At 34.4% G+C, this 542,492-nt stretch overlaps 14 protein-coding genes across 21 annotated transcripts; 11 read left to right on the top strand and 3 right to left on the bottom strand.

Annotated features, from left to right (window-relative positions):
- Positions 1-6,347: 6,347 nt before the first annotated feature.
- LOC128998776 (Golgi SNAP receptor complex member 1) lies at positions 6,348-46,590 on the top strand. The gene is made up of 6 exons (XM_054425129.1): positions 6,348-6,542; positions 15,986-16,091; positions 28,534-28,609; positions 36,317-36,516; positions 42,942-43,013; positions 45,203-46,590. Exons 1-6 carry the CDS (start codon positions 6,527-6,529, stop codon positions 45,438-45,440), a joined length of 708 nt encoding a protein of 235 aa, XP_054281104.1. The 5' UTR covers positions 6,348-6,526; the 3' UTR covers positions 45,441-46,590.
- Positions 46,591-61,945: 15,355 nt separating this feature from the next.
- On the bottom strand, positions 61,946-221,514 carry LOC128998774 (uncharacterized). 2 transcript variants are annotated; one of them, XM_054425121.1, is made up of 15 exons: positions 221,296-221,514; positions 206,609-206,731; positions 179,391-179,561; positions 118,362-118,506; positions 116,620-116,747; positions 116,101-116,292; positions 113,068-113,296; positions 109,269-109,406; positions 90,091-90,296; positions 83,231-83,590; positions 76,707-76,771; positions 65,800-66,004; positions 64,140-64,285; positions 63,660-63,794; positions 61,946-62,645 (listed from the first exon to the last, which is right to left on the bottom strand). In XM_054425121.1, the coding sequence occupies exons 1-15, from the start codon at positions 221,471-221,473 to the stop codon at positions 62,418-62,420; spliced, it is 2,649 nt and encodes an 882-aa protein (XP_054281096.1). In that variant the 5' UTR covers positions 221,474-221,514; the 3' UTR covers positions 61,946-62,417. The 2 variants fall into 2 exon arrangements, with proteins under 2 accessions (XP_054281096.1, XP_054281097.1); XM_054425122.1 differs by lacking the exon at positions 116,101-116,292.
- Positions 221,515-226,600: 5,086 nt separating this feature from the next.
- On the top strand, positions 226,601-273,313 carry LOC128998775 (dual specificity protein phosphatase CDC14A-like). 6 transcript variants are annotated; one of them, XR_008491232.1, is made up of 13 exons: positions 226,601-227,009; positions 230,854-231,032; positions 234,779-234,877; positions 235,423-235,502; positions 236,991-237,120; positions 243,077-243,164; positions 245,181-245,411; positions 249,300-249,438; positions 250,407-250,650; positions 252,492-252,616; positions 254,445-254,612; positions 268,617-268,727; positions 269,220-273,313. XR_008491232.1 is itself a non-coding variant. In XM_054425126.1 (13 exons), the coding sequence occupies exons 1-13, from the start codon at positions 226,943-226,945 to the stop codon at positions 269,260-269,262; spliced, it is 1,686 nt and encodes a 561-aa protein (XP_054281101.1). In that variant the 5' UTR covers positions 226,601-226,942; the 3' UTR covers positions 269,263-273,313. The 6 variants fall into 6 exon arrangements, 5 of the variants coding, with proteins under 5 accessions (XP_054281101.1, XP_054281102.1, XP_054281103.1 ...); XM_054425126.1 differs by lacking the exon at positions 268,617-268,727 and adding an exon at positions 265,171-265,263; XM_054425127.1 differs by lacking the exon at positions 268,617-268,727 and adding an exon at positions 260,957-261,049.
- A 10,850-nt stretch (positions 273,314-284,163) lies between these two features.
- Positions 284,164-325,389, top strand: LOC128998773 (protein MCM10 homolog). The gene is made up of 12 exons (XM_054425120.1): positions 284,164-284,405; positions 289,463-289,982; positions 291,024-291,183; positions 293,064-293,218; positions 295,275-295,367; positions 297,056-297,224; positions 299,769-300,010; positions 310,499-312,155; positions 313,063-313,171; positions 315,741-315,931; positions 323,114-323,305; positions 323,630-325,389. Coding segments are annotated over exons 1-12 (3,600 nt in total). The 5' UTR covers positions 284,164-284,404; the 3' UTR covers positions 323,741-325,389.
- A 2,000-nt stretch (positions 325,390-327,389) lies between these two features.
- On the bottom strand, positions 327,390-339,817 carry LOC128998560 (protein unc-119 homolog B). 2 transcript variants are annotated; one of them, XM_054424753.1, is made up of 6 exons: positions 339,397-339,817; positions 334,981-335,061; positions 332,720-332,836; positions 331,215-331,329; positions 330,163-330,335; positions 327,390-328,547 (listed from the first exon to the last, which is right to left on the bottom strand). In XM_054424753.1, the coding sequence occupies exons 1-6, from the start codon at positions 339,497-339,499 to the stop codon at positions 328,423-328,425; spliced, it is 714 nt and encodes a 237-aa protein (XP_054280728.1). In that variant the 5' UTR covers positions 339,500-339,817; the 3' UTR covers positions 327,390-328,422. The 2 variants fall into 2 exon arrangements, with proteins under 2 accessions (XP_054280728.1, XP_054280729.1); XM_054424754.1 differs by having other exon boundaries at positions 339,234-339,471.
- A 4,800-nt stretch (positions 339,818-344,617) lies between these two features.
- LOC128997885 (dolichyl-diphosphooligosaccharide--protein glycosyltransferase subunit 1) lies at positions 344,618-373,926 on the top strand. The gene is made up of 10 exons (XM_054423665.1): positions 344,618-345,007; positions 351,685-351,804; positions 353,885-354,133; positions 355,274-355,483; positions 357,352-357,544; positions 358,250-358,488; positions 360,027-360,146; positions 365,642-365,785; positions 367,060-367,187; positions 370,618-373,926. The coding sequence occupies exons 1-10, from the start codon at positions 344,771-344,773 to the stop codon at positions 370,778-370,780; spliced, it is 1,803 nt and encodes a 600-aa protein (XP_054279640.1). The 5' UTR covers positions 344,618-344,770; the 3' UTR covers positions 370,781-373,926.
- A 5,481-nt stretch (positions 373,927-379,407) lies between these two features.
- Positions 379,408-421,933, top strand: LOC128999117 (mucin-2-like). The gene is made up of 7 exons (XM_054425478.1): positions 379,408-379,524; positions 395,722-395,867; positions 402,414-402,634; positions 404,642-404,877; positions 407,394-407,690; positions 409,161-415,464; positions 418,310-421,933. Exons 1-7 carry the CDS (start codon positions 379,429-379,431, stop codon positions 420,127-420,129), a joined length of 9,120 nt encoding a protein of 3,039 aa, XP_054281453.1. The 5' UTR covers positions 379,408-379,428; the 3' UTR covers positions 420,130-421,933.
- Positions 421,934-429,025: 7,092 nt separating this feature from the next.
- On the top strand, positions 429,026-440,526 carry LOC128998530 (uncharacterized). Its single transcript, XM_054424703.1, has 4 exons — positions 429,026-429,113; positions 432,031-432,090; positions 434,119-434,316; positions 439,390-440,526. The coding sequence occupies exons 1-4, from the start codon at positions 429,069-429,071 to the stop codon at positions 440,281-440,283; spliced, it is 1,197 nt and encodes a 398-aa protein (XP_054280678.1). The 5' UTR covers positions 429,026-429,068; the 3' UTR covers positions 440,284-440,526.
- A 14,607-nt stretch (positions 440,527-455,133) lies between these two features.
- LOC128999060 (uncharacterized) lies at positions 455,134-463,921 on the top strand. The gene is made up of 3 exons (XM_054425417.1): positions 455,134-455,188; positions 463,258-463,824; positions 463,904-463,921. The coding sequence occupies exons 1-3, from the start codon at positions 455,135-455,137 to the stop codon at positions 463,919-463,921; spliced, it is 639 nt and encodes a 212-aa protein (XP_054281392.1). The 5' UTR covers position 455,134.
- Positions 463,831-470,006, top strand: LOC128998294 (hornerin-like). The gene is made up of 2 exons (XM_054424370.1): positions 463,831-466,507; positions 468,520-470,006. The coding sequence occupies exons 1-2, from the start codon at positions 464,005-464,007 to the stop codon at positions 469,914-469,916; spliced, it is 3,900 nt and encodes a 1,299-aa protein (XP_054280345.1). The 5' UTR covers positions 463,831-464,004; the 3' UTR covers positions 469,917-470,006.
- Positions 470,007-487,031: 17,025 nt separating this feature from the next.
- Positions 487,032-488,998, top strand: LOC128997781 (uncharacterized). The gene is made up of 2 exons (XM_054423468.1): positions 487,032-487,105; positions 488,589-488,998. The coding sequence occupies exons 1-2, from the start codon at positions 487,067-487,069 to the stop codon at positions 488,982-488,984; spliced, it is 435 nt and encodes a 144-aa protein (XP_054279443.1). The 5' UTR covers positions 487,032-487,066; the 3' UTR covers positions 488,985-488,998.
- A 691-nt stretch (positions 488,999-489,689) lies between these two features.
- LOC128998438 (uncharacterized) lies at positions 489,690-495,971 on the top strand. The gene is made up of 2 exons (XM_054424564.1): positions 489,690-489,844; positions 495,510-495,971. The coding sequence occupies exons 1-2, from the start codon at positions 489,797-489,799 to the stop codon at positions 495,876-495,878; spliced, it is 417 nt and encodes a 138-aa protein (XP_054280539.1). The 5' UTR covers positions 489,690-489,796; the 3' UTR covers positions 495,879-495,971.
- A 7,627-nt stretch (positions 495,972-503,598) lies between these two features.
- Positions 503,599-508,014, bottom strand: LOC128999059 (keratin-associated protein 4-8-like). Its single transcript, XM_054425416.1, has 2 exons — positions 507,935-508,014; positions 503,599-504,195 (listed from the first exon to the last, which is right to left on the bottom strand). Exons 1-2 carry the CDS (start codon positions 507,998-508,000, stop codon positions 503,599-503,601), a joined length of 663 nt encoding a protein of 220 aa, XP_054281391.1. The 5' UTR covers positions 508,001-508,014.
- Positions 508,015-522,421: 14,407 nt separating this feature from the next.
- LOC128998781 (protein singed wings 2) lies at positions 522,422-542,192 on the top strand. Its single transcript, XM_054425133.1, has 10 exons — positions 522,422-522,456; positions 529,917-530,060; positions 531,109-531,268; positions 532,854-533,013; positions 533,749-533,903; positions 534,784-534,975; positions 537,033-537,191; positions 538,213-538,323; positions 541,072-541,161; positions 541,955-542,192. The coding sequence occupies exons 1-10, from the start codon at positions 522,437-522,439 to the stop codon at positions 542,135-542,137; spliced, it is 1,374 nt and encodes a 457-aa protein (XP_054281108.1). The 5' UTR covers positions 522,422-522,436; the 3' UTR covers positions 542,138-542,192.
- The last annotated feature ends 300 nt before the right edge of the window (positions 542,193-542,492 follow it).

The raw sequence follows: 542,492 nt of genomic DNA, 5'->3' as shown, positions 1-542,492 counted from the left end.
GAATAGTGTCAAATTCCTTACCTAGTAGATACAGTTATGAGCTAAAATTACAATTGATACAATATTACAAGAGCATTGAAGACGTATTTAACAATTTCTCCAATTGTACACGCCCATGAGAAAAGTTGACAATTGTAAATTTCCACAATGGTTTTCTTTTCAAAACATCTTAGTAGTTTGGAGGTTCGAAACAATATTCTGCATAAAAAATCCAAGTCATTCCAGTCCCAACAAGACTACATCAACTTTCAACATCTAAAAATAATCTGTATATTCAACTTACCAGCCAATGCCACTCTAAATGTGTCTGAACAAAGTTGAGGAGAACATACCCTTCAAATAAAATATAAAATCCTTCTGGTCTTATGTTAACTGCCAAACATATGTGGATCTAGGCCCCAAAATGTGGGGGGGGGCTATACCGGGTCATCGGGGGGTCTGGGGGGTATAGAATACCCCTCAGTGTGGAGGGGGCGAAATTTTTTGAAAAAATATATAAGCTCCAAAGATGTATTTTAGGCTATTTGGAAATCAAAATAAAAGGAATTATGGATTCAGTGAACACGTTGAACATACTTGAAGGACCTTGTAATCGGCTAATTTACGAATTCCATTCAAGAACTTCACCCTTACACATAATGGGAAATAGCTGACATAAGGTAAAAGACAGGAACATACTAATCCAAACCAAATCCTGAATGTGTGTGTGTACTGTGTACCTAGGATTCTAAATTAATTGCTGGTTTGTAGCATATAACTCAGGTCTTCTCAGAACAGACGGAGTCAAGAACTTGACTTTGTCTATTGAGAGCTCCAACACCTTCTTGGTTATGGTACAAGACGTTATTTTCCACTACATAAAAAGTTAAAATTTAGGGTGTCTAGTTTATTTACTACCATTTAAAAATTCAAGTCCAATTCCAAATTTTTCAAGACTGGATTTTTCAACAATTAGTGATGTATTGATATCAAAATTTAGCGATTCTCAATTCTTGATACTAACGTCAATTTTTATAATTTAACCAAATTTTTGAATTCTACACCAAACCCCGTCTTTATGTCATATAGTATTAATATGTAATGAGCTGTTGGCCCGTCCTACGTACGGGAATCGAGCAGCCCTTTAAAACTTTATAGTTATATCAATATCTATTCCTAATTCAAGCTTAGTTTAAACAGATCAACATTTTTTGTAAAGACAAAGCTGCCAAGATGAATTAAAACTTGTGACCGTTGTTACTTTCCCAATCTTTCCTTAAAAAAGTCGAGTAGTAAAATAATTTTCATACGCTTTCTTTTGAAGACTCGTGAGCTTCGAATCGTATACATCAATGGTTATAGAATCTTACTTATTTCCTATAATATAATCAATGACAAAATCACAGAGTAAATAAACTAACCTCATAATCATAAAAATACAATATTTTTATATTCAACCAGCTGTTAGTTATAACAAATTATATTGCACTAAAACAAAATAAAAATTTTAAAGACTGCTAAAAAATAGAACATCTGGTATTTTTTTATGTATATTTTGAATGATCTCTCATCCTCTTACAGAATAAAATGAACTTATCAATGAGTATAAAATGCATTATACTTAGTAAAAATAAGTCAACCCTGCGTATGTCATTTTATTTTAATCCAAATGCTGAATTTTTTGTCAAAAACGCTGAATGTTTACAGCTGTTACATGAAACAAATGGTATTATACCAAAAGCTAGGTTAGGGTTAGCGTCGGCTGCTAGACTTTTTAAAATTTATAACTTAATTTCTAAAATACTGAAACCCTAAACTGAAATTATGGCTTTGACATTCCCTAGTTCTCAAAATTATCTTTCTTTCAACACAAAAATCATGAAAATCCATCAAATGGTTGATTCAGAAACGTGAAAAAAATCCTGTCACGTTTTAAAATATAAGATGGGGTGTTTCTCAAGTAAAGAAAAAATGTAGCAATAAAAAATTCTAACTAGCTCATTTGGATTTTTTTTGGATGACGGAAATCTTCCACGGCCAAGTAGACATCATCATTGACTCCACGGTCACGGCAACGTCATTCATCCGCGTCATGACCACCACATTTGATAGTTACAAAGTTTGTTCACATTTTTTCATGTCACGAGTTGCTACATTTGATGATGGATTATTTTTGGATGGAACATATTAATATATAACATCTTTATTTGTCTTTATTTCACAAACTCTTCATTCAGTGAATTTAGGCAAATTCTTAGTTGTATTAATCAAATTTAAGACACACTGGAAGTCGGCCCAAAGAAACTTTCTTGAAACTGGGTGTTCTAAATTCTTCTCCACAAAGTTCAAGGAGCGCGAACCTATTAAAACCCCAAGTAGTTCCAGACGAGGAACAGAGATGTTTATCTTAGTTTTAGGAGTTAAATGGCTTTTGGAAAATACAGGTTGGTTTTTTAAACCGCTCCGTTTTGCACACCAATATATACTACAGTTGCATAGCAAATGTTCGAAGCATCGGTGAAACAGTGTAACTCAATTGAGGTTGGTTCTAAACCAACATATCTTAGTATTGAAACATTTAGAAATGCCGACAATATCCCGTTTTGACAGACAGCTCTGCTTGTTCACGGGTCGCTTTACATGATATAATTATAACCTAATTTAAGGTTGTACTAAGTTTAAGGGAAGTATCATCTGCATACAACATGCAATTACCTTCAAGTCTGGTATAGAGGTCATTGATTGTCACTAAGAATAACAGAGGTCCCATAATGGAACCTTGCGGAACCCCGTGTTTTACAGCTAATAGTTTGGATGTGTATTCCAACTTACAACCTGTTGGCGGTCACTCAAGGTAGGATTTGAACAATCTCAGAGCACTGCCTTCTAGGTCATATTTTCCCAATTCCATGAGCAAAATTTCGTGTGACACGCAATCAAAAGCGCGAGAGAGGTCACAATGTATTACGGAGGTAGATTTCTTAGACTCAAAAGCATCAACAATTAATTGTACAATAGAATCAACAGCCAATATACCCATGTAGCACAGATGGTTGGGCCAACGTTGGCCAACTGTGGGACAGCTTCCACAACTAACCAACCGTTGTCCAACTGTATATCTCGTAGTTGGGCCAACCAATATTTACAACTGTGGACCAACATTGGTTCATTGTTAATGAAATACATTAATATGCATTGCTGGGTATCATACATCAAGCCAACCGTTGTCCAACCGTTTTTCACTCCGTTGGACCAACAAAAGATACTTTTGTTGGACCAACAATGGTCCATAGTTGAGTTTACACGACTTTCATTCTCTGGGTCTAGCTTTCACAACATAATTATAATAAAATATCTGGTTTTACAATACCTTTATCAGTTCCAAAAGTTTCCAAAAGTTTTTGGAACTGATAAAGGTATTGTAAAACCAGATATTTTATATATTACAGTTCCGGCGCTACAACAATGAATTTTAATAATTTTAATAATGCAAATATTTTTTAAATTAATATTCTTTAACTTATTTGCAACAATTTAAGGGGAAAGAGTAATTAATCATATAACAGGCAATTATAATAGCATTAACAATCTAACGGTAATTAATTAATCATTCAAATACCAGTATCCTCTCTAACTCCAAAAAAAAAAAAACTACTTATGATGCCTTAACAGATTAACAGAATCATATTATACTGTGTAGTATCAAAAATGTTTGAAGTATTGCGACCATTGCAACTGTCGGCTACTCTTTCACGACTTGAAAACTCTCTATATCAGCAAATCACAGATAGCTCAGTGGTAAAGTAAGAGGCTCATAAGTCGAAGGACCCGGGTTCGAGACCCGTCTGGGCCAAAAAATTTTGTTCTAGTTTTTTTTCAAAATTTGTTTTTATGAACTATTTAATCAATTTACTCAACTAATAATTATGCTTTTCGTACTAAATCTTTATTATTTTGTGTGAAAAATAAAACGGTTGGACAATGGTTGGCTGGAAAACAGTTTAAAGAGGTGACATTTCTACCGTTGGCCAACTGTGTGGCTCCACAATTTACCAACGTTGGCCCAACCATCTGTGCTACATGGGTAGTGGATTTGGCTGTCCTGAAGCCAAATTGACCAGGCACTAAGAGGCTGTGTGCTTCAAGGTCGTCGTACAATTGAGCAAACATAATAGCTTCAAACAGTTTAGAAAATACAGGAATCAACGATTTTGGTCGATAACTTGCAACATTGTCACGGACCCTTTTTTGTAGATAGGCACAGTTCTGAGACTTTTAATGGAGCAGGAAAAATATCTACTAAAAAGCATCCAAATGGGCTAGTATAAGTACCAGTGCCCACACAATGAGTTTCAAAAGATTAGGTGTCATGCCATACACAACTTTACTGTTAGAAAGTTTAAAGCCTAAAACAGCATTAATAATGTCTTGGACCGATGTTTCCATTCAAAAGTAGGTGCACCATTAGGTATGCTTGACAGGATCACTGGAGAGGATTACGTTACATTTGGAATGGTTGACAAGATGGACTCGACAGACTCAACAAAGTACGAATTGAATTCATCTGCAGATGCAAAAGATGGACCAAGAATATCAGACTTTGTTTGAGGCCTATTTTGATTTATTAAATTCCAGGCCGCCTTACAGGGATTGGAAGCCCCTGTTATGTATGCGGCATTTGAGTTGATCTTTGCATCCCTCACATTCTTACGGTATTGTTTTCTGAGCATCTTAAGCAAGTTAGACAGATCAGGTCTTACACTAACTAAGTCATTAACTTAACTAAAGTTATCATGTTCTTTAGGTTTAGCCTAGAGAGTTCAGGAGTATACCAGTCCTTAACAACAGACACACCATTATTTTTAGAAACCCCTGACTTGCCAACATGCACCTTTTTACATTTTATTGGGAAAAAATTATCAAAGGCCATGTTGAAGTTGACATGAAAAAACATGAAAGCATCATTTGCCGTCAATGCTTTGATTTCATCAAACCAGAAATGTGCATTCAGTTCTAGGTATTCTATAAGTTTAAATTCTGCCTCCTCACTGTAGACTCTGAAAGGATAACACTTTTGAGGACACCTAGTGATGTTGATCCACAGTCGGAGTAGTGACCGACAGCAGAACATGCTTGTGATCTGCAATATTGTCAACACTTACCGCAACCACATTCTGTCCAAGTTGGTTAGAAAAGTGACCAAAGATGCAGGACCCCTAGTTGGTTCGATGATTGAAGGGAATATAGTTCGCATCAAATTTACAAAATCAGACGCGTGGTTGTCAGAGCTAAGCAAATTGATAAGATCAGTTCCAATCACCACAAAAAGAGGATTAAAAAGGTTGTAAGGTAACTTAGACAAAGTTCAAGCAATTCAAGAAATCTATATACATTACCATAGGAGAGCGATACATGCTTATTACCGCCATTGAAAGATTAGGCAGCACTACACCTGCAAATTCATCCTGGAGATCCTCAGAGAAACCACTTAAGTCCAAAGGTTTATAATTACCTGCCAAGTTTGTTACTGAGATACACAGCCACCCCACCAGTAGCTGACTGCCTGCAACGGTATGTTGGTAGTTTTAAATTACTAATTGTATTGTAAAACTGAATTTCATCACTTAAGAGCCAATGCTCGCAAATACACAAAATTTCAATGTTCTTCTCAAGGCTTAAAATTTCGATTTCATTAGTTTTATTTCGCATGCACTGAATGTTAATTGTGCAAAGATTTATCATAAGCCTAGCAGCAGTACTCGTTTGAGCTATGAATGATTTTTACCTAAAAAAGTTCGAGAAGGGAAAAACCCAGTCCTAGGAGTATTTTGTTTATGGAGTATTTTGATTACGTTATCATACTTTTGAAGCAAATCTGGTTGACTTGATAACCTTTTCACAAGTGATTTCAGTTGAGCTATTGGCTAATGAGAGAAAATAATTATCCTGTAAGTTTAGGGGGTATTCTTTCCAAGGCCAAGAAACCGAATACATACAAAACGAAACAGGGGGTAAAATTTCAGTGTGATAAAATTATGCTACCCCGTTATATACATTTTTAGATATGTATAATCAAAGCTTCAAATTTTACAATATTATGACGAGAGGAACCGGGAAGTCTACTTGTCCTATTCAAAGTCATTGTACTATTACTACTATTCCAAATTTCAAAAGTCATTTAATCTATGGCTATGTGAATATGCATGTAGTCCTAATAAATCAACTCTTCACTTCTTTACTTACTTTTATGCCCAATCTTCACTTAACTCATCAAATGCCATATGTTTAAGCTGGAAATCGCAATTATGAATGTGTGTGTATAGAAAAAAAAAGTTTGTGGTGTTTGTGTTGTTAGTAGAAGAGGAAGATCATCATGGCATTGTCATGTTTGTTGTTCTTTCAATACCAGCAGAAAGTTAGATAGTAACATTAGAACAAGAAATATAAAATATTTATGGTTTTTATACTATACCATAAGCTGTAGTGGATATTTTGAAATACTTGTAACACATCCAGTGATATAATCTGTCAAAATTCCTGTTAAAAAATGATAGAGTGGGAAGGTTAGTATGAATCCTGTTTAGATAATATAGCCCAAGCATGAAAATACCCTTTTAGGCTAAAACATTTCTTGTGTCTACTCCATAATAAACTTAATCTTTTGGTAGGTAGAAGCTTTGGCTTAATCAATACAATAGTTTTGAGCCATGACTTTTTAGTGAATACCGCCATACTTACTGCTTAATTACTACTTACATGTTACTTACTGCAGTAAGTATGGCGGTATTCAGTATTCACTAAAAAGAAATGGCTCATAGTTGGTCTAGTTGCCAAAATGTATAGATAGACAAGGCCTAGATCCTTTGTTCTGAAATGACGCCTTAAAACCTGGCATAAAACAGCCTATTTAGTCTAGGCCTAAGTAATTTTGTCTTGATCAAGATTACCTATATGATTTTAACAAATAATGCTAAGACTTGTTACAGTACTCAGAATGTTAAGCTATTTTTTAAGGTCCAACCATAAGTTTGGATGGAACTGTACCCTTAGATGTTATTACTGTACCTTATTAGGTACCGTATCTTCATCTTTTACCCAAAAGCGATTGATGGCGTCATACTTTCAAAATAAAAATTATACATTTAGACAAACCGACATAAATACAAAACATATATTTACAACATTGGCATATTGATAGGCGGATCAGTAAGAAAATTCTGGGAAAATGTCTCCAAAAAACTATTTTAGGGAATTGTAGGCTCTTGACTTGAGTAGAGGGACCAGCTTCTTTAAGAAAAGCTTTCGCTCAAGCTGTTTGATAGATTTGGGCAGCTTGTTATAGATTTGAATTGCTCCCGTGTTGTAATTCTTCTGGGATCTCGTCAGCCTAACCCTGGGCACATCAAGTAACCCGCGCTGCCTAGTTTGGTGGTCATGAACCGCTGAACGAAGTTGGAACTTGTCGCAGTGGTCATGGATCATCAGTGAGCATACGAGGATGTAATGGCTATAAACCGTGAATATCCCCAGCCTTGCAAAGATGGGTTTGCAGTGGGCAAGGCGGTCCCTAAATGTAATATGTCTTACAGCTTGTTTCTGGATCACTAATATATCTTCAACATCAACGGTATGACCCAAAGTAGTTGGCCATAGCTCACATGACAGTGGAACATGGCATGATAGATGTTAAGCAGGTACAGTAGGACCCCTCATATCCGGCCTTGGTTTTACCGGTCCTCTGTTTATCCGGCCCCTTTCAGGAAGCCAATATCAAAATGTTTTTCTCACAGCTTACGGAAGTTAAGATTCAAGCACTAGTCTTTGTGACTGCTCAAGTCATCAAATAAATTGTTCTTACTATTTATCTGTTTATACATTTTTTGCTGTGTCACTATACTAAGTTGAGCTAGTAGGCCTAACCTTTGATCAGTTGGTTGATTATTTCCAAAGTAGGGTTAGTACAGTACAGTATATTATTAATTTTTGTATTTTACAAAATGGATAAAAATGTTGAGTTGAAATCACATTCTGTGGTTGAAATGCATGTACCATTTAAGTCCTAATGATTTTCAAGTCCAATTGATAGTCATTTTTACCATCATTAATAGTATTTGTCGCCTGGAATCATAATATTTGTACATTCTTCATTACTTAACCATTTAAAGTAATGATGGTAGTGAGTCGGTGGCTCAGTCGGTAGCGTCGCGGACTTCGGGCCCAAGGCAGCGATGTCGTGGGTTCGGATCCTGGTCACTGCCGATAACATTTTATCAGTACAGTTCACCTTTGTACTGTACCGGCTCACTCCTTGCTTTGCTGTAAACGATCCACGCACAGGCGCTTAGCCTATGTGGACGGGCAAATGCAAGGTTAAAAGAGGCCGCCAACCTCTTTTTAAAAAAAAAAAAAAAAAAAAAAAAAATTTTAACCTACAAATATTTTTTTTTCTTATTACAAACATGTTTATTTTTTTTTATAACCCCAGAACAGACTGGAATGAGACTTTTCACTGCATATATTGATTACCTATTGTTATAACTGGTATGAATTATCATTTTCATTGTAGGTTGGTTTATCCAGCCAAATCGTTATCCGGCCAAGGGCTTGGTCCCGTGGTGGCCGGTTATAAGGGGTTCTACTGTACTGTTCAGTAATAAAATTTCGCAGCTTGAGCAGACGACAGCACACCCTTGCTTGAAAGTTTGCTGCTAATGTTGCCTATGTGATTGTTCCACGCCAATTTCCTGTCCAGATGGAATCCAAGGAGCTTAACTGGTTCATTAGGTGGGGCATTTCTTGCCAGACTGCAGACCAGTGTCTGGGTTTCATTTTGGCTGAGCTGAAACCCATATTCTTCAAACCAGCGGGACGCTACGGAGAGATGTTGGTTGGCATCTGCAGTGGACAGCTCAACTTGGGGCCCCCGTGACACCAGGGTTGTGTCGTCGGCAAAAAGTACCACCCCTCCATCTCTATCAAGGTCATTGATCAAAACGAGGAACAACAACAGACCTACAATCGATCCCTGAGGGACACCGTACCTAACACTCTTGGGCTTGGATGTTGCGCCCTCCACAGAGACAACCTGATGCCTTCCAGCCAGATAGGAGTCAATCGTCTTCAGTGCCACGCTGTCCACTCCCAAACTTCTCAATTTCCCATGCAGAAGATTGTGGTTAACACAATCGAAGGCACGACTCAAGTCACACATTGTGAGAGTCACTGTGTCACCAGCCTCGAATGCTTCACCAACCAGTCAGCCAACTTCTTAATCGCACCAGTGGTGGACCTCCCTTTTCTGAAACCATACTGCCCATCTGATATCAAGCTGTTCGTCTCCAAATACTGTGTCAGTTGGGCTAATATTATGGCTTCAATAACTTTCCCCAGAACAGGCACTATGGAGACAGGCCTGTAACTGGCAAGAGATTCTCGATCGCCCTTTTTATAGACTGGCACAGTCCTTGAGGTCTTAAGGCTTTGGGGGAAAATACCATTTTCCAAATAACCATTAATAACAGTGGCCAGAGGGGCTGATATGACATCAATAATGTTCTTTAGCCAAGATGCAGACATTCCATAAAACTCTGGGCTGTTAGAGTTCATAAATTTGGTGACAATGCGCAAAATCTCTGCTGAAGAGGTAGGTTGCCAATGATGTAGAAATATGCAAGTCCCTTCCGGCCTCCTGCTGGATGTCTCTAACAGGCCCTAGGCTAGTCACAAAGTTGTTCACAGACTCAATAAAAAAATCTTTAAAATCATCAGGGCTGGAAATGAAAATTAAATGAAATATGCTTTATTGTCTTTTGAATTTGTACAAATCATTGACATTGTCAAGATACCTAGCTAAAATTATAGCATAGTAAGTTAATTAATTAATAAAATACTTATAGCTAACTAAACAAAGGGAGACATATTATAATACATATTCTAAATGAATAATTACAACTGAAGAATTTTATTCTTAAAAAAATCTTCCAAATTATAAAACGGGTTATTGGTCAGCCAACAATAACATTTATTTTTGAAATCCTTTATACTGTGTAGTTTAATCATGGATTCAAGAAAGTTGTACACTTTAAGTGATAAAACTATGTGACTATTTAGAGTTTTACTTAAACGATGGAATTCTATTGAGGCATGGTTCTTATTTCTGGTATTATGATCATGAGTATGGTTTCTAAATTTTAAAAGATGTTGATTTTCCAAGATATAAACTATTAAGTCATAAATATAAACGTTAATAATAGTAGGGATTTGAAGATTTCTAAAAAGTAGTTTGCTGTGGTCTCTGTGCTTGTGGTCTCCCTTGCTGTGGAAGGTAGCTTGTAGTGCACATGACAGCTGGTAGTTGACCTCACCACATCCCATGCAGCCTTGCATTGATTTTTGGCTGATTTTATCATTTTTACCTGCAATCATTAACTGCAAACAGTTATTTTATTTTAGGTACTCACCCTTAACCGTGCGTGTCATGTACGTTAATTTTGTCATAATTTTACAAGTATGGTGGCAACCCTGGTGAGCATAACAGTAGCTGCCTAAAAAATCATATGCCATCATCTGGCAGCAGGGTTTTTAGTCTTGACCGAATCATCGACCTGTTAACACCACTCTGGGTCTGGCATACCCCAACGTGCATGCATGTGTTACCGGTACTATGTTCATTGGGGGGGTCTAGTGTACCCACGTGCATGTACTAGTGTCTCAGTTTTATCATCATAATAAGGCCTAGTATTACCTAATAACTTTGTAACTTTATTATTAATAATTTTTATAGTATTGAAAGTTTGCCAAAAACTTAAGGAGTATCTGTAAACCAATTGGATGGAATTGTTTCCATAGAATCCACTGATCCAGCCGGTGATGCAAAGGTGCCATGCACCGTCTGCCCACGACTAAAAGATACCAAGACCAAATTTAAGAGTAAAAACCTGAAAAAACCAATGTGCAAGGGACAAATCTAAAATATTTGTGAAGTTTGTTTAAACTAAACTAACCAAAGGACGAGGATGTTTAAAGAAAAACATACATCATCAAGAAAGTTTTTAATTTTTTTTTTACAGTACCTACCTATTTTCTTTAACACGTTCGCTGCTACGGACATTCAGGAACGTCAAATGGGCCATGGCGCCAGGAGCTAGGAACGTTCCGGAACGTCGCCGTTCATTGATGTTTAACATTAACATGGATCAGCCAGCTCGTCACAAGCGTCCTATATTTCTTTGCAGCTCGTGGGGACATTCTTTTCTGACAATAAAAATATAGGTAGTTTCCCAAAATCACCACCAGGGTCGTTTAGAACAGGGCTTTGTCCCACCTCTTTCCTGCTATCTAGACAGCAACACTACTTTACCGACTGCAACCTGGGTAGTGCTGCTATCTATCAGAATCACTTAGTACTATGTCCAAAGCCAGTTTTATTGCAGAACATTGCCATCCAGTACAACTACTGTTGTTTTTACTGTAATTAAGTGTATCGGCAGCAATGTTTACGCAGCGACGAGCGTTAGTTCAGCTCCTGGCGCCGTCCCGGCATCTAGCGGTCAGCAGCGAACGTGTTAAACCGAAAATGTATTAGCCTAATTCTTGACATATTTACTGCTTCCATGGTTTTTTACAAATATTATACTTTTGTAATATTACAAGTAATAAGTTACTTGTTTGCAGTAAAAACTAATTTAACTACGATTATTAGACCCAGCGTAAAGAAAACGAGCATGCATGCTTAAGGGTTAAATTTTTTTCTAAGCTTCATCCCCAAGACCCCAAGTCAAGTCCTTGCGGTTAAACGTATTTAAAAGAAAATTAACCATGGAACTAAAAGCAACCAAATTAATTATGGACCAAGACATATAAAATACAAATAGAGTTACGTATCATTGATTGCAGATAAGTACTAAAACAATTATAATTAGGCCTATTGTTGATTCGTGACTCAGCAGTGTGCTTTAGGTAGTCCGATCTTAATAATCAATAGCTCAAATGAAAGCTGGTATTTCACTAAAGGTATGTTATACCAAATGAAACAAGTATGGCATGTATTCTAGTGTTTGTTGTTTTTACATATAGGGTAATGTAATTAGAACTGCTGGAATACATATTTAATTGAAGTAACAAATCTAATTTATATTTTTTTGTCGAGTAATACACTAGATAAATTAATGCCAAATTGATACCATAAACTTCTTGGAAATACTCAAAAAAGGCAGCCAAAAGTCGCACCCAAATCAAAAGTGTGAAAAACACCGTTTTTGCACCGAGGAGGTTGGGCGCCCAGACCACTAAGGCTTAGTCGAGCAGCTGACAAACTAAGGCCTTGAACAGGATCGTTGCGTGATCAATCCCAGCATGCGTGACGCCCTGGTAAATTTGTGACTTATGTGCGGTCCAAATGTAAACGATGCATCAATCAGAACGCCCAGGTCCTTGATAGTGGTGCACCTTTCCACCCTGTTCCCGTCAAGGAAATAGTCTGCTTCCAAGTTGTTCTTTTTCCTAATGAACGTTATAATTTTTGTTTTGACAGGATTTGCTAACATATCATTCGCTATACATCAACTGACGACATTGTCGAGGGCTTCTTGAAGTAGTTGACAGTCAGTGTGAGAGTTGAATTCTGTGAAGAGCATTATGTCATCAGCGAACAGTAGAAAAGGCACCTTTAAAAAATTATTATCTTCAGTATCATCTTTGAAGATTGGGAACAAATTTATAGTGTGGCTCTAGGTCATTAGTTTTGCTGTAGTATATATCCCTGGATCCAGGTATTTCCATTAACTTACAGTGACCGAAGGAAGCCAAATGAATTTGTGGAAGAAAGTATTGACTTAGTATTTTGCTGATTACAAATTGAAGCTTAATAATCCAGTAACCTAACGCATTATACCTTGCATGAAATGGGGTAGTAAGTTTCTTTTTTTTATGTTGTTTGTAATAGTACCGAGTTGCTAAATCCAAATTTTCGACCTCGGCGACCTTCCGGATCACCTCCAAAAAGCTTAAAAATCAGCAGAATTACGCACTATTTTTACGTTTGTCCGATTTTGACCCTGAAGCACCACTTTTCATAAAGAACAACCATAACCATTTTTAAAGTATATTAAATTACCTATCATATAAGACCAAAATGGTTATTACAGGCCTAATAGTTTTCAAGATATGACTCCGCAAACAACGGCTAAAATTACCAAATTTTGAATTTTTTTTAAGTTTGGATAACGATAACCCTTAAGCATAACTTTATCGTTATTTTTCATTAAAACAACCATAATTACTTTGAAACTGCATTAAATTACTCACAATTTAAGACCAAAATGGTGATTATAGGCCTAACACATTGAGAGATATGCCTCTTCAAGTTTCATAAAAACTTCCATAAATGTTTGTATTTTAAGAATCAAGTTGTTCAATTTGATCAAATTTTATAAAATAACCATAATAAGAATATAAACAAATTTATTTAATTTCAACAACATATTATAAGTTTTTTATGGAAGAAATCTATTGTAATTAAAATGTTTATACAGTACTATCAAGAGGAATTGATATAAAGAATGAAGATGCAACAGTGAAAAAAGGTTTCAACTTTGCTGTTGTTATGCCATGCAATATATTACTTCTTTTATGTCAGGATTTACTGGCACTCCTCAGGACCTCCTGTCCTGTCTGTGCTGTATGAACTGAGCAGTAGTGGGGGGAAGGACCAACTTGTTCAAACTACAGCACTGACACTAGAAGGACATGGGTATAGGTATCCTTACATGAGCCTGATAATAGATAAGGAACTCTTACACTGGATCTGCCTGCCTGCATGCTTATGAATTTTCACAATTTCTTGATAAGGAATAAGATTAAACAACCTTTAGGTATGCTATACCTTTAAGCTTTAAATCAAGAGGACAAATTGTAACAAATTTCAAGAACTTAATTGAAAATAAGACTAATAATATAATTTTTTTTGGGTGAAAAAAGTTGTCTCAATTTGAAATTTCAAAGTCCTATAACTTTTGAACGCTTCAACCCATCAGTATGGGATTAACTGCAGGATGTATATAATTCAAATATTTACAATATCTGACAAAAAAAACTATATGTCATCATCATGAGTCATATCATGGTTGTTTGTAGGTAATAATGACCACAGGTGTCCATAAATCCCATGGCACTGTGGGTGGTCTTTAGCTCTTTCCTGTGTTAAAACTTAATTCTTGCGTAAATTGTAGGTTTTTATTGGTATTTTTTGGTTTCTTACCTTGCTCCAACTAGTATCTTTTTTATATATGAGGTTTTAAAAAGTCAATAGTGATTAATTTGAAAAATATTAACAAATGATGTATGGTTTGCACAACAAAACTCGCTTAAATTCTTGTAAATCTGACTTTGTTTTTGAATTATGAAGCAAACTATTGACTTTTTATAGTCTAAATTGGTTCTATACCATTGAGTATATAGTCCTTCAGTGTAATAAAGCATTTTCAAGCGTTAAAAATATATAAACTGCAAGGAAATAAACAAATTAAGTAAAATGTTAGCAAAAACAATTTGAGTATTTTACGTAATGTTTTCACTCATTAAATATGATTTTTTTGTCTAAGTAAGAATTGTATTCCATTTATATACTCTTTGTGTAATTTATAATACCATAATCCTATTCAAAATTATTAAATTTAAGCTTTTTTGCCACTTTAAAGTTGAAATCAGAAAATCTGTTACGCAAAATCAATGTTTACGTAATGTTTTTCACCTATTAAATGAGCTTTATTTGTATATCTTATAGTTGTATTAATTTCATACACTTTTTATGCAATTAAAAAAAGCCATAATTGTATTCTAAATTATAATATTCAAGCCAATTTTAAGCATTTCAAAGTTTAAGACACAAAATGTGTTAGGTCAAATTAATTAATTTACGTAATGTTTTTGACCCCTTAAATTGGGTTTATTTGGAAAAAATACGATTGTAATCCTTTTATACACTCTTTATGCTATTACAAAAGTCATATCGGTATTCAAAATCATAGTATTTAAGCCATTATTTGGTATTTCTATGTTGTAAACAGTTTAATTCAAAATCAAAATTACGTAAAAATGAATACCGTTCGTCACAGGCCTGTGTTCTATCCCCGAGAACCATTTATTGTAACAATGTACGTGTGTGTTTATGTAGACAGATACAATAGATTTATTTCCATTTAAAAATAAATGTTTATAACACAATCTGTACTCGAAATGAAATAAATTTGTCTATTTCTTATTATGGTTCTTTTATAAAACTTGACAAAATTGAATAGCTTGAAAGTTGAATCTTAAAATACAAACATTTATGGAAGATTTTATAAACCTTGAAGGGGCATATCTCTCAATGTGTTAGGCCTATAATCACCATTTTGGTCTTAAATTGTGAGTAAGTTAATGCAGTTTCAAAGTAATTATGGTTGTTTTAATGAAAAATAACGATAAAGTTATGCTTAAGGGTTAACGTTAGCCAAACTTTAAAAAATTCAAAATTTGGTAATTTTAGCCGTTGTTTGCGGAGTCATACCTTGAAAACTATTAGGCCTGTAATAACCATTTTGGTCTTATATGATAGGTAGTATGATAGGTATATGATATACTTTAAAAATGGTTATGGTTGTTCTTTATGAAAAAGTGATGCTTCAGGGTCAAAATCGGACAAACGTAAAAATATTGCGTAATTCTGCCGATTTTTAAGCGTTTTGGAGGTGATCCGGAAGGTCGCCGAGGTCGAAAATTTGGATTTAGCATCTCGGTACTATCAAAAACAACATAAAAAAAAGAAACCTACTACCCCATTTCATGCAAGGTAGACCCTGATTTTTACAACAAGGTTACTGGGTTATAAATTAATTTGAAATTTCTCACAAAACTGTTCATGTATGTAATTCTTGAAGGTTAACAACATTTTGAATCACTTTTATTTTTTAGTTTGATTGGGTTTAGTCTTCTTTCGTATCAGTAACTTAAGTAGTCTTGTTTTCAGATCTCCGTAAACAAGCGAGGAAACTAGAAAATGAAATAGATCTGAAGCTGGTTTCATTCAGCAAACTTGGTACAGGGACAGTTAACACTTACAAGAACAATGAAAGGTAAAGTAACATCTTAAAATAGTTAACTTTTACATATACAATTTAACTACCGGTAAATTCTTACATCAGGCCTACAGTAAAATGGGATTTTACCTTTAAAATTACATGAGATTGTGCAGAATCATACCTAGATTACTGCTGTAGGCCTACTGTCTTTTCCGTTGCTTTTAAAGGAAAGGATTTTTTCTACTTTTTTGTACTAGATATCATGTTTACATTTGCTATGTTTGACAGATGGATGACAAATAGAACCAGTGCTCGATTTGTGAAAAATGAGATGCCGGATTTGTAACCTATTTAATGTGATTAGTACCTATTTATACATCTATTTGTGCCAATATTTTTATCTTTCCAAAAGAGAGATTCCGGAATTCCGTTCCGCCCCGTTCCCCCTCAAATCGATTTCTGGGTAGAGCTATACCTTTTAGACATTCCATCCCCATGTTAAAGTTGTAGCCAGGTTTTTAATAAAATTTGTCTTAGTTGATGTGAGCCACCTACAGATTGCGCTGATCTAAATTACTGATTTATGCCGATTACATGATGGTTTTTACCAAGTCAAACTGATGGAATGACTTAATTATGAGCTATAGCAACTGTTGTGACCCAGCAACTATGTCAGTTAACGAGAAATAAAGTACAAAATAGAGTTTTAGACACTAGCGCAATCTGTGACTGGCTCACACAACTACATTCTTTTTTAGTAAAAAATTGGCGACAGCTGATCCATATAGATGGGATGTCTTCTTCTGTATCCAATAGTCAATGGCTATACTAAGTGCATTCTAGCAGATGGATGTAGGCCTAACCAAATTTAATATAAACTAACTTAGCCTTATATGAATTTTTAAAACAATCTTAATTCTATCTCTCACCATGTTACTGTAATTAAATTATGATGTGTTTAAGACTGATTTGTAAATATGGTTAACTAGCCGCCCCTTTTTATAAACTAGATGAGTTTTTCAAAAGTGATATTTCTAATTTGATGTTTTGAAAGCAAATGCAATGACCCCAACTTCTTTTAGTTTTTAGTGTCACTCTAGTCATTTTATTTAAGTTAACTTGTTTCTGATTTTTAACCATTTTGATCTATTTGTTTTTTTATTAACCATTACCTTTAGTTAATTCTTGTTTCAGAATCTATATTTTACAATCCAGCCATGTTAGTATAATTTGTTTCTATGTACTTTTTCTATTTTAAATTCTATTTTGCCTATATTTTGTACCTAGTGTTTCCTTATGTACCTGCTATTAGTAGATTTTAAACCTGACCAGCTTTTTTAAACTTTTTTAATTAAATTATCTTTGTTATTTTTACTGTGAAATATTTAATTTGCTACATTTTAATATTGTGTAGCAATTTACTATGTAGCAAATGACAAACCTTATTGCCTTGTAAAATGTTTAAAGGGTAAGTGATTCTTATTCTTAATAGCCATGGCTATTCCAATAACGAAATGTCTCCTCCATTTATTAATTTTCAACCAAACATTACCTTACGTTTAAATAATTATTTTCTTATTCTTAACTTACAACATTAAAAATCTTCTTTTTTTTCGACGCTCCTCTTTGCAGTCGTGGAGCCCGGAGAGTTGTCAATTTCTTAGAGGGGGTTTGTTGTATCTATGCGTGTGTGTTATATGTTTGTGTTATATGTATATGTTTGTGTTTGTGATTTATTTTTTTTTATTTTTAGAGGTGTGTTACATTGTTGTGGTCCTGTAAAATTCCTTTAAATTGTAGTATGACCTGTTTGGGAAATATTTTTTAAGGCTAGTGATGAATTTTTTTGTTTCGTTTATCGATTTTATGTTTTGAGGAAGAGAGTTATAGAGTGTTGTTCCCATGTATGTAGGGGTTTTACTTGTTCTGTGTAGTCTGTGTTAGTTTTGGTTGAGATTTGCCCCTGACCCAATATTGTATTGATGGTATTCTTGTCTGGTTTGTGGAGGATCTGATTTGATGGCGATGATTGTGTCAAGGATGTATTGGGAGGTTAGGGTAAGGATCTTATATTGGCTTGCAATGTTCTTCATTTTCGACCCTTGCGATGATTCGGACAGCTTTTTTCTGAAGTGTAATGATTTTTTGTAGGTGAGTTTCGTCTGCTCCTCCCCACGCTATAAGTCCATATTTGAGATGAGATGAGAAGAGTGCATGGTAGGCTGTTATTACTATTGATGTATTTGTGATATCTCTGATTCTTCTGATTGTGAAAATTGCCAATGATAGTTTTGAGTGTAGAATTTCTAGGTGCTTCTACCAGTTTAAAATTGCATCAAGGGCAACTCCCAGGAATTTCGTATGGTTTGCTCTGTAACTATGCTGTTTTCGGTTAGTGGTCTAGCTGCTTCTTTATTAGGTACCGTTAGTTCTGTCTTTAACTTTGAATTCAATGTGCACTGGTTTTAGTTTTGTTTATGGTTAAATTCATGTCTTGGCTTATATTACTGGCTGATTGTATTATGTTTTAAATTTGAATTACGTCTTTTGTCATGGGGGCAATTATGGTTGTATCGTCGGCAAACATGATGCATGTGCAGTCAGGGGTGGGGGAAGAGTGTTGGGAGGCAATTTATGTAGATGAGAAAGAATAATGGTCCAAGAACTGATCCTTGTGGTATTCCGGTGATGGTTTTTTTTAAATTTTGATCTGTATATTGTTATATGGTTGTTTGATAAGTATTCTATTTCCACCAGTTGTTCTCGGTGCTCCAGGTAGCTTTGGATCCAGCGGAGGGCTTTCGGTAATTTTACTTCTTGTAATTTTTTCAGAAGAATCCTGCGGTCCAGACTGTCAAATGCCTTTTCTAGGTCAATGAAAATACCGTTTGCTGTTTGTTTTTTTCCCAGATGTCAGTGATGGAGTTGCACAGCTGGGTGAGAGCTGTGTTTGTCGACTTTCCTTCTCTGAAGCTATGCTGGTTGCTGCTTAGAATATTGTTTTTTTTTTTTCTAAATATGATACCAATTGGGCGTTTATAATTTATTCAAGATATTTTGATTATTAAACTGGAAGGAATGAAATAGGGCGGAAGGCTGTCGTCTCCTTTTTTGTATTTAGGGTATACAAGGGCTTTTTTCATTGCAGTAGGAACTGTTGATTGAGTAATGGAGGCATTTATGATATTTACAAGGGGGGAGATCAGTTCGTTTTAAAAAAAATTTAATAATTTTGTTCGGTATTTCATCTAGGCCTGAGGAGTTTTTCGGTAGGAGATGCTTGAAGATTTCTTCCAGTTCTGTCTTTGATATGGGTTGAAACTGGGCCAGTCCTGTAAGTCCATTTATAGATGTAATTTGATTGTTTTGGTTTTGTTCTATTTGCTGTGTCCTGGGTTATTTCCAGGGTTTATGAAGATGGAGTTGAATCCGTTGGCTATGTCAATTGGGTTTGTGGTTTCATTTCCATTGAGATGTAGAGTTAGATTTTTCTTGGTTTTTTTCTGTGTTTTTTCGCTCCTTGTTTGACAGTCTTGGTTTTGTTTTTATTTGGTGCCTCATTTATTGTTTTCATGATTTGTCCCGATTTATTTTTTTTAATGCTGGTGTCGTACATTTTCTTTAAGTTTGAGTATGTTTTCTTATCCTCCTCAGTATTGCTCAGTATATATTTGTCATGGGCTAGATTGGTCAGGTTTCTGTGCTTGATCAGTTTTTCATCCCAAAAAATAGGTTTGTTAGGCAGATGTCAATGCTGGTAATTGAAGTTGGAGTAATTCTTGTAAATGGTATTTTCCCACCCTCTAGATTTTGTTCTTTCAGGAAGTTTGTAAGCTTTATCGTGTCTGGGCTAGTAGGGTTTAGTATGTTAAATAGACAATAGACAAATTCTTTATTCCTTCAACAATATACGCATATTGTAATAGACATCGTCAAACTTAACAAGCAATAACAAAATATCAAGGCAACAAATATTTGTTCTGTCAAAAGATACATATAATACATAAATAAATGTCACAAAAATACAATATCTAATCTGTCTACAATAAGGTCATCTATGTCATAAAAAGGATTTTTTACTAGCCAGGAATACAATACTTTTGCAAATTTTCATTCTGATAAATTCAGCCAGGCTTTTGGTAACTTGTTAAAGAACTTAAGACCTAAATAACTATGGTAACTCTTTGTTTTGGTTAATCTACATTTTGGTAACTGTAGGAGATGTCTATCTCTTGTTTCATAGTCATGGAATATGGCTCTTTTAGGCAACGATGGATAGTTTTTCTTTACCAACATCAGAACATCATATATATATAAAGATTAACAAAGGTTAAAACATTAGCTTCTACAAATAATGGTTGACAATGTTCTGACGGTTTAGCATTCATTATTATTCTAATTGCTTTTTTTTGTAAGATTAAAATTCTATCCATGCCTATACCATTTCCCCAAACTGTCAGGCCATATCTTAAAATACTTTCAAAAAAGGAAAAATAAGACATCCTTAAACACACCTTAGTTACTTGTCTTTTTAAATTAATCAGTAAATATATTATTCTACATAACCTTTTACAAACAATATCAATCTGATTTTTCCATGAAAGACTAGCATCAATACTTATACCTAACAATGTTACAGCCTTATTTACATCATATAAATTACCTTTTTTTAAAGAAACTATCAAATTTTGTGTTTTTCCTTCATTTAAAAACAAACCATTAGCTTCAAACCAACTCATTGCATCCAGAAGGGCTTCTTCTGACAAATATTCCAGGTGCTCTATACACTTACTTACATTCAGAAGGGAAGTATCGTCTGCATATATTGTAGTAAAACTAAAATTGTTAAAACTAAAATCATTTATCAAAATTATAAAAAGTATTGGCCCCAATACAGATCCCTGTGGTACACCTGATAAAACATCTAAAATCTGGGAACAAACACCTCCTACATCTACGATCTGCTTTCTATGTCTCAAATATGACTCCAACAATTTCAACTCTTTACCATCAAAACCATAGTATTTTTACTTGGCAAGTAATATGTCATGATTTACCGTGTCAAATGGCTTCGTTAAATCACACAGTGTAATCTGAGCAGAACGGCATTCTTCTAAGGCTCTAAGTAACTCATTAACCAAGACATCTATAGCTTGAATGGTGGATCTGCCAGAGCGGTAGCCATATTGAGAATCACTAAACAAATTTGAGGATTCAAAAAAGTTACAAATTTGGTCTTTTACTATTTTTTCATAGATCTTTGCAAATATAGGAATGCATGATATGGGTCTGTAACTCTGAGGCAAATCAGGGTTACCCTTTTTATAGATGGGTACCACTCTGGAGAATTTCAAACATTCAGGAAAAACTCCATCCAAAATACACTTATTGAGACAAAATGTTAGCGGCTCCAGTATCTCTAATGCAACTTCTTTTAATATCTCACTGGACATACCATAAACATCTTTTGAGGGAGAGGTTTTAATTGACTGAATAATATGTAACACTTGATGAGGCATCACAGAAGAAAAAACACAGGAAACTGGTTGAGACACGTTGACATTTTTCACATATTCCAATGCTACTCTAGAAGACGAGTCAACACCTTCATAGATTTCTTTTACGGAAGAAATGAAGAAATTATTGAAGTCATCCGGTTGTATGTTTGGATTTGTCACAACTCTAGATCCTCTTCCTGCTGCCTTGTTGATGATGGCCCATGCTGATTTACATTTATTAGAAGAGTTCATAATTATTTGGTCATTGTTTTGTCTCTTAGCTTCTCTCAAGGCATGCCTGTAATTGGCTCTCAACTTCCTCAATGTCAATAGCAGATCTTCAGTTTTATTTGTTGTATACATGTCTTTACAGATAAGAATAAACTGTTTCATCTGTTTAAGCTGAGGTGTGTACCAACTATATATAGGATTTATATGCCTTTTTTTATGTTTCTTCATGTTTTTTTCAACGGCAGATTTAACAGGAAAGCAATAATCAAATAGGTGCAGGAATCGATTAAAGAAATTCTGAAAACAAGTACTTGCAGATAAATTAATTGTAAAAAGATTTGTCCAGTCTTCCATTGCTAACAATGTTTTAAACTAAAAAATTTTGTTTTGTGTTACTGGCCTAGTTTTAAACTCCATTGTCCTGTTAGAAGTATTAATTGATGGTGAACTGTCTTTACCGGTATGTATTTCAAAATGCAACCCATCATGATCAGAAAAATCCACACTTTTAACTTCACACTTATAGTCTTGTGTGTATAAATTAGTCATTACATTATCCAAGCAGGATTTACCTCTTGTTGGTTTATCGTTGGCGCAATAAATACTGAATTGTCCAAGAGTATTCAAGAATTTTCCAACTGTTTGTTTTTGAGTTGTCACATCAAATTCTGCATTAACATCCCCGCATATGATTATTTTACTATTAAGTGTAATCAAATATTTTAAGACACTCTCTAAAGATTGCAAAAATACTTCAGGGCAGCCATTAGGTGACCTATACAGGGAAACAATAATCAATTTAAAGTCTATGAGCTCAATACCCGTGACCTCAAAATCCACCTCAATAGAAAACTTATTCAATTCAATTTTCCTGAACTTTAACTGATCATCAAGAAAAATACACACACCACCGTGAATATGCTGCCCACGACAAAAGCTGTTTCCTAGTACAAGTCCATTGGGCACGCAAAAGTCAATTTCTTCAGACTTTAACCAGTGTTCAGCAACACAAATGATTGAATAATTTATTGTGTGTTGTAAGATTTCTACTTCTTCTATTTTATTTTGTAAACCCTGGATATTAATAAAAAAGAGTTTTAAATGTTCCTTGTTGATGTGGACCTTCTTAAGTGAGCCTATGGTGGTAAAACTGGATGTACAGCAGAGAGGTTTTCCGATAATGTATCATCTTCATCTCTCCTCAGTTGTGGACTCGGCCTTACTACAGACGTTGTTTCAGCATTACCCTCATCAAGTGACTCCCGATGTTGTAATTCACTGTGACACTCCTTTGAAGCCAAAGATAGTTGTGAAGCTGAAGCTAACATAAAGCTGTTATCAAGACTAACAGACAAACTGGGCACTTCCGTATCAGTTTTTCTTTCAAGAGCATCACAGATATTTTTGGCCAGCCACTGCTTCCCCTTATTATTTAAATGCATCCCATGGCGAGTGTGCAGATGTCTTTCAGCTACGCTAATATTGACCAAAGACACATTTGGAAAACTCTGACTTAAGTCTTTTAGTGTCTTATTAGATTTTCTTATTTCTTTATTTACACATGACCATTCTTTTAAGTCATGCCTATGTGGCAAATCCACTAAAACTATTGTGGAGCTCTCATATTTATGCAGGGTGTCTTTTACAAGGGTGGTCATTCTTTCCGCTTCATTCCGAGCAATATCATTCGAGCCACAAGCAATTACCAAAACATCTTCAGGGCCCAATTTCTCTCCCTCAATGTTTTTCCTATTTAGGATAGATTCTGCTTGACCTCCCGGTCTTAGAAATCCAACAGCCTCGTAAGATTTTGAAAAACGATTTATATGATAAGATAGGCCCCGTCCGTGACTATCTGCACATATAAGCATTTTGTGTTTACATTGATATCCCCGAGGAAGATAATATCTTTATTTTTGTTTGAAAAGCTTGTAACAAGATGGTCAAAGTTATGCAGAAAGCTATCCAAGTTGGTTGATGGTGATCTATATGCCCCTATAATGTTTAAATTATATTCTTTGTAGTATAGTCCCACAAATTCCGATGTCAGTTCCTCGCAGTGGTCGTCTGTGTTGATTTTGGTGAAGTTTGTGTCGCTGTTTTGTTTGGTTTAGGCAGCTACGCCTCCCCATTTATTTTTGTATCTTGAGAAATTGCTGATTAGGATATATTTGTTACTAGCTGTTGTACCCGTGCTTTGCAACGGGAAGAGGATGCAAAATAGAAACATTTTGATCTTTAAAAAATATTCTATACTGAAGTTTTATATTAAAATTAATAGTAGTCTACTGCGCCCTGTTGGTAAACCTTATAACTTGTTAATTAATATCATAGAACCAACTTGTGTATTTAAAACTGCTGACAAAATTATTTTATTCCTTTTAAATATGATTAATCATAAGGTTAACATGGGAAACTCCAGAGCCCCTGGGGCCTGCCCGAAAGGACTTTTGAGAAAGAATGCGTCTATATGTTAATCGGGAATGTGAGCTATCATTACACCAAATTTCAGCCCAATCCAACCAGTATTTTTTGCGTTTACTTGTCACAAACATACATACATCCATACATCCAAACTTTCTCATTTATAATATTAGTAGGATATTCAGGTTTTGCATTTGATCCTGTTTGAGTCCATGTTCAGCTATTAATAGTATATCAGGTTTTGAAATGTTAAGTTCAAATTCGAGTTGACACAGTTTCTTTTGTAGTCCTTGCTGAATAATTATATAGAGAGTTTTTAGGCGTTTTCCTGTTATGCTTATTTGTTTATCAATTTGGATAGTTTTGTTTATCTTTTTTTAGTCCTTTATGGGCGGGAAATGGCCTTGCAAGTTTTTGGTGGTCTATTTGATAGGTTATCAGTGGTGTTTGCTTAAACGGCTGGTTTTTCTGGGGTTGGTTGCGAGTTAGTGATATAGTCTCGAGTTGTAGGTTGGGTTTGTTTGGGATTTGGACTGGTTATGTTTGATTGCTAGGCGATCACTATAACATCTCAGCTACCTAGCCAGTTTGAAAGCGCAATGAAAGTGAAAGAGTCACAAAACACACTTTATTTGTCTAAACCCAGAAATACAATGAATAAATATAATGAAGGAGTTAAACCCAGCAGCTATTCTTTAACACTTTCCCCAATAAAAGATAATGAGGAATATTTTGGTAGCAAATTAAGGGTCAATAGGCCTGTTTATCTATGACCAGAGGTGCCCACCCTCAGAAGCTCAGGAGCATAACCCTCCCCCCTCATCCTTCATTTCATGCTCTCCCCTTTATCACCTTTCCTACATAACTTAGCCACCTGTCTCCTTCTCACATAACACAAATTTCAAGGATTTACTAAAACTAATTTTAAAACCCATTAAAAGAACAAACCATCAATACAAAACATTATGAGCATTAAAAAAACAAAATTAAAAGGAGGATGAAATAGCCACGTTAATTGTGTACTTTTCAAATGATGAAATGGCTATGCTCATGAAAGAGGGTTAGAAGGGTCTCCTCGTCCAAACCAGAAATAATTAAGTAACCACGAATGCTAGACTAGGTAGCCTCTATGGGACTGGGGAAAATGGAATAGTTTTATGAAATGAAATGAAATCAACTTTATTCATAATTTGCAAACATGTGCACGAATTGCGTCATTACATTGGATCAAAATCATAATACTTAATCCTAAAAAAGTACAAGACATAATCACTATTGAAAATGTTCTTATTCTAATATATTATGTAGAAGGAAATATTCATTCTTTGAGTACAGGGGTTTAGTTAAAAAGTACATTTTTAGCTTATTTTTAAATTTTTTAGTTTTTGTATAGTCCTTTAATTTTATTGGAAGAGCATTGTAACATTTTATACCCATATACATTGGTTTTTTTTTTTAAATCTTAATCTATGGGAAGGTGTTGCATAGTTATTTCTGTTTCTGGTACAGTATTGATGAGAATCCCCTACCAGTGAGACATTATTTGAATTTTGGACAGTATATAATATACATTGATAGATATAATAGCTATATACAGTCATTATGCCTAGTTCTTCAAATTTTTCCTTAACAGAATCTTGCCAATCCAAATTTAACATAATGCGGATTGCTCTTTTCTGGAGAATTAAAATTCTGTCTAAATTAGCTTGTGATGTTCCTCCATAAATACTTATACCAAAGGATAAATGTGAGTGAATATGAGCAAAACAAACCAATTTTAGTGATTCAAGTTTACAACATTTTGATAATCGATAAAGTGCAAATAGGCCTGTTGACATTCGATTTGCCACATGATCAGTATGATAATTCCAGCTTAATTTACTGTCTATGTATAACCCTAGAAATTTAGTGTTCTCAATAATTTGTATATCTTCACCGGCTAATTTTAGTGCTGGGTAATCTGAGTTGGTATTAGTTTTTAGATTAAAGCGTGTAAAATTAGTTTTGGAAAGATTTAATAATAGCTGATGATCTGAAAAAAATTATTGATGTTCATCAAGTTATCGATGGCAGATGTTTCTATCTCATGAACAGCAGATTTTCCGCTTACAAGAAGATTAGAATCATCGGCATATAAACAGATGGTATTTCTTGTTGAATTTGAAATAACATTGGGTAATCCATTGATATATGTAAGAAATAGTAGAGGACCCAAAATAGAACCCTGTGGTACACCATGTTTAATTGTTCTCAACTGTGATCTTGTTGTAACCATCTGGTTATGATTGTTTAAGTGTCTAATTTCTACAAACTGTTTCCTATTAGTTAAATATGATTGAAACCATTTTAGTGGAATTCCTACAACCCCTAGTCCTTATCTCCCTACATCTCTCTGTGACTTTAGGACAATCAACTATTTGCCCTACCACTTTGTTAGGCTTCAAAACCAATGAATATGTATATATTCTATAGGCCTATGTTTTTAAACATAATCTCAAGGAAAATCATTATAGTAGACTGATCTTGAACATTTCCCCCGATTGTGAAGACAACATTATCGTATACACTGTACAGTGATTGTGGCAAAATTAAAAAAAACTCTTGTTTTCATGAAGATATCATTCTTTTGTTATGATGAACTAATGTTAAAAATTAATAGCCAACAAGTTCTTCCAAGTGTATAAAGGGCATGAGTTAAAAAAAAATTTAATTACCATTAATTACAATTTGTAAAGTAAATTCCTCCGAAAATCCCAGAAGTCAAAAATCCCCAAAGCGCAAGTGTGCTCTTTACCCCCTTGGGTACCTCTGCCTATGACTTCTTTTTTTGTTAATACTTTAATACTTTCTTATTAAATGGCGACCATACAAAGTAGGTATTTTAAGCCAAGTATGAATGTAGATGAGTGTAGGATGAGTGGCGCGATCTTGTAGTCTTGTTAGTGACTAAGGCCGACATTCCTTAGACACAGCTGTTAATTAATAGCCCATACAGCTAATGGCAACTAAGGGACCTACAGTTTATAGTGGAATCCGAACCACATTTTTGCCTTGGTGTATACGAATTGGCCTAATTATCAGGATAGTACTGCGGATAGTCGTAGTACTCACTCGTGCGGACGTTAATCCACACCAGGGAGTATCGCATCCACAGTGCATGCCTGTAAATATCCACAATTCGTACTAAAGGATTTTAGAATTTTATGTCACCTTGATTTTGGGTTCCTTTGTGTATTTGTTATTATATTACTTTGAGCATTGTCTCCACAATTGTTGGATTTTAAATTATTAAGATAACCCATCGCTATTAGTTATAACCTGTTTTAGAATGTTTGGTACTAGCGGTTTAGCAAATTTATACTTATAACTGCGGGCAGACAAAATTAAACAAAACGGTTTGTGAAGCTACCAATACCTCTACGGAAGTCTGGGAGGCCTTGGTGTGGTCCAGGGTTGTCCGAAGCAGGTCCAAGAGCGGCATCAACGGGGTGGATGGTAGCTGTCATCGTAGGAGCGGTGTAGACAATAGTGTAGCGGGGGACAAATGACTCACTCAGAAATTACATAAAGAGGGGTATATTGATACATAATAACGTGTCAGAGTTTACAAAAAACAAATTAATTAAATGTTCATTATGGGGAGTTGTGGTAGCGTGCGTCTGGGCGCGACGCCGGTCAGTGCGTGAGTGCCTCTGCAGTGGTGGGGATGCGTCGTCTTCATGAAGCGACAGTAATAGTAGCTCCACAAAATAATATTTAAATCTGAATTTGGTACTAAACAAGAATTTACATTAACAGTAGAACATCTTTAATCCGAACCCCCTTAGTCCGAACGTCAACTAATTTGAACGTCTCATTGCGGTACTCTATACACAGTACAGAAGTTCTTTATTGTATAAGCTACTGTATTTTTTTGAACACACACCGTAATTGTTTCTATTGTAATATACAGTACTGTTTATTCACTATGTCTACTACTGTATTAAGTAAACACTGCACTGTATTTTACTTTAAGCATTTTTCACTTTTCTCATAGCAATTACGATCCATTTTAGCTATTGTTATGTAAAAACAACAATATGTTCTGTAATCCGAATTATTCACTAGTCCGAACAACCCCCAGTCCCAATTAGTTTGGATTAAAGAGGTTCTACTCTATTTTTAAATGTAAGTTTTTGAAAAATTAACGTTACAAGATTTATTATTTCTTTTAGTCCCAACAACAAAATGGACGTGGTCTGAGTAAAATGGTACGTCTGAGTTTTTTTAGTTAAAGAAAAGTTTGCTATGGTCTTATTTGAAATAGGTACTGTACATTATTGCATGAGTGTATTTTTTTCTAGTGATATGGAGCCTCTACTGTCAACAGAACATGTGTTCGATTCGGTAGCAGTTGAAATAGAGCAACTCTTATCTAAGGTAAGCACTTGAAGACTTGCTATAGTAGGATCTTGATTATCCGAGTCCTCGTATTATCCAAGGTCGTTTTGGCCTATATATATCATTTTATTTTTTTTATTTCCAGTCAGAAAAGAATAGTTAAGATTATAAAATGTTTCTGTTGAAAGTAAAATTAAAATAGCAAGAAATATATGATTTGCTCTAATTAATAATTTTAAGTAGCTTATTATTTTAACGTATAAATGATTCGCAGTAACCTAGAAAATGAAAATGACACAGTTAAGTTCTTCAAAACTCTTTTAAAAGAGTTAAGCATGTTTGAGTTATTGTTTTCTTATAACACTTCCTTATTAAAAAAACGTTTCTCTGTAATGGCAATTGATAAATTTGTATACACCTTTTTATATACCTTTTAACTTTCTCAAAACTTAGGTTATACAAGTATTTGACTTCATAATGTTGTACCGTACCTCTAAACTCAAAATCTTAGAGACCTCCATGTTATCCGAGATTATCGGTAACCGAGGTAGTCTAGGTCCCATCAGTCTAGGTCCGCTGTTAATTGAGGGTGTACTGTTATCATTTATAATGTTATAAATCCTAGGTTTTTTTAATTGTACAAAAGTAAGATAAAAATCAGTCTATATTCCCTAACCACCATGAACATTGGAAAAATAATTTACTATAAGTTTTGGGTTGCAGCATAGTGGTTAGAGTGTCGTACATTTACTATGAGTGTTGGGGCGCAGCGTAGTAGTTAGAGCGTGGAACATTTACTACAATTGTTAGGGTGCAGTGTAGTAGTTAGAGTGTCGTACATTTAATATGAGTGTTGAGGCGCAGCATAGTAGTTAGAGTGTCGTACATTTACTATGAGTGTTGGGGCGCAGCATAGTAGTTAGAGTGTCGTACATTTACTATGAGTGTTGGGGCGCAGCATAGTGGTTAGAGTGTTGTACATTTACTTTGAGTGTTGGGGCGCAGCGTAGTAGTTAGAGCGTGGAACATTTACTAGAGTTGTTAGGGTGCAGCGTAGTACAGTGGAGTCCCGATAATCCAAACTTCGGTAATCCAAAAGTCGGCTTAATCCGAAACAAAAAATTTTATTTAAAAATTTTTTTAAATTTTTTATATTTTTATGTAACTTTTAACACAGTTAGCTATACCTGGTCAAAGTATTCTGTAGAGGCCGGGCGAGATAGATTTGTTTAATAGAGTATTTTTAGTAAATATTTCGCCATTTTTTTTTTTATTACCGGTAACATTTTTTCATTTTTGTCCTGGGTTCCAATGCCGCCAAATCACAAATGGATTTTATTTAAGTGATAATGCTGCACCCCCTAAGTCTAGCCTAAAGTAATGTAAAAAACAATCCCGGGTTCGAGCCTAGCGTCCTAAAAAAAAAAAAAAATATTTTTTTAAATAAAAAAAAACTTTTAATCGGAAATATTTGGTAATCCAAAATGGGTCTGGTACCAACCATTTCGGACTAACGGAACTCTACTGTAGTTAGAGTGTCGTACATTTACTATGAGTGTTGGGGTGGAGCATAGTAGTTAGAGTGTCGTGTCGTACATTTACTTTGAGTGTTGGGGCGCAGCGTAATAGTTAGTTGGGGCGCAGCATAGTAGTTAGAGCGTGGAACATTTACTACAATTGTTTGGGTGCATCGTAGTAGTTAGAGTGTGGTACATTTACTACAATTGTTTGGGTGCAGCGTAGCAGTTAGAGCGTAGTACATTTACCATGAGTTTTGGGTGTATCACACCAATTGCAGGCGTCACGAGCAACAGCACAAGTTCTCCCACAACATACTTTTGTAATAGTACTGCGTGTAGCGACCAGTTCTGTGGCCGCTGAATGGTGGGAGCTACGACCCCTTCTGCCAGTTATGCCAGTGTCTAAACCCTTGTCTATGTTCTACCCCATTATTCACTTTCACTGCTTGCTACCTGCTACACATAACCTGCGCCGTGGTTCGCCACCCTCATGTCCACAAAGTGCCAATTTCCCACACACCATTAATTTGTTGTAATGCAAATTGCTATTCCCGGAAGATATTTTCATCAATGTTTAGTACACAATTCTATTACGTAAAATTTATATGATAATGGAAGCAATTATAATAAAGGTATGATTATTTAGTTTACAATAGGTACTTGTTATCAACACATTAAGAAACATTCAATAAAAGTGCTTAATGCATATTTAGGAGCTTCTCAACAGCTTAAATGTTTATATAAAGCCCATCAAAGATGCAATGAACCTATAACATTATCATAAGTTGGTTCTATTATGAAAATAGAGATACAAACATAGGGATACTAACATAAAATAGACATACAAATGCATAGATAAAACCTTCAGATAAACGTATTCGCTTACAAAATCAGCCAAATATTCATTCAAATATATGTGCAGTGTATTATGAATAGGCTACTGCGCATTGAACATACAAATATATTTGAATAAAAATACAAGCATAAAATAAGCTTAAAAATAAAAATACTTTAAAATACAAACTCTAAAATACAATTATAATGGTTTAAATACTTGCATTCAGTAATCCAAAATGTTGCTTGTGGCAACTATAGTTTCAATTCACAGGGAATCATCTTCAGGCCATGCAAGGTGTCGTTATTCATCTCTGTATATGAAGGTCGTCATTTAATAAATAAGTACATAGAACACGAACCCACACAAAAACGCACATTGATAGACGGACATTTAACATTAAAAATACCGAGTACTCGGAGACACGAGACAGGTGACGCGACCGGGTGGAAGTTGTAGCTCGAACTCAAGCCTAGTCCAAACATGGAGACTGAGTCGGCCGACTGTCTGCCGACTGTGCACGGACAGTCGGCAGACAGTCTGTCAACACAGTTTCAGATACAAGTTTCCGATGTGTTTTGCGTCCACACTAGCCAGCCAGTGTTTCCATGTTTGTTGGTATGGTGACCGAGGAGGACGTAATTATATCCTATGCGGGCTTCATTTTTCTGAGCCATGGGCCTATGAATCCAGGAAGAGACTATGATGGACTCAACATTTTCTCGAGCAAGGTTCGTACGATGGTCGCAATCTTCTATCAGACCTTCAGATTAGGTGGAGGATTTAGTAACTTCACGAGGTTGACTCCTTAAGATTTTGAAATTTTGCTGGGCTTTGTTGGTCTTAAGATTTTAAACTTGAAGAGATGAACAATTCAATAAAATGTCATATAATGATATAAATCATTGAAAACTAATTCCAAAACTTTCAAGAAACTCAATCCAGCTCTTTTATTACCGCCCAAAAATCGTAATATTACCGCTTTGCAGTATAACTAAATAGGATGAATATTGAACACCTTCGGCTTGTATCCAGTCTCCTGTCTCCAGACACGTCCACACATCCAGACTTGAGACAAAAGTTTTGTCTCTTGTCTCCGTGTTTCCCATTCGAACGGGAAACAGAAAACACTGTATTTTGTCTCCAGAAACACCGAAATTTGTCTGCCGACAGTCGGCCGACATACTGGAGACAAAATGGCAACATACTGGAGACAGTCGGCAGACAATGTTTCCGCAGACAAATCGCCATGTGTGGACGAGGCTTCAGTTGTAGTATAATTGATTGTTGTTGTTGATTGTGTTGTTGTACAACTGAGTTCGAGCTACAACGTCCACCCGGTCGCGTCACCTGTCTCGTGTCTCCGAGTCCTCTGTATTTTTAATGTTAAATGTCCGTCTATCAATGTGTGTTTTCGTGTGTGTTCGTGTTCTATGTACTTATTTATTAAATGACGACCTTCATATACGGAGGTGAATAACGACGCCTTGTACGGCCTGAAGATGATTCCCTGTGAATCGAAACTATAGTTGCCACAAGCAACATTTTGGATTACTGAATGCAGGTATTTAAACCATTATAATTATTCAAACGTAATCCGGAGGCTAACAACTCTTGAAAACTAAAATACAACTTGCAGATACATGTAATTATAAAAAAAGACATGTACTTACATGCTACTACACCCTCAACAGATTAAGATCGGCTGGGTTGACAGCAAGCTTAGATGGAGAGTGAATATCCAGAAGTGTTTTAAATGCCTAGGTTTCAGCCACCCCTCTCTAATACTGACCAAAAGATTGACGTAGTATACATAAAGTATTTGTCACCTGTAGCCTACTGATGATCTTTTTGCTCTTAATATGAGCTTATAAAACCAAACATTTGACAACTTCTGACCATTTTTTTTTAACAGACTAAAGATAAACACTAAATTAATAAACTTAAGAATAGGCCTAGTTTGAAAAATAGGCCTACCCTATCAACTTATTTTATGTTCATTTGAAGATTTGGAGCAGTAAAAGTGGAGAAGTTCCGGGAAGTTGATAAACTAATATTAAATTCACTGTACATATAGGTACTTATTTACTTACTTAGAATGTAGCCTACTTTATTTAGCCCATGATAAACACAAATTATATATTAATTTTTGATGACCCTATTTATGTACAGAATTGTAATTTTCAATGAACAGAGATATTTTAATTTGATTTGTAACCCTATGGAAGTGGTTGGCTGAAGCCCATGGTCCCTTATACAGGGTGAGTTTTAATTGTCCCCCCCCCAACTTTTTTCTACATTTTTTCAAATATCAATCCCAGACCACTTCCAAACATTGTTGGGTAGTAAGTACTTCATTTTGACAAGGTGGCCATTTCCGGCCGCCATCTTGGATCCGCCATATTGGATGCAAAATTTTTTTTTCAAATGTAAAAGTGGGGTTGTGACCCATTATTTTGAACTAAATTTTTACCCTGATTACAATTCCGCAAACCGTTTAAAAAAATCTTGATTCATTCTAAAGTTATGAGGGCTTTTTAAAACTTTATTTTTAGCCCATTTTAACATTGTGCATTTACAAACTAAGACCATAATCTCAAAATAGTGCTAGATAAAGATAAGTATACACTACCAGTAATTGTCGACTTGTTTTCACTTGGTTATGACTGATGTATTTTTTTCGGCCGCCATCTTGGATCCGCCATTTTGAAATGTGATAAATTATTTTAAATATGAAGGGGGCGTTGTGACCCATCATTTCGAACTACTTTTTTAAGCTGAACTTAATTCCATGATCCGTTTTTCATTTTCATTTTTTGATTTTGAAATATTGACATTTTTAACAAAAAAATTTCAATATTTCATAAATAAAACTTGATAACAAAAAATGGATTGCGGCATTGTCTTCAGCTTAAAAAAGTAGTTCGAAATGATGGGTCACAACGCCCCCTTCATATTTAAAATAATTTATCACATTTCAAAATGGCGGATCCAAGATGGCGGCCGAAAAAAATACATCAGTCATAACCAAGTGAAAATAGGTCGACAATTACTGGTAGTGTATACTTATCTTTATCTAGCACTATTTTGAGATTATGGTCTTGGTTTGTAAATGCACACTGTTAAAATGGGCTAAAAATAAAGTTTTAAAAAGCCCTCATAACTTTAGAATGAATCAAGATTTTTTTAAACGGTTTGCGGCATTGTAATCAGGGTAAAAATTTAGTTCGAAATAATGGGTCACAACCCCACCTTTACATTTGAAAAAAAAATTTTGCATCCAATATGGCGGATCCAAGATGGCGGCCGGAAATGACCACCTCTTCAAAATGAAGTACTTACTACCCAACAATGTTTGGAAGTGGTCTGGGATTGATATTTGAAAAAATGTAGAAAAAAGTTGGGGGGGGGGGACAATTAAAACTCACCCTGTATACATTTTTGGTTTAAGTCGTAGAACTATTCAACAGGTGGTGTTCCTGAACAATCTTCCAAGTTCCTCTTAGTCAGTTCTCTCCTTCATCCTTAACCAAATCACCTTTCCCCTCAACTAGCACTGAAATACTAGGATCATCAAGATATATTTTTTTAATTTTTATCCATTTATTTATTTCTTTATGATATTTACCTTTAACTTTATTTGTCAGTTCCTTTACCTGCTACATCCTAACTAAACTTCAGGAAGCTAATCCAAGTAGCTGTAATGAGTACAGTGTATTAAGTTTTTTTTTCTGTACACTAAATACACCATCTCATGTTTCAGTCAAGATGCATCCATGGTTGAAAATAGAATAGGAATAATTGCTTGTTTACGCAAAGTTTAAACTGCCGTTTAAATGGGTTCTTGGGAAATATATTAATTCACAGAACAGATGTCAGCTGCATCAAAGTTACTAGATTAAGTAAACTGTGGCTCGCATAAACTGGCACAACTACGGAAGTAATAACAACAATTTTATTGGTAAAATTAATGAATAATTATCTTTTGGTTTCAGTTTAAAATTTTGTTTGGTTTCCATTAGGTACACGTTATTAAATTTAAAATAGTGTTATTGATTAAAAGGAAAATAGAAATGCTCAAAATAGCATAGAAGTTTTTGATAAATTTTATTACAAGCACAACAATACCAAAAGAACAAAAAAATAGTTGACAAACGACTGAGAGGTAAATAAAACTAAATTGAAGTTGTCCTCTTAACAATAGGATTTTTTAAAGCTAAACTTTTATAATCGTTTAATTACCTCAATTTCATTATTCTTATGCAAATTTAGTTGCAAATAAACATCGATAATTGTACAAATCATCGTTATTATTTAAAACATCAATGCAACAAAAACATTGGTCACTTTATATCAAAGCTATCTGTAAAACAGTAACAATACGTTTGAAAACTCTTCGCAGACTAAGCTCAATTTTGCCAGAACTTTCTAAGTTGGAAATTGTCCGCTCAACCATTTTTCCTGTTATATACTATACTCTTCCTGCTTTTTCCTGTTGCCTTACTCAGGAAAATCTGATGATCCTTACCCGGCTGCAGAACAGAGTGCTTAGATTTGTCTACAATCTGAAAAAAAATTTGATCACACTAGTGAGCACAGATTGAGTGCCAAGGTGTTGTCAATCATGGGGTACTCCAACATACAAACTGTAAATCTGGTCCACAAAGTTCTTCAGACGGGAAAACCTGAATACCTTAGGAAAAAGTTGGTATTTAGACATGAAATAAATGAGCACAGTACTTGACAGGACAGCCTGTTACACTTGCCAAAGACAAAACTGGAAACGGGGAAGAAGGTGTTTAGTTACTTTGGCCCAAAAAAGTACAATGCTTTGCCACCCACTTTAAAAGAGTAAAGTTGTAATAGGTTTAAGAAATGTGTAAAGGAAATGTTTACCTAAACTGTATGGATAATTTTATTTTTGATTTTATGAATAGACTATTGTATTGTTTTACTTACTTAATTTGACAAAAGTTGTCATGAAAAACAGAGTTTGTACTTTGATGACTTGCAAATAAAGACCTTATTTAATTTAATTTAATTTATCATCGTTGTGGAAACATTGAATATTGATAGCGAAACATCGGTTATCAATACAACGAATGATAGTTGGCTCATTCCTTTATGTTACGCCTGCGATCTAATCCGTGGAGTTATCGCTCGTGAAAACTGGTTAGGTATTTCACTGGGTGAATATTTATTATAGGATCATCAATTTTTGACACAGCTTATGTAGTATAATGTAGTCTTAAGCATTGGATGAGGTGTTAAGGTTATCTCAACTAAACTTTTATTTGTACCTCTGACTCACTGTCCATTGCCTCACGCATATAGGCTACACAACACATATTAATAACAAAATTAGTCAACTAAACTGAGGTTTTATTACAGTTAGCAGCAGTTAATGAAAAGTTAGGAGAAATAGCATCAAGTGAGCAGGCAAGTGGGGGAGGAGCTGCAATGCTTCATACACTGCAGCGCCATCGTGATATCCTTCAGGATTACACACAGGAATTCCGCAAGACACAACAGAACTACCGAGCACGTAGGGAGAGAGAAAACCTACTTCACAGTGTCAAGAAAGATATTGAGTAAGTGTGGCACTATTGAATCTAAAATTACTTTGATACCTAATAATAAAATTTTAATAATTTTTGTAGTTCAAAAAAATATTAATATAAAAAACATTGTCTTCTAAAAATATAATGTGGAATTGAAAAGCCCTGACATTTTCATACAGTATTGACAGTCTGTAATACTGTCTGCATAAGGCCCATGTTAAATATTTGAAAGTTTATATGCATATTATAGCAAAAATTGATTTCTCTTTGCTATACCGGGTAACAATCTTCAAGAACTTGTACTAGACAACATAGTCATACCATATGTATAAAAGTGTTTCTTAGTGCCGATTCCAAGATCAAAGTAACAAATATACAAACTTTCCTCTTATTGTATATATGAGTCTGTCTGAGAAAACAATAACTCAAAGGATGCTGATTAAGAAGCTATTTATTTAACATATTTTTAAAATATGTTTATAGACCTTCCATTTATGAAAAAGAATCTTTCATAGTAGGGCCATTATATTTGACTTAAATTGTAATCTACTTAACCAATTAAGTGTTTCCAAGGAATATGTAAGTAATTTATAATTAATTAATAACCATTCTCTGTCTTTGTGTTTCTATTCGCCCAAAATTTCTCATTCCCTGGCTAGACAAATCAATCTTTCAAAGGCATCAATGGCATAGTGAAAATTCATAAAGTTGGCGAGAGACTGTGACCCAACTGTGCATAAACATTACAATCATTTTAGTAAAAAAATCAACACCATTTGTTACGTTACATGAATCAGCTAGCTTTAAAAAAATTGGACATTAAAAAGGCAGTTAGTGAAATACTAAGTAACCTAAATCCAAGCAAACAATAAAATTTGAGTTGTTGAGAACAATAACAACCAGTAAGGAAAGAAATCCCAACTCTAGATTCTAATTTCAGTTGGCAATCTCAGTAATATTAAATTATCAATCTAATTTTAAGTAAACAACTCCAAAGATACAATTTCAACATAGTTTACCATGCAAAAGACCATAGTCATGTATTTAAATTTAATAATAATAGGTACTTAACAAAACAAGAATATAAAAGAACGTATATCAAAATTTAATCTAATAAAAAATTAAGGAAAGTATCCAATTTTATCAGTTAATCAACAAAATTTTTCTGGTTTATGTTTGCAGGATTAAAATAAATATTTTTGTTGCTTTTTTGATCGAAGGGTTTTACTGAATTTTGAATATATTGTGAAATCAAATATTATTGTTTTGTGCAGCAAATACACTCTTGAAGATTTATCAGCCAAAGGTTATAATATAGCCAATGCCTTGGGTAGATTGACAAGGGGTTCAGCACAATACAACTCTAGGTATTCCAATGTGTGCTTAAGAAAACAGCTTTTCACTATACAATCTGCCATTGTTGATTTTTGCAAATGCTTTTTAAATTTTACGGTTGATTTGCTAAGCTTTGGAATTTCAGGTGATGCTTAGCTGTCATAAAATATCCTGAATTTTCTGTAATGCTATATATATGTATGCATATATGAATGCATCAGAACCCTTCAAACTTACAGGAGGTTATTTATTGACGGTATCATAATAAAATGCTAAACTACCTCCTTGGCCAAAGGGACAGAAACAGAAAGAGAAAACTATGTAAATTGACAAAACGTAAAAACTTACCTCAAAAATACACCCACAGTTATTATTGCAAAGAAAGCCTCATAACTTAAAATACAGCTGAGCATAGGACATAGATTTTATTTCAAGTTTATCACACTAAGCAAAGACAAAATGTACACTAAACAAAAGGTAGCAGTACCTTCCTTAATGAGGAGCATAGGTACTCACGCAGCTTATAGACAATGATTGCTTGCTGTTTTTCTTTAACAAATGGCTGGTCTGCATAACTTTGTATATGGAAGGGTCTTCAATGGCTTACCACCTTAGATATATCTTTGTGCAGGAAGATTTTTCCATTTGTAAATACAGTATGTTATTTATGTACAATAATTTATAATTTGTTTAGTTTGACTCAGGCACACAGTACCTTTATTACTTAGTTAGTCACTCTTTTTACATTACTAGTGTCCCTGTTGCTCGAATTCAAGCAATTGCTAAGTATTACAGGCGTTATTTTAAAACGAATAACAGGCATAATTTCTTATGAAAAGATTCGACTCAAAGATTATAGAAATACTCAAGATGTGCATAACAGATTATATCAATTTATCGAGGCTCTCTCGGTTTTTTCCATTGTAATATTTACGCCAACCCAAATTCAAATAGTAAATATTTAATTTTAACCAAGTCAGTAAATGTTTGTAGCAAACTGTTAAATTAGCAAACTTATTGACTGTTTACTATTAACATATGTTCTTCTTCTCACTTTTAATTTCTGACAACAGCTGGAGTTTCATAACAATTTTTATTTCCCATGTTAATCTTATGGAGAAATACAAAACTTTAAAGGGCCCCAGGGCCTCACTCTCTAATTATTTCCGTGAAAAGAAAGTGTCCTGCACATCTTCACGTTACGCTCTTTCCAATGACACCAAAAACATGTCAATCGGTTCAGTAGTTTCGGAGGAGTAATTGTCACAAAAACCCTGCTTGCGTATTAAATAAGTACTAGTGTCCCTGTTGCTCAAAATCGAGCAATTGCTAAGTACTACAGGCGTTATTTTAAAACGAATAACAGTCATAATTTTTTATGACTTTATAAGATTCGACTCAAAGATTATGGAATACTCAAGATGTACATAACAGATCGATATAATCAACATTTCTTGTAAATATCTAATCTTTTTTCAAAAAGCTGATCTTGTTTTTTTGTATTTTCTTCAAATAGACTTACTCATAGCCGCAATAGGTTGTCCATAATAACGATTAAAAATAAAAAAAAAACAACATTATTTCTATTTCTTCTCCTTGGTGGTGTTCTATGACTTTCCTATGTTTCCATAGTTTGCAAATCGGCTCTGTCAATGATTACCAAGAAATGCAACACAGTGATAATTAAGTTTTCTTTTTAGTAAATCAATTTTTCCAGGCTCTCTCTCGTTTTTTCCATTGTAATATTTATGCCAACCCAAATTCAAATAGTAACTATTTCATTTTAACCAAGTAAGTAAATGTTTGTAGCAAACAAACTGTTAAATTAACAAACTTATTGACTGTTTACAATTAACATATGTTTTTCATCACACTTTTAATTCCTGAAAACAGCAGGAGTTTCATAACAATATTTGTTTCCCATGTTAATCTTATGGAGAAATACAAAACTTTAAAGGGCCCCAGGGCCTCTTCCTCTAATTATTTACCTAAAAAGAAAGTTTCCTGCACAACTTCACGTTACGCTCTTTCCATTGACACCAAGAACATGGCAATCTGTTCAGTAGTTTCGGAGGAGTAATTGTCACAAAAAACCTGCTTGCGTATTAAATGACAGCTGACAATAAAACTCATGCATCATAAAAATTTATTTTAAAGTGACATTTTTTTAAGGATAGGACATTTTTGTGTCATTTAATATGTAATGAATTTAATTTCAGTTCATTCTTTTAAATTTTGGATTTCATCTACACACTTTTTCTGTGTTTAAGAAGTTGTTGAGCTAATTTTATGACTGACTCAACATAATGAAAGAAAAAACAGCAGTGAAAAAGATACTACATAAATAAGCCTATATAGCTAAGTGTTTAAAAGAGAATGTTTATAGACTGTACCAAGTAAGTAAAAAAAAAATAATAATAATTACATTTTAGTGTAAAAACACATACAAGTGTAGTATTAATGTGGTGACGATACTATTGATTTCTGAGGAGGGTAAGTAACAAGTAGCCCAGTTAAATTAGACTAATCATGTGAAATAATTACTAGAGAGTGGGGACTTAATAGCTCCTTTTGTTCATTAAATTGAAGAAAATAAAAAGTCCTGATGGGTGGGGGTCGAGCTTGACTAAGCTGGGGCTCTAAATGTTATTTTTTAGTTTTTCGATTATACATTGGAATCTCTCTGAGTGATATTAAAAAGTGTTATACACAAAAGTTAAAGCTGACAAAATTCCTCACAAAAAGATTCCATGCACTTTTGTCGCAGGACTTAAACGTTTAGGGCAAAAGGGTAAAAAAAACAATATTTTAAAAATTGTGTTTAATTTGCATTTAAAAGTAAAAAATTTCTGTTTTTGAAGTTAATATTACTAAAAATAATGTTAATGATTGCAAACATTGGTCATATCTCTTAAACCGGGGATCCGGGGGTTCTTCAGGGTAGTCCTCATTCACGGAATCGTTGTCTACCGAAGGGTCATTGGTGCACGCTCCCTCGCCATTTCCGCAAGTTGTTGAGCAGTGGATCCCTTATTTATGGCATTCACAACCTTTTGTATAGTTGCAAAAGATCGTTGTGAGGATAGCAGCCAGAGTAGCAAGATAAGTAAGGGGACAGGGCATTAAGGGGTTGTAGCTGTCCTTCGATGCCCGTTGTCCAACCCTAATGTTGGTGGTATTTTTCCAGCCATTCTCGCACTTGCAAATATACTGTAACGAATGTTGCTTTGCAGAGACTTTTATTTGTGGTAGGTAGAGACGGGAGGTCTGCCTTCAGCCTAGTGGTGGATTTGATAAATGCAATGTATCAGTGTTTTTCCAGATATTTTTCTCGAGATTTGTACATCGCCAGGATCATCTGCTCACTGGCTGTCGAGATTTCCTTTTGCGCCGAAGTCGAGCTGTAAAATACATTGGAGATGGTATCCCAACTGCTATCCCTACTTAACAATTTCACAAATGATGACTTGTCTTTTCTAAATAATGACGAGGTCACACCCACTAAACCCGTGAATTAACAATATGCTTCTGTCATTCTGTCAAAGTCACATTTCTGTAATTCAACGGAGGAATACGTTCTGCTTTCTACTTTACGTTTTCCTGGTTTAAAGAATATGCAAACTTACTCGAGTGGAGCTAATGCAATCAGCAGGACCAGCTTCAAAGCATATCATATATTTGTTAATCTACATCCGTTCCAACAATAGCAACATGGCCACGGAATGCTGCTTTTTCCACTGCACACCGTAAAATTGTTGTATCAGCTTCAGCCTCAGCCTGTCTGACTTAAATACCCTCGGAGATCATTTTCTGACACAGCATATTCATGAACCTGGCTTATTTTTGTCATAACAAAGAAAGTTTTCTTGCTGTACTGTTATTTCTTCAGTTAAATCAATGTGGAAATGGTCTTGGTGGTGGCTCGTCGTTGTTGTTCAGCATGTTTTGTGCTGTTGACAGTATCTGAGTAACCATCAAACACAACAGTGCAGCACACATTGGTTAATTACAACTGAGAACTGAGATGCGTGCAATATAAGTCCAGATCGGACATGGTTGTTCCTAGGGCTGAAATGCTTAGAAGCTTTTTGTAGGGAATTTTGTCACCTTTAACTTTTGTACATAACACTTTTTAATTTGACTTAGGCCATCGACACACGGGAATACTGTTTTCCAACTGAAATCGACAACTAGTTGGACAAACTAGTCGCCTGTGTCCCGACCAATGTAGTTATGTGGGACAGTGCACACGGTGCGACTGCGATGCGACCAGTCGGCGATCAGTCGTTAAGCAACCGGACCTGCCGGTTGCTAGGTGATTTCAGTCGCCTGGTTTGAACAACTTTTCCAGTATTTTTGTGAATATTGTAGATTTTTGTGAATATTGTAAGTATTGACATCCTGTACATAGACTGAAATTATGCGTCTGTTTCTTGTGATGCAGCAGCAGCTACAAACAGCCTACAATGAATATTTGTTTTAACATACGGATGTACCCAATACCTTCTGTGTCCTCTACACTTTCTTGATCGTCTATAAAACACCAGGGCTTCTTAAACACTACTACACATTTCAAACACCATACACAGTACACAGTATCGTTATGATAAAATTTGAACTCGTTCATTGTCTCAACTCAACTACAATTATTTCGGTCGCGCCCGTGTGCGGATTTAACCAACGCAACTGCAATCGTAATCGCGTCAAAAAACAGTTGGTTCAACTTTAGTTGGGTTTCAGTCTTCCCGTGTGTCAACCGCCTTACAGATTCCAATTTATAAGCAAAAAACTAAAAAAAGTCACATTTAGAGCCCTTCCCTTAGTCAAACTCAACAACTGAACCCATCAGGACTTTTTATTTTCTTCAATCTTCAAGTTCCAACTCTCCGGGAATTATTTCACCCTAATGGCATTTTTTGGTTTATTTGACTGTGCTAAAGAACAGTGACAGGGTAAGAATAGTGGCAATCCATCTTTTTTAGGCTTTCTGTAAAAGTTTTTTTGAAAGAAAATGTTTTTATTTCCAAAAGTTTCCTGTCTGAACAGTTATGACAGGCTCGTTCAAGTTGTATTCTTACTTAACATTATTATTTTTAAATAATTCTTGTTGTGGTTTACAGTTCTTACAAAAATTCAAGCGGGCTCAATCGGCGAATGGATTTATACATGAAGGAAAATAAACACATAAGGAAGTAAGTAAAATATTTTTACCATTAGAACCAATTAGATTTTCTAATTTCTCTCAATTCTCCAATTATCATTCAATTTTTTAATTCTTGTTTATTCAATCATTTTGGTATGTTATGTAGTAAATTAGTTTTTATTATAACACAAATAATAGCCGTTAGTTCTATAAAAATTCTAAAGCACAAATCCCATACATCATAAATTAGTTGCAGTTTTTCTCCTGATAGCCAAAATGAATGGTGTACCATAGTTGGAACTGTTGTATTTGTATCATTTACTGTATTTTTACTGAATATTTTATCAGCAATTAGAAAGTTATAACTAGAAATAGTTAACTATAAATATAACTGATGGTTTGAACCATTTTTTAAATTAATGGTAGAATGTGACAAAATACTCGTAACTGTAGCCTACAAATTATCAAGACTATTAAAATAGTAGTGAAAGTAAAAATTTTTGGTGGATGGTTATTATAACTACTTTTATGGCGGTAAAATAAGGCATTCCCAGTTAGATGACAAAATGTTTGTGTACCAATGTATTTAGTCCATCCTTATTGGAAATATTACCAAAACATCAAGATAGATTGCCAAAGATGGTAACTCAGTGTAGTACAGTAGAACCTCTCATATCCGACCTTTTCACTGTTCTGTCCATGGTCCCGGTACCAAGGTTGTACTGTAAGCCAAACATTGCTGATTTGAGACCAATACTGCTGTCCTCTCTGGCCTGTCCAGGATGGTACATTATTTTCCTTAAATCAACACAGACCACGGTTCTATAGGATGACAGACTATTGGAGTCAAAAGTTTCAGGCCAAGAGCTAACAGTTTACATTCGCTTCAGCAAATTAGATGTTATATTAATACTTCAGCTTATGATTGCCCAAAAATTAGTATGTCACTCATAAACTTCAATAATCTTAGGCTCAGTGGGTAGTCCAAAAGAAGGCCGCCAACCTTTATTTGGTTAGTAAAAAGAATTACAATGAAAATAAATACTCTCCCAACTGTGAGGAGATGAGGGGAGATGCTCCGGTTTTTGAAGAATGTTTTAGAATGAATTTCATTTACAAAATGTTTTGTTTTGAATATTTAAGATTATGTATTCAATTTCAAATTAATTTATTACAAATAAAACACTTGCTTTTTTACATTATTGTAAGTAAACAAGAGCATTAATCTATCAGTTCCAACACAATCTGTTTAGGTATAATTCATTATTTTAATTTGTTCCATTGGCAGCAATTAATCAGTTGGTACCTTGTGTCAATAGCCTGCATTGAATGGTCTAGATTTCATGTTATCTTATGCAATATTGTAATTTCTATCATGTTACACCAGTCCTGTTTTTTCTTATTAACACGTTCGCTGAGGCACATCAAATGGCAGAAATGGCAGGTGTATACCCAGTGCGGCGCAACCCGCAGCTTCGATTGCTTGTGATTGTATTGCCAATTGGAGGGAGAAAGACGAGACAACAAGTTGATTTTTAAGCTTGCCAGACGGGGATTTTACGGGGAAATTTGCTACCAACCTACACCACAACAAAAAGCAAGTGCCACACTACACGACAACGTGGTATAGGTCCGCCTTTGACCGACGCTAGAGCAAAAACGAAGATATACGAAAGGCATTGCCGAGCGTTCCCTATCGGGTATGGACACACCCTACGGGCGCCGAGCACCGTACTCGATTGGGAACGGCCGCACTCAACGTGTTAAAGTAAAAAAGTTTCATAACGGTAATGCTCCAAAAGATTTGTGTATGGCTGTTTAAACCTGAAGACAGTCTTATGAAGTTTCAGTCATAACTGTGAAGTTTCATTTAGAATATTATTTTTGAACACATAATTAAGTTTATTTGATCGATAAATAGGTTTGTAGTGAATAATAAAAAAAAACACGTGTTACTTTAAAATTCTCTAAAATTTGTGATTCCATAAACAATATCATTAAACTCTTAAATAATTTTTGAATGCAGCAATTTTGAATGGATAAATAATTCAAATGTTTCGAATGGCACATTTCACATTTGCACACCACTAGTGATGAACACCTGTTTCCTCCCCTCATCCTCAACCTCTTCAGACAACCTAGACACCCTTCGTATACTTAATATATACTACTAACATTATTATCAAGCTCATCTCCAACAGTGTAGCTTTTTAGTTCAACGGGATGCATTGTTCGCAGTTCAGAACGCATGGTGGATGACCAAATCTCTATCGCAGTGGAGACAAGGGAACACCTCGTCTCGCAACGACTCAGTATGAAACGGATACAGACTCGCATTCACGACTTGGGGAGTCGCTTCCCTGTCGTCAACAGTCTTGTACAGAGGATAAATTTGCGCAAACGTCGAGACTCTCTCATCATTGGTCTAGTAGTTGGCATTTGCACATTCCTTATGCTGCTATATCTTTTCCACTAGACTTGTTGTTAATTATGTCTCCTCTGAAATCACACTGGGTATTTATCAAACAAATATAACATTTTTCGGGAGTTTAAGAAACAAAATAAATGACCATTTTGGAAAATAATGATTTCTATTGTAGTAACAATTTTCAAGATATTTTACCTTTTTACCTACAACTCTGACCTGCAAGGGATTCCCACTATAAATTGACAATATTGGTACTTTTTCTGAAAAAAATTGATTCTTTTATGTTGACAGTTTAAGGTCATCCCTCATTTCTTGGAATGTCACACCTCAAAAATGTTTAATGTCATAATCTTCCACTATACCCTTCAATCCAATCTTAAGATAGCATTTCTTTAATATAGAGCTATTATTGATTTGATCGAGACTTTTCACACATTACAATAGATTGTCACATTAATTAAACAGTCTTAACATCTAAATAATTATTGTGACGCTAAGATATACAATTTATCAGCTTTAAAAATTAGTCAAAGACAATTCTAAGCATCTTTCTGTCCTGTTGATGTAGCGGGCAGTGATTTTTGATGTGTACTACTTAATATACTTGCTATTTAACCAGCCTTAAAACTATTTAATTAAATGTAATATTTTATTTTTTTATTGTTTTTTCGAATTGTAACAAAAAAATAAAACACAATTTCATCCACCCTAAAATGATATAAAATATCTAGTCAACATGAGTTCATTTAAAAGTTACGGACATCAGACACTCACTCGTAAAACAGGCTTCAGATTTAACAATAGCATGAAAAGTCAATGATATAAATTACGTAAACGTTACCACATGTTACAATTTAGTATGTAGTTTCATTCTAAAAAGTTACATATGAGTTTTGTTAGATAAGTTTTTTCAAATATGTATAAAAAGTATACCTATTTTCAAAAACTTATTCCCAATGTGTTTTTTTATTTTTTAAATCATTAGTTGGATTGAAGTGGGGATGATGCCTTTTGATAATTTATTAGTGTAGATTGTTTTTAATTTATCTTTTTATGTACCATAACTAAGTTTTGTGCTGTTTAGACTGAGATTAATGGTGTCAGAAGAGCCTAAATGTTTAAATATGTGTATATAATAAATTAGTAAAAAATATTATAATCTTATATGTTACGAATAAAAGTTTCTATGTTTTTGAAAGTATATTTTTCATTACCTTTTTACTTCTTTTATTGTAGGGTATAAGATAGTCCAAATGTAGTCTAAAGGTTAATAAACCATAATTCAGAATTTTAAATTTTATCTTAAGTAAATATTCATTGTTTGAATATCAAGTAAAATTTTCTGGTGCAGTGTACATAACTCAAGATTGAGTCAAGGATATCATCAAGTCAGTAAAAAGATTGTGAATACTTATCACAGTCATTTATTGATGGTACCTGTTGAAAATGATGAAAATTGTCATCCATATTTTTGACTTGGGTTAAAGTAAATTGCACTGCATGTTCAGTTTACTTTGCTAAATACGTTTGTTAGCTCATCTTGTATAATGTTTCTTCCAGCCATAATGCATAATTGTCCAGGAGGGGAACAGCTGTCACACACTACTCAGTTTAAATGGCCCAGTGTATGACTGAACTACTTGCTTCATGCTTGAGTCGTCCCAACTAGTTTTTTTATTAGTGGCCATGCTGTTTTTAAATGTTTCCAAGGGAATGTGTTTCTGATTTTCTTTTTCTGCCATGATGTTTCTGGACCAGTTATTTGACATAAAAGGTAAAATTACCTGTTGCCGCCTTATGGCCCAAATTTATCCTACTATTATGCACATTTTGGTGCATCAATCACCATCGTAAGATCCGTATAGAACTATTCTACACCGTATAAGAACAACTTATTAACATTTTCTTGTATAGGGGCCACAAAAGAAATTTCTGGAGAGTATCTCTCCTGTCTAGATACCCCGGTTGGAACTAATAAATTCTGAATCCTTTGAACTTAATTAACTAAATATTTAAATAAACTGATACTTTCCAAAACTACACATAGTTGACAAAATAGTAAACTACACAATACTTTATTGAACAATGAAGAATGTAGAGATACAATCCAGTATGGACTAAACAGAGCTTGTTAAACAGGTTTTGTGTGATTTTTTTCGTTAGGTGTATAAGTTTTGGGGGTGTTAGGGGATCCTGGTTTTTCACTCCCAGGACCAGGATTTATACTGCAGCTCCAGAAAAAATCTATAAAAACGCCAGCTGACCTCAACCCTACAGAAAGCTGCAGAGAAGCTTGTAAATAACTGAAAATTATGACTCCACTATACATCTTTACGGTGATTAGGCTAACTTTACAAAACATATTGAACTCACAAGAGGTAAGATATCCACTCCTACACTCGTAGAGCTACATACTACCACAGAGAAGTAACATTCGGAGGATACATTCAATGGTACTCTTAAGTGGTGTCTAGAGAAAATTCTGTTCGTCATTCCCTCCCGTTCTCCTTTTCCTCATCATCACATACTACAGCGCTCACGCTGTAGGAAGACCCTTGTAGGAAGTGCGTTACAACTGGTGAACAAAAATTCTATACGGCCATCGCTGTTCCGGCTCTTTCTTGCTCGGTACAAGTACCGGCAATGCTGGCATGTACCAGTCATTTCTGTACATTTACACCCCACCATACCAGAGCTATAGGCGCACGGTTGTCCCATAAGATATCGCAAGAATAAGATGGTTGTATAAGATTTTGCAAGAAATAAATACAAGCAAGCTATCCTGAATACAAAGATGACGGCAAATGAAAACTTTAATGATACTGGAGGAAACAAGATAAAAAGCAGCGTAGCAAGTAGTGAAGAAGGAATGTGGACTGACCAAAGAGAAAATTATTCCGACTCCAGAGGACATCAGCGACTTCCTAGTTGACTTTGTCTCAAACATCAAAGGTCTCGTATCGCATTCAACAACAACGGCAGACGAACCGATGCAGGAAAAAAGTGCTAGTGGATGAAAAGCAGAGCTTTGTGTGGCAGAGTGTGTTGCCAAGTGACATGTCAAGCATTTTATCCAAAACTAAGCATTCAAGAACAAAGGATATTTATGACATGTCAAATGATTTGTTAAAACATGTGGGAGAAGTTCTCCTGGTTCTATTGTCCTTGCTGATCAATGCTTGTTTTGTATGAGGGTGAGTTTCCAGACAAACTTAAAGTATCTAAACCTAAACCAATAAGTCTGGAGATAAGAAGGGGCCCGCTAGCTACAGGCTGATAATAGTGGTACCCATCAATGCAAAGGTGGTCGAGGTAGTGATGAAAACACAGGTTGGTGTCTACTTTATAACAATAATTTAATGTCTACAGCTCAGTTTGGTTTTAGACCCTGCATGTCTACAGGCGATGCAGTTGGGGATCTTGCTTTCTCAGTAATTGAAGGTTTTGAGGGTGGATTGTCTACTCAGGCCGCTTTATGTGACCTAAGCAAGGCATTTGACTGTGTCGACCGTGGAATACTTTTGAAAAAGTTAAACTACTATGGCATGATTGGCAACGAAATCAAAATTTTTGAATCATTACATTACCAATTGGCAACAACAAGTTTATGTAGGAGACGCAAAGTCTGCTGCTATCGAGGTGATGTATGGAGTGCCACAGGGGTCGGTCTTGGGACCATTTCTGCTTTTAATAATGGTGAATGACTTGCCCGAAAACATATCTGCAAGTACTATCATGTTTGAAGACGATGCAACTTTTTTGCATCAGGAAAAAATCATGAAGTCTTGTCTAACCAAATGAATAGTGTAATATTAGAAAAAGCATCTGAGTGGTATACTGCAAATTCCTTCTTAATGTAAATAAAACACAGAACATGATTTTTTCTCATACAACACTCATAAAAAGGTTGACAATGATTTGAGTGTTAAACTTCTAGGGTTTTATCTGGACCCAAAGGGACCCATCTGGACCTATCTGGACCCATTATAATCCGCACCTTTTTAGTTGCTGGTCTCTTGAAATATACAGAGATAATATATTACTAACGTATGTCAAACTCTTTTTACTATTCAAAGCTTCATGCATGTTTTATTTCTTTTAAAGAGGGCCAGGCTTACAAGTGACCATGCTTATGGTGCACCCTCTTTCACAAGTCCTCATTCTCCGTCAAATCCCAGGTCCTTGGTGAACCATGAGATCCTTTTGACTATGGTTACCTGTTCTTCCCCTTTGATCTCCAGTCGATAGGCCAAGAGATCTCATACGCAGACCTTGTAGGGCTTCATAAATATCACGTGGAAGGCTGTCTCCTCCTCCTCTCCACATTTCTTACATAAGAGGCTTTCAACTTGAATTCCTATCTTGTGTAGATGTCCGCGGAATACCCAATGGCCGCTGATGAAGCCAACCACCTTCCGCAGGGTCTTCCTATTCAGCCCAAGGGCATCTGCAGCTATCGCACCGGCAGGTGTCTGCTTTGACTGTATATTGCCTTCTGTTCTTTCTCAGCTCCCTCGATGTTCTATGCCCATCCACTGGCGAACAGTTCTCCGTGCTGTGTTGTACGCAATACCACATGTTGGCTCTGGATCCATGAGCGAGCTTTCAGCTTCTTTGTTTGCCCACTTGTCAGCTCCCTCATTGCCAGCAATACCTTTGGATCTTGGAACCCAGCTGGATAACATTGTTGTTCTCATGCAACAAAAACAGTCCCATACAGCCTTAGAAGTAAAGTAAATTCTATCAAGTGCCAGTAGTGCTGCTTTTCTGTCCGAGTTCATGTATGTGGCCTGTCAGACCACGCTTCAAACACACTCTTGCACACTCGGGTAGGGCAACAACTTCTGCCTGGAATACAGTGGCCAGTTTCCCCAGGCTTATGCAAAACTGTGCCTTGCGTCCGACTCCATATATTCCCGCCCCAGTGCCCGTTAGCTTTTTCGAGCCATCTGTATACCAAGTGATCCCCCTTTTCATGTATTCAGGTTCGACTTTATCCCAGGCAGCCCTATAACAATGTTGACATTGTATGGATTCTCTAGATCTGTGATCTTCACCATCCCTGTCAGGTAACATTTTCAAAGTGTCCATCTGCACCTTCTCCACAATTCTTGTGTGCTCACTGGAGGCATTATACTTCCAGTTGCCACTGCAAACCATTCTGTAGGCTGCCATCCTTGCCTCCCCTTTCACAATGATGTCGAGAGGTGGCAGGTTTAGGATTACTTCCAGGGTTGCAGTTAGAGTGCATGGCTCCTGTGATGCTAAGACATGCCACTCGCTGGATCTTCTGTAGTCTCTTTACAGCGGTAGTTTGCATTACCTTGGTCCACCAGACCACCAAGCCATACACCATCATCGGTCTTGTAACCCTAGTGTATAGCCAGTTAATCATTTGTGGGCTTAGACCCCAGGTCTTCCCAACAGCTCACCTCATCATCATAAGTGTGGTCTGAGAGCGTTGCGTTATATGAGCCAAATGGCTGTTCTAGGTGAGCTTGTCTTCCAGCCTTATTCCTAGGTACTTGAACTCCCTCTTAACCTGGATCTGATTACCGAAGAGAGTTGGTACTCTGGCGATATCAAAATTTTTCTTCCTTGTTTGTAAATGGTACCATTACAGTCTTCATTGGATTGACCCGCAGACCTTCCTGGTTACATCATCTTCCCTCTCACTATCTATGGACAATGCCCTCCGCGTGAGTTCCAGGCAAGTGTTTATAATTTTTCCTCTTATTAAGACAATAATGTCGTCAGCATATCCTTGAGCGTACATGTCCTGGGCATAGATCTCGGACAGGAGATCGTCGACCACCAGGTTCCACATATTTGGTGACAAGACACCACCTTGTAGACACCCTCTTTGGGCCTGGATCACCTTTTTAGTTGCTGGTCTATTGAAATATACAGAGATAATATATTACTAACGCATGTCAAACTCTTTTTACTATTCAAAGCTTCATGTATGTTTTGTTTCTTGCTGAAAATAACCCGATTCTTTAAAATTACACATTCACTAAACTCGATTTTAGATGTTTTTAGGTAATTGGTATTGCTAGATCCAAATTGTACATGGTAAAATAATAAGTTACTCCAAATAAATTATAGAAAGTACAATATTTGTAATTTCATACCTATTTTATTATGAATGAATAATATGAAAATATATTATATTAAACATTTGTGAATAGAATAATTTTGTTAGGTTTTTGCAGACCTCCAGACTTATGTTTGGCGTAATTTTTTTCTCTCACTGTGTGATGAGAATGTATCTCACAAAATAGGTCACAAAACAGCAAAATATAAAAGTATCACGTTTACGTCAAACATAGATCTGCATAAAAACTGATCAAATTTATCTATTCAGAAATTTTTTATGTGTAATATGTTTTTGTTTAATAATGGGTTTGAAATTAGAAATGTTATATTTTCTATCCTTTATTTCCCATTACTGATTATTTTGCCATGTATAATTTGGAACTAGCACTATCAGTTGTTTAAAAATCTCTGAATTTAAATGGAGTGATGGGTAGTTTTAAACAGTTTTCACGAGTATTATTTTCGGTAAGAAAAAAACAGACATAAAGTTCAGAATAGTAAAAAGAGTTTGACATGCGTCAGCAACATTTCATCTCTATACAGGGTGGTAAAAAAGTCCCAGGACAGTTAAATATTTTAAAAAATAATGTAGATAGAGCTACAATACTTGGTACAAAGTTACAGGGCATAAAACTGTATTTTAACACATATTCAGTGATCCAATAATTCTTCAGGGGGACGGCCCACAAGGAGTCGGAAGAAAATCTTAAACGAAACCATAGGTCAATATGGACATCAAATTAAAGGTCTTTTTTAGTAAAATACAATGCCGCAAACCGCACTTCAAAAGGTTGATCCTGCGCAAAATGGCAGATGTTCAAAGATTTCTTGAATCCGCCATTTTGAATCTTTGAACGACTGCCATTTTTTACTCAGGCATTCTTTTGAGCTTTAATTTACGGCATCGTAATCTACTAGTGAAGACCTTTAATTTTATGTGCATATCGACCTATGCTTCCATTTAAGATTTTCTTCCGACTCCTTGTGGGCCGTCCCCCTGAAGAGTTATTGGATCACTGAATATGAGTTAAAATAGAGTTTTATGCCCTGCAAATTTGTACCAAGTATTGTAGCTCTATCTGCATTATTTTCTTAAATATTTATCTGTCCTGGGACTTTTTTACCACCCTGTATATTTCAACAGACCAAGAGGTTAGTTTTATGATAGTGAGTGTAAGGGCTGTGTCGGCTTCTGCCAGTAGGGAGTGGGGGGAGCTAGACCGAAAACAGCACCCGCTACGCCACTGAGAGCGTAATCCAGTAGTTCTTTACATCGTTGGCAAAAACCTGTTCAAAACTATCAATGGTGGTTAACATGTTAAGATGCCTGAAAAGTAAGCTTCCATGTAAATATCTTTAAAGCTTTTTGCTTTATGGTTTATTGTATTGGGGTAATAGCTCTAAAGTTCAGGAGGTTAAAAAAAAAAACTGTTAGGATCTTGTCAAACTCAACTTCCTCAGAGCACTGTAGACCTCTGTTTAAACAGCTAAAATCCCAACTGTTGTAAATATGAATATTTTAATTTGTCTAGTCTATGTGAAACGTAATTATAAGAATCTTAAGCTGTCAAATCACACAGGGGGTCCATGACCACTTTACCAGGACAAGTCCTTTATTGATAGATTTAGGCTTAGTAAAACTTCAAAATCATTTGAGGTTATGAGTGTTATGCTGTTTAATAAACTACCTCTTAAAGGACAAACTGCTAAACAAGACAGTTTAAGTAAAAACTGTTTTTTTAAGAGCATCTTTGTCATTTTGGTTTGTTATTGCTAACTGTGGAAAACATTTTTGCTAATTTTCTTTTTCTTGCCAATTTCGGAATTTAGCATTTTCCAGGTTGTTTTACATACATTACTGGGCTGTTTAATTTCACTATGTAAGAAATCCTTTTTCTTCTTATCTAAAGTTTGTTTGTAATTTGTTCTCATTGTTTTTGAATTTGTCAAATAATTGTTGATTATTAGTAGCTTTACAGAACTCAGGATGAATCACGTAGTCACTCGGACAGTGACTCAATCCCTCAGATGTTTTTTCATGACTAATTTTGTTTGTTTCTGGATGCGCTTTTCCTCCTCGTGTACAAAAACATCTGTAGAATCTTTTCAAATCTTTTGAGGAATTAACTACAAACTGTAATAAATACATAGACTCTATAGTGGTGTGTTCATGTATGTGTCAACAAAACCAGATGGAAATAATCATTTTATTGTCAAATCTGTACAATTATAAACTGTGAAGATGTACACATTTGTGGTGTGTTACTTCTAAGTAGTGCAAATGATTATTTCTACCCTTAATATATGTACCTATAATAGATCCTTTTCTTAATCTAAAACGTAAAGCACAGTTTGTAGTCGACCGTTGGGAGAAAAACGTCCCTGTGCGGAGGAAAATAAAAATCAAACTGTAGATTATAATAAAACAGAGGAAGCTTTGAATGTATAACACAGTGTTTATTGAACATATAACTAACATTAACTAAACCAACACAATGATACATTGATCACGAACATGGAACGGAGCGGTACAGTAAGAATATGAATACGCTAGGTTACAGTGGGACCAAGATGGTTCTAGAGTTGAATAGGACCTTTTCTGTTATACATGTACCATCAACTTTTTTTACAATTGTTTTAACATTTCAAATTCAACATAATTATTGTAATATATTTTGCTAGAACAGGTATTATCCCTCTAGTTGTTTTATACTCGTAATAAGTTTACTCAAATAGTTTTTCAAATTTTAAGACAATTAACAATAGAAAAAAGACTTAATGAAAAATAATAAAAAATTTCAAGTGAAATTTCAAGTAATTTTCAAGTTTAAATTGGGAATTCAAAAGGCATTCCAAAATTAGTTGGTACTAACAAAATTTTATTTCTTATACTATAATATCATTTACCACTTTATGTATACGTAGCAGGGACAGCCTGTTTCTTGATTGTCAGACATCTTACGTCCCTGTACTGTATTTCTTGATTAACGCGTTGTAGTTCAAATCATTCTTTTAAATTGTAACATTGCAACTTTACGTCAGTTAATGTGCAGTAGATTATAAAAGTAGGATTTAACTTTACTTATTTTTAGACAATTTTATAACAGATTAGGTGCATTTTGGAAATGTATTACTTTTCATAGCTTCAATATTTTTTCAACTGGAAGTATATTTTGTATGCTTACATACAATCTTGCAAAGGATGCATACAAATTTATGTTGGCACCTTGTTTATTGGATCGTTATTTATTCCAAATGATAAAATAAGGTAACATCAGTTGTAATATGTCACTTCATTTTTTTTTATGAAAACCCTGCTATAAATTTAATTAGAATAACATCCCATCTCAGGAAACCTGCAAACTAATTGATTTAAACTCAATTTATTAGATGTTTACTCTAACAGGAATTGTCATCCCACAGTGAGTGGATATTTATTCTTAGATTCAAGACTTGTACAAAGAATTGGCCAATCTAAATTATTACTTATGTTTGCTGCAACCAGGATCACACAATTTTGTTTCTTTACCATACTTATACTTAAAAACCTTAAAATAATAACCTTTTTCAAACTGTATGAAGATGTTTCCATTAATAAGCAATCAATGAAAATTCATTTCTTCTTAATGAGGAGAACCAAAAGAGGTCATACGATAAAATAACAATTTGAACAACGTTTTTTGGCTTCTGGAGACCATAGTACACTAGTTCCGGACCTAGGCATTTCCATGAAGACTAAGGTACATAGCTACTTCCCTACAGGGAAATTTGCTAAAACAGTCAACTTGAAAGGTCTTCAATCTACCATTAGGAGAACAACAATTTCACTGCATATTCTTTCACAAAAAAGAATATTATAATAAATCACATCTATTCTTTTCCAGTGACATGCCACCTTAAAAATAATAATTTAAATTATCAACAAAACGTCTCAACTTATTTACCACCTTAAATAATTGTTGCATGATTTGCCATTACCATTGTAGGAGTTTTGTTTTAAATATATTCTTACATCTAAAGTACTTACAGTATTTATATATGTATATATCTTTACATAATGATTTACGTGTAGTTCTGATATGTCATTTCAATGGCACAATATATATATGTATATATATTTAGACTATATTTACATTTTAAACCTAAGTGTAGTTTATAAAACTGGTTTGAAAGCTTATAAAGTTTTGGTGTCTACAATTTTAACAAGTGTACTTACAATTGATACTATCAAAAAGATTACAAGTAAATAACACTAATTTTAATAAAATAGTAAAAACAACTTGAGGCTGTGGATATGCTTTTGTGCTTTCAGTTAATTCATTGTGCATATTTGAAACTATTGGATATATGAAAAATTAATCATAACAGTTTTGATATTTTGCAATCATAGTCTCTAATTTCACCTTCTTTTTAACAGTTGTTAAAAAGAATGAGCTACAGAGAGTCCTATGCATTTGAAAACAATTAGGTAAATACATAGCTTCAATAAATATATTTTTTTCAACAAGGAAGTACTCAATACATTCTATTTCAAGTTTTATTTCCTTTTTTGAGTTTCAAATTATAAATGACAGAAAATTTCAAAATTTGTCAACCAGTTTTTTGCAGTTAGCCCATATAGATCAAACATCACATTCACATAGCTTTAAATGACAAACTCTCAGTTCCAAACAAAGTAAGCTTTATGCCTTAATGTAGACATAAAATTAAACATACGGATTTACAAAAATATGAGAAAGTTATTAAAAGCTTAATACAATTATCAAATACCAAGAAAGTTTCGTCTTAAACTATTTAAAATGATATGTATTTTATCTCAGTTTGTTTCTTAGCAGGATCCAAGGAAGATCAACCACAGTTTCTTAACAGTCCTGGCCTTATTTTACCATATTAAACTCACAGTTAAATACACGGTTTTGATTCAACAATATTGCCCTTTAAAACTGAGCTATCTCAAATGTAATAAAATCAACTGTTCATATTCTTTGTGAATGGCTAATACTTGGATGGTAACTTGGCTAATAGTTAATAGCTATTTAAACTAAACAATTACGTTACTTTATAAAATCCAATTGGATAGTATTATTTTGAATTTTAAAATGTGCTATTTTAAACAAATTGGCTACATTATAAAAATAATTTGAGCACTCAACATTGGATGTTGATAATGAAATTTAATTTTAGTTCCCCAGAGTATGCATTACATGCAAAAACAAAACTTTTTGATTTTCACGGATTTTAGGAAGAAAATATGAATTTCCATTCCCTACCCATAAGTCCATGGTTTATCCTGTCAATTACTATTCTTTTTGTAAATTATCACTAATACCAATACCATACATTAAGTTATTTAAATTCATTCTCAAAGCTATACATTGATTGCCCCTGCCCAAAGCCAGTATTTACAAAAAATATGAAAAATATAAACCAAATTGTGAAATATTATAAGTAACAAAGTGATTTAAATTCATACATACTCTATATCCTTATAGTGATTAACAGTTAAGTTTTGAACACTGTAGAACTCCAACCGCCTTAATTCAAATTAAGAATAGGATTTCTGGTGCTTAGTTAAAATATATGTCTATTTTAAACATTTGTACGATGAGACATAGTTTACTTGATTCACCCAGGATTTACAATGTTTTCTAAAATTGTCGATCGATCCAAACAAAGTTATAAAATTCAAACATTTCTGGGCCCTTTTGCTTATCAATCCACTTTTGAAAAACAGTCCAATATCAGTTGGTCAGAGTTCTACTGTAAAACGCTCCTCAGATTACAAAAGATAAAAGCAACTGTCAAACATATAACATTCGATTAAAGCTATTTGTCGGATAATTAATTGTATACCTCAACAACAACCGTAACAAAATTTAGCTCCTTTAATCCGATCACAGTTATTACGTTTGCCACATAGTTTGACAAAATGTCACATTTAATAAAATCTCAACAGATTAGAATTTCCCTGCAAACCTTAGTGGTCGATCGAGCGTTAGGCAACGGAACGGAGGAATAGAAAGGGAACAGGCAGTGAGAGGACCAGCCTCTACTTACAGTAGTACTAACACGAACATGATATGTACGGTTTATCATCAGGTAAAGTGCATCGGGTGTCTAACGACAGTCTTGCCACGATACGAATAAAGCACTAACGTGAACTAACTCTAGTGAGTGTAGGAAGCTAAACTAGTCTAGTATAGTGGCACAGTGCGACACAGCCAGAATCTGAGCACCTAGTCCATAGACTCGGCTGTACTACAATATAGTGCAACGAGAATACATTACATTACATTACAAGTACATGTACATTTATCTTGTAAACAGGATCAGCAGAGGTGAGGATAGGTTTCCATCGTAATAGCCAAGAAATTAGGATCTCTCTGTCACTGCTTGAATGATATTTTATGTTTGCATCGCTCTAACAATTATTGGAGATATCGAACAATGAAAACTTTTCAACATACCGCTGTATTTTCTGCTTATAACATACTCTAAGCTATTTAGCCAAGGCTGGACTTTCAGTTGGCTTCTTGGCCATTGTTTCTTCATTGTAACATGCCAGTAGTGTTTAAGGGATCAAAGTTCTTTAACTCTGTTGATATAACTGATTTAAATATAAACATTTAAAAAGGGCTGGGACAATAACAAAGGTGGTTGTATCTTAAAAAATAGTTATCTTGAATCAGCATAAAATTAAATGTCAATCTTCAAACAAACATAAATGGATGGTTTTTTTATTTGACATTTACAAAAAAACTTATTGACCTGATGATTAGTATTAAGATTGTTGTAGAGGTCAGTTTCCACACTTGTGTTCATCTAATATTGATTTTGCAATTTTGTAAACTGAATTTTTATCCTTAACTTATGACCAACACAATGTGTACTATATTTATGTATATGTAGTATGTATATGTATGTATATGTATTTATATGTAGTAGTATATGTATGTATGTAGCCTATATTACTGTGTAATAAAAGACCAGTTTTGTTCCAATTTGATCAAATTGGTCCAGTTTTTAAATTCAAATGTAGTAAGAAGAAATTACAAAATAATATTTAAATCCTATTTTTAATATCTTATTAAAGGAATCAACTAAAACGTATGTTTTTGGGTGCATATCTATTATCTACCGACAATAACAATTTATTTGTTTCAGTGTTTGTTATGGCTTGCTTAAGAATGAGAGGCAAACACAAAGCTGGTTATCTTATAATTTGTCATGTTTACAAAAGATAAAAAGCTGTTGTAACAGTCCATTCATAGAGATAATTTTAACAGGGAAACCTTGAAGTATATTATTAGTAATTTATTCGACCATAAAATTTCAATACTGTTTATAGTTATAAAATCCATTTAAGTATCTCCCAAAAGCACTGGCAAATCTCTACATTTTTAAACTGCCGTACTTGAAATCTCTTACACTCATCTCAGTGACAGAGGAGCAGGTTTAACCGGTCTGTTTAGGTGTAGGCACACTCAACTTAAGCTTCTTGACTCTCACAAATATGCAGTGAGGTACTTCATTTCTGCGGAAATCTTGTGTGCGACTAATGATTGAACCCAAACTGACAACCATCTTAACACGTGATACTTACTGCTTTTAAACTGTTTATTATGTATACAACTGTTTCTGATTAACTAACCGCCAAAAGTGTGAAAATTAACCGAGAAAGAATTATTTAAAAACAAGTAAAATCTGACATCCTAACTTACATACTGCAAGTAAGATAAAAATGAATATGGTCCAGTCATTAAACTAAATAGCTTAATATCGTAGAGCTCTTGATCAATAGACAGTATACAGTGTTGTATATACTTTGTGTTAAATGTCTACTTCAATGTTTCATCAAATTAATATGTTTCAGTTTCAGTTTGGAAGGTACACAACAACTTCAACAACAGCACTCATCACAACTGTGAATATCTTTTCTAGATAAATAATATTTTACAAACATTGTTTAAGCTCTTGTGTACAATACACCTAGACACCCATCTCTCATTCACCACCTTTCCCATTCAAACAATAACAATGGTTATAGCATTTTACTGTTCTACTAAACATTTTGTATACTATCCACTATCCATAAATGAGGAGATAACTCTATAGTACTCTATAACAATAATTATTAATCTTGATAAAGTCTCGTGTATAAAAATAAGAATTCGAGTGTTTATACATTTCCTGTTCTAGGATAACATCAATCCATACAATGATAGATTAACAAGACCATAGATTTAGAAATTGACCACAGTTGGGTTAACACCTAAGATTACACCAATGATATGTTGCGTTTCACAGATAATTCTGAGACACTTACAACTAACACCAACAATATAAAATAGTCCACCGTGATAGTTTATATCGAGAATTTTAATTTGACATACAAACCATAAGCGATAGTTCTTTGCACAGTTATAGCTTTTGTCATCATAATGCGTAGTTTTTTGTGCGTTTTCTTACTCACACTACAGCATTGTGAAATTCTGTTACATATTTGCTTTCAATGTTAGGAGATAGTAAGTGCTATATAATGTTTGAAGACCTTATCAAATGCTTGTGGTCAGTGGACATAAATCTTTTTCAATATTTTCTTCATCCTAGGTGGAAGTATATAACCTAGATATATGTGTGATAGATAGTGGATACACCTTGTGGCTATTCCTGTTTTGAACTTGCAGTGATAGTTCTTGAAATAAAATGAGATTTTTATTTGTATTCTAGCAACAATTTAAAATAATCTTTATGTATTACAGTGTACTAGCTGTTACCCACGGGGTCCCGTTTGACTTCATAAGCATTAATAAAACTATTGATTGGTTAAGTTAAGCTGAAATAAACAAAACATAATACTGTAATACAAACAAATAGTCACACCTGATATTAATAAGGTAATACATTTAAAGAATAAAATACAAATAAGTACAGCTGAGGCTATTTTTAACATTAGGTACATAAAAAGTTCCCTTTAGAAAGGAATTACGACATTAAAGGGCAATTTATGAAATAATGGATAGTTTTGCGCAAGGTTTCTCGTCATGACAAACATTTTAAGTATATGGGGGTGTGACTTGTAGTTTTCCCAAAAGTTCATGGGTACTTTGGGATTTATACATGAATAAAGATATATAAATTTAGGCAGAATTATTATTTGAACTGTTTTTGTTTGAATTGGATATACAATCTTCCTATTGTTAAACATCTTATTGTTTGAAACTTGAAAGTAATATTGTGTTAAGTTCAATTAAACTCCACTACAACTTATTTAGCATGATTTTAAATTTTGTGCCACGATCATCTACATTTTATATTTAGCATTAACTTTACTCACTCGTACTTTAATAAAATGTTTATGATTAGTTTAACAAGCAGCCAGAGGCAAATATGAGCCAGCAACAACAAGTTTAATAGAAACTGCAAAACTGTTTGTACAGTGAGACAGTCAGAGGTTGTTCTGCAGTATTCCCATAAACAATATATACTCTGTCAAGGATTGTCTGAAAAGTTACGTTTTTACCATTAATAGCCAATATACTCTGTCAGCCGAGACCTGATCCTTGTAACTATTGGAAAAGCTGAAACTTTGTATGTCACAACTGAGAATTAAAAAGTGAAATCCGTATTACCAGATCATGTTTAGTCTGTTGCTAGAAAACAATTCAAAATATTGTGTAGAATTTAATGACCACAGCATTTACTAAGGCCTATGACTTGGATCCAAAGACAAAGAAAGACAATTTTTATCTTTAAAATTTACTAATGTATTTTTGTAATAGTTATTTACAAAAATACAATAGGAAATTATATAACAATTAACAAATAATAAACTTTGATAAGCATTGAATTTCCAATCCATTATAATTAGAACACTTTATACTTGTGTTAAGGAAGATTCATATTCCAAAAGTTTGGCCCTTGAGTCTGCAAGGAAGTATACATTATTGGAGATTTATCAGTGGTGCACTGATGCAATAGTATGTCAATTGGTTGTTGGTTCCATAGGATTTGTTATTGTGAAATGACCAGTCATATTGTTTTTAAACATCTTCAAATAAATCAATGGACAAAACAATAACCAATGATCATACAAAGGTCATATACAATTTTAAGATATTGTTCTGTTGTCATTATTAAAATCTAGACTAACAGTCCACATAAATATTGTAAGGAATTGGAAGAACTTCATTGCAAACACGGAGCCGTAATAATCTTCAAAATTTTTTGAAACATAAGAATTAACTACCCAATGACAAAAATTTACAAATTTTTTACTAATTAAGTTTGGCATACTAGTAACCAAACTTTGAATTATATCTTTGAAAGTAAGTAGTACAAACCAAAGTAAAAACTGTATTACAAACCATAGTAAGAAGCGCTGTTGACAACAGCTAACTTTCATCAGTACATTATAAATGTGTTTGTTTGATAACAGGATCGTATAGGTATAATAAGTTTTGGTATTCCATAATTTACAGGTGCACCACTGCTAAAAAACTGTCTAGTTTCTAAAGGATTTAATTTTTGTTTTCTTTAGCTCTATTATTTTACATTCTGAAAATACAAGGAATTTAAATAAAAAACTTTCCCACTGATGGAAAAACTATTTTTAGTTAACTATTTTGAAAATGAAAGTTTAAAATGATAATTGCTCGATTCAATTCATGTCAGCTTGATTTATTACTTTGTGGTTTTGTTTTAGTCACTCGTCTATCCAAAATATAATCATACTGTGCAAAAAACCTGACATCTATTGATTTGACGGCAGAATCAATCACGGTCATTTAATTTGTCACAAACCTACTTATCTAAAAGGGGTCTATTTCGTTTGCCATGTTCTAATTATATGAATTGATGTCAATAGTGAACTTAGACTAGTTACGATGCAAGATATAAACATGAGACCCTAGGGTGCGCCTAATGTCACGATATCAAGTGTGTGACAAAGTATTGCTGAGCGAATAGTAAACATACAACTACAGCTATATTGAGCACATGCTTAACAATAATTGGTGAACTTGAGCTGGACGCAGGAACCACAACTTCTACTTCAGCCATCTTAAAGATGGACAGGAGCAGATGAGAGTGTACGATTGGGTGTCGTGAATTGACCTTCTCGCTGAAGTCTTGTAGTGCTCCGACACACTCCTCCTGTGAAATACAACTCACTGTCATACATACAGAGATTAGATTAGTTAGATTATACACCAACACAATAGGACATTTTAAGGTAAAATGACAAAAGTGTAATGATTAGATAGTAGCCTTGTTACTGACTAAGATCAGCTAGTTCTTTTCAGCCAGGACCTGTTGATGATCAAGGACGACTGTGTCCAGCTATGCCCTTCATTATTGGGATTTTAGAGTTGATAAAAGGTCTACGGCCCCTTTTTACTGACCAGACAACAGGTATACTAAACTTAGTACACCCTTTTTAGTAATATGTATGAATTTTAAGAGCTAAGTAGAAAACGGGGTATTTTAGGAGTAGCCAAAGTTTTAAATTGCAAGCCCACTTAAGTGACACATCTATTCTGCCATTTGATCCTGGGAAAAGTCAGAAGCAGTTTTTATAGTTCAAAACTGAACCCAGCTAGTATATGTTGTTGACCATTGCGTTTTTAAGAAAGGGTCCTGGCCAGAAAAAGAACGAGCTAATCTCAGTCAGTAATAAAGCTGTAATCTAATTCAACCAATACCCATTCTCTAATTTAATTAAATTCTTTTCAGTAGCCGCACAAACTTTGGCGTGTATTTTAGTCTGAATATGAATAAAGAGGATATGAACAATGGTGGATGTAAGATGGAGTGAAATAATTTGTGTAGCTTCGTTACTGACTAGGATCAACTGTTTCTTTGCCAGAACCATTAATTAAAAGCCAAATGATCCAGGTTTGAACCATCAATATTTGGAACTAACCTTTCTAAGGATGAAACCGGAAACTGAGATTACGAAACAAGTAATATAATCACTGAGCTACCCAGCTTCACTCAGTACGCACCTGCTGTGAAATCGTAGAAATGTAATTTAATAGTTTCGCCAAACATAATAAAAAACATTTTGTGGAGTGTTAGAGGTGTGTTATAAGTGTAAAGGGAATGGTTAACAATTTCTAGATGTAACTAAATAAGCTGGCTTTTTCAGTGATTGCTCCGATTTCTCACCTTTTCCCTGCGAAACAAATTACTGTTGGACTGCTGTTGTAAATTCCTGGTCAAGGAGGAGTTCACATCAGCTAGTTTAGCCACTAGGATGATGTTCTCTTGTGACAAACTGTATAGTGACAAATTGCAGTTGAACTGGAAAAAACAAAATTCATGATTTAGAATAGTGGTTGATCAATTTGTATACGCTGAAATTCAACATATTTAACTTACATATTTTATCTGATATTGCCAGCATATTGCAGAGAATATACAAGTATGTTGTGACAAAGATGACTTTGATATTTGAGTAAGTCTTTTGGAGAGCTTTTGATCTAGATATTGAATTGAAATTTTCATATTATATAAAATTTTGTTTTCAAATTTTACATCAGTCCATGTATACTGTAGCCTATATAACGTTATATGAAATGAAGACAAGTATGATGAATGAAGATGAAACAGAAGACAAAAAATGTTGGGCCAGTTTGTATACTCTACCTGTTTTCTTATACTCCTTTTGATGAGGCTCTGCAAAGACAGGGCAGCGTCTTCCACCTGTATTTTGATTAGAGGACTGAGCAGTTTTTCATCTGCCTCACTGTAGCCCAGAAAAAGGAAAACCCCTTGAGGTAGCTTGTACGTACCTGTAAAGTAAGATATCCGTATAACATAAATATTAAACATTTGAACAGTTTGAGCTTATATAGCATTGAAAAAGCCATTGAGGATATTAACAGTGAGCAATCAACTACTGAATGTGGATTTAAAAAAATGTGGAAATTAGAGAATGTTTGAAAAATTGAAACTTGCTTTAAAATTGTTTATCCTTGCCAATCTAGAAGTTTTCTCCTAATTTCTATCAACAATTTAAGAGAATGGAGGTGAATTTCATTGTCTAGGATTAAGCTCCATTGAATAAGTGGATAAAAGAGGTTTTATCAGGGGATTCCTCTCAGCCAAATTCCATTCATCTTTAATGTCTTGACATCATAGCTGTAGGAGGTAGATTAGTTTTACGCTCTAAGGCTTAACCCAAAATGTTTGTTTGAGTGCTATTTGGGAAACAAGGGTCCTAATGTAGAAGAGTTCATAAGAAACAACTAACTAGTTTAAGGTTTACAATGATTAAATAGTTAAGACCAAAAGTTTCTTTTGCAAAAATATAGTAAAGAATTTCTCATTGGAAATTAATGCATGTGTAAATCAGATTTTGTTGTTGAATATCTTCGACATTAACATCACCAAAATACTTGTAAATTTACCCCCCAACCCTTTGACCCATATTCTGTTTGTTCAGTATAATTTTTACAGTGCGTTCAAACAGCCATGGCCCCTGAGGGATTATCTGTCAGGTGCCAAGGCTGAGTGTTTGAACACACTGTTGCCCTTCTAAATCAGAGGCAAACGGTTGTCCTAATATTAATGAAATTGTCACTTTTTGCATTTGTTTATGGTTTGGACACTTGTTTCTTATAGGCCTACTCTTAGGATTGTGAAAATATGGCGAAGTTTAACATATTCTTGTTCTTCTAGGGATCAACTCTACTTGCATTTCATCACAGGATTTGAGGCATCATAGCGAATGCGTAAAAAAAAACAGCTTGGTGGGTTCGGTCCTCAGTCTACATAGAGTCAAGTCAGCTTGTCTACGTTGTTCTTTCGTTCTTTCTTCAGTTCACAAGTAAAGTTGTTATTTACCTTTAAATTACTGTTAAGTCGCTTTATAAGAATAGCTCATCCATTAAAAAAAAATCCCCCAAAATATTATATTTCCTTTTAAAATTACATACCTACACCAAACAACAATCCTAACCTACCCAATTTGTATTCAAAGTATTTTGGGGCAGCTAACGTATTTTGACCTGATAAGTAATTGTCTAAAAGAAACAATTTAAAAAAAATTTAAAAAACAACAATTATAAAAACAATTAAAGCTTCACATTTGAATCATTAAAGACATAACCTCAACAATCCATGTTAATCAAAACTTTACTGTTGACTTGCAATTAATTGAACCCAGAACGGAATAACTACGTGCGACTGACAAGTCAATGTAGAACAACACCATTGCCAAGACCCTCTGAGTTTTTTGCGCAGAGGAATAGAAATAGACCAATCCTGTGGTGAGGAGAACGATTCTTCTCGACGTATTGTTTACCAGGTGCAGGTCGCATACAGATGAACCTGCCAGAATAGCACAGACAACGGCCACGGTAAGCCTGGTAGGCAGGCGCAGCGTGGTTGTAGAAAGCAAAGTCAGTCTTGCAGGCAGCACGCTCAACACAGATAGTATTGCAAGACAAAACTTCCCCTTCACCGCACTGGCAAATCTCGGAGCAGTCGGGCTCGTCGTCTCGGTACAACTGTAACAGAAACATTGACAATTAGTAGTGATTTTTTATCTTCTAGGCTCCAGACCGGGATTGTTTTTTTCACATTAGTTCTGGCTAGGCCTAGAGGTTGCGGCATCATCACTTACATAGATATAATCCATAGGTGATTGGGAGAGATTTGCACCCGGGACCTCGGGGACCAATGTCATGCACTTAACTACTATTTCAGTTCCCTTCCAAGCATAATATTTCCATCTAATATTCATCTTATTACTCGCCCCACACACAGGTTTTGCATGGTTTATGCGGGACTATATTTTCGTATATTTAACATTGTACACAAATTGCACATAAAAACATATTTTAATTTGATCTTGATTTACTCAGCATTGTGTGTTGCCAGCTGTTTGTAATCAACGTGAAAACTCCTTGCGGGTAGGCCTACTTAAAATGAACTACGTTGGAATAACTGGCCTAAATTTTGTACTTCAATAATGCAGGGTTCGGGTTCGGAAAGAGTCTGGAAACACTTATTTCATTTGTGGCGTGCTGTAGTTAGTAATAAAAGGATTAATTGAAAAATTAATAAACAAAATTTTTTTTCAAAAGTGGAAATGGGACCGCAGTGTGTGCTGTACTTGCACCCTAACATCACCAGCTAAACCCTTCACTGTTTGTGCACACCACTCTTTGTCGTCGTAAGAATCTTATCTTAAGAAATTACGTTATTCGATATGAACACCCATCTCCCACACACCTGATCAACGTTGGCATTATAACTGTCCAAGATCAATAACGATTTTAAAAGAGATTTGTTTATCCATCATTGCCTCCTGGATTGATTTGGACGTCTAATAAATACGTTACGTGTACCTCAACGCTGTCAGTGATATTGAACATACTAAAACGTAGAAGAAACTGTCATGTTGACTTCAATAGTTAAAAATAGGTTGGTAAAACAAAAGGATTTGTGACAGTTCCTAATTATATTGGTTTTGTTCCAGGATAGAGGAAATAACTAAAAATATTAACGTAGTGGGCGACGTGAGGGGGGGAGTTGGCAAATAGCCCGTTCCTGGGCCCTCTTTGCCAAAACTCTAACGGCAATTTTGATAACAAAAAATTACATCCGTCTAACTAATCTTACCGTGGGTTTAGATCCAATAGCGAATCTATTATAATAACTAAACAGGGCATTTACGTTATCGTTTAGAATTATGATACATTTATTATGCTTTTCACCCAGCCACCATGGAAAATTTCAGCCGTAAAACAATCATCAGTATGATGTTCATTCATTTATGTTATTTGAGGGACTATTGTCGTAATATTTGATTCCCGCTGCAGCAAACCTGCAGACAGAGCAAATTTCCCATTTGCCTGATTATCAAATAAACGTAATACATACATTACATATACTAGTTGTATTCCTTAAACATTTCAGATAGATTCCTTACTTAGTGACGTGAGTATTTAGATTTGCTGCTACAGGGTAGGTAATGAAGTGTTATTTTAGTGGAATTTTAATGGCTCAATAAGGAAACATGGGGTACAAGGTACTGTATTTAACACTTTAATATCTCAGTTGCCGAATGTCTAGAACAACCATGTAATATTACTAAATGGTTTGTTTTAATCTCTAAACGATGACTGTAATAACCCACTACTACAGTAATACTCGAGGTGGCGGTTTACAGTACATGTCAAGGTGCCACCACGACAACCTACCACACAGCATTCTGAGGGTTATCGTGTAAGCCCGTCAACCCCTGTTGTTTTATTTTCGAACAATTTAAACCATAATATTGATGAACAATTTATGTTTATCTAATAAAAGATTTATCTCCAAACTAATTGATCAGATATTACCTCAAGCACGAATTTATTGAATCGAAATTTCCTTCACTACTTCCAAAGCAAATACTTCAGCTCCGAACATACTATGCATGGATTTCTCGTGAAGATCCAGCCTTTTATTTCACTAAGGGTAGCTGAAGAGGAAAACAAAAATAGTTCTATAATTTAAAAACAAAACATCAGATTTGACGGTATGTGGGGGCAAAGCATGAAGTTGATAGCTGATGAAAGTAGCTAAATGTATTCTTACTATTGCGTACATTAGGTAAATTTCTAATACGTTTTTATCGCGCACAGAAACCTATGTTCGACCTTCACTGAACAGACAGGGTGAATGGCAGTGTTAAGAACTATTTTTTTTATCATGCTACACATAAAATGACAAAATAGCATTACTATTTTGACGACAACGGCGGGGATACGCTTCCAGTTGGATAAATCCAATCATTGACTATATATATCTAGTATGGACTATATATGAATCCTATAGGTACCTGTAGGTATATATAGTCAATGATCAAATTAAGTAAGTACTTACAAATTGTATCTATAATTCAAATGAGCAATATTTGTGGTAAAGCCGACTACACTAAAACAGGTGATGACCGACTCAGTACCATTTGTTTTTCATTTTTGTCAGTTCTTAAATCAGCTATACTTCGTATAAATCAAAATGAAGAAGCGTTATTTGTATTAAGCTACATGCGCTTACGATAACATGAAAACAGTTAATAGCTAACTCTGTACCATTAATTTAGTGCACATTTGGCAGTTTAATGTTAAACCGTTCTCTGGGTTTTTATAAATAGAATTAAAGCTGTATTATTTTGTGGTACATACGCCGAACGTGGAATGGTTGGTTTTGAGGGGGGTAGGGGTGGCACTGCGGATGGCTAAGAATCGATACGTCACAATGAAACAGTTACATCAGAACCAAGTCACTCGCTCTAACTTCTCATAATGCCTAACAAACAGCACATCTGTTTGTTACTTTTTTATTGCTCTTCCGCTATAAATTTCACATTTTCTAATAAAATTTTTACATATTCATTTCATATTTTTGTTTTTCCTCCTGCTAATTGAATTTGTTGATTAAAATAGCTTCTCTTTTTACAAAACATTTTTCAACAAACCTAACAAGTAAAGCAATTTTAACTATTAATTTTTGTATACAGTAGTAGAATCATCAATTGCGCTAATTTAATTTTTAATAAATGCATTAAACATTAGGTACTATAATTTACAGTTTAAATGTAAAATACCCATGTTGATATCAACGTATGAAATATCAACGTTGAAATAAATAGGTGTATTTATTTTTCTATTTTTGAAAAAAAAGTGTTAGCGTAAAGTTTATTGGATATTAACCGACTTTTGTAACTGAATTAGTACGTTTCTCTTGAGTTAAATAAGGACATTTAAATATCATTACCGTGAAACAGGTTTTCTTAACTTTGTGGAAAAATCCATACACTAATATGCAATGTTTTACCAACAATCATATTTCTTTACATTTATAAGGTCGAGAATAGGCTATAGTTATTTGACTAGATTTGAAAATTAAACAGTATGAAGCTCATACAAGCTGTAATTCCTATTTAACAAGAAAACTGGTAAAAACTCATAATTTTGTATTTAAAAGATTATATAACGCAATACACGACATGGGAGGGGGTTTATATCTTTGGACCCGATTTCTAAAGGTACATTTACTTGGGTTGTGTGCGTGGGGTAAAAACACTTTGGAATGGTCGAGAGTCACTTTTTTTTTAAGTTCTTTACTTTACTCTTGAGGAGAATACATAATTTTTGAAAACACAGAACAGTAATTAAACTGATGACCAAATATATCTGGCTCTAGAAAAATGCTAGTCTATTATACTACAAATAAGATCATAAATAGAATAATTGAAATTAAAGCAAACTAAAAGATTGTCAAAATAACGAAAACATAATTTAAGTGCAAAATCCATGAGTCCATGAGTGCCAATCTCATTTAACCATAAAAAAGGTTACTTTGGTCTTCACAGGATTGAATATTATGAAAAACCCATCCAATGCAGGTAAATAGTTGTACAGTTTATTGATCCCAATAATAGGAAAAATAAATTTATTCAAATATCGTTAAATTAATTTATCGTAAGTGTTGTTATTATTTGAACTATTATTACTTTAACTCTCATTATCTCTTTAATTGTAATTTTTACTACCAATATTACTAGTATTGATACTATTGGCAGGGTAGCTAGCTGGTCTAGTGGTAGAGCGTGTGGCTTTGGAGTCAAATCCAAGGTCCCGGGTTTAAATACCACCAACCACGATGGTGCTGCAACCCTCTAGGACTAGCCTAAAGTAATGTGTAAAGCGGTTCCGGATGAAACATTATTGACACTTTTCGATATGTTACCTTTAACTTTTGTATTTGAATATAAATAAAGGGTCTGGGCTCCAGTAACCACAACGGGATCTGTCTACCAAATACCCTTTCACAACTGATGTCCATAAAAATATAACGATTCGACTAAAGTAACTTGTGTAAAATTGTTATTGTTTTCGTTATTTTGTTTAAGAAATCTTCTAGGGTACTCGCACCACATTGCCAATACTTCTTCATTGCAACATAACCTTCCACCACAGTAGATATAATGAACTTGACAAATTCTACATTTATAGTGGAGCAAGATATTAAAAAAAGTTAATTTCAAAAGTTTTAAATGTTTAACATCAACTATAAGTATTTTAATCTTCACGAAGAACTGGTAATATAGGGTTCAATGCATGTTAAAATAAACATAACCTTCAGTTTTTGTTATGTGTCTGACGATGCCAGCATAGCGAAAGGCCTCATAAAATAAAACTACTAAAATTTCGGTGAAGTGTTTATTTCAAAATGTTATAAGTATTTTATTTCAACCCTATGGTACTAAAATTCGCAAACTCCCTAAGTAACTAATGTTGATCTGCGGATTGCACAAAACTAAATTATAATAATTTAAGGCAATTTGTAGCCGTAAATAACACGATGATTTCAATTTCTTTAGAGTAATTTACGAAAACGATTGGCAGAGCTATTTATGGGTATTTTATTTGTACAGTTTTACTAATTCTTTGTATAAAATCAATAGAAGTTGTGGTGAACGGGTAACTTCATGAAGGGAACGTGAACATTAATGTCTTCGTTGTCAACAAATATGACACTCAACTTGAGCACAACTGAGAAGACATGTGTATAGTTATTCTCATTGATAGATAGTTTCTCATTGATAGATAGACTATTAGATTAAATTCAAAACCTAGTCATTGTACAAGTTTACTTCAGTAACTCTAAAACCTCCGAAGATATTAGTGGATGGTCATCCAAGTGGTGTAATTAAAGCGACCTTTATATTCCCCTCATTTTAATTTGTTATAATATCTCTTACTCATTTCGCTTCTCAATAAAAGTCCATAGGCCCACGTACAAACTTAAACGAAGCTATAAAGATGTAATGGGGTTTGCTTAGAAGAAGTAATTGCTTTGATTTTCTACAAGTATTCATGCTATAAACGAACGTTAGGTGCATTAATAAGTAATAGTTTTACACAGTTATCTGAAATGCATAGTTGATAGCAGCGTAGCATTAAAATTTGTATAGATTTTAATGATGAATAAAAATAAATAATACTCTGATGTTAAAATATTCCATTTAGTATTAAAACTTCTTCTGGACTGCTACCAACAAAGCGAAAAAGAACCATATTTTATGAAAAAGAAGAGACAATTTATACAGAGAAAACAGTTTTAAATTTAGTTCGGGACTTCATATTGAAGAGAATCAGTTTTGAAACCTCAACTCGTCAAGAATTCAGAGGCATCCACTCGGTCATAAAATGATTTAAGTTTCAGACGTCTTTAAATGAATAAAGAAAAATACATTTTTGTCTACTTTATGAGGTATTTCTTGCCTGTAAAAACGTTCTTATTACTCTCTTATATTTTAAAATATCACTGACATAGTACAAGTTTAATTTATGAAATTATTGACCGTTAAGCTAAATTTAGTAAAAAAAATAAATTTTATGGAAACCCGTTCATAAATCAATTAATTATCATTAAGTGTTCTGAAAAGATGATATACTTCTATAATTTCTTTATTGGGGTGATTTCTGCACCTTCATTATTCAGGGAATGTGTTATTAGTTAATTACCAAATAAGTAATTTTGTATCTGTACTATAGTGTTATACGAAAAACTAATGATAGTATAACTTAGCAACTATGTGTATGATAGGCCTAAATAATATATTAATCCCAATTATTTTTCCTTTTTTGGCATTTATTTTTTAATGTTTTCTTGCTATAACGACTGGGCTGTAGTGTAATACTTTCTATATATTTTAGACACTGGGAAACATCACTCCAAAACCTCTATTTCTATGTTTAGGAATCCAATGAATATTTCCTAAATCTTTCTTAAGAGAATTATTTCTCGATTTACTAAATAGGAGGAGAAAGACAAAACCGTCAATAAAATTCAGGCCTAAATGTCAACCTATAAGAGAATCCCTTTAGCAGATTTCATGACTCTTAATTTAAGATAAAGTTTCAACTCCCGAATTGTTCATGGGTTTTACACCATCGTCCTATTTCACCGAGTGTATTTGATTATCAACAATTTGTTGAATGCAACTTAGACAGTTATAACACGTCGACGGTATATTTCGATACAAACCGTGTCCTATCTGGGGTAATGGTATATTCGATTTGCTATGGCGAGATGAGGTAGGCGGTAAGGGTGTTAGAGCAGCACTGATCACAGTCTTGTAGAACGAAAAACCCTCAAATAATCCCTCTTGTTTCGAAATCTCAGTCGTTCGCGCCAAGTGGCAGATTTCATTTTCACGACTTCTATTGTTCACGCTCTCAATGTCATTGTGCTTACAAAAACAATAAGGGCTATTTTAGTAGCGGTTTTTTAAGTATGTAGATCATTCATTTGACCACTAATAGCCCAACAATGTATTGAGCCCAATCTTGATAATAGTACTGTTTATAAAATGTGACACTTCAACGTTGTTCCATGCTAAAATAAAATCAATGATTTTAGCTCCTGAGTTGTAATGCATCTGAAAGGTAGGCTTAACCTTCGTCAATCAGCTCAAAAGTTGTAATTGTTGTTACGTCCGTTTCTACATCACAATGCCATCGCCAGACACATGCAGACATTGGCTGAAGCAGCATAACACGCACGAATATTTACATCCAGTCTGTGTCTTACTCGGATCATGACAATGTCAACCTGTTAATTGTTTAAATGTTGTAAATAGTTACAACTTGAGCTGATTGACGAAGGTAAAGCCTGCATTTTAGCTTGTTGATTTGTTGGAAAGAGAAAAAAAGCTAATGACTCAAAATTAGAGATCGGCTGACAGTTTGCATTGCTCTTGAATAAATTACGTTTTTGTTTTCAGTTTTATACGATACAAATAAAAGAGTTATAAATAAAGGAAAGCTATTTTGAAACTGAAGCGATGTATAACTGATACTTAAGGTATTATGAATGAGTAACACTGAATGAGGAATCAGTGAATGACACTGAGGTTGATCCTTAATCATCGTATTCACTTACTTTAATAAACCTACGAGTAAGTTGGTTAGGTGCTATTTTGACACACACTTTAATTTTATTGATTTATGTTGGTAAAAGCCTGTTAAAAAGAATTTGACACAACATCACTTTCAAAGGGCGTACAAACCTTTCACAGACGTTTGCAGTGTTAAGTCACTTATAAAATCTTGAACTGTTCCTAAATGGAAATGTATACCAAATACAGTTTAAATTTTAATTTTAACAACGTTAACTAATTATTTGTTAATATTTCCTTTTCAAATGCTACTTTTTGCCGACAACAAGAGGATACCTGGTTGAAGCAAACCGGTTCCTTGACTATTTATGATGGTCAATATTGGGGTTATAGAATACGGCGGGCATATAGAATACGGCGGGGCTATAAATACATCGGGGCTATAGAATACATCGGGGATATAGAATACATCGGCCGGCTATAGAATACATCGGGGCTATAGAATACATCGGGGATATAGAATACATCGGCCGGCTATAGAATACATCGGGGCTATAGAATACATCGGGGATATAGAATACATCGGGGTTATAGAATACATCGGGATATAGATCACTTACATTCTTTATTGGGACAAGCTTCTAGAGCTGTTTGATATAACAATGTACACTAGTGTACATGTTGCTCGAATTCGAGCAATTGCAGAGTATTACAGCAATTCAAAACGAATAACAGTCATATTAACAATGAGTTTAAAAGAGTCAACTCAAAGATTACCGGTCGGTGTGTAATTTAGACCGTGTTTATCTTCGTTATTGATAAACCTAAAGCATCCCGGCCGCGTTTCTCCTTCTCAAAATGTCTCGCTGTACATGCAACACAGGTCATTGATAGAGGGCCAATTGAGAACGAAAAGTTGTTTTGGGGTAGTGTTAGGGCGCATTTGTAACCTAATAGTTGAGGTTGCCCAGGGTCAGGTGCTGACTGTGACTGTGGTTACGCGCCACTGTTCTGTAGCTGAGGTTGTTATCACGATTACGCCTCCTGACTATGTTTCGTTGTCATCGCGTCGGAGGCATTTTAAAGAAAAAAAAAACAACAAAAAACATATTATAGCCACACAAAACAACGATAAATACACAAATTTAAGATACAACCATACTAACACGATCCGTCTTGGGGGTTATGTTTACACAAACTCAAATAGTAAATAAATGTACTCAATGCGTTTCATTGAATTGAAAAATAAATAACAGCAATTAAACTATACAGCTGATCAAAATGTAAACAATTATGTTCTTCATAAGGATAACATGGGAACTTTCAAAGCCACTGGGGGCAGAGCCCAAGGGACTTTTTCGAAAATGTAAGGCTAGTTTGCAAATCTACGCGACACGCTCTTTCCAATGAGACGTCAATGGATAAAATCGGTTAAGAAATGGCGGAGGAGTTCAACCGACAAAGTTTCATGTGGCGTATTAATTGTATAGATAGATTTTTCCGTCACATCTCTGACTCTTCCTTGTAGTGTGTGACCCGGGTTTCGGCTTCTTAAAGCCATCACGCCAGTGGCTAAAAATTACTCAGACAATTTACACAGAAAGAACTCCAAACAAAGCATTGAAACACGGCGCACCACATGTCTTAACACCAGTTAACACTGGCAATACCGACCAACGGGAATGTTTCGCAACACTTCGACGAGTCAACCAAAGCCTAAGTGATAAATGTGGCGACGGATTTTGTATGTACACCCAATTGAAACGTAATTTGTATCTACGTTCCTCACTATACATTAAGCTAGGCTAAATAAGGTATGCAAGACATAAATAAATATTTAATGGAAAACCCTTTTATTTATATTGACCAGCTATAATAGCTTATTAACAATATACAAGTGTTCCAAAATAAATAATTCAAATAATAAAAAATAATCAAATACTGTCAGATTATTGAAGTTGAGTATGATGACGTGACTCTGTCAACAAGATGCATCGGCAAGCAACTCTAGTTTGAGCGTGAATCAATAATTAATTTGCCAAGTCGTCATCAAGTTTGGGAGGTAAATGCCTCATTAGTAGTGGCTCGAACTTGTGTAACTCGTGGGTCTAAATCGAAATTAGCACAAGCCACAGTGTTGCAGGATTTCCCGCAAACACTTCGATATATTGTTCCGGATAACGAGTTTTGCCACAATAACCTCTAAGACACATATAATGTTTACAAATTATATGTCTTATGAAAAACTCTGCAGTAAGTTAGGTGAAATTTGAAAAAATACAATCTAAACACACATGATAAATGTATGAATATTTTTGTTACACATCCGTTGTTGGTATGTAGTTTTGTAACGGTAAATGTTTTTGACATTCAGATTGCAATAATAATTTAAATAATTTATTTTAGACTGAAGAATATTCCTTTCAGAAATGAACAGTTGAAATTATGTACCAATTGTTATTTTAAGCTTATCGATACGATATATTCGTTAGTTACATTTACACTATTAATAAACTCGTTTTTGTTATAAGAAGGAAAACAAGGTGGTAAGAGCTTGTCCCAGAGGCCTGGAACCAAATCCACCAGGGGTTCGGAACCCACATTAGCTGTCCGGACAACTACCAGTAGATTCCCTCCAAAACAGCGATTCAATAATTTTCTATACCAGAAAGTGGCGTCAATTATGATTAGTAAGTAGTTAAATTTATTGTTTAAACACTTAACTGCACATATGGAGGTATACTCACACTTTATACTTTAATAAAGCGAGCTGTGTTGCTACCAACACAACATACTTAGGTGGTTTTAGACGGCTCCATTTAACATGTATAAAGTGAACTCTCTTTTCCTATGAGGGTAACACTTTATAGGACCTTTTGGTTGTTTCTATTTAATTTGTTAAGAAAAAAATAACTTTTCTTCTTTTTGTCCACACCAGTAGAATTTTTAGAGGATGTATTGTAGAAAGAAATAGAATATTTAATCGCTTTTAGGGAAAGCGTAGATTTGGTCTCTCTCGCACCGAAGTTAGAGGCGTTATCACTAGACTAGTAAGAAACCCAGCTTTTTCCACTAAACAAGTTGAGGACTACCAACATTTTGAATGCAATAATAGTATGTGAGCACCGCTGATTTTTAATGCTCTAGAGCTCAAAATAATGTACTTGTAACAAATGTAAAACAACCCACTACCACATTCCCTGTAAATTGACCAACAAACCGAGGCAAAACATGTAAACATCTCTTTTGACAATATTTTTGTAATTCAGATGCGGCGCTTTTGGACCACGTAAAGTGATTTGTTTACTCACTCTTTTCCCATCTCCCTCAGGAATTTGCTGGTCTTGATGGTGGGGACGCTGCACCACACAGAATCCTGAAAACAACATTTATAGTGTATTTTTTCTATATTATCCACAATACAAATCCGTTAAATGGTTGTATATTTCTATTCTGACTATAAACAATTTTTAATGGTACAAATATTCATAACAACCTTCATGTGAATATTGCACTTAATTTGTTTTTAAAATAAGCATTTTTTCTCTCAAAACAATCTCGATGTTTACAAAAGCTGGTTATAAGGTAAGGATTGATTAAAAGTGGCGTTTATTGTTGTTTAGATAAGTTTAGTTACTGGTTAAAAGCATAAAAGATGTTGTTTTAAATTAAATATCCACAACACGAAGCAAAGAATTTTCCGTACTTAACCAATGTTGATGCCAAGCAGGAAACTCAATAACGTAAAAAAATCAAATAAAATTTGTTAACGTATACCTGTATAAGGACAAAAACACAATATATATATATATTTGGCAATTTTACTGTCATAAACTGTATTTTATAATTCATAAGACGTGTTAAAAGTAGGAAAATATGTGAGTAAATTTGAAGATGTTTTATATTTTTTGGTTTTGGGGTCAAATGTAGGGTCGCCGGAAGACTGCCCCCCGGAAAACTACCCCCCCCAAGCAGGTTCCTACGTCATATTGACGTCAGAGACCGTGGGGGCAGTTTTCCAGTCACGGACACTCAAATTTAGTTGTCAAACAGTTCTAATCTAACCTAACCTAACCAACCAAACTTGCTGTAACATTTCGAAAATCGAACATGTTTTATATTCACCACATGCATTTTCTATTATCCAACGGAATTACTCGAATTAAAATTAAAATTACATAGCATGATTTGTCTAGTGGGTGTAGTATTCCAGTCGCGGACACGGCTTCCATATTGGTTAGTTAGCAGATTTTGTGACGTCACGTTTCACCTCGGGGGTAGTTTTCCGGGGGATAGTATTCCGCATCCCCCAAATGTACTTTTAATAATTTGTCTCACCTTTCAAACGCAAAATAAATAGTATATGCATCCCATTTTACGATGCTTTATAGTTTTCCTTGAAAGTTGCGTTCATCTGTAAGATGTAAAATTATCACAATTATTTCTTCAAATAATAATAAATCAATAATTTGTCACAGTTAGTTTTGCAAATTCGTTTTGGAATAACTGATAGATTTTATAACCAGTATTTTAAGTACAGCTATGTGGTATCTCTCCATGTAATATTGACATTATATACGAGTTGTGATACAAAAACTAACTTAAAGCAAAACCAATTCTCTGATTGAAGAGGTTATTTGACAGTAAACTGATATCGTCTCCGGACAGTGGAGGATTTTTTTTATTTGATTCACATTTATTTATAATAATGATTATACGATGCAACTTTACTTGAGCTAAAAAAGACAGTTTACATTTTGCTGAAATCTAACATAATGTAATTAGTTTGTTGATAGTTCACTTTCAGACATGTATGTGTAGTTGGTTCAACATCAATATAAACTTAAATCTTCTAATTTCTTCGATTAGTTGACCATTTACAACCATTTATACACAACTTTAACGGAAATGTTTAGAAGTCAATATAAACAAATTCTTAGGTTGAGTTTATTTTGAACCTTAAAAGAGCTAATCTAGGTGGTTAGAGTTCCTATTTGATGTCAAATATGTTTACTGTTTAGGTAGCCGCCTCAACAACAAAATATTCCGCACTTTTTGTCAACACAGTTCCGTACCATACATACGCCAAACCTTTTGCCAAGGGATCATAAGATTATTATGTAGAACATTTGTGTACCTAAAGAAATACCACGATACAAATTTTGTCATATGGGCTACAATTTTACTGTCATAGACATAAGACAAGCTTAACTGCATGGGAAAAATGAGTAATGATGCCTTTATTAAAACAATATTTTTTTTTTTTTTTAGGGTGAGGAGGGAAAATGCTTTTACGCACACAGGTAGCCAGCCTGTAGTGTGAGACTCCTGAGTTTATCACAGACTACTCACTAAAAAACCCCCTCTACTCTGTTGGACACAGACCTGGAATTGTTTGTCACATTACTTCAAGTCAGGCCAACATGTGACCTAAGCCCACAGGGCTCGCACCGTTTCTGGCATTATTTATTTTTTGACCTACACCGCATCCCGGTCGAGGTCAAGCTTCTTGGCGCGGAGAACACCCTGGATGTAAAGTGACACACAGGTCCAATTGTCCTCACCCTCCATCATCATCGGTATGACCGTGTCCACCGACAGCAGTCCTACGAACTGTTGAGCCTCTAGGCGGGGCCTTTCCCAATGCTGGCAGTGGAAGAAAGTGTGTTCCACGTCATCGGGAATGCCTGGGCAGTATATGCAATCGGGTGACACGGCTATGCCCATCCTGAACAAGTACGACCGGAAAAAGCCGTGACCCGTCAGAAATTGGGTGAGGTAGAAGTTCACCTCTCCGCACCGCCGATTAACCCAAGGTTGGACCTGTTGTATCAGTCGCCTGGTCCAGAGCCCCCTTGTCTCCTGTTCCCAGCTCTCCTGCCACAGCTGGAAGGTCCGGGTGCGTTCCTCAATACTTGCCTGGTCCTCCCCACGGCGCTGATAAATTGCCTTCCTCTCCGCCGCCAAAAGTTTGACGGGGATGACTCCAGCAACCACCAGGACGGCGGGTTCGGACACAGTTCGATAGGCAGATGCTACCCTTAGTGCTGCCTGACGCTGCACTCGGGCGAGCCGCATCCTATATACCTCCTTATTGAGAGCGTCTGCCCAGACCTCCGCACCGTACAGGAGCACTGACTGGACCGCAGACATCAACAGCCTTCTGCGGCTGGACCGTGGACCTCCGACATTGGCCATTAACCGACTAAGGGAAGAAACCATTTTAGCGGCTTTGTCCGCCGTACGGGTGATCTGGTCTCGCCAGCTGAGCTTGCTGTCCACCATGACCCCAAGGTACTTTGCGGCACGAGTGGTTTGGACTTCAACGTTCCCCACCATCAAAGGCACGATGGTGTCAATCCTCTTTTTAGTCAGAATGACAATCTCAGTTTTGCTCAGAGCGAGCGAGAGACCATGTTCTGCCATCCATGCGTTAATGGTTCGCATGACTCGATTTAGTTTCAGCTGGGCAAGCTCAATGCTACGTGCAGCTATTAAAGCCGCAACGTCATCTGCATACCCAACTAGGACAGTTTCCTCAGGCATCTCGGATCTCAAGAGGCTGTCGTAGGCGACGTTCCAGAGGTCCGGGCCCAGTATGGATCCTTGAGCAGCACCAGAAGTTACATCCATCGTCCTGGAGCCTTCTGTAGTGTCGTAAATGATGAGGCGGTACCGGAGGTAGTCCTCTATCATGCGCATGAGGTATGCCGGGACGTGGAAAGTGTTCTCCAGTGCGTCGAGCATATCGCACCACCTCGCGGAATTAAATGCGTTTCGCACATCAAGTGTTACAAGCAGCACAACCCGACGAGAATAGTTGTTAAACTCCTCAGCTCTCATTACGGCTCGCTTTACCTCCTCAATAGCGTCAACCGTTGACCGTCCCTTCCTGAAACCGTACTGACGAGGGGATAGATTCCCTGCAGCAACCACGGCTGAATTCAGTCGGGAACGGATCAACTTTTCCAAGACTTTCCCAGCAGTGTCCAACATACAGAGAGGTCTGTAAGAGGAGGGTAGGTCTGGGTTTCCTTTTCCCTTCCCCACGAGCACAAGCCTAGCTGTTTTCCAGCAGAAGGGAAACTTCCCCTCGGCCAGACAGGCATTGTACGTGCTCAAAAGGATTTGTGGGTTTATTGAAAAGACTTTCTTCAGGGCCTCACCAGGTACCCCATCCGGTCCAGGAGCCTTGTTGTTCTTCAGGGACAGAACGGCCGCCTCCAACTCCTCGAGACTGAAAAGCGGTACGTCGTCCACCCTTCCGAACTCCCGCAATGGGCGCAGTGTGTGAGTCGGGAAAAGGGACTTTACGATCCTCTCCATAGAGGCCCCGTCCATAACGGAAGGTGGAGAGCGGGTGCCAAGCTTCTTGGTTACTATCTTGTAACCAAGGCCCCACGGATCGGAATCGACATCGTCCCTTAATTTCTCCCAGCAACTGCGTTTGCTCCGGTTAATGGCCCGGCGAAGAGACTTCCTAGCCACCTTGTAAGCGTCAGACTTAAGACGTCTATCTTCAGGTTCTCTGGCCCTGGTAGCAAGACGTCTGGCTCTCAATGCTGCCCGTCGTAGTTCTGCGATCTCGGTTGTCCACCAGTACACAGGTCGCTTATCGCACCGGGATCTCCTGCGAGGCATTGACTCTTCGCAGGCCGAGACTATCAGCCTCATCAATGATGTAACTGATGTCTCTGCGTGAGCCACGCCAGATGCAGCAGGTACCACTGGCTCTCCCCGTAGTATGACTTCGGTGAATTTGGCCACGTCCAGCTTTTTGGTGTTCCACCGAACGGGCACCTGCCGAGACACGGTAGCTTGTCTCTGATGACTATCCATGACATCAAAAATGATGTACTGGTGGTCACTGGCCGTATAATCCTCTAGGACTCTCCAGGCTCGTATCCTCGGCAAGAGGGACTCAGATGCAAGCGTGATGTCTGGGATCGTTCCCCTCATTCCGGGACGCTGGAAAGTTGGCGTGTTGCCCTCGTTTATGACAACAAGTCCAGCCCTGGCAGCAAAGTCCAGGATGTACTTCCCCCGGGAATTAGTGAGAGTCATTCCCCACTCGATAGCCCTAGCATTGAAATCCCCCGCCACGACAACGTGCCCGGCGGTATCGCGCACGCTCTCTTCCAGGCGGTCTATCTTTCCACGAAAGTCACGGATAGCCTCGTTGGGGGTGAGGTATACACTAAAGTAAGTGACATCCCCGCACCGGACCCAAACGAATCCTCGGCCCTTCGCGTGACTCCTTACCTGCACTTTAGCTGTATTACGAACCCAGAACGCAGCAGTACCAAGTGTATCGGGAAACCAAAGAGATGGGTCCCTGTCCCGGTACTGGTACTGTTCGCTGACCAAGAGCGCGTCAACACCGTGTTCGAGGGCAAGCTGACTGAGAAGCGCGTCAGCCGTCCTGGATCGATCTACATTGCACTGGAGGATCCTTATCTTCGTGGTTGGGCTTTCGCTTGTTGTAGTGCGCCTTTAAATGCACTGCACTGCCCAGACCCAGCTATATGTTTAGCGTTTTTATCATTGAGGCCTTTCTCCTTACAGAGGAAACAGGTCTCAACTTTACAGTCCCTACGAGTGTGACCCACCTCCCCGCATCGAAGGCAGTTCTTGCCTCGGTCGGGCCCTTCGCAGTTTCGGGAGGAATGGCCGAAATCAAGGCATTTAAAACACCTCGTTACTTCCACCCTCCGTCTCAACCTGCAATTAACCCATCCAACCCTCAAATGCTGGAGTGCCAAAACCTTACTGGCGTTTGCGTCTGCCATTTCGGCGACCGCCATCCGCTGTTGACTCCGGTTTGGTTTCGTGAGCCACACCCTCAGACTAGCCGTTTGTCCGGCAAGCTCGGGGACAGCTTTTTTTAGGGCATCAATGACGTCATCCTCCGTTGACACACAATCCATATCCCGAACCTCGACGGACGTCTTGGGTTCGAGAGCACGAACGGTGCCCTGACCTTCCACAGCTGCCTTTAGTTCGGCAGCAAAGGCGGCTTTATCTTTAGACTTACCCAGTTCGAGGAGGACGTCCCCGTCCCGGGTTTGTCTAATCGACCGTACAACCGTGTCGGTTTGCTCTGGCTTAGCCTTGGCCTTGATAACACCCAAGACTTCGGCGAATGATCTTCCCTCCAAAGGCTTGACCAAAATTGCCTCAGTCCTGGGCTTTTTGGGCCGCGACTTTTTAGCGAGTGCCGAGCCAGGCACAGCTTGGGCCACGCCGGTCGACTGCGCCCTCACTGCCACATATGTCTTGGAGCCGACTTCCACGTGCCTCAATTTCCTCTTCTCCTTTTTCGTAAGGCGCTTTTCCCACACAGTCCCAGATGGTGTTTCTACGACTGACCCCTTTCGGGAGCTACCCTCAATGGGTGTCGCAGGTTGCTGTGGCTGTTGAGGTTTCGCTGGAGCGGCAACTACGTCAGAGAAGGACCTAGAAGTCTGGGTCGCCTTGACCTTAACTTTAGGCTTTGCATTAAAACAATAATTACACATAATTCATTTAATAAGGATTTTTAAACTGACCCTGGGGTTACCATCGGTAAGTAAACTCTTTATAACATTTCAAGAGATACAAAATGTTAGTTCTAAATGTGATAATTGTAGGTATATTAGTTTGTCTAAAGTAATAAAGAGGTCGTGAAGTTTAATTTTGATATTCTATGGCAGGCGAACATAGCTGGGAGATATCAAATGGAACAAAGTCGTGTTTCTTAATGAATGTATGTTACGGACGTGAATATATGAGACGTAAGGAGTTAAGGCACATATTTTTCTTTCCCTTATCTTATTCTCTAAGCGTTGGTACTTACTCGGAGGTAGGGTAGACTCCGTGGTGATGTACTGCGTGGTCGTTTCCACCGTCGTGGTTGGCGTAGTGGTTGGCAGAGTGGTCGGAGCAGGTGTGGTTGTGGTAGTCGTAGTGGTTGTCGTGGTTGTCGTGGTAGTTGTAGTGGACGGTGGTGGTGGCCTGGTCGCTATAGTCGCTGCTGTCGTCACGGCTGTAGTCATGGTTGTCGTGGTCGGTGCTGGAGTCGTCGTGGTGGCCCGAGCGGTTGTTTTGGTTGTCAGCAAGTTGACGGTGGTTGCCATCGTGGTCGTGGTTGCCAGCGTTGTCGTTACTGACATACTATACTTTACTTTCTTCATGTGAAATTCTCTTTGTGACTCCACTGAAACAGACAAATAACATGGTTGATTATATAAGTTGTTTAGGTTCTTCAGTGCTGTAATTAGTTAAACACATTTTATTCAACTAACTTCATATAAGGAAGTAAAAAAAGTCCTAGAAGGGCTTATGGTTTAACATAAGATTAATCTAAACGTTACAATAAACTAGCCTAGTGTACAAAATATATTGTTTTCGCTCACTGTGATTTTTAACATAGCTCAGTCAAATATAACAATTGCCATTAGGGTGAAATAATTCCCGGAGAGTTGGAATTTTGTTTAAACGTTCCTTTGATTAATTAGAATGATGAAAATTAAGTCCTGATGAGTGGGGATCGAGCTTGACTAAGGGAAGAGCTCTAAATGTGACTTTTTAGTTTTTCGCTTAGTAATGTTAACTTTACTTTTAAATGCAAATTAAACACGATTTTTAAAATATTGTTATTTTCTTGACCCTTTAGCCATAAACGTTTAAGTCCTACGAAAAAATGCATGGCATCTTTTTGTGAGGAATTTTGTCAGCTTTAACTTTTGTACATGACACTTTTCAATATCACTCACAGATTCCGATGTATAAGCGAAAAACTAAAAAGTCACATATATAGAGCCATTCCCTAGGTCAAGCTCGACTCCCACCAGGACTTTTTATTTACTCTAATTCAATGAACAATAGGAACGTTTAAACAAAGTTTCAACAATTATTTCATAAGATTAGTCTAATATAACTGGGCGAACATACATTATTTAATCCAACGTTACGATTACTGCAAGGAATTTTGGAGAAAAAAACTGTCAGCAAGCAGCTTTTTACCAAAACAAAGAAACATTTATAATAACAGTTTTCAGCTTGTTGTAAAGTCAAATATTGCAATAACGAGGAGAATAGATTTTAAGTTAATTTTTTGTTAAGTTTCAAGCATTAATGATAATCGTAGTTGAAACAAAATTCTTGTGGCTTAAACCTTTTGTAAATCATACATGCATTTCCTAAACTAATAGGCCTAATTTTAAGGATAGCCTGAACATATAAAAAATCTATTTAATTAGGTTTTTATATATTTACGAAATTGTATAATACATTCTGACTTTATGCTAATACGATGAGGAAAATGAAGAGGGTGTAATTTCTAGGACATAAGGATAAGCCTTTTAAGTTCTCATCCGCTTGGTTATTCTCATGGTCCTTTTCTACTAATCGGAGTTTTCTGCGGAAGGGTCATAGTTGCCCCATGAACTAAGAGGTTGTAACAAGAATATCTATTTCGATAACATACTCACAAAAGTTAATATTTAAATCAGATTCGTAGTGATGAAGCTTAAACGAGTTTAACAGCTTCAAAACCTTTTACTGGAAATGGTCGATGACGAATTAACTTCCAATATTCTGGAGTTTCGATAGAATGATTGAATAATCAACAATCTGTTGGATTGGTTACTCAGAGTCACGCCGTAGTAAATGCTCGTTTGCTATATATTAATATTTTAATCTCGTATCTTAAAATAAGTCTATTTGTGCTCACTAAAAATAAAGTTAGTTTATTAAAAATTATGTAAATTGTTCGTGTTATTGAAGTATGGCAAAGGACTTGATTTATGAGTTAGGCCTTTATCTAAAATAAAAATAAATATTTTTGGACTTAGCACAGAACAGAACTCATATTCAAAACCAAAGTAATGTGGGTTTTCAGTTTTCGTATGGTTTTAGTTATAATGTAACTGAAATTTTACATAAACATATATTTACTGAAATAAAATACCTGAAAAATTCTCGAGACGATCCACAATAAGGAAGTCCGTCGACTATTTAAATCGCTTTCATTTATACAGCACTGGGTTTGTAAATAGCACTTTTTTATAACATTATAAGGTCTGAAAATGCTGGAAAGATAAAATACGGTGGTAGAAAAGTGTTCCTACGCGTCGGCACCGGTTAAATAATTAGCAGGGAGTGTAGGCAATTATGTAATTCTGTCGCTTTGAAAGGCCGGCCTAAATATCTTTTAAAGTATTTAGCTTTCCCGTAAAACCCATTTCCATTAAGTCCTCTCTGTAATACTTAGTCCACAGATTTCAATTCTAAATAATGATTTAAAAGCTTTGTGTACACTTTTTGTGAACATTTCCTGAGATGTTTTAAGATATTTTTTTTTTAAACAATAAGATTAGATAGTTTTAGTGCTGGTGCAAATTATTGTGGATCTGTCACTTTATATGACATGCTCTTAAGTAGAAAATAATAAATAACGTCCTTTATTTGTCCTGACACTGATAATATTTCTAGTTTTATGGTTTGTTTCACTATCAAATCTCATAAAAAGTAAATACCTACGGCGTAATATATTACAAACAAAAATATAATAATGTAAGTACATTATTATATAATTTTTAGTAACGTTATTCCAGTTAAATTTAGTAATAGCATTGACTATTGGATACTGAAGTTTTGTATTATTAAGTAAGTATTAAGTATTAAGTAAGTAAGTATTGTATTATTGTATTAATAGTCAAAGGTAGGCTAACAGTTAAAAGGCTGACATAAAAGCAGTGCCTTTTTCAGAGCAATATTTGTTTGTGAAATAGTGAACACACATTAAAAAGATAAGTATTAGAAATATAAAAGTGTTAAAACATGGAGGATTTATTTGACCTTAAAAAGTGATAATAATTTTATATTTTCTGCGACCCACCTTCTAATTACCTCCGTAATATTAACTCCTCTTACCTCACCCCACCTTTCACTGCCCACATACGTTAGACCTTTCTGGCGTTAACTCACTTATAAATAAATTTAATCTCTGCTTCAGGCCTTAAAAATTACCATGTCATACATTTTAACCTCATCATGTAGGAACTAATTACATACACTGAGTAATAAGATCCTTAAATTTAGCACTTTGCCTTAAAACCATCCTTGACATAGAAAATGTTTTTGTCACTATATTATGCTGTTACTTTCAAACAGAAGGTTATTGTATTATGTTTTGAAGTTTATAATGTAGAAGGCAGTTTCTACATCCATTTTTCTTTTAGAAACAATATAGCATTGCCATTCAATTAATATAATAGTAAAAATATTGAGAATGGAATTGTTTTCATTTGAGATAGAATCTAGTTTTTGCTTATTTTTTGCAAGAAATATCCGCATTTAGTTCCACGCAGACAACACTCTTGAAGATTAACCCAGTCATACTAATACATACAACTAACGTCATACAACTAACGAACCAATTGACAAACTAATACCCGAGTTTCTGAATATTCTTAGTTTAGTTTTTTGTCAGATAAATGTAACGGCATAGTAACAAAGTCTTGTAATCTATTCTGTAAACAGTGATAGCATTAGTAGTTCAGTTGTAAACATGATACGTAGTAATTCGATATGGATTTGTAACAATAATTATAATTATCTGGTTGTTTCTGAACCATATAATATCATTACCAGGTAATTTTAAATTTGATTTTCCTTTTACGATTATGCCTTTTTTGTAAATAAACAGTTTATTTTTTTCGTAAATAAGAAATAGTGTTGAGTCTATACAAAAATAAATAAACATACAGAAACAGTTTAAAATGCAGATATAAATATGGGCTTGGTTTTAGTACACCCTGTTATGAGATGATAATTTAAGGGAAGTGTGTAACAGAAACTTTTTATTTTAAACCCCTTAGGATCATTGGATCAGAGTGTTATTCTTTAATTTCATCAGAATGTGTTAGTTTTATGCGTTTCGTGTATGTACGTATTAATTGCCATGAAACTGAACTTTATAAAGATAGCTTAAGGGGTGTTCGAAAAATAAACATTATAAAGATGAACATGCCACATCACACGAGTAAAATACTTAAACATAGGGTTCAATATTTTTTACACATTGAACATACGGATAGTAATTTATGAACAGCATAAAACGTAGTTCAAAAATATTTTCAGAAATTCTAGTGAACTATCTTATTTTCATTTATAAAATTCGTTAAAATCCACCCTCGTATACATTAACATTTCCACTAGTTTAAAGTCCCAATAAAACTTAACGCAAAGAGGGTCACGTTATAAATGGTAATGGAGCTAGTCGAAGGGTGAATTTCCGGTGAGGATGTATTTAGACATTAATGTATTCAGTTGAAAAATCGAAGGTATGGGTTTGTAGAAGCTTGTAATCCTGAATGAGTTACAGCAGGGTCGTGGGACGACGGCGATGACGACGACGCCGTGTGACTGATGTCCTTTGCACCCTTAGAATAAATTATCTGTCCATACTAGACATATGTACTCCTCGACAGTCACGCCTCTAGGATTACAAAACTGTTTATTACGTTATTGTTTGCATCTTACTGATTTTTCTTTTAAATTAAACAACTATTTATGCGTCAGACTGCAGCATAAACAACCGTTTTAAAAACATGCGTTTGCGGGTCTAAAGCAGCTCTTTTTTTCCTTAGGGAGTAGAACGTGTTCGACAGTATATATATATATATAGATTGTTTTATTTAGCTTTAGTTTATTGTTTTCTTCTTTTCAATAGTTTGTCATATCGATAGTATAACTAACACAATCGTAATAGACGATATAATTGAATTACTCAACAGCTGCTTGCTCGCATTAGCGACTTGAAAACAAGCTGGAAGTCGATTTAAGAGGCTATCTTAACATGAAAAATATTTTCGTTTTGTATCTTAGTTCGCTTAAATGAAGGTGCAATATGACGAAAATATAGTTCATCACACAGGAAAAAGTATCTTTTCAACGTTCGCTTCACCTCGACCGTAAAACTTGAACTCGGGTCGAAAAGAGTCACTTTACACTTTGGTGATGAAATGTACCATTTACTTTTAAAAAGCATTTGTAGGAAACTTATAGCTGTATAATAGTTATGTGGTGTTACAGACCCCTAGCGAAGGGTTGAACTTTCCCCTCTCAGTGGATATTTCAATGACAGGATAAAAGGATGGGACTTGCTCGACATAGACAGGTACAGTACGCGTATTCCCTAGGGCGTGAAGAACTACCCGTAAATAGTGTTTCATGTTTATCTTTTAGTGAAGGTTAATATGTAGATAAAACACCAACACCTGTTTTTGTATTCTTGGACATATTTTACCATGCGACATAAATATATCACTGAAGACGTCGTATTACGAAAAGACCCCCACCGCAGTAAACCTGCAGACTTAGCGAATTTCCATTTGCCTGATTGGATTTACACTAAAATATCTCCTTAAAAATATCACATTTACTCCCTATTTAAATAGAATTAGTTTAACGAGTACTTAGGTTTGCTGCAACAGGGAGGGTCAAAAAGTTGATATAAAATGTTAATACTGTAGTTTTGTAAGAAATAAATGTATTTTCCAAATTTGATCAAAATACGTTCATAAAGAAGCAAACTACAACAGTTAACTTATTCTCCTTAAAAATAACGTGGGAATTTTAAATTTAATTTTTTTTTGAATTTTCTCCATAACCAGCATAATAGCGCTTCCAAATACTAAATTATATGTTTTAAGGCTTGTAGGGTCAAAAATGGGAAAAACTTATTTTTACCCCATAAACCCCCGTTCCGATGGTTCGATAATGCTGGTTCGCAAACTCGTTCGAATAATTGTAAGTTTACACGTTTGTACCAAATTTCATCAAAATCGGATCATTTTTGCCTGAGATATCATGCTTAACGGACATATAATATATATCATTACCCCATATATATATTAATTTGAACGGATGGTATTTTTGGCCTCTAGGGACCTCAACACGAAAAAGTAAATCGGTCCCCGGTCCAGGTCTTACCATGAGTTCTACGGTAATAGCTTATAATAGGGGAAATTCGCTAAAAGATGGTCCTAAAATATAACTATATACTAATTGAAAATTGTTTAAGTGCTCAATTTTATTAAATAGCGATGCATCAAAAGGTACTAGATATGGGCTTGCTTATCCTTTTTTGGGTTCCTTTGTTGTTTTTGAATTCTGGTATCTTTTTAATTTTAAATACAAATTTTCTACAGAAAATCTATAAAACCTTTTAAATTTATTTGCAACTAATACTGGCATCTACAAACAATTATATTTTTATATTAATAAAAAAAATAATGAGCGTTAAAGAAGTAAAAGGAAATACGAAATATTAAAATGCATAACATCTACATTTTTTCAAAGTTATTAAGATAAACCCATTAGTTCGATGAGTTAGTTTTGAAGCTGTACTTAGCAAAAGAGGTATACGCATTGGTTTAGCGGTGGCTTTAACATGGTATCTTACAAAATGTAACCTCGATACCTTCCTTCATATCAAATCAAAATAAGAAGGTTACAATACCTGCAGACTGCCTTTAGTGGTCCTTGAATATCCAACAGGATTACGCCTTTCGGTATTTGTTATACCATCATCAGATCCTATATACAAAACTTGAAGTTTTTCGACCCATGATGTCACGTCACAGTTTTAAAACACAGTTACCCTTAGTATGTTTTTCAATGATCGGTAAAAGTTGGACTGGTACTTACCGACACACGGGTTGAACCACAACACCCGCTGCCAGCCCATACAGTCGTAGAGCTGGGAGAAGTCTGTGCCCTTGCAAGCGCAGTTTGACCGCAATGCCGTGCCCAGGATCCCCAGCATAGCTTTGCGGCATTCTCCAGGCGATCCAGCACATTGCTTGGTGACACTATCCACCGCGCAAGACTGTTCATAGCTCTCAAGCCGCACCCTGCAACATTGTTCAAATGAGATGTAGGTGTGTAATGGATAGGTTTTGTCCTAGAACGCTGGGCACGAATCCGGGATTTTCACATTACTTCAGGCTAGATCTAGGGGTTGCGGCATTATCACTTAGATAAGATCGATTGGTGATTTGGCGGGACTTGAACCCGGGACCTCAGGGACCAAAGTCCCACGCTCTACCACCAGACCAGCTCAATACCCTATGGGCGATAGGTTAAATTTAAAGACTTTCAAGAAGTTCCTCGACCGTGCCGTCCCTCAGAGACGCTTCACAACAGTTTCTCCAACCCTACTCTACTAATTGCTTAGTCTCACAACCGCCAACCACCCAACTCACCACTTTACCAAACCAAAAACACAACCAATCACAACCCATCCACTCACATCACGAGTTGGAGATTGTACCAGCACCTCTCTATAAGTGTACGGTCCGGGATCTTACTCCCCAGAATCCTACCCCTCTTGAATTCAGCAGGGAAGGTAGTACTGGAACGTTAATCCCCCTATCAAAAAAACAATTTCTTTCTGCTCTTGTGCTTAAAACATATATTATTTTGTAAATGGTGTACCCGTTGATCTAAATAAACAAATAAAATCAATTTGTTCGACCCTGAGTCTTACCTTCCACTATCAAAGAAACCCTAGTTAGAGAAGAAGAACCCTAGTAAGCAAAGAAACCCAAAGTCTAGTAGTTTCCCTCATTTTCAAAACCACTTATATTTTGGTAACTGATGAAAACCTATCGCCAGAACTATGATGGTGAAAACCAAAAATACCCCATCGAAAAACTCGCAATCTGAAAGTTATAATGCATCCAAAAATATCATAATAATAATTTATATAAAATGTTGGTAACAAGGTAAGTAAAATCTATTAAATTATTATATCACTCAGCTAAAATCTTGATGTGTTTCTTAGAGTCGGCCAGTGTTGAAGTAAGCAAGCGTTTTCGGCCGTAAAACTTTTTGTATCGTGATACCTTTTGTTCGTATCGCAGTCTAATTTCCTATAATTCTGCGAGGGGCATACCGATTGCTGGCACGCACTGCGACAGTTCCAAATAATTTTTCTTACATACAAAGTTTTCTATTAAAAATACAAACATCCATTACATTATTAAACAAAAATACAAACATTAAAATTTTATTCCATCAAAACTATAATTATATTTTATAATAATTATATTATATTAAAATACAAACATTATTTCTTTGCGGAACCGCAACAATAAAACAATAGTATGAACTACAATTTCAAGCGGAGGTAAAATTAACAATTAAGCCCTAATATTAGTAAAAGTATTAAATACACGATGTTCAGATTTTTGAAAAATCTGAACAAATAAAATGATCAAAACTATTAAGCCGATCGTGGAGTAGAGTCTATACTTAACCGATCGGCTTGATTGATTTTGGCCATTTTTACGCTGTTCGACGACATTCGTGTATGTGTATGTGGACCAAATGTAATGTTAAAAATGTTTCAAGGTTTTTTTAAAATTGACGTGTTTGAAAGAATGAAATAAAGATTACGACGTTCGCCTGAAGATGATACCGTGAGGATCGAAACCGGCCGCCTTTAAGGTCACAAGGATAACTTGATAGCAGGTGGTACAAGGATTAAATTTAATTAGTCAATGCTAGGTATATTAAAATGTTTACCTACGACCACTTTTAAAAGAAGCCGGTTCAGTTCATTAGGATTGAAGAGATTTAATTAACATATTTGTTTACTTACTTAATAACACGGGTAACGGACCAATGAGGTTCAAGGATTGAGAGAGAAGTAAAATTGTATGCTTCAAATGTCAACTAATCGATTGTATAGACAAATTTAATTGTTAATAAATGGTGCAATTAGTGTTTGGTACAATGATTCGTTGCATCACTGTCAGTGGCAATGAGAGGTTATAAACGAAAACATAACCTCTCTTAGAAGTTATGAGTAATGGTTGTTAGTAATAAAAATAAATAAAAATAAAAAAAACTGTCGTATGTAAAGTAGTATACGAAACTCGCGTAAATAGTCTTTACGCGATCGTTGCTGTGATGATCAGCTGCGAGAGATGTTCCGATGAAAAAGAAACAATAGAGATTTTTATATAATAAACCGATTAAACAATAGAAAAATATGTTGTATGCAACAGTTATCTTGCTATTATAAATATTTCATGTTGTGATTATAAGAGAATAGAGTTTCATTTATGAATATATTGTTTGCCATATTAGATATGGGTGGAGAGTTTTTAAATTAGCAAAAACAGCCGCTGTTAATGCATGCGTTGCGGGTCTAAAGTAGCATTTAGGGGAGTAAAAATTAGCTGTTGTAAACAGTTGTAAATCTCGATCGTATCGATCGAAATTATTTATCGATTGAATATTTAGGTAAGGTTTTAGCCTATTGTTGACGATTGTTCGACATATAGATGGTATAATGTAATGTAACACAATCGTAATAGACGAAATGATTGGATCACTTACTAAACAGCTGATTATTTGATTAGTAGAATTAAAACAAGCTGGAAATCGTTTTGAGAAGTTATCTTTACATAACAATTATTTCGTTTTCTAGCTTTGTTTGTTAATTAATCATGCAATATGACGAAAAATATTGTTTACCACACGGGCAAAAAGAGTCACTTTAGGCCCTAGTGATGAAATATAGTATTGTTGTGCTTTAAGATCCTTACTGCGGTAGGAATAATTTTAAATTATTCATATGAGTGTTTTATTACATTTCAATCACAAAAGAAAACATTGCAATAAAAACCGGAAAGATTTTTGTTTGTAAAAATAGTAATGTGATTTTAATAATCAAGTAAATTTTAAATAATCATTAAAACTCTGTTAAATTAAGTTTGAAGGTACGTTTTGAATTTTAATGAAATAAGTGTTATTATTAGTGGAGATATTACGGTAGAAAAACTTAGAACAAAAGCCTGCGATATTATAAATTAAAAAAAAACTTCTACTGTATATATTACGCGTTATTCCCACGTATATGTCTAATTACGCGTTACTACGCGTAATAATAAGTATAAAATAAATAATAAAAATAACATATGAGCAATAAACATATTACATAAACAATAAAAAAGCATACCATAAATTATCTTAAACGCATATTTTAGGGTGTCGTGCCAGATGCGACCGTGCCGCTAGCGACCCTGAATTTTCAACTGTGCCAAAAGCGACTCAAAAGTTTCGACTGGGAAGATGCGACCGTGCCGCTAGCGACCCTGCAATTTTCAACTGTGCCAATAGCGACTTAAAAGTTTAGACTAGGAGGTCAGAGGTGTAAATTTCACCCCTGATGAAAGTTGGCCTGCTTCTTTAAAAAGCTAGATACCCTATGTCAAGAAAATATATTTATCATAAGAAATATTCTTCAAAATAACGAGGAAAAATGGAACATAAAGGAGAAAGGTATGTTAGAAAGCCCGACTAAAGAATAAAGTACAAGTGGCATGTACCATTACATAAGTCTCTAAAAAGCTCAAAATGTAAAACAACTTATAATATTTAATAATTTTCTAGTCTTTGCAATGAATATATTATTCAATTTGGTTTACAAAAATCATCTTGAAATATAATCCTCTAATAATGGGTCGCTTGTGGCACTGAAAGCTACTAGCAGGGTCGCTACTGGCACGATTTTTGCTGGGTCGCACCCGGCACGTAATCATATTTTAGTGAGTCTAAGTTTTAGAGAAAGAGTTGTCCTTGAATTATACATAAATATTTTATACATAATTCCTGATAACACCTTCTCGTTCAATGTTTGTTGCGGTTTTCATTTAATCACATAAGTATTATTCTCAGCCTAAAGCGTTTAAAATTGCAATATTTGAACTAATAAAAATGTAATGTAATATTTTGACATGGACGTATCAATTAAAATGACAAACATAGTGGAAAATACTGCATTCACAATTCAAAGATCAAACGTATACGTATAAAACATGTATGTTTAGAAAATATAACACACCATTAACGCAACGTTTGGAAGCCTTTGATGATACGGTTATTGTGTTTTAGTCGTTAACATGAATAATTTCCTGACAATCTCCTTCTCTCTATTAAAAATAACAATGCTGTTGTAATTTAATTTTTCCACCTTGCCTAAGGAATATTCCAATTAACGTCATTTACAAGGTATAACGGAATAAATTAATTCATAATCAATATTCTTGTGTGATTAGTTCGTGTAATTACAAAGTCAAAACTTAAATATTCAGTTCAAAACATCATTTCGATGTTTACGGATTTGCCTCTTATTTCACATTTATTTGAACGTTCTGTAAACTGTGGAGGTAATAATTAGTAAATAGAAAATGTGCATCACAGAATCCACTAATTAGAATATTGTTGGTAAATAATTTATGTGTACCTTCAAAACTTGTACATGTAAAACTTAATGAGCATACATTACAATATTACATGGTTTCTGGAATAAATACAAATGACAAACTGTAATGCCTGATAAGAGTGTGTACTCTAATTTAATTGAATTGAATTGTTTTATAATTGTATTTGTTTTAGTTTCATTTGTTTTAGCGAATTTCTCTATATGTAGCTATTGTTAAGCCATTTAAGTCGGTTATGTAATAATAATGGTGTTATACTGGTATTAAACTCCTAAAAGGGGTTAAATATACTGTATATCTGACAGAAAAATATAAAAACCATATCCATCTAATCGTACAAGAGTAACTGTAAATCTGTAATGGTGTATATTTAATAAATGACTGAATAAAACCAGTACAACTAAATGTGGTCAATTGTAAAATACTGTAGCAACTGCAGATTAGAAGTAAATCTAAATGTTTTAAAATATGACATTTCAGCCTAACTGTTATATGTACATAAGGAGATAGCAGTAAGCTAGAAAGCCAGTTTATTTCCCTTCTTCATTAGGTATACATTTAACTTACAATAACAAACATTTCTATGCATACGAGCATTTATGTTGAAAATTTCCACAATAAATTACAACAACAACAAACTCATGATAACATCTGTTCGCCAGCATTGTTGCGACACGTTAGTCACTGGGATCGCGGAACGTCGCAACAATGGGATCGTGGAACAACGCGCCCGCGCCGGCGACCCGTCTAAAACTATAACCATAGACTATAGAGTAAACCATTACATATTCTATAGTCTGTGCTACAACGCTCAAGACTCTAGTTTAACAATGTAATTTATAGTTTTTAGCTGTTAAATACTCTAGGTAATAACAGACGTATTTATCCCATTTCACAGTAATACACTCTCAATGTTATTCATCCGAATGTATATCATGCATAAACACAATCATTTCTTATAATATAGCATAATTAATTAAAGTTAACATTTTATAAATCATAGTACGAGCACAGTATTACGATATTCACAATTCAATAATGGTATTCACAAAATTAGGAACTGAGCTAAATATTACATTGAATTTAGTAACTATTAGTGAAAATAATACTACTTACGACTGTTGATTACTTCCGTAATTGCATTTTAACGAAAATATATTTTTCGTGTCGAGCTATTTACCTATTTTCATGTTATATTAATTTAAATAGTAGGCCTATATATAATACATACATAGACTACATAATTAATATTCCAGAAGTAATACAATAAATAATATTATAATACATTGTATTGTACCGCATTAAAAAGTTGGCTAATAAACTAACCAAAAACCTATTTCATTGTCAGCTGATCAGCTGATGATCAGCAAGTCCTCTACTCGCATGACGTCATCGTTTCTTATTGGTCCATTGTTGTCTTGTAACTGTCGTTGAACTGTACGATGTATTTTCATGTTACTACGCGTAGTATTCGTAGTGACCTTGTAGTGTGAATGTTAGTATCTGTATCGCGTAGTGTTTGTGAGTGGTTTTAGTAGATATTTAGTGAAAAGTGTTAGTGTCAAGTGACTCATTCAGTGATAATATTTATGCAGATTATCTGTGGCGACATGCATCTTTGTTCTGGAGATTCATTGCAGTATTAATTCTGGTATGTATTTTCAATTATTCAGCATTATTAAACAAGCTTAAATTTTCTGCAAAAATTAAACCAAAGTATGATAATATCATAGTCTAGCGTACATTAGAATGATTAATTAATGGCTCTATCATTTATATGGCTTATTTTGTTTTAGAAAATGACTAATTAGGTTTTCGCTGAATCAGTGCTTTATTTAGGCCTACTAAAACTGAATGAAGTTTTGATAAACGGTACTTCTAATGACAAAATTGATATTCTTGCTAAGTTCACAAACTTTTGCAAATACATATTTTCAACCTTTTGGTAAAATATTAACATAGTTATTTTATTTGACCATGAATGTCATAATCGTAAAAAAGATAGCCCTTATCAAATTTTAGTTTTATTAAATTTAAGGATAATTATCTTAAATTTTGGCCCTATTTATCATCTCCAACTTAATGTATTACCATTGATTGCTGCCGTTAGGATGTAAATAAATAAATAATTAATCTTAGCCTAACAATAATAAAACACATTTTGAAGGGCAGTGAATTTAAATTGTGACTAAGCCTTGAGTTAATCAATTTCAAATTACGATGGAGTTTAGAATTGAATATAGCGTAGCCCAAACAAGGGCCACATTTATTTATAGAAAGATAATTACTAACTTATTTAAGAGCTTTTTTTAAAACTGTGATTTAGCGTGAACGAAAATAGTATATATTTTTATGCTATTAGGCCTATTGATAAAAATACATCAACAACAAAATAAAGCCACAAAATGAAGATACTTCGTTGGTATATTCAACAAAATACAAAACATGATATTTTATCTCCTATGTTTACGTACCGGTAAGCTCTGTTTAATATTATTTGTAAAAAAAGTGAAATATTAAGCATTAAGAAACTCTAAATTAATTCTCGTTTTTTATGTTTGCATTTCAAGCAAAATTTACATTTCTATGAGTCGTCATTGTCAATAAAATATTAAGAAGGAATTTCAAGCAGGCTTTTTTGACTCAAATTTTATTTGAGAGTGTTCCTTTTGTGATATAATTTCTATAGTTTAATACAACACAAAACAACTATTGAAGATACCTCCTGTATAATAAATGCTATGGTCAAAGTATATGTTGATGTTCCTTAAATAAGCTTTTAAAGCTTATTTAAACACATAAATAGTAAAAACATCTTTGTTCTCAGGTTAGTGGTTGCAGTCGTACCAAAGGTAAGAATTTATATCTCTGAGTGTTTGGGGTGTTAAATAATTTCTTGTATCCAGGCTTCGGGTAGGTTTACTATACGAATACGTTCTACCGGTTCGAAGTACCTTATAGAAACATACATCAAATTAAGTTGGTACTATTTCAACCGCGTGAAGGGATGAAATGTTAGTCAGTTGGTGTTGTTGGCCAGTTAACTAAAATATCAACAGAAAGAAGACTATCGAGAAACGCAATTTTCTATATTTTCCAACAACACGCCGGATGATTTAAATATCGATATGTTGTTTAAATCGACGCTGGCAGTTTTTAGTCAACGAAATTAACATTTCTTGTGCCTACGTAATTGTAAGCAACATTATATTCTCTTGTTATGCCTGAAAACATTTTATGTCGTACATGTATCTTGGCAATTGTATATGTTATTTCATTGTTTTCGTCTTGTGTCTTGCTAATAAAAGTCCAATATGATGTGAACACCTTCATCAAGTTGCATAGAGTTTAATTTACCATAAGCAATCGATTAAAATTAATTAATCCTTATATCGTACATATTTATTAAAGTGGAAATAAAAATAGTACGCAAGTGACCAGTATGGAATTAATATTTTTAAATCATGACAGTAAAAATGTACAATTCGTGTAAAATAAATCCAAAACAAAATTAATTTTGAAGTAGAATGCATATTTAGATTAGCTATTAACCTGTAAAGCTCTCTGGCCTCTACTCCTCTGTAAAGGTAAAGGAAAACTTACAAATTGTTGACCAAACAAAAAATTATTACAAAGGGGGAAGATTTAGCTTAGAGTAGAGTACTAGCTAGATGGAGGACCTCTAGGATCGTGGAATAAGTGAACACCAGTGTCAGTATGATATTATGATTTAATAAATCTAACTAAATTTGCACACCCTTGATTCTCTCAAATAAAAATACATCAAATAACAAAAGAATAGTTAGGTACACAGTGATATTATTATAATTGAGAATAATAAAATGACCAAATAAAACAGAAATAATATACTTTAATATCTACACTCTATTTTGGTTATTATACTCTGTTTCTTATACAAAGATATTTAAAGAAAATTTTCCTTGACACTTGAATTGTATTCATAATATAAGTTGTAAACACTTGAAATGTCCTATCCTAGTTCAAAACCAATATTTAAATACAAGTTAGGTCATCCTTCTGATAATATATACTAACTAATCAAACATTTAAAATACGTGTTTACGTGGTTATCACCCTAATTTTCAATTATTTACACAATATTTGAAATTGTCTCTATAAAATACACGTCTATATTTTATAGTCCAACCAACAGGTTTATTTACTTGGATTTGTTTTGAATCCTGTATTATTCAAACTTCAAAATTGCTCTTGTTTAGTTTGACCCCTTTTAGTTTAATTGAGGGTTAGTTTTTAAAGTTAAAGTTCCTATATGAATTTTAAAGTAACTCTACTTTATTCACTTTATTTATATATATTTACTTTTTCTTTTCTTATAGTTTATTTATTTTATTTATATATAGATTTTGTTATATTTTACGGGGTTTCTCCCTCACATTTAAGTTGTGCACGCTATGACTAAATGAGTGAAGATATTTCGACATATCACAAGGCGAGGCAGTTGGGCAACGATTAAATGGTTCCGCGGGGCGTTCCTTTGGTGCGGGCGTAAACTCCGGGGTTGTTCGCTCGAGATATCCAGGCGTAGTCCTTCCTCTCGTCGTCGGTCGCTCGTCCTGGGCCGTCCTCTTCGGTTTGCTTTGGTCGTGATCCTTGGTAGCGTGGTGGTGGCCTTTGGTCTAGAAGATTTCCGTGGGGTTGTTGTGTCCTCGTGATCTTGAGTCTGGTCGGGATCTTAACAGGTGCTTCAGACTATCCTGTCAAGTCACTGTCCCTACTCGATCCCGGACTCCCGACGGTTTCTTCTTTGATGTGGTACTTTTTGAGACCTCTCCAAGACTGATGAAAACTTTTTCTATCCAAGACCTTCTGTCCCCCCTTCGATTCTCGGTTCTTCCCCCGATGTCTTGGGGAAACGCATACCCTCCAATCATCAATGGATAATTTCCGATCAGCGTCCTCATTGCCTTCTCCCCTCATGGCCAGCCTCCAGACTGTGCTGACCGTAAGTAAATTTATTTTCTATACATGCTATAATTTCTTGGAAACGCTGGGAACAATATTGTTTCTCGTCGATTGTTCCCATCGGTTAGAATTTCTTCGGCGATACATTTGAGATAGAAATTCAATAGGCCTACATGCATGGCTTGTTCTCAGCCAGGTTAGAAATTTGCCCGTGGGAGCGCGACTTGAACTTGATCTTGAGATTATATTTTCTTTTTAATTCCTATAAGGGGTCATCGAACGTTTTCTATTGTTCTTAAGATCGTAAAGAAAATGATTTTACTAATTTTAATTTTTAATTTCCATATGTTTATAAACCTTTTGAAGTTCTGGGTTTAACTTACTTTTTTGTAGTAAAGTGAAATAAAAAAGATATTTTTCACATGGGTTTGGCTAAATCATGGGCATACGTATTAGAGGAGGTATGCATGGGTCCATTGGTATATTGGTTTTGGAAACAAAAAAGAGGTGTATATACAGGTTAATTATAGTGTAGGCCATACCTTTATAAATAGCTGGGAGCTTTAAGTAACATAGCTGTAAAGATATAAAGGTTTCGTAAATAAGCATTGGAGAAAACCCGCAGCGAAATTCATATAAACGCCTTTGTTCACATCATATCGGTCAAATTTCAGCTGAAGCCAACCAAAGGTAGGAAGCATTTAATTTTGTTTGTCTTAGATTTACATGTTTTAATTTAGCCTGGATACATAGAAATATTTCTGCCAACATTAATTCTACGAATTGGCTTTACTAAATGATATTTCTTAGTACTTGGTAATGGTTAAAGAGTGACTTGAAATACAATTAAAATTAATATATATATGTTTTAAAGATATAACAATGTTATACTTTTGTTAACTTCGGAACAGTGAATAGTGTGAAAAGAGTTTGATAGCTGCAAAGTTTAGTTTATATTAAATTAAGAAACCTACTGTGACTTGTGCATCGTTACTAAGAAAACAGGTTGGTTTAGTTACACTTTTTGTCTGGCTTAGTAGATATAATCATTTTCATATGTTTAGGCTGGTATCATGGCCTTAGTAATAAGGGTTATTCTATAAACTTTAATATTATTATTGTACTATTAAATCTTTGAAAGGCTCCGTAGTATTTTTTAAATTGTTTACTTTTAGTTTTGTCAGGATATTAACTCAGTTTACTAACGTACTAAGGTACATATTACATTTTTAAAACCGGGCCTTCAATATATATTGTAGTCAACTATATATTATTTACAGGTGTGCCTATAGAGATTAAACTAATTGCGCTCGTTTGAATATTTTTATTAAGGAGTAATGCATTTTCCAGGATATACATTATTTTGAACAGACTCTCTCTTCTTGAAAATACCCCTACAGTTAATAGGTATAACTAATCTCTATGGCTACACCTTCATAGGCAGAAGTTAGGTTAAGTATTAGAGGTGGCCTGTATCAGGTGGGTAGGGGATAATCCATTACGTTTTTCACTTATGTTAACATTTCTTAACGATGATTGTTCTGAAAAGTCTTTCAATACAAGGTTCTTATTTTACTATAACAGCACAAAATGTTTACTTCTGGAGTAATTTTTTATCTTTGGGAGTAGCATTATAATACCTTTTGGGAAGCAGCAGAACTATTATACAGTACCCTGCATGTGCTTTTTTATTTGTAAATATAAATTACTCTTACCTATTGGAAGAGTGTTATGTAATATCCCTAAAAAGTTAGGAAGTCTTTGGAAAGTACTATGTCTAGCACCGCCTTCCACAGCGGGTATCGTGCTTTGTGACTTTTTCAAATTTATAAACTGGCATTAGAAGGGTTAAATATTGTAGAAATGATTCCGCCCACCTCTACCATATTTTTCCCGTGTGGAGTTGCTAGTCTCCTATCGGGCGCCTCCCCAGGTGGCGGATAGGGGAAGGCTCGTCAAGACATGGCGGGTACTGGGAATGGACCCCAGGGTGGACCAAAACTAGCACAGTGTAGATCGTGTCAATTACATTGGCCAGTGGGATGCGTGTGTGCGAAATAACACTTCTTCCATCGTCACTTATGTTATTTTGCCATCTCATCAACTAATTACCTATAAATGAATGAGCTTATAGTGTGATTTTTAATGTTGTTGGGAACCTTTTCATCATTCAACCCACACACGCCATCCTAATTGACACGATCCATACAATTTTGTTTCAATTTTAAACTCATGGTACCAAACATAACAGGAATAATTTTTACTTTCTCCCCTTACATAGTATATGGTATTTATTATTAGAATACACTGCCTTGACTTTGAGCTCAAAAGAACAACTGAGTAAAAAATGGAGACTGTTTACAGATTCAAAGTGGTAGAGTCATCAGGTTGTCCATTTTAGGTCCGGTTTGCCGTATTGTTTTCAGTTCAACAAAAAAAAAACATTAAAAAAATAAATATTTATTTATATTTATATATTATTTTATTTGTATGATTATGTTGGTTCAATATTGTTTTTGTCGGATTTGCTATTACCAGTAATGATATGCTAAATTTGGTATTTATATCTCTTTTTATTTTAAAATTATAAAGTCGTCCTAAGACTTCATTGTCACCATGTATTATGTGTATGCCTATAATATTGTTCATCAGTAACTTCAACCAGCGTTATTGAAATGTAGTAGTCGTCAGGCCACATTATATGGCATTAAGGAGAGACAATTTTTGATATTATCAACTTTAAAGTTTTTGTGAATTATTTTAACATTAGCCTAAAATCGCTCTTCGTGTTGGGTTCTTCTTATTTGTCCATTATCCTAGAAAACATGGAAACCAAAAGGCATTCGCTCGAGATTTTAAATGTCCGATAACGAATTCCTATCACCATAACCAAGGTTCATGTGCACCCATAAAAATTAATAATGGAGGCAACTCGCTCCTTCTCCTGGCATGGATGAAATGTGAGAGCATATGTCTTGGTAATGATTGTCGGCGTAAACCAAAGGCAGGAATTGTGGTTTATGTTTTCCCAATGAAAAGGAAATTCATTTTTACATATTAACCGCTTTGCAGAAAACCATTTATCTTAAGCTGCGTACTATGGATTACCTGTGAAAAGAATAATATGAAGTGATTTGAAAATCCTTTAAAGTTTAAAAACATCGTATGCCTCTCAATCAAATCAAATCCCCTGTATAAAACAGGAGAATACATACTAAAACTAGCAGAACAGTTTGCCTTAATTTGTTCGGCACCTTAAACAATCTTTGATAGAGTAGGGAGCTCGTTCTCACTTAAATGCTCAATAGAAGATTAAAATATGATATAAAAAGAGCGGTGTGATAGGAAGCAATATTTTCATTACCTCGCACATTATCACATACACCGTATTGCAAGCAGTAACAGAAGGTATTAGTCAGCGAGGAAAGACAAAAATGTGATTATTTAATGAAGTAGAAGTTCAGTAGTTCTCTTCTATAGGGAAACTGCCGCCATAAGTAATAATTAGATTGTCCCGGATGAGAATAAATAAAAAAGTAATTAACCAAGTAACATACTCTTGAGAAACGATGGTCTTTAGGTATTGTGTGCATATTTAGTTGGTAGTCAATTTATTATTGTTTTCTAATATATCAGTGAAGTTACTTATACCACAACGTATGATAATTATCACAACATATATTATTGAGATACCTATGGTTACATATGATTTGTTAGCTATTAATTTAGACTGGTAATACATTACAGTATTTATCATTGATTAAAATTAATTATAGCCTACATTGTATATATGTACCAAGTTTATATTATCATAGATTTTGGAGGGTATTTGCCTGAACAAAACCTTCATAGTAAAAAATGAAATACGGTTAAAGTATGTTTAAATAATTGACACGGTTGTCCGACAGTGTGACTTCGCTCTATTTTTATTTTAACATTTTACAAAAATTAAATGTAGATAATTGAACCTACCCCATTAGGCATTTTGACGGTATAAATCAATCGTTGATAAAATCAAAACTGTGTATAGTTTTTTCTAAACTATCTTAGCCAATTTAAAATGTGAAGAATTTTATGTCATTAAGATAAAACTACCGTTTTACTTATGTACACAATTGTATACAGAAAATCCTAAAATTAAGTTTTATGTTAGCATAGAAAAGGAAGCAGAACACATACAAAATCTAGATACGAAAGAGATACATTTTAAATAAAAGTCAAACTAAACCTTTCTATATAAACTCGGAACACGAATTTTATCCCCGACTGAAGGCGGGTAAATACACATTTGGACAGCCCCTGGGATTCATAAGAAGAGACAATTTATCATCGCAAAACATTTCCAAATATTGTATCCATAGCTGTATTTAATAACGGACACGATATTATATTTATCTTTCTATGTAAGGAATACTTTAGAATATTCATAGTTTTTTTTAAAGTAATCATCAACATAGGTATTATTCTAATTTGAAGCTTACCATTGTATTTAAAGTAAATGGCTCATTTAGATTATAAAACTGATTATAATTAACCTTGATATAATTTAAATGTATACCACACGGTATTAAAACACGGTCGCAACCTTAAGTACAAACTAGTTTCGAATATATTATAATTCCTACATAAAAATAATTGTAGAATATGATTTTAACTTGAGAAAATGATTTACTTCAAATAAATTCATTAAAAAAGAGCGTAGTGGTCTACTTCATCATGCCTCTTTTGGAAATAACACAAGGAGAAAATAGCGGACACACGAACTAAAAGTCAATGACAAACCTACTGAAGCCCGATGATTGACGTTTACGGAAATTTTCGTACGTTTTGCCCAAATGTGATGGACCAAAGTTCAAAACACCTTTAGAAAAAGTTTGTTAGCTTAAAATACGAGAACACAATTCAGCATGTTGGTACAAACTATTGCTCAGAACCGTGATGGTCGATTTCTACACATTAGGTATAAACACGTTTATGTAATGGTATGACATATGCACTTATGTGAATAGTAAATAGAAATATAACTTAAATATTTAATATAGGTATATTTAAAAAACCTAGTAAGATTTGTTGATTTTATTTTTATTCCTTCTTAATTGTTTTATAATTTCTATTAATCGTTTTAAAATATCTAGACAACTCTTCTTTTCCTATTAACGATTAAACGCAAGGTGTTTCCAATTTAACTTCCAGTTCGAACACTATTTTTAGCATTTTGTAATCAGCTATTTCCTATTTTCTATAGAATATGTTTATTTATTAGCTCATTTTTTACTCGAATAAGCTTTCATAGAACTTTATGTGAAGGCTAAAGTAGAGGATAAACATCAGGTGGATTAGGCTAAGACCAACAGTGTAGGATTAACACTTTCGATTTAAATATTTGACTAGTTTTCATGACGAGGAAATTTGTTTCTTTTTCTGCTAAGATTATACTAATTTTATCGTTACAATAATTTCAAAATAGAATGCAAAGTAGGCGAATGATTATAGCAAGAAAGTGTGTGTTTATATACAATCATGAATTTGATATCCAAGTTTAACATCCTAAACTTTATGTATTACAACATATATATGTTTATAGATGGATGGGTTTGATTTGATATGCTCCCATAAACATCTCATATCATTATAAAAACAGCATTAAACTACTAGTTCATTTCAAAGGCATTTCCTAGTAACTCAAGTTGGTTATGAAACAATCACAACGTAACCTCAGGGGTAACCTCTTAATAAATTAAAATTCTAGCACTAACCACTGTATTTATAAAACCGGCTAGGATATGACAATCTTGTTGCTTAAGGCAATACGCCGTAATTAATTAGTATATCAGACATTTATAACAGCTTTAGGCACAACTAAAAAGATGTTAACTATACAGAGTGTTTCACGAGAGGTGTCTCAAATTGATTACGGAAAAATGGCTTAACGTACAAGGATGAAATAAAATTATTTCCCGCTAAATCGACCCCAAGGAATAACGTAAAAATATTTTTAACTTTCTGCCAATACCGAGTGTGCCGAAAACCGAGGGTCACTAGTTCGAATCTCGGAATTTTCAAACGTAAACATATGTCATGTTATACATCGTTTTAAAGGTATTTGATAGAAATTTTTTTTGGCAAAAACATAAATTAAATATCTTTTTCCGTTTCAAAATGGCGGCAGCTTTTGGAAAAATCTATATTTTTTTAATACTCTGTGTTTCCTATACCAATGCATTTAGCGCTTCTCCGGTTGGATTTTCTTACTCGTTATAAAATTAGCATTACTTTGATATGCTACAAGCAACGGTTATTTGAAATGATAAAAAAAAAATATTTTTGAAAATTTGCGAATGCTTATTGTTCAAAACTTTTAAATAGCAACATATGTCAAGTCGCACATCATTTTATAGGTTTTTAATCCATAACAACTTTGTAATTTACACTTACTTCCTATCTCTTTCAGTTTTTGCGTAAATAACAAAAAACCTAATTTTCCTATATCAAATGCATGTTATTTGCGTTTAACACTAAAGGCTCCATTTCATTTAGTGTTAAACCACGTCAAACCCAAATAACATGCATTTGACATAGGAAAATTAGGTTTTAGCGAATTTCCCTATAGGGAAGTAGCTATTACCGTAGGTGGCATGGTAAGACCTAGGCCCGGGACCGATTTACTTTTTCATTTTGATGTCCCCAGAGGCCAGAAACACCATTCGTTCAAATTTTTATATATGTATATATATATATATATATATATATAGATTTATATATATATATGTGTGTCCGTGAACACGATAACTTGAGTAATTTTTATCCGATTTTGATGAAATTTGGTTTGAAGGTGTAAGGCGGGATAAACTTGAATGAGTTCGCGAACCAGCATGATCGGACCATGGGAACGGGGTTTTACGGGGGGTTTTATGGGGTAAAAATTGGTTTTTCTAATTTTTGACCCTCCAAACGCAAAATTTCCCAATTTCTCTTCAGACCTTCTTAAAGAGCTTAAAAAAACAAATAATTTAGTATATCAAAGTGTTTTTTTACTATTATTAGTTACGGAGAAAATTCAAATAATTGTTATTTTAAAATTCCGATGTTATTCTTATGGGGAATATTGTAAAATGTTGTAGTCTGCTTGTTTATGGATATATTTTGATCAAACTTGGTAAATTTGTTTATTTTATACTAAGTTATTAATATTTCTCTAAAAACACACTTTTTTACCCTCCCTGTAGCAGCAAGCCTACGTACTCATAAAAATTAATGTTAATTAAATACATTTAATTGAAAATCAATTCAGGCAACTGGAAATTCGCTTAGTAGGCAGGTTTGCTGCGGCGGGGGTATTTTGTTATTTAAACAAAAACTAAAAGAGATACAAGGCAAGTGTAACCTACAAATTTGTTAGGAATTTAAAAACCTATAAAATGATGTGCCACTTGACATATGTTGCTATTTAAAAATTTTGAACAATGAGCATTCGCAAATTTTCAAAAATAATTTTTTAAAAATTTTTATCATTTTAAATAACCGTTGCTTGTAGCATATCAAAGTAAAGGTAATTTTATAACGAGTAAGAAAATCTAACCGGAGAAGCGATAAATGCATTGGTATAGGAAACACAAAGTATTAAAAAAATATAGATTTAAAAAAAAAAAAACTGCCGCCATTTTGAAACGGAAAAAGATATTTAATTTCTGTTTTCGCCAAAATGTTTGTCTATCAAATACCTTTAAAACGATGTATAACATGACATATGTTTACGTTTGAAAATTCCAAAATTCGAACTAGTGACCCTCAGTTTTTGGCACACTCTGTATTGGGAAAAAGTTAAAAATATTTTTACGTTATTCTTTGGGGTCGATTTAGCGGGAAATAATTTTATTTCATCCTTGTACGTTAAGCCGTTTTTCCGTAATCAATTTGAGACACCTCTCGTGAAACACCCTGTATATCATAAGATACAAAATATAATTGAAATATAATACTTGTAAAAGCATAGACTTTAGGAAAATCAGACTTATATTCCTATTGTATAATCTTGAGCTTGCTTTAAAAGTGTTTCATGCTTGAGAAGTTTGAGTGATATTGTCGAATAAATGAGTTTGCCCTTATTTAACAACTAAAAAGATGTTAACTATAGATCATAAGATACAAAATATACTTGAAATATGATACTTGTAAAAGCATAGACTTAGAGTAGGAAAATCAGACTTATATTCCAATTGTATAATCTTGAGCTTGTTTTAAAAGCGTTTCATGCTTAAAAAATTTGAGTGATATTGTCGAATAAATGTGTTTGCCCTTATTTAAGGGTAGATATGATTTATGTTTTTTTCTTTGTATATAACATAATAAGAAAGGCAAAGGTTTGTGAATCTTTTATTTCGTTAAAACTGTATTAGTGGTGGATGAAAATAAAAATAAACAAATAGTAATCAAAAACTGCCCTCGACATAAACAAGGAGTATCTAATATTACAATGTATTTCGTAGAATTTGTCGTCAGCTGGCTCACAAGGATGCTAAATATATGTGAAGTATGTTCAATCTATTGCATTCGTAACTAAAAATATGAATAACACGATATTGACATACCTTGGATTGTAGAAGAAAAGGTAAGATAAAAATCGCATACAACAAAATGTTGAGAACAAATATCAAGTGTACTAAAAATGTCAAGGACGGAATTTTTTCGATTTCAGATAGAGCGATTAAGGCTTTTGTATATAAATACTATTTCTAAAATTCTAGTTTTTTAAGCAAATGTAAATTTGTTCCATTATACTAGGGGCCTTTAACAAGGAAATCTTAAATATGAGTATAGGTTTATTAGTACATTATTTTAAAGCCTTTATAAAGAAAACACAGTGCCACAAACCCGACCTCAAAATTGTTTATACCCACCAAAAATGGGAGACAGAAAATTACTAACTTGAGCTTGTTGAGCAAAGCTAAGTTGAATTGATACTCCCTTTAATTTAAACTGGAACCGTTTTGGCTGGTATGAACCTTTTGAGTCGGGTTTGCAGCACTACATTCTCCTAATATAGACAGGTAATTTGATTAATTTACTTTAACTTTGCTCTATTTAGATATCCTTCTGACTCCTTGAGTTCCTCCTTTGATGAAATTATGATAAAAAATATGTTTTCTAAAAAAAAATCTTTTTAGTTTCAGTAGTTATGTGTAAAGCTTCATTCCACTATCTTAATAGAGTAAAACGCTGTTTCACTCCTTTTGAGAAAAATACGCTCAAACAAGATGAAATTTGTTATTTTAAATCTCTGCCGTTTTGGTTAGATGAACCTCTTGAGGTCGGGTATATAGCAGTGTGTTTTTTTTTTTATAAATAGACATCTTTAATTAAATTTGCTACTTTGACCTGTGATCTCATTTAAGATTTCCTTCCGACTCATTGTGTATATTATGGTCATTGTGTCTCCAGTATATTAAAAACGATTGATATTTACTTCAAAAGGTAGATTTTTAGGTATGGTTCTTGTATGCAAAGCTTTGTATATAAGCACTATCTGCAAGCTTTATCTGCAATGGTTTAAAAATAAAATGCCGTTCCCTGACTTTTGGGATAAAATACATATTCATACATGATATTCATTGGGATAAAAGTTGCACGAGGAAATTAGTTTGTACTGACTTGCAAGCATCGTCGTCCCTGCAGTATTCAGCAAGGCTGTGGCATGTAGGAACCACAGATCCCTCAACCTGCTGTGCACAGACGGGGTGTAGGATCTCCTGTGCTATTAGGCATTCGTCCTGATTGTTCTTGGTCTTCCTGAAACACCAGACATTCTTGGATTACTTCACTTGGTTAGGCAGTTGTCATAATGTTTACAGTATAAAATTATAAGTATTTATTCAAACAGGCAAAGTTAGGCCACATGACCTCTATTAAACTTGACCTGACTAAAAATAAAATGACAAAATGATAATGAGATTACGTAAATACCTCATTAGGTTTATACATAAAATGATATTTAATTTTTTAAATCCATACGAAATGAAGAAGTTAATACAGGTTGGAACGGAGTTAGTGTTAACATTTTTTACGTGTTAAACTACTAGGTGTTACTGACAAAATGACACCAATTTAAGTTTCTTTCCTCTCACAGGTCGACAATAACAGACAAAATACGATTTTTTCAAAATAATTGTACTTGATTAGGTAAAATAACCATAAGTGCACTAAAGATTGTTGTTTAATTTGTTCTAAAAATAAAATAAAAACATGATTTTAAAGATTTTATCATAGAACCTACATTTGTATGGATGTTAATTCTAATAGTTAATTAACGTTCTTGTGAGGAATTTCACAAGGATCATAAACATTACTATAAACCCCATTTAAACATATTTTTAATTCAGCTATTGCCATATTTTTACCATATAGTAACCTAAGTTTAAATAAACTTTTATTTGAGGTAATTTGTAAAGGAAATTACACGGAAGATCATTCATGATTGATGATCGTAGTGGACTCCAAACTAGTTTTTAAATGAAATATGTGTAACAATTTTGAAATTATCCCAGAAAAATTTCGATTTTCTCTCTTTTTGGAGACCAAATAGATTAATATTGTACACTGAAAAAGGTCATCAACCTACTTTTCAAATTTATCTATACAAATACATAGAATATCGTTTGAAATTTAAGTTACCAATTTGGCTGTATCTAGGAAGTGAATTGAAATCTATATTTTCATTCAACATTTATTGACAACATTTATTTATTGACGATATAGTATAGTTCGGTTATACCATCGGAAATGTCAATTACAATTTAGCTATATTAAAAAAGTATGATATGCATAGATTGGCAACATGGGAATACGTTTGACGTTTGATAACGTAACAACGACAATCCAAACGATCTGTTAAATAAATACAATGTACTATCTGACGTAAGACACGTTTTACTTAGCGCATATGCATAATGGAGGGAAAACGAATCGTACAAAAGTAATATAAAATAAAGAAGCATTATGTGACCACCTTATTAATTTACTGCTTTAATTTAGGCTACCATAAAATCTTTTAGTAACGAGCATTATTGAATTGGTTTGAAACATCCAACTGAATCAACAATTAATGTCCATTCTCACCTTTTGGCAACGAAAATGTTTGGATAAAATAGAACAAAACAATACCTTTATGGTCTTGAGGGATAATTGCGGATTAATTATCCTTCACGATAGGTGAAAAACCAGTTTTCATGACGTTTCGGGATTTGGCATCTGTCCCCTTCCCTAGGTGAGAAAGTATCCAAAATATAACAAGATAAGTAAACAAACTCAGCAAAAGCAGGACAATCAAATCAAATAACCACACAGAAAACTGACCGTAGTCACAACTACATGCAAAAGAACAATTAGAACAGAGGCTATTTTTTCGTACCCTTCTAGGTTCTAACATATTGTATTAAGTTTTTTTTTAAGGCTGTTCTCTTGTAGTTCTTGCTATTGTAAAGTTGTCTGTGTGTTTATGTCATGTGATTGCCCAGCTTAAGCTGGGTTTGTTTATTCAACTTGTTATGATGTCTTTCACCCCTGTGGACGGGATGAAACATCATGGTACTCCATAAACATCTACCATTACCAAAAATGAACTTCAAACAACGAATAGCTTTATGTTGGTATGAAAATAAAAACAACAATTACAAACTCTGGATAAGAAAATATAATATAATTTAATTAACATATGCGCCGACGGATACATACAACCAATAACATGTAAAACTTCAACAAGATTATCATATTTGATTTGATGTTTGAGAAACTGCTTACAATATTTCCTAAACTATTTAAAATATATTTTCATAGCTGACTTAGGTAATGAGATTAGTTTTAATATTAACTCTACAACATGATTTTCATACTTTGCAGCGTGGTAGCTTTAACTAATTTAAACCCCTTATATAAACTCCAATAACAAAACTTTACGCTTGTAAATAGTTCAATTACTTCGATTAAATTAATTGTTTCTACACAAGGCAACACAATTTATGGTTCCTTTATATCGAAGATTACATTTGTCATCGGGGAGACTGCAAGTACTTTTCTGCAGACTTGTATTATATTATCATAATCATTTCCAATTGAGATGGGGACGCCACCTAGGTGCGTATTTTAACCCAAATTTGAATGAAGGATGAGTGTAGATGGAGTGAGATGATCAGTGTTTTCTTTACTAACAGTTTAGCTGCTTCTTTAGCCATGATAATTTTTAAAGCCCATTGATAGGGAATAGCTGGGTCCAGATTCGAACCAAAAAGCTACTGACTTTTCTCAGAATCGATCCGGCTACCTTTTAATTGTTGGGCGAGCACTTAATAACAATTAATTGTAAATTTTGTAAAATTACGTAAACAAATTGTAGACTTTTTAAATACTTAGATTTTATATGTAGGTCAATTTAATATCTTAGTTTATGGTTTTTATCACACTTTTGTTTGATGATAAAATGTTTAATATAAACATGAGTCTTGTACAAAATCATTAGAACAAAAAAGTGTTAAACCCTTTTATTTCAGCTGCGAGTATTTAGCATTGATGACGTGTGTACTTGACGAAGAATAGGTCAAAATACTTGTAAGGAGTCTCCGGGTGTTAATTTGGACTCACAATGACCCCTTCCACTCGCCCAAACACTTTCACACGCACGACTTAGTCAAAATATACTTAGAAAATCTGTCTTTCTACTGTGCATTTACGAATAATGTTGTAGCAATGTTTGTTGATATAGTAATTATTATTTTAAATGCAGTTAAACATAGTTATAAAAAACTTAAGTTTTTTAATTAACTTTTATCATTTACTTCAAAACTGTAGATTATAATAAACGAAATTGTTAACGAATTATGTTTTTACTTCTAGTCTTTTCTGTTTTATAGATTTTTGGAAACTCCTTAAAATCAGTTTGGGACAAAGTACCAGCTTTGGGACTGCTAAAAAATAGATACACATAATAACCTCCTTCTCAGAACATTTAAAGGTAACTGAAATCACAAAAAAATACTAAAATAAACCAGATATTAAATCTTTGTTGTGTACTTATAATGCTTTTAATACTTATACGAATATTGGTATTTATTTACACATCAATTGTCTGATATACTAACTTCACGGCACTCGTAAATGTATAGCACGTCAGCATTACAATGTTGGTTTAGCCTTAATGTAAACAAGACAATTGCGTGTATTTAAGAATAGCAATCAATTTTAGCTCTTTGAGCAAAAGCCTTAAATTTAAGGAAATAAAAACAATTTTGAGACATGAAGGGAGCTTTCAAATGTGTCCCAGAAGCCCATGTGTTGACAGTAAATAAATGCATGATGATAACTTAAAGTTTTAGTGTGTATAAGACCTATATTAACTAGAGGAACTATGTTTTTCCATTTGCTGTAGCTTAAACTGTTGTATTGGTGATCGGATACTAACTTGCACAGACAGAAGGCGATCTCTATGCTCCAAGTATCATCAACTGTTCTGTAAAGATTCTGCAGAGCCTCCATGCAGTTCTGTCTCTTGCAGCGACTGATGTTGCAGAACTGCAGGACTGGTATTAAAGCATTTCTGCACTCAAAGTTGTTGTTGCACAGCTCCAATGCTTGGTTGCATGTACTCTGAAATGTCATTGAAGCATTCTCTTCCGCTTTCGGTCCTGTGCCTAAGCAAAGTCATTGAAAACGTTTAAAATAACAACTTGGAATTATTGAAAAATATTCATTAAATATCCTAAAATAAGTAACTCTTATGAAATGGAATTATTCTTGGTTATTATTACTACCGCGGATAAATTATTATCACGTCCCCAATTTACAAACGATCCATTATTTGGTTACACATAGAACAGTTTTAGGTTGATAGTTTAAACCTTAATGGAATCATGCACATATTACACACAGTTAGGCAACAATTTAGAAATTTCTTAGTTTTTCTATTTTTTATTTTTAAATTGCCACCCCACAACGAAACGAAACACCCTCAATATTGTCAAAATCAGTATAAGATTGCTCTAATAGAATCTTGGACCACTAGACATCTTATAACATGGGTACTACGTCAACAGGCTACTAAACAAAAGATACATTTGCGGATAGAATTTTGAAAAGAACTAAACAACGTTGGATAGTGAAGTGAGAGGCGTGCCCATCATGCCACAGAGACACATAGGGTGACATTTCTGATAGAGAAGATAATGAAGATATTGTTTGGTAGTTAAAAGTCGGGTGCCAGCTTGTGTTAATCTTGATGTTTCCCGAGTTGATTTCTCACTTAAGCCCAGAAGTTTAAACAACAACCGTTTCACTGTAATGAAATGCCGAAAAATGTAATAAATTAAATGTAATAAGCTGTGGTTTTAAACGATGTGCAATAGTAGTCGAGATTTTATTCATTCGTATATCGGACAATATTTATTACTTTTCGACAGAAACAAGTTATTTAAAAAAGATTTGATTTAACATTGTTTAGCTAATATCTGTATGGCAATTCTTGAACCTTCCCGCAGATGCATGAAGTAAAAAATGTTCGATTAACGGATTTTCAAAATGTAACATGAAAGTAAATTTGTCTGGATAACAAAATAGATCAATAGTTTAATAATATGTCTGATACATAATAGCACGTTTGTAATACAATTTAAACCTCTTCACGGGTGACGATTCAATATTTTACTTTAGCATTTAACTATATCAGCATGCATATTATATACTATTACATTACAATAAAGTAATAATGTGAGAAGAAAACATTTCGTCGAAATCTACTTTTTACAGAGTGTGAAATTCGAAATAATCTACTCACTTGCCATTATCCACTGAATACTGATAATTAACTGACAATTGGGTTAGTTCACAGTTATTTAATTGAGCTGTTGCAAAAAGCTTTGATAACATCTTTTATGTACAAGATTTATGAACTATATACCGTAACTCCGTGTTAATAATTTTAAAAGGAGAAATAGTGCAGAATTTCTGGCGATTGAGAAGTCCTTATTGTTTATTTATTCCATTCTGTAGATTACATCTCGCCAGTTGTTGGAAAATTAGTTTAAGTTTTGGACTTGAATCTCAGATGTAGAACAGCAAGTGAGTAGGGCGGGCGTGGCTATGGGCTCTACGGGTGGTGCATTTAAGTTTATACAGTTTAGGCCTACTGTACTCTATGTCTCCAGTGCGCCAAGCAGGCTGGAAGTGTGTGTGTGCTGGATCGTGTTCTAGACACATTTTCTCTCCTGGCTGGACAAAATTATTCGAACCCGGTTGAGAGATTTTCGAATTGGAAAATACTAATGACATTGTTATAATATCTTGTAGCTCAATTCATATTTTCGTTTATACATATGATTATTTCTATATATGATCTATTCTCCAATAATATCTATAAAAGATAGCGTAGTGAAACCTCCGATTTTATTAATAAAATCGACAAAAGTTTCATCTCTGCTTTGGCGAAATAATTGAGAACAAAATTTGGTTGTTTCATCACGAAATGAGAAAAGTTTATGTTAATGTTTCTGTTTTAAATTACTTTTACTTAGCTTCGAAACATTTCCAATTTTTTTTTCAATTCCGATCTTGAAAAAATATATTTTTTACCAAGAAGAATGATATTTTCAAAATTATTAAAATAAATAATGACGGTTTTTAATTTTAGATTGATTTTACACGATTTTGAATGATTATTAATAATGTTGTAAGCTAACTCTTATTTAATCAATAATGTTCCTTCTACATTATCTTATTTAGTGAACACGGAAAGGTGAACATTTATTGTGTTGTTAAAATAACATTGCTGGCCAAATGAGTTATGTTATGATTTCAGGAGACGCCAGAAATCTATAAAGAATTGACAGCATTTTTCTCATAGATAAGGTCATAGTAAAATGTAAGAAAATTGATGGAGTCACTACGAACATAAATGGCGAACCACCCAATAATAATAATAATAATAAAATGGTAGGATAAAAACAACATTCGAAACACAGCCATTATGACATACGTGGCTGTACACAATCTTGATGTACCATAAGTACCGCGTCTTTTAAATGTGCAAAATGTGCACGTTTTGTATCTATAACTTTTGTATATAAGATTTTGTATAGATATAACGTACGTGTTATTATTTGTAACACGTAATCATACGAGCATGAGATTGTATGATGCATATTTTACCGTTTACTCTTACTCAAACAGCTTCAAGAGCAAAACGTAAGGATACATAGTGGTTTTCGAGTCATTGTGTAATTAATGTGAGAGCTAATGAGTTTATGTGTGCCTGTGTGTGTTGTCTCAGGATCTTCACACTGTTTTAGTGTAGTGACAAGCTGTATAACTATACTTTATCTGTCCTGATATGCCCTCTCTTTATCTCTTCTGACCTCACACTCAATGTAGCCTATGTACAGACAGATCGTTTGACACATTACAGACAAACATACAAGTAAGATAGAGTCTGATGGATACATACTTGGAGATATCTTAGAGGTTCTGGGTCGGGTACGGAGGCCGGGCGAGCCGAACAATTTGCTGTAGCCGCCCAAATGCTCTTGGCTCGGCCCGCTTTCTTTAAGAACGGCCCCTCTTAGCCCCATCAACGGATTTTCTACCTGAGATTCGACGCCGTCAAACGAGAACGGCGCTTCCTTGGATATCTCCTTAACTGAAACGGATTCCGAATATCGGCTCAGTAATTTTAAAACGTGCCAATTTATAATGTCAGCTGGTTGCCAACAAGAGTTGTGTAAGCATGAGTGCGGCTGGGAGAGAAAATAACCACTAAAGATACGACGGGTCCGCTCACTGGGGGTGCAGTGGTGACAGTGCTGCAACACAAACAGAGCCGAGTGAGCAGTGAGTGGTGAGTGAGTGAGTGACTGAGTGAGTGAGAGGGTGAGAAACATGCGGTGCTCGAGTGGTGAGGTGCGAGGAGGCTGTAGTGGAGATGGGTGCGACAGCATGCGCCACCGCCACCACCTCTACCACTTACCTATGCAAGGGTTGTGGTTTACCGATGTGAACACACGGTCACATCGCTTCTTCATGTGGTTGTTCGGACAAATGCATCCGAACATCGGGGTATATCGGATATTGGTCCAGGCCTCGTGGCACGCCTCCCTGCAACACATGTCGTCTTCATACGTGTAAGGCCCCCCCTCGTCCCGACAGAGACTATCGTCACTTGCCTAAGCTTTCAAACTTCACATTCAACACGGTAGATTAGCAGGTGGGACTGCCATCAAACCTTATCATCACAACTGGGACAGTTTAGGTAACGAGGATTAATAGAGTGGTCAGAAATGAATCATACATTCCCAAATCCCAACTGTACTAGTGAGCTCCTTGCTCCTTCATTCTATGGATCAAATTTTCTCAAATTGATTTGCTTACCTTTAAGTAAGTAGCAGTAGCTTGTCCGTGTACATTTAAAACATTTGTGTTTAAACGTGTTTCAGTCTAGGCTGTTCCATCAATCTCGAAAAACATCTGTTTGATTCAATGTAGATTTTTCCATGTTTCTTACGCGTGAATACGAGTATGTCCCAGTGCATTTGTTTTGGCGTGCCTTTGGCTAAACCAACTTAAAGTAAGTGTTGCAAAAAGTATTTTAGCGTAATAATAATGAAAATATGAATTAGGCACACGATACAATATTGGTTAACAGTTTTATTATTCTTATCTAGGACCAACCATCACTCAATTGTGTCGTTTAACCAACACAGACAAAGACAAAATTGGTTATCAATTTACGTTCTCATTTCATGAACAAAACTTGTACATATTTTTTTCCTAACGCTGCTCCAAATATTGTAGTGGAAAGGTTAATGGTCACCTCAGTTAATGGTGGCTTAGAAATTTTCCAAAAGTATGTATTTAAATGTAATAGTATGCTTTGACGGGTTCAAGTACTTTATTAAGCTTTTCATTCTTAGTTTTCCAGGGACAATTTATAATCAGTATTTCTATTTCTATAAATTACAAAACACGTAACCAAAAATAACAAGCCCTTTCGTTATTATGGTATTACTAAAAGCATATGCATGTGTGATGTTCTTAATGCGATGTGACTCCTCGATCAAAATATTTTGGATGTTATTATCACATTTAAAATTAACGTAATGTATTCAACGTTGGACTCTAAACTATTTAATTGGAATATAAACTTTTTTGATTAATCGGAGAAAGATATAGGGCATTTTAAAACATATAGTTGTGCTAAAATAAACTTAGAAAAAATTAGGATGCGGAATGATGAAATTTTCTTAAAAGGACACAATATGTACAGAATATTCCTGTAGTTTGTAAAAATTAGCAAAGTAAAGTTAACATACAACTATTTTAAAGCTTTCATCGTTGTATAGACCAACGAGTACAAGATCAAAAAATACTAACTACATATTACAGTCTCTCAAGTTTCTAATACTATATATTAGCACAGTATTTTGTATAATATTAGTGTTTTAAAGCTTTCTCACGGAGATTTTAAAATTTAAGTGAGTGGCCTATGCCTGGGCATTACTATGAACACTACAATAATAGCATTAACAGAATAGACGTGCTATTTTAATAGGTTATTACTTCTGTAAAGATGTAGCTATTAAGCTACATCTTCACAAACGATACTCTCCAAAACACAACACTAGGGTATTTTAGATCCTCTGCAACACTGGATGGAAACTTAAGAGTACTTTACGCATTAGAAAACTACAAACTTGCACATTAAGCATTTACCTATCTTCCATGAGGCACTTGCCATCGCGAACTTTGCAGTGACTTTTGAAGTTCTCGTATAACTGATTGCAAACCTTCTCCTTCTGACAAACGGAAAGTGCATGATTACAAGTGGGCAGGGCTTCTATTGGATACGGGTCTTTTTCTGAAACAAAAAAAAAACTTATGTTACTTCTAGTATCATACATTTACTTATATTTCATCAAGTACAGACAAACAATGAATTACATATTATTGTATGTTATATATTGTTAAAATATTTGACATTTACGTATATTTTTCCATTTTTTCTAACATCGGTTTACCTTTAAGCCCCTTGATCCGGCAAGTCTTTGATTTTTTTTATGAAAACCTATTTAGATCCAAAATAAATAAACACGTCTCTAAAAATACGAGGAGGCATTTTCACCAATCATTCTTTTGCTCTTTTATCTTCACCACATTAAAGTTGATATAAAACAAAACTTAAGGAAACATGACTATAGCCTGAAAGACAAGAGTCTACGGACCAAGTCAGGAGCAAACAGAAGAATGGTCTTGTTGGAAAGTTGCTCCTATAGTGATATGGAAATCAGTCAAGCTCACCGTACATCACTCAACTTTTTACTCAACTTATCTTTATTAGCTGACCAAGGTCACACAAATGCAGGAATTAAAATAAACGTACAGAGTCGAATGATTTCCGAAAATTTAGCAATCCATTCCTTCTCGTGCGAATCGCATATTATTTAGGCAATTTCATAAGTCATAGAACGTTATGATCTCCTTTAACTTATAAAAGAGTTTCACACTACAAAATAGGTTTCAAATAGTGTTCGCCCGCTTTAATTATGCTATAAACGAACAGGGAGGTTAGGACATGTTAAAGTTTCACATAGAGTCTATTAATGCAATACAATCTTGGCTAGCTTTAAAAGCTACTACCTATATTTCAAACTAGGATAATTATGTATATCGTTGTCATAGCTAATAAACAGTTAATTTGTTATTGTTTTTGTTAATAATAACCTATACTCCTTTTAATAATACGTTGTTACGCGTTCACATGTATTTTGGTACGAGATATGTCACATCCTAAGACCTCTTTCATCTACAGACCTTAGATAAACTTAGTGGATAGTAGAATGTTAATATGTTAGTATACTTAGTTGACCTCGGTTAAATCCATATTCAAATGTATAATTATTATAAACAGCTTTTATTTGTTAAGAATATGCAAATAAGTGTATGCTTTGTTTAGTACATGAGTAAAATCAGTTACTGAAGAACGTGTTAACTACCACTGAGAACGCAATGGGTACAGACTAACTTCGTAATATATTTATTTATTCTTATTTATTTTTCAGAAAGTGCAAGTGTGAACCCTGCAATATACTGAAAAGTCTTCCGAAATTGATAATCAACAGAAGTCAAATTAAATCAATTTTCCGTTCTTGCAACGAGTTCGTTACTCCTGTGGGATGAAATATGTTTTCAATAAACTAATAGTTATCCAAAACATGAATGATATGTTCGTCCCAAAATTAAAACAAAGAAAGTAATTTTCTACCTCCAGTCATTAAATTGCATAAATTACAACAAGAGAGAGGCTGGCCAGTGTTCAGCCGAACAAAAGATTAATTCCAGCTGAACATGTTTTATTAATGACTTCGATTATGAAATGCTAACAGTCGATTACACTCAATGCAAATTGAAATGTGTTTTGAACAGTGTAAAGAATGTTAAGTATAATACAAGTCAGCACAAGAGGTATTTTTCATGTTTGTGATAATTATTTATCAATTAATATTGGTTGACATATTGTATCTTCTTTCTGTGAACACTGAAACCAAGATGACTTTACCTGTATCACAAAATGTGTCATGGATTTAGTCTCCGATACTATCCACCCTAAACTAGTAGTGCTATGCACAATTAGCTCATCGTTGTCAGTTTCAGTTACCTTTTAAACTGTTGTTTGAAGATCTTTACATCGTAGTTGTTAGTTAAACCGTATGCATATTGTAAAGGCCGGAATCTAAAAAATAGTTCTTAGCTCAATGAATGATACAAATGGGGGCTTGAACATTTAAACATTTCGTCCATATTTTTTCATGGGAATGCTATTATGACAGACACTTATTGTTGCTGCAGTAAATAATACAATTTTTTAATATATAAGCTCAACTAATAAAGTATCAACTAACGCAAATGCAACTAAGTTGGCTTACAAGGTAACTACTATTTGGTTATGTTACATGCTTCTCTGTCTACTGTTATCTGCACATTACTAATTTACAAAATAATTGTGATTTAATTTTGAACAAATAGCAAACCTAGTTTAAAATTGCCCAAAGGAATACAGTAAGTAAGTTTAGAAGATTTACTAATTCAGCTTAAACATTAAACATTTCTCCGTTAAGTATATCTTAAAAAGGTATACATCTAGGGGATGAGATTCGAGGCAAAAATATATAGTGGAGGAGAGAATGGGGAGGGAGAAACGTCGACTAAGTTGTTTCTTAATTAAGTACTGCACTAGGATTACTACTTAGTGGGTAATTGTGCAGGTTCACCCCTACACCCATCCATAATTAAATAGCACTTAACATGTATGTTTTTTCGATTCATAATGAGACATGTGTTATAAAAATGGATTGGATATGAAGTAGTGTTAACAGTACATAGAGTATGATTACAAAACAGCGCAGGCATTCACACAATCTCGTTTAGATTTAGCTTCGTCTGGGATATATGAAGGTATTTGCGAAAAAAATGTTCCATGTTTCAAGAATAGCGGATTTTTTGGGGAATAATTGTGTTCATCAAGGAAAACGTATACATTTTTAGATAAAAGATATTCTTAACTATCTTTTGTTTGGATGCTTAAATTATTCCCCTTGAGATATAATAACGACTTGAGCATAAAATGTTTTGCTTTTCCACTAATGGATGACTTAGCGAGTTATCCTTATTTAGGTGGTTGAGAAATTCTTAAATATACATGTTTTGTAATTATATTGGGCATAGCGCAATTTTTAAAATCAAAATTAAAATGCTTTATTAAGTGATGTACAAAATACTCCACCCTATGGTTTGAACAGACGCCAACCCAAACCGAATAGATGTTGCGTGTGCTTTAGATATTTTCTATTATATTTATCATCTTTTATTTACCAACGTTAAAGTTATTAGCTTCTTTTATTTACTTTCCGTAAATTTAATAACACGTACAATGCTGATCAAGAAGTTATTTAGTGAAGCTTGTCAAGCAAAGTTAGCAGCAAAATATAGGGATACAAGAATCAAGATTTCCACGAAGATTCCAGTTGTAACTATAAACTATTTTAACTAGAGTTATTACACCCACTGATACAAGCACATATGTATGATATTTCGACTCTGTAATGGTAAAGTAGATACACTGTCATAATTCTAACGATAGCAAAAACTACTTTCATTCCGTATTATTTTAGACATTGAAACAAACAATAAAAAATGACGTTACAAGAAAGGTGCCAATATTAAGTTTAAATAAAAATAATTCTCCTTCAATAAAACTTCCCCGTAAAACACGTTATAACTATAAGTGTAAGGTAATTTAAGGTAAAATATTGGTGTAAATTAGAGCATTTGCAACGACCTAACTATTTACTTATTTGTTTTATTTTTGCCACATTTTATCAAAATAAGTATTATTAGGTAGTGTTTATCCTTTGTTATACATTTATAACATAATAGTAATAAATAAGATAAATTGTTGAAGAAATACTGACAACTATTCGAACTGTTCTTATAAAAACTAGTTGTTTTGTTATTGCCAAAAGGAACTAAAAAAATCGTTATAGCAAGTGGTTTGTTTTGAATGATATCCACAATCTCCACTATAACGAGGTGGTAAATAACCTCTTACATCGTATCCCGCCTCTCAAACACACAATTTTCTATCTCAAAAGAGAGGAGAAGCGTTGAAGGAACGGCTCAATCTTAATGAGAAGGTAAATATCTCATTTTAGTGTGTTATCTTTAGCTCGTTGGCGTCTTAACTGTTACAGCATGTGTTAAGCGAATATTACCAGAGATTTTATGATCAATACTGTGGGTAGGCGAGAGGTTATAGAGCTCACCTAGAAATGTGAAGTTAGCTAGTTCGAGTCCAAGTGAAATAGATTCAGGTGTCATTTGTAAACCTAGGCGTTGTAGATTTATAAATGTATGTTTATCTAATTGTTTCCAACTGATTATACCAACACTTCGCTTTTTTACAATGAAATAAGCGAAGTAAAAGTATAGTAATGATGAATTTTCCTGGTATACATTATAAAAACACTACAAGAAACAGTGAATACAATATAAAGCTATTGAGAAAAATAACAAGACAAATGTGAGTAACAATAAGGAAAACAGTTAATCAATAACGTACCTAACAATCGTAACTTCACACAAGAACACATAAACTTGGAGTAGCAACGGTAACAAACAGAGGGTAATCAATAAGGAAAAGAGGATATTTGGCACACAAAGGTAACAAGAGAGACTTGTATTACATGTGTGGTATTTACATATCATTATTTACCAGTGTTTCTCTATAAAATTCCGATTAGCACAATATGCACATTTTTGTACATTGTAATTTTCTGGAGTAGTTTTTTTAAAATTTCTATAAATTATAAATTTGTAAGTCAGAGATGAAATAGTCTGCTGATTGGTTGTTGCGCTTACGGTCAACAGTAATTTTCCTTTTTCGGAATCCTCACATAGCTACGTGTCCCAACGAAGTACTAACTTAGAGGTAAGAATGATATTTTTTATTTATATGAAGTTTTAAATGTCTTTTCACCCACCATAAATCCATAAAATACAACAGAATTCGCATTTGCTTCAGGGTAGACGAAACGGCGAATTATTTATGGTGGCATGAGTCCTCTTTGAAGATTTTATTTTCTTGAACAATATCTTTGATCGTATTTTGAAGACTTGTACTCTGACTGGGTTATTACAATGCACATAAAACTGTGTATACATGTATACACATTTCAATGCGATGTTTTCCATCACAAAAGTATTATCTTGTGTTTGAAGTGATGTCACTAAATGCTTATTCTAAAACACAAGTAGAGTTTTCTGTTTACCTAGTCCTTGGATTTACTACAGTAGCTCTAAATTAATAGTGTAGGTAGGCCTACCTAATTGTAAAGAAAAATTGTATACAATAAAATTCCGTAAAGCATTAGAATATTCCATTCAAGCTATATTATTACTTTGAGCCAAAATCCAGAGCAGATGTAGCCTATTTACCATCCTCCATTTATAATTGTTATTATTTTTTTCACTTTTTCAATACTCCTTGTTTTGAAAGTTACTATACGGTTGTTTGTGAAAGTTTTATTCTGTGATTTTTAGTTTTGTCTGGGATTGTGTGTTAATCTTCTCATGTTTTAGGTACTTTCTCAACTTAAGGTCAGGATGAGATTCCAGGTACGTCGTGAAAACGTTTCACTAATCGCAATGGAGAATGTCCGCAATAGCCCTTAACTTTACATATGTTATCACTATGTGGTGTGACTACTGAAATGTGTTGAAACGCGGGGTGGCTAAAGTTTATTTTAATTGACTTGGCAGTAGCGCGGCCCTGAGTGTGGGGTGGGGGGGGGGGGTGAAGGCCTATTGTGAACAGTGTCGTGGGCACCGACATAAGGGTGTAGGTGTTACGGGGGTGGATGTGGTCATCGCCACACCATATACCACTGACCAATCAGCCCGCTCGTGCATAAGGTCGATTTAGTGTTAACTGATCCGTCAGTGTCGAGTATCAAGGAACTGTTGGCTATTTATAAATGAAAGTTCAAGGGGTTATGGCGGATATTTTCTATACGATTATGCGAAAAAACAGCTTGCACGACATTTTGGGATGTGGAAACTGATTCTCTTAGGCGAGGGAACCTACATAAAACATAACCATAGATACACACTAATCCAGCCAAAGTTGTACTAATCTGGTAATGATTTAGTTATTTTCCTCGCTTAAAGTAAGGATCAGATTCTAGACCAAAAAACGTCATGAAACCCATTTTTGTCTGCAGTTAACATACAAAGTGGCTTTTTACTTGAATTAATTAAAAGGATACAGCTGATTTTTTAACATCCTACTTTGCCCACTCCTTCGTAAAACAACCATTTTTTACCTGTATGAAATTAAATCCATTGAAAAGTCCCGTGCGTCATCTGGTTTTTATCTTGCTTGGACTAGTTGTACAAATAACTACTAATTGTGATGGATAATTTGCGGAATAATCACACAAATAAATCAATTTGCCATCGCCCAAATTAATTATAAACAATAAGATAGTGACCATTTCACTAAGAATCCATTTAAGGAGATCTTTAATAATAAATTGTAAACATCATATAGGACCTTGAATTAGCAACATGCTCATGACAGTGGTTGTGTTCAAATGGTTGATTGTTTTAACTTGTGTCCGTTTAGTAAGATGGGTAATTTGAAAGTGAATGTGCTTGGAGCTAAATATCTTGAGTTTTAGAGGCAGCATCGCTGTTTTTGGAACTAATCATTTGGGTGTTACGATTTGGGAGGCAAATATCAGAAAGCAGCCAAGTGGTAAAAGGTCAATTGAAATACGTTTGCGTCAGCAGCGAGGTCTCTGCTGCTCTTATAGTTTATGATATTTTATCATTTTTACTATACCTACTGACAACCTGTTGCTTAAATAATTATTTACAACGCCATTATCAAATTCAACAAAGGAGGTCCTTTAAACAGCATAGGATGGGTCAGATAGATAGAAATAAATAAAAATTTGCTTTATGGTAGTATCTAAATTCAACGTCAATAGCGGTATAACTTTTGTATGTATTGTCTAAAAAGTACTTTATGAATCAATACTTTTAAAACGGCCTTTAGATTAAAACAGTAAATATAAATGTACACACTATGTGTAAAGGGAAGGTGTCCTAACGGATGGATTTGCTTAATTTATGCATTATCAAAATGTACATGTTATTTCAAAACAGGTTCAATACATCCTTTTCAATAACTCGTGTAAGAAAAAGTTAATGTCTACTAGGAATCCTATCATATGGTATATACCACATTCTTTTATAAAAAAATAAATAAACTATATTTGCGTTACTTTGTTATCTTGTATACTAGTTGTGTACTAGTTCACAATGATATTGATAAGGTATTAGTCTCAGTGAAGCTGGTCTCAACATAATCAAATGCTAGGCTACTTAGATTGCAAACATCCCCATACAAACCTGGTTACATTTGCTTTAAGTAATCCTTTTCTCATGTATATTAAATAATTAATGAATTTATCTTATCTAAAGCAAAACTACGATTTGAATTATATTGTAGCAACACTTTGTGGGACTCCTAAAGGTCTCAAAAAACATGAATATTAGATTTTAAACGTTTGTTTTACCTACTCGTATTATTCATTGAGCTAGAGATTTAAGAACTCTTTCTTGAGTTTCTGATTTAATTAGATATATAACATTCATAAGTATTAATTAACTGCCACACCATTATGCGTACTTTTGCTTTAGTTATTAATGTCAGCTGCAGAGATAACGTGTAATTTCACAAAGAAAGAAAGAGACTGTTTCTCTAAGAAGCAAGAACCGTAGTCTAATAATGTTTGTGTTAATTTACACTTTGGCAAATGAGTTATTCTTAGAAAGAGGCTTCAGATAAATATTAAATACCTCATTCGAAAGGTTCTTACACTTAAGAATTTAATTATATTCCGCTCAAGACTATGTAGCTTCAATACTTGACAACCCATATGTGTTTATACGGTGCACAGTTTAATAGTTTCAAACCTTAGTTGTATTATACATTTTTATTTTTATTATCTCTTTTAGTATTTTCGTTAATATTTTGGCATTTTTTTATGAAAAGATATCACAATTTTAATTCTGTTTATTTTATTTGATCGCTGTCTTTCATTAATTTTTTGCTTATTTTAAAAGAAAAGAACCCCCAAACAGGCTTTGCCTTGGGTCCCTACATTTTCTCTTAGGTTAAGTATTTGCACAAAACTTGAACAATATTTAGGTATAATTTATTTTTTATTCGTATGGTGTGAATAAGATTGTGTATTTATTTGTCAGTCTAACTTGTGGGATATACAATAGTTTCAAACAATACAATAAAATCTTTCATTTTCTCTATTGTGCATTGTCTTTCAATGTAAATTATTTTCTTGGATATGATAAAATATTCTTATTACAGTATTGTTCCGTTAAACTAAAAAATATTGCCTACCACGTTAAGTTAGAGATGTATGTAATCATTAGAATACAACATATTATTTCAAATGGCTAAATTAAGAGGCTAATTCTTTGCATCAAGATCTAGGTGTACCGGTGCTATGAAATTCTTGCCAAATTTAAACGAAAGTAATTTTATTGATTTCGTGCAAAGAATTTTGTAGGTTTCAAAGTAAACAAGTCAAGTGACGAGCTATTTAAAAAAATATACATAATTATTACGTTTGAGTAATATAAATAGTATATAAATTTGAAGAAATAAATAGTCACTATCACTCTGACAAAATTATCCAGCTAAATGGTAAAATAAGAATTCTATCAAGAGCATAACATTTAATAGAGTATAGAATTATGAATCTACATTTGCGATAATAGCAATCAGTATGTCAACTTTGGTGAAAAGTTTATTCAAAAGTAATCTAGTCAACAAATCCACAATGATAGGCAAATCGTAATTAATTGGTGAAACAAATCTAGAGTGGGAACAGTTAGTAACGACGGGAAACTGATTGAATATGCGTCATGTAAATGGATTGGCCATCAAATACACTGACCATTACCTAATTTACCACCATACTGTGTGACATTTTATAGTCAGTGAATGTTTCAAGTCAATTGACGCATGCTTCATTGTTTATTTTCACAAAGGAACTAATAACATGAACATATTTCTAACAAATATTGGAAATTGACAAGTAATTTTAATTACGTCTAAAAATATTATCAATTTATTTTTATGATTGAAAATTTAAAAAAAGTTACTTAATTCTTTTGTAAGTTGAAATTGTTATAAACCTTTTCTTTCCAAACTAATTGTTTGTTAAATGATCGAGTGCAAAATAATAAAACATTTATTTCAGAGAACGAGTGGGCAAAGGGAATTTCTTACACGTTTAGTCTATTTCCTAAGTATCTGTTAAGAGAGTATTTACGTAAATAAAATTACTGCTTATGACATTAGTGTTTGCATTAACAAAGACAAATTGTTCTGTAAACAAAGCATTCTGCATTACACCAGATCTCAAGTTTTAATTGGAGTCCCTTTGTGGGCTAAGCAGAAGACAATTAGAACGATAACTGGTTGTAGATTATCACCCAACAATACGAGACGTCTTCATCTGATGCTTCCATAAAGTGAATACACAAATTTTTTGTTGCATACTTTTAAAAAGCATACTTAAAAAAGTAATAGAGTTAATATAACGTAAATAAAACACCAAGTCACACCATATCGGTGAAAAAAGTTGTTAATCCTTCCAGATCGTAAACGCCAACCAACACAACTTTAAAAAAAGGATAAATAAATTATTTAAATCTCAATGAATATGTACTTAACCTTCGAGGGGTGAAAAATTTAATCCTTACTTAAATCAACAATTTACATGAGCATAGTCAACCACGTTCGTGATTGGCATGGATAAGGTAGTGGAAAAAAATAAGCAAAGAGAATTTTATTTCCTAAGTATATATTTTTTATACTGAGTTTAGTGGTAAAGAAACAAATAAAATTAAATTAAGTTTATTTAAGTAAATATAAATTATTGTAAGGACCCATTTCTCTCTCAAAAGTAAACAAAGCAAAATCATTATCGTCCCGAGCCTTATATTGCTATGTGAATTGAATTAAAAAAAAAAAAAAATTCGTTCATACAAATTTTACCACGATATAAACTTTACATTAACATTAATCCATTACATATTGTTTCTATAAAAAATAAATATATAAGTTATATAATGTAATATACAAATTATGTAAAATTGCCTCAAGTTCTTCCAAACTGATGGTTGACGTGAAAATAAGAACCCGCTGTGAATTTGCCCGACTTCTCGTGCAAATCTCGCACAGTCAAGTGGATGATTTTGAAAATATAATATGAGAATGGATGGGATTTGAGATGTTTATGGAGTGGACAGAAGTATAGAACATTTGTATAGGGATGTATAGGCAAAGACCAGGGTTTTTAACAAGTGGCTAAAATGATTCCCATGTTATTCTTATGAGAAGAAATGCCCCAAGAGGCTTCATATTCTCCTATTCTATCTACTCCTCGAATAACACAGGCTTGTCATCAACAGCAAACAAACACATACATTCATTGCAGCAAACCTGCAGACTAAGCGTATTTCAATCCGCCTGATTAGATTTTGACAAAATATTTCCTCAAACATGTTAGATTGATTCCCAATTTCAATAACATTAGATTAAATTTAGTGCTTAGGTTTGGTGCTACGGGTAAGAGAAAATCAGTTTTTTATTGTTAATTAGAAGTAATAATACTAAAATTACTATTAATTACTGATAGTTTTCAGTTTGATAATAGTGTAGGATTAAATAAATAAATTTTAATAATTGGTCAAAATATTTGCAAGCAAACTATACAAAAGTTCCAGGTTTTATGATACGACCTGGGTCTTACCAACACTACCTACAGTAATAGCTATTTTGCTATAGGGAAATTCGCTAAATCAAACAAAACAAAGTTAAAACAGAAATTTACCCAATTTAAGGTATTTTAGAGTACCCATAATCTCCTTTATAAATAAGAAGTTCGATTGTACGGATTAACCGGGCCATTCGGTTGCAAGGGTAGCTATAGTTGACATATTTAGCAGGCTTGAACAGGATTATGTCAAATGTGATAGACATCCATTCGATCGCCTCGGGGGGACGTTATTGACGAACGTTAATGTATAATACTGGCTTCGACATGTGGACTTTCATTAGTAACATTCGATATATCCCGGACAAAATCTACTGCCCCTACCCTCTAAAACGTGAACACAAGTTTGGAAATGAGCTTTGCATCTCGACCTACGTAACCTCTAAATGGATGTACCAAAATGTTCAAAATAATGTATACATTTAGTTAAGTGTGTAACAACTGTTTAAAAAATATGAAAGTTTAATCGTTTTAGGTCCGTGTTTGTGTTATAGCGTCCGAATTACCAATGCATTTAAATTTGCGATCCTTCTCAACAGAGGATCTCTACAATAGTATGTTCTTGAACAGCCTGAAGACGGCAACAGCTTGGTACTCAAACTAAGTTGCTGTGAGGAATTTTAAGGATTACCAGAGCTCAAGTAGCTAAACCATTTTAATCGTTATATGTCATGACTTTTAGACGGTAGTGTCTTGAACTTGACGTCGAAGCTACTGTTTGAACTTTCCCTGAACAGTATTTGCAAAATTGAACACTAAACAAACTCATTGTAGAATGACAAGCCTATTTAGTACTGTATTGTGCAAAATATTAAATTAATAATTTCTGTATATGGGTTTCTTCTGGTTTTTTTAAGGTGATGTTTGTTTGCACTGCAAATATAGGAATTTTCTATTTAAGTAAGTCAAATTTTGGAACACAAGTAATACCAGTAAAATAACGTAACACGGTTTGTTATATCATTGTCATCTCTTTAGGCATTGTATATTGCAAAAAATACCTGTAATATGATAACATTGTCAATATTGTTCCTTCCAACAATATTGAAGGAATACTTAACAAGGAAGGAATTTAAGGAATTTAGGCGCAGATGTTAAAGGAATTTAACAAGTTAAGAAAAAAATGTCCACGTTTTTACATAAATCACATGTTAAATTTTAAGTTTCGTTCTCATTCCTTCTAATCAACATGGCAATTTTATTCGATTTCGTTATAATGTAGGAAGACTACTACAATAAAACCTTCTCAACTCAAGCCCGAAAATCTCAAAGGCAATTTAACCCAGAAAACATGACAAACTGATCGCAGTTCTTATTAAACAAGAATACGTGAACGAACCACGCTTAGTCAATGAAGATAGAATTGTGATAATCACATCGACCGGTCACACAATCGTTACAGACATACTACAGTCGTGGAGCACGCATTGTCAAGGCTTTGTATGTAGGTAAATAGGCCGATCTTGATTGCTCTAGATGATCTATGACTGCATCCATTGTTTAAACAATACTGTAACGTAGCTAAACCATTTTAATCGTTATATATCTTGACTTTTAGACAGTAGTGTCTTGAACGTATACGTATATGATACGCAAGCGCAGATGAACCTTTCCCTTTCGGTCGTCTCATGAATTAATGAATGGTTGGTTTAACTTAATACCACTAGGACCTGGTGGTGTGACTTACGGTATTGTTTTGGGCCTTTTACACGTCAGGCAAATTGACATGATCTGTATCAATCACATCCCTGTATTTCAAATACCTGACTTAGATTGTTTGTACGATTCGTTATAATAGGGTTTAAGGAAGAGGAAGCTATTATAGGGACCGCAGTATTTAAAGCAATTTTAATAACATAGTTTGTTATGAATTCCAGTTATTTATAGTATAATTTACGAAGATATTTATTATCTTATTTATCTTGGTATTACTTGGCTAGCAGAGTTCTCACTGACAAAATGGAGGCCAAACAGAGTTGGGAGGTAACGAATGCCAGACGTTCTAATAAAAAATGTATTGAACAACATGTTCAATAAATGTATTTTTACAATTTATTCAATAAATGAACTTTGAACGACAAAGTAATAGTTTCAAAGTAAATTTCATCATGGGGCCCGAAGAAACTCTTTTAGAGATTGGTTCAACTTTTATTATTTGATGAACATTTAATTACTAAAACTCTATTAATATTCACCTATGTTTTGGCAGAGGAGTATACATTTTAGTTAGATGTACAATATAGCCTAGCATGATAAGAAACACAATTTTCATCAGAATTCATTGTCCTAAAATTTCCATAACGGTACGGTAGTATTTTTTGTTAATCGGGACTTTTTAAGCAAAATTGACGGACGAATCTTACCGGTATGTAAATGTACAGCTGATGCCCTCGACTCTGAGACGACTCTTACGAGATTATGTTTTGCCCTCAGAAGAAATTAGGAACTCCAGCTCCGCAACCCATGAATGAACACAGCTGGTTTGCTGCAGTGTGACGAAAATTAACTTAATTACACAACGACTGTATACAATTTTAAGCTTGAAGTAACTGATTTCGGAGTTTGTAGTGACGCGGTCTGCAGCGGAGTTGAAGGAGTTGCGTGCGAAACTTAAGTCTCGTTTAAACAACACTAATTAAATATTTCCTTTAAAAAGTATACGTACATGTAGCTCAACTTGCATGCTTTGCAGGTTTTTACCCGGTTTGTGTTTGCAAAGAATCCAAAGATTGATTTTCTGTTAAAGTTTTTCGGACGACTATCCGTATTAATCCCTACTAACTCATGATAAGTACAACTTCCTTATTGGACAACGTATTTGCATAAAATGTTTCCTCAATCTATTCAACCAAATATTCATTAATTTTACTTGATCTAAGAGTACTTATGTAAACTTATGTAAGTGTACTTATGTGTACTTATGTAGTAAATAGATACAATTGAATTCCCAGATGACAAAAATAACTCGAGAACTCGGACAAAGTCTTTAATCGTGTTGATAAAGTTGCTAGCAAGCAAAATAAACTATATTCACGGAACCCAAATGTCCAGACTGTTCAAAATGTTCTGGGTTGATACACTATGTGTAATTAAAAGATAAATATGTCTTAATTTGAGAAACGCATACTCTTAATTTAATTTATTTCAACAGCCATAGCCAATTTTTACAAGAATTAAAGTAGTTATAAATAGTAAGTAGTATAGTAGTTATAGTAGTCGTAGATCGATTAGAAGCTAAAAATATACGCAATACAATTGAAAAGGACAACAATTTTTTACAAAAACAAAGAACAATGAGTGCTTCCAAAAATAACAATGAATTGTGTGACAAGGGTGTTAAAAGTACAAAAAAAACATCGATTATACAATATCTAAAAATTGAAAACAATAGAAAACTAGGTGTGAAACATAAAAAAGACAAGACTTGTATGATGAAACCAAAAACACAAACAGGTTTTGCAAATTTTTCCAAACACATTGCCTTATAATGTACAGAATAACAAAAAGCAAACATAAAGCTTTCAAACATTACAAAAAAATAAGAAAAGAATACAACAGGGAAGAAAACAACCCAAAGAGTATGTCCTTGAACAGCATCGCCGAGAACCACCCTAACAACTAACAAATTATCTAAACATTATAAAGTCAATATTTGAAAAAAACTTCATAATTTTATACTTTGGTGACACACCTTTCTCTATTACGCGTCCTATTTTATTATAACTCCATTTCATACCTTTCCCAAAAGCTTCTGGCATTGTATAGAATATCTGAAATACAGTGTGTCCCGTAACTCTCTGGACATATGTATAGCGTTATTCCTTAGGTCAAGACGAACACATTTCAATTTAAAATATTTGATGCAAAATTTCAGGAAACCCTTTAACTTTACAAAAAGATTGCAAGACACAAAAAGTTAGTAAATTTTATGTAGTTTTCAATGATACCTTTTTTGTTAAGAATGAATTAATAATAACAGAGAAACGAGTTATATGTTCGTAATGTATGGGCACTTTTCTCCATTTAAACAATGATAATACTCCTTTTACATTGTTTAAATCACTGAAAACTACTTAACATTTACTAACTTTTTTGTCTCTTGCAATTTTGTTGTAAAGTTAACGGTTTTCGTGAAATTTGGCATCAAATATTTTAAATGGCCGTCATTTTGATGTATAGTTTATAACGATAATAGGTCTTAATAAGATTAACATGTTTGCAAAATATCAACGCTGTATCTCAAACCGTTCAGGACTTATTAGTTTTTTTGTAAAAAACACATAAATACGGACAGACGGAAAACTAGGCACCACAGACCCATGTTCCTATGATGAAACGTGTTTGTCTTGACCTAAGGAATAACTCTATATACATATGTCCAGAGAGTTACGGGACACCCTGTATATGCTTTGCCAGGAACATATGCAAAATTGAAAGGCGATAGTGGATAAAGACGATTTTGTGTTATTCAAGTCCGCACGTTAGTTCAATATATAAGATTATTAATTTTTACTGTTATGGTTTATGTGCTTTAAGAACTATTGTTAAAAATATAATTGTTTTTCCAAGCATTATGCTAAAGCAGAGAGTTAATATAATGAAGGTAACGAGACCATTATGGAAATGGAACATTTATAATATTAAAACAGCAGATTTTATAAAAAAAAATACTGGCTCTTTCGGTTATAAACGGAAACCTTCCAAACACTGAAAGATGCCTGGAAAACATTAAAAAAATGATTCTTTGTCAACTCAATTTAACAATAAAAATAATTCGTTGTTAACTCAATTTAACAATATTAGCATGAGATTTATGGCATTAAAGTGGTTAGTGTATACAAATATACACCTTTATAATCACTTATTGACATTTCAAATCCATCGTAACAAACCTGATACGAGTTATAGTGGTTTACGACGAGCTTAGGAAAATTTTGACTTGTGTAGAATATAGTTTACAACAAGCTTAGGCAAAATCTTGACTTGTGAGGAATATAGTTTACGAAAAGCTTATACACAATCTTGACTTGTGAGGAATATAGTTTGCGAAAAGCTTATACACAATCTTGACTTGTGAGGAATATAGATTACGAAAAGCTTATACACAATCTTGACTTGTGATGAATATAGATTACGAAAAGCGTATACACAATCTTGACTTGTGATGAATATAGATTACGAAAAGCGTATACACAATCTTGACTTGTGAGGAATGTAGTTTACGAAAAGCTTATACACAATCTTGACTTGTGAGGAATATAGTTTACGAAAAGCTAGTACACAATCTTGACTTGTGAGGAATATAGTTTACGAAAAGCTTATACACAATCTTGACTTGTGAGAAATATTGTTTACGAAAAGCTTATACTCAATTTCGACTTGTGATGAATATAGTTTACGAAAAGCTTATACACAATCTTGACTTGTGAGGAATATAGTTTGCGAAAAGCTTATACACAATCTTGACTTGTGAGGAATATTGTTTACGAAAAGCTTATACTCAATCTCGACTTGTGAGGAATATAGTTTACGACAAGCTTATACACAATCTTGACTTGTGAGGAATATTGTTTACGAAAAGCTTATACTCAATCTCGACTTGTGAGGAATATAGTTTACGACAAGCTTATACACAATCTTGACTTGTGAGGAATATTGTTTACGAAAAGCTTATACTCAATCTCGACTTGTAAGGAATATAGTTTGCGAAAAGCTTAGACACAATCTTGGCTTGTGAGGAATATAGTTTACGAAAAGCTTATACACAATCTTGACTTGTGAGGAATATAGTTTACAAAAACTTCGACACAATCTTGACACGTGAAGTACACAATTGTGGAGGGGATATCTATCGTCACGTGGTCAGATTTATGTAGGGCATTAAGTAAATTGTGAGTGGGCAAGTGGCGTGCGTTTACTGCCAAGTTGCGTGTCCCACAATTATTTTATCCTTGGTTTCTTACGTAAACCAGCGCATTAAATATTCCTCAGATTACTTTTGGTCAAGTAACACACTGTAGACATGTTGACAATGTTGTAATAATGCAGTGGAACAGAACTCTTCCCGGCCAAGAGATCGATGATTATAACTTCTAACGGCAAAACTACTTTTCAGCAAAACCCAAACTATAACGGCATTTTATTACAAGGGATTTCAACTTATTTTTTTAACTTATTTTTAGAAACTAATTTCTGATTGAAAAGAAAGTAGGAGTATTTATATTCAATACGCTCATTCGTCAAAAGTTAATACTGTACTTAGGTTGTTGGTAAGCGCAATTTTGGAATAGGTAACTAAATCAAAAGTGTATTTCCTTTCTAAATAAAGTTAACAAAATCATTTTATACAATCAAAATTTGCGGTGCGGTACATCTAGATCAATCAAAGCACTTTATTTTTAAGGGCTGATTTGGAAGAATTTCAAAATACCTACACAAGAATTCTGTATATTTCTATACAATCTATACATACTCTCATCAATGATATTGTATAAAACATGTAATAAAACCACTGCACATTAAAATATCTATGCTGTAGTAAAACTGTCACAGATTGAAAATTAAAATATTAAAACTCGCTTGAAATTTTTACGTGATCATATTCAGAAATCAAAGATAATAAAGGATCACAGATTTCGTGTTGCATTTTCATTGGTGTATTTTTTTTAATAAGATTACACATTACTAATTTCAATCCATACCAATTTTCGATAATGTATAGTAAGTTTATTATAAATAAATAAACTAAACTGAAGCTTTCAAAGCAAATAACATACATACGATTGATATAAGTGTGCCAGCCGTTTTATTCGAAAACCATAAGAGATATAAAAAAAATGTTAAATGGTAAGTGCCTTAGACTTTTTATTTAAAAAATTGTAGTGAAGTCGAAAAAATTATCTTAGCCACCATTTTTCCAATGTGGCCGCCAGCTTTGATTTTTCTTATGGAATACCCTGTATTTGATGATGTTTTCTGGTAGAAAATGTAATTTTAAGACGATTTTATTCTTGTGATTTTTTTCATAAACCTAGCTGTTTCAAAGATAATAATGGTTTAAGTTGTGAAATTTTGAATGGTTTTCGAATAAAACAGCTGGCATGCTTGCTTAGGCCATTATCGGAACTCTTTCTCATGCAGAAATTTCAAAACTTTAACTTTAACTTGATATCTCTTGGTATTGAAAACTCTCATGTCATTTAAACGAAAATGTCCCTTTAATGTAAAACTTTGTAAATACATTATGCATACTAATACATACATAACCTTATACCTTCCTTATTTCGACGCAGCATACTTCAAAATGCAACACAATTTATACATTCGAATAGAATTTACATATATTTAGTTCTATTGGGTCAGAACTTTGTTTGTGTTTTTAGAGATGTCTGCTTCTCAAGGAATCATTAAGTGAACTGTGTGTTCAAAAGTGAAATGAAACTCCACCACTTTAAGAGAGGTAAAAAGTTGTTAAAACAATTTTAACGAGTAATCGATCCATGGCCAAATAAAGGAACTTTCCTAGAATTTAAGCCAATAAAAGTTGCTATTAACAGTTCTGAGAAACTTAGCTTCAGAAGAAAACTTAAAAAGATCGATAGAAACTCGAACAAAATAGTTGCTATGAACTGAAGTTGCAGCTTCAACTTCGGTATAGTTTGTGAAGCTGTATATGTTATATACATTGTTTAGTATTTTTTTTCGAAATTATTTATCATATATTTCAACCTTTTACCTAGCACATTAGTCTTTTATATATTTTCAATGGTGGATTTAAGTATGAATGTGTGAATGTAAACACTTCTATAAAGTTTGTGCAAATTATTTTTCTCATTTCGTCAAAATAGTAACAGGATTTACAGACGTATTTCACACGTAAAATAATATAAAACTTTGAAAACACAGCAGTGCATTGTTAAGATACTTTAACAATTAATAATGTTGTTTAGCTACATTACTCTCTCACATTGTACGTTACACTTATTCAATTTCTGGTAGCGTTTGACACTGCTACGAGTATAAAATTTACAAATTGTTTAAAAAATCAAAACTGAAAAAAACTAATCGAAAGTAAACTTTTAATATTTATTTTTATAAAATTGGTAAGTTTTACAATTGTTATAAAGAACCACTACGTAAAGAAAATAAATATAGAGGCCTATTCAAAATATGCACCCAACTTCATGACGGCGTATCTCAAAAAGTATAAATCGGACTGACATTTATAATTTAACTTTACACCATTAAAAAGAAGAAATTTCAAAGTTTTTGACAATAGTTCCGTAAACGGTCAAAAACGTTATCGCAACAATGGACAGTCATTTTTTTCGCCATCAGTTGTTAGTGAGATGCCTACCATGCATCATAAGATCTTATGTTGGACATCTATATTTATAAAAGAGGAAGTTTGTATATTTGAACGTTATGAGCTCGGACACCGTTGGACCGATTGCCACGAAACTTGGTACATACATGTAGAATTGCATGGAATATGTTTATACACCATCAATTTCGTGATCCGTCCAATCGGCTCCGCCCCAGTGGCTTTGGAGTTTCCCCATGTTAACCTTATGAGTACTTATATTTAAATGGAATTAAAGAATCTTAACAGCGGTTTCAACTAAACAATTTGATTCTGTGATTTTCAATAGCATTAAAAAGTTAATAGGTTTACCAACAGGGTGCAGCACTATTACTTTTTTTTTATTTATGACAACAGCTAATTTGTACCAGAGCAGAAACAAAAACTGTGTGATACATGGAATGGATGGATTTTTTACAGTTATGTTTATGTAGCCAGTTAATACTAAGAGTAAATTAATAAAAGACTATCTACACATACAGCTGATCTAGGGAACATAATAATAATTGTTTTATTTTAGTTTTCTTAAGCTGCTTGCCATTATTTTCAAGGAACCAAAATTGTCTCTTCCGCATCCGCATCTTGACCCCGTTGCAAGGCACGGGTATAGCGGCTAGTAGTTTATAAAAACTGAATCTCCTATTACAGTGCAGGGGGGACTTTTCTCATAGAATTCGGTAATCAACCACTAACTAGAAAAATCATAACTCTTTGGTTTAGGTCATTTCAAGAAATCTGTGACACAAGAGATGCTGTCTGATGTGTGGGACGAATTTGACTATCGCTTAGATGTTTGGGGGGGGGGGGGCATTTGAGACATTGAGCATTTGTAATCAGTGTAAATAAAACTTTGAAATTTTGTTTTTCTAACGGCGTAAAACGTATTTGTCTCCGTGTTATACTTTTCGAGAAACAAAATCTCTAAACTCGGTCCATATTTTTGAATACCCCTGTTTATATATAGTTGCACTTTTATATATTTTTACTTTCTTTGTGCGATGTAAATTTCATTGATAACCACAAAACACAAAAAGTAGTTAACACACAAATAAGTTGTAGAAATACCAAATACATACAAATGATTTGTCTAGTAGATGATAACGTCGCATCTTACTAATTACAGTAAAATTATAACTGATCACGTTTACAAAGTAAGCAATTTACGCGTGGTAATAGCTATTCAAATAGAAAACCCAATAAATAACTGATGGCAAGAAAACACATTTTTGTACGAGATAAATACGAGTTTTATTCAAACGACAAATTAAAATGTAGATTGGGATACGTTCGACATCGGACAACGCCATCCAATATACATTCTCTGTTTGGAAACACGCTGGTCTACTACAAAAACTGATAATGAGTGTTCGATATAATGCAATACAACTTGGGAAGTCAATTTGAAAAAAGTAGTACCCCGGGAATTGTGTATGAAACAATACGTTCGTATTATCCCGTGCTTGCGAGACAGGTAATGGATAATAGTGATTGTCGTTGGAGAGCCAGTAACATTGTTTGTTTGTGCCTCTGGTGAAAAACCATCCAAACAAAATAGATCTATCTATAAGGCTGAGTCAATTGGAAAAAGTGATTTTGATAGAGGGAAAGTAAAGCAGAATGTTAAAAAACAAACAAATTTATAATAATGTCTCATCTCGAATCCAAATCTATGATTTTCTTGACATTTGTTTCTATTTCTAATTTTTATATGGTCTCCTCATCATATCAACTGAAGAATGGATAGTTATTTGTGTAACTAGTGGTGAAAGTGGCACTTTGCTGCACACGAGAGCAATGTTTACGCACGAGCCGCAGGCGAGTGCGGAATGATCTCGAGTGCAGCAAAGGCCTTTTTCACTCGTGTTACACATTATATTTTTCATACAGTCACTATAAAGTATATAAATAATTAGTCTTTCAAACACTATACATCACGTTTTTAGGTTCAGCTGGCAACACAAATAGGTGCCCTAGAGAAAGTAGTACGCGCGGTCCGTATCACTCCGCTATTTTTCCTCGGCAATAAAATATGTGCTCCGCGTTTTAAGAATATAATATAGTTCCGTATGTTTTTGTAATTTGAAGTGGTTTCCGCGCCTAAAAAAACGCTTTAAATGTATTTTCTTGTTTATTAAGATCGTAGGAATGTTTTAAAAACGTTTAAAAGAAAAGTCCAGAAAGTTCAGAAATACCGAAACTATAAACACGAAATGACAGGTTAAATCGTAGTCATAATAGTCAATCAGCTGCTCATAGTATTATTATCTTTAAGTGTTGCCAACCTATTTCCAAGCGTACACGGATTACGTGCATAATAGAACCACGCTGTTTTGTGTTGTTTCGTTGGAATCCTGATGTGCGGCAAAGTATAAACCGTACGGCAAAGTATGAACCGTACGGCAAAGTATAAATATGCAGCAATTAGCAGCTTTCTGTACTATAAACAGTACAAGGAAGCCAACTTTGTCGGGTGACTGTAGGAAAAAGTAATTATGGAATGTTTAGGAACTAAACCATGGGCTCAACTAAAGATTGAGTTCGGTACCTAAAGGCTCTTGGAGGTCATTCCAAGTACATGTTCTTTAGACTAATTTCAGGTCGTAATTTTAGGGTGGAGTAAGGTAAATTTCATTTTACAAAAATAAAAACCCCACAAATTGAAATAAAAAATTTAAGAACAAGGACAAATTTTGATTTTCTTATTTCATAACCAAAACAATTTTTTATAACATTCCCACTAGTACGTGAACCTGCTTATTAGATCCGCATATAAATCTTCTGCTCTGTAATATGTCTTACATTAATCATTCATAGTCATATACTTAATGTATTTTTTTTAATAAATGTTAACCATACGCTAAACGTTGCTAGAATGCTGTAAGAATTACGCTATGTTGTGGATGATTGTTTGTATTAAAGTCTGTGTTTGTTTTAAAACGAGAAATGTTATTAAGTAGAAGTTAAATCGGTAGCTAGAATGTGAATATTCATCTCATGAATAATCAGAATGTAAATATTAGTTAACAGGAGTGTTGCATCTTTCCAGTTCTTCCCCAATCAATACTTATTGTTCTCCATATCAAATCTCCAGTATCCATCGTAAAACTATCACCGGGGTTGCAGAATAATTATAAATCCAGTGATGTACCAAATTGAAAATTAACAAGTGGTTGAGTTTAATAAATGGCACGCATTACTTTAAGTAATTGCTACAAATAATGATTCAATTAAATACGATAGTACTTGCCTGTATTTGAGACAACTTAATTAAGGCATATATATGTCCTCCTCAATTTAAGTTATCAATTTTGACTCTAAGCCTATTTTAAGCTATATTTGCCTAGCATAGGTTTAAGTAAATTTAAGTTTTTGATCATGTCTGTAAGTAGTGCAAGGTCTAAATGGAAAGATAGTCTCATTTGTGTTTACCTGGTTCTTTGCCAGGTATATGTTACAACATTTTCCGATCTCCTTCAGCTGATATAACTTAAAATCACTTCAATTAGTCTTCGACGATTCAATATGGATCTGTTCAATATGATTTAATATATATATTCGAAAAAATTACAATATAAACGAGTAAAAAGAATAAAATGGTCGGATAGTTTCTCGTCAATATTAAAATACAAAATACTTTTAAATTTGATATGATATACCATACAACAATAAAACCCATACATTATTGAACACAACACATTGCCAAAACTCTCACAAACTAGCACCGTTCGGATTACAAATTTAATGCATAGCTATTTTGTTGATATACATGACAATATCAACAAAATAGCTTCCAGCACAAGTTAGTGTAAAACTAACAGCATAAGAGAAACCCTCTTAAAGCCCTTTAAGTTAAAATTAACGCAAATATACAACCTTGACCAACATTGAACAACTGAACAGCATAATACAACTGAGTAATCTTCTTTAAAACATATTAATTGTCAGTTGTTATTAGTAAATTGTCCTGTTAGCTCTCAGAATTATCTTCATCCTCTTTACTTGGCATAAGCCTATCCCTAAGGATAAATAGAACAAAATTGAAGTTTAAGGGGTTTTAAATTTATTACGGAAGTTAACATAAAAAAATACAATAAAATGCAATGTATTTATTCCTTATTTAATTGTAATTAACATAGTTTAATCACTTGTTGGTAATTTTTTCTTCAAAAATTTGACTTGGTAAAATGTGTAAAATTAGCAAAAACGTGTAAGGATGGTAGTATGTGGGCTATAGGCATACAACTAGTGTCAAGCATAGTTTGCAAAGCTCAAATACTGCGATGAAAAATCCAATATTTGGATATAGCAATACAAACAATTCATGTTCAGTTCAGTTCATGTTGCCTCATTCGTGTTTCGGATCACTATTTCAGATACATTTTAGTCCAATCTCCTGGTTGAAATATATTTAACGCAATCCTAGGATTGTTGGAATAAGGATCTGAAAAAAACACTTCTGGGCTGAAACTTTAAAGTGCAACACCATTCTAGTAAGTACTTTATATGCTCTAGCAGAATATATATTAGAATATATATTATATATATATTATAGAATATATTTTGGAATACTTTTGAAACGAACGCCGATTAATTAATAATGCAAGTGAAACTGAATTGCTTCACAATTCTATTTCACTCAATCATACTAATATTATAAATGTGAAAGTTTGTGTGTTTGTTTGTTTATTTGTTTGTTGGTTTGTTTGTTTGTTTGTTTGTTTGTTTGTTTGTTTTAAGTTCAATCACGCATTAACTACTGGTCGGATTGTGTTGAAATTTGGTATGATGATAGCTCACATTTCCGATTAACATATAGACATATTCTTACCTCAAAAATCCTTTCGGGCTCCGCCCCACTGGCTCTAGAGTTTCCCATGTTAACCTTATAAGTATTCATATTTAAAAAGAATTAAATAATTTTGCCAGCTGTTTCAACTACACAATTTGTTTCTATGCATTAAAAGGTTATACGGTTTACCAACAGGGTGCAGCATCATTAGTTATTTATACATTTATGACAACAGCTAATTTGAACCAAGCAGCAACAAAAACCTGAGTGTGAGAACTTTACTTCTTTCTATTGTTTAGGTGAAGTGGTAGAGCATTATGGCTATGGTGGATGTTCTATATACTATAGGATACCGTAGATTATAGCAAACCAAATTTTCTCAAAACGTGTCCTCTCTCTCATTGCAAATGCAAAGCACGAGTATTTAATTACAATAAGCATTGTATACCAACCCCGTACGAAGGACGGGTACTCAGCTAGTTATAACTATAAATTAGTAATGTATTAGAGTTTGAGTGTCTCGCATAATCTCTCATTATTTTAACACTTAACTTCGTGAAAATCGAGGAAATATTTTGTTTTTTTTTTTTATACAAATCATATTTTAAGCTTCTTTGCAACAAAGCAATAGGTTTAATGAAATAGAAAATGTTCCAAAACAATATATTTAATCCTCGGTTCGAAAAGAATTAAGTCGGGTGGGCTGTAACGGATTTGCAGGAATAAGCTGAGCGCTGCTGTTGTTGTAGCTAATTATTTAACAGGTTGCCTGCTATGTTATTTATAAACTAAATAGTGGTGCAACGTTGAAACGTATTTATGAGGCTAGGCCAAAGAAGTTAGACTAACAGGCCAAAAATAACCAAACGGTGTTTAAAAAAGACGCACTTCTTTCATAAAGTAGACTATTAAAATTGCATGAGATTTATTGAAAATATATATATATATATATATATATATATGTAACAAGATTCCGAGAGCTGAGATTGACAGTTTAAATATCTGCTAAAGGTATCAGCTTGATATAATAATTATAGTTCAGATCAATCCTGTACAGTCCATTTATTTTTATAACTATTAATTGTGATAGCACAGAACTATTAGGGCTAGATATTAATGGTTTTAGCAATAAAGCAATAGCAGTTTAGCAGTTTCACAATGTCGTTTTAATTATTTAAAAAATTATCCTACAGTCACCCGACAAAGTGGGCTTTCTTGCACAGGTTCTAGTACAGAAAGCCTTAACTTTGGCGCACACCAGTATACCAACCAAGCAACACTAAACAGCGTGCTTTTATTATGCCCGTAATCTGTGTACGCTTCAAAATAAGTTGGCAACACTTAAGTAATATATTTTTTAGCATTATAGATAACGGTAATGAGATTTGGTATAACGATAATGGTCATTAATGTCTACTCGTTTAAGGTAACTTTTTATCCTTTGGGGTGGTCCACGAGATCTCTGCGATTAAAGACAAAATCTTAAACAGCAGCATAGGTCGAGTTTGGCATCAAATTTAAGGTCTTAGATAGTAAACAACTTTAGCCGCAAACCCGCACTCAAATGGACAATCGAGTCGTAAATCACATCACTTTAAATATTTCTCGTATCTGCCATTTTGAATCTTTGAATTGCTGCCTTTTTTTATTCAGTTGTCTTTTTGGTATAAAACTTGCGGCATTGTATTCTACTAATAAAGACCTTTAATTTGATGTGCATATCGACCTATGCATACGTTAATGATTTTCTTCCGAATTCTAGCGGGCGCTCCCTGAGGAAGTAGTGTATTATATCCAATGCAATATGCGTGTGCAATGCGTATGCATTTTATCGAATTAATTGGAAATTCAATGATTCTTAGAACAGCTGTCATTTTTTACTCGGTTGTCCGTTTGAGATCGGGTTTGCGTCAATGTGTTTTTTCGACCTATGCTGCTATTTAAGAATGTTGTCTGTCTCCTCGTAGGCCGCCCTCTGTAAGGGATAAAAAAATTATAATAGCGTAAAAGAGTAAAAATTTATGGTTATTATCGATATACCAAGTCTCATTACTTTATCTATAATGATAAAAAATATATTAGACCGTTCCCGGAATTTTCAATCACACTGTACAACTTTTCCAATTCCAATTCAATGTAATGCCAGTTTCATGTTTTATATCTTCTGCGATGTATTTTATTACATTTACAATTCGCTGTTTGTGCAGAACAAACGTGATTTCACCTTGGTAAACTTACATGCCTCCGTTCAAAGGCAATCATGTTTCGCCAAGACAAATCCATATTCAAAGCATTTCTTGGATTCAGTGTTTCTCTTGATGAGATATTACATGTGATTCAACAATCTGAAGTAACGTGATAATTAACCTTATTTTACATATTATTTTCGAAGTATGTACGAAAGCAGAGATAGGTTATTTTCAGTGATAATTATTAAAATATTATATTGTAAAAATGGTTTTGAATTTAAAAATAAAAAAGAAAAAAGGAGGAATAACTTACAAAAATAAACAAAAATCTTTATAAAAGGGGTTTTAAAAATTAATGTCTTTTCAAACTTGAATTTTTAAGAAGTTCTCCAACCATTACCTGCATATGTATTTTTTATCTAGGTGTGAAGATACAATGGTTTTTTTTTAGTTAAAGCGCCAACAACTTTTAAGAAAAACCTAAAAAAACTGCAAGCATTACCAGATATTATTCTGAATTAATATTTAGCTATAGTTAGTTAGTTATCTATTATGCAATACAGTGTAAGACAAAGACATACCAACTCAAAACAAAACTCACAAAAGGATCTTCATGTTTTACAAAGACTTACTATTCTATTCTACAACAGTACAAAAATATCATAAAAGTAAACTATAGAAGTCAGTTTATTGACGTTTTAAATTAATTCATTAGGTTTTTATGAGGTTAATTATCTCGTTGGATGTTTAATGTGTGATTACTGATACAAAAAATATTGTGCAAAACAGACGTAATGCCATGATACTACATTAATAATAAAATTAAAATACATACCAGTCTAAACAAATATAAACTATGAACATACATATCACCCTCTCAAAGAGTCAGATAAACTGTAAATGATATTTAATTGTTAAGAGGTGACTTGATTAATAGCAATAACAGTATTTTTTACCCCAATTAGAGTTAATGCTGCTGGTCTATTTTTGCAGTTAGTTTATACTAGATTAGATAATGTTATGTTTTGTTAGCCTATGTTAATGTTAAATTACGTTAGGTTATGTTAAGTTAGGTCAAAATCCGTTACGTGCCCACAACACAACTCCAAACTTGTTAATATGAACATTAAAGGTAACTCGATTAATAGCAATAAAAGTATTCTTTATGATCATTAAAGTGTACAAAACTAAGTTTTTCATTGACTTTGCTTAGTAGAATGGGATCATTTGCAGGTATTAATTTTAAGCTGTTCGAGAAGTTTGGTTGGTTATAATAGGTTAGGTTAGAACAGTGTCATCTAACTTAACCTAACCTAACCAGCCCGGATTTTGACCTTAAGTTATATTAAGGTAGGTTAGGTTTAATGGGAATGAACTCTAGGTCCAGGCACGTCAAAAATGTCATATTGTTTAGGCTACATTCATTTTAGGTCTTATAATGAAGATAAATAGGGTTTAAATACTGATCATTTATATTTTAACGTTAAGTTGCAGCAAGAAACTGCAGTTCACACACGCTACGCTCAGTGGAACCAACCAAAGGAGTTAACTATTGGAAAATATTCAAAATCTCTCGACAGGGGTACATTGGCGAGTGTGGCAGTGATGCTGGATAAAGGGGTTAAAACACGTTTTGGTTACAGCCACTCAATCTCTATATCTCTCTGTAGGATAGCCTTGTCACTCCCTCCCGACTTACCAAACCAAACTACCCCCAACCCAGGACACCCCACGCCCAACGACCCCACCGAGCGGGTCGATTGCCACGTTGCGTACCCACGTTACCATGCCCCACCCCATGTAGTACTACACCACCCCACGACACAGGTTTACTAGTAGCAAGTTCATGGGTACTTCAGAGTATCAATTAAACACAAGCTGTTTACAGCACGATTGTGAAATATTGACTGTTCCTGTAACATATCTGTTGTATCATTTGGAATTATTAATAACTTCAATTTCGGGGCTATGAAGAACATAAACACAGAATTTTTCTTAATTTCTAAACAATACATCAAAGTTATATTTGCTTACTCTTATTATAATAGCTAAAACAATAAATTGTACCTCTACCGCGGATCTTAGTTTTATTTTGGGAGTTGCAAAACATAAAATGCCGATAAATAAGTGATTTTTCGCATAAACATACATTTTATATACTTTCCAAGAAACATATAAAACAAATTTCAAATTCTGGTTTACTAAAGTCAGGTTTAGATGCTGTATTTGTGAAATGGAAAGCATGTTTACAATAACGAAAAGGTTTTATAACCTAAGGGATTTAAAAATATAAGTTAAATAATTGTATTATTAATATCGGATTGAGGCTGATGTTAACAAGTACAAATTTATTGCAATTGTAGCATCCTTTATATTTAAATGTACCACCCTGTAAATATTTACAGGATAAGCTGAGATATATCAAGGAATGGAGACGCATTTAATATTACTAATGTGAAAGCTTTTGACTCAGAGGATAGTTCTCAAACAATTTCCAGAGTTTGCACTAAAATCCAAATTACTGTCATTTACAATAAATTTTAACCCCCTTGGTTACAGAAAATCTGCCATATTAAAGTCCTAGATTTATATTATTACAGAATCCATCAGAATTCATCGGAAACGTGTTTTTAAACTATACTTTACTGTCGTTTTGTAGTAAAATCTACCAAAACCTCATTATTTCAAAATGTTTATTAAATTTTACAACAAATTACTAACCTAATATAACAAACTGTATGAATATCAAAACCAAGATCTCAAAATAAGAGCATGAATACATAAATGTCCTTTATATGTGTACTAAGAAGGGGTTTGAAAATGTTTTTTTTAAGAATAGCTATCTCCGTTATTGTTTCAGTGTACTTAGTTGAATAATCATAATGTGCGATTGTGCATGTCAAGTAGGAAATAGTTTACTAAATTTTCAGTGATTTCCACTCTTAAAGACTTAAAGACTCTAATAAAATGCAACGGTTAACATGTGCAAAGACCTAATTACTTTGTATTGTGTCAAATCATTATGAAAGTTTGAAGCGTTATCATTTTATCATATTATTTTATTTTATCCTGTTACTGAGCTCAGGTTTTAGCAGCTAGTGTTACATAAAGACACAAAAGTAGTTTGCAATCCAACCCTGCCCTGTAAAGAGACAGTATTTGTTACTGTTTCAGTAACGGTGTTGTGCTGGAGGGCGACAACGGTTGCTCTTACTGAGCTTCCACAAACGTGCATTTTTGTCATTAACTCTTTATTATAGAAATGTTAGTCTTCTCAAAGGACTTGTTTTTAGCAAAAACATTTTTGTTTCATGACATTACAAAGATAATTATGTTTTTATACGCAGCAGTAGCGTACACATGAGCTTATTTATATTAAACTCAACCACTGATACCTAAATTATAATTTTTATTTCACACAAGGTCATTGTGGACAATGTTTACAACTAAAAATAGTAAAATTTGTTTTTATCAAATTTCCCTTCTTATTTCAAAGTGTTGGTTCTGTTATAAATATATTTACAAGTAAATTCTTAAACTGAATACTTAAATACTTCCTTCAGTTTTCCTTTTTAAAATATACAATAGGTAATACAAAATATATTTTTTTTATAAAGTTGGTTCACTCAATACCATAAAAGAAAAATTTGGTCTTTAAGGTACTATAAAAAAATCAAAAGAGGCGAACGTAGACAAACCCCTCGGGAAGTAGAAAGGCAATGTAATTCCCAGGTGGCGAAAGTTAGGTGTAATATATTGGCTCGCTACCCGATGCTAATGTTACCTTATTAACCAGAGAAACACCTTTGCACCAATATATTGGTCTCTATCCAATGGTGAGCTCGATTTGCAAGCAAGAAATCTGATCAATCGTTTATATACTAACCTAATGTTAACCTTTTTAACTTGTTTCAAATTAGTTGATTGACCATTAATTTGAAATTAAATCATCAGTTCTTTGTGATATGACTATCTCAGAAGAAATCAAATCATATACTTCGGTCACAGCAAACACGAAGAGAATGAAATTTATAAATTGCTATAAATCTCGATAAATCACTCAGACAGGTTTATGAACTTAGTATTATATGATAAATGGGAATTTAAATTTAATCCAAGCCAGTTGGTTGTATGAATAGGCAATTTACACTGGACACAGGCGCAGTTGTTGTTGCCTACGGAACGGTGTAGCCACAGTCATCTTGGGTATAAATGAGATACATAAGGTGGTATCAGTTATGTTATTGTTTATCAGTCATGCGTTACCCTGTGATGATGCCAAGCATGAAGCAGACAAAGCCTTGAAATAGTCCCAGTCGGCTCATCATTCACTGAAACATCACGACTATGCCATGATTTAGGTTGACAGATTGACGATGAACCAAGGACTACTCTTCGTTGAGGAATAAACGCCTCGCACGCTTTCGCTTTGCTCCGGATATTGGATGGGAATACGCATCTAAACTGGAGACTGATTTAATGTAGTGCTGCGTTGGACATCTAGTTTCACCCGCAAACCAACCAAATAGGCTGAAGAAAGCAATGTCCTAGGACAGCCCTCAAAATCACATCACATCCAACCGGTTCGTAGTCGTTGATACATTAGCTGATACCTTCAAAGGACCTGGGAAATAGGGCCAGTTCTGCAGGAGGTGGGTGAGGGTCATTGCAGATACCGCTGTGAAGGTGATTCTTCGACGAAAGGCTACATCCTCTACAGTGGGATCAGCCATTGCAGATACCGTTGTGAAGATGATCCTACGAAAAAAGGCCACATTATCTACAGTGGGATCAGTCATTGCAGATACCGTTGTAAATATGATCCTTCGATGACAGGATGAATGGAAGACAGTCATCTTTTACGTCAATCTAGTCTTTTATTGAAGAAAGGACTAGTGAAGAATGATACTGTACATGTATGCCTGCATGACCCTTAGGGTCTCCGAACCACTTGATTTTTACTGACATATGAGCCATTCATTGTGAATTATGTTCATCGGTATCACACATGAAATCAGGAGATAAACTGGTATAAAATCTGCGATCATCTGGAGACTCATTCGAAAGTAAAGATATTTGTAAGAAAATGTTCCCTTACTCGACATTTTAGGACTCTTTTAGATCGTTATGTAGAAAAACACAACTTAAAACTGTTAAAATGTATTTATTTTCAATGGAAATAAACACCTTGGACTAAGATATGTTATCTTTGAAAGAAACTAACTAATGACTAATGACTTCTTCGTTTGACAAAAAGCCACAGGAAACTTGGTGAGACATTTTACATCAATGAGGAAACTCATTGACATCATGAGACTTCCCACTAACTTATGCCTACTGATGTGGCTAGTTAGGTTAACCTTGTGCCATGCTTTAACAAAGACTCTACTCTAACTACTCTTCAATCTCTGAGCTCTATGTCTTTATCTAAGAATTGTTACCAAACTATAGGCACTTTTTGTGTTGAGTTTCAACATGCCTTGGATGAGGTTTTTCGTTTTATATTTTAATTGTAATGTAATTACTACTTACTGCTCTAACACTCATGGCCATAGATACTCTACTAGTAGGTGGTATTTGGACTCGCCAACAATTTTCCTCCATCCCTCCCCGGTTTCCGAATTTTCTTGCTTTTCTCTCAATATTCGCAAATCTTTCTCCACCTGGTCATTCCAGTGACTGTTAGGTCTTCCTCGAGGTCTTCTTCCCCTGGGTTTGCCTCCGAACTTCTTGAATTAATCTGAAATCTTCCCCCATGGCCATCCCATCTGAAATGACTGATCCCACTGTAGATGAAGTAGCCTTTCGTCGGAGGATCATCTTCACAACGGTATCTGCAATGACTGATCCCACTGTAGAGGAAGTAGCCTTTCGTCGAAGAAAAGGTTGGCTCTTTTTATCATGAAGAAACAACCAATGTTCTTGGCATTTTTTTTGGTTCAGAACCAGGCATAAATATATAAATAAATCACAAAAATTCTCCACTAATAGATAGTACTAAAAATAATTTCATTATTTAAACAGTTTTTACATTATATCCTCTTAGCCCAGTCAATGAAGATATAAATAAGGCAGATGTCAGAAGTGATTCTGAGAAAGCTGGATTTATCCATGCTGTTAGTTTATTGTATGTATTATATGTATGTTTATTATGCTGTTAGACCATTTTGAGATGAGTATTTTCACAAAAGTACCCACTTCTCCCTTTGTGCTTTCCTCTCAATCCCCTTTTTAGATAGATTTACAGTCTCTTAGAAAATTAACTATAACTTTAAAACGGGTAAGGATAACCTATGCTTACATTAAGGTTTTCTTCTGACTCCTAGTGGGCCGTCCCCTGAGGAGGTAGCACATCATTGAATAATGTGTACAAATTATTTTAATGCCCAGCAACTAACTGTGTACAAAGTTTTAAAGCACTATCTTTATTACTTTTTGAAATATTTAACCGTCCCGGGACTTTTTCCCCAGTCTGTATGATAAAATTATGAGACCCTGGCATACAATAGCAAATGCACAATATTCATTCATAAGTAGATTCACAACAGTCTATATGTACTAAATGAACTACAGAACGTTAAACATGTTCTATACAAAGCGGCTAATGCAAATACAAGAACCATAATATTCGTAAATTGTTTTATTTGTTGTGGCGCGTAAAAAAGCCAGAGTCCTTTGAAATAAATTTACTGTACTATTTATATTAAGCACTATACGCGAACAAACTGTTAATAACCATATATTATTATTTAAAGCTTAAACAACGTACTACAACTTTTGCACAGAACATTTTGTCGTGCGACCTTATATAACAAATCTACAATGAAAAGATTCATACAATTTTTCCGTAAAAAGTTTTTTGTGTCTGTGTTATTTTTTTAGGAAAATGAACATTTAGCCTAACATGGTAAATACACTTTTTGTATAAAATCTTATCGCAACAAGGATTAACAAAAGATTGCATTATTATCCTTACCCGTTTTTAAATTATAGCTAAGACTGTAAATTTATCTAAAGGGGGGTGAGAGGAAAGCACAAGGGGGAGAAGTAGGGACTTTTGGGAAAATAATCATCTCAACGTGGTCTAACAGCGTATAAAAATCCACCTTTCTCAGAATTACTTTCGACATAAAACCTATATTGACTGGGAATATACAAATATATTCCCACGGTATTTCTTCGCCTAGAATTACAAATGATTGTGCAGACTTAATTAGTTTTCTTTGACACAGAGGAGCAGAGGAAAATCTACTCTATTTACTCGAGCTATTAACTAAACTAAAACAGTAGTTAAGTAACAAGCGAGATATAATAAATTGGTTAATTTTTAGTAATTACAACCCCTTGCTCTTCGTATACAACAAATCTAGAAGCATCTGCCTTATTTTGCTTTCGCTCTCAAGGAATTAACTATGACATTGCCTGTTTATTGTTTTCGAATGCTATACTATATGCAAGTGGATCTTGACTGCTCCTTTGTCGGCCCAGTACTGGCGAAATCTACATAATACATGCGCTTTCTTTGGGCCCAGTCCCCATGCTCCCCTTGCTCTAGCTTAGAATCGTTCTCTTTATACACTATGAATGAGCCATTGTAAAAGGGGGTGATTTTTCTGACGTTTTATCCAAGTGAAAAATGTACTACAAATTTGAAATAGGGGGTTTCCTTTTTACTGCAAACTTCTTATTTTATGGTAAAGATTTATCTTTGCTGGTGCATTATTTGTTCTTCGTTGTTATTGTGAGCAGGAAAACACTCTATAAGTCTTATGCAGAACTGGTAATGCATATGACTCAACTGAAAACTTTTATCTGTAGCTTTGTTCACTTTACCTCCAATACAGGTAGTTCAAACCACACATATTTATCACAAGAAATGTTTTAACGAGGAAGGTACATTAAGCGCACCAATCCGTTTCTACTAAATTAAACCTAGATAAGGAGGAGTATTGCCAGGGACTTAGACTATTATGTGACAGGGTAATCATTCATTTTTTAATCTGTTGTGATTGATTAACATTATTTTTTTAAGAGGTTGGCGGCCTCTTTTAAACTTGCATTTGCCCGTCCACATAGACTACAGATCTGTGCGTGGAACGTATCCAGCAAAGCAAGGGGTGAGCCGGTATAGTACGAAGGTGAACTGTACTAATAAATTTTAGTGGCAGTGACCAGGATTCGAACCCACGACATCGCTGCCTTGGGCCCGAAGTCCGTGACGCTACCAACTGAGCCACCGACTCACCCAAACTACTGCAAACTACAAACATTACTCATACCAAAACATATATCATAATATTAGAGTATTTTATCAACATATCCAGGCCATTTTCTAAAAAAGAATTTGCTGTTTGTTGTTGTTTGTACACTCTGCTCTAAAGTCTTAAGGACGATTTCCATACAGCCGTGTTTATTTTTTCAGTTGCCCTCTTTTTTTTACTCTACCCTTGCCAAAGGGGTTTTCATGATCAATTGAGACCAAGATAAAATAATTTTAATAAGACAGTCCAGTTATATTGCCACGAAATGTGTATGGTTGATTGAGGAAACTCGTAAACTACCCTAAAATCGCTCCAGTGTATTTTAGTTTGAATATACTTTGTGTTCCACAAATATTTTTGTGGTTTTTGTTTGGATTCAGACCATCCTAAAATGTGTTAATTGTAAATAGCCACTTTTCTTATCACTAGGGTATGGTACGATTAATTATACCATGTAATAGATTATATTATACTTGAATTTCATACAGCACATCATCTCCTGTATGTATAAAAAAAGTCAACAAGGTAAGTATCACTCCAAACATTTTTGAAGTAAGTTTTTTACGTTATCTTTAATACCGTGTAGAAATTATAAACAATATAATCCAAACTATATTGATCTTAAATTTGCTTTTCCTAGAAGGATCACGTCTTAGACCGCCTTGATAATCATGTGCTGTAAAGTATATTCCCTTGTGATTCTTATCTACATTATCTTAATGGTTAACTGTTTTATCATAAACATATTACACGTGTACATGGTTACATGATATTCATATTTAACGGTTAAATTGAAAAACTAAAACTTTATTGTTTCGAAAAATTGTAAAAGCTTTCCAATCCTCAGGTAACGTTTTGGTTGGTTCGAAATATCTAACGTAATAGTTCTATTTTCATTTAAATCTTTTTATACCCGTTTGTATCTACGAACTACACAATACATTTTTCTTTGCCACGGGGAACAACATGCATCGAAGATTGTTCGGTATTCGAATCTAATTCTCCAAAATGGAAATTTTCACCTCAACTATTGTAACTTGATCCTTAGTATAGTTTCTCATCGTTAAACTGAGAAATTTATTGAATAAGTTTAAGCGTTCTGGTAGAAGACTAATCATGATAGGGGAATCTAGTGAGAGTCGATAAAGAAAAAGAAAGAGGGGAATAGAGATATATAGAGAGATGTAAGTAAAAACGGAGTTGCAATAGTGACGTTGACAAAGTATCTGTTGCTGTGAGTCTCCTATCGAAGCCTTTACCCCACAACGTGATTCTTCTCGTCTTTTACAGCAAGAAGGAGATTCTTTGTCTTCCGCATTGATTTAGTCTCATACACCTACAAATACATCTCCAAGTTTACCGTCTTATTTGGAATAATTTTGCAAAGGTATGTTAGGGGCTCAGGGCAGAGATTTGTTCATTGTATTGTAAAGAATGACAGACATACTGCAAACACAAGCTATTACTGTTAAGAAATTTACATGAAATTGCATCTAATGTTAGGTATAGTTAAACTCGTTATACTTGTATGCTATATGTTTACTGATAGTCTAGTGTTTGCCTTGATACTTTACTATTAAGTATAAGTTCCATTCATTCATTATTCCTGGGAATCAAGACTTAAGCTTGAAAACTGATGTTATATCTGTGGATTGCTTGAAATCAACACATGTTGTAGACCCCGATGCGGTGGTTTCAATGGTAGGGGGGCCTTTCCTGCTTCTCTTCTTAACCCTTCCATTGATTTTTCACTTCAACTCTCTTCGTTATACCTCAACAATGCTACATTTTCAAAACTACAACTTGTTTGATTTTAGAATTATCTAGCCATTCACACTTCTACTGAACGTATGGACTTAAAAAGGGGAAACCCTCTTTATTTCTTTGAATTTTGACAGATTTACATTTTGACTACAAGACTATACCATTTTCCCATTTTATTATTGTTTAAAAATATATTACATATCTGTAACAGTTGGTTAGTGTGAATGTATACTCGAGGTATATCATGCAAAAGCTAGGAATGCGTTGCTATCAATCTGGAGTGTTTCCCCACTTATGGAAAACAAAATTTGATGCCTGATGAAAATCAACACGTTCAAGTCAATCCAAATAAATTTTTTTTTTTTTTAATACGCAACCAATAGAACTATTTACTTTGGAGGTTATTTTACACCCGCAAAGTGTTAATACGGTACGAATACGTCTAATACAGAGATATTGTCAAATAATATTTGTTAAAACAAGGGATATTCCTATATTTTAGTAGGTAATTCAAGTGTTTTGACTTATATTCTCAGTTCCTCAACCTATAACGTTATTAACAGGTTATATTATAATATTTTATATTGTATAGAGCATAACTGTAATCATTAGTTATTATGATTTATTTCTACATCTAAAACTGCAACAACACACAATAAACTGAGTGTGGGAGTTTTGAGGTAAAATTTAAAAAGATTTGTATTCATGATTTGAGGCAAATGATGTCCCGAGAGGTTGCCACTTAGTGCAAAAACAATGGTGTCCGGTGATGTTTCAACCCCACTGGTCGATGATACGATAAACTAAATATACCGGATCATTTTGGTCATAAATGTATAACACTTGGTAAAATTGTTGATTTGTTTTGATAGTTGATGAAGAATCATTTATAACCAATATAAAACTTATCTGCAAGATTTTACAATCAAGGCAAGATTAACACTTGTCTCCACAGCCAGATTTTTCACAATGCTCTGAACATATTGCAACCGGTGTTCATTTTGAAATCATTATACAACCAACTGTTATAAATAACAATTCAATCTAGTTATTTTTCTTTGCAATGTTTTTTATACAGTTCCTCAGTCAACAATATTAATGTTTAATGTAGACTACCGTAACTATCACTACAGACATAGTTTTATTGTAACTTGTCAGTTTAAGCTCGTCCACTTTATTAGTTTGTATAGTGTTGGTTGTATTAGTTCTATTAGTTTGTATTTTTTTAATTTCCTATAAGATCTATTTTTTCACAAATTAATTTTCTTTCCCAGGTGCATGAATAGAACTGGTGAAATTGCCAAGTTATATGTGTGTGTTGGCATCCGACATGGATTTGAAAACTGCAAATTCATACTTTTACTGAAGTCCAAATAAAAAGTACGCAAATACCAAAATCGATTTCATAGTTAAGTCTATCTGTTTATCTAAAACCAATGACAATAGTACTAACCGACGTTTTTGTAGAAAAAATAAATGTGTAAACAATTATTTAGTTATTAATGCTCTAACTAATTATAACCGAAACGTTTTATACTGTTTAAAAAAAAATAATGTAACACTTTTGGCTGGATGTGTTATTCAACTGTCGAAATGAGCTGTTTAAAAAATTGTTGTCCGTACAGTACTTCCTGACGATATATTGAAAACACGTCATCCCTTTTGAATTTAGGATTCCTTAGAAAGATAAATGATGAAATAGATTTTGAACACACACTTATCTAAAATACTGGGATATATTAGCCTATTCAATGATTCAATGAATTAATGTTCCTAAAAAGGTGTTTCTCTAGTTAATAAAAATAAATCTTTGTATTGTCAGTTCACTGGTCTGTACAGAAGTGATATGAGTAATTACCGACTGAATTGCATTATTTCAAAAAAGAGCTCTATTAGGCCAATACTACAAATTAGTATTTAAACGTATTTGTAAATTGGTTATTAGATCTTACAGCTTGTTTATAGTTAATAGTTTATAGTTTATAAACTATAATAAGTTTATAAACTATAATAAGTTTATAAACTATAACTATAAACTATAATAGTTTATAGTCATTGTTCTTGTATCTAAAGAACTTTTGTAGGATAACTCAATTATATACTTTCAACGTGTACAGAATATCGTTAGTGTGAGAAAAAGTCTGCGAAACCAACTGCCACGCGTGCAAACCTTAACCATATTATGGAGTAGAAATCACTAGCAAAATGTAAAATATGGATCATGGGTGGAATAATATAAACACATAAGCGTGGCCTATCGTGTAGAAAAACATATTATTGAAATATGGTGACAACATATTATGAATTGGATATGAGTTTGGACGACTCCTTCATGCTCCCTGCCATTTATGTACTCTAGACATAATATAAGAAACCGCACCGATGTGCACTTACTAGGTCTCACAGCCATGCCGGCAATCAAAGTTCCATTACTCGATCTCATCTAAGGTTAAATATCATTAAACCTAGCAGCTGCGGGGCTCGGCCAATCGGCGCAGTTCTCGCCCTCTCGCGCAGCGCCATCCAATCCAATTCCGTCTCCATTTCCCGTTTCGGGAGAGAGAACCTGAACCATCCATTATCGGAAACCAAACCAAACATCCAAACTTCATAATATTGAGGTTAGTTCACGTCGTCTGAAAGATTTGTAAGTTAAACATACTTTAATTTAAACTGGCATTTAAATATGTTTTAATTACCTTTACTAGTTCGCATTTGTCACGTCTGGGTGTAACAAACAAGTTGTCAGTTACAAAATGTGTTTATTAAATATTTATTTGGTTTAGTAGATTGAGGACCGTATTCTGCTTTATTTATCAATAACTCTAAAGCCGAAAATTCTGTTAACATACAGAAATAGAGCACAAAGTATCTGCCAACTACTTTTGAAAACTTAGGTTTGGTTAGGTTTTTCAGTGATAGTTTTGACATCATAAGATGTGGAATTGCCCCTGAACTGGTTTATAACTAATATAATGGTTTAGTTACCTCCAGTCTCCAGTTCAAAGTAAGTAGTAATTTGACCTAGGTTTCAGCACGACGTTGTGTTATCATCAGGCTTCCAGTCGAAAATGTTCATACAATTTATTACCTGCTCCTAGAACCTCAAATAAATTAGAACGCCTTCTAACTGTAAAATAACCCTCCAATGACAATGGGAAACTGGAAAAAACTGGTGTATATAAGCTAAAATGTGGTGAATGTAAACAATACTACATCGGCCAAACAGATCGGTCATTTACAACCCGGCTGAAAGAACACAAACCAAACCCCCGATTTATCCAACAAAAATCTACATTCGCCCAACACATAATTGAAAACTACCATAGAGCGGGGAAATTGGACGAAAATGTTACCATTCTCAGCTATTGCAAAAAAAAAGGCTTTTTATTAGATACATTAGAAGAGTTTCACATCTACAAATCATTAAAACAAGATGCTGACAACCTAATGAACGATCAAATCCACCACAGCTCCAATTTAATTTTCAACAAAATAATCGAGACCCAAGCGACACTGACGCATCCTATTAGCCAAGGATCAAGACAATGCTAAGGACAAACGTCAGGTAGACCACAAGAATGATCTAGCTAGGATGTAACTCGTCGCGGCCGGTGATTTGACAAAATGAACTCGCTCTCCCCTTGTAAAACCGATCGGTAAATGTGTTTGTGTTTGTGTCTTGTGAACTGTATATAGTTTTTACTAAACGACGTCCAATAGACTGAACATTTGCGACTGGAAGCCTGATGATAGCACAACGTCTTGCTGAAACCTAGGTCGCATTACTACTTACTTTGAACTGGAGACTAGAGGTAATTAAACCATTATATTAGTTTTCAGTGATTTTGTTAGCCTAATATACGAAGTATGGACTTTTTGGTGTCTTAGTGTATTTGTCCCATCCGTGTGTCAGAGTTGAGAGTCATTACTTGAGAAAGAGTCAATTAACCATACCACGCATCTTTACACGTGAGTTAAACCACAGTTCAGGTTCATGACTCTACAGTCAAACATTTAACTAACTCTACCGCATGTATTGTTATCTGAGGTCGTGTTTGTAATTTCTGTGAGTTAGACCACAGTTCAGGGTCATGACTCTACGGCCAAACAGTATTTAACTCTGCCACGTGTATAATACAGTATTAGGGTCTGTATTGTTATCTGAGGTCATGTTTGTAATTTCTGTGAGTTAGACCACAGTTCAGGGTCATGACTCTACGGCCAAACAGTATTTAACTCTGCCACGTGTGTAAGACACTATTAGGCACTGTATTGCTATCTGAGGTCGTGTTTGTAATTTCTGTGAGTTAGACCACAGTTCAAGGTCATGACTCTACAGTCAAACATTTAATTAGCTCAACCGCATGTATAATACACTATTAGGGTCTGGATTGTTATCTGAGGTCATGTTTGTAATTTCTGTGAGTTAGACCACAGTTCAGGGTCATGACTCTACGGCCAAACAGTATTTAACTCTGCCACGTGTGTAAGACACTATTAGGGTCTGTATTGTTATCTGAGGTCGTGTTTGTAATTTCTGTGAGTTAGTCCACAGTTCAGGGTCATGACTCTACGGCCAAACAGTATTTAACTCTGCCACGTGTGTAAGACACTATTAGGGTCTGTATTGTTATATGAGGTCGTGTTTGTAATTTCTGTGAGTTAGACGACAGTTCAGGGTCATGGCTCTACCCCACGACGGCCTAACATTCACCGGTCGATACCACTACTAACTACTTGTATCTGTGCGATTCCATCACTGTATTATACTCGGACAAGTAGTTGCATCTGGATCAACCAATGATATTCATTAAATCCAAAGAGGTAGATAATCATTTACCAATCATACCTTTGGTTTCTTGTTTGGTTTTATAACTACTTAGGACGTGTTAGTTTCTAATCAATCTTTTAAGAAATAGCGTTTTGGTAAATTGTTTTAGTTTTATGCATTTTTCTATATCTTTTAAACTAGGATAACCAAAGAAAAGTTTTTATGGTCTAAGGCAAGAAACCATCATTAACTCATACAAAATTGAAATAATTATTAAAGTAAACCATCGTTTTGGGAATAATTTTAAGGACTGTAGGTGGGTTATTATTGAAATAGTAACCCTTAGATAGTACAGTTTTTTTTATACCTTTGACAAATGTGACCCCTCGACCTCGCAAGAAAATACATTTTAGTTTAAATAAAGATGTGATAAAATCTTTATCATTTCAAGTCATTATCGCAATACTGCTCTAAACAACACAAGACTACAAAACTGGAAATATTAAATAAATAGCCTAGTTATTAAGTTTAACTAAATCCAGTATTTTAAAAATTAATACAACTAACGACAACTATTGTGATAAGCAGAATTATTCATTGCAGATATTAAATAAATTTGCCATTTCTTTGTAGTAAAACAATATACGGACAAAATACAATTTAAACTGATCGGTTTTATTATAATTTGTTTAACCTAGTAGCCAGTGTTATTTTTTAAGGCTGTATAACTTTGAAATATTGGGACTCATATGTCCTTGGGGTGAGGGTTCTGATCCATCGTCTAAGAAAATCCGAGTTGAAATCCTGCCTACTTTAAGAGCTGTTATTCAGTTTTTTATACTATCAGGTATGTAGTTTTTCCATTGACATGTTGAGAATGTGAAAAACTATATTATGTCTTAATTACTCTAAATTATCAATAGCACTAAACCTCGTAGATGCATCAATTCATATTGGCTGATCGGCAATGGAGTAAAGAAACCAAGGATACCAACATATAATCTGGTTAAAGAGCGTCTCACGGTAGTTGTAATTATTTGAGTTATGTTTAAAAATAAAACACTGTACTTTATCTAACTATTATAAAACGTGTAATATTTATTATGTTAATAAAAAGTATGTTGATTTAGATGATTCAATGAAATGGAGTCATAATTTTAAATAACACTGTATGATTTTAGGCAATATAATATCATATGATCGTCATATAAATAATCACCGGGCTTTGGTGTGACCAACAAAATCAACACTTTGGAAACAAAAATCGCGAATATTTTATCCGAGTTAACTCCATATGTCAGCTGAACAATGGCTACAGTTTAATCCGTCATCAAATTGACAAGATCTGATGGATGTGAATTTTATTCTAACTGTTTGACTTTTATTTAAAACACTCAAATAGCGTCACGTTTCATTACAGCCTATTAAAACTGTTGTCCCACTAAAATGTCTCTAATTTAATCTTCTGGGACCATTGATTTGAGATTTTATTTTAGTTGATAGAAATAGAAAAATAATGTTTCAATCAATCTAACCAATTAATGTATTCGTGAGTTTTTGAAAATTACTTGGTTTATTTAAATGTAATGTTTATTGAAATTACATCATATTAATAGTATTTAGCTAAATACGTTGTTGATACTAAATTAACATGAGAAACTTCTTAAACACGAGTTCAACCACTTTCTGGTCTTGATTTTTCAGCTTCACCTCAATGCAGCTACTAAAAAGCAGGGGGGTATATTAAGTTGAAGTACCCAAATCAGCCTATCAATTTAACTAACAAAAGATTTTAATTTTTTATTAATTTGTTAAAAATCTTATGGATTGTTTCCTCTAAACAAAAACCAAGACCCAAATCAACATCTTAAGAGCTCATGCTGGTGTTAGAAAATCATTGACACCAACGAAGAACCAAGAATACATATACAGACACATTGTCTATACATACTCTATTACTATGCCATGCTTGAATAATCTAGACTTTATATTAAGTTTTGAGTTCAAGCTAACTGCATGGTTCCACGTCCTACGCACTTCGTATTCAACTAATATACAGTATATATAGCAAAAGATATAACTATTAATAAATATTGTAGTATTGACGATCAGTGTGAAATAGTTATAGGAATGAGTATAGCCGATTTGTCATACATATTTGCAGCACACGCTGGGTATATAACACGATCAATGGCATTAGGTCTATAATTGCAGCTCATACTAGAAATATGACCATCATGTTGAATCATTTGGCAGGGTCAGCTTGCAATCATATGAATTGAAAACTACAGCCATTTCTTCCAATAAAATATAAAATTGAACCTATTATCGAAATAGTTATTAGTGTAACTAGTGAGCAAAGTGGCACTTCTCTCTAGTGCAGCAAAGGACATTTGCGCTCGTGCTACACATTATATTTTTCCTACAGTCACTATAAAGCATATAAATAATTAGTCTTTCAAACACTATACAACACGTTTTTAGGTTAGGTTAAACCCAAGCGTTGAATGGAATGGGAAAATGAACCAGCTGATTGTAGCCGTAGTCTCTTTAAGTATTACTTATTTACAAGAGTGCAATTATAAACAGTAATAATCGGTATAAACAGAATAACCAAGTTGATTGTTATGCAAAATATGCCAATAAAACATTTTCTGACAATTTTATAACTTTCTTACTTACGCGCCAAGAGAAACAAACAACAACAACAAGAGGAAAACAGTTCGCATCGTTCACACTTCTTTCTTAATTTTTCAGTTGACAGGTTTAATGTAACATGTTTTGCAGTGTCTGCTATTTCTTCTGGTTTACACATATCACTTTCACTGACCTAATTATTTAGGCCCACTTATAGTTATTAATCTTTCAAATACTACACTTTAGGTTATGTTCAAACCAAGCGTTGAAAGAAAATAGAACATAAACTATAATCACGAAATGACAGGTTAAATCGTAGTAATAATAGTCAATCATCTGATTAGAGTATTATTATCTTTAAGTGTTGCCAACCTATTTCCAAGCATACACTGATTACGTGTATAATAAAACCACGCCTTTTCGCTTTTTTGTGTTGTTTGGTTGGAATCCTTATGTGCGCCAAAGTATAAACCGTATGACAAAGTAACTAAATACAGCGATTAGCAGCTTTCTGTACTATAAACAGTGCAAGGAAGCCAACTTTGTCAGGTGACTGTAGGAAAAAGTTAATTTGATGAGTAAGAAATTGAAGAATATATTAGTAAGTAAGAATTAGTATTGTTTATTACTCCAACCCATGGTTATATAAAACTATGAAATAGTGTGTCAAAGAATGCATTCAAGGCTATCCCTTCATACACAGGTTTTTATACGAAATGCACTATGAACTAAAGAAGATCAAATGATTCAAATGATTCAAATGATCAAATCTTCACACAACTGCACGTTTTGACTAATTACTCGTATTTTATTTTGATATTTTTATTGACACAGGAGCACTGCATCTAATCGTTATAGATATCAATTCAGCTAAATAATATGCAACACTATATACATTTGAGACATGAGCACACCTTAAAAGTACATATGCCAATAAACATTTTTATAATTCCAAAACTATTTCCACGGAATCGTAAGGACGTTTGCCTACAATGTGACTTTTGTACATCAGATAATAAGTTACTGAGCTTTAAATTCATACCTTATCAACAATAAAACCTATAATACAAAGGTTTAGTAATATAATTTAGGACAATACAGGACGCCATACATTGGACAGGGACACTGGAACAATACGAAGGATTAAACCTATTTGATAAAGTGACTAAATAACATTGCATAGTATTACATTAATAGCATATTGCTTGTGCTGGATATAAATACGATGTTCGACGAGTTCGTATTCATATATAAAAGAGGGTACAAATCAGAGGATTAGTCTATTACTGTCGTGTAGTTGAGTTTTATTTTAAATAAACTACGGATATTAGAGAATGAGCTACATTTTTTATGTCTTCTACATAGGTAGATAATTAGATAGGCATACGAAAATATAGCTCATTAAAAGTACTTAATTGATTAATTATTTTCATAGAAATAGAATAAATCAATTTAAAAACTCATTTAAGTTAACCGTGTAATTTGTGTAAACCAGCTCCGGTTTTTATCTTCAAAACTGAGCTACGTTACATGTATACGGTATTAATTATTTACCATGATGATAGCGAGTAGTCAGATAGCCAAAAACCATTGAGGATAGCGAGTTGTCAGAAGGCTAAAATCCATTGATGATAGCAAGTTGTCAGATGACTAAAATCCATTGAGTATAGCGAGTTGTCAGATGACTAAAATCCATTGGGGATAGCGAGTTGTCAGATGGCTAAAATCCATTGAGGATAGCGAGTTGTCAGATGGTTAAAATCCATTGAGGATAGCGAGTTGTCATAAGGCAAAAATCTATTGATGAAAGCGATTTGTCAGATGGCTAAAACCCATTGAGGATAGCGAGTTGTCAGATGGCTAAAATCCATTGAGGATAGCGAGTAGTCAGATGGCTAAAATCCATTGATAATTGGCGGGATCGGACGGCCGTAGAACGATTGGCACACATTTTTTTAGCCAATTTGGAATAGCACGACTAGCACAATCATTAGAGGGGATTAAGAAGGGTCAACCTGTAAGGTTTGGAAAGGCACGATTGGCACAACAGACCGGTAAAGAAGTAGAAGCCAGGTATCCAGAATGCGGGAAAATGGAAATTGTTTTGTCCCCTGCTGTAGTGCTTATTGGAGTAAGCAAGATGTAAGTTTGCGCGTCAAATCTGCATCCACGCTCACTGCGCTAGCTGGATCCAAATAAAACTGCACTAACCTATCCTAACCTAACCTAACCTAACTTAACCCTTACCTAATCTTTAACCTTTGAAAATACGCGATATTATCGGAAAATGACTGTCGTAGCAGAATTGACGGGGAATTTTTAAATTCCCGTTTTCCCTAGTTCGATGGCGTCTACCTGGTCGAGCGGTTGTGCCAAGCGTGCCTTTTCCAAGCAGGCGAGTTACTTATTCCGCTCAAATGATTGTGCCAATACTGCCATGGGCAGAAGATCCAAAAATGTGTGCCAATCGTCTCGTTCCCAATCGGGCCAGAATCCTGTACTACCACTAGACCTGTCAAACTCCCTCTACATAGTGCTGTTGTGTCCTAACTCATGTAATATACATGTAAGAACTATTGGTCCTATAAGTATGTGAAATAATCAATTATTAGTGGTCCACACTCCACAGAGTTCGGTGTAACGCCTGTCTATTATTTATATATGATTTCTTATTAGTGTGTATCTAATTAATCAAATGTTCCTGGATAAATTTTTGTGCTCCATACTTTTATCGATTCTGATAAGTCCTAGTGAAACGAATTAAAGTTTTTTTTCTTTTATATTAGTACGATAATGGTCAATTTTATTAGTAATTGCATAAATGTGAATCTTTTTAATGTTGTAATTTCAATTTGTACTCAATTGATTAACCCTTAGAACATTTAATCCGCTTGATAAAAATCCATTCGAGATTATTTACAAGTATTAATTTTCTAAGTTGTATTAGCTTTAGTTAAAACGCGACTATTAAGTTCCAATTAGAGCCGTTAAATATGAAGACAAATCCAATGAAGCAGCTAAGTTGAACCTCGCTATTGATCAGAAAGCTCTTGTCATGACCTACCTGTGTCGGGCTTGCTCTTCACCTCTGGACCTTCAATGTTCAATATCGCTACAATACACAACACACAGCACACAATACACAATACGTTGTAAAAGTGTTCACAATATTGTATACATTCGTAAAATAAAACACGATATTTAATTAGTTATTCACAGTTGATATATAAGGACCTTTATGTGCATTGCAGTTATACCGTATACCATACAAAATAATGCTGTGTTCCATTTCAACAGTTTAATTGTATTTCGTGATCATTTTGTTCCTTAGATAAAATTAACAGGGAATACTTTTACACGGGTTAGTTACTTATAAAGTGTTTAATAACATTATAGACTACTTGCGAAAATAGTTAGGAAGGGTAATATGGGGAAGATAACTGTTTGGAAATGTTTATGTGTATGTGTTTCGAATAATTCATGTTTTCTGGTTTGTTTAAGTTATAGAAATTATTTAAAAATAAATGTTCCTAAATAAATTCTTCATATATTACTACTATTTCCAATAGCCTCATGATGCTAGACAATTACAATTTGTAAACGTTTATTTTGTATACACATTATAACTTAAATATGCTTCGAGTATTTTTGATTCTGTGAGTACAGTAATCAGTGTGACACAGGAATTTAAAAGATATTCATCAGGTTTTCTATCGATGAGTTTATTATTAAGTAGAATTGTTTTACGATTGCCACCGAGCACGCTAACGTCTTCATCAGATGATAATTTGTCAAAACGTAAATAATGGCATTCCGCATAATAGTCAATGCAATTGCAAAAACAAAATAATATCAGCGCGCATCGATCCTAGGTCTATGTTTAGCCTTGGCGTGCGTCCAGTGCTAGTCGCATGCCGGTTGTATAGTTCACCTATGCAATCACAAATACATCATGGTAGGCTTGTCAATCTGTAAAAGGAAACTGACCTCATGAGATTGATCTGCCTCATTCTCAAAAGAATATTAAAACTTTAGTACAATTCTAATATAATTTTACACGATTATTTTACATTTAGTTGTAAGTTTATTGGATAATCGGATAAATGTGAACGTTGGATGCTCATTTTACCAAACAGCTTAACTTACAATACTTATTTATTATTTGATAGGGTTATTATTTCATTAGGACATTATGGGTGTTCCTGTACTGAAATTACTCCAACTAAGAGTTTTTAAACTTAATCACAATTCTACCCTTATTCTTCTTTTGGGTTTCTTGCCTTCTTAGGGAATAGTGGTTAGGATTTTGGCAGGGCAGGAATGGATTAGATTTCCCGGACATCTACTTGAATTTGATGTTTGGACCGATCCTTAAAAAAACTTTTGAGTAAATGCTTAAGACGTATAAGCTAAAAAAATAGTCGTCCTCTGACTGGAGACTAATAGGTTAATTGTAAGACTAGATTACTTACGTCAATAGCTCATTGAATTTCATTTCATGTTTCAGTACATGTTTCGACACATTGTCATTTAATTGAACATTGACGAAACCATATGGTGAATAAAAACTTCACTAGTACTCAGCTGAGGATGACAATGTGTCGAAACATGTACTGAAACATGAAATGAAATTCAATGAGCTATTGACGTAAGTAATCTAGTCTTACAATAATATCTACAGCTCAGGGGCTTAACAATGAATTTAAATAATAGGTTAAGTTAACTTATATAATAAACTTTTAGTATTTTGTCCTGGTGGCAAATATTTTTAATCATATATTTAGACCCCTTAGCTTAGAAGAGACCAATATACATTTTTGAATACAGTATACGTTGCCTTTTTTAAGTTGTCCATTGGTCCTCTACCTGGGAAATGCTAAAGACTAGACAAAGACTTAACAAAAAACCTTGAACGAGCTTCATCATGTTTTATAAACTGTTCTTCACACTTTATAGATTAAAAAGGATTCTTTCCAATTACGAGTCAAAGAATAGTTGGACAAAGCGTTCCTCCCTTTTTGATCAACCAACGCTGTAATTAAAGTAGGCGTCGGGAACCTCTCTTTGATCTTTTACTAATAACGTAGGTGAAATAATTCATGAACCGATTATAAACTTGGTCGCCAGTCTTTACGTCTGCGTAGTGGTGGTATGATACAATACGGTCTTTGAGCAAGTTATTTACAATACTTCTCCTTGGCTACGGGCCTTTGATTTATTTCCTTTCTTTGAATCTTAACATCGCTATTTTCATTTTAAAATTGAGGTTCTTATTTAATTTATGTATAAAAAAGGCGATGTCCTTAAAACTTCTTCCTTTGTAATTTTTTTTATATAACGTTGTTGTTGACTCTTAACTAACTTTTCTCTTCTTCGTTAAAAAGTGAAGCTACAATCGTTACAAATTAGAATAGCTAGAAAAGAAACACTTTGACTGAATATATTAATAGATCCTAATAAGATATCTCTGATCAAAGCTCAGACCATAATCATTTTATTTTGAAGTTTTGACTAACAAGAAACTCTTAACTCAAAAATACTACACCATTGCAGTTTATACAGGTTAAAGTAGTTACCTAGTTTTTGAAGTATTGCATTTAAAGCATAATCATATTTTACATGGAACAACTAACTTACTTGTACATAGAAAAATATTGTTGAATCATATGTGTTGATACATGGTTCAAACTATACCAATAACACTGATAAGACTGGCTGGGTAGCTGAGTGGTTATAGTGCTCGCCTTGCAATCAAAAGGTTGCCAGAACGATCCTAAGAGAATTAGGTAGCTTTTCAAATTTTCAAAACTGGGACTAGCTATCCTTGACCATTGGGCTTGAAATAAATGGTCCTGACTAATGAAAAACGGCGGGTAATAGTCAATAACAAAGCTACACAGATCATCTCAGTCCGTTCTACACCCATCCTTTTCTAATATTAGTTCAAATACGCACATAGGTGGTGTCTCCATCTCAATTGATAACGATTATGATAATAACCTTATCACACTAAAACAAATTAAAATTTGTTTCTCAAACCCTTTACCAACAAGAAGTTAATAGCATTTGCTAATAGTTTGTTTGTAAACGTGGCTTTTGGTGGTCATTTATCAAAGGAGACGAGTCTGCAGATTTGAGCTACAGGCTCTTTGTGCATATCCACTTTGTCACAATTTAAAGTGGTTTCCAAAAACAAATTTCCCGTTGCGAAGAGACCACAGACAGTAGAGGGTTTGTAGTCCTTTGAAGTCTCAACAAGCCGGCTGCTACCTAAGCTCTTAACCAAATTATGTCACTAAGCTGTCGTCTGGATTTATTTTTATATATTTGGTTTGGATTTGTTACATTAATTTAAGTGATATGGTACAGTTTTTATAACTTTCTCTCCCTTTATATAGTATATCGATAAAGTATGTGTCAGACTGCTGATACTGTTTATTTTTCATTTCACGTCAGGGGTTCAGTATCTGCTAACGGTTATTTTTATCAAAATACATGAGAATGTCCACATTTCCATGGTTGTCATGACAAAACCCGTACAAACTTTCAGAAACCACCCAATCACACAATTAGCTGAGCTACGTAAACGTTCAGAGTTGAATCCCTCCCGATTCAAAATTAAATTACTTGCTTTTACATGACTAAATACTCGTTTCTTGATATTAACACGGGACTTGCATCGTACTCGTGGCTTGCAAGATTGGCGCTGGGAAAAGTCATACAGTTATAAATTTGAACCAATTGAAACTCTCTACTCGTATGTTACTATCTACCTACAATATAATACACTATCTACCTACAATATAATACACACATAGCCCCGATTCCCGACTAAGAATTTTTACGCAAGCAAACGTGTTAACTTTCTTTTTAAATTATATGTACAAATTATACCTAGTTAGTATGTGTCAATCCTTATTTATCCTTCAATTTATTTTTTACCTAAATAAAAGTATCATTTGATTATACTAATCCATACCCAACTTTACAGCCAATTCATTATAATTGATTATTTATTTAAACTGGCCAATTTTACAATAAGTGTGACCATTGACAATATACTTAGAAGTATTTTTATATTTACTTAATGCATAACTTCTTACTCAGCAATATTATAATCCTACATGCTGTACATATTATTCACTTACGCCATACTGTTGATTTTATTAATTCTATAATTCCAGGTATTCCGAATTCTTCAATTCAATGTACTGTATATTGAAATCAATGTCAGAATTCAGTTTTCAGCACAGATTGCCAATTAATTTATCTATGTTATTATATATTGGTATTTCTCTTGTTCAGATTTACAATATGAATGACAACTTTAGGAACAGCAAGGTGGAGATTCATTCAGACATATACAGTAAGTATCCAAGTAAAGCTAAAAAGATCAATTAAAAATAAACCCTCTCCACTCAAACAAAATTAACTTATAAACAAATTATATACAGTGTGTAAATTAAGTATGGAAACAAATCTGTATTTTTAAAACCGAAATAGATAGAAATATTCTATTTGTGGCAATAATAGTTAACAAAGATTCCGCAATTTTTCACATGAAAAATATTTTTTTACCCCCCTAACAGGGTAGGTGGTAGGGGGTGACTTATTTTTTTCAAATAGCAACCCCTATTGAGTGACCCCTCATTTTGAAGAGTTTGTCAAAAGAAACACAACGACGCAAATCCGAGGTGAATATCTCACTCCTAGCCCAAATGGCGGATATTCCAAAATTTGATTTATTGTACGTGAAAAGCACCAATTTCACAAATAATGGAAAGAAATCTGTATTTTTAAAACCGAAATAGATAGAAATATTCTGTTTGTGGAATTGATTGTTGACATAGGTTCCGCAATTTTTTTAATCAACAATATTTTTTCAACCCCTTTAACAGGGTAGGGGGTGGGAGTGACTTATTTTTTTCAACAACAACCCCTATTGAGTGACCCCTCATTTTGAAGGGTTTGTTAAAAGAAAAAGAATGACGCAAACCCGAGGTAGATATTTCACCCCTAGCCTAAATGGTGGGTAATGAAAAATTTAATTTTTGTAAAAAAAAACCCATTTTGGAATATCCGCCATTTGGGCTAGGAGTGAGATATTCACCTCGGATTTGCGTCATTGTGTTTCTTTTGACAAACTCTTCAAAATGAGGGGTCACTCAATAGGGGTTGCTATTTGAAAAAAATAAGTCACCCCCTACCACCTACCCTGTTAGGGGGGTAAAAAAATATTTTTCATGTGAAAAATTGCGGAATCTTTGTCAACTATTATTGCCACAAATAGAATATTTCTATCTATTTCGGTTTTAAAAATACAGATTTGTTTCCATACTTAATTTACACACTGTATAATAGTTGAGAATATTACGTGCGTACATGTGCAAATGGGCGGAATTTCTGTAGCCGCATATCTACACGGGCTTAATGTGACAAGTTCATCGATCTTGCTTGTCATGAACTTACTTTATAACAGCAAATTTCGAACTTGTGTTTACAGTATATTAGCTTTATATCTTGTAAAAATACAGGGTGTCCCGTAAGTCTACCTCCGAGAAATGGTCTTAAGAACCAAAATAAAGAGAAAATAATGGTGGAAATTTTCCCCAATGTGCTTTGTTAGCCTGATATCCACCATTTAGTTTTTTTACATACGAATTTTCATCTTTGAATTTTCCCAATTTGCCTTTATGAAACTTTGTATGTATTTTAAGATGAAGAGACCTTTCGTTCGGAAAACAATATCTCGGTTCAATTCAAAATTTCTAAATGGTGGCCATATTAGTTTTTAAAACTTAAATTAAATAAAATAAAAAAAATTATAAAATTGCTTATTTTATGAAAAATGTTAAGATCATGTTTATTTACTCTTTAAAATTAACTATTGAATTTCAACAAGTGCTAAGTTAAAAAAGGTAGAATAATACATTACTGATAATATCACGATTTATTAGATGTTAAATTAGGTAAAAGGTAAAGGAGGTAAAAATGTTACACCCCAAACAAAAATTTTCAACCTTCGAATCTTCCTACTATTCGGGTGTTAAGTTGTATAAAAACCTGCCTGATTCGTTTAAATCTGCAGCCTCTCTCAAATCATTTGAGAATCAGTTATTCAAGCCTCTATGCAAACAAATGCTCTTATGAGGTAAATGATGTTTTTTGCTTACTCTTCTACAGCATTATTAATATTTTAGTTTTTGTTATGATTATTGCGTTGGCACTGTTCATGTATATTGTGTACAGAACGAATAAAGGACAATTTTTTTCCATTTTATTTAAGGCTAGCCAGAGTGCGGCTTATTTTGCCTTAACATATAGGTCTCTTCTATCTCAAAATCAACGTTCTAAAAGATTGGTTGGAAAATTGTTAAGATATGTAAAAAGTTATGTAAAAGATATGTAAAAGAAGGTATGTAAAAAGATGCAGAAATTTGTTTGACAAAGCGTTTTTGGGGAATGTTTAATCCTTTATTTTGACTAACATATATTGTCAATATATGACATAGCATGTAATAACTTAATTTGAGAAGTCCCTAAATTTTTTATTTGTTTGATATAAAACACTTTATTTGTATTGGAGAGTTTCAATTTCTTTATAGAGTCTGGCAAGTTGTTGCCACCTACGTGAAATCACATGTTTTGTTCAAGTTTTATTAAGAAATAACATAACTTTAGCTTGACATTATTTAAGATTCATTACTACGCTAGTAAACAAATTCCCTTCATGGAATATTTTTATTGGATCCTGTATTTTCTTATTTTAATATTTTACGATATTTTAATACATTTTAATTATACGAGTGGACAGTAATTGTATTATTTCATTTTTCAATAGATAATTTATCCTATGTATACTTTTTAACTGTTGCAACAGGCATTTATAAAAATAGTAAAGCGTACTTTTATATTTAAAAATATTAATGATCTCTTTAAATAATTGTGCTGCTGGAATATTAGTTTTGTTTAAAACGAAATAAATATTAATAGCTTAGAAATCGCTGTTGTTGTTAACGTAAAAATTATGTTTTTAAGTACTCAGTATTTAGGTATTTTTAAGAAGTTATACTGATAGTTAAAATAATTTTTTTTAGTCAAAAGGAACTAAACAAACTGAAGAAACTGAAAAACGAAAGAACATTGGATGCTTCCTGAAAGAAGAATAGAGAAGTAAGGGATTGTGAATAAGAAAAAGTATGTGACAGCTTTCTGATATTGTTTGTTTCTTAAAGTGCTAGATGGGAATGATATTAAGTTTGTTTCACTACGTCAGAGGACGCCTGTCTTTTCAATAATGTCGGGAGGATATCATAAAACATGAGAAGTTGAAGTATTCTCGCTTTTTCTATTCTTTGCAAGTCACTCAAAGGATTTTGATAATTTTTCACACTGTAAATCAGCAGGTTCAATACACAGATACGAAATCAAGATATATCAATAGATATATATTGATAGAAATATATCAATAGATCAATGCGTGTTAAACACAGTTCTATTTTATCTCCTTTTAATCACTCAAAATTATTTTTAATGAGTAGTATTGCTGCTACAGAGAAGGTAATATGGTGTGTTTTTAATTAAATGTTGATGATAGCTAGTATGAAATGAACAAATTTGCCAAATTAAGTTAAACTTTTTTCCAAAAACAAGTAATTAACAACGAATTATTTCTTCTCTATAAGAATAGCATAATAATTTAATTCTGTTCAGAGCTCTACAAAATGGTTTTAAACAAATTTCAAAATGTTATGTTTTTGGGTAGAATATGAAAAAAAAACCCCATATATTCTCCATAAAACCCACACAAACAACCGTTTCCATTGTCCGACTAAAGAGAATCATTTTTGCTCTAGTTATCACGCTAACGAATATATGTATTCTTATATACAAGGTGTCCCACGAAGAGGTTTAAACGTTTAATTATATATTGATTGTCCATTTATAGACCGAACATTTTGAAACCTAACGCAATTTATAAAGTAGGGTTTTAAATTATTCTGGGAACATTTCAGTTGTCCAACCCATTTAAAAAAAAATGGTTGCATATTAAAAATGATACTTTAAAAGCATTTAAAATGATGTTTTTGGTTTTGTAAAAGCTTTGTATTAGCCTATTCTCGGGAAATAAGGCTTTTTCATCAGAGAACTAGGGCATAGCCTAATGAAAAACCTAAAAGTAGAGTCCAACATTATTCAAACTGTGATCCATCACCAGTTAATAAACAATAATAAATTAATTTAGTTAATTAATTTAATATAATTAATTCAATGTACTTGAATACGCAGAACATATATTAGAAAACAATCATAATTATGGAAAATTAGAAGAATGTGTCGAAATGCTAAATTATGAGAATAAGGGTGAAAAATCGATATAAAACGGCCGTTAGTGTTATGTGTTTTTAATGTTTAAACAATTTTGACGAATCTGGAAGATGAATTAATAAGTATCCATGGACCTTAAGATAGGGCTTTAAAGCCCTGAAATGCGCATCGTCCTTTAGTGACTGGATTCAGAACTGTTTGACTGTATAAGGTACGTAACCTAGATCATACTTTGAATAACAGTTCAGGAGGCAAAATAATGAATAAATTAAAATGTTTAGTCCATAAATGGTTAAGAAATATAAAATTAAACATTTAAACCTCTTCGTGGGACACCCTGTATATATACATACATGGGTGAATTTGAACGAATGGTGTTTTTAGCTACTGGGAACCTCAAAACTGAAAAGTAAATTGGTCCCGGGTCCAGGTCTTACCATGAGACCTACGGCATTAGCTTATTACCTAACTTATATGGTGAATTCACTAATAGTAAAATAATTACTATTAAAAATATTAAATTATTATTATGAATTCTAACGTAGTTAATTGCTTTAAACCACTAAACCCACATAATGACAAATGTAACTAGTCTTGACAAAGTTTACGATTATGTTTACAAAAGTAAAGATTGAACACAATTCTTACTGAAATGAAGGCATTAATACTTATTTTGTATATTTTCTGTCCTTAATATGTACATTTACAAAGATGGAATTCAATCGCAATATGTCAATTTTGGTTATATGAATTGAAACATGCTTAACTGTTTCAAAACCAGAACAATCACATAACAACGGCTATACAATTCTCAACGAATATTAAAATTAGTTTTGCACTCGTGAAGATCAAATTTAAAGAAATCAGAATCGGTGTTATGTGTATATCATGCGTTTTTGTCGCCATTCTATCGACACCGTAGGCCTATAGTATTGGCAGTACGGATTGAAATGCAGACTATGCATATCTCGTAAACAGGGCACGTGCCATCTTTATCTGCCTTTGCATATTCCATGGTGTCGTAGTAACCTATTTACGCAGCAAGATACTATCGGCACATGCCCAGCAAGGAAATGGCTGTTCGTACACCCCTTGGTGAACTGCAAACTTCTGTTAAGACATAAAATAAGGAGTTCCAGTAGTTATGTTATTTAGTTTTAGGTTGTTTTATAGTTACTTACTTAAAAGCTGAGAAGTAATACTGTATGACATACATGTTTTAAGGTTAAACTCTAAAGCCCATATTTATTTAAGTACTTTACCTTTACAGACACTTTTTATATCACATAAAATATCGATCTAGAGCAATATTGGTTCGTCGGAAATTATACTGTTTCATATACGTATAAAAATAACAAAAAAGGCTTTTCTGCAAAGCAAAATATTTTTATTAAGTCTGGTGCTCATTCTATTTATGTTTCACTCTTCCAAGCGTGCTATCAAGTTATCATTGACTTAAAACATTAAAACTTATGCAGATATAATAATTCATTCGTACACATTCATACCGTTCTTAATTATTAGCATAATCATAATCTATGCTAGTTTTAACATGATTTTCTTTTACCCTACGCTATAAGCAAGCCACTTATAACAAAGTAAAACTGTCTACACCAACATAGAATATGACTTTAGGCTTACGTCAGGCTCCGTCAGTAGTCCAAAATTTCGTCTAACTTCAAATAATGTTGTTCAATGCTGACATGTTTCTTTGCAATTCAACATCGTCGGAGCTTTACGTTAAAAACATCAAAATAATTTAAACATACAGTACAACACGTGGCACGGAACACGGGCCATTTAAACACGAAATAACTTGATAGCGCTATCAGTCCAGGGGCTAACAGAATGAATACTGTACAGTACTATGAACATAGAATATGGTTAATGAACCATGATTACGTTCTTATTATTCGTGTTAAAATAAAACAGATGACGGAATTAGCGTTAATCACCAAAGTTGTAGTTACTATTTAAAATTTATTATTTGATTTTGTGGTATAAGGTATGTGGTCTAACTAGTTCTTTATTGTATATAAATTTGATGTTTTGGTGTTTTAGCGAATTCCCCCTATAGGAATAAGCTATTACCGTAAGTTTCATGGTAAGACTTGGACCCGAAACCGATTTACTTTTTCGCTTTGATGTCCCCATTGACCAAAATATCATCCGTTTAAATTCTAATACAGGCTATGTATCGATAACTTAAGAAAAAATCGCCCGAATTTAATAAAATTTAGTACAAAAGTGCAAACCTTCGTGTGACCAATTCTATGTATTATTATGTACCTATTCGAACGAGTTTGCGAACAAATATGGTTGGGCCATGGAAAGGGGGATTTATGTGGTAAAGATTGTGTTTTCTCATTTGTTTACACTCAAAGGATAGAATTTTACAATTCCTATAAAAACAAATGATTTAGTATATTTAAGTGTTTATGTTGAGTTATTGATTACGGAGAAAATTAAAAAAATGTAAATTTAAAATTCACACGTTATTCTTACGGAGAATAAGTAAACTGTTGTGGTATATATGGATATATGTTGATCAGTTGGCATGTTTTTTTTTTTCATTTCATACCAATCTATTAAAATTTTATTGAAACAAACTTTATGACCCTCCCTGTAGCAGCAAACCTAAGTACTCATTAAACCTAATGTTATTTAAATTGGGGATGGATCTGACATGTTTAAGGAAATAATTAGGTGAATAATCAGGAAAATGGAAATTCACTTGTCTGCATGTTTGCTGCGGTGGGGTTGTTTTATTTTAAGTTAACTTAGTTAAAATGTAATTGGTTTTCCTGAGCGAGTTTCGGAAACAGAACAGACCGTGAAAAATTGTTGACATAATCGAGTTATAATGAATAAGATCTCTGTTCACAGCTAAACAGATTTGTTCGGAATTCGATTTCAGTGTTTAACCAGTAAGCCTGGCCTCACTTCGCTGTGGAATAATCTTATTCAATGGATTATATTTAGAAATGTTTCAGTACACATTGAATTACCAAATAAATTTATTGGTTATTGAAATTCATGCTACATTTTATGGCTTTTTAAATACTTTTGACATAAAGAATAGTTGAAAACCATTAGCTGTAACATGGGGCACCCATATGCAAAAACTCACCAAATCAATATTTATATTGTATAAACAAATTCAAAATTATACTTAAGTCACATAAAATTTTTAAACTGTGGGTTTTAGTAAGTTTTTCAAGATTAGTTTGATAGTTTTATTAGCTTGTCTAAGATTTAGAGCCTTTAGAAGCATACAGAATTGAGTGTAAATCAAAGCCTAGTCATGGTGTAGAATAGAAACGGTGCTATCTACTATTTTTCTTATGGACATCTTAAAAACGAGATGGCCATGGGAAATATTTTTTGGGTTGATATTTTTTTCTTTCGTAATGTAAATTTTATTCGCAAAAGTCAATAAGGAAAAAATCCAAGAACGTAAATTATTATACAATTAATGACTCATTGACATTTGACCTATATTTTTCAAATGTGGTGTACAGGGTGAACTACATAACTGTGCCATTATTATATAAAACATTAAATGGATGATTGTTAATGGTGATTGCAAATAATTATGTCACTAGCTGTAAAAAATAATTTTTACATGGAAACTACCTAGACATTAAATGAGGGTTTATAAACCTATGTTAAAAAGTACGGTTCAAGATCAGAGACTTTATTATACATGTTATATTTCTGAACAGCCATCCATGTTTTATATAAACTTACACTTGCTAAAAAGTAAAATTCAAAAAGAGAAATAAGAGGATGGGTCCCGAGCGGTTATACTCTGTACCGCTTCAAGCAATACTTCAAAGACACAGAGAATCATGATTCAGAATTGGCTTAATCTCATCACATTCCTACACCTGCCGACAACCGCAAAACGATCGTGGTTATACGGAACTGAATCTCAGGACGCCATAGAATGAGTCGTGTGCTATTTGTAACTTAAAGGCAGCAAATGTTCAATACCTATACTACATTAAAATTATTTGCAAATAAAACTATTTAAAGTGTCCACATGTGTTTTGTTAACCGACATTGTTTTACTATGTGGTTGCTTTTCTTATGCGGATCAAATAAAATACACCCTCTAGCATAATCGATACATCTTATCTGTAATTACTTTCAAGGCTGGAAACAGTTACTTTTAAACAAAATTTTGTTCCCAACTCCTTCACATCAAGCAATACTAAATGCTATCTGGCAAAATAAATTGAAACCAAAAATTATAAAGGCTTAAAAACTGTCAAAACTATCAATATAAACTTAAATTTCCAAATTTTGTTCTTACACATACAACGTTTCAAATCGGTCAACCAGTTTACAAGCTAAATACCGTTTTCACGTTGGTTTAATTAATTACAGTTGCCTCTGGGACCCCTCGTTGAATCCGGGTTCTGCCAATAACTGCGCGGATTTTAAGTTTTTAATTTTCTGTGTTCATATTGCACACTGAAAACATTTAAAAATTTTGTACTCACGAGGTTGTAAAGATCAATCAAAAGTGTTTCTGGTGATATTGGAAGGTTCCAGTCATAAGCGGTTTTTGTTTATATTTCCTCTCACATCGTAAAGAATTTATTATTGGTTTTCATTAATATTTGACTTGGTATTTGTTTATTGACAATAATCTTTTGAAATACAGTAACTATTTAATACGTGTATATTAAATATGTCTTCCTAATCAAAAAAATTGAAAAGTTTGGTGAGAAAATGTGAACTTACACATTCTAATCAAATCCGTTCGAATTCCAAACAGAACGATTGCACGAAATATGTTTATCAAAGCCATGTCTCCCCTCCCAGCCTAATAAGTTCCCAATTTTTTATTTGGTTTCAGCGAATTTATGTCCATGAACGCAATAACTTAAATAATTACTGTCCGACTGTGATGAAATTTGGCTTGAAGGTGTAGGGCGGGATAAACTTGAATTAGTTCACGAACCAGCTTGATCGGACAACGGGAACACGGCATTGGGGGTTTAATGGGGTAAAAATGGGGTTTCTCATTTTTGACCCTGAAAACATAACATTTCCCTATTTCTCTTTAAACTTTTTTAAGAGTTTAAAATCAAATTATTTAGTATATTTAAGTTTTTTTCGGTTATTGCTTACGGAAAAAATTTAATAAATTTAAAATTTAAAACTCCCATGTCATTCTTGTAGAGGATAAGTAAACTGTTGTAGTTTACTTGTTAATTGATAGTTTGATCAAACCTGGCAAATTTATTAATATAAATTACTATCATACTATATAATATACTAAGCTATTAATATTTAACTTAAACGCATTTTATTTCCTTCACTGTAGCGGCAAACTTAGGTACTCGTTCAACCTAGTGTTATTTAAATATATTTAATTGAAATTCAATCAGGTATATACAAACGTTCGCTTCGTCTGCAGATAGGAAACAATGTACAGACTGTGCTGTGTGTGGCGGGGGTATTTGATCTAAACATGCATTTTTTACTTTACATATATCCAGTATGACAATGTTTTGAACACGATACAATGCAAGTATAGGTTTGGTTAAATAAAGATAAGAATTGTGAACTTTCTTAAAAATAATTTAGCCATTTGACTGTTCCAAATAATTGCCATATTTTACACGTAATTTAGTTGACGCATTACAAGTTAAATTCCCAAGATTGTCATCCAAAGCCGCATTAGATACATCCCCCCCCACACGTCACCGTGGTTTGATAGACAGGTTTTGATTAATGCATGACAGTGTTCAATGACATTCGCAATTACCTATATCAATTTTGATTACACACTGCTACGCTGCATCAACCATTGGCTGACTTTGTAACTGTAATTAGACCAACCCAGCCTTCACTAAACGCACTATACAAGTCAGTTGTTATGGTTTATTTATCAGTCGAACATTTTATTCGGATATTGTTTTAACAAATTAAATTATTTTGATACAGGAAAGAAAAATCAAATATAAATATCCTTGAGGTATTCAGTAAGTCGTGAGTAGGTAGCACGAGGTAGCGAAGTCGTGGGATCACGTACCTGGCTCAACTCTAGTATTTATCGGTACAACACATGTATTGTATAGACACATTTCTTGACTTTACTTAATACGTTCCACGCACATGCTAAAGGACGTGGACGGACACATGCATGATGAGGCCAACCTCTTAAAAAAATTCTAATTGATTTTGCGCACATACCTTTCTTTGTGACGAACATGCAGGGATGGTCAAAGAGGAAGTTTCTGAAGGAGTTGCACTCCTGGTCTAGCTGGGGTTCGCGACAAAGGCAGGTCGGTTTGAAGAAGGGGAAGAGCTGCAAAGTTCTAAGGGCGGCTTGACACTTGGTCACTGTCACCGTGGAACATGATACTGCAAACAAAATCAATCGTTAGGTATATTCACACATATGTTTATTTGTTTTACCTACGACCGTTTTTAAAGTAGTAATTTTTGTGCAGTTCTTAGAATTGAAAAGTTTCACTTAACATTTGTTTACTTTCATAACAGCATAGTTTTTCTCATAACAACACGGGTGACAGACCAATGAGGTTCAAGAATTGAGAGAAAAGAAGTAAAATTGTTATGCTTCGAACTTCAACTAATCAGCTAATCAGCTGATCAGTTGACAATTATTATTGTTCATCCGACTTGTTCCCGTTGATACTCGCGTATTCTTAACCTAAGTTGGTGGAAGTTAAAGGAAGGTAGAGGTAGGTTAAACTGATTATAAAATGTCAGTTAGTGAAAGCGAAGTTGACGAGATAGAAATGAGAGCACAAACTGTTTGTGCTAATCTTTTGACACCATAATCGAAATCTAAGGTATGAAATTATACATACCAGCAGTTCATTAAATGGACGAAACAAAATAAGGTTAAATTTATAAATGAAAATGTGCTTCTGGTTTATTTTAAAAACCTCTTAACCACATTTTCACCCAACTCGTTGTGGTACCACAATTTTAGTTTTGTTTATAATTGTTAATTTTTACTTTTTATTTTGTTTTATTTTTGTGGATAATTTTTCCTATAGTTAATTTTAGCTTTTTGTGACAGATGTCTAACAGAAAATCCATTATATAATTTTGTTAGTGAATAATGGAAACTATATTTGATTGATCATTGAATATAAAATACTATACTGTATAAACTGAAGTCTATGTAATTGATTCCTCTAATAAGGCCTAAAATAGCCACGGCTGCATAATCTATTCAAAACTGCCGAAATAAATCAAACAATGTTGGTTTCGGTGTGGCAATTAACTGCTTTGATTAATTGGGCTTATCTGATTGCCAAACGAACTTGCTCCAGCCAGCCTTAAAAGAGCAAGTTTTACTTGTAACGAATTAGGTTAGAACAGAAAATCGAGTAATAGTTGTTCACAGAAAACATGTCTAACGATAATAATTAAAGTTTAACACATTAAACTTTTTTATTGATATATGTTTGAACATTAAAGTTTTGAGACAGGATGATTCAAAAGAATCGTTTTAAACAGTGTTATAAACTGAATTACTATTATTTATTAAGATTTTGATCAAGTCTTCGTAAAGAAACAGTGTCGAGTACTTCAAAAGTTAGGAGATGAATCAATCCGAAATCATATGGAACAAAGGAAGGTAATTTGCAAAATATTATCAGTAGGGTAATTATAGGGATTGTATCGCATCAGCTGATCTGACCATATGGAAATAATTGCTTTAAAAAGGCGGAAATGACGTAGAGTTGGGTTTTATGCGGGTGTTTCCGGTGGTACGTCACTTGTGACGTATGTGGGTACTGTTCTAATTGTTTAACGATCAAAACACATTTTATACAATTAAATGATGGATTTAGTTAAATTCATAGTCAACAGTACTGTGTAGTATTCTAGTAAGGTCAGCGGGGCGCGGCGCGGCGCGGCATGGGTGACTCACTGGTCGCCGCGGAATTGGGTTAGTTGGACGGAGGAAAGTTTGGTCAGGGTCGCGGCCACGCCCGGCCTTGTTACTCAACCTTCGCGGAGCTGTACCCAGATTTGGATAGTATCCACACAGTTCGCGTTTGGACATAGCGGCGGAGTGTTGTACGGTCCTGGGTCTATCGTTTTGCAGTGATGCCATCGTAATACTACACCTCGATTGACTCAACAACACAAGGTATTGTAAAAACCAATTTTAATTTATATCTTATGTTAGATAGTCGCAGGTTAGCTGTTTGTGGTTAAAAAATGTTTATACAGAAATATGTTCCTAATAGTAGATATATTTTCCCCCTGTTAGAAAATATTTGTTGGTCTTAAAAAAACACATCAGTAGTGTTGTATTAGGGGTACTGGAGACCGTGACGTAAAAAATAAAGTAAAATTAAACATCGTTTATATTTTGTTAAATAGTTTGACAGATTAGACTTTGTGGTTCAAATATGTTTATATAATGGAGTCTTTAGAAAGACTGATTTTTTTAAGTGAATTATACCCAATTCCATGTGTCCTGACTTGTGTGAATCAAATAAATTAGTTTGCCATCTTCAACGTCAGGAGGCTTTGGCACATTTAATCGTGTCGGAAAGCAAACCTCTAAAAACTTGTTGTCATAAAAGAAAATAAATGTTTTACCATTTTCATTTTGTCTTTGTTCTACTAATTGATAATGTTTGTTTTGTAACAGATATTTAAATGTTACTTTTTCTGTTTCTATTGGACTTACTAGTTGAGGAAGCTTCATTTCTTGACATATGGCTTCAGGTGATAATTGATTAGAATAATTTGATCCTGATGCATTCCAATGTAGTGGTAATTTAATTTGCTTCTGAAACTTTAGACGTAGTGACATTGACTTGCGAAAATTGCTAGTTTTAGTAGTAGTAGATTTCTTTAAATCTTCTTTTATTCTCTTTAGTTTATCTTGTGTGATTGTACTTGGCTTATCCATAGTTAACATCAGAACAGAGCTAGCATATGTGAACAGTCTCCGTTGAAGGTTCAACACTGAATGATGTGATGTTGGAGACTTCCTTACTTAGTAGGTAGAATTACCCGACAGTAGGGAAATTTACCCGCGAAGCAGGGTAAACCTCCCAACCGACCCCCTCCCAACTGGCTCGCGGATAAAAGTAGCGGCAGCGAACGGACTGTAGTCAGTCTCACCCAACTGGCACAGCTGACTGGTTGAGTGTAGACTGACTGACTTTTGATTAAAACCTTTCGTTAGATTTGGCCAATCTAACTTAATGTTTTAGTCAATAGCATGTGCTGCATGTTGTTTTTTTAGCTTGTATCTTAGATGGTTTTACTTTATGGAGTGCATCGTGTCTTTAGTACTTGAATTGCGCAGAGTGTTGTATTTTTCTAATCATGTGATATTTCAGCTAACAAAGGATAAAGAAGTCCCCCATTAAAATGAACAATCTTTTGTGACTGTAAATATTCTATATTTAAAATTTAAGTTGACCATTTTGTAATTAGTTGAGAGGTCCAACGGCCTGCATACTATTCTGCATTTGGTTAAATTAAATTTTAAACTTTTGTTGTCATTGGTAGTTTACTTATGTCAGCTAACAATGAACACTTTCTTGTGACTGTAAATATTCTATATTTTAAAATTTAAGTTGACCATTTTGTAATTAGTTGAGAGGTCCAACGGCCTGCATACTATTCTGCATTTGGTTAAATTAAATTTTAAACTTTTCGTTGTCATTGGTAGTTTACTTATGTCAGCTAACAATGAACACTTTCTTGTGACTGTAAATATTCTATATTTTAAAATTTAAGTTGACCATTTTGTAATTAGTTGAGAGGTCCAACGGCCTGCATACTATTCTGCATTTGGTTAAATTAAATTTTAAACCTTTGTTGTCATTGGTAGTTTACTTATGTCAGCTAACAATGGACACTTTCTTGTGACTGTAAATATTCTATATTTTAAAATTTAAGTTGACCATTTTGTAATTAGTTGAGAGGTCCAACGGCCTGCATACTATTCTGCATTTGGTTAAATTAAATTTTAAACTTTTCGTTGTCATTGGTAGTTTACTTATGTCAGCTAACAATGAACACTTTCTTGTGACTGTAAATATTCTATATTTTAAAATTTATGTTGACCATTTTGTAATTAGTTGAGAGGTCCAACGGCCTGCATACTATTCTGCATTTGGTTAAATTAAATTTTAAACTTTTCGTTGTCATTGGTAGTTTACTTATGTCAGCTAACAATGAACACTTTCTTGTGACTGTAAATATTCTATATTTAAAATTTAAGTTGACCACTTTGTAATTAGTTGAGAGGTCCAACGGCCTGCATACTATTCTGCATTTGGTTAAATTAAATTTTAAACTTTTCGTTGTCATTGGTAGTTTACTTATGTCAGCTAACAATGAAAACTTTCTTGTGACAGTAAATATTCTATATTTAAAATTTAAGTTGACCACTTTGTAATTAGTTGAGAGGTCCAACGGCCTGTATACTATTCTGCATTTGGTTAAATTAAATTTTAAACTTTTCGTTGTCATTGGTAGTTAACTTATGTCAGCTAACAATGAACACTTTCTTGTGACTGTAAATATTCTATATTTTAAAATTTAAGTTGACCATTTTGTAATTAGTTGAGAGGTCCAATGGCCTGCATACTATTCTGCATTTGGTTAAATTAAATTTTAAGCTTTTGTTGTTATACCTAAACACAGACTCTTTCCTCACTACAACAGAAGGAGAGATAGAGCATGTTTGCTCTATCTCTTCTTTTGGTATTATTTTAAATGACCTTGACCTACTTACAGGACTTTGAAAATATCTTGGAAAAAATATAAAAACGGTAGTAATGGATCTTTGAATGAAGCCTTGTATATGTTTGAATCCGACCGGGCACATATTCTAGCTAGGGACCTACTATCGCTAGTTAATTTACATAAGCAGGTGCAGCGTTGTTCTACCCCCACCACTCAACCCGAGCGTATAAAAGGGCTGCGAGCAGACGGATGATTGTCAGTCTTGCACAACCGGTGAAGCTGACCGGATGGGCAAACTGGCTAAAGACGAGACCCTTAGTTTAGAGTTGGTACCACTCTAACCTAAGGTTCTTGTCACTTAGTAGTTATATTAGAAGCATGTTGATTGTAGTATTTGTTGGCTTGTAGTTAGAGGGTGTTTTGCGTATTTGTATCTTTGGTAAGGGTGTTGTATTTCTTAATTATGTGTTGTTCTATTTCAGGTATCAAAATAATAAAGTCCCTATTAGTAATTTTATTTTCAATTTGAGTTGATCATTGTATGTTACAAAGTTCTAAGTGACATTAGTAAGTTGAAAACGTTCACACAAAACAAAAACATGAAACCAATAGTAAATTCATGACATAGAGTTCTCTTTGACATACACACATTTTTATGGGGACAGTTCGTTGACTGCGCTGCTCCGGCTATTGCTAATGAGTCTTTGATCAATACCATGAGGACAGTCCTTTGGCTGCGCTGCCTCTGATCAAAAAGACTGATACATTGGTCTTTAGCCAATTCAGACTTACACACAAACATGAAAATAAAACAAACACTAAGTTCCCCCACTACAACAAAATGAGATAGATGACATTCACACATTTTTATGGGGACAGTTCGTTGACTGCGCTGCTCCGGCTATTGCTAATGAGTCTTTGATCAATACCATGAGGACAGTCCTTTGGCTGCGCTGCCTCTGATCAAAAAGACTGATACATTGGTCTTTAGCCAATTCAGACTTACACACAAACACGAAAATAAAACAAACACTAAGTTCCCCCACTACAACAAAAGGAGAGATGGAGCTTATTTTTGCTCCATCTCTCCTTTTGGCATTATTTTGAAATGACCTTGACCTACTTACAGGACTTAGAAAGCTTCCCTTAAAATACATAACAAACACTAAGTTCCCCTATTACAACAAAAGGAGAGATGGAGCCAATTTTTGCTCCATCTCTCCTTTTGGCAATATTTTTAAATGACCTTGACCTACTTACAGGACTTAGAAAGCTTCCTTATAGTACATTATTGGGAACCGAGAACAGTTCTTTTAAGTTAACACCAACGGACACAACATTTCCCCTCCAACCACAAGCTTCCCCCCTCCACCCACAAGCTTCCCCCCTCCACTTGAGTTTTGCTATAAAAGGAGGTTTGCTTCGCAGGCAATCATCATTCAATGGTCTGAAGTAGTCCTAGCTAGCTGAGTCAGCTCCAGTTACTATTCACTGTTTCATTTGCTATCATGGCTTACCTTAGAATTCCCACTAGACCCTCGAAAGTAGTTTCTTCATCTTCAAAGTCTCTTCCTCGATCTATTTTAATTTCATCACATGCGTCAGATCCAAAATCGGTTCTTCGAGAAATACTGCAGTCAGAAGGTGCAAGTCCTGGAGCAGAAGAACAATACACCTTCCGAGCCATTGGTGATCAATCTCCTCCACTGATTGAAATATTGTCTTCATCTTCATCTTCACAATCAAGTTCGTCTTGTTCATCTTCTTCGGAGTTAACCTCATCTGATTCATCTACAAGCTCTTCCTCGTCCTCTGACTGCACTGTTGCTGATATTCTATCAACACCTACTGCTACTAGAACTGCATCTCCACCTCCAACTTCTACACCATGTATTTCTCCCTCGACAACTCCACCTTTACAATTCACTATTCCACCACCCATCATATCTCCTCTAAAAGACTCCCTACCAGCCACTTCCAAATCCTTTGACCACCTTCACACTTCTCCTTCAGATAAGTGTAAACAATTAATTGCTGACAGGAGAAGAAAATTTGCACACACCCTCTCTAAGTGTCGATATGTTTTTAAAAAGGGTGCTAGTAAGGGGGAACACTGTGAAAAGGTTTGTGTTTTGAATAGTGATATGTGCTCCATTCATTCAAAACACAATAAAACCACAGAGTCTTCCAATAAAATTAAAGAACTTCCCAAAGCAATCCGGGTAAGAAGGATGAAAAGGTGTACGAAATATTTCTTTGTCAGATGTGTATGGTTTAATAACATCATTATAAAACGTAACGATACAGGAGAGCATTTTTCAATTAGATTACCAAGAGATGTTGTAAACCCTGAACATCCGAAAAGAACTGACTACCTTATCCGGGATGCTAAAGGAAGATTGTCTTGGAAATCTTCAATTTCCAAGATCAAGAAGACACGGTAATTTTTTTCCTTTTAACATTTTACATTACCAAAGATAACACAGTAAATTCAATTTTTCCAAATTCTTAAAAAAAAAAATGTGTGAGCAATTTGTTTAATTCTGATACATCATGTGTAAAAACATGCTGAAGAATTAAATGAATTGTTCACACATTTTTTTTATTATCTTGCAATGACCTTGACCCACTTCTTAAACTTAGAAATTTCTGCAAAATTTTAAAATAATGATAATATCAATTTCTACCACTACTAAAATTAAGGTGGTTTGTTTAACCCCACCCCCTTTACCCCCACCAGTACATAAAGGTATAAAAGACGCTTGATATTGCACATGATTCATTCTTAGATTGGAGCTAGCAGAGGCAAGTTTAACTATGAATTCCCCAGCTACAATAATAATTAAAAGAAACTTAAAAAACCTTCAAGAAGCATTTGCATTCAGGGGAAGTTTAGAAAAATATTTAAATCATAGTGTGACATGTCATTTTACTTTGTGGAAGGAAGAGAGAAACATCTGGAACTCAGAAGCAAACGGGTTGAAACTAGAATTAACTGATGTACGATTTAATAAAATAATTCGAAGGCTAGTGGAAATGTTAGAAAAAGGGTATATTGTGACTGCCACATTCTACATAAAACCAGACCGCAATAACTAAAAACAAAATGGAGTAAAGGTTAAGGGTGGGGGTAAAGGTAAATGGTGGGGGTTTGTCTATATAACATGTTTGCTGAGGTACAATCAGTTACTTCAGATTTACCACTCTTGTACATTATGTCTCCTGTGGACAATATTTTCCCGACAACTTCTTTTTTAAAAACCTTATTGGAAAACATTGTTTTTGAAGCTGGTTCAGAGGAAGAAGACATAGACTTGGAGGAAGAATCTTTATCCGAAGAAGAGTTGGAATCGGATGGTGACGAAAATTTGGAAGTATTGACTGATGAAGAGTTAGATGAAGAAGATAGAAGTTTTCTACTTGTTGAAGATTCATCATCTACTGAAGAGATGGTATGCTCGGAGAAACTTGTTGAGCTAAGGGAAACACCTACAACAAGTCATATAATGTTTAGTGCAATGTTTAGAAGTAGAAGACGATTGTTTGACTCTGACTCTGACTCCGATAGTGATTAATGTACAAAAAATAAAATGAGTGGGAAAAATGGGTGGGATGGGGGTTTGTTTTGCAAATCATCAATTTCCAAAACAATAACAGTAAATTTTCTATTTCTAAATTTTTAATCTCTGAAATATTTAATTTATTTTAAATCCTGATAATCATAAAATCATAAAATACACAGTAAATCGGCTTTTTCAAAATTTTGAAAAAAATGTCTGAGCAATTTGTTTAATTCTGGTATATCATGTTTAAGAAAACATGTTGCTGGGTTAAATAAATTGTTCACACATTTTTTTATTATTTTACAATGACCTTGACCTACTTAAAGGATTTAAATAAATTCCATGGTTCAACAATAAGGAAAAATGTTACCCATTTCCCCTACTACTATAAAGTAAAGTGGGGAGTGGTCTACCCCCACCACTATATGGAGGTATAAAAGAGATTTGACATCCTGCATTAAACATTCTTATTTCTGGAACTCGCAAACGCAAGTTTAGTCAAGATGGATAAAAAAAAGATTAGACATAATGAAAGAGAAAGAAGGAGGGTGATGAAGCTAAATGAAACATTTGAGGTATTGAGAACCATACTCAAAGCTAAAAAAGGAACATCTAAACTCCAAATTATAAATTTATCAATTGAAAGAATAAGGTTTTTAGAAAAGGAAGTTGAAGAAGCAAGAATGAGGACTGTGGGAGAAATGAAAGAAGCTAGTGCTATAATTGATAACCACGTTGAAAAATTAAAAGAAGATGATGATGAAAAAATGCTGTCGGACATGATACAATTAATGAATGGTGAAATGGAAGAGCGAATTCTGTCGGAAATGATGGATTTATTGGATAGTGAAATTGATGAAGAGTACTAACAAATAAAAAAATGGGACGTGGGTAGGTTGGGTTTGTCTTGGAAATCTTCAATTTCCAAGACTATAACACAGTAAATTGGGGCTTTTCCAAGTTTTGAACAGTAAATAACTTTTTTCCAAATTTTGAATAAAAAAATGTCTGACCAATTTATTTAGTTCTGGTATAACATGTGTAAAAACGTGTTTCAGAACTAAACGAATTGTTCACACATTTTTTTATTATCCTGCAATGACCTTGACCTACTAAACCAGAATAGTTAGTAAAAAATAAAATACCTTGTTTTTCTATAAATATGTTTGAAAGTTGAAGAATAGCCTGTATTTACGTTAGATTATAAAGCAATTGGGAAATGGGGTGATGTCATTAATTTAATAGTAGTAGTAGAGGGGAGAGAGGGGAGGGAATGGTATAAATAGGGGTGGATGTTCACACCTTTCATCAGTATGTTGCTGCTTCTTGAATAGAGAACATCTACAACATGCTACGCTGCGCCATTTGTCAAGCCGAATTCGAGGATGAAATAGATCTTGTACTACATGAAATAGTCGATCATCCTACAAATGCAGAGGAATTGGAAGGATATCAAGACTTGATTCAAGAATTGTATAAAATAGGACAAAAAGAAGAAGAAAAACCCAAACCATCTACTTCAAGAGATCGAGGAGAAGAAGAACCAAAACCATCTACTTCCATGCTACGCTGCGCCATTTGTCAAGCCACATTCGAGGATGAAATAGATCTTCTACTTCATGAAATAGTCGATCATCCTACAAATGAAGAGGAATTGGAAGGATATCAAGACTTGATTGAAGAATTAAATCAAATAGGACAAGGAGAAGAGGAAGAACCCAAACCATCTACTTCAAGAAATCCAGGAGAAGAAGAACCCAAACCATCAACTTCAAGACCAAGTGTTATTCATTATGCACCCAAACGCCCAACTTCACCTTCAACTGATGCATCTCCAACAAATGTGGAACTACACGCTCATGCTCTGCCAGGTAAAGTGGTAACACATTTTAAAATTGACAATGCTACATTAAAACTGGAAGAATTTATGTTTAGTGCAAAAGGACTAGTAATTGAAACGCTACAAAATGAATTACAAAGATTAAATTTTATAAAGTTTGGACTATTGCTGGATGTTATATTTATCAACATGCAAAATGAAACATCACCTAGAGGATTTTTAACAAAAAACAGAACCCTTATGTTTGCCTCAGATATAGAATCAATTGTAGATGACTGTTTTGAAGAACTTTTGACAAAATTGCAAGAACATGAAGGCAGAGGATCAGGATGGACTGTATTGAGCATATCAGGTTTGGATGTAAGAGTGCATAAACATGGATATGGAATGAGAGGAAGTAGCTATATTCCTCTACCCAAGAAAATTGCTGATACTAAATCTTGTGTAAATGTACAAAATGATGATACTGAATGTTTTAAATATTCAATGTTGGTAAAATATGTCGACAATAATGATCCGCAAAGGGTAGGAAGAGAATATAAAGAAGTGCAGCACAATTATAATTTTCAAGGAATGAGCTACCCTGTAAAAATCAAAGATATTGCCAAATTTGAAAAACAGAACCCAACTGCTTCTGTAAATATATATAGTTTAGATTCATCAAACAATGTATATCCTCTACGTATATGTACACACGAACAAAATAATCACACAGACTTGTTACTAATCACCAAAGGTGAAATATCGCACTATGTATATATTAAGAATTTTAACAGACTTCTTTCATTTCAAGTGTCAAAGTTTAAAGAAAGTAAAACAATTTGTAAAAGATGTTTTTGTCATGTGAATAAAAGTTTGAGAAAAGGAGGTTCTGAATGGTTGTTGGAACATAAAAGGTTATGCAATGGAAATGAAGAAGTTAAGATTAACCTACCACCAACTGATAGAGCATTTGTACAGTTTAATAATGTAGTTCATCAATATAGAATTCCTATTGTCGTGTATGCTGATTTTGAATCTACTCTACTACCGTTGGAACATCAAGAGGAGGACACATCAAGAAGAAACAAGTACCAACTACATTCACCGAACAGTTTTTGTCTACTCATCAAGTCAACGCTTTCTGAAGAATATTTACAAGATTATGGCCTCACAGCTGAACCAAAAGTGTATCGTGGTGAAGATGCAGCTAAATACTTTGTTGACGAGCTTTACAATATATCTGAAAAAGTAGAAACAATTTATACACAAGTAAAACCTATGACGCCTTTGTCACCCGATGAAGTTCAAGAATACGATTTATCAACATCATGTTATTTGTGCAAGAAATCATTTACAGAAGATAATCATAAAGTGCATGACCACGACCATCTGACCGGAAGCTACAGAGGTGCTGCGTGTAACGCCTGCAACTTAAACTATAAAATTCCTAACTATATTCCAATTGTAATGCACAACTTAAGCGGTTATGATGGACATTTTATAATTCCTGAATTAGGAAGAGACAATGGTAGAATTGATGTACTAGCCGTAACGATGGAACGGTTTATTAGTTTTTCAAAAAAGGTTGGTAAAATGAAACTCAGATTTCTTGACTCCTACAGATTTATGCCTTCTAGTCTTATGAAACTATCAGAAAATTTGACAAGAGAAAATTTAATAGAAACAAGTAAAATAGTAGAAAACAACAAATTGGATTTAGTTCTTCGAAAAGGAGTCTTCCCTTATGATTACATCGATGGATTGCACAGATTTGACGAGACATCACTTCCTCCACCAGAAGCCTTTAACAACAAGCTGAACAATTCGGAAATATCACATGAAGATTACCAACATGCATGCAGAGTTTGGAACGAACTTGATATGGAAACACTAGGGGATTACTCAGATTTTTATGTTAAACTCGATGTGACCCTGCTTTGTGATGTAATGGAGGAATTCAGAAACACCTGTTTGGAAGCGTACGGATTAGACCCTCTTCATTCTTTCACCTCTCCAGGATTAGCTTGGCAGGCGATGTTAAAAGAAACCAATTGCAAACTTCAACTTTTAACAGATATTGATATGGTGCTGATGGTTGAGTCCGGTGTCAGAGGAGGATTGACTCAAAGCGTTGTAAGACATGTAAAAGCCAACAATAAAGATCTGCCAAACTACAACCAGCAAGAGCCATCAGTTTATCTTGGGTATTTTGATGCAAACAATTTGTATGGATGGGCAATGTCCAACCCCCTTCCATATGATAACTTTAAATGGATAGACCCAGAGTCAATTGGAGATATTGTTCAAATTCCAAAACATGGTGACAAAGGATATATATTAGACTGCGATTTCGAATACCCAGAACATCTACACGACCTTCACTACGATCTTCCTCTTTTACCAAAAACAGAAATTTCACCAACTGGAAAACATCCTAAATTAATTATGAATTTAAATAACAAGCAAAGATATGTAGCGCACTTTTGGACTGTACAGCAAGCACTTGAATTAGGACTTCGTCTAACCAAAGTACACAGAGTTTTGGAATTTTCTCAATCTTGCTGGCTGAAACCCTACATCGATTCCAACACTACAAGAAGAGCAGCAGCAACGTCAGCCTTCCAGAAGGACTTTTTTAAATTAATGAACAATGCGATATTCGGTAAAACTCTGGAAAATAAAAGGAAACACAAAAATGTAAAACTTGTAACAGATGCTAGGAAATTGGAGAAACTTGTACAGAAACCTAACTTTGGATCATCAGTAATCATTAATGAAAACCTTGTTGCCGTATCAATGAAGAAAACCAGTATAAAAATGGATCGACCTTTGTATATAGGAATGTCAATATTAGATATATCGAAAACGCACATGTATGATTTTCACTACAACAAGATGGTTGCACATTATGGAAGAGAGAACATAGTTATAACTTACATGGATACAGATGCATTTATTTACAAGATAATTACTCAAGATATGTATAAAGATCTTCGCACATTTGTATATAAAGATGAATTTGATTTTTCTGACTATCCTAAAGATCATCCGAACTACGATCAAGACAGAAACAAGAAAGTATTAGGGAAATTTAAAGATGAGGCTAACGGAGTGTTACTTGAAGAAATCGTAGCACTTATATCAAAATTGTATGCTGTGAAACTACATGATGACAACATTATAAAAAAGGCAAAAGGTGTAAAGAATTTGTATTTGAAGAAAAATGTACTTTTTGAAGACTACAAGCAAGTGTTGTATGAAGATAAAGTTATAACTGCACACTTCAACACAATCAGGAGTTATAACCATCAACTGTACAGCGTGACAGAAGTTAAGAAGGCGCTCTCCTGCAACGATGACAAACGACACATCCTACCAGACCGGATCCACACACTTCCATTTGGTCACTATTCCCTTAACCCTATCGACTAATTACCTTTTCATCGTCCTACACCACTTATCCTTTTTCCTTTCCGTAAAATTGGGGGAACACAGCGTTGTCCGCTGTGTTCCCCCTTTTTTACACAAGGTTTGAATGACCTTGACCTATATAAGGAGATGCAAGAAAAAATGAAAATCATTACTTTGCCAACATTGGCAGTGAAAACAACATAATGGCTTTTAAAGATAACATTGTAAATGAGCTACACAAACCTGCAAGAGTAAACTTTCCAAGAAGAAATACAACTGTAAAAGGAATAAATGATTTGTATCAAGCAGATTTGATTGAAATGCGGCCATATAGTAAAATAAATAAAGGACATCATTATATACTTACAGTGATTAACTGTTTTACCAAAGTTGCAGATGCATTACCATTAAAGGATAAAACTGGTAAAAGCGTAACACAAGCCATGGAAATCGCTATAAAGAGAGATAAAAACAAAATGAAACATTTACAAACTGATGATGGCAAAGAATACTTTAATAAAAGTTTTTCAGAGTTAATGGAAAAATACAACATAAACCACTACTCAACCAAATCTGAAAAAAAAGCTGCTATAATTGAAAGATTTAATAGAACGTTAAAAGGAGCGATGTATAAAATGTTTTCAAACAGAGGAACCTACTTATGGATTGATATTTTACCAAAGTTAATAAGTGATTACAACAACAGGTTTCACAGAACTATTGGAATGACGCCAAATGAAGTAAACAGTAAAAATGCGAAGCTTGTATTAAAAAGAATAAAGCACAATACAAAACCTAAGGTTGAAATAAAGAAGCCTAGAAAATTCAATGCAAATGATAAAGTTCGAATAAGTAAGTATAAAACGATATTTACTAAAAAATATCTACCTAATTGGACAAATGAAGTATTTACCATATACAAAGTGCAACCAACTATACCAGAAACATACATATTAAAGGATAATAAAGGCAATTTGTTACAAGGTGCGTTCTACGGACATGAACTATTGAAATCTACAGTAGGTGATGTATATCTTGTTGAAAAATTGTTACAAAGGAAAAAAGACCAAGTTAAAGTACGATGGCTAGGTTTTAACAAAACAGAAGATTCTTGGATACCTATAAAAGACCTAATTTAACGGGAACAGCTCATTGTACCATTGGATTTCGAATAAGATGGAGATTGTTCATCATAAAGATCAATTCAACATTAGTAATATTGATGATTACACTGTTGATAACGACACAATCAACACCGGCAAACATGGAAGTTTACTTCCAAACACAGTCAGATGTATTATAAGTGGTCCTTCAAACTGTGGAAAAACTAATGTCGTATTTAATTTGATTACAAATCCTAAAGGATTGAGGTTTAATAACTTATACATATTTTCAAAGTCACTACATCAGCCAAAGTATCAATTGTTGGAGAAAATCATATCGAAGGTGTCAGGGGTTAACCTTTATAAATTTAACGCCAGTGATAAAGTTTTGCAACCAAACCAAGCTAAACCATATTCAGTATTTCTATTTGATGACGTTTCGTGTGAAAATCATGATACTATTAGGAACTATTTCGCCATGGGAAGACATAATAATATCGACAGCATATATATAGGACAAACATACAGTAAAATTCCAAAGCAACTTATCAGAGATAATGCAAATGTTATAATTTTGTTCAAACAAGATGAAACCAACCTGAAACATGTATATAACGATCATGTAAATGCTGATATGTCATTTGATAAGTTTAAACAAATTTGTGGAACAGCATGGGCAGAAAAGTATGGATTTTTGGTGATTATGAAAGAACAAGCCATAAAAGACGGACGATATAGAATAGGGTTTGATAAATACGTTCTGCTTCACTAAATATCACTATTTCAAATCAACACTTCGTACTGTAAACATGGCAAGTCAAGAAAAGCTCTTAAAAGAAATAAAATCACTTAGTGATTCTATTAGACATAAAAACAGAGCTCTGAAGTTAGGTATAAGCGAAAGAGAAAAGTTTATAGAATCAACGTTTAAACCCGTTACTGATCCTTTAAACAGATTAGTTAAGAATATTGAAAAACCTTTCGAAGGAGATGCTATTCTACCGATTTCTAAGTATGAAAAAGAATCAAGAGATTATGAACAATACAAACAATTTCAATCAACTGAAGAAAGTGGTGAAAGCGAAGAAAGTGAAGAAACAGAAGAAACAGAAGAAACTGAAGATTCAAGAGAAAAGGAAGGATTTTCCGCAGGTCAAGAAGAAGGATCTACTAATCCTACAAATTTAAGTACATTAAGCACAAACATAGCATTCAAAGGGAATTTGGGCAGAAAATATTTATTAAACATGTTACATTCAACACAGGCTAATCGAAGATATCACATTTATGGAGCTAGACTAGAAGACAATGGTATTATGATTGGAGACAGTAATTTGGATATAGATGAAAACGATAACATCCTTATTGGTAACCAAAAATATAAAGGTACAACAGGACTGTTTGAACTTATATTTAAAAACAAACCTGGTAAATATACCAAAAAAGACCTATCAGTGTTTAAAAATATACTAAATGATACAAATGCACATAAAAAGCAGTATTCCAAAGATTTGCCCATTTATCGAAATCGATCAATAAAATACACAAGTGTAATAGCTGATCTTTTTCCAACACAAGTGAAAAAATCTCAACTAAAAAGAAGAGCTATATCTACAGCTGAATTAAATGTGTTACACAAAAGACCAAGAACCAACGAACCTACATCTTCAGGGAAAGGATTATTAAAAAGTCTATACAATACCAACATAATATATTATAATGATGTCAATAAGCTGGTTGATCGAATGAGATTATTACATGAAGCCATGGAAGCCGGTCATACCGGATTGGACAATGAATGGGTAGCTTTAATCGATGAACTACGAAATCGAAGGATTATTGCTTAATCATCGCATATAAAAGGAGGACAAGAATCGAGAGAACTCAGTTGAATCATGAGCGTGGACAAGTTTGGAAGGTATTCCAATTTTGGAGAAAAACCAAAATCCAATGGTAAAAGATATAGTTTACCATTAACAGCTGAAGGAGATTATAACATAAGCAGCAAACGATTGAAGTTTGTAAAAGATCCAGAAGATGATAATGATGCAATAAATTTGAAAACTTTAAAAAGTGAAAAATTGTTGAACCTACAACTTCAAAACGACTCTTATAATGCTAAGTCTCATAGAATAACAAATGTTGGTGAACCAATAGAAAACTCCGATTCCGTCACCAAAGATTATTTACTTTCAAAACTGTCAAATACTTTACAAGTTAATAATGAAGTTTACGATGTTAAAAACAGAAGAGTTACAAACTTAGCTGATCCTGTCGATAGTCAAGATTCAGTCAATAAAGGATATTTACATTCTATAATCCCTGAAAGAAAAGAAGATAGATTCTCTTTTTATAACTTTGTTATAAATGATATAGGATACCCTAAAGAAGATTCGGATGCAGTTAACCTCAAATATGTTAAAGATAATTGTATTATTCACGATAATGAACAAATTGATTGCAAAGGTAAAATATTACATAAGGTTAAAGAAGGATTAAAACCAACAGATGCTGCCACTGTAAGTCAAATCATGTTACAAAAGTATGGAAATTGGCATGCTGAGAACAAAAAGATAACTAATGTAAAAGGTGGAGTAAATCCTGAAGATGTGGTAGTTTTTAAACAAGTTCCTGTAATAACCGATGAATATAAACATAATAATATAAAGACTACCACTTTTGATTGTAAAAACTTACCATTAGCAAATGTTCATAATGCAGTTTTACCTCACGAAGCGGTAACTTTGGATCAGATGAAAGATCATATAAAAAGCCAGTGTATAATAAAAGATGAACAAAATGAAGAAATATACACATGTAATAATAAAAGAATTACAAATCTTGAAGATCCGCAACAAATGGATAATGCTGTCAATGTAAACTATCTTGCTAGACTTTTGGGTACTGTAATGTTTGATTTTCACAATATGATACCAGCACATCCAGGACATAACAAAGTGCATCCAGATAATAGAGATCAATGGATTGATAGGGTCATTATGAAGCAATATTTTATGTCTAGCAAAACAAAGATGCTTAGAACTAAACCTGTAGAAAGATTTCACCATTAGAAAAATGTTTACAATGCAGTTTTACCTCACGAAGCGGTGACTTTGGATTAGATGAAAGATAATATAAAAAAGCAAGTGTTAATAAAAGATGAACAAAATGAAGAAGTACACACATGTAATGTTTGGAATGATACAACATATTCAAAATATAACAAAGAAGATGAAAATACAAAAAATATAATATGGATTGATAAAGGTACATAATAAGAAATCAATTCTTAAATGAAACATTCATTGTCAAACACTTGAGGAGTGAAGCCGATGTGGGTACATTCCCCTATAAATAGAGATGTCAAAGGTTAAGCACATCAGTCGTGATATAGAGAGCTTGAAGAGAGGAAGAGGATTGACATCATCAGCAGTTTCCCTATTATCTAAACCAATTGGAGCAATTGTTAACAAAACAATAGATTTACTACCAGTAGAACTGCATTTGCCTGGAGGATATCAATACTGTGGACCTGGAACAAAATTGAAAAAACGTCTGGAAAGAGGAGATTCTGGAATAAATAAACTAGATCAAGCTTGCAAACAGCACGATATAGCATATTCAAAGTTTGCAGATACAAAAAATAGATCCATAGCGGATAGAGCGCTTGCTGAAAAGGCTTGGCAAAGAGTAAAATCTAGTGACGCAAGTTTTGGTGAAAAAGCAGCAGCTTTGGCAGTAACAGCAGCAATGAAGACAAAAACTACGTTTGGAGGAGGAAAGAGGAGGAAAGGCCGAAAACGAACGGTTAAAAAGCAAGGAGGTAGTATTAAAAGGAAAAGAAGGAATAATCAAAATAAAAAAAACAAGAAACCAACAATATGGTCAATGATAAAAAAAGGAGGAGGATTATACTTAAGACCATACCGTGTGTATTAAACAAGAAAAAACAAATACTAATTCCAAACAAAGAGTTGACAAATAAAGAATTAATTATATACGCTTCTTGTATGAAAATACCATTTTTTAGAGGAGTGTTTATGAAAGATGCATTGCCCGGTAAAATATGGAAAAATGAGACTGGAATAGTTAATTTAGAAAACAGTGAAGGTCCTGGCACTCATTGGATATGTTATAAAAAACTTGATCAAATTATTTATTATTTCGATAGTTACGGTAATATGCCACCACCTAAAGAGCTTCAACGTTACTTTCGCACAGCAAAAGAAGTATTTTACAACTATAACAGAGAACAACCTGACGATACAACAATTTGCGGACACTTATGTTTAGATTTTTTAGCTAGAAGCGTTAGTCAACTTTAAGATGTCTTCCTATACGGTCTCATTGACCGGCACTTCATCAACTCTGCGCAGTATTCTATTTCCAGCTCTACGATTGCAAAAAGGAAGATTATGGGAAGCTGCATTATTGGATTTAACAACATACAATTCTATTCCAAATATTTCTGAAGGAGTCAATAACAAATTACACTATTACAAAAGCAAAAATAATTTAGGAGAATTAACACCAATGAAAGAAATTAGTTTACCAACAGGATCTTACGAAATAGACCATATTAACGAATTTATACAAAAACAAATGAAAAACGAAGAACTTAACGAACTTGTTCAAAAGGAATCAGAAAAAGAATATATAACAATAAGAGGAAATAACAATACCATGAAAGCTGAAATAACTTCTTCCTATTATATTGATTTTACTCAAAAACATTCAATTGGAGGATTATTGGGATTTTCTGAAACAACTCCAATACTAGAACCTAAAAAGACCTATTCTGGTGATAAAACTGTAACAATACTGAAAGTTAATACGATAGACATTACATGTAACATTATACAAGGATCATACAGAGATGGAGAGAATAGTCATATATTGCACACATTCTATCCGACAGTCGCCCCAGGTTTTAAGATTGTGGAAAAGCCACAAAACTTGGTGTACCTTCCCTTAAACACCAGTGTGGTTTCAGACATCGTGTTGAACATACTAGATCAAGACGGAAACCTCATAGACTTCAGAGAAGAACGTATTACGATCAGGATTCACATAAAAGCATCCACCTAAACCATGGGATTGTCATTCAAGAAGAGAGAGTTGTCGGGTAAACACCTAACTAGCTCATCATCTGCAAAAGGATTAACTACTGAAAACATTCAGTTTTTACAGGATATTGGATTAAAACTCATTGAAAATGGAAATACTGGATATAGCACAAGGACCGACATTCGACGAGACTTTATGGGAAAAGGAGTATCACACGCACAACCCCTACGCTTCGTCAAAATTGAATAATAATGATGAAATTAGAATTCCTATACAACAACAGGATATTTACACTCTTCCGTGCGAAAGTTATCTATATATTGAAGGAAGAGTAACAAAAAAAGATGGAACAGCTGGAACCACCGTTCCTTTTATCAATAATCCAATGGCATTTTTATTTGATGAAATTAGATATGAAATATCTGGAGTAACTGTGGATTCTACAAAGAAAGTAGGTTTAACAAGCACATTAAAAGGATTAGCATCTTTGACACAAAACGAGAAGAATTTGTTAAGAATTGGAGGATGGGTTGCACCCGATAACGACACAATCACCCCTGATTCTGCAGGGAACTTTGATTTCTACATACCATTGAAATTATTTCTAGGCTTTGCTGAAGATTACAGAAGAGTAATAATAAATGTGAAACAGGAATTAGTGTTATTAAGATCATCAAATGATAAGGATACTATTTTCGCAGCAGCTGGAACCACTGATGCAAATTTAGACTGGAATTTAACTTTGGACAAAATCGTTTGGAGAGTACCACATGTGCGATTAAATGACGAACATAGAATAACACTGTTGAGACAACTGAAATCAGATAGAGATATTGTAATACCATTCAGAAGTTGGGAATTTCATGAATATCCAGTTTTACCTAAAACACAAAGACATACATGGACTGTAAAAACATCTACTCATTTGGAAAAAGCAAGATATGTAATATTTGCACTACAAACAAAAAAAAGGAATAATATACTAGCTAATGCCGGCCATTTCGATCATTGCAAACTAACAAATTGTAAAGTGTTTCTTAATTCACAATTTTTCCCTTACGACAACTTTAATATTTCTTTCACTAAGAAGAGGTACACTGTTTTGTATGATATGTACGCTAGATTCCAAAGTTCATACTACGGGAAAACAAACACCCCGATACTGTCTCCCGAGCAGTACGAATCAAAAGCTCCAATAATTGTAATAGATTGTTCAAAACAAAACGAATCTGTAAAGTCATCAAGTGTGGATATAAAAATAGAAATGGAGTTTGAAGAGAACGTTCCTGATGCAACATCTGCATATTGTTTAATTTTGCATGATAAAATTGTAACGTACACACCATTGACGGGATTAGTCAAAACAGTGTTGTAAATGAGTTTCACCACAACCACCAGTCGGCTATAAAAGGAGGAGCTTCGCACACCACCAATCAGTCTTTGCTCGTTCGTTGAATGGGTAACATCCTACACTACATCATGAGTAAAATGAGTTCTCCATCAGTCGTTCAAAAGGATGCAGAGGAAGCAGCATTATTGGATCAAGAAAACCATCAAGAAATCGTCAATGAAATAGAAGAATTTTTAAAGTTTCGAAAACAAGAAGACAAAGAAAACAAGGAGGACAAAGAAGAAAAAACTAAAAAAAATGGCACTAAGAGGAAGCGGAAAGATGAAGATACAATCCCAATTAATATTTTGAAAGAAGTTTTCCTACGCATTTACTATCCTATCTCACTATGTTTGGGTAAAAGTGTAACAGCTGGACTAATGAAATCATCGGAATATACACCTACAGTAATCTTGCAGCATGGTACAAAAATGGTTATATTTTCTGAAACGGCATGGGAATCTTTTCTAAAACATTTAAATCTAATTGAATGTTACTTAAATACTAATGTTTGCGGAAGGAAAACTAATATTCGACTTTTGGATTCTGACAATGAAATTGACATAGTAAAGAATCGTGGAACACTACAAGTACGATTTAGAGATTTAACTCAACATGAAAGTAAAATTTTACTCTCACGTGAAGAATTCTACATTTTAATGCATGCAACGTCTCCTATCTCTAGATATATGAAACAACTTGTATTCTCAAGTTCAATCATCAAGGAGTATTTAATTGATACACTAGAAAAACAACCGGAAAGCACCATATTATACGGACACGTAGATACATCTATTTTTAATAGATTGCCTCATGAAGTTGGTATGTGGAGACAGTTAAGGAACTTCGAATCAATTGATGAAGAAGCGATAGAAGCTGTTGAAGAATATGAAACTATAAACCAAGAAGAACCAGCAACCCAAGAAGTGTAATTAAAGAAAACAGTATAAAAGAGTGACCAAGGCGCGGTGTGAATTCAGTTGAACACTATACGTGGTGGTGTGTAGATAGGGTTAAACATTATGGATATGAAACCCTGTGTAATAGAATTTCAAGCATTTCGTGATAACAAAGATGAATTTGTGATAAAAGAATTAGTGATTTTAGATTTGATTACACATGTCGTATACCCGTTTATATTTGAAGCTCCATTTTCAGTAAACCAATTGAATGACAAAGCAAGAAGAACAAACAAATGGATAACTAAACATTTTCACCATATTCAGTGGAACGAAGGATTGATAAGCTATAAGCACTTGAACAATATCATGTATCATTTTTCTAACAAGTTTTCCCATATTTATACAAGAGGATCGGAAAAAAGACAATGGATACAACAATACACATATCACGATGTTTTCGACATAAGAATGGACAAGGATCATCAAATTAATTATGGACCTATTTGTACTTTAACAGATCACTCTTATCGCACAGTAACACAATGTGCACTACAAAACGCATACCGATTAGCTAATTTTCTAGTTCTTCACTATTGGGACAAAAATAAATTCAAACAGCAACAGTGGAAGTATTACGAAGGAAATAGCAGTGGAGGGGGGAACGTGTGCTATAAATACAGTGGACAGTCTCAGGATCCTCATCAGTATTACTCCAGACATCGCAGAGGCAACATCTCACAGGGTAGTCCTAATCAAGAAAATGGCTTCACAACAGTTTCTCCAGTCTTTGGTGGATCAGTTCAACACCCAGTCCAAATCCAGCATTCTAAGTACTAAGAAATGTCACGAATTGAAGGAACACAAACACTACATCGTTCACGAGCTGAAGAAGACAGAAACTTCACATGGAGACGCAATTTTAGCATCACTGAGCGAGGCACCGTTTTCACCAGGTGATGAACCGAAATTTCAAGTTTATCTTCCAAGACGATTTGTGCAGCAACTACAAAACGAAGACCTGCGAGGTATTCAACCAGGATCCCTCTATTTGGTATCACACGGAGTTTGCGGAAACAATTCCACTGAACTATCTCTACACATCACCCATCAATGTTAGTTTTAAGTTTTTTTCTGTAAATAACCATCTATGTACATATGTTTGTTAAATGTTTTTGTCATTAAAAAAATAAATAAAAAAATTAAAAGAGGAAACAACATATCAGCATATAATTAATTCTATATGCTGATATGTTGTTTCTTTTTTTAAAATTCAAACAAATGACCTTGAACTTTTTACTATAAATAACAGGTCTTACACGCAGTTGCTCTCAGTCTTGTTTCAACAATTCACCGAGCATCATGTCACAGCGTAAATACAATTTACCTTTTGTTTACAAATCCAAATACGATTTGGAAAACTATTGTTGTAATTTAAAATGTTTTAGAAAGCCTGAAAGTAAAGTTGATGGAAAAGCTTGTAAAAAATGTGAGTCTGTTGGCTATTGCAAATGTAGGTGTAAAACATATCAAGACAAGCATCAAAATTACATACACGATCTAACACAAATGGTTAACCTACTATGGAAAAATGTAGACTAACTTGTGGCAGATGCATGAGAGCTGCTGACTCTTGCACTATAAATAGCAGCTCACAACACATTGCTTTTCATTCTTGTTTTAGAATTCAGTCGAGCAACATGTCACAGTGTAATTCCAATTCATCTTTTGATCACAAATCGGAATACGATTTAAAATACTATTGTTGTAATCTTAAGTGTTTCAAAACACCTGAATGTCAAGTAGATGGAATGGCTTGTAAAAAATGTGAATCTTTCTCCTATTGTCAATGTAATTGTAAAACGTATCAAGAAAAACTGAAACATCACTCACAAGACAAGGGACGTAGAATCAAAATACTTTTAAAACGGATGGAATGATGCCCTCGTGATGCTCTCCCCCACCTCTACTACTTTCCCCCACCCCTACTGCTTTAGCTCCGCCCACTTCGTCAGGGACCTGCACTTCTTTACACGCAACAGTCACTTCGCATCCAGCTCTTCACCAGTCAACTCAACCTTTCTCGTTTACTTTGCACAAGATGGCCAACCTACAACAACAACAACAGTGGACAAGCGATATTGAAGACTCTGACCTACACCAAGCATGCATCGAAGCAGAAGAGCAAGAGCGAAAACGAAAAGAAAAAAAACTACTTCAACTGCTAGAGGAGGAGAAAGAGATTCGCCGCAAATTTGATCGTGTTTGGTGCGCTCAGCCTCGAGACAACATCGAATGGGCCGAGCACATTGCAGACATGGCAAGATGGAAAGAGCTCCATAATACAATAGAGGAGTTGAAGAAGTAAACATCAAAGTACACAAGCGTCGCCGAACTACACAAAACGGCCTTTATAAAGGCCACCAATAAACTCATTCGTTTTACACTTTAGCAGACGCTCACTCTAGATACGTACGTTCGCACATGTTTTCCTTATTAATTGTAATAGTATGTAAGTTATTGTCATTCCTCATGTTTTATACAAATAAACAATAAACAAAACAAGGAAGCTATCCTACACTATAAGTGTTGTAGGGTAGCTTCCTTTTTTAAAACACAAACAAATGACCTTGAACATCATATGATCACTCTCATTATGACGTCAGCTTGAATCCGCTATAACTAAACCATCCCTCCTATTCTTTTTAACACACACAAATTACCTCAACAACCTACGTCACTACCCACATACGTCACAAGTGACGTACCACCGGAAACACCCGCATAAAACCCAACTCTACGTCATTTCCGCCTTTTTAAAGCAATTATTTCCATATGGTCAGATCAGCTGATGCGATACAATCCCTATAATTACCCTACTATTATCGGCCAAAATATTTACAGTACCTATTTTCGTATTTGTATAACATGTTATTGTTTAGCAATAATGTTGTGACAATTCAATAAAAGTTAAACGGAAAATCTATTACTTTTGACTATTTTTTAGGTTGATTGCCTCCGTATTATTTATATCTTCATTATTTTATTCACAAATATTTATTCAATATCTATAAAAGTAAGGAACCACACAATACTTTTTGTTTGCTTAACGGAGCCTGATATTTTTAAAAAATCCATTGTTCAGCCCCTGATAAATATAAAATATTATTTTGATAAACTTGAGTTTCGTTATTTTCAAGAATGATCAAAATATACATTTATTGCAAAAAGAATAACGTAGAAAAAGTGCGCATACAACGTTATTTTTATTTTCAACCAAATTATAAATCGTTCAGTGTAACAGAAAAATAACGAATCGTAATGTAAGCTATTAGCGACACCTGCGATGATATACATGAACTATGATTTACATCACGTTAGTTATTAAAAATTCAAGAATAACAAAAAATAATCAAGTAACAAAACGAATAACATCCACGCCCACAATGTTATTTCAATTTGAGACCAAACAAATCGTTCAGTGAACCAGAAAATAATTATCGTCAGCGAAACAACAGAAGGTGAACCAATAGAGTTTAGTTAAAAATATGTTGGACAAAGTGAAGTGAGGGAAAGAGGCAAAGAGCAAAGGTAGCGGGCGATCGATATGCGTCAAATCAGGTTTTCGCCAAGAGCTGGACTGGACCGGGTCCGTCGTACACGCAGGCCTAACTACTACAGACTTATATTGTCCGTGCGATAGCCGATAACAATTATGCTCAGTTACTATTATTGAAAGTGGGTCTCGCGATTGGAACTCTGAATGTGCTTTATAAATAACCCAAAATAGTTCCCAAACCTAAGTTAGTACCAGTACACATCTATATAGGAACACAGACAAATTTAATGTTTAAACATCAATTGCTGGTAATTACATGTGTCTTCTTGTCCCAAAACAACAAATTATATAAATAAACTAGCTGACCCGGCGAACTTCGTATCGCCTAAGTTTAGGTTTCCCCTAAGACAGACCGATGGAAAGAAAGTACCGTTACGTTTAATTTTCAAGATGATCTCGTTCGCATCGCTCAATCACGTCCTGGTTGAAGTTCGTTCGCTACGCTCACTCACCTTTGGGTTGGAGCTCGTTCGCTGCGCTCACTTGCCTTTAGGTTGGAGCTCGTTCGCTACGCTAACTCGCCTCCAGGTTAGCTCGTTCGCTACGCTCACTCGCCTCCAGGTTGAAGTTCGTTCGCTACGCTCACTCACCTTTTGGTTGCAAATTAGCTGTTGTCATAAATGTAAAAGAAATAATAGTGCTGCACCCTGTTGGTAATCCTTGTAACTTTAATGCTATTGAACATCATAGAACAGAACCAACTTGTTTAATTGAAACAGCTGTTAAGATTCATTAATTCCATTTCTCATAAGGTTAACATGGGAAACTCCAGAGCCACTGGGGCGGAGCCCTTTTAAGAATTTCGAAACGGGAAATAGTTTACGTCCGATTCGCATACCTACAGAATTTACACACCAAATTTCATTACGATCGGTGAAGTCGTTCCGGAGGAGTTTGCAGACAAACACTGTGACACGAGAATTTTATATATTAGATGTATTAGTGTTAAAACTTATAGTAAAATTTTACTGAAGGATGCCTTTGATTTCAATAAAATTTGCCAAGACCTGGTGAACTGAAAGTTTATAGGTAAACTTTCATTAAGTTCTAATTTTTTTATCAATTTACAGCCATTCAATATCTGTCAACCCTTTTTATGTCATACACAGTTATCCTTTATAAAGCTTATAACATTGAACATACAAATCACTTACTCAACTCCAATGTATATCACAAAACGTTTAGTTATAAGAACATTACCCTATTCAACTACTTGTTGGTAAAGTTCAGATTTATACATTTTACTTTATTTAAACTTTTATCATGCCGGTACTATAAACTAAATCAGCATTATGTAAGAGTTTAGTTCAGTAAAAAAACGTTTTTAAATCAACCCGTTTTTGTGAAATATTCTGGAAGGTATATACAATATGTGCCACACAAAACCTCTGCAACTGACTTAAGTTTGGTTTCTGTTATTTCATTGGAATATGATTGCTAGAGAACACTTAACCCTAAACGTGATGACAGTTTCTCCCCTTGAATGACTAGTGTTCCAACTGTATAGTCTCCGGATAAGATTGGTGACACGGGTCTTATTATATTTTTTAACATAGCAGGTAAGAAATGTCTTGGGAAATATGATTAAATTTATTGAATGATATTATATTCACATATCTTAGTGTTAAAACTGCTTATTAAGAAAATTACCCGATTGATAGACCCTTCAAAAAGCCTCGAATGGTTTGTTTTCTACTCACTCTGGTTATAATATTTACATAACTTATAATTTTTTAAGTTTTATTTTACGTACGGACACGTGCAATATATTGACTAATTATCTCAATTATCTCGTGGTATATTTTAAAATGATTAATGACTCAGCAAAAAAATCTTACCAAACTCAGCACCACAAACTCTCGGAATTGTTTCCAAAATCGGCGAGCAGGACGGGTCTTCAAAGCACAGTTGTCGCGCCAACAAACAGTTGTATGTTTCGATCTTGCTTTTTATTGGGTGACCTGAAAAAGAATGGAATGAAATTATAAATCAATCAATATCTGAGATCTTGGAGTTATATGTTTTCTCTTATTTGTCAACCCAATGTTTTGTAGGAAAGGTCTTGGATGTGCTCATTGCTCTAGTGAGAAAACTTTTCTAACATGAGCTTTGGTAACATTTTATGTGTTTGAGCTCTTGAACACTTGGTTCCACTTTATAAACTACCTTGTGAATATCAATCTCAAAATAATCCATGTTGAGACGATACTCCCATATTCACCAATATCATATGAGAAAGAATCTAGTACTTGTTAAAAGTTATTTTACGGACTTACTTACCCAATCAAGTGTTCACCAAAAAACCTACCACTGAGCAAAGAGATAGCATCAAGGAATTGAAAATACTTATCACAATTAAAAATACATTGAACTCACTCGTATAAGAGACACAAAAAGGCTGGAAGCGGTTTACAAGACCGTCTTTTTGTTGCTTTTCCATTATTGTGTCTATCTTTTTACTTGGGTCTTTTTTTGTTTCGAAGAAGATGTGCAAATTATTTAAAATTTACTTATAGATTAGTAAAATACTTATTATCTTTTGGATTTTTCCGAGCATTAACTAAAAAATAAACATCGCTGTGAAATCTCATATGTTTCTCAAAGCTTTCACATAAGACCCACTTCTTAAACATGCACGATAAAATAGAACTCGTTAGACATTGTCGTTATTTAAAAAAAAAGGTACCATGTATACAGCATATATGAAGATAAGCAGCTTATATGAATGATATGTAAATATATATCAAATTAAAACAATCTAGCCCTATTATATTCAACTCTACATCCTCTGGTGACTTTTCTTTTACTGTTACTAGTTAATGACTTTCTAGCGAAAAACTCGGGATCCTAAAAGTTCTCGTTAACGGCCTAGTATTGCCAGCTGAATATTTTGTCCCCAAAATATTCACTTTGGAGGAGCAAAGTTTTAACTACAAGTGCTATGTATGTAGCTCTATCGTCAACATAAAACAAACATTAAATCGTCTCAGGACCTTTTGGACACCCTGTGAATACGATTCTGTTATCAGCTTAAAACTTATTTTCCATGCATTTCTTCTATTCAAATGCAGCCATGGAACATTGCATTATTCAGGTAAAATTCATAAATGTTGTTTGAAATGCACTTTGGCTAAACCAGTTTGTGGAAGAAAACCGCAACTTGAATATTTTAAACTATACATCAGCAGCATCCGTTACATTGTGTAATGGGCTTACACAGACATTGGGTTTGCGGTATTCAATTTTTTATTAAATTAAGTCCAGTTTTAAGTCCTCTCTTGTATACGAGATAGTGTGGATATCAAACATTTGAAGATAATTACTATATTAGGAGTATCAAATATTTGTGTGCTAGAAAAATGAATTTCGACTCCTCGCAACTTTCTAGTTAATTAGAAAATTTACTAATTTCTCATTTATTTTGGGCTTATAATTAGGGAACCTTTGGGTTTCTTTTTGTACAATAATACGATAGGATAATATGTAATATGTGAAGTGTATCTTGAAAATCTTGTATAAATAGTCTACAAAGGTTTTAGTTTCATATGAAATGTTAAATTATATATTCTGCAAACACTATAGTCTGATAAGTCAATCTGGCAGAGTACTATTCAATTTTCAATGCGTTAAATGGGTGGATTCGGTACATAAAAGTTACATTCTCAAGGCGTTTCAATGAAAGAAGATTGTGTCAAACTATTCTTTTTCCCAAAAAGGGGGGGGGGTATGGTCCATTCCTAAAACATTAGGCAAAGAAACATGTTTGATACTGAGTTGGACTCCTCAAGACAGCAAAAATCCAAAATCCAAAGTGGTTTTAATAATCTTTAAGTGGCCACTAAGGGTTTGAGACGGGGGTTTTCAAGGAAGTATGGTGGTCATGAAAGATAGAGCAAAAGAATAGATAGCAGATTTCTTTACCTATACCGCAATTGCAAACCTACAGAAGGCATATTAATCATCCTCGGTAGAAATCCAGTTTTTTACCTATATTTGTCTGTTATTTGCTAATGAATCTTCTATTATTTTAATTTTTTTTTATTTTTGCGCACAGTCAATTTCTAATTTGGACGAAAGATTAAGATGGGGGCAAAAATTTGGAATGATTATGTTAAATTGTTATAGCATACTTTGTATATTGTAGAAATACTAATGTGTAAGGGTTCCGGTACGTTCAAACACTATTCTAGTTTAAACTTTAAAATTTGATAATCAACTTTTTATCAAACATATTGTTGGTGAGCTGTACAAGCATCTCGAAGATTTTGATTGATTGTGGTCTTTGTACCAAGACCTCGTCTGATCTTGTCAGGACCTCGATCTTAGATCTTATCTCGTCTGAAGATGCCTCTTCTTTTGGTATAAAATGCTGAAACACTTCAAGAATACTACTTCTGCAAATTGTTCCGTAAAATATACCTCGGGCCTCTATGAATTATAATACCGAGCTATTCAAATTTATCACCATTCGAGTTGCTAAGATCTATTGATTAAAGGTATATTTGGAGTTCAGGTTGATTTGCAGTTTTAAATTATTGCATCCAACCGTTTCCAAAATAAACATAATTGTTATCCCTGATGGAGGTACTATTGACAATGGTGATACTAACTTGAACTAGGCCAATTTATTATTGAAAAAATCTCGTAATGATTTAGATGGAGTAGTCGACGATCCATAAGCTTACCAGTTAATGTAAATATATTTTTAGTGGTCAGATCATTTATTTATAAGAGGCATGAACTATCGAACTTATGTATACAATAAATAGACAATGTAGTAGGAGGGTAAACTCGCTATAACCTATGGTTGACAGCTTCCATTAAATACACCGAAAGGAGAGGATTTCAACACAACTTGTTAATGAAGGGACATGATAGTATCTTTCCCCGGCTAAGTGTGAAGCTATAACCGATTCCACTACTCTCGTAATCATAACACCGGAGCACTTTAGTACTTAAGTAAAGAACTAACTACTGGATACTCATTATCTATGAGTGAACCACCCTCCGCAAACTACCATGGGTAAGCGATGGAAGTAAAATGATATTTAATGGGGAAAATCACGAAGTTGCAACAAATTTGGAACAACCATTTTTACAGCAAGGCAGTGGGGTTTTTTTTTTGTCCGGGACGTCTTTGTGAAATTCTAATTTTCGTTATTTTAAGGGAAAATCACTTCGAAGGGAACTTTTTGGGGTTCAAGGTGGCCCAACACGGATATATCCACACAAAATATTGACAAAAACAATACTTTCTCCCTACTATGTATAGGGGATGATTTATTGTTCGGTATTGTTATATGTTCTTTGGTTTTACATGCGGTTTGCCGAACATGATATCATCTTGGGATTTTACAACATACAATGCTAGTTCAAGAACAACTGCTTGCATCACCTGGTGACTGAGGTCGCTAATAATTTGCAAGTCACTTTTACCGTAACGCTACGTATTTTTCTTTACCCAACGAAACATGCCAGAAGGTCTATACAGGATGATTGATAAGTGTGCCAGCTGTTTTATTTGAAAGTTATAAGAGATAATAAAAATTGTTTAATTGTAACTGCCTTGGACTTTTTATTTTTTTAATTGTAGTCAAGTTGAAAAAATAATTTTAGCCGCCATTTTTCCAATATGGCCGCCAACTTTGATTTTTCTTATGGAAGACCCTATATTTTATGATTTTTTTTTTAGAAAGTAAATATCATTTTAAAAGTTTTATTCTTGGCATGTTTTCTCTAAAGCTTAGGAGTTCAAACTAATAAAAAAAGACTTTCAGTGTACATTCTGCACCAAGTAGAGGAGTATACGAGCAAGTGAGGAGAGAAAAAGCTAGGAGTAAATAATTTTTAAAATTGCATCTACATTCTAAAAATCACATAAAATACATAGTTTTCTTATTTGAAAAATGTTCTGCCATTTTGGAAAATGGTGGCCATTTTTGAAATAATGGAAACAAAATGTTTATGTTTTAATGGTATTTTTAGAATTTAGATGCAATTTTAAGAATTATTTACTCCTATCATTAATTTCTCTCTACACTTACTCGTATAGGAGCTACTTGGTGCAGAATGTACACTGAAAGTAATTTTTTATTAGTTTTAACACGCTGTAACTCCTAAATGAGAAGCTCTAAAGAAAGAATGCCAAGAATAAAAACGTTTAAAAATTATATTTACTTTCTAAACATACCATAAAATATAGGGTCTTTCGTAAGAAAAATCTAAGTTGGTCATATTGGAAAAATGGCGGCTAAAATTATGTTTTCAATTTGACCGGAATTCCAAGGCAGTTACAATTTAAAATTTTTTTAATATCTCTTATAAATTCCGAATAAAACAGCTGGCACACTTATAGCAATCACTCTGCATAGTCAATGGAGGTTAAACAATACAAATCTTCTTACAAATTAGGTGAGTCGAAGCGCGATGGATTGAGTAACAGAGGCAGCGATGTCGTGAGTTCGCGTCCTGGTATAGTTTACTCTCCTATTGTACCGGCTCTCCCCCTGCTATAATGGATACGATTTAGTCACAGGTCCGAGGATAACGCAGGCCACTATCCTCAATTATTAATTTATTTAAGTGTTGATGTTTTCATTCTCAAACGTATTTGCAGCGTTGTTCGTATTTGCAACAAGATAAAATTACCCAACAAAGTTTATCTTGTAAATGTATTTATTAAGTGATCGTGTAAAATAAGAGAACTATTTTCCAGGTTTGCAGAAATGAACTGGTTAGTGTTTAACTATTAATATTCTGATCTTACAACCAGTACACATTTCAGCTATATTCAGAGTGTTATTGAACGAAAAGTGAATAATTCCACAATACAACAATAGCATATGTTGTACTAAAACATATGTTGTACTACTCCTAAGCAATCAGCTGGTTTGTATGTCTAAATACTTGTGATTTGGTGACTATTGCGACAGGGTTGTCGTGCTGTAGATCAATAATTATGTATGTTTCAGCCGACACGCACGTCTTATCATCTGGGCACCACGCCGTTTCACTTTAAACCGTGGGTCAGAAATCACGCAATATTCTGATCTCCACTCTCAGAGCTATTCTTGCTTACGTTTTGGCCGTTTTAATGATTGGAATATTACCTTCTTTGTTAGGCAATTACCAACGTCAAATTCTGCATAGTGAACGTATAACCGTGTTTTAAAAGTAACATTTGTTTTTTTACAATTCTTCCAGTTAAATCTGGTAAGGTATTGTTTAAGTCTTTCTTTCACATCTTAGAACGCTAACCAAACACATCCTGGTTCGGAATCGAACACATTTCCTCAGGTAGGCTTACTTCGCGTCATTATCACTTAGCAAAAGCCATTTTTTTGTTACTGGCCGAATTTGAACCCGGAACCTCGGGGACAACCCCTTGCTATTTACCTATATTTAGTGCTCGCTCTTCAATCTGACAAGGTAGCCTGCTACTTTTTTATTAAAATAAACAAAGTATAGTTAAGTACCAACGCTAATAAGACTTACAAGCAGTCAGAACTATATTTAAGATAGTGATATGACATTCTAAGTACACTTTTCCATATGTTTCCGTGTTCAATGTTTTGTAATTGTACTACAATGTCACAAGAAATCAGTTTTATAGAGTTTTGAAGAGTCCAAAAATAACTACAGTAGTACATGGATGAAACTTGCAGTATCAGCTACGATAAGTGTTTAATTTTATTAAAGTGCAATTGAAACATTTTTCGTAAGTTTTGTTTAATTGATTAATATACATACTTATCGTGTCTCAAGCTACCCGCACTTATTATCTAACTACTTAGGATAAGTGTCTTGAATTATAAATATTGGTTTTGAACTTTATTCCTACTTGAACTTAGCTCAACTTAACCGTATCTTTCGTTGACTTTGTAGTTCACCAGTGTTTGTTAACTTGTTTCCAACAAAAACTTTGATTGGTAAAAATGAACAGCATTCTGCTGAGTTAAATTCCGTTGAGTTATAAAAACTTACAAGTTACAAATTGAATTTCTATAAAAGGGGGTTTTTATAGTCTACACTACAACAAGTATATTTTGTCCTTATAGTTATTGAATTGTTTTACTTCTGGACGTAAACCTTTACCTCCACAATCCCTATGATGAGAATTCTCTAAAATTACATCTCTAGGAGGTTTTCAATTGTTGATGTTTGATAAATGAGCACAAAAATATTTATAGCCGTGCTGAATTCCATATAGTTGTTCGGCTAAACAAGATGAATAGGATCAAACCTACACTCATGAAAAACGAGTAATAAATCAATAAACGCAACAAAAAAATTTGATATAGTATATTTTACAAATATAAAACATTTAAATATTTAATAGTTAATGAATTTATCTGTGCATACAGTCTAAGCTATAAACTAGTATTTAGTACTTCTTTGGTTTTGCTGATATTAAATCGTGACAGTTTGGCAGGTTCCGTAGAAATATTCGATCTTAGTTAGCACAACGCTAAACGCATTTATAAAATTAACATGTTTTCCTTTTCTAGCCCGTTTCAAGCGCTTGTACATTTAATGAGACTTATGTATTCTGTACTGAATTTACTATTTAATCAATGCTTTGTATTTTAATTGATAGTAAAATTCGATTAAATCCCTCCTTAATTCGGTCAAAATTGACTATTTAAATTTGTTATACTAACATATATAAAAATATAATATCAAGCGGATTTGTTTTTCAACGCATGAAATGCAAAAGAGAGTTCAAGTGGATTGAAGCTGGTATTGTTGACGATACAATTAACCATTGTTAATACAGTCGTCACAATCAGAGCTCTAGGATGATATCACTTCACTAGAGTAGTTGTGACCTGATATTTCATATAAAAACATGTTCGGAATTCGCCCTGTTCTACAAATTTAAAAGAATAAGCATATTAAGCAAATTTCCCGTCTAGAAAATAAGCTATTACCGCAGGTCTCATGGTAGGACCCGGACCCGAAATTGATTTACTTTTTCGTTTTGTCCTCAGGCCAAACACACCATCCGTTCAAATAAATCTATGTATGACCGTTAGCACGATAACTCGAGCAAAAATAATCCGATATTGATGAAATTTAGTACAAAAGTGTAAACCCACGTTCATTCGAACGAGTTTGCGAACCAGCATTATCGGACCATGGGAACAGGGTTTTATGGGGTAAAAATTGGGTTTTGTCATTTTTGACCATCAAATCATAAAATGTCCTAATTTATCTGTAAACCATTTTAGTGCTTAAAAAATAGTTTAGTGCAGTCGATTGAAGTGATGTTGTATGGTTATTGGTTACGGAGAAAGTTCAAAATATTGTAGCCTTAAAGTTAACATGTTATTATTATGGATAATACTAATAATAATAATAAATAATTTTTGTTGTTTGCTTGTTTATGAATATATTTTAAAATTTTGGCAAATTTATTTTATTTTATAACAAGCTATAGATATTTTACTAAAAAGCACACTTTAATATTCTCCCTGTAGTAGTAAACCTAGTAGTAACCTTTTGACCTAATGTTATTTAAATAGATTTAAGTGAAAATCTTATCAGGCAAATGGAAATTCGCTTTAGTCCTCAGGTTTGCTGCAGCGGGGTATCTTTAAATCATATTTTCTTTGACTTTAAAATGTTATTCTATCCTTGTGCCTTTCCTCAAAGAAACTATCACAAGTATTCATTGAGTTAATTGTATTCAAACTGGGCATGAATTTGAATGTAAATTTCCTTTTACTTTTACTATAATAGACTGTCTCAGTTTCTGTTTTCCAAATCTTATTCAACGCACGATAACTAATCATCGTAAAAGTAGTCAATTAATCGAATAATAACGTTAGCACAAATACGTCATCATATGTAAAGAAGTAAAGCATTTTACTTCCTTGCAGAAGGATGGGTGGTCGATTATTGATTCTGGTTCGATACACTGTTGTAAAAGACACACATTGTGCACAAGAAGTTAAAATTTCCCTTTATTGTTTATTTGCAAATACACGTTTTATATATTTATTTGGAAGAGAGGAGTTTTGATCCCTCTTTGGTAATAAGTTATATATTCTTGTAGTACAGGAAATAAAATATATTCCTAAAAATATACTTTCTTAGTAGAAGAGCACTGCAACAAAGGTTTCTCCTTATTTAGGGAACTAGTTTCTTTTTACACTGGATATGTGGGCATGAAAACATTGTAATTAGCTAAATCAATTAGTGGTTGGCGGGATTTGAACCCAATCATTCAAAACTAAAGTCTCCCACTATAACCTCACAAGCAACCCCAACCTCATATACGGTTTAAGCACTAAAGTTGAATTACTTGTCTCGTTGTTTGGCAAGTACTTAAGTTTATATTTTTTTCTGTGTTTGATGACAAGGTATTAAAATAATAATCGAGGAAATGTTAAACATCCCATCCCCACCCTTGATTGGTTTTGAAGCTAACTAAAGCCAGTTGGTATTTTAATTAATAATAATTGATAATGTTAACACCTATAACGAGTTCAAAAACTAATAATAAGTTTTATGGTATAGTAAACAAGTGTTGTCGAAATACAACGGGTGCCTATACCTGCCTGATATTACCTTCTTTTGGTTTCAACAATTGAATACCCCTAAAGTGATCGATTTACCCTTTATTTAGCAAAATGATTTCAAAATATAGATACTACACATTTTTATTAATTATAAATTATAACTTTTTATCTCATTAAATTAAAAATATTCTCATTTTAATATGGTTGTAACTATTTTTAAAACATTATGCAGATTTTAGGTGGCATAACAAACGAACAGGGAACAAAAATCGCAAGCAAAAGAAGCAAATTATACCTAGATCCCGACCTCCTGATAACTTTTAAAACACAATAAGGTTCAGAGATATTCGTTAAGTTTTTGCGTGTGAATTCCAATTAAGGCTGGCTTGAATTTATTTCTTAATCTCACTTCACTAAATCTTCTTTACATGTAAATCTAAATTCAACATAACTTTCTCCTGAGGGAATAGCTAATAGTAAATAGGTAGTAGTAATAGTACATTGTAGTAACATAGTTTAATAGGTGGTACGTGAAAAAAGTTCAAGATGAAGTGGATCGCCGGACCAAAAGGTTTGGACCGTTGGTATAGGTAAATAGCACAAATGTTATTATAAAGTTACTTCAATTTAACGTTACTATACTCTATATTCTAAATATGTAACAAAAAGTGCATATATGACTTAAACATATGAAGTTTGTAGCGAACAAAATAACAACTAGCTTCAATAAAACCTCATGTCCCTCGAACTGAATAACAACATGTAACAAGAAGTAGTAATTATTACAAAACACTTCATAAAAGTTAGATCAAGTAAATGAACTCAGCGTCGAGTCAAACTGACTTATCACAACTCGCCGAAGTTGCTAGTTGGGGCTTCGTGTAATTAGAGAAGTTTGGGGAAGAAAAATGGATAGAGGACTTAATGGGTTTAAACTGCAGTACTCTGTGACACCTCGCAGATTTAAGCATCATGCTACTACACGGCAAGCTTTAGACGAGTATCAATCGTGGTTTTTAAAATCGAATAAGTTCATTTTATTCATTCGAATAAGAATGCCTAAAAATGTATGTTTTTTTTCTGAGAACTTTCTTAAAACTATCTATGACCGTAGTTCGTCCTTAGAAGGGGAATGCTTGCTGAGATTTTTCCTAATAAAATTCATGTTTTGTGTTTTAAATGAAACTCATCAATCTTCTGAAACTAGGTATGCTATCATTTGTATAACCAATTAAGATGGGGACACTACTTAGTCATATTTAAACTTAAAAATTAATGAAGGATGTGTGTAGAATAAAGTGAGATGCTTTGTTTATACATCATTGTTTAAGTAACTGACTAAGATCAGCTGGTTTATTAGCTAGGACCATTTAAGGTCGATTCACACACATCAGTTACGGCACGTTGCAGTCCAGTCACTTCAGGCACGTCACAGTTAACAAAAATATTCTTTTAAGGTTGATTCACACATATCAGTTCAGTCACAGTTCCGTTACAGTCTACAGTCCAGTAACAGTTCAGTCTCATTTGCATCCGCAATTTCTCAGTCAATAATCCGTCAGTTGGTTTCAGTCAGTCTTCCGTCTCTAAAGTTCACAGTAATTTACAGTCAAAAGTTTTAAATTATAAACCCATATTCTATCAAGTTTTCATTGTCCATCTTGTTGATTGTTACAAACAGTACTCAAAATATAAACACAGCCATTTAAACAACAATAACACTATTTTCTAACCTTAAACCGGTCCGTCAGTCGTCCGAACAATCCAAAAGTATCGGTGGAAAGAAATCTGAAATTAACTGACGGATGCCGGTAGAGCGACTGACGGGACTGCAACGGATAAGTGTAGATAGCGCAATAGAAAATCCATTAAAGAATATTTTTGTTAACTGTGACGTGCCTGAAGTGTGACGTTCCGTAACTGATGTGTGTGAATCGACCATAATGGATGTTCTATAGCACTATCTACACTCACCCGTTGCAGTTCCGTCAGTAGCTCTGCAGGCGTCCGTCAGTCAATTTCAGATTTCTTTTCGCCGTTATTTTTTTTATTGTTCGGACGCCTGAAGGACGTGTTTGAGGTTAGAAAATAGTATTTTTTTTATTTGAATGATCGATTTTATATTTTAAGTAATGTTTGTAACAACCAATAAGACGAACGATGAAAATTTGATAGAATATTGTGTTTTAATTAAACACTTTTGACTTTAACAACACTGTAAATAAAGTGACGGAAGAGTGACTGCAACCAAATGACTGACATGACTGAGAATTTGCGGATGCAACTGTGACTGGACTGTAACTGGACTGTAACGGAGCTGTGACTGGACTGATGTGTGTGAATCGACCTTTAGTCGATGGGCACAGTTTCGAACCGCAAAACATTATTTACTGTTTTCAAGATCGAACTAGCATTCAAAATAACAATGATGTAAAATTTTTGTGACGAATCTTGTTTTTAATTACCTAGAGGTTTAAAACTGCTTCATGTGAGACCTTGGGAACATGTTAACGTTTGTAGCCACTATAACTCTTATAAAGGACGTGTTAAGAAACATTTACATTTTGGATATGTTTGAACTCCCAAAATAAATTCACGGGGATTTTATTTTTGCTTGCAGATTGTTCGTTTCTACCACTAGCAGAATGTTTCGTTAAATGGTTGTAAAAGTTTGGATCAGTATTTATTAAGTGAGTTATTAGTTATACATGTTCAACAATTGAACAGGCGTTTTGTTAGTTTAAGTGGTAAATTGTCCATAATGACCATTACTTTTGCCGAAATAAAAGGTGTGCATTGAATTTCCGCAATAATCTTTTACACATTTTTAAATTACACACACTAAATTATTGTTGGCAAAATAGGGCTGCTGTGACACATGAAGTACGAGTTTGAGTAAATTTTAGTCAATGTTTAGGATGAGAAAACTTTTAAACATATCAAACAAAAATGCAGAAAACTCATTTTGTACGGACGTATTATGTGTCTTTTTATGATCATCTCAACCTAATAAAATGACACAAAGTAGGTCCAGAAATACATCAAACTGGACTACAAAACGGTGTGAACTGGGAAACTATAGATGAAGGAGATACCAGCTGCTGCGAGTAGTGCCTTCATTGACCCCGCTGCAATATGAGTACAGTGTTTAGATTGCATACACGCTATAGGCAGGCGCTCCACTTGTTCATTTTGTTGATTTTGGTTACAATAACAATTATAATCTTATTTATTAAAACACTTTTGCAAATCTTATGACAGCTAGCCTGATCATACTACTGAACCGAATTACACGCGAGTTGTAAAAAAAATATCGGTCCTATATGTGCAGGTTTCATTGGTATTTTGAAAATAGTTATGTTAATTGGGTCAAAAATGGAAATTCAACTTTTCTTATGGAGATTTAACTTGGGGCTAATTATATATATTAATAGACAAGCATGTTTATTGAAACCATTTTTTCTCAGCTCCTGTGCATAGCAGGGAAGATCTACGCATACGGTTAGAAATATATTTGTCTGTAGATGTGCAGAACCCCTTTATAAAATATAATAGGCTCAAAAATAAGCACAAATAAACGGTATCAGCAATCTTACGAATACCTTCTCTCATAAGCTTGCCAAAAACCTTTATCATGGGTAAGCGGTGGGAGTAACTATGATAATTTTGTAGGAAGGAGAATATTCATTGTTAGACTTTTGTCACCAGAAGAAGTTGAATACCAATGACATTTATGACAACCGTTTGAAAATTACTCGAACATTTACCTCAAGTAATCAGTTTTACGAATATTTCTGTTAGAGAGTACCATTTAGATTACACTATCCGAATATTTAACCTGAGTAAACGCGTTGAATAGTTTACGGTCAAGTATGAGGTAGAATGTTGTTGTGTTGTACTTGTCTGGTTGGTACAGGGTCGGCGATAATTAAACGTCTGTTACAATACTGTATCAAACATATTGTGAAGTTAACACGATAAACGTACAAATTAAGTGGAAGATGCAATGGAGGAGGGGAGAGGGGGAGAAAGAGAGAACAGATTGTTTCAGCCACTCGTAGGGCTGTAGAGGTCACAGCGCAGAGCTGATAATTTGTTCCATCCCCTTCCCCCTTCCCTACCTCCTGCTCCCCGAACTATCCCTAACCTTGAGTACTATTGGAATCAAGGTCAACAACGTGCACAGATATTCATCCACTCCCCTCCCGTCTATCTATCTCGCTTTACTCATATATTTTCCTCTCTCGCCCCTTATCCCTAACTTTAAGACCAATCCCATCACTAATAAACCTCAAACTGAGCCTCATTTGCCAAAATGTAATTTATAGGTTCTCCGTGATATACCCTTTTATCTGATTGTCTTCACTGTAATAGATGAAATATTAGAGTTAAGGTCTATGTCTTTTATCACCATACAATATGGAAATAATATTATTAACAAACTGGTTTTGATTAAATTGGTCTGGAATTATAATTAAAGTAGTTATTTGTGCAGCAAAAGTATAAAAACCTGAATAATTATAAGTGAAATACGTGTAATAGTAGGAATTGTTTCCCTCACTTAAAGATCTTATGTCTTATTAACAGACGAATTTTTATGATTAGATATGAGACTCGTTACTAGGTACAAACATGGTTTAGGCCTATTACTAAGAAGAGGTGTGATTCAAACCCACATTCAGGTCACTGCTGTCGTTGTAAGTATGTTGTTGCGTAATTAATTGGACAAAACCATTGCATGTAGGTTACTACAATGCTTAAAATGATTCTAAAAACCAAAAGTGCCTAAAAGTCTTCTTTTCATTCAATAATTGTTTTATTAAGAGTAAAACCCGGAACATATTATTGAACTTTTTTTTATTCGGAACAGCGTGATTCGTTAGGCGACACATTCTGTTTTTGTGAGAGAAGTTTGACAAACAACTGAAGCGATTGTTTGTATCATTAATATTAATCGGAATACCAACGACTCTTACATTTATGACTTTCAAACTATATTTTCTTATACCAAATGTATAACATATACATTACATGTTTTAATTTGATTTGACAAGTACCGGAAGTACATCCTCATGTAATGAGATTAGTCTAGATTTAACTTCAAGTACATCCACATGTAAGCTTAACTTTACATGTTAAGAAACATGTTAATCACATTGTTATAGGATTTGTTATGTTTTGGTATTTTTATTTAAAAATATAAGATTGTTTACTATCTAAAACAGTTTAAGATATCCGGCATTGAAACATTACCTCACTTAAAATGTGTTTGATTTGAACAACTATGAATAAGATTGAGAATCTAATAACCTACAAGTTATTAAATAATATATTCGGATGGGAAAATAAAGTCTAGAGCAAGGAAGATTAGCAAGACTGTTACCACAACCTAAAGGCTAAATTTCTGCCCCAGTTTGATGTTATTTTGGTGGCATCTTAAAATTGACCATTCTGCATTGCGGATGTACGTTTAACTTATACCCTCGTTTTTCAGTGCGTTTCTACTAATGGACAAATTTATATGACACTATGAGAACTGATTTAATCTGTAATAAACTCTTAATATCTGTAATCCAGTGACTAATGCCCCCTACGTAGCTTAAAACAATTATGACCGTGTTGATAATATGCTATTCTCTGCTAAATGCCCTTGGATTAAAAACTTAAACTTAAATTCCTACAGTATTTATGCAAAGATTCGCCACAACGAATATACGGTTAATTTTAAACCCCAAACATCGATCATTCTAATCTAAAATAATCACTTAAATTTAAACTTAGTTAAAGATTAAAATAGTAAATAAAATATTGAAATACTTGATTCGAGTTCAGACTGAATTAAAACAGTTTTTTTGCCGTTCACAACATATCCTTAACCTAATGCGTGAGCGCCAGCAGGATGAGAAAGCCTGCGGCGCGCCGCCCGCACAGTGCCACATTCAGTATACTGTGCGGTGCGGTGTGCGGTGCGGTGTGCGGTGTGTGGTATGCTGTTGCGGTACCTGTGTGCGTTTCTTGAGTGACGGACGACGCCGACACCGAGCTCGGAGGGTCCGGGGTTACCGACGCCGAGACCGCGGGCAGGGGGTACACAGGGTCACAACATTCCCGCTCTGGAAACTCGCTCGACCCGACCCTACAAACGCACAACCCCAGACCTAGAAGCACTGTCAGCTGCATGCTCTAGCCGCTCAGTCGCGGCGACATGCCGCCTCTCTCACCGCTTGCTAATAACCCAATGACCCGCTAAATGTGGCCGATCGTTAGGCGCAGTGGCAGTGTGAACTTGGCGCACGCGCCTCCTCCCCACCCACCCCCTAGCGTATACCGAACATTCGGTTATCCTTCAGTCATTCGGTTGACATATTGTCGTTGATGACCTTGAAACCACTTTCCCGCGGGTGGTTGATCGATACGGTTTTTAATCAATTCAATTGTATAAGGTCGTTTGGAGCGAGAGCTAAAAATAGTGCAAACCGTTTTACAATTGTAGGTTAATTACAATGATACAGGAAATCAGCGATTTCAAGGTTGGGTACTAAGAATAGAAATGATCTTATAAGTGAAACGTTTAAAATTTAGTGGTTCAAAAAGGGGACAAGAAACAACAAGAGAAAAACAAAACTATATAATGAAATTTGTAAGAAACGTTGAGGGAAATGTTGAGGCTGTTTACAACAAGAATAATTGACAAGAGGGTGAATGAAAGGAACATACTGACAGTGATTCAACTAGAAAGCGTACCTGTAAACCGTAAATAATCAAAATTATAAAAAAAAACTTTGATACAAAGTCCTTTCAACGCAAAATATTTCTGAGAGAACTTGAAATATAGCACTGAAATAAGCACAATAATCATATCGTATAGCAATAAAGCACGCTAGGAGTAGTATCTGTAAACCAAGTGTGTCATATTCCCCACACTTTTCGCCACTCTATATTGGTATATGTACTAGGATGGTCTGGTTCAAGCTGACACTTCTATAAGTACTTGAGTACCTTGGGAGCTTTGTATGCCCTTCAGATAGGAGTTTTTTTTACATCTCTGCCTCCCAATGTCAGTATCGCCATCTTCTGCCCTCGAGCGGAAGCTTTCGAGATGCCGAGAACGGGCTTGGCTGCAGTGAAGACCTCTTGATTGATTGATTGATTGATTCTGTTGGGGCGGGCCTTGTCCTGTTGCACGTCAGCCACTGATGGGCGTTTTTGTGCTCCCCACTTCGTGCGTCAGAGTCAGTCGAACCTGAGTTGCTTGGCGAACTTCAGCATCCTAATGAGCTCCTCTTGAGGAAGGTGTCTGTCCCTTGTCATTGATCCAAGAGTACCCCTTACCCAGTTCAGAGCTGTACAGTCATAGATAGTAAATGGTCTGTAGTCTCCTCGGACTGCCCACATTTTCTACATACGGTGTCTCCATTGTGGATCCTCAAGCGATGCAGGTGCAGTTTCAGGAAGCCATGGCCAGTGGCCATTCCTCTGTGATCTGTCTAAGTTGACTCCTGTCTAATCGTAGAGCATTGGAGGTGTCCGTCTGGGAAGGGGAGAAGAGGGTGAGCTTACTTACCTTATGGTGTTGAAGCCTAACCCTTAGCCTGTGTTCCTCCTGAGCCCATGGCATGAAATCAAATCAAATCAAAATCTCTTTATTCCTGAATTAATGTGTTACAAGTTTGTTAACAATTGTGTGTACAGGAAAAATAATTCCCAAGTAGTCTATACGTCTGTGTTTGGGAATGAGTTGCTAATACAGCTATACACAGGTCCATAAACATTCAGGAGTACTTAGACACTTAATGATGATAGTAAATAAAAAAATATTAACAAGATTAAGAGAGAGAAAAAAAAACCTAATTGCATCGAAACATCCAAAACTCAAATTTAGTGATTGTAAGTGGTATTTAGCAATGAAGGAAAAAAAGTGATTTGGTGACGCATGAAACTGCAGAAATTTACGAGTACAATGATTTGAGTAATCCTTCTGATTGCTCCCTGCCGATATTTAAAAGCCAGCTCATGACTCTACGCTTAAACACAGCGACGCTGTCACTCTCCGCCTCTCGAATATGTGAAGGCAAGTTTCTATACAATGTATGACAAACGTAATAAGGTATAGTTTTAAGGGTTAAATGGGAGAGTCTGGGAAAAGAAAATGATGACTGAGTGACATGCATACCCACGAGAGATGGTGGACCCATTGACAGACATACTTTCCAGCCACATCGGTCCCTTCCATCCCTGAGTGCTTAGGAAGCCTGTCCATTTCGCATACTGCAGTGAGGCAGTCCCAGACCACCTTAGAATTGAACTCGCAGGAGTCAAGCACTTTAACCGCAGCCTGGCTGTCTGTGAAAATGCACATGTTAATGTCCACGATGCCCAGCCTCAGGTTCTCACTAGCGCACTCCATTATCGCAGTTTATTCGGCCTGGAACACAGTTGGGTGTGTGCCCATGGGAAGACACGAGTTCACCCCGTTCTGCACTCCTTGAATTCCAGCCCCTGTCCCACTTCTTACCTTTGTCCATCAGTATACCATTCAAGGTCGCCCTGTGGGAGAGGATTCCCACCCGACATCCACTCATCCCTGGATGGAAGGATGACGGTTAATGGCCTGGCGAAGAAGAATCGAATCGGCATGTGGTCCGAGGGCATATCCAGTACCTCCCGTCATACCATCTGAGTGATCCGAGAGTGACCTCGGGATCCTCCAACATACAACCAAAGGTTTTCGCACTGGAGTCTGTAAGCAGTCCTCCTCGCAGTGACCCTGACATGCAGGTCAATCGAGGTAAGGTTGTGAAGGCAGTCCAGTGAGGCTCCCGGACAGCTACTCACTGCGCACGTGATGATGAGACAGGTGAGTCTTTGGACGGCCGCCAGATATCTCACCACTGATACCGAGTTCATCTTGGGCCACCATATGAGTGATTCGTATGTCATGGCAGGCCTTACCACGTAGACAAACAGCCAGTGCATGAGCCCCGGCTTGAGCCCCCAGGTCCCTTCCTCCATTCATCTGCATGCCATGAGTAACCACTTACCTCGATCAATAACCTTTTTTAGTGTTGTTCCCAATGCAGCTTTCGGTCCAATACCACACCCAGGTACTTTACCTGATTCTGCAGTTCAAGCACTGAGCCTTGTAGTCTCAGAGGTCCGATTCCATTAAAATCCCACCTCCTGGTAAAGGGGATCACCACCACTTTGGAGGGGTTGATTGTAAAGGCCTCTCTCTGTCCACCACTGTCCAACTGACATCAAAGTCGTGTTCATGAGGTCGGAGACCGTGTTATTGAATTTGCCCACAACCAGTATCACAATGTTGTCAGCATATCCTTGAACGAATACACCACTGTCACTGAGAGAGCTGATTAAATTGTCCACAACGAGGAGACCTCTGCTTCCTCGCTCGTGAGTTCATCGAGGTCTCTCACTTCCAACGTCAACTTCGGCTCGAGAACTCAGACCGCGTCGTTTTCACCAAGGGTCGATTTCAAGTTGGCGCCGAAATCTGCCTTTGTCCCGGAGGAATGCCCAAACTCTACTAGGTCACCAGCTCTGGTTTCCCTGAGCGATTTGATTAGGCTTCGTTGTCCTTGCGCTACTTCGCCTTTTGACGGATCTAACCAAGCACGTCAGCGTTGGTCTTTCCGCTTGTCGGCTTAAGAGATTAGCATCAGGGCGTTGCTTAGATGCTCTACTATTCTTGGGCCTTTACCGTCTCGTAACCAGGCCAGACCACAAACTGCTAAGGGGGGTTCTTCTGCCTGCAATTCCGTTTCACATCTGCCACTCACTCTCCTGTTTTGTTTTCGTCGACCTTCATTTTCTTTTAAGTCTCAGGCTCAGCTGGGATTAAGGAGGCTCACTTAGAGCTATCCGCAGTTGAGAACTGAGACTTTTGTTGTAGTGGCGTGGTCTGCATCGCCGAAGAGACGAGGGTTCTCTCACACGACTTGCGCAGGTGGAGAATGTGGTTAAGATAGGGCTCCAGATTGGATATCTCAGTCTTGACGTCCTGGCTAATGTTCTTCTGTCTGTGTGTCGCTGGCTTCATTTGACTGACATTTCAAAATACTTCTTCTTTTTCACTGCTCATCTGCTCTGATAGAGTCTCCTTGAGCGGCGATGGGTTTGGCATTTGGAGTAAGAAAACGGACGTGAACAGGAGAAAGACTCAAACGTGAGCTCCTCCTGGACGTGTCGAAATCCATGTCAGGTATCATTTCTGCCTCACTTTGTTTTAGCATAGACAAAAAGAATTAAATATAGACCGTCAGCCGTGCTGTGGTTACCATGGTTACCATAGGTTCCGGCGCACACCACTGTAGTTTACGTAGCGTGTACGCCGTAACTACATGGCGCTCCAAGCGGTGTGCGCCAGAAGCTATGGTAACCGCAGCACAGCTGACGGTATATATTTTATTCTTTTTGTCTATGGTTTTAGGGAACCCAGAGATGTTTCTTGCACATTTGAAACGCTTTCTCTTATTGCCGTCTACTAAGTTGAATTTTGGATATTTATAGGCATGACCTGGTGTGGATTAACCTCCACACTAGTGAGTAGGCTACTATGAATTAGACCAATTCTTATATTACAAGGCAAAAATGTGGTTCTGATTTCTCTATAAAAACTGTAGGACCCTTAGTTGCCATTGGCTATGGGCTATTAAAAAAGTCCTGTCCAAGGAACATGATAGCCTTAGTCATTTACAACACTACAAGATCACGTCATTCATCCTACACTGCATCTCCACTCCATTCATACTTGGCTTACAACACCTACCTTCGTATGATCACCATTTCAGAAAAGTCTGTAAAGTATGTAGGGTAGTAGATACAGGAACTGGGACCACGACAACTGACCACCTACTCGTTATTATTTTTTTATTTTACATTTCAACGGACTAACGGACAGCTTCATTTTGATATTGATACAAACTTTTGATCAAGACTTACTTACACTAACTTAGTTTAGTACAAAATACAATGGTTATAGTACAATATCGAATACATTTGTTAATAAACAAAACAACAATAATAATAACAACAAGATGGCAAACATGACAGGTGTGCAACAAAACAAGTGAAAAACGTAACAGTTACTACTAAACAAAATTCAAAAATGCTTTATTATCTCATTAAGTGCTACCTTCAGTTGTGTTTTATCTCTAGCTCAGTCAGTGGTAGCATGCCAATGACAGTTAAGTAGTCAGATTTTCATTTCAAGCAGTTGGCAACAATGAATGTGTGCGTGTGCGTTTGTGTAGGTTTGAAATAATCAAAGCAAAGCAAAGCTATCGCCGTCGCTGTCACAGTTTACCGTAAACATAACTTGAGTGTTCTATTTTTGTACCATTGTAGTGCTCATTATTACGAAGTTTTTGTTTTGGTTGTAATTGTAATGAATTTTGAATAAAAATAAGCGTTACATTTAAGATTTAGGCCTACCTGCCAATTTTTATAAGTGATAAATTGCATAGCCAAGTGTCGTGTAACGGTTCACTTCCAATCCGAACCGTAAAGATGTTGGAAACTGAATTTTGAGATAATTATGATTTTTCACAAGTTATCGGTAAAACAGCTAGGAAACGCTAAGATTTTAAACTTAACCATGAAGTTGACATCCATCAGCCCAAGACTCTGACGATGGAAAAACACTATAATTTGGATTTGGGCACTTTGCCCGTTGTGAGTGCCTCAGAGTTTATCAAAGGTGAGATGAATACATACAGTGAATACCATAGGCCTAGGCCTAATAGATATTAGGCATAGCCTTCATAAGGCCTGGTAAGTTAATGCTGGTGATAGGCTAACAAGAAATGTAACCTAAACATTGCAAATTTGCCTAACTCCTGGACCTGATATTGAGATTAGCCTTAGGGCCTAGGCCTTAAAAAATAAAAATCAATACTTCAATGGACTTGCTCGTATTTGGTTGGAGCCCAAAAAAGCCTAGGCCTATCTCTACTTTTTTTATTGACATTGCTCACACTGTTGGCTGTTTCAATGACGAGCCTATCATGGCTGAACCCAACAACAGGATTTGCATTTACGTAGCCTCTATAAGTTAGGTAGGCCTACTAGGCCTATCTTAGCTTAGAAATTGGTAGGCCTAATTATATCGATCACGGACGTGTCGCTACAAATTTTTTTTTTCACTATTCTTATGCTAAATTACGTCCTGAATTAAAAAATGATTGTCATTTTCGTCGGAAAAGCACCGTTTTCCCGGAAAGCGGAAAAACGGAAAAAAAACCAAAGTTTTGCGGAAATGGGTCATGTGTATACTCAAATTAAACGGTAAAGCGAGCTGAACAAGAATATGCAAAAAATTTCAAGATCCGATTAATATTAACGGAGATAGGCCTACGGCCGAAAAAGCGCGGTTTCCCCGGAAAAACGAAAAACCCAATTTTTGCGGAAATGAGTCATGTGTATACTCAAATTAACCGGTAGAGTGAACTGAACAAGAATATGCAAGATTTTTCAAGGTACGATTACTATTAACGGAGATACGGCAGGAAAAGCGTCGGTAAATCGAGTTAGCGTCAAAATGGCCAAAAAAAAGGTTAGGTTAGACAACCTAACCTAATATAATCAAGGGTATAAAGAATATATATTCACCAAATAACCTATAAATCGCTCCCACAGACAGCAGCACCTACGGATCCTCCTGATGCCGTTGTTCCTGTGACTAATGAACTTTTCCGGCCGCGCTTTTTCGGCCGTATCCCCGTTAATATTAATCGGATCTTGAATTTTTTTGCATATTCTTGTTCAGCTCGCTTTACCGGTTAATTTGAGTAAACACTGTTCAAGAGTGGTGGGCGGCCCTTCCTCTTCAATGGACCCATAATAGGAAATACAAATTATTATCATTCAATATTTAGGATCTAGCCTACCAATTTTATATTTTAATTAATAAGTGTTATGTAACTTAACCTATATCAAACTAAGTTAATTTCGTCCTAAATATATCGTAGGTTTCCTGCGGAACTGTACCCTCGTTTAACGACCTAGGGTAATGCCTTGTTCTAGCTGGGTGACTATAAGGCTGTTTTGGCGACAAAATTGTGCCCGCTGTGAATCCTGTAATTATTGCAGATAGGCCCTACCTAGTAAGTTATTGTTTAACGATACCCTGTATAATGAACATCAGTAACCACATCTCTCGCCTACTGCCCTTTCATCGTTAAACTACGTCACGGCAGGAAAATTGTCCACAAAAAGGCTGGCAAGCTTGATGTGCCGGTATAGCCTACAGCTGATCATGGCCAATTTAGTGGTCACCTCAACTTAAACTAAATTAGGTATTTTTTACTTACAATATAGGCTACTATTCGTTAACTAGTGCCTTTGTAAATTAGCTTTACTAGGTCTACGTCCATGTCACTCGCTCAGCTAGGACACTTTTGTATTGTGTTCCTTTATAATTTTGCCGTCGCTGGCATTGTGTCGCTCATGTGATTTCAGTTGTTAGGTTAGGTTAGATAAGATGGAAGCCTTAGACATAATTTACTATTTGGTAACAGGAAACACAATAACTTAGTAGGGCCTAGCCTACTCTTTAATTACAAAAGGGTTTGACTTCAACTTTATAACAAAAATGCTACTCCACTGGCATAGGTACGAACAAGGGCCTAAATTATATATATATTTTTTTTTTTTCAAAAAAACAAGCTTGTGTGGAATAAACAAGGGTTTAATAGTATTTTTTTTAATGTTTGTAAAGAACAATATTTTTTATCATAGGCTACTACTCTTGGCACACCAATTTATAGCTTAATTTTTAGGCTAACTGATTCGTAGTCTTCAAGGACAATGGCGATTTTAGTAGCAGCGATGTCCCTGTATGAGACTTCATTGGACGCACCAGGTTCCCCTACGTCTTTTACCTGCTCAGACCTTTGGGTTGAACCCCTGGCCTTCTTTGCACGTCCTTCTGCCGAGGGCGGAGTGACCGTTGCACCTCTGGGGCACCTGCCTACCCTCGTCTCGACATTTAGACCAGCAGTTGGCCCCAGTGTTCTTACCTCCTGTGGTCGTTTGGGGGTTTTCTTTTTTCCCCTGCACCACTTGTCTTAGCCGAATTTTTCACCTCATTCCAGAAATTTCGCCTTTAACCCATTTGCATCGGATGACGTACCAGTACGTCAAGTCAGTGATGTACAGTATCACGGCTGACGTACTGGTACGTCATTCATGAAATGTGAAAATTTGGTTTTTTTCAAAAAAATGAACCATTTATACTTACAATATATACATATAATATTTAAATTTGTTCATCAAAATATCATTTTCCTTGAATGATTTCATATTTACGTAATATAGGCAGCTATTTAACTGTTTTTATTTAAAGGCGTTCATATACATTTATGAAAAATAGTGAAAACGTGTCCTAAATAAATATACATATACATATAAAATATATAATTTTGTATACACTATATGTTTTTTTTATTTTTCAGCTATAAAACAAAATAAAAAATAGTCTAATATTTTTTGTGGCAGGTATATGTACCTATTTTTTTAGAAATATATAAAATAGTGTAAAAATTTCCTAATCCTAAATACATATACATATACATAAAAAATTCAAAATAATATAAAAATATTTATTTTATTAATTTTTTCAGCTATAAAATACTATAAATCATCATAAAAAATAGTCAAAAGCATATATTTTTATTTTTAATGTTTCCGTGATACTGGGATTTTTTGTTAATAAATAAACCGGTGCAAATGGGTTAAGGCCTCCCTTCTTTGTGCTGTGGTGAGATTCGGTTTTTCATCTTCAGACGACTGAGTTGCTCAGTGGCGCCATTGAGTGTCTCTGTGAAGATTTTTGTGTTATAGGACTACTTAAAAGCTCCTCTTCTCTATCCAGTGTAACTGGTGTGAGCGGAGATTCGTCCTCCATTATTTCCAGTCGGGGGAGTTGAACTTCCATCGTAGTGGAAGTTTCTGGTTTTGAGAGCATCAGAGTCCCCTTTGCTCTTGGTGCACTCGTTTCGAGAGCGGGGTCTTGCTCTGAGTGACCTAACCCATGAGCCTAGACAGAGCCCCGCATGTACGGGTAAGGCTGATTTCTCCAGGAGGTCGACCGGTGTCCTGGAGGCTCCTTAGGCCCCTACACACCACCGCTGAGGAGCCCGGTGGCATTCCCCTCACGGGTCGCTTAACACCACTTAGGTTTGATAAACAGAAGCGAAAGGTAAAGGAGAAGGGAAGATTTCTTCAATAGGAAAGCGAAGGAGAAAGAAGGGCTAGCAAAAAAATTATATTTGCTGGCCATAGAACCCAGAACGAAGAAGAGGAGAGATCTGGGGGTTGGCTATGGTACCTCGGGGTTGCCAGCCTACAAGAGGCCTCCCGTGTAGTTGACAGACAACTTCCCCTGAGGGAGATTTATGGTCTTAGTTTATATTTTGTAATTGAATATTTTGTTTCCTGTATATATTATGTGGAAATAAACATATTGTTTCATTAGTAGCTTATGCCTTTAAGTTAGGTATTGAAAGTTACCTAGTTTTTTAATAAGCATAATATTTTTACAGATCGACTCTATTTTGTAACCTTCTTACGAATCACCAGTGGCAAGCCAAAATCAACCGTTAATACTCATTACTTTTGCATAGATGATGAATTGGTCTATGAAAATTTTTATTCAGATTTCGGCCCTCTCAATCTGGCAATGTTGTATAGATACTGTACGACTGTCAACCAGAAACTCCAGGTGAGTCAAGTCTACAAACAATTAATAATAACATAGATTTTGAATAGGCCTAGTAAGCCTATACCTCTAGTAATAGCGAATTTTCCATTTAGGGAATACCGTAAGCTATTTATAGGCCTACCCAGGACTAATTTTCTTTTTGGTTTTGATTTCCCCGGAGGTCAAAAACATAATCCGTTAAAATCCATCATACATATAAATAGGGTATATGTATAGGCTATCTAAACATATAAAAGGCAAATCCCTCACTGACTGACTCACTCACTCACTCATAAGTAATTCTCATTTCCCATTTATGTAGGAGGCTGAAATTTGGTAGGCCTACACTGATTCTTTAAGCATTAAATAGGAAAACTGGGCAGTTTTTATTCTGATCTGATTCTGATACAACCACAGGCTTAATGGTCACAGTAATCTTATTTTACTACTCTCTTAGGGCTCTGCCCTGACAGCTTATGAAGTCCACTGTCATTCTTCGAAGCAACCATGAAAAGCCACTCGAAATGCCACCCAAACCGGTATTGCAATCAATAGTTTTACTAATACTTATGAAGCCAAACAGGGTGAAGCCCGTGGGTAACAGCCAGTCTATATATACAGGGTTAATAAAAAGTCTAGAGACCCCCAGTCATTTTTTTAACGCCCCATACTAGAAAACTTAAACTCTGCCTGCACACCTTAATGGCATGTTATAAAGTACTTTTTGGGCATAACTGCCACTTTGTGTACAGTCCCAAAATGGGGGATTTCGGGGGAAACTCAAAACGCAAACTGGAGGTCTCTATCTTAACCCAGTAAAATATGGCAGTCAATTAAAATCTTTAGAAATCAGAATTAACTTACAATTTTCCTTACGTAACATCAATTGACTGCCATATTTTACTGTGTTAAGATAGAGACCTATAGTTTGCGTTGTTAGTTTTCTATTATCACAGCCTTCAAAATGAGGGGTCACTCAATGGGGCTTAACATTTCAAATTTTATAGTTTCCCCAAAAAATCCCGCCTTTTAGGTTTGCGAACCAAGTAACAATTAGGCTCAAAAAGTACTTCATAACATCCCCCAAAGTTGTGCAGAGTTAAGTTTTTCTATTGTGAGCTATTAAAAAATTTACAGGGGGTCTCCAGACTTGGAAAGCTGCAAGTTAAATTTCACTTCTGAGAATTTCAATTGACTGCCATTTTTTACTGGGTTTAGATAGAGACCCCTAGTTGGCGTTGTTAGTACCTATTCTTTTATCACAACCTTCAAAATGAGGGGTCACTCGATGGGTCTTACCATTTGAAATTTTTGAGTTTCCCCCAAAAACCCCCGATCAGTGATGAACAGGAAGTAGAAGTTATTCCCAAAAATTACTTCATAACGTTCTATAAAATTTATAGTGTGCATTTACATTTAATGTGTGCAGAGTTTAGTTTTTCTAGTGTGAGCCATAAAAAATTGACAGGGAGTGTATATGTACATATAATATATATATATATAAAACTTAAATAATTGAATGCATTAATAAACACTAGTACCCTTTTAAATTCATTTTATTAATCAACTACTATAGTTCGGCTGCTTGGATAGCGACCTCATCTAGCATTGGTTAGCATTAGCGTGCAGGTCGATATCTTAGCGGCCGAACTATAGTTTTGACTCTAATGTCATAATCATGTTGTAATCTTAAACAAATACATTAACAAATAAAGAAAGGTAACTATGAATATAATCATTTGTTAAGTTAGCTTCAAATTAGGATAATCTTGATTTCTGTTTAATTTTTGTACACACTGGTATTATATAATTTTTCTATTTATTGTAACTGAAGAATTTGTAAAAATATTGGATTTTGTTAAATTGTTAATGTTCATGGTATCGAGGAAGTTTTAAGGACATTATTTTATTTGTGTGTCTGTGAAAATCTTATTTAACGTTGAATTTATTTTTTCATACTCTAGAGTTTCTAAGTGTTCATTTATATTTTCGTATTCATGGCGTGTTTCGATTAGGTGTTTTGCAAAATTTGATTTCACGGTCATTCTGTTGCATGATTTTAAGGTAACTATGTGTTTTGTTTTAGTATGTATTCGGTGTATTCGTGAAGCTATGACTTGTTTGTTGTATTTATTGAGTACACATAGTTGCCTTTAAAATCAGACTACAGACAACCATGAAATCATATTTTGCAGAACACCTGATCAAAACACGGCATGAATACAAAAATATAAATAAACACCTAAAAATTATTCTAGAGTATGAAAAACATAAAAATAAACTAAACGTTGAATACATTTTCTCATAGGCTAGGCCCTACAACCAAATTAGAAAAAAAATTCTCAAAATCTACTCAATAAAATAAATATTAACAAAACAAATCCGATATTTGGAAAAATCCTTCAGTTACAATAAATAGAAATACTAAAATAAGGTGAAGGTTATTAATTCGTCTGCAGTTCCAAAATTATTTTTTGTACTTCAGTTACATTATGTTTCGGCAGAACACCATTGTCAAACTGTTTTAGTGCAGGAACATCAAAATCCACTTATTATAGCTTCGTCAGGTAGACATGTAGTTCAATACACATGACGACACATACGTGAAGTGAAGACACATACGGGTGAATAAAATACATTTAAGTAGGCCTACCGATTTGGACGACATTGCCGCGACCACGAGCAGATACAGACTGCGAGGTGGTTCCAGTAGAATTATCTGCTCCTTTGTCTTCCTTATCATTGCACCAGTAGTCAGCTGATGTAGATATGTTGGTTTTCTTTTTGGAGCAAAGCGTTAAAAAAAAAATATAATTCGACTGGAACTGGAGTTTGTCGTTCAGCATGAAATGGTTCAAATCCTGGTTTTTAAGATGTTTATAAATTTCAAACTCTTCTAGCACGTCCATTTTGCGGCTCTTATGACAGTGCTGTAGAACTTTCAGACTGATTTATGTCATATAGGGTAAATCAAAATCATGATTATTGTCAATTAAGTGTTGGGCAAATGTAGACTTTTGGAGCTTGGGTCTGGGTGATGTTCTTTTTATCTGGTTCTAAATATGAGCGTCCTACCGAATTAATCTGGATTGCAGGTGTTCTATTTTGTAAAATACGTGGACATTTGTTGTGGCACTTGGTAGATGGAACTATTGTTTCTCTGGTGACTCTTGGGGTATTTTTGGGTTTTTGCCGGTCATTATTTATTGGTTTACCGGTTGTTGTGGTCTTCATTTAGACACAACAGTTTAGACACTTCATATTATTTTTCCTCAGCTTCTTGTGATTTATATTCTATTCAATTTAGTATTTTCATTTTGGAGGATAGGGCAGCCTCTAACTTTGACCTAATAGAGTATATTATATTTTTCGTCTCTTGCCTGTATACAATACATTTCTTGCAGCTTCCATTGCTAAGGATTTTTTGGTAAATCTCACTTTCATTGTTCACTGCCATAACTGTTGTTCTTTTAACAGAAAATTTCTTACCTCATTATGTGTTGGATTAACACATTTATGTGGTTCCATTTTAACAGAGTTCATTGCATAAATAAGCACTAGAATTTACATTTTTCGCGCACAAACTACAAGGATGTTTAGCATATATATTCATCATATATTTGTTTAATGAAAAGAAAAATTTTATATCTTGTTTTATGTTTCGAAATATAAACTTAAATTTAAATAGGTACGTATCTATCTTGTTAAAACCATGGAATAAAATAGTTTGTTAATATTCCTCTTAATATTATCCTTGCTTATTCCAGATGTATACTACAGGAATCAGAAAGAAAAAGATTATCCATTACACAACGATGGATGCACAAAAACGGGTCAATGCAGCCTACCTGATAGGCTCTTATGCGGTAAGCTCTATGTTGTAGTTCTCTTAACCAATAACTCAAATATTGTAATAAAAGGTTTAAACTACCTGTATCCGTCAAGTGATCCTGGTTTGTAGTTAGTTGACTACAGCCGTTTCGTGTTGTAAAAACACATTTTCAGGTCAAACGTACATTGATTTATTCCATGGAATGGTCGTCATAAGGTTTAAAGTTCACAAAAATAACACATACACATACACAAAACATTAAACATTAAAATTGGCCAAAACAAAAAATATGAAAAACGCGTAATAGACATCGGACACGTACGGCGCCGGTAGAAGGTAGGCGGTCATGACGCCTACCTTCTATATGGAATAAATCAATGTAAGTTTGACCTGAAGATGTGTTTTTACAACCCGAAACGGCTGTAGTCAATTAACTACAAACCAAGATCACGTGACGGATACAGGTAATTTAAACCTTTTATTGTAAAAATCTGTGATCCAGAGGCTATACTATAACAATGAAATCAAATATTGTACCTGATTCATAGGCTAGCAATGAATTGTTTGTCTTTTTTATAGATCATCTACCTGAAGAAACCTGTTGATGAAGTACACAAGATTTTATTGGGTGCCAGGAATCCACCTTTCCTCAATTTCAGGCAAGTTTACTTTTGCTATTTCCTATAAATATATTTACTTTAGAGTTTTCATAACTGCAATAATCCCACATAGCCTTAGCTAGTGTTGGATTAGTGCTTGATTACTTGGGTGGTCATTAATACTCAGAAAAAAAAAAAAAAAATATCCCTTAATAAATTGTTAGAGTGGAGTCATTAATACAATACACCTTCAAGTATGACACATGAATCCACAATCCAAGTTACAACAAAACAAGGAGTATGCCTACTGGACCATCAGAGAAAATCTGAGGAGCGCTTATAAAAAAACATTTGACCAAGTAAACAACATTGTAGATAAAATAAACTTGAATTAAAGTATGAATTGCTTCAAATTCTATAGATGTCATGTTGGCTAGAGTAAAATCTACTTGAAGGCTGTGCCCTATAGAAGGTGCAAAATACTAAGCATTAAATTCATTTTAACCCATTATTCATTATTCAGTGATGCGCTACCTCGTTAGGGGGACCGCCCGCTAGGAGTCAGAAGAAAATCTTTAATGTAAGCATAGGTTGATGATATGCACATCAAATTAAAGGTCTTTGTTATTAAAATACAATGCCTCAACCAGAACTCAAACAAACAACCGAGTCAAAAACAGCTAAAGATGCATTGCTGTTATATGCTACCACCCCAGGGAGGCTCCCACTAGAAGTTGGAAGAAAATCATAAACGTATACATAGGTTGATATGCACATCAAATTTAAGGTCTTAATCAGTAAAATCAATTCAACAAATTTTAGCTCAAAATAACAATTCAGAAAAAAATTATAGCCGTTCATAGATTCAAAATGGCAAATTTAAGATATCTTTGAACAGCTGCCATTTTTGACTCGGTTGTCCGTTTGAGTTCGAATTTGCGGCATTGTATTCTTCTAGTAAAAACCTTTGACATTTAAGATTTTCTTCAGACTCCTAGTGGGCCGTCCCCCTGAAAAGGTAGCGCATCACTGAATAATGTGTTAAAATGATTTTAATGCACAGTAGCTGTTTATCAAGTTTTAAAGCTCTACTTTATTACTTTTTGAAATGTTTAACTGTCCCGGAACTTTTTTTCCATCCTTTTTACAGCTGATAAGTATAAAAAACTTCAAATCAGCAAGTTGTTTTAAGTAAGTCAACAATTAATAGAAATGTTTATTTTGTTTAAAGTTTTATATTATTTTTGAAAGTTGGTGGATTTTAACCTTGCATTTGCCCGCCTTGGTAAGTATCATCCGGCAAAACAAGGGGTCAGCCAGTAGGCCTATAGTATAACATTAAAGTTTAATGAATTATTTTAAGTTACGACATTAAGATGTGATCCCAAGACATTGCATCTTGGTTTTACAGTCTGTCGCACTACATACCGAACCACCAATACCATACCAACAAACTAATGCACTATGCTAGATTTCTAATACTTTCAATACGTAGTTATGAGTACCTAAGTAGTATATTTATATACTTTTTTTCCAATTGATCCTCAGAGATGCTTCGTATGGGACTACCCTGTACCATATTAACCTGAAAGACTGCCTTCAAGCAATTCATAAAGCTCATGAGCTAAACTTCTTTGACTTTTCTGACTTTGATGTTGAAGAATATGAACACTATGAGGTGAGTTTGTTTCATTGACCACAGATTTTATGGTTGAACTTAGTTTAGTTTTTAACTATAAGGAAGCTTATTCAGTTAACAAAAGTAACATAACCAGATTGAGAAATTGCAAAAGTAACAAACCAAACCATAACAATTTGCCTGGGCAGCCAAGTGAATTATAGTCCCCTGCTTAAAATCAAATGTTGCACAATAAAAAAAAAGTTTTTAACTAAATATGTTTATGACTACAACTTAACATACAAGACCAGTTTCCTTTAAAAAAAACATTAAAATTGTTCAAAAAAATTAAAACATGTATGTTTTGACGTGACAACGGGGATTGACTACTTTCGTCCCTAGGAAAAAGTGCTATTCCCTCTACGTTCGTACTTTGGATAGTTAACTCAATTAAATGCCTTAGATTTGGTTTTTTTTACAAAAGTAGAACATTAAAAAAAATTCAGCCATTTTACGTGACTACTGTACTATAGAATAAGGTTGATAGCAGCCTTTTTCAAAATTTATCCAGCAGTCTTTTCCTGTTCTAATGCACTGTATTTCTTTCAGTGGTGTTTTGTGTGGAAACAAAACAAGTGTTCTTTCAAATTATCTTTGTATAACACTGTGGCTTGGAAAACAATTTCTAATGGGTCTAGGCCTCATTTGATTCAAAATAATAATGAGATTAATAAAAAAATAATAATAATCTTCAACCTTGCCTTTTCTATATGGTCTGAAAAATGTTCAATATATCCTCTTATTCCAAGGTCGATTATTAAAATCAAGTTTAGCGGATCATAAGTGAATGTTTACACTTTCTGACTTAAGTTAAAGCCGTATTATTACTTTTAGGAATCAATGATATAAGCTGAAACCAATAATTAACTTTATTACCTAGTAATCGTACTTAGTTAACCAAGTATTTGATACGAATGATGGGGTATTTATGAATTATTGGTTTGTATTTCTGGTTATGCTACCTGAAGCCTGTTAATTATGAGATAGTATCGATGCATTTATGAATCGAGTTGAGTTTTACAAAAAACTTGCGAGCTTCAAGCTTTTTCGAGTCAAGTATTTTTAATAGTGTAGAAGCAACCGACACGCGCACGTGTTTACGGCGTGTGTGTGCGGCGTGTTTTTATGCGTGAACTTGTCATTTCATTTTAGTCTTGTCTTTCTCTTGAGATATCCAAACCCAAGCAATTTACACTTCTCTTTCAGTTTAACAACATTATCTCGGTGAGATTTAAGGCCTGGAGACAGTAAGAGTTATAAAATATCTCGTTGGAGTAAAGATTCTGAAGCACAGTACAAATATAAATGCTTTCAGCAAGCTCAAAAGCTTGACGACTCTTCGATTATTTTTTTTCAAAAGCCGAGTCGAGTACTGAAATACTGCCCAAAAATACTCGACCACTGGATTACTCACACACCCCTAGTGAATATGACAAACAGTGCTAACATTGGACACTTCTAGATATATTCACAAATCTTTTAGAGTTTCTCTTTCATTTGATGTATCTTTATAACTTGCATGTTAATGCAAAAGCCACTAACAAATTTTAAAACTTTCGTATTAATTTTGAAACATGCTGTTTATATTTGGACAGCTTATTTTTAAAGCGAGTGGCCTCTTTTAACCTTGCATTGCCTGTCCAATTGGGCTTTGAGCCGACTAGTGATGGGTCGGTACCACTTTTTCAAAGTCGGTTCCGGTACCGGTTCCTAGGCAAAATCCGTTCTCGGTTCCGGTACCATCAGTACCTAATTTAAAATTTTCGGGATAAGCTACTTAGTTTTTTTTTTTAACAATATATGCATATTACAATTTTTTTTTAAATGAGTATTTTGCATTAGTAGTATTGGTTGGCCATACTTAAAGCAATACGAAAATAAAACTTATTCGTAAAAAGGCTATGTAAACGTCATCATCGTCTCCCGCGATCACGGCAAAATCATGAACATCTCCAGCGGTCACGGAAACGTCTTCGTCGTCTTCCGCAACCGCGTCAAAATCATGAACATCTCTTGGGGCCATGTAATCATAAACATCTCTCGCCGCCGTGTAGACATCATCATCAACTCCCGCGGTCACGGAAACGTCATCATCGTCTCCTTCGATCGCGGCAAAACCATGAACATCTCCCGCGGCCGTGTAGACACCATTATTGACTCCCCCGGTCACGGAAACGTCATCGTCGTCTTGCTCGATCACAGCAATATTGGTAATTTTCCGGTATTGTCGGCAACAGTTTTCGGTACCGAAGGTACTGGTACAGAGATATCACCATCGATTCCCAGTTCCGGTCCTTTAGCCAAGAACCGGTGGAACCGACATTTGACGTGAAGTACCGACCTATCACTAGAGCAGACACAAGTTTGAATCAAAGCAAAAGTGAGGAGGTCGAGTATAAGAGCACTAGTGCTGATGAAAGTTGGTAGTGTCTCTAGAATTCGAACCCACAACATTGCCAGCGATGCTTTCGAAATCTTGGAAGTTGCGCTGTTGACAGCCATGTCTTTTTTTGCATGTATATATATAAGTTATGTGTGTCTTTTTAAAACCTAAACGTGGACATTTTGACTGATTGCTATAATAAACCCAATTAGTTTGATGGTTTTAATTATCTTACAAAGTATGGTGGCTTTAATTAACTAAGGGGATAACTTAAAGTTCTATCAAATGTAAGTCAATAACTTTGAGAGCTACATGCTATTAATTAAATAGGTTTGCATTGTCTGATATCAATAAATTAGCCAGACCAATGTGAAAACAAATTTTAACAAACAAGCAAAGAACTATCCATACATTAATTTTGTTTTAGTAACTACGTCTGAAAGGTTTTATTCAGAGATAATACAAATCATACAATCATCATGAGGAAAGTGGTTTGACAATTCTAAATGGTGTTGGTACTTCGTGAATTGAACCTATCCTTGATGCAAAACAGATAAAGGTGCTAACTACTGACTGGCAATTAACATTATAAAAGTCTACAAAGTTCAAGCTCTTCGATAGATCCTGTGGGATAATAAGTTGCTTTATTCTTCACAGAGATTATTTAGCAAAAGAAAGTCACATTAAGAAATAGTTGTTACCGGTATATTCATGCTAGCAATCCTGATTCCTACATCTTTATTTCTAACCAGCCAGTGTCTTCAAAGCCTTAATTATATGTAAACTCTGAATTATTGTATTACAGTAGAATCTCGCAAACTCGGCACTCGATAACCCGGCAGTCTGGAAAACTCGGCCATCACCTGGCTAAGATAATTAGTGATTTTTTGTGTCCGAGTTAAACATTGACTCAAGCCAGGTCAAGTCATATAATTCACAACTCTGTACCAAGGGTTTGTTGTACTATATCTGATCACTTAATACTGGCTTTTTATATAAAAATGGCGGTTAAAAAGCTTTAAAATTGTATTGATCTTATTTTTAACCCTAGTTCCCAATAATCCGGCATTTCACAAACTTGGCACCCTTCCAATCCACGTTACGCCGAGTTTGCGGGACTCTACTGTACAAACCATTTTTGTAGATATGAAAGAATATGCTCAGTTCATGATAATAAATACAGATAGCCCTCACTACGCGGGACCTGTTCTGCGCAGTTTGGCACATTCGCAATCTACAAAAAAAAAATCATTGCATCTGCAGAAACAATTTTTTTTAGTAAACATTACTGTACAACTTTGACAAAGCGAGTTATTTACTTTTCTTTAAATTTTTAATTTTATAGATTTATTGTCATTAAAGTTTCAAAATAGTATTTTAAAGTAAAACCTTAGTTGTAGTTTACAAATCAATTATCAATTATCTATTTCAGGGGCGAATATAAAGGGGGTCCTGGCCCCTCCAAAATAACAAATATGATGAAAACATAAGTAGGTACCGTAACAGATAGGCTATTTTTTATGATTCAATGTCAACAATACTGAAGCGGGATCTCAGTGAAGTAAAAGTGGCACAAGTCAGTACAAATTACCCTCTGAATGTGAGTAGCAAAATTGAGATAAAGTATGAATGTCTACATAACAGTATATTACATTACTATTACTAGTCCAGAAGAATTGTGTTTTTCATACAAGTAGGGTTTCAAACAGATTTTGGATGAGTGACGCGTGATATTTTTCCCATACTACTCTAAACTAACCTAACGAAAAAACTGTACAAATCCTTAATATATTCCCACCAACTAAAGGACTTAACACACTCACTCTCGCGTGGAGAGAGACATTATATACAGAGGTGTGTGCCGGCTAGGATTGAACCTGTTAATAATTACTACCTACCCATAACTTTTCAAAGAGGTTATATCTTCGTTTATAACCACTCATTGTTAATTATAATCAGCTGGTGCCCAGTAAAAGTTCATTTCAGTATAATGAAATCTCATTTGACTAAATAGGCAGCAAACATCTATTTTCCGGACTAAATCCTTGCCTGGAAAGACCATTAAAACAGTGTTGTGTGGCAAAATAGTAGTTTACGCAACGATTGTGTAAAGAATTTGCGATGACAAGACAGTGATGTTAGTATACCATGGTTATTTTTGATCAATTATGTCTTACAGTTTGTTGTGCTGGGAAAATTCACCTTCTAGCAAATATATCTTTAAACAACAAAAAAAGGCCGTCAGAGTCATTGCTGGCATCAGCTCAAGAAAATCATGTAGATCCAGTTTTAAAAAATTCAAACTTTTGACCCTTCCTGCTCTTTATATTTTACACTTGGCACTTTTCATAAAAAACAACCTTTATTTATTTGAAAACTGTAAAAAAACTCATAGTTATGAAACTAGACACAAACAACTTTTGGAAATTCCAAGCCACAGATTAGCTTTGTTTCACAATGGGCCATATTATCAATGCATACAAGTCTACAACAAATTGTCCTTTTATTTCACAGACCAGTCTTTGAGCCTTAATAATTTTAAAAAGAAACTTTCAGAAAAACTGATTGCACTTTGTCCTTATGACATGAATTCATTTTTATCCTGTCAACTGTAATCTTAATATTTGTATATATTTATTATTTGTAAACTATTTATAATGCATGATTTGTACTGACATGTCACATATTCATTGCTGATATTCAGCCTCTGTATTATGAATTTTTGTGATGAATAAATTGATTTGATTTGATTTGATTTGATAGTATTAACGACACGAGTAGAAAATTTAAGGCACGAGCCTTGCTGAGTGCCTTAAAAACTTCTACGAGTGTTGTTAAAATGGTTAACGTGAGTTGCGTACACTACTTTACCTATGACAGTGTTTTAATTACATAAAATCACTACTCAACTTATGTTTTAGTTTTTATAACCTCTCATTGCCACTGACAGAGATGCAACAAAACATTGTACCAAACACTAATTGCACCACTCAAAAATAAAATTGGGCTGAACAGATGATTAGTTGAAGTTTGACTCATTACAATTTTACTTATCTCTCAACTCTTGAACCTCATTGGTCTGTTACACATGTTGTTATGGGTAAAACTATGCTGTTATGTGAAACTTTTCAGTTCTAAGAACTGAACTGAAACGGCTACTTTATAAAACGGTCGTAGGTAAAATTACTTAACCTAACCTCACAATTAATCTATGTCCCCAAAAATTATATTCTATATTCACACTCATTCACTTGAAAATCATTTTCACCGATGACAGCAAACTATAAATATTCCTTGCTTTAGTTTCACTTTATTGTTGTTTATTTATCAACTTATAATCAAGTACATTTTACATTTATTCCTTTAATTTTTAACTCTAGTAAATTTATTTGATCATGGGACGAGTTCAGCTATAATATTCAGATATTTGAGTGAAAAAAAAATCGTGATTAAAAAAGGTAACCTACAGTGGTACTTTGATAATAACAACTATACTTGTTACTGGAACCAGAAAATCGTTAATTTTTAAAATTGCTTCAATCCCTCAAAAACAATTTGTGTTTTGTTTAATAGAAAGTGGAAAATGGTGACCTGAATTGGATTGTACCCCAGAAGTTTATTGCGTTTTGTGGACCTCATGGAAAAAGCAGAATAGAGAATGGTAAGTACAGGAAAAAAATTATAATTATAAATGCGAAATAATTTAGATTCTTTTTTATTCATCGTTGTAGGATCCAGAATAACTGAATTATAAGTAATCAAGGTTATGCACCTTATTCCGTCCAGGAAATTAATTCTTAATTCATTTGACTATGTATACATTTTGGGTTGGAAAAGGTCAGAGTCTATCGATGGCCCCCCCAAAACATAAATAAATGTTAATAGTTTTTTAAATGTGCAATTTTATGTAGGCTATGTGGGGTTATGAAAATGTGACGAATCTGCACAGAGGATGTTGCATGTTTCTGTAGACCTAATGATGGATTAGTCCAACTACCAACTATAAATGTATAGATTCAAGATTCAAATATCTTTATTCATTTTTTATACATGCGTACACATTGAATGGCGTAAATAGAATGTAAATCTGGGATACTTTCATAAGATGGAAAATTTTTAATAGGCTAACTTACAATACACAAAAGCATTATAAGTTAATAATGTACACTGCAATTTACATGAAATTAATCATAGAGATAAGTTTATAAAATTATATTTATCAGAAAAGTCATGTAGAGAATACAAAGGTTTGTATATTAAGCTTTTAAGTTTTTCTTAAACACACAAAAATCTTCTGTGGATTTTAAATCTCCACCAAAAGAGCATTATAGACCAATTCCAGAACCCCACCTAACCTCAACATTACATAATATCCTTTTATCCTCACCCTTACAGCTAACTCTTAAGTATTTAGTTTCATGGACAAAACTAATTTACTTTTATATATATATATAGCCTATATATACTTATATAATATTTATATGTTAATACAATATTGCAATGTTCCTGTATTTTGTGCTTTGTGTTGTGTCAGTTGGACAACCTGTCAGACATTTTGAATCCAAACTGTTACATCTTATTTGAAACTGTGTTTTTTTTACTGCCTTCCAAGCCTATTTCCGAAGAAGCCTCTGAAAGAGGGGATAGTTATTTGTGTAACTAGTGGTGAAAGTGGCACTTTGCTGCACACGAGAGCAATGTTTAGGCGAGTGCGGAATGATCTCGAGTGCAGCAAAGGCCTTTTTCACTCGTGTTACACATTATATTTTTCCTACAGTCACTATAAAGCATATAAATAATTAGTCTTTCAAACACTATACAACACGTTTTTAGGTTCAGCTGGCAACACAAATGGTGCCCTAGAGAAAGTAGTACCCGCGGTCCGTATCACTCCGCTATTTTTCCTCGGCAAGAAATGTGCTCCGCGTTTTGAGAATATAGTTCCGTATGTTTTTGTAATTTGAAGTGGTTTCCGCGCCTAAAAAAAATGCTTTAAAGGTATTTTCTTGTTTATTAAGATCGTAGGAATGTTTTAAAAACGTTTAAAAGAAAAGTCCAGAAAGTTCAGAAATACCGAAACTATAAACACGAAATGACAGGTTAAATCGTAGTTATAATAGTCAATCAGCTGCTCATAGTATTATTATCTTTAAGTGTTGCCAACCTATTTTCAAGCGTACACGGATTACATGCATAATAGAACCACGCTGTTTTGTGTTGTTTCGTTGGAATCCTGGTGTGCGGCAAAGTATAAACCGTACGGCAAAGTATAAACCGTACGGCAAAGTATAAATATGCAGCAATTAGCAGCTTTCTGTACTATAAACAGTACAAGGAAGCCAACTTTGTCGGGTGACTGTAGGAAAATTATCAAGTATTATTATGTGTGTGTTTTTATGTGTTGTTTGACTTGTCTGCAACCTTTCATCAGGTGAGTTAGCTGTGTCCTCTCCATCCTATATATTTATTTAATCCACGCTAAATGCTTTTTCCTAAAACATATCCTACCAACTTTTGACTTCTAATAAGTATGTGGGCTCGTACTCATTTTTTCAGCATAGGTCATCCTTAAAAAGATGCTTATTTTTTAACCAACCGTTTAATTAAAATTAATAATCACTCACTAATTTCCACCTCCGAATAAAATATGCCTTACTAGTTCAATTTTTTTTTTCAGGCTATCCACTGCATTCACCAGAATCGTATTTTGCATACTTTCGCAAAAACAATGTGACAACTGTTGTCCGGCTGAACAAAAAGATTTATGAGGCAAGCAGGTTCACAACCGGTGGCTTTGATCATAAAGAACTCTTTTTCTTGGATGGGAGCACACCCACAGATAATATTGTACGTCAATTCCTGAGTATTTCTGAGAACGCCACTGGAGTAATAGCTGTTCATTGCAAAGGTACTTTAGATAATTTTATTTTACTAGGGGTCGGTTTCTACAAAGTGGTTTAAACCCTGTTAGTTTAACTGGCTCATTAGTTTCTGCATTGTTCTTTGGAAGTTTAACTTGGGTCAAAAGTTAAACCATATTACCAGCTGGTTTAAACTCAAAGTAACGTTTAACTCATTTTGTCTGCACTGAAATAGCAAACATAACCAGAAATTCCACTGTTGTAGCATTGACTACTAATATCCCAGTAAATAAATGCTATTATTAACTAATATCGCCAGAGATTATGTGAGAATCAAGAATCAAGAGTTTTATTGCCATTGACCTTTCTTTGTACAAAGGAATATAATATACATAGTCAAAACACATACAAAACATTCCAAATTAACAAATAAAATACAAAGTTTAGAAAATACTTAGTTAATATGACATGTCTAGAAAATATGGATAATGTAGATACCCAACAAAATTCAATATCAACTTTTGTTTTAAGAAATTCATGGATGCCTTAGAAAGGATTGCTTATCAACCATTCCATAATTTAGATTTGAATATCTTGAAGGATACAGTTCTGACTGAATCAGGCAATTTATTAAAAAATTAATGCAGTTTAGTCTATGACTATTGCTACTCTTTTAAGTCTATGAGCTGTTATGTCTAGCTGTAGTTTATTCCTTGTATTATGAGAATGAAAATCGTGTCTTATATTCAATTCATGTGGGTTAATTTTTGTATACTGCATTATTTGATAAATGTATAAATTAATTACTGTCATAATTCTAAGCCTGATGAAAAGAGGTCTGCAGTGATCCACAGGACCCGCTCCACAAATGGTCCGAATGACTTTTTTCTGTAAAATAAGAATTTCATCTGAATAAGACAAATGCCCCCACAGCATTAGTCCATAGGAAATATGTGACTGAAAAAAGCAAAGTATGCTGTCCTTAAATAATCAAAAGTAACAAAATCTTTGAGTTTCCAGATCAGGCTTGGAAACTATTTTAACTATGTCATCTGATGATACTCCCCTCCAAAGTAAAAATGTCATGAGAGCTACTTAATAAATCCAATGGACATTTATTAACGACATCAATGCGGTTTTCCAGCTCCCTAACTGAATCAAAACAAACTAACAAAATAATCATTTAATTTGTCAGCATCTAAGTTTACAGACTTGGTACACATTGGTGAGTTTTCATGATTGATAACCTCCCATGCAGCTTTACATCTATTGGAAGCAAGTTCAATATGTTTTTAAAAAGTTTTCTTTTGGATAATTTAAGCTCAGAATTGTACTCCTTCTTACATTTCCGGTAGATCTTATAAACATTTTGAGTGTTTTCATAGTTATTCTTTAATAGTTGTTTATAAATTGAGAAGGCTGCAATCATTTTTTTCTCTGAGCTTTTTCAATTTATCGCTGTACCAATTTAGTTTACTCTTTACAGATTTAGATTTGTTATTTTTAATACTAATTAAGGGGGAACTAGAGTGCCATAATTGGACATACTTCCTGAGAAACTCATCAAAAAGTGTTGCCTCATTAATATTACCAACCATAATGATAATCAGCGAACATGTTCCATTTTTCAGACTTAAATCTCTCCATAAAACATGTTATAGCCTCTTCATTTTGCCTTCTAACACATTGTTTGGCAGAACTATTAGATATTTGTTTATCTGTGCCATGGGAAAAATTAAATAGCAAAACACTATGATCAGTAAATCATCCATGAATTATGTCTACCTGATACATATCTGTTGAGAAATTTACAATATCATTATCCAGGCATGCTGTGCCACGTGTTTTCTATTGTTAGTACAAATCAAATTAAGGCTACTTAACAAATTTAAGAATTTCATTGATGACCTATCCCTCCCTGCTCCCATTTTTATATTGAAATCCCCACATACTGAAATGAATTTATCTAGTTTCAAAAGTTTTTTCATTACTCACTCAAACTTTTCCAAAAATAAATGTATATCTCCAGCAGGAGATCTGTAAACATTTAAACAACCTTATACAAATTAATCAATCTTACCTATTATATTAAGTTACCTAATTAATGTGATTAGTAGCGTACCTGTTTATGCCATTGGGTGAAGTGAATAAAAACTAGTACATACTACATAGTTCGTACTACGTAGTTCTAGCACTTGCTCAAATCTATGTGAATGAGAATTAGCTAGAACTAGGTAGTAAGTACTAGGGGTTCCCTAAATGATGTAGTATGTACTATCCTCTTAGTACGTACTACCCCCTAGTACGTACTCATAATCAAGTCACAACTGGCGCGCGGCGATAATCTGTTTGCCATTTCTGTCTGCGCCTGCAGTTTTCTCAGTCGTGTTGATCAAATAGACCTAGTATTTGGTTAACTGCGTTTGAGGACGATTTTGATGGCGTTGACCAAGTTTTGCAAGGGGATGAAGCTGCGAAATAAACATTTCTATTACTTTGAGAAATCCAAAATTCCGGGCGTGGTAAAGGGGAAAACAGTGTGAAGTTGAAAATGTTAGGTGATACAACAAAACACTTGGTAAGGATTTTAATCTAGTTAAACTCAAAAAGTTATTAGATAGATTGAAAAATTCGGTGAGGGAAAAAAAGGGAATTGTTACGGTAAATACTACGACTGAGCTTGGAGAGGGGAAAAAACTTGTTGGTAAAAAAATCAACAATACCATTCTCAAATCACAGTAATTGCTTACAGTTACCAACATTTCTTATTTCAAGGTACAATTTCCTGTTATGTACTCTTGTATAAACATCGCCATCTTCGCAAACTACCAAACTGAAGCATGCCCATGAGCGTACTACATAAAAATGAAGTAACTACTATGCGGGCCGGTTTTTATTCACCGAAAAAGCCTAGTAGATACTACGTTCCCTAAATGACGAAGTATGTACTAGGGGTAGTACGAACTTGCATTTTATTCACCTGCAAGATGTAGTTTGTACTAGGGGCTAGTATCAACTAGCATGTTTATTCACCGAAAACCGAGTAAATACTACAAAAAGAAGTACGTACTACCAAATACTACCTTTTATTCACCTCACCCATTATGTTTATCTCTCCGAAAGAGAGGTACCGCAATACCATTCTGCTGCAAATCGAGCACTGTATAAAAATGTATAATGTTAAAATATTGTTTTTTATCATCACGTTCTCAGAAAGCATCCAAAGAATTTACGATTCCACTGTGATCTTGGCTGATGTTAACGGTTTTGATGCAATTTAGAAGATGACCATTGTCAATAATTTCATTATGCAAAATAAATTAAAAAAAATTACCTATATAAAAGGTTTAATTTACTTGTTGCGTTAAATTGATCCAGTGTTATAAATTAACTTCAGCTGGTTTTCACCTTGTGTTCGGACTAATTGGCCAAGTTTTTTTTAATTGTAAATACTTAAATGTCGTTTTGTTTGTTTTTCATCGTGCTATGTGTCCTAAATGTGCTGACGACCTTATTCACGGATGAGAAAACTTTATTTTAACGTTCATCCAACCTGATGATGTGCTCGCTTAGCAGCAAAAAAAGCTGTAGTTATTTTATAACACTGGATCAATTGACGGAACAGGTAAATTAAACCTTTTATATTTTGCATTATCTTGATCCAGAGGCTAAACCGTCATGAAACAAAAAAACGCAAAAAAATAAAATTAACACCCTGTTTTTAGTTTAAAAGAGGTTCGTAATATTGCAGTCTCCGAGGAAGATATTCATCATTTTGTTATTACTGGGGGATATTTTCCCGATTTAGCAAAGACCGCAGATGACAATGACTACCAAAAATAATTTTATATTGCAAAATTTATGACTTAAATAATAGACTAAATGTTTTATAAAACACAAATTATGTATGTTGATTTGCAACCAAATCTTTGTAGCTGGACTGGGGCGAACTGGCTCCTTGATAGGTTGCTACATCATGAAGCATTACAAATTCACAGTCCTCGAAGCGATTGCTTGGATACGGATATGCAGGCCTGGCTCTATCATTGGTCACCAGCAGGAGTGGCTCAAGATGTAAGTGTTGGTCCAATATTTGTTTTAAGTTTATGTAAATTTTGGGTTTAGGTTAAGTATTGTAGAAGTTACTTTGAGCCAGGTAATCTTGAGATGGAGCTCAATACTAACCAATTAAAACCAAAAGATGTTGGATAATTGAATTTTTTTTTAATTCAGAGTATTATATAGAAAGATTTTTCCGCAATCCCCAAAAAAATGACGATGCGTCAGAGATCGCTGGAGACAATGATTATGTTTTCACAGCCGAGGAGATATCAAAGGTTTTGCTGTGATTGAGGAAGATGATGATGATTTCCTGTGACTGCAGGAAATGATAATAATGAATGATAATTACTACAAGATTGTGGAAGATATGTGAGGTGAGCTGCTGCCCGCGGTGATACCGCTACGTGTAGAATGGCTGAGCGGGGGATTCCCGACGCTGGGTTGATGCGGACGACAACTTTTTATATCAACCAGTTACATTACTTTTAGTTAAAAATCTATTAACGCTTTCGCTGCGGGTCACTCACTGGTGAGTGCTCTAGTTCATTTCTGCCACGCTGAACGCTCACCGGTGAGTGCAGGCATCGCTTACTTTCATTTCTGCGCAGCAGCATACCGGGAAGAGTGTTTATTTATATGTCTGCATTTAGCTAGGAATGGGTGCTTTATTGTGGTGTAGGCTGGTAGTAAATTTCCCCGTAAAATCCCCACATGTAATCCCCTAATGTAATATGAGTTATAATTTACGCAAAAACAAATGAGTAATGATTATTTTTAAAACGTCCGGTTTTTTGGGTCACCGTTTACAACTGGTCTACGTTTTGCGGTTCTGCACAGTTAATGTGGAATGGAGTGTAGTACAAAATACTTTACCTTATGTGACATTTTAGTTGTTTTTAAAAACTGTTGTTGGTGTTATATTGATGTCATTTAATTTATTGTACTTGATATGTTTTTATCTTGGAACCATTATGATGCAGGAAAGAACCTCAGATGTGGATGGAAGGTGATCAGATGCGAAGATTGCAAGGCCGCAGCTGTCTACCCAAGCACACGTATGGCATCTACAGCATAAAGTGGAAAGAGATGATAAACAGAAGTCCTTTCTCCGCACAGAAGATAAGGAAAGCATCCGATACGCTGTCCAGGATCCTGCACAAAGTGGACACCATGAAGCTTGAGGATCAGAACGAGGAGAAGAAAATGGGACATACTCTTGAAAACGTAGGTGTTGCTGTGATTTTTTTTTAGTTTTCACACCTTCAATATACTTGTTGATATGCCAATTATGACTTAAAATCTGTGTTATGTATCTGGTATCTGGTATCTGGGTACCTGTTTTCCACTCTCGTGTTGCTATAACGTGTTTAAACTTGCACAAATGTATTATTATAGTATGTTTTAAGTTTTCATTTGAAGTCTGTCAATAAAAATAGTTTATAGTCCACACTCCTATAACAAGATTTTAAGACTATTTTATTATTTGAAAAAAATATGAGCGGTTTGCAGGGCTCACCAATTTCTTAATAAATCAGTTAAAAATTGTATTTACCTCAGGTCAAAAAGTTGTGAAGTTTTTAGCAGCCAGGAAAAAACTGTGAGGAAATTTGCAAAACCAAAAACCAATATAATATATATTGCTCGCAAAAATGTGGTAGTTGTCCAGTACAAATTATGGAATATTCAGATTTTAGGGGGTAACAAAATTCATGGACTCCACCATAATGGCCAGTGATATTTTCCTTAGAAGTAATTATACAAAAGTTAGCAACTAAAACGTGTATATAGCAAAATAATTCAAGTAGGCTTCTGTACTGTATCATACATAGAGGTGTTTGAGGGGTTTGATTTCTGAGGCTCGCTGAGTCGACCCAGCATAAAAGTTTGAGTGTTCGAGTAAGAAGTCAGAAAATTGAGCAAAAGTGCTAAGAATTATTCAAAATAAAAATTATATAATTCACGCTACATTACCCATTGAATAAATTTATAAGAACCATGTCTGTATTGTGCCAATTTATTAGAAAATTCAACATGCATGAATATGGTTTACTAAATAGATACTCTGCTAAAACAAATTTCAGTAGACTTTTATTTAATATATTTTTAATATACAGGGTTTTTTCTTCTTACCAATGGAAAGGGCGTGTTTGTTTGTATGTTTGTTTTAACTAGGTTGCGTTTTGTCTCAGCTGCTTGGTTGAGTACCATGAAGCCCTTCAAAAAATTTAATTTTAATATAAAAAAAAGACTAGAAGCTATTATGGGAAAAAATCTGTGCGTTTTGGCTTGTCAATAAGTTTCAATGCTTGTAATAATGTCAGTTTGTATGGGTTTCATCTCAAATGCTTGCGTAAAACCATAGACTGCGGTATGTGAAGGTGAAGTTCCCTACCAGCTTTGACTGTCGAGGTTTTTGGGCTCCTCACAAACTTAGCTTCGATTCTCTCAACAGCGTATGGCAGAGTGTGAGGATGGCCCACACTCTTCCTGGCACACTAACATCCAGTTGTCTTGAATTGTCTCATCCAACACAAGCTATGCAGCTCTGATGAGGAGACTCCTTCCTAAATTTGATCTGAAAGTTTCGCTGAACACTAAGAATAGCATTAGTACAAGCAAATTCTAATACATAAAACGCTTAAATTCTCGTTTTGTAGTAGCCATTTGTTGGCATGCTTCGTGGTACTCAACAAGCAACTGAGACAAAACATAGCCTTCTCAAAACAAACTTATAAACATACCCTTTCCATTGGTGTATCAATCAGCTGTTTGAAATCACGGAAACGGACGTACCAACCGTTTAATTTTACACCATTCTTTTTTAATAACCCTGTAATTGTTGCACTTGTAAGTAGTGCTTTAGAACCTGATATTTTTTAAATAACAGTTATGTTTGCTTTTTACAAAATAATTGTCACATTTTTTACACCTAACAGAACTTTAACCATAAACTACTTAACATAAAAAAAATTGAATTCAGAAATCCTTTGAACTATGGTTGATAAAAAAAATAATAACTAGACTGTAATATCAGTAAATAGTTTACCACGGCTTTTTGTCTTTAGAATCCAACCTACTGTTGGAAAGAAGTAAAGTGCAAAACAACAAACCTGACCCAAGGAGATCGTCTGAACCACATAAAGGCTCTGAGAAGACATCACCCCAGAACAATAGGATCCAGCAACCTGTAGTAAGTGGTTCAATTTATCTTCCCTCGTCATTCCTGAATATTGAATATATGAAAGTTGAAGATAGAAGAATTTCTATACCACTAGCAACTTTGCTTATACTTCCAATTCTATATTTTTGGAACAGGTTTTTTTTTATAGAAATTGTATTCTGTTACTGTACTTTTGTTTATAAATCCTAGCAAATGTATTTACGTCCTATATATAGTAGAACCCCGCTAATCCGACATCTGTAAGGCCAACTTCTCGCTAAATCGCTTAATCTTGTTTTCCCCCCATTAAACAAATTATCATCGTTTACCGCCATCACGGAAACATACATCATCACCCTCCACAATCGTGGAAAAATCCTCGGCAAATTTGACGGTCAGGGAAAAATGTCATTGTCTTCGGCAATTGCATCAAAATCCTGATCTTACCCCCCCCCCTCCCCATGGTATGGACATCATAATCATCTTCCGTGATCGAGTCAAAATATTAACCATCTCCCTATTTTGCCGACATCATCATCGTCTTCAGCAAACACAGAAACTTTATAATTATTAGTAGTCTACCTACTATTGCGGCCAACTCCTGAATATCTGCAGTAAAGAAAACATTATTATTGTCTCCTGTGATCGTAGCAAATTATTGAACAAGTCACGGAAACATTGTCATTGTCTCCATGATCGTGGTCAAATATTAAATGTTGTCTGCGGTCACAGGAACAATTTCATCGTTTTCTGCAATCACACAGGATCAATAAATGTCAATTAACTAATTTGGTCATTTGCTCCTCGGATAATCCAACCTTTTCACTGTTCCAATCTTGGTCCTGGTACTTTAGGTTACGTATTAGTGGGGTTGTACCTACTGTAACTTAAAACTATATTTTAAGCTTTTAACTTTCTTCAAAACATTATCAGAGATCAAATAATAAGAACATATGTATAAAAAAGCAATGTGAGATGCTTGTGCAGTGGAACCTTCCAAATCAGATGCAGATCAACCACCAAACTCTGTCATCTGTCACATATATATTGTTTACTGTAAGTTGCGGTATTTTAATAATATACAGCTTAAAAAAGCTTATTACAGCGTCCGTAAGTTCCTGGCTGACAGCTAAAATAAACTATCAAACTTGTTTGATCATAGGTATCCTTAGTGTAAAAAAAAGAACAGTTATTATTTCTTATTTAAGTCAAGAAACTGTATGTTTTGCTAAATGACATGACCAATGCATGTAATTGTTATTTTTGGTTAAATAAATGAGTTATTGAGTTATACAGTATATATATTAGCATGTTTAGACTGTAAATAAAATGATTTCGTGTGTAATTACCATGCACACTGTGTTATTTATTTAAAAAATCACTGTTATTTTCCAAGCTGTTGCCATCTATAAAGCGATTTTCTGTTATTCTTCTGCAAATCGTCGGTGATGGTTGATTGAGTTTTAATGTATGCAACATTAACATAAACGGGCGATGTTCATGATTTTGCCGCTATCGCTCAAGGCAACAATGACGTTTTCGTTACTGGTACTGCGTGATTACCCGATGATGTCTACACGGCCGCGGGAGATAATCAGAATTTCGCTGCGATCGCGGAAGACCTCACCCGTCAAGTCTTCCTTATCTAAAGAACGATCGCGGAAGACGCCGGATTACAGATTAGAGAGGGTCTACTGTATAATTTTATTTTCACTGTAATAAAATTGATTTGTTTTTATCTACCTTATTGCAAATTTTACTACACAATAATTGTGGGCTATGTACCATTTGTCAGAATTGAAAGGAGAAAAAAAACAAATATTCTACAAATTGATTTCAACCCATGTTTATTGGACAGCAGCAGCAGTACCAGGATGAACACCAGATCAAAACAAAATGTCAACGTTGCACCGGAGACTTGCCCAGTCAAGCTAGCGAAGGTGACTGGATTGACATCACCAGAATCAACAGGCTCTGCTCTGAGCGTCAAACGCATCTCTCGATCCACTGTTGTCGTCAACAAAAGGTAACCAACATTTCCGGTTGCATTTTGTTTTGTAATTTTGTACTTACTAGTTTATTCTGTTAGTATTCTTCATGAGTACTCTTAAAGGTTCATACTGACTGTGTTTTTTGCATTTATACTTTTATATTTGTCCATTTTTAAAAACAATAGTGTTTGTTAACAGTTTTTATAGATGTACAGTAGAACCCCTCATATCTGCCACCACGAGACTGCGGTCCTTGCCAAATAATCATTTGAATCTATTATAAAAACAATGTTATGGGATCTACTCCTAATAGTTATGTGTAATCAATCAATCAAACTGTAGTCAAAAGTAATATCATTTTTTTTTTTTTAATACATGTTTGTAAAACCAATAGAAAATTGATTGATGGGAAAAAGAGGTTAAGTGAGTGTTAAATTAACATAAAAGTCAAAAATTATTAGGCCTTAAAATAGTTTATAACTGTCTACTGATCCTTGTTCTGTAGTTTTTCTAACAAAACAACTATAGGGGTTAGACATACTTGCTCAACTGTTTTGACCATTGTAAATAAACAGATAAACTGTGAGAGCGTGTGAGTCGTGGAGGCTAGTGCGTGCAACTACACGTCTGCAACCTGTGGGAAATAAATTTTGTTAATGGCTTCCAAAAAGTATCCGAAAAAGCAAAGGACCGGAAGACCAAGGTCGGATATCAGGGGTTCTACTGTAAAAGTGTTTGATTTTTAACAACTCATATTTCTGTATCAATTTCCAACAGGACAGAGCAATTCAAATAACAAATTCAAATTCTTTCAAATATTTTTGTGATTTGTAGGGATGGACAAGACTGGGTTTTAAGTGGGAGACGAGATTATAGATCTCATTACTATTGGGAATTATCTGTTAGGGCAGTTTTACAATGGTTAATTAATAACAATGAGGCACTATTAAAACAACTTAAGTACAATAAATAATTATTTATTTGTGTACAAACTAACAAAAGCTTACAAGAACTGATGAAAATCTTAAATAAGAAAAAAATAAAATAACTGTAATGTGCACACTACATCTAGGCCTAACACAACTAAATCTATGAGACAAAAGAAAATTGTAGTAGCTTGTACAGTGTTACTTCTGATCTCAGTGATAATATCATATAGGTACAGTAAAACCTAGTATATCCGGTATATACGGGACCAGTACAGATTTTTGAGATGTACACCATTAAAACTGCCATCAGAAAGTCACTGCAGTACTGTACCCGCAATACAGGAGTGTGTTGTTGTTGCGTTTCTTTTGTAAAGGGGTTCTTAGTATTAGTTATTTTAAATTTTTGTTATAATCTTGTCTTGATAAATTCTTGGAGCTAAGTCAATCTTGCTCGAACTAACGAGATTTTTTTAATCTAGCAAATTTCTCGAAACTTCAAGACCCGTCCATCCCTATGTTTTTGTTGATACTAATAGATGCCTAACAGAGTAATTGACATGGGGATGTTTCTTAGTTAATAACAAAACTTCAGTGGCCTTATGAATACAAGATAATATTTTTGATCAACTATATTCCAATTATTGTCTTCAGTGGCAATAGCTAGAACTACGTTTTTCAAAATGACTATCAAAGAAAGTACCCTTTTAGTGAATTTCCTATACAGGGTGTTTCACGGGAACCATGAAAAACTTCGGGAAATGGTTCCTGGGGTAAAAACTAGGAAAAATTACCTATAAGCATATGTCCTAAACTCACGTGTTTTCTATTTATACGTATAAATAGATTTTTTAGGTTTTCAGTGTATCTGTTGAACATGTTGACCTCTAGATTGAAAAATTGACAAGATATTTTGATAAAACTTGCAGTGATAGATATAATTTTAAATTTCAAAGAGATTTCATTACTATTTTGGGCAAACATGTGGGGTATGACTGATAAAAATAAGTTAAAAAATCAAATTTAAAAAAAAAATCAAAAACAAAAAATAATTTTTAATGTGGATTTTTAATTTTAGATTTTTTAAAACTTATTTGTATTATTCATACCCAACATGTTTGCCCAAAATAGTAATGAAATCTCGCTGAAATGTAATATTCTATCTATCAATGCAAGTTTTATCAAAATATCTTGTCAATCTTTCAATCTAGAGGTCAAAATGTTCAACAGATACACTGAAACACTAAAAAAACCTATTTTTAAGTATAAATAGAAAAAGAGTGAGTTTAGGACATATGCTTATAGGACATTTTTTTCTAGTTTTGATCCAAGGAACCATTTCAGTTTGTCAGGGTTCTCGTGAAACACCCTGTATAGGAAAGAAGCTTTTACCTGTAGTTGGCATGGTTAGACCTAGACCCCAAGTCCGATTTACTTTTTCATTTTTATGCCTTCAGAGGCCAAAAACACAATTGATTTCAAAGCCCTTTATTCAAAGCTTATGGAGGATTAGTACACTGTTGTAGTTTGCTTTTTATGGATATATTTTGATAAAATTTGGCAAAATTTATTTTTTTCTTACTCGACTATTGACATGTTACTAAATGGAAAAATTGTCCTTCCCTGTAACAGCAAACCTGAGTACTCATTAAACTTGAGGTGTGCGAGCAGCTCGATTTTAGAGCTGAGCCAAGCCTGGCCTACAAGCTCGAGTGATCGATCCGAGCTTTCACAAGAGCAAAATCACACAATCACAATATTCATGATTTTACTGTCATTGCGAATGACAACAGTAATGTTTCCGTGATCGCATGAGACAATAATGTTTTCCTCATGACTGCGAAATATGTCCAGGATTTTGCCACAATCTTGGACGACAGTGGGAGGTACAGTAATCAGAACAATCGTAAATGAGAAAATTACGATGATGATGTTTACAAGCAAGACCACGGTAGATATTCCATAATTTTGCCATGATCGCAGAAGAAGAAGATGATGTTTCTGCGATAGAAGGATATTCAATCGATTTTTCCGGTGTGTCGAGAGACACTGTTGATGTCCACTCGACCATGGGAATTATCATGATATACCACGATAATATTGTGATAAATGCACATATCACCAAATTAATGATTAGTTAATTTTATTGTCTAAAAAACTTGGCTCAAACAAAGCTTGAAGCCAAAGCTTTTTTTTAAAGCTCGAGCTCAGATTTGTTGAAAATCTCAGATTCTCACACCTTTAATGTATAAGAGATTAATTCGCCATTTTAGGTACTCACATAATGTTATTTTAATAGGGAACTACTTTCCTCCTAGACTAACATTTTGATTTGTCTTATAATCAGGACTTGTAAACATTCCTAGAGTGAATGGCTTAAATTTCCATATCTTTTATTTTCTTCTAAGGTCTTCCAATAAACTCTTCTTGTAAACTCCTGGTTGGTTGGCCTTAATTGGTTTGGTTTGTTATTTGCTAAAAGCTGAAAACCATAAATTATCTAAAATTCCTAAATTACCCAATACTTGAATCTCCATTCTTATTTTAGGGATATGTAGATTCTCGATACTACCGATTCTTGAACATTGAGAGTAGATGCCGATTATGTAATCCGAGATGTCTGCAAAGATCGTACAATCGAAAAATTTACCCTTTTGCCCCAATCAGGGAAGACGATGATAATGTCTAAACAACCGCGGGAAATTTTCATGATTTTGCCGCAATCGTGAAGACGGATGTGACTGTGGATGAGACCGCGGAGACGATGATGATCGGAGATGAACTTGACCATGGGAGATTAACAGAATTCTTCTACAATCACGGAAGATCATGATAATGTCCACACAACAGCGGGAGTTATTCAAGATTTTGCTGCAATCGCGGAAGACAACAACGATGCTTCTGTGACCGATGAAGATATTCAGGGTTTTCCCGCTATCGTAGGAACATTTGCTGGGGATATTCATGATTTTGTCCTTCTTTTTTTTGACAGAGGGCCAGGCTTACAAATAACCATGGGATTGTATCACAGCTGGAACAGCTTATTATGCACTCTCATTCACAGGTCCTCATTCTCCGTCAAATTCCAGGTTCTTTGTGAACCATGAGATCCTTTTGACTATGGTAACCTGTTTTTCCCTTTGATCTCCAGTCGATAGGCCAAGGGATCTCATATGCAGACCTTGTAGGGCTGGGCACATAAATATCATGTGAAAGGCTGTCTCTTCCTCCTCTCCACATTTCCTACATAAGAGGTTTTCAACAAGAATTCCCATCTTGTGTAGATGTCCATGGAATAACCAATGGCCGCTGATGAAGCCAACCACCATCCGCAGGGTCTTCCCATTCAGCCCAAGGGCATCTGCCGCTATCGCACCCCTTTTCTGTTCTTTACCAGCTCCTTCGATGTTCTATGCCCATCCACTGGCAAACAGTTCTCCGTGCTGTGTTGTAAGCAATACCACATGTCGGCTCTGGACCCATGAGCGGGCTTTCAGCTCCTTTGTTTGCCACTTGTCAGCTTCCTCATTGCCAGCAAAACCTTTGTGTCTTGGAACCCAACTAAGGATAACCTTGTTGTTCTTTCCTAGGGCTTTCATGACCTGATGACAGTCCCATACAGCCTTAGAGGTAAAGTCAAAACTGTCAAGTGCCATTAGTGCTGCTTTGCTGTCCGAGGTCATGTATATAGTGTGGCCTGTCAGACCACGCTTCAAACACACTCTTGCACACTCGGACAGGACAACAATTTCTGAGAGGGAAGGAGTTCGTACGACTGGGTTCCCAGAAGGCTCCGTTAAAGACACTGAGTATTAGGGCCCCAGTGCAGCAAGACTCTCAGAACGGGTTTCATAGATCTTGCTATAACTGAACGTCTGGGTGAGCGTCCTGCTCTGAGAGAAGCAAGCTTTGTCCCAGACCAGTTACGAACACCCAGTACTGGTGGTGCTGCTGCCCCCCACCAGGGAGTCATTTGGGACTCCAGCCTAGATCCGCCAAGATCAGCGTGACAGGGGCCACGTCGAGTATGGTGCAGTCATTGGCTACACAGGCCTGCACTTCATTTTGTACTGGCCTTCTTGGACGGTCTTGAGCACCATTTCTGATACCCCTGGGGGTGAAGTAGTTTCTCAGTTCTTTCTACGCAGCCTTGGCTGTCCGAGGAACTACCTCCTTAGCACCCCCTTAGCTCCCTAGGAGGATTTTGTCCTGATCACAGAAGATGATGATGGTGTTTACACAACCGCGGGAGTTTTTCCGGATTTGGCTGCGATCACGGGAAACGTAGATGTTCCTATTACCACTGAGTGATATTATTCAGGATTTTTCCACAACGACAAAAGACAATGGAGATGTCTTCACGATCATAGAGATGATCACAATATTACTTTAAGCTCGGGGTGATTAAAAATCTAGGCTGGTACACCTCAAGTTATAATACAATTTTATTTTTTATGTTTGTAAGATCTTTGATATGGTAATTCTTTAATGTGTTTAGAAGGTTTAAACTCTTCATAATAGTTCCTGTTTGGTTGGCTATTAACTGGTTTATTGTGTTGTTGTCAAGACCCACATGAAATATTGGAAAAGCTAGGTTTGTAAGATAATTGTTTTTGTTCACTAATTTTTTTTTGTTATTCCTCTTAAAAAGTATGCCTCTCAATGAATATTACTATTTTTAATCATGCTGAAATATTGCAATTAAGGTACCGGTATTACATAAAAAAATTAAATTACCCTAATTCGTTTAAAATTATTTTACTGTGTCATCATAATTATTAAAAACATTCTTTAGAAAATCTGTCATTCTAAACAACTAATACTAAACTGTAGTATAAAAGACTATGTGAATTGGCCGACAATAGGCCCAATAGTTATTTTACAATTTGTAAAACTAGTTCTAGTTGGATCATTGACTATTGGAATGGATTTTTATTTCGTTTAACTAGGTGTTATGGATTTCAATTATTAACCCAAGGGTTCTTTCTTATATATATATTTATTCAAGACTCAAAACAATACTAACTTATAATTTTATTATTTTCAGTTAATTGCCTGATCAGTGGTTAAATATGTATCACTGTATTTAGTGTACAATAATTTCATGTGTTTCATCAAATTTATTGACGTTGTTTTGCTAGTTTCAAAATACTAAATGAATTGCTAACATGGTTCTAGTAACTAATTTAGTATAACTTTGACCCCTCTTGCCATAACATCTAACAAATCAATCCATTTTTGCTTGTACATAAAAATCATGCTGCCTAGAATTTTCATCAGTAGTATAACGTTCCTTTAAAAAAATAACTGCATCTTTCAACACTTATTTCTTCCACTTAAAATTAAGTTAGACCTATTCAGCATATAAATAGCAGAATAATGTAGATTAGGGACGTGATTTTGCATGGCTGAATCCATTAGTATAGCTAAGATTAGACATAATTTGTTTGTAGGTCAAGAAAAAATAATAAATTGTCAAATCCTTCATCAGCCAATGAAACAATAGAAACTGCTTCAGGGAACTGGGTGGTGAGCCACGGTCCGTGGTATGTACTTCCCACCATCTTCATCCCCTTTGTTCCCTCTGTTATATCTATGATTTCTAAGCTGCTAGTTTTTTTATGATATTTTGTTGCTATTGATTTCCATTCCAAAAAATTGTGTTTTCATTGCACTCTTTGTCTGTAGTTTTTATTCGATGTTTTCAGTTTCTGAATGCTTGTCATCATTATTATTTATTACCATCCCATTTTTACTCTTGGATGTATACGTACAACTCCCGAATGCAGCAGCATCCTTCTAAAGAGCATCCATTTCTTTTGAAGTTTTTATGAACTTTGCAGGTAATTTTGGGTTTATTATCACCTCTGTTGATCAGTTTTGGATAGGATGTTAAGGTTCTTGGATGGATCTCGTGTCATCATCTATGATTTCCGAGAATCATGGTCGACAGCATACAAAATGTTTGATTTATGGTATATCAAGTCTACATAAAAAATAAGCATCTAAGAAATAAAATAAGAAACACATAGTTACAAAAATTTACTTATAATGAACTATTTTTCTCTAAACTCTAAACTTATTAATTTTAACAAGAGTTTTGTAGCCTCTGGATTAATGTACTGGTTTATACTTAAAATGTTTTAAATACCTCCATTTAAAAAATTCTTGGTTGCTGTAGTGGCATCCAGTAACGGCTCATGAATGTTCGTACCGTCTTCATGTTTTCAAGGAGTCAGCATTAATCACTTCGTTTGATGATTGTCAATAAAGTTTGGTAAATATGAATAAAAAAACAAACACATTACACACAAACTGAATATTAAACACACAAAAAAGAGGACGAAAGAACATTAACTTGCTTAAGCGACGCAATTGGTCTGGGGTATATGTCAAGGTGGTTTATGGTGGACTCTCACACATTAAAGACCACCTGGATCGTCTGTTTAAATGTATGTATATATACATCTCAGCTTTAACACATCGCTCATAATATGTCTGTATTTTTTTTACTGAACTTTTTTGACAACCTTCAAATGAAGTGATTGCTGTTGACTCTGAAGATGGTTCATCCATGAATCTAAACTAGTTGCCACTACTGCAACCAAGGATTACTTCATGCAGCTACCTAAACCATTTTAAACAAAACTTATGTATAATTTATTTAGTTAAATTAATTGCTCAGGTGGCCATCTGTGTTAGCCATAGTCTTTACACAGCTCAGTAATATTTCACTTTGGTCGTCCTTGCCGCTCATATGGCCAGTCATACTGGGTAATGTAATGACAGTTAAATGCTTTGGAAGGAAGCCATATTGGGCAAAAATAAGTTTTTTGCGTGACATTTTGATAACTTTGATGTCTGCTTTCTATGACTAGTGAGCAACATTGAAACAAAATTATGGTTTGCATTTTTATGGTTTAAATATTTTCATTCCAATGTGTGTTTAACTTTCGTTACAGGAAAATCAGCAACAATGAAATTAAAGTGCCCATTAAAAGAAAGAATGTAGCAGTGAAAACAGGAAACATAGTAGCTAAAAAAAGGAAGGGAGTGGCTAAAAAAAAGAAGATAGCTAACAAAGGGAAGGGAGTTGCTAACAAAGTTAATGGTGTAGCTGATAAAAAATTAGATTAAAGAAATATCTCAGTGAAAGAAGCTAAGCTGGGGAATTTATAAAAGTAAATGTTTGTGATGAATAATTATTCTTGTTTTAGAGCTTAGTGCTCTCTTAACAATAATTTAAATGTAAAACTTAGATTCAACACAGAGATTTTAGTATAACGAAGACAGTAAATACTAATTATTCAAACTGTGATAAATAATTATTCTTGTTTTAGAACTTAGCGCTCTGTTTGCAGTGATTTTAATCAAAAATCCTTAGAACTATTTCAGGGATTCCAATAAAATTAGGTTAATTAATGTTTAAACAATGATTTGTGATAAATAATTATTCTTGTTTTAGCTGTTAGTCCTTTCTTATGTTTTTCATTCAAAACTTAGAAATAGTTGTTAATGATTAATGGATTATTAAAGATCCATAATTTTACTTGTTTTAGAACTTAAAATGCCCTTGTTATAATTATTTTAATGTTAAATTTATAACTAATCCAATAGAGTGTAAGTTACACCCTACGTTTGTTAAGGCCTAGGCTACAATAAAGTATTTTTGAATTTACTTTTCTATTTGATTTTTTTTTCTTATGACTAACCGAACGGAATAGTGGGGTTGGTTAACAACTTTTATGTTGTACTCTCCAATTCAAGTAAAAATATTTGTCCATTTACTGTGTGGTTCTTTATATCTCTTCAGGTAGGGATTGAATAGTGTTTAAATTATTTTTTAGGTTTTAGCAAATTTCCTATACAGGGAACAAGCTATTGCCGTAGGTCTCATGGTAACACCTAGACCCGGGACCAATTTACTTTTTTGTTTTGTGGCCACCAGTGGCCAAAAACACTATCCGTCCAAATTCATATATTTATATATATATGTGTGTCCGTTAGCGCGATAACTTGAGCAAAAACGATGATGAAGTTTGGTACATACACGTAAACCTATATTTATTGGAACGAGTTCAGGTATCAGCATGATCTGACTATATGGATCGGGGGTTTGTGGAGGGTTTTGGTTTTATGTGTTAAAAATTGGGTTTTCCCATTTTTTCCCCTAAAAATATTAAATTTCTTAGTATCTTTCTAAACCATTTTGTAGAGCTTTAAAAAATTAATAATTTAGTATATTGAAGCGTTGTTGTATGCCTAACAATTACGGAGATCATTCAAAAAATTGTAAATTTAAAATTCCCATGTTATTCTTAGGGAGAATAAATAAACTGCTTTAATTTGCTTGTTTATGAATATATTTCAATCAAATTTGGTAATTTTTTTTATTTCATACTACGCTATCAATAACTCAATAAAAAACACACCTCTTTACATTCCGTGTAGCAGAAAACTTAAGTACTCATTAAAAATAATGTTATTTAAATAGGAAATCAATATGATGATTTTAAGGGAATATTTTAGTATAAACCCAGCCAGGTCTGCACCTGGCTGGTATTCGCTTGGTCTGCAGGTTTGCTGCGACGGGGGTATTTTTCTATTTGATTAATTTCCAAACTACGCAGTTCAGAATAAACTGCTTTAAACTATGGATGTTTTGTATTCAGTAAAATCTAAAATCTATTTTGTTTTACTTTAGCTAGTACTTTTTATAAGGGTATCTTTAACATGGTCTTCTCCTCAGCGAATCATATGAATGATATATCGTATCAATCCCTTTACAGAGATTAATCTGGTAGGTTAATATACAGGGTGAGTTTTGTTTTGTTCCAATAGAAATATGACCAATTCTTGAACATTTTGTATTGATTACTAATTTTGTAATAATAAAAAACTGCCTAGCATAGTATAAAGAACTTTGGGAAACAATCCATCATATATGAATTTAGAGCACTTAAAAGCTATAAAGATTTAGAGCTTATAAAGGTTATTGAACCAACTGTCCAAAATTCCCATAATTACAGATTCATATCAAGGCAGTGAATCTATACCTAAAAAATGTAATTTTTCTCAGGTTTCAAGCTGCTATTTTTCCTTATCCTTACCTAAGGTCTTCAATACCATGAAACCATCCTTTTAGGCATTGCTCGATTTGTAAAAAATGAGGTACCAGAACTGTAACTTATATAATGTGATTTGTACCTATTTATTCTAATAATTTTATACATTCCTGAGAGACCAGAATGCCGTTCTGCTGTGAATCGAGCACTGCTTATTTGTATAAGCTTCAAGAACATTTGCTTTCTTAAGGTATTCTTTAAACGTATAATACAGGAGATTGAGGAAATCTGCCTGAAGACAGGGGGAAAACAATGACTCTTGTACATACTTTCACATCTTTCAATGCACAATAAGCTATGGTTTACGAGCCTGGCACGTTCTACCAATTTTAATATTTCATTTTTTTATAGTTATTGTATGCAAAAGGCTCACTAAACCTGTTTCTAGACCATTTTCCTCAAATTTCTGTATTTAAGGTATTTTTTGAGAATATCTTACAAATAAAATCTACCAATCTGGGAATTTTATATCTGGGAGTTTAAGAAACCCTCTCCTTCTGTTTATAGTCTGTAAGACTAACAACTTTTGTTTGTCCATATAGAAAAGTGTGGCTATTAAAGAAAACCCAGTGTTTGCGTCCGATAACACGCAATAATGCGAAAACTTTTGGCATGAAGCTTCGCAGCGCCCCTGTGTAAGTTTTGGCATTTAGCATGCTGTGATTAAACGCTTGTGGTGGGCGTGTATATTGCCATGAGTGCTGATTTGGGGGAATCATCTATTTGAAATTACCTTACGATTGTTTGCAGGTAGGAAGCTAGAGGTTGACTGTTTGGAGAAAAAAGAGTTGTTTGGATATAAATATTGAAATTTAATATAGGCCTACAAAAATTTTTTTGCGAAAATTGGTTGTTAACAATTCCACTCACAAGCAACAGTCCACATGTAACAACTCAGCTGATTGATTCTAGTTTTCAACCAATATTTTTAGAACCAATGAATATTGTCCTTACTTTCAACACTTTTCACTAAACCAACAAGTCTCCAAACTTTTTTTAGAAATTGGCATGAATTATCAAAGACCATGTGTTTCCAGACATTTCCAGTGAAGCTAATTTGAACATTTTCTCCACGTTTGTTAATCAAACAGCATGAATACTGGGGTAGTCTTTTTTTTCAAATAAATGCTATTAACAAGTGTGAAAAAATGTCCATTACATTGTGTGTTTATTGTATTACAAAAAATTAAAAATTGTATGTGTTGTGAGATGAATTTCAACAAAAAAAAATTTACATTAAATAAGTTAAATGAAGTTTACAGTACACACATAGTTCCCCATCTTTGTCTGGCAATTTAAAAACCCATACTATCTAGACTGGTGCAGTACAGTAGAACCTCTTTAATCCGAACCCCCGTAACCCGAACGTCCACTAATCCGAACACCTCATTGCTGTACTTTATACACAGTACAGTAGTTCTACATTGTATACTGTTTTAATGTACAGTACTCTTTATTCACTATGTTTACTACTGCATTAAATAAACACTGTATTTTACTTTATAAAGCATTTTTTAACTTTTCCAGTAACAATTACAATCCATTTTAGCCTTGTTTCAGCTATTGTTATGTAAGGCAACAATATGTTCTGTAATCCAAACTATTCAATAGTCCGAACTACCCCCGGTCCCAATTAGTTCGGATTAAAGAGGTTCTACTGTATATGTATACCTACGCATTTGCCTGTATTATGCCCTTCCAGGGTACCCACTCAATCGTGTGAACCTTAAAACTTTGAATGAGATGAATTTGGGGGTTAAACCTTAAAAAAGAGATAAGCCAATTCCAATTACTAATACTTTGTGACTTAGGATCCAATACTTGTCCCAGAAACTGACGCAATTGGTGTCAAATCACGATCATTTAATGTGATTGCAGCATAATGATCATATTCTCCCACGATTGTGATGACCTTATGAGTTTTTAAGGTCATAAACTTTATACACGGTCTTTGCCATCACTTTAATCTTCTGATATTCTGTCTCGAAAAACGAGAATAAAGATGTCTTGAATTTGTCGGTCTTTAACATTCCTGCTTTCCAATATTTGGTTAAATTTTGAATCCATTGAACTTGTACTTATCAATGAGTCATTGATTCAAATTTAATTTATTTCTGGCTGGATTCTTTAATGCATGTGACAATATCAGAAACCTTGCTACAGTGTCTCTAGTTGCCGCCACGGTTCTCCCAGCACCTAGCCTAAGACCCGTTCCCTTTATCAATGTTACAAAAAATATGTAAATACAACTGTGAAAACCTCAAATTTATTTACACGTTTGAGTGGGACCTGTCTTTAACAAATGCTGTTGCAGTTTTAACCTCTCAGAGTGGAGGTCCATGGATAGGGCTTGAAAGAACATCTAGGAAGTTGATATAAATCTGTTAAATTTATTTACTTAAATGTTGTCTGACAGATAAAAGTGTGTTAGCATTCAAACAATATAGAATAGTATATTCTTTGTGTACTTGCAGAAGGTGTAAAAAGAAACTTTAATCCATAGTTTAAAGCTGACAATCACAACTAGCTGTAATAAATTGCACAGGGTTGTGTCTGAAATATAAAAATTGAGCTCTCCAATTCAACTGAAGTTTATTACACAAAATAGTTGTTCACATGTTCCAAGTACTATCTTGGATGCATGGAGAAATTCCACTGGAATAGCTTCGGTGTCGTGGCGGTCAGTGTACTCCCCATTGGGCACAATAGTGAGCTTCATATAATGAGCTTGAATAGTGAACATTCAAGTACAGTATACATACAAAAACACATGAGGAGATATTAAAATTGCTTAAAATAGTGTCCCAGTTCACTTTACCGTAGAAATAAAATTATTTTTCACCTCACTACACTGTTTTAACTAACTTTCGACGCAAGGATTTAGTCCGAAAACAGCTGTTTGCTGTTGTTATTGGTGTACTCAATTAAATGGGGTTTCATTACATACTACTGTACAGTTCTGAGTTTTACTGGAAACCAGCTGATTATATTTGGCAATGTGAGTAATTACAAACAAAAACATAACCTCCCTTAGTACTCTATGAGTAGTGATTTTTATGTCCTTTAGTCAGTGGGGATATAACTGATTTGTACAGTTTTTTTTTATTATTTTTTATTGTTAGGTTAGTTTGTATGGGCAAAACATATCGTATGTCACTCATCCAAAATGAATTTACCAAACTCGTCCGGTAAAAACCTGTTCTCCATACTAGTAACGTATTAATACTATGACGCAAAAAAATCTACTGTTTTCAATACATGTGTTGCAGAGCTAAAATAGTTCTTTTGATCCCTAGAGCAAAAGAGGTTTAGCTGGAGTCATGTGCTTCTGTGTATTTTTCTTGCTCATCACAATTATCGTAATAGACCAAAATATTTGAATTAGTAAAAGTGGTTTGTTTATAATATGAAAACCAGATGCAAGTCACTTTGGGAGCTAACTGATAAAGGTAAATATACCCATTTTTTATTTTGTGAATTTAAAGAATCTGTGAGTTCGTTGAAGCAAAATAAAAAATACAGTTCATCATTCGGGCCAAAATTGTTTTTTCAACCCTTGCTGATTTACTATTTTCTTGAAGGTTGTACAATATCCATCATAAAACTTGTTTAAAAGTTAGTCAATTACACTTTTTCATCGTAAATGGGGGTAAACCATTGACTAGTATCAAAACTTGTATTTTGTACTTGGCCAGAAAGTGAATGGTAGAGGTTAAGTTATATTTTAGAGGTTCTATTGCAGTCAAAACATTCTCAGTTATTGTAGGTCCAAGTGAGGCTGATTCTACTATGGCTGACGCTGGTGTACGTTCCTCTTCTTCAGTTTCAACATACAATCAAATAACCTACTACAGTGGTTCATTTAAGTCACCTCTGCTCCGTGAATCAATTACTATTTTGTTAATATTATACAGTAGTTTACTAACATTTATTTTTATAGCTTTCTTTGTTTTCGCATGTTAATCTTTCTGCATGTTGCATGTTTTAGACGCAAATCAAAGTCTTGGTCATGCTATAAGTGGAACTGCCTTATTGTTTGATTTGCATTTTCCTTCTAGTTTGTTTCATCTTTGTTCACTGTGTTTTTTTATTGTTTCGGGTGAGTATTTTTTATTTCATAATTTTAAAACCTGCTTTTTACACTGTTGTATGAGAAATTTAATTTTTATTGGTACTTTTCTGTAAAACACCTCGATTTTCTGATATACCAACCACACCTTAGGTTAGGTTATGTTGTGTTGTAGGTTTGTTTGTAGATTTAAAAAGTAAATGTACAAATAAACTTACTACCTAACCTAACCTAGCCTAAGGTACCAACAATCAAAGTACGGTTGGTATAAAAGAAGAGTACTTTTTAATCTTGGAACAGAGTACAAATATTTTTTAGGTTTATTAGTTTGAACTTAAATGTATTAATACTAAATTATACCTTTCCTGATGAATAAATTCAGATTTAACTTGGTGTGTAACTCTTTAATATACTTTTCTCATTTGTCATTTCATGAATCACAAATCATTATTATTAAGTAAAAAGCACATTATTTGTGTGTTTATTCTCAATGTTCCTTACAACTTTTCTTTGTCTCTCCAGCTCGAGAGTGGGGACGACGCGACCATCGAAGGTGGTTGGATAGAAGCACATTCACAACTACATAAGCCTAGCACCCATCTGTTGATCCACAAATACTGTAACTGGTTAAACCAGGTTATTGATGGTTATTGATTGTTATAAGTTACATGGTTTCCACGACAGAAAGCATTGAAGGTGGGTTTTAAGTTTTAACCCTGTGATGAATTTTCAAACAGGATTATCGAGATATTTTATGTTTTTAAGATTTACTTCTTAACAGTATTAATTTACATTAATAATATTATTATTATCTAACAGTTTTACAATTTTGAATGGATCATTAAAAATATAAATGGGATAAGTGTCTGTTAGAATATTGTTACCTGATTGATTACTGACATAAGATTCAGTATTGTGGTTGTACATATCCAGCTGTTCTGTCTTTCTTGCTAAGTATTTTAACCTGTCAGATGGATATAACTAAGATGTTTTATTTTTTATAATAATTATAATATATACAGTAATATAAAATAGATTTACTGGCAATTTTTCAAGTCTAATTCCTTATTTTTGTTACTGAATTTTAACTGTAAGTGTAAACCACGTAGTTTCCAGTTTTTAAGTACACTCTCTACAAGTTTATAGACTAAAATGATTAAATGCTCTTAAAAGTTGTTCTTCTCTAAGATAATTATTACACACGGTGTTTGTAAAACAAACTTATAACTTCAAACGAGATTCTTTTTTTCCCTACAAATATTTTAACCTCGAATGGGACATTTTATTTATAAAGTATTTTGAAATACTAAAATACAAATTATCATGATGACTTTAATGCATTTTATGTTTAAAATATGCAACAGAAAGGTAATAACATTTTTTAAAGTTAATACAATTACAATTTCTATATTTATTGTTCACCTGTGTTTTATACAAATATTCCTGGTTGAAATGTGTTTTACTTATTAATGTGCCTCAAAACTGTTTTTAAATTCTCCTTATGAAAATTAAAGATTTATTTGTTACTAATGTTGGTAATGTAAAAAAATTTAAAACAACCTCAAATTTGTATAAACCCTAGTGCTATTGACAAATTCTTTGTTTTATAGAAATACAAATTCCATGATATTGGAAATCAGGAGAATTCTATTTGTAAAATATTTCAATCTGCGAGGTTCAATCTGGTAGTTCTTTTGAAGAAAAAGTTATTTCTCCAATGATTTGTAATCAACAGGTTCTTTTTTAACTACGAGGTAAATTATTTTTTGTTTCTTAAGTTGGAGATGTTTAAAAAATTTAACTTGATACGTATTTCTAGCACAAAACATCATCACAAAGATTGAAAATTATTGAAGTATTTTCAACCAAACCTTGAAGTAAATTAACTCTCATTGGCTATTAATGTTTATATAATACAAAAAAGGATTCTAGTTTGAAGTTTTTTTGTTTATAAACACCCTGTATGTATACACGACCCAGGTCTTTGTTGAATGTTTTTGATTATTTCAATAGTAAGTTATGTTACCTTATGTATCGCCAAGTGGGATCGTGTTCTTGTAGTTAGACTATTATGGGTTTGAAGACTTAATAGTTTCATTGTCAAGTCTACGTGAACATTAATCAGCCGCCACACTTCTCTCTACCTGGTAGTGAATGCATCATATGTCCACATAAGCGTCAATGACTTAATGTCCACGTAGACTTGACAATGAAGCTATTAAGTCTTCAAACCCATAATAGTTTTACTACAAGAACAGGATCACTTGGTGATACATAAGGTAACATAGTCTATTGTAATAATCATAGTGACCTAGAGGCTACGCCTCAATGTTTTAATTAACTTCTTATTTGGTCAACAACATGTCTGTTGCTGTTCGTTCACATTAGTTATTAGTCTGTAATAAGAAACATATTTTTATTTGCTATTATTCAGACAAATATGTAACTATTGCATGACTTATTTGACTTATCTATTTTAGTGTTCACTCTAATTTAGACTACTAAAGTGTTTTAATATATTAAATTTGTATGTTTGTTTTTTATCAAATCTCCCTTTTACTGGGGAAATAATCTGCTACAAAAAACTTAACTATATGGTGTATATTTAAAATGTAGCCCATTATTCTAACCTTACCACATGCACTTTTTAAAAGAAAAACTTTATAATATTCTAAGGTTATACAACTAAAAGTATCTAAATATCAAAAAGTGTATTCTTATCATTTTAAAATAGGCTAAACTAAAAGCTATATTTCTATTTGTTGTTGAAAAAGAGACCACTCAAGCTATTAGTTATTATTTTTTAACGTTTATTTAAAGTAAAATGCTAACACACTCCAAACATTGGCAATAGTAAAGTTATGACTCTTAGAATGAAATTGTACATCTCTATATTACTTAGCCTGTGCAGACAAGCAAGCAATAACTATAACTATTCTATGTCCTTGATTGATAAAAAAATTATCAAATCATAAAGTTTCAGTTCAGATCATCAAGATATTAGTGTGCCCAAACTGTAACTGTATAAATTAATTGTTATTAAATATTATTGTAATATTTTACCCAGGTTTTGTGTATTGTAGGCATATTTCTTATACGTTTTGAGACTCTTTGTATGTTCATGTTCTTTAGCAATTGTAGTTTTTGGTAATTCAAAAAGATTTGAAAAACTCTGAAATTTTGTGAAAGGTTTTCTTAATTATTATGTTTTAATTTATTTTTTTGTGTACGGTAATAGTAATCTGTGGTCTTGTTATGAGGTCTACCCAGCCAAAAATATGTTACAAAACCATTTTTTACAAATACCCATCACTTTTTGTGTGGAATTACTTAAATGAAAGTTAAAGTTTGAAAGAAGAATTTAACATTTTTACTTTTCCATAAACTGCAACAATGCCTAGTTAATTAACCGGAAACTAAAACTGTTCTCTATTTATATCCTTTTTAGTGCTGTTAACATTCTTGGCAGAGTTTGAATCCACAATTGCTAAGTACATGTTCAAAAATCTTGGCTAAGCAAAGAAAATCTTATGCATTTTCCATTTTTAATTTTAATGTAATACTCTTTTAGTTGTGGGATACATTGACTTTGTAAGAATTTGCAAGATGACTCCTTTTGAAGAGTTGGATGGAAGTGTCTGGTTAACGTCATGATAGGAGCCATACTTACATTTCACAACTAGTATTTTGCAACAGTCTTTGTTGGAATGGGGGGGATCATAGTGTTACTGCAGTATTCTGTTTCCTTCGTTATTCCTTTTCAAGACAGTACCTTTGGTAAAGCTTTGTTGAACGACACCAGTCCTGAGTCCTGTAAAACAACAAAGTGTAAAATAGTTGAGATCTCAATTACCCCGGGAAAAGCCTCTTTAAATGTCTTTTGTCTTACTATGTTAAATTTTGTTTCATGTTTTTTCAGCAAAGGTTCTTTTTAATTGGAAAAGTATTTATTATAAAATACATATTTACCTATGTATGTTGTTAAACTAGGTTGTATCAGGGAATTTAAGTGTATAGAGTTGATTTTGAGGTTTACTACAAACCTTTTTTTTAATTTGTTGTCAGATAGAGCTTATGTATGTAATCTTGCACATTTAATCATTTTATGGTATGGTGATTTTAGATATTCTTTAAAGTTGTTATACACGATTGTAAATCTATTATATTATTATATAATTATGTACAAACTAGAATAATATCGGAAATTTAATTAAAATTTATAATTATTTTCAGACTGTTTAAGTATTTGTTAATCATTGTTTGTTATTCTTTATATAAGATATTTTGGCAAATAATTGTGTACATTCTGTACAAATTACTTCCTAAGAGTTTATTGTTGAGAAGTAATTGTATGTTTTAAATACTTTGATCGCTGTATGTATTAATAATCAATGTCTTCGAGCTGCAACTTTGCTTGGTTGATGTATTTTTTATGTTTCAATATTAGCTATTTGCTAATATATTCATTATTAATCTTACTTTTGACTAGTTTTTTTAATACTTGAGATAGTGGCTGCATTAAATGTAATACAATTAAAATTAATTTAATAAAACAGTCATTTTGAATCATCACTGAATACTATGTATTGTAACATTTTGTTAAATATAAAACTACTCATTAATGGGGAAATTTCTTTTTTACCACGGTCCCTGGCAAAGGTTGTGTTCGTACAGAATACAAATTTACTTCAAGAAAGAGAATATACGAATGACATGTAATAAAAAGAAAGTAATCATTCCTTTTACAATGTTTGAATTCAACAATTAATTTCTTGTAAAATAAACATTTACTTTAGCTTTCCAATAAAATATGCTATAGTTTGCGAAAGTTAACCTTTTAGTTTGGTTAGGTTTGGTTAACAGTTTCAAGTTAAAAGATTTGTTCTTTTCTTATCGCTAGGGATTTTAACTGCAATATTTTAAATTTTTAAGGAGTAAGGAAACTCCCCCTGTTTCTTTGGTTAGGTTGGCATATTCTACAGAAATCAGCAAACTATGATGTTAGTGATTCAATTCAAATACGTACGGAATGGAATGTCTGGTTCAAGGTTTGGCAAAAATTGATCGTTTAGTAAGTCACAAAATCCTCTTTAGTTCAAACACAACAGGGGTCTTGAGGGAGGTTTTGAAGGCCAACATGAGATTGTCTTTGAGGTTAAGGATGTGGTCTAAAACATGAAAAGATCAAAAGATAGCAAAGCTTACACACAAGGTGAAACCATATTTTTCAAAACTTTAAACCTGTGAAAATGCTATTTCTTGAATAAAAACAGCTATTACCGATAAAAAAATGTAATGTAAATTTTTATATTTATGTTTTGCTAAAACCAAAACATTTCAAATCAATTAGTTACAGCTGCAAGTTGAAAGCAATTAAATACAGTTATCCTATACTCTAATACATCAAAGCCTGTCTGTCTGTCCTGTCTGTAATATAATCTCAAAATCCAGTGGAAGGATTTTGATTACATTTTGGAATTAGGGACTTAAAGTCTTAAAAAACGTGAGTGACAACAGCCACTACCTCAGGAAAATTTGTATTTCGCTACACAACTCATTTGAAAATGTAACATTGGCCTTATGGGTTGCAAAATGCAAAGTAACTATGTTTGTTGAAAAAAAAAACAGTAAAAGGTAAACAAAAGACATGTAACATGTGTTTATACAAGCCATCCACAATATACTAGCAAATTATAAAATGCAGTACAAAGTGATAAATATCAGTTATACAATACAATACAATACAATATTCTTTATTGTTAATTCGTCAAGAATTACAATAGTGTCAATACAATAGTGAATTGTACATGTTAATTTTCATAAAATTCCTTTATTGAGTAGAAGGGTCTTGCGATTAGCCACTTCTTCAACTCCTGGTGTAGCTTGTTGCCAGTCAGGTCTCTCAGGTAGTCAGGTAGATGGTTCCTCAGCTTGCAGCCGGTGTAGGAAGGTTTTTTCTCCCAAAGAGTTGTTCGGTGAACTGGTAGTGCAAATTTGGAGCCATGACGGGTGTTGTAGTGGTGCAGGTCTTGGTTTCTTGGGGGGTTTATTTCATTCACATACTTTATAGATTCAAGTATGTAGAGAGACACCACTGTGAGGATTCCTAGGTTTGCGAATGCTAGTCTGCAAGTCTGTGGTGGGACAAGGTTGGCGAGGGCTCTTATGGCTTTCTTTTGAAGGACGAGAATTCGATTCATATTTTTTGTTGAAGTTCCTCCCCACACTGTCAAGCCATATCTAAGATGCGACTCTACCAGTGCGAAGTAAGCTGTTTTGGCCACGGAGAGTCCGCCTATGTAGTTTATTCTTCTGACGACATATATTCCAGTACTGATTTTTTTGCTTAAGTGGTTGATGTGCTCTTTCCATGTTAGTTTGTTATCAAGGATAACACCGAGAAATTTTGTGTGGTTTTCTATTGTTACATCCTCTAATTGAGGGACTATGTCTTTTTTCTTACTGAAATTCAGAGTTGTAGTTTTTGTGGGGTTTATTGCTAAGTCATTGTTCTTTGAGTAGAGGATAGCTTTATTTAGGATCGATTTTGAATTAAGGTAAAGGTTTTGGGCTGTGTTGTCCTTGATCAAAATGGTTGTGTCATCTGCATACATGATTGCAACAGCATTTTCACTCTCAATTTGTTTGGGGAAGTCATTAGTCAATAAGATGAATAGAATCGGGCCTAATACAGAGCCTTGTGGAACTCCTCTCGTCTGCTTGCTTTTTGAAGATTTGAAACTTTCTGTGACTTCATTTGATGAGTTTTTCAGTTCCACAACTTGTGAACGTCCCGTTAGGTAGCTTTTGAACCATTCTAGCGCAGAGTTTCTTATACCGAGTCTTTCAAGTTTCTTGCATATCAGGTCGTGGCCCAGGCAGTCAAAAGCTTTACTGTAATCAAGGAAGATGGCGGAAATGTATTGTTCGTTTTCTATCTGGTCTAGGACGTACTCAATTAGTGCTGTTATAGCTGAGGATGTAGATTTATTCTTCCGAAAGCCATGTTGGCTGTCAGTTAAGAGTTTGTTATCATTAAGATGTGCCATTAATCTAGCCAGAGCAATTTTTTCTATGATTTTAGAGAAACTGGAGATGAGAGAGATGGGCCTGTAGTTTTGAGCATTTTCAGTTGGTCCTTTTTTATGTTTGGGGTATATTTTACTGACTTTTATGGCGGATGGGAATTTGCCTTCTTTAAATGATTTATTTATAAGATAAACCAGAGGAGAGATGAGTTCTTAAGAGCAGTGCTTTATCATCTTAGAGGAAAACTCGTCCATTCCACTTGATGTTTTGGCTTTTAGGGAGTTTATAATCGTTTTAACTTCTTTATAGGATGTTGAAGTTAGGGTAAGGTGTATTGGGCAGACTGGTTCCTCTCCATTCAGCACTGTTTCAGGGTCTACAACGATTGCTCTGTTTTGGTCAAGGGTATTTTCTGCTATATTTGAGAAGAATGTGTTGAAGTGTTCGGCCATTTCTTTTGTGTCGTTTGTGAGTTTGCCATTTATTTCTAATTCTGTAAGGGTTTTCTCTTCACATTTTCCTTTTCTTTCCTTGTTTATAACTTGCCATAGTGCTTTTGGTTTGTTGTCAGCTTGTTCTATGAAGCTAGCTGTTGAGGACATTTTTAGGTTTCTTAGTTTCATGTCGTATATCCTTTTTCTATTAATCATTTCTAATTTGTCTTCATTTCTGTTTGTTAACTCAAATTTTTGCAGAGCTTTCAAAAAGTTCTCTTTAAGGTATTTTGCTTCAGGATCGTAGTACTTCATATGTTTTTTATTTGTACTAATTTTAGTTTTCTTTAATGGGCATGTATAATCCAGTGCTGTTTGAAGAATATTATGAAATTTGTTGTAGGAGGTTTCAAGATTCGGTGAAGAGTAAACATGTTCCCAATTTTGTAGATGGAGGTGAGCCTTTAGATTGTTAAGGTTTGTGTTGTTTAGGCTTCTTTTCATTACAAATCTTTGGGAAGTGTCTTCTTGGTGTGTTTTCAGCAGGCATAGCTGCGCAGTGTGGTCAGATAGACCAGTATGCACAACTTGTCCAGTAATATACGCATATGGTATGTTTGAGCATATACAGTCTATTGAAGTGGCTGTGTCATGGGTTATTCTGGTGGCCTCTAGAGGAAATCTCCAGATGTTTTGTGTGGTTAACTCTTCTTCCAGCATGGTGTTTTTGGAATCTTGGGTGAGCCTGTCGATATTTATGTCACCGATGAGTATGAGGTTTTTCTTGTGTACTTCTTGTAGTTCTAGCGTGTCTGATAGGAGGTCAAGGGCAATTCTTGCATTTTCGATTGGTGGTCTATAGATTCCCAGAATGTAGATATCCTTTTTCTTTGTTGTCTGCATGCGAATCATTGCTGCTTCGAAAATTAACTCCTGGCATGTGTTTGATATGTTAATAGCTGATACTGTATCAGCAAGGGATTCCTTGGAATATATTGCAACACCTCCAAGTTTATGTTCTTCTCTACTAAAGTGGGTAATTAAAGAGTAGCCGGGAATTTTTGTAGCTTCTAGCTCTGTTTTTTTCAGTCCGTGTTCAGTCAAGACTAGAATGCTTGGTTTTGTGTCATTGAGAATATGGTGTAGTCTGTTCGTCTTTGTAGCAAGTCCTCTAATATTTTGGTGCATTATTGCTACACAAGAATTATTTGGAGATTTGCAGATTTTTCTTTTCCTTTTTTCAGGCTGTTTGTTTCTAAAAAAGGGGTTATAGTATGGGACACTGTAGAGTGATTGGATTGTTGACTTGAATTGGGTTCCTGCAGCTGCTCATGTTTCTGTTCTCCTTGAGAAGAGAGGCAGTCCATCTCGGTCATGTTTAGTCGCTTGGTGTGTGACAGAATATTCTTTTTATATAGGTCTATATTTTTCCAAAAGAAGTCTTCAATGGTCTCTCCCGGCTTCAGAAGCTTGGCGGTGATCGGGGGTTTCCCTGTGTTCTTTGGTTTAGTTGATTTTTTTGGGGGAGATATAGTGCCCTTGAAAGTAGAGCAAACTCCTTTTGGGATTTTGATGGCCTTGGGTTCTTTAATATTTTGATTTTGTGTTTGTTGTGGTTGACTTTGGTGTTCTGGTGCTTCTTTCCTCAACTTGCTTTTTGCTATTTGCAAGGAAACACTGAAATGGGTTTTCTTAGTAGTTGCCAATTTGTTTTTATTATATGAAACTCGTCTTGGTGTGTTAATTGGCTTGCAAGGAGTCTCCTTTTTCTCAGTTATTAGGTGCTGGGAATCTTCTACTGTTATTTTATCTTCTAATTTCTTCATTTTTGACTCCATATTATTCTGTTTTTCTTTTAGGGCCTTTAGTTCAAGTAGAATTAGTGTTTCTGTGTTTGATGCTTCTGGCTTTTTGTTGTCTGAAACTGTGGATTTGTTTGTGAGGTCCTTCGCCTCTGTAGTGGTTGTCTGTGTGCTTGTCTCTCTGAATGATTTTGTAGATTCTTCTCCGGTGTTTATTCTGCTGCATGTATTTTTTTGCCTAAGGCATTTAATTTCATTCTCCATGTCCTTTATTTTTGTGATGAAGCTATTAAAAGTTTCTTCCCTGTCTTTGTCATAATCTTCAAATGTTTTTGTGAGAGTGTTTCTTAGGCTTACTTCCTTTTCCAATTGGTGTTCTAGTTCAGTTATTGTTTCGATTAGGTTGTTGTTTCTAATTAGAATAGTATTTTTCTCGTCTTCTAGTTGTTCAATTTGAGCGTGGTAGTTCATGATGTCGATGGTTTGTATGTTTGTTAGTTTCTGGGCCAGACTCGAGTTTTGTTGAGTCAGGTTGAGTACTTCTTCTCTTAGTTTGCTATTTTGTGCTAGAAGTGCGTTTCCAACTTCTGCTGCAAGTGTTAGAGAAGTTTCTAAATCGGGATCTTCTGAGTTTTCTAGTTCTAGAATTTTGTTTTCTACCTCGCCCATTTTGTTACCCTGACTTCCAGAGGATATTTGATTTGGGGGTGTGGGAGTTTGGTCTTCTTTTAGTTGTAACTCTGGCTTTCCAGAGGTGAGGGAAAAATCACTACAATTGTTACACCTCCATAGGGAAATGTCTTCTTTAGAAAGGTTTTTTAATTGTTTTTCTGTGATATTGACACACCCACCATGAAACCAGGAGTTGCAGGGACCAGTACATTTTATACTGGAATATTTTACACCGATGTTGCATTCACCACACGGATATTTTGAAACTTTTGTTTTGTTCTTCGACATAGTTCAGGTGTAAAATTGTATCAGTTTTGAAAAGTTTGGCTGGTTCTTTATGTCAGGGGTCTTGAAGTTCAGGTGTAAAATTGTATCAGTTTTGAAAAGTTTGGCTGGTTCTTTATGTCAGAAGTCTTGAGGTTTAGGTTAACAATTCTAACAGTTTTGAAAAGTTTGGCTGGTTCTTTATGTCAGAAATCTTGAGGTTCAGGTTAAAAATTATATCAGTTTTGAAAAGTTTGGCTGGTTCTTTATGTCAGGAATCTTGAGGTTCGGGTTAAAAATTGTATCAGTTTTGAAAAGTTTGGCTGGTTCTTTATGTCAGAAGTCTTGAGGTTCAGGTTAAAAATTATATCAGTTTTGAAAAGTTTGGCTGGTTCTTTATGTCAGGAATCTTGAGGTTCAAAAATTGTATCAGTTTTGAAAAGTTTGGCTGGTTCTTTATGTCAGGAATCTTGAGGTTCAGGTTAAAAATTATATCAGTTTTGAAAAGTTTGGCTGGTTCTTTATGTCAGGATTAGAACTATTTAAATAAATAAATTTATTTCTGTTGTCAAAAATTTGTGTAGATTAATGAAGAATACAGTGTTGCACTGTATTACTGGTTGGTAGTAAGTTGTAGACACTGTTAGAAGTGGCAGTGTCTGTGGTCAGTTTGCTGAGCGTCCAGTCAGCAACTCTCAGTTCAAACACTCCCAGGCAGCAGGTGTCGTGTTGGAAGTGATGAATGTGTTATAACTATAAGCAAAGATTAAAGTGAAGATAACTCGATACTGTATAAGGGAAAATAGAGCAAGAGTTGATGTGTGTTGGTGACGTTGGAGTACAATGGCGTCAACTAAATGTTTCACTCTTATTTAAGGGTACATTTTACAAATTTTATGCACTCTTTTTTATAGTTTACAAAATTTGGACAGCTGTATTCAGTTGAACTGTAGTAGTTTCCGCAAGGATTGTGTAAAGATAATATTGACAACATGAGTAGAAAGTTTAAGGTATGAGCCTTGGGGAGTGCCTTAAAAACTTCTACGAGTGTAATTATTACTATTTACGAGTAGCGTATGTGACGGCCCCAAAAATTCCCACACCAATTACGTATCAGCTGGGGAGATCAGGGACGGCTCCAGAGGGCAGGCCAGGTAGGACCGGGCCAACCCAAAATTTTGGTAGATATTTCAAAATTATAAATATATAAAGAAATTTAGTTATATGTAAATTAACAGAAAATATTTAAAATAATTATTTTCCATTAAAATTTAAAAATTTCCCTTTTTTGTGGGGAAGTCCTTCAAACCCCTTGTCCCCCAATCAAACTCTTTCTTGATCCTTGTGAGGCCTACCCAAAAATTATTCCTGGAGCCGCCCCTGGGGGAGGTTCTGTTGCTACACCCTAGCTGGGGCTTTGCTTTATTCCAAATTTAAAAGGAGGGTCTGTAATATTGAACTCTTTTAACCTCCTAACTTCTGCATCAGCTCAGTTGTCTCACCATGGAATATTCCGGCGACCAAGACTCAGTGCTAGTGCGCAACTAAAGTTTGTCTAACCAAAATTAAACTACTAACTAATTAGGTAACTGGTAAGTAAAGTCGGCTGACTTTTCCGAAACGATAAACAGTTATGTTATGATGTATGGCGGTCAGAGAAGTGGGCTTTGTACAAATTTTAGGGTGAAGAACAAAGAAGCTCCTTCCAAATTCTGGTAAAGTAAAGCAGGATGTTTCTTGGTTGTTGTGTGCTATAGGAGAGACCATATCCTGGTAGGAGAGCCTGGTATACTATGGAGCACGTCACACAAAGAATCAACGGATTGCAGAATTTTGTCATTTTTTATTCAGTACTTGACTTCTTGTAGTCTATCACACCTCCTTCAAAAGAAAATACATTGTCAAAAGCATAGTCGTAACGAGGATGACCACATATAGCTTGACACCATGTCTTTGATGTACCCTATAGCTGATGACTCCCAGTTGGGTGAGTAAATCTATGTATTGGTATTGTGACAACTGAAAGCCACAATATAGAAGCTAGAAAATTTTCGTGATTGATCATGCGTCGACTCAAAAGGCAATAGACCGCTTTGACTGTGGGATCTGTCGCTGTAGATACAATTATGGAGGGGAAGATGCCTCAAGCATGACTATGATGAGTGGAGGCAGTCATCTCCCAATTTCATTTAGTGCTATGTTAAAGTGTGTAGGGATGCTTGATGACCCCTAGGGTTTTTTAAGTAGCAGGTTCTGTGATCCAATAGAACGTAAAACATGTGGTTATTATTAAATTTGTTTAATAATAAATTAACCCTTCGGTGTATTAAATTTGGACTAAGTTGTTTCGACACATATTACTCACCAGGTAAACACTCTTTTGAGAAACGCACAACATGGCTCCAGAAGAGGGCGTTCCACTACTTCGGCTCTAATCAACCTTGCCAACATATAATAATCACGGACGCTTTTGAAAACAATGAGTCTGTTCGCCTGAATCTGTGTGACCTCAGTAAAGCTTTTTTGACGTTGTATCGCATAGCATACTTTTGGACAAGCTGAGACTCTACGAAATTGGAGGGAGTGTGCTTAATACATGGCTTGGTCCTGTGGGTCACTGTTCAGCTGCGCAACAGGTTCTAACTAATGCAAAAGATGACACTTCGGCCACTTCGGGTGATCACATTTGCGCGGGGTATATTACGACCACTGTCGCCCGATTTTTTAAGAATGGCAATTAAGTACTAACCGTGTTCAGCCAGTATGTGTACAAAATCCTTGGTCTCCTGAAGGAAAAGGAAACTGACTTTGACAGATGGAGAGACCAGCATACTTATATGAGACACGGAATGCAGTAAACTTTGAATGTCGTCTATAAGCAGATCTCTGAAATGCTACCCACGGTATGCTATCAGGATTTTTAACAAGCTTCCTAAAACTGTGTTAGAGACTTGAAGATTAAGCCTTTCAAAAAGACCCACCAGAGCACTGGTAAAAAGGCCGTTGTACTAGTTGGCCAGGCTTGAAGAGCCACTCTTTCCATCCTGATTCTGATACCTATGTGACATACAACTAGACCTAATTGATCCAAACCACCATGCCACACATTTTTTGTAGTGTTTGTAAATATTAGTTTTGTAAAAATTGTAGGCCTGTATATTAAATAAATTTACGCAATCTATCCGATAATGTCGGTCAAAGATTAAGACATCAAGTATCAAGTAAGTAAGTTAGTACTGTATCAAGTAAGTATCTAAATTTATATACAGGGTGTCCCACGTAAGGTGTCTCATTGATTACGGAAAAAACGGCTTAAAGGCCGGGGCCACACTTGTAAATTTTAACCAGCGAGACTGTTTTTTTACGTTTTCACGTGTGACGCACGTGAAACAATTTGACCGTGGCCACACTCGTCTTAGGCCGGGGCCACACTCATCTTATCTCACTGAATTTTTTCCACGGGCGTTACCCGTGGGTTTGAGAGATACATTGCGGTATATGGGGCAGGCCACACTAGAGTAAAAACGTCCGTGAACGCGTTTGTCAGTCTCGCTGGTAAAACCAGCGAGACTGACAAACGGAATTGCACGAGATTTTACGAGATAGGTTTTTCGGGCAAACCAACGAGACTGATAAAGCATGCCACACTAGCAATTGGCAATAAAAATCGTCCGTGTCCGTGTTCCGGTTCCCCCCCTCCACGCTCACTTCACAGTAAATCAGTCAGGTTAAAACTAGAACCGTCCGTGGAAAAAATTCAGCGAGATAAGATGGGTGTGTTCACTCCCATAAGCCGCAATGCCCCGCGACTAGTTTTACGTTTAACGCCCGTGGAATGTTAGTAGAGAATACACGTGCAATTCCGTTTGTCGCTGGTAAAACCAGCGAGACTGACAAACGCGTTCACGGACGTTTTTACTCTAGTGTGGCCTGCCCCATATACCGTAATGTATCTCTCAAACCCACGGGTAACGCCCGTGGGAAAAAAATCAGCGAGATAAGATGAGTGTGGCCCCGGCCTTAACGCACAAGGATGAAATAAAATTATTTCCAGCTAAATCAACGTCAATGAATAACGTAAAAATATAATTACCCACACACACAGGCCCTATTTAATTTAGCGTTAAACCCAAATAACATGCATTTCATTATGGAAAATTAGGTTTTTTGTTATTTACACAAAAACTAAAAGAGATACGTAGTAAAGTAAGTGTAATTACAAAGTTGTTTGGATATAAAAGACCTATAAAATGATGTGCCACTTGACATAATATGTTGCTATTTGAAAATTTTGAACAATGGGTATTTTGCAAATTTTCAAAAGTCAATTTTTTTTTATTATTTCAAAAACCCGTTACTTGTAGCATATCACAGTTAAGCTAATATATCATAACGAGTAAGATAATTCAACCTTAGAAAGGCTAAGTGAATTAGTATAGGAAACACAGGGTATTAAAAACATATTTAATCTTTTCCAAATAAATTGCCACCATTTTGAAACGGAAAAAGATAATTCATTTCTGTTTAAGCCCAAATGTTTGTCTATTAAATATCTTTAAAATGATCTCCAACGTGACATATGTTTACGTTTGAAAATTCCGAGATTTGAACTAGTGACCATCAGTATTTGGCACACCCTGTATGGAAAAAAGTTAAAAAATATTTGTACGTTATTCCTTGGGGTCAATTTAGCGGGAAATAATTTCATTTCATCCTCGCATGTTAAGCCGTTTTTCCGTAATCAATTTGAGACACCTTTACGTGGGACATTCTGTATATATATATATACAATTAATGACTCTACTCTCAACCTCTTAATTTTTCATTTTTCCTAAAATTTTTATGACAATTAATATCGAAACAAAATATTTTAAGGGTTACTTATATAAACAAAATCAATAAGGTTACTTATAGTATAATACATTTATTTTCACTATATTCTTAAAATATTCGGATCCAACGATTAATAAAGATTTAATTTGAGTAATTTGATAATTGTTACCTTAAATATTAAGGTATAATATGTATAATTTGTTAGTGAAAATAAAACAATCAAATATAACTACTGTATTATATGAAATGAACACGTTTGTAAACAATAATTTTGTTTTTCACACAGTTGCTCTGCATGGCTGCATGTATAAGAAAATTTAGTCTGTGAGTGTGATGTCAAAGAAAAAAGTCTTATTGGCGGTTGGCGCTAAGCAGTGTTTTCAAGTTAAATTGAAGAGATTCGCCATTTTATTTTATGGAATCAAGCCAAAAACTCAAGTTCAAGTTAGTAAGTTAGTTTGGCTGCGAATCAGTTTCAGTTTTCAGTTTAGTGAGAATGGAAATTTTGATTTATTTGTGATGATACCTTAGTTATTAAAATGTTAATTAAGTACATAAACTAACTAAATTGTTTGCCAAGTTCCAAGGTATTGTAGGCCTACCTAGGTAGCTGCTGGAGGTAAAGGAATATTAAATAGACTAGGCCTAGGCCCTAGCTGAGTGTCGAGGGAAAAGTAAGTTGACATATTTATTGTCCTAATCTAGGCCCCTAGGCTTAAGTTATAGGTAGTTTGATTTAGCATTTCAAACTTTGCATAGCCTTAGGTTTATTTTACAGAGGTAGGCTACTTCTTCGAAAAGTATGCACAGGCCTAGGCCTATAGCCTACTTTCAAACACAATTAAAAACATTGATCGTTATGATTGAATTCGTTGTGAAATTTCGCAAAATTAGATTACCAACATCATGATTTTTTTGCAAAAAATTGTTTTTTTCGGCTTTCCCGGAAAACGGTGCTTTTCCTTAACCCTTAGTGTGCCAGGCGAGAAATAAAAGTAACGCTCAAAAAATGCCGATGATTTTTCCCAAAGGTCGCGCTAAAAATGCCGAGCGCGATCTGGCGATTTTTAGGTTAAAATTTCGTAAAAATCGAATTTTCGATATTTCGACCAACGAAAATCGATGTATCGCATCTAGTAACTTTCAACTCAATGTTAATATATGGGTTAAAAGAATCCGAGTATCCATTCGGTTGTTATGACAACTGTTCGATCATTACGAAACGTCCGGTCAGCCGGACGATGGCACTTTTGGCTCGTTCTAAAAACGTCCGGTCGGACGGACGGCGGCACTTTTGGCTCGTTTTAAAAACGTCCGGTTCCCCGGACGTTGGCACTCAAAGGGTTAAAAAATGACAATAATTTTTTAAATCAGTGCTAAAAAACAAAACAGATAAAAAAAAAACAGGATAGGCCTACGTGTCCGGTAACCGGATGTGGATTAGGCGTCTGGCAGTGACGTCACCAGGTTGCGGCCTTGCGGGGGCCCGGAACACCTTTACAACGTTACGATGTACAGCCATCTGTGTTCGTGGTGTAGTGTATAGAGGGCTCGGTTTGATTCGCTTCAATATCTTTACAACTTTTTGTCAATATCGAATATCGATATTACTTTGGAGGAATCTACTTTTTAATGACTTGCTTGAGCATGTTTAGATTTTTTGATTAGGCGTTCTGTCAGGAAATCCTTTGGCAGATATGTTACTTTCACTTTAGTTTTGATTATTAATACTTTTTACTTATAAGGACCAAAGAGGAAGTGAAATTTGAAATTAATAATACAAATCTAAGCGATAAACATAGTTGTTTGGAGCTTTAAACACAGTGCATTTCAAAACCAGCCTAATTTTTTGGAGTTACAATGAAAACAATAATGGCCGTTTTTACAACAATTTAAACAAGGTTAGCACTGGTGGACTTTAGTGTAGGCTATAATCAACGGCTCTTGAGCTCTGACAACTAACAAGTGACAGCTAACAGCGCAACCAACACTCCAGCAATAAAAATCAGTTGCTACTAGCTGAGTTCCTTCTACCACAAAAAATATAACCAGCTATTCCCATATAAGTGTGGATTTTATATTGTACATAACTTAACTCGATAAGAAGGTAACTTATGCATGGCCACCTTTAACCACAGGCCGCGGCCTGTTACAATTGGCAAAGTCGCGTAAGTGGTGTTGTTTAGTGACAGACGTCCCAAAAGATAACATGGCAGACAGGTGACATCAGCTCATTAATTCGCACTCTATTGATTTAAATTTATGAACATAAATTTATTAAAATATTGAAAATAAAACATACAGAATGGAAAACCGAAACATTATGAATTAGAAATCTAGATCTGTATATTTTAAGTGGAGTTAATAATGTCATAGTCCAGTAACCAATCTTTCACTAATACACAAATACCATTAGCTGCTTCCAAACCAAACAGCTGTTACAACACCACTTGCGACATTGCCACTTCGAAGGCTGCGGCCTGGAGTTAAAGGCGGCCGTGAGGTATGTTGATATTACTAAAACCTAAAACTTTATCTAAACTTAGAAAATTCAATATCGAGAACCGATATCGACAAAATTCTTCCGATCATGATATTATCGAAACCCCAATATCGATACAATATCGGAAATATTGAAACGAAAATATCAATATGCATTGATATCGATAGTATTGCAATATCCCTACCTATAACTTAATTGTATTTTATGAACAGAATTTAACCTTCATTCGACTTTTTTCACTATCAGCAAGTTTGGTTGGGTTGGTTAGGTTACTTACTTACTTACTTGATACTTGATCTCTTCATTGTTGCCCAACAAATGTTGGATAGATTGCGTCGTTAGATTTTTACACTATATTACATATATACAATTAAACTGAACTGACGGATGTGACTTTTTTGGGGAAAGCGAGTGGCTCGTCAAAAAGTTCTTTTAAAGAGTACAAGGGCCTGCTGAGTAGGCTCTGGCGAAGTGCGGATTTGAATCGCTTTGGGTCAAGAGCTCGGATATTAGTCGGCAGTGTGTTAAATAGTTTTATCGCTATTGAGGGGTATGACTGAAGTGTGTGGCGAAGCCGACAACGAGGTAGGTCAAGGTCACCAGCCCCGCGGGTCCCATAATTGTGCTGCATGCTTCTAGTTGAGAAGTTACTTAAGTTGTTTCTCAGAAGGACTAAGGTGTTCAGTATAAACTGGCTGTAGACCGACAAGATACCAAGTTCTTGAAAAATCGGCCTGCAATGTTCGGTTGGGCTGGAAGATGTTATCAGGTTATGACATTAACTGCTGGACACCTAATCCATGTCCGGTAATGGACGTGTATCCTCTGCAAAAAAAAAAATAATATAAAGAACTTAGGCCTATAGCCTATATTTTTTAGAGTGTTGACTGGAGGTAGTCATAACTCAACTAGGCCTACCGAATGTTCAAGATCCGATGGATATTAACGGAGATACGGCTCGAAAAGTGTAGGAAAATCTAGTTAGCGCCAAAATGACCAAACCTAGGCTAGGTTGGGTTGGGTTATGTTGGGACATGTTTACAACAATAACTTAGCCTAAGTTACCCATTTTATTGGTAGGCCTAACCTAACATAACCCAACGTAATCTAATATTTAGCCTAACCTAAATAACCTAATAAGAATAAAATCAAATCAAATTTACCCTGTTTGAAATTATTATTATTATTTTTTGTAATTAGCCTAACTTAATCCTTCCAGGGCTAAATTAAATAAAGACTGGAGCTTAATTATTTGTTGCCAAAATTTAAAAACTAATGTGGTTATGTTTGGTACAGTAGGTACCTATATATTTTGTTTGAAATAATTCATGGATCATGAAAAGATTTTACTTAGCGCTGTTGAACTAAATCTGTAAAAAAGTTATGATGAAAATAAAATTTTACTTGACGGATATAGCCTATCTGTCTTAGGCTCATAAAAAACATTGGGTGGACAGATAAAACCAGTCTGCCGCCCTTACCAACAATCACAAAATATGAAGACGACCCCTAAACAATATCTTGAATATTCTTGTGGGCCGCAGACGTATACTGTATACCTCAACCTTATTCCTTCTTTCTTGATGTATTTTCTTGTTTTATTTTTTATCCCTAACATTGTATCTATAATTCTGAAGTAAATCTAAACCACTCAGTTCAGTCCCATGTCCTCATCCCCAATTACCCCCCAAACATCCCCAATTATCAAGACTAGGCTACGTAAAGACTGTTCTTCAGGCTCATTATATCCATCACATTCCATATAATTATTTACATTGCCAGTCAAAGTATAAAATCCTCCTCACAGTAGAACCCCGGTTAACGGAAATAAAGGGGGAAGAGCTGTTTCGGATAACCATTTTGTTGGTTAACCCGTCATATGCTAAAAATGCAAAATGCTTATGCATTAAGTTACCAAGGAGAGTTGAAAAAATGAATTGTATTCAATGTCTTTATAATAAGTATTTTATTTCAGCTACAGAAATGTTAAAATGGGTTAAAAAATACTTTAAACTAACAAACAACTGAAGTTACTAAAGCATTTTACATTACCGGTACGTATTACTTATATTTTAGCCCTGTATTGTTTTATGGAACCGTTTCGGTTAAACCGGGTATCGGTTAACCGGTGTTCTACAGTACTTTAATTTAACATCTCAACAACATCTTCAAATTTCTGATTCTGATCATTTAGATTGGTCACATGAGCTCAATAAAGCACAAAAATACATATGTAAACTTCACTCAATAATATCCTTGTGCGAACTGAAGTCCCCAATATTCACTCACTTTATGGCGTAAAATAATAGCTGAAACAGCTATAGAAATTATTATTACCAACCACAAAAAACAAAATAACCCTTTGTAATGCAGTGTAATGTTTTTTTGTGTACCAATGTATACCAATTTGTGTTTTTGGACGGAAAAGACCCGTCTTTAGCCCAGATAAGAAATTTCTCGGGAAGTAAATATCCGTATCTAGCCCGGATCGTAAACGGAGATTGATGGATATATCCGTCCATAGCCCAGGAAGGGTTAAGTTAAAACAGGCCGCCATTTTGAAATGAAAAAAATATATTGTAGGGCCTAATGATTACATTTTTTTGTAAAAAATACATGATGACTTGATACAATTGTATAGCCTACTAATTTTCATAAATTATTTACAATACCGTACTAAGATAATTTAAATATGTCTGATAGGGTTTTTACCCCATTATTTCCATAAACAAGAACTAGATTTATTCCCCATTTAAATAACATTAGATTCATCAAGTTCTTAGGTTTGCTAATGGAAGGTAAAATAGTGTTTTTTACAATATTTTACTAGTATAGGATGAAAGTAAATTTGCCAAATTCTATCAATATGTGAACAAGCAAACTACGACAGTTTTCTTTTCCTCCGTAACCTTTAATTGCACAACAATGCTTAAATGACAACATGAAATGCTTTTTTAAGCTTTACTTTTTGGTTGCAATGAAAATTGAACATTTCCATGTTTTAAGGGTTTACACATTTTAAATTTCAAAACCCCATAAGTAACATCCCATTCTTGTGACTCAATCCTACTAAAGACTTGGCCTCTGGGAACGTACACTGCTGTTCATACATACTTTGTGGAGTTATTGCTTAAATTAGTAAAGCACCTAACAGGCTCTCCTTTAGCACGTTCTTGTATTTTTACCCCAGGCTATCTAATGTTTGACAATTTGATAACTATTTTTCAGTGGATGCCGATGCAGCAAATGCAAACGAGCTAGACGAGCTGTCAGCTCTACTTGATTCTGGAATAGAAAATAACTCTGCCAGCTCAACACAGAATCTTCCAGTCAGAGATAATGATCGTGTAGTTTCCTATGACATTGACATATTTAAGGATGCAGAATCACATAATACACTTTCTACTAACTTACCGGTACCTTCTTTGAGTGAACTTTTCAAGAAAGAAAAAAATGGTAAAAAACAATCTGAAAGAAGCGAGATTCATGATGGCGATACAGACTCTTCAGATGATGAAGACAATAAATATTTCTCTGACCAAAAGTACTCTGATTGTGGTCGCAACATCAAACAATTAATGACAAAAAGTAGGCCAACCACTGAAGTAGAGCCCACAAAGAACACCTCGTGGAAGTCCAATAAACCTTTGTTGGCACCAAGTCTTCCTCTAATTCCCTCTCCCTCCACGTCAGGACATAAATCAAGTGGAGATGTTTACACGGATCCTTACTTTGGTATTCGTATAATGTAGGTATATAAGTATATTTGGTTAAAATCTATATTCGTATATCAAAATACTTATTAATCCAACATTTGTGCTCATTAGTTTTTTTTATTTTGCTCTTGTCCTAAAACTCATCAAAAGGTCTGAGATTTTTTAGAAAATGTAGTCCTGCTTGATTTAGGTCATCAGTATGCGCAAAATGGCTTAACATTTTTTTTTTTTTTTATTATGAGGGTTGATTAAGTAAGGACCATTTTTGCGTATTGCTCCGTGGTTCGCAAATACGCCACAACGAGGCTCCTGGCTGCTTACTGACATCATTTGTGAACTGAATTACACCATTTGCAGTTCTGTAGCTGACATGTACGCTTCGCTGTGTTAAAAAAAATATTCAAATTGTTGAATCTCCCGCCGTGTGCAAGATTAGGTCAGTGATACGTTTTTTTTAAATTTAAATAAAATAATTTTTAAAAATTACAAGAAACATATCTGTTGCCGACATTCATCACCAGATGATTGAAGGTTATGGCCCAAGTGCAATGAGTGAGGGTAGGCTATAATGCGGAACATTTTCACAGCCATTTTTAAACTCCCTAGCCCAATTAATTCTACACTTCCCCTCTAGCATTGCATCGGTGCCATAACCTTCAATCATCTGGCAATAAATGTCGACATTAGATGTATTTCTTGTAATCAAAAAACATCACTGACTTTATATCTCACGCGGCTGGAGATTTAAAAATTTAACAAATTTTAAAAACACAGCAAAGCATACACGTCAGCTACATAGCTGCAAATGGTGTCATTCTGTTCACAAGTGATGCCAAATGGCAAGGAACCTCGTTATAGCGTACATGATCCACGGAGCTATACGCAAACAGCCCAAACTTAAAAAATGTCCCTCGTACATTGTTAAAATCTGTTGGTTCTCAAGTCAAGTATAAACAATCATTTTAAGATATTACTTTGTCACTTTTTTATTAATTTAATGTTTATATATTTTTAACATAAAACAACAGATGCAATCCTTTTCTTGTTTAACAGTGTTTCAAATATTTTTACAGCACTCCTCTTATATCATCCCAGACTTTAAGAGAAAAAATGCAAGGGAAGACAGCAGTGACCTTTAATAGACTAGAAAATCACATTGCCAACAATGATAAGACAAGTGATTGGGTCATTGCCGGTGTCATTGTTTCAAAAACAATCAAGACATCCCAAAAGGTAAGAAAAGAAATCTTGAGTTTTATGTGTAGTTTTATTTACGAAAATGTATGATATATATATATATATATATTTTTTTTAAGAGGTTGGCGGCCTTTGTTCACCTCTGTTGATGGTGATGTGTTCTTCCCCTAAGAAAGAAGAATAATATTTTTTACTAAATAGTTGAGGTGGCATGAGAAGATATAGCCTAAACATCAAATATATAAATTACAGTAGGCCTACCTTAAAACATTAATAATCTTAGAAATAAGATGCCAAGAATATGTTTTAATTTGACAGTTTAAATGTGGCGGGGGATGGTTAAGGTAGGCCTACAGTTAAAATGTTTTTTTAGTTTAAAAATGACAACATTTTGTTATTGTACACAATTACATGTTAGTTTTCCCATGAGTGTTTCTGTTAAAACTTTAAAAAAAATAATAAACTAGTAGGATATCAAGGGAAACTACTTCTTAAACAAAGGATTAAATGTTACACTTGAGCATTAGGGTGGTGCGAAAAAACTCAAGCTGTGAAATTGAAGTTGCAAAAGTGCGGAAAAGTTGTGATTGGTACATACAAGAAAAACAAAACAAAAATTTCAAAATCGGAGTTCATCTTCCAATTGCGCAATTGGCCTAACATAAAAAAATAGTTAAAAAACAAAAAAATTCTAAAATTGTAAGATTCACATAGCAATTTTATTTTATTTTAAGCTGTGAAAAATTGTAATGTAAATTATTTGACTTCTTGAAGTATTTTTCCCTATTGCGCAATTCCATGAAAATTAAGCAAAAATTATGACTTTTTGATATATTTTAAATGTTTAAAAAAATCATGTGTGGCAAAACATTTGTTTATTTTGAGTTGCGAGCCAATTGTGCAGTTACTCGATTGATAAGGTAATAATATATAAAAAATCCAGAACTCACCACGTGGAGGAAGTTGCACTTGCAAGTTCCACCCGCACCCTTCCCATCATCCAACCAATAAGAGCATGTTTGATATTTACATAATTTTTTACAATTGGTATGATTGATTACTTTCTTTGGTTTTGTCTTTTTCTGAATATTTTGTTGTACCTGTTTACTCTGTACTTTGATGTACGATACACCAGAGCCACACTACAATCTAGATCACTCATGACCAATTTTAAAAGCAAATGAAAATGCAGAGTAGCTCCTAACCCAAGTACAAGTACAGAGTAAACAGGTACAAAAAAGACCAATTGTATAATAAACTAGTAGGATATCAAGGGAAATTTATTAAATTAACCTAATTGTGTGTCCCAAAAGTCCCACTGCCCTGTTATTTTTTGTATTAAACGAGATAAAATGATAGTATTCAAGGAATTTTTGAATGACCAAAAAGGGAAGTTTTTGCTGTATGTGATTTTTCACCCCCCCCCCAAAAAAAAAAGGGGTAGTTTGGGGTAAGACATATTTTCAACTGCAAATGTAAAGAGTTATATAATTGTAATGGTCATAATAAAAGAAGAAGAAAGGCAACTTCAATTTCGCAACTTGAGTTTTTTCGCCCCACCCTATTGAGCATAGGCCAATGCCCAACACTAGGATTTTCACAATGATTTGATTAGGGCCTAAATGCCTTTTATTATTGATTAGCCTAGGTTTAAAAAACTATTGTCGTATAGATTAAAATTATTTTGTTCTCAACTCAGCTGTAAATCTTAATCAAACCAAAAACCTTTGGTGGTAGATTTTTCTGCTGTCAGAAAATAAAATTTGAAGAATAATTGTTTTGTTACTTTTCCTTATTAAAAAAATAAATCCTTTCCTGCTTAATCAAAGATGAATTACAATTTAGAATGCTTTTTAATTTCAATTTTTATTTGATTGAGAATTATCATTGGAGTTTTCACATTTTGTACATTTCAGGGGAAGACATATCTAAGCTGGTCTCTCTCTGACCTTAAAGAAGATGTTAAAACAGTGAATGTGCTCCTGTTTGGAAAAGCTTACCAAGCACTATGGAAGACAAACACTCATGTTGTAGTAGCCATTCTGAATCCATCTCCTCTGGAAAACAGGGGGTGAGTTTTAAATCAAACAAGCTATCAGAAATGCATATAAAAAGTGCCTTAAGTAAATAAAATCCTACAAAAATCTATCAAAAGAAGAGTTATAGGAAAGATGGGGGAACATTATAAAACTTAAAAGCAATTTGGGGTAATTGGGGTTGGGATGAAAGGTTTTGAAGTCAGAGTGATCTCTCTTTTAACACGTTCGCTACCGCAATTATATGGAATTTACATTCGCATAGACCAGCGACGCAATTGTGCGTCGACTCGTTTCTCATAATAGACCCGCATATTTGCGTCAGCTGGTCACATTGAAATAGACTAACGACGCACAGTTGCGTCGGTGTTCAATGTTAATAATCAGTGTATTACTTAGCAACGGTCTATTTTAAAGCCCTGATTTTATCGTATCGGTCTAGAAGGATATCTGCCGCAAATGTGCGTCGCTTGGTCTGTGGATATGATGATTGATTACGTCACACAACAGTTGGCAACATTGTTGTTTACATTGTGTATTCCCCGACATCACAGAACAGATGTAAATGTTATAACCTTTGCAGTTTTGGCTAGTGTTTAGTGGAGTTTCTTTATTTGTTTGTGTAAAAGCTTGAAACAACCAAATTTACAACGACGCTTACGTGCGTCGCCTGGTCTATTGAAACGAAAATGTAATCTTTTTAACTGGATTTCATTAAATAGACTGACCGACGCATATATGCGGCGTTATAAAATTTGCTCAAAACGATAAATAAAAACAATATTTATTGCTTACTAATTCACTTGGTTAATATGAAGTCAATTAGTCCATTTAAACGATATTTCTCTTTTGGTCTGTCGGCAATGTTATTCCTATATCATTTGGTCTGTAAGCAACGTCATGATCATTCCTTTTAGTCTGTAGGAGTGTCCGGACCGACGCAAATGTGCGTCGCTCGGTAGCGAACATGTTAAAGGATAATAAACGGATGTTTTTGAAATTAGCATTGCTCATTTGTTTTGTGTAAATTATAAATTTTAATAATTTTAAGTGTTTGTTAACTCTTGCCATTTAAGAAATGTAGTTGGCTACTCTCTTTGGATGTCCGTTATTTATAGTCCAGCATCTATAGGGGGTTGAGTATGCACTGAAAGTGTAACTCTTTTTGACTTTTGACTGTTGATAAACAATAAACATATTATGCACGATGAAAAACTGTACTGTTTGTTGTTTTAACGGGTTTTCATGCATATTTTAACGTTATTTATGGCTTTTAATTCAGATTTTTAAATAAATTGTTAAATAGCTCAAATTATATCATAGATACGGGATTTTTCCTTGATATTTTTTTAAAGTGGATGAAGTTGGTAATACAATTCCATTTAGAGCTTGTTTCTATCGTGTCTAGTTTACGAGATATGAGCGATTTTCTAGAACGTGTCTCAGAGCACCTTACCCCCTTCTCCCCTAAGTTGTGCACCTGCTGGGAGGGCGACAACATCGGTTTTTGTCATCTCCAAGATGCCCCCAACAACAATCAAAAGTCAAAAAGAGTTACACTTTCAGTGCATACTCAACCCCCTATAGATGCTGGACTATTTTAGAAAACAATGGCCGTCAGGTTGAGTCCACTTTAATTCATACAGATTCCATAATTTTCTTAAATTCTTCAATTTCACGTTCCGGGGTTTTCACAGCCATCATTAATTGCTGGTTAATGCTATTTAATACCCGTCAGGATTCAGGGCTTGTGAGTGTGGATGCGTAATTTTGGAATTCCCTTAAAGAAGAAATGGTTCCTGGTATGTACATATTGCACCACATGCTGGCCATAAATGTATAGTTGTTACTGTTTGCACTTGTGCTACTGACAAAAATCTAATTTCGTTATGTTTGTATGTCCTGTAAAACAGTGTTTTCTATATAACAGATTATTCTTTTTTACAAGAAACTTAAGTGATTTTTAATACTTGATCTTCTCATATAAAAAATTAGTTTATGCCAAACTTGACATCTAAAGTTGGTCTTGGTAGACCTAAACATAACGTGTATCCACAGCATAGCCAATTCATGCTAATTCTTGGGTTTCAGACCATCAAATCAGATTGCATCTCTGTCTGTGTCTAACGCGGACCAAGTCATGGTTTGGGGTCAATCAAAGGACATGGGTACATGTCGAGCAAGGTAAGTAAATAAGATATATATTTATTTATATGACGTGTCTTTTACCAAGTTTGCTACAGAAATATTGCCTTCAGTATCACCTAAACATAAAATAGTGGGCCCAAACCTAGGTATTATCTAGTGGCCCGAACCTAGGTATTATCTTTCTCTATGGATACACTCACTATGGATATACAGTATTTTTTCCTTGTGTTATAATTGCTACCAGATTGAGCCGCCTATAAAATATGTTGGCTGTGAGATACCGTTCTTAGTCTTTACTTTTATATGATACAATCATTTAAAGAAATATAAAACTGAAGGGATTCCAAATTGCAAACTATAGTATATTTTATGTCCTCATTAAATATACAGGGCTGGGCAAAATATAGACACCGTTTTAACTTCTTCAAGGGTTACACAAGGAAAACCAAACTTTGCACACCTCTATAATAGCATAAAAGAGCTCTATTTTGTTGGTCCAGTAGAACCTTGATTAACCGGGGGCGAATCAACCGGGCAACGGATCATCTGTGGTTAGTAGATGCCTGTTAAATTATGTTACATAACCACAAAAACCACAAAAAATCACAAGAAAATTTTATAAATTTGATTTCTTCAGTCTAATATGTTGAATTGAAATGCACTGTATATTTAACTATTTTTGACCATTTTTATATGCAGTAGGTAACCCCATTATTGTTTTTGAAACATCACAGTTCATTAAAAAAAAAATAAACGGAAGCAAAACAAAGAAATGGCCATCGAGTGCTTCAAGGTCAAGCTATTCGCTTGCCCTGACAATCTTCTGCTCCTTACACAACTGTCTGCTGTGCGCTTGCTGTGTCACAACAGTTTATGATTGGGTGATTTATTCATTAGTAACCATGGCAACTTGTTGAATGTGTGGATGAAGAGAAACCAAAGAAAGAATAGAACAAAGAGAAATAATAAGGGACTTTTTACATCATTGTTATCTTTATCTTATTTTACATACTGTTTTTATTATCTTCACGACTTAAGCACTATGATTTTATGCTGTTTTATGAGTTGTTATCTAATGTTTTTATCCACATCCCTCTGTTCTGAATCATCATGTAGCCAATGATGACTACGGTAAAAGTAGCTTACTAGTCTAGACTTTCTTTTGTTTTGTTCTTAACGTGATTTATTGCTGTACAGTGTTTAGCAATTTTTGTTTTGTTTAAGTTAACAAGCGTGTTCAAACGTAACAGTTTTTATTTCTGTATCAAGGTTAATGACTTAACATATCACGATTGCACAATACTAATTGTACTTTGATCATGTAAAATGCAAATTAATCATCACATTAACCTCCATTTATGTAGTTAGTAGGTACTATGAGGCGTTTTTATCAGTTTGTAATACATGTTTATGGCTTGTTGGATTAACCGTGGTTTTCAGTTATCCTTGGTTTCCCTCCCTCCCATTATCCCGGATAATCGAGGTTCTACTGTATCCCAATTTCGTCTGAAAACCAAAAATGGGTTATTTTGGGGGCAACTCAAAAATTTTAAAGGTAAAGCCCCATCAAATACACCTCATTTTAATAAGTCTCATCCACATTATTCTTATTTTTTCTTTTTATTCATATTAATTTGTCTCTAAATACCAAATTTATTTGGAAAATACAACATCACACATGATATACCTACATGTATATATAACCTTTATTTTATTATTTTCAGGAAGAAGAATGGTGAATCTTGCACTATGATAGTCAATCTAAGCAAGTGTGATTATTGCGTGTACCACGTAAAGCAAGAATACAGTAAATTTTCCAGGAGATCTGAATTGCAAGCTCCATCCGGAGGTAGTTTATCTCAACTAAAGAACAAAGTGCTTGGAAAAAATGAGGTATGTTAATAAACTGTGATTGCCAATCCCATAGCACATGGTTGTACAGAATGTAGGGTGAAGTAGTAAACAAGCTGAGTTGAACATTGATTAACTTTTTAATTGATATATCAAGTAACGATTGCCTGTTGATTGCCTTTTCTGGTTAAATACTTATGAAAACAATTAAATGAAATTCTGTATGATTAAAATGTACTAATAAATGCACTATATACAGAGAAAAAACTGTTCAATGTTTTCTTTACTGCACATTTTTACTGCATTGTGTCATCTGTATGTAATCCAGAAAAATAATTGTTACAACATTAAGAATTTTGTTCATGAAAATTGAAAATATCAATGTCGGCTGTATTTTGTCAGTGGACGAAACATTTATTACGGGTAGTCCCTGTTTTTACACTGTCCCAATATACGCCATTTCGCCTATACACGATTCAGAAGAAAATTTAACTATGTGTTGTGCAAGGGTGAGTGTTACACTACCCTCAAGGTCTGAGGTGTGTAGCGTAACTGCATTTCACACTTCAAATAAAATATAAAAAAATGAATGGTCCACGTGGTATCATGTAATATTTTAACTAGCCAATACGCAGAGAAGTAGTCTTTCTCCAGCTATAATATTTTATTTAGTGATGCGTTGATACCAATTCAATTTTTTTACAATTTTACCAAATTTTCCGAACGGATTGGTTATACTACTCCCAATCCCTGTCTTTATATCCTTCTAAAAAGTATTTTTGAGGTAATAGGGTGTTTTTCAAGTGAAGAACAAAATTATGTAGCAATGAAAAAGTCTTACTAGCCAATTGCTCAGTTTAAACCATTCTAAACACATTTAATAACCACCATTTTAAAGTTAAATGGAGATCTAACTAATAAAAATCAAAAAGAAAATTGTATTATAACTAAAGGAGTCAGTCAGGCAAACTGAATGAATATCACAATCACCGGTTGTGTGAACATCATCATCTTCCGTTGTCGCGGCAAATTCATTAAAAATTTTCGGCTGTGTAGACATTATCATCGTCTCCCGTGGCCATTTAGACATCATCATCGTCTCCAGCGGTCATGGAAACGTCAATAGTGGTAATTTTCCGATCACGCAGGCTATTGCAGGGTATAAGTATATAAGGCGCAAGGTATCGGTATCGGAATAAACTTTTGACGATCGATTCTCGATACCAATCCCAACGAGAATTGACACATCACAAATTTAATTAGCATGACTAGCTATAATATAATTATTAGGTCTCCCCCCTGTCTTGCTATAATATTCCCATCTACAGGCAGACTCATTCAACGTGGGTAACTACATTATTATTTTTTATTTGATTTTTTAATTTATTTATCAACTTGGTACGTACAATAAATTTGTAATACAAGCATTTCTTATAATACTAATGTCTTTTCCATCCTTATCTTGAGTCAGTGTGAACTTTTATCCGTACAAAAATATATTTCCTTTTCCTACTTCTTAAACAGTAACAAATTTGGCTTGTATCTATTTAACATGATTAGATCACTATTAAAATTTTAATATTGAAATAGCTGTAAAAAGAAAACAAATAGGCCTAAATAAAATTAAATAAACAACAAGTGTAAATATGCAAAGAATATTCTTAAAATTACATAACATGATCTTTATACTTGATCATCATCATATTATTTGATAATAAATTAATGTCATATAGACATAGACTAGACATAGACAAGACATACTTTATTTGCACAAAACATTCCATACATGTTTTGTGCTTAACGTTTAGAATAGGTGCATTGTCAAAATTATATCCATACATGAAACATTTAACATTTAAACTTAACTTAAAAACGCTTAAAATGAAAACAATAAAAACATGTTCTAAATTGAAGTTCTGTAAAAATCTTCAATTAAGTAAAAAGCCTTGTCAATAAGTAAACTATCTATTGTCTCTTTAAATTTGGTTTTGCTTAGTGACTTATAGCACGGCGGAAGCACATTGTACAATCTCAGCCCAGCATACAATGGAGATTTTTCATATAGGGTCAAACGTTGTTGTTGTACAGTTAAAGAAAACAAAAAAAGTAGTATCCATGTCAGAAGTTGAATTACCGTAGTGAATATTTTTAAATCCATGCCATCAGCACAGAGACAGACACTACTGGCACACTCTGTTAATTAAGGAAAGCCAGCCAAGTGTTAGAAAGCAATAAGGGTCATAGTATTGAACCTGTGCTATAGTCCGCGCGCGATATCTTTTCATTTGGGATTTTTTGTGTTCCGTGTGAATTTTGTATCGGCAACGTAGCACCGCCGAGGCGAGCACCCGCGTCTTGTATTATGTGTTGGGGAACATGTCAGGTATAGGATGGGGTAGCGAGCCCTGCAGCGTTGCCAGGTTGTGCAAGTCCCAAGTGAAAAGATATCGCGCGCGGACTATAAAAACTGATGGCTTTAAAAATGGAAACATCATCCATGTCCATACTGTCTTTACTTCAAATCAAAATAACTGTTCGGAAATTTAAAAAACCCACCTACTATCCTTTTTAACGGGACTGTTTCAGGTTTTCTACGCTGGCCGGAGTTTTTCCGCCTCAGTTGGTAAGCCAACAATGAAGCAAGTGGCTAAAGATCAAAGACGTTTGACACAATTGTTTAATCAAGGTCAAAAACAGTTTGGCCAAACAAGACAAGTTGTAGAAGTGAAAAAACCCTCACAGTCTGCCCGTGTGCAACTGATGAAAGACGCAGAGCGCTTGCAGAAACTAACAGGGGCCCCAGCTACTTTGGCTTCTCTTGGTCAAGGGTAAGTTAGTTTATGATTAAATAATTAATGGTTTGTTTTGATCTTTTACAGGTGTACCTTCCTTGCATAAATTGTCCTATCTTATAAGTGTAATTCTTTTTGATGATGCACAATTAGTTAAATAGTTTATAAATGTATAAATAAAACCTCAGCAGCAAACCTGCAGACCAAGCAAATTTCCATTCGTCTGATTGGATATTTACTGGACTATTTCCTCAAACATGTCAAACTTATTCCTTATGAAAATAACAATAAGTTTAACGTAGTGATGGGCCAATTCCAGAATCAGTCGATTCCGATACTTATTCCTATTCCCGAACTTTGGTTTTGATTCTCAATTCCGCACTCAATACTGATACCTGATAATAAATTCACATCATAATACATAGATATATGCTTCTCGCTACCCTTATGAATAAAAGAACATGTTATTTAATCATTATACAATAAAAATAACTGCATTGCTATTGATTAAGGTTGCATAGATTAGGTTAGCCTATAAGGAAAAATATAGTACTTCAATACATAAATTTTAACATATTTTATTTAATTAAATTGAAAAAAAAAAAAACTCCACAGCTTAAAATATTCACTGCATTTTTTTGTTTGCATAAGCATTTGTACATCTACATAGAATGTTCCATATTGCTTAAGAGTGAAAAACTCAAAATGTAATATCAAAGTCATCTTCAATAATGTCATCATCAATATCACTTAAATAACTTAAAGAATCACATTAAAGTTCTCTAATATCACTCGAACGGAGATCGTCACACATTTTGGCAATTTTTTAACAATAATTCACTACGCACAGCAATCAACAATCAAACAATTCACCATTGGTAGCAACACAAAGGCACGACAGCTGTTTCAGGAACAACAACATATAACGATAAAAATAAAAATATATCGCTAAACAGCCGTCTCTTATAGTCACCGTGAAGCTCTGAATTAGCCGAACAGTTAAATATAAATAAGACGGGGCATTGATTCCGCATATACTGTATAAAAATAACTAATGAAACTTAGCTTCATATTGATGTTCTTTGCCCGAGGATCACTTCTTGAATATTAAAATGGTATAAAACTACCTGATTCAGTCTGTAATCCTTAGAATTTTTTTGTAGTGAGCAGCTACCGGTTTCGAGGTTATAACTTTGAATCTTTAGGGTCTTGGTGTCACTCTTTGGTATTAGCGAATTTCCCTATAGGGAAGTAGCTATTACCATAGGTGGCACGGTAAGACCTAGACCCGGGACCAATTTATTTCCCGATTTACCCGGGACTGTTATTGGTAACGGAGAAAATTCAAAAAATTGTAAATTAAAAATTTTCATGTTATTCTTATGGAGAATATTATAAAATGTTGTAGTTTGCTTGTTTATGGATAGGTATATTTTGATCAAACTTGGCAAATTGATTTATTTTATACTAAGCTATTAATATTTTACTAAAAACCACGCTTTATTAGTTTCCTTGGGGCACTAAACCTAGGTACTCGTTAAACTTAATGTTAGGTACTTAAATAGATTTAATAGAAACTCAATTAAGACAAATGGAAATTTGCTTGGTTGGCAGATTTGCTGTGGTGGGGTATTTTATTATAAAGCGAAGAAGATTAGAATTATTTATTTTCGCTGACTTCATAGTATTCCAAATAAACTTTGATGTGCCACTCTTTACAACCTGCAACGTCAGTCGAGTTTTGCTTCATAATTAACCTCCTTTTTTCAGAATCGGTATCAAGTTCAATAAAGCAAAGTATTGAGGATTGGCCGATCCCTAGTTTATTGAGTAATTAGGTTTGCTGATCAAAGAAAGAAAAGGTGTTTTTTGGTAAAATTTTAATAGTAGGCCTATCGTATGAAAATAAATTCAATTGTCAAATTTGATCAAAATACATCAATAAACAATCAAACAACACCAGTTTATGATTTCTCTATAAGAGTAATAAGATTCAAGATTCAAAATAACTTTATTCATTTTTTATACATGCGTACATAGAATGGCGTCAAAATAACATCGGAATTTCAAATAAGTTACAAGTAAATGTTATAAGTAAATGTTTAATTTTTATGAAAAAGTTCCCTTGGAATAATTTTAATCAACTATTGTAGTTAGCATTGTGTATTAATATGAAATAATTACCAGTCCAAAAAATAAGTACTTATTTGCTTAGGTACTCATAAATTTGTTGTAATGCGATTCATCCCAATTTCAACATAACTACACTTTGTGTGATTAGACAATAGACATCATTATTATATCTTATCTCTCTTAAGTCAAGTCGTAGATTTTTATAACAACGAAACCTTTATTTGGATTCATCTCTGACCTTTACAACAACCCTACAAATAAGTGTATTGCAATTTAAAATGTGAGAGCCACGACAATTAACTTCCTCCTTTTTACTCAGACAGACCACTGAACGAACTCCCCTCAAAACCAAGACTCCCAAGTTTCTTTGAATGAACAAAACCAAATTATACTCTCTCTCTCTCTCTCTCTCTCTCCCAAAAAACAGACATTACCCTCGAAAGCCTTCCCGTCGGAGCCTAGGAGGATTAAACATTAAGGAGAAGACACGCTTGAGTTTCGTTGAAGCCAGCCCGACAGCACGTACAGCAGGGGGAGGGGGGGGGGAGGCATTGTGTTCAGAAACATACATAATAACATTTTTAAGGCTAACAAAACCAGCAACCGAACACACCAACCAATAAGGGCCGTTTTAATGTTGGTTTTATAATGTTAAGAGATTTAGTTACTGATCTTAGTAAATTATTTAAAAGATTTTTTATTCAAGACTACATGTGAACAAAATTAGGAACTTAAATTAATTCTAATCGCAATATTAGAAATCTAATTAAGAGGAAGAATGTATTCATGATCGAATAGTAAATTCAATGATGTGTTTTTAACTAAATATAACGGTTGAGGGATGAATGTTTTTATTTTTTGCCCTGCTAATATTGTGTTAGTATTGATTATATCATTCATAATTGTATACTGTACTCAAGTCATAAAGTTAAGTATTTGAACATTTTTTGCATAAAAATAATTCAAATAAGTTTTTAAACTATAAAATAGTGATATGTACACACTGTGACTTCAGAGGATGCGTGAACTGAAAGATTCCACTTTTTACTCAAAGTTTATTTGATATTTCTTAACATCAAGCTCACATAATATGGCTCAATATGACATTAAAAAATCAAACATTTAATGTCTTAGAAAATGTTTTACTTATTATGTTTGTAATTCAATTGGAAAGGCTGAGAGTGTAATAAAAGGGAACACCGCTTTGAATTTTCTCTTGACTTCGCTTATTTAAAATTACTTGCCTATCACATAAATCCCTTAAAACTAGTAAAAAATGATATTAAAAATTCGAGAAAGTAATAAGGAATGCTAATTTAATATTTATTTCACCATCCAAATTGGATTATTAATTTAAAAACTAAACCTAATAAGCTTGTTTTAAAGACTGTAAAAATTAAAAAGTTAATAGGCCTACAGTTCTTTTTTTTATACTCCGATGAAATATTGGTAAATATATTATTTTTATTTCGAGAAACTCTTAAGGAACACGAAGAAATTGATTATTTGTATCGATACATCATATTTATTTCAAAACGTAATAAAAAAATCATATGTCCAAGACAATTCATTCAAATTTGATCTTTACAAGTGTTTAAATTTAGGGGCAATTTTAATTCGAAACGGCGTGTGTCGCGTTTTCCCTATCTCTCTATTATAGCACTTATAGCTGTGGCTTTTTACCACTCTACGGCTCCGCGTACCCCTCTAGTGTTCTGCTTAAGCTGGCTTCACCGCAACATGTATATCCCTATTCACGTGTCCTCTCCTTAATTTTTTAATCCTCCTAGGTTGGAGCTGAACCAACTGGCCAACTGACCCCATTCTATTGCCACTTAGCCTAATCATCTGATTGCTCTCTACTGAGGGCAAACACCTCCAGCAAGCTTCCCAGTTGGCAATGCCTACAATTGTATCAGATCTACAATAGTAACTCTAAAACCTTATCAATTAACAATTCACACAATAAAACCATCTCTCCCTTACAATATGACCTACCTACACTTATTCAAGATAAGGTATCTGCTATCGTCCTTATGGGGCGATGTCTACTTGTACCGGCGTCTAGTTGTACCTGCTGCATTTTGGTGACAGGCGTCTAGTTGTACCCCGTCCAAAGCTGTAGAGACAACTTGACGATGGTGCGGACGTCTAGTTGTCTCTACGTCTAGTTGTCTCTACGTCTAGTTGTACCTCTTAAAAATCTACAGGTACAACTAGTCGGAACGTCACCGTCTACTTGTACCTCATACGTCTGCGTCTACTTGTACCTACGACTACTTGTACCTACGACTACTTGTACCTACGACTACTTGTACCTACGACTACTTGTACCTACGACTACTTGTACCTACGACTACTTGTACCTACGACTAGTTGTACCTACGCCTACTGGTACCTACGTCTAGTTGTACCTGCGGCTAGTTGTATCTCCCCTTCAACTTGTCACCGGTTTAAGAGATTAATTTTATTTCTTTAAAAATCATACAATCTTACAACAATTTATTATGAACAACTTGCTACAAAAGCCAGGAAAATTTGGCTTGTCTGCAGCTCATTGAGAAACCCCTGTTCTTGACAACAACGTACTTGTGTCCCTTGGTCAGTCCTTTTCCATATTACACTTTGGTTTTCCTTATTTCTTGTCAAGATCTGCTATCATTGTTTTTTCCACTTAAACTCTTCTTCTTAGGTTTATATACAAAACTTTTATCATCTGACCACCAAACCCCACCAAATTTCGATTTAAAAGACACAGCAGACATAGCTCAGCACGATAATTCACCAACTTCTATGACCACTGCTCAAGACGAACTGACATCTTGCATGGCATTTACTTATACCTACGGGAGGGATGGGGGTGAGATGTATTTCCACGAAACGTCCCCGGCGCCGGGAATGCAGTGTATGGCATATGTTTCTTTTCCATCTACCTTTCAGTAAACTAAGACAATTGTAAAACTGGAGCCTTACAGGGAGGGCTGGAACTGCACTTACGGTCAGTCCCTGGTCCTAATCCAACTACGGAACTGCACTCACGGTCACTTTGAGCCTTTCTGGGGGTACCGGAACTGCACTCACGGTCAGTCCCTGGTCCTAATCCAACTACGGAACTGCACTCACGATCACTTTGAGCCTTTCTGGGGGTACCGGAACTGCACTCACGGTCAGTCCCTGGTCCTAATCCAACTACGGAACTGCACTCACGGTCACTTTGAGCCTTTCTGGAGGTACTGGAACTGCACTCACGGTCAGTTTTTAATTAGCCTATATCACATTGTGCAACACCATGATTGAATTGATTAAAACTTATTAAATTAGTTGAAATATATTGAAAAGTTTTGATTAAATTAATCTAAACGTCAAAAAATAAACTTACTACTGACATTGTAAAAAATACACATATATATGTGCACAGAAAATTCTAGCATAGTATTTACGATAACATGATAGGCTATATTCTTATTATAACGAAGCTTCTTTTGTAAAGGTTAGGTTAGGTTAGGTTAGTTATTGTTGTATTTATTGGGACAGACACTAAAACGTGTTTTAAATATAAGTATTGGATAAAGTAAGACAGAGGATGGAATAAACAGATGACTAAGGGGCTAGCGAAGCGTTCAGCCGTGAAAGACCGATTTTTGACCGTGAGTGCAGTTCCATATGGCTTAGGCGGGCTACCCTTCCAACCCTTGTAAATTCCTTTGACCGTGAGTGCAGTTAGTTGTCAGCCAAATTACATATCCTTAACAAACAAAGTGTTTCATTTAAATAATATTACTAAGGGCCTGGTTATAGTTAGTAACTGGTGTTGAAATATTAAAACATTGTGCATACTCCTAAGCCAAGCCGAGATCAAACATCACAATGAATTCTAGGTCTAAACATTGACAACACATATAAAAATAAGTCACATAATAAGGAAAAGTAATGTAAAGGTATATCTTATAAAAATAAATTAGATTAAAAAAATAAATATAGCGTATTCCAAATACACATAAGTATATAGCATACACATTCACAATTCAACAAAGCTGGTTTGAAAACTAAATAGGCATATAATATTGCGCATAACCGAACCAGTCCCTAAAAAGTCCCTAAAAAGCTCAAATACAAAACAAATTATTATAATATTTAAACAAACTCAGAATCAAATTATCTATGTCAGGTTAGAAATCCCAGTACAATATATATTTTGTACAAAAACAGTTTGTTATTAGTCTTTCTTTGCTTTTGTTGACGTTATTTTTAATAAATAATTTATATTACTCCAGAGGTTTAACTCTACTACTAAAGGCAGCAAACATGTTTGTGAATAAATATTGGTTTACTAAGGTAGCTTTGGTCTTGTGTTTGATGATAATGATGATAAAAAGGCTTCCCTGATTGAAAGATTGGAAATCGTCTTCGTCAAAAATGAAAAGGCAAATAAAGGTGTGTTGAGATAAGCTTAGTTCTTGGTCAAAACCGCTAAATTAGCATCCCTACGAAGTTATTATTTCTACGTTTACGCTCCTTGATTGGAGGCCAATCACTTTCTCGCAACTACGCGATAGAGGGCTGACCCAACACCCCAATAACTGGAATGGATTGTTGTGAAAGGAAACTCTAAGAATTTGCAAATGAAGTCCATTCTGAGTAACGTGTGGGGATTAACGGGACATTCTGTACGCTGTTTACAAAATATTTCCTTTGCCTTTCCAAGTACTGAATCTATATGGTTTTGCTTATATTAAACAATAAGTCAAATACGTTGTAGCAGATGTCTTTAGCTGCATTTTACAACAGGTATTTCGTTCACCTTTCTCAGAAATAGCTGTTCATGGCGTGTTCCTGAATCAACAATAAGGTATATTGTGTTATTGTCCTAATAAACACGAGAGACATTCGCCTATCTTTATGGTCGAATTATATAAATAACATTGAACTGATTAATTTAACAAATGATCATTGTTAATTTATTGTAACAATTAGGCTATTTATGTACTGTACATTTATGTTTTATGTTTTATATGTTTGTTTTGTGCTGTATTTACGTTTTAGTATATATATATACTGTTTAAATATTTATTTATTCAATCAATGTCCTGACTAATCAATACATAACCTAAACTATATTAAATAGAGATTTGATCATATTGTCATAGCATCTCTTTATAAGAAATCTGTCCGGAGTATGTGCAATTTTGGTTTATTAAACTTATTGGTAAATTGGTGTAAGATTGTTTTAGGTTTATTCGTAATCCGGACGCATACGAAGTTGAAACTTTTGCTTTGGTATTAACAGTCAAGTAAAATAAATAAATAATTAAAATAAATAAATAATTAAATCTAATATATAAAATTCTCGTGTCACAGTGTTTGTCTGCAAACTCCTCCGGAACGACTTCACCGATCGTTATGAAATTTGGTGTGTAAATTCTGTAGGTATGCGACCGGACGTAAACTATTTCCCGTTTCGAAATTCTTAAAAGGGCTCCGCCCCAGTGGCTCTGGAGTTTCCCATGTTAACCTTTTGAGAAATGGAATTAATGAATCTTAACAGCTGTTTCAATTAAACAAGTTGGTTCTGTTCTATGATGTTCAATAGCATTAAAGTTACAAGGATTACCAACAGGGTGCAGCACTATTATTTCTTTTACATTTATGACAACAGCTAATTTGCAACCAAAAGGTGAGTGAGCGTAGCGAACGAACTTCAACCTGGAGGCGAGTTAGCGTACCGAACGAGCTAACCTGAAGGCAAGTGAGCGCAGCGAACGAGCTCCAACCTACAGGTGAGTGAGCGTAGCGAACAAGCTCCAACCCAAAGGTGAGTGAGCGTAGCAAACGAACTTCAACCAGGACGTGATTGAGCGATGCGAACGAGATCATCTTGAAAATTAAACGTAACGGTACTTTCTTTCCATCGGTCTGTCTTAGGGGAAACCTATAACTTAGGCGATACGAAGTTCGCCGGGTCAGCTAGTAATCTTATAAATTTAAGAAAATGGGTTATTCGTTTGGCTCTGCTACCCGACCATTTTTATTATTGAGGTCTCAAATTAAAGGTATGCACGCACAGATTTGCCATCAAGCATCGGCGTATATTTTTCTATTATCTCACTCGGCTTATACGTAAACGAAATTGCTCCCCATGTTTTTCTTATGGGAGTTAAATTTGGTTTTCATGATTTTCTTCGTTAGGCTAAACAAATCATATTAACAATTTAATTTTTGAGTTGTTCTAATTCTTATAACGTAGTTTTCTAAAGTTATCTGTTGTGGCTGCCTAGAAATAATCGGACGTTTGTTTCTCCTTTGAAAATGTATTGATAATTATAGTAGTGGTAGTTAATTATGTTACAAGACTATGACAAATTGCCAATTATTGAGTCAACTTGGTCCCCACGCACAGGCTTCGCATATGTAGGCTCTGTCGATTTTCAGAAATTACGTTCATTCTGTATCTATTATTCTTTTGTTATGAATTGCTTTTGATTTTATTTATTTGATTTAATTTTACCATGGTATCTTTCCGGACAAACTCCATTAAAAATATAGCACGGGTCGAGGTTAATTTAACAACTTAAAACTAGAATTCATTCAACAATAGTTTACCTGAAAACTATTTTACTAATATTTGTTTAAAGTTTTACAGAATACACTTACACATGATGCTATTGTATGTTTTTATTTATACATGATATAGGTACTTACAACAAAACTTGTGAATTTTTGTGTTTATTTATACATTTATTGTATGGCAACAACGTAAACTTAAAGATAGGAGCGAGTGTATGCAATTCCAAGATAGAGTTTAGTATTCACCGATCCTACGATAGTTTAAGAGTATATTTCGTACCTGGGGCCGAAAATGACTTTTTTTCAGCTCGGGATCATTTTTAAGTTCGAGACGAAGATGAAATCGGTCCGTGGTACGATTGCTGTTTTTCACCAAACTATACAAAACTGAGAAAATATATCAATAATGTAGGCAAGCATGTTTATTTACAACCTTTTTATCAGCTTGTGAACATCACACATCGGTGGAAATGTATTTTCCTGTCGATCTACAGAATGCCTTTATAAATTAAAATAGGCTAAAAAGACATAAAAAAGAATTACAAATGTTTAAAACTAACATGGGTTTAACGGGTTGCTATGCTGGTGACGAAATAACAACTAATTATGAAAATAAAATCAAAACAAATGGAACATATTCCAATCACATTTATTATTTACAGTGTATGTTAAATGGAGAAGTATGTGTAGTACATTGCACAGTTTTTGTCGAGTTTTCAACCGCTGGACCTCAACTTCATTGTACACTTCATTGTTCATTGATCACTGGGAAATCCATTGTAAACTATAAGATATGCACACTAATCAATGCAAATACTTTAAGGTTATGTGAAAAAATATATAAAGGAATCAGCAAAATTAGTAATACATAATTGCTGGGCAGCGGTCTATTGCAATTCATTAGGGATATACTGCTTGTATATTTAATGATATATATAAATGTTTTAATTAAATAAGCGATTTTCGGTACTAGGGCTGGGAAATTTTAATCACAACTATAGCTGCCATTTCGACCCTGGACAGCAATGCGTAGCTTTCAGCCTCCAATTAACGTCTGTAAAACTACTAAAACAACGTATTGCGGTGAAAAATATTTGCCAATCATACTCAATCGACTCGGAACACTGCAGTTCCTGATTTAATTAAGGGTATTATTAAAAAGTACTCGTGCAGTAATCAATTAAACAGGGTAACGAATTGAAGGATAGATACAACTAGACTATAAGGACGCAAAATACGCGTAGGTACAACTAGTCGTAGGGACTACTAGACGGAGGGACCACTAGTCGTAGAGACTACTAGTCGTAGGGACTACTAGTCGTAGGGACAACTGGTCGCATCCGTACAAGCTAGGTGATACTACTTGTCGGTGGGATACACGTCTAGTTGTACCTACGTCTACTTGTACCTACGTCTAGTTGTACCTCCTAAAAATCTGCAGGTACAACTAGTCGGGTGAGCCACCGTCTACTTGTCCCTCCGTCTAGTTGTACCTACGACTAGTTGTCCCTAGGCCTCGAGGTACAAGTAGACGGAGGGACAACGAGACGGAGGGACAACGAGACGCGGTCCCGTCCTTATTCTACAATTCTTTCCTTTTATACAGCATATCACTTTATTTCTTGTGTTCTTTGACGTTGTCTATAGCAATGTTATATTGACAAATGACAATGAATAGAATCTGATTCTGATCAAGTATTCATTTATCATCAATTGCCAAAACCTGCAGTTATGCTTTGATAAGTGACATATTTGTCCTAAGTTATATAACTAAAACACTAACCAACCTACAACCTTTATTTGACTAATAAAACTATACTTTTTTAGGAACAAGAATATAACTGATGCCCAGTCACATACAAATAAAGCTGATGACAAGGTAGTACCCCTGGAACTACCAAATCCAAAAGAAAACATGAAAAGTAAAAAACCATCCAAGAAAGGGAGATTTGATAATTTGGTCCAAACTAAAACTTCTAGTAAAGCTCCAGCTTTCAGAAACATCCTTTCAAAAGGTAGTAAAACGTCAAGCAATACAAGTAAAGATTATGAGTTGTCAATTTCTCAGTTAAAAGACAACGAATCAGACGATGACTGGGAAGCAGAGTGGGGCTTAAAAAAATTAGGTAGTCATTCTGATGAAAAACACAATGTCAGTGGAAATAAAAACACACCTTTAGCCGTTGATATAATTCCCAAACTCACAGACAGTGTTTCTGAAAAAACACAAAATAGAAAGATCGCAGTCACAAGAGGAATCAAAACTTTGTGTCAACAAAAATCAACTCCTAAAGACAGTAAAGCTAAAGGGACTGTGAGAGAAGATGACGATGACTGGGAAGCAGAGTGGGGCTTAAAAAAATTAGGTAGTCATTCTGATGAAAAACACAATGTTAGTGTAAATAAAAACACACCTTTAGCCATTGATATAATTCCCAAACTCACAGACAGTGTTTCTGAAAAAACACCAAATACAAAGATCGCAGTCACAAGAGAAATGAAAACTTTGTGTCAACAAAAATCAACTCCTAAAGACTGTAAACCTAAAGGGACTGTGAGAGAAGACGACGATGACTGGGAAGCAGAGTGGGGCTTAAAAAAATTAGGTAGTCATTCTGATAAAAAACACAATGTTAGTGTAAATAAAAACACACCTTTAGCTGTTGATATAATTCCCAAACTCACAGACAGTGTTTCTGAAAAAACACAAAATAGAAAGGACGCAGAAACAAGAGGAATCAAAACTTTGTGTCAACAAAAATCAACTCCTAAAGACAGTAAAGCTAAAGGGACTGCGAGAGAAGATGACGATGACTGGGAAGCAGAGTGGGGCTTAAAAAAATTAGGTAGTCATTCTGATGAAAAACACAATGTTAGTGTAAATAAAAACACACCTTTAGCCGTTGATATAATTCCCAAACTCACAGACAGTGTTTCTGAAAAAACACCAAATAGAAAGATTGCAGTCACAAAAGAAATGAAAACTTTGTGTCAACAAAAATCAACTCCTAAAGACTGTAAACCTAAAGGGACTGTGAGAGAAGACGACGATGACTGGGAAGCAGAGTGGGGCTTAAAAAAATTAGGTAGTCATTCTGATGAAAAACACAATGTTAGTGTAAATAAAAACACACCTTTAGCCGTTGATATAATTCCCAAACTCACAGACAGTGTTTCTGAAAAAACACCAAATAGAAAGAACTCAGAAACAAGAGAAATACAAAATTTGTGTCAACAAAAATCAACTCCTAAAGACTGTAAACCTAAAGGGACTGTGAGAGAAGACGACGATGACTGGGAAGCAGAGTGGGGCTTAAAAAAATTAGGTAGTCATTCTGATGAAAAACACAATGTCAGTGGAAATAAAAACACACCTTTAGTCGTTGATATAATTCCCAAACTCACAGAAGAAGACAAAATATTAGAAGAAACTTGGGGAATGCATTGGGGCCCTACAACAGGGCAAAGGTCCTCAGCTGCAAAGGTGAGTGAGTCCAAAGAAAGTTTTAGAAACGTCGTAGGCATTCTTTGTTTCTATTTCATTAACATATGATTTTTCCATAAACAATACCTATAATTATTGGTTTTAAAGTAGTTCAGTCAATTATGATTTTTGTATTGTTCGTCATTATAATATTATAATGCATGCTTTTTGTAATGAAACCCAATAACAGAGTGGTCTGTAACTTCTGTTATCATTTCTATGCTCTGAATTGATGCTAGAGCTTTAAGAAGTTTATTTTAAGAAGTGATTAACTTGAACAGTAACTCATGGCACTATTACTAAATTTTGACTTTATTTGGTTAAAATTAATGACCATCAGAGCTGCGGCCCTGGGCACGTGCAAAGGGTGAAGCCCTTTCTTGATACAAAATATTTAAACAATTTTTTAAATGTCCGTGAATTTAAATTAATTATGAATTATAAATTTACTATGTGAATTTAATAATTATGAAAGAAGAAACACGACGGAGTGTAAATATTAATATTATACATTGATATTTTTTTTAGTTATTGTTTTTAGAATACTAAGTTTTTGGTAGTAAGGGATTGTTAGTTAGAATGTATTACTTATATGTATCACATCAAAAATAACTCACAACACTATTATTAAATCTTGACTTTATTTCAATAGAATCGCCACACAACTTGTTACATGATTTGCCAGAGTCTCATTAAAAACCGAATAACAATCTGCTGGCGCTCGGTGTAGGTCTTATCATGCCACGCTAATAGCTTCTCTCCTAAGGATAAATTCACTGAAACTTAAAAGTATATTACTCTATCGCTCAAACAGCTTGGTTGTTGGTACGGCCATAAGTTACATTTTGCTTACCTAATTGGAATGCTGGACCAATCACAAATTTAAAAGTATTTGATGTGTTTTTAGAAAAAAGCTCTGGCCTATGTGAAAAGAAAGGGACCAATTAGCAATGACCAGAAAGCAAGCGAAAAGAAAAGAAAACGGACAGAATTAGAGGACACTACACACACTGAGGGTGAGTTTTGAGTTAATTATTCAAAAATAACTTTATTTTACTCATAAGTTCTTAACAACTGTTATGCACATGCCTATTGGTTGTACAGTATTTATATTGAGACGCCAACAAAATTACTGATTAAAGGTATTGAATACTTAATTTAGTAATGTAGTCCAGTAGATATACACTTTTTACCTGGAAAGTATTCCGAACCTGGTGGAATTTTCACATGTTGCCTGGGGGTACTCTGGGATGTATATCCTGAGTTTTCAACCTCTAGCACCCTGTGCTAACTTTAGGAAAGGTCAAAAACTTCTAAATTTTCGGTATTTTTGATGTTTTTTTGTTTATATGTTGTAAATTAAGCATATTCTGTGTACCATTGTGCATTACAAAGTTGATTTTAAACACTCATTAATATTTAACATCTTGGAATACCTATTAACCCCTTCATGCACTCACCAAACACTTTCGGTGGAAACTTGATCAAAATTGGTACAGAAGTTTTCATTGAATCGCTGCACATCTTATATATTAAAAAAAATAGTTTCTCTTTTCCGAGTTCGTTTGGCTCATCTATCCGACCGATTTTCATGATTGAGGTCTCAAATTGAAGGCATGCACACAAAGACTTCACATCAAGCATCGCCATATATTTACCTACTGTATTACACTAGTCTATTACTTGACCAAAAAACATAATTTGATTCAAATCGAATTCATACTACAATTTAAGATGTATTTCACAAGTTATATTTATATAATCCTATATATTTTGGTCTAAGACCCTTCAGTGATATGCCAGCTTTCATTAAGCTATTAGTTATTCAAATCGGACGAGTCCCAAGCAAACGCAAGGTGAACAAAACTGTATTACTCAATAAAAAATCATAAATCTGATAATTTTCTTGGATATTATATTTATTTTAATCCTGCGGAGCAGCATGGGTCCTCTAGTGTTATGTAAAAAAATTTTAAAAAGAAATCCCAAAATGTAAATACAAAACCTGATTTATTTTAACAATCAATATACTTTCTCTATATAATAGCTGTGGAAAAGGTAAAATTGACATGGTTTACATTCAATATAGTATTTACAATATTTGAATGATTTAAAACACTAGATTTAATTTAAACTTCTGGGCCAATTTTGATCAAGATTCCACCGAGAGTGTTGGGTGAGTGCATGATGGGTGATGGGGGGGGGGGGGTTAATAGGGTTTCCAAGATGAATAAATACATGGCAAAGATAGTAATAAATAGTTATAGGGCCGAAACTTTTTGTTTTCAACAATTTGCGTACATAAAAATAAACAAATAAAACTTTGTTCGCCCGTATTTCAGCTAATATTGAGTCTACAAAATTGTTTTAACAACCAAAATTTTGCAAATGTTATGCTCTGCAATTTTGTAATGCACAATGGTATACAAAATATGCTTAAGATACATGATATAAACAAAAAACCTAAAAAATATCGAAGATTTTGAAGTTTTTGGCCTCTCCTAGAGTTAGCACAGGGTGCTAGAGGTTGAAAACTCAAGATATACATCCCAGAGTACCCCCAGACAACATGTAAAAATTCCATCAAGTTTGGAATACTTTCCAGCTAACCCCCCTATTTTTGATTATATCGACTGGACTAATGGTATTATGAGAAATTACAAAAGTTTTATTTTTAAGAGTATTCATAAGTGCAAAAACTATTTCTTAAAGTAAATATTTCTATATTAGCCATGATGCGGAAAATAGATTTCTCTCCAAATGGATGCTTTTTAAAAAGGTATACCATTGACTATTGGATACGGAAGTAAACATCCCATCCATATGGACCAGCTGTTGCCAATGTTTTATTAAAACAATAATGTGTAGTTGTGGAAGCCAGTACCAGAATGTGCTAGTATCTATAATTGTATGTCCTTCCTTATTTTGTTGCTGAACAGGTTGAAGTGTTGCTATAGCTCACCATAAGTCATTCCCTAAGTTTGACTTTGTAAGAAAATTGTGTATTCGACAGAATTCAGTAATTTAGATCAGTGCAATCTGTCGGTGGCTCACGTCAACTACAACGATTTTGAAAAAATCTGGCTATAAATTTAACATGGGGATGGAATGTCTAGTTCTATTAATAGTCAAAGGTTATACCTACTGATGCAAGGCATGTATGTTTCTATAACATAAATTTTTTAGCTTGCTCGGAATGTTACAAACAGGAACCGGCTTATCTCAATTACCTCTTCGTTTAATTAATTTGTTGGTTTATTTATTTTTTGTTTAAAGAGGTTGATGGCCTCTTTTAACCTTGCATTTGCCCGTCCACATAACTACAGTACGCGAAATGTATCCAGCAAGGCAAGGGGAGAGCCGGTACGGTACAAAGGTGAACTGTACTGATAAAATGTTTGCAGCAGTGCCCAGGATCCGAACCCACGACATCGCTGCCTTGGGCTCGAAGTCCGTGACGCTACCAACTGAGCCACCGACTCACCACTTTACTTGATAAAGGTTTCATCATCATACACAGATTGATACTGGGCCAAAAACACCTTGTTATAGATCTACAATGTCTATATCCATTTTTTTTTCTAGATGGAAAATCCAAGCTCTCCAGAAGATTTTTGGAGCTTATGAATACATCCTCTAAACACACTTCCTTGGCTGAGCAAGCTGAGGAAAGTGATGTCCAAGAATACTTCCAAAAAATGGAGAAGAAGGAGGCACTTGAGGAAAAAATGCTGACAACCTTTAAAATCGATTGTAAGGCTGTCAGATGCCTCAAGGTTAGTACTGTACAGTTGTCTTTCTTAATCAAAGACATAAACACGGACATGACTTTTATGTCCCTACTTCAATTATCACTACACACTATAAACTATCTTAGATTAGACGCAATAATCAAGTATTTTTAAACTCAAGAGAAATAAAAACTACTTACTTATAAATCCAAGACCAATAATTTAAAAAAAAATCCTTGTTCGTTCAAAATGACTCACGGTTGTGTGCAATTTATTTATTATAAATGAAATATTATTAACTTTTAAAATAATTAAAAATTTGCGCCCAATGAGAAGGGGGTGAGGCCTAGTATGGTTGCCGCTCCTTTAAGGGCTGATCACTTACATTCATAAGCCACTAAAATCAAAATTTGCCTTTACAAATCACAAAAACAGTATCCTGTATAAAATAGTTACCGTATTTATTTTAAATAATATATTTCAAAGTTAAAGATGTTTAAAACATGTCCAGTTTTAACATTTTGTAACTCTGTAACCGTTCTCTTTGCAAGACAATGAAAAAAAGACAGGAAGAGCAAGGTTATCGTAAATTATATTTCTAAATAACATATTTTGTGTTAAGCCATATAGTTTCCCAAATAACTTCTTAAAAACTACCAATTGTTCAACTTTTAACCCTAGCAGTGGCCAATGTTAGAATAGAAGTGTGGAATGGCCAACCCATTTTGGCAAATTTGCAGAACTTTTTTTTTATTCATAAAAATTCAACTGTATAAGTAAACCTACAACCTCGTATTCATTTTGTTCGGAAAAAACAGGAGATTCTAGAAATAATATAACTAGGTGGCGTTCGCAGAGGCGTCACAAAATTGAGCGGAGTCATCAAGGATTCTTATTATACAGTAGAGTCCCGCAAATTCGGCTCTCGATAACCCGGCAGTCTGGATAACTCGGCCATCACCTGGCTCAGAAAATTAGTCATTTTTTGAGTCCGAGTTAAACATGGACTCAAGCCAGCTCAAGTCAAATCATTCTCAGCTCGTACAAATGATTTGTTGTACTATATCTGATGACTTAATACTAACTTGGGTACTTTCCCGTTAGAGGGAACATTCATTATTATCGAAGATTTTTTTCACGATATATCGATGTTTTTGTTTTCCGATCCATTACAAATTGACAACAACAACAACTAACTGGTCTTGTTTAGGCTAAAATAGTCTGTTATATGGATTAAGAAATGAAACTGTTCTAAGCTAACCTAACATAGCCAACCAAACGTGCTGTACCATTTTAAAAATTTCGTTTGGGTTTGAATATAAAAGGCAAGTTATAAACACAGAATTTTTAAATGTTACAGCAAGTTTGGTTAGTTATGTTAGGTTATTTTTTTTAGAAAAGTTTCATTTCATTGATGTTTGTTGATACTGAACAATATTTTTCGTAGTTGTCAGCTGATATGTTTCAATTTGTTAATATCGATATATCGAGAAAAAAATCTTCGATAATAATGAATGTTCCCTTTAACAGGAAAGTACCCTAACTTGTGATATAAATATAAATAAAAGAGGTAGTTAATAAGCTTAAAAATTGTATTGTTCTTGTTTTTAACCCTAGTTCCCAATAACCCGGCATTTCACAAACTCGGCACCCTTCCAGTCCACATTACGCCGAGTTTGCGGGACTCTACTGTATTGTTTTTGTCATACTGCAGTAAAAACAGTCATTTTTAATGCATGCGTTACGGGTCCAAAGTAGCATTTTTACTCTTTAGGGAGTAAAAATCGTTTTTAGCCTCTATGGAGTAAAAATCAGCTGTTGTCAACTCAGTTGTAAATTTCTATTGTAAACAGTTACATGTATCGAAATATGTATCGATTCGTGCTTAGTAATCATTTTAACCTACAGTCTACAGTCTCTTCCCATAGTATTTTAGCATTGCATATACATTAATCCATTCCCACACTCAACACTGCTCACCTTTACTACTTCCTTCACCACCCCCTACGTCGTGGACCTGTTTCCCTCTCTTCCCATAGCATTTTAGGATTGCAGATAGGCCTACATTAATGTAATGTAAAAGACAGTTCCCACACTCTGCACTGCAAGCCTTACTTCTTCCTTCACCATTTCCTACGTCATAGACCTGTTTCCTTCCCTTCTTATAGCATTTAAGTATTAGATACATTTATCTAACTGCCCAAACGGTTCCCCCACTCTGCACTGCCAGTCTTTACTGCTGCCTTCACCACTTCCTACGTCGTGGGGCCTGTTTCCTTCCCTTCTCATAACACTTTAGGATTGAAGATACATTAATATAACTGCTACAGACGGTTCTCACACTATGCTCATACTTTACTACTTCCTAAGCCACTTCCTACATCGTGGACCTGTTTTTATCACTTTCCATAGCATTTTAATATTTTAGATACGTTAATCTGATTGCCACAAACATTGCCCACACTCCTCCGCATTGCTAGCCTTTACTACTTCTTTCCCCATTTTCTATGTCGTGGGCATGCTTCCATCCCTTCTCATAGCATTTCAGCATTGCAGATAAATTAATCTAACTGCTACAAACGGTTTCAGTTCCCACACTCCACACTGCTCACCTTACTACTTCCTTCACCTCTTCTTACGTCGTGGACCTGTTTCCCTCTCTTCCCATAGAATTTTAAGATTGTAGATACCTTCTTAATCTAATCGTCAAAAACAGTTCCAACACTCTGGACAGCTCGCCTTGGCTACTTCCTTCACCACTTCCTACGTCTCGGACCTGTTTCCCCCCCTTTCCTTAGCATTATTGGATTGCAAATACCTTAATATATTGGTCATAAACAGATCTCACACTCCGAACAACTCGCCTTTACTACTTCCTTCACCACTTCCTATGTCACGGACCTGTTTTCCTCCCTTTCCATAGCATTTTAGGATTGCAGATACTTTAATCTAATCGTCATAAACAGTTCCAAAACTCCAGACAGCTTGCATTTACTACTTCCTTCACCACTTCCTACGTCACGGACCTGTTTTTCTCCCTTTCCATAGCATGTTAGGATTGCAAAACCTTAATCTAATCGTCATAAACAGTTCCCACACTCCGGACATCTCGCCTTTACTACTTCCTTCACCACTTCCTACGTCACAGACCTGTTTTTCTCCCTTTCCATAGCATGTTAGGATTGCAAAAACCTTAATCTAATCGTCATAAACAGTTCCCACGCTCCGAACAACTCGCCCTCACTACTTCCTTCACCACTTCCTGCGTCGCGGACCCGTTTTCCTCCCTTCCTATAGCATTTTAGGAATGCAGATACCTTAATCTAATTGCCATAAACAGTTTCCACACTCCGGACAGCTCGCCTTGACTACTTCTTTCACCACATCCTACGTCGCGGACCCGTTTTCCTCCCTTCCCATAGAATTTTAGGAATGCTGATACCTAAATCTTATCGTCATAAACAGTTTCCACACTCCAGACTACTCACCTTTACTACTTCCTTCACCACTTCCTACGTCACGGACCTCAAGCTAGTGTCGTCATTTGATTATATTTATGATCCATACCATTTCTGTTCTAATATCTGTGAATTAATGCTATCAGCTATTTCTTTATCTACTGCATTCAAAAGCCAACAGCTGATCATATGTTTTTGTTTATGTGTCAAATACTGCTTCCATAAGGATTACATTGAAACTTTGAGATCCAGTGGGGCGGATTCCTGAGAGACTTTTTTAACGCCATATAGATGTTGGCACTCACCGATATGGTCTTGTATCACTATGCAAAATTTGAAAACGATTGATTCAGCCGTCTAGAGGAGTTTGCGTATTTTGTAATGCATAAGAGTCGACGTATAAGAGCTTCGCTCAATAATGATTTTTTTCGGTAAATATATATATAAGAATAAAAGAATATAGAATTATTTTTTAAATTTCAAAAGCAGCCTGGGTGAAATTTTTTCTACAGATTTTTTATGGGAAATTCATTATATAAATAGACAATCTAATTCCCTACATAGAAATATATAACATGTTAGGAAGAAAAAAGAATGAAATCATTCCCACTCACCAAAGACTTGAATTTTACACAAAGAAGCCGACTTACAAAGGAGCAAGTTATTTTAGAAAATTGCCAAAAGAATTAAAGTGTCAAATAAACAGTTCCAAATTTAAACTAAAACTAAAAACTTACTTGGTTTGCAAAGTATTATATTCCATGGAAGAGTATATGAATAGTTAAGCTAATGTTAATTTAAATTGACACTATTCAGATGTACTAACATGTACTTGTGTATGAATAAAGATATTTTGATTTGATTTGATTAGGAAAATCTTTTTCTTTGTAAGTTTTTTGGGCGTAGTATAATTACAAACGAAAAACCGAAAAAATTTAAAACCATACAGTGTTAGTTTGTGTTGTAAAAAGTCATAGTTGGGAAAGCTATTAAAAGATTCTAACTAGTTAGAAGTTATTAGTTAGTCCCGTAAAAAGTAACTGATAGAAGTTATTAGTTAGTTGAAAAACTAACTGATAGAAAATAAAGTTAGTTTTTGTAGAAGTAGTTCTAGCTGTTTGTTGGGCAGTTGTTTTAAAGGATTTCGTAGGTAATGAAATAATGACACATCTTGCTTACAAATCTATACTCTAATATGTGTAAAGTTTGCGCACAACGATTTAAAAAAACGGCTCCTAAGATTTTTATTCAAATTGTTAGAAATATCTTAGTTTTAGGCTAAAAACAATGTCCATGCGAGGCTCTGTTCTGGGAAAATTCACTTTTCATTAAAAACTTATTTTAATATTTTTAACATTAGTCTTATGGACTGTCAAGTAGCTATGACAGTGTTACGAAAATGTAAACAGATGGATTGTAACATAAACTTGTAACAAATCATCTACAGTACAGTTAGCAAATAACAAAATACAGTACAAAGGAAAAGGGATGCTATGAATTCTATGAATGCTATTGAGCATTGCTTATATAATAAATTTGGATTGTAGGATGTATTACTAACCAAAGGGATAATTACAACTGTAAAAAACATTAAGTATTTTACAGCAAAACATTATACACTGATATTGAACTATAAGTCCAAAGGGAAAGCCAAGGATGTTTTGTAGTTTTCGTTGATGCGCCGCACAAATTGGTGCGTTATTACACCATCCCGTAATTATAGTTGCGACGTTTCGCGATCTCAGTGACTAATGCTATAACGGTCAACAGATAACAGATGTTTTGTATTAATGTTGAGTTTTATATTGAAGCTTATTGTAGAAATTTTATAAATTGCCCGTCCACATGAAAAAGTCTGTTAGGTAAATTAAGGATGAGTGGATATCTACCAAAAACAAATTGAATCTACAACTTAATTAATCGTAGTAAAACTGAAAATATTTGTAGGCTTAAGTTCTATTTTTTTACCTCTTAAACAAATGAAACACCTCGAGCAATGCTTGCTCTTGGGAAAATAACCGGGACCGAGAACCGTTGGCAAATTGTCGGTTCTTCGGTCCAACGGTTCCATTTAATACCGTCAACTAGGCTACTTTACGTAATTATCAGCTCTTAAAAAGATTTGTTGTATCATATTATATATTGTTATCGTTATTTAATGTTGGTTATTACTCTCCAATAGCTACAATTATAATTATAAAATAAAACATACAACTCATAAATGTTGTTGTAATTAATTGATAGAGAATTGGAGATGGATAAATATTAAATTAACATAGACGTTTTCAGCAAATAACCTTCACCAAGCTAGTTCTGCGTCCACGGCGTCGGCAGCTGCTGTGTGTTATGTCGGATTGACTGAATGAACGAAACGATGGAATTGGATCCGTCTGCTGTGTCAGTTCAACAATAAATAATAAACTGTATTCGTAGGCCTAGTTGTGAAGTTTTTGTAACCTTGTTCCTTTTTTTTGCTGTTGTATTTTAGTTGTTTTGTTTTAATGTTTGTTTACAGGCGCAATTATGTTACATAGTTGTGTTTATGGTACTGGGCATAAACAGGTTGAGCAGAAGAATAGTAGTAGATCAATGTACATACGAACTTATCTTCATGACAGAAGTAAGGATGGCGTCTGCTGAGATGACTACACCATAGCCCGTGTCTAGTTCATGTTGGTGACACTGATCGCTAGTGTCGTCGAAATTTAGTTTTTTATTATTTACGGTCAATTTTATGATTCGAGCTTTACAGTTTGGTTCTACGGTAAGAGTTATAGTTTATGATTAGATCGTCTCAGTGTCGCTGGAAACATATGTGATTCTAAAAGGAATAGGCTAGATCCTGAACGAATTAAAATGTTGGTTTTTCTTAATAGAAACGTCGATTAAAATGTAGGCCTACTGCTGATCAGAAAATGAAACATTTGTTCATTTTTCGTAAGACCTTCCTGTATATACTGTAGTTTCTTTTTACATTCCGTATCTGTAGAATCTTTATTGTAGTTTTTAGTTTTAAGAGATTTTATGATTATTTTTCTTTTGTTTCTCCCTATTCTGATTGTGTTTCTTAGGCAGTATAGTCTTATCAGTTCATTTGGTATTTGAATGTGTCAGTAAATAACAATTGGACTTGGAATCAACGTTAAGATTAGACGACTCTAAAAATGTATTGATTTAAATTCTGCTGACGTATACCTATTAAAGCTTTGCATATTTTAATTTTGTACTTACTAAAGGGATAATTTCATAAAATAAAAATATATTTGATAGTTTCTAGAGAAAATATTTTCTAAACTGTGCTTAGATCTGTGCTTAAAGACTTGTGTGTTTCAGAGTTGGACTGATTTGTAATTTGAAAATAAACTCGAGTGCCCAAAAGAAATTGTGTTTAATTATTTTGTTTTATCAAATTTTTATATTTTTGAATTTTTTTTTTTTTTTTTTTTTTTTTTTTTTGAGAACCGGGAACCGGGAACCGGTTTTGGTTAAGAACCGAACCGGAACCGAACCGCTAAAATTCGGAACCGACACATCACTACTTTTTACCATACATTTTGGGGACTATATCAAACAGTTTGGAATTGATAGTTAGCTTTCACTTTGGATGTTGAGGTTTAGGTCTAAATGCACCATACTACTCATCTGATACTTTAATATGACCTGAAGCCATGTGCTGAATACCTATAATATACAGCTTATTTATAGGTGAAAGCTGTGTAACCTTTGGAGCACATGTAGAGAAGTTTGTTAACAATGTTCTTTGTTTCAGTGCAAATACAAATGGTTCTCGGCGTCTGACAAATGCAAAGCAGAAAATCACCCAATCAAAGTTATCAGTGCAGTAAAGCGATTCTTCCAGTGTCAGAGTTGCAAAAAACGCACTGTTACACTGGAAATAATTCCATTACATAACTGTCGCAATTGTGGGCAAGGCAATTGGATCAGGGCGCCTATGATGAAGGTAATTGGCTTAAACCTTATCCTATATTTTAATTTTATTCAGTTTTAGAGATTCTAGAAGTACAAATTCATTCTGCTGTTGTTGAAACATAGGTAAAAATGAGAAAGACTGTACCGTTACTTTGTTATAATAATCAGGAACGTTCCCTAGATTTTAAGGTATTTTTTTTTTTTTTTTTACTAAGACGCTAGGCACGAGCCTTTGTACCGTTCCAGCTTTGAAAACAAATTAATATCCCTTTATTCCCTATAATTTAATGGTGATTAATTAATTTGTATGGTTTTCATTTAATGGAACACTAATTTTGGCTTTAATACTTTGCAGGAGCGGCAAGCGAACAGCGTCACCCTGTCTATAAGAGGAGGAGAACAAACCCATACAAATTCAAACGTAACTAATGCAAATTTGGATTTGCTTATCCCCGATGACTCATAAGATGACCTTATTTTTAAAGCTGTCTTTGTTTTTAATGTTTGCGTTAAATGTGAAATTTTCTCCAATGTATTTATGTATAAAGTTCAAACCTTAAACTGTGATATAGGAGTACCAATTCAAATGAATGTTCCTGTTGTCTCAAATGGTACTTGTAGATTTAAGAAAAAATGTTAGACTTGAATGTGAGGTAACAAACTTAACTACCGTATTTCATGAAATTGGATGACCAGTATCTCAAGCATTGCCCTATAATTGGTGTTTTGTTGACAGTTCAAACCTCTTAATTGTTTATATTCATTAGTATATAAGATGTTTTGTGAAATTTGGTTGCCGATCTTTTTTGATTGTTTTAAGCTTTTGTTGACATAATTTTATGACAATTTTGTCATAACTAGTCATCTTATTATGATCTTAAAATATAGATTTATAACATATCCAGGACGTGTTACCATGAGTAGTGACTATTACTAATATTACTATAATTCTACTCAATTACTTGTGGACCAAGAATGTCCATTGTGCAAACATAGATTCTCTTCCTGTATTTTCCTACATTTTTATGTCTGTACTTGTAGGGTTAAACAACACTTTACTACTTCATGAATTTATTTGATTTTTTATTGGACTTGTCACACTTGGTATTTGTTGGACTCACTTTGGGTTATAGGTTGTAGTAATTGTACAACCTCAAAATATAACTTCGTCTACCCATGAATAGTAGTAAGTTAAGTGCCAGAAAATCCAATGTAATGAAAGCTAAGTCAACTAAAATGTGTGAGACACCAAATTTGAACAATGCTGATGAAAAGCAATTCAATTATTTTTTTACTGTAGTTAATAATATTGTATTTGTTGAACTATGTATTTATTATAGAGGTATAAGGGTGGCGTTTGGATCGAACGTCCCTAATTCCTCAGAACTCGTTTCTATGTATTTTTTTCTACCAACAAACCAAAAATTGGCTTTATTCTGTTAATAATGTTAGTACATAGTCGAGAATGAATGTTAAGATCGGTTTGAGTCTTAAGTGTTGTATCTGAAGAAAATAGCAGTGCCGCAAAGGATTAAAATATGATTTTTGCTGTTAGATTTATTTCAAAGACCGAGTCTCATAGTATTGTCAGTTTTTGAAATATATTATTTTAATGATTTAAACTTATTCAAACAAAGGTGTTTTACATTTTAAATGCTAAAAGTTGTATTAGTTTCATACTCACATTGCTACTAAGTGAAGGTCTAAAACTTCCTCCACACGTTCACTGTGGAATTAGTAGCAATAAAAAGGTTTTTAAGGTTGGTGATCCCCCCAAAGATATTAGTTTACTTTCTTTTTAATGGAGAATCCCAAATTTCTAATCTTACAATATAATATACAGGGTGGAAAAAGTCCCGGTACAGTTAAATATTTCAAATCGTAAAAAAGATAGAGCTACAACAAAACTTGGTAGAAAGTTACTTGGCATTAATTTCATTTTAACACATTATTCAGTGGTACACTACCTCCTCAGGGGGCGGCTTACTAGGAGTTAGAATAAAATCTTCAATTTATGCATAGGTTGATTGATATCATCAAATGAAAGGCCTTTACCAGTAGAATACAATTCCGCAAATTTGAACTTTAACGGATAACTGAGTCAAAAATGGCGGCCTTTCTAAGATTTCTTGAATCTGCCTTTTTTAACGGCTGCCATTTTATTTTTTAAACCCAGTTCTTTTGAGCTCAAATTTGCAGTTTTGTATTCTAACACCTGTAAACCTATAAACACCTTTAATTTACCACCCTATGCTTACCATGATTTTCTTCAGACTTCTAGCGGATGCCCTCCTTAGGAGGTAGCGTATCACTGAATAGTTTGTTAAAATGATTTTAATGCCCAGTAACCTTGTACCAAGTTGTTTAACTCTATCTTTATTATTATTTGAAGTATTTAACTGGCCCAGAACATTTTCACACCCTGTATACAATCTCCTATCATTAAAAATGACAATCACTTTTATTTTAGTCATAAAATTTGGTAATATTTTACAATAAAAAGTAAAAAATTCATCTTTTATGTTTTTTCCAACCCTGGAAAAACGGGCATTGGGAAGCTTCGGATTAAAAAAATATGTTTACGTATAAAAGACTACTCTTTTCTTTGGGTAAAAAATTTCATTGTTTGTAAAGTATACAAAAATGCCTTGTGGTAGTGCTGAATACACTTATAATAAACATAACACTTTGGACCTAATGGATACATTCAACATGCTACTTAGAGCTAATGTACTCAAGAGACTGAAAATGATAACAATAAGTATTGTTGTACTTGTATTTTTAAATAAATCTATTCTTTGTTCAGTGATTTATAATATACTGTTTCCCTGCCAAACCTAATTACTCTTTAAATTTGAGAATGGACTTAAAATTAGTGATAAATATAAGACCGGAATAAATTGTATAGGTGACTGATGACCTTCAAATGAAGCGATTGAGTTGATGTCTTATAGGCCTGACGATTGTTATATTTATTTCTTAAGAACCGAAACCAGTTGCCACAACATTAACAAAAGGATTACTTAATGCAGGCATTTAAACCATTTTATACATAATTAATATTTAACATATTGCGTATATCAATCTGTAAAGGAGGATAACATGAATAGTACAACTAAAATTAATTATAACAAATTTTTTCAACCAAATTACTTTTCCATTTTAGTTATAAATGGGAATGGGAGTAGAAATGACAGTTATGTTGTAATAATAAAAAATCTTTATTATGCTGTTTGACCAGACCTCACTTTGGTAACACAATAAATGCCATGGAAACATTTACATAAGGTTTAGCACTGAAACCTTAGAGATCAGTAACAATGAGATCAACCAAGACTTAGTAAAAAAAGAACATTATGGAATGTACTCCAGCACAATGAACAGTATGGTAAGAAATATTTAACCGTAAGCACCTACCATAACTCAATAATGTGATATGAAAATTGCACAAGTTTAGACTTACTTCACTTCAGTCTTTTATGTACAATATAGTATTTATTTCACTAAGTACAACTTCCTTAATTTACATTCAAAAACTACTGTACTTAAGAATAAAGTTGATCAATTAGTTGTTCATAAGTTGTATTATCAATTTTTAAAATATTAAACTGTAACTTCATTTGTAAAATTGTGTGTTCAGAAGGTGAGTACTTGTACGAAACAAATTAGTGAAGACAACTGTTAATATGCTTTACAACAAAACTAAATATTCCCAACTACAATATTTGAATTTCAGGCATATTTACTTCAACAAAATGTCAAAAATTAGGTTCAAAACAAACAGCGAGTCCTATTCTTTAAAAACAAAAAAAACTTCCAACTTTACAAAACAACTGAAAAGTCCCAACTTATTAAATTGTACTTAAACTACTGTTTATGAAAGGGACAGAGCAATGAGAGCATCCATACTGAGTAAACTGGAACTAACAACAAATATCTCCAGTGCTCTTACAATTATTAACACAGTGAAGTTGCAAATGAACAAAAGTGCAACAATGTGTGAGATGGTCAATTCTATCAACAACTTCAACAAATACTCTTTGACTAGAAGGGTTTAGTCGAATGCTACGCTTAACTGAAAAGAATAAGGAATAAATCAACCCATCTCTTAATACTTAGAAGTTCAACTTACAAATGTAGTTTTATTTCAATAACAATGTATAAATATTTGTGCTATCTATTCCTTTGAACTAAATAAAAAGTAAAGCTTAGATCTTGGTGGCAGATTTTCGTCACAGGCTTATGGCGATATAACTTAACACCTAAATAAGCGCAAGAACAAAATTTCATACAAATAGTTATTCAAACACAGAATGTGTACTTATTACCATATAGTGTTAAGTGTTTAGTTAATTAAGATGAGAATGATAGATATACTCGTATGTAGACAATATTCTTTTGAATGTCAAGTTATCAATTGACATAGGTGACGGATACAAGATATTTTCTAGTGTGTAAGCATCATTGAATTGCATTAATTTTGTCTCTTTCTAAACCTTCATTAGATGAAAAAATGTGTTTGTACCCAATTCTTGATGGTTAAATTGATTCGTGTAAAAAGGTTAAGGTCGTTTATGCACCATTATAGCTATGTGGTTTTTATCTGCCACCAGAGCTCATAACATAACAATTATATATACATCTTGGTGATGTGTTAAAACTGAAACTCAAAACCTCCAAAACTTTTGTTGATTGATAAGATTAGAGAGTTTAAAATGCCTAATTTTGACTTGTGGTTAGTCAGTTCCAATTCCAGCCGTCTCCTGTTTGATATTAAAATCATTCGGATGTTAAAATATTCTACTGCTTCTTGTTTTCTAATTTTTTTAGGCTTATGTGTTGCAGTTAATAGTAATTAATTTTGAATTTCAAGGGGTAGTCTACAAATTGAATCTTGCTAATTTTGTTTAAAAATAAACATGGTTAAGCTACAGATAACTATTTCTCTGATACTCCTAGAACTAATAATTTTCAAGGCTAGTTCAAGAGACAGTTAACTTGTTTATTCAAAGTAATGAGATTTATTTTTTATACTGTTAAGACAGCCTAGTAAATAGAATTTTGCAATTTCAATTTTTATATTCAGTTTAGGAAGTTTTTGTTTCAGTTCCAAGATTCAGAATTTCTGGTTTTGACGTTTCTAAACTTCTAGATAGCGTTGTAATCTCCTCCATCATATGAATAATCAGCCTTGTTGTGCATTATGAGGCGGTCGTCGACAAAATAGAAACTGTCTGATCGTGTCTCGAAGGGATGTGCCAGCATTTCATCAACTATAACAAGCAATGAAATGAAATTAAACCTAGTTTTTAATCTGTATATATACTCTGAATGATATAACATGTCTCCCGACACTCCATCTATCTGGGGACTGGCCAATGGTTTAAGGTCCCAGGCCCAGGTAGACGAAGCGTGAGGGGACAGGTTCCATCAACAGACTATCGTTCTTACACCAGAGAAACCCTTATGTTTTAAGAGGGAACATCATAATACAGTGATCTTAATACTTCTGTTGTAATCTTTGTTAAAAAGTAAGTCAATGCAAGTTTTTCTCAAGACTGACCGAGCAGTCAAAAAAATAGTGAATATAAGACCCAATAGAATGAGATAGTTTTTTTATTTTGAAATCATCTTGTATTTAATTAAGAATTCACAAATAGTTTTAGAGACAAATGAATACCAAGACATTCAAACTGATAATAAAATAGTACTTTTTGGTGCTATATTATTATTTTAGGTATTATTTAAATTATTTTGTTATTTAATTGTTCCCGGTATAACAGGGTGTTCAGTGCCCCATGAAAATAAAACTTTAAAGACAATTCCAGGTTTTCATGATAAAAATTCAAAATTTTCTGGTCAAAACTTAGCCCTTAAAATTAGTCAGTTTCTTAACTTAATCGTTTTTTGCTACTGGTAGCGACTGGTGGCTCTACATACACAAAACCATTCAACTACAACATTGGCTCTACAAAACCATTCAACGTTATTTTTGATCACAGCGACATCCTTGATAGTATTGATCTGAGAATACAGGGATGGCTCCAGAGGGTAGGCTAGGAAGGCCCGGGCAAACCCAAAATTTCAGTAGATACTTCATAATTATAAATAAATAAATGTAATTCTATGTAAATAAAGGGAAAGCATTCAAACTTATTTTGCATTTCAATTTGTAAATTCCTCCCTTTTTCCGGGAAAGCTCCACAAACCTCTTGTCCCCCAATCTAACTCCTTCTTGATCCTTGTCAGGCCTACCCAAACAATTATTCCTGGAGCCGCCCCTGGTAACATTTGAGATGATTTACCTTTGCCACAACGTCCGTCATGATTTACCAAAATCATAAAAACACCCGTGAATATCTAGCAACAACGTCAACACCCGTCATTACGTAGTACGGTTAACTTTTTGTTAAATTTGAGTGATATGAATTTGAACTTCAGCGTTTATAACCGAACCAAGATTAATATCACAACAACAATATCATATATATATTTTTTTTACAATATCACAACTGCGTAGTATTTATATTTTAGTTTTTGTATATAAAAATGAAAATTATAACTTTTTAACCTTAATATTTATTTATTAAGTAGGTACTTAAACGTCAAACTATCCGAATCCGAAAATATCTTAATCCGAACCTCTAATTATCCGAACCGAAACCGATCCGAACTAAAATTTCTCTAACCGCACACCTCTAATTAATGTATTTTATGGCAATTACTTAAAATCTAAAAATTTTCGGTCCCATTTGCGTTCAATTCAAGGATTTTTCTTGGTCATAGAAATTCTTGTACAGCTCCGGGTTTCCAGGTCAGCTGGACACCCGTTGAAAAGTCATTAAGCTAAATTAGTATTCAGCATTATGAGATTTTATTAAAACTTACTAAGAGACTGTGACAGACTCGGAAAATTGTAGATGTGTTCCACCACGTTCCTGCTGTTGGGGATGCAAAATCCAAAGTCAAAATCAAAGGTCTTTAGAAGCGTGTCTCGAAAGAAATGCCGCTCAATCATTCTGAACTTGTTCAATGGCTGCGCACCCACCGTGAACTCCACGCTGTGAAACAGAATTGAGTCAGTCATTTCAATTAATACAAAAAAAATATGACTTGGCAGTACAAAAAAAGTATTTAACACATTCTTTTTCTTTGTATGGTTTGACTTTTTTTTAATTTTACAACCTTGTAGAATCATACTACAGTACCTAAATTATAAATGGTCATGACTGTTAATGAGAATTTCAAAAAGGGTTTTGACTTTACAGCCGTTTTCATCAAAACTAAAAAAAATAGCACTCGTACCATATGACTTATAAGCCCCTAATAGCCCTAATAGAATGATTTGTAATTCTTAAACATAGCAAACACAATTTCTTAGCAGGGATCCCCGAGGGGAGATGCATAGGATTAATTAATTATTCAATTACCTCTAGTCTTAACTTTTTAGGTTAGTTAGTGATTTTTCTTAACACCCCTTCAACAGAAAATTTTTTAAGAGTCCTTGGAGGCTAGCGGCCATCTTGGATGATTCCAAACAGCTGATGAAGAGTTATTTATTGTCCAAAAATGTTTTTTTTTTAACCAAAGTGATTATAGTTTAAATATCTAGTTAACTGTAGGATTAGAAATGTTCTTTGTAGTTTTGAATTGTTTTCCAAGGGAGTACATGGAAGCTAACGGCCATCTTGGATTTGCCCGCCACAAGAGCAATGTTAACTTTGTTAATTTCAAACAGCCGCTGAAGAGTTATATACCATCTTAAAATATTGTTTGCAAACAGCAGAGTCATTGTAATTTAAATATCCAGTAAACTGTGAGATTATAAACTTTCTTTGTAGTTTTTTGATTGTTTAACGTGTTAGAACGTCTAGGCTCCAAGGACTTTTAATGTAAAACTATATATAGGTATTATTAATTTAACTGCAGATGGTACATACGTAGCACCAATTGTTTTCAGCCGTAGAAACTGAGGTGTGAATTGGTATCGAACAAATCGCCCTGCATTCGCATCAACTTCCTCTTCTTCTGTGTCTTGATCAGATTCATCAGGCTCTGAGTAAAATATGTATTAACTTATAACAAATAAATGTATACAAACACCATTATATCACACCATTTAGTTAATCATTAGGCTATATCAGAAGCATAATACAGTACTAGGAGCAGGGCCGGATTTAGTGTTTTGGCACCCCTAGGCCCAATAATTTTTTTTAAATTTACTTTCCTACAAACCTTTATTAAAAATGTATCAGGCTTATATGTCAATTGCTTAAACACTTTTTCACAATGCAATTTTATCATTGCAAGCTTTTTGAAGAATTTACTAGTTCTGGCTTTAGCAAAATTCCATCTTCACATTTTGCAGTTTTATGTATCAAATAGTGAGCTCACGTTTCTGGAAACAAAAATATCCAACCCGCTGAGCATTCCTGCCAACAAAGCATGGCCATGGCTGCTGCTGCAGTTGATTCAAATTTCAGGCACAAACACAAACTCCCTACAGTACAAGATACCATAGATTAAACACCCCCCTTAGTAGATTTGTCATACTTGTGCATCAGTTGAAAGCAGTTCTTGTTACTTTAGTCATTCAAAACCTTGTTTTACCAAATAAAACAATATTTGTAATTGAAAACAAAAGCTTGTCCCCTGGTTAAATTACAATAAATTAAAACATAAATCATAAAATTAATTCTAAAATAATACAAACAAAATTATGTTGACACAAGCACCCAGTGTAACCAACATGAACTAGACATGAAAAACAATCTTTAGATTTTACATTTTAATGAGAAGTCTACACTTCTGTCGGTTAAGTCAATGGCGATACTGTAACTAGATTATATTCGCTTTGCAAAACAAAGCCATATACGCTCTAACCACACTAATTAATAATTATCAATTAATATTACTTAATATTAATTAGGTAATTTTTTATCTATTAATTATTATTTATATATTAATTAGGTCACCGGGGGGTCTGGGGGGTATTTCAACATTCCAATATTCTAACATTACAACACATTATTGATTTACAATAATACCCTTTCAACTGGTGCCCATGTGCATGCTAAACAGAAAATGTTCAAAATCAGACCAAGATTTCGAACCAGAGAACTTAGTTTATTTGAAGTGTTAAACAACTTGCACCCAACACGACTGCATTATACCTGCCCAGTAAGCAACAGTTAACCTACACAAAGTACACTACCCTACTAACGTTGCCCAATGCCGTCACTCCTACCGCCTGAAGAATTGGTTCTCAGTGCTCTCATTTTTTTCTACGCCAGTGGCATTTTACAAGGGGTCTACTACAATGAAAAAATTCAGTTTCGACATGAATCCATTTCTTGATGTTATCGGATTTGTAATGTACAAATAAATAAAATTGTTTCTAATAGCCTTTTAACAAAAGCTTTAAAAATGTTGGCATCATATTTACCTGGGGGCACAGAGGGCTTGGCGATCTCGAACAGCACAGTTTTAGATTCCCAGTCTCTAATTTTGAATCTTACAAAGTCGATGTCGTAGATGTTTGCTTCTGGAGAGCAGAGGTACTCTGGAATTACAGAGATAGATCACTTAGGGATTACACGGATCGACTTCAAAAGCTGAATAAGTTTCTAGGATACATTAGCCAATTCACTAAGGTGATCAGTTATTCAGGGTTATTTTCAGTGAGATTACACAGCTTATAGCTAGGATTGACAGTTGGGACTGCACGGTCAAGATGCAATATCACCTTGACGCAACAACTCCACTACTTTTACCTTGTAATCAACTATGCCACTTTCACATATCACTTTTTAAGTTTTAATTTTTGCTCTTACACTTGTACATTGTACAATGACTTCCACCCCACGTGCATGATTTAGTTTAGACAAAAATAGCATTGGAAAAATTATCAATTAGAAAACAGATGAGTTAGGCCCACTGATTCCTGACTCACAAATATTTTAAAACCCAGTTGGAGGAATAGGTTTTAGAAACCAAAATAAAAGTAATGGTTTGTTTTTTGTCTAAATAGTTAACACTGTGATAACGATATATAGTTCGGCCGCTTAGAAAGCGACCTGCACGCTAATGCTAACCAATGCTAGAGGAGGTCACTTTCTAAGCGGCCGAACTATAAGGTAAAGTTTAGTTAGCCTACTTTTTGTAATTGACAGAAGCATGCAATGTCATCCAGGGGCACAAAAATGAGTAATACTAAACAATAACAAAATTGAAGATCATTTTATGAAATAAGCTAAACATTAAATCCAAAAACTGAAACTTATCAAGTTGAAGGGAAATGGCTAAGTTATTGAATGGCGATAATACAACGAAAGTAGCCCAAAACTAAAAAAATTTCCTGTATGAATAAAAAAGTGTTGGGGAAGCTACTTTTAAAATGTAGCTAGCTACAACTACTGCTACATTTCCAAAAAAGTGGCTTAGCTACATATTCAGCTACAGTTCCGAAAAAGTAGCTAGCTACAACTGCAGCTACAATGAAATGTAAATGGACATACAGCAAAACTATATTTAAAAAGCTCATTTTATTTCTTTAATGCACATTAATTCATTGTCTTATATCAACTATAAAAGACAATAAAACTGTAAAACCTTATTTAAAAACTCGGTGTTACAGAGCCTAGCCTACTGAAGTGGATTTTATTACCTTTCTTTATTTGATATTAAAAACGGCATTGCTATTAATTTTAACCATAGAGATAAGTTACTTAATTTATGAATAACACTATACAGTGTCAAGAAATCGTCCTTTGTCATTATAGATAGGGCAAATTGTGCTTCAACAAACGTTGGTGCACAAAACAGTAGCAACTTATCCTGAAATCGTATTTTTAATTTATTAAAATGTTGAAAATTTTGAGGTAAAAATAAAATGTAGCCCTACTTGGCTATGTAAAAAGTTGGCTTAAGTAGGCGTGTTTTTACAAGCACCAAACAGATATATTCCTATTACAGTAATTGAACTTAGTATTCGTCTTGATCCAATAGCATAGCCTAGGAATTAATTAGTCCTAGGCTCGATCTGTTAGCAGGAGCAAACTATGCTACTTTTTTCAATGCAGGTTTTATGTTATATGGAAATGTTTGTGTTATACTTATTGAGCGAAGCTCTTATACTCAGTCCTGCTTTTGTTTTACAAATACTCCTCCTGAACGGCTAAAGCGATCTGCACGAAATTTAGCACAGTCGTAGTAACCAACCATGTGAAGGTATAAATCTGAAATGGTACAAATTGGACAACAGGGGTTTTCCCTACGTGAATTTAAGCTTTTAGAAATTTAACATGGTCCTTACGGGTTAATCGGTCGCCATGTCATTATTTGCGAGATAACAATAAATAGGTAAACAAGGGTCGCAATATATGTTATTTAACGAATCATCTAAAGTAGCACATTGGCAATACTGTACAAAGAAAAGGGAAGAACAATCGGATTAATATCATTGATCATTATTTAGGCCTACTACATAATGGAAGTTACACCAAAGCAAAGGTCACTGGATAAATTTTAAGTTGCTTAGAAGCCCCCACGAAACATAGTCCTTGGTGGAACACCTTCACACAGTTTTGCTGTTGCCAAGTGCCGTTTAGAAAAGCTTTAGGCCTAGTTCCAATCAATAATTCAAAGTGTTGTAACTTATGAATAGGCCTAGGCTACATTATGTATGTGAAAGAGATTTGTACTCACGGCTAGTTATTTTTGGGAATCGGAGAATGTCATTTGCTGTTATAACCTCTTTTGCACGTAGCTGCTCTTCTGTAAGAGGTGCTGAAAGCAATATATTTTATCAATGTGGATGACATTACGTAGTATGTTTCCATAGGTCAAAATTCTGACCAATAAAAATTCCTGGAAATAATTTAACTGTTTCCAAAAATTACTGTTATCCTGGCCCTGACACAATGTGAAAATTTGACTAAATTTGAAGTAAAAATTCAACATAGGCTACGTCAGATCTAGTACACATAGAAAGTCTCTGTCAACAAAAAACAGGTAAATTTAGGCTCAAGATGCAGTGCCGCAGCATTAGGCGGTTAAATTAGGTAACCGAGCCTTTCCCAATTCAACCTAACACAAACTAACCTTTTCAAATGCCATAACATTACTACCATGATTAAATACACTGATAACAGACTTGTGTGAAGCTAACAATAACTCACCAATAAATAGCGGAGCACACGCCAGTGCGCCATACGATGTATATTGATGGCACTATTCCGGGACAATAGGCACAAAGTACGGTGATAGACATATAGTCACTTGATAAATAACATGTTTACGCATAGCAGAGCATCAATGTCGTATCTCAGGAATGCATTAGAGGGGTTCGAGAAATTGAAAAAGAGACTAAGCGCTTGCACAATTTTCTATTAACGACGATATTCGGGGATAATAGGCCGGAGTACCATCAATCGATTATTGTGCAAGTGCTTTGTAATTTGTCATCCCCTCTAATAACTCTAAAGCGCTCCTAGGTTACGACGTTGATGATCTGCTATGTGTTTAAACATGTCCTTTATCATGTGACTATATGTGTATTACGCTATACAGGCCTATTATCACGCTAGCTAGCTCCATCAATATACATCATATGGCGCACTGGCGCGTGCTCCACTATTTATTCGTGAGTTATTGACAGATTCACATAAATTGAAAACAGCTCGCACTCGTTTTATCTTGAAATAGTGAAATGAAATAATGAGTTTATTCCTTCAAAACAAATAAATACAAAATAATACATTCTCTTGGAACTATGTTGCCAAATTATCCAGTACTCGTGGCAAACTAACTAACTTAAGCTATATCATTTTGTTGGGTTTTTAGCCCACTTTTTCAGTAGACTTAATCTAGAGTGATATCTAATAACTTTATAAGGCCTAATTCATAAATAATAATAATAAATATTCACATTCAGTGTAGTAAGTTATTACAAATGATTAGAATAGGTAGAATTAAGTAGCCTAGTGTTTAAATTTGACTTTTTCCGGGAAACAGGCTAAATACATGCTAAGCCCATCATTTGAGAGTTCAGGGTGGTTTTTTTATCACAGGCCTAAAACTGGGAAAACAGTGGGTAGGTATTTATGAATTTCAGATAACCTACTCATGCAATTTTAACAAAATTTTTGGTAAGCCTATGCCTATTTCGCTAAATTAAACAATTCTAAGCACTTTTCCCTGGCACATTTGAAGAAAACGGAGTTTTCTCCCCAAAATTTGCGTTTTAAGGTTATCTTATTTAAGGATATGAGAATTGGTAGGTTATTGTAGGTAACGTTTAAATACATTAGATAGATTATAAAAAGGTCCATTTTAAGCAGTAATGTGGAAGTCTTTAAATATCTTTTGCAATGTGAACAACGGAGTGATGTATTTAGTGCCGCCACAATAGACGCAAAGATAAAAAATTTTATACCCACTGTAAAGTTTGCTTTTAACCAGGTATTTCCAAAAAAAGAAAATAACACTAAAGAGCAAAAATAAATCTTCCATCTAAAACGTGCCTCTCAATGAGGAGCTAATAGAAATGCGTATTCTGGTGAGACACTGGTGGCACCTTGCCCGAGACTTGGATAGATATCACGAGAAGAGACAGCATTATTTGTCACTGAAGAAGAGATATACAGTAGGCATACTAAGTCATCGATAGTTCTTGACAGACTTAGCCTTTCTTCAAATAAACCTAAAATAGCTTGGCAAATTGTAGACAAGCACAGGAACACAAAGATATCACCAGGGTTGACTGTCAAGTGTGTGTCAAAAATAAAGATGGCTCAACTGTAAGAGATCCAAAGTGGATTTCAAATCTGTTCAATGACTTCTTTATCAACGTACACAATAAATCAGAATCCAGAGTGTTTTTGGAAGACCCCCAATCAGACATTCCACATATCATCTTTTTTCCTTCCTCCAGTATCATCAACCTAAGTAGCCAGACATAATAGGATCCTTAAAATCAAAATAATCCTCCGAAGTCGACAACATCTCTTCAAATCTTCTTTAATCGTGTTCCCACCTTTTTCTTTGCCCTCTCGTTCATCTGATTATTCTTTTGAGAATGATGCGTTTCCCGGCTTCTTGAAAGAGTCAACGGTAAAACCGTTACACAAAAAAGAAAAAATGGACGAACTTGATGAATAGAATTTTAGACCAATTTCTATCACCTCAACCTTTTTTAAGGTTTTTGAAAAAGCTGAGTTGAATAGTGTAGGTTTTTTAGACACATTGTTTTCAAATCAGTTTGGTTTCGTAGAGAATATATCCACCGTTGATGCAATGTTTGCTTTAACCAACAAAATAGTTGAACCCTTGGATAAAGGAGAATCTGCTGCAAGTATTATCTATGATCGTCAAAAGGCATTTGACAAGGTTTTTCATTAAATTCTTCCAGATAAACTCGAAAAGATTGGTGTTAGAGAGGTGGCTAACAAATGGTTACGCTCCTTTTTAGCTGAAAGTCGTCAGACCTTTGAGTTCCCGTTCCAAAAATTTGGGCAACCTTTAAACACAATAAATTTTTAGATGAAAAAGGTGCTAGCCTCATAAGTGCCAGAGAAAATGCTTAGGTTATTTGCGTAATTTAGCCAAATTAAGTTAGTTACTGTAATCAAAAAGTTTGAAAACTTGCACGAGTTTAACTTAGCTTAAGATATTAATTAGCCTACTAAATCGGTACTTGAACGTGACATCAGAGATCAATATAGGCCTATAACTTAACTTTGGTAGGCCTACCTACTGACCTGGCATCACAAGCGAATATTAAGTAGGCCTATATCCCATGGGCAGTAATTATATCGACCTCTGGACTTCACCCGATATTAATTTTTTTTTTCAAAATGGTAGAGATTTCACGCTGATTCCAAAAAGGGTTGTCGTTATTCTTGAAAACGTCCCGTTTTCCCAAAAAAGCGGAAAACATTTTTTTTTGAACCCATGTTGTGGGTACTCAAATTGTGCGGGATTTCATCCTGAACAAGAATATGTAATTTTTCTTATCGGATTGCTGCAAAGTTAAATATCGCTGGAATAGAGGGTCATATTTGAATAACAATGGGGTTCAGTAGGCCTATTCATTAGCAGGCCATGATTAGGTTAAGTTAGGTTAGGTTAGTTTAATTACAAAACCCATATCATTGATAAACTAACCTAACCTAAAATAATGCCTACATTCCACAATGGCGTAGGAGTCACCTGCAAAGTGCTGCGCTAAGCGGTAGTAAATACGTCGAGCGAGTAGCCAACGACCCGCTTTTCCGGTGATATTTAGATATTTAGTGATAATTAGTAGCAGTCCAATCGTAGCCTAATAAAATTTCCTTTTCTTGTTCAGGATGAAATTCCGCACAATATGAGTACCCACAACATGGGTTTGGAAAAAAATAAATTTTTCCGAGACGTTTCCGAGAAAAAGGCAATTATTTTTGGAATCAGCGTGAAATATCGACCATTAAAAAAAAAAGTTAATTTCGGGTGAGGTCCAGAGGTCGATATAACTACCCCATGGGCTAGTAGTAAGTTATCTAGGCCTAATTAAAACATAGGCCTACCATTGAAATCACACTGATTAGGCCTAACTTAGTGAGGGCAATTTATGAAGTGTCATATAAAGGCATAAGGATACTAAAAGCTTTTCAACTTTCCTTCTGTTGTAAACCTGGTCCTACAGGAAGAACAATAAGCACCACCACAGTTTCTCCACCACCAGCTCCACCTAGGCCTAGGTTTAACTTGCACCTGGAATAGGCCTAGACCAAGCTAGGCTGACTTAGGCCTGATATTAAACTGAAGGAATTGATATTAAATTAAGGATCATATCCTATAAAATAGTTTATGGTGCTTCATTTCTGTTGGTAAATAGTTAGTTCTCAATAAATAATGTTGTTGATAAAGAATATGGAAATGAGAATAGGCTGTGGAAACTTAACCTAATAAACTTATACCTTCTTTGCTCGGTGTGTAAAAACTATTCACCCACATTTCGTCGACTTCCAAATAAAAATTATACTTGTATAAACTAAAAATGCTTTATCACGCTGTTAAAATTATCGACCCAACAAGCAATTTGGGATTAGAAACCTTTTAAAGTTGATAAATATTAAATACCGTGATTCTCGACAGGCGTCATCACGTTTTGTTCTCTTCCTGATGAGCTTGTTGAGTTACCTTTCCCGCCTTTCTGCACTGTGGAGGAAACTAACAGGCTCATGTCAAGTCAAGGGGTCGAAATTGTTGTTTCACAGAATCAATATTTTTGCTAATTATATAAACATAATGTACCTAATTTGCTCTAAAAATATTTTCTAAAGATTTATGCCCGATTGTTATTCAATAATCTATTCACACTTTTTTATAATAAATACAGTAGGCCTATAAATGTTTAAGCACAACACAAATGTCGTTAAAATTGGACACTTTATATATTCGTATGGATAGATGTTTCATTACTACAAACCGTAAATGATACTAAACAAAGGTGGGATATTTGTGATCATTTTTGTTACTTCATTCTCCCAGACTACACATACACAATGACAATGGTAATAAATACACAATTGTGCCGCGCCGGCGCGGCACGTCGCTGCTGATGGCCTTTTGGGGGGTCACGACTATCGATAGCAGCTGCGACTTCAAATCAAAACCTTAGCCCAATAAGTACTTTCAATATTATTATTGTTGAGTAGTTAGTTACCATACTGAAAAAGTGGTATGCGTAATCAACAATCAAGAATTTTTATAAATAATATTTTTTTATAAATTTAAGATGTGCTTTTCATCGTAAAGTGCTCTATGTACATTACATGCAATGGATGAACGTCAATAAACTATAACATAATCATTATTAAGTAGGTACGTATAATAAATCCAATAGTGTTTCCAGTGTTTGAGTGATAAAATTGTGCACCATTTCTAAATGAAATAAGGCTAAGATCAGAACCGGGATGCTTGAAAAGGCATCCCGCACCCACATAATGGCTTACGAAAAATAAAAATCATTTATATGATTAATGCATTGTTATCAATAGTTTTTAAATCATACCAAAATAAAATGCAGTAATTTATCGCAGATACTTGCTCCCATACAACAGTGTCCGTGGTATTTTCGTGTTGACTGCCAGTTTCAAAGAATCGTAATAATTATAATCGGTATTTTAAAAATGTTGGTTGGTGATTAAAATTATAGTATGTTGAATAAACGAGTTATTTAGTAATCACATCGTTAATTTATCAATGTATCCCTATAAAACAGTGGGGGTTGGCTATGTCCATGCCTCCACTAATTGACATCATTGTTTCTGACTCATCTTTGCCATGTTTCTAATGTCTGACTTTAATAAATTACGATATAAAATATATACAAAAATCTAGATGGAACCAATTACATGCCTTGCTATGGCACCTAACATTAATGTTAGACCTTGTGATCTGGACAAACTTCATTTTTCAGGAGAATTTCCGAAGCAGGGTACCTTCTAAGCAAATATCTATATGATCGTCCTGTGCAAGAACCGGCAAGTGAAGACGATAGGCCTATCATGGTCATCTTTGAGTATGGCCACATAATTTTTTACCGTTTATTTAACCATTTTCTGTATTCTATTTCTATATGAAGGTGTCCCGTATTGCCTTGTCTTGTCTATGTTTCTAAAGCCTCCTTCCGATGCTAATCTCTGCGTCAAGATATTCCTGGCGCAGGATCACCATACCCGAGCTCTCCAGCCGCAACTTAGAAGTAAGGGAATCCTCCGACCTTCGCCAAACTTGAAATTGCTGACGCCGGTGGGAGAAAGACTGTCATCCTCTTCCTCAGCGAAGGTACCAACGGTGTTTTTGGCATTGTCAGATGAGGTGACCAGGAGACCCGTCCTCTCTAAAACGCTGCCGTTTCTCTTTGACTGCGTGCTAAGCATGCCCTCTCTCCCCATACCTTTTGGAATATACCTATGTGTATTCCACAATGTTAATATATTTGATCAATATAATATTAGTAATATTACAGTATTAATTTATCAGAAGAATACTGGTTCGGAGTGGTTTTATGATGGTTGTCGTCATTGATACATTTAGTTATTGTCTAGTTGAATGAATCATTGCATCTTGGTCTCCTGGACTGCCCTGCTCTCTTGTCTGGCATCGACTTTACAATCCCTAAAGGGAAGACGTTCCGGGGTCATCTTTCAGAGGTGGTACGAGTCCTATTACTACTACGCCTATCACCACGGCACTTCCACTTCAAGTCTTCTTAGACTTGGCAGCGTTTTTGCTCCTCGGCTGAACTTCTTTGGTGTCTCGGCCAACTCCTTCAAGAAAGAAGTCCAGTGCAGTGAACCCCTGCAAATCGGACCATCAGAAATTTGTAGCTGTCGTATTGACTTGTATTGTGATTGCATTTGCCTACATGTATGTATATTCTTATTGTATTTATTGGCTACCCAAGTAGCACACATCGTTGGCCCAACGTTGGGAAATGGTCGGCACGGTTGGGAAATGGTTGGCAGAAATTTTAACGATTTGCCAACGTTGGCCCAACGGAAACTGGTATTCGTTGGTTCTACAAAGGAAAGAATCGTTGGGCCTTCGTTGGGCATTCGTTGGGTTTAAGTATAAAACATTCTAAAACGAATTTTAACAAATTGATTTATTTAAAACTACATAAATGTTATGGCAGCAGAATATAAGACAAATATTGTAAAAATTTGAATGTAGTCAGATGATGTTGTGATACTAGATACAGTGGGGAACACCTGCTTAACATATTATAATTCATTTTTTAAATATTCTTTAACTTATTTAAGCAAGTTTTTAATAGTTATAGAGAAAAGATTAATTAATTATATAACAATCAATTATAACATTAGCCTACTAATCTAATGGTAATTAAATAATCTATATTCAAATACTAGTATCCTCTCCAACTACCAGAAAAACAATTCAACTACTTGTGGCCTAAACAGATTAACAGAATCATACTGTAGCATCGAAAATATTTAAAGTATTAATTGTGACCATTGCACCTGTCGGCTACTCTTTCACCACTTGAAAACACTCACAATCATCAAGCACAATTAGCTCAGAGGTAAGGCGTGAGGCTCAAATGTCGAAAGTACCGGGTTCGAGACCCGTCGCGCCCAAAAATTTTCATCTCGTTTTATTTTCATAATAAGTTTTTATGAACTATTTAATCAATTTACTCAACTCATAATTATGCTTTTCATACAAAATATTTATTATTTTGTATTTTTTATGTTTATGCCTAATGGGGTGGTTGGCCCTTCCGCAAAAATTGGTTGGTTGGCCAACCGTAAGACTGAGTGCCAAAACATACCGTTGGCCAACGATCGACAGAAACGTTGGGCCAACGATTTGCCAACGATTTTTGCTACTTGGGTAAGTTATTGTTATCCTAAATGTATAATATTCATTTATTGTTACTAATTTGTTGGCACTTGTTATTTATTTTTTAGAGTACTTTACATAGAGTAGCAATTGCCTAAATGTATGTATTTTCTTATTCTATGTTGGCTAAGTTATGAAATGAAAAATCGTTTATTTTTCAGGCAAAGTTAGGGCCACATGGCCCTTTCTTACACTTAACCTGACATTCAAAATATAATGTTACATTGGTATTTTAACTTAATCTAATTAAACATAAAATATTCAACAATTTAAGTACCTACATATCTAAAAAAACATACAAATTTAACAAAATATAAAAACACATTTACACACTCTCGCATACACGCATCAGCAAACGCGCAAAGTAACAACAGTAGTCCTAGGACAAGCCAGCCGAGACCATCTTCTCAAAATAGAGCTTTTTCAGTGCCGCCACAAACTGGGAACGTTTTTCAAGTGTCTTAATGTGCAGGGGGCACAATTTGTTTTTCAGGATTAATTTTGCCAACAGTGTCATTTAGAGGCTTCTGATTGACTATAACGAAGGTTTAGTACCTAATTGAAAAATTATTTTTGTTCATAGAATAAAATTATAAATGCCTCAAATTCAATTTTATATCTTTTTATTATGAAATTAAACCGTCATAACCTAACCAAACCAACCAAACGTGCTGATAATGAAAAAATCTAATGAAGGTTTATTAATCGAAAAAATAGTTCTGTTCATAAAATAAAATTATAAATGCCTCAAATCCTATTTTATAATTTTTTATTATAAAATTAAACTACATAACCTAACCAAACTAACCAGACTTGCTAACAATGAAAAATCAAATGAAGGTTTAACCGAAAAAAAAGCATTTCTGTTCATAAAATAAAACTATAAATGGGTCAAATTCAATTCCATAATGTTTTAATTATAAAATTAAACCAACATAACCTAACCAAACCAACCAAACTTGTTAATAATGAAAAAATCCAATACAAAATTGTGCAACGGGTGGAAATTGAACCCGGATCCTTCGGATCATTAACCAGCACTCTATCCACTACACCACCGAGGCCGTTGGCATCAACCGTATCGTCGCGGTAATGATGTTCCCTCAGCCAATCGGAAGCCTCAAAATAATACTGTAGGCAACACTAATCCTGAAATAAAAATTTAGCGTGCAGGGGTAGGCCGTTCCACAGACGACAAGCGGTAACAACAAAATCCCTGCCATAAGCCGTGGTCACATGATGAGGTATACGCAAAGTGATCGAAGAATAGCGAGACATTCGTGAACTACCCTGAGACACAAATTTAAAATCGGATTTGAAATATTTTGGGAAGCCTGTTTTCAAAATTGAAAAGTTATCGTTATCCTAATTGTATAATTTTCATTTATTGTTACTAAATTGTCGTTACGTGTTATTTTGAATATCTACTTTAATACTCTTCATTGAAATGGTGATCATACAACGTAGGTTTTTTTAAGCAATAACTTATTGTTTTACCGTCCGGGGACATGTATATTTACTATTGATCTTTGGTTGCTTTGTTAATGCACGCAAAGCACGCATTAATAAAATAATGGATTTGTTATTATTCGCACAATAATAACTCGAGTCATCACTCATTTAGTTGCTAGCTCAGTAATTAATTACTTTATGTTAATTATTTAATTACAATGTAACACTGAACTCATTGTATTAACCATCTCTCACACATGTACCATATTACTCACAATCGCTAATATATTCATCGTATTGATTGGTACAGTTTGTTGAAGAAATTAATACAAACTTTTCTGACTTCTAAATACATGATCGTTCCTCTATACAGTGTAATCATGTGAGAAAAAAGCTTACTCTATGACGACAAACACTACATACACTATACAGTATACGATACACTACACTGACACACGCCACTTTTAGACGTGGCGACTTCGGCTTGGTTAGTTTTGGTTTGTTGGTTGGTTACTTACTCGGATCTCTAGGGTTTGGTTATGTTGAGGTTGAGAGCAATAATTATCATCCGTTAACATATTTACAGTGTTCTATTCATTTCAGATTTATAGACAAAACTCTTTTATTCACAATGAAAATAATGCTTCTTTTTTGTTTGCTATCAATTTTTGCACACACGATATCCTCTGAAGTCATAAACCCAGAGATCGTAATTAGAAATGTTGACCGGCAAATTGACGTTTCTTCTCAATTAGCAAAGATTATATGTAAACTTACTGTTGAAAATGCTGGGAAATCTCCTGTCAAAAGTGTTTTGTATGCTGTAGAGCCTCAGTTCAAGCAATTGGTATCGTTCATTGGTGCTCAGGTATGAAATGTTTTCTAACCTTTAATAGGCTAGACCTAGGCCCTATATACTGCTTCTACTCTTTAGGGCCCAAATCCTTTGGTATCTTCTGCTCCTCGGAAGTATAAATCATACCAGTTTGAAAATAGTGTACTCTATAAATTGAGTAGGCTAGCTGTGATTTATTGACCTGGGGTTTCCTTTTTTCTTACTTAAGTTAGGCCTATATCATAAGTTAGGCCTAAGTCTACAACTATAAAATGCTAATTTTAGCATGCTTGTATTGTAGAATGCTGATAATTTGTTGATGTAGGACTAGGCCTAGGTTGTACGATAAACTGTCAATGTAAGATTTATTTTAATTGGGTAAAATTAAGATTTTAAAATTAGGCTAGGCTATTCGATGCTTGAGGAGTTTGGGTTAGCCATGTCGCCATTAATATGCGCCATTCAAACCTAGCCAAAGCCAGGTTCTTATTGGAACAAACAACTTGTTAAGTAGGCCCACTGGCAGGCTCCTGTATCAGTCATCAGGTAGGCCTATTATAGTTGTTCAAAGTAGTCCAAAGCATCTATCTCAATGCCACGCCCACTTAAGTTAACTTACGACTTGAGTGTTACATCTCATGCTCAGATTAATACCTTTATTATTAAATAAGTTAATAAGTTTATTATTTTGGCCTCATACATATAGGATTTTTCTTCTCGTTCCTTGCTATTTTATAACTTAAATTATTTACCGAACGAGACCTTAACTTACCCGGCGACTGTATAGTCCATAGTGCATCAACCTAAATTCCAAAATTAATAAAGTAAGGTCAAATGACTTTTTTTAAATTAGGAATTATCATTGGTAATAATTGAGCGGAGCGAGCGAAGCGAGCGAAGCTCTTATACGTCGACTCTTATGCATTTCGTAATACGCAAACTCCTCCTAGACGGCTGAATCAATCGTTTTCAAATTTTTCATGGTAAAAAAGTCCATATCGGTGAGTGCCAACATCTATATGGCGTTAAAAAAGTCTCTCAGGAATCCGCCCCACTGGGTCTCAAAGTTTCAATGTAATCCTTATGGAAGCAGAATTTGACACATAAACAAAGACATATGATCAGCTGTTGACTTTTAAATGCAATATTTAAAGAAATAGCTGATAGCATTATTCCACAGATATTAGAACATAAACAGTATGGATCATAAATTATAATCAAATGACGACACTAGCTTGAGGTCCGTGACGTATGAAGTGGTGAAGGAAGTAGTAAAGGTGAGCAGTCTGGAGTGTGGAAACTGTTTATGACGATTAGATGAAGGTATCTGCATTCCTAAAATTCTATGGGAAGGGAGGAAAACATGTCCGCAACGTAGGAAGTGGTGAAGGAAGTAGTTAAGGCGAGCTGTTCGGGGTGTGGGATTTGTTTGTGACCATTAGATTAAGGTATTTGCAATCCTATAATTCTATGGGAAGGGAGGAAAACAGGTCCGCGATGTGGGAAGTGGTGAAGGAAGTAGTCAAGGCGAGCTGTCCGGAGGGTGGGAACTGTTTATGACGATTATATTAAGGTATCTGCAATCCTAAAATGCTATGAGAAGGGAGAAAAACTGGTCCGAGACGTAGGAAGTGGTGAAGTAAGTAGTCAATGCGAGCTGTCCGGAGTGTGGGAACTGTTTATGGCGATTATATTAAGGTATCTTGGTATCTACAATCCTAAAATGCTATGGGAAGGGAGGAAAACAGATCCGATACGTAGGAAGTGGTGAAGGAAGTAGTCAAGGCGAGCTGTCCAGAGTGCGGGAACTGTTTATGACGATTAGATTAAGGTATCTAGAATTAGGAAGGGAGGGAAACAGGTCCGCGACGTAGGAAGTGGTGAAGGAAGTAGTCAAGGCGAGCTGTCCGGAGTGTGGAGACTGTTTATGACGATTAGATTAAGGTATCTCAAATCCTAAAATGCTATGGGAAGGGAGGAAAACAGGCCCGCGATGTGGGGAGTGGTGAAGGAAGTAGTCAAGGCGAGCTGTCCGGAGTGTGGGAACTGTTTATGACGATTAGATTATGGTATCTGCAATCCTAAAATGCTATTGGAAGGGAGGAAAACAGGTCCGCGACGTAGGAAGTGGTGAAGGAAGTAGTCAATGCGAGCTGTCCGGAGTGTGGGAACTGTTTGTGACCATTAGATTAATGTATCTGTAATCCTAAAATGCTATGGGAAGGGAGGAAAACAGGTCCGCGACGTAGGAAGTGGTGAAAGAAGTAGTAAGATGAGCAGTGTAGAGTGTGGGAAATGGAAACCGTTTGTAGCAGTTTTAATGTATGTGCAATGCTGAAATGCTATGAGAAGGGATGGAAGCATGCCCACGACATAGGAAATGGTGAAAGAAGTAGTAAAGGCTAGCATTACGGAGTGTAGGAATGTTTGTGGCAGTTAGATTAACGTATCTAAAATACTAAAATGCTATGGAAAGTGGTGAATACAGGTCCACGACGTAGGAAGTGACTTAGGAAGTAGTAAAGTATGAGCATCAGCATAGCGTGAGATTCGTCTGTGGCACTTAGATTAATGTATCTCCAATACTAAAATGCTATGAGAAGGGAAGGAAACAGGCCCCACGACGTAGGATTTATTAGATTTAGGTATATACAATCTTAAAATGCTATTGGAAGAGAGGGAAACACATCCGCGACGTAGGAAGTGGTGAAAGAAGTAGTAAGATGAGCAGTGTAGAGTGTGGGAACTGGAAACCGTTTGTAGCAGTTTTAATGTATGTGCAATGCTGAAATGCTATGAGAAGGGATGGAAGCATGCCCACGACATAGGAAATGACGAAAGAAGTAGTAAAGGCTAGCATTACGGAGTGTAGGAATGTTTGTGGCAGTTAGATTAACGTACCTAAAATACTAAAATGCTATGAGAAGGGAAGGAAACAGGCCCCACGACGTAGGAAGTGGCGAAGGAAGAAGTAAAGGCTCAGTTAGATAAATGAATCTGTAATACTTAAATGCTATGAGAAAGGAAGGAAACAGGTCTATGGCGTAGTAAATGGCGATGGAAGTAGTAAGGCTAGCAGTGCAGAGTGTGGGAACTGTTTTTGGCAATTACATGTGCAATCCTAAAATGCTATGGGAAGAGAGGGAAACAGGTCCACTACGTAGGGTGTGGTCAAGGAAGTATTAAAGGTGAGCAGTGTTGAGTTTGGGAATGAATTAATGTATCTGCAATGCTAAAATGCAACGGGAAGATAGACTGTATGTTAAAATGATTACGAAGCACGAATCGATACTCATTTTCGATACATGCAATCGTTTACAATCGAAATTTACAGCTGAGTTGACAACAGCTGATTTTTACTCCATAGAAGCTAAAAACGATTTTTTACTGGCTTAAATATGCTACTTTAGACCCGCAACGCATGCATTAAAAACTACTGTTTTTACTGCAGTATGATAAAAACAATATAATATAAACCCTTGATGACTCCGCTCAATTTTGTGGATGCCTCTGCGAACGCCACCTAGTTTAAGTTGGGACTTGTGTCCAACATGTTGTAGGCAAACTTTCATCAGGTTTGTATGTCCTATTTCTGTGATCTTTCAGCTCTAAAACTGGTGTAGGCTACCGGTAACGTATTATGCTTTTGTACATTCTTTTATATCGGAATTAGTGTGTACGGAGGGACCTCAAAATCAAATCTCAATTCCCGGGCTCAAATCCCGCCAAATCACCGATGAATTTTAGCTAAGTGATAATGCCACAACCCCTAGGTCTAGCATGAAGAAATGTGAAAAACAATCCCGGGCTCGTGCCTAGCGTCCTAAGACAAGAAAAAAAATGTTTCTGCGCTGTGCTTAGAGCATTGATAAGTTACTTAGGGATTTCATAAAATGGGAGCACTCACATTGGTCAACCAGAACCTTCACCTTAGTAGCACATACGCACATCACTGAATCCGGTCATTTCACCCCCTGGTGTGGGATGTAAGTTAATTTATTGGTTACCTGTCTACAAATTAGCTAGAATTACAGTAAAACTACATAAAAAAAAATTAAAGCAATGTATTTTTATGAAAATGCCATGCATTGCTCTCACGATCACCTCATCACCGTGATAATTTTCTGTGATCCTTTTCTTCTTGCTACAGCACAGAACAATTTTAAATGGGAACTATCAGAACGGCCGCTCATTAAATTTCACATCCTGGTTTTTCCGATCAGCTTAACACCTTTGTTACTACTCTAAAATAGAACATATATAACTTTGTTTTTAGTTTAAATATAGGTAGCCTAGTAACCTTTTCCCCTAACAGGTGGTTTAGCGTAAGTTAGTTGGATGTTCTCATTAATAGGGCTGAGGAGTATATTCTTCATTACGTTAATGATAAAAAGTTGAAAAAAGTTTGTGCAAAGTTTTTCTTGGATGTAACTTTCTGATTATTTTAAAATATTAATTAACTTTACAAACTAGTATTATATTTCTTGCGATAAAATAAATTTGTTTGGTAGGGTTAGTTAAATTTAACATAAATTCATATAGGTAGTATACAATCATATCAAATGAAAATGTCTCTATTTGTGTAGTTTAAAACATATAACTTACGAGTTGAGATTATTGGAATGTTCCTAAATAAAGGGTGACAGAAAAAACTGGTCGTATTTAAAAAAAGCATTACCAGCACTCATTTTCTGTGTGCCAGTTATAACTTTTATTAGCCTACATTAAATTGTTAGTTAGTAAAGTCTTGCCATTAAAGAAAACACTATTCATTAAACATAGTTGGTTATTCCTAGTCAGATGTCCTTATATAAAACAATGTCAGTCAGGTGGAGTTCACTTCCTCCTGCTGGATTTAATAATTTCTTCCTTCTATTACATGCCAGCATTTCACGGCCACTAAAGAAAACTAAACAAAACTTTGGAAGATCTCCGTGAATGGTTTACAGCTAATGGCCTGGCACTAAACAGTGATAAAACAAACGTCTTATTTTTTCAAAAGTCAAACATGACAGATATTTCACAACAAAAATTTCTCGGAGTGATCATTGACCAAAAACTAAATTGGAAGGAACATATTGATTATTTGTTAAAAAAATTAAGATCATTCTTTTTTGCTTTTTCAGTTCTTTCTCAGTGTGCATCAAAAAATGTTATCAGAATAGTTTATTTTTCCCATGTAGAATCGATTTTGAGGTATGGCATTACCTTATGGGGAAATTCAAAAAATAGTAAAAAGATATTTTCAATGCAAAAAAGATTCATTAGAAATATGGCAAACGCTAAATTTAGGGCTTCCTGTAAAAAACATTTCAAAAATCAGTCCATATTAACTTTCCCCAGCCTGTTCATTTATGAAAGCCTTAATTATGTCCATGAAAATAAAAAAGATTTTGAAAAGTTCTTAATAAAAAATAAATACAACACTAGGAACAAGAACCTTTACAGTTACCCAATCCATTGGACAACAAAATTTGAAAAATGTCCTTTTTATACAGGCCTGAAGCTGTACAACCATTTGCCGAATAAATTTAAACAATTGGCAGTAAATGTTTTTAAAGTTAAAATTAAAGAAATTCTACTGGATAAGGTTTATTATTCCATCTCAGACTTTTTAGCAGACACCTCCTTGGGATAGTCATTGTACATTTTTATTGTTATTGTAATCTTCTATGTTTTATGTAAAATGTTTTTTCCATTGTATTTTATTATTAAGATTTATGTAATTGACAAGACACCAGTTACTGCTATAAGCACCCAATGTAACGTTATTTGTGTCAATAAATTGATTTGATTTGATTTGATTTGATTTTGACTATTAATTGTTGCCACTAACAAGTTAATTGCATTCTTAAGACCCATCAGGAGTCGGGGTTTGTGAGTGTGGATACAAAATTTGAGAACGTTTCAAAGAAAAAAAAATCACACACTCTGATATCTGGTAACTTTGGGGCCACAGAGTATCACGGAAATGTGAAAGAACCCTTCCTACCATGGCCCTCGAGTCCTGAGCTGTGCGCGTGGCGGATCTTGTTGAAAATAAACTTAGGTATTGTTTACCAAACGTTGCTGTCTCACCTGTAAGCTCAAAAAAGGGCTTGATTTGCATGTCAACATTTACAAATCAAAGCTTAGCAAACGGTTTCGACCTCTACAGCATCTAAAGATTTATTTTTCGGCAAAGCAGCTCATTTTTTTAGATGGATCCTGTTTTCCTCAAATTGTTAATCCACCTGAGACTTGTATTTTGGCTGGAAACTGTATCATGGTGTCTAAGATAAAAGGGAACTAAAAAAAGTTGCTGCTCTGCCGTGATAGGTTCACCATTATGCCCATACTCATCATGGGAAAACATACAGTGTATACTGTTTGTTTACCTTACAATGCTCCATGGTTAATAAAATGGCTTGACAGTATATTTACAAATTACTCTTGCATCCCCACCGACGATATTAATTTTCTTTTTAACTCGAGAGTTACTACAATTTGAGAATTGTAGCTACAACAGTAAATGTTGCAGAGTATTTAGGCATTGGTAATATTACAAAGCCCCCCATCTTCCCATCTTTTCCCTAACTTTTAACCATTATTTATATTTATACTAAAGCATGATTTTGTAAAAAAAAACCTAAAGTTAATCATCCATTTGAAAACTTTACTCATATTTATTTTGAGTGTAATCTAATATTTTATAATTTGATTTTTATCAGCTCTCAGATGCTTCGAAAACTCCATTGAAAGTAATTGCAACTCAAGTTCAAGACCAAGCCTCTAAAGGATTCTGGGTCATCCAGTTGAAGGATAATCTGCAGGCTGGGAAAACTGTTACTGTAAGTAAATCTGTTGGTTATAAGATATTTGTTATACAGCTAAAGCTTGCCTTCCTTAATGTAGCATATAATCTTTAGATATCCAGGGTGACATTAAAACAATCATATCACTCCATATTATTGTTGTTTTATGTAGCCTACCTATATGTTTGTACTTTGCATATTCAACAAACAAGTATTGTATTTTCTTAGTGTCTTTTTGTTTGTAAAAATGTGAATCTGTAAATAAATTAAATGAAATCTTAAAAGAAGTAACTTTTTATTTGTATTTAATTCTGTAATTAAATTAAATTATGTAGAAATACAAAAGCTACATTCATTGCAATTAAGAAGTAAATGGTGTCTTGCCAACTTTGGCTAAATGCTAGACATTTACAGACACACCACCACCACATGTTTTATTTCAAGTAGCTTAAGATACATCGGTTACAAAACGTTTATTTGACCACATTGAAGTTTTTTTAATAGGCCTAATTCAAGAATGATTGTGTCACCAACATAAACCACACATAAAAACAAGCTTCAGATTTTGCAATGGGATTAGAAGTCTACTTGTGTATATGGTACTGTCAAGTGCAGGTTGTTAAAGCCCTTTAGGGTATAGAAGCGCCTATTGGGTCTGATAATGATTGGAATGTCCAATCGAAATCGATCACCACTTACCATCTTTTTTGTATATTTACCGTCTTGTGAGTAACAGTATAAGTGTAAATATATGTTTTAAGTGTTATAAGACGTTTCTTTTATTTACTTTCCGGTATAGAAGGGTAAAAAGGGGTTGTTATCTGCTGCAGTGTAGGGCCTACTGTTAAAAGGGATTATATGGTACTCAACCAACAACCATTTGCTGGGTGGGACGGATAAATGAAAGTTAGCTAATCGAGGTGCAGATACAACATCATGTACTTTTAACTTCTTATGGCATTATTTTTAGTGCCAAATCCATATAGAAATTTGTTCAGTTAGTAGCCTAGAGTCTTTTACCGTGATTGAAATAAAACAATTTAAAAATTGTCTTTTTTCAAATCATTTACAATTGTTTTACACATTGAAATGGTATATATTTTAGGATTCTTATTTTCAAGATTGAAAAATTGAAAACCAATTAAAATTTGTTAAAACATGTCACTAGTAGTAAGTAAGCTTATTATTGACAACACTTTTATTGGCCTTAGTGCAATTTCCATGGGTAGCCATTGGTTAGCACTTGTAGAATTCATGTAGGTATCTAATTGTATCAACCATTTGATTGACACCAAACTGCCAGACTGTTTTTGGTATAATTTTTATCAGTATAGTTCTCTCATGTATTGTCCTAGCTTACACGTAGCTTTGCTGGATACGTTCCATGCGCATGCCTAATACCTACGTAAATGGGCAAATGGAAGGCTAATGGCACCCTAGCATGACTACGACCTGTTGCATCCAACCAATTTTACAATAGACATAAATGGAACACTGCGCCTAGACTATACAACTTTTTATTATTGGTCGGAGGACCAGAGTATTGGTTGTCAATATAGAGCCGTGCTCTGGCCGCATGGTGTGTGCGACTATGACTAGTCCAAGTTTTTGCCGTTGTCAGGGTCAGGCTAATGCACTATTATCCATTGAGACACCGCCAACTTCTTTTACTAACAAAATTTGGCAAAAACGTAACTTTTACTGCCAAAGCTATATTACAACATTTTAACAAATGGATGAGTGAATGACTTATCCCATCAACAGATTTTTATAATATAAACAACTACTTGTTCTGTAGTGAAGCATAAATTTATTCTCTAATTTGTAGGATTGTAAGCAATTTATAAAATGTACTTAGTTTTGAAATATATTTTGTATGAAGAATTTGTCTAATAGCCTACATTGTAGCCCAATGTTTCTTATAAATTGTGTATTGCATAGTTAATGTACACTTTTTCAGGCCTTCATTTTGAAAGAAATTTTAAAACTTAACTTGATCATTCCATGAGAACGAAAAACTTTTGGGCAACCGAGAATAATTAAAACTATTATAATAACTTTAAAATATGAATGGTAAATCAAGCAAACCAACTCATTGCCAATATTTTTGTTACAGGTAGAAGTAGAAAGTGTTCTGACCCACGCTTTGGCTCCGTACCCAGCCACAATAACTCAGAAAGAGAAGCAGCTTGTGTTGTACAAAGGGAATCACTACTTCTACTCACCATACAAAGTGGGCAAACAAACTACCACAGTAACAGTAGGCACACGCAACATCGAATCTTACTCCAAGCTTAACCCTGTGTCTCAGTCCGATAACGGGTTTACATATGGGCCTTACACTGATCAGAAACCTTTTGCTGAAGTAAGTAGGCTACTGAGATTACTGTTAGAACTAGCTTTGTCAGAATATAGGCCTATATGTGCAAAGAATCTCCTAGCTGATGAATAGTGTACAGTAGTAAATCATCATTAATAGACTTTGCTGAATTCAAGTAGCCCAGCATAGTTCATCACTCAGTCAGAATTATGGTACAGAAAACTAAATAACCGTGCGTTGGAGGCTCAGTTGGCAGCGATGTCGTGGGTTAGGATCTTATGCCCACCTACATTTCATAGTACTTAACAGTATTACATTGTATCAGTGCAGTTCAACTCTAGTACACTGTACCGGTTCATCCATTGCTTTGTTGATACATTCCACACACAGACCTGAGGCCTATGTGGAGCAAATCAAGGTAAAAGAGGCCACCAACCTCTTGAAAAGAATTAACAGTTTTGTTGCAAAGTTTTGTTTGGTAGCGCAGCGTTGTCGTGGGCTACATTGTATTTAACGTGGGAAACTCTGTGCTCCAGATGTATAACATTGAGATTGCCATAATTGTGACCTAGTTCCTTGTATATCAATCACAAGAGTTTTTGGCTCAGTAATTCTTTTGAGGTATTCAAATGAGTTGAAAATTGTCTGACATGGGTATTCCACACATTATGCTGGTAAATTAGCTTCATAGCTGTAGGATGTATTGCAGCTGCTTCATTTTAACACAAAATATCCCTGGTGGTTGACAATTCAGGCTGTTGTGTACAGTAGGTGATTCTGGTGGTGGCTGGCATGCAAACCCTTCCTCTACCCCATCACTTGATTAATAAAATAGGATTTAATTCTGTAGACAATAAGACAATAGACAATTTCCTTTATTTGTGATATCTTCAAGAAATACAATGGCGTCACAAAAATCTAGAATGTTTAACATCTAGATCGTTTAACAGTTTACATTTTCTTTGTGTTCAAAGTTCATAATTGGTCAAAAAATGCCTTAAGGAAGTACACCGGTCGGACCACAAAATGTGTTAAAAGTCCCAAAATAGCACTGTCTTTCTTCTTACTTAGAGTTCTGTTTGGTTACAAAGACTTCTCATGAATTATTTTTTTAAACTTGTTGAGATTTAAGATGTTTATTTTTATTTCTGAATATTTCCCTGATTTTCTGTTGTATGGTTGCAGGATGAGATGGTGCTGCATTACGAGAACAACTTACCATTCCTTGTAGTGACGAGACTGGAGCGTACCCTGGAGGTATCTCATTGGGGCAACATCGCAGTAGAGGAGGTCGTAGATGTAGTACACACTGGAGCCTCACTCAAGGGTCCCTTCTCCCGCTACGAGTACCAGCGAGAAGCTCAGAGCGGCATCTCCAGCGTCAAGTCATTCAAAGTAAACATTGCACAAATACTTTCAAGATACTTTTAGCTACAGTATACCACTCATTTCTGGCCTCGGTTCATCATTTCACATAGTTTTCAGACATGCTAGTTTCTGCAACTCAAGCGCTCTTACGGTTTATCTGTTAGTTCACCACTCAGTTGGGCTAGTAGTAGGCGTGACCTTAAAAAGGTTAAGTACAGCAATCGTTTTATTTGGTCAAGTGTTGTATATTGTGTTGCAGTGTCATTTATATTTACGGTATGGTAGATTGGTTTATCTGACTGAAGTGTTATGTGGCCAGGGGCTTGGTTCCATGCTGGTCAGATATGTGGGGTTGTACTGTATCTGTGTTCTACTGCAGAACAAGAACACATTTAAGAAGCTTCTGTAAAGTAGCCACCATTCAGAAAGTTAATTTCACCACCTAGTTCTCTAAAACCCTCTTTTTGAAATCATCACCACTTTGGCAGAATAAAACCTATAACTTTATAAAAATGATATGACCTATAACTAGTGATGGTCAAATCCAGGAATTTCGAATCTCAAATCCGAACCATGGAAAAATCGAATCTCGAATCTTCAAATCTAGAGTCCCAAAAATAATTACAAATGGGCTTTTTTATATGGTGATTAAAAATAATGCCACCATATATACTAGGGGAATAGTACTTTGGAACTAGGGGATTGTGGGACTGCAATTAAGCCAACAGCCAATGAGTTGGTTGATTCTTCTAGTGGTACCAACATAACAACATTTTACAGCGTCTCGATTTTCTAGTAGAGTTGCCGTGCCATAATGCTACCTCAATTTGGATGTTTTCAGTCTATGATTATTTCGTTTCGTAAAGAGCAAGAGCGATTCCCTGATTCTGTTTACTTATCAGACTTGGATACGATAAATAAGTGAGAGCGCACGATAATTTTGGGCCGGCATGAACCACGCCCGGCATGAACCACGCCCGGCATGAACCACGCCGGTTGCCTGATTCAGAATTTAAGCGAACAACAAAACATTGACCATGGCAACTCCCTTAAAAATGAGTTTTTATATGGAAATTGGTAGCAATAATCGTGAGTAATATTTCACAACTGGTATCAAATCAAGAAATCCTGTTATCGGCCTGTCCCTATTTAAAATACAATTTATATTCGACTAAGACGTAATTCAAGTGATGGCCTTGAGTTTTGAGACCGAGTTTGGCTTTGTTCCAGCTATGCGTAAATCGATTGCGGACCTGGATTTAATGGAATCTTGAATCCGAATCTTTTCTTAGAATTTGGTAGATTCGACATTCAGATTCGATACATCTCTACCTATAACACATGTTGTAGTAGCACAGATATGAGTACATGTAAGAATTGAGTTTTTAATGTCATGAATCCAATCAATCCTTTTTTCTTTAATTAAGCCTTTGAATTTGAATGTTTGAAGAACTGAAGTTAAAGTTGAAGTGGTGGTTGAAAATCTTCAAGCTAGAAGAGAAACTGGTATGTGCTTGTGCCATTCATTGGAACATCGATTTTTTGTTGTTTGTAAAATTAAAATGTCAGATAAATTGGTCCAGTAGTTTTTGAATAGAAGAAAAGCAGATAGATATACTCCACATAAGTATAATAGTATATTTTTTTGGAGTCTATTACTTTCTTTAAAATCTTGTTTACAATTGATAGAAAAGGTTGAAAGTTAAAAAAATTAGAAATTGGTTCTCATGATAATATGTATTATAGTAATTGTTTCAATAAATCAATTAAATATTCTTAAGCATTATAATTTGTTTTAATTTCTTAGATTATTGAATTTTTAACTTGAATACCTCTAATAAATTGATGAAAGTTTGTCATCTGACCTAAACACTTTGATATGTTGACTTTTTTAGACAGTACTACCAGCTGCTGCAACTGATGTATACTACAGAGATGAGATCGGCAATATTTCTACCTCTCACATGCGAGTTCTCAGTGACTCAGTAGAGCTAGATCTACGCCCTCGTTTCCCTCTCTTCGGGGGATGGAAAACCCACTATGTTCTGGGATACAACGTTCCCAGCTACGAGTACCTCTTCTACCTAGGTATTTCAATTATGAGAATGATAGTTCTCAGTAATAATTACAGTGGGAGATCACTCTAACGTATTATGAACAAGGTTTAAATATCTGCTTACAGACAATACAAAAAATAAAAAACTATAAATGTTTTGTATTTTACGTGTATTTTTGTTTAAATGTTTATTTTTACTAACTTTGAAAAACCTTCGTGAACCAGTATTAGGCTAAATTCAATGAAACTGGCTCACATTACATAGTACTATCTCAGTGAAACATAATCATCCTTAAATAACTAAAGTAGAATTCAGCTGATTCTCTCTGGCCCCTTCCTCATCCCTAATTTAATTTGGTGAAACATGCTTAGGCCTATTCTATACTTAGCGTTTGTGAAGACTTTGGTACTACTTGCACTACACTGACACACTCTTCTCAACAACTGTGCCGTCTTGCGCATGCGCCAATCACAAGTGGCCATTTAGAAGTTTGGTTTCGAGGCTGTCGGCTTTTATGAACTTTATGTTGTCTCTCATTAATGGTTTCATTCCAAAAGCAAGGTTTTGACTCAACAAGCTCAATAAGCGCTACTATATCATAATTTGCACTTTCTATCGTATAATTTCCACTAAATCACTTTTAAGACTTGTGCTCCTGGATGTCGGAGTGCCAGAAGCTCGACACCATATTCCGACGGGTTACTGGCACGATAACGCTATACTGTTTTAATTGCAGGTGATAACTACAAGTTGAAGATGAGGCTGGTGGATCATGTGTTTGATGATATGGTAGTGGAGGAACTCATCACCAAGGTTATACTGCCTGAGGGTAGTCATAACCTTCAGCTGGAGACTCCCTACCCAGTACAGCGGCTCCCCGACTACCTCCACTACACCTACCTGGATACCAAGGGCCGCCCCGTCGTCAGTGTCCGCAAGACCAATGTCGTGGAGAACCACATTCAAGACTTTGAGGTGACTGGTTTCTACTCTTTTGTGCATATCAATACATTTTGGGTTGATTCACATGTTTGACAGGGTGTCTGCAGACCTGGAATGTAAAGGAAAATTAATTTAGCGTCAGGAAAGTGGTTCAAAATTACAAAAATTTGGGAAAATTTCCTTTAAAGCGCATTTGAAATATTGTTAGGTTAAAGTGATTAAAGTATAAGTAAGTGTGGTTAAAGTGGTTAGCTAATGGTTGATATTTTTTCCCAACACTTTTTTCTTTTTCTTTCAAAAGTCATAGTTATTTAGAATACTCTGAAGTCAGCTAATATAAATAATTCCAAGTTCATTATCTCACATTCGTAATAGTTTTATGATCCAAAATAGCTTGCTTTTGCATTTTACAAGTGCCGTTGCATTTCACAACGAATTACATGTTGTGTTCAACTGACTGACAACTAGTTGGTAGAACAGAACTCTAGTTGCCGCCATGTTGTTGTTTTGTTGTTTGTTTGCTGTGCGTGCGTATTGTGTTGTTCAAAATGGATTATGATCTTCGTTCTAGTGATGTGACAAATTCCATGAATTTTATGTGGTTCTTTAAGTAATTTAAGTGATATTGATGATGACAATATTGAAGATGACTTTGAGTCTATAACTCAAGCAATATGGAACATTCATTGTAGGCCTAGAGGTACGAATTCTCATGCAAAAAAAAAAAAAAAAAACTCAGTGAAAATTGTAGGCCTACCTAAACCGGTGATTGTTGTCTCAATTGAATTTAATAAAATATGTTAAAATGCATGTCTTCTTGAATTAGCCTATCTTATTTTTCTTATAGGCTAACCTAATCTATGTAACCTTAATCAATAGCAATGCAGTTATCTTATTGTTTTGTATAAAGATTAAATAAAAATAACATGCTCCTTTATTTATAGGGATAGTGAGAATATGATAAATAAATTTTTAACAGGTATCTGTATCAAATGCGGAATCGAGAATCAAAACCAAGGTTGTAGAACCGTAATCGGTATCGGAATCGACCAATTCGGGAATCGGCCCATCAATCATCATTATCAGTAGTTAAAAACTTTAACCCTAGATAAATACTAATTAATAAAAAAGTCACTCGGTGAAATATATGTTATGGTATGAGCAATAGGCCACAGAAAGCCATATAAATCATCTTTGTAGCTACGACAGAAATGTCAATGTTGATGTGTGCATTGTCACAATTTTCCATTAGCTCTGACAAGGTTACAGCTTTTCCTACCACAATAACTGTTATTTATTTAAATTTAAAACTAATTTTTTTAATCAGGCCATTTAGTTCTGAATGAGAAATTTAACACCTGATGAATAATTTGTTATGTTCCAAATTTAGTATAATCAAATCTATTTAACTTACTTTTACTAAACAAATAACTGGAACTACTTTTACTTGAACAAGTAATTCTATAGAAACTGTCTAAGGACTTTTAGTTGATGTATCAATGTTACAAGTGTTGCACAATGTTATAAGTGTTATTATAAATTTGGATATTTAATTGTTATTTATGTTACAGCTTAACTATGTTTTCCCTCGAATCCTCATGCTTCAAGAGCCTCTTTTGGTGGTCGTATTCTTCTACATCCTGTTCATCTTTGTCGTCATCTACGTCAGATTGGACTTCTCCATTTCAAAAGTAAGTTAAAATACCTTCTCTAGAATTCTGTTCTTTTTGTGGTTCCTTGTTTCGTAACTTAAATATTGCTATTCTAATGTTAATTTTGAGATACAGTCAAAAGACTTAATAACAAATCAGAAAGGTCGTAAAGTATTAGAATTAATGGATAGTTTGGGTATTGTAGTTTTAAATGGAAGGACTAACGGAGATAAAATGGGGAGTATACTTTCAGTTTTGTTAAGGGTAAAAAACGGCAATGCACCGGACATTGATAGGTTGCCATTTGAGTTTTTTTAAATACCCCGGTTCCCTACACTTAATAGTCTTATCTAGGGGTGTGCGATGCATCGAAAATGCATCGAAATTTCGATTCAATTCGATTCGATGCATCGAATCGCGATTCGATTCAGTGGTGGTCAAAAAACGATTCGATTCACGAGGGAGTCAGTATCCATATACGAAAAACGCCTGCAGAAAGTCAATGCAATACCCGCAATACAGGAGCGCGTTGCTGTTGCGTTTCCTATACGAAGGCGTTCTTATTTAATACATTCTTTGCATTAAATATAGCTTTAATTGTTTTATATTTTTTTTAGAGGTTTTGTTTTTTGTCTTGATGTAAGCAGTGTGTGAAATATTTTACTACTGTGAACCTAGCCAAAACAAGGTAGGTTACTCCAAAATCATTTTAAAAATAAGTCTGAAAAATTGTTACTTAATACTTAACTAGTAAGATCAATGTTATAGACTGATACATTTGGTATTTTTGTTAGGTGTCTGTCGGTCCCCGTCCCCGAATTTTTGTTGGGGCAAAAGAAAAAAAAGAATAATTTATTTCCAAAGAAACACTCTTATATTATTATATCTATTACAGAGGAATTAAAATGTTCAAATGAGAATTAAAAATTAAGTTGGCTCACGACCTTTAATAAAGACACAACAGAGCAATTGCCGCACTGCCACTAGCCAGAGCCAGGTCTAGTCGTCTACTGATAAGAGTAACAAGACAAAAGCCGTGACGCAACACTAACAGTGCAAAGAAAACAAAGTCAAAAGAATAGAAAGACTATTTATCCAGACATACTAGTATAATCATTTATTGTTCATTCAATACCTAATTAAAAATATATTTTAGTATTTTACATAATAAATTATAAACAAAAGAAATATCTGATATAGTGAACAGATCTGTATCTTGGTTAAATAGGGTTAAAAAAATATATTTCTAAGATCCAATACAATATTTACAACTCACAAATTACATTGAATTAATTTCTTTGAAAATAATCTCTAACAGTTTTGTGTTTTTGAATAAAGAAATATATTTCTTTGTCTCTACTTCCTTGTTTCATCACTTGCATTTTGTCAGCAATTGAAGCAACTGGGTAGCAACCGGGTGGTGTAAGAGGGGAGGGGGAGGGTCTATGACCTTGAATTCACACATCGTTGCCCGGGCCTGGCTGGTGAGACTGATTCATTGTTTTTGTTGACATACTACTACCCTTCCTTAAGAGAAAAAGGCCCTGCTGTTCCAAAAACATTGAGGGTAGTTTAAAAACATTGACCTGTGTTGCCAAGGGCACTAGAAGATAGCATTTAACTTTCTTGTCTCTTGATTTAATATTATTTTAATCTTCTATATATTATTTAAGAGTTACTTTTCGGGTACCTAATTAGTTGTGATATTGTTTAGCTTCATTTTATGGATTTTTAATTCTTTTCATTCATTAGCTATCAAAATCAGTTGTTTTAGGATTTTAATCTCTTGCAGTACCTGTAGGTCTATACTACTGTATGACATGATATGCATTTTTTAGTCCTTATTAATTATACCATAAACAATGTTTGTATGTTATTTACTGTTTTTGAGTTTTATAGGAAATTAGTTTACACAATATCTTTTCTTCAATGAGTTCTCCACTTGACATGTTGCTTCTAGCCTATTACTATTTTATTTTTAGGCCCTATAAAAATAATGCCTATGTAAAGCTGTAGGCCTACTGATGCCAATAATAATTCTTTATTTATGATGATGTAACAAATAATGTAAGTGTGAGGTTATTATACTAAGGAGGTTAGGAGGCAGGGAATGAATGATACATGTTGCATGGTGGAAACATATTATTTTTATTTTCTTCTTGCTTGCAGTCCTGAAGCCGGTCCACAGGCCCTAAACTTGTGATATGTAAATTTATTTCTTAATGGTCTTTTTATATTAAGTTCCATTCAAATTTGTTGTAATTTAGCTACCGGTACCTATTTAGTTATTTAAACAGTTATTAAAATGGGAATGAATGTCTTGATAAAAAAAATATTTTCTTCTTTCTTGCAGTTGAGCCAATTCCAAGTAAAAATTATGAAATAGGCAAGTAAAGCAGCTCACTGGTATTTCCAGCAGTTATTCTAATACATATGATTGAAAATAAATATTTTTTCACCTAAAATTCATATGTAAGTATGAATAGGCCTAATACCACATCAACAAAAATTTGTATTACACAAATGTGATAAATTTTAATTATTGTTAATCCACTCAATTGACAATTATGAATAGAAAAATACCGTATTGCTTCGAATCGAGTTGCATCGAATCGAATCGAAAATCTTTTGAATCGAATCGTTGCTTCGAATCGAAAATTTTTTGCTGCTTCGCACACCCCTAGTCTTATCTATGTTGATAATAGTATTTTAAGAGTGGTTATCTCCCATAAAGTTTCAAGGAGTCTATTATTCTTCCTTTACATGAAAAAGGCAACAGTAACGACGTCAATAATTATAGAGGTTTGTCCTTTATCAACTATGTAGCTAAGATTTTTATACAAATTTTAGATACAAGGTTAAGTTTTTAGGAAAAAGCATCATGCTTGGATTAAATAAATATATAGGATGGAGAGGACACAGTTAACTCACCTGGTGAAAGGTTGCAGACGAGTCAAAGAACACGTAAAATATATATATACACACAAAATACTTGATATTTCACCTATTTCAGACATCTCTGTTCTAGGCCTACTTCTGAAGAAGGCTCTGAAAGAGGTGAAATATCAAATATTTTAATGTGTGTGTATATTTTATGTGTTCTTTGACTCGTCTGCAACCTTTCATCAGGTGAGTTAGCTGTGTCCTCTCCATCCTATATATTTATTTAGATACATGGTTTAGTAATTGGGCTAATGACAGGCAGCTAAAAAGTGAATTTCAGGCGGGATTTCAACGATATTCAACGATTGACAATATCTTTAACGTAAATGCGATTTTGCGTCTAAGGCTGGCAAGGACCGGAGGTAAGCTATATGCTTTCTTTGTCGACTTCTCGGCAGCATTCGACACTATTGATAGAAAGTCGCTGCTGTTTCAAGAATCAAGAAGTTTATTCACCATTAAGTAATACATTATTACAATAGGCTTCATCAGTTATTCACTGAAAGACTGTACCAAGATAATAATAATAACAATAAAGTAAAATCAATATAAATTGAAAGTAGTAACAACAAAATAAATAAACAATTCAATAAAAAGTTTACAACAAGATGTACAAAGTCAATAAAGGACCCAACACTTAGTTTACACTATACAGTATATCACATTCTAAAAAATCCTTTGTAGAATAAAATGTGTTGCTAATAAGCCATCATGAATATTATCTGTAAATGATTTTAAATCTATCAACTTAAATGATTCTGGAATTTCGTTAAAAAAAATTATTTGTTGATATTTGTGACTCTTTTCATACTTTTCTAGTCTTGGGATAGGAAAACTAATTTTTTTGGAATTTTTTGTTTGATTTATGAATGTCACTAAAACAACAAAAGTCTGTAATTTTTTCCTTGACATAAATTAAATTCTGAAAAATAAAAATGCATGGTACAGTCATATTATATGCTGAGAAATGATTCCCACGGCTATCCCCGGAAAATTGTTTTTAAATTATTGTAAAACAAAAATTATAAAAATTAAATTGCTCCTACATACCTCTCATAATAATAATGATAATGCCGCGACCCCTAGGTCTAGCCTGAAGTAATGTAAAAAACAATCCTAGGCTCGTGCTTTAAAAAAAAAAAACATACAGAATTTTGATATCTCAACACCATAAAAATAAACCAATTTAACTACAGAAATTAAGACAAACTGGTTAAATTGTATTCCTATTTTTCAACTTTAAAATCGTGATTATATATTGTTAGTTTAAGGAAGATGTTCAATTTTATTTTAACAGAATTAATTTATTGTTTGAGAACTGTTATGTAAGATTTAGTTTTAGACGTGCCAACCCGGCAGACGACCGAGAGGTTATTGCTCTAGAGCGTGGGGACATTCCCTGGGTGGGACAAACTTTAAATTTGTATTGAGAATTTTGAAAATAAAACGCTATTTCATTTCATATTGCTATTCTCCTTTTTAAATCAACTTAACCTATTTTCTAGATGGGTTAGGTTGATTTAACTGTGTCATTTATTCATTAATATAATGACAGATACTCAATGTGATACTGAGAAGCTGTATTAATTGAATCTTAAAAAATCGAAACCCTTAATAGATTGAATTTCTCTGATTCCACTCCACTAGACTCATACACACCAACGCAACCTTCAGTTGAACAAAAGAATACTGTAACAATGAACTAGCACCAAACGGGAGTAAAACCATCCTAATTAATTATACCACCGAAAACAAAAGTGGAAAAATGTGAGCCTAACACTGCCAGACATTCAAGCTGAGTACACACAAAGTACCTTGGTGTAATTTAGATCAAAAACTCAAATTGCAGCAACATGTAAGAACCTCTGTTCAAGAATCTCTTCCCTGGCATATAGGCCTACGTCATCAGGAGAATTATGGACAAACACTGCTAACCACTCTCTTGTTGTGAGCCACCTCATAGTGGTGTGAGCAGGAACCACTAATACTAACTTGGAGAAAGTACTTGTGTATAAAAAAGGGTGATAAGATGCCTAGCAGGTCTCAGATGGGGAGAAAGCTGCCGTGATGTGTTCAACTTACTGTACTGAAAATAATCACAGTGACACCTTTTACATCCGCGAGGCAATACAAAAATTCAAGTAGTCTCCACTCGTCAAAGAATAAATTAATATTTTCACCCCCATCACACAAGACACACCTCCCAGTACACCGTCTGTACAAAATAATTCATCTTACAGGGGTGCACTGTTCCACAACCATTTTTCAAACAACCTCAAGAATGAACCAGCCACTAAGTTGAAGAAAACTTTGACAGCATCCGTATTACACAGAAAAAGAATTATAGGCCTACTAAATCAACTCTAACATAGTGTAATTTGACGCATTGCACTATCCATCATCAATGAAAATGTTAATAAAGTAGCCCATATTGTCTATGCTACCACTAACACTACTTCAAATAATGCACACTTGTTGAATATTAATTTGTTTAATTAACGTATTACATTAAAGATTAAATGTTGACTCCTACAAATAAGTTCTTAACCAGCTAATTTAATTCATTGTGGGTTCATTTTTATAATTTTCAGGATGAAACAAGTGAAAACAAGATGCGGGTCTCTGGACTATGTGATAAAATCATTCTTATCCAGGAAAAGCGAAGGGCGATTTACAGTTCCTTTAATGATCTCCTTCAAAAACTGAAGACCAACAAGGAAGTGCCTTCCTTCTTGGTAAGATATTTTTAACTTGTCGGTAAATGTATTCATAAATCAATAGTATTATGTTGCCTAAGATTTCAGTAATGCTATTTTGGAGTTAAACAACAAATGCAGCAAAAAAAGAGTTGTTGCAAGAGGTTTAACCTAACAAAATGTATCCTCCCCTTTTTAAACTATTATTAGATACTACAGTTTTCTATTGATTCTGAGATCTGTTTGAACAAATTTAGCCAACAAATTGTGTGGAAATTGTGACGTAATTTTTATTATACACTTAAATAGTTAACTGATGATAGTTTTGTCGCTCCAATGAAGTTAGTCCGATTGGTGATTTTGATACATTCTTTTGTTGGAAGAAAAATTCCCTTCAGATTTATCCGTACTATTACATAAAGTTTGGTGGTGTATCTGTTCTAATAAGATTCAAGAAATGCCTGATAAATCGGATTAAAATTCACACAAAGATAGCTATAATGTCAAGGAGTGCAACAGACATATTTCAGCTTTGATATGTTATGTTGATTTTGGGCTTTGCCCCAAGTTTTGAAAAGTCTTAAATTGCGGGCAGTAAATATTGTTTAGTGTCCTTAACAACAAATGGAACTATAATATTTTCATCAGTTTATCAACATTTTGAAAAGTGATTACATTTATTATGGTTTGACTAACTAAAAAGAATATTTTGATAGCTATCTAAAGTTAGTTAGTTACCTTTGTGATTATATAGTTATTTGTGTAACTAATGTGCAAAGGCACTTTGCACTCGCGTTACACATTATATTTTTCCTGCAGTTACTATAAAGCATATACATAATTAGTCTTTCAAACACTAAACAACATGTTTTAGGTTAGGTTAAATCCAAGCGTTGAACGACATTAGAATGTTAACACGCGTAAACAGGTTTACAGGTTAAGTAAGTTGTAGTATCAATAGTAAAAGGTTTGGAAACACTGCACCAGTTGATTGTAGTCGTAGTATCTTTGATTGTTTCCTACTTGTTTTCAAGCAAATACTCATTACGTGCCTAATACAAGGAATTTTTTGTTGTTTGGTTGAAATACTGGAGTGCGGAAAAATAAGTAAATGCAGGAATTAGCTACTTTGCGTGCTATAATCAGTGCAAGAAAGTCCGCTTTGTCAAGTAACTGTAGGAAAACATAATTGTAACATTAAAACTACTTCACTTTGCATTTGCATAAACAACTACATTCTCATTTTCTGCATCCTTGCCCATTTTAAAGCACAAATAAAGCAGCTACAAGTTTGAGCTTGATTTCTGTTTTAGAGTGCTGTGAAAGCCCTGAACCAAGAGCACAAAACAGAAACTGCTCACATGACTGAACTTCTGGCAAAGCTGAAAGTGGATGCTCCTGAACTTGCTGAGAGAGTTTCTGAACTGCAAAAGCTAGATAAGTAAGTTATTTTTATATGGCTCAATCATCTTAGTTTTGATAAAATTTTACTGCTAATATGAACAATTTGGTAATTCAAACAGTCTGAATCAGTTTGGATTAGTAGGACTCTGATATAACAATAAGCTGTATTTCTATTGGTCCATCAGCAACTAGCAGTGGTGAGAGAACCATTGTAACAATCATTGTTGCTAGTAATATACACATGCAATATATAAATATTAAGACAATAATTGTTTTTTTACATACCTCCGTCAAATAGTCCAACGATTAATATTGATCATCAGCTTACATGTTTTGTTGCGAAGACAAGATTTTCAAAGCTTGCAACTTGTCAAAAACACATTTAAAACACGGACAATACGAACACAAAAAACATTAAAATGGTAGAAATACACAATAAACATTTAGATAGCTCTATCATGATACTGATTTGGTCTGGTGTTGGTAGGAGGTCTACGTCACGTCGTCTCCTCTACTGTTATCAGATCTTCGATCAGCTGTTCCTAAGTTTATGATTGTATTGAAAATCGAGTAAGACCGGAACTGTTATTTTTCATTAACCCAAATAGTGCTAGGCCAATAATTCATATTTTGTAAGACTTTTTTGTTTGCCTTTTAATTCCATTACACGTTGTTGAATTTTAACTGTCATGTTGTCACTATTTTATTAATTAGGCTAATTTTGAATAATAACACAATAAGAAAATATATAAGAAAGATAAATCCCGGTATTTGTAGTTTTTGTTGTAATTTTCCTGGTTTTCCTATAAATTTTTATGTTCTGATAGCATTATTTGAAACCGAAATCTCACAAAATCAAAAGACATATAGTTTACAATGTAATATTGAATTTAACCCTGATTTAGTTGGACGAGGTTATTGTAATATAGCAATTTTAGGGAAACTAATGTTTTGCAGCAAAGTCTCAGGAACACATTTACTACTACTAAAACTAAAAGATTGCATCTAAATAGTCCGTGACTAGCTGGTGCTGCTACCTAGTAACACATTGAACAACCATCTGCAGCGCCATCTGTTCGCAATCGGTGGCGACAGCTTAAATACCGGGTTTTGACTCCCCAGTCTTCAAGCACAGATAGCCGAGAAGGCTAGGGCGTGTGTCACTTGGCCAGTGGCATTCGTCTGCTCGGGTTCGAATCCCGTCCTGTGTGGCAAATAATTGGTGACCTGTGTGTTTGTAGCGATATACTACAACCACTGGGGCATAGTGAGGTGTTCATAATCCTTGGTTTAGACATACACCTCGAAACCATCGGATTGGGCGAATCTTTTAGCTAAGTGGTTGGTAGTGTATCCTATGAACATGCAGGTCACCAATGGCCGTTTTGCTATTTTTTTTTAAATAACCTTCCTCTCTATATCCCTTAGGGTTTTTTTTAAAACAACGATATATCGTTTCATAGCACTGAAAGGGTTAAGGATGTGGTCCTTAAACTGTTCGTCATTATAAATTTTATAAATCTCGAACTCCTCCAAGGTGTGAAGTTTACCACCTTTTCCACAGACATGTAAAATTTCTAAATCTTTGTCAATGCTGCTCAATGAGTTACTTGAGTCGACCAGGTGTAGGGCAAAGGCTGATTTTTCACTGATCATTTTTGGAGTTGGCCTGTGTTCTCTGTAACGGGGATTAAATGCCCGACCCATCTGGCTTATATATTTGCGTGGGCAATCTGGGCAACTGTTCTTGTAAACACCAGTATTGTTTACTTTATTGCTGGACCCTTTATTATGCAAGATGTTCCTAGTGCGGTTGGTGGTTTGAAACGTTAAGTCGATGCCTTGCCTATTTAATTCTTTTTTAAGACTGTTTTCAATAGAGTGGCTGTACTCCACGCAAACATATTTTCTCTCTCTCTTATCTGGTTTAGTATCTTGCTTTCTTTTGTTCTTACATTTGTTGATTAATCTGTGTTCCAAATCGTGTTTGTAACCATTGGTTGTAAGCTATATACTTTATTAATGAGCATTCTTTGATATATTTACCAATCTATGTTGTGTGGCTTAATGGAACAGTTAACATTCTTTGAATCATAGAGTTGTAGGCTGCTATTTTTTGTGAAAACTGATGGTAAGATGTGGAGTGAATTGTTTGAGTTGAAGTGGTTGGTTTTTTTGTAAATGCTATAATCAAATTTGTGTTGTTCTTCGTGATTGTGAGGTCTAGGAAATTTATTCTATTGTCTGACTCAATTTCTAAAGTAAACTTTAATTTGGGTGCGATGTTATTCAAATAGTTTGAGTAGGAGGTTTAATTGCCTGTTGTTGCCATCGAATAAGGTGCCCAACACCTGGTCGACTCAAATAAATCAATGAGCAGCATTGACAAAGGTTTAGAAATTTTACATGGCTGTGGGAAAGGTAGTAAACTTGACACCTTGGAGGAATTCGAGATTTATAAAATTTATAATGACGAACTGTGTAAGGACCACATCCTTAATAAAAAATAACAGTTCCAGTCTCACTCGATTTTCAATACAATCATAAACTCAAGAACATCTGATAACATAAGTGAGTCGGTGGCTCAGTCGGTAGCGTCGCGGACTTCGGGCCCAAGGCAGCGATGTCGTGGGTTCGGATCCTGGTCACTGCCGATAACATTTTATCAGTACAGTTCACCTTTGTACTGTACCGGCTCACTCCTTGCTTTGCTGTTAACGATCCACGCACAGGCGCTTAGTCTATGTGGACGGGCAAATGCAAGGTTAAAAGAGGCCGCCAATCTTTAAAAAAAAAAAAATCAACATCAGTGATACCTGATATCTGCTACCAACCCCGCGCCTCGCCGGACCAAATCAGTATCATGATAGCGCTATCTAAATGTTTATTTTGTATTCGTACCATTTCAATGTTTTTTTGATGAGTTGCAAGCTTCGAAAATCTTGTCTTCGCAACGAAACATGTAAGCTGATGAGTAATATTAATCGTTGGAATATTTTACTGAGGTATGTAAAATACCTATTGTTGTCTAAACCTAATATAGTCCAGGGGCCAGAAACACAAGTTTTGATATAAATATTGTTGGTAGTAAGCATAAAGATCATTATGGAAAATAGCTCTGCATAGATTTGTTATATTGCCTTAAATGTGAATTAATAAACATAGTTACTTAAAGTGACATGCTTATTCTACATTTTTAACTTATAATGGTTCATGGGTTCCAGTTGATATTATAAAAGTAATCCTTGATGGTGGTATGGGCCACCATAAAATTTTGCCCATAGTTTTGTTATAAATTAAAATATTGTCACCTGTGCTGTGATTAATTATAACTGTCAAGAAGTTCTTGAAATTCCTTTGTCTTATTTAATAGCTCTGGTGCTTAGTAAAATGTTAGAGATTAAGTTGGAAGTTTACATACATCTTCAAAAAGTTTATGCCATTCTAAAAAAACTGAATGTTTACAGGCAATTGAAGGAGTACCACACTCAGCAACAAACATTTTATACAGAAAAAGTCATTCCAGGAAAAGTTGGAAGGAACCAATTTGCAGAAGCTGAAAGTGCGATCAATAAGAAAAAAGAAGAGTGTTTTGACAAGATTTGTCAGATTTTAAAAACCTTGCATTAAATTTAATTGATGAAAGTGTTAGTCATCGGGTTGACTTTAGAAACAAACTTTTTTATTCAGCCTTGGAATGCTGTTGTATGGGTTAAGTAAGTTTTGATCAAATGGGTACTTTACATTTAAATGTGACTTTCCATGAATGTCCATACGAGTAAATGTTATATCCATCACATTGTAGTTTAACTGTTATTTTGTTTCTTTTTTTATGGGATTTAAAATGATGTTTGTAATTTAAAATGTATTATTTTGTTATTGTCAACATAGAAAGGCATAGATTTCATGACAGTACATATTCTGTGCATCAGAACTGAATGGTTTCATTTTAATGTATGCCTCGTTGTACTGAATATCTTGTAGTCAATTAGCCTCTTAACCCTTTGTGGTCGAAAGGTCACTACGTTTGGCCACGAGATCCGTAACGTGACAAGTTGTAATATATATATGAATTGGTGTGCCCATAATTCGGCAGGGCCACTCATAGTAGCGCCCCCTCCTTTCCTGGTTTGGCCGCTATTATTACTACTCTTGTTTACAATATATTTTATAAGTTATTATGACTATTGTACAGTATTATGCAAATTACCAGCTTTATATGAGTTTAGTGATGCTAATATTTAATATTGATTTCAAAGCTTAGTACTTAAAATAAAATAATATAAAGTAGTATTGTATATAAAAACCGTTAAAATAAAATGCTGATCTTCCTCTACACCTTCAACTCAAACAAAATGGAAAGATCATCTTCGTCTACTTGAATAAATCCCGTATAGTATCGGATGTTAGGACTCTACTTGAGGCCATTTAAAATCATAAATATAAATTTATTACAAATTAAAAGGCTTTAAAAAGGACAATTGCACATCACAAGCTGGCCTTCCCGATCTATAGGGAAGGAAAAGAGAACGATAAATACGACCGCAAAGGGTTAAGTAACTATTTTTAGCATCATAGTTAGTGGTTATATTACTCTCTTTAGGTGGTTACTTTTTCCATACTAGAAGTACTATTTAAAAGCTGGTTTAAGTTATTTATGTACAAGTTATAGTCCGTCTCAGTTCTCTATTGTTATAAAAAACAATGTAAGATAATGTTCTGGCCATTGCCACATGTTATTGTGAAATTAAAAAGTAACTATAGGTTGAGTTGAGAGCCTTAGTAACTTGAAGAATTATTGAGAATTACACTATTTTAACTTACCAAGGGTTCTTTTCTTTTTTATTGTTTCTTCTAAATAGATGGAAGAGGATTCAATCTGTATGTATTCATCTTCTGTTGTCTTCTTGACTTTGATAAATCCTTGCTATCACTACTTGATTTATCAATATGTCTCTTAACATTGCTACACCCTCTTCTGTACTTTCATCTTTCACAGGATTCACGTTGGCTAAGCATCATTCAACAGCCTGGCAAGGAAGATGTATGGACCTGTTTTCCATCGCTCTCAAGTGTTGATGTTGTACAGTGGCTGCGGTGCCAAAATCCACAAACATTACCTCATACTCAGGAATGTCTTCCTCTTCACCTATGACACAAGCAAGGTGCCACAGCTTGGTGGCAGGTTCTTTGGCCAGTGCCATCTTACCAATCGGTGAAGAAAGGGCCAGTTTTTTATACAACATTACATTCTGAGGACTATTTATCGCATTCACAAGATTTGTTAGTGTCTCCGGGTCATTCTCAAATTCATCTTCAAGGGAAATACCTTTTCACTCTGCCAGCTGGGCAAAGAAGGTAGTGATGGTTTCCACTTGGGTGATTTTTAACTTCACAATTTCCCCAGCTTTTGGCAGATATATCTGGGGAAAACTCTCAGCATTATACATTTCTACTTGATCTGTTGTTACACCATCTGGATTGAGCTTTGTGTGTTCTCTTGTACAGTTCTTGTGGCACAACCCTCTTCTAGCATGGAACTTGGATATACGCTGTTCATATTTTGCGCTGTAGCCACTAACGGCTACACAAGCATCTTCCATGTTGATTGCTGGATTGTTACGTATGCTTTCTAAGTCCTCCTTCATAGGATCAAAGCTATCCCATTCATTGAAATTTTCAAGTAACGGATTAGGCACACTAGGAGAGTGCTGACATCTTCAGTGGAGTGAAAGAGGTCACTGCTGGTTGATGACACATAATCAGCAGATTTTTTAGTCCAGGCCAAGCCACGAGCAACCAATGCATCATGGATTGTCACAGGACCATCATCAAATAAAACCACTGATAAGAATGACTTGTTTTTCATATTATTATCATGGGATTCAACAACTTTGATGGAATACAAGCGAGCATTTGTAGTGTACAGTTAATTTGAAATAGTCAATTGCATCTTTTGACCATGGTTGTCCCTTGATTAGTGGGTGGACCTTGGCAAGGTGACATTCTTGGCTACAAATGGATAACTTTCCAAATATTTCGACTGAATTCATCTTAACTGTCAGTTATGCCAAACTGTGTAATGGTTCAATACTATCAGAACACTTACACTTCCATAACAATCTTCTCTTAACTTAAAAGGATGTCACACGTTGCAATGATGCAATATTGTAGGCAAGGCTGAAATTTATCATTAACGGATGTGTTACTTTAATATTTAAAAGACCACAACATTTGAACTCTAAGCTTGAATATCAAAGACTGAATTGTCTGTGAAAGTAGCAGGATATGATCTTCATAAGTCACGATTGTTATTGCATTAAACAGTAAAATTTGAGGTATACTCAGATATATTTTAATTTATGGTAAATAAATACGTTAGCTGAACAAATGATGAAATCGGTAAAAGGCTTTTTCAATAGGTGACCAAAATCATTTCAAAACAGTTTGTAAAATGTGTTATACAAGAATGGCTCGCGTTTTCGTTGTCATGAAACTATTTACTGAATGTTATGTGGACATGGACGCCAGACAAAAGTATTTAGTTCTCCCTTAAATTTTACCACTTCTCATCAGTCTTGTTTAGAAAAGGTCAACACACTTTACTCAGTGTCTTCAACACAATTCATGACATTTTTTTGTGTTGTGTGTATTAAAAACTCTATGTATAACTAGTCAAATAAGATGAGCCTTTTTTCTGCAGTACTGCAATTCAGTTTTGCTTGATTGGGCACCTAGTAGTGTCACTTGTAATAAAATAAAGTTTTTCATTTTTACTATATTTATTTCCAATCTTCCTGTCCTATTGTTTATACAAGTATTTCTTTGATGCTATATTAAAATTCCAAATAATAAAAAATATCCTATGGATAAAAAATAATACTTAAATGTTAAATTTATTACTGGAAACTGGAAAAACTCGCAGTCCAAAAATTGGATGTTAAGTGTTTACAATTAACAATACCATAGTAAATTTAAGTGATAAGTTCATTTTGAAGCTCTTTCATTAAAAGAATTTAACAATTTCGGGAATGTTGTATGACTTATTAAAAGTTTTTGGTAGCAAAAAATGTTTTGTTCATTCTAAAATATTAGCTTACAATATATGGGTGTTCAAAAAATTGGGGACATAATTTACGTAGTGATTCCTTGGCTCAAAAAGGAAGAGAAAATCATGAATCAAACTTTTTCTAAAATCTCTTTGTTATCCACATACCCGCAATTTTGTATTTTCTGGACCTTTTCCCTTGATTCACTTCCAATAGTGGAATGTGGTTAGCTTAAGTTTTTCTAACTCTATACTAGCCTAACGTAACCAAAATTTAATTAAACTGGTATAAGATTACCTGTTTCCGTCTATGATCCTAAATTTGTAGTAATGAGCAACGGTTTCGAGGTTATCACCTCATCATCAGACTCTTGTCACTCTTGCGAGGTCGTCGAGTTTTATAAACACACAAAACACTGACATTTAAATAAATAAAACCCAAGACATATTTAAATGACAGTGTTTTGTGTGTTTATAAAACTCGACGACCTCGCAAGAGTGACAAGAGCCTGATGATGAGGTGATAATCTCGAAACCGTTGCTCATTACTACAAATTTAGGATCATAGACGGAAACAGGTAATCTTTTACCATTTTAATTTTCAAGAAGTGATCCTGGACCAAAGAACGTCATTATGAAAATTTAATTCACTACCACTTCTATTGCTAATAATCTATTGCTTTAAAAACTAGTGGTAGTGAATTAACGGAAAAGGTCCTATTTTTACATAAACATTTTTATCTTAAGTTTTTAAATCACACACTTTTATTTAGTATTTAAAATTTCCTATAAAACGACACAAAGTTCAAAAATATTGAATAAAAATAACAGAAATATCACAATTTTTTGTAGTAAAATGGAGTAGAATAAGGCTAAGCTAGTCAGGTTTGCCTCATTGTACAACTAAAAATCGTGATATTTCAGTTAAGTTTCAGCTCTACCTCAGCTCGGATTTCTCAATATAAAACTGCTGAACGCCGATGTCCCTATACCATTGCATTGAACAGCGCCATGAAGAGCGATTGCAAGCCTTTCGAATCTGGGTGATTACATCGTTATTCTTAAAAATATTTATAAACCAACTGCAGATTCTTGTTTTTAAGAATCTATGTACTTTTCCTGTTTTTTTTCTCTAAAAATTATTTGTATGCGTAAAAACTTATGATAAAAACGTGTACTTAACATTTTTGCCAACCTTTGAGCCCAACATTTTTTGAATTATCAATATTTAAAAAACTGCAAAACTACAATAATATTTAACGAACAATATGACACCAAGATCTTTTAAATCGGTTAAAAATTGGGGCTACAATCAGTAAGAACTAAACCCCTTGCATTTGCGCACGCTAGACAGTGTATAGGGCGCAGCCTTAAATCTGAACTTGCCAATCTTTTTGAACTAGGTGTCGTTTGATTGGAAATTTGAAATGCTAAATTAAGGTGTTCCTGAAATGTTTCAATAAAATCAACTACTTTTTATTAATTTCAATTTAAAGATTTTAAATGTCCGCCATTTTGAAAATTGTTATTGGATCAAAGGTAAATATCATTTGAAACAATAACATCCTTTATACTAGCTATTATATTATGCTGTGTAGACTGAAAGGAAAAGTGCATATACTGTTATTGGGTAGTGTCCTCCCTACATGTCAGGTCGAATATTGAGCTACCTACTATAAAGACCAGGACCAGAGGAGATTTTTCATAGGTAACTTTAATACACGTAGCAGAAGCGAAAAAAATTGATAATTCAATATTCCCCGCATTTTAGGAACACAGCGCCGATTTTTGGAAGTTTTTTTTACAATAAGCTTCCCCCAGAGATTGAATCTGAGAGCTGCCTCCGGAGAAAAGAGTTTGCCTGGGTTTAACGAGATAGGCTTATCCAAAAAGCCTACTACTCCGTGAAAGAGTATTTTGACGACAAACCTCCAGATCATCTCCATAGTCACCCACTAAGTTTTGTTTTATTTTTTTCTTGTAAAGATATAAGCGTAGATAAAAACTTACTCCCTTAGTCGATTTTCCATCCACAGGGAACAGCTTAAGCCAATTTTATTGTTAGTTCCGTCCGGTGCACTGCATAGAGATAGTATTTTGTTTACAATATTTGTTTATATCAGTCATTTAAAACCTCCTTTAACCAAATAAAATGTTCTAATAATAAACAATAACTCGTCCCCTAGTAATATAGTATAACCATAAGCAGAAAGCAAAAATCATTAAATTAACCCTAAAATAATATAAATAAAATTTTATCGAGAATAGCGATCAGTGTCATAGGACATGAACTATACTCGATAATGATGAGCTTCAAAATTTACAATGGAACAAGAAGTCTACGGTACAAGTTGGTTAGTCTATGGTACAAGTTTGCCGTTTTTGTTCTTTTTCCGTGTTGTTAATATTTATTTTAAAATTTAATGTAGTTTATCCACATAGCAGCTATGCTCGTCAACAAAGTAACCCTGGTAAAAATGTTACATCTAGGAGGTGTTTCCCGTCGAAGTCAGGGAGTTTTATGAGGGTGTGGATGGAGAAAAGACTGTCTCGGAAAGCCTTTGCCATGCCTTATTTGCTGTCGGATATCAGATCTTTGTAAGGGTAGTGGGCTTGCAGGGGCTGTTGTAATTTTGATGAAACACCAACAACTGAGGGGGTTGCCGTGTGAGTCAGAGACTCTGCCATCTCGCACACCATCCAGCCTTATAGCGTTCTTAAAGGCGTGTGATGGTGGATAGCTAACTGTATGCGCTCCCCCGTTGCTTTGTAGGCATCGTGACTATCTCCCACGATCGTGGCAAAATCTTTAGCATTTTCTGCGATCATGGAGGTGGTTAATCATGATAATCTCTATATCCCGGCAAAATCGACGATGTTTCCCAAAATCGCAGAGATATCATGATCGTGTCTCGTAATCGTGCACATTTATAATCTTTGCAGACACTTCCTACAATATTGCGATAATTTGATCTTAATTTGAATATCATAAACAAGTAATTGGATAATAAAACACGTGGTTCTGGGGGAAACCTCTCTCTACCGGTCCTTTAACACCCCCCCCCCCCCCACCAGTGCATCCCTAAATGTTGATTTTAATAACCATACCGGTACTACATTCTTAATATCAAAATCAAACCTACATACAGTGTACAGTGTGTAAATTAAGTCTTGAAACAAATCTGTATTTTAAAAATCGAAATAGATAGAAATATTCTGATTGTAGCATTAAACAAGGTGTGACCTCTGTTAAGCTCCTGGGTATTTGCATTGATACAAAATTTGCCTTGGAACCCTAATATAACCTTGGTATTTAGTAAACTCTCCAGAGTTATCTTCCTTTTGAGAAGTCTAAAAAGTTGTCTAAATAAAAACTGTTTTAAAAAAGCCTATGTAGCTTTTTTTCAAGGAGTTCTTTTGTATGGGCTCAGACTCTGGGGTGGGTCTGCTGAAATTAATGATGTATTGCTAATACAAAAAAGAGCTGTAGAATCCTAGCAAACACTGAGTATGATGTCCCTTGCAGACCTCTCTTTGTAAATGAGGAAGAGGAAATCATGACTGTTTGTAGTTTGTATGTTTTTGTTTCAAGTTGTGCATGTAAAAAATGATCTCCAGTCACTCAGTCCAGTCGTAGGGGTGATTATCATAATGCACAAAACCAGAAATAAGAACAATATACCTTATGTACCTTATGCTAAGTTAAGTAAAACGAAAATAAATTCCAGCCAGTTAAGTATAAGGCTTTTTAACCACATTTCTTGTACAGCTTGGAACCAAACCAACAGAAAATTCCAAAACAATGTCAGGGCACTTTTATTGGCTTTCCCTCTTTATAAGACCAGCGATTTCTTCGACATTCCAAAGGAGACTGTGAGAGAGTTTTTCCAATGTAAGAAACATATTGTTTTCTTTTGACAGTAGTTTTGTGCATGGTTTGCTTTTGGTTTTGTTTGCTGTGTGATTTTTGCATAGTTTTAATTTCTATGAAAATTGTATATTAAATTGTTATTTGTTTTGACGATGCCTATTGCATTTCATGCCTAATGGAAAATAAAGCATTAATTTCATGTAATTTAATTTTTAACAAAGTTTCCGCAATTGTTTACACTAAAAACATGTTTAACCCCCCTAACAGGGTAGGGGGTGACTTATTTTTTTTTTCAAATAGGAATCCCTATAGAGTGACCACTCATTTTGAAGGGCTTGTCAAAATAAACACGATGAAGCAAACCCGAGGTTAATATCTCACCCCTAACCAAAATGGCAGGCATGGACAACACTATGGGTAGGTACTTTTTCACATAAATCAAATTTTGGAATACCCACCATTTAGATTAGGGATGAAATATCTACATCGGGCTTGAGCCATTATTGTATTTCTTTTGACAAACCCTTCAAAAATCTTGGTTGTGTTGCTAGTGGTTAGCGTCTTGGACTGCGGTGCGGGAGGGACGTGTTCAATCCCCGGCACATACACACCACTTAACATTTAGTAACTTCTCTTGTGAAATGCCACTGGCGTGGAAAAAAAATGAGGGGTCACTCAATAGGGGTTGTTATTAAAAAATAAATCATCCCCACCCCCTACCCTGTTAAGAGAGGTTAAAAAATATTGTTGATATAAAAAATTGCAGAACCTATGTTAACAACCAATTCCACAAACAGAATATTTCTATCTATTTCGGTTTTAAAAATACAGATTTGTTTCCATATTTGTGAAATTGGTGCTTTTTCACATACAGTAAATAACATTTTGGAATACCTGTCATTTTGACTGGGGAAGAGATATACACCTCGGGTTTGCGTCATTGTGTTTCTTTTAACAAATCCTTCAAAATGAGAGGTCACTCAAAGGGGTTACTGTTTGATAAAAATAAGTCACACCCTACCCCCTACCCAGCTAGGGGGGTTAAACATATTTTTGATGAAAAAAATTACAAAACCTTTGTTAACAATCAATGCCACAAACAGAAGATTTCTATCTATTTCGGATTAAAAAATACAGATTTGTTTAAAGACTTAATTTACATACTGTATTTGTAAAGACATGTATATATATATGTGTGTGTGTAACTTTTTAGATACTACACACATAGAGAATAAATTCAATACTCTATGGTCTTAGTGTTTTCTTTCATTAGTAAACTCTGTTCTGTTCTAGTAAGAGTAAGACATTCTGTTGTTAGTGCGATTGCAGTGGGGATGTGGGGATAGGGGTTTTAATAATATGGCGTCGCAGTCGGACCCTGCTGGAATGAAATTTGTTAATGTGGCGTCCTTACTAACTGTGTTACAAGGAAGTCCAATTCACGCCGCTTGCATGGTAATTGTATTAATATATTCGTTGTAATTTTCATGGTTATAACTTTGTTATTAGCAGCTAAATTTGAAGTCCATCTACCTTTGCTTGTTTGTGTTCACTTTTGTCCGCCATGATTCTATGCCTAAAACTCACAGAGGATTGTTATTATCATTACTAAATTCTATGTTTGTCAAACTTTTTAATTGAACCCGTTATTATATTATGAAAGCCAATTTTATTTAATTTTTCGTCCACTCTTGTAATTGTCTGTTTCCCTATAGGATATGATAAATGTCTCTTAGATTCATTTACTGGTGTTGTTTTTACTCTTGACAAGCTAAGTTTTAGTCCTAGGTTTATACCTGTTTATTCAGGTTTCCAAAGCATTTGCAAACTATATTGTTCCTGCATTAGTTGTTATCATGACACTAACAGTAACACGGTGTAATACTATTGCATTTGTCCATTTAAGTTTGTTTGTGGCTTCTTGAATGATCTTATCACCTTAGAAACAAATAGGCATAGGCTTATCCTAGCCTAGACCTTAATTTACCTTTTGTCCTTTTACTACTGTGCTTAGTGAATGGCATCAGACAATTTAAATATACTTACCTTACCTTTGACTAACTTAAGCCTCGAACCTTCGACTCTGGCTAGATTTTTCCTTTAGGTTTACAGAGATAAACTCATAAGCTAACTTGCTGTAGGTACCTAACTTAGTCTAGAACACTGAAAATACACACCACAGTTTTATTTAATTAGTTCCGTATATTTTATTTCAGGAGACTACATTGAATATATAATGAAAACAAAAGTTTGGTCTTTGTTTACATGTAGCTCCACGGTATTAAAATATATTTCTGATAGGCCTAAGTTAGAAATGGAAACAAAATGTTAACTTTGAAAGCTTCTTTTGAATAATTTACCATAGCCTATTTAAAAAAGTCTTAAGTGGGACCTAACATTTAATATAATTATGGTTAATAATGTTTAAACAACCAATAAGAAATGACCCACGGGGAAAAGTTAAGTTAGGGCCTAGGTAAGTCGAAAAAAAACTTAAATTACATAAGTTTAAGTTTAAACCTTTGCCAGCTGTAACGTAAAATTAATATTTTAAATTAATTATTTATTACCAGTTTGTAAAATTAACTTATGCCTTACCTTATACATTATTTACCTTTATTATTTACCTTGGTATACTTATATGACTAGGCCTAACTTACAACACATTGGTTTTGACGATAACTTATGAAGCTTCTCTTGTTTTACGATAAATGCTCGTTTAGGCCTACATGAGCCAGATCTAAGTAGGTTTACTTATGATTAGGTCTACCTAACAGTAAGTAATTTAAGATAACCTAACTTAGGCCCTAAGTTATTGTATTTTTAAAATCCTAGTAAGTTAAATTACCGTAACTTATTGTGTAGGCCTACTGATCTAAAGATTAGTTTTAATATCTGCCAATATAACTTATGTCTAGGCTAACTTGTGTTTAATAGCATAAACTTAGTGTCGTTTCAATTTAACGAAACTTGTTAAAGTTTTATGATTCTTCTAACCTAACACATAGGCCTAACCGGTTTTGATAAAACATTCTGTTTGTCGAGGCCATTATTTGCCCTCATTAGACTAGTCGTTAGCTAGTCATAGGACAGGTTAATGGTAGGGTCTTGAAATAATAATATTGATAACTTAACTTATCGATGGTTCGAACATAGACATCTGAGGGTTTGAGAATAGTGTCATGTACTTAACTTATCACTGCAGCCACTTAGTAGCTTGTCCTTAGGCCTACATCATATTGACTTTACTAAAATAAAGTAGCCCTACAAACAATGAACCACTAACCATAAAGTTTTTGTTAGGCCTATATTTAGTAAATTTTTCATCAGGCAAAATTTATTTACCTTAGGCCCTAAATTGTGTGCTCAGGGGCTCAGTTGAATTTTAAAGAACGATTAAGCTAGATTCATATCGCCTTCTACCAAGCAACTCCTCAAAACACTATTTAGTTAGGGAATTGTTAAGTTATACTAATATTAGGCATTTAATACACATCCAGGTGTGTGCTTAAAAATCTTACAATTACAGGGTGTTTTTAAAAGAATGCCGGGATTATAAATGGTAATCGCTTGGATTCTATTCAAGGTAACTAAACGTTTTATACGTCAAATTGGAGCTAAAATAACTAAGTTTTTTTCCGTGTAGCACGGGAAGAAACATTGATCTTGCGAACATTGGCATGCGTAAAATAGGTGCGGGGCGATAGGCCGCTATTGTGACTCATAGGTCTGACGCCAGTCGCCAGTACGGCGTTTACGACGCAACAGGAGGCACAAATAGTAATCTGTAGTTTGCAGAGTTTATATCCATTGCTAAATTAAACTAAATTTAAATTTAGACCTAGGCTACTTGATGATAAAGAAACTTGAAGCTGGTTTAATGAGATTCGTGGCACCTAAGTGTTTTGAAAAGACATTCACCTGGCCGGCTAAAAACAAGCGATGACATAGTCGAAGAAATCCGACAATTCTGTATCAGAAACCCGAAAAAATCGATTCCCCGATGAAGTCTTCAGTTTAACAAACCTAAATTGGTCACTTTATGATGTTATCTATAAAAGATAGAGTCTTTGTACCAAAAAAGATTCAGTTAAGACAAACCTGCCGATCGCCCTAAGCGTACAGACTTTGCCAGTTTTACGCTCATAAGATTGATGAAAATATGAACTTTATTTTATCATCTCGAATTGTATGAAAGAATGAGAAAAAACTTTATTTTTTTCCCTTCAATTTGACGATTCAATCGTCTAATTATCTTGAATAGTCCCCGAGCAACTACCGTTTGAAATCCCGGCATTCTTTTAAAAACACCCTGTTAGATAGATTCATAAGTAAACCATTAAAATTTAGTAACCATAAGTAGACTTCTCATCCTATTGCGATATTTGAAATAGTAAGTTTAGATGTGTATAATACTTCTCCCATTAATTTTTAATTGGCTTTACTAAGTTACGTGAACGTTGAGTAAAAGCTGGCTCTCTGGTTTAAGGGGCATTTTAAAATGTGCCCTTTACTCTTTCATCGTAGTAGGGCTACCAGAAGGAAGGTAGTTCATAAACTGTTTTGTCTGGCGTAATTTCTAAAACCTTACAATGGTCACAATCCACATTATGGCCTTTGGGCTTCTTTATGACAAAATAGTCTTAGTAAAAAATGCTTAAGGCTCTTGTAGACAAGGCCAGTAGTAGCAGCCAGTTCTGGCGGCCATAAGTGATAGTGAATTTGATAAGGCTTTTGATGAAGTGGTGGGTGAATGTGTTTTAGCTGTAAGTGAGGAGTTGAAAACCATTTTTTAATTCAGAAACTGCGTACATTCTACAGCAGTTCATAGTTTTGAAGCCAAACGTTTCTAAAAATGTTTGAATATGATCTGGTCCCCACTTGTGTTCTTTTTCTCTTTCTCAACGGTTTTATGAGTCCCACTATCTTTGGTTGGTTTTGAATTCGACATGTTAATTCACAAACGTCAGCACAGCACAGAAATCACTTGGTCTAATCACAAACAACGATCTACATGCAGCTAGTCCTCACACTGTGACTGCAAAAGCTCTACTGGTGGCCACGACACTTAAAGAACCGGCCAATAATGGCTGCCATTAGGTCACGTGACCTGTTAGTGGCTGCTTCACTGGCCACAAAACTCGAACAGGGTTGACTTTAATGGCCGCCACTAGCTACTGGCCGTGGAAGGCGCCAGTACCCCTAGATACACGAGGCCAGTAGCACGATTTTTGGTGGCGGCCAGTACTCAAAGTGGACGCCACTACTGGCTCCGTCTACAAGGGCCTTTAAGGCCTACTACTTACTGTAGTTTTTTTGCAAGCACAACTAGATGTGGACTCTAGTCCACTGCTGTTGCCAATACTGATTATTCATGTCAGCGCTATGGTTGTTCGTTTCGTGTTGTGTCCATGTTTTGTGTTATTTATTTTGATCTTTTGAGGTGTTACACGCTTTGACAATGTGGCGCTCTTAACTAAATAGTAGTACCTTGTAGAGGGAAATTTTGGACTAGTTACAGACGCAGATAAGAAAAGCTATTTTGTCTTAAATTGTTTCCAGATGACAAATGAGGGTGTTCAATTATTGTTTTAAATACAAAAATGTAATAGAGTTGTTGTTTAGGCTAATAGTAGTCAAATACTGGCTTTTTTGGTTTATTTATCACATTCAGACTAATATAAACCTATACTTGTTCAAGTTATAAGTTTAACGTTAAGTAGGCCTACCGGTACCGGTAATCTAATGTAACATAACACCTTTTGTAATATATACTGTTGTTTAACCTAAAATGCTATGAAGACAGACCTTAGTCTATATTTGTTCAAATTATCTTTTTTTGATAACACATTTGTTAAATTATTAGCCACAGAAATGGTTTGAGTTAGCCTAATTCTAGTTCATGTAGGCCTACCATTCTACCATGAGACACAATAGGCCTAAGGCATACAAACTTATTCGGCTGTAAATTCACACCATGATGTAAGTAAGGGATCGTTTTTAAAAGAGACCTATCTGCTGATTGTCAAGTAATCCAAATTTGTTGTAGATGTTAGCTTACCAATATGATTCACCGTTATTTTGGCATGGTCATGTCAGGGTAACAAAAATGTAGCCATGATACTTAGCGCACTCAGATGACATCAAAACGAACATGCATTAAACATACCACGAAAAGAAGCTTCTTCTGACCATAATAGTAGTTTGGTAACCCTCCAATCCAAGTTCTCCTATGTCAGTGTGTTTTATGATGGTATAAAATTCCTCATCAAACAAATCCTACTTATTATTTGGTCTCTAATGTCTAAATTTCTTCATTAAATCAGTGTTATTGTTGTTCAGTGTACAGTTTGTGGGTGCGGCTTCTATCATCATTTGGTTCTCAGGCTTTCCTCAAACGTTAAAATAGTTTTCAAAGAAAATATTTTTAATCACCTGTCAAGTCTATTTCTTATACTTTTTATGTACCGGTATTCAAGTGTCTGTCTCTTTTTGTGTTTAATTTCACCTTTGATGATACTCCTAATATCTTGCGGTTGTTTTTAAATCTATAAACACTTAAGTGCGAACAACCTTTAATTTTTAAAATGTATCTTTTAATGCCCGAGCCAGTTGCATTGTACAGGCTGAGTCTTCTAAGCTGTCCTAAACAGATTACAGACAAATGGCTTGACGCACAGAGATGAAACAAAACCTTCCCCCACTAATTCATACCCAAAGAGCAACGCAAAAATATTTAGACCATTTTTAAAATACAGGGTGTTTGAGAAACTGGGGTCGCCTCAGTAAAATTGGGAATTGAAGGAAAAAAGTTGTGCATTGGATTTAATGCAAGCAATGAGCTCCCCTACTATTGAGTTACATTTGTATATGGTTGTTAGGTTTGCAGTTTTTTATAATTATAATTGTGTAGTAAATTAATTGTTACGCTTATTAAACTAAGTTATTGTTCGATTTTTTAAAAAAAATTTATTATGTGAAGTGTGAAGAACTTTTATTTTGATTTTAAGCAGCCAAATAAGGACTCTATCACGCACAGGTCATTGTGACCCATGTGATATTTTTTTATTTCCTTTATGTAATGCTGCAAAATAATTTGTTGTAAATAAAGAATTTTCTCTCTCTCTTTCTCTCTCATGGGTTCGAATCTTAGTTTTCAAATGTAAACATGAATATTATGCACCATTTTAAAGCTCTAGACTAGACGAACAGTTTAGTGAGAACAGAACTCCTTTATCTTTATCCGTTTCAAAATGGCGGCCATTTGTATGGAAAATATTGATATTTACAGAATACCCTGTTTCTTGGAAATCACTAATTTATTTTTGTTCTGTTTAAAAATTCTTAACAGAATCAGAATTATTTATTTGTCATGTATATAGCATGGCTACAATCAGGCTAGACATTACAGATAACATGTCTAATATGTTAATTTATGAGGTGTCAGGTCTGTGAGTTCAGCTGTGAGCTAACCCTCGTGAGTTCAGCTTTAATTTTATATGCAACATGTTAACACTTTAAAAACTAAATATCTTTTCAATGAATTTATTTTTTTTTAAATGTTGGTAACCTTGAAAATTAACATTTTAAATTGGAAACGTATGTCAAATAGCGTATCATTTTGAAGGTCTTGCAAAATCAAAACAACTTTTAAATTCAAACCCACTGTCTATCTTTGGTAGTTTTCTAGTAATTAACACGCAACTCCAATTGCCCTTATAAAACCCATGTTAAACAAGCAGTACTGGAGATTAGGGGATGCAGATACAGTACTGCACGTTTAACATGGGTTTTATAATCCCCAACTTCAAATCTTTGTAGTATAATAGGCCTACTTACTAGGATTGCTTTCATAGCAATGAAAGCCAGTTGAGCGGAGAAATCAAGTTTCATGATTTTTAATAAAGGAATAAATGAACAAATTTTTATAGATATAATACAAAATACAAATGTTCCCACACTCTGCACTGCTAGCCTTTACTACTTCCTTCACCACTTCCTACGTTGTGGTCCTGTTTCCCTCCCTTCCCATAGCATTTTAATATTTTAGATACATTAATTTAACTGCCCAAAAACCTTCCCACCCTCTGCCCTTCAAGCCTTTACTACTTCTTTCACCACTTCCTACGTCGTGTACCTGTTTCCCTCCTCCCCATAGCATTATGGTATTGCAGATACATTAATTTAACCATCACAAACTGTTCCCACACTCAAAACTGCCAGCCTTTACTACTTCCTTCACCCCTTCCTACGTCTTGGACGTGGGACCTGTTCAAGTTTTCCATTTACGAGGTGGATCCATAAATGTGATTCACCGACGAATTGTTAAAGATAAAATGTTCTTTGTTATAACCTTATTAAATCAAATCTGTTAATGCACCTAAGAAAGGATGTTTTAACTATGACTGTATACCTATTCAATCAGTGGTCGATTCCAAACTGCGTCTTAAATGTAAATTTAAGCCTTTCTCTGTGGTATTTTACCAGTTGTCATCATCCGAATTTCTTTCCTTTGTACTGTGTTTAGGTCGTGGCTTGATTTTAACATATGCTATGAGTCTTTGTTTTGTTTACATTTACGTCGTTATTTTGTAACCATCATGGTTACCCATAAGACCAATGTTAAAATTTAAAAACTTTGAGTTACTTTAAAAATAAAAAGGTATTATCAAAAATTGAAATTGGTGACGTCTAAACCATCCAAGCCTTTGACAAAACAACCTTGGTAAGCCTGGCAAGAATATGTTCAGCTGTTATTGAGATTAAGTGTTATAAAGATTGCATTGAAGTTCATCCCAAAGAGCTTTGCTTCACTCTGCTCAATAAAATAGGCTTAGGCCTAAACCTTTATTTGCAAATTTCCCATATAGGGAATAAGCTATTACCATTAGGCTCATGGTAAGACCTGGACCCGGGACCAAATAACTTTTTCGTTATGATGTCCCCAGAGGCCAAAAACACCATTTGATCGTAATTATTCCCTCGCCTGCATGTAATGGATGATTTAATTTTCACACTGGTAATGATTCTATCCCTGGCTATGTACTGTATTTAGACTGTTTTATATCGCTTTGGCTTTATAAAATTATAAAAAACATAGAATTAAAATTCTAGTATCATTAGGCCAAGGTTTTTGTAACAAAAACATTAATTTTGCTAAAATCAACATCTTCTAGAAGCTAACATAAGAAAACAAATTTTTCTTTTACGGTACTACAAAGCAGGGGCGGCTCCAGAGGGTAGGCCAGTTAGGCCCGGGCCTACCCAAATTGTTGATAGATATTTCAAAACTATAAATAAATTTAATTATACGTGTAGCCTAAATAAAGGGAAAGCATTAAAACTCCTTATTTTGCATTTAAATTTTAAAATTCCCCCTTTTTGCTGGGAAACCCCTCAAAACTCTCATCCCCCGATCAAACTCCTTCTTGATCCTTGTCAGGCCTGCCCAAAAAATTAATTTTAATTAGTTAATTAATTAATTTTGTTAACGTCTTAGCAGTGTGGTTAGGATTTTAAGTAAATTTTCAGTTCTATTCTTAAATTTGACTAATAATTTAAAACTAAACCATTGAGTTTTCCATGTTTCATTAGTCAAAGTTTATTTATTTGGAGACTATACTTCTTTTTAGGATGCATTCCAATAACCGATCATATGCGTAATAGCGATGTAAAACTTTGATTATTTCATAAAAGTGTATAGATTTTTTTTCAAATAGCCAAATTGGTTTTTCATTTGCGCCTCGGTTGCATCATAAACACAATTCTAAGCATGATGTAGCCTTTGAGGGGTTTTTTCTGAGCTTTATACTTAAATATGATTTGACAAGAGAATTTTTTTCCGTTTGGACAAAATTGTTTGTTATCTAAATACAATTGCATTGATATGTATAGGCTATAGTATTCTGGTCTGCTTGTTATTAAATCCACACCATGTTTCAGTACAACCTAATGCAAATTATTCAGGAAATAGTGCAACTCACATAAGATAACTACAATAATTGGAGCGGTGTATAGTTACAACTAAGGTTATGTATGTTGGGCCATTGAGTCCGTCCTGTGTTGGTAGGCCTATTTAATAATGTGCTCCAAAACCTTTACTCCTTAACTCATCTATATATGAGATTTTTCACAACATCTTAATGATCTTTTCTTGCTTATGGATGCATAAAACATTTCTGCTATAGTTATAAAGAACCCCATTAAATATCTTGTTTTTCACCTAGTTGGAAAAAATAATTTTACAAGTATTAAGTACCCTAGCCTACAATAATATAGCCTATTTGATTCTTTAACTTTTCATCATATAAACTTAACCCCTTTTTTGATACCGGTAGTATAAATTTATTAATAGACCTATTTTTTAAAACATGGAGCTGTCTCTCAACTGAACAGCCTGTCAAATATTAAGGCCCGAAATATTATTCAAATATTTTTAAGTTCCGGTTGTATTGGATCTTAGGCCTAGTGATTTAGCTAATATAGTCATGAAGAAATGTTTATAGTGTAAAAAAAGTAAGAGTCCCACAAACTCTGTGTAATGTGGACTGGAAGGGTGCCGAGTTTGTGAAATGCTGGGTTATCGGGAACTAAGGTTAAACATAAGAAGAATACAATTTTTAAGTTTTTAACCACTTTTTTATTTATGTTTATATTTAATTTTAGTATTATGTCATCAGATATAGCCTAGTCCACCAATTCTTTGATAAGAGTTGCAAATTATTTTACTTGAGCTGGCTTGAGTACTCGGACTCAAAATATCACAAATTTTCTGAGCCAGGTGATGGCCGAGTTATCCAGACTCCCAGGTTATCGAGTGCCGAGTTTGCGGGACTCTTCTGTAGTATATTTCACAACATGAGTAGAAAGTGAATCAATAGGCCTACATATTTGAGACTATATGTTTGAAGTGTGAGATTTATGGTCGAGAATATGTAGCCCATAGCCCCTTTTTCACTTGAGTGCTTTAAACGTCACCTTTTGCTAAACTGCAAAGACTAATCATTTTCTTAATTAAAATACAGTAGACATTGGATATTTTTTCTCTATTACAGTTAGGAACATTACAAAACACATAGCACCTTTTAGGTTATGGCTTGAATTTAAAGTTAATTTTTCCTTTGGTTGAAAAGTTTGGGTTGTTTAAAATTGAAACAGTTGACAAAAAATAGCCTAACAAACCTTTGTTTACGCTGGAAAAATAAAAGAAAGATAGTAAACATTACTTTCCCATAGTAAACATTCTTTTTTCATAGTAAACAATGTAATGATGAATTTTCGCAGGTGATAAACATGTAATGAAAACAGGTCAGTTCACAGTCGTGAAGCGAAAAGTTTTATTCAGAAATTTTGGACATCAAACATACAGAAGAAAATCATGCTCAATCTCAGTTTCTGTTTATCAAAATAGTTGTAGCAAAAGGAGCTCTGACAATAGACAATAGATAATTAACTACCTTATCACCATGAACTAAAGTAGTAAATCGAGGCATTTAAAGAGCTTACCTATGTACATTCACCAGGGGCTAGTCAGTTGGTTTGTAGTGAGTTAAAGTGTAGTTAATGTTAAATTATTGTGACTTGTAGGTAATTATCTCTTGTAGGTCCTAATATTATCTTATTATAAGTTTCTCTAAATCAATATTATTGTATAATCAATACATTTCTTACCTTACACTTAAAACTTTTTTTGAATTCCCGCTAATTTGTATTTCGTCTTACAATACATGTATCGCACATACTGTACCATTTATGTCACCATTTACGCCACCATGTAGAATGTGTCATTAATAAAGTTCCAAATTCTAGATTTCATATAATTATAGAACGCTATCAATGGCAATTACGCGTGGTACTTTCAAAAGAACTATTTCCCAAATCTTATACAAGGTACCGGTACTGTTAATCGTAACCACGGGTCGAAAAATCCAATTTGAATAATTCCTTTTAATAGACCTTACTGCTTATCATATTAAAAAAAAAGATAATTAGCCTAATCTAATTTACTCAAGAGCAGTAGACATTTTTTCTATTCTTCATACAAATTATAACAAAATGTAGGTTCCTAAATCTATATATATAAAAGGCAAAGCCCTCACTGACTGACTGACTGACTGACTCACTCACTCATCACTAATTCTCCCACTTCCCACTTACCTAGGAGGCTGAAATTTGGCACACTGATTCTTTAGGCATTAAATAGGAAAACTTAGTGGTTTTTATTCTGATCGGACTCTCGGGCTTCGCCCCAGTGGCTCTGGAGTTTCCCATGTTAACCTAATGAGTACTCATATTTAAATGGAATTAATGAATAACAGCTGTTTCAATTAAACAAGTTGGTTCTGTTCTGTGATGTTCAATAACATTAAAGTTACTAGGATTACCAACAGAGTGCAGCACTATTATTTTTTTAAATTTATGACAACAGCTAATTTGCAACCAAAAGGTGAGTGAGCGCAGCGAACGAACTTCAACCCGGAGGCGAGTTAGCGTAGCGAACGAGCTAACCTGAACCTGAAGGCAAGTGAGCGCAGCGAACGAGCTCCAACCGTAAAGGTGAGTGAGCGTAGCAAATGAACTTCAACCAGGACGTGTGAGCGCAGTGAACGAGCTCCAACCTAAAGGTGAGTGAGCGTAGCGAACGAACTTCAACCAGGACGTGATTGAGCCATGCGAACGAGCTCACATATGAAGTTAAACGGGGCAAAGCCCGCGGGTACAGCTAGTCTTATATAACCGTACTCTTAATAGTGACCACAGGTTAAGAAATCGAATTTGAATAATTCCTTTTAATGCGCTTACTGCTTGTCATATAAAAAAAAGACAATTTATGACTAAATAGAACCTACTCTACAACAAATTGCTACTATGTTGCTCACACTATCTACAACAATCTGCCCTACAACTTACGTGAAAACTATTTTGAACCACTGGTCAAATACAAAAAACAAATTACCCTATGGCTACAAAGCATTGGGAGATCAACTGCTCAAAATTTACTGATCTCAACCTACAGACAATGATCAACCTACAGGCAACCAATTTACACTCACATCAGCTGATAGAGTGAAAGAACGATTGTATGCAAGCACGTATGTGAGCTGTTCCCGATTCTGCGCCACAGGGACAGAGCATTGACGGCCCTAGGGCTACCAGCCGCCTGTTGGTGTCGGAGTGAGTGCAGCAGTGTGTATGTGTGTGTGTGTGTGGGTGTGTGCGCGCGTGTGTGGGTTTGTGTCAGTTTGGGTGTGTTTGGGAAGTAAGTACAGTAGCAGGTTATCTTTTGGGAGTAGGGAAGGGGGGGGGGGGTGGGGGTACCATTCGCTCAGTCCTCCAGCGCAAATTTCAACTTTCAACTTTTAACTTGTTCTAATTTCCTTTTTTTCATAATTTAAAAAAAATCTCTAATAATATAACGACTCTCTCCCACTCACAGGATTAAATTATCCTTTGTGGGGGATAATTTCGCTTGATTTAAAAAGCTTTTATAGAAAATTAAATATAACCTAGGAAAATAAATAATATTGTAAATACTTTTGTACAGTGATCATAATATTATGTTATGTCTGTTTTTTGCGAAATAAATGATATTTTGATTTGATTTGATTTGATATGTAATTTACTTAAGACCAGTAGACATTTGTTCTATTCTTTATACCATTTTATTATAACATAACAGAAACCTATGCATTTGTGACATATTTTTGACAAATCTATAGTTTCTGACTTGTTTGAGGTAAAATAATTTAATACGTTAGTCAACTGTAGGCCTAAACATTTTTCACTTCACGAATACAAGAAAAGGTGACTGATTAACAGCAGGGTAGTAGTAACTTATAGGCCTACAACTATTATACAAGACTTTGGAAAACCAAACAAGAATTCAAGATCTACAGAGCATCAAAACAACAACCCGACCATATATTAAATGAACAGCAGTCCTTCAAATCAAACATAATTTATAATACTGCCATCCAAATTATCAACCAAAACAAAAGAAACCAGAGCAAAGATAAGGGGATAGAAGGGGAGGGGGTCCCAACTCCCGACACGGGTCAGTCATGACTCATCATCTAACGCTACCGGTTACGTAACTCGTGTTCGGACTGCTTGGCCAAGTTTCTTATTGTAAATATTGAAATGTTTTGTATGTGTTTCGTGTTGTGTCCTAAAAGTGCCGACGTCTCCATCCACGGATGAGAAGACCATATTTTAACGTTCATACAACCTGAGGATGTGCTCGCTTAGCAGCACGAAACGGCCGTAGTTATTAACTTAAGGATCAATCGACGCAACAGCTAAATTAAACCTTTTATATTTGCATTATCTTGATCCAGAGGCTAACCCATCATGTAACCAAAATTGCACAATGTGTAGTTTTACTTTATAATTAATTCCTTTTTCGAGACCGAACTTAAACGTACAACTCATATTATTTTACACTTTAATTCTCTTATAATTTAATTTGTACATAACCTTACTTTTTACAAACTTTGAAATGAGACGATACTACTGGTTAAATCCATTATCAATGTTTATTATTAATGTTTAAAAATGTAATCACAACACGAATACTTGTTTTTTTCTATCGGGCCAGTTAGTTTACTCTAGTCCACTTCCATTTCACTCCAGTTCCAGTCACCAGACCAGCAGACCACTACCACACTGGGACCACCTTTCACCTCAGTCTCTTCGGTCAGTTTTGGAACAAAAGAAGAACTTGAAGAAATGGAATACGCAAACAGGTTTTTTCCGGTCGGTGTGATCCGGATCACTCGTTCAATTAGATGACCCGTTCAAATCGAACACCTCCTGACTGAACGACCCACCTCTATACAATACGTATAGAGGTACTCTCTCACATACTCTCTGTACGTGAATTACAAGTTGAAGCATTGGCAAAGTCTGCAATAGTATTTTATATAGCGATTGGATCGGTGGGTATGTCTACAAATACTATTATCATCACGTGAGTGAAATAAACAGATATAGCAAACTGACACATACTTTATCCCAATAGTTTATCAATAACCCTTGGTAAGCGGTGGGAGTAACTATGATTTTTTATAGGTAGCCTAAATCACAATAACCGCAATAGCCTGACTTTTGAACCGTGATTTATACAGCTTTAGGGGTTGTACCATTTTGTATAGAGTTAAGAGTATAACATGGCTACTGGCTACTAAATTTCAGTCAAAATTGTTTGAGCAGTTTTTTGTAAAAATCAATTTTATGCGGTTTTATGGGAAAATCACCATTAAAAATCAAAATTCACAAAAACTGAAAATAACCCTGGAGATACCATGGATTAGTACCCACATTTTTTCATTGAAATCAGACCACAGGTGTGGTCTGTAGCTGTGTGTACTTAGAAAACTAAAATTTTCACTCAAAAATGAAACATGAAAAATTTCGATAAAAAAATACTTTCTCCTTACACTAAGTATCGGGGGAGAAAGTAAAAAACAAGGTATTACATTATTCAAACTATTTAAACTCGTGGTGTATCAGTCCTGAAATTCAGCCTGTCAGAGGCAGAGGCTGTGGTAGGGAATGGGTGTGGTGTTTTCCTTGTCCCTTGTCAGTGGCCAAGAAGCTCCAGCATGATTAAACTCATTAAACTACCCTCGAATTGCTTTATTATCGGGTAAATTTAATATTAACTGATTTAAACCCTACGAATAACAGATTACACTGTGCCTTCTGTTGTGCCGTAAACATCGTACTGACGACTGGTATCAGTGGTGTCAGTCGCAATGACGGCCTACTACCGCGCAACTGTTCTGCGCATGCCAAGGTCAAAGTTCCCTCCCTTGCTGCACGGAAACCAAAACTTAATTATTTTAACTTCAATTTGAGGTATAAAACATTTAGTTACCTTGAAAACCCAAGCAATTACCATTTAAAATTCAGGCATTCTTTTGTGGACACCCTATACTTACAAATTTGTCAAATATTTGCCATTCCCGAAAATCCATATTTTAAATGAATCCAACATACTATTCTGGGTTCTTTTTAATTGTATATATATCTAGAGCTGACATAAACTATTATGTCCAAACCTTTCTTTTCTTCAAAGGAGTTGTGGAAGATAGAGTGAGATATTATATGTGTAAACAATCTGTCGATGAAGTCCTGAGATATGGCCCTAGTTCTGTGATAGGAATGTTAAGAAAACCAGTTTCTTAGCTGGATTACATCTCATTAGCCCAGCTATATTTCTGTTACACTTTATTTTAACAATAAAAAGGAGTAGCGAGTAATTTGTTCATAAAATTTCTTCAGCTAGATAAACCAAACCAACAGAAGCATTATCAAAAGGGTTTGTGTCTATCTAGATACAAAATTGCTTAAAAGTTGTAGCATTCATACAAGTAGCTAAAATCTACAGCACTGTTAATAGCTTCAATAAAAGTTTCAACAATTAGGCCTAGAGCTACAACTAAACGGGATTGCTCTAAATATTAGTAAAACAATGGAACTGTAATTTATGACGGTCATAAAGTACTAAAACATACAAACAGATAAAGGATTATCTTGCATTTGGAGAAAAACTTGTATACAATTGTAAATTGTGATGAAAATATTCATATTTAGTTTTGTAATACAAATATTTTATTCAGGTATTTTGTTATCTGCGAAAGTGTCATATTATATTTCATAGCCCTAATTGACCATGGAAAAATATGAGTACGTCTGCTTATTGATTTGAATAGGATTGGTCTTAAAATCCTGCTGGTTTGATCACTGCTGAAATGACTGGATGTGGCAGATAAGCGCACAACCTGAAAATAAGACGAGAGATCCTCACTATTAGATTACTGAGTCCACAGGTCAAGGTGTTTTTGAAACTTCTCTTGAGATAATTGGATTTGATGTACAAAATGTAAAAAATGATTATATTTTAAGAGTATTTTAAATTACAGTACCTTCCATAATGAGATAGTGATTTTCTGATGATTTTTCGGTTTTATGGAACTCCTGCAAGTCGGTGGTTCTGGTTGACTACTAAAACTCAACTGCAGTATGTAAAGTTTGGTTTAAAATTGGCCTTCCACTGTTACAAGCTATTTTTCTGAAATATAGGGTGTTTTGAAACTCTCTCCTGAACCTCCGTGGTCATGTTCCTTAGGTCAATACAACCAAAAAATATCGTCTAAACATATGCCCTATCTCGCTTCACTTTCCTTCTGTCAGTGTGTATGTATTTTTACCTAACTTCCCATTGCTTTGAAACCACTTGAGGTACCAACTTCAAACTTGGTACCGGTACGTGTATAATTTCGAAATGGTGGCCATCATAATTTTTCAAAGGTTGATAACTCAAAAGCCATAGGATTTATAAAAAAAATACAAGTTGCAAAAAGGATGGAAATGTAAAATTTTTATAGGGTTATAACACAAATAACGGAGAAAATTTCATTTTAGCAAATTTCCCTTATATTATATATTTTATAGATATCGTAAAACAAGTGTATCTTATTCAATTAATTTAACCAAGATATGTTTTGTATCTTTCAAAATTTAATTGCCTAAATGGAGTTTGGAATTGGTAAAGTAGAATAAAATGTTATGTTGCAGAATGAATTGGAAATGCGACTGTGTAAATAAGTTTATTTTAATTTTACCTAGGTTATTTTACTTTTGTTTTAGAGATTGGAAACAGCCATAAATGACAAGAAAAAGATATATATAGACAAAGTTGGTGCGTTGATGTCCGTACTGGAAAATGTCTTGACTGGGTATTTGTCCAACACAACGCCTGAGCAAATCGTGCTACTGTTTGAATACTTTCACAGGTAGGATTTATATTTTTATTTAATTTATATTGCTTTACTATAAATTATCTCTCAGCAACATTCAGCATCTTGTTTTCAATATAATATAAAATTATTTTCTTTATACATTTCCGGTTTCCAAAGATATTTCCCTTCAGTAACTTATACTATGTATCACAGAAATTTTATCTTCCTTTTCTCTCTTAAATATTTTTTAATATTTGGGTTTTAAATTACAACTTAATATTTGGCTTAGGATTTTTAATTACAACAATTTCAGGTTTAAAACTAATAAAATTACATTTTCTATTCAGTGGATAATAATTTAGTATGGATCGATAAACATTTCTGTCTTTTTATTAAAATAGTAAGCTATTTATGCATGACAACATTTCCAGGTGTAAAAAAAATGATAACTATGGCACATGCAGTGTTAGTTAAACTGTGTCTATTCAAATTAGTTGATTTGACTTACTATTCCAAGTTATTTCTTGTAAAAGTTAGTTAATTGATCTTTAGAAACATATGGTCAGCTCAGCTTGTTACTAGTTAGTTGCTCTCAAAAATTATTGGTTACTAAGTAGAAGATAATTTATTAAATAATTCTCATGTATATACAAAAGGTTTATAGCAATTTTTTGAATCTAGAAAATGATTTTAGAAATTAATCGTAGGACCTTGAGGTTTAAAGTTTTCTCGTCAATTGTGGAATAAAGTATACTCACTTCATAACAGTAAATGAAAAATTACTGTACCCAATGAAATGATAAATAATCAAAAATTCACATAGCGTAACAAATATATACAGTAATTAGACAATAAATGGTTTGTTTGTAATTTCTTGAATTAATAAAATAGCATCACAAAAATAGGAATAGATTTCTTGCTTCATAAAATTTATTCCTTCGGTCCTGGGACCTTTGCCTTTCATTTGTTACTTAACAACATTTAAAAAGTGTCTAAATTTTGCCCCATGTACAGGTTTGTATCTTTATGCAGATGACTCTAATCTTAAAGTATCTGGGAAAACTGCAGAAGATGTTGAGTTGCTATCCACAATAGAAATAGCTTGTATTGAGGATTTTTTTAAACTCTCAGTAATCCGGCAGATATAGGACCATGATACTGCCGGATTACTGGAATGTTATCAGTAAAAACACTTAACATGCACTTAAAACACGTCTTCAAAGATCGCACAATCGGAAACTGCTATTGCTGCGATCGGGCATCTTGACAATGACGTTTCCGTAACCGCGTGAGTGGATGATAACGTCTACATGACCGCGGGAGATGTTCATGATTTTGCCGCAATCGCGCATGACGACGGTGAGGTTTCCGTGACCGCGAGAGTGGATGATGATGTTTACACGGCCGCGGGAGATGATACAATTTTCGCCACGGTCGCAGGAGACAAGGATAATGTCTACATGACCGCGGGAGATGTACATGATTTTACTGCGATCGCGCAAGATGACGATGACGTTTCCGTGACCGCGGGAATGAATGACACGGCCCAGTTTATAGTGGAATCCGAACCACATTTTTGCCTTGGTATATACGAATTGTTCTAATTATCAGGATAGTACTGCGGATAGTCGTAGTACTCACTCGTGCGGACGTTAATCCACACCAGAGAGTATCGCATCCACAGTGCATGCCTATAAATATCCACAATTCGTGACATCCTAGTAGCTGGATTACAGGACGACGCCACCCGTCCCAGTCAACCATCCTACACTGGCCTCAAAGTCCACAATAGCCTACCACAATCACTAAGGTCACTGAAGGGAAAACCACTGAAAACACAGCTTCACAAGTGGCTAATAGACAGACCTGCTTACTCCTTGAAGGAATTGCTCCAATCCGATCTGAATCATTAACTTGCACTAAATTTCTCGTTAAGCACTTACATTAAAATAACAATTTTCATAGTCTCCTCTTAAACACTGTTTCTTGCAATTTCACAGTCCATTTATGTACTAAGCCATAAAAATTCTTGTACTAGTTTTAAGTTATATTATTGTATGACACCACTGTATTTTCTTAATGCAATTACAAATAAAGAATATTTTGATTTGATTTAGATGAATTGAAAATGGCTTTATCTTATGGTTTTAAGCATTAGTTTTGATACTATTCATGTACAACCATGTATACTATAAATAAAGATTCTTAACTATGACCATAAAGGTTAAATTTGTTTTGATTGCTAAAAAAAAACTCTTTCATTAAATGAACAGGTTATTTTATCAGCCAGTTCTGAAAATGTTGCTTCAGTTTGTTTTCTATTTCATTATTCAGTGCAATAACGCACCAGGCAGTGCATTAGTGATTTTCATTCTTTTCCGAGCGTTTTTGTCTCATTGCGTTGTGTGACAGATCTGTAGACTGTAGTCAGTAACTACTGGTGTGATAGGAGTGAGATCTTGGTTATGTCTGTACAAGACAACTACATGGATGTGAAGAGTGAACAGTTTTAGTAATTGCAGTAATGGCTGTCAGTAGGGGCAAGGTTGGAGAGAGTCCTTTCTGGATAACCAGGAATTTATTAAGGTTTATCTTCGAGGTTCTTCTCCTTGAGATCAATCCATATCTTGTGTGTGGTTCAACCATAGTGTAGTTTGCTGTCGTAGCAGTTTCCGATTCTTCTATTTACTTTATTCTTTTTTCAACCTAAACCTAAGATGAAAGCTTTTATTCACGCTGTGAATGTAGTTGAAGAGATGTCAGTTTCGATTGTCAGATCCTACAATTTTGAATTCATTTTCTTCTGAGATTTTGGGAATTTCTGCTTATTGCTCCTGCTGTAACAGATTGATGGCCAAGACAGCAACATTTTTTCCCCACTTTGACAACCTAGGAAGTTGACTCAAGCCTGTGGTTTTTTAGACATTGCATCAAACTAGGCCTAGAGGGTTGCACCATTATCATTTAGATAACATCCATTGGTATTGGAGGGATTTGAACCTGGGACCTGAAGTCCTGCGTTCTACCGACCAGCTCCCTAGACCAGAGTTGTATAGCGTCTATGGTTTGTATTTAATTTTTGATTTATTTAAGAGATAAGTCTGGCTTGGACCACCATCTGATGATCTGATGTAGATGGTTACTCCTAATCTCATTTTTTTCAGGTACAGTTCCGCAGAGAACCTGTGATATATTATCAGTTTATAACAATATATCGATGCAATTTTGTTATGTAAACATCAAATTTAGTTATGATCTGTTTACATTTATATTGTTATTTAGGTGTTTAAACTATCAATATTCAACCAAAAACTAAATATGTATGATGAAAGTTAAGAAAACAAACAATAACTAAAACTTACAATTAGCACACATAATAAAAAAATTTATAGTTTTTTCAATTTTTTTGTCTTACGAATTTAAAATAAAACTAAGGATAAAATAAAGAAACAACATTATAAATGTTATTGTTTTTATTTATATCATATGGTAAAATTAAATTCAATGTGATATTTATATCAAACCGAATCATAATCAGTATAAGTTTTAATCCTATAATATATTCTCAACGGAGCTGTAGCCTTTTTTCCTCCTGTTTATTGATTGTTCTCCTTTTCTCTATCGAACTCCTTTAAAGTTTTTTCCAGGGTTTTATTGAAATTGTCTCTCACATTTCACTTTGTTGTTTATTACATGTTAGAGTTAATTTATCTTGAAGATTAGACTTAGATTTTTACTTAGGTATTCTTGTTTTTCGCAACAAAGCAACATATGTTCTTGATTTATTTCAGTTTAGAAGATAGTCCAGAGTTTTTAGTTATGACTTGCAGTTTGTGTACTTATGTAGCTAGAATCTCAGCAATTAGTTTGAGGAATGTATCTAGATCACTTTCAACGGCATGAAAGTAGAGCTGTTACTAAAACATTATGAGGTTCATGTTGGAATGGTTTATGTTTGTCAATCAACTACTATGTTTGCTGCTGTGAAGAGTGCGTGAGTTACATTTCCACTCATTTATTTCATTTTAGCAAATTTCCCATAATGGGAATAAGCTATTGTGGGTCTCATGGTGTAAGACATAGACACGGGACCTATTTACTTTACTTTTTCACGGGACCGTTCGAAAGTTCATTTATATATACATTTATATATTTACTATAGAAATTATTTTTGCATACAGTCTACTCTTGGTAATTCCAATAATGTACAAATAATAATTTATGAGTGTTTAAAAATAAACTATATATAAATTAACCAATTCGCAAAACATGTTTGAAATTAAACTTAACACCAAACATTAAATACACAAAATTGTGCACATGGACCTAAATGTCACTAAGTTATATCTTCTAAAATTATCACAACCATATGTTGTCATGTAAAATCTTCTTTGTGCCTACGCAGTGTCTAGTGGTGATAACGTCAAATGCTGCACAAGCAGTTTCTGTTACAGAGAATTCAAACAACTCAATCAGCAGGTATATTACCTTATACCAGGTATAAATTCTTAAAGGTTTTCTTCCTTATGTGCTTAAAGAATAGTTATTATTCACATATTTAAAAATAATATCAACATTTAATAAAATCATCTTTATTGTATTTCCATTGAACAGAGTCAAACCACACAGAGAACTAATGTTCTCTTAAGCAAAATATCATAAATGTTGCAAATAGAACAAACAATAGTCTCCATAGTGTTGTAAAATTTCAATTTAGGCTAAAGAAGACAATAATGCATATTACATTAATTCTTAAATTAAAAAATGGTAAATTCCTTGTTTACGGACGTATAGGATTTTTAAGTAATATTCTCATGAGATTGTGCAGAATTACATCTAGATCACCAATGTAATGTTTTTTTTCCCGCTCTTAAAGGAAAATACGTTTTTCAACTTTTTTGTAATAGATTTCATGTTCACATTTGCCATGTTTGACAGATGGAACTGTTTACATTTGCGCTGTTTGACTGATAGAACTACAAAGTGCACTCTAGTGGATACAACCAACCGGAATGGTCAAGGATGTTCCAATTATTAAATTACCTTCTCATTTATAGCTCAACACATTTACCTCAACATATTAGGATTCCAATATATATATTATTCTTCTGACATTAAAAATTTATAAATTATGCATTTACATATCTCATTTATCTTTTACAACGAATGATAGAAAATCCCACCAGTTGTGAGGTGCGGTTAGGCAATATAGTTTTTGTTGGCAAAAATTTAAAACCGATAGACATTTATCGCCAGTTAACAGAAAAAACTTAATTACGGAAACAACGTAATGAATAAAAGTTCTGTGAGAATATGGTGTATTGGCCGAACTGGCATTCATGAGTCATAACGAAGTGAAGAGCGGACGCCCGGGCATTGTGACTGATGGAACTGGTCGCTTAAGTTGATGAAAACGCTTAAGTTGTGAAAACCGCCAACTCAGGACAACGGAGTTTTCACTAGCCGTATAAAACTTTATCACCAACCCACACGAGCCCTAGCATATGCTTACGCGGTCTTATACAGGTTCGAACACCCGTCCAAGGCCCTACCGTGAGTTTTATGATTATATAAAGTAAGGGTTAATTGCTAAATAAATGCCTTGAATAATAATAAACACTATTAAGAAAATCGGCGAATTACCTGTATACTCCAGGGATCTTCACTACCCACTTAGCACTACGTAAAATCACGCTAACGGCAAAATCACTGACAAACAGCAAGTCTCGTCCTAACGCAAGTAATCGCAGGATTAGAAAGTCCCTCGCATCCCTAGCCCCCCTTTGAGGGATCTCCTTTCCTCCCCCCTCTCTATTGTCTAGGGATGGGGAATCAGCTAATTCATTCCCAGCTGATCGATGACGTCACGAGTTACAAACTTGGCCCTGTCACGGTTCACAACGCCAGGGCAGCCGACTATTGGTACAGGTTATGTTGATATTTACCTGCGCTGACTGTGAAATTATATGGGGGAACTTTAATATCGTCGCTGATTTTAACAAAACGAATAATTTCCACCCGTAATGTGTCACTTAGTGTTGGACAAAGTATATGCATGTTATGTACGTGATATTGTATTCATGATCGCAGTTCACCACCCTAGCCTAATCAACAACTTTGACCATACTTCCCAAAGGTTCATAATAGGCGTGGGGGTTAAATGAAAACAGTTCATACCCTGTTTTGTACACAACAATGCTATTCCGTGACTTGTGTACTTCCAAAACAGTGACTTGTGTACTTCCAAAACAGTGTCTTTAATGATTTTGCCAAAAGTGAGTTATCCCTACTTCAACTCTAGGATAGGCCTAAGACAGTCTATTATTTCCCTTACCAAGGTAGGTTTACCACTATCCCCTCAGGTAAGGAATAGGCCTACTGATAGAGAAATAATAAATAATAATACCCCCGCCACAGCAAACCAGCAGACTTAGGCCTAGCGAATTGTTTATTAAGTCCCGCGCTCTACCACTACACCAGTTCTCTCCCCATGAATTTAAGATTGGAATAGAAGAAGTTTAACTTAGGTAATGGTATGCCCTTTTTCAAAATATACTTTCTTGTGATTTGTTATTTTATTTAGTTATGTTTACTTTTCAGACATACCCTGTACCTGATATTACATGGAGATTGGGGCAAGCATAATGCTGCTAGGAAGCACATGACAGTCATATTCAACAGGTTTGAGAATATAGCAAAACGAAAAAACTTGCTCCAAGTTGCAGCGAGTATAAGATGTCTTGTAAATCTGCTCTCAAACCCATGGACGAATCCCACCATCACCAAGATAATGAATGGTGAACCATGCTCTGACGAAGAAGGTATTTATTGAAATTTACTAGTATTAGTCATGATAGATTGGTGGATTGCTCGTTTCGTGCTGTCAATAATGGAGAAGAACATCAGGTTAGAATGTCTAGCTATTAATTAAAACTCATGTTGGAGTTTGTAAAAATGTGTGTAGTTGTAGTGCATTAAACCTACCAGAAACTAAATAAATACGAGATGCGGTGCTGGTGGAAGGTAAGTTGTGGTCCCGTGTCTGCAGCATTGACCAATTTCCCAGTGATCTCCTTATTTGGACCTTTTCTTGTCTGAAGTCCATAGAGACACATAATATATACAACCACTTTTGTGTTGCATATATTATGTGCTTACATTATGTGTCTCTATGGACTTATTTAAAGGTAAGCCTACTTTTCTGTCAAATTCCTTTATTATTCCTGGCAAATGCACTATCTTTTAACCAGATAATTCATTGAATGTTTGAGTGCACAGATATAGTTATTATCATTTATGAATGAATAAATCCTACATGCAAGTTCTCAAAATAGCCTTTTGAATAGTTAAATTAATGTTCCCAGTTAATTATAAATTACTTTCTTTTTATTCATTGTGTATCTCAACTTGGTCTGAAATCTGAATTATTAGATTGGCAGCTTTGACTATTTGATGCTTGTGGTGACATTGCTGTGGTGTGTTCGGCTTGTTGCTCAATTTGTCTCCTAGGTCCTTTAATACACTTGTCGATAACGCTGTTATTTAACTTGTACCCAGCCAAAGCCCTGGTACAAATAAAAAACCGGTATTCCTAGCTGCAAAATTTATCAGCCGAATAGGACTGCGGGATTGTAAATGTTGCACAAGTTTTCTAGTGCCTGAGTTTTTCCAGCAAGGCCATTTTCTAAAACTGTGATATTCAATTGCTTGGTTTTGGTTGTCTACTGTCTTGTTGTACTGCCAGTCACAATGTCTATGATAATTAAATAAAAATAGCCCCACCGCAGCGAACCTGCAGACCTAGCTGGGTTTCCACTAAAATATTCACTAAAATATTGTAAGATTTTATTTCCTATTTAAATAAAATTACTTATAACGAGTACCTAGGTTTGCTGCCACAGGGAAGATAATGTTTGTTTTTTTAATTGAAACATTGATGGCTTAGTATGAAATAAACAAATTTGCCAAATTTCATCAAAATATATCCACAAAGAAGCTAAATAAAACAGTGTATTTATGCTCCATAAGAATAACATGGAAATTTAAAAACACCTTTTTGGAATTTTCTCTGTTATTGTTAGGCATACATCAACATTTATATACTAAATTATTAATTTTTTAAGCTATACAAAATGGACAATTGTATGGTAAATTTCATGTTTTTAGAATAAAAAATGGGAAAAACCAATTTTTACCCCATTAAACCCCATATAAACCCCCATTCTCATAGTCCTATCGCAAACTCATTGGAATTAATGTAGATTTACACATTTAAAAAAGAGTTAATCGGGTCCAGGTCTTGTCATGAGACCAACTATAAAGTAAGGGATGTTTTCGTAACATTTTAGTAATGGAAACAAAATTTTAAACTATCGAACAGTCATCTGGCGATGAATGTCAGCATCGGATATGTTTCATGTTGTCAACGTATCACTGACCTTATCTCTCAAGCAGTGGGAGATTCGATAGTCACAAATTTTTAAAAACACACAGGGAAGCATACTTAGTAGCTACAGAGCTGCAATTGGTGTCATTCTGTTCATAAATGATGCCAGTAAGTGGGGTAGGGCCTCGTTGCGGCGTACAACTGTACCACGCATTCATACACCAAAACCGCCCTCGTATATCCACATAAAAGGAAGAACGTGTTTTTAAACTGTTATATACCAAACACTTGTTGGATGACAAAACAAAACTCAAACCACATTAGTCAGTATTATGTGATTTTTTACTTTTGTAACTCAACTATATTTTACTTGTTATTAGGGCTCAGTTTAACTGTGCAGTTTTTCCCTTGCAATTGTTTAATTTACCTTATTTTGTTTCAGTATTAAAACTGATAAAAGCAGAGATGGGGATAGTTCTGATTGTCCGCTTAGAGATAATGGCTGAGGCACGATGCAATGCTCAAGCACTTGCTCTCATCGAAGTGTGTCTGGATTGTGTCGCACGACCAGACAACAGTCAGTACTTTGAGCAGTATTCGGATGAAATCATCTTCATTAGAGACATCTATCTTATTCTTCTCGTTAGAGCCAAGAACAACACCAAGGTTCTCAATGAGGTAAGAATCTTAACACTTGAGACATTCACGTCTGTCCGTTCCACTCGTATGTCGCGGCCGCTGCAACATTTTCCGCATCTGCTTTTTATTAATTAATCTCTTTCATGTAGTATTTGCATGTTTTTAACTTGTGTTGTATACATACTAAACTATTTCCTCATTCATTTTACATGTCTTTGGTAGCACAAAAAGTATTTGAATTAATTTTTACTGTGGAGTAAAGACTAAAGAAGTGACAATAGTAACCATGACGTGACGACTAAAATAAAAAAAAGAAAATTTTAAAAATGCATTTTTTTTAAATATATACGTAACCCTTCTTGGCTGTTTTGAATTGTCAACTAGATAACTCATGTTGATAAAGTGTTTTACAAATTCTGAAAATGTGTTTACTTTTTTTTAAAGCACCCCAAAAAATATTTTGTAGGCTATAGTTTACTTTGTTTTTTTTCCAAATTGTGACTATACAAAAATTTATGGTTAGCCTATATTTATTTTGATTTTATGTTTTACTTGTGTTCAATGTTATGCTGAATAAGAATCAAGCCCTCAAGTACAACAAATAATTTATTTTAGTCACTCACTACTATATGTCAAGCCCCTTCCAAAAGTAATCATTAATACTACAGTTGAACCTCTATAAGACGAATTTCAAGGGGTACGGGAAAAATTCGTACTATAGAGGTATTCTTAATAAAGAGGGTCGTTTTATCGAGGTTTAATGCTGCTGTTATTCTTCTTATAGAGGTTTCTCCTCGCTCCAAGGTTTCTCCAAACAATGACTGAGGAAGGAGGAGGGATGGGTGGGGGTTTCATGTTGAGACAAGCTTCTGTTTGTTTTGAAAACTACGTACTATGGAGGTTAAGATTATGATAAATTCGTCTTATAGAGGTCACGTTCGTCTTGTAGAGGTTTTGTGCTATGAATATTCGTTGTATAGAGGTAAATCAGTCCTAGGCCATGTCACAAACAAATTCGTCTTATGGAGGTTTTTAACTTAATTACTACGTTGTATAGAGGTGTTTTTAGCATTGACCTATATGAAAGTGTCAAGGGGATTTAAAAAAATTCGTCTTATCGAGGAATTCGTTTTATCGAGGTTCGTACAAACGAGGTTCAACTGTATCATAAATTAATATTTTCGCTTGTTTGTTATTTTTGAGTTATGAGTAATAAATTAATCACTGGTTCAGATACTATTACCTATAGTCACATGTTTTATTTTATTTTTTATTTCGTTACATATACAACTGTAAAGATAAACAGGTCACATTTTAATTTATTTTTTCTTTGGTTAGAACATATATACCCCTGGTTAAAAACTTATAATTGCAACAAATGTGACGTGCACTTATGCCTGAACCACAGAAGGAATTGGTTTGCTTGTAGGCTTCCATTGCACAGGAAATGAGGTGGTAAAACAAGAGTACACGATTAATCACTTATGATACTGAAAATAGTAACTTAGAGACTGAAATAAAGACTGTTTATTTTATATATAATCTTAAAGAAGATTTATTCATTACATTGTCTTTTCTTACTGTCCCAATAATGATTTTGTTACTCGCAGTTATCCCATAACAGCCCAATGAGTAATATATATATATTTTTTGAAGAAGGTTTCTGTGGTTGAAAAATATTGAATCTACTAAAAGATAAAATTTAAAATTATAAAATACAGCAGAGTGTCAATAACAAGTCTCCTATAGTGATTATTAAATAAGGTTTCTTACCAAGGTTTGCCATATCATATAATAAATTCAAGGGTATTTGAAAATAACACTAGTTTTCGAATATTATTGGGGTTCGATTGTAACCTTATTGTCCTTATAGAGATTTAGAAACAGATATTTCAAACTAAAATTGAAGCCTACAAACAATTTTTAAAAATAAAAATGAACATGTTACTGAATCACATAAATATGTTTTTAATAAAATGTTCGTGGTAGTAATACCTTCTAAACAAAGCTACTGTATATGAACTTTAAAAAAGGGCAAATGTGCCACTAAAAGCTGATCATTATTAGCTAAATAAACAATTGCGCAATTATTATTTAATACCTATCACTCAAAATAAATTTAGTGTGCTAGTTACAAAATTATATTTGCTATAAATGTATACTAGATTTCTTTGTACACCGGTTTATTAACATTGTATCCAGTATATATATATTTTTTAAATGTAACAAAAATTATAAGATTTAGGTGTTATGCATCCCTAATGACATATTAAAAACATGTACTTCATTAAAAGAAGCAAGTTTTCCTAACACAACTATTTGAACTACTCTGACAAGATTCCAAAACAAGTACTGCTCACAAGTGCTGGTTGCAAACAGTAGGTACATCTGTTCCATAAGAATTGATTTCACCTTCACCATATTTTTTTGTTTGTTTGTAAGGTGTGTTTGCTTGTATAAAAGTTAACATAAGCACTTTGATCCTGTGATCATTGTTTGTATTACTTTGATATTTTTAGTTTTAGCTTGTAATAAATGTGTATGTTTCATTTTAGGTGAACAAGATGTGTTTAAGTGAAGGATTGAAGTTAGTTCGTCGTTGTTCAAAGGAAGAAAGAGTTGTACGCCTGCGTAAAAGCTATAAAAAAATGGCCGACATAGTGGCAAATATTGTTTTGGCATCTGCTATGATCAAACCTGTGGTGGATGAAGAAGCACTTCGCGACTTGATCCAAGAATGGTACAACCTCTACCCTAATACACAAGTTTTGTTGGGACTCCTGAGGAAGATGATTGGCAATGCTGTTTCTTCTAAACACATCTACCTCCTCGGCGAGATATTTGTTGAAAAGGTAAGATAAAAAATATTATGTCGACTATTAAGTGTTAAGGAAATTTTCCAATTTTCCCATGAAGGAAGGTTTCTCAGGGTTGAATTACCCTGAGAAACCATAAAAATATTCAAAAAAGCGGTCCAGCACAATTTTGAGGTTAGGTTCCTTCCACAATGCAACATTCATGTAACATTCATTAATGTTATTCTATTGCATGTCATTAGATCCAAGCCTAAACCCCACACTACAATAAATTTGGTACCGCCCCTACCACCAATAAAATATTCTGATGAGAAAACAAATTATACCAGATTGAAGTTTACTTATAACACAGTATATCGAGTTAAGACAAATTTATAAGGGTCTGAACTAGTGATGTGTCGAATCCGAATCTTGAATCCATCGAATCTTTAGGAAATATTCGGATTTGAGATTCGGTCAACAAGATTCGACTTTTCGAATCCTTTGAACTTCTGCCCGAAAATGAATCGGTATTAGTCAAAACATCCGCCGATCTTCGAGTCACAGTCGTTTGCCCGTGCAATTGCGTAAATATTTTGCAAACAGCAAACTATTTGTGGTGAACGAAAACATAAGATTTTAAATGTCCACTTTTTCAATGTTAAAATTTAAGATAAGATCTAATAATTTAAGTCTCAGCTTTTGTCTTGTCATCTTTAATAATAAAAAAACAATTGAATATATTACGAATGTTTACTACATTACGATTTACTTTAAAAATAATCATGTAATAAAACATCATACAAAAGAAGTACACTTGGCAACCATGCATCACAACTGGAAAACCTGAAAAATAATTGTGAATTGTTTTCCTGGAATTTTGTAATCACCCTGCTGGTGGGTCTAGAACTAATACTGTTTTTAAGCTATCTTGACAATGATAGTTATTTTACAGGTGTATTAAGATTACAGCAGAGAGTGGCTTGTACTAATTTATTAATTTGGGACGGGATGTTCGAATAATTTATTTGTTGGTTTATTGGTTACGTATAGCATAAATGAGTTACAACATTTTTAATTTGATTAATTGAAAAATATTTAACACATTTAAAAATTGTTTATATATTTACAAGTATTTTGAATTCGTTTTCCTATGTAAACTCCCGTCATCACTGTTCAGCAAACATTCAAATATTGTGTTGGTTACTCAGTTCTTTGTAATTTCAGATATTGTTCTATTTCCAACACCATAGCTCAAGTTTATCAGAAATACCAAGCATTACATGTTTATATTCAACACAACAGAATTGTTGAATATTTAGCAAACTGTCACTGACAAGTGCCCACAGGCAGATGTAATATGATTCAAAATATCTGGTTTTAACTGTCACTATCTAATGCACAAAGAAAGTGTTTATAGTAACAGCAAACTTGTAAAACCACGTGTTTTTAATCTCTCCAACATACAGGTACAGCAGTTTTATTATCATGATTTGTTACAAACAAGATGTTTTCTTTATGTTTCAGTATGGTCAGTTCGAGAAGGCTTTTTGCATTGAGTTGTATATTCGAGCTCTCACTGTCAACCTAAATGAGCTTGAAAAGTACAAATCAAACAGCGAGCAAGAAAAAGTCAAAGAGTCTGAAGTTCAGTTATCACATGGATTTTTGTTGTTGGCTGATTATCTGAGAGATGACATTTTGACTTGTCGTGAATGTATTTTGACCGCTTTCTCTCTGAATCCAACAACATGTTGCTACCAAAGGATCAATGACCTAGCAGTGGCTAGTGGCAAAGTAAGCAGTGAAATCGACGACAATTGTGAAAACAACCAGTCGTCAATAAACTGCAAAAAAAGTTCTCTAGAAAATCATGATCCTGGAATGAAAATAGACACAGGCCAGCCAAATGAAACCGAGTCGTTGAATCACGAGGCTGAAACAAGAGAAAAGCAAACAAAGATAGTGGAAACTGACTCAATTGCTGACGGTGGGAAGACTGAGGAATCAACTTCGCCAATACACATTTCTGATGCACAAAAAATGGGTATATCCCAAAGACTGTATGACGACTTAACAACAGTTATTGGAAGTGCTCGATACCAAGTTCTAAACTGGCACCTTGATTGGTCAGAACTAAGCTCCAGATGTGATTCTTACATCATTTCAGAAAAAGAACATAGAAGTACAGAAAAAGAACTCAAATATCTCAATATCGACTACAACCAATTCAAGGATTGGCCAAGAGACAAAATGTATGATACTGGAATTGAAAAAGGGTTTGAAGGGTTTGTTGAAACAGACTCAGAAGAAGAATTAACGGATACATCATCTGACCCTCCTAAAACAAAACAGTCAAAGCGTAATCTGGAGGAGGATTCTTTGGATTCCATGGAAAACCCGATGGAAAAACCAGTTAAGACCATAAAAACTTCACTTAACACTAATTTAAATGATGAATTTCTCCCCAAATCCACAAAGAAACAAGAAAGAAGTAAGAGGAAAGCTTTAGCTTTAGTTTACGATAGTGATGCAGCTGTTCAAGATGTACAATCAAGTTATTTAAATGAAAACGTTGAATCTAAATTAGCCAAGAACAATGCTAGAAAAAACAAAATTCAGAAAAATGTTCAAAAAACCCGTTCTTTGTTAAAGAAAAACAAATCAGGGTTTGAAACGATATCCACCCCAGTTGTACATTTTCCTCAATATGGTCCTCCAGATTTATTAGACATTGTCAGTATTGAAGAAGATGCCACTAGAGTAAGTGTTTCTCCTTTGATATCAACTGAAGAATATTTGTCACTGTGTAAAAAGAGCAAAGAAACAAGTAAGAATCAAGAAATGACTTCAAACAAGACAACAGATTATTCTGTTCGGAAACACAACACAGTTCAAACAGTTAAAAATAACAATCTTAATGCTGATATTTCCAAGGCAAAACAAAGCTATACTTTGGCAGATGGTGCAAGAAAAATCTTTTCTCCATTAATACAACTAGACGACTGTATTTCACCATTAAAAATAAACAATGAAGCTCACAGGATCCTTGAAACCACTTCTAACATGCCTCAAGATAATCCAACAATTAATAACTCTACTCAAACTGGGGATCAAAAAATAATCACTGCAACAAAAGAAAAACCAAACTACTGTATAGCAGAGAATGACTTGACCATTAACTCTACATTGTCTCCATTTAGCAGTCCATCTAAGTCGAGTGACCCTACAGTATTAAAATCTCTACGAATGTACCGTTCAAAGAAAACCGGCCCAGATAGTGGGAATGGGTCTCCTGAAAAACCACAAGAAAGATGCAGTAGATTTTCACCTATGTTAAGCACAGTCGACCTACACCCCCGAATTCTAAGCAGATCAAAAAAGAGTGGTAACCCTGAAGTCATAAATATTGATGTTAATTCAAAAAGTTGTAAAACAGAAATCATTAGTCTTGATGATAGCGAACCCGAAATAATTGATCTAGTGATTTCTGATGATGAAGAAGAAGATTGCAGGAAATGTGTTATGAATTCAATAAATTCATCCTCATTCCCAACTAAAGTTCCCCATGAAATTACTAACAAAATGAAATTGACTTTTGACAGTGTTTTGAAATCAAAATCGGCCAATAGAAAAAGTGCATTCTCAAAACCTAATTCAATCAACGATCTCGCTCGAAATCTTGGTTTGAAATCAGTGGATATGATAAGGCCAGCAACCACAGAAACTACAGTTCAGGTCGTCCAGTTGTCTAGTTCTGTTCGGTCCTTGGTTACATCTAACAGTAACACAAATCCCAACACGACTATTGTACAATCTGTTGCACAGCAAACATCATCATCGTTGGGTCAAGTATCGAGTACTAACTCAACCTCAAATATAGCAACAATAATTTATACAATGCCCCAACAATCAACCTCGGTGTCATTTCCTGCAATTTCTAACAGTACATTAGTGTCCAACTCAAACATCTTGTACACTATGCCTCCTCAATCTTCTACTGCCACTCAAGTAAGGAGCACAACATCATTGACTAGTGACACTTCTTCGAAACCGACAGTAACTAACAGTACGATTGGTCCTAGTCGAATCCTGAGTTCTACGGGGTCTCAAGCAAGCATCAACAATGCTCCATTAACTTTTACATCTATGAGTACGCCCGTTAGACACTTTTACAGTTCAGCAAGGCAAATATTTCCTCAGAATCAAGCAATTTATGGAGCTAGACAAAGTCCAGATAGAAATTTACTGAGCCCAGTTCTCACCAACCAGCCATCTTCGATGAACATTCGCAGAAATACTCCTTCACCCCGTGAAACAGTGGTAGCCAACACTGAAACTACAAATGTACCGATAAATGTAATTAGGGTAGAACGAATTTCACTTGTTCCATCTTCTGAGTCGAATCAGCCAATGCCGAACCTGTCTCCAATCAAAAGTTCTACCAATTCCAGACCACAAGCAAGTTGTGTTAGTAGACAACAGTTATTCATGCGTAATACTGTAGCCAGAGTAACCACTAACACATCAACCCAGTCTCACCCTGTTGTAACATCATCTAGAGGACAAACAACTCTTCCTTCAACCATTACAACTTCAACTCTTACCACCAGTAGAAGTATGCCAGTTACTGCTCACATCCAGCGAGTGGGATACCCACCAGAGACTTCACATAGTAGTGCTGGAGTACAATTAAAATACATTTTTAAGGAGGGAGTGTTGAGCACAACAAATGAAAAGCAAATAGAAGAAAGTGAAGCCGATTCAAATAGTGTCGCGATGGTTTTGAGTTCAGAACAAATCCAACAGTTGTTACCAAAATCCACGTTGCAAGAAAAAACAAGTGATCAGGAAGATAATCGCAACCAAGGAGCCAGTTTACCAAAATTCCAACAAGCTTTTGGAAGAACTATGTATCAAAACCCCTCAGCCTCTGGAGGTAGTACCTCAAATAGTGATACACCTGCACTGAATTTTGTTCAACAAATTCAACCTTCAAATTCTAACTCTGATACAACTTCTTCGATTTGCACTGTACTATCCAAAGCAGTGCAAACCACAACTAAGGAATCAGAAGTGGTTAATAAAGGTTTTCTTCAGTCCAACAATATAAATGAACATTCAAATCAGCGCAAATTGACATTAACTGGTAGTACTTCAACATCTACAACTGTTCAGACTGTTGCTGTAAGTACAGCTACAACTCCAATTGAAACTCAACAGACACCATCAAATTCACAAACTAAAATAAGATCTAATGAAAGATCTACTCTTCTACAACAGACTCCAGTTAAAATTTTAACACTGGCTGGAACAAATTTACTCCAAGGTAAATCAGTTGCGATTCTGAAAACAGCTGTGTCTCAAGAAAAACTTAATCAAGCTCAAGTAAAATATGAAGGTGATAGTAGGTCGAAGGAAACAGTAATTCGCAGCAATATGACCAATATGAGTGCTTTGTTAGCTGCTGCTTTACAACAACAGCCCCAATTAAGACAGGTTACCTCTGGAATTAATAACCCAGGAGTATCAACACAAGTTCACTTGAAAACCTCTCAAGATGTTGAGAAGAAGAAACTAGAACAAATTAATTCCAAAAGTCAGCCTCAAAAGAGTATCCGCAAAATACCTATACAGAATCAATCCACGTCGAGATATAAACCACTTTTGCAAGTATCAAATGCAGGAGGTAATCAAAATGTGTCCTCCTCTACTCCTGTAGTGACTATACCTATAAGAACAGTTTTAGCTACGGGCCAACAAAATTCAACTTCTACTCGTCTCAGCACTGAAAGAGTTGAAGTCAGATCAGAAAATTTAGTGAGCCCTTCTCCTCCTGACGATCCATCAGGAAGCTCCTTATTAGACCAACAGTTGAAAGAGTTTGAATCAGTGTTCAATAAAGTTAAAAAGACATCACAGATGAAAGAAAGAACAAACTCTACCACCGTTCAAATTCAACCCCATTTGAGTCTTGGACAGCAGATACTTCTTACTCAGCCTTCGAGTTCATCAAATGTAGAATTTACTAGTACAAGTACAAATCAAACAGCCCTCTTTCAGTCAACCTCTACAAGTACAATACATGACCTCCAAGGTGAAAGAGTTAGTTTAACATTTATCAGTCAGCCAGCTACAGGTGCTACAAACACTTTGATTCCTGGAGCAAGTCAAAAAATCACTTCTGCCACTCCAGTAGTAGTTGTTCAAAGTTGTAGTAAACCTGTAACATCTCCTGCCCTCAGTGTAACATCTCAAAGTTCTTCCAGTCCAGCGCCCCCTTCTACCCCTGGCAGCTCATCAGGAAAGATAAGCACAACTGCTATTGTGAAACAAAACAAGTCCAACAAGGCAAAAACTGCCACCAAAACAGCTCCTACGACTACTTTGAAAGTATCAACACTGCCAAAACCACAACAGAAACCCCAAGAGGATGAACAAACGACTCAGAGAATATACGCTATTCTAGATAAGTATGCTGAACAGTTGCGTAATTCTCCTGAACTCAAGAACAAACCAGCGCCAAGAAGAAGATCTAATCCTCCTACAAATCCTAACCAAAATTCAAAAAGGAAGAAGTCAACCCAAACAAAATCTAAATTACCTTCTCAACAAGCTTCATGTTCTTCTTCTGCAATGGAAATGAGCCCTGGATCTGAGGATATGAGAACTATTGGAAGTGAAGATAGCTCTAACGGAGTAAGCCAACTTTCTCAAACCCTTAATTCACCCCAAAGTAGGCAAGACGACCCCTCAACTCCCACCGGAGATGTTTCTTCAGAAACATCAGAATCCTTGGATTCTCGGGACACACGTATACAATCAAGGGTTGTTTTAGCAGAAACATCAACTGGTCAAAGTAGGACAGTTATAGTTCAAGACAATGTGCCTACTCAAGTACTCAATGTAGATGCATCAAAGCTTCTTCCCGGTAAGCCAGTAGTTGTTGCATCTCAAGCTATTGTACCCCAACTAGTTTTACCCACTAATGTAGGAGGTGTACAAAAAATGCAACTATTTCCAGTACCTGCAGACGGACGACAGTTTGTTACAAAGTTTGTCACAAAACTTCCTAAGGCGTACAGAGTCCATCAACTGACTGTGCCAAGAGGTGCTCCATCCCTTCTCGCTCCAGGTGCAGTTGTTCGAATACCACGTCCCTCATCAGCTGTAAAACAAGTAAAACTACCTGTCAGCGGAATAACAACACAAAACCTGAGCAACGTGTTAACACCTGGGAGCCACACTTTCACTGTAACTCACGATACAGGCATAGACATAAATTTAGATAATGCCATTTTGTTAAATTCAACACCGCAACAGTCAATAAGTTTTGTGCACCGTAGTGTTCCTTCGTCGTCCTACCAAAGTCAAGATAGTCCAGTTGGAACTACTGCTACTGTAACTAGTTCTCCCTCCATCCAGAATACTACAGTGGCCTATTCTACAGCAGATGTAAATGTGGGGTTTATAAAACATGAATCTGGAAATACTTTACCAATATGCTCCCAAATGAATGTAATACCAGCATCGTCATCTCAGGAGACAAAACCCACAACATCCAATGTAACCTGTATCACTCTGGATGATGATATTGAATATTCCTCTACTGATCGTAGATCTACAGATGTGTCATCTTTGGTGATCACTCAAGCAAGTGGTGAGAACAAATTGTGGAGAACTTCAGACTCTAGTAAACAATTAGCCTCTGTCAAGAAAAGGGATACAGGAGATTTTGCAGGATTTCAACCTACCAAAGCTGCATTGGGACACAGGAGTTCGAGCACTTCAAGCTTTTTGACGGAGCAAGATCACTGTCTTGACAGCAAAAGTAAGTTTTTTTTTCTTCTGTGATCCTTAAAATTTACATAATACATCATTTGGCATTTAATATAAATCTTTTATAAGGAAAATGTTAATACAATTAATATACAGTGTGTCCTGCAAGTAAACAGTCAAACTTCGGGAAATTGTTCTTCAGGTCAAAATAAAGAGAAAATCAAGAATTATTTTTTTCTAAAATCATATTTTTAATAAGATATCCGCCATTTTGTATTTTTAGATAAACATTTGTATCATTTTGTTCTAAACAATCTTTATGATACTTGGTACGGTATTTATGTTAAGGTAGAAGAAACCCATGTTATAAAAAAAGTAACTTAGTCCACTTCAAAATGGCTGCCATTTTGGAATTTTGGATTGGACCAAGTTAAAACCCTTTGTATATATCCTAATTCTAATTAGCTATGGACCTAATAAGGTAATATGTAGCACATTTTTGTAATCTTTCTAGACCAATGTTTTGCTTAAAACTATTGCTTATAAGGAAAAAAATTAGATTTATTTATCTGTAAATAGATACATTTTAAACTTTGGTGTGCAAGGGCCATCCAGTAGGTAGCAGACGTTTTGTATTGGTGCTTCTTGGGGCTGTTCTACCGCCACTATCTTAGTATCTAGAGCGTTCCACTTCTTACACTCAGTATGCATCTAGTTACGGGAGCGTGCACTTCATATCTCTTGTACTTAGTCTACAATAGAGTGTTAAAATGAGTGCAGTCTTTGCATTGTCCCGCCATTTGTGAGGTGGGCTCTATGATAAGATTTTTGTTTGCGAAAATGTACACACCAATTAAAAATTACAGGCAGGTTTGGGATTTTTACAGGAAAGAAGTAATGATTGAAGGCTGAGTGAGAAATCATACATTTGCTTTAAAATGGGTTAAAACTTGGTTTCCACTTTTTTTGTAGTCTTCCAGGAGTGTAAGTGCTGTTTTCGTGATCATCCTTTAAGATCTTTAGAACCCATGGGGAACAAAAACTGTGGTTATCATGATTTTTTGGCAACTTTATTAATGGAACTCTGTAAAACTTAAGAAAATGTTCAACGAATTCCATATTTGTTAAACTGTGATTTTCACAGATTTTGTTGCTGACTTTCCCAACCACTTCAACAGCAACTAGACTAGCCTAAAACTGTGGCCCTGTTGGTAAATATTTGTTTGGAAAAGTTTAAAAGCTCCACTGTCTTACACAGCCTTTATTCAACACTCCTTTGTTGTAAACATCACAAATCTAGTGTTAAAATTTTAAATTGCTTTTGATTGTTCAACAACAAAAAAACTGATAACAGAGCACACCTCACAACTGGTGGGATTTTCAATGACAGAGATAATGTGAATACCCCTCCCCCACTGCAGACAAAGTACATGAGATATGAGGATCAAGCTCCTGTAAGTTGGATGTGTACTGAATGTAGGAACGTTCTGATACTAAGTTGGTAGTGAGAGAACCGCCCCAAGAGACACCAATGCAAAACGTCTGTTACTTTCTGGACGGCCCTCGTACATTCAGAATCATTACATTTACTGTCATTAGTCGAATACAGATTGAAATTACATTCTCACAATACTTAATTAAAACTAATTAATCCACTGACAATGGGGTTGTATAAATCTTTGTTTTGAAAGTTAAATTTTTTAAATCAATGTAAAACTCATTAGCTTAGAAATTATAGTTGTAAAAAAGCAGATTTTTTTTGTGAATGAACTTTAATAAACAACATTTATTTTGTCGATTTAACTTGCACTTTGCCACAATTAACATAAAAATATTACTCTTCTAGGCAAAGTTTGTTTGTTTACTTTGACTTTCAGAATTAGGCTACTGTGTGATACTCATGTTTTCTAAGTTGAAGTGGTGCAGTTCTCAAAGTTTCTTCTTTAAATAGGGGGAGTGTAACTCGGTGTCACTGTTTTCCTTAAAATACAAAGTGTACAAATATCCTTTAAAAGAAAATAAAACAAATCAACATCATAGAAGTATAAAATGTTACCATTTTTGAGGCAATCTTTATAGTCAAAGTACCGTATTTAATACATTTTTTTTTTAATAAAGAATATCATAACATTTATACTACTAACTGTGACAGAAACATTTTGCTTAGTATTTAAATTTATTAAAAACAAAGTGGACATTGTATTACTACATCTCAATTCATTTTGGCACACTGTACTAAGTGAACAGATTTCATATTATAGGCAAAACAAAACTTTCCTTTAAATATAGTCTTCTATGTTTTGCCTTCTAGGTCACAAAGGCAACCTAAATAAAATATCATTCATATAAGTTTAGTCATGTAAACCGTGTTATCTTGCTAAAAGTAAACATTTATTTGGTTCACTTTACATACTAGTAGGAAAGATGTTAAATTGTCTTCAGCTGATCCATTATGATGAAAAAGAGAGTTTACTTTTACAGTTTGGTTGTAACCTTTTTTCTACAAGGGGTTCAACATGTATATCAGCACATGCCCAAACATCATCCTTTTTACCTGGAATATTCTATTGGTTACTATTTCTTAGGTTATGTTACTGTATGGTTTGTTTAAAAAACAACAGTTACTAACATCATGTACCATCATGTATCATACTATATACCAAGAGCCAAAAACAATGTTAGTTAGTTGAGATCAAGTTTATCGTAAACTTTTGTCTACAGTGTTTATTTTCATCTAATTTTTTTCAACACTTTTACTGAAACCACACTTAACACTTAAAATAAATTGTAAGCAATTTTAAAACCTTTCTAGCACACCTTGTTAGTGAATGGAATTGGTTTACAACGCAACAACAAATTACAGAATTTGATCATTTATGGTATTGTTTTGTTTACAGAAATGACAGAGAAGGACGTAAACATGGAGAACAACCATGACTTGGAAGTGAAGCCTGAGCGAGTGATGCAGGAACCAGAGCTTTGTGACGAGAGTGTATCTAGTGACAGTGCAGGAAGTGGCAGAGTCAAGATCAAAACTGAAGAGAAATCTCACTTGATTCCGGAGTCTAGTCAAGATGCAGGCTCTCCTTGGCCATACAACGTTACCAAGATCGAGTGCATTGTCAAGTCTGATTCCCCCAATACCTCGGTGAAACAAGGTGATCCAGGTAACCAGTCATTAACACTTGCTCATTCACAGGTGAATGTATATAAAAAGAAATCCAACAACTCTGAAAATACAATTTATCAAATGGCTTTCAAGAGAAGTGACAGGAGCAAAATCTCTAAAGAGCAGGTAGCTGCTTTGGAGAGAAATATTCAGTTGCAAAAGAGTTTGTCCGAAGAATGTGAGGACTTGGGAGTCGAAGAACCGAGCACTAATGATTTATTTCCTGAAGCTGAACTATTGCTAGATCCGGATCACTCTAGCCACGATAGTCAGTTAGATTTACCCTGTGAAACATTTTCACAGACGCTGAATTCATCATCGAGTAGTGATTCACGAGCAATGAGTCCTATGTTCCCAGTCACCAAACGACCGATGACTTACAAGGGCTCTCAGAAATCTCAATCACTCATAAATAAAAGTAACAGGTTCACTCCAATATTCAATCCTAATTATCAATTTACCGAAGAAAGTACTAGTGGTACTGTGTCTAGTACAAGACTTGATAGTCCTGACAACCAAATCATCAGTTACAAATTTCACAAAGGACAAACTAAACTCGGATCTAATTCTGACAGTAATTCCCCATTAATGACAAAATCTCATAGTCTTAAGGGTAATGATAGCCCTGTTGTATTGTTACAAAAAATTAGAGACCAGCATAAGTCAAGTTCTTCAGGGACAAGCACTCCTGTAAATGGAGGGGAATCCATGGCTTCTCCCAACAACGACGAATTGCCAAACAGTTACACTTCAGAAGAGACCCAATGTACACAAAAAACAAGTGATGATAATTGTAAAGATACAGAAGTGGAGACCGCCACTGACTCAGATTCTAACACAGATGTAGTTAATGTCTCTGCCAGTCAAGACAATAAGAGTTCTTTCATACCCATCCCCAATCCTGCAGCATCATCGCCTTTTACCTACGGAGGTAATAGGAGTAATCTAAAAATGTCGAGCAGAAAGGTTCATGTAAAACATGAAATTTGGAAAAGTATTTTGAGAGGAAACGATGGAAAAGAAGATGTGGATTCCGATATGTCAGATCCTGATCAAGTTAGAATCAGTGACAAACGGAGTACTTCGACTGATGAAGATCTTCAGTCTGAGGGAGAAACTCGAGCTAAAAACGGTTTAGGACCTGAAAGTGACGAAACACAATCAACTAGTGACAGAAACACAAGATCGGCGAAGAAAAGGAAAAGAGGCGGCCCATCAGTGAAACATACAACATCTAAAAGTAAAGTGCCAAAAAGAGTTGATTCCGAGAGTGTGGACGAAGTAATTCCCGATCTAGCTACTCCATCAAATATGTGTAAGAATGCAGCATCCCATCACGACAGCTCCAGCAGGAGATCATCCTTGCGTGGACATATAAAAAAAAATTGCCCATGTTGTAATGGGTCTACTGAGCGGCAAACCAAATCACCCCAGAAGTCAATAACTTTGTCATGTCCATCACCATCTACCATAGTCTTTACGCTGGGAAAGAAGAAATCCAGCAGTAAAAGTACAGTGAAGACCAGTCATATCACTAAAAAGAGATAGTCATATTTTCTGTCATGTCCCAGACTATTGTAATTATGTACATTTGTGTAAGATTGGAAAGTAGGGTATTGATTCTGTGCGTAAGAAAATATATGTTTTTTTGTACTTTGTTTATTTCAATGATCTAATATTATTGTAAGAAGGTATAACCAACAATACTTATTGACTAAGTGTAAAATTTTGTACATTGTTTGCGATGTATTTTTATTAACTTGGTACGATACCAAAGATCTCTCTATACCTTGTGCAAAATGAGCATAGAGGTATTATCTTAGTATTAGAATAGAAAATATTGTTTGTGTTAATAATAAAATATTTAAATATTGTCTAGTAGTTGCTGAAAATTTGTAGCGAGGTAGGTTTATTATTTGAAGTTTTGTTAAATCTCTACTATTATTTTAGATACAACTAAGGATAAAAAATATTTTTTCTACTTTCAAAATAGTATTTTGGTTATACTGAATTATTTGAACAGCGTCAGTTTCTCAAATAAATGTGTGTACTTACTAATCTCATAGAACCGCACAATTACGTGGACTTGGGACTCAATCTTACCAATTGCTGTGCCATGGTATTGTCAATATTTTTGCTTTGGTTTGCTGGTTGGAGGTAAATATGTGACGTGTTATTCTAAAATCATTACAATTTTAAATTTTTACTAGACAAAGTAAAGCGTATTAAGTTTTTTGACAAAAATTTGATTACCATCATCTGTCATAGCACAGTCGCTAAGTCTATACAAGTAGCCCAGTATTAACCCTCAGTGTATTTTGTGACAGATTCAGATGATTATTAACAAATGCAAATAAAAATACGTTCTTTAAAAATATCCATTGGTTATTTAAGATAAGATTTTTACTAAGGGCAAAAATATTATACTTCTCTAGCATTTTCAAATACAGGTTTCTGAATAAATCAGAAATATGTTCAGAGGTGCTTGCTGTTCAGCAAGCAAGAGAAACAATTATAGATAACATATTTTTGAAGTTCCTTAAGAAAGAGTTATTAAGCTAGAAGTCGGGACCGTTGAATTGTTTTGTAACCAGTGAGTGTCAGCTTAAAAGACTGTGATAGAGTTTGCATCCCAAGTCCACAGTCCAGGAAATATTAAATAACTGGTGTATTATGTACCAGCATAAAGTATATAGTAACATGAGAATAAGGCAGGCTCTGAGGTAAAAAATTTAATATTTTAATTTTAAAGTGCAATAGTTACAAATACTAAAAGTGGAGATAAGGTAACATTGAGTTGAGTACGATAGCTGGAACTATGTACCTATTTACATTTATTCTACCTATTTCTTTATTCGTCTATCAATTTTAATTTGTTTCTTTAACTTCCTTTATTTATTTCCTTTATTTGCATTTTGTGTTACTAGGATTATGTTATTAAGTAAAATTTACTAGAAGTACATCTATTAGCAGTTTACTTTATCTTATTACAAGTCGAACAACTACTTTGTCTGTCCTTTAGTTATAAGCTCTTGTTGAATGACTTATGTTTTGCTTTCTAAAAGCAACATTTTTTCAAGATTACAACTTTTTTTACAGTTATTATACAAAAAAGTGTTGATGGATAGATAGTATTATATATTTTGAAATACATTGTGTATTATAAGTATGTATTACTAAATTACATTCCAGAGAGTAAATTGTGTTTCTGAATCACGTTGAACGGAGATTTGTTTATTCAAAATACATTACAGGTAGGCCTTATACAACTATTTACTGTTCATTATAAACTTTTTTTGCGTGGCGCCATTATATTTTTGTTTGTGCTGGAATAAATATATTTGTTACTTCACTTTGTTTTTGTTTAATTTATTTCTCTTTTCTTTTTTAGTTATCTAACTTTCCACATGATTTTAATTTTATATTTTTTTCAAATTAAAGAAGAATTTGAAACATCTACAAGTGTTGTGTGTAAATTAAGGTCCAATCAAGCAACCAATCTCACTTCTAAGACTAACCTTACTATTCAAGCCAGTCCCCACCCCTATGGGGCGATTAGTCTTGTAACAGTATTCAAAAACGTGACATTGATAGGAGCTTGATTTACGCACACTCCTCGTACTTTTGTATTTGGTTGTACAAATGCCAGTTAGTTTTGCTTTTTAAGAAGACGGGGACAGGCCATATTTTGAGTGCTACAGACTCTCCTTGAATTTAAAAAGCTTTAATAGGAAATTCATCTTACATACTGTAATTTTATTAGTGAAAAAAAGTTAATGAAGTTTTATAAAAAATATTGTATGAATCAGTTAAATAAATTTTGTTTGTGGAGAAAGTTCAGAATTGAAATACAACTTCACAATAGATACTGAATTCAAACTACGAATACACATTTATAATTTATCTTGGCTCCTTAAATATAATAACAATAGAAGGTACCGTACTTGTATAATACCCCCGACGCAGCAAACCTGCAGACTAAGCGAATTTCTATTTGCCTGATTTGTATCATACCTACAGGTTCATTCTATTCAAATAACATTAGGAAAAATAATACCTAGGTTTGCTGCTACAGGGAAGCTAATAAAGTGTGTTTTTTTAGTAAAATATTAATAGCTTAGTTTACCAAGTTTAAATTTACCAAGTTTGATCATAACATATCCATAAACAAGCAAACAACAACAGTTTACAGTATTCTCCATAAGAATAACATGGGAATTTTAAATTTACAATTTTTTGAATTTTCTCTGTAACCAATAAGTGTTCAAAAAAACAACATACTAAATTCTTTGTTTTATAAGCTCTTCAAAGTGGCCGAGAGATAAATTAAGAAATGTCAGTTTTTGGGGTCACTAATGAGAAAAACCAATTTTACCCCATGAAATCCTGTTCCCATGGTCCGATCATGCTGGTTCGCAAACTCATTCAAAGTTTATCCAGCCCTACACCTTCAAGCCAAATTTAATCAAATTTGGACAAAAATTACTCAAGTTATCGTGTTCACGGACACATATATATCTCTTTATAGTTTAAGTACATTAATAAATACTAACATAGAATAATGGTAGGTGAGCAATAGATCTATTGTTCACTTGCTTTATCATGATAAAGATTGCTGTGGATCAAACACTTTGAATTATTGGCATTTGAGATAGATGACTATTATGACCCTGATGGCTCTCTAGAAATTTACAAAACTGCTGTGGTTTATGGGCTTTCATGAAAAGTCTTCTGAGATAAAATAGTCTTGTGTTAAAATATAAAATTTACAGAAAATGTTTTTGTTGTTTAATAAAGGCATATATTCAGGGCCTCCAAAGAAACCCTTTATAATCTATTATGCAGAATCATTGAGGTAAATATTGAGCAACTGTGGGAAGTGCTCCGTTAGCAAATTAATCACGGGTACAGACACAGCGCTTATTTATTGCTAGCTTCATCATTAGGATTTGTAGTATCTTTATTCTAGTATTTGAACAAAAAGTAGTTGAGTCTATTAGCATGCAACTCATCTATTTAACAAGAAAATCACAAACCTTGGACTCGTAATCAATTAAAAGTTTGTTATGAAACATTTTAATTGACAATATCAACAATAAATATCCATGGACTTTTTAACAATCTGCATATTTGTTATGTCACGTAATTTTTAACATTCCGTAATGTCATTTACACACTATTAATTAACAGTTTTTGATATGTTGAAAACTTTGTAATAGTTACTAATTGCTTAAAACAACTAAATTCTTACATAATTAAAGATCTTTGCATATAATTTCAATGATGATAGGTTGGGTAATAAAGTATTTTATTGCGTTCTATTTACTGGTCTGCAATTCATAACAACAATTTACCAGTTTTAAAAATGTTATTGTTTCTTCAATAATCCATCAAATTCCTCAAAGGGAAAGGAAATAATAAATTTACATAGAAAATCCTTTTTAGCGAGAACAAAAATTTAATTTATACCTCTGAAATATCAAAATCTTCTAGTAAAGAGAATAATTTGCACTCACATTAATAATTTTAAAATATTGCGAAAGTGAGTTATGCATTTTATCATGCTATTTTGCAATCTGTTTTAGTATACTTTTTTGCCATGCATTTTACGATTCCAGAAATTATTCTGTTAGTTGAATTTCAAAACAAACAATCCCGCCAATCTATGAATTTTATTTATGTGATAATTCAGTATATCGATCGTTTGAAATCAACCTTAGACTTTAGATCGACTTATCAAGTAAAAAAGGATAGGAGAACTTAGAAAAGGAGAAACTTATCTACATAGGAGCTTCCCCCCTTCAAACAACCATGAAAGTTTTATAATGATTGGTTAAAGTCATATTGTCAACCCAATGTTATATTTTACTCTATTTTTTTAAATTTTAAGTATTTTTAATCATATTTTTTTAGCTTTATAAAATAAAATAGCAATGTTATACATAAATAGTTGAATTCTAAGATTGTGGATAAATTATATCATATCTCAAATGTGAGTGAGTCGTGATGGTGAATAAGTTTATAGATGTACATTCATTCAATCATCTTTTCACACAATTGGTAAGATTTATTACTTAAATATTTAGGTACTGGTAACTTTTATGAAAGATGAAATGAAAGTTGCATACACAGACTAGATAATTTATTTTGTTTTGTATAAATATCAACCAATGCATGTACCCTTGTATAAAGATATAGTTTGATTTAGGTACACATGTGTGTAAATACAACTACAATAATTAATTGTAAACTAACTCTTTAAACAGAATGTTGTATTTAAGATGTGGAGTGTTTTAAAACGTTAAAATTATTCTTTCAATGGTCTGAAATATGATTTATATTTTTACAAATGATTTTGTGATCATATAATTTGTTTGTACAATGGTATGTATACTAGAGATGTTTTGTGTTCTATTTGTTTCTCGAGTTATCATGTACAGGTGCTCTCAGCGAGTGACACATGGATTGTATCTTCATTGTAGTTATTTTGTACATTTTGTATTAATACTGTGAATTTAGGAATGCAAAATGTAAAATTATAAATGCAAAGTCATTTCATTTAGTAAACATTTTTTAAACAATCCCAGGGTAATTTATTTCTTCCTACAAACAACGCCGGTAAACGTTAGTTGAATAATTTTTTGCCTCGAATATGGTTTGTGTTTGTAGTTAAATAATAAAATATTCACTCGTTAAGGTTTAGTGACATAAACACTAACATTTAATTTGTATTCCTTTAACTGTTTTGTATAACTGAAATGGGTTACAATCAGCAATTTCACTACAAGTTCAATTTAGTAGTTTATTTTCTAAGTAGCTACTTGGTAAATGTGTTGGAGTTTTCCCAAACAGAAGTATAGGGATATAATAACAATAGTCCTCCAATAATATTAAATTCATTTCCTTGCTTACTCTTGGTATCCAATGTGGTACTTAGCCTTTCCAACAAACACACTGCCTCCAGATTTTTCGATCTAGAGTCTCTTCATTCTAGATTTCTTAGGTCTCTTCTGACCTGGTCTCACGATCTCAATTTTGACCTTCCTAGTATTTTTCTTCCCTCGGGGTTCAATTCAATAAGATTTCTTTTACTTCGAGTTGTCAAAATTGCCAATACATTAAAATTAATCTTCTAACACTTTGCAATAGGGAACTATTTGATTTAACTATGATGAAATACACCGTCCGACACAATTTGGTATTTTTACACTTAATTAACAGAATATTCTGTCTTGGAGCACTGCTAACCATGCTTTGTAGCATCAGGTTCATTGTGGGTAGCTGTAATCACCACATTATCATGTTCAATTGATAGCTTAGGTGGTTCCATCATGTTCTACCTTGCTCAGAAACTTGCTTTCCTGTTCAACACACACTATTGCCTCTGCCAACGTACCACTGCAGTCTGGACCACCGCACTAGAAGAACCACTATCTTTGCCTGAGAAATCTCATGTGCCCTTTCCCTGTGACAAACAACACAGGCTTTCCACTCCATTCAGCAGCGGTAAGTGGCTCTATGTTTGCTAATGCATATAATTAGATGGATACAAGTATAATTTTTAATTTTGTGCAACAAAACAGGCTATTAATGAATTTGTCAATTAGAAAGGTATTTTAAAGAGGTTGGCTGCCTCTTTTAACCCTGCATTTGACTGTATATATAGGCTTCCGACTTGTGTGTAGAACATATACAGCAAAGCAAGGGATTGTCCTCGCTGCCATGGATTCATAGTTTGTCATGCTAATGACTCATGAATGCCAATATGAATAAAATTCTCCCTAGACTATAAAATCTGTTTACAGTATACACTATTTTAAGTGACCCTAAAAGTCGGTTGAAACAGACAACTATATAACCTGTGAAATTCTGTAGAAATAAATGTGTTATTGATTTTATAGAAGATAAAATAAAAACTCAGCTACAAATATTAATGCCTAACTCTTTTCCTACAGTTACCAAACAATGTACATGTTCTCTCACTGATTTGAGAAAGCAAAGTGGCCAATTCGCTCATCAGTGAGACAATGTTAACATAATTGTGAGACAATGTTAATATAATTGTGTCTCACTCTAATTACTTTGTCTCACTCCAGATTTGCAACGTAAAGGCACGAAATAGTGAGCGCGTAACATGCAGGCAACGTCGTATGCGCGCGAAATACGTTGGCAGCACTGGCTGTAAATCAGCTGGTCAGCTGTTGTACTGTTGTATTTGTCACTTCACATTAAATGTTATTTTAAAAGTTCACTTCTGTGTAAAAATAGGTTATGTTTCTTCACAAATTTATTTGTTTTATGGTAACTGTAGGAAAAGTATAATGTGCAACTCGAGTTCAAAGTACAATTGCCTCACTAGTTGCACAAATAACTATTGTCAGAAAAACACAACTATTATTGATATTAAATTTCACACTATGAAATATGTGTAGTCATACACTCTAAAATTTAACAGGATAAATTAACTGTTGCCTAGTTGTCCTAAGTTTTTCTGACACACATTTTGGTGTGTACCCCATCGTCAGATCTGTATAAGAACTATTATCAGGCAAGATTAGTGAGAGGTCAAGAGGTTTGTCGAAAGCTCACCAACTAAACACATAAAACCCTAGCCAACTTTTACGGTATTTAACATAGTTTTACTTCCGCAACGTATGCACAGGCATGGAGTCCATTATGGCGTACACACCGAAATGTGCATAATCCAGTAGGATAAACTTGGACCTCAAAGTGACGATAGGTAATTAAACCTTTTTATTTGACAAATAATTGGTATGGAAGCAGTAGGAAAAGAAATGAAGTCTAAAATGTAGCCTACATGATGGAAAAGTCTGATTTTTCTGCTTTAAATTTTCATGTGTGGTTCATAACAAAACTAGACCTGGACAAAGAATATTATTATACTTTATTACTTCTATGAAGATGGTAATGGAATAGAGACTTCCACAGGGCCGTATTTCCCTAACGGCGGTTGCCGGGGGCCTCAGCCTAGGAGGTGGCCTTACTTGGGGCCTCAATTTTTTTCCTTGATAAATGTATTTCAGTTGATGAAATCTGCGCGGCCGTAAAATATTTCGCCGTTAAAGTAGGAGGTGTCTATTACTCCGCGATCGCATAAGATGTCCAGCATTTTATTGTGGCCGCGGGAGTCGAAGTCAAAGATCATGTTCGCGCAAAGTTGGAAGATCTTCACGATTTCGTAATGATCGAAGGAAACGAAGATGATGTCTCCGCACTCCCGCAAGATGAAAACTCTTTCTCCACGGCCACATGAGACGTTCACGATTCCATCGCGATCGGAGGAGACGGAGATGACGTCTCCGCTCTCGCGCAAGTTGTTAAATATTTCTCCGCAGCCATAGGAGACATTTTTAATTTCACCGCGATCACAGAAGAGGAAGATGACGTCTCTGTAATCGCGCATAATGTTCACGATCTCTCCGCGACCGTAGCAAATGTCCACGATTTTACTGTGACCTTAGAAGACGCTTACGATTCGGCCACGATTGCAAATTTTGTATAAACCGATTATAGTATATCGATAATTAATATACAATTTTAAATTAATTATTTCTAAATCTTTGTGATTTTGATCTGATGCCTGGAGGTCACAACATTTTTTACTCAACCCGAATGAAATAGAAAATGTCTGGCCCGACCTCTAATATTATTATTTAAAAAATACAATAGACTTATTTAGTAGCTAGTATCTTATATTTTGCCGATCGGATGGTTGAAAACAAAAGGTCAATTCATCATGTTGAAACAATACAACGTGTATTTCTAAACTAAACCCTTAAGTTCCAACCTTCGAAGAATCAGAAGATAGAGGTGCCTCTCAGGTGAGAAGTTGCCGGGGGCCTCATGAATTCTACATACGGCCCTGGACTTCCATTACCATCTTCATAGAAGTAATAAAGTATAATAATATTCTTTGACCAGATCTAGTTTTGTTATGAACAACACATGAAAATTTAAAGCAGAAAAATCACACTATTCCATCTAAATGTTAGATTCCTAGAGAAGGTCGGTTAAATCAACTAGTTTTTAAATTTCTTGTATAAATCGACCTCTATAAATGATAAAAAAATCCTCTATAATTATCTATAAATAATCTATAAATTATGGTTTGGAAGGAGCTGTTAATCCAGGCGACAGTTGATCCGGCGTCAGTTTACTCCCCTCATTTGATTGATATGTGAAGAAAAAATGTGTCTGTTATATTGTTAAAAACTTACTTACTTACTACTTCGTTTACTCTTTTTAAAGAGTAAACAAACTATCTGCTGTTCATGAAGGTAAACATTTTATTAGGACTGTAATTTCCAGGAACAACTGTGTCCAATTCTTTTCCTTTCATAATGGCAGTGTTGCAAGGTCAATATAGCCTTGAGGTTGACTGTCTCAGCATAACAGTAAATGACCTGGAAATTAACCTTAATATGGATGAAGTCAGCAGAAAGTGCAGCAGTTATTGAGTTGTCAGCATGATCATCTGGTTTCTTCTAGTGCTAACCATCTGTGGACTTCAGGTATCTCTATATATTATATGTGACTTTCGTGGTACGGTAATTCCATAAATCAACCACTGCTTAGTTTTTATCATAAAAAAAAAAAAAAAAAAACGGAATTCCATAAAATAACAGACAATTGTATTTATTCGTAAAGAAGCGGCATTACATACAAAAAAAAATTACTCTGAAATTAGGTCCTGAAAAGCAGTGCAGGAACTGAGTCGCTACATAAAAAAATATTATGAATGAAATAGCCTAAATACAAATGCAAACATTTACCAATGTTTTGCCCTCTGTTTAGTGACTGAATATTACAGATTCAATTAAAAGCTCCCAATACCAAAAATGTTCTGTAAAACCCTAGAACAGTAATACAATTTAAAAGTAGTTGTTTATATAAAAATACATGTTGTTTTCAAACTAAAACTGACAAGTTACATTATTAAAACAGTTATTACAACTATTCAAACCAAGAAATATGTTCCACTCACAATAATAAATAAGAATACAAGCAGAATAATCAGATTAAAAGCATCATTCAAAATCCTAAATTTTAAAATGTATTGGCCATATAGATTTACAATGGTTGAGAACAGATAAAATCATTTGAAAAAGTTCAATCCATACCTATACTGTGGGAGTTAATAGCTTAGCTTTTTTAACATTCTCCATTTAATATTAATTAAATGTTAGAATAAATCAATTTTTTTTGCAAACCTTTATAATGTAAGGAAAGTCTATTATAAGGTGACATAGATGCTCATAATTATTAATATTATCGTACTCTTAAAAAATAACAAAGAATGTGAAGTTAAAAAGCTTGTGAAGATAAACATAATTTATTTTATCCTTAAATCAGATACCTATTTCATATTTGAAAATTTGCAGAGATAGCAAACAAATATTTACATTTATAATGTACTTGTTTGTAGTTTTTCCAATTTGTTTCCATTATTTTTTTTCATTCAGTTGATTTTTTTATAGTTTTTGTTACCAATTTAAAATGATTGAAAGAACTCATATCCTACTATCACACTATATTATACTTGAGGCATAATATTTTATTCCAAAACTCACTTATGCAGGTTTTTTTTTCGATTTTGAGATATTGGCATAACTGGATTTGTTGGAAAGATCTGTATCAACTTTTAACATTAAACCTTTTCAAAAATAACTTTTTCCATTTTTAATTTAATGTATGAAATAAGGTATCTTTCCAAAACTAACTTATTTTAATGGGCTTGTTCTATAACTCACTCATTACACCACAGCCAATCAAAATGCTTACACCTGAAATCACTGCCTTTCCAAAACTGATCTCTTTCCATCTGTCCAATAACGTTGCTTCAAATTGTCATGCGACTCTAATACCTTTCATTAACCCTCGAGCGGGCGCTTGTGGAGTTTTCCTCCGCACTTGTAGTTTTTGTTAAAATAAATACGCATAATGGGTGCCGGCAGTCGTGTCCTGCTCCATACTTCACGCACCTAATCCTGGGAATCCCCCTAAGCCATTTTTAACCCGAAATTCCTAGGTACTTATTTTGTTGTCAGTTGCAATTCAGTGACACGGTGTCAGTTTGCGGAGTTTTTCTCCGCGTGCGCCCTATTGTGTAAGTGCTTAGCGCGGTAAACTCCGCGAATGAAATTAAATTAACTTCATTGGACAGAACTTAACCTTACTTAGAAATCTCCTCAAAACAGAATAGCTTTACCAACTGCATGTTAACAGGGGGAACTGAGCAAAGGAGGCATATTTACAAATGGCAGGTAGATGTCGGTGACGTTTAAGCATTTAGTTAGTAGATAATGCATAATTGAACTGTACAAACATAATTTTACAGGATTTTTGACAATGTGTAATAATTAAAGCAGGGTTTGGCGGGTCTAGCAGCTTTAACTCAACTCTCTGTTCAAAACATTCCACCTCACCACCCACATACTTTGTAGAAATATTTGTAACCAAATTCATAGTTCATTATTAGCACTAAACAACACTTCTAAAGAAACAGTGGTATATTAATAAATTAACAACTCTAATACCGGCTTCCGCCCCTACCATGCTTGACAACAACATAGTAAAAAAAAATTCTAGCCTGGCGCAGCCCCCGCCTCCTAGTGCTTGTAGCCCTGGAGCGACTGCTCCACTCGTTCCACTGTCGCTACGTCACTGTTTTGCATATATATGTATTATTGCATTAAAGCGGAACAAAGCTCCACATGCGACCTCTCTCGTAACACCAACAGTGGTACCTTTAAATAAGTTACTGTACTAGAAAATTACTCAATATATGATTTGAAATATTACTCATATTTAGTTGAACAATTAATGTTAAAATTAACAATGAAATTTGGTTCCTAATTAAGTTATTCAACATTTAAATACAGTATTGCGTTACAACAACAGGTAAAATGGGTTAAATTTGTGCTATTTAGTGTTGCGGAATAAAACTCTGCATACGCCCGCTTCTATTTTACTGGTGAAGCGCCTGCTCGAGGGTTAATATTTAAAACTCACTCAATACAAATGTATCATGTCAAAACTCACTCTGTACAGGCACGTCATGTTAAAACTCGCTCCTTACAGATTTTGCAGCTCAATTTCAGACAAACAGTTGATCGAAAACAGAAAATAAATGTTTCAAGAGGTTCCAGAGATAAATCCCTAAACAACTGAAAAACATGAACATTAAAATCAAGATAAGTTTTTTATTGTGTGTTGCTAAACTGCAATTAGTGAGTTTTGGAATGGAATGAAAAAAATTGGTTGAACGTACATAACAACGTTAACTCATTAAACATCACATAAAACACTACTTTAAGAGCCCATTTGTGGTATGAAATCTTTTTCTTTGATGCTCTATGTAAGTTTGTTGTAGCTTACATGGTCCATTGTATAGAATTTGATGACATTTTATTGATTTACGTTTTCCAGGTAGCTGTTGGGCAAGATGGGCCTCAACATCCAAAAATCATCAGAACTGCGCCTGTTATGGTAAGCAAAATAATTTTTAAATTTAAATTTTATAGAGGAAGATTTTCTTCATACAGACAGAATATTTGGGAATTGCATTGGCTATTGTGAATGTGGAATAATTGTGTTACCAAGTAGAGATTAACCTAATGTAATGAAACAACACAATAAAAAAGAACCACTTTTTTCTTTCAATTTATTTTGATGTGTAGGAAAATATTAATGTACGGTATCTTGATTTGAAAATAATTCTTTATGTCTGCCTAGTATTGTTAGCGTGGAAGACGGTTAGGTCCAATCGATGGGCGAATGATCTCTCGACCCAGGAGTGAGCACCATTTCCCATCTCAGTCAGGTCTAGGTTAGGTCTAACCATAGGCAAATGATCTCTCCGCCCAGGAGTCAGACCCATTCCCATCTCAGTCAGGTCTGAACAATGTGCAAATGACCTCTCCGCCCAGGAGTCAGTACCATCCCCGTCTCAGTCAGGTCTAGGTTAGGTCTAAACAATAGGCAAATGATCTCTCCGCCAAGGAGTCAGCACCATTCCCATCTCAGTCATGTCTAGGTTAGTTCTAAACAATAGGCAAATGATCTCTCCGCCAAGGAGTCAGCACCATTCCCATCTCAGTCATGTCTAGGTTAGGTCTCCCCTTATCAATGGCCAAACGATCTCACCACCCAGGAGTCAGCACCATTTCCATCTCAGTCAGGTCTAGGTTAGGTCTAATCAATGGCCAAACGATCTCACCACCCAGGAGTCAGCACCATTTCCATCTCAGTCATGTCTAGGTTAGGTACTAACAATGGGCGAATGATCTCTCCACCCAGGAGTGAGCACCATTCCCATCTCAGTCAGGTCTAGGTTAGGTCTCCCCTTATCAATGGCCAAACGATCTCACCACCCAGGAGTCAGCACCATTTCCATCTCAGTCAGGTCTAGGTTAGGTCTAATCAATGGCCAAACGATCTCACCACCCAGGAGTCAGCACCATTTCCATCTCAGTCGTGTCTAGGTTAGGTACTAACAATGGGCGAATGATCTCTCCACCCAGGAGTGAGCACCATTCCCATCTCAGTCAGGTCTAGGTTAGGTCTCCCCTTATCAATGGCCAAACGATCTCACCACCCAGGAGTCAGCACCATTTCCATCTCAGTCAGGTCTAGGTTAGGTCTAATCAATGGCCAAACGATCTCACCACCCAGGAGTCAGCACCATTTCCATCTCAGTCATGTCTAGGTTAGGTACTAACAATGGGCGAATGATCTCTCCACCCAGGAGTCAGCACCATTCCCATCTCTGCTGGAAATATTGCAGTGTCTAGTGTGAAAAATAGTATGTAAATAAAACGATTGTTCCTGGTGATGTCCTATTGGGTACCCACACATGGTTCATGATTCCTGATGGCAACTTGAGATATGTTATATATTTAAACTTCCTCTTCAACAATGATACTTACTTACTTACTTTACTTTCCGTGTCCGGAAATCAGACTTCGCTTTTCCAAAAATTAGCTACCGATATGGCTTTACTGCAATGTCAACCTTTTTTGCATGTGACGATACATTCCATACTGGTGCAGCGTACTCCGCAGCCGACACACTGAGCGCTAAAGCTGAGATTCTGAGGACATTAGGGTTAGCACCCCAGCATCTGCTGGTGAGCTTCCTGATGATATTATTCCTCGCCGAGACTTTACCTCTTGTCACAATACAATGCGCCTTAAATGTCAGTGTGCGGTCCAGTATGACACCAAGATATTTGGGTGTAGGACAATGCTGAAGACGGTCTCCCCGCCACCTCACATTCAACTCACTGCCTGATTCTCTATTGTTTAGGTGAAAGGCACAAACTTGGGTCTTAGCAGGGTTCGGCTTGAGGTGATTTGCGTCATAGTACTGGGAAAGTTCATTTAGAGTCATAGTCATAGTTCAACAATGATCTTATGTATTGTTAACAGGTACAATATGCATGAAACTAATATGTAAAATAGATTCAGTTATTGTATTTGAGATATTTATTTGATTCTCTCTATTTTTGATTTGCAGATTCCATGCTTACAATGCCTTCAGAACTCGGACATGAACCTCGGAGCTACGATAATACCTTCAACCCAAGGGTGTGGCTCAGGTTGTAGTTGTGGTTGTGGTGGAAGAAACTATGAGGTTGAGGACCCTTGGAGAGGACAAGTAGAGGTTGGAGATGAACAAGGATGTTCTTGCTGCGGAACTGATAACGACGAATATGTATGTACCAAAATCACTTTGTCATATGACCATTTATACAATAAAACCCTCTCTTAAATGACTCTTAGGCCTAGTTCTAGCTGAGCGACAAAACAAGCAAGACTGACATGACACCAGCAACAGAAAAAATCACAAATACATGTAAATGGCTTGAGCCTGTCCTCGCTGGGTGACCGACGTGAGGACCCTATAAACATGTTTACGCCACACTACATTATTTTGACGAACTTCCCAAGCAAGAATTTAGTCCAGAAAACAGCTGTTTGCCGCCAGCTTAATCAAATGGGGTTTCACTGCGTACTACTGTACTGCAATGAGTTTTACCGGACACCAATCAGCAGATTATACTGTATTTGTGTGGCAATGAGTGGTTATAAACAAAAACATAACCACTCTTAGAGGTTATGACCAGTGATTGTTAGTCCTTTAGTCGGTGGTAATATATACGGATTTTTACGAATTTAGTAGTATGGCGTAAACTATCGTACGTAACTCGTCCAAAATATGTTTACCGGACTTGTATGGTAATCCCGCACTCGTCCGGTAAACACTTATTTTCAGGACTAGTAACGTAATATACTATTACCGGACACCAATCAGCTGATTATACTGTATTTAGGTGGCAATGAATGGTTATAAACAAAAACATAACCTCTCTTAGAGGTTGTGACTAATGATTTTTAGTCCTTTAGTTGGTGGAAATATATAAGGATTTGTACAGATTTAGTAGTATGGCGTAAACTATCATACGTAACTCGTCCAAAATGTGTGTACCGGACTCGTATGGTAATCCTGTACTCAACTTCGTCTCGCACGGGAACAACCACACTCGTCCAGTAAACACTTATTTTCAGGACTAGTAACGTAATATACTATTACCAATGCACAGTTCATTACAGACTGATGTCTGCCTGTTCTTGCTGCTGTCGTGTAATCATTTTTACCATTCGACTATTGCCTTTAAAACCCATTAAACCACCACATGTTAGCCACAGGTTGTAGACTGACGGTCGGTCGTGTTGTTTGCCTCTATCCTGTCGCTCAGCTAAGACTAGGACGTATCCAAGGGACCTGGTCTAGGTCAGATAGTTTAAACGTTGGGATGTTGGGTAAATGAGCAACGGTGTACCTGTAAAATACTGCTGGAATAAATATATTTTATCGATATTGTACCAATTTAACTCAGCTTCATGGTGGGGGAGCTAAAGTAAAAAAACCATAAGAAAACTGCAAATTGTGATAAGAGAATGCCCTATGGCGGGAATGTAGTTTAAGGTTAGGCAATGCAAATGAGATGAGGAGGCACCGACCAAAGTTGCTATAATCCAAAATGGCGGAGATTTTTCAAAATGGCTGCCCGTATTTTGGGTTTTATATATTTTCTTTTGATATACATAATGCAAAATGGTGTTTCTGATAATTTTTTAAGTTTTTAGGTATAAGCTAAGTAAATAAATTGAGTAATAGAGTAATAATGTAATAAACGTAAATTTATTTACAGAACATTTGTATCACCGAATAAAAAACACGCTTTATTTAATAAGTTGCAGAATATTTCTACCAACACCATTTTTAGCTAATTTTCCTATAGGGAAGTAGCTATTACCGTAGTTGGCATGGTAGGACCTAGGCCCAGGACCGATTTACTTTTTCATTTTAATGTCCCCAGAGGCCAAAAACACCATTCGTTAAAATTTTTATATAATATTTGTGTGTGTGAACGCCATAAATTGAGTAAGTTTTTACCGATTTTGATGAAATTTGGTTTGAAGGTGCAAGGCGGGATAAACTTGAATGAGTTTGCGAACCAGCATGATCGGACCGTGGGAACGGGGTTTTACAGGGGGTTTTATGGGGTAAAAATTGGTTTTCTTAATTTTTGACCCCCTAAACACAAAATTTCCCAATTTCTCTCCAGACCTTTTTAAAGAGCTTAAAAAACTAATAATTTCGTATATCAAAGTGTTTTTGTACAAATATTGGTTACGGAGAAAATTCCAAAAATTGTTATTTTAAAATTCCCATGTTGTTCTTATGGAGAATGTTGTAGTTTGCTTGTTTATGTACAGTATACATTTTGATCGAACTTGGTAAATTTATTTATTTTATACAGTACTAAGTTATTAATATTTTACTAAAAAACCCACTTTTTTGCCCTCCCTGTAGCAGCAAGCCTATGTACTCATAAAACCTAATGTTAATTAAATATACATTTAATTGAAAATCAACTCAGGCAAATGGAAATTCGCTTACTCTGCAGGTTTGCTGCGGCGGGGGTATTTCTGATTCATTTAATTCCACACGAATTTTCATTGAAAACATTTATATCAATATCGGCGGGTAAACCATTTATATCATCATGAAGTTCTGAAAGTTTTTGACAAGCGTTACATATCCAGTGCTACAAGCATTTAAATTTTTATTATTTGCAGAACAAAGCAAACTATCATTACTTATCTTTCTTTTGGCACAGTATAAAAATGGTCCAATCAACAGCTTTTGGTTAATATCCACCCAAGTCAATCTGAGGAACTAAGTGTAACCGCTTTACCATTTTTAGAATCCAATCTTCATTCACTAGAATCAGAAAAAAATAAAACCCCCAGAACTGGCACCGTGTTAGGCCCGGTTCGACGGCCAAATTTGTACAGGTTTTCCTAATAAAACTACACTCAGAACGTGAGCGACACATAATAATAAACACAACAATGACTAGTAGAATCAGCTGTTTGGCAATATTTGTCTATTTAGCATTGGCAACCAGGTAAAGAAAAATAATTGAAAGTGTCATAATTTTGTTAACTTTTTTTCCTCTTATATTTTATGGAAAAAATATCTCAAGGAAGAAGAAGAACTTTCCAGTGATTTTGCATTATTTTTTATTTTCCTTATGTCTCAAAATGGATGTAGGCAAAGGTGAAAAACACGTTGTAAATAACACGTTCTAGGTAAAAAACTTAACTCTAAAAATAAACAGCTTTTTGGTGACCTTCAGAATTGGCTGAAAACAAGTACATTTTCAGCCTTAGATTATAGAGATGATATTTAATTGTAATGTATTACAAACTTGGTATTAAATTAAAGGCCGGAATCTCCAGATTAAGATTATACCAATTTTTAATAGTGTTAATGCCATTTTCAAGCTGTTATCAGTGAATAACTAAGTAAACACAAAATACGGGCAGCCATTTTGAAAAATGGCCGCAATTTTGGATTATAACAACCTTAGGCAATGCCTCCCCATCTTATTTTAGTTGTCGGACCATAACCTACATTCATACCAAAAGGGGTTTTCTTATCACAATTTGCAGTTTTGATATACGTAGCTCCCCCACTATCATTTGATGTTCATATTATTATGTTATGTTTGGTTTTGCAAGATTTATTAGAAAATATACTGTGCTCGACAAAATTCAAGTTTGCAAAGTGAACATGTTAATAACATAGTTGTACCTACCATAGAAAGATATTGGGGGGCTTTTAGACTTTATTTTTGTATTTACATAAGCAAACAAATAAGAAGTAATGGGAGTAATAAAGTGGTACATAGAATGTGATGGGTAGTACAACAATGCAAGTGTATTACAATATTGAATATAAAATATAAAATATTAGGAGAGTATTATACTTAAAATTACATAATAAGCTTGGCATAGTACAATAATAAAATATACAAAATTAACCCCGACAAAGGAATACAATATTAATAGGACAGTTTTGACCATATTACGCCATATGTAGCTTATGTCTTTGGCTACTGCTGGACACTGGAGGGTCAATTAGATGTTGTGACTCCAGGGAATGGCTTCAGACACACATTGTTTCGATAGCGTGGTGGCAAGCCTATGGTTGACTCTTGAGGCGGGTGAGAGTTTCGCAGTTGGAGCTATCCCAGGTCCCTAAAGCCTACACTTTGATCGTAGCCAACAGGCCGAGAAGCGACACAGAATAAGCTTTGAGTCTGCTCCTCAGTCCTCACACAATACAATACTTAACATCGGCACATTTTGCTTTTGAAAATATGAATATTTTGTTGGGAAAATCACCAAGTTTAGTTTTACTTTTAACCAAGCTAATTTTATTACTAACTCATGCCAAACACAATAAACACCACTTACTCGATTAAGTATTTACAATCAGGCTCTAAAATTTACTTTGAAAAGTCTAGTTCATGACAATACTATACCTTTGCAGGCACGATTATATTTTATTACTGCAATTAGGTTTGGAATTAATGTCTCTCAATTCCTATAAAAGAGCAGGTTAAAACAAATAAGTTAAACAAGTTTATAAGTTAAACGCATATTAATCAACCTCTATTTTTGACCAGGCAGAGAAGGTTAATCCAAGTAGCAGTTGGTCCAGATTCGATTAAGGTCTACTGTACTTTCCTCTACATACAAAAACTTTAACAAATGATTTTTTTTCTCTTATCTTGGTGTTATTACTTGTTGGTATAACTTCTGTGGAAAACTAAATTTATAAATAAATATTTTGACTCAAAAACCAAATTAAGCTTTAAAATAATGACTGTTGTCAAAATAAACCTCTGATGGGCAAACTCAAGTGTTAGTAAATAAACCATTTCCAATCTACTGTAGAGTCTTGTTTGTCCAATCTTCCGTGTTATTTGACTGATCTTTTGGATGATCGAGCGTAGAACACAGGCCCGTGGCTTATAATGTGATATGAGCTTGAGAGATAATTGCACTCCTCCCCCTCTCCACCTAATCTTATCTTTTTTGTGCCCCCAACAACCCTAAACCTCTTGCCTCCAGGCCCATTGATTGTGCCTATTCCTTCCCTTTGTGCAAGCTGCATACCACCAGAAAAAAATACCATGTAATTCATCAACTCCTAATACCTGCATACCCCTCTCTTACCCGTCTCATTATTAGTGGGAGATCTGATTCTGTAGTGGATGAGTATCACTTTATCTTATTATATTTAACTATACAGTATAAAATAAAATATCGGATATGAGTCTGAGATTGTAGGTTGAATAGTTTCTAAATTAGTGTTTACTTTGTTGTTAATTTGTAATGATGGGTTGAAAAAAAAAACATTTTTCAGAGTCAAGGCTGCGAAGGAAGCCCATCATTTGGTGCTGCAATGTTGGGACCCTTGGCATCTGTACTCTCCAGCTTCATGAGTGGAGTTGGTAGCAATGGAAATCAGGCAGTTACTTTTGATTTTGATGGTGCGTCTTGTGACAATCCTAAAAATTCTCCTCTGCAGCCCCAATGTGAAATACCTTACAATGTGGCAAATCCCCAATGTGAAATGCCCCTCAATGTGGCTAACCCCCAATGTGAAATACCTAACAGTGTACCCAACCCCCAATTTGAAATACCTAACAGTGTACCTAATCTCCAATGTCAAATACCTTACAATGTAGAAAATCACCAATCTGAAATACCTCTCAATGTAGCTAACCCCCAATGTCAAATACCTCACAGTTTAGCTAATCCCCAATTTGATGTACGCTACAACAATGTAGCAAATTCCCAACCTCATGTACGTTACAATCAGTCGCACAGGAATATACCATTGACACCCCTTGTAACACACGAAAAAGACAATACCATATACAATAACCAGTCACCTCACAGAGTTCTGAGAAATAACCACCCTGTGGTAGGCCCTGTTTGCTACAGGAAATCCAAGAAAGGAGTCTCTGATATAGAAGAAGATAGTCTGTACGCATATGGGCAAGAAGGTCCTAACAAAAATAATATTTACAATCAAAAAATTACTCAGGGGACTGATTTAAACAGAGGTTTTCCTCAAAGTAAGCACTCTCCAGGTGGCAGGGATAGTAACTCAATTTTCCCCCAACCCCAACCCGCACAAACAGGAAATCCCAATTTTGATGGAATTCCAAGGTTAGCATTGACTTCATCTTCTCAACACATACCTTATGTTCAAAGTGGAAACCAAGAAAAGAGCATTATACCATTAAATTAGTTGTTTTTAATTTATAACACTTGTTTTAGCTAGGTAGTAAGGTCTAAGTTTTCTGTGTTATTAGGTACTAGCCGTTTTGTATTTTTTTTTTAGTTTATGTGAATGTATTAGCTGTAGTAAAGAATTCATCACCCAAGAGACCAACCTCCTTTCCTGCTCAGTTTCATAAATCGACTGATTAATTCTAACAGAACAGCATTTAATATGTAGTCAGTGAGGAGTAAAGTTTGATTATACGTACAATGGGTTTCCTCTCATTTAAACCCCACAGGACTAAACTCTTCCCCAAACTAATATTAGTCCAAACCAGTAGAAGTCAATGGACAATTGACTGGATAGTGGATATGTTACTAAACCATCCACTAAACTAAATCATATGTGAAAAATTATTGAACTGTATTCTTTTACTAAGAAGTGTAAGAATACAGCATTGGTACAGCACTGGATAAACAGGTACTTGTATGTTTTTCATGGCTGTTGACAAAATAATGTGCGGAGCCGTCTGAACTATCTGATGTTTGAACCAATTGCATCCGAATGAGAGGGAATGTACTATATCTATGTCTAAATAAATAATAACTTTTCTTGATTTTCATGTTTTTTATTGTTTTTTTTCCTGTATCTTGTTAATTTAGGTAGTGTTAGATTTGGTTTGGGGTGACTAAGTGTTTTATAAGTTCCATCACATGATAAGAACTAGACCCGGAACCGATTTACTTTTTTCCTTTCATGTTCCTAGAGGCCAAAAACACCATCCGTTCAAACTCATATTTCAAGAAATTTGCTAATAAATATGTGGATCCGTTAGCGTGATAACTCCAATAAAAGTTATTAAATTTTTATGGCATTTGATATGTTTATTCAAATGAGTTTTTGAACCACCATGATCGGACCATGGGAACGGTGTTGGAGATAAAAATAGTTCCTCCCATTTTTGACCCCCAAAACATAAAATTTTGCAATTTCTTTCCAAACTATTTTGTAGGGCTTAAACATTTTCCCCTCATGGAAATGATCAAATTGCCACATCTACAAACAACTATAAGCAGTATGCAAAATAGCTCATTTTCTCTTAATTCATTCCCACTCGAGTTTGCGAGTGTGAAAGAACATTCCTGCTAGCTAAATTAGCTGATTTCATTGTTGGCGGATTTGTTCATTTGTTGGATATAATTGTTAGATTATATATTCATTTACTACTGTAGGAACCCAATTTAAATATAACACCTCCAATGCCCTGATTGTGATACCTTTCTTCTATACGCTCTACGGGAGTTATGGATGGCTTTGGTTCAGATGACTGTCTTCTGTTAATGTCCTTGAGCTAGTTAGCAGGAAATAAGTTTAGTTTAAATCCCTTTGAGGTCGAATTAAAAAAAAAAAGTAAAAAAGAGTATAGGTTGCCATTTGATCAGTCAGGAAAACGGCGCCCAGCTACCTATACTCGCCATTCAATCGCAAAGGTAAACTTTTTAAATTTTTTTTTTTTTTTGTGAGTATAGGTCGCCATTTTCGAGCAGTCGGGAAACAGGCGGGCGGCGACCTATACTCGCCATTCGACAGCAAAGGGGTTTCAATTATTGTATAATAATAAGTTCCAATTGTACTTACATACATGGGCAGTCTAGACTGCTATCAGGTTCAATGTGAGATGGTGACTAGATTGTTAAATCTTTAATCAACTTACAGTTAGGTCTAAAGTATTATTTTTGTTTCTCTACATATGAGCAAGTATTGGAATTATACAGACTGTCCCTAAAGTCCCGGACCGGTTTAATATTTTCTAAACGACAACAGATAAATCAATAAGATTTGGTACATCAACACCACACCTAAAAATCTACTTTTTTATGGAAATATAAATTTTCTGTCACATCATGGGGACGTCCCGCAAGGAGTCAGAAGGAGATCTTAAATAGAAGCATAGGTTGACATGTACATCAAATTAAAGGTCTTTACTAGCAGAATATAATGCTGTAAATTTGAACTCAAACGGACAACCAAGTCAAGAATGACAGTGGTTCAAAGATTCATTTAATTTGCATTTGGGGGCACAGCCCTAGGAATCGGAAAAATTTTTTTAACGTAAGCATAGGTCGATATGCACATCAAATTAAAGGTCTTCACTAGTAGATTACAATGCCGTAAATTCAAGCTCAAAAGAACGCCTGAGTAAAAAATGGCAGTCGTTCAAAGATTCAAAATGGCAGGTTCAAGAAATCTTTGAACGGCCGCCATTTTGTAACGGGTGATCCTTTCGAGGCGCGGTTTCCGGCATTGAACTCTGCTAGCTAAGCCCTTTAAACTGATGTGCATATTGACCTATGCTCCTATTTAAGATTTCCTTCTGACTCCTCGTGGGACGTCCCCATGATATGACAGAAAATTGATAGTTCCTTAAAAAAGTAGATTTTTAAGTGTGGTGTTGATTTGCAAAATCTTATTGATTTATCTGTTATCGTTTAGAAAATAATAAACCGGTCCGGGACTTTTGGGACAGTCTGTATATTTATCTGCTTAAGTTTTATCCTCATTAATGCCACTAGTATGATCTAAATACATAATCATATGAATCTTATCTTACCTAATTTTAATATTTGAATGATACTTAAACATGTGTGACCCGCTCAATAATGATTGAGCACACCCTAAATTATTTTCAATTTCCATGTTCCAATATTGGAAAGCTGGTAACTTTTTATAGCAATATTTAGAGGAAATTGAAAATATATCCTTTTGCGTTGTTTTATGCATAAATAAAGTTTGACATGATTCAGGAAGTGTGTGAATACATGGGGAGTTAATTCTGTAAAAAAAAAAGGATTGCAAAGAATACTAGTTTGTATTTTACTTGTTTTTGAACAAACCTAAATAAGGTCAGACACGGGTTTAGGGTGAGTAGCGCCCTGGGCTGAAAACAGTTGTACTGTTTATGCACACTATTCCAGACCCTCCGAAAGGAATCAGCAAGGGTCACTTAATCTCTTTCTCTTTTGCGCTTTCTTCAGGCCAGGTGACCAAAGTGACGGTATTCCCTGTTAGAAAACTATTTGTAAACAAACCCAAGCCTCAGAACAACTATTTGTAAACAAACCCTAGCCTCAGAACAACTATTTGTTAACAAACCCCAGCCTCAGAACAACTATTTGTAAACAAACCCTAGCCTCAGAACAACTATTTGTTAACAAACCCCAGCCTCAGAACAACTATTTGTAAACAAATCCTAGCCTAAGAATAACTATTTGTTAACAAACCCCAGCCTCAGAAAAACTATTTGTAAACAAACCCCAGCCTCAGAACAACTATTTGAAAACAAACCCAAGCCTCAGAACAACTATTTGTTAACAAACCCCAGCCTCAGAACAACTATTTGTTAACAAACCCTAGCCTCAGAACAACTATTTGTAATCAAACCCCAGCCTCAGAACAACTATTTGTAATCAAACCCTAGCCTCAGAACAACTATTTGTAATCAAACCCCAGCCTCAGAACAACTATTTGTAATCAAACCCTAGCCTCAGAACAACTATTTGTTAACAAACCCTAGCCTCAGAACAACTATTTGTAAACAAACCCCAGCCTCAGAACAACTATTTGTAATCAAACCCTAGCCTCAGAACAACTATTTGTTAACAAACCCCAGCCTCAGAACAACTATTTGTAAACAAACCCCAGCCTCAGAACAACTATTTGTAATCAAACCCTAGCCTCAGAACAACTATTTGTTAACAAACCCCAGCCTCAGAACAACTATATGTAAAACAAATCCTAGCCTCAGAACAACTATTTGTTAACAAACCCCAGCCTCAGAACAACTATATGTAAAACAAACCCTAGCGTCAGAACAACATTTGTTAACAAACCCCAGCCTCAGAACAACTATTTGTTAACAAACCCTCACCCTCTGGATGAATATTTGTAAATAAGCCACTTGCCTTCACCTGCATTCTTTTCTACCCTTCCCCGGATACTCAAGATTGGCTGAGGCTAGAAACCTATAAACTTTGATATTTCAAAAATGACACATTCTTCAAAACTGCTTATGCATATTTGGCCAAGTTTGGCAGTCATTATAGCCAGAAGGTGACGAAGAAAGTGATAACGTCTAAAGTTAAGGAGCTGCTGATGCATCTGAACTTTAAATACAGGTATGACAATTATTTATTATTTTCTCAATTCATTGTGTTTGACAATGACTAATAGTGTGTTGATGTGACTTAACAAATATAATAATTTTGTATTTATTAACAATATTATTTCACAAAATGAAATGCAATTGAGTGGCAAACTCCCTTTTTGTAATTAATAAGCTTTAATAATAGGGTCAAAATACTTCTAACAAAAATAATAGATGGGGGAAATAACTGAGAAAAACGTTATAAGAACGTTTAAACCAACTAACGGCTAATCCAGTTTAATGCATGTTGAATTACCACAGCCAGAGGTCAATGCTAAGCTTATGATTATTTATAATATATCTACGAATAAAGTTAATAATATTATACTGTACATGGTAAAGAAAATACCGGGTGTCCGAAAAAGAACTGAAACATTTTAAAGGCAAACTTGGATACCAAATAAGAGACCATGTTTAATGTTTTATATATGTATTTAAAGCTTAAATTCTCCAGTTTCATTATAAACTTAGTAAAACTCGATATGAGCACCATTAGTGGCCCAGCATAAATCTAAGTTAAATTTGACCTCTTCCCAGGTATTGGTCAGTACTTCAGGGGATGTTGCACCAACACATGCGACTATACTCTGTTGGACGTGATTCAGATCCCGAATCTACACCGAGTATACATAATTCTTTACTGCCCCCCAAAAGAAAAAGTCCAGAGAAATCATATCTGGACTCCTAGGAGGCTATTGGATGGGGCCCTTCCCTGCCAATCCACCAATCGTCGAAACGAGTATCCAGCGCTTCTCGCACACGCAAACTGTAGTGTGGCGGCACTCCATCCTGTTGAAAATAGACAGGGCCATCCCCATCTCAATGTCAGCAAGGGGGAAAAATACTCATATAAAATGTCACATTAAATGGCACCGTTTATATCCCCTGAAGTACTGACCAAAACCTGGGAAGAGGTTAAATTTCACTTTGATTTATGCTGGGCCGCTAATGGTGCTCATATCGAGTTATACTAATCTTCTAATACAACTTGAGAATTTAAGCTTTAAATACATATATAAAACATAAAAATAGTCTCTTATTTGGTATCAGTATTTGCCTTCAAAATGTTTCAGTTCTTTTTCAGACACCTGGTATAAGGAGAGCAAACGGAACAAAGGCCTCCCATGCCAATATAAATTCTTGCTAATTGCAACAATGACAAAAAAGATAAAATTTTGGTCTTTATTTCACTGTAACTAACAGTGAAATAAACCTGTATTTTTGTGAGTATTTCCTGGGGTATCTATGTGATAATTACTGCAATACGTAATCATGACGCCTATGTTTTACCTCCCACGATCATAGAGACATTACCATCATCACCTCATCTCTTAGGCCAGTTTTATGCACTGCGACAGCTGCGGCGCAACTCAAGTTCTATTCAGTTAAATGGGAACATTTATGCACCGCGACAACGACCAAGTGTCGCGTGATCAACTAGGTAATCTCTAAATACCCACGGCAGGCTTTAGGATTGGAGCTGCAAAATGTTCACCCCCAAAAAATATTCCCTACTTCCAAAATATTTAAAATTTCTCGGATTAAGCATCTACGAGATTATGAAGAATAAGCATATTCTAGATGGGCTAGGGGGATGAAATTGAGCACAATGACGGGTCGCGGTGCCAAACCATCGGGAAAATTCCGAAAAGTGACACTTTCCGTTTTCAACCCCCAAAATATTTAAAATGGAAAATTTTGAAAATTCTGAATGCAGGTTTTTTTTAAACGTCTGTTGCGGCTCCACCAAGGGTCTGATCGAAAAAACAGAGGGGACCCATTGCCCTTTATTTTAAACGAGCTAAAACCATAGATTAAACATACTCCCTAGTATGTTTAATCTATGCTAAAACTTTGTAATTTAACATGTTTTCCATCTTCACTCCTCTATCCCCAAATTCAGGCTTGAACTTTAAATTTTACTTTTTAAATTTTACTTTCTTTTTTTCCTATTTGTTGTGGCTTTTGGCTGCCCGGAGTAGATAAACAAACGTATTGGGCATGTTTGACGGTGATAGCCCATCTCCGCATGGTGGTTAGGTTAAAGATGAGGAAAATTTTTATGGCACCCGAAGGATCCAGTCCAACTCCGCGCGGTGGCCACATATAATCCCTACGCTACCCATCAATCTTTAACGTGTATTTGTTGTGCTCTCGGAGGAGGTAATATGCTTAATTCAAAATATTCTATATATACCTTTTGTCTCAAAAGTAATGTTACACTTTTTTTATTTATTCATAGCTTCTTTATTCATGTGACAGGTTAGGTTTGGTTACGTTAGAATAATGATAGGTAAATTGAAATGAAACATAAGTATTCTTTTTTTTTATTGGTTAACTTTATTTGATTAGTTACTGTGGCTTCGTACAGTTATAAATTATGTACATTTATAATAATTTCAAACTTCAAATACAAACTCTCAGCAGTCAGGGCGGTGAGAGCCAAAATTGACCACCGCGTGGAGTTGGGATAAGCCCTGTGTTTGACTTAACAGGGTGAACAACTTAATTGTGCTACCATTGGTTTCTCAGAAACTATTAGATTTTGAGAGGACATTAAATGGACAACTTCAACTAGTTTTTAATGAGATTAAAAAATATGAATTCCAATGTTTCAAAAATAGCCGCCATTTTCCAATATGGTGGCTAACTTTAAAATTTCTTATGGAACACCCTGAGTTTTTGGGTTGTTTTAGATTTTAGATGCAATTTTAAGACTTTTTACTCTTGGCATGTTCTCTATAAACCTACTTGTATAGTAGCTACAGCGTGTTAAAATTTGAAAATTAGCTAATGACTTGATTACTATAATGATGGATAGCTAATTTTTCAAAGTTTATCACGCTGTAGCTATAGACAGGGTGTCCATAAAAACCGTTTAAGGACTTTGGGATATGAATTCTCATGCTAAAAGGAAGAAAATAGTTTATGGTAAGGTATGTCCGAAAATCCTTATTTATCTAGGTATCAACCATTTTGTTTTTTATACAAACATATTTTTTATCTGTTAAGTTTTTCAACCGATGATTATGAAACTTGGTAAGCATGTTAAGGTACACAAGACCAATAAAGTTGGTCAGATTAGAAAAAAAATGGCGGCCGATTCAATTTTTATTACTTAAATTACACAAAAATGTATAATTTTATCGTTTTTATGGACACCCTGTATATCTTGAAAACGTATGTCTGAAGTTTATTCTTAGTCAATTAGGTGATTTTTACTTAGCCTACTTTACCCTAAAATGGGGGGATGATTTTAGTTAAAATAAAAACCACCCAATTTTAAAGATTCCTTCAAATTTTAAGTACACAAACGTAAGATTATATGACATTTAAAGAATGGTTTGTATACTACTTTTTAAAGTGTACATTTTGATACATGAATTCTTTCACCTATCTTCTCTCTAAACCCCTCAAAATCCCCATTTTGATAATTAATCTTGTCCTTGGACTGTCCGACTTACCCACTTACCGTATATAAGATCTAGAATTCTGAAATCTTGTAGGAGTGTTGGTATTCGGCCCAAATAACCTTAACGATTTAAAAACCCCAAAATTTCCCTATTTAACCCCCACCCATGGATTAAAAATATCCCTAATGTTAATATTATGGAGAATAAGTGCGTTACCAGACCATTATGAAAGGCTCCAAAACCCCTAATAATTTAACCTCACTCCCTTTATGGAAACGGGACAAGTAGCAATAATATTAAGTTTCAAATACGTGTACAAGTATGTGTAACTGTCCATGTTTTGATCACAACAGCATGGTGGGACCCATTCTTCGTACTGAGGATTTTAACACCCCTCCCCCTAAGATTATTTAAAATATCGTTATGTAAGTTGTTAACTAAAGACAGTTTTACAGTTAATGGCTTGATATTACTATACCCACATCAGGGCCCTATTGCATAAAACTACAATTTTACAATTTTACAAGTTTACAGGCAAATTTCTGAAGAATTCTTCAGAAATTGTAATTACAGGTGTTGCAAGAACTACAAGTTACAGACATGTAACAACTACTCAAAAACTCAAATTTACAGGCATTTTTTAACAATTTTACAGGTGTGTAAACTTGTATTTACAATAAAGTTATTACAACTTTACATATGCCTGTAAAAATGTAAGAATTTTTTACCTAGCTTCTTTGGCCTGTAAACCTTTGTTGCTATTCTACAAGTTATTCTTTTTTAAGACAAAGGTGTGGAATAGTGATGATTCTTCTGATCCACAACGCCGAAGAAGGACCTTAAAACTGGAACTTAAAACTAAACAACTAACTATAATATTTTTAATGACATAGTCAAATAAGGAATATAGCATTGATGATCACTAATTTAATTAGTTAACTATTGATTAACATTAATTTAATAGACTGTCCACTAACTATAAATACCCCCGCCACAGCAACCCAGCCGACTAAGCGAATTTCCATTTGTCTGAATTGATTTTCAATTAACCTAAATCTATTTAAATAACATTAGACTTAACGAGTACGTAGCTGCTACAAGGCAACTAATAGTGTATTTTTCAGTAAAATAATAATAGCTTAGTATAAAATAAATAAATTTGCCAGGTTTGATCAAAATATATCAATAACCAAGCAAACTACAACATTTTACAATATTCTCCATAAGAATAACATGGGAGTTAGAAAAATTTAAATTTTTTTTTAAATTTTCTCCGTTACCAATAGCCGTACAAAAATACTTTGATTTACTAAATTATTTGTTTTTTAAGCTCTTTAAAAAGGTCTGAAGAGAAATCGGGAAATTTTGTGTTTTGAGGGTCAAAAATTAGAAAACTAATTTTTACCCCATAAAACCCCCCATAAACTCCCGTTCCCATGGTCCGATCATGCTGGTTCGTGAACTCGTACGAATAAACGTAGGTTACAAGTTTGTACCAAATTTAATCAAAATCAAATCATTTTTGCTTGAGTTATCGCGCTAACGGACGGACACACACACAAATATATATGAATTTGGTGTTTTTGGCATCAAATCTAAAAAGTAAATCGTTCCCGGGTCTAGGTCTTACCCAAGACCTACGGTAATAGCTTATTCCCTATATGGGAAATTCGAAGACGTATGTGTAATTTTATTGTAAAATTGTAATCAGCTGTTAACATTTTTTGTACTTGTTCTTACAAGTATACAAATTATTCTAGCAACACCTGTAATTGATAAATTGTAATTACAGGGACCTGTAAACTGTAAATATGTAAACTTGTACTTGTAGTTTTATGCAATAGGCCCCTGGACTCTAACATGTCAAGACTTGTCCGATATTCGCCACAAACAACCCCTTTATGACATACTTTGCAACAGCAACTGCCAAATTATCATTAGTTTTTAACGCAGAAAACACTCCGTGACAACATCATGTCCCCCAAGGAACTTTAGCATGGTGGTTCAGCAGGACTACCAGCCGCCTGATGGTCGTGGTCCGAACAATAACAAACTGTGGTCCAAGGCAGTTAGTGTGGGTGTCCAATATTTCCTGACAGCGAAATTCTCTCACCCACAGGCAGTAGCCTATGTGAGAAGCATTTCATATTTTGTATGTCAGTTTGTTACTTAGCCTTATCTTTGTTATAACATAACCAACATGCTTATGTAATAACCGTGAAAGCTTACTGATACAAAATTTTAACTATGTATCATACTTTCCTGAAATAAACATGATTTTGATTTGATTTGAATGTGATATCGCTTAGCGGTGCCCATTAAAGACCAATGGACAAGACCCAAACAATCCACCATCTTTTCAACAGGTTCTACTTCTGCTCTTGCGCTAGACACGGCAGAAACACCTTTCGAGGAAGCCAAGGCATGGTTCTCGGCCAACAGATTTAAGCTGAACGAGAAGACTTAAAAGATCGTGTGCACCTTAACTCGATATGACCAAATTGAGATCATTTGGACCAAGTCCATCTGTTCGGTTTCACCATCTACCACAAACTGACATGGGCTGAACATATCAAGGTTGTTTGTAGAAGGCTGTCAAGATTAGTGTGCCAGTTACGCAAACTATCAAAATTAACCCCACAATATCTACTATGGTGGTCTACCACTTTATCTTTCACAGCGTCCTGAGCTACGGCCTGCTACTTTGGGGGCATGCGCCTACTTGTAATGAAGTTCTTTTGCAACAAAAGAAGGCTGTTAGGATTATAATTTAAGCGAAAGATTGGACTACTGCCAGACTCTTTTTCATTGAAACAAAAATGTTAACAGTCTATAGCCACTCCATTCTGTTATGTGCAGCAAACGTTAAAAGTAACATTCAAAAGTTTCCGACAAGAAATACCGTCCACAAACACCAAACAAGACAAAATCATGAAATAGACCTTCTCTTCTGTAGACTCTCTACGCAACAAAAAACAAGACAAAACCGCTTTCCCGACCATGGCGCTTAGGATCAACAACTACAACAACCTGTCCCAAGACCTACAAAAAAACATTTAAACATGGAAATTTAGCACTGCCCTGAAGTCATGGCTAATAACCAAGCCTACAGATCCAAATTTTTCCAATATTTGTCTTATATTCTGCTGCCATAACATTTATGTTCTTTATTTAAATAAATGAATTCGTTAAAATGCGTTTTAATTTTTTTTTATACTTAAACCCAACGAAGGCCCAACGATTCTTTCCTTTGTATGGCCAACGAATACCAGTTTCCGTTGGGCCAACGTTGGCAAATCGTTAAAATTTCTGCCAACCATTTCCCAACCGTGCCGACCATTTCCCAACATTGGGCCAACGATGTGTGCTACTTGGGAACCAAGCCTTTCTATACCCTTGACGAATATTTCGAAACAGTGAATAAAAATGAGGGTTGATCCACCGCCGCAAGTGAATAAATGTAAATAGTAAGATTTAAAGTATCAAAGAGTATTTTATGTTTTATTTCTTTAATGACACAGCCTTACCGGCACAGATGGTCTCGGCGAAGAAGAAGGTGTTGAGGTGGTTTTACCGTAGCGTAGCAACTATTTGTAGCTTGCTGTTGAGCTGTGACCACGTTCCACCGACGAATGTGATGACTCATTTTTTGTCTAAAATTTTTTGTTCAAATTTTGTATATTACGTGTTATGTCAGTGTCGATGTTCTGACGTCCCCAGTGAACAGCTGTCTGCTCCGGGAGATCTTCTTACTTCTGTCTGTCAACGTGCTGTTTTTTAGAGGCTCTATGACGGGGAATGAGAAAACACCGATGTTATTAATTGTCATCCTAGTGAATCTTATTTATGTACCCTAAAGGTCACTTTTATTTTATTGGTGTCTTTTTTCTTTTCAACGATGTGTAGTTAAGTGTGTCAGCTAAGCCTGATGGGGCCCCCGAGGGGACCATGAGGCCTGACCATCTTGAGCGTTGGTGGAGAAACATTTTCCATCCTGTGGCCTCCATTTGGACTCGGGCTGGCCCCCTCTCCGCCCAGCTTAATCGTCCTCCGGTGACCTGCGCCTGAACCCCCCCCCCCATAAACTATTGCCGTTATATTTATAGATCTATTTATTTAGGCGTATTTATTGTTGCTGTTGTTGGACTGAGAGACTTAGTAATTTGTTATTTAATTTTTAAGAACAACATTGATCTTCTCTTATTTATTCAATGATTTAGGGGGCCCCTATAAAAGGTTATTTGTTACAAAGTTTAAATTCAATAATTCAACGGGTTAATATTGTTACAAAATTTAAATAGAATGTTAATTTGTTATTTCGTTAGTTTTTTAATAAATTTTATATTATGAATTTGAAAGATCAACTTAAATACATTTTTTGAACTGAACTATTAAATGAGAAATTGGTGTTAGCTGGTAGGAAAGTCGAGAGTTAAAGATGTCGACTAAGGTTTGCATGTATTATTGTTAATTGTTTTAAAGAGTTTATTACAGCTGTTCGACTCAAACGGTGCGTTGTTCTTGAACCTTTCCTCCACGGGGTTTCTTGTTGTTAGGCAGGGCTGTGAGCCGCCGCTCCGCCTCTGACCATAGGAACACGCTTCCAATTTTGTTCACTTGGGTGCAGGAGCGGGGGCGTGAACCTATTCTTAGCATGTCTTTTTTCTTGAAAAATATTAATAAGGCTTTTTATACTACACATAGAGTAGAAATACAGACGAGACACAATTACGTTAACAAGGATTTTAACACTTTTCCCTTAGGTTATGATATTTTGTTGTTTTCCCTTTGATCTGCTACCAAGGCAAATTGCTGGTACAGTATGGATGAAAAGTAAATTTAAATCGAAGGAACAAATAAACTGATCAATTATTTTGATAGATTTTAGAACCAGCAAAGGTGAAAATTATTTCATAGGCCCAACTAATTTATTTTAAAATTGTTGCCTTCCTCATGTATACATTATTAGCGTAGAGATACATGTATACATGTATTGAGGAGCGACCACTGTAGTAACTGATAACTGTAGTTTTAACCAAAGGGCTTTTAGTGGATAGAGATCATCTCATAAATGGATTTTTTTATGCTTGAGAGATCTATCCTTTAAAGTTTTTTTTTTAGATAGGTAGGCTTACAACCAGGTGATAACATTACAACATACCGAGAACTATTGGTTATTGGGAGGACTTGAGCCCGGGACTCCAGGTCAGAATTCCTGCGAACCATTCACTAGACCTGCCTTGCATCATGTACTCCCTGGTTGGTCAGTAAGGCCTTGTTTTATGAGAAACCCAACTGTTTTGACACTATAAACTAATTTTTATATAACTCGCCCGAATTATAAAACTTAGGCTAGGCCTAGGCCCTACTTTAATGGTTAGAGCTACTGAAATATTGGCATGGTTCTTAATTTTTAATGTGCCTCTAAATAACATTTCTCATCATTGCTATTATTGTGATGTGGTTAAGAAAAGACTCCTTTTCACTTTGATAAGTAAGGTAAACTGTTCCAGTGGTTGGCAAGGTACTTACCTCACTAAACTATATCTTATACTAACAATATATGTTTAAAATATGTATCCTGTTAGTGGTTTTGTAGAATTTACTACAATTTTCAAGATAATGAATGTTAGTTAGTCATTTGTTTCTTTTTTACCAAGACTACACGTTGATATGTTTAGGTGTACCGATTCAACACTCCAAGTTTGAATGGGTAGAAAGAAAAATTATCTACTCAGACATACTGTGTTATCTATCATAAATACATCCCATAAAAACAGTTTAAATCCAAGACCTTTGTAGCAACGGATTTACAGTTATTATATATTTTAAATGTTTCATTATCAAAGTATAAATAACTTGGACAGATTAAATGAGAAACGGAAGAGAGTTAACTGAAAATATATTTGTTCCGATCGCAGAAGCGGTGGTACAATCAACCCATAATTTTATTGCCATTTTCGAAAAGAAGAACTAAACGCAGCAAATATTACTGATAAGAACGTAAAGACAAAAGTCCATTTGGTAAAAAAGCTGTGTTATGGGAGAAAAACTATAACAAATCTGAGATTTCTCACATGATATTCTATACATACAAAACGTTTGTTTTAGCTTACAGTAACATTAAAGTTTGGAGACGTAGTTAACTTGCAGCCTACCACCATTTTTACTGACAAAAATTGAAAAAGAAAAAATCAGGCTTATGAATGTTTTTCGTCAATACGCAGTGTATTCAAAAGCAAATTAACTTAACTTATGAACGATGTCAATTCTATTATAAAATGTGTTTCCCATCAAAATTATTATTTATCCATCTAAATGATTCCCTATTAGTCACAGGCCTACTTGTCCAAGGACACATAGTAAACATATTATAATGATAATACGTTTATTGTATGGATAAGAATTATGCCGATTCTTATGCATTGTATGGATAAGAATATGACTTCTTATATGGAGTAAAGTACGTACAATGTTTTAATGTTAGTGTAAGTTACTAATACCATTGCTGTTGTTTTGTTTCCGCTCGCTTCCTTTACAGTTTCCCATAGACAAACCAATCCGCATTAAAATGCAAAGAACCTTCAGATTACAGTATGGGAAATGTACAAATAAAACTTAACACCGAGATTTAAAATAACTCACTTAAAGGGAAGCTTTTACATGTTACTAGTGTAAGTCACACCTTAAAGCCTATCCACTCATCAACCTTGCGTAATAGTGATTCGCTACGAGATCGCACGCTCGTAATTCAACTTCAAGTTCAATTATTGTTATCAACCGAACGTATCAATTTAAAAATTGAGAACTATTTTACAGCTGGTGATGAACTGGTAAGAAACTTTATTGAAACTAACATTAAGAAACTTACTTTGAAGTATGGTAAATCTGTTGATCAAAACGTTCTTAAAAAAACAAAAAGGTATTACAAATGATCGAGCTACATCAGGAATACTAGAAAACAACATTCAACATAAACACCCAGTTTCCCCCATTGCGTCGCTGTTTACACAATCTTTCCGCGAATCGGCAATATTGAGATGTGACGTAACTTATTATGGCAGAATCCCGCGATTCGCGTCTCTTTTGGACCAGTTTATGGGAGAATGATAAACATTCCTATATGACACATAGGTCGTTGTTCGAGGCCAGGACGTTTCTTATCATATTTACGTGATTATCAATCGTCTTCACGACCCTGGGTTTGAGTCTCGGATCACGATGGGAAAAATTATCTCGTTATTAGCAAATTGGATTTGGGATGCGTTGCGTCGCCAGGTGGCTGGCGCTCTGCGCCTTGGTTGTTGTTATCAAGGTGGGTGTCACATAGTAGTAGAATAGAAATATGTTTTATATAAATCGTAGTTTACCTCATCTAGAATATTGTTCAATGAGAAAGTTATTTTCTCCAACAGAAACTATTGATAAGGAACTTAAAGCGAGGAAGGCGTTTCTGCAATAATATGGTTCATTTTACAACAGCTGTGGATGGATTCAATTGAAGTTGTAATTTCGTTTAAGAAATCGCAAAAAATCTTTGTCCCTGCTTGTTCGTGGAGTTATTAATAAGTTTGCCTTCCGACACAGTGTCTAGTCGTTCTGCGGTCTGACAATGCAAGTGATTTATTTGTGTATCCTTGAAGGCTTTGTAGCCAACACTGAAACCTCGTTGTGACGGTTGTATTATTTCTGCACGGATTAATCATAAAACAGTTAAATATGTTTTGATACATCATGTATATTATCCGTTCTGGTTCAGTTTTTATTGGTGTAAAAAAGTGCAATATCAATAAGTTTGCAATGTACAGTACGATAATACAAAGTCGAACGTAGTACCACAGACTAAGGAGTTTGTGGTAGTATGTATCCTACATACATTCAAAATACGACTATGGCAGTCAACTTATAAGTGCTATTGATGGGATACCAGTTATACATTCACTAGGTTAGGTTACGATTCACTAACCCAATTTTTCTCACGAAATTAAAATGAAAGGAACTGAGCATTCAGAGCAAGATAGTGGAGATGAACAGTAAACTTGCGTAAAAGAATTAAGATCGTGTTAAAAATTGAACAATATTGTAATTAGATAACATTAGGGATACTTTTATTTGTCTGCAACTTTTTTGATGCCATACATTAAAAAGATTCATCACTATTTACCAAAAATCTTTATATAGATTTATAACTTCCATAGTACATAAAACTGTGCTTTGAGTAGCAATTACAAATGCCATATCGAATGTAAAATTACAAATTATAGATACCACAAAAGATTTGACATTTATCCAACAATACAGAATTAGTTGAGTTACAGGTATATGCTACATCTATAACTGCAATAACTATTTCAATCTTTTTTAGTGTGAATTTTAAAAGCTAACGCTACACTCAATATATTGATGCTTGAACGCGTAGAAATTCAACCCTAAGCGAAAATGTGATATTAAAACTATTGATAACTAGTCTAACATCTAGCAAGAACATATATATATATATATATATATAAATACTTAAGTAATTTGTTAAGTTTCCTGAATCGATTTTTACGTACGGACCTAACTTGGTGATTTAAAGATTATAACCTATAGTAGTTTACGCAACGATTACATACTGTACACGCACACATAACTGTGGTCTGCTGCCATAAAAGTAAAACATGTATCAAAACTGAACTTACTTGACATTGCTATGAGAGGGGGAAGGGAAAGGTACAATCTGGGTTCCAGTATTTGCAAACCTTGCCAGAGTGGGAAGTAACTTGATATCCCATTGACAACTGTAATGTGATATTTCTGCTGAACACAACTAGTACTCTTTGCGGTATTCTCACCTGAAAGTTGCCCGCTTAATTAATCGCTACCTTACACCGCTATCCAATGAGTGTATCGAAATGATTAATTGATTCGTTTTACCGTAGATTATACCAAAGATTAATCATTCCTATTAATCAGCTGAACCCAATTTTAAAGGCTTTTCCACCCGCTTCATGTAGACAGCCTGTTTTACGGATTGTTTCTTGTTGTTTACTTATTAACTAATTATTTACAAAATAAAACGATATAATTACAAAGAATATCACGTCCCTTGGTTTTATAAACAAATAGAAAGTTACAAACGTCGAAATTACACTAAAATTAGACAAAACACATTTCTCCAACACTAGAGTTGAAACGTCACAAACATAAAACACGCATAAACAGGTTTCACGTTTTTTGAAGTCTACTCTACTATTAGAAGTTAATATGGTCTTACAAAACGTAACCATAAGTTGTTACATCTTCTAATGAATAACATGTATTTGATAATGAATATAATTATTTATGCAACTAATTCGGATCAATCTATCGAAATTAGTAGTTGCTCTCAATTCACTTATAAAACGTTTTGTTACCCACTGAAGCCAATCAAATCTTTATCAATCATCAAATAACTACTTTTAGTACAGCGCAGTATATCAATTCAGTCATTCTTTTAAAGAGTTCTGCTGCTTGACAAAATTAGGGGTCAAATATAAACTTTAAGAATAAGTAAGTAAACAAATTCCTAGCATTTTGAAAAAGGAATTTATGTGTAGAATCTGAACGTAATGACAGTTTTCTAATAATAAAGACACTATCGGCAAACATATACAGAGTGTTTCAGTAAAGCGTAGCGGGCTATGCAGAATTCAGATTCTACATGCAAAAATAAGTCGAAAATGTGACTTTTTCGATTTCGGCTTAGTTTAGCCGTAATCCACCATTTTGTATTTTTTTGAAAATAATTTGTGACTCAAAAGCCCTTAGATATATTTTTATGAAACTTGGTATACACTTAAAATCTACAGCTATAAACATTCTCCGAAAATATCTTTGATTAGGCTCATCGAATTTCAAAATGGTGGCCATTTAAAATGTTTTAAGTCAAACTCCATGAATTCATACATCATTAAAACAATACAATTCATTTATATTAAAACAAAATTTTGCAACACAATATTTTAAGTCCTTTTTATTACAAATCGAATGACACTTTATTTGAGAAAATCGGATAATAAATAAAAAAGTTATGTAACTTTTATTATTAAAAGCAATTATAAAAATGGCAGTCAATTTAAAACCACAAAGTTAAATTTCATAGAAACTACTGACAAAACATTATTAAAGTTACATAACTTTTTTGTATGAATAACTAGTGAAATACGAAGAAAAGTAAACTATACATATTAACAACTAAAACCCTTTGAATTATTACGGAATGACGTAGTTAGCTATTTCGTTATTTTTATGATCTTTTAGCCAATAGTCTACTCTATTCAGGAGCGTATTTAGGATCTATGAGGCCCCGGCGGATCATTTCAGAGATTCTATTCTCATTCTTCGGTAGCTGGAGTGTGGGAGGTTTAGAAACACCCGTCTTATCACATCATATGAATTTGACCCTTTGTTTCGGCTATCCGATCGGGGTACAGACCTATGAGACCAGCTAATAAGTAGTTCAATTGTATTTTTATCAATAATATTTTTATAGTACAATTTCAAAGCGTCTACTGTAATCACGACAAAATCGGAAACCCAAAGCGAAATTTAAAATGAACAAAATCGTCCTAGCCATGACATAAATGGATGATGAATTTATTTTTCCTACAGCTATCTGTTAAATTGAGCTTCATTGCACTGACTATTTCACGCAAAATAGCCAATTGCTGCATTTAGGCCTACTTATCATTGCCGCACTCATTATTTTGCCGCCAACCATTTTCTTTGTAGAAAAAATATAATGCGTAACGCGAGCGCAATGAACCACTTCGCACACTAGTTACACAAATAACTATTTCCTACACTCACCGGACAAAGCGATCTTTCTTGCACTGATTATAGCTGCGCAAAGTAGCTAATTTCTGTATTGACTTACTTTCCCGCAATCATTTGACTTTGAATCACTTATTTTGATTTCCCGTACTCCAGTATTTTAACCAAACAACACAAAATAGTGTGTTTTATAGTTAGGCCTACGTAGAGGTAGGTATGAAGGGGGAGTTATTTAAATTATAAATCCTAGGTCGTCGATGAAAATTATTGTTGTTCTTTGTGTGACCTGCATGAAAATAAAACTGTTTTTCACTTCATGGCAAGGCGTTCCATGTTCAAAGATTTTAGAAAATGTCGTTTTAACAAATTAACTATTGATTGTGATGAGTCCAGCCCATCTGAATGGGAGGTATTGGCGAGGTATGGGTAACTTGATCAAACTAGCCTGGGTCCGTAGACGGGAGAAAATTAATGAATACAATTATTTTTAAATCATAACCTTATGATAAAATTCTGTTTTCAAGACTCGATTCAAGGATACCCTTAAGAAATGTGCAAAGAGCATAAATGTATTTGCAGTTGCTTTGTGTAAAGGTTATATACAGGTATATTTATATTATATGATAAATCACAATTATATATGGGTTTTATTGATTGTATATTATTGGGACAGTATTCGTATTTTTTACTTTTTTGTCCTTGTTACATTTTAAGGACTTATAAATATTTCTTTTGCAAGGTTAACGACTTACAAACAAAAGTTTGCTTAAAAAACTATAATAGGATTATTACATTGTTTATTTCCCGAGAATAATCATTTACGGTTTTATAAACAAATTCTTGGTTTGATTTTAAATTATATGGTAGAGAATCTATATATTATGTATGCCTATGTATGTGTATCTAAAACTTTCTCAATTGTGTTCACCTTAGGCGATAGCTTAAAAGATTCTCTTAAGTAGAAAAAAAAAACAAAAATAAAAGTACATAATCTGAATTCCATTTTAGTTTCAAAGTAAGTTTGAACTATTATGTTCTTTATCTTTTGTACGAGTGAAGTGAGTGGAAGTGGACTTTGCCAACCGGACAGACGGTCATTGTCTTTTTATGCGTATAAATACAATATGTAAGTTTCTAAACTATCTTGTAAAATAAAGCACTGTTCATACCTTATCTTATCGGTGACCTACTATTTGCATCCAGTGTATTTTTCTCCCAGTGACATTTGCACCCAGTAGGGTCAGTACCTGGAATTTCCGGCATTACCGTACCTATGTACCTTAACCATTAGTGTACTTATAATTTGTTCTATAATAAATAAATGGTTAAGGAGATTCGCCACCACTAAAATGGGTGTTTTTATAAATGTTTACAAATATTAAAAAACGATATTTTCTCGTTGTTTATGCTTTTGACAATATCTATGTGAAGTTGCATGCATATCTGACCATTTTTACTATTGATACCTTGACTACAAAACAAGAGTGATAAGTTTCAATATTTTTAGTTTTTTTTTTAGAAAAAAAAATCTATAAATTCTCTAATAAATTTTAGAATAATTTTTATTTATATAAAAGTTATATTTGTCACATACCGATATTGTAAACACTACTATTGTAAACAACTTTTTTATGCTATAGTGCACTTAAGCTATATGAATATATTATGTAATCAGCTGTTTGGGAAAACAGCTGATTTGGGCAAACCGGCTGTTCACGGACTTTGGACGTGATTTACCAAAAATTATGTTTTTTATAACACTTTGTTAAATAAAATAAAAAGTATTTTATCTAGCCTATTGACATTTTTATCACATGACCTCCATACAATTCACTATATTAAATTATATAATCATACTTGTACCTAAAAATAAATATATTTTAAACATTTTTTGTAAAAAAATTAAGTCAAATATTTTACACTTTATGAAAATTGCTGTAATTTTTGTAACTATTGTGTTACCATGATTAATATACCATTAAAGTTACAGTAGGTTATAAGTTATATGACAATATTAACTTTTTTTAAATATCTAAATAAATAAAAACGTTATTATTTAAGTTTTTATCCCCCACTCCAAAATATATCTATGTATATATAATATATATACAGGTATTTTTAAAAAAATGTTTTGGTCATATTCCTTTTATATAAATGCTGTTAAAGTAAAAATACGAGAAAAGGGAAATATTAGCTTGAATGAAAAAATAGGTTTAGTAGTGGCGGATCCCCAACTCGAGTCACAATTGTGCATTGTGAAAATTAATTTTACCATCTTGTTCGCACATTTTGTGTCCTAACTTCACATAACCGCTATTTAAAAGTAAAGCCCTATCTATGTTAAGGCATTACAATCTATTTTAATATTTCTTACTATATAGGGCCTAAGATTAGACATCACAATAAATAATAGATACATAACATTTGGTACAATATGTGATGTACATGTTAGATTAAAACCCGTTAAAATACTTAAAATATAACCTTCACCTTCAAACATGCAGTTTCAGTGTTTAGTTTTCTGCAAATATATGCACGTAATATTGATTTAAAATGTCATTAAAACATTTTCAAATAAAAATCTTATTTCTAATTAATTTCCGACTCAAAAAGAAAAATCCTGCAGTCTAACTCTACTCTACTCTGGTAACGTAATTTATTAAATGCTCGGAAAAACTCTTGCCAATAGTTAAATAGTTAGTTACCGGTACGATATAAGCCAACTGATTCCCACTACGCTTTAATCATGAATTGGACTAGCTATCTATATCCTAACGTTTCGGCCTTGTTCGGCCTATTCACATATCCTACAAAGCTATATGCATAATATTTACATACTTCCACAGTTTAGTCCATATTGATTGCGTAAGAGACATTTATAAACAAAATGTTCAATGTCTCCTCAATTGCATAGGCACAATTTCAGGAGTCATGCACCCTAGCCTAGCTATGAAATTTTTGTAGAACTCTAGACCGGAGACTACCTGCTTTGTGTTCCTCAATTCTTACCCCATGTCAAGTTAAAATTGGACGAGATAGCACAAATTATTGTGTTAAATCAACTGTAAATACAGTTTGTATAAGCTGGACGAGATAGCACTGGACGAGATGACACTACATCCTCGAGGGGTGATGACCGACGGACTAGGGTTGAGGCTGATGACTCACCCAGCCAGGTAAACAGTGGGAGCAAATGCCGCAAATCCTGTAGCAAATATCACTGAGGGAAAATAGCGCATATTCTTCTTATCTTACAAGTACGTAATACGTGTATGCTTGAAAACAAGTTGGCAACACTGAGAAAGTGCGGTGTTTATTTGTCGTTCAACGCGTTATAACCAACATTTGACTATTGATACAACTACTAAACTAGCCTATAAACCTGGTGTTGGGTGTTAACAAAACATTGCAAACCAAAAACTATATTCAGATTTTGATTCATTATTATGTTTGTGAAATTCTATTCAGATTTCTAGGCCTATTTGCTAATTTGTGAAACAATTTCATTCAGGTTTTTATATTTTTGAAAGACAAATTAATTTAGGTTTGAATTTGTTAATTTGTGAAACTGCATAGTAAAAGTTAACCTGTATACACAAAATTACCCATTATCTCTATGCTTTTTAGTAACTGTAGGGGAAATATATAACACGAGCACAAAGTCTCTTTGCTGCACTTGAGATAAATGAGGAAAGTTTATCGAGTGCCACTTTGCGCACTAGTTACGCAAATTACTATTTCTTCTTTGCTGTACATTTCCAGCATCCACTTATTTTCTCTGCTCTTAAATTACAAGCTTGAACTCTTTCGCCTATTTGAAAACGTCTTACTCCTTTTGTACATTGTTTGAATATGTGTTGATTACCATTTAATCAAATATCGTTCTAACATTACGCTGAAACATTAGAAAGCAATAATTTGAAACACTAGAGTTTCTTGATTGTCTCATTTGCATCATCAATAGTTGTACTTTTAACCCATATCTACATATTGTTGCATTAAATTTTCAATCTGAAACTTGACAGGTTTTCTCAATAATATTAATGACTTTATTTACATCTTCTGTTATAACAGAACTGTAACATGTATTGTTACATGTAAATTTTTATAATTCGATATTACTTAATCCTGTAACAATTCTGTTATGAAACTAAATCATCGTAAATATAAACATAAATATAGGAACATATGTGCATATTATAATAGCTAGTAAATTGGAATACACATGAAGATTTTAGACTTGTTTTTAGGACTTGGCTTAAATTGGTTTACCTTTATCTAAACATATCTATCATACCCAAAATTGTAATTTATTGCTGCGCAAAACTATTCAGAGTACGCAATTATTTTGGTGAGTGAGAAAGTAGAGAAATATATATTGCAAAATTCAAATGTTTGCGCTTAAATGACAGTCACATACTAACAAAGTCACAGTCTATATTAATACTTATATTTTATAGTTTTATTGGGTACAATTAAACAACCAGGAATAAATAGATAAAAGATTAAACTGATTATAAAATAGTAGTGGTATTTCTAGATTTTGTTATTTTTTAGTTAAAATTGTAAATAATGTGTACATTTTTGCAGGAAATATCTTCTTCTGTGCAACCAGAAGATGACATCCAACCAGAGCAAACACAACAGATTCAACTGTCTAAATGCCCGTATTGCCATCAGTGTACGGACTCCTGCTATGAAGGACCATTGAGAAATGCTTTTCGCTTCAAGGGGAGACAATACTACATTCCGAACCCAAACTTAGCCAGAATATGCCCTCGTCGTAAGGACAGAAATGGAGGAATTGTGCCATGCATACGCCCTTGTCCGGGGGTCGACGAGATTGGATGTAATGAAGACCAATCCAAAATAAACATTAATGGTCAAGCAGAGATATTTGCCCAGGCCCGTTCTTCTGATAACCATTTTTCACCAAACGATCCAGTAGCGAATAATCACGAAGCTACAACAAATTCAGACTGTGATTTAACCGATTTGGAAAAATCATTTAGTTTGATAAGAAATGATAACCTTGGGAATGCAAGAGGTAACGTTGAGGATCACAAGCACAAGACAGACAGCACTATTGATTATTCATTTACCGGAAGTGGACACAGTTCCAACTCGGGATTAATTGAAAATGTAAATGAAGATCAGGTACAAGCTTCTTCACTTGTTGATGAGAACCCCCAAATAAGTCCTGATAGAAATGTGAATGCGTTACAGATCTCTCAAGAACAAGGTCCGGATATAACCCACAACATTCAAGATTTGACAAAAAACAACCTTTCCACACGCACACAATCTCCAGTAAATACTCAGATTCCATATGGTTATATGGATGGGTTTGTAACTAATTCACCGAGTAATTCACCTATTACTAATACTAATCAAGTTTACGGATACAAATATTCAAAAAACATTAATAATCACCCAGTCACACCCCAAGGTATGTTTTACAACAATGCAGTTAATCCGAATTGGCAATGGATTCAGCAAAATGGAAACAAAACTCCTGATCAAGCAGGTCGAGTGCAAACTGGATACACGGTACAAAAATCAACTGGTCAAGAAATTGGAGGAACATCTCCATACTTTCCATACTTTACCCAGAGTGGCGAGTCAGATCACAGATCAAAAGGAGGTATTTCGTGGTTCGGAGGCCCTGCAAAATTTAAGGACCAAACCCCAGCAACATTCAATACACAAGATCGCAACTATTCAATACAACAAAAGACGGACACATACATAGATGGAACCTCTACTCAGTCTAAAAACGAAGACGATGGGAAATTGACCCAATCAATTGGTCAGGAATCAATCGATGATTATGGATACCTTTCGCATGTTGATAGCGAAGGGACAGGTAAATTAGTTGATCAAGGCATTCAGACTCCTGAAACACACTACTCAGGCAATGCAGGCCAAACTCACGGAGGAACACATACTCAAAACTATGTTTATGATGGAACTCAGTTTGGTGGAAATAAACATCAATCTGTTGATCAAGGCACTCAGACTCCTGAAACACACTACTCAGGCAATGCAGGTCAAATTCACGGAGGAACACATACTCAAAACTATGTTTATGATGGAACTCAGTTTGGTGGAAATAAACATCAATCAGTTGATCAAGGCATTCAGACTCCTGAAACACACTACTCAGGCAATGCAGGTCAAATTCATATAGGAACACCTACCCAATACAATGTTCATGGTGGAACTCAGTTTGGCGAAGGGACAGGTAAATCAGTTGATCAAGGCATTCAGACTCCTGAAACACACTACTCAGGCAATGCAGGCCAAATTCGCGGAGGAACACACACTCAAAACTATGTTTATGATGGAACTCAGTTTGGTGGAAATAAACATCAATCAGTTGATCAAGGCATTCAGACTCCTGAAACACACTACTCAGGCAATGCAGGTCAAATTCATATAGGAACACCTACCCAATACAATGTTCATGGTGGAACTCAGTTTGGCGAAGGGACAGGTAAATCAGTTGATCAAGGCATTCAGACTCCTGAAACACACTACTCAGGCAATGTAGGCGAAATTCACGGAGTGACACATACTCAAAACTATGTTCATCATGGAACTCAGTTTGGTGGAAATAAACATCAATCAGTTGATCAAGGCATTCAGGCTCCTGAAACACACTACTCAGGCAATGCAGGTCAAATTCATAGAGGAACACCTACCCAATACAATGTTCATGGTGGAACTCAGTTTGGCGAAGGGACAGGTAAATCAGTTGATCAAGGCATTCAGACTCCTGAAACACACTATTACACAAATATTGGTAAAACAGGTGAAATTCTTAGAGGAACACCTACCCAATACAATGTTCATGGTGGAACTCAGTTTGGTGAAACGACATCTCAATCAGTCTATGGAAATATATATGGTACTAAAAATGAAGGAAGTGGAACCAATTATGGTTATTTTAAAGTTCATTCAACTGGCCACGAAACTAAAAATGTTGATACATTCTCAACAAATACTGAGGTCATTAATAATGTTAATAATGGAGAAAGCACTGTAAAAGTTCCGGCTTCCAGTGTCCACCCATTTGATGATAAGCGAGGAATACAATCGCCAACATTTTACGAGCCATCCTCTGCCAAACTAGAGTATGGATATCCATCAATCCCTACAATACCTAACTACGGAACTACATCTTTGTATGGCTATGATTTCCCCGGTTCTCGTTATTCAAGTGTTCAATTTTCTACAGTTGGTAGAACAAACCAGCAAACTAAACCAAGTGATTTTGAAGAATATAGAAAATCATTGCAGGGAGGGCAAGACAGTACTTTCGGGGAAGAATATAATGCGGGTCCAAATGAAGGAAATAGTTCACCCACTGGTGTTCTTATCGAAGGTGGTAACAGCGGTGTAGAGTACAATGAGGATGGATCGGTTTCTCGAACTGGATCTTATATTTCTACTAATAAAGATGGTTCAGCTATTGACGGTGGGTTGTCTTCAAGTTATCCAAACAATGGCAATAGCCAGGGCCAAAGTGACAGTGCTGTTGATTATCTCCCGGCTGTTAAACAGTCAACTATTTTTTCATACCCACAGAATGGTGACGGATCAGAACTAGTCGGCTCTAATTCTCCATCATACGATGACAATTTTACTAAAGTAAACAGAAACACCAATGATCTCAAGGATGGAAAAATTTTCTCCGGAAAACCAAAAGATGACACCCCATCTTCGAAGAAAAGTTATGTCTCAACTTCCTCCTTCAGGGGTACAAACATATTTGGAGCTGGACAATCTGAAGATCGACCTCAACCTTCCTTCTCTGTAGCGGACAACTCTCAGAAAGGCGAGTATTGTCTTTTATTGTCATTTGTAAAAAGAGTGACAAAACTATAATTTTTTGTTGTTGGATTTTTTATAAGCTTCTTCTGCATTCACAAACAATCATACATCATCAGTCACAAACAAAAGATAATACGACAAGCGAAATACGAAATTTTGTAGATATTTTCTGAAATCTTTTGAAAACAAATTATGAAAATGATCAGTTAAGGTTCGATTTAAAACATTTAACAATCATTTGTAAGAAAGTTCTACATAATGACGGTAGTTGTATCATTTAGTTGTAATAGATTTATGATGCAGCCGGTGCATGAAAATGAATTTAGGTCTTCTACATATTGACACAATCTACAGTACTATGCATACATTTACCCAGGACTAGCATAATAGCATAATATACATTATGCTCAGTATTTTTTATATTAGTATATTACTATCCAATGCGTTAAAGGGTATTACTGTACAAGAATGAATTCTATAATAATGAAGTTCGCTGTTCAAATTATTTTTTTATTAAATCTGGAAACTGTGTTAAGATCACATTCTAGTTCTCCCGTTTGACCAGAATTATTTTCAAACGAAAATTGGAATGTATCAACGCTTTGAAATTACTTGAGTCTCATTGTTGGTGTTGAGATGTTTCGTATTATATGTTTAGCTTGAGTAGCCTACGCTTTTAATTATTTTGTTATTCGAGCAATTTCGAGCAATTCGCAGTTTAACTCATATTATAGCCAAAGCAAATAGAACTGACGGGTAAAGGCCATGTTTTGAAATAGGCCAGCTGGTATTATTTAACTGCCAGTTAGTTCTATTTGATTTGACTTTAGTTATCACTTACCTGTACTTGTGTATTGAACGCGTTCTGGGAACATGCACCGGTGTTGCACCGATGCAAAAAGTGTGTCGTTCTGGGAGACCGGTGAGTTAACCTAGCAGACAGCTATTTCCTCTTTTCCTCCACCGGTGCAAGATTTATGCACCGGAGAAATTGTACGGTGCATAATACACCGGCGGCCTCTGATTGGTCTGTTTCTTGAACAACATCATGCAGCTACGGCAAGATGGCGGGTCCATCGAATAATGTTCATCAGTTTTAAAGGTTATGTTGCGTAATGAGTGAATAATTTATTCTATGAGGGTGTTATATTACGTATTAAGTGAATAATATTCAAATAATTTATTCCGTGAGGACAAGTTTGTTTGGTTTAAATATTATAAAGTAAATAATAGGTGAACGTGTAAATTATAATCCGATGTGTACCGTAAACCGGTGAATAACCGTTCTGGGATACCAAGACTCTTGCCCCGGGGCGGTACCGGTGAATAAGTCACCGGTTAATCTGCACCGGTGCACCGGTACATGTTCCCAGAACGCGCCCATTGTTGGCTATAGTTAGCTGGTGATGCTTCTGTTGGTACCCGCCAAAAAATATGTGGTTTAATTGAAGTTATAATATACTGTAAGGAATGGGAACTTTTGTCAATATCTCTTAAACTGTGAACACTTGAGACGATTTTATCGAATGTGATTTTACTGCATGAGTATGAGGCGGTCAGAATGCGTGAGGAAATAGCGCGATGTCTGTTGAAATTGCACAATCCACCTACACAGAGTCACTCCATTTCCATGTCCTTTTCGAAGCTACAAAATTGGTTGTCCCTAGATTATTGTGGAGATTTACTAAGAGCCGACAAACCGTAAATATTTGGTTTTCCTTTTTTAAATAATTGTCCATAAAACAAGGATTTTTAGAGAATTTACAATAACATTTCAATTCAATTCAATTACAATATTCTTTATTTATGCATTTGTACAATGGTACAACAAATAGTGTCAAAGTTAACAACAAAACTAACATAAAACCGCAGTAAAACATAAAACCTGTTATATTACAGATACGTCATAACTTAAACTCAAATGATTTGTAAGTTTATGCTACAAATCTTCCACGTTGAAGTAATGACTGTTTAAGGAAAACAAATTTTCAAAATCCATATTCGTTTTTGTTTCAGAACTGTCTTTTGACGGGAAGAAATCGACTACTGACCAGACTCCAGGTACCCAGTACGATGGCGAGGGTAGTTTATCTACTGCTCTGGGAATAACTGGAGAATCTGGAAAAGAAGTGTCTACTTTTAACAGACGAAAGTCTAACACTTCTCCTGACGATGGCAACAAAGTGGTCAATGTCAACGGATATTCAATGACGAAAAGACAACTTCAAGACATAATCGATAGTTTCAAGAATGTAGATAAATGCGTTTTCACCTTGCCCAAAGTATGTAGTGGACCTCTGGACAAATACATCCACGTGATCAACAGCTACCCAGACAGTGCGAGTATAAACGATGGGTTTGTACGTCTACCCAGTGACGTAATCGTGCCTCTGCCATGCTACAAGTCTGTTGCCAGCGTCTACGCCAAGGACAGTCCTCTATTCTCAGATAAGTCCGGTGAAGTGTTGCCCAGTGGACACTTTGTCAAGTACACCACCAGCTGCAACATACTGGCGAGCGCCAAGACACCAGAAAAGGTCTCCATAGTGACACCCCAAGGCATCGTTGTGCCATACGACGTCCATAGCAAGTACATGAAAAGTCTCTCGCCCAAGGACAAAAAGAAGCTCAAAGTTTTGATACCTAATGAGCATAAACCGATATCATTCGGATTGTATAAAGAATACTTAGAACTGTACGCTCCGGATTCTCCAGCAGAAAACAAATTGAAAGAAGGCTATATTAAATTGTTGCGATCTAAAACTAAAATTCCGTTAAAAACCTTTATCTCGATTTTGGAAAATTACAAGAATTTAAAGGACGCTACTGTCACTCTTCCCAGTGGCCAGTCCATACCATTCCTATCTTATTTGAAGATCGCAGGACTTCTTGGCGAAGAATACAATCAGAAGTGTGTAGTCAATGTACCCAACACTGACACTAGAGTCCCATATACGGTGATGGAAGATGTATGTAACACCTATTTAGGAAGGAAGCCTAACGATTTGACCAAGGATACGGATGTGAATTTCGTCTTCCCGAGACCTAGGAATCCTTATGCTGAAGAACTAGATTATGGCAAGAGTTCGACTTTTGAAGACGCAGACGCCTACTCCGAATACAAGTATGGCGAACAATACACGTATGGTGGACCATACAAGTATGGCGAACGTGATTACAATCGCTATGATTCTCACCGTCCTCGATCAAAATACTTCCTGACCGAGGCTGCAGATGATGTAGACCCGTACAGCTGCTGCCCATCTTCGGCAGATCCTCCTCACTCCCCTGCCTCGGACAGAGAGTCCATCCTGGATGTTCTTCACCCTGGCCACACGGACCTCGTGGGCTACTGCCCTCATCACCGTTACTGCAATCGTCACAAAAAATCAACCAACTCAGCTAGTGCTTAGTCAGCCATCACACAATATTTATGTTTTACACAATCTTAACGACTGATTCTAGATTTACGTTATAATTTGTAAATATATATTGTTAATAGTTACAAATTGGACACATTTTATTTTCCCTTAACTATTTAGCTATTATCTAAATTGAAAGAAGGAAAAGTCTACAAATAACGGGTTGAATAGGTTTTTTTTACAATACAGTATCAAAAAATATCAATATCAATCAGAATATGTATCAATGAGTGATATCGAATATCAATCAGTTTCAGACAATTCAAAAGGTTTCGAAAACATTATGATACATAAATTCAAGTTTTGTGAACAGCTTTATTTATTGAGTTTTATTTAGCTTTATTAACTAAATGAAGCTAAAAAGTGCTCAAACAAAGTATCCGCCAATAAGTCTAAGCTAAGTCTCAACGCAATGCATTATGGAGAGTTTCTGTAAAATACTAAAAACGTGCCTAGATTAGATAAAAAGGGAATAGCCCAGTCAAATTAGCTTTAAAATTCATAAAGAAAAAAAAATGGTATAGTTTTGCAAATTGGCTTAAAATGTCAGTTAAGGTCAGTTAGGGGACTTTATCATACTAAAAGTCCCCTAACGTGAGACTTGAGCTTTCGCCGCCATCTTGGATTTTAGGTACAATTTTCAGGTTTTTCTTAATTTTCTTATAAAGTATTAGCATTTTATATACCACATGCAATTACAAAATTGAAGTACACAATATTTACTACAAAAATTGTATTTACAGTTTTCATGTAACTCAAATTGTTTCAGAGCAATATGTTCCTAAGTATGAAATTTAATTAATTTTTAGGTACAATGTTTTAGTTTTTCTTAATTATCTCAAAAATTATTAATCTTTTACATAGCATATATAGTTGCAAAGTTGAAGTACACAAATTTTACTACAAAAAGTGTGTTTACTACTGTTTAAGCATTGCGTCTATTTTAGAAATATATGAACATAAATATGATAATTTAATTTGTTTATTATTTTACACCTGTATGTGGGCTAAAGAGTATACAAAATGTATAGAAATTTTCTTTTATAAGCTACATATTATAATCATCGCACACTTATCCCTAGTGTATCCCTTTAATACTGAAAACCCTAATTTACCCTTTGATGCCATTTGTGGTTCCAATCAATTTTAGATATAGGGTTTGGCAACCTTTCTTTTAATAATTTCATATATTTAGTCTTAACGTTTCGTAAACCAATTATAACTAATATTGGAGCAGTTCAAATACAGATTAGTTTTATAGAACTAGTCAGCATAATTTCGATTGTAATTCAATAATTTTCAAATAAATTTTGTATATTGAAGATTGTAAGATAGGAAAAAAGTGTCAAGGAAATATCTGGCATTTTGGTCATTCATGGGACGGATGGTGGTATGTGGGTTCTTAGGCCTATTAGTTGTAGTGTTTTAGTTATAGCAATCGATTCACTGTATTTTTTCAGTTTACTTTTTATCGTACGCTTATCAACAGTTGGTCCAGTGATATCCTTCATCAACTGTTCCATAGCAAACTGACAATCATCGTTCATTTCAATAAATCTTCTTATTTCTTCAACAGCATCACTAATGTAGTCTCACTCAGGTCGCCCTTTTTTTCGCAATTTTGATATTCGAGCAGCAAAAAAGGGCAAAGAGAAATCCTGATGATTAAGTCTGACACATTTGATACGTAGATTTACTTCGTTCCCCAATGTTTCTTGCACTTTATCTTTCATATCAAAGTTCCGTACCATATAAACTTTGCGTCTCTTCTCCAAAGGCTTCTTTTTTGATCCTCAAAGTATGACTTACTAATACCTCACAACAATATAAGCACATTGTTTGGAAATCAAATTGTATCTGTGATGATCGCAAGGTTGTGCTCGAGGTATCTTTATGAGGAAGTGTACTATCTTTGGTTTTGGCTGCAGCAATAGATGATGGTCTGTCTGTTGATATACGTTTGAAGGCAGTATGTATGGACATATACTGAAATAAGCCCAGCATAAATAATGTTTTTCCAATCTTTCCTTTCTTCACTTGCTTTTACCAAACCTACCAAATCTTTCGCAACAATTTTAATACAACTCTCGCTGTCCACTATACATTGATCACTAATAACACATTTCAGTGATTCACTTATTTCAATTTTAATCTATTGTATTATTTAAGTTATACAATCAAATTTTATGTCAGTGGTTAAGGCCATAAACCAAATAAAAATGTATGCATATGGCTCATCAAAATGAAGCTCAGAGTAAGTAAATTTGCCAAAAAGTACTGGTATGAACGAATTCTCTTAGGGCTTTGCCCCACAGGCCGATTTCCAAGCTGTTATATCATTTAAAAGTTACAATCAAATTATATGTTAATGGTAAAGACCATTACCCAATTAAAAGTAAAAGCATATGATCCATCACAATGAAACTAAGAGAGTGTAGATTTGCCGAAACATATGGATATGAACGAACTCTCTTAGGGCTCTGCCCCCAGGTCGATTTCCAATTATATTATTAAAGTGATACAATAAAATTGTATGTACATGGTTAACACCAATAACCAAATAAAGAGTCATCCAAGAGATTGTTGCGGATTTTAAACAGGTCGTCGTTAAAGAGGCCGGTACAACCGTACCCACCTACCTCAAATCGGAAGTCCCGCTGCTTTTAATATTCCTTCTGATGAGAATTTCTCGATCTTGGACCCTTTAATTGAAATATGGAGATTAAAAACGTCCGGTTCCCCGGACGTTGGCACTCAAAGGGTTAAATGGATGCTTATGAATCACACGTGTGGGTACACTCGTGTCATTCAAGGGTAGAACCTCTAGTTTGCATATAATTCCTGTGTATATATACATCTTGTAAACAACACAAGAGACTAACTGACAAAAAATAACAGACGATTAAATATAAAAACAAATAAGCTGTAATTAATTGTTGTCAATGGCGTTGTTAGCTTTCTACAGCTAAAAATAAATACAGTAGTCCTTTATGAATAATAATAATAATGATGATGGTCAACCAACCTTAAATCTAATAATATACATTCATGTTTATAACTATTGTCAAAAAATGTGAATTATATTATAACAGACAGTTTCTATATACTATTTAATATCCCACATACAGGGGTAAAATAATAAACAAATTAAATTATCATATTTATGTTCATATATTTCTAAAACAGACGCAGTGCCTAAACAGTAGTAAACACACTTTTTGTAGTAAAATTTTTGTACTTCAACTTTGCAATTATATATACTATGTAAAATATTAATAATTTTTGAGATAATTAAGAAAAACTAAAACATTGTACCTAAAAAATCAATTAAATTTCATATTTAGGAACATATTTCTCTGAAACAGTTGGAGTTACATGAAAACTGTAAATACAATTTTTGTAGTAAATTTTGTGTACTTCAATTTTGTAATTGCATGTGGTAGATAAAATGTTAATACTTTATAAGAAAATTAAGAAAAACTTGAAAATTGTACCTAAAATCCAAGATGGTGGCGAAAGCTCAAGTCTCACGTTAGGGGACTTTTAGTATGATAAAGTAGAAGCTTTAACTGACATTTTAAGCCAATTTGCAAAACTATACCATTTTTTGTTTTTTGATTACATTCATTTGACTGGGCTAGAACAATAACAAATGTATTTCCTTCGTAAGATACTTTTAATTTCAAATGTAAAAAGTTAAATACGCTCTAATCAACCTCAGAACCTAAAGGAAACTGATACCCCAAAATGCTGTTAATGTTTTCATGAAAAATAAACATTCTAGATAATTGAAGAATACTGAGAAGAAAAATAAGAATTTATTTATCCTCTACTAAGGGGGGCACGTAACTTGCAGTGAATACAACTTCAATCCTTCATACATGTTCAAATAAAAATTATTAGAAAAATAGTTTAGTAATTTTGCAAATTAAATATAGACCTTATAAGATTTTAAGTAAAATATATAATTTTATTAATCAGAACTATACAGGGTAGTGACATAATTAATGTATTGATTCCTTTGGTCAAAATGAGCAAAAAAGTGTAGGTCCCATCTCGTCCTGTTTAGCGTCTGTCTGCTTTTGTGTGTTTTTTTTTTACAACAACTCTTTAACGGTTTGAGCTAAACGGTGAAATTATGCATAAAGGCAACTTATTGCCACTACCTTTTTGCAAAATATGCAAACTCTTAAACCGTTCCAAAATCACGGATATTTGAAGTATATGATGCCTAAATTCCATGAAAACCGAGAAATTAATTTAATTATTGATATGGAAAATTAAACTAGGAGGACTAATTTATAGGCCTACACTACTAGTAGTATGCACACATTCAAATTGCACATCTAAATTCCAGTACGTTATTAACTCAATCCAGATCGATTCTTACAAATCTGTTAATGAAAATAGGATATTTAAATTAGCATAAAACACCCTTAATATATATTTAAGCAAATTCAAATTCATAAATTGCATTTCAATCGGTTTGAAAAAAAAACCTCTATTTGTTGTTGTGTGTTGGTTTGTTGTTTGATGACTGCGCTACTTCTCATGCTTTCCAAGAAGTCGTGCAATAACTCATTATGTTTCTGATATAAAATTTCTTTCGATCATTCACTTTTAACCATTTAGCGACTGAAAGTCGACTATAAGCAGATGAACCATGTAATTTGACATATTATATTACTGAACATTTGGTCAACTCCTGATAGGCAAAACAGCATGCAAGGTTTTTCCCTGGGCGGTGGTCGTGGTGGTTTTGCTGCCTATACAAATATTGTTTCTGCAAATAACGCGTGTTTAGTACCATAAGCTGTTTGTAATTTCTAGAATGTACGTTTTCGTAACAGAAACAATCAACACAATCCAAAGGTTATTCAGTTGTCCATGATAAATTAGGTGGAAATCCTAGCAAAACATGAAATGTTTGCACAAAAGATAATGTTAACAGAATTGGGACGTATGTAAATTATTAGGGAAATAATTAGGCAAATTATATGCCACGTAAAAAGTAGTGCTTATATTTAATTCAAAACATAAAGGAAAACACTCATAAAAATCATTCTAAAAACCCAATTATATTCTAGTTAATGGATAAACTATGAGAACAAGCTACTGCTAATAAAGACAATTTTAAGAGATAGACTCTCGACTATAGCATTATGTACTATAAGATTCTTGTTTTATGGGATTTGTGATGGTAAAATCTTCGTAAATAAGTGATCATTAGATTAAACAGTTTGATCTAAAATTATATTGGATATACTATTTTTATGGCTTTAATGTGAAATAATTAACATCAACCACTTATAATAATGTATTTATAGATTTATGACGATTTTACATTGTATATTCAAGATGCAAAGTTATCGTCAATATGCAAACACTTACAATTAAATGTTTACAAAGTTTTGTGTTGATGGAAAATAATAAAATATTAATCAAAGATATTCTCTCTTGCGATGGTTTAGTCGAAATAAGAATACAACATTTTATACAGGGTTCTCGAACTCACACCCGACCTTTTAAGGTATAATTTTTGTGCTAAAGAAAACTAAAATATCAAGTTCAAGATTTCTAAAAGTCAAAAGTTATAAATCTTTTTTTTCTTCATTTTTGACCCTAAAAACAAAACAATTTGCAATTTATATCCAAACCATTTTGTAGAGCTTAAAAACAAATAATTTAGTGTATTGAAGCTTTATTATGCGCCTAATGATTACGAAGAAAATCCCCAAAAAATTGTAAATAAAAAATGCCATGTTATTCTTATGGAGAGAAAGTAAACTGTTGTTATTTGCTTGTTTCTGAATATATTTTGATCAATTTTTGAAAATGTATTTATTTTAAACTAAACTATTAACATTTCACACACAAACAAATCACTTTTTTACCCTCCCTGTTGCAGCAAACTTAAGTAATGCCAATGCTATTTAAATAGGGAATAAATGTGATATTCTTAAGGAGATATTTTAGAGTAAATCTAATCAGGCAAATGGAAATTCGCTTAGTCTACAGGTTTGCTGCGGTGGGGGTATTTTTGGATACATATGAGATATGAATGGCATTAACACCTAGTCATAATTGTATTCGATAGCTTTAGGTATTCCAATAATAACAATTTTTTTGCTAAAAAGAATGTAGCAAAGCTGAGTCATTTATAAATATAAAAAATAGACACGTGGTCCGTCATCAGTGAACTGAACATTGATCGACCAATCGTGTCTATTTCAATGAGGGAATATGTCAAAATGCATTTTGAAATGCTACACTTCAACATTGATGTATTATTTTGTAACCCTATTCATTTGTTCATAAAACGATAAATGAAAGAAACTACTATTATACCCTTATTACTCTCTAGAATGTTCATAGATACAGTATACGTAAGAATAAAAACCAATCACCAATAATCTGCATTAAAAACAGTACGCCATATACATTATTCTTCACAACACATAAAATCAGCCTAACCAGGTTTTTTCATAATGGTATATAGGATATGCGCTTTTCGTAATATCATTACGAATAGTGATAGAAATTAAAGGCTGTTGTACATGAGTTTAAAGCTCATTTAGTGAGGAAGTTTGGTACAGTACTGATAGAGACCTTTTAGTGGAACTCTGCAAACTGGAACTATACGGGTAATTGCATGCGAATTTCAAATATGAGCTTTATAAATTAATAATAAACTAGATGCTCTGCAGCGTTGAAATTAATATCATATCCGAGAAATAATCAAACTTATGATTTTCGATTGAGTAATACAGTATCTTCAACTAAACTGATTCAAACTACTAATAGCGCAAATTAAAGCCTATAATTTACTGATTATTTTGAGCCTAGAACATATGAGAAACATAAACAATACTGGAGCTATACATTTTTAATCATAGAAAACCTTATAAAAATCATTTTAATGTTCGTTGTTCACCTTACGTTTGCTTGAAACTCGTCCGATTTGAATAACTAATAGCTTAAATGAGAGCCGGTGTTTTACTGTAGTTTATTAGACCAAAATATATAGGATTATACAGGGTGTCCCGGAACTCTCTACCAATATTTTAGGGCATTGTTCCTGGGTAAGAAACATATCTAAATATCATATTTAAATTGTCCGGAAGTCCTTAGTTACTCAGATAGCCGCCATTTTGTTTTTTCACTTATTAATTTTTTTCTGAAAATTGGTTAAACATACGAAGTTGAAACTTTGCACAAACGTTTATGACAACTAGACAAAGCTACAAAAAAATTATGACGATTTTTCAAATTCACAAAACAAAATGGCGGCTGTTTAAAATTTTGTTTCTTAAATTACTCGAAAACTGTTGATGTTACAAAAATTTTACAAGAATAACCTTTTTAAGGCAATTTTATTACAAATCGATCGACACCTTAATATTTAAGATCGGACGAGTATTAACTGAGATATGGCAGTTTTAGTGATACGTGACCGCCGGATATTAGTTGCAGCGCATGCTGAAAGCGGTCACGTATCACTAAAACTGCCATATCTCAGTTAATACTCGTCCGATCTTAAAGATTAAGGTGTCGATCCAGCTCCAAATTTTGATTAAATTGTTGTGTGAGCCAAGCTACAAGTTTTAACTTTAACGATGAAACTAGTGTAGAATCAGATTCAATATTAAAATGTTTATGTATTATTGTTTGAAATTTTATACGGATAAAAAAAAAAACTATCCTTAATTCAACAATGAGTAGAGTATTATAAGTAAAAGTCGTATTTTGATATAGTAATATAAGATCTTTCACAAAAACAACGACTATTTATTTAAAATATAATTTTTTCCTTATTACTGTTTGAGTTGGGAACCTCAAATTGCCATCTTTTACCATGTAGTTCGATACATAGTTTTTTAAACTTATGACCAGACACCCCGTTTCATAGAGTAAAAATACTCAGCTTTACGTAGAATATAAATCAAGGCAATGTAAGGCATCTATTTTAAAATGTTAATCTTACTTATCTAAGCAAACATGTTTTTATAACGTACGTATCAAAAGACTCTGAAAGTTTAATTTTTCTAGCTATTTTGTTGACATCTGTATTATAGAATAAATTACATAAAATAATTAAAATACTTAAACTTTGAGAGCTCTTTTTAGACAATTCTAAGCGCCTACATTCCGATAAATGCAGAAATGGCCACACACCATGCATGGGGACCCAGAATAGGTACGTGCAGGGGAGTTATGGAACAGTACAAATCTTATGTCTCTCATTTTGTACATAAACAAAATTCATTCTCATTTTCAAAAAAAATCTCATTTTGTTTTGGTACAAATCAGATTACCATGTAGTTTCTATTAATACATCGTTTTTATAATGCAAAAACAAAACAAAGCAATGAACCAACTCTTCAACAAGAAACGTTTCTCTCATAGTTGGTTAAAATTATGAATAATTTAATTAACAATTGCATTTTAATGGCATGAGTAAAATAAATGCCATTTAATTTGGCTTGGTACTTTTAAAGTATAAACAATTAAAATTCAAACAAAAATACATGTTTTTTATGTAAAGTAATACAGAGTGTTTATAAAAATATTTATCAGGCTTTAAAATCATTTATTTTACGTACATATACATGAATGCTACTAAAAGTTTAATGAATTGAAAGAGAAAGCTCTCAAGTTTTGTTTGATATAACTAAAGTTGCTCAATGTGCTGCCTGTTTCAAAACATGTTTCAAGTCTATCTTGCAACTCTGTACGATCGTTGGTACGCATATCCTGGCTTACCGTTGACAAATCAACGCGAATCCTTTCTTGGAGCTCTGGCAGGGTTTGAGCTTATGGCGGGGTGTATGGCTTGTTCTTTATTACATAACCCCGAGAAAGAAATCACATACAGTAAGGTCTGGAGAACGGCCGTCTTAGGAGAGCTAAGCCAACCTCAGCACATTGGCCAATCCAGTGTTCTGGGTGTCCCACTAAAAAAAACTTCGGACATTGCAGTGTCAATGAAGTGGAGCCCCGTCCTGCTGGCAAACGAAGTCTTCCATGTCCTCTTTAAGTTGGGGAAACAACCAATTCTCCAACATGTCCATATATGCAACACCAGTTATATTTTTTTTTTTCAAAGAAAAACGCACCATACACTTTGTTCTTTGACACCACGCAAAAGACATTCAGTTTCATCGAATCCCTCTCAAGTTACTGTAGGCATGGGGAGCCTCAGACCCGCACGTTATGCTTGTAACCTTTTCACTTTAGTGTAGGGTCGCTTTACTACTGAATATCAGATGAGAAGAAAAGTTTTCATCTTCTAAGTAATTTTGGAGTTCATTGCATTGATGACGTTTTAGGAAATCACCCTGTTGTAATTTCTAAAGCAGATGTAATCGATGCGGCTTAAAGTTAAGTTTTTTCGTAAAACCTTCCAAAATCTGGGTGTTTGTATAGCATAATCTTGTATACGGAATGATTACCTTTAGTCGACTTAGACAAACAAAGTTCACTGCTAGCTTTTCTTACGGACTGTTAAGAACCTCGTTCGTAGCACTGCCTGACCCTATTTATGTATCGGCAGATACTCTTAAACTCTCCGGTCGACCAGGATTCTTACGTTTCAACAGGGTGCCTGTGTTTTTGAACTGCCTCTGGTGAGTTGGAGCAGATCTTTTGAAGTGTCTGAAGAACTACGCTGGACAGTTATTAAAGAAAAACGTTTAACATATCTTAAGACACAGAAGGGTTTTATTCAATTGTAGGCATTTTAAAAATAACTAAGACAAGTAAACAAAAATGGCAACAATGAACGATGAACATATGATTATAAAACTTAGAAAAATGCTCTTTAACCACATGTGAGTTACAGTATCGTAGGACAAAAATTAATTGATATACATATAATTAAAACCTGATGAATATTTCGTGGACACCCTGTATTTTAATTTGATTTTTCACCTGCACTCAAATTCACAGAAGCTTTTTACATGAGATAAATATTTTCCAAAATGATTGATTACAGTTATTAAATCCACGTTTCAAGAGTTAATTCTCTTTTCTTCGAAGAATTAATTTTGAATTCATTTTGAATTACATTTTTCTTTCAATCAGCATATTAATTTTAGTCTAGACTGGTCTAAGACTCTTTTTGGCAAGTTAAAATATCATAAAACTATTGTTTTAGTTAACATTTCTAAACTAGGCATTCTAAAAAGTCCCTCATTTATGAAAATTAAAATATCTCCACCATAGCAAACATACAGACGAAGCAAATTTCCATTTACCTTGTGTCATCATCAAATTATTCTATTAAAAGTTTTCAGATCTATTTCATATTTCAATAACATCATTTTAAATAGTACTAAGTTTGACTGCTACAGGGAAGGTACTAAAGTGTTTTTTTTTTATTTAAATAATAAACGCTAAATATGAAACAGACAAATTTGTATAATCTCATCAAATTTTATACCTAAACAAGCAAACTTTAATGTTTAATTTATTCTCCATAAGATTTTATTCCCCATTAAAATGCAAGGTGCTAGATATTGCTTTATAGTTTTAAGGCCCCGTAATATCTATAAATATAGGTACCTTATATTTAATTATAAATAAAAATATACGCCACATCTCTTGTTGGCTTATGGTATATATTTCGTATTCAGTATAAACAAACTAACACAACGTACTCAAACTAGTTCAATTACATTGAGCAATCAATTTCAAACTGGGGCAGTATTATTTTCTAACTGACTTTGCAATTATAAGCTGATGCTGCTTCAGTTTTATGTAATTGATCCGAATGTGGTAATCATGCAATGGCATGGTTTTATAAACATGGAATTTTCATGTTTGGTTGCTGAAAGGAAAGAAAATATGAATTTTTATTTAGATATACCATTATTATACCTTGCAGTTATACTTATATTTATTAATAAATTTATACTCGAGAAATGTATTGCATTGTGACTCATGTAGTGCTTCATTTGTTAAATGAAAGGTATTAGCAATCTGACACATACTTTCTCCCATAAGCTTGTCAACGTTTATCATGGGTAAGCGGTGGGAGTAACTATGACAATTCTGTAGGAAAAAATCACAAGAGCTGCAATAACTTTTGAACCATAATTGCTACAGTAATGGGGGTTGCATTATTTTGTTTAGAATTATAAGGGCCACAAGACATTAATTTTAATCAAAACCAGGTTTTGCCCAAAGTCCAATTTTTATGGGATTTTTATGGGAAAATAACATAAGCTACAATAATTTTTGAACCATAATTTTGTACGGAAATGGGATTTGTACCATTTTGTTGAGAATCTAAAGGAGTATTACATACAAAACTTTTATCAAAATCGTTCGGGTCATTTACGAGAAAATCTGATTTTTCCGTTATTTTATGGGTTTTATGGGAAAATTCCCATTAAAAAAACACCTGGAGATACTATGGATTAGTACTATAGTTCGGCCGCTTAGAAAACGACCTGCGCGCTAATGCTAAACCAATGCTGGAGGAGGTCGTTTTCTAAGCGGCCAACCTATACATACAAAATTTAATCAAAATCGGACTACATGTGTGGTCTGTAGCTCTGTACACATTCACATACACAGACAAACACACACACACATCACTTCGAAAACCACTTTTTTGGGTTCAGGGTTACACAAAATGGATATATCAACTTAAAACTCAAACTCGAAAATTTTGACGAAAACATTACTGTCTCCCTATACTATGTATAGGGGGAGAAAGTAAAAATTGGGTTTATGATTAAATTGTGTATAAAACAGTTGTGCATGCTCAGCAAAAGACAAGCTCTACAACATTTGATGTGACACGAGTATGATATGATTAATACATTATCCCAGTCATGGCTGGAAGAAGAGACATCCAAATCACAATACATGTATTCTTTCTATGATTTCAATATACTAAACGTAAATTAGTTGGGGTAGTTTGTTATGAATAAAATGTAAAGGCAGTTTTTTAACTGTTGTTTTAAAATGTTTTAAACTGACATTTAAGTTACATACGTTCTTAATTACATATTCATATAAAGGTACAAAGAAAATATCTGTTAGCCATGATGTAAATGTAGTAAATGTACAAAAGAAGTACGACATCACATAAAAATAACAATGTATCTTTAAAATAAACATATATTTTTTTGAAATCTTGTATAGGGAAGGTGTATAGGTCTCAAGACGGGGTTTTTGTGATTTCTACCTTAGTGGGTGTCTTAGGCTATCGGTAAATAATTGAAGTAGTATATTGTTCCTATGCCTTTGTCTGATAATGTAGCCAGTTCAAGCAAACAACATGATGCGTATTGGTCATAGTGTGTTTTTCACCAACCGTGATGTAATGTTTGCTTGTTTTTACACAAGAAAATCTCAGAGACATACTTTTTCTCATACAACTTATTATTATCATTAAATGAAAGTTTGTTTAAGGAAGTAATTATAAAAAAATACAGCTTAATTGGTTATATTGTTTATACATTATACTAACCTAACCTAAAAATTGTCCACGGGGGCAAGACGGGAAAGGTTTACTTGAAGGAGTAGAGTAATTTTAGTTATGAAAGTTATTTTATAATTTTTCAACTGCAGACATTTTTATTTTAAGGAGAAGAATCTTTTGTTTGTAATGTTATTAATTCTTTTGGTAACTGCAATACTTTTTATTACATAGTAAAGTGTCAATAATATAAATTGGAGTAATTTTTAATTGTTTATAGGAGTATTTTTTATGTTTTCTGTTAAAACGTAATATCACTATCGACAACATTATACTTTTTTATATTAAAACAAATGTTTTTAAGTTTGTATAGTGTTTATTTGTTTATTTGCCTTACTTTGTAACGGTACTCCATCTTGCCCCATCAGTGCACCCCATCTTGCCCTAACCGTAGGGCAAGATGGGGTACTTGGTAAACTATACAAAAAAAGGTTGTTTATATATAAGTTTTTAAGTTAGACGAGTAAAAATATTTATATATACTCTATAAAGACTGAAGTTTAAGTTGCAATATCGATTATTTTTATTACTCAATTAGGAAGCTTTCCAAAAATGATTAAATGCTTAAGTACCCCATCTTGTTCTACCTTCTCCTATGCCTCTTTAATTTAATTATAAATTGAGTGGGAATGAAGGAAATATTCTGTGAAGCTATTTAATAATGCATATTTACAGTCGGTTTTTGCATGTTAGAGCTTGTTTTTTATTTTGATACAAAATAAGTCGCATATCAGAACTACTTCATTCAATATCTTCAGCTTAATGTGTGAATTCCTAGTAAAAGGAGGAATGAATATGAATATTCCAAGTATAAAGTAAAGCCATTAATAGTTTAGTTGATGAATCCACTTTGAATTACTTTGGAATAAAGGACTAATACTTCACATCACGGTATTTCAAACATCTAATGAAAATTTCACCACGTAAGGTTGCTACTCCTACTTAAAAGTTAATTAACTTGCAACTAATATTTTGAAGTTGCTCGTTCATTTCATAGACGGTACCGCATAGCGTCCTACTGAAAAGTAGATTTTGCATTGCAAGACGTATTTCAAACTGGTTGTATAGGGTGTCTTTTAAACGCATCCCAAATTACAAGTACTGCAAAACACTGATTAAGGACATAACTAGCTCATAGCTTTGTAGCCCTGTTTTCTATACTATATTGCCTATCAGATGACATTCATTGTTGTATTTTTTGCCTACACGGTTTGGTGTTATGGGGAATTTATTGTGAATAATAATCCACGTAGTGTTTTTGTCATCTTAAGAGTACAGTTATTGTAGGCCTGTATGTATTGTAGGCCAACGTTTTTTGTTTCCTACAGATCCGGTTTCTTTATAGTAGTTTACGCTACGATCGCGCAATGATAGTGTTAACGGGTAGAAAATTTAAGGTACGAGCCTTGGCGAGTGCCATAAAAACATCTACGAGTGTCGTTAACACTATTTACGCGAGTTGCGTACACTACTTTACCTGAAATCGGGTTTTAGTTACTAATAATAATCACTACTCAAAACTTCTAAAAAGGTTATGTTTTCGTTTATAATCTCTCATTGTCACTGACATTGATGCAACGACTCATTGTACCAATCACTTATTGCACCAATCGTTAACAATTAAATTGGTAAACAGCTGATTAGTTTAAGTTCGAATCATTACAATTTTACTTCATCTCTCTCAATCCTTGAACCTCATTGGTCCATTACCCGTGTTGTTAAGTAAAACTATGCTGTTATGTAAGTAAACAATGCTGTTATGAGAAACTTTTCAATTCTAAGAACTGAACTGAAACGGCTACTTAAAAAAAAAAAAAAAACGGTCGTAAGTAATTTAGCAGTTTGCGCAACGATTGCGTAAAGATAGTGTTAACGACACGAGTGGAGAATTTAAGGTACGGGCCTTGGCGAGTATTATGCTATAGGGTGTGCCAGACTACCCGACCGACTTCTATAGCTCCATCATGAAAGTGAATAAAAACCTAATTTCAACTGTTTCGACCCCAAGGAATCCAGAAAAAATATTTTTACACCCAAAAAGCGCCCAAAAGGGTAGATTTTGTGGGGTGGGAGTGGTTTTGGGGAAATTTTCAAATGTAAAGGGGGGTCGAGTTATACCTCATTTTAAAGGTCTTTGAGTCCTGAGTATTTTATTGGAATAAGTTTAAAATAATTTTCATCCCTATTAACAGGGTTCAAAAACTTACAAAAAATAGACCTTTGAATAACTTTTCACTGCGTAGATGTGAAATTTTATGGGGGGTTGACATTTTCATAACACTTGAATTGCTAAATGAGCTTTAAAAAAACTTTGATTTCAACCATTTTCCTAACTTTTTACTTATGTTACGCATTTTCAAACTTTTTGAAGTTTCAAAAGCTGTTATCTCAAAAATTTCAAATGGTAATATGGATTTTCTGGTACCTTTATTGGTTAAATAACTATAGCGAGATTAGTGCATTTTAATGTTTACTAAATGTTATTCTAAGTGTTTGCTGTTGTAAATGTAGACGTCTAGCTATGATTAAAACTAATTATGTCTGAGAAAATAAAATAATACCCAGATTGTAAAACTTGGAAGATTTAATAAAGGAAAGAACGGGAGTGGAAATATTCTTAGTATTTTACAATTCCATAGCTCTAATAGTGCTTAATAGCCTACATACTGATTGGCTCTTTGACTTCTACAAATACTCAAAGTGCCTTTCATTTTGTTCAATGCAAAACTCAACTCTGTTCGTAAATGAATCAACGGTACCTAATACTTCTTCTCCACTTAAATATGCTATTGCTATTTTACACCGCAGGTGCATTCTTATCTCGTACACGTCCATTATGTTCCGTATAATTTGTTTTATCTGATCGAACGTGACCAGTTTTACGCACACGCTCATTGATTTCATGATGAAAAATGTTTTATTTAGACGTAGCACTTAAACAAATTATTCATTCAAAGCACTATTAGAGCTATGGAATTGTAAAATAACTAAGAAAATTTTCAGTTGTGTTCTTTCCTTTATTCAATCATCCAAATTTATCAATCTAGGTATTATTTTATTTACTTATCAAACCTAGACGTGTACATTTACAACAGCAAACACTTTGAATGCCATTTAATAGACCATTAAAATATACTAATTTCGCTATAGCTCTTTAACCAATAAAGATAAAAATAAATTAAATGCAAAAATTGTAGCTAATTTTAAGGGCCAATTTTATGTAGTATGTGGTGAAACCCATGTTTCCATTTAATATTTTTGAAATAACAGTTTTCGAAACTTCAAAAAGTTTGAAAATGTGTAACATAAGTAAAAAGATAGGAAAATGGTTGAAATCAGGGTTTTTTTTTAGAGCTCATTTAGCAGTTAAAGTGTTATGAAAATTTCAAACTCCCACAAAATTTCACCTCTACATAGTAAAATGTTGTTCAAAAGGTATATTATTTGTACGTTTTTGAAAATCCTGTAAATAGGGATGGTAATAATATTAAAATTATTCCACTAAAATACTCAGGACTCAAAGACTTTTAAAATGAGGTATAACTCGACCCCCCTTTACATTTGAAAATTTCCCAAAAACCACCCTAACCCCACAAAATCTACCCTTTTGGGCGCTTTTGGGGTTTAAAAATAATGTTGCTGAATTCCTTGGGGTCGAATTAGGGGGTTCCAGTTGCAATTAGGTTTCTATTTGCTTTCATATTGGAGCTATAGAAGCCGGTCGGTTGGTCTGGGACACTCAGTATAACCCCCCATTGCCACTGACAGTGATGCAACGAAACATTGTACCAAACACTAATTGCAACACTCAACAATTAAATTGGCCTGAACAGGTGATTAGTTGAAGTTCGAATCATTACAATTTGACTTCTACTCTGTCAATCCTTGAACCTCATTGGTCTGTTGCCCGTGTTGTTATGAGTAAAATTATTCTGTTATAAAAGTTAACAATGCTGTTACGTGAAACTTTTCAATTCTAAGAACTGAACTGAAACTGCTACTTTAATAAACGATCGTAGGTAAAATTTTTAACAAGTCTGTAAATGGCTGATTTAATAATCCCAACTTGAATTGTACCTGGAAACTTAATTTAAAACCTTTTTGGCAAAACAGAAACACAATTGTCTTTTGTTAATGCATTCTTCTACAATATACATACTGTACTCTTAGAGCTTGCAAAACACCACGCTAAATCTCATTCACAATAAATACCCAATAAAACTAAACCTTATAGATAACTATGCAACAATGCATATCAGCTGATCGGCAATGAAGTAAAGAAAACAGTGATACCAAGTTATGAGATGGATACCTTAAATGTGTCTCTGGGTACAGTATTTGTAATTTGGGTTGTGTTAAGAACACTCTGTAGAATCTTAGGTGTTCAAATTATTTATATTTTATGAAATTAATCTCATAAACCGAGATTCCAAAAGTATGCCACGCTCTTATGTGTTTTGATAACACGAGTCAATGAACGGGAAGTTGTATTGTATACAAACTTGTTTGGTTGGAGTTTGCATCCTCCAATAACGCTGATCTTATAAACAAAAATCAGCTATTTTCATGACAACAATAGTCGAAATATGCGCAACACCGTCGTTGCTTCTCAGTGTCTTTTATTCGAAACTCTTGAGGCAGTCTACCCACAATGCACTTCTTACACGTATGCATCAGTCTACTGTTTCTGGTAAGTTTTTCTTGAATAAAAGAACAAGTGTTTTAAACTTTTTTTAGGTCTTGCAGTCTCAGTTTCAATATATGAATTATTTCCTAGAATTATAGTTTTATAGCGTTATTGAGCCACAAAATCTATTAAAGGAGACCAACCCAGTGCTACTACAATAGTTAAAAAATACATAGCTCTTGGATTATATACCTTTATGGCGTCGTCCATTTTGTATAGAAGTATTCTCTTACTAATGCTTGAAGGAAAACTACTTTGAATAGCGTGACATTTAGCTTTTGTTTCATTTCCCCCAAAATCCAAGACAATCCTGAAAGCAATACATTTTGTGGCGACAATCTTAAAACCAATTAGATCAATCAAAAGCCAGACATTTAGTCAGGTATTAGAGTTTTACCACAAAGCTTATTGTATTTGTAGGTGGTATTTTCGTATATTATATATTTGTAGTTTTTAGAGATCAAAAACAGAAATTACGAAGGTGGTTTCAGCTTTTGGTTTTTTAAATAACGTCAATTGTAAAAGCAAAACTCATCTGTAAGTTGAATATTGATCTAGATAGACACTAAAACCCATTCTAATGATCACAGAGCTAATGAGAAGAAACTTCATACGAGCAATTATTTAAGTACATATTGTTGTTAGTAGTCTACGAAACTCAGTGATCTGTTTTGAGTGACTCTTGGCTTTTATTTAAATACTATACTTATAAACAATGACCTTTATAATTAATCTGCTAAATTAATCTGCTAAATTAATCTTATAAATTACTCTGCATTGTGAGAAAATACTTTCTACTGTACTAAATTAAACAGCATAGGTATTTAAAATGCAAATGTCAAAGAACGCTTTTTTAAGATTAATCAATTCTCAATTGGCACTTGGTTGATATTGTATAACAGTATCTTCAATTCAAATGTGTAAGCTTAAAAATCCAATTTAAAATATTCTCCCAAACCTCTGTGTATATTAAACAAATGTGTCAGCAAAATGGTGCTGAGGAGTTTCTTTGCACAGATGCCCAACATGTTCAAAGCTTGCAACACGCCAAAAACATCGAAGTAAACGCTTGCAACTAAGCTAGTCATTACCATTTTATTGACAAAGACTACAAACTGAGACAAGGAAGACAATTTTGTCATAGAAAAGTCCAGGGGGTTATAAATTAGATGGTTTTAAGCGTACACTATTTGGCTATTACATTGCATATTTTTTGTTATTTCCAACCACCTAATTAACTATTTGCAAATTCTCAACAGATAGATTTGAGAAACTGCTTAGGTTTTTGAAACAGATCTATAAATCACAGCAAATGTTGAATATTTGATTGCTCCTTTTACAATAAAACACCTTTTGGGATCACACAATATATTTACTTGTATTGCGGTGTTTGTAATGTTGAATTTCACGTTTAGAAAATTTGTAAGTTTCTAAAATATCATGCAATGCTTAAACGAATACTTTTAACCGAATAATATTACAATAGGTATGGGCAGCAGAAGGAGTACCAGTGCCCAAGGAGGCAGACCAAGACATAGAAGACGACGAGGAGGTCGTGGCTGAGCTGGCGAGGAGGCTTCGTCCTCTAGAAACTCTAGAGGCCAAACAGAGACGACTGGAGGAGTTGGAGGCGCGGCAGAGGATGTTGAACGACCTGGAGTCCAGCCATCGCTCGCTGGACGAACAAGGGGCTGTGGAGTCCCACGGGTGTGGTGGAGGATGTTCCCAGGGGAGGGTCAGATCCAGGGTGTCCGAGGACCTGGAGGCTCAGTACGCGAAAGATCTTCATCCTCGGCCAATCTTCGGCCTCCTCAACGACATCCTGGAGACGGCGCAGTACGGCTGCAAGGTAGATAGTCCCCGCGCTCACTTCATTTTCTGATCGTCTGTCAACGTCCATGTGAGTATGATTTACTACTTATTTAGTATATGAGTGTAGCACAAAAACCAAGTACTTAGAATGCTCAAAATTCTGATTGTTCAGCTCCGAACATCTGGATTGCTCATTATTTGTTAAGATCGCTTAGTAATCAGAGGGTTGCCGGTTCGATTGTGAGAAAATTCAATAGCTTTAAATTGTTTGAAACTGGACTCTTTGTAATTTGGGTTTTAATAAATATACCTGGCTAAAATCCCTACTGGTTTTAGTCAGCAACATAGCTACCATCTCGCCGTGAAATACGCACCCCAGATGTGTCACCGTCGTAAAGATCCACTTCAATCTACATCTAAACCAGGTGAAAGTCTGGTGTGTATAAAATCCTAAGTGGTCGGGGTTTCATCTTATATATGTTGTACTGGAAACTAGCTGGTAGAGCGCGAGGATTCGATCTTCGGGGTCCAGGGAACAAATCCCACTTATCTTCTATACTTAGCCTGGAGAAACGTGTAAATGTAAATCGGTGACAGGATAGAGCCTATCGTAGGCCTACTAGAATTTGAACATCTACTAATTACATTAATACATTAATTGTACTCGTACGTAACTTAAACCATCGATTGCAGAATCCATAAATCCACATTACTATTTTCGTAAAGCATGATTTCTTATCACGGGGCGGATAAGGATGGGTACAGGAGGGAAGAGTCTGGTTGGTAGAGGGTATGTATATACGAGGGAGTCAAGAGTAGCGGCCCACAGTCCTCAGTAGATCCCAGTCACTCTCGCAGTACACACCTCAGACTGCAGACATCATGACCGGTAGATTGTCCCTCATCTGTTTGTGCGCTCTTCTAGTTGCGGTAAGAACAACAATCACTCTAAAACAACTTGATAACTAATTAAAATAATAAATTTCATAAGTATTTTGAATGTGATTTTATTGCTTTGTGAAATTAGTTTTGACTTCAAATGACTAATATTCATTTAGTGACTGGTTATTTATCACAAACGTAACAGCCAGTTAATAATATTTTAATTGATATGTTCAATAAACTTAAACATAAACCATTTCCTTGTGCCTTAGAAACTATGTTTGTTATTATTTTGAAAACTAATTTAAAATTGCTATCAATTATATTTTAGTATGTGGGTTTATTCCAAATCTGCTGATCAAATAGTATAGCATAGTATAATTTTTGTAGTATAACATCTTGCCATCTTGCCACTTTTTATTTTTTTTTAACAAGTGTTTATTTGAAAATCAAATTATTGGGTTGCATAGCATTAAATGTTTGGTAGTAAACTATATACGCAACAAGTTAGTCACATACAAACGGAAGAAAGGGGAAGATTTTCGTCAGATTTTGAGTTTTTGTCAGAAACAATATTGCGATGTCTGAGTAACTTTTCATTAAACAATATAATATTAAAAAAATTAGATTTTTTATATTCTTATTTATAGATGAATAACAGTGTATAAATATATATATTTTTTAAATGTCTAACCCGAATATGGTGTGTATAAATAATAAATAATGTATTGAAGAGGTAGAGATAAAACTCTTGATAATTTCCGTTTTAAGTTTCATGAAAGACCACGTACACAAGTTCCCATCACGTGGTTCTTTCATTTATCAATAAATAACTTATCTACTGTGATTAGGCTTAAGGAGTATCCAGGGTCCATCTAGTCAACTAGTATTAATGCTCCCCTTAAATAAAAACAGTACGATTGCTCTTTTTGTTTCTATAAACACTTTTATTTAAACTAACAAGTTGAAGGTACATTTTATGGGTTTTAGTTGGTCAATTGAATTTAAATATGTTCAGGAAACGTTTTTAACTTGACCATACCTCAGGAAACATCATGTACGAAATCGGAAATAGTTAATAGCGAGTAGGAAATTCTCAGGAAATACAAATATAAGTGTCGAGGTTTAGAGTGTTCACCTCATTAAAAACCTTCAATTCTAACAATAACAGTAAACCCGTGATCATAACTATGATTTTCAAATCAATGAATAGGTTAAAAATCTTGAATTATGCTGGGTAGTTGAATGGCTATAGTACACGCCCAGTAATAAGCATATCACAGACTCGATCATGAGAAATGTCTGATGCATTTCGACGGTTTGAAACTGGAGCCAGCTGACCCCAATCATAAGGATTTTTTTAAAGGTCCTGGCCCAAGAACCCAGCTGGTTTCTAAAAACTCTAGCACTAAGTCCAGCTGACTTAGTAGTTAACAAAGCTGTCATCTTTTTAACTCACAGTAACCCTGCACTCACCTTCGCCTTTAAATGTGTGTAAATATAATCCAACCTAAATAAAGGAGTAATTGTAGTAGTTATGATATCGGCTGTTTTGGGGTATTTGCTTAAATCCCTAATGAAACCAACTTAAATATTTCTATTTACCTCCTTCAGTGAGTAGAATTTCCGATTAAACAGATTAAAAGTTCCAATGGTTTGACGTCCTGATTCTTAAGACAAATCTCTTAAGGACACATTGATACAAAAATTAACGTTTGAAACGCAGAACAACTGTCTAGCCTATATAATGAGCTAACATTTGGCCAATTTGACATTTCACTAGTAAACAATTTACAAAATACTAATTTTTTGTTCGTTAGCGTATTTACTCTTCTGAATTGAGTTGGTCTATCCTTAACACTTCCGACAACTTATTGGATAAACAGATGAGTAAAAGATCTGAGAACCATTTTTGACTTTTGATTGAATAATATATGGTAAACACACAGCCTAGTTCACCTTTTCAGAAAGGTTAGTTCAGACTAACAGCTTTCGAGCGAAATTACATATTTATTTATCGCCCCACAAAATATTAGACATTTCTAATTTTGATAAAACTATTACACTAGGCAAAGTGTAACAACACTTTTTCTGCTCTGTTGAGCATTTCTAGTGAACGAAGATCTACAGCACGTACTATTTTAGTTTGGCCAGTACCGCAGATTGACCATCTGTCCCAATATATGGTATTTTGCGAAATCCGTAATCTTTAAAATACAAATTCCTATTTAGTAAACCCTTGTATGAACATTTCATATAAAATGCAAAAATTGCAATATAGATCCCTATATCACTCAAGTAGATATTACCGTCGTACCCCTGCTAGATTTTAGTATTGATATTATGGCGTTTTGCGATAAATTCGTCTAAGAGATACATAGTAAGTCCTACATAGTAAGTCCTACTGTTCGAGGACGATACATTTCAACAGGTAATGTGATTTGAGCTTCCGTTTGGCTGGTTTTTGTGTTAGGTCACTGTTTATTCATGCGCTGGTGCATCACAGCAGGAAATGTCGACTCATTTGAGGGTTTTTGTAGATTTTACTCACAAATGTGCCCGGCCCGTTGTGCTAATTTACACATTCGCATTTGTTCGACACTGATTCTGTGTTTGATACACGAATGCCAAAACATCATGCAAACCAATATTTGAAAATTTAAGGAATTCCGTTCTCTATTGTTTACCTTATTATGAATGTTATTAAGAAACTTAGGCTTGTTAAAATTACGATTTGCATTTTTGGAATTCTACTAGCCATAACATGGAAAGAGATACTTAAGTTTATACATATATTTATGCAATATAATATTGCATATTGTACCTCGCAAAAATAATCAATCTATGGAATAGTGCCATTTAGTGGTCACGTTCAATAATAAAATGAATCCCTGAAGTATTGTACAATATTACCTACGGTAGTTTCGGGATTATTAATCCGGTTGGGAATAATTAACCTGTAAAACCAACCCTTTCCACTCAGTGCATGTCTATGCATTTTCTCAACAAACACACGAAAAACGTTTTACACCTTGTACTAATTATGCAACTAAACTAAGCAAAATTTAAATTTCTGTCGGGACTCAAATTCTAACAATCCATCATTAAAAATGTCTCTCGGAACGATTCATTCTTATTTTTTATTCATAAATTGAATTGCGTTTACAATCCATGGTGTTATGGGTGTTAACAGAGTATATATATCCATCTAACAATGCTAATTCGAAGCTTAATCACCTTACCATTTTACTTTTAGGTAAACTCATATTGTATTACAAACACTTAAATCCATATGACAGGTATATTTACGTTCACCAAAGATCATAGTTCTCTTGTAACATATACATCTACATAGCATATTACTCTCTAACCACTAAATGGTCGCCAAGTAAACATATCTTGAGGAATATATACAACCAGTTTGTATTATGAGGTCCCCTGTGAATAAATACAATCACTGCACAAATTTGCCTATTGATCAGGCAGTTTCGCTGAGTTGTAGGTCAAGCATTTGTTAGCGCAGCGCAAACTCCCCTTGTTGCGCAAACGATGTTCATTGTCAAATCTTCTATCCGGTTTGCGCTTTCACAACCGAGTTGAGTACCAACTTTTGCGCTCATCGTCGATGCGTAGCGATGAAAGCTTAAAAGCTTTACTCTGTTCTACTTCAACAATTACTGCAGTAAACCTTCTACGACACAGGAAGGCTTATACTGTGTTATGTTAAATAGACAGTATACAGTAGACTTATGACTATACGCCTAGTGCTCATTTTGACGGGTAGGTACAGAGTCAAACACTGCTTTTTACTTTTATAGTGATAGCAAAACACACGCAACCAACTTATAGTTAAGTTATTGTGGGTAAAACCTATAACTACGAACGCCTACTTACCATTCACTCTTTTGGTCATATTGTAACGATATTTAAATGCAAATTCAGTATCTTAAATTCTGCGGGTTTAACAATAGACTAAACTCGACGAAGAATCAAAATTGAATCAGATTGAAACGAGAATCAGACAATCTGATGCATGCAATGTACTATATCATGACTACTATGTTGAGGAACGATATGAGAAAAAACAATACAACCTACGTGAATCGCCTCAAACATAATACATGCATAGAAAGAGTCCTAAAAATGGGTCGGTAATATCTTACGTCCAAAAACTGCGATGGTGAACTTTGGTTGTGTTTCCTGCATTTGTTTGTAAATTACGAGAAGAACGGTCTTCTGAACTCTAAAGAGATATTTTGATAGTATCGTATTGCAGTTTATTATTCACACCCATTCAAGACAATTTCTTCATCGTCAAAGATTGCATCCCATATGAGGTCGGAAACTAGCAATTGTCATTGTCTGAATGGCACAGGAGCGTTTAGAGGTCACTAGTGGGACAGTCAATTAAGGTCAGTGGAAGGTTATGGAGGAAATGGTTGACGAAACACTCAATTGGACCAATTGTCCTTCTGTTTCATTTTTAGTTTACGCAGGACGCTTCTATTGTCACTACGCACTTGCCTTGTCATTTATGTCTCTAAGGTCATGCAACAATACCTCAATCAAACCTTGGGCACTTGGATGATATCAGCATTCGAAGAGACTAATTAAAACTCTCTGAGGCTTCATACCTCCGGGGTCGCATAGCCAATCAAAAAATAGCATAGAAATGTATTCATTATACATGAACTTTGTTTGTATATAACTTTCATTATAGTACATGAATAAAGTTCATGTATTCATTCAGTTGGACTTATCCACCTATTTGTATTCCAGTAAATATCCAGCAACCCTGAGGACACACCAAATTTATAATTGTTTTATCGAGTTTCTATTTTTAAATAGCGTTATGGTTACAGAAAGTTTTCCCTTAATTCCATTCCCAGTATAAATACAACTGTTTAGATGAGTACTTCAGTTTGCAGCTACAAGAAATTTGCGAAGTTCTTGGTTTGTTTTGAACAATGAAACAATAAAATTGGCCAAATATTATGAATATGTATCCGTAAACAGGAAAACATTTTTTTTATTTGAATGGTTCTTATTTACACCTCAGAACTTTTAAAAGTCAAGCAGTACATTGGACACTATGGTAAACTGACGGTGAAGTTTCTTTTTAAAGTTTTAAAGTAAACATGATTGATCATAACTTCGAAGAATTAATATTTCTAGATTAAATTCTGCGGAAGACGTATTTTATCTCGTGAACAGGAACGCTCATAATTCTATCCAGGAATAGAATCATGGTAATACAAAAGCATGAACTAGCTCCTTTCTGATATACTCGTTATAGGTTCTAGAAAAATGTGCATCAGTGAATACAAGCCAACACAAAATTTCATACTCAAACCTATTTTGTGTCGTTTAGAATGAGTTTTCGCTTCACAGAGATTACCGATGCAAATCTCAAACCGGGAAGATTCCATAATAGTGATGACGTCAATCTGCAACTGTTTGCCTCGTAATCAGTATGTTTGTGTTGGTTAATGTTTGATTAGTCATGAGTCAATGCAGATAAGCTTTGATTACTCACCCACAATCTTGTTATTGTTTATGATTCATAGGCAAATAGTATACCACCAGACTTGGCCCTCTAAAGTCCAATAGCAAAATTCCTTGAACCCCAATCTGAATCTAATCGCTTGGTATGATTGCGATGCACTTTATGTTTTTCCAGTGACACAAAAAGTAACCAAACTTTAATTTGTAGGTTCACTGCCGCAACCTGAGAGAGCGTCGATCACCCGACAGCAGCGAGGAACACTCCTGGACTGACACGTTTAAGAACACCTTTGACAAGGCCAAGGAGAAGGTGTCCGGTGCCATCGAAGACGTCAAGGATTCGGACGCGTATGCCAAGGTCAAGGAAGGAGTCGGCCACGCTGGAGACAAACTTTCTGAGATCGGACAAAACATCAAAAACTCTAACGCGTATGAGAAGGTGAGCAGTGAACTCCACTCTGCTGGTGAGAAGATATCCGCAGTCGGAGACGACATCAAGAACTCCGACACCTTTCAAGGAGTGAAGTCCTCGCTGAACAAAGCGGCTGAGAACATCAAGGACAAGCTTGACGACTAGATTTGAACCACATTCACAAACACATCACTTTACTTACTTAACCATAATACTAACGTTAATGCTTTTATACCTCAATAAAGCTTTTTTACCTTAGCATTGCGAGTTTGTTTACCCCCCTAAACTGTTAGGGCAAGATCAACGACAAACAACTGGTGTAAAGGCTTAACAGGCCATCTGCTACCTTATATTGTTGAATACAATGCTTATATCAACAAAAGAAAGCTGCACTACCAAAAATATGTATTTAAAATCTATGTAAACGTAAGTATACATTAAAATGAATTTGAAATAGGTAATGGCGAGAGAAGATGGTATCTTCGAAAACACTTTTTGTTGTGTTGCTGATTTGTTGTTACGGTTAGGTATTTTTATTGAATTTACATTTAGTAACGTTGAAAGTCAGCAATCCAATTTTAAAAATCAAATCGTTTTCGCTATACTGCAAAGTGATTTTGCATTTTGTCCCAAATATTACAGCTCAGTGCTTTTTGCCAGAATTGTCAATCAATTATTAATAAAAGGAATGCGTATGTCAGTGACAGGAAAGTGACGAACTGTTTATTAATATAATTAATACTAGTAAATATAAATAAGTACGAGGTGTTTAGCCCGTCCTACGTACGGGAATTCAGTAGTCAGTTAAAACCGTGTACAATTCAGATCAGCTAGTTAACACATAAAGACAAAGTTTCTTGCAGTTTTAATGTGAAAAATCATCTTGTAAACAAATGCTGTGTGACCAAATAGGTTTTTATTCCATCATAGGCCTATACGATATGCATTTTAGATCCGATAATTTTACAATAAAACAGCAATTCTGCAGTTTTTGCTATGTGAAAAGCGTTGAAGTGAGATTTGCAGCCGATTCGCACAGACGCACACTGATTAAAAGTAGCCTACAGTAGAGAGAGTAATAGTCAATTGAGAAGTGACTTAGTCAACGATACCACCTTCCATAGCATACCTGCCTCTTCCATAATTATTATCACCACAATACAACTACTATACACAATTCCCAGTAGGTCTGAATAGAAACGACCTAAAATAAAACGATAATATCCAATAAAATTCACAGTACACATAAATCGTCACACCTATCCTTTATATCAATTTCACTGCATTAGTTGCTAAATAAATAAGTGTAAACAAAGAAAAGTAAAAACAATAACAGTTTGTTTTGAAACAGCTGTTTGGTTCAAATAACATTCATTTGAAAAAAAAAAGAACCCACGATTACTAAAAGAACTGGTCACATGTAGCAGGAGAAGCAAACACGCTAGTAAAGCTAATGACGTAATTGTCAATGTTTATTATCCATACCGTTATCAGTTCTATCCTTAATAATTACCCACCCTCATTGAATAAGTGTACATCGTAATTTCCCATATTAGTTAATTTAAACTACAATATTTTCATAGTTGAAATACAAGTGATATTTTCACGTTTGGGGGCGCTGATAGGCACCCCCAAACGTAACCACACTGAACACGATTTCATAAAAGGATGGTTTGTCTAATTGTAGTATCCTAGGTCAATGTTGACGTCGTGTTCAATCTTTGTATAAAACTCGGCTGAGGTTGTGGTGGTAATTTAAAATCGTGATTCCTGATTATTCTTGATCTTCTTTTTATGACATCAATATTTCCGGGCCAAATCCAAACAAAGTTAAAGCAGACAAACATCAATTGTAAACAAAAAGCGACCATGAAGAATTAAAACATGTAAACATTGTTATTATTCTATTCTTTCCTCGAAAAGTGGAATAGTAAAAAAATTTGCATTTATCCTTTTTTATTAAGACTCGTGTACAGAGCCTCGATTTGTACTGTGGTTTAATTAATTTTGGTCTAAACTATTTTAAACTGTGGTCTAATTATCTCTACTAATCTTACTTATTTCCTATAATCAATGACAAAATAAGAGTAAATAAAATAACCTCATAGTTCCATAGTTTATATTTAACCAGCTGTTAGTTAAAACAAATTATATTACTCTAAAACAAATCGAAGATTACAAAGATTGCTTTAAAAAAATAATTTGAACATCCTAGTATTTTACTATGTATAATTTAATTAATCTGTCATCCTCTTACAGAAGAATTGAACGTATCAATGATTTGCATTACACATAGTATTATAAATAAGTCAACCCTAAGTATGTCTTTACATTTTTATCCAAATTCTGAATTTGTGACACAAAAGCTGAATGTTTACAGCTGTTATGTTAAGCAAATTATTTTATGCCAAAAGCTAGTTTAGAATCTTAGCGTCGGCTGCTAGACTTTTAAAAAATTAAAACTTAATTTCTAAAAATCTGGGACCATAAACTAAATTTATGGCTTCGACATTCCCTAGTTCTCAAAATTATCTTTCTTTCAACACAAAATTATGAAAATCCGTCGAGTGGTTGATTCAGAATCGTGAAATAAAAAAACACTGTTTCGTTTTCATATTATAGATGCTATAGAGACTGAATTTTTTTTATATATCAGTGTCATGTAGTTTGGATTTGTTTTGCTTTAATTTCAATTGATGTTGGTTGCCGAACATGGCACTTCAGTGGTAGCGTTTTAAGCTGACAAGCGTTACGTTTCAGGTTCGAGACCAGTAAAATACACAACTTCTTAGGTATTTAACATTTGTAAAGCTATTTACAAGTTGTGACTACCAGCCAAAAAATCCCGGACACTGTAAAATACTTTATTTAAGAGCAATCTCTTCACCGCCCTCTTAAAAGTATTGTGATCCTGCTCGGTCTTCAACGCCAGAGGGAGGCTGTTGTACAATGTGTAGCGTTGTACTGGAAATGATGTTGGAAGAATGAAGTGGAGTGTTTGGGGATGGGAATGTTGTGAGTACTTCGGAGTGAGTAACTGTGACAGGAAGCAACATCAAACATGTCAAGATTCTTTTTAACTAACGACAGTGTCTCCAATATGTACAAAGAAGTAAATGTCAGAATGTTGTACTGCCTAAAGATTTCTCTACACGATTGTTTTTTTGAAAGGGAGAAGATTACTCTTAGGGCCTTTTTTGGAGACGAAACAATAGCAAAGTTCTTTGGTTTTCACTTCCCCAGACAGATACAGCATATGATAGATATGGGAAAACTATGCCATAGTATGCGGACAGAAGCACCTCATTACCAGCCTTTTGTTTCAGAGTTCGTAGAACAAAAATCCCAGTGGAAACTTTACTGGTTACACTTTCAATATGATGTTGTAATTTTAGATTTTCGTCCAGTATCACACCATGAAACTTTACACTCTGGGACGAGGTCACTACTTTATCTTCTAGAAGAACATTAAGGCCACAGCTGTTTGCTGACGAAGACCTATTAGACATGTGGAAGTTTAACATTTGAGTTTTTTCGCGTTCAAAATTAGCTGGTTTTCATAGCACTATTGCAGAAGACTGTTCGATTATAGAAATGCCATTAGCTCCAATGATTCCATAGATCGACTGGAAAGGGTAAGGGACTTATCATCGGCAAATAGGCAAGTGTTTGACGAGCTGACACACTTAGGAAGGCTGTTAAGAAAATAAGGAACAGCGTTTGCCCCAGATCGGACCCGTAGGGCACTCCTCTCTTGATGAAGGATTTTTGAGAATCACAATGAAAGTAAAGTATGTATTTCTTAATATTGTAGTTAAGAAACAACCACCATTCTTAATTCGACAATTCCACAGCGACAGAAACAAGACCAATCTGTAATATCTATTAAAAACCCTAAAGCCTGTGTCACACTTGGCTACTTACTAGCAGCTACCTAGTAGCAGCTACTGAAATAGCAGCTACTTTTCCTGTCACACTTATTTTGGTAGTGTCTATTCACTAGCTGCTACTACTAGTTTAGCTCAAGAGAGGTTATGTCCCAAAGACACGGATATTTCCTATACAGGTTCAAAAAATAAATCTCATCTCCCCCACCCCACTTCGGATCACTCATGGTTACTTCAGAAATTATTCAAAATGAACGAGAATAAAAATATCAGGCAGACAGCACGTGGTGCAAGTAGCCGCTAGTCTGCTATTGAAGCTGTCACACTGGGTGACAGTCGCTACTTGATAGCTGCTAGTTGGTCACATGACTCACTAGCGCAGTTTAGTAGCACGGAAAGTTGGGAGTTGGACATGTTCAACTTTCCATGCTAGTAAAATTTCACTAGCGCACTACTCTTAGTAGCTGCTACTGCCTATGTCACATTGGCTACTTAGTAGCTGCTATTTCGCTAGCTGCTAGTAAAGTAGCGTAGTGTGACATAGCCTTAAGATATAACATCCTCCTTGCTTTAACCGTAAATGTCTGTTTAAAATAGTGAGGAATAAGATGGAAACTATGTTGAAACGATTGTTTTAAAAGAAAACTCGTCTTAATATTTTATCTATACTTATTTAATACTTAAGCAGATTTTTTGTGACAATTACTCCTCCGAAAATACTGAACCGATTGTCATGTTTTTGGTGTCATTGGAAAGAGCGTAACGTGAAGTTGTGCAGGAAACTTTCTTTTTAGGGAAATAATGAGAGAGTGAGGCCCTGGAGCCCTTTAAAGTTTCGTATTTTTACATAAGATTAACATTGGAAACAAAAATTGTTATGAAACTCCAGCTGTCGTCAGAAATCAAAAGTGAGAAGAATAACATATAATGTTAATTGTAAACAGTCAATAAGTTTGTTAATTTAACAGTTTGCTACAAATATTTGCCGACTTGGTTGATATTCGTTTTAAAATAACGCCTGCAATACTTAACAATTGCTCGAATTCGAGCAACAGAAACACTAGTTTTGTTAAATTAGTTAGATTATTTTTATTATATCCGTTGAATAAAAGTATAAAAGTATAAAAGTATGACAAGGTCGAAAAGTTCCGATTTGTTTTTCACTCGTAATCATAGTAATAAAATCCTGACATATATTGTATGAGCATGTAGTGGTCTGCCTCGTAATAAAAAGAGACGTCACAAAGAACGACTTTTTCATTTCAATGCTGTCCAAGTCAATTTCCGATTTACGGACATCTTGACTTCGTATATGATATTAATATTGTAAATGTCAAAGTGTGTGTGTTTGTTTGTTTGTTTGGGGTTCAATCAAACATTAACTACTGGTCGGATTGGGCTAAAATTTGGTATGATGATAGTTCACATTCCTGATTAACATATAGACCTATTCTTATCTCAGAAATCCTTTCGGGCTCCACCCCAGTGGCCCTGTAGATTCCCATATTAACCTTATGAGTATTCATATTTAAAAGGAATTAATGAATTTTGTCAGCTGTTTCAACTAAACAAGTTGGTTCTATGATATTCAATATCACTAACAAGTTATAAGGTTTACCAACAGGGTGCAGAAATATTTTGCATTTATGACAACAGCTCATTTGAACTAAGCAGCGACAAAAAGCTGTGGTACACAATGAGAACTGTCAAAGTTGGATTGTTAACAGTTAGGTTTATTAATTTAATAAATAATTTGTTATACTGTGCGAATGTTGCAGTTGTAGAACATTATGGCCATGGTATACAGTATGTGTTTATACTCATACCGTAAATTTAAAGAACCAAATTTCCTCAAACCATGCCTCCCTCATTGCAAACTCAAAATACGGGTATAACTTCAATAGGTAAGCATTTTATACCTTCACGCCAACCCCGTATGAAGGGCGGGTACTCTGCTAGTTATTGTATAAATATAATTTAATGACTGGCAAAATCTTTGATTTAGAGAATTTTTGTAAAAAGGTGTTTAAAGTGTTTAAAGGGATTGGTAACTTACAAAACACTTGAGATTGTAAAACTACATCTACAGCAAACCCATGGTTTATTTGGTACAACATCCTGCTTAAGCAGGGAACTAACTAGTGTGTTCATGGGTATATGCATAAAGGCAGTGTTTAAGGCATTGTAAGACCGTTTACTGTAAAAACATCAGTTTAATCAATATATTTTTTTGTGCTGTAAAATATTCTCGCACCCAATATATTATTATTTTTTAGGTTATGAGCTTGAAACTTTCAAACTTGAATCTAAAAAATCTTATTCTGAGGAATATCAATTTTTTTTGTGTCAATCATCCTGATAACTTAGTACAAACTTTGCATATTCCATCCTAAAGTGATTTTACTGTGATGAGGCGGATCACTAAGACAATTTTGATGAATCTTATCAAGGAGTCTCAGTGAACTTTTTCGATTGTAGACAAATAAAAATAATATATAAATAAATTTTAATCCTTGGCATTATGGGTCGCCGGAATTTTATCCCCCTGGGCAAAGCTGACGCAGCTATGACGTAGAAACCTGAGCGCTCTAAAGTTTGTTCCCGGGCGGAATTTTACCCCCGCGGATTTGGAAGTCTATGAAAATAGACATAGCGTGATAAATTAGATTAGCAATACAACCAGAATTTTACCCCCTGTCCATATAACTAGCCTTTAGACAACTGTAGATATACGGCCCGGATTTTTATCCCCGGATTTTTACTTCCTGGCCAGATATATAAATTATTGAGAATGATTAATTTTCTTCTTTCAGTTTTAATTCAACATTTTATTATTAAATAGACTATCTTAATTTATTTGTAATCTCAACTAAGTAAACAGGTTTCGCTGTTTAATTTTGATATTCGGGATTTGGGTTCGGGCCAACTGTTGGTTAATATGTATATATAATTAACTGAGTATCTCATTTAAATAATAATTGGGTGAGCATAACTTAAACGATTTATTATACCACCGTGGAAAAAATGTAATTAGTTTCTGTTGTACTATTGTACAAATAGTACGTGTTATTACACAATATGCCTTTTTGTTTCTTCAGGCACAAACCATGATCTATTTATGGTTTGTACTGAGAAGGTCATCGCAATAACTGTTATAAAATGTAGTTGTAGGCATCCGGTAAAAAGTACTCGACCAATTGTTGTGTTGACTACTGCAATGAAACCCAAATGTATATACATATAAACCAACAGTTGGCCCCAAAAATCAAATCCCGAATCTCGAATATTAAAATTAAAATTCAAAACCTATTTGATCAGTTAAGGTAACAAATTAATTAAGATAAGCTACTTAATAATAAAATGTTTACTATTAAATTAAAACTGAAGAAGAAAAATAATCATTCTCACTTATTTCTATATCCAGCCAGGGGGTAAACATCCGGGGGTTAAAAATCCGGACCGTAAATTTTGAGCTGACCTCATGAAGGGGGTAAAAGTCCGGCCTGTACACTGTAGGTTTTTATAATTTGGTGTGTTCTGATTAAATTAACAACCGTGAGAATATACGTTTAATTCCACCTTTAATCCATGGAACTGATGTAATGCAACTCAAAAGTTCGGGGCCGGAATTTTACCCCCTGGTTTGCGACGGCAGTTTTGCCCAGGGGGTAAAATTTCAGGGGGATAAAATTCCGCTACCTGCCATTTTTATTGTTAATAAGGGTAGTGTTTTCTTGTCTTCTGCCTAAGCGAGTTCTTTTGAACATCAATCAATATATTCAGGTGAGGTTTCTCATATTTATGGAAACAATGTCAATAGCCTTTAGGTTTGTATTTTAATTCGTTGTTTGGACTTAAACCTAAGTTAAATACAGAGGAATTAATAGAAACCAATTAGTTGGGAACATATAACATTTTATTCAACATACTAAGAAGCATAACAAAATTATAAACAAATATTATTACACATTCGTTCTTAGAAAGTATATTATAAACCTTCAGCAACAATAGTCATTACAACAAGGATCGCAGCAACATGGAGGTGGACAACATGGGGGTGGATAGCATGAAGGTTTACAAGGTGGGGGTGGACAACATGGGGGTGGACAACATGGTGGTGGACAATATGAAGGTGGACAAGGTGGGGGTGGACAACATGGTGGTGGACAACAAGGTGGTGGACAATATGAAGGTGGACAAGGTGGGGGTGGACAACATGGGGGTGGATAGCATGAAGGTGGACAAGGTGGGGGTGGACAACATGGGGGTGGACAACATGGGGGTGGACAACATGGGGGTGGACAACATGGGGGTGGACAACATGGGGGTGGACAATACTCGTATGAAGGTGGACAACATGGGGGTGGACAATACTCGTATGAAGGTGGACAACATGGGGGTGGACAATACTCGTATGAAGGTGGACAACAATAGTCCGGTTGGCGGCTTGGCTCAGGTTCACTAGGTGCAGGGGGGGTGGGTTGGGCGCAGGATGCAGCATATAAATTGACGGTAACAGGCGAAGTAGGTCCAGTCGGGGTGGCAGGGGCTGCAGCCCCGGTCAACTGTGAGAGGAGCCCAAAACAAGCATTGACCTGAAAACACACACTTATATTAGAAGGGCATTGTTAAATGTTTTGTTGAATTGTTCCTAAGCCCTAAAGAATCTCTTCTGAGGTTTTCCTGGACGCAGAAGAGGAGGACGGAGAGCGGAAAAGGGGAGTCCGCTCTCTGCGTTACTCTCTCCACGCTCCGCTTCCGCGCCTAGGAAAACCCAGCTTAAAGCAAACTTCGGAAATTTTATTTAGGGCATAGGAACTAAGAAAATTAAATATTGAAATTAGGAGTTTAACTCGAGTTACACTAAGCCACAAAAACTGCATTTTAAAACAACTGTAAAAAACAAGATGGTGCAAGGAAATTCGCCTTCTTTTAACTGAGGTTTTACTTCTCTGGAGATTTAGGTTTCAACCAACTGAGACTGACATGTATGAATAAGTTAATTATGAATTTATAGATTAGTCAGAGACGATCGGACGGAATTACACTTTTCCTCGATCAGATTTTGTCATTTAATTGCCTTTTCCGAAATTTCATGCTTTCTTTAGTGGTTTAATATCAACTAAAAAATCATTAGTTAGTTACTGATTTAATATCCAGGCCAAGATATAGCCCCGTGACAATGATTTAACTAAATTAAATAAGACTTTATTTAAACATGTATTTTGTAAAAAGTCAAAAACAATGAACAATATTTGATTACATCTGATCATAATATCCTAAATAAAACACGTTTTATTTTCAGTCTTTATGAATAAAACTATTTTAATCCATGCGATATAATTATAATAATTTTAAAAACTCCAAATATTGACCAAGTAGAGTATTAGGAAATTGGAAAAATCTCGTAGCCCCATAAGATTTGATTAGGTTTAATCATTGGTTGATTGGTTTCTTGGGTAAATATAACCATGCACAAATATTTTCAACAGATTTATAATGCTGGTATAGATCCATTCACAACGGAGCGTAACCGAATTGGACAGTCAAATTATAAATTTACAGTAAAATGTTATAAAACGGTACTATACCGTTGGTTGGGACCACTCATGGCTTAAATGCAATTCAAATTATTTTAAGGTTAATTAATTGAAGATTGTTCCACTGAAAACAAAATAATAACAATAGTATTATTTTGTTGTTTAAACTATTCACGAGAAATCAATAGAGAATATTTTAAACATTATACTGATATTTGGATGCATTAAACTTTACTTAGGTCTGATGCCAAAGATTCATACAACTTCGCATGGTACGTAGATAGGAATGTTATTTTACTTTTTCGTGCATTGAGAACTTACCTTTATAGTCTGATATACTGTATAGTCATTCAACACATGTCTCTAAAATAACGTAAAATACAAAAATCGCAAAACCAAGATTATGCGAGTACCTTATTTATAATTGAAACAGTCCCGTGGTAAATATGATTATGGTTTATTACAATCGCGAGTTTCGGACTGAAACTACAATCGAAGTTAAAGTTACATTCCTAATCTTTTCCGTTTCTGAACTGTAAAGCAAATTTCTTTGCTAAACAAGTATGTTATTTAGTAAATAAACTACACAATTAACAAGGCATTATTCTATGACCAATTCCCTGAAATGTCATACGATTACATAATATTTTTTCTAGATTATTCTAAAAATATTGTTTATATAGATTTTAAATTGCAAGGAAACAGAGTCGAACAGACTTGGATGTCATATGAGTACACATGGGAAACGCAAACTAACGCTTTCAAACACAAAGTGGTATGTAAGCTATGAGTCATTAGGTTATATGATCATTTTTTAGCAACATTTGTCAAAAGGCGTGTCATTTAACACACACATACACTCACTATGTAAATGTACATGTATGCACATGTATAAAATCACTTACTGTACTTTTATAAAACTTCATGAAATAAAGACTTACCAAGTATATTTAAATGACATTTTATACAAAGGTGGTTGGCCCATTACTGGTTCATTAGACCAGGAAGACTAAAAAAAAACAGTTTTATGAAAACTAAGAAATATTGCACATAGTCAATGTTTAGTCATCTTTCTTACTTGAGTTTATTTTGTTTAAACATATCAATGAGTGTGATTATGCATGCATTTTCAACAGTAACACTACACCACAGCAATAAATACAGTCTGTATTTATTGACTTCAGTAAGTATAGGAGATTCTTTCTTTCGTTCGCACATCGAGAGAAGACCTTGAAATATTATTTTGGTAATTTGTGATGGCTACTAAGGTGTTGTTCTAGTTGCCTACCGTTAAGCCGCACAGGTGAAACATTTCCATACAAATGGCGTTTATGACAAAGGAAAATTAACGCGAATTTAAGAAACTATTGCACCATGATTAAATACATCGACAAGTTTAATGTTAGATTATAATATGATTTTTCTGCAATGTAATTCTAATTCAAACGTTTAATCTTGTTTTAAAAATAACTCCGAAGTTCAATTTATAATTTAGATAGGATTTGTGTTGTGGTGAAATCAGTATAGCAAAAAGAATTGTTTAAACGAATTGAAGTAAGCTTGTGATTCTATGTTGGTATTTATTAGAACGATACATTCATGAGGTAAATAAACTGGTTCTCCATTACTGGGGAGAGTAGAATACTAGATCACTTTGTAGTATTAAATTGGTTTTAGTAGATCTATGGATTTTAAACAACCATAAGTTGCATGATTACACGGTTAAAAATACCTCCACCACAGCAAACCTGCAGACTAAGCGAATTTCAACTTGTCTGATTACATTTTTACTAAAATATTTCCATAAATCAGACATTTGTATTTCCAATTTAAATAACATAAGATTTAACGAGTGCTTAGGTTTGCTGCTACGGGGAAGGTAAAAAATGTTTTTGACCATATGTCAATAGTATAGGATGAAATAAATAAATTTGCCAAATTTTATCAACATTATATCCATAAACAAGTAAATTACAATAATTTTCATTTTCTCCATAAGAATAACTTGGGAATTTTAAATAACACTTTTTTTTAATTTTCTCCATGAAAGTTAGGCATACAACAGCGCTTCAATATACTAAATTATTTCTTTTTTTAAGCTCTACAAAATGGTTGAGAAAGAAATTACAATTTTTTTTGTTTTAGGGTAAAAATGGGAAAACCCATTTTTACCCCATAAACCCCCCATAAGCCCCTGTTCCCATGGTCCGATTATGCTGGTTCGCGAACTCGTTCAAATAAACGTAGGTTTACACGATTGTACCAAATTTCATCAAAATCGGATCATTTTTGCTTGAGTTATCGCGCTAACGGATACATATATAAATATATATGTGAATTTCAACGGATTGTGTTTTGATCCTCTGGGGACCTCAAAACGAAAAAGTAAATCGGTCCCGGGTCTAGGTCTTATCATGAGACCTACGGTATAATAACTTATTCCCTATATGGGAAATTCTCTAACAGTTACAGTTAAAAACTATAATGTGGTACACGGTTCTGTATTGGAATCATGTAGTGACAAAGTCCTTTATTATAACTTGTCAAGCATTAAAATGAGAAATAAATTGACTAAAATAATAATAACATAAACAGAAAACATGGTAAAATAGTCGCATTGACTTTTGGATACTGATGGACCAGCTTTAGCCAGCTGTTCTACCCAAATTGAACCTTTTCTGAAATTACATTTCCACCCTTAGTTTTGTTACCACTAGAGTTGACGTGACGTAAAAATATGGCACTGCTTTGTAACAGATTTGATAACAAGAGTTGATAGAACCTCAAAACTTACTTGGGTTGGAGAAAATTGCGCCAAAATGAAAATGGAGAGAAGACTGGAGGCTGCTCGTACTCTCATGGTGGAAGTCAATGTAGAAGTCTGAATGAACGCGTAGTGTGTTTTATATATCCACGAAGGTCGTTATATAAAACACACGTCTATGAGAGGAATACCCGTGCAGAGATGGCGAATAGTAAAGTAAGGCGTGATCCACCAACAAAAACAACTAAATTACCTTGATGTTGACCGATAATAAGACTAAGTTTACAAAATGATCAACGTTGTGGTTTTGGTGGTAAGTTGAGGTTTTGATCATTGATCGTCGTCGGGTGATCATTAGTTAAGTGCGTTGGTGTTGGCCAATAATTGGGACAAGCTTAAGCTGATCGAGATGTGAAAGTTAATTGGTTCAGTTAATTGTAACGCTTTGAAATACTTTGGTTTCTATTAACATTCGGATTTTGTAATTGTACACAATTTAAAGTATTGGAAATATCAGAGTTATGGATATGGAATGTATTATTAAGAAAATATAAATTATACGCTTTCTGATATCTCTTGACTAACACCTTACGAAATATTCAACTAATTATATCACATGTCTCTGGCACTCTCACAACTATCTCAGTTGTACTATACATCAGTCATTATCACTCCATACAGTATTGCAATTTACTTGTTGAATTTGTAACGCTATCTGAGACAATGTTAACTAGAGTATAGACAATATTTTATATTGGTTTAATTATGAAACTATAGTTTTAAAATCAAACCCTATTTTTGTATCTTAATGTATATGTACTCCAGTTGAATAAAAATGATTGAACAATTAATTATTGTACTATCGGTTTTTTTTGTTATTCCCCTATTTTCCCAAATGTCATCATTACTATTAGTAATAACCACTGAATTCATCTTCCAAAAACATACTTTACCTTTTGATATATGCAGTTTTTAAATAACGTGTTGAGTTATATTTTTAAATCATACAATTTCCTATTTTTATGGGTTTCCAACAAAGTCTTTCTATTTCGGAGTTAATACGATGAACGAAATGTATATTTCCAGTAAATCTGTCCAAATCGAGTGCACATTGATTCTTCGATGGTAAGGATGCCATATATACAGGAGTAGAAAGAATAGAACGTTCGAAATTTTGCATTAGTATGTGATAGAAACGCCCTAATAGGCGCCTTAAAATAAGAAAATAAATAGCAAAACCTAGAAATAATTAGAACACAGATGAAACCATTGTTGTTCGATAGTGAAAAGTATTGTGAATAACATATCAAAAGTCTCCAAAAATATCTTTGGTGGAACATCACAATTTTTCCAAAATGGCGGCCAAATCCAGTAGTTTTTTGCTTTTTATTGAAATTCTGACTTTCCAGTCAATATTGGTGAAAAGTCGTCAATACATTTAATGTTCCTCCTGAAATTACCTTTAAAATGATACCAAATACATGTAACTGCAACAAAAATAAACCCCGTAGAAATAATAAAATATTTCAAATAAAAATATTTGTTATAAATTAATGTAATAGTCCATAAGCCAACTAAAAATAACGTACACAGGGATATTGTAAGAATTTGCAGAGTAAACATTTTATGGTTTTATTTTTATTGTTGTGGTGTACAGAGTGACATACCAAAAGTTGCAAAAAATCAGTCATCGGGAAACCCCTAAATTAAGGAAAAAATGGCGGCTTTTCCCAATATTGGACAAATTTTTCAAAAAAAATATATCACATGGTCTTTTTGCACATTTTTCGAGATGTTGACTTGGAACCACGACCGATATTTTTTTGGATGGTCCGTACTTAATTTCAATAGGGGACGCTTTTTAAGCCGCCATCTTGGATCAGCCATATTGGATCTGCCATATTGGATATAAATATTTTTTAATGTAATTATAGTGTGGCACATCATTATAAACTAGATTTCCACGCTGATTTCAATGCTGAAATCAGTTTTTAAATAGCGTTTTACGATTTTAAGATATATAAAAACGAAAACTCTCCCCCATAAATTTCTTATGGTTGTTTCGTACTTTGACAATTTAAAAACACGTTCAAGTATGGCGTGGAAATAGTTCACCAGCAGATCCAACAGATTGTTGGTGGTGTTTGACTGATGGTACATATGACTAACTAAGTTATAAATAACTGTAACTGTGTAACTTGGAAATTATATTTAGATAAACATAGGATATGGCCTTTAAAAAAATTCAACAAAACGTTTTATGGTTTTATTTTTTAGTGTTGTGCAGAGTGAAAACGGGAAAATCTCGTCATAGCTATTCGTTTAAGTATTGACTTTTATTTTAACTATGGATTCCTTATTGGGAGTTATTTAGAATTGGGGATAAATGTCTTAACCAAAGACAAATTTCAAAAGAACAATAATTCATTCAATAGTTAATTGAAGGTAGGCCTACATGATTCGTTTTAAATTTGTCATGTGTCATTTAATAATCAATAAAATTAAAGCCAAACATTTACTGAGTATACTTTGATACCAGAACGAACGTGGTAACATATTAACAACCCGAGATATAAATCTTTTAACAAAAAATGATAAAAAAAGTTAAATTTAATTTTGTGTTGGGGTTTGTACCTCGTCTATAACTAGTCTGTTTTAACTATAAATAAAACAAAATGAAAGCTAACTAAAATGACAGCTCTTTTATCACTGAATATTTTAAGGCTAGAACGAATTGCAAGCATTAATAATACATGGAGAAAAATAATCCAAACACATTTTCAAAGTACGATACGTCCATAAGTGATGTATAGGGGAGAGTTTTCGTTTTAATATATCTTAAGAAACGATCAAACTTATTTAAAAACTGATTTCAGCATTGAAATCAGCGTGGAAATCTAGTTCATAATGATGTGTCACACTATAATTACATTAACAAATATTTATATCCAATATGGCAGATCCAATATGGCTGATCCAAGATGGTGGCTTAAAAAGCACCCCCTATTGAAATTAAGTACGGACCATCCAAAAAAATATCGGTCGTGGTTCCAAGTCAACATCTCGAAAAATGTGCAAAAAAACATGTGATATATTTTTTTTGAAAAATTTGTCCAATATTGGGAAAAGCCGCCATTTTTTCCTTAATTTAGGGGTTTCCCGATGACTGATTTTTTGCAACTTTTGGTATGTCACTCTGTACACCACAACAATAAAAATAAAACCATAAAATGTTTACTCTGCAAATTCTTACAATATCCCTGTGTACGTTATTTTTAGTTGGCTTATGGACTATTACATTAATTTATAACAAATATTTTTATTTGAAATATTTTATTATTTCTACGGGGTTTATTTTTGTTGCAGTTACATGTATTTGGTATCATTTTAAAGGTAATTTCAGGAGGAACATTAAATGTATTGACGACTTTTCACCAATATTGACTGGAAAGTCAGAATTTCAATAAAAAGCAAAAAACTACTGGATTTGGCCGCCATTTTGGAAAAATTGTGATGTTCCACCAAAGATATTTTTGGAGACTTTTGATATGTTATTCACAATACTTTTCACTATCGAACAACAATGGTTTCATCTGTGTTCTAATTATTTCTAGGTCAAACCATATATTCAGGGGCCTATAATGTGGTTATTGCTGACAGTGTTATATCATCTTCCAGGATTTACAATAGTACACGGACCGTTAAAGAATACGAAGGACGATTCGTTCATGCGTGAATCGACAAATGTTGACAATGTCACCGTGGTTTTGTTATGCAGTGAGTTTACAAGTGGAGCGAATCACAATAAGACAAACGCAAATGGGAAATAGCGATACACTAAAAAATGACGTTTGCAAGTTCATTCAGTATCAGCTAAGACTACACATAGAATAGTATTTAATTAATACATAGCAGTCTCTTTCTCTTCCTCTCTACTGGTGAATCTATGGACAATATGGTTCACTACGCAGTGCGCACGAGATAAAAAAATATTATTATTATAAATATTATTATTATGATTAAGGTGTCACGATAAAGGATAAATAACACATGTTTAGACAACATAATTAGTTACAGCTTATGAACTAGTATAATCCGGAGTGGCTACTGTATTAAAGTTAAATACCCCCGCCGCAGCAAACCTGCAGACTAAGCGAATTTCCATTTGCCTGATTGGATTTACACTAAAATGTCTCCTTAAAAACATCACATTTATTCCCTATTTAAATAACATTAGTTTAACGAGTACTTGGGTTTGCTGCAACAGGGAGGGAAAAAGGTGTTATTTTTATGTTAATAGTTTAGTATGAAATTAATGCATTTCCCAAATTTGATCAAAATATGATCATAAACAAGCAAACTACAACAGTTTACTTATTCTCCATAAGAATAACAGGAAAATTTTAAATTTACAGTTTTTTGGAATTTTCTCCGTAACCATTAGGCGCATACTAACGCTTCAATATACTAAATTATTTGTTTTTTTAAGCTCTACGAAATGGTGTGGAAAGAAAATGCTAAATTTTAAGTTTTTAGGGTCAAAAATGGGAAAAAAACCATTTTGGCCCCATAAAACCCCCCATAAACCCCTGTTCCCATAGTCCGATCATGTTGGTTCGCGAAATATTTCGAATAAACGTAGTTTACACGTTTGTACCAAATTTCATCAAAATCGGGTGATTTTTGCTCGAGTTATCGCTCTAACGGACACATATATAAATAAATAAATATATATATATATATATATGAATTTAAACGGATGGTGTTTTTGGTCTCTAGGGACCTCAAAACGAAAAAGTAAATCGGTCCCGGGTCCAGATCTTACCATGACTACAACGGTAAAAGCTTATTCCCCATAGGGGAAATTCGCTAAAAAAGATCTCTCTTATGTTTAGGTACGCTCACGAACCACAACTGTGTCGGCAAAAATCTATGCGTTGCTAGAGTACTTTTTCATTAATTCCCCCCTCCACATTTAATGTAAGTTCTAAATGAATGTTTCTTGATGGTTGATTAAAATAACACACTCCTTTTACTTTTAAATTCCCCGTTTGTAGATGAATAAATGACTTTGATACTCTATGTCAAATAGCATGCAAATTTACAGAAAAATGTTCAAATCCTTAAATTATCGGGAGCATATACACTTTGCCGGGATACCATAAATCGGGATGATATGTGTAATTTCTTCACTTTCCAATCTGCTGCCTCAAAAAACCTCTCAAATTCGAACATATGAGGTCAATAAACCACAATATGATATTTTTAATACTCCAAAATTTGAAATACGAATGAAATACTGTAAATGGAATAGTGGTCTAAGCGAGCAGCGTAAATAAAAAATTGGTGATCCCGCTACAACGAAGAGCCATAATCAACTAAATCAAACTTTCTTTATGTCCTAAAGAGTTTTCAATGTTTAATTAATGTTTGATTGTTTTCTTAGTTGACGAAACGTTGACGGTTATTATACAGTATGTTTCTTCACTGTAGGGCTAAAGTGACTTTTCGAACCGAGCTAAGTTAAAAGGCCGGCATTGAGTTTGGAGATAGGGTCAGAGTTGAAAATACATTTTTGGTCCGCGAGTTGGACTATGTATATTTTTTGCTATACTGCACGATTATTTAAGCTATTCACTAAACGTAAATTCCATGCATTGTTAAACTTTATAAATTCTCTCAAAATAGTTTCCTTATTGTTTTATTATTATATTCGAACATCTCTTATTGCTACTTAAATAATCACGAATTACTCCATCTACACAGTTATATCCATAGTTCATTGCAGAAATGCTCACACATTTCAGTTTGTCTAAATGTCGATATAAAGGGTTATGTATACAGGGTGTTCCAGAAAAAAATTGTAAGTTAGCTGCCATATTTAGAAATGGTGGTCATTTGAAAAAGTGTAGTTCATATTTTTATGTTATAAGAAAATCATCGAAGTTCTCCATATTATATTTTCTATAAATGATCTATATAGTTTATGAGTGGCGCAGTTTTTCTACCTGTTTATTGCAGTGAAAAATACCACTTTCACTAACTGATATTTTAAAATCAACCTTCATTTAACTTCCACCAACTTAGGTTAAGAATACGCGAGTATCAACAGGAACAAGCCGGATCAACAATTAAAATTGTCAACTAACTGATTGACGTTCGAAGTATTACAATTGTACTTCTTTTCTCTCAATCCTTGAACCTCATTGGTCCGTTACCCGTGTTGATATGAGAAAAACTATGCTGTTATGAAATGAAACTATGCTGATATGAAAGTAAACAGCTGTTAAGTGAAACTTTTCAATTCTAAGAACTGAACTGAAATGGCTACTTAAAAAACGGTCGTAGGTAAAAGAGCGTTACACAACGCATGTAACACAACGGCCGTGTTAGCTTAGTATGGACTCCGGCAAACTCAACTCAAGAACCGATTATTTCAATTCGTTTCGGAAAAGGTAGACATACCGATGATTCTGGTGAATTTACATAAACTTTTCAATCGGAGTCTCATTGTTTCAATTGAACTCAATCTAGGCCAGTTGTATCAAGATCAATGTCAGTTTACACTGGCCTGATGTCCTCAATTGATTGTTGATACAACAAGATTGCAACCGCAGGGTTCAGCCACGTCCGGGTGGATTGTAGGGATTGCTGATCAGCTGATCGTTTAATCGTCAGCTGACGGTTTGCCGTCGTCTGTTGACGATTGTGCAACACATGATGAGCGATAATCGGGTTTGTGATATTGTAAGATTTGTAACAAAGCGTAATATTGGACAAAAATAATATAAAAAAAACGTTCGCAGTTAATTTTTGGATAAGTATATTTTCATATCTTGTAAATCCAGATCTCTACTCCGTAAAACCACCTTAAAGTCAAAGTAATTTATTGAGCCAGATTAACGATCATGTAAATATTTATTAAATACACACAGTATTTATTTAATAATATATATATATATTTTGTAATATTTATTTTAGGCACAACACAATGCAATTGTTATACATAGACTAAAACAAAGAACAGTTTAACTCTCAAACAGTGAGAATGAGTATTCTTATTCTTAGTGGGGATAATAACCTTTGTAGTTTCGGGTCTGGCGTAAACCAAATGCTTCGTATCAAGCAGAATGGTTATTTGATCTAAAACCCACAAGTGTTTGCAAAGAATCTACTAAAAAATTAGGATGTAAATCATAGATAAAACATTCTACCTTAGTAGATTTCTCATCCTTATGTAACAGCTGAAGCCAATTTTATTGTTAAATCTGTACGGTGCACTGTAGAGGTAGTTTTTGTTTACAATTTGTTTCTTGTTATTTCAACAATTTAAAACCTCTTTTAACCAATTAAAACTAAATCATTATTCACAATAACTCGTCTTATATTTAAATAACCAAACAGTAACGCACAAATCATGGAATTAGAGAAAATACTTACCTAAAATAACAGAAACAACATTTCGTCAACACTAGCAATCAGTGTCACCCTGAACATGAACTAGACACGAAAAACGAGCTTCAAAATTTACAATTAGATGAGAAGTCTACTTGTATTGGCTAGTCTATGATATAATGTAGTAATTAAAAAAAAGAATGGTTATTCGTGTAACTAGTGTGCAAAGTGGTATTTTGCTGCGCACGAGAGAAATGTTTATGCACGAGCCGTAGGCAACTGTGGAAAGTTTCTCGAGTGCAGAAAAGGCAGTTAGCATTCGCGTTACGCATTATATTTTCCTACAGTTACTATAAAGCATATAAATAATTATTCTTTCAAACACTACAACACGTTTTTAGGTTAGGTTAAATCCAAAGATTGAACGAAATGGGGAACGCTGCACCAGCTGATCGTAGTCCTAATATCTTTAAGTGGCGCCAACTTATTTCCAAGTGTACACGTATTACGTGCAAAATAAGAGCACTCTGTTTTGTGTTGTTTGGTTGGAATACTGGTGTTTAGTAAAAACAACTGTGCGGCAAAAGTAAGTAGATTCAGAAATTAGCAACGTTCTGTGCTATAATCAGTGCAAGGAAGGCCAATTCGTCGGGTGACTGTAGGAAAAAACATTTTAAACGTCAAAAAGAAAATCCGAAACGTTTCGAAACTTCTGTTTTACCAATCAGTAACAGAATATGTCCCCAAAAATCCTCCATTCTCAACATGACCTCAGGATAAAAAACAGTACCGCTTTTCATAAAAAACAGTCATTCTCCATGTGTATCCATCTTTTCAATTCTCTTCCCAACTCAATCAAGGGCGAACATGATAAAAAAAATTAAGCATGGTTTGAGGGAATATTTAGTTGATAAGGAATTTTACAGTGTTACTTCGTTTTTAAAATGTAAATAGTATGTACCTCTTGAAGTTTGTATCTTTATTTTTATGGGTCTGATTTTATTTGTTTGAATTTATTTGTTTAGTTTTAGTGACTTTGGCCGTATACATTTCTGTATTATTATGGCAATAAACGAGTCTTATTCTTATTCTTATTCGTATTCTTCTTACCTACGAAGAACTCCAAACTAGTGAAAATAGTAAGGGCAGAAATTCTTTGCAAACAAGAAATATAACCAGGCGAAGGTCAGAAAATGCTTTGATTCTAAGTTTCAGAGGTTTTATATGGATAAATAAATTCCAATTCTTGCAATACAATTAAGTGGCACTAATTATTGTTATACGTCTAGTAGGCATTTTATTTGTAAAAGTTAAAATACTCGTATTTTGTCTTAAAATTAAAGATTTAGAAATTATAAAAACTGCTAATCGTCTGTTTCTCATTAGTTTTTTGTCTAACGTGTAGGTATTGACTTCAGATACCGTCAGAGCATTTATCATATTTCATACAATCAGTAGATCGTTTTATATTCTTATTTCTTAATAGAATCGTATTATGTTCCAAATTTACAAAGAATAAGAATAGGTTTTGTGTTTAACCTACTACAACAAACTAAATTGGCACAAAATAAAATTCTAAATTATTCAAATGGTCAGCTCAGTAGCTTTCTATAAGATATAAAAAGTAGGCTGTTGTTTTTAGATTAATGATAAGGTTGACACTGAAGATATTGCAATCTGTATTTGAGATAATGATTGAGGTTAAATATTATTACCTACATGGTGACAAAAGGGCAACTAAACATTGTCTTCTTCACCGTAGTGGTAGAGGCCAGGGATATTCTTTGGCCGTCATATTCTTTTTTCATTCTAGTGTTTGGTGTAAATGTGTGTGTTTGTGTGTGTACGGTGTGTTGTGGGTTCGTTTTCGGACTTATCTTTATGGTGAGCAGTGCGATCATCGAAGAATTCGTCTAATTTATAGTACGGTTTTTATATTAGATACTCTTTCCCATAATTTGAAATATTTTACTATTTTTTGACAATCTATATTTGTTGGATATAGAATTTTTTTGTGTTTCTTAAATCATATTTGTGTCTGTTATCTCTAAGCTTTGTGCGGTTTAGTTTTAGGAGGTTTATAACTTTCTATATAACCGTGTTTATAAATATCCACTGTAAACGGCATTTAGCTCAATGCGGTGGAATTTCCCTGAACTGGTAAGATACATATATAAATAGTGGTTTATTTATCTTTATTTTCGTCCCGGTTCAAAAATGGTTGTATCTACAACCATGGCTTCGACGCTAGCTGCACCATGGTCACGTAGGTACCATGTTGAGAAATATCACGTTGTTAAGATAATAATGTTAAATCTCCGGATAACGCATAGTGTTATCTAGTCGGCTCCCACAACGGTACAATAAAATAAGTCCATTACAGGCCTGTATTTCGTTCGCGAGAAGAGAATTATTTGTATTTTTCATAAAAATGTGAGTGTTCCAGTGCCTTTATTTTTGTGTTCATGTAAATACCCCTTGACGGTGTCCAAGTGGCGTAACATATTAACAGTATGATATTTCTCGAAATAGGCTGCCTACATGACCATGGCGCAACTAGCGTTGAAACCATGGTTGTAGATACAACTATTTTGGGCCGGGACGAAAATAAAGGTAAATAAACTACTATAGTTTTTACATAGAAATTTTGGGCTTTCAAAAAATATCCATACTTATTGAATACGCAAGCTATAAAACTCCAAAGTAGGGGTTTTCTTTTTGGAGAGATATTTCTTAAAACTGTAGAAACAGTTGTTACACAGCAATTTGAGATTTCGTACTAAACATTTGTAGTATTTGAATTATTTTAACCATCAATGACTGCATTGTTATTGATACTAACATACATTACATACAAACTGATGCTACATGCAAAGTTGTGTGTGCTTTCGTTTCTATTTTACCAACCTGAAAGAAAGCATGAAATTTAGCATAAAATGCACGGCCTTAACACGTTAATGGGTTTGAAGGTCTACAAATTACCATCAACAATTCAAAATTCCATTTCTGATCTTATTAATTAAGAAAATTAAATAAAATCCAAACCAGATTGTTAGGCTTTACATATTTCAGCGTGTAAAATGTTTTCAAGCCGTTATAACTTCGAAACAAAACTTGTTAAACTGATTTGAAAACTTTTCTTAAATTAACGATGGAATTTAACCAATACACTTTTGTTCAACCAAAAATTGTGAAATCTTTGTTTTAATTTACTGAGTTAATTTAAATGACACAATGCCATAGTAAATAGAACTGATCAATTTATATAAACCCCCCACAACCACATCACTGTCACGGCATGGTTTTAAGGTCCATATTGCTACCAACTATTTTATTTTATTTATTTATTTTATTTTATTTTATTTTGCTTCCAACGGTCCAAAACAAACCAATTTACAATTATTTTTTTATATAATGCTTACTCAATGTTCCTATAACTAAGGGTCAAGCCAAACATGCAAAGGGGCTTAAGAATCTACTTAATGAGAGAACTTGACAAGACAACAAGAACAACAACTAGAATCTGAGCAATGTTGACTAACAATGATAAATCTTTGATATAATTAACATTCAATAAAAATGTGTAGCCAACAAAGATAACAAAAATAATAACAACAACAACAACAACAACAAACAACAACAGCATCAATCAACAACTAAGCATCAATAACTTTTGAATTCCTGAAAATGATTAATTATACCGATATTTCAGTAATATCCACTGAAATGAGATCGCGTACAACTTTTCATTTTCATTACATTAATTGTTGAATATTTAAAAATTGAATATATATATATGATTACTAGGCTATATACAATATTTGATTACAAATAGAAGCGTGTAAAAATTGTAAAAAAAAATATTTTTGAGTGGAGCAAGCGAAACTTTTTGAGATCGGGACATATGCAAATGATATAATTGAATCATGCAATAACGACTGAACATATTGAATCCAAACTTACCAGAGTTATTTCGACAAACAGTGAGCGTGTTATTTGACAAACAAATTTCAATTTGATAATGCCTGTGCAATTTAAAACTAACATAAAATTTTTAAGTCCTTAACTTAGCCTTATGGACTGCTATGATGGTTACAAGATAACAACGTAGATGTAAACAAAGATCATAGCATATACTTCTTAGCAAGCTAATATAAAATATAATTACATTACAAAGTAAAAAAAAAACATTTGTGTAGTAACAATCACTGATCAAAGAAAATACAGAAAGTATTGCAGGATTTTAGAAAATGCAACTGATTAAATAGGTACAGCATTTTACAGATTGTATTTTAACTTACTAACAAACATGCCAAGCAAATGTTTATCCAAATCTACGAATAGGCTATTAGAAAACCGCCGTTTTACTATTGACCGAAAATAGTTACTGACTTTGAAGCAGAATGCATGTTGGAAATGTGCACTTATGTTGATTAAACGTTTCTTATTAGTAACAAATAATATTGATCTATATAAATGAGAATTGTAACAATCTTTTGAATCAGTTCTTAAATCAAAACATGTTTAAATACTATTATTAACATGAGGTTTTATTATTGTTTTTAGACCGTGCAAGTAGACTACTTCTCCCTATTGTAAGATCAAAATCTGAAACCTGTGTTTAATGTGGAAAATGGTTGATTGTGCAGATATCGACCAAATTTAATTATATTATTTTAGCAAATATAGAACTGATCTTATCTAAATGGGGGTTGAATATGCAAATTCAAATCAACAGCTGTTTAACTAATTAGCACATTGTCAAATCAACTTGATAGACTGAAACAATGCTTTAAAATTTGTGCGTTAAAATTTAAATATATTACCAGAAGACATGCGATAGTTTTGCACTATAGATCAGGCTGTGGAGGACCCGAGATATCGTTGGCGAGAATAAGAACAAGAACTATCAAGGGCTTGTTGATTGAGCTATTTTTGATAGGGAGGTTAAAAGCATATAAACAAAATCAGTAAATAGGTTAGGGACTCATATGATGAAGTATTGTATTGGTCATTAAAGGTTTTCTTAAGTTGTGTTATAGTCTATTTTTTAATTCACATTTTATTTAGAAAAGAAGATTATTTGTTTATTTTTTGCTCGCTCCGCTCAGTTGACGGACCTGAGATCACACATCTAGTTTACTTGGAGAAATTTGTTTTACATTATTATTTTAATAAACTTATACATTTATGGGGTGAGTAATACAAAACTGTTCTTTGTAAGAATGTCTTTGAAGCGGTACTAATCTTGCAATCAACTGTTTGTTTCCTCATGTATACAAAATTCCCCTTGCAAACAAACACTAAGTGTTATTTTGCATCTGTAGAGAGATTCCAACAAAGCTAGCTCTGTTACTTTAGTTACTGTTGAGTATTAAAAATAAAACAATCCTCTACAGTAATTTGAAAATTTAATCAAAACTCAGGGTAAATATTGTTAAATGTTGTAATAAAATATTCTTATAGAGCAAAAATGAAAATAAAATGTATTAAATATTTAAATTTAGGAACACATTTTCTTTAAGTAGTAATTTAAAGTTTTAAGCATTATTTAAACTGTGTTATTTAATGCTTACCATTTGAAAAAAGAATGTATACATTTGTACTTTTGTTGTGATAATTTTGCAGGTGCTTTAGTAAGTCTGTTCAATGTACCATAGAATTACTTAGCTAGAATTTTAATCGTTAAAATTACAATATCCTATGTTCTAAATTATTTATTTATATTTAGTTACTGGAGCTTCATTAAATGAAAGAATTGTTTTGTTGATTGTTAGATTAAATAAAATATTCACAAGTGCATGGAAACAGACTTTTAAAATGAGTATGAAGGGGCTGTAAATGATTCATGGAAATACTAGAGAATACATAGATTAAATGTCAGTAGATTTTTTATATTTTAAACTAAAAATCCTACAAAAATATTAAGTTAACATGAACAGTCTCATTAGATATTATTGTTCAATATACAATAACCACAAGCACACATAACTCAAATACACCACAAAATAGCTGCGATTGAAATAAAGGAAGGCGAAACACGTATTTTACACTCCAATATAAAATAATACCACTATGATAAAAATGCAAAATACATCTGTATTGCAGTAAAGTTGTATTGTATATTAAGTCTATCTTGAGAAACAGCAATCTTCTATAACAATGTTTGGCTACTGATATTGTTGTTTCTCATTGTTGCATTTACCCAAAAGTCACATTATTGTTTGTTTAGCTATACAGTGTAGGATACTGTATCAAGCTATATTAATTATATGTCAAATTTAAAGAAGAACAATAAGTTTGTTAACCCTTGTCAGGCCTTTGTTTTCCTACCGCTTTTCACGGCTGTGTTTCAAAACAAAATTATTGAAATCACTCATTAGAGTAGCCTAAATAAATCATAAGTTTTACATGAACTATTTGTAAAAATACTATTGTGTGTTTAAAGGGTTTATTATTTAAACTATATCAGTAAATGGTACACACTTCATGGAGGTGGACGAGCCCCTCAGGCTTGGGCCTTTCAAAATCATTGCCTATTCATGGAACATTGAATGAACGAGTGATGGCAGCTTTGCTACTGACAAGACTAAAGACCACCTGGTTGTTTAGCTAGGACAATCTACTAAAAACCCCAAGAATTAATGGAAGCTGGGTCCAGTTTTGAACTAACAAAAAGCTATCAGGAAACATAAACATTACCAATTACAAAATGCTGCAAAATATCAAATAGAATTGTAATTTACATTGATCACATCTAGAACCAATAACTATTTACATCTAGCAATATTCACACCAGAAATTATAACTCTCTAAACATTAACAGCCTTGGTAAAAAAGTATACAATCAGGTCTTTGATAGGTATTTTATAACTTTTTAATTTTGCCCAAACAGCCAATAACTAATTAATCCTTAAAGTAAGTTTTTAACTTTTTCTAAATGGAAATACATTTCTTATCTCACAACAGAACAGTTGTAAAGGTACAGATCTTCATTTTGGCTTTAGATTAAAGTAGCTTATTATACCTATTTGAGGAGTGTTTAATTGTTTGTGGAAGGTGGGAGATTATTTAAGTAGCGGTGGGAGTAAAAACGAGAATCTCATACAGTTTCATTCATCGTTCTCACCTGTGATCATGGACTACTGGATCTTCTTGTAAGTTATATAGATCTTAAGTCCATTGTGTGGATAGCAAATTGAAGAGGATAAAATCAATAACACTTGAATACAAATCAATACTCAATGACAGATGGTCTGTGTTATTTTAGGGAAATGCATTGATTCAATGTTGTTGCTAGTCTGTTATTGAGTTTTAAACTTAATTCATCTCTTAAAAAATAAATGGAAAAAGCTAAGTAATAATATTAATTAGAAAGATGACCTAAAATGCATTTTCCAAATTTTAAGAGAAAGAAATACTTTCAACAACTATACATTGTGTATTGTAAATTAACACATTTGTAATTAATGGGTGGTTCGCTTTAGTATTGGTTCCTAACACTGGTTAAAATCTTACTGATCGCCAAAGACTTACTATTTTGTAGTAATTCGGAATCCATTTTCACTTCCGTTCACCTGTCTATAAAATACTAGAGGATGAGTCTTTTTACAAGAAGTACTTCTTAATAACTGAGACCATACATATGACTACATATCTCAATTCACTACTTCACTTGAATACATAATAATAGTGTATTTAGTTTGTTTAGCACTTTCAAGAAAATGTTTGGGGTGTGTTTCTAACCTCATGCAGCTACTGTCTTTGAACTTCAGTGCTGAATTGGAGGGTTCTATCCCTGACTTATTCACACAAAAATCAAGGGGTTGGACAACATTCCCATAAACATATTTTTGTACTTTTGTTTGAAAAAATGCCAATGTCATAGGAACAACAGTAAAAAGAAAATCAATTCATGAGTACAATAGTGTTATAATTTTATCGCAATGTCTCGAGAAAAATTTAGTATACAGTATGTTTAGATTTTATTTTTCTAATCATATTTTGTAATTCAATTGTTTACTTTTTTTAAATACATTTTTAAGTAAAATTTATTTCTAAGAATATATGTGTTGAGAGAATATGAGATGATGAAGATCACACAAATTCCGAGAATGAACATAAGTTTTAACACATCCCTGTATGTCAGTTAATAAGAAAAATAGTAATAAACACACACAAAAAATAAAATCTGCATAAGTCATGTTGTTTTAGTATGAAATAAGACAGCTCGCTGTCATTAAAAGTCTGCTATGAAAAGATTGTTGTGGTGTTAATTTTCAAAAATTAAACTACAATGTAAATCAATAACAAAATAAACATCCACAAACCATAAAATATCCACTAATTTATAATATACATTATGTTATAAATTACAAATCTATTCCATTACAAGTCCATTCTGGTTCTAATCTTTATGTACATTATAAATTAGTGGGTATTTTAATGTTTGTGGGTGTTTATTTTGTTATTGGTTTTCTTTGTAGTTAAATTTTAAAAATTAACCATCACAACAATCTTTTCAGAGCAAAGACTTTTAATAACAGCGAGCAGGGGTATGTCATATACCATACAAAAACCACATGATTTCTGCAGATTTTATTTTTTGTCTGTTTATTACTATCTTTATTATTTAAAAAAGGTTGATATGTACAGAATGTTGCATAATCTGGTACCTATATTTCTATAAATCAAACACTGGTCATAATCATTAATGCCAGCATTATTTCTGGTTACCACAATTTTGCTTAGATTTTGAGGGAAAACAACTAGTCAATCTTTTTGTACAAAATCTTCAGATAGAATCCTTTCATTATGTACAGTCATAAGCTGTTATTCCAGTAGGTACACAGGTAATAATACTTGAATTAGAGTGTGTATAGGTAGTTATTTTACAAACACTCAGTTTTCGTATTATCCATTGCTCTGTTAGATTAAACAATGGATTAGCGTAATCCAACGAGTTAGTCATTGATTTCAATATCGCTGAATTGTTATATAAGAGTTTGAGCTATTTTTCTAGAAAACCTTTAGTTTATCAATTTCAAAACTTTATATCAGATTTATTTATATAGTTTTTCTTCAATTGTGAGTTAGGTAATGATTTAAAAACAAGAGAATTCTCTAGGTTAATGTCACACCAAATAATTAAGCTAAACACACTGTTCTAATCTGTTTATAAGATAAAACTGAGTTATCTTTTTCATGTCCACATGTTTTATGGCTTTTATCAACCACTTCCCTAATTATATCATTTGTCTCCTGCAAATGACAAACATTTTATGGTTAGTTTTCAATGTTTCAGTTTTTATTTGTTGCATGTATGGTATTTAATTTCTAGATGAATGAGTTCAGGCAAAAGACAGAGTCGAGACAAGTTCATTTCTGCGGCATAATTTTATGATGTGGTTTCTACCTGTGTCAAGATGAAAAGACTTAAAACACTTTTCGAGGTTTTTTTCTTATACAGTCTGATTAAAACGTCCTGGAATGTATTTTTTACTATTATAGATCAAGTAATGAGACTTTGTATATCAATAATAACCATAAAAGTCTACTTTTTAAAGCTGTTATTCCTTAAGAGGTATGGCCCACAAGGAGTCAGACAGAATTCTTAAATAGCAGCAAAGGTCAAGTCCCGAACTCAAACTGACAACCGAGTCAAAAATTACAACTGTTCAAAGGTTCATCGAATTTGGAATGCTATACGCTACCTCCTCAGTGGGCGCCTGCTAGAAGTCGGAAGAAAATCATACATGTAAGCTTAGGTCGATATGCACCCCAATATCCTGGGGGTCGGGTAGTTCCATACCCCTTGGTTTGGGCCCACCCAAAAACTATATCCTTGCTACGCCACCGGTGTAGCCTATGTAGTGGTTGTTACATGGTCGTTAACTTGTATATGCCCATTTTCAACCAATTTGAACTCTCACAGTGCTATGACTACCCCATCTGTAATTAAAATTTAAAAATTCCATCCGTTCAAGAATAAATATCATCCACCGTTTATTTATTTATGTTACACATGGTATTTATACCCAAGAATAAATATAACATGGTTCACTGAGATAATATGTTATAGAGAACTCATCTAAGATCCTCTGTTTCTCTTAAGCTCCTCTGTTGGATATTTTATGTAGAAATGTTGATCTTATAACTTAAGTAATGCCTATGAAAATATGCACTGTTCCATCATTTATTGACCCCTTGACTTGATCTCTCCAGATAATATAAACCTGATTTCTTGTATTAAGATAGTACAAGATCGGAACACAAGATTGCTAGCAATACCTAGAGCCATAGACATATTATCAGAAGAGCATCGCCAATATAAACTGAACTTATTGGAATAAAAGAAAACGAGACGACCTATGGCAGGAAAAACTGTTTTTTTATTATAGAGGCAATAATGATTGATGTTACCAAAGAGGATTAGGATTTGCTGTAAGTAGAAGGATGCAACACGTTTATATAAAACCATTATCTGACCAGTACTTCATATGGCTCAGAAACATGGATACTCAACAAAAAATAAGAAAGGAAAATAATAATATTTTATAAATGTGATATTAAGGAAAATGTTTGACCCAACACAAGACAAAAGTGAATGGAGCTGTATAAAGAAGCAGATATTGTTGGAGAGATAAGAAGCAAGAGACCAAGATGTAGACATGTGGACATGTACCAAGAAGAGAAGAGAAATCAAACCTGAAAAACATCCTGAAAGGAACGGTGGAAGGAAGAAGACCCAGGGGAATACCAAGAACTAGATGGTGGGATCAGGTCCAACAAGATATGAGGCTCTTGGGAATTCAAGAAGTTACTGAGGACAGGGACATATGGAGGCGCTGTCTTACTGAGGCGAAGTACCGACTGGGGTACAAATGGCCCCAGTATTAAGAGTAGTAAGTAAATAAGTAAGTAAGTAAGTATTAAGAGAGTAGAATGTTTGATGTTCGGAGCCCCCCAGAAATTTTAGTATTTTAAGGTGCTAAAATCCATTTTATAACACCTCTGAAGGTTCTAATGTGGAGAATCATCTAAGTGTAATCCTACACTAAGAGTAACCTTTAACAGTTCAGATATCTTTATGAACACGATCATCTCCCGCAGTGGTAAAGACTTTATCGTCGTCTTCTAAAATCACTGCAGTATCCAAATATCTTCCTCAGTAACAGAATCACCATCATCGTCTCCGGTAGTCACGAAAACACTAATGACGTCTCCCACGATCACGGTACAATGCCGAATATATCTCCAACCCCCTTGGGCCCCTTCCTGGATACCCTACTGGGCTACATCAATAGAACATTTTTCCAACGATACAGGGAACATAATACATGTCATCATAACAACTCTAAATCGATGATAACCAAAAGTAAAATCCAACTCTCACAATAACTTTTCCCAATTCCCTCACAATACTGAACAAAACCCATTCAAAACCATTAGAAAATGTACAAGAAAGAAATATAGAAACATGTAAATGGATCGAACACCCTACTAAACAAAAAAGAAGACTACACCAGCTTAAAATTTTTCAAATTAATATACAACATTAAAACAGACAAAACTGGAAACATAGTAATAAACTGGCAACACTACATGGATCAAAGCACCCGCCTGACCATTAACTAGGAAAGTCCAAACCACCCTCAACCTAATATGGCCCAAATGTCACACCCTTAGTGTAAGAAATGAAATGGAGGAGGAAAGATCTCCGTCGAATGTCCGTTGTCGTGTTGTCTGATCAACCCGACCACAATACTAGCGACATATGTAAATATTTTGATTTATAGTGTTAGTGATATCAAGATCAAATCATGAGAAGACCTCTGAAGTTGTCACACATGGTGGCGAAAGACATAACACAATCATCCTGCATGAACTCAGGTAACAACAACAAAGATAAATCTAATATAATTCAAGTTCTTGAAACTGAGACAGCAAAAAATGTTATATTTTTTGGACACTCACCGTACAAAAATCTTTTCAGTACTGATAGGTAGTCAGGCACTAGTAACTGTGGACATCGAAGAAACACAGAGCCAATGTTTGTAAGTTCAAGGAGATGAGATGATGAGGAACGGTTTTATTATGTGCGGAAGATTGTCACTTGCAACCAATCGTACTTCATAGATAAAGACTTACAGCTTAAGACTTGTCAGCTTTATTCACAGTTCATGAATAGTGATTGCGATTCTTAGGAATGTGAACTTGCTGAATGTTGAGAAAATACTTCCCATCACCACTGATATGGGAGAAAAACATTAATTTCATGATACTGTATTTTGATACAAGAGAAACACAACTGTGTTGGTAGAGTAAGTGACAGGCAAAAGTTTGGATAGAAAAATTAGGAAAATAATTGAGAATTTATAGAATAGCTACACAGTCTCACATTTTTAGGAGTAGAGGTGACGCTGATGACTCGCTGGAGCAATGACGCTCTTTCCTGTGTACCTCTAAAATATCTTCCAATGAAGATTCAGGTGATGTTGCTGTGATGTAAAGAGTAAATCTTAAAGCCGTGTAATACAATCTTATCCTTTCCTCAGCTACCCATTCATCCTTATAGTAGAAGTGTATAGTGTATCCTTATAGTGTATAGTAGAAGAGAATGTTCGAATGATGTGTTTGAGATAGTAAATAACTTCCTCTTGGGAGCCTTCTCATCGTTGGAATGTCCCACCATTGAAGTAGTGGACTTAGCTTGTAGGCTTCACAGTTCACACTGAACTAAACAGGGTAAATGTAACCACTGGATGTTTGAATGGGGAATGACTGTCAGTCGGTCATGAATCTAAGTGAAAAAGTTCAGACCATAAATCACATAGTCTTTTTAGTAAATTAGTGAATCTGGATTTTGATGGCTTTGTCCCTTATGGTCAACAAAGGAGACAGATATATCTAGATTTAAACGTCCCACCACTAATGATAGGTGGTGGACTACCCTCTTAGACTAGCGGTAATCTCTGCATCTTATACCAGGAAACATCTCAGTGGTAATAGGACAAAATGTAATCGTTTAAATCTATTTTCATTGGATTGAAACCACTAGACTTGAACTACACGCTTGTTAATGTGTCAATAATCCTACATAAGTGTTATTTTACAATGTGTGTATTGTGTTCATACTATCTGATGATTTAACAGGCTGAAGGAAATCAATAATACCTGCTGATGATGATATCTTGATATCAAAACATGTATAGATTTAACTGAGATTGAGCTCTACTGACAGAATTAAAGTGGTATAGTCTTACAATATAAACTGTGAACCATGATCTGACTATCGTAATTATGTTGGTGGTTCACACATTCAACCATATCTTCTAAGCAAAAGAAGACATCTTCTACTAACCAAGTTCTTTCTTAGAAAAACTCTTTTAGCGAATTTCCCATATAGGGAATAAGCTATTACCTTAGGTCTCATGGTAAGACCTAGACCCGGGACCGATTTACTATTTCGTTTTGAGATCCCCAGAGGCCAAAAACACCATCCGTTCAAATTCATATATGTGTCCGTTAGTGCGATAACTCGAGCAAAAATGATCCGATTTTGATGAAATTCGGTACAAACGTGTAAACCTACATTTATTCTAACGAGTTTGCGAACCGGCATAATCGGACTTTGGGAACGGGGGTTTATGGGTGGTTTTATGGGGTAAAAATTTATTTTTCCCATTTTTGTCCCTAAAAACACAAAATTTTATAATTTCTCTCCAAACCAAATGAATGTCAATTTAATAGGAAATAAATCTGACAATTTTTAGGGAATATTTAATAGAAATACAGCCAGGTAAATGGAAATTCGCTTAGTCTGCAGGTTTGCTGCGGGGGAATTTTGTATATACAGGGTGACACACGGGAGACAGGCGGTTTTCATCTACGTAGTACTGAGAGTGCGGTGGTGGGAAGTGGTTCTAGTGGGCTATCTGCTCAACACAAACACCATTCTATTAACTCAGTCACTATGGAACAGTGGGACTTGCAATGTCGATTGTTTGTCTATGACAGTTTTGTGAGAAGTGGTGAGTCTATTACAGCTACACAGCGATAGTTTTGTGCACGGTTTAATGTTGGTCAACGTTGAGCTGTTCCGAGCCAAACAATCCTCAGATTGGTGAAATACTTCAGATTGACTGGAAAAATACTGGATTCAAAATTTGTCTAACCGATTCACCATTAATTTGTAGCTTACTTGCATGACGTCTAGCTGACTGTCCAGGGCTTCTGACTACCGCTTCCCTTGCCTTCTCAACATTTTCTGGCGTTGTAACACTGCGTTTTAGACAAGGATGCTTTTTATCCAGTTAACTGAGTATCCAGTGACTGAGTTAATGAAATGACATCTTGTGTAGAGCAGAACTATGCCTACCCAGACCACCGCACCCTCAGTACTACGCAGATGAAAACCGTGCGTCTCCCATGTGTCACCCTGTATTATAACTGATGAAACTGCTATCCTAAAGTCAAACTTTTTTATTCAACCAACTTTTTCAACTAATTTTAATGACAGTATTTACTGAAAAATATAAATTCATTTGATTAGTTACTAAACCTTGCCTTTGGGATAAACCTGTTTGTAAACTCATGTGTAAAATGTTGGTTGCAGACTTTTCCTGACAACTGGATGGTTGACCTGTGAGTGTTTCCCTCAGGTTTGTCAGGAAGTGAAACATACAACATGTGAACTGAAGGGGAATGTTCACCTGGTTTGTGTTGGAGTCTCTCCAACCTTGCATTACACTGACATCAGGTAACCACCAAGGCAACACGAATCTCAAATAATTCACAACATTTTTATATGTTCCACCTTCATATCCTAGGATGATAGGTTCTAGCGCAGCAACGTTTTACACATTACTTCAAGCTATATCTATAGAGTCCATTAGTACAATAACGATGTGTATTAGTGACTCAAATGAGTCAATTTCGGTAGTACTTAAGTCCCACGGGGCGTGAGACGTCAGGGTTAACCTCACATTGTGAAAATACCTTCCTTGAGAACGACAAATATAGTGAATTTCCTGTGACATCACCAAGCGTGGCAACAATCCACGAACGGATTAAACAGGTTTAATATTCAGTCGTGAACAGTTTGCATTTTTGCAGTCCTGACTGTTTTTGCGGTTTTTGTGTGCTCGTGTTGTGGTGGTGTTGTGCAACTTCAGTAGTGGGCTATGTCAAAGCCATTGGGGACACGTGTAGTGTTCTTCATTGCAATTTAACTTTGAAGTTCCTTCAATCGTACACTACAGAAGCGTTTTTAACCAAAAACCCAACGTTTCTTCTCTTTTCCGATCGGTTCCTGTAACCTCAGTTTTTTGGCTGAAATGCGACTAAAAACAGAACTTACAACCTGTAAAACTTTCAACCTACTATGCCATCATTGTCTTAACTTGACAACTAAAGTGCTTAAATTGCACTAACATGCGACTAAAACCTGAACAACTGCACAATTCTCAAAAATACACTCTACCATCGTTGACTTCCTGAGGCAAACTGAATCCAAAAGATAGACTATGAGGCGTAGCTATACTGTTAAGTTATACTGCATTAAAACATGATTGTTTGTTTAGTGTAGTTTTTTTTTTTGTTGATATTAGTTAAATATTTCAGTAAATTCAATATTTTTGAGTATTTGATAGATCTAGGCAACCAATCTTTAAGATTTGCTGTTCGCTGTTACTTAGGAACACTGCATTTTTCAACATGCTATACAATGACCGTCAATTCAGGATTGTGAAGATGAATCATTCTCAAATCAGACTATATTGTAATGTAATTTCATTTGTGCAATTTAGTTTCAGTCAAAATGTCACAAACGTTACCTTGTGTGCATGGCCTTATGGTACATTCAAAGTAAACAAACACATCGGTCACTTAATTGCATTGAAACACCTGCTATTGTGTCACAGCGCTGTACAACGGGTTGAATCCTTCTCCAATCTTCAACAGCTTGAGGTAAGAATGATAAACATTTTTTCTTTTAAGTATCTAAAGAGTATTGGGAAATATATCCTAGTTTTGTAAGAAGTTAAATAATGACCGTAGCACACGTACCCACCACTTTCCTCACTGTACCTAACTTCACTGTAATTCTTTTCCTTCAATAATACAATGTTCGCTTTGATTCAACTTAAGGCATGGATCTTCTTGAACCTTCAAACTGTGTGTAATCATACTGACCATGATCAGGATATGAATATCAAATTGCAGTAACATGCTCCTACTGGCTCCAACTTCTTCTATGTTTGGACAAGAGTTTGGCCCCAAGCTGGCTGAACTTGAAGGATGCTATGAAAAATGTTGAATGAAATATGAGGTTTGTTCAAAAAGTAACAAACGTTTTGGAATAAAACTAAAAGTTTGTACAGGGCAAAAAATTATATTAATTAAAAAAGCCACTAAAATACTTTCGCTTTACATAGTTGACAAAGAATGGTTGTAGAATGGCTCGCGGCTTTAAAATTCCTTTGTCATTGAACTCTGCCATCTGCAAGCTCAGCCACTTCATGACACCAAATTGTCCTCCAAATTGTGCCAAATTGTGTACCAAATTGTGTTGTGTTCCTTAATTGTCCCCAAAGCGATGTGCTGCCACCCAAGTCTCATTTTAGGAAATAGTGGAAGTCACTCAGAGCAAGGTCTCTGGATTGTAGAGGGTAGTTAAGGGGGAATCTCCCTTTTAAATTAAAAAAGGAGATCTTTGTGTGCGATTGGTTGTGTGAAGTTGAGCATTGCCATGCATAAAAAAATTCTTACATCAACTACTTTAGTTTTCGAACATAGGAAGTAAGGCTTCAGTCGTCACAATCACTAACACTAAGTACTAGGTCTTCTGGGTACGACTGCATGGAATACTAGGAGAAACACTAGTTGCTGACTTTAGTTTTGACATTTTGAAACTGAATGAAGGATTTCTGGACAAAGTACAGAATGCAGTCTATGTTACTCTCTATGTAATTTTATACGTTGTGTCTGAGCACTTCACACACTTAACAATACATTTATATAAGTTTTACGTTTATGCTTAACAAAAACATACTACAGATAACTCAGCAATCAGCATAGTACATGTTATTAATTTTACAGAGAGTAAACAAAAGTATGTCTTATAACATTTGAAACATATATATATTTACACTCATACTATTTTAAGAAGACGTCCATATTTTATGATGAAACGTATATATAAAAGATGGTAGTGATTGATTACAGATATTACTTTACACCTAGTGGTATTTTAACTATAGCAAACATTTTAAACTTTAACATTGCAACAACAGCCAGCCCAACGACACTTTCGCTGTTATGGCTGCTAGCTGTGAATGGAAAGACATTAAGTAGATGAATGAGTCTACACTAGAGGGTAGGTGATAAGCATGCCCCTATTGGCGTCAGACAGAAACGTTCTTTACTTTCTGAACAGCCCTCGTATGTTACCACAACAAGTAGAATGTAACGATCAATCATAATCATTGAGCTTGATCTCTTAAACTACAAAGTCTAGTGGTCATAGACATAATATAGTTTTAGATGTTTTCAGTCAGTAAATCTAACTTCACTTCGGTTGAGAGAACTAAATGGAGAGGTTTTCTCAGGACTATCACACCTAGCTTCCGTTGATCTCCGCAACAACCAGTTGTCTTCACTCAACTTCTCTGTATTTGCTCGACTACCAGCCTTGCAGCAAATATTCCTTATTGGTAAACTTCAGTGAGTGTTGTCTTTCACCCTAATTGGAATCATCATTATATGATAGCTTTGGCTTACTGCCTCATGTCATGGAAAAATACCACAGTGATTTGATCAGTGATAGTCTGATATTGCAAATATGTCATTGATGTATTGTATACTATCATCTTTTGGTGAAGTGTTAAAAAGGTAAAGAGATAGATAAAATAATGTTATTTTTACTTCCTAAACCATCTTGTTGTTTGAAAACATTTGAATTAATAGATCCGAAGACAAAATGCTTTTGGGACTCAAATTAATCCTTACATTTTTAAATTTTTCTACCCTTTTTTTCTTAGAATGCTTTTCATGAATTACAATACCATACCACTATACCCTAAAGCACTCCATGAAGGTGTAATATTCTAAAATTCACTTTGGAGACTGCAGAGAAGTAAGTTGCAGAGAACACGCTCAAGTGGCGTCTAGCACTAGTGCTGGTGTCTAGGGCAAAGTCCACCACCATTACCATCTTAATGCTCAAGGTGGAGGAAGACCCCGTGCATTGTGTGATAGGAATTTCCACACAGTGCTTGAAATTTAGGCTCTTCCTTGGTCGCCTCATGTATATATCCGCATACCAGAGCTGCATTCGCACAGTCGTCCAGTGTTTCCTCTGTACCTGCTTACTTCTCTGTGGTTTGACTATTGTTTCATCAAATTTTTAGGTAAACAGCAATATGATAAGTAAACAGATCTTTGTGCAGGCAACAACTGGACGTGCGACCCAGGATTGCTATGGATCATTGCCAATGAAAGTCACTCTGTTGGGTCCAAGGTCCGAGATAGAGATGAACTCTACTGTGAAGGGAAGAGCAAGACATGGCCTAAGCCTCTGGTCCCAGTCATGAAGTTCATTAAGGTTAGAGTCCAAACATTACACAGTTTAGAAAGAGTGTTTTTATTAATGTCAGGGTATTTACGCTTTATAATATGTATTATACTAACACTTTGAACTTCATGAATTATTTAGTGATTTAATCACGGCTATTTTATCATGCTTATCCTCACCTTATGAAGACAGGAATCGAAATGATATAAAAGGTTTTTGGAGAACTGAAATACAGTAAGGATAAGCAAAAAGTAGCAAAATATCTAGTTTGAAGTCCAGCTTACAGGAATCAATCTATTCAAACTATTCAAACCTTCCACAGTTTATTTTAGGTTGACCTCTCCAACCAATCTCTACCACGTACAGTTGCACACCAGACCAGACTGAGATGGGATTCAATGGTGTTGTCTCTCGGTTGGAGGGACAACACCGTAAGTGTGTATTCCTCCAACTCCAGTAACCACGCTGGGTGCTACTGGATTAAGCTAAAGAAAGTAGTATGGTCAGGAACAGCATGTTTAAAATAGGACGCAGCGTTATGACGTTTTACGGCTACACCACTGCTACCGGTATTGTCATTGGTTTAATCAATTGGTTGAACATTACTGTACTGGGAAGCATGATTACAGATTGTATTTTCAAAACCTTCACATTTAATTAATGTGAAATGTATAATAACCTCATGAAACATAATGGTGTGAATCGTTGGCTCGGTCGGTAGCGCGACGGACTACAAATTCATGGCAGCGAGTGAGTTTGCGTCCTGGCACTCGCCACTATATTTTATTAGTACAGTTCTCTCTTGGTTCCGTCTCACCCCCTACTTTGCTAGGTGCGTTCCACACACAAACTATGTAGATAGCCAAATGTCAGATACAAAGAGACTGAAAATTGTAAATTATGTGTACAGGTTATGCAGAGCCAATGCCCACCTCCATGTAACTGTTCTGTAGATCATGTGGTGAGGGCCTACACGTATCTGGTGACCGAGAGAGGGATGCTTCTACCCCACATCAAGGTCAACTGTAACAGGCGCAACTTTACCTCGATGCCAACACATTTGCCTGACTACACAACAGCTCTCTACCTGAGGGGAAATCATGTAAGATGCTGTGTCAGTAGGTTACCTGTATACAGAGCCAATAAAAACTAGAAGGGGAATCAAACATAGTGCATCTTTCTGTGCAGTGAAAATTAACTTTTTTAGTGACATAACCACTTTGTCAATTTCTCCAAAATGAGGTTGTTTGGGGATAGCCTAAAACTTTAAACTACAAACCCAAATGAAGTGATGCCTCATTTGAAAGACCTTTATGAAGGAAGAAAACCGCATAAGAGATATTTCTCTTAAGGCAGAATTGAAAAGTGAAATAGGGATCCTGAGAATTTTTATCAATGCTGTACATTTAAGATCATACACTCAAACATTATGCACCATAAATAATATGTTTTTAACTGTAAAATATAAAAATAGTACATTGTACTATAACCTACCATTGCATATTTTCAAGGTGAGGTGTACTTGGAAAATAATCCAGCACTGATACTCAACCACTATTTTACGTTTTCTGTTGTTTTAAAAAGTGTTTGTTTAGTTGCTGTAAAAGAATATTATCGTGAGTTCCATACGTATATACAGACAAACATAAATATCAATAACTTAAAAAATACATAAGTCATATTTGGTGTCAAGTGTAGTAAGGCGGTCATAAATTTCACTTTGGAAATAAGAAAGATTGTTGTTGCTACTGTGGTTATTAGTGGGGATATTGGATTGTAAGTTAGATAGACCCTAAAGAAAACTGTGTCTGATTGTTATTTGGCACCTAAAACCCCCAACTGAGAAGTATGTTTTCATCAATTACATGGGGCTTCAGAGCAAATAAGGAGTGGAAATAAAAGGAGAGTGAGAACTTACTTTCTATGGCTTTTTCCCATGAAAGAAAACTTTTTAATTGTAATGCATTCATAATATGTGATGTGGAAAGCGAAAAGAGACCTCTTGTCGGTGATGCAAAATTTTCAGTACGGCGGATATAAGTAATTAAGGTCAAAAATGAATGAATGAATGAAATGGATGAATGAATGAAATATACGTTTATTTCCAAATAATGTATACAGAAAGAAACATACTTTTTAATACATAATATGCTCACAATTACAAAATATAATCTAAGACTATGAATAAAAAAGAACATAATTAATTTGTTCTTCTAAATTTTCTGTAATAATTAATTTGATGATTTTATGAAACACAGCAGACATAGGTAGGTGCTGCCTGAGCGTCTGCAGGGTTGCTATTTAATAAATATCGATATTTGGTTTTTTATCGACTGTTATACCTCATTTAACATAGAACAGGGCAGTATCGGTTAAAATATCGAATTGAAGATGTAAAAGGTGGAAATCAATCATTTTCTTAGCCTCTGCCTGCATGGTCTGAGAAAGGTACCTCTTGTCGCTCAATGTTATTTCGCCATAACGACAAGAGGTCCCTTTTCTAATATTCACTTTATAAACAGACTTTAGTCCAAAAAATGAATTGTCCTGCATTCTAGTGGGACTTTAGAGAACTGCAACAAAGTTCAGTTACGGAGAACAAAATATCTCACAAATTTTGCGGTCCCGGCAAGAGGTACCTTTTATTATCTTATGGTGAAATAACATAGGGCCGACAAGAGATCCCTTTTCTGAAAAGCGATTTTTACGACATGCTTTGATAAAAAAATTAATAAATGAAAACTACTGTGAGTATTGCCTCTAAAGAGGACATTATAAGCTTTCTTTTAATACCAAAATCGTTTATTAAATAAATAAAAAAACTTGTTTTTATGCGTATTTGAAATTTTCAAAATGTTTTTTTCTCAAAATGACCCTCTTCCATAGCAAAATTTTAGAGTCCTATAACTTTAACAACAACAAATCGTAGATACTTCCTTGTACTTCCTTGTAGACTTGCACCAAGTGATTCGGAGTTGAATAAGGAATTCAAATATTTATAATAATTTTTTTTTTTTCAAAAATTCCCGACGAGAGATTCCTATTCGCTTTTGACATCACATATTCCTAAAAATAAAGCCAAAATATGTTACCCTGTTTGGGTTAGAAATATGTTGTTTGAATGTTCAAATAAATCTTTAAAAAATACATTTGTTGCAGTTGACTTCTGTTGAGGAGTTGGTGTTCAACCCACACTACCAAAACGTACGAGAAATCTACTTAGATAACAACCAAATTAAAAGTGTGAACATACTAGAGGGAAGTGACTGGATCAACAATTTTGGTGTGTTGAATCTTAGAGGAAACCAGCTTAAACAGGTAACAGTCTTTTATTTGTTTTTTATGAATCCCCTCAGAACTATGTTTTGGCTGGGGAGTAAATCTAGACATTACAAACAAAGTTGCCAATGTTTAAAGATTAATATTAATTTTGTGTCTTTTATGGAAAGTCAATTTATATTTAACTTGAACTTCCATTGGCTCTTTAATGGAAAATAAGTGGTTTCCACTATAATGTTTATCGTTAACATAGTAAAAATAATCATCCTAGTCCTAGACATAGTATAACTTTTGATTGCTCATTTTATATGAGGCTATTGCATTCTTTCCTTATTTTGTCTGTCGTACATTCATATACGAGAGGAGCATGTTCAGAATCCAAGTAAATAAGAAGGTGAACAATATAATAATGCTAAATGGATGCCTCTGATAATAACAATCAAACAAAATATACAACCTCAAATCCAACAACAACAACATCTGATGGATCCAAATCCTTGTAAAGTTTCAAGATTAGGATCACTGAGCAGTGAGGTACAGAGGAAACTTAGTTTATCGAAGGACCCTGAGCTTACAGCTCTACAGTAGTTTTTTTGCAGGAAATATACCTATGAAGAGCGAGAAAGAGCTCAAGCACAGCTGAGCACTGTGCAGAAATTCCTATAGCACTGGGTCTTCCTCCAGTGAACATTGTAGTACAGGGCGAGGGGGTGGTGTTGGACTTTGCTCTGATCCATGAACCAGTTACACTAGTCACAACCACAATGTAGACACCATTGAATGTTTCCTTTCTACCCTACGTCTCTTTGTTAGTATATAAACTTATAACAGCTTCATTGATGAGTCCATGAAATTTACTAGTATGGTACCGCCACTTTTTCCTTCGCCATAACTTTAACCCAGGTACAAACAAATTGAAATTACTTGACAATCAGACATTACTTTTTTTTTATAAAATACATTACTTTTTATATCACTTTAAAATAATAAAATAAAAGTTAATTTTAGCTGCAATATTATGTTGCGAGTTGTGTTGTAATGGATTTTCATTTCTGTGCAGATCCCACTATATGCCCTCGACCATGCGTTCCAAAGCCATCATAAGCTGAGCCATATCTACCTCGGCAACAATCCTTGGAAATGTGATTGCAAATTCACCATTCACTTTCGGGTACTACTTTACACATACTCTATAATTTGTTTATGGCTGGGTGATTACGTTCATCTCTGTTTTGAAATATATAGTGTGGAGCTTGGTAATTTTTTTTTTTTAATTTCTCACTGTAGTGGCACTGAACATCGGATTGATAAAAACCTCTCATCACTACGCTGACCACTCTCCTTTCTCATCAACCAAGTGTGCCACTATATTGTAAATTTAAAAAAGGTAACTTATCACGCTCCAACTCAAATTTTCATTATCTCTTAAGATTAAATTTAAACTCAGAATTAAGGCCTGTTTTGCCAGAAGCGTCTGGTGCGTCTATCGCTCGGGGTTATTTTGCCAGAAGCGTCCGTTCCTTGCGATTATTGAATCAGTGAGAGGTTAACTTTGATGGCAAAAGGAGTGCTGTTTCTGAAATGAGCTGTAAAAAGCAAATAGTATTTGTTAGCTGAGTTACGTTTTTTTAAACAGTTTTAAAAATAAAAAACTCGTTAAAATTCCAGAAATGTTAAAATTGTAGTAGGAGTTGTTTTTTTGGGGTGAAGGGGTGTGATTTTTGGAAAATACCCAAACAGATTTAATGGAAAATTTTATTCCTGGCCATCAATATTCTTTAAAATCTTTGTTACCTCTTTGCCAATTAAAAAAGGAAATTTTATATCAAAAAAGTTATTACCTCTTTACCAAGTAAAAAAAACCTGTTATGTCGTTTTCAGATGTCTGCCATGTTGGATTTTTTTTTTGGGGGGGGGGGGTTAAAAGTTGTAAATGGGACTGTTGAAAGTTTTAGTGCTAATTTAAGGTAACGTTGTACACTGTTGTATGGTTAAGAGTAAAAGTAAACTAAGGAGAATACAAATCATTAAAAATATTTGAAAAAAAATACTTAGGCAGGGAAAAGTAGTGAAAACCATTAAATATAAAAAAAATACCATATTTTGAAAGTAGGTAGACGTTTTTTAGGGTTTAAGATGTGTGATTTTCGGAATACGCCTAGGAGGGTTTTGTAATTCCTGAACATTAAAACATTTCAAATCTTAGCTCTTACCGTTTTTGGGTTTTAGCCGGTTTAATCAAACATGTTTTATCGTTTTAGATGTCAACCATTTTGGATTTTTTGGTGGGGTTTAATTTGAAAATGGGACTTTTGGAAATTTTCTGGATTATTTTAGTTCCACCCAATTCAAATTTCAAGTTTCTAGCAGGTTTCTAAACGGTTCAGATGAGCATTCCAAAGTCGGCAACTTTCAATGCTATTCCCCATAAGAATAATAATAATGTAAAGGGGGATAGTTATAAAAACGAGGGTTAATATTTAATAATGTCACTTTTCGGAATTTTCAGCTGAGTTAGTTTGTTAACTGATTAAATAAAACACAACTTAAATAAATAAATAAACATCAAAACAAGTGTTTCTTCAACTAATAATCGCTAGCGACTGCGTCTCCGTCTGCTCCAGGAGCAGTGGGCAGCAATAGACGCTAGCGGCTGTAGCGATAAACGCTGGTGGCTGTAGCGATAGACGCTAGCGTCTGTAGCGATAGACGCTGGTGGCTGTAGCGATAAACGCTGGTGGCTGTAGCGATAGACGCTAGCGTCTGTAGCGATAGACGCTGGCGGCTGTAGCGATAAACGCTGGTGGCTGTAGCGATAGACGCTGGCGGCTGTAGCGATAGACGCTGGCGGCTGTAGCGATAGACGCTGGCGGCTGTAGCGATAGACGCTGGCGGCTGTAGCGATAGACGCTGGCGGCTGTAGCGATAGACGCTGGCGGCTGTAGCGATAGACGCTGGCGGCTGTAGCGATAGACGCTGGCGGCTGTAGCGATAGACGCTGGCGGCTGTAGCGATAGACGCTGGCGGCTGTAGCGATAGACGCTGGCGGCTGTAGCGATAGACGCTGGCGGCTGTAGCGATAGACGCTGGCGGCTGTAGCGATAGACGCTGGCGGCTGTAGCGATAGACGCTGGCGGCTGTAGCGATAGACGCTGGCGGCTGTAGCGATAGACGCTAGCGTCTGTAGCGATAGACGCTGGCGTCTGTAGCGATAGACGCTGGCGTCTGTATCGATAGACGCTAGCGTCTGTAGCGATGAACGCTTTTGGCAAAATAGCCTAACCTGAAACAATGCAAAGCAGTGAGCAGCAATTGACGCGGAGCGATAGACGCACAAGACGCTTCTGGCAAATCGGGCCTTTAATGCAACACCCACCAATCCCTAACAACCTAATGCTATGTTAAAATAAATTTAACATTAATTTATAGTTTTTACTGTGATATAATAGAGGTTTGCTGTGGTTTCAGTTCATTTTGAACTGTGTAAAAATATTAACAGTTTTTTTTTTGTAATGGAAAGTCATGTCTTATGTTGATGCAGGGCCCTAGGCTTGAGAGTACTACACTTATCTAGATACCTCTATCGGACTTTTAGTTTATAGTGAGTGTCCAACCATTGGGTGGCAGATCCACCACTTAGCATATCGTAGAACGGTAGAACCTTAAGAACCATCGCAAGTAGAACCTTAAGAAATGCAATTTGAGAAAAATCAGCTACATTACTTTTAAAACACTTGAATATTTCATTTATCACATAATTGTATTAAACGTGTAAATTGTCATAACCACAACATAACATGACAATGGTATTTTAGTCCTAGCTTACAGATATTTACTCTAGTTCAATAGATTATTGTAATAGCCCTATAATCATTTATATTTATATTTCTTTATATTATTTACATTTATATTTCTTTAGGACTTTATAAAAAAATACAACGCAATAATAAAAGATGTTGAAGATATTCGATGTGAGTCAATCAGTGGTAACTTAAACTCAAATAAATTGGTAAGTAAATAGCAACAAAATCAAAATAAACTATAGCTTAGTTAACTATAACACCTAATTACTTATTTGACGTTTTGGTAGATCAACATTTAGTAATATTTATGAGTTTCTAAGATGATAGGCCTAAGTGAAATGCGAGTGATTATAATAGACCAGATTGCACAATCACTTTGATCTCATTATACCAAAGTGCACAAATAATCATCTTCCACCTGAGCTTTCCCAATTTATTTTATTTGGCCCTCTCACTCTTACTTTCAGGTGATAACTCCACAAAGAAGTGGATTCTCAATTTTTTTCTCACTAGAAGTGACAACTGAGGTTTCATTTGAGCCCTAAAAGACAGCGTATGCTCACTCTGTCATCCAAAAGACCAAATAACCCTCTGAACTAGAGAAAAATTAGTAGCTTTTTGATGGTTCGAAACTGGACCCAGCTGTTACTGATCATTGGGCTTTAAATAAATGATCCTGACTAATGAAACCGCAGATCTTAGTCAGTAACAAAGCTACACAGGTCATCACACACCATTCTACACTCACCCTTCACTCATATTTGGGGTAAAATACGCACCTAGGCATCCCCATCTCAATGATTGATAATTGATAATTGATTTAGTTTTTCCTATACGTTAGCCATACTCTTGGCAGTTTAAATCCAAGCACAAATCTTATAAATCCTTTGCAGTCCAAACTATAGGTTCAAAAAAGGTTAGATTACCGAATACATTGTAAACTTATTCATAGTAAAATATATGTTTGGATTAGTGCAATTTGTAATTGATATTTTTCAGATAATATTACTGAACCGAAAGGACTTGTGCCACAGGGAAGACTCGGTGAAACTTAGTTTTGTAGACAAACTGAATATCTTCCTGGCTTGCATGATCCTGCTCGTCATGTCAGTGTTCCTTTACAACCTGACAATCTACAAGACCACGGGACGTCTACCTTGGATGGTGGCTAAACTGTTTTGATGTGTGATCTGAAATCAATCTGATTAACAAAGTATAGTATTTAAAAACACAAACAAACAAAATGTTTGAGTTAAGCCTCCGAATCACTGATCAATACGTGTACTGGTGAAATTAACTGCTGTCAAGTGATCCTTTTGACCTTGAAAGGCGACCGGTTTCGACCCTCACGGGGTCATCTTCAGGCGGACGTCGTCATCGTCTTCTCGTTCTTGCGAACACGTCGTTTTTTAAAAAAACATTGAGGTTTACAGTTTTTAAAAAAACAAATAAAAACTGTAAACCTCAATTTTTTTAAAAAACGACGTGTTCGCAAGAACGAGAAGACGATGACGACGTCCGCCTGAAGATGACCCCG

Source organism: Macrosteles quadrilineatus, unplaced genomic scaffold, assembly GCF_028750875.1.
Source record: "Macrosteles quadrilineatus isolate MER2022 unplaced genomic scaffold, UCM_ALF_1.0 Scaffold_7__1_contigs__length_78375512, whole genome shotgun sequence".
NCBI lineage: Eukaryota > Metazoa > Arthropoda > Insecta > Hemiptera > Cicadellidae > Macrosteles > Macrosteles quadrilineatus.
The sequence above is the reverse complement of the archived record's forward strand: the minus strand, read 5'-3'. Positions and strand labels throughout refer to the sequence as shown.

What these genes read in the sequence shown, in the direction of transcription:
- LOC128998776 (XM_054425129.1), top strand. An exon ending in TAGAGCAACTCTTATCTAAG is followed by an intron (nt 28,610 to 36,316) that starts GTAAGCACTTGA and finishes GTTTTATTACAG; the next exon opens with TTAGCAGCAGTTAATGAAAA. An exon ending in AGTGTCAAGAAAGATATTGA is followed by an intron (nt 36,517 to 42,941) that starts GTAAGTGTGGCA and finishes TGTGGTTTACAG; the next exon opens with TTCTTACAAAAATTCAAGCG.
- LOC128998774 (XM_054425121.1), bottom strand. Translation starts at nt 221,473, where the DNA reads ATGCAGCTGACAGTGCTTCTAGGTCTGGGGTTGTGCGTTTGTAGGGTC. An exon ending in GTGGTTCAACCCGTGTGTCG is followed by an intron (nt 83,591 to 90,090) that starts GTAAGTACCAGT and finishes TGTCTGTTTCAG; the next exon opens with TGGAGTCACAAAGAGAATTT. An exon ending in CTGTATGCGACCTGCACCTG is followed by an intron (nt 64,286 to 65,799) that starts GTAAACAATACG and finishes CTTACTTTACAG; the next exon opens with GTACGTACAAGCTACCTCAA.
- LOC128998775 (XM_054425124.1), top strand. Translation starts at nt 226,943, where the DNA reads ATGGAAAAACACTATAATTTGGATTTGGGCACTTTGCCCGTTGTGAGT. An exon ending in AAAAAGCAGAATAGAGAATG is followed by an intron (nt 243,165 to 245,180) that starts GTAAGTACAGGA and finishes TTTTTTTTTCAG; the next exon opens with GCTATCCACTGCATTCACCA. An exon ending in CAGCAGGAGTGGCTCAAGAT is followed by an intron (nt 249,439 to 250,406) that starts GTAAGTGTTGGT and finishes ATTATGATGCAG; the next exon opens with GAAAGAACCTCAGATGTGGA.
- LOC128998773 (XM_054425120.1), top strand. An exon ending in AAGTGCTTGGAAAAAATGAG is followed by an intron (nt 297,225 to 299,768) that starts GTATGTTAATAA and finishes GGACTGTTTCAG; the next exon opens with GTTTTCTACGCTGGCCGGAG. An exon ending in TCAGGGCGCCTATGATGAAG is followed by an intron (nt 323,306 to 323,629) that starts GTAATTGGCTTA and finishes AATACTTTGCAG; the next exon opens with GAGCGGCAAGCGAACAGCGT.
- LOC128998560 (XM_054424753.1), bottom strand. Translation starts at nt 339,499, where the DNA reads ATGAGCCTGTTAGTTTCCTCCACAGTGCAGAAAGGCGGGAAAGGTAAC. An exon ending in CAAGCCCTCTGTGCCCCCAG is followed by an intron (nt 331,330 to 332,719) that starts GTAAATATGATG and finishes TATTTTACTCAG; the next exon opens with AGCCTGATGAATCTGATCAA. An exon ending in CTGAAAACAATTGGTGCTAC is followed by an intron (nt 330,336 to 331,214) that starts GTATGTACCATC and finishes TCTGTTTCACAG; the next exon opens with CGTGGAGTTCACGGTGGGTG.
- LOC128997885 (XM_054423665.1), top strand. Translation starts at nt 344,771, where the DNA reads ATGAAAATAATGCTTCTTTTTTGTTTGCTATCAATTTTTGCACACACG. An exon ending in AGGAAGTGCCTTCCTTCTTG is followed by an intron (nt 365,786 to 367,059) that starts GTAAGATATTTT and finishes TTTCTGTTTTAG; the next exon opens with AGTGCTGTGAAAGCCCTGAA. An exon ending in GAACTGCAAAAGCTAGATAA is followed by an intron (nt 367,188 to 370,617) that starts GTAAGTTATTTT and finishes GAATGTTTACAG; the next exon opens with GCAATTGAAGGAGTACCACA.
- LOC128999117 (XM_054425478.1), top strand. Translation starts at nt 379,429, where the DNA reads ATGGCGTCGCAGTCGGACCCTGCTGGAATGAAATTTGTTAATGTGGCG. An exon ending in CAATTCACGCCGCTTGCATG is followed by an intron (nt 379,525 to 395,721) that starts GTAATTGTATTA and finishes CTTTTGTTTTAG; the next exon opens with AGATTGGAAACAGCCATAAA. An exon ending in ACACCAAGGTTCTCAATGAG is followed by an intron (nt 404,878 to 407,393) that starts GTAAGAATCTTA and finishes GTTTCATTTTAG; the next exon opens with GTGAACAAGATGTGTTTAAG.
- LOC128998530 (XM_054424703.1), top strand. Translation starts at nt 429,069, where the DNA reads ATGATCATCTGGTTTCTTCTAGTGCTAACCATCTGTGGACTTCAG. An exon ending in TAACCATCTGTGGACTTCAG is followed by an intron (nt 429,114 to 432,030) that starts GTATCTCTATAT and finishes TACGTTTTCCAG; the next exon opens with GTAGCTGTTGGGCAAGATGG. An exon ending in GAACTGATAACGACGAATAT is followed by an intron (nt 434,317 to 439,389) that starts GTATGTACCAAA and finishes AACATTTTTCAG; the next exon opens with AGTCAAGGCTGCGAAGGAAG.
- LOC128999060 (XM_054425417.1), top strand. Translation starts at nt 455,135, where the DNA reads ATGCGTTGCGTCGCCAGGTGGCTGGCGCTCTGCGCCTTGGTTGTTGTT. An exon ending in CCTTGGTTGTTGTTATCAAG is followed by an intron (nt 455,189 to 463,257) that starts GTGGGTGTCACA and finishes ACATTTTTGCAG; the next exon opens with GAAATATCTTCTTCTGTGCA.
- LOC128998294 (XM_054424370.1), top strand. Translation starts at nt 464,005, where the DNA reads ATGGATGGGTTTGTAACTAATTCACCGAGTAATTCACCTATTACTAAT. An exon ending in AGCGGACAACTCTCAGAAAG is followed by an intron (nt 466,508 to 468,519) that starts GCGAGTATTGTC and finishes TTTTTGTTTCAG; the next exon opens with AACTGTCTTTTGACGGGAAG.
- LOC128997781 (XM_054423468.1), top strand. Translation starts at nt 487,067, where the DNA reads ATGCACTTCTTACACGTATGCATCAGTCTACTGTTTCTG. An exon ending in GCATCAGTCTACTGTTTCTG is followed by an intron (nt 487,106 to 488,588) that starts GTAAGTTTTTCT and finishes ATATTACAATAG; the next exon opens with GTATGGGCAGCAGAAGGAGT.
- LOC128998438 (XM_054424564.1), top strand. Translation starts at nt 489,797, where the DNA reads ATGACCGGTAGATTGTCCCTCATCTGTTTGTGCGCTCTTCTAGTTGCG. An exon ending in TGTGCGCTCTTCTAGTTGCG is followed by an intron (nt 489,845 to 495,509) that starts GTAAGAACAACA and finishes TTTAATTTGTAG; the next exon opens with GTTCACTGCCGCAACCTGAG.
- LOC128999059 (XM_054425416.1), bottom strand. Translation starts at nt 508,000, where the DNA reads ATGAGAGTACGAGCAGCCTCCAGTCTTCTCTCCATTTTCATTTTGGCG. An exon ending in CGCAATTTTCTCCAACCCAA is followed by an intron (nt 504,196 to 507,934) that starts GTAAGTTTTGAG and finishes GTGTGTTTTCAG; the next exon opens with GTCAATGCTTGTTTTGGGCT.
- LOC128998781 (XM_054425133.1), top strand. Translation starts at nt 522,437, where the DNA reads ATGGACTACTGGATCTTCTT. An exon ending in CCAATCTTCAACAGCTTGAG is followed by an intron (nt 531,269 to 532,853) that starts GTAAGAATGATA and finishes AGATGTTTTCAG; the next exon opens with TCAGTAAATCTAACTTCACT. An exon ending in GAGGAAACCAGCTTAAACAG is followed by an intron (nt 537,192 to 538,212) that starts GTAACAGTCTTT and finishes ATTTCTGTGCAG; the next exon opens with ATCCCACTATATGCCCTCGA.